Here is a 576716-nt window from a genome sequence, read left to right on the forward strand (position 1 = left end):
CAAACTGTAAACGGCAATTTGGATACATATTTATGTTCAGAAGATTCAAGCATTACGAGATTCTAATCCAAATTTATTCTTTCAGACATGCTATTTTTTTTTTTTTTTTTTCAGAACCTCACTGAGCGGCGCGGCGTAATTCAACTTTTCAAAAATACTAAATGAATGTTCGCGTTGAAAACTCTTGTCAGCGCCGGGTCGAGCTGTCTTTGTTCTAATCTATTCCGTGCAAGCCGCTCTTGATTCCACGATCCTGACGACGACTTTCACCACCACGCGAAAGTTTCACGAAAGCATGAAAACTGAGCTTCGAGTCATGAGCGGCCGATTTTCGTCACACTGTTGCAAGTGTTGCATGCTTGCTAGACGTGACTCCTTGCCTAGCATGTAAAAGCATGTTATCGCTCATTGAATCCAAGCCGCTTTTACTTTAGAAACTTTCATTCCATTTCGTTTTTTTCTTTTTTTTCATCATCATGGATCTTTTATCAAATATTCAAATTGAAGTTTTCGTCAAATAAAAAAGAGACGCAGATTCTTTTTTTTTTTTTTTTTTTTTTTTTTGAGCCTGGACTTAAAAAATTATACATGTGGAATAAAGATTTTTTAGTTGGTATTTTGAAGTTGAAATTTAAGTTTTCGCGATCAATTTTATGGTAGAGGTAGCACACACTTTCCAAATCACCAAAAAGCAAGCTAGCAAAATCACCAATATCTCAATATTTTTTCAAATTAAATACGTCAAAAATCTGACGACGTTTATATTTTTTTTCCTATTTCCAACCTAAATTTTAGATTTCTTGTCACAAGCATCATTTTTACAACAAATTTTTAAAAGAGAATGCCCGGGATGATGTAGTGATTCAGATTCTAGTATCTCTCCTTCAAAAGGGAAACATTTGCTCATGTTTAATCCAATCAGCGGAAGAGAACTGCGACCGACTGAACCTTCCACCAATCCACAACGTCTATTGTTCACCCGCAAAAACGCCTTCATTTTTTAAGATATGCAACACGGATCTCCTGAGAGTTAAAATAGTGGTATCGAGGCTTTCTCACCTATACGGTACGCCTTATACAGCAAAAAGCAGTAAATGCAAGACGGACAGTTCGGTCACACAGCAGTATGGTAACATTTGGGTCACACGACAGACATTTTAAAGTTGTGAAACAGCTGAAAATATTGCCATTTTACTTAAGACATCACGAGTGCAATTTTTTCGCAGATTTATGATGATTAAATGGCAGATCACAGGGCCATTTTATGATGTGAAGTGGGGGTCCAAAAACAAACTTTCAGAGGATAATGAGGATGGGTTTCGGTGGGCCTCCCCCAGATATTCTCCCAAAATCAACCCCTCCAATATCAAAAAGTATTTTTACCTCGTTTGGATTTGTAAAATAACTGAACGTTTAAAATTGACGAATTTTCTTCTCTTTCAGAGTGAGTTTCCCTAATCAATACACTATTGGCCTCGGGGGTAAGAAATATTATGAGGGTTAAAAATGACAAATTATAAGAAAGCAGCTGCACGGTTAGGTCTTAAAACTGCTGTAGTAAATTTTTCGGTATGCTACTTTTACGATCTTTTTTTTTTCTCTTTTACTCTCTTTATACCGTTTCTACATACCCTTTCGTCCCTCTGCTTCAAACCCGTGGGAGTCGGCCAGCGTGCCCCCTCCCCTTGGATCCATCACGATGTGGAGTTACTGCTGGTTTGTTCCAAATGACGTCAGTTTTTGTGCGCCTACTGCTACCTCATAATCCTCACTCTTCTTTCTTTTTTTAAAAAGAAGACAAATATTGCTGTTTCCGCTGAATTAGACAATTCGTTGAAATTAGACTAAGCACATTGTGAGAAAAATTCGATTTCAAACATTTTGGGCGTTACTTTTCTCATCGGTAACACAGCCACAGCAGACTAGGAGGGATATAGGTCATGAGAAAAACGTGGTGAGGCGTCTTCTTCCCATCACAGACGAACGTATTTATGCTAAAAGGAACTATGTCTCACGCAAACCCGTATGCACTTAGTTCCTTTTAGCATAAACACGTCCAGATGGCGTCAATCTTAAAAGAGTCCTTCTCAACCTGACGAGAGGATTGATGTGAGCATGCGTGCGGGCGGGCCCAACATTAATTCTGCTGTCCCATTTAAAACACATTTGGACGAATGATTTAAAATCTCAGAGAAAAAGAAATATAAATTAATAAAATTTTGGTAGCTCGGTGGTCTGTTAGAAGCGATTCGTGGAGAGGTTTGTAGAGAAAAAAAAACCTCTTCTAATTTCGTCTCACTTCGTTACAAAGTTGGCCACACCCATTTTTCAAGCCTCGCTGGACCCGATTCTCCTATCCGCGCCCAGCAGTTATAGTTGCCAGATTGCGTGAATAAATCACCAGTTTTAGTCACTTAACTACCCCCCTTTCCCTCCGAAGAAACGAAAAAAATTACCAAAATGGTACAATTATATTTGAAGATTCATAGGTCTTGGATGATTTTTTCAGAAATATAGCGGATCAGTTCCATTTATGATTTTGCTTAAATATACCGTTCTTGATTGTAAATTCTGATTTTTGTTTGTTTAAAAAAATTGTTTCCCTTTGATTAACATAGATACTCAGCGCAACTCAACTCAATTTGATACATAGTTGGGATTGTTCAAAAGATTTATTGTGATCCTCGTCCATTTTTGTTTAAAGAAAAAAAAAATTAATTTTTTTTATTACCTATGAAATTTTGTTAACAATATTGTTCCTCTTTCTCAAATAAAAAAAAAAATCACGAACTTATTTTAATATTGAATCGATTAAAGTGATAAAGAAGCTTAGTTTTTCAGGGGTAAACGCACACTAATGTAAGTTGTGTAGAGCGTGGCAATTTCTTAAACGAAAACAAAATTATTTTTATTTCCTTGAAGTTTAGAATTTTTGTATATAAATGACTTTTTTTTTTAGAGAAATAGGTTCCTAATTCAAATTATTTTTTTTTTTTTTTTTTTAATTCAAGGGAGTGTAGCTTTGTCATCGAAGACAAATTTAAGTTCGTTTGAAGAAAATTCAAAGGTTTTCTCTAATTAATGGAAAAATTTCTTAGTCCGAAAAATTTGTTCTATAAATCGAAGAAAATTTTATTTCTCATTTTTAAAAGAAGATTTTTGAACTCTCTTTTTCTGTGCATCCAAAACTATTCAAAGCGTGAAAAAGTCTTAATTTCTCGCCTGCATCCGACAAACACGCGAGCCATCAGGGATACCGGTGAAAACGTGGCGACCTCTCCAAATAAAGACAGATGAGAGCTGAAATATGTGGAGAACAAGATGAATTGCCGGAGTTCCGATTCATCGGCCATTGTTTTCGTCATTCAAATATTTAGAGAGGCTGCGCCGGAGCTCAACTAGGTGGGCGAGCGCGCCTGCACGCCTCAGGTTAGGCCAATGACAGACGAAGACCATGACTCGATTGATGAGCTCGAATCGTAGCCACGGACGATTTTAAACTTTGAACATTAGTCGCTCCTCGTACAAAAATATCTTTGCCAGATGGTCGAAGGTTTAAAGATATCACTACCAACTTTACTTCTGTGATTTTTCATGTTATAATAATTTCTAAAATTTTTAAGTTGAGGCCATTTTTTGGCGAAGAAACAATTCCTAAAAAGAAAATCATTGCGATGAGCAGTTTTAAACTTCAGACATGTGTCACACCTCGTATAAAAACGCATTTGTCAAAACTGCCATGATAGCGAAGAGAGCCGTAAGTCACAAATTTTCAGAATCGAGTTACCTTCGAAATTCGTCTAATCGACGGTGTAGGTCGACAATCACATAACTCGGTTTGCGACGTCGCAGACTTCCTGTCACACTTTATTTTTTAAACGAAAAACTACTCAAAGGCAGAACTCTAAAACTGCCGTGATTTTTCTTCTTTGGCCAATGAAAACAGAGCCTCCAAGTAAAATGCCGCCTTCTTTTGCTAAATTCTAACCTGAAAATGTGTTTGTTGTGTGCTCAAAACACAACCATGAAAATATGCAGACGATAGTACTTACTAATGTCTTGCCCAACATGGAAATCAATAAGTAACATTCTTTTTATATAACCGGAAAAAAATTGGTCGATTTATGATCATCTAAACGATTTCGAAGAGTCTCTTAGATTATTGGTGGCAATTTGACAAAAAACGGAAGCTTCATTCAATACAATTTTCCGCTCCGAAGCTTTACTCAGCCCATTTTCTCAAAACTTTATTTTTGCACTTACGGCTCTCTTCGCTATCACGGCAGAGATGTTGGATGCCTGCAATATAACCGTGCTTGTCTCCTTTCAATTTGAGTATACCGAGTTTAATTTCGTTGGGGACGATTATGGTGGCTTTATCTCCTTACAATGTCTTGTCATCGTGTCCATCGCAATGAAATTTAGCAACAGTGAGGTAAGACTGCCCTTAGCTCTAATGACAAAGTAAATGCGAGAAAGCAAGTAGCCATTGCCACTGCTGGGAGCAGATGGAAACTACTTCGGAAATAGATGACTTTCCAACACAGTGAAGTTACAAACTACGTTCAGCGTCGTTGTTCCTGCTTGTCACTGTTGGTATATTGGGTCGTACATCTTATTTACTCGTTTCAAAGCAGACGGAGAGCATAATGAGTTTTCTAACATCTTTGGTGGTTGCGCAGGTGCCACCAAGAAGTGAGAATCAAATTTTGCGGTTACAGCAAAGGAGGAAGGTGAAATAATGCTAAATCGTTCACTGGTCAGCCGCCCTGACTTCTGTAAGCGTTATTTGCTAAGTTCATTACTTTTAAAATATTTTCTCCCTCTTTTATCTTCGATTTTTTAACCTTTGTTGTTTCAGTTTGTGTGATTTTTTTCGCAGTCTTTCAGCTCGTGTCAATCATACTAATAATTGTACCCTCCAACGTTGAAGATAATTTAAAAATTAAGATTGTTAAGCGATGGGCCATTTTTTAAATTTAAAGTAAGTATAGAGTTCATATTCTAAGTTTATTGTAGACATTCAATCTTTGATCATTTTAATCAAAGTTCTGAAAATAATAACGGATTGATTGGTGGAAGTTCGTTTTGCATTTTGGTAACAAATTACTATTTTCGATTTATTCGGCGCTATTATTGGCCCTATTACACTTAACTTCAAAGGCAATGATTCCTTAGCCGGTTAGTCGCAAGAAGCAAACTACTAAAAAATAATAGCTTCATTTTTTGTGAGTACTTATGAGGCTTGATCGAAATTTAGATTTTAGACATCCAATCCATTATAGTATTCTTGACCAAATAACTCTCGAAAGGTTGGAAAAACTACTAAAAACGCCCCAAGAATCCTCGTTGCAAAACTCTTAATCTTGAATGCAAATTACCCATAGGAAATACATTAGACGACTTGAAATACTTCTGAGTAGAGCAACATTTTTGGCAGAAGAGAAGATTCATAAAGCAACACTGGAAAAAAAACATTGGATCTAGAGTCCAGACTCTTGAAAACATTGACCAGAAAAAGGACTCTTGATTCAAACAGATTTAAGCTTAAATCAAAAGGAAATCCGCTCAAATTAAGAGGCTTGGTTCTTGATGTAAGCTTAAATCTGATTGAATCAAGAGTATTTTTTCTTGTCGATGTTTTTAAGAGTCTGGACTCTAGATCCAATGTGTTATTTTCCAGTGAATCGAAGTTTCGGGATCGGGAGCACAGGGCTACGTTCCTTCATTTTTCGGGGATAAAAACAGGTCAATTAAGAATATGGCGATTTTAAATTGTAATTCCATGTTGCCTGTGCTGCAAATTGAGAAAGTCATAAAAACTTTGCTTGTATGCTTATTTCTCTCCCGCTTCTATTGTGAAAATTATCTGCAATAATCAAAATTGCAAATTGAAACCTTGCTGATTTAGAATTTTGATTTTAAAGGGAAGCATTAGACCAATATCTTGAAATTGAATTGCAAGTCCTATCTTGAAAAATGCAACTTTGTGTTCAACAAGTTTGAAATATCAAAATGTTGGTGAAAATCTTCATATTTCAAAACTCAAGGAATGGGCAGTTGTAATAAAATTGTCAGTACTCGCCCTCTCTCTCTTTTCTCTTTTCTCTCTCCCCCTCCATACCGAATCACATTGTTAAGTATAGCACTTATCTACGTTATCACGTAAACATCGGTATGGAAACAATTACACAGCACTGCCAACCACCCGAGAGGAGAGAGGCAGAAAAAGTACTGCATCAGGAATAATGATATAATTAAAGGCAGAAAATAATTGAAATCGCAGTCTGCACTATCTCAATTGGCATCTTGTCATTCCGCATCCAGCGGTTGCTTTAATGAGGCCGATACTGTATTAACATATTTATTGTTCGTATCCTAATATACTTTGAGCGGCCTCTGTAACTGATTGCAATTATTGTGAAAACAGGCGGTTTCCAGGCTCAATTTGTGTTGAGTAGCTCTCTTCGGAACCTCGCATTGGTTTCTTTTATAATTGAGTGATTACTTCACGCTCAATATGGCAGCAGCTCATGGGTGATGGGGGATTTTCAGTTTCATTAATGTCTTTATTTGATTTATTAGCATTCTACTGCTCGGTAAGAAATGGTGTAAGAAGGACGATTTCAGGTTTGTAGTTTTTGACTCATAACATACATCAATCTAAAAGTGGAATTTTTCTATCGGTAATAAACGGAGAAAAATTGTCCCGTCAAAAATTTCCTCGTTGGATCTCTATTTGAGACATCAAGAATTCTCGATGTGGCATTTGGGATGTTACTGGGAAATCAGGAATTCCGGTTGTCTCAAATAGACGGCATTTTGCAAAATGGAACTACAATTTTTTGGAAAGCAACACCTTGAAGAATGGTGAACTCTCAATTGAGGAGGAAAAGTAAGGTTTTTTTTAAAAAAAAAATTGAGATATTAATGATTTCAACTAAAACTAGTCTTGAGATATATTCTATGAAAAATTCACTACTAAAATCCAATGTTAAAGCATCAAAAAGTGAGTTTGAACTTCCTTCCCATCACAAGGCTCCGTGTAATTTTGAAAATATAAACACGTATTTCTTGCGATAGCAAAAACTGCACTTATCCAACTTGCTCTCTTAGCCCCTCAGTTGAGGTTTCGAGTGCAGGAAGAACATTATTTGGTTGCAGCGTTTCAAATTGTCACTGCTAATTCACATTTTAGAGAGAAACGTATTCAGTAAATTCTCTGAAATTATTTGTTTTCAGCATCGTAAAATCATGAAGAAAATTTGGTTCAAGTTTCAACAAATTTCATACAATTTGTTTCAATTGTAATGGATGAAACGTTAGCGAAGGTTTTAAGACAGTAAAGGCAAAGACAGTATTCTAGGATTCAGTGCTGGTCTATCTAGTCTTTTATTGAATAAAAATCTTTGGAGACTTAAACGTGGAGATAGGAAAGTAAACCAACGCACCTGGACCGAAAGTAGGGGGGTCAATTGAACTGCACGCGATGCAATTTAATCTAATTATACGAAATTCATCAATCGGTCTTATACTGACTAAGAATCTTTGGAGACTTAAATGCAGATATAGAAAAGTAAACCAATGTACCTGCACCAAAAAAGAGGGGTCACTGGTCAGTTGAACTATACGCAATGAAATCTAACCTAACTATAATTCATCAATCGGTTTTAATACTGATTAAAAATCTTTGGAGACTTAAACGCAGAGATAGAAAAGTAAACAAATGCATCTAGACTCAAAAAAGGTGAGTTAGTTTAACTACACGCACTGCAACTTCGGGCTCAATGTTAAACTCGTGAGTTTAGTGACTGTTTTCAGATTCAAAATATTTTTCTCGACCTTGAATTTTCGACAGGAAATAAAATACGTATGACACGCATGACATACGCAAATACATACGCATTTTGACATCGCAACCAAGAAATGCCCTTTCTACCTTCAGCGCTTCAACTATGAATCAAATTTTAAAATTTGTATTGCATCCATCGGGTTTTACATAAAATTCTGTCTCTGCTGACGCAACGCACAATGTGGTGTCTAGTTATGCGCTCTGCCTAGAGGTCCATTGATTTAATAGAATCCGTGAAAACCGAGAGAAATCGCCGAGAACATTATAATGAGCGTTGCATTATTTTTTCTCTCGGCGCGTGAGCAGTCAATATTGAAATCATGCCCCCCTTCAACCGGTAATCTCGGGATAGAAAAGCAACCATACCGCATAACCATACTGCAAGTTCAACGAGAGGAGGGGACCCGAGATTGGATTGATACGCCGGCGATCGCGCATTAGATGGACACTTGGCCGAGGCACTAGTGACAGAAGGCCTGCGCATGCGCCAGGCCGCAGGTTCCAAAACAACATGCACGCGATAGGTTGCGAGTCGGAGTTAGGTGTTTCTCGATGAGGAGGGCAGGAGTGGACTCCATATACCCCTCTAAATGTAGATAACCTGTTATGAAATAGATTACTACCGCTTTAATAATTCCCGCGCCGCTGTGTAATTCCAGCGCGGAGAAGTTCAACTTTTATCGAAGATTGCCCTCCTTCCGAGGATAATTATACTGTAACGTAAGACCCACAATCATCCGGAGACCCTCTTTTCCGCGCCCTTAACTCCGCCGGGGACGCCGGACTGTTTGGAAAATATTTCGAGAAATCCTCGTTGCACCCGCAAAAAAATCCGTCACCATCCCTTTCAACAGGCCTCACAATATTAAAACCTCCAGGCATTCTAAAAGCTTAGTGGACTCAATATTTATATTTGATTATTTCATGATAAAAATAAATTTGTAAAGTTTACTTAGCCAGTCTGTAAGTGACTATGTAAATTTATTCAAGTGTAAGTTTACAATAAAAAGAACCATCATTGAATATGTAAGCTCTCTGAGCCTCCAATGTTTCATTTTTTGGGTCATATTTCGTTCTGTACCGTTCTACTGCATGAATTTGCATTATTTTTGCGGCTATCAAGAGATGATGACCCTCTTAATACCTCTGGTACCTTTCCTTCAATTATCTGAAATTGAGTGAGTGATTTTCTGAGAGTTAAAACTACGAAAAAGCCTTAAAAACATGTTTCGGGTAAAAAAAAAATCCCATCTAGAAAATTGACGCGTCACATCTTGACCAAAAGCATTTTTCCCTGAAACTGAATGAGTGTTCGTGTGAGAGCCACGAATGCATCGCATGTAATCGTGATGCAACATTTAAATCAAATTTTGTATTGACCAAAAAATACCACTTTTATTGGTAATCAATTCCCAGTAACTTCGCTATTTTATCTCGTTAATTCTACCACAGTCAATAAAAAATATTGGCGTTTTTATCAAGGTCCAGTAAAATTACCGAGAAAGTTCAATAATTTTACCGAGATTTCTCGGTAAAATTACCAATTCCATAAATGGTAATTTTATCAAGAAAAAACTGGGATCGAATAGAACCCTGAATTCTTGGTAATTTTACCCTTTTCTTAGTAAATACACCGAGATTTTTTTTCAGTGAACCATATTGCAGATGTGCAAGAGGTCGCGTCTTTCGTTGTACTGCAACTCCAGAAACCTGCATTTTCATTTTCCTTAGAACAATCTGGCAACAACTTCAGGTTGATATTTAATTCATATGTTCTCTTCCCAAGCTGGTATGATTTTTGTGAGCACGTTTACATACATAGAAGGAAGAGAACAATAACGCCCTCACCGCCTTCGGAAGGAATAAACGAACGCTTACAAGCTACATATTGTGCAGGCAAGGTGTCTCGTTCTATAATGATACACCGCTCTCCACTTTTTCAAGAACGAACCCCGACGTTTTTGCCTAAAAACTCGAGTGTCGATGGTAATGAGCAATTAAGTTTATTTCTTAATCTAATCCGAGCACAGTTTAAGCGTGAAAAGCCCCAATTATAGAGTGCACTTTCTTCTTGTGAGACTTCGTCATCACAGTTTTATTCTAGTTCAGAGGTTGAATGACTTTATAATTTAATGCGAACCAAGGGGAAGGCGAGATATAATTTAATTAATTATGTGTCAATAAAGAATTAGGTGGACGCTGGAGGCTTCATTAAATTAATGTAAGCACCTTCCAAGATAAAAGGGGGGAAAGCTTTAAAAATGACGTTAAAAATGCAAAGAAACAGCTGAGAGAGACCCTAAGGGAAAAACGCATGATTGTGTAAAATTCGTGGCTCCTCTGACGTAAAAGCATACCTCTGTGTCTACATGAGCCCTAGAAAGCATTGAGTTGTACAGAAAACAGGGCTTAAGAGGAAATCAGAGAGACACTTCCATAGGTCAGAGGAGAGACAAATTGCCTGTGTAATTTACAATGTATGGCTTTAACTGATGCATACAGTCAGTTTTTAGTCGGAAATAAATACCTCCAGAGTCGGTATGACTTAAAGGAAGACGATAGTGATGATGAGTAGGCTAGGGTGCTTTTTGGTTAAAAATGTCGAGGAAACGAAATGGACACAACGAAATTTGGAAATGACGGTTAATGCACCTTAGTTTCTCCCCTTCAATCCCAGAGGTAGGCCAGAAAATATCGTTAAGCTGCAATAATTATTTATTCTAGAATTCGCTATTTGGTTTCTATAAGTGAAACCTCGATGCTAACTTTGAAAACAACGAAAATTTGAAAATTTTCGTTGGAGAGTGAGGTGAGACCATTCACGCGGAGTTCTCCTTCGACTTATCGGGTAGGCAAGCCGGCATTCTCCGTGCTCGAATAGTGGTATCACGCTGGACGTGTTCACTAAACAGGTAGCGTTGTGTTCGCTGGTTGACTTGAATGAGAACGATGCGATGAGTGGAATCATTCACGCCCAGTTTGCCTTCAATTTACCGGGTAGGCAAAATAGCATCCTCCGCGCTCGAATAGTGGTATCAACGCCTGATGCGTTCACCATCCAGGTCGCGCTGTCGAGCAAAACTTGATGTAAGGGAGCGTTCATAAATCACGTGCCGCGCGTTTTCGGCACTTTTGACCCTCCTCTCCTTTGTAACGCTTCGTAATGCAACCCCAGACAATCCGTAAATAATTACGGACTTATGAAGTGTCATCACAAGATGACGAAAGGGCACTATTTATTTCTGTAACTTCCTCATATTCTCTCAAAGTGTTAATGAAAGGAGTGGCTCATGAAGCGCGCAATAGAGGTGAATAATGCCGCGACTAGTCATAAGGGACGCACAAAGGCAGTTCTTCGATGCTACTTTTCTTCTGCGAAGGCCTCCAATGAAAACCTAGGTTTAAAGTTTTTCGGCGTTTCACCAAAATTATTAGCATTCGTCGACGAGTACAAACCGCGTCTCTGGCGTCCACGGCAATCCACGAGCGGCTCTATTCTTCATTATTTACCTTCCTATTTTGGCATAGACGTATCGAGGAGGGTTGTTGGGTTTTAATCAACTTATTTATGCTATTTTAAGTTTTTATCTACTTACAGACATGTACAATTTTATTCATTGATCATAAGATATTAATTTAGTTTAATTTTTGTATGTTCACCACTCTGCGGTGCTATTTGACTTATTTCTATGTAGACCCCCCTCGCCCCCCGTCTCCTGACGGCTCCTTGGCCAGGGCCACCCCTCGAAGCATCATCCCCACTCCAGCGCCCCAGATGCGCGCGCATCCTCCGCCGAGTGGAGGACCCCGTCTTCCCAGCGGCCGCTCTTGCCGCTGCAATTCAGTCCCGTTTTCAGAGCCCCCTGCGCTTCACTTGAATTCGAGGCTCCTGGCCTGTCCAGTAGACAAATCCTATTTATTTGCCGCAGAGTGGGTACACCTTGTACGTCACTTCGACAAATAAATCTAAAGTGTGAAACATTACCCCGTGTTACATCACTTACCCTGACTCCTGACTCCACTGAGTCAATTGAGCAGCTACCGGCACGAACTTGGCACATCTTTTATTAGGTGCGCTGAAAAGTTCGCGCTGACTCTCAACTTGGCTCACGGCACGGACTGGGCACGTCGCTGACGCGCTTAACAGTTCGCGCTGATTGACACTTTTTCTCTCTATTTTTTATTATTTTATTTATTTAGTTGAGGGACGTCGAAACCCCCCCCAAGGGAAAGCCATACTTTATTTTTTATTATTTATTTATTTGTTTTGTGGTTTTGGTTTTGACGGTTCCCGTTCATGGTCCCTCGGGCCGGATTTCAGAAATTGAGCCGGCAATTGAAACTTAACTTTCCGTTCAAGCATCGACAGGATCACGGAATTGTTCTCGACAAAGTTTCTTTGATTGATTGATTGATTTTTTGACATTCACTCCTACAATGAGTGAAGAAGAAATGACAAGAAAACTCAAAACATTGCGCCGCCAAAGAGGCAATGTTCAGGGTGCTATCACCCAATTCTTTAAGAAACTAGACGGTTGGAAGGAGAACCCCGAATGCCGGGATTCTGATTTTTTGGAGCAGAGCCTGGAATCTCTCCAAAAAACATTTCTCAAATTTGATGGAATTCAGGATGATATCGAAGAGCTCGACGAAACAGAGATCGAGCAACGAGAAGTTTTCACTGACCTTTTTGACAAAGCCGTCGCGCGCGCACGTAGGTACTTGCGCGATGCTGCCAAATCTCCGGATAACGGAACAAAATCCGATAGTTCCACATCCACGGAAAATGAATCAACTTCCTCGATTTCAGTTAAACTGCCAACCATAGCACTACCTAGCTATGATGGGTCCCTGGAAGGATGGGCTTCATTCTTCGACCTATTCACCAGTTTAATTGATCAGAACCCGAAACTTACAGCCGTAAAAAAGCTGTACTATTTGAAGACTGCGATGACTGGTAAAGCTGCTGATTTGCTTACCAATTTTAAAACAACTGATGACAACTACCGATTGGCCCTGGATCTTTTAAAGGACAAATTTAATCGTCCACGACGCACCTTGCGTCAACACTATGCTAATTTACGTGATTATCCAAAACTTCAAAAGGATACACCAACGGCATTGGGAAACTTAGTTGATTTTTTCAAAGTCAACTTAAGAGCAATGAAAAACTTAGACGCTCCGATTGATCAATGGAGTGTTCCCTTGATCGACTTGATTTTGACTAAAATTGACGAGAAAACAGCTTATGAGTGGGAACTAAAATTGACTGATGATAAAATGCCAAGCTACGAACATTTGCTTGCTTATTTGGAGAAAAGAGCAAATTCTATTCACTTGTCCGGTAAGCCAGAAACGAGTGAAAGTAACAAGTCCAAATCAAGTAATTTTCGGAAGGACACCAGCTCCAATTATCCGAAAAGAGGCGCTCTTGTCGTTACTAATGAGAAGCGGCACCACTGTAAATGCTGCAACGACGGAATGCATCCCCTCTATAGCTGCCCTCGCTTTAAAACTATAAGCGTCCATGAGCGCAGAGACCTAGCGAAAAGGATTGGTGCCTGTTTTAATTGTCTCAAATACAGACTTGGGGAAGAAGAAGGCCATCTGGTAACTAACTGCACGAAGAAAGATAAAAAGTGTCGAAAATGCGGTTCTCTGCATCATACGTTTTTATGTTCATCTGCAAGCAACTCGCCCACTATGAAAACTACTCATAGCCCCTCGGATTCAACAGGGGAACAACGACGGGAGGAATCGTCTCACGCATCCTCCTCCACCCCCCACGTTTCATTGCTGACAACCGATAGTGAACACTCACCAGGAAATAATTTGGATTCTGTTGTTTTATTAGGGACTGCCCTAATCAACGTTTTGGGGAGGGATGGTGTTTATTACACTCTTAACGCGGTGGTTGACAGTGCCGCCTCGTCATCCTTCATATCGCTCGCAGCAGCTCAAAAAATTGGTCTAAAGTACTTCCGCACCTCTGAGGCAGTCTCAGGAATCGGAGGGGGCCAAGCAGGGGTAAAGGGTCAAACAACCTGTTACGTTCGCCCTAGACACCAAGACTCACCAGTGTTGCCAACTGACACAGTTGTAATAAAGAAAATCGTTAATTTGCCTAAGTCATTCATTCCGAAAAATGTTAGAGCTCACTTTTCAGATTTACCATTGGCTGACCCTCACTTCGGCACTGCTCGCGAAGTTGAGTTTCTGATTGGAGCTGACATTTTTCCACTGATATTCACGGGAGAAAAGAAATTTGGCCCATCCGGTACGCTGACAGCTTTGAACAGTGTATTTGGATACATAATAATGGGTAAAATTGACAACCATGGTAACCAATTTCCGGGGCATGTAGCACTCATTGCTGCACCCTCAAATGGTTCCTCTACAGATGCTTTATTAAGAAAATTCTGGGAGATTGAAGAAATACCCAAACCAGTGCCATCACATCCAGATGATGTCATTGCCGAAAGAATTTTTAAGAACAACCACTATAGACTAGGAACTGGTCGTTATGTAGTTCCTCTTTTGATACGTAACGATGCGTCACCACTGGGTGACTCGAAAAGCCTTGCTCTTCAGCGTTTAAACGGAACTGAGCGCCGTTTCAACAAACAACCTGAATTGAAGGAAAAGTACTCGGAATTTTTGAAAGAATACGAGTCTCTAGGTCACATGGGCTTAGTGAACTCGGAAAATTTTGGACTCGCTAGATATTATATTCCTCATCACGCTGTTTTCCGTGAAGATAGCGCAACTACAAAGGTTCGCGTGGTTTTCGATGGATCACAAAGGTCAAGTTCTGGCATTGCCTTAAATGAAATTTTGTACTCCGGTCCTAAACTTCAAAAGGACGTTTTTGATGTCATTGCGAGATTTCGAATTCATCAAAAAGTGTTTACATGTGACATATCCAAGATGTACCGGCAGATTTTACTGAGACCTGATGAGCGGAAATATCAACATATATTTTGGCGTCATGATGGGGAATTGAAGGAATTTGAACTTAATACAGTGACTTATGGTCTTTCTTCATCGCCTTTTCTCGCACTGCGTGTCATAAAACAACTTACGGAAGATGAAGGACATAAATATCCTGCAGCAGCCACTGCGCTCTGCCGGGACATGTTTGTTGACGACTTGGCAACTGGGGCTCCAGATACGCAACGTTTGTTGGAGCTGCAGCATCAAACAATTGGACTTCTGAAGGAAGGATGTTTTGAAACTCAAAAATGGGCTAGTAATTGCCCGGAAATTTTGCTCGAGGTACCACCTGAGCACCGCACCACTTCATTAGATTTGACTGATGAATGCGCGGCAAATTCAAAAATTTTAGGAATACACTGGAACGCCCAATCGGACTACTTTTATTACGTGGCTAAAACAGGACCTCATGAAATGACGAAACGGAATATTTTGTCTCAGGTAGCTCGAATTTTTGACTCGAATGGTTTAATATCGCCCATAGTTTTTAAGGCAAAAACTATAATCCAAAAATTGTGGATTGAAGGACTTGATTGGGATGACCAGCTACCTGACGAATTGGAATTGGAATGGACTAAATTTTACGAAAAATTGCCTTCGATTAGCCTCTTGAAAATAGACCGATGCGCTACGGCGCCGAACGCAACGTCTCATAGCCTAGTCGGCTTTTCAGACGCTTCACAACTTGGATACGCTGCAGCCGTGTATGTACGGTCTGAAGCCGAAAATGCAGTAAAAGTTTCTTTACTGGCATCTAAATCACGAATTGCACCTTGCAAAACAATTTCTATACCTAGACTTGAATTATGTGGAGCACAATTATTGTCTACTCTCCTAATCCACTTGAAGGAGCAACTAAGTGACGTCATGGAAATTCATAATATTGTTGCTTTCACTGATTCTCAGGTAGTTCTAGACTGGATCAAAACTTTGCCTTGCAAATTGAAGACTTTCGAAGCTAACAGAGTTACCTACATACTCGAGAGGCTCGAACCATCCACATGGAACATTTTTAGCAGGGTCCAGAAAATCACTCAGCAATTTTGGAAAATTTGGAGTAGAGATTATCTTCACACCTTGATTCAACGGACAAAATGGCAACAACGCCAAGAAGATTTGAAAATTGGGGCAGTGGTCCTCATGGCAGACAACGATACCGCCCCAACTCACTGGAAAAAAGGAATCATCGATGCCGTTCACCCCGGAAAGGATGGTGTGGTGAGAGTGGTGACAGTCCGCACGGCTCGAGGAACATACAAGCGTCCGGCCGTAAAAATTTACCCTCTTCCCAGTCATTAAAGCTGCACCCTCCGCTCCGACCACTTGACACCCTCACCTTGACGGGCCCACATGTGCCCTCAGGTTCTCATCATTCAACGGCACTCATAATTTGAAAGGCTCATTTGCAGCTCAAGAAACCGCAATATGAAACACGACTCTGAACAGTTCAATTTTATGTTTTTCTCCTCTTTTTGATTTTATTACTTGCTTTCTTCCCTAAAATTTTGAGGAGCTCTTCTGAAGCCTCAGTTCTCGCTCATCGTTTGTGAAAGTAAGTCTCACTTCATGTGTCCATCGAAATGGACGATTCAGACTGGTATCAAAATTACACATTGCGCAACATGCGTGGTGATTTTGACATAGATTGGGATTCATTCAGTGAAACGCCCCAACCGAAACGCAGAATTTCTCTCAACGAGTACCGCGAGAGACGGATCGCGTATGACAAAACTGTTATTTTTGAAGAAAATGTGCTCGAAATGCTCACGCCTTTTTCAGACATTGAAGAGTCGAGCGCACCCGCGACAATTGTTCCGAACAACCCGTCTAACTGTGACCTCGTGACTGATAGTGCGCGCTCCAGCAAGCCCACATGGGCATTGTACCCGCTTGAACCGAATCACTTGGCCACTCATCACTGGAAACTGATTCAGGAGTGCCGTCTCAGGAGTACATCCTGCAACCAATTTTCTGTGCCTCCCGCACAGCCGACGACATCAGCTACCAGCGGTCAGCGTGACGACAACCCTCAACGGAGCCGCCCAGTAGATCAGCCACGCCGCAAAAGCAAGCCAACGGGGAAAAATTGCAGAAAGCGTCAAAAGGCAAAGCGCCTAGCTTTGTTCCGTCACAAAAAAATGATGGAAAGAAAGGAAAAGGACGACCAATTGTACTTGTAAATACGTAAGTTTAACTATAGGATTCGATAATCAGTGTTCTTTCTTTAATTGCGAACCCTCGAGTAGTTCGCGGTCGGGGGTATGTTGGGTTTTAATCAACTTATTTATGCTATTTTAAGTTTTTATCTACTTACAGACATGTACAATTTTATTCATTGATCATAAGATATTAATTTAGTTTAATTTTTGTATGTTCACCACTCTGCGGTGCTATTTGACTTATTTCTATGTAGACCCCCCTCGCCCCCCGTCTCCTGACGGCTCCTTGGCCAGGGCCACCCCTCGAAGCATCATCCCCACTCCAGCGCCCCAGATGCGCGCGCATCCTCCGCCGAGTGGAGGACCCCGTCTTCCCAGCGGCCGCTCTTGCCGCTGCAATTCAGTCCCGTTTTCAGAGCCCCCTGCGCTTCACTTGAATTCGAGGCTCCTGGCCTGTCCAGTAGACAAATCCTATTTATTTGCCGCAGAGTGGGTACACCTTGTACGTCACTTCGACAAATAAATCTAAAGTGTGAAACATTACCCCGTGTTACATCACTTACCCTGACTCCTGACTCCACTGAGTCAATTGAGCAGCTACCGGCACGAACTTGGCACATCTTTTAGGTGCGCTGAAAAGTTCGCGCTGACTCTCAACTTGGCTCACGGCACGGACTGGGCACGTCGCTGACGCGCTTAACAGTTCGCGCTGATTGACACTTTTCTCTATCTATTTTTTATTATTTTATTTATTTAGTTGAGGGACGTCGAAACCCCCCCCAAGGGAAAGCCATACTTTATTTTTTATTATTTATTTATTTGTTTTGTGGTTTTGGTTTTGACGGTTCCCGTTCAAGGGTGTAGGGGGTGTAGCCCCCCCCCCCTCCTGTTTGCCCGGAAGAAGGAGGAAGAAAAGGAAACAAAGAAAAAAAGGAAGGAACAGAGGAAAGAAGAAGAAAGGTCTTTTAGATTTGGCAATCATTCATGACGAAATTGACTCCAACTACATGATGGATGCTTTAAAACTTTGAAAATTTTCTGGGGGGAGCATCGTAGACCCCTCTTGGGCTCTCCGTTTCCCCGTTTGAAGTATCTGGATCCGCCAATGTCATTCTATAACAGCCATCCGTTTCAACCGATAGGATTGCTCAATTTTCTTTGTGTCTTTTGTCCATAGATTTCAGTAATCAGCTCTCGGATCAAAATTTAATTTTCTTCAAAAACAAAAACAAAATTAAAATTATCTTGTTTGCAGCATAGTGGTTATTTGGATTACATTTTGCAATAAGGAGACACTATCTCCGTATCTTCTGTGAAATCACTTTTCTGCATACGGTAACCAATGACATATCTGGATTGCATTTTGCAGAAAGGGACCAAGAGCAATCCAATGTTGCTGAGATTGTGCAACTTCCATTCTTAGCAATTAAATCACTCAAATCATGAAAAAAATTAAATTTACAAAGGTAGTTTTCGTCTTGAAATTATAGTTTATTGGGAGGAGTAAAAGCTAACCTTATTTAGATGTTCAGTTTATATTTGCGAGGTAAAAAAAGTTGCACAATCTTAACGACATCGAAATGCTCTTGGTTCTTTTTTGCGAAATGCAGCCCATCTGTTGTTTCTAAAATGAGCCACAAATAGTGATTCCTTATTGCAGAATGTAATCCATTTATAAGTTGATTATTTCTATTTTAATATATAAGTAGATCCGTTTATCCGACAAAATTTAGGCGATGGAACAAACGGCGCAAATATTTTCCGAGGTTGATCAAACCAAGTCTCCCATCCGCTGGCCTGGCCATCACGAGCCGAAGCAGTCACCGCGGAGGAAAACAATGAGTCGCTTACGTTTGGCACTAATTCAAACGATTCACGTGCAAAGAACACAATGATGACGGCGACGCGACGGCACGTGAGCTCGCAGAGGCATCATCTCCGAGATGCTAAGTGTCGGAACACACGTGGCCTCTTATGCCGTTCTAGGGAAAAATGCCGTATGAGCCTTCAGACGTTGCCAAATCTAATTTGATAATCACGAACCTTCGGGTAAATTTGTAAATATGTTTCTCCTGATTTTTCACACAATTTCGTTCTTAATTTGATCCAAATGTCTGAAAATTTCGAGGAAAATCTTCAAAACTCTCCCAAAGAACAAATATTCCATTACGATTACTTTTCACTCATCTTCATTTATCTTCAGACGCAGTCAGATCTCCTTCGATAAATCACGAACTTTTGAGAAAATTTGTAAATATTTTTTTACCGATTTTTCACACAATTTTGTTCGTAATTTGATCCGAAATGTCTGAAAATTTCGAGGGAACATCCTCATAACTAACTCTCCTTAAGAATAAATACTTCATGCGCACTTACTCTTCTTTTCCGCCCGATGTTAATTTCTTTTAATTGTCACCCTAGAACACTTTGTGTTCTAAGTTGACAAGCAAAACAAAAACAAAAACAAAGAAAAAAAAAAAAAACATCGGGCGAAAAAGAAAAGTAAGTGTCAAAGTATTATTCTCAAGGAGAGTTTTAAAGATTTTCCCTCGAAATTTTCAGACATTTTGGATCAAATTTCGAACAAAATTGTGCGAAAAATTAGAAGTAATTTTTTTACAAATTATTCCCAAAAGTTCGTGATTTATCGAAGGAAATGTGACAAAGTGTTCTAAGGTGACAACAGAAAAAAAATTACATCGGGCGTAGAAGAAAAGTAAGTGTCATGAGGTATTTATTCTTGAGGAGAGTTTTGAAGATTTTTCTTCGAAATTTTCAGACAGTTTGGATCACACTACTTACAAAATTGTGTGAAAAATCGGAAGAAACATATTTACAAATTTTCCCGAAAGTTCGCCAAATGCAACTCGATCAAGAAAATAGAAACATAACAATATAAATACTTTCCGACACAAAATTTGGCAACATTCGAATGTTCATACGTCGTTGTTACTTGACACGGCAGTCTTGCATACCCACACAATTGTCCAGCCCTGCTCGGAATGGAACGGAATGGACCACCAGGGTGGTCCGGTCCCAAACGGCATACCTCTCGGACGAAGGGAAATATTATTACTGGACTTTTGTTCAAAATCTGTATCATATTATTACTTTTTACACTTATCAACGGTCTTTCTTTTTCGATAGACGTGCCTTGGAAATGGGACTACCGTGTAGGTATCATCGTGATTGTGATGCTTCATGAGATGATATTCACAATGCCGTGTAATGTTAATGTAACTAGTTTTCCGCCACGATGCGTGGATCTCTCTTTGCTTGAGTTCTGTCTCGCATTACGTCGCTTTTTTAACATGACAATTACCACGTGAGCCCCATTTTACATTTGAATTCATGTATTCTAAGGCTCACGTGGAAATCGAGATATACCCTTACGTTAGGGGAGCGACGATTAGTGTCTTTTAAAGTGTATGCCGTCGTGCTATGAGGACGAGCGCCGTATGCACTTTCATACGATGCCAAATTTTCTTTGATAAAAAACGAATTTTTGGGGAAATTAAGGAATACTTTCTGTCCAATTTTTCTGATAAGTTTCTTCGCAAAATGATCTGAAGGATCTAAAAATCTCGAGTACAGATTTCCCTGATTTCTCTCAAAAATTAATATCGTAAGAGGAGAAAATTGGCAACGTTTAGAGGTTCTTACGGCGTTTTTCCTGTGCACGGCAGTATGGTGGTGTGTTTTTCTCTGATTGTTCGTTGTTTTGCTGACAGAAAAACGTCACTAAATTTCAGCATTGTCAAATTTTCACCCTTTGATTGTGTTCTTCCTAGGAGACCATTGGCTATTTCCAACTGAAAATTTCGCCGATTTTCGTTTCTGATTACACGTTCAAATTTGCAAAATTTGGAAGGTGAATGCGCATTCATATTCTCGTAGAAATTTGAATCGCTTGAGTCAACTTTGCAACCTCGCAATATAAGTTACGTTCTTTTGTCCAAGAGATGACGAGTTTTTCTGAGCGCACGTTCGGAAAACGTTTCTTCTTGTGCGGTAAATAAATTCCGGTGAGTATTCAGTGGGAAGAGATGTTTAAATGTGTGCCGTGTGGAAGAGGTTAGTGCGTATATTCACCGTGAAAACATGTAAAAAGACATTATACTAGGATTCAGAGCTGGTTTATCTAGTCCTTTATTGAATAAAAATCTTTGGAGACTTAAACGCGGAAATAGGAAAGTAAACCAACGCACCTGGACCGAAAGTAGGGGGGTCAATTGAACTGCACGCGATGCAATCTACTCTAATTATATGAAATTCATCAATCGGTGTTATACTGACTAAGAATCTTTGGAGACTTAAACGCAGATATAGAAAAGTAAACCAATGTACCTAGGGACCGAGAAGAGGGGGGTCATTCGAACTACACGCAATGAAATCTAACCTGAATATAATTCATCAATCGGTTTTAATACTGATTAAAAATCTTTGGGGACTTAAACGCAGAAATCGAAAAGTAAACAAATGCATCTGGACTCAAAAAAGGTGAGTTAGTTTAACCACACGCACTGCAACTTTGGGCTCAATGTTAATCTCGTAAGTTTAGTGACTGTTTTCAGATTGAAAATATTTTTTCTCAAATTTGAATTTTTGATAGGAAATAATATACGGCTGCTTGAATTCCAGACTACTCCAAACTCATTTATTTTCTCCGAAAAGTGACTCTGTGCGTTCCTGTTAAATTTGGTCCGACCGATGCTTCTGCTCGGATGTTATAACGTTTCACGAATCATTCAAATATTAGTGGATACAGTGCTTCTACTTTATGTCAAATTCTTCTTATACGGGGGTGGCCTATATTATAAGAATAGTCAAATTTTTTCATGCTTATTAAGGTCAAAATAGTAACAAACCAAGAATATAAATTTTAAAAAAAAGAAAAACCTAAAATCAGCTGATGACAAGGCTACAAAGCGCACAAGGACAAAGGCGCATCTGTACAGGTTTTTTTTTTTTAAAAAAAATGAGATATTAATGATTTCAAGTAAAACTAGTCTTAATGCATATTCTGTGCAAAATTCGCTCCCAAATTCCGATTTTTAAGCATCAAAAAGTCAGTTTGAACTTACTTTCCATAGGGATTCCTTTCATGGATCCTTACATGCATAGTATTTACATGTTATTTCTAAACTTCATATACGTATTTCTTGAAATAGCAATAACTGCAGTTATGCGCCTTGTCCTCCAAGCCCCTCAATTGTAAGTTGTAGTATAACTAAATCAAGTAACCAAAGTTAAGAACACTGACTGAGGTGGGAACAGCCATGCTCATTGAATCTAGCGCACCCGCTGTGGGAGGATGGAAGCCTCAGGGGGCGTTTTCGGCGAACCCGGAATGGGGCCTTCGGGCAGGCGGGAGGGGGGGGGGGGGCTGACCGGGAGGAAAACGCGACGGGAGCAGGACCCGAGTGCTCGGGAGCCAGGGAACAGGGGGAAACGGCGGGTTTTGTTTCTTTGGATAATGACGTGGTTAGCTGTCGACAGTAATCAGTGATCGGGTCCGGCCCGCTGCCGAGTGCCGCTGAGAAGTGCAGAGCATCGCGGCCGGGGCGGGCGCTGTGTGGGAACCCATCTAGTTGTCACGCGCCATCAGCACTCGTCGTCACAGGTCGACCCACCACCCGCTTCATACCTTGTTGCCGCCCGGGGACGTTTTTACGCAGGGTATCCCAACTTTACGACAGGGAAGAGGCAGGGAAAAATCTCCAGAAACACGGTAAAACGAGCCCTTAGACAAGTCATCGATTAAAGCACTAAAGGGTCGTTCATAAACTGAGGACGCTGTAGGGCATAGACGGATCCAGGAGGGTGTGGGTGGGTGGCGTCCTATTCGCCCGAAAAAAAGAGGATGACAAAGAGAAGGAGGAAAGAATAAGGGAGAAACGGAAAAAAGAAGGAAAGTTGCTTACATTTGAAAATAATAAATGACGCAATTAACTCAACCTCCGCAGTAAATTTCCTAAATTCTCATAAATTTCCTTGGAGAAGTCCTCTAAACCCCCCTCCATCCCTCCACCCCTTCCGTTCAAAGTGTCTGCATCCGCCTATACCATAGGGGGAAGGAGGGTCGAGGAGAGCCATTTTCAGAACATTAGATACTATGGGTTATAATTAACATTATTCAAGGGGCAAAAAACAAATGACGTCATTTGTATGACCTAACTTTTATTTGATTTGTGTTTAAAGTTTCGCTCAGGAGTTTTTTCTCCGACATTTTCCGAAGACAAAGCCAGGGACGTTTCGGGGTGGTTTCAACCCCCACTTAGACCAGGAAACAAAAAATAAATTATATAAAATTATAAAATTAAGACCTTTAGAATCCCATTCGTGATAGCAAAAAGAAAATGAGAAATTTATTTTTTCATTCATTATTTTTCCGTTTAATCTAATTTTCCGATATTTTTCAATTAGCGGCTAAAAACGGAAACGTGGCATCGTTGGCTCCCCGGTAGTTGAAGCTGGATCGCTCCCACGAGTCTTGATCACGTTCCGTGTTCCTGTCACCCCCCCCCCCCCCCCCCGTTTCAAGTCTCATCCGATTCTTCAACCTAAAAAGATAAACCAATTGTTTATGCTTTGTTGAGGCGTCTGTGTTTGTAAGTGTGTGTGTGCAGCTTCAATCGTGCGGCCGATTTTCAATTACGCAGCTTCGAGATATCCTCTGTGCAATAGTCCGAATCGAGTCATCGATTTCCAAAACTTCCCAGTAGATATACAGGGTATTCAAAGTTTGCCACGAAAAAAAGTGAGAGGCGTGTGTTTTAGGAAAAGGTAATAAAAATATTTATTAAGGGTCCTAGACTTAGATCCTCCTGGGAGAAGATGCACAGTGTACAAAATTTTTTCAGCGTCTTCTTTGTCTATTGCTTTGTCCATCAATTTCAACAATCAGCCCAAAAAAGTACTTAACGCCTTTAAAATGTCTGCTTTACCTTAAAGCATAAAAACGCATTAAAAAATTTCACGTTTCAGGGTTGCCCATACTTTCCTGTTAAAAACATAAAACATCAGAGAAAATTAGGGAACGTCTGATGCAGTGGCGTGGCGTACTTTGCGATGTATCGATTAATCTGTCATTTGAACCAATGGAAAAGGATCGATATGCAGGGTGTCAGCAAAGAACACTTTAATAATCGATCTTTTGCTATTGCTTCAAATGGAAAAATATCGATAGTGAAAAATTTGCACACAAAAATTGTATTGCTTCATCTGAGAGTGCCTAATGCACTGAATTCGCAGTATTTTTCATAATTTTTTTTAACATGGGAAATTGGAGAAAATAGATTTAAAAGTGAGAAAATGTGCTTTCATATGACGTCATCTGGCGGCATTTTCCATTTAAGCACATGTATTTAAGCAGATTATATTATTTTGTCATATTTCCTCCAATAATTGTTCAATTTAGAAACCGACGATATCCTCATGCTCAGTTTTCCTAGTAGTATCATTTGAAAGGTGAAATTTGCAAAATTTAAAACACCTTCAAATTCTCTAACAGAGAATTCACGCCTCACCACTCTGATTAAGTTAGGCTGTTTTAGGTTAAACTCGACGAATTCATAGTTGTATAGAGTCACTTGATGTGTAATTTCTTCGCATTCGCGTTTCAGCGTGAGTCAAAAGTCAGAAATTTGGATTTTTATCTAAAAACACACCCTGAAATATTCTTCATGCTGAGCTTTGAACAAATGGAACACCCTGTACATGCGAGCCCCAATATCGATGAATCGATCGTGCCGTCCAAGTGTGGCATCGGCTATTCAAGCTCCGTTGCTTCTGTGAAATATTTGGCTGCTCTACTGCTCCTTGTCAGAGTTGCGGAGGAAACCGCGTGAGAGCGCGATGGGAGAAGCTGACAAGAAAAATTACGGAAGTGAGGATAAATTATTGAGTTCTTGCGGAGTTGGAAATCTAGGGTTCGGGATATACCGTCCTCAAACCATTCAAATTGGGTATATTTTAATGGATCAGTAGACGCGGTAATAATCGCCACATTATCTGTTTCTATACCAAAATTTCACATGAAACACAAGAGACATGAACAAATTTAAAAGTATATTTCCTGAGCTACCATTGTTTATATTTTATATATTTTATTTATTTCATTATTTACTTTCTTTGCAGATAAGTAACTAATCAGTCGTTGCTTGTAAAAAATCTATTCGTACATTTGGAAAATATAAATTTAGAAAATTATAAGAGATAAAATCATTTTCAAAATATGGTGAAAACCCCACCAAACATAAATTCTAAAATATGAAAGTACATTGTAATTATGTATAAAAAATTCCATAAATTATGTAAACTTTTTGAAAATGTTTTTAAAGTGATTAAAAATCACTTTAAGCGTTTGAAAAACGCATGAATGAGACCATAACTTTATACCCTCTCACGTTTCAAAGTCGTTTAGCAGATGTTTAAGGTTTTCCCTCGTTTTGAAGAAACTTATCTAAAACATTTTCTCGTGTTCAGAGATATTTTCAGAGCAATCATTGTGCAATTCTCCGTTTCGTAGACGAAGGAACTAATTACTCTACTCCAAAGTTGCAAAATTGACTCAATAGTTCACTATGTTGTAGCATAATGCACAATTTTTCTAAGACTTTATCGGCACTATGAACACTTTTTTTGATACAAATTTAAATTTTTCTCAAAAACCGATTTTAGCAGTCACCTGAAGATGGAGCGGCCCGCCCGAAATGGCCATTGTGGAGCAAAAAAGTAAAGTAAGCCATTGAAATCGGTTTTTGAAAAAAAAATCAATTTGTACAAAAAAAAGTCAAATAGTTTTCACAGGAATGACAGTGCAGTGACTGTGCAGTTTTTGTACAATTTTTTTTTATTTTTCCATGGGATCCGAAAAAAAATTAGTGGAAATTTCAGTTAGAAAGGCCCAAGATTCTCCTCGTAAAAGTACAAACTTCGAGGGAAATTCAGCATCACTGAATTGCAGTTACGTTCTTTCGTGAGAGATACGGCGAATTAGGAGAGGGGCCTGCAATGCCTGCGTCCAACGCGTGGAATTCTTCGCGTTCTGGATGAAAAACTGCCCCCCCCCCCCCCCCCATGAACCACAGCGGACAATCAGTAGCTTCTGAATGCAAATCCGCGTCGCTGGCGGTGGTTCGGAGTGTTGACACTGCAAACTGCGTCGCGAGGTCATCTATATCAGGCTCAAGACGTCATCGTTAAGGGCTGGGCACATGCACATGCACCTGGGTAATTATGATGAGTGCGATCGGCGTGCCTTTGTGCGCCCACGCGTCCAGCACACTCTGGTGGCGGGTCGCGGAAGTTGTGGAAATCCTCTTGCATTTGTTTATTTTCTATGGAAAAGGGGAGGGGGGAGTACTGACGTGCTAAGGAATAACGCCGTATGAACCTTCAGGCGTTGCCAAATTTCCTTTGATACAACACGAATTTCCTGGTAAACTTATGAATATTTTCTTTCCAATTTTTCAGATACTTTGGCTCGCGAGTTCACCTAAAAGCTCCTGAAAATGTCGAGGAAAAAGATTCATAACTTTCCTCAAAAATGATCATTTTATCGAAGTAAATTTGGCGACTCTCGAATGTTCATACGGCGTTCTTCCTTAGCACGGCAAAGTAGGAGAGCACATGTTGTCAGCTGGTTATGAATTAAGATGGAGACTTTAGAGAGGTCAATTTTTGAAACCGATTTTCCGGGATATTTTGTCGTTTCCCGGACGAAGAAACGGGACTCTATTCCAAGGTTGCAAAATCGAATCGAACAATTCAATGTTTTACAAGATTATAAATGTGTCGTTTTTGTCGAAAATTTTTCTGATTTTTGGATAAGATCGGAGGAATAATCGGTGAAATTTTTTGTTAGAAATGCCCAAAATTTCTTCGGTAAAAATGCAATTTGCTGGGGGAAATTTGGAGATATTGAAATGTAGTTACACTGGAAAAAAACACATTGGATCTAGAGTCCAGACCCTTAAAAACATCGACAAGAAAAAATACTCTTGATTCAATCAGATTTAAGCATAAATCAAGAAGCAAGCCTCTTACTTTGAGCGGATTTCCTTTTGATTTAAGCTTAAATCTGATTGAATCAAGAGTATATTTTCTTGTCAATGTTTTCAAGAGTCTGGACTCTAGATCCAATGTGTTTTTTTTTCCAGCATACGTTCTTTCGTGACGGGAACGACGATTTGCGTGGAGGAGATTGACGGTTAGTGCGTGCTCGAAAATTGGTAATAATAAATGCGAGACTTTAGTAAAGTGATTGAAATTACGACTCTATAGTTGTGGCGATTCAGAAAGTCAACACTCGAGGGGTTTTATGCGTAAAATGACAAAGAAATTGTGGTAAAATTATTATACTGGAAAAGAACGGGAAGAAGCTTAGTGTTTCCTCTGTTGTTTGATTTTTTTCCTTCTTGTTTATTTTTTCTCTTTTTTACGCTGGAAGAGGAGCTATCGCGTCTAAATGGACTTGAATGATTCTTAAGGATTCGGAGAATGGGGTCTTGCAAAGGAAAGGGAAAAAAAACAGTAGTTTTGGCCAAGTACTGTTTATTTAATTTTTTTATTTCTTGTTTCGTTATATCTTTAGACAAATTAAAATTTTATGTTTGTATTGAACAAATCATACAATTCCTGCTTGCATAAAATGCTTTAAAGGTATGATTGGCACCTTCACCTGGACGTTGACGAGGTACTTTGTTAAACGAACATTTCACACGACAATATTTTAATCGTGCCAAGTAAATAGTCACAGAAAGCGGAGCTTCATCGTCACAAGGGAATACCTGAAACCAACGTTTTAAATTACAAAAAAAGAAGAAAAAAAATAATGAAAACTTCAGGGATACGGAGTTTTACTTTCAAATGCGTTTCCTCTAAACGAAATCCTCGAAATTTTTGTCAACTTCTATCGACACGTTTCTGCTTTTTCATCGAAAAATGTTTCTATCATAATTACGACCAATATTCTGGTAAGTTGTTTGTTTGGAATGAAGAAGATTAGGTCCCACGAATTTTGAATGAACTCGCTTTTGATCAGAAGACAGGAAATAAATAAATGAAAAAACTCAAGAGAATTGGCACAGACGGGAGCAACTTGTAGGGCGTAAGATCCATTTGATATATTTAGAGTTGGAGCGTTGGCTACTGGTTCTATTGTTCAGCAGTTGGACGCACTACGCGCGTTACGCACACACAGTGAGCATTGAACTAATTTATGCAGTTGTATTCTGACGCATTGCCCACGCCTTGCAGTTTGGATCCAAAGCTTCTTTATCGTCGATCTGACTAAAGACTTCAAGGTTCGGCAAATCTTCAAAGGTTCGATACGATTTTGTCTCATCAATCAGCAATACATCAGTCATCAGGCAGTTGACATCAGGTGCGGATGTACCTGTAACAGACCTGTTCATGTAACAGAACTTTTTTACAACCATCCCGCGATATGGGCTCAAAAATATCCCATCAGCAGGTAGTGAAAATGTTATGAGCCAACGTCGCGTCGCGCGTCGCCGCGCTAGAATTGGAGGCTTAGCATTGAAAAAAAAATGCATAAAACTAGTACGTTCGAACTATAAGATACCTTATAGATCCACATCAAATGGTTCTTATCCACGCAAAAACTGAAGGCTTTAAAGATGCTCATCGATGTAATTTTCCATTGTTTCATTTCAGGTAACTGATGTAATTGGAACGCATCATCGATTAGATCTTGAAATGTTCAAATAATTTTCTTCGGACCCAGCGGAGAAATAAAAGAGTTAAACTTTGAAGAATGTTTTATTAGAGAACATTTGGCACTGTTTTACATGTGTTCTTCCTTTCCATGCATAGCACGGCAGTATAGTAATCGATTCACCATTTGGACGCACGTATTAAACAAAAAGGAACTATCTCTTTCCTATATCCATTGGGTCGTGGATCCTAAGACCCATGAGATCACATGACTGACAGGGTCCAGGCCACATGCAAGGGTATAATATAGTCCCTATCAATGGCAAGACGTGCGAATAATCGATTTTCGATATTTACCCATTTAAATTATGGTGAAGAATCGATTACTAAGATTTTCCTCGCGAACATCCTGTTCATCGATTCTTTTCCATACACTGGAAAAAAAACACATTGGATCTAGAGTCCAGACTCTTGAAAACATTGACAAGAAAAAGGACTCTTGATTCAATCAGATTGAAGCTTAAATCAAAAAGAAATCCGCTCAAATTAAGAGGCTTGGCTCTTGATTTAAGCTTGAATCTGATTGAATCAAGAGTATTTTTTCTTGTCGATGTTTTTAAGAGTCTAGACTCTAGAATGTGTTTATTTTCCAGAGTAGGTTTAAATGACAGATCAATCGATATATCGAAAAAGCACCACGCCACTTGTTCCTTTTGATTTGAATACGTCCATTTAAACTATGTTGAGAACGAATTTTAGTTATAATATAGCTATCGACGGAAACTCGTCATTATTCTACGACACCTGTCGTTCCTCATTCTCTGGTAAATATTTCGAGCTGTTGACGAGTCTTTTTCGCAGTGTGACATTGGCCGCTTGTCGTTTCCCGGCGGGTGTTCGCCTGGATTAAGGAAAAGCAGGAATAATAACGGTGGACAAATTATCCCGTTTCCGGTTCCTTCTGTCCATGGACCGCGTGGGACTCCCGAGGAACAGCAGGAATCAGGGTCGACTGTTAAATTGTTATCGAATGACCTTGATCGATAAAACCCCATCTTGGCAATGTTTTTTATCAATCAAGATCATTCGATAAAGATTCAACAATTGACCCCAAGAGCTTCGAACGTGCATTATTCCTAATAAATCGTAAATGTTGTCCATGTAAACCTGAATATAGACGCGTTTAGTGTGACGTCACATCTCGATTTAATTTCAATATCTCGAAAGTCGAAATGTGCCCCAACAAACGAACTCAACGTTCGTCCGAAGACTAAGTACTATGTCACGAGCTTATTATATTATCAATTCGTGTGTATGTGGTCTCAAACGTTTTGGAAAATAACTAGCTTTCATAATTTTACGGTCTCATGGATTAATGTTTCAGTTTTGGGCTAGTTTTAGCATTCTTTCATCAATTGTTCATTTTGGAGGTTATGTTTGTTTGTTGGGGCACACTTCGACTTTCGAGATATCGAACCAACAATATAGCTCCGTGACGTCACCACTAAATGCGCCTATTTAATAAATACAGTATTGTGTTGATTAATGACAACAATGGACGTATTTCTAGCAAACGGAATTATGTGCATTCAGACGTGAGCCCTGAGACTCTTAAGAATATATGCATAACAGGGCTCACGTCATAATGCTCATAGCTCCGTCTGGCAGAAATGTGTCCAAAAATGGATCCCATATAGCAGAGTGCATTGAAAATATTAACATAAAGTTGCGATTTAACACTATAAAAATGCCATTTTTTACCATGAACTTGCAATATTTTTAAATTATTTAGTCAATGAGAGCACTATTTTAAAGGATCAATAAAATGAATTCCCTACATAATACATACAGTTGAAAATTTTCTTGCATACGGTCACTTTTGGTTACTTTGAGTTACTTTTCTCCGGTTAGATGATATAGATCACCCGAAAGGACTTGGTTGATCTTGCAATTTGTCTAACTTTTCTAACCTTGCGTTTGAGTCTCCAGAGACGTGGTAACACTTTGCAGTCTTTTCCTTCTGTTGTGAATCATATTTATAGCTGTTAAAGCAATCGTTCAGGCTAAATACGTGGAGATGATAGACTCATATGCATGATACAATTTTTTCAACCCCCAAGCGGCTCTAACTGTATCGTCATCAGATTACCTAAAGCCCGCTAATATCAGCGCGTGCGATTGCGTATTACATTCGAATCACGGGCTAATTGCACACTGGAAAAAAATAATCTTAAATTTGCCGCCAAGAAGTATTTCTTCTTAAATCAAGAATTTTGCTGATTAATTAATATAAGCTACTTTTTTGCTTAACCCAAGCATTATTTTTCTTGAATCAAGAAAAAGTCAGCTTAAAGCAAGATAAAGAAAATTCTTTGCGGCAAATTCAAGAATTATGCTTGATCCAAGCTACTTTTTTTTCAGTGCAGTGGCGAGGCGTGAATGATCGATTTTCGATATTTTCCCATTTGAAGCTGTGGTGAAAAATCGATTAGGAAAATGTTCGTTGCGGACACCCTGTTTATCGATCCTTTTCCATAGGCTTAAATGGCAGATCATTCGATACATCGCAAAGCACGCCACGCCACTGGCTAATTGCTAGTTATATAGTATAAACCTCAGAAATGTTGGTAGACGGACTTCGTGCGAAGTTAGGTTTCCATGACAGAAAAATTCAGGTTATTATCGTCATCCCAGTCTGAATCCTCTCCAGCAGTGGCGAGACAAGAATGATCTATAATCAGGCCCGCCACATCCCATCTCGGGCCCTAGTACCAGTTTTAAGGTCCGGGCCCCAAGCACGGAGGGGGGGGGGGGGGCTCCGAGGGGCATCCCCCGAGAAATTATAGAATTTATACGACTAATCGGACGCATTTTGAAGCTTCCAAAAGAATTTTTCCATCTATTTCTGTGGAATAATTTTGTTTTTTTTTATACTTTCAGCACAAAATACTTGCGAATTGTTGCATTCAAAACATCTGGAAAATTTTTATTTTTTTTGGGGGGGGGGGGGCATATGATACTATTTTCAGTTCTATGAGGGCCAGGCCCCCCTGGACTCCCCCTTCGTTTGTCTATGGCAAGGGAGTTGAGTCATGAGCCATTGAAGTCCAGGATGCCCAGACTGGAGACCCTCAGCATCTGACGACGGAAGAGAATGAAACGCAGTTACTAAAAATATCCCTCTGTACTGAAAATCTTAGATAGAAATCTAGATAGAAATTTTCCAAGAAGTATACTTCTTTGAAAATTTAAGAAGAACTCTACAGTGTCTCAGCGTGTTTCTGAAAATCTATTCACCTTTTGCGAAATTTTTAGGGTAAATTTTTCACTTTTTCTTACGAAACAAGGGTTGCCTGTGAATTCGTAGTGGTTTTTCACGGGTAACACGGGCCCCCTCCGGGGCCCGGGCCCCGGTACCAGGGACCCAGTATCCCCCCCCTTGTGGCGGGCCTGTCTATAATCGATATTTCCCCCATTTGAAGTTGTGGTAAAGAGTCGATTATCAAGATGTTCGCTGCGAGCACCCTGTCATCGATCCTTATCCATAGGTTTAGAAGGCAGATCAATCGATAAATTGCAAAGCACGCCACACCACTCCTCTAGAAAAAAGTACATAACCTTCTGAACGTAACTCCTACTTTCAAAAAATAAATTGGCGTTTTGTCTATAATCCTACCCTTCGACAAAATTTCTCGAACGGGCCTTCGAACATCGCACCGACGTCAGGTCACGTCTCGTTGTCGCCGGGGGCCGTGACCTCCCAGTTTATGACATAATTTGGATTACATTTTGCAGTGAGGAAAAATAATCTCTGACCCATTTTAGAAACAACGTACATGGCATTGATATCCCCATGCAGATATGTGCTTTTATGGGAGAGTCAGAGAGTGGCTCCTGATTGCAAAATGTAATCAATTTCATCGACGGCTCTTAAAAGACGATTCCGAGAGAATACCAGAGGCGGATCTAGCAATTTGGCAACACCGCATTTCCTCCATTTAAACCTATGCTAAATAATCGATTCTCGCCGAAGCACCTGGCCCCTCCGAGAATCGATACATTTCCATAGGTTTAAATGAAGGAAATCCGGTGTTGCCAAATCGCTAGATCCACCAATTGAGAATAAGGAGACCCCCCCCCCAAAAAAAAAAAATGTGGTTTCCAAAAGGTAAGAAGGGGCAACGCCGCCGTGGTAATTGAATTTCGAGCAATGGGGAATCTCAGCCGCGAGTTTGGCGAAGGTGGCACAATCGTTCTGGTTCAAATTTCCGATTTACCACTCGGAGGGAAACGCGTCCAAGCGTTTACCATTCAATTTCCTTGGAATAACACTCATTAAAATATAGTCATTCATGGATGCGACTTCAACATGGTTGCCAGATCCGCGCCTTTCTTATTTTGCCTCGAAAGTATTTCTTCCTTATCAACTTCCTTCAGATCTCGGATCCAACGCCAAAATCTGAGTGTTAATATCGTCACCTTCCGGCCAAAATATCACAAGCGCCATGCGACGTTTCAAAATGTCCGCCGCCTTTTATTTTTCTAAAGAGAAATTGCTGGTTGCATCTGTTTGAAACTTTCACTGAATTTTATCGGCAGCATAACGAGAATTCAGTGAAATTTTCGGACAACTTCGTTGAACACTTTCTCTCTAAAAAAATAGAACTATGGCGGAAAGGTTGAAACGTTGCATGGCGCTTGTGATTCTTGGCCAGAAGGTAACGTTATCTTGTCCCCTCAATTTAATACCGGGAGTTGTGCTTTTCTCTCTCTCTCCCCCCCCCCCCCCCATGCAAAGATTATTCTTCAATGTCAGTTTTTTGGGGGACTATGAGAGGTTGAGAGAAAGCAATAAGATTTTTTTAATTAAATTAAAAAAGGGTCGTTTCACCAAATTTCACTGTCGTATGAAGTGAACAACATTGAATGATTGGTAAAAGAATCGATTTTAATCACCATCCTTCTTTTCCACGGTTCTTACTTTTCTGGTCCTACCTTACGCCTCCTCCGTCAACATTCAAGTGCTGAACACCTCTTACGTTGATGCGACTTGGTGAAAGAACCCCTAGTATTCTAGGTTCTGAGCATGTGCATATCGATGACCAAAGCACAAAGCCTCTTATCTCCATTGCAGTGTCTAAAAATGTTTGCTCCTATTTTATCTCATCATAGGAATGCATGCCAACGTCATAGTTTGAAATTTATATACTGAGTATTCTGCTAACAGAGAAGAAAAATCAAGGCAGTTTCCAAGAAATTATGCTGGCAAGTTTTCCAAAGAAAAAATAAGGTATGACACGAATCCTACGACGTGACGTCGCAATCAAAGATACGTGGTATTGCACTTTAGCCATCGACATGCGCAGGTAAATATTTAAATTAGGCATTATATCAAATGCCTCGGCAGATAGTCAAATTTTCAGAGTTTACAAGATTTGTTTTGTTTCCACCAAAACCTCCCGAATTTGGAATGTTTTAAGAATAAAAATCCATCAAAGTACAAAATGTCATTGTAATTTTTGTTAAACTGTGTTCCTTATATTTTCTCAACCGTCGAAGTTGTGAAAATTCTTTATTTTACAAAATGTTGCATATTTTGAGATAGATGTGCATTTAAAGACTAGAGAAAATTAATTTACATCGTATGAAGAGAGAAAGTATGTAAGTATGTTTCTCTGTATGTTTACAGAGAATTCTTTCTCACGCGATGAGAGAATTATTTTGTGTAAAGTTAGCAAAATAATCAGAACCTCGGTCTAATTGTAAGTAAAGAATATTTGACTATTTGCCTGATATACTTATTCCAACTGATGTACTTATTCCAACTTGGCATCAACGGCAAGTGTCGTCGTGTCGCCCGAAACGTCTCATTTCTCGTCGACACTTTTCCCGATGGATGGTGAGCAACGAGGAGCACCAAGCGCCGAACGTCGCGTCACCGTCCATTAATGACCTGAAACCGATGCTAATGCCTCGTCAATCGCTGCAATTACCACGAATCAAGGAGGGGGACCCATGCCCCCCCCCCCCCTCCCGCTCCGGGGGGGTTCCAGCCTGATCCGATTTGGATCAGTTGTTTCTGGAGAGGGGCCGCAGGGCAGTGGTTCTACATACCGTTGTGTGTTGCTCTTGCAGATTCGATCTGCCGACCTCAGTTTCAATGATTTAAGGTGAATCAACCTCGGGAGTAAACGAATATCGAGATATCAAGCCAATTCCAGAATTACTAGGTCCTCTTTTAATCTTTGACAAAAACGGACCCGTTACTCCTGTAGGCACATTTCCGCCCCCCCCCCCCTCCAAAAAATATATATTTTGAAAATTCTAAGGTAAAGCTGTGCGTACACTGGAAAAAAAAAAAAAAAAAAAAAAAAAAAAAAAACACATTGAATCTAGAGTCCAGATTCTTAAAAACATCGACAAGAAAAAATACTCTTGATTCGATCGGATTTTTGCTTAAATCAAGAACCAAGCCTCTTAATTTGAGCGGATTTCCTTTTGATTTAAGCAAAAGTCTGATTGAATCAAGAGTACTTTTCTCTTTTCAATGTTTTCAAGAGTCTGTACTCTAGATTCAACGTGTTTTTTTTTTTTTTTTTTTTTTTTTTTTTTTTTTTTTTTTTTTTTTTCCAGTGTATCCGATCGCGAAAGAGCGGCTGAACTTTATTTCAGTACCTCAATAGGGTTAATTTTTAAGAAAAATTTACGTTAAACCATGAGAGAAGCTACCGTAGATGTTTAGGAGAGTGTTTCAACACTTTTTAGACATTCAAAAATTTTAGTTGATCTAATGAGAATTTTCTTAAAAGATTTTACTGGCCGTAAATTTTACTATAAATACCAAAATGAGGGTGCCGCATACTTAAATCAGAGCAGTTTTTTTTTTAGTGGCGAGGCGTGAATGATCGATTATCGATATTTCTCCATTTGAAGCTATGGTAAATAATCGATTACTGAGGTGTTCACCCTGTCTATCGATCCTTTCTCATAGGTTTAAATGGCAAATCTATCGATATATCGCAAAGCACGCCACGCCACTGGTTTTTTTAAAATAATTGTATTTATAAAAAGTTAGAGGTTCTTGAAAAGTTTTTCATGCATCAGCAGTTTTTTCTACTACGGCCATTCTGAAAAATGCATTGTTGAATACCTAATATTTATATCTCTGCTAGGAGGAGAATTTTACGGGCTTTTTCACAAACAACTCCTAAAAATATTAAGCTGATCTAGAGTGATGACGGATTGAAATTTGCAGTTTAAAAAACGAAGTCTCGAGAAAAAGCTTTTAGAAGTTATGATTTGCTGTATGTATCCAGGGCTAAAATGTGTTGGATTAAAAGACAACTGTGTAAGTCTAGCCAAGAGAATGAGTTGAGGCGTAAGTCAAATAAGTAAAATAGCTTTAGACATCAATGTGTAAATATCAGATCAAAAAGCGTTAAGCCTACTCTAAACTCACCATGAGATTTGCAAAAATGTATTTTATTGACACTGGTCAAAGCAATATAGACTCGGATTATTCAAATATTGGCATTGGCTCTTCGGAAACTATAATCCGCGCATAAAGGCATCACCGTTACAAACGTAATTTATAACCTAAGAGTCATAACAGCCAGCACACTCCGGACTAATTTTTGTGGGTTTAGTTCGAACAGGTTTTTCGTTTAATTTCACACCTCGGAGAAATCCTGCGCAATGGAATTAACTTAACTAATCTACGAAACCATTTTTACATAAATACTCCAACGCTTTCAAATTAAACCTAGCACGCGAGCTCCGTGGTTGATCTTCAAACCCTCTCTGTCTATCCTCAAATAAGTTTTTGAAGCAATGACATAAAAGGATCAAACCCAGCTGTTTTTTCAGGATTGCCACTTTGCGCGCTTATCGTCTTGTATGACGATATCGGTCGAAATTGTAGGACATTTAATCTTATTTGTTTAATAATGAACATGGTACCAGCATGGTCAAATTTCTCGATAGTGACTGACATGGCATCAATGTGCTACCAACATCAATGTTGAGACAAAATTAACACCATGTTCATTCAATGTGTGATTTTTTACACGCAAATAAAGTCGTCGCAAGTACCATATTGACATAATGAAGTACCGTGTCAATACTCATTCAAAACCCCTTCAATTCATCGCATAGGCAATTTGATCTCCGGAGAGATAAAATAGTTGCTCGAAGTTGAAGCTCATCATAGATGAAGGCGCAACGGCGCTTCGCAATACCTTCAATGAGAACTCTATGTTGTAGGTTGCACCAGACTCTTTCAAAGCCCCTTCAATTCATCGCATAGGCAATTTGATCTCCGGAGAGTTAAAATAGTTGTTCGAAGTTGAAACTCATCTTAGATGAAGGCGCAACGACGCGTCGCAATACCCTTCAATGAGAATTCTATGTTGTAGGTTGCACCGGACTCTTTCGAAACCCCTTCAATTCTTCGCATAGGCAATTTGATCTCCGGAGAGTTAAAATAGTTGCTCGAAGTTGAAGCTCATCTTGGATGAAGGCGAAACTCCGCGGCTAATTGATTGAGAACTCTAAGTAAGATGAAAAGTGCACCGGACAAATCTGATCCTTTTCAGACAGGAATAGCAGATTCGACTCGCGTTAATTTTAGTTTTTCAAGAGCACTAAGATTGAATGAACGAATTCAAATCAAAGTTAAATAGATTAATTTCTTATTTTGACGTATTTGCACTATGAGGAAGATTGCGCGTAAACCTTATGCATATAATTCCTTTTGCATGAATATGTCTATGTACCAGTCGGTTGTGGACTCTTCAAGCATAAATAATATGTTCTGCGAGTTTAGATAAGGCAACATATTGTTTTTCAAAATCTGCAGTCTTTATATTCTCATGAAAGAAAGCTAATCATGAGAAAACCCACGCAACTTCAACTAGGTGAACAAAAATAAAACTTAAGCGGAGATTTGCAACATTCACAATTGAAGGTACGCGTGTTTTTACTTTTCCCATCATAATCTAGTTTTACTTTCATTCTTGCAAAACATACTTTTGTTCACACCAAAGCAGACAGAATGAACCAAACCTTATATCAATCATACACAATGAGAAGAACAAGAAAATACGTACACGGAGTCAAACTTAAAATATTAATAAATAGTCTGTTTCTTTTTAAAAAATTAATACATATATAAAATTTCGAGACACTGAGATATGGGGTTTTGCGCTTTAGCCATCGCTATGCTCGGTATACAGGGTGATCCAAAAGTCCCTTCCATCCCCTCTAACTTTTTACCTAATTGAGATAAAGATTTGAAACTTGGGAGATATTCCTAGGTCAAAAGGAGCTACTTTTTGGTCCCCCTAAAATTTTAGGGGGGCCCCCTTGGGGGGGGGGGGGGGCAACGGCCCCCAACTTTTAACTTTCAAATGGAAAGACCCCTTTTGTGATAGCTCGTTCGAAAGAGCATAAAAAAAGATAACTTTTCGCGCAAACCCGAAGTCAATAACTCAAACCGTTTTAAAATGGCGGCCGGTTGAAGTTAAAAATGGCCGAAAATTCACACCGGTTATTTGTCGATGGATTTGCGCGAAAATCGGTATGTAGGGGTATTTTGACACGAGAAAAACGAATTTGACGTTAGATTTTCAAAAAAACCGAAATTTCCAAAATGGCCGCCAGTTAAAGTTCAAAATGACCAAAAATTGATTTTTTATAAATCTAAGTTCAAATTTGTTTATCTTATGCCAAAATACTCTCAAATTCCAAGTTTTAGGTAAATCCATCAGGAAAAAACCGAGGTGAAAATTTTCGGCCATTTTAAACTTTATCCGGCGGCCATTTTGGAAATTTTGGTTTTTTTGAAAATCTAACGTCAAATTCGTTTTTCCTCGTGTCAAAATACCCCTACACACCGATTTTCGCGCAAATCCATCGACAAATAACCGGTGTGAATTTTCGGCCATTTTGAACTTTAACCGGCCGCCATTTTGAAACGGTTTGAGTTATTGTCTTCGGGTTGGCGCGAAAAGTTTTCTTTTTTTATGCTCTTTCGAACGAGCTATTACAAAGGGGGTCTTCCATTTGAAAATTAAAAGTTAAGAGGCCGTTGCCCCCCCATGGGGGGCCCCCTGAGAATTTTAGGGGGTCCAAAAAGTAGCTCCCTTTGACCTAGGAATATCCCTCAAGTTTCAAATCTTTACCTCAATTATGTAAAAAGTTAGAGGGGGTGGAAGGGACTTTTGGATCACCCTGTATGGATTGCATTTCGCAAAAAGAAACCAGAGGCATTACAATATTGCTAAGATTGTGCAGCTCCTTTTGTCTTGGAAGGAATACCTGATTATTTACACACCTGATTGTATGAACAATTCCTATGTAACTCACTAAAAACTGTAAATGTAGGACAAAAATTGTCATGTACATTTCAAATCGTTTCAGGATATGGATCGTTATATTGCAACGGGCGAAGTTGCAAAATCTTAGCAACATTGCAATGCTCCTGGTTCCTTTCTGCAATTCTGTTCGAAATCAGCGCGAAATTCTCGCAACGGCCACCGAAAGAACGCAACGTTTGTTGGCGGAGGTGAGATACGAGGTTGTGGACGGTGATGCTTCCACGGCGAACACCTGGCTCGTTTTAATTCGGATAATTTAGTGAGCACTAAAACTGTTACATTACGCCGTGAGTTACGACCCGTCGTCGGCGTCCCTTGCGCCCGGGGTTTTTATTATTTTGATCCTCTTTTTCGCCCGCCTTCATCCCGCTCTTAAGTTGGCGAATTACTGCCACGGCGGATTAGGGCCCGCGATGCGATGGTGATGGTGATGGTTGCCGAGCAATGAAAGCCAAATACCCGGCGAAACCCAACAATGGCACCGATTGTTGTGGTCGGGCGTTTTTCAATTCGGAAAATATAACCTGCTCAACGTGTGAAGTGTCTGGACCGCAGGTTCAATCCCCGATCCAGCGTTGCCAGACTTAGCTTCAATTCTTGCAATTTTTAAAGTGTGAACAAAGAGGGATCCAAATGGATTGCATTTTGCAAAAAGGAACCACTAGCATTGCAATGTTGCTAAGATTGTGCAACTTCTTTTGTCTTGGAGGAAAAACCTGATTATCCATTAATAGTTTCTATTTTACTCGCTAAAAACTGTAAATTTAAGACAAAAATTACCACCTAAATTTCATAGTTTTCCACGATTTCCGCAATTTTATTGCAAAAGATGAAGTTGCACAATCTTAGCATCATTGCAATGCTAGTGGTTCCTTTTTGCAAAATGCAATTCAAATGGCCGGACTGCAGGAGCCGAAACACCCCGAAACCCCTTCTTTAAATTGAGATTTTGAGTTTTTTTAAGATCATTAATGAATTCAGGGCATACAAGTACAGGGGAATGCAAATTTTCATGAGATTTGGTTAACAACTGTTGCCAAAATTCAGGAAAAATGATTTACTTTCCGAAATTTTGGGAGGCCGTAGTTCCGACCGGGGGCACTTTTGGAAAAAACTTTTTACAACAAAAAAGTCTTATTTTGACCCATAGAACACGCTTCTGCAGTCTAGCCGCATTTAACGCTGGATCGCCCTGTATAATTTGACCGCGTTTAGCAGGAAGGAACCAAGCCACATCGGCCATTGCAAAATTTAACTGAGCAACTCAATGTTTTACAAGAGAACGGTTGTGCGAATTCCTTTGAATTTTCGAGGAATTTTGTTTCTAATTATGCGGAAAATTTATTGACTCTTGAAAAAAAAAATCCGCACAACCGTTTTCATGTAAATAATTAAATTGCCCAATGAAATTTGGCAATAGCTGATGTGGCTTGGTTCCTTCCTGCTTAACGCGGTCCTAATTAGCTCTATGTGGAGTACTCGATGTACGGACACATCACGCTCTCTGAAGGAATAATGTTCCTTACGGCTGTTTTGCCTGAAACTACGTCATTTTTTGCGCACTTACGACTTTCTCATATCGTCGTTCCCTTCACGAAAGAACGTATCTAAATTTCAATGTTGTCAAATTTCCCCTCGTACATTAGATTTCTTCCGAGAGAATCTTTGGCATTCATTCTTAACTGGAAATTTCACTGATTTTTCTTCTGATGTCATCAAAAATCAGGAAAATTTTGTACAAAAATTGCATAGATACATTCTTGTAAAAAATTGAATTCTTTGAGTCTTTTTTGCAACCTTGGAATGGAGTTACGTCTCTTCGTCCGGGAACCGACAATGTGTTTCGTTTTCATACAAATAATACGAATTAAGCTCTTTTAGCTATTTCAGTGATTTCATCTAAAAGAGACCTGACGAATTTTGAAGAAAACACGATTTCGAAAATTTGTAACTTACGGCTCTCTTCACTATCACGGCAGAATATGAGTACTTAATTGTTCCATCTGGCACCATTGTAATTTTAGCCGCGCCACGCAGTCTCTAATCCCCTATTGGACCAGTCGTGACGTCATTTTCGGCTCGTGCGCCGAACCGTACTGGACAATAAAATCTCGAAGCATCGTCCGGTTTGATGGCCCGATTGACAGGGAAATTCGAAAAGGGTTAATAAGTATGCTGCCGTGCTAATGAAGAACGCCGTATGAACTTTCAGGCGTTGCCAAATTTTCTTTGATAAAACCCGAATTCCTTAGTAAATTTGTGTACATTTTTCTTCCAATTTTTTCGATAATTTTGTTCGCAATTTTACCTAAAGTACCTAAAAATGTCAGGGAAAAATATTCATAACTCTCCTCAGAAATAAACATTTTATCGAAGGAAATTTGGCAACTCTCGAATGTTCATACGGCGTTTCTCCTTAGCACGGCAGTACGCGAGACCCGCACTTTGCAGCCGGGTCGAAATTATGACACTCTTGCTTTTAAAGAAGTATTATTCAAATCGTCGCTCCTCTGACAAAAGAGCGTATCTCGATTCCCATATGAGCCCCTGAAAGCGTTGGTTTAAATGTAAAACAAGGTTCACGGTGAAATCAAGATACGACCTTACGTTAGAGGAGCACGAAATGAATTGTTTACCCGCAGCCTGTCGTTACAGCCCTTCCACGAACCAAGGGCAACAAAAGAGACAAAGAATTGAACGTATTTATGCTGAAAGGAACTATGTCTCACGCAAATCCTATGCACATAGTTCCTTTTAGCATCACTGAGTCAAAATTGGACGTATTTATGCGAAAGGAACTATGTCTCACGCAAATCCCATATGCATATAGTTCATTTTAGCGTAAATACTCCAATTGTGAACGTGGATTCACTTCTCGGGGGGACTGCGTGCGTTATTATTATTTTATTATTTTGTTTTCCTTTATTTTCTTTAAATGTATTCCCTGTTTCCAGAAAAAATGATTCGTCATCAGGAATGGCGCTTTTATTACTCCGAAGGTGAAGGTTGCAGCAGACTACAAAGTATTTCGGCAATAACAAATGCAGTAATGCAAAGAATTGTGGACTGGATGGAGACTTTTGCATACAACAGGTATATTTTTTTATTGATTTCCTTAAACGTTTAGAGGATTTACGATCAGTGATAATTTAATTTTATATTTAGCTTGTAGAAGTGTTAAGAATGCATTTTTTTTATTATTACCAGACCCGAAATCTGAATTGGATTTTGATGATATTTATAGAGAGTGGAGTTATTTTTTCTTCAAACGAATCGAAGGTTAACATGTCAGTGCACGTGCATTGATTCAATCCGGATCTAGCAAGCTACGAAGCATTTCAAATCATGCCAACAGTTTCTACAAATTTTTTTCATACTAAACGCGGAACGACACTTCATCAATGTTCGATAGGCGATTAAAAGATCTTACGAGTTTGTATCAAGACGCACAATGATTTTTGATACCAATATTTTAACTCCGGTGTGAGCGGTGAAGTATCACGCGAAAGTGTGGGCGTTTTTGACTGGTGGAAACGATTTATCTTAGCTCACAACAACGACTTAAAAAGGCGCATTTTTTTATAAACGGACCACTTTTAGCAGAGAGATTTCGAGCCACATCAACTATTGCCAAAAATCAGGCGATTTAATTTTTTACGTGAAAACAGTTGTGCTGATTATTTTTTTGCAAATTTGCATGAATTTTTTGCATACTTAGAAACAAATTTCTTAAAAATTTCAAAGGAATTCGAACGGTTGTTCTCAAACAATTAAATTTAATTAAATTCTTAATTGAATTCTCAATTAAATTATGCGATAGCTGATGTGGCTTGGTTCCTTTCTGCTAAACGCTGTCCAAATGAGGATCTGAACTGTGGAGGAAATGTGGAGCTTGACCCGCGATTAGCCTAGAAGATAACAGGAAAATACATGAATACCAAAATGAATAATGAACGGTCAAATATAAAAAGCAAAATGAACACCAAATTAAGAATAAATTGACAGAGAAGTAAAATTTGAAAGAAAAATAAGTAACAGGTGTAAGGAGCAATATCTACTCTTAAATAGAAGAGGTTTAACCCTCTATACTTTCTTTTAAAAAAGGAAAGGTCTCTTTTATCTGGTGATTACTCGGGACAAACTTGACTCAAACTGCATATAATATGCTTTTACAAAGTGTAACTTGAAATCGGCTGGGCAGACTTTAAGATGGAAGCAAGATAAAAAATTAATATTTTGAGAGGCAAAGAGCGTAAAATATTCAGAGATAGCCAGTCCACGCATCTCAACCTTATCGTGCCAAAATTTTTGATTTGCAAAATTTCTACTTGTTACTTAATTATAACCTTTTCAAATTCCTCAGCCTCTATTTTCAGTTTGATGTCCATGACCGAGCGCTGCTGCGGCGCCGCTTCATCTACAGTTAGGAAAATGATAGAAGGAACGCACAATGAAGCGCCTTCAAAATAGAAGAACGCCAAAAGTTAATCAACAGAGCATCCCATCGATAATTTTTCTTCTGTGTCAAACGAATCGCGATTGATTCTTTGGATATAATCCACGTCCTGTTTCTCACATACATCGCACAGCATAAACTTTCCGTAAAATAATTTTACTAAAAATAATATTTTGATTATAAATAAAAAAAAGTAATGCTACGAGTAAATAAAGAATGACATCGAATTGCGTCCTACCGGTTTTGAGCGAATACAGCAAGAGATTTATTGAATGAAAAAAAACACTTAAAACAATTTCCGGCGTTTCCAAGAAGAATGTCCATTGAAAATTCTTACATTAAAAGCACATTCTATGCACGAATACTCATAACTGCGACTTATTGAATGAGCTGTCTTCGACAAAATACAAAAAATAAAATAAAACAAAACACAAGCACTGGAAACAAGGATAAAATCAGTACCATAAATAGGGGAAAAAAACAGAAAACATATATTTCTTATATATGTCGTCTGATTTACACAAGCATGTTCAATCAAATGATAAAACAACAAAACATTTAGAATGATTAAAATAAAATACCTCTATGAATGTTTACCGTCCGTTTCCTCCACAGGCGGATCCAGACACCTCGAACTGGGGGGCGTAAGGGGGGCGGTTCCTCCTCCAGGAAATTTTCGAATTTTTGAAGCGTCTAATTTGAGTTCGAGTCAATTTTGTCATGAGTGTTTACTTAATTTAAGCGTCTTTCCTTCCTCTCTCCTCCGTTCCCTCCTTCTTTCTTCCTTTCTTTCCTATTTCCACTCCTTTTTCCGGCCCAATGAGGGGGGGGGGGCGTGCGCCGCGCGCCCCCTTCGCCCCTCTCCCCTCCTTGGATTATTGCCTATGGTTTTCTCTAAGTTTTCGCAAATCACAGACTTCCTAGAGAAAAATAAAATAATAATTGAGAAAGAAGTGAGAAAGAACTGACGGACGTTTTGACTCACGACAAATATCCTACTTTCACAGCACGATTAGGTCAAATTCATGGCAAATTTAAATGAGATTTAGGTCGAGATCTTGATCGTTGCGAAACAGCTACGTGTGCGAATTTCGATGCAAACCGCGTGACGCTCTAGCGTAATTGGTCAACGGGATCTTTCATTAACTTCCCTGGATAAACGAAAAAAAGCAATCCTAGAGGATATTTAGTCAGACGTAAGACCGCAGATAATTTAGTCCCATGGAGTTCAATTGGTCGTATTTAGAATATTGTCATGTCATTTCGTGAAGGCCTTAAAGCCAAAAAGGGCAGCCAACCTTCCCACTCGAAATCCCCGAAACCGACGTTGTCAACCTACATAATAAAAAAGAAGCAGACTGGCTCGTAGGGCAGCAACACGGAAAAACAACTTAGCGCTGAGCCCCAACACCTCAGGTAAAATAGAGCCAAATACACACTGGAAAAAAACACATTGGATCTGGAGTCCAGACTCTTAAAAACATTGAGAAGAAAAAATACTCTTGATTCAATCGGATTTTTGCTTGAATCAAAACGAAATCCGATTAAATTAAGAGGCTTGGTTCTTGATTTAAGGTAGATTCTGATTGAATCAAGAGTACTTTTTCTTGTCGATGTTTTTAAGAGTCTGGACTTTAGATCCAATGTGTTTTTTTTTTCCAGTGCAGGCAGTAGGGCTGAGCCTTAAAGCTATAGGGTGCAGCACTATACTGCCTTTTTAGCTGGCTCCATTTGATCTAAACAGTTAAGGCTCAGCATTTAAGTTGTTTTTTCCAGTGCATGATGGTATTCCAATGCATTTGCTGAGCTGAACACTCTCCCCACTCAGTCTTGTACTGATACTTATTAGCGTTCATTTATTTTTTGGATTTTTTGGTCTTTATTTCCCCGCTGAATAATGCGGACTTAGCACTATTCTACACAGTGGTCTTGAAGCAAAAAAAAAAATGAGATAAAAATGTACCCAAATGAGGTTTGCAGTGCGGGTGAATCTAGGGTACGTATAGACTTAAAATCGCGAAAAATTCAAATATTGGCTGATCCAATTTCCAAGACATTGCAATTTGAAATTTGCAAATTAAATGCAAGTTTTCTCCTGATTTTGATCCGGGTTTTTAATTATTTTTTGTCCATTAAATTGGTGTCAATCGGTTAACGTCAATAGATTTTATTTTTACGTTTTTATTTTTCGTTCGACTCGAGTCCATCGAATACAATCCCTCTCGTTGCATGGAGACTTCCTGTCGTATTCTTTTCTTTAACTGAACAATTCGCCTTCTGCTGCGCCTGCAGCAATTGTGTTAACAATATGTTGTGCGTGCTGATTTCAGCTAATTACATACTTGACTCTCTAAAGGCGTTTTATGTGCGAGAGTAGAGCACCCTGTTGGAGAACAACAGAAGTGAGATTGTAGGAATCGCTCAAGCCCTACTTAGCTTCGTTCGTTCTCCAGCAGAGTGCGCTACTTGCGCACATAAAACGCCTTCAGAGAGTTGAGTATGTAATGAGCACGCACAACATATTCGTAACAACAATTGCAGCAGACGCAGTTGAAGGCAAACTGCTTTGGCGCATAAAACGCCTTCAGAAAGTCAAGTATGTAATGAGCTGAAATCAGCACGCACAACATATTCGTAACAACAATTTCTACAGACGCTGCTGAAGGCGAATTGTTCAGTTGAAAATAAGAATATGATAGGAAGTCTGCATGCAAAGAGAGGTGTAAGCACTGCGAACGAAGAATAAACATGTGAATCAACCGCCGTGAACCGATCTACACCGATTCAATGGACAAATAATAGAAAATCGGATCAAAATCAGCAGAAAACTTGCATTTACCATGGAAATTTCTAATTGCGATATTTTGGAAATTGGATCAGCTAGGTTTTTCATTTTTCGTGATTTTAAGTCTACACATACCCTGGATTCGCCAACTGCAAACCAATTTTGAGTAAATTTTTGTCGCATTTTTTCCTTCTTCAAGACTACTGTGTCTACTTACTCTCTTTTATTGATTGCCCTTCTACTTTTTATAGAATTTTGTATAGATTTATAGAAAATTCGACTTGATGACCAAACAACTTGTTTTGTATAGTCATGTCAACAGGCTGACAGAGGAAATGCTGCCGAAGAAGATGTTTGATTCGGTTCCTCCAGGAGACGAAAGGGACGCTCAATGAAAAGCTGGCGATAGGGGGTTATAGAGGAGTTGGAGGAGGGCCAACTCCCTTAAGGGCTTTGGGAAGATAGGAGACATTAGCAGCTATGTGTCACAGAGGGACTTTTATGTATCTACGTGAAAAAAATGAAAAATGATAGAAAAAGAAGCGTGCCGGCAACGTGGAAAAACGGATCGTGGAAGATTAGACACTTGAAATAGAGAAGAGCGCCAAAGACGGATAAAACAATAAGACGGCCGCGGAGGCGAGAGATTACTCCGGCGGTTCATAAACCTTCAAATCGCTCTCGATCCGTTTGTCCAATATTAATTTAAAAGCGAGGAAGAAGGGCTCCATCACCGGCCGGGACGCGGACGTGACCCCTCAACAAAGCTGTTGGCGGCGTTGGCCACGCTGCCGGGCTAAGGAAGAACGCCTTATGAACATTCGAGAGTTGCCAAATTTCCTGAAATTAATCGTGTATTATTGACGACATATAATGGCGATTAGGCGTCGTAAAGCACCAAAGAGCGCTGATATATATATATATATATATATATATATATATATATATATAAATAATATCGACGACATTCATGCTTATTTTTCTTTGACATTTTCAGATATTTTAGCTTGAATTGCGTACAAAATTGTCTGAAAATTTTGGAAAACAACACTGAAAAAAAATTCTCGGCGTTTTTGCCAAGGTCCGGTGGTGCCTCTACCATATCACTCTTTTTACCAATTATTGGTAATTTTACCAAGACAGACTGGTAAGCTTACCTAAAAACCGGTATTTTTACTGTTTTTTCCAGGTAAGAATACCACTTTTATTGGTAATCAATTCCCGGTAACTTTGCCATTTTATCTGGGTAATTCTACCACAGTCGATAAAAAATATCGGCGTTTTTACCAAGGTCCAGTAAGATTACCGAGAAAGTTCAATAATTTTACCGAGATTTCTCGGTAAAATTATCAATTCCATAAATGGTAATTTTACCAAGAAAAACTGGGATCAAATAGAACCCTGAATTCTTGGTAATTTTACCATTTTCTTAGTAAAAACACCGAGATTTTTTTTTTCAGTGTATGCTCATTTTTCTTTGAAATTTTTAGATATTTTAGCTCGAATTGCGTACAAAATTGTCTGAAGGTTTTGGAAAATAATATTCACGATTTTCCCGGTAAATTCGGTTTTTATCGAAGGTAATTTGGCAACGCCTGATGTCTCATACGGCGTTCTTACTTAGCATGGCAGGGTAAGCCACCATTTGTATCACCCGTTCCACCGTTCCACGTTCCCGTTTTGATCGATCTTCACCGGGCACCGACGAAACAATTTTGAAAAATTAGCTCTGCCACCGCGCCACGCCGGTTAGGGATCCGATTGTTTCTCTCTCTCTTTTTTCTCTCTATACATTTGAAGATTGGTAAATGCAATGCGATTAGGAGTTTTACTCCTTTACTAAATCTTCCCTGGTTCAAATTTACCGATAGAAAAAAAGTAATTTAACGCCATTGACGGAATAAGGAACTTCTTTGGATGGGAGGGGAGGGAGTAGGAGAACTCCTTGTTAAGGGGGGATCTCGAGGGCGGAAGACCAATACCGCCTAACTGATAATTTTGGCAAAAATGAGTTAGTTTGATGCATTTTACAGTATATAATACTCAAGCTACTGTTTTTCAATACTGCTCAACAGTTCATGTTTTTCCGGAAAATTTTGGCGGAAAACATTAGTTTTTTGGCTTTCCTGTGCCGCAACTGCAGTTTCGACCGTTCAGGCCGTAGTTTAAGGGCGCTAAAGCCAGGGTTGTATTCCGCAAACAGATAATTTTTGCAGAATAATTAAAAATTAAGAAGCAGGAGTAATTTAACTAAATAATAAACGGAACTAAAATCTACAATGTAATGCAAAACAAGTTTCAAAATCTCCTCATGAAAATACAGAAGATTCGAAAACGCCTTCAATTGAAGCGTGATACCTCACGCGTTCCGGAGTGTTCAAATAGTTGTATCCCTGCGCCTTAGCAAGGCGATGGAAGCTTAAAATTGAAGTAGCGTCCCCGCTTGGTTTTTCGGCTTTCCTGTGCCGCGGGGAGGCGATCGCCCCCCAACAATTTGCCGCTGAGGTTCTGAAGGGGCCCCCGCGGCGAATTTTTTTCGAGTCGTCGTTTTTTTCCCGTAATGTTGTAATTTTCTTATCCTTTTCAATCACTAATAAGGCCCCGAATTCCTTGAAAATTTGTCTCTAAGAGACATGGAAGGTCGCCAAAAGCATATGTAATGAAGGGACCCCCGATGAATCCAGAGAATGGGTTATTTTGAAGTTCAAGTACTGTTGTAATTTTCTTATCCTTTTCAATCAATAAAAGGTTTCTTATCCTTTTCAATCAATAAAAGGCCCCGAATTCCTTGAAAATTTGTCTCTAAGAGACATGGAAGGTCGCCAAAAGCATGTGTGATGAAGGGACCCCCGATGAATCCAGAGAATGGGTTATTTTGAAGTTCAAGTACTGTAGAATCCAACTCCAATTATGCCTACGTGTTTAATAAGTGTGAAATTTTCAAAATTTACGGGGGAGGGTCCCCGGACCTTCTTAGAGGGGCCCCCAAACGACAGGAGAGGCTCTTACATTTAGGTCTCCTCCTAACTTTTCGACTACCAGTCCGCCCCTGAACAGTTCTCACTGCTTTGCTCGAATTCTATTTCCTGGTGCTTAGGTCTTTTCAAGAAAAAATCGATTCAAATGCGCTTGAACTCAATTTGGAACTTAACTTTGGCATAAAAGACATCAAAAAAGGAGTTGACCCGTTCTAACAAAAGTTACCTACAACACTTTTACCGACAGAGACCGTCTGACCATTATATGGACGTATTTCTGTCAAACGGAACTATGTGCAATAAGACGTGAGCCCTGTTAGACATGTATTCTTATGGGTCTCATGGCTCATGTCTTAATACACAGGCACACAGTTCCGTTTGATAGAGATCCGTCCATATGTATGAGGGAAGATATACTATTTTTCGACCACGTGGGAGCTTAAGTTACCTACATTAAAACTTGAATGCGACCTGACGGCGCTAAATGACCTCTTCCGGAAACAGCTATTTTTTTAGTGTGTCCCGAAGGAGCCTGCCATCTCACGACGATACCTCTATTCGACCACGTGGGAGCCCGTCTTGCCTATACTAAAAATTGAAGGCGAACTGACATGATGCTGAAGTAACCTTATCCGGTTCGGTAAAAAGCTTGTAGTGCAAATGACGAGTTGACGTGCAATTTCGCCATGGTGCCACTATTCCACTTCTATCTTATTCAGGGCCGGATTTACCTACTTGCCGCCCATGGGCCGCCTGTATTTTGCCGCCCCCTTCTCATTCGTTTTGAAACATCAATAAAAACCATCATAGTGAACGTGCCGGGGGTGGAGGGGTGCGTAAGACACGTTTACCTACTCGTGCGAAAGCCCTGTCAACACTCCTAGCAAAATTTCACGGAACTTTGCGCGAAAGTTAAGTTCCGTAAACTTATATCTATGTGGACAAGGTCCTCCATTTATAAAAAATAAACCAAAAACCTCTGAAAGAACAAACATAAATGTGGTTTAATAATTTATTCTTCCGCCGCTGCTCCGCGCTGGTCGCACTGCGTTTGGCGCAATGCGTGAAGTATTCTTGCAGTCTTGTAGGCGCTATACGTTTCACGCCAACCGCTCCTGACCGCACAGTGCTTGGCGCAATGTGTGTGTTTGGAAGTATTCATGCAGTCTTGTAGGTGCTAATACGTGTTACATGCCGATCGCCGCGCCGAGGGCTTTACTTACTTGTCCTTTTCTTCTCAAGTCCTCGTCATCATTCCTCTCTGCGTCGAGCTCCAGGCCAAATTGCGTGTTTAGTTCCCCTCTTCACTCTACTAATGAAAGATGCTATTTTTTGTATCACCGAAAAACGACAAAATTAGAAATTACTATACTCTCAGGAAAGAAAGATTTCGTCCCCTTTTCTCATGGATTATTTTTTTTCTGAATCCGATTTTTTTATACCTACCTAAATTTAAAAAAATGGTAAAATTTGCCGCCATGGGCCGCGGCCCATGTGGCCACCCCCTTAATCCGGCTCCGATCTTATTATTACTTCATTCCCTTTTCTTCCTCCTCTTTCTCTTGTCCTGCTTTCACGCAATCGACACTAGTGTGCGGCAGTGTGGCATTGAACAACTTCGTGATAACACATCGCATCAAAACATAACCTCTTCATATTCAAATCAAAGCTTCTTATCATTTATCTGCATTTAGCAAAGTACACAAATTCATCCGATTTTTTCCGTAATTTTAATCGTGTAATCCTATTTAATTACTGAAGAGTCACGTGCGATTTCCTCCTGAATCTATTAATACTGTCTGTCGTTTGTGTAAACATGTAAAGTTTTGACCAGTGTTTACTTAATTAAATAAGTGACTATTACTACTTGTTAATCTGATTATGAGGTTGTCTACCTTTGCCACTCATTCATCCCATAGCCAGAATCGTGATTCAGTTTTAATGATTCCTTTTTTAAACTTTTCCAGTTCTGATCCAAACTCTGTAACTAAATTCCTTATCAACAATCACCACTTAAAAGTCAGTGAAGATGATCCAGTTCTACTCAGCCAAGATCCTGTACACACTAATGTCAGTGGCATTTTTCATCATCTTACGACTGAACTTCTGGTTTTCACTATTTCCATCATACTTCATACCACCTGAATATTATGTCAGTTCAGAGTATGATTTTATCATTGGTAATTCCTTTTGTATTTTCATAATCGGCTCAAACACTTCTTCTAAATCGAGGAAGTTCTCTCATTTTAAGTCTTTCAGTCTGCTTCTTTCAGTTTCCATCAAGACCTTACCAATCCTGCTCTCAATCAAACATGACCCACCCACATGATCGAAACGTCTCTGCACTCCTGCGTGTAACAATAATTTCTCTATTCCCATATTTAATGATGTGTGGTAGTTAGTTTTCCATTTCAAAATCAAATTATGCCAAAGTTTGAAATGTGACAGACAGACCCGTTCCCATCAAATTGCTGAATACCTGAGAATAATCAAAAGGAAATGTACTTACCTATTTAAATTTTTAACCATCATAATTTTTTTTAATGTTTCAAGAGCTACAGTTGTTGATTTGATTTCCTCCAACTAAACAATGACTAAGACATGGAGAAACTACACCAGATGAGAAATATTTAGTTATGATGCACTCAATTACATACTTCGATGGTGTAAGTCGGCAATCACATAACTCGGTTTGCGAGGTCGCAGACTTCCCGCCATGCCTTATTTTTCAAACGGAAAACCACTCAACAGCAATTCCTTAAAACTGCCGTGATTTTTCCTCTCTGTGCGAAGAAAATCCTGCAAAAACTTCAAGGAATGATGTCAATTTGTTCTCCTCTAAAAAAATAACCTAGAGGCGAAGATTTTCAGACACCGCAAACGAGTTATGTGAATGCCGACTTACTCTGTCGACTTGCTCCTTAAATCACTTCATTATTTTCAATCACACTATGTTCACATACATCACCTTTGTTTTTTTGTTCATTTCTGTTATTCATTGGCTGAAAATGTTTATCATGTTCTTAGTTGGAGCTGGAACTGCAGGGTCTATTCTGGCTGCTCGACTATCAGAAGTAACTAAGTACAAAATTTTAGTCCTGGAAGCAGGTCCTCGATCTTCATTCATTCACAATATTCCTGTGATCACCCCATTATTGCAGGAATCAGACTGCGCCTGGCAGCACCGGACAACTCCGCAAGAGCATGCATGCAAAAGTCTTACAGACCATGTGGGTGGAAAAGCTTTCTATTTCTTAATTTTTATTTACGTTCTTTTTCGTTTTTAATGATAACTTCTTCACAATTTTGTGTTCAAAGGAAAACCTCATATAAAGCTTTATGCATTCTCAATGCAAGATATATGAGTAATTTTAGTGAAAAGCATCCCTTTTTTTTGCCAAACAAGTATTTACTGTATGTAAATGTCATGTTTGTTCTAACTGGAAGGATCAAGGATTAAAAATATCTTTCATAGAAAAAATTTCATATGGTCTTCCCAAAAATTCTTGTCACTTTCAAGAAATTTCCATACCTTGTGAAGAGGATGCCTTAACACCTTTGCTTAAAATTTTATAAATTTTTTACCTCGCCTTTTTACATTTCTGGAAATGAAGAAAATACTCAACCTGAAAGAAATGGTGCTCATGATTAAAAAGCACCAAATTCAAGCAAAAGATAAGTAAATTCTATAATGAGAAAAAATTTCCACCAGCTTTACCTTTTCAAAAAAATTAAAGGATCAAGGATTTATCTTTGTTTTTTGACTAGGTAGCCCTATCTAGCAGTCAAAAACAAGTTTTTTTTATGCGATCGCATTTTTTACAGGTATGCAAATGGCCATCAGGAAAGGTAATTGGTGGTTCAAGCCGGCTCAATTTTAATGTTTACTTACGGGGACATAGGAAAGACTTTGATTCATGGTCTCCACGGAACAGCTCAGAATGGAGTTACGATGATCTTCTACCTTACTTCAAGAAATCAGAAAATCAGAAAGGTCGATTCAGGAATAGTGGTGCGTATTGTTTTCACTAATTTTGGTCTGCTTATCAGTGTCAGTGAAAATGTTGACCTTTTTCACTGCAGATTATTATACATCCTTGCAAGCGTAATCAGGATATTACTGTAAATATATTTTTGTGTTTTATTTCATCAAGCTTATGACACCCTTCGTCGTCTCTTGCACGGAGGAATGTATCTTGTCTACGCTGTTTCAGTATTTCTATAAACATTTCATTCTCTCATAGGAGAACTGTCACATGAATTGGTCTGAGTTTTTCGGAGTTTTTTCTCTTGAGAATGAAGAAAAATCCCCTGAAATCTCAGGAAACTTCTTGCAATAGTTTTCCCACAAACAAATGAAATGTTGGTAAGGATCACTGAAATAGTGCAGTTGGGATACACTTCCTCGTGCAAGAGACAACGATTTACATATGTATGTTTTAGAAACCAATTTTCTTTGTTTTTCACAGGTTTTTCCAACTGTCATGATAAAAATTTTTCTCATTCTTCTCTAAAAATAGAGGGCTCTGCACGCTCAAAGGCGAATACTGGTATACAATTGAAATGGTAAAATATATCACCTGGAAGAGAGACATCTCGATGATGTAAGTCGGCTATCACATAACTCGTTTGCGGTGTCTGGAAATCTCTGCATCCATGTTACTTTTTTAAAGGAGAACAAATTGACATCATTCCTTGAAGTTTATGCAGAATTTTCTTTGCAAAGAGAAGAAAATTCACGGCAATTTCAAAGAATTGCCGTTGAGTAGTTTTTCCCTTTAAAAAAATAAAGTATGACAGGAAGTCTGCGTTGTCGCAAACTGAGTTATGTGATTGCCGACTCACACCGTCGATCTGCCTCTTTAACACTTCAAGAATCGCCCTAAAGTTTAGCATATTCTGAAGCTTAATGTTCATCTTACTGATCGGAGAGCAGTTCTGGGTCGACTGGGTTGGGATGGTGGTTAAGGAAAGGACATTGCCATTGTCCGTTACCCCAGACCATTTTCATCATTGCCAGAACTCCAAAGCAGAGTTTTTCAAACAGAATTATTGAAATACCACGATCAAAATATGGACATTATTTTCCCATTCTTCTCCGCAATGATGTTTTTATCCGTAAGCGTAGTCTCCTTAATGTTCATGTGCTTTTTTCTATATCAAATAGAAGTTATTGTAATTATGTAATTCATTTTCAGATGCGCATGGGCGAACAGGACCAATAATTGTAGAAGATATACAATATGTAACTGGTTTCTCAAAATCACTTTTGAAAGCAGCGCAACAACTTGGGTATGATGTTGTAGATGTGAATGAGAGAGGCGCTGGCTTTATGGAGACGCAGGTAACGCTGAACAAAGGAGCTCGATGGAGCAGTGAGGAAGCACTAAATGCAAAGTTGAAAGCTTCAGGCAACCTCCGAGTGTTACCAAATGCTGTTGTGGAAAAGGTGTGTGCAAAATACAATATCTAAAAAGAGCTAATGGTTTCAATGAACATAAATTGTATTTAATGAGGCTAATGAAAATGGGAAAACAAGGAGAATTCTAAAAAGAACGCGGTAATAGAATGAAATGAATGAGAATACTTTTCAAGGAGAAAAGTATTCTCATTCATTTCATTTCAACTCTAAGGAGAGTATAGGTAGAAAATCTACAAGATGAAAACTGACAGGAACATTTTTGCACAAAACTTCGGATTTCTTAATTGATTCTTGCACAGGTTTCACAATTTTTTCATGAATGATGATGAACTTTAAGCAAAATCTAATATGTCAGTTCTCGTGTACTTTCCAATCTATCTTCCTACTTTTGCAAACGATTCAAGGTAATAAGTTATTTTTATTTTTGTCTGCTAGATTCTATTTCGAAGTAATTTTGAAGCCTACGGAGTTCTGTTCAAACTAAACGGAGTGTACGTGAAAACTCGTGCCAAAAAGTCCATCATTCTCTCTGCAGGGGCTGTTGGTTCTCCTAAGATCCTGTTACTTTCTGGAATTGGCCCTCGGAATCACCTACAAAATCTTAAGGTTAGTAACTATCAAAATTAATCATTACCATTTAATCCAACTATATCTAAGCACATTTCTCCAAAATACTAATAAAAGCAGGAAAAAAGAGAGAGAAAAAGTTAGAATAGAATAGACTAATATACAGGGTGATCCAAAAGTCCCTTCCACCCCCTCTAACTTTTAACCTAATTGAGGTAAAGATTTGAAACTTGGGGGATATTCCTAGGTCAAAGGGAGCTACTTTTTGGCCCCCCTAAAATTTTCAGGGGGCCCCCTTGGGGGGGCAACGGCCCCCAACTTTTAATTTTCAAATGGGAAGACCCCCTTTGTGATAGCTCGTTCGAAAGAGCATAAAAAAAGAAAACTTTTCGCGCAAACCCGAAGTCAATATCTCAAACCGTTTCAAAATGGCGGCCGGTTAAAGTTCAAAATGGCCGAAAATTCACACCGGTTATTTGTCGATGGGTTTGCGCGAAAATCGGTATGTAGGGGTATTTTGACACGAGAAAAACGAATTTGACGTTAGATTTTCAAAAAAACCGAAATTTCCAAAATGGCCGCCGGTTAAAGTTCAAAATGACAAAAAATTGATTTTTTAGAAATCTAAGTTCAAATTTGTTTATCTTATGCCAAAATACTCTCAAATTCCAAGTTTTAGGCAAATCCATCAGCAAAAAACCGAGGTGACAATTTTCGGCCATTTTAAACTTTAACCGGCGGCCATTTTGGAAATTTCGGTTTTTTTTGAAAATCTAACGTCAAATTCGTTTTTCTCGTGTCAAAATACCCCTACATACCGATTTTCGCGCAATAAATAACCGGTGTGAATTTTCGGCCATTTTGAACTTTAACCGGCCGCCATTTTGAAACGGTTTGAGATATTGACTTCGGGTTTGCGCGAAAAGTTTTCTTTTTTTATGCTCTTTCGAACGAGCTATCACAAAGGGGGTCTTCCCATTTGAAAATTAAAAGTTGGGGGCCGTTGCCCCCCCCCAAGGGGGGCCTAGGGTGCGTCAAAAAAAATGAAAGTCTGAAATGTTCCGCTCCCCAGGCGGCAATCGATGACGTTTGGTAAAAAAACATGTTTGCCAAAATTTGGGCCAATTTCAACCATTTTAAATGGTGCCAAAGGTCAATTTTGTGATGAAATTATGATATTTTGGTTTAGACCTCGATTTCGTACAAAAAACTCGATTTTACGCTGAAATCGTGCGTTTACGAGAAAAATGCCAAAGAACTCGACTTGTAGAGGATGAAATTTTACACTAGGGGGACGTCTTTGTAACCGATAAAAATCAAATTGAACTAGAAAAACTCAACTCGGTATTTATTTTTTTGGTCCTCAGAATTTCCGAGGTCTTACAAATTAGAGGTTTAAAAGACTAATTTTTCACGAAAATTAGTCGAAAGAGGGTATAAATGAACTGTAGGCAAGTGTTGAGGATGCAAATGTCATCAGAACTTCCTCAGTTTCAAAAAAAGTTCCAACAATTTTGCACAATCCTCCAAAAAGTGTACGGCTCGAGAAGCAGGATCGTGCTATAATAGTAAGGGGAAAGTGCGGTTTGACCGGGAAAAATTGCGTAACAAACTTTCCCTATGTAATCGTCATCAGTAGGTCCCCCTGAACAACTTCCCAAAAGTTAAAAATGGCCCGACCCCGGAACACCCCTCAAAAAAGTTAAAATTGAAAATGGCGGCCGTAATAAGAGGGTCCGGGAAATCGGTATTTTAAAATGCTCATTCTGTCTCATCATGTTAGGTATCATTTCCTATGTAATTTTGGTCGTAGATTTCATAAATGAATTCCGCAAGGCCCCTTCTGAGCTTACGTTTCTCTCGGTAGTCGTATGTTTCCTTTAATTTCCTTTATTAAATACGTTTATAACATCAAATTTAAGTTTCTTGGCCATAAATACATGAAAATAATGACACTTCACATTCCTTGTTCCTTCGATGAATATTTAAAAAAATGCAACCTCCTGCCTTTCACATTTGGCCGCCATCTTTGATTTGGAGCGCCTTCTTTGGCCGGAGGACCTTGTGGAATTCATTTATGAAATCTACGACCAAAATTACATAGGAAATGATACCTAACATGATGAGACAGAATGAGCATTTTAAAATACCGATTTCCCGGACCCTCTTATTACGGCCGCCATTTTCAATTTTAACTTTTTTGAGGGGTGTTCCGGGGTCGGGCCATTTTTAACTTTTGGGAAGTTGTTCAGGGGGACCTACTGATGACGATTACATAGGGAAAGTTTGTTACGCAATTTTTCCCGGTCAAACCGCACTTTCCCCTTACTATTATAGCACGATCCTGCTTCTCGAGCCGTACACTTTTTGGAGGATTGTGCAAAATTGTTGGAACTTTTTTTGAAACTGAGGAAGTTCTGATGACATTTGCATCCTCAACACTTGCCTACAGTTCATTTATACCCTCTTTCGACTAATTTTCGTGAAAAATTAGTCTTTTAAACCTCTAATTTGTAAGACCTCGGAAATTCTGAGGACCAAAAAAATAAATACCGAGTTGAGTTTTTCTAGTTCAATTTGATTTTTATCGGTCACAAAGACGTCCCCCTAGTGTAAAATTTCATCCTCTACAAGTCGAGTTCTTTGGCATTTTTCTCGTAAACGCACGATTTCAGCGTAAAATCGAGTTTTTTGTACGAAATCGAGGTCTAAACCAAAATATCATAATTTCATCACAAAATTGACCTTTGGCACCATTTAAAATGGTTGAAATTGGCCCAAATTTTGGCAAACATGTTTTTTTACCAAACGTCATCGATTGCCGCCTGGGGAGCGGAACATTTCAGACTTTCATTTTTTTTGACGCACCCTAGGGGGGCCCCCTGAAAATTTTAGGGGGGCCAAAAAGTAGCTCCCTTTGACCTAGGAATATCCCCCAAGTTTCAAATCTTTACCTCAATTAGGTAAAAAGTTAGAGGAGGTGGAAGGGACTTTTGGATCACCCTGTATTAATACCATCATCAAGCCTTTATTATAAATAAAAAATAAAAATAATGATGGTACATTGAAATGGTTTTTAATTTCTTTAAAAAGCCTTCCTTATTTTTCAGAATACATACAACAATTGAGTAGAATAGCTCAGGTGATCCCGCACCAAAACAAAATAAATGAGTAAAATACTCCAAGTTTTCTGACTCTGTCTCAAAGCCGAATAAATGTAAGTTCTATCAAAATGCTTAGAACCCTAGCCTAGGTTTAGTCGTAGATTTAAGGAATTATCTCTAATCTTTCATTTCTAATGTGGCAGAACTGTGACTTTACACCGCTGTCTTTTGCCCTGTAGATTCCAGTTATTGTTGATTTGCCGGTAGGAAGGAACCTCCAAGACCATGTCACGACAGGATTAGACATGGTTGTATTAGACAAACCGATAGGCATGGATCTGAAGTCCTTCCTGAACCCTCTGAATGTCTTTTACTACTTCTTTCAAGGAAAAGGTAAGAACAAGATGTACCAATTCATTCGTAGGTTTTGTAAAATGGCCATTCATAGTTTTTCAAATTGTTCAGGAGAGGAAAAAAAAACTATTTTTTAAGCAAAAGGTGGGTGGGACTCAAAACTTCTTGTAAGGTATGATAATAACTCAATAAGAGAAACTGGAGCAGAACCAAAATTTTTTTTGACTCCAACAAAGAGAGAAAATCCAGAAGGGGGCCACATTGGCAGTTTCCATAAACCATTACTGCAAAAATTAGTTTTGACCAATTTCTAGATTTTACCGTTGGTTTTATCAATAACTAATTTTAAGTGAAGTGATATTTACTGCATTAATGGAGTAATCATTTTGCAAAGCAAAGCAAGGCTGTTACGGTTGTGTTGTGGCACCGCATGTGGAATTGTTTAAGGACCAGTTTTGACTGGTGGGCTCTAGCATGGATGGATGTTGAGTTTCAACCGTAACATACAAATACTAATATTAGCGGTGAAACTGCCAAACAATGTATCTTGTTTGTGATGTTTGAAAATCTCTGCTCCAAGGCAGTTTTCAAGAATTGCCATTCAGTAATTTTTCATTTAAAAAATGATGTATGATAGGAAGTCTGCAACATTGCAAACCGAGATACATGGTTTGGGGATCTATATGTTCCTATTTCAAATTTCAAATGTTTCAAATATGTTACATTATTATTATTTTAATCCGTGCTGCAGCGTCTGCCACAGTGCGGCAGTCTTGGATAAGACCTACCGTTGGCTATCAGACGAGTGTGGAGCCTTGCGGGAATATAGAGGTTACACTAAGTGTCAATAGCACGAAGTTAAGGAGCACGGTTCAACTTCGGGGTGCACAACGGCAGTTGCCAGTCGCCTTGGTCCCTTGAGGGCGCCTCGCCGGTCAGCCCAGCCTTAATTACTTACTTATTATTATTTTTATTTATTTATTATTTTTTCAAGAATCGAAAAAAATGATAAACATGATGAAAAGTAATCAGGTACCTTCTAGCTTCAATATAGTTCAATTTCCTGTGGCATTCACACATTTGTGATTCCTCACCCACCTGTTTAATTTTCAGGATTATGGAGCGCTCCGGGCTGTGAGACATTGGGTGTACTCTACACAAATGCAGCAAAGGATCCAAATCGGGAGCCTCCCGATTTGCAGTTGATGTCTCTACCAGCCGGAGTTTCAAGTGATGCTGGGGCAGTGGTCCGAAGATTGATGAGCTTTTCTGATCAGGTCAGGAAAAATTAGGTCATGATTTTTTTTTTTTTTTTTTTTTTTTAAAAAAAAATTATAATCGATACAGAAATTCAGTGCAAGAGTAGGTTTTAAAGCAACTTAACGCATTTTTTTCTTGTTAAATGTATGATTTCTTTCAATTTAAAGCTTTTGTTTTTGTTGCACAAAAGAAACAAGGAAGAAAGAAACGCTTGAAAATGATTGGGATCTTACCTTTCAAGAAAAATTTTGCTGGATTGTTTGTTTATTTATTTTGGTTAGATTTTCTTATGTCGCCTTCTGGCCAAACCTGGTTGCCAAGAAAAACTGCCTGCAGATGCAGGAACTTCGAAAAAGTGTGTCACGAACTGTGCACTATTGAGTAGATTTCACTTTTTTTGATGTGCTCATCGTGATTTTTTTGTAATTTTCTGCATTGAAAGTCTTCTCACTTGGCTGTATCTCTTGCTTGCAACAGACCCATTTAAATGACCAAAGTGCGAAACGACGTATCTAAATTGCGGTTTTACAAAATTTTTGCTCCTATTTTATTTCTTTGAAGAGAAACAAGCTAATTCATGGCTTGGAATTTACAAAGAATATTCTGCCAGAAGATACAGGAAATCAAGGTCCTCAAGTAGGTTGACTAGTATTCCAAAGAAAAAATACAGTATGACAACAGTAAGTCTGTGAAGTCCCGAAAGGAAATACTATACGTGGTTTTGCCTTTTGGCTATCGATGTATTTTTATAGTGTTTTTCTTTTCTTTATGTTTCCTACCTCTGCATTCACCTTAATTTGATCATTAGCCCATCAGAGCGCAGCAGTGCAATTTCTTTTCTCCAAAGTTATCACTTCCTTATTGGTTTTTTTCAGTTTTGGGATAGCTATTTGAAGCAGATGTTTCCTCATAACGTTGTTAGCGTTTGTCCTGTCCTTCTCCACCCAAAAAGCCGCGGGTTCATTGAATTGAGAAGCAGGAACCCATCAGATCCACCTGTTATTGATCCTAAATATCTTAGTCATAAGGACGATGTACAAGTATTAGTGGAAGGTAATCATCTTTAGTCTATTTTTTCCGTGTGTGTCACATGGGAACTTATGAAATAAAGAGTTTTAGTAACCATGTTCCTTGTGGCCCTCATGCGCTGGGTCACATATGTATACTGATCTTGCAAGTTAACGCTGCATTATAATGAGAAATGAAAAATAGATTTTTCAGGTGAGAGAGCAATGGGAAATGTTCAAAAGGACTAATACAAATAGAAAATTCAGAGAGAGGGCTCACCCTTTATTCAGAACGTTTTACAGGAAAATAGATCTTATGAGAGGCCGACTTGCAAGGCGCCAAAGAGAAAAGATGGGCAAGGTTAGAGCAATGGTCTTGAAGTCAAGCGCAAAAAGTTTTAATACTGTTTCATTGCTTTTGGTAATCAAGATTAGCTAGGCAGTGCATCAGCCTTTCTCTTAAATATGAGACAGACAAAAGTATAAAAATAGATGATGCCTCCGATCGCAGAATAGTGAAACTTTTTGACACTCAGAAATAACAAAAAGACAGCCGAAATTTCTCAGAGGGAAAGAGATGGACGCAAAACCAGTCTCTACTCAGTAAACTGAAGAAAACCAACACTTGTAGTCTTTACAATTGTACCTCTATACATCTGTTGTTACTCGTAATCTACAACAGTGTGCAATTTTTTAAAAAGGGGAAGTGATTTTTGAGGTGTAGTTCAAGAAAATTTCAGCCAGTTTTACCCACTTGAGCGTCTGTTTATTTCAACTCTGAAAAAATTTACTTACCTCTCTTTCATTATTTTGGAACCGTTTGATTTCTCACTGATCTGTAACCTGATAGAGCATTTCTTGAGGGGAAAAATGTAAATTCGGAACTTTTTTGGTTCTATTACTTAGTCTCATTCAGTAGTTGAGATGAAAAGAATATCTGTTTGTATTTGGATGTAAAATGATCCATGAATTTCTGACCCTACCATAGGTATGAAACTAGTTGAGCAGCTCACAGAAACAGAATCACTTAAAACTGACTTTGGGACAAAACTGAATAGGAACAAAGTACCTGGCTGTGCATCTTTGACGTTCGGTTCTGATGAATATTGGGAGTGCTATGTGCGCCATGTCAGCCTTACAACATATCATCCTGTGGGAACATGCCGAATGGGCTCTCATGATTCAGTTGTGGATCATACTTTAAAGTAAGTCATAAGATTTTTTACCTCTCATCTGACTTTAGTCCAAAATTGTCTGTTTTCCCTCAGTTCGTAATTCTGTTCAATCTGAAGTATCTATAAGTCCGTAAAAATATTCAAATTTTGGTACAATATGTAGGGCTGCCCACCAATAACATTGAGAGGCTCTAGAAAAAAAATTAGATGACCGCTCTCTGGAATGGAATGTAGGTTTAGAGAGAAACATCTTCCAAGTAAAAAAGGTCCAAGTGTCTTTCCTTAGGAATTTTTCAAACTCAATAGACAGAGAGTAATGCCACTGAGAATTGGATAATGTTTGCACCTTTCAAATTAAATCAAGTCGTTCAGGTTTATTCTTTGTACTTGGAGTTGCTTACTTTGACATTTGTGAGCCTGAGGGTAAAAATTGCTGTCTTCCGTTCATTTTTCTGAGCAGTGATAAGAGCAAGTTAAGTACTGTCTCTAACTTAGTCATTTCAAAATATCTCAAAAGTCTTTTGAAAAGCTTTTTTAAAGCTGTCTCTATTTCGTCCATGAGAATTTTCAGGTATAACAGACAGTGGACAATCTGGAACCTCCGCTACTATTCATTGAGGTAGCATCCTAACAGCTTGATCTGCTAGAGAGCGTGCTAGTTTTGTCCTGGGTCTACTGTCTGTGAGCTCTAGAGCAAGGTGAAGAAGATATTCTTGCTCTCATTTGGGGGCTGTTGTTTCTCAATGTCCGCGGACATCGTCGAGCGTCTGTTTACAAGTGAATTTTGGTGTACTCATCCCCAAAATTAGACTTCGCCCATAACAGGAGTGAAATTATACGATTTTGAACGATCGAGGAAAACAGGCGCTTGCTGTCAACAAAATAAAAGATGGCTCGTTTCGAAAAGAAAAGTTATTCACATAAAGTAAATAATCAGCCTATTTCTTAAAAGAAAATTAGAAGAAAACTTATAAATATTGCCAGTGATGCAGAAAAGGTGGAAAAAGTTTTACCTTTATGCCTTCATTTCCTTTTTCCCACCTTTTCTGCATCACTGGCAGTATATAATTTTTCTTCTAATTAGCTAATAAGTGACGTGAAATGCAATCTCTCCATCAACTTAAAAGAAAACTCTAATGACTGAGCAACGGCAATCAAAGAGACCCACAAATATAATCAATCTTCATTGCTTTTGTTTTTTTTTTTAGAAAATTATTTGCTTACATACTTACTTGAACTTCAAGCTATGCATTTCTGTGTCAGTTTTCTTCCATAGATTTTTTACTTACTTTTCAGACTCTGCTTTTTTCAATCAGTTTTCTTTGAAAGATTCTTGGTTTCTCTCTTGCAGAGTGAAAGGTGTGGAATCCCTGTACGTAGTAGATGCCTCTATCATGCCAACCTTACCCAGTGCCAACACAAATGCCGCAACAATGGCCATCGCCGAAAAAGCTGCTGACATCATCAAGTGGTACTGGTATTTGCATTTCCAGCTGTGCAAAACATTAGATATATTTCTACCCCCTGCTAAATTCACAGAGATTGATAAGCTGTGAAATTCAACTCTGTGAGATTATCTAGTCAATGCATTTAAGTCTTTTTTAAGTCTTGCTCTTGAGTCTCTAAATCTGGGAAATTAAATAGAAGAGCAAAATCATGGAGCAAATATTTTTAGGCTCAAAGATTGAGCACTTGGAGGTGGATGAAACTTGTACAATGAAATAGTTTAATTTTTTATGTCTTCTAATTCTAATTCATTCCCAATTTTAAATCGCCAACTCAGGTTCTGAGATGGAATCTAGAATGGCAACTCTTTTTCCTAATTTTTTCAGCAAAGTTCAAGGAGGATTCAAGTTTGGTCACTACATTTCACACCAAATAAATTTACGCACTTTAAGACTGCCATAGAGGACCGTCTGATGACAGTTTAGCATTGAAAATAAATGCAAGAATCAATATAGTGAATCCTCTGTTTGCAGTCTAAAAGTGTGTAAATTTAGGTAGCATTGATTCTAATGAAATGATCTTTGAGATATGGCTTGGCGCGTTCGTAGGAAAAAGCCATGTGAGTGATTGTTTCCATGAGACAAAATGATGTATCTTAGATCATGAACTAATCTAGTCCCTTTCCTAAAGTTGTTTGAAAATTGACCATCTTGGGATTGTAAATTGAACCTTCCAAAACAGGCTGTTATAAGTTATTATTATTTTTATGGGCGGAGTTTTCTATTTTCTTCTCTTTATTTTTTCTTCCGTGAATCATTCTCTTTTAAGTCAGATTTTTCCTTTCTAAAAAATCGCAAACCTGTGATATTTTTTGTTCTTATCATTTTTACAAAATTTTGTTCAAGGTAGCTCTGCAGACTTGAGTTCAGAGTTTTGCCATCCCTTCAATATATTGATTATTTTTGAATTTTAGTGATTTTTTTCTTTTCAGGAAAGAAAACCCTTTAAAAACAAGAAATGCAGTAATGCATCAGGCATTTTCCATGACATTCCATTTTTATCCTGAAATAATTATCGTTGTAAGATTATCATTGTAAGACTATCATCATAATGTATCATTGTTGTATCATTGGATTATTTTTGTCTTTACCTTTTGTTGTAACTTTTGCGCTGCGGTGAGTTTTTCTACAAGGACCACTCCAAAAAATGGACCACTAGACAGAGTAAAAGATTAAGCATTTCAGAACATATTGTATCATTAAAATCTCACGTAGAGCGTGTTCTACATGAATAAACGAATCAAAAAATTTCATATTTAACTTCTAATTGAGAAATACGAAATAATGAAAGCGTGGTTTACATTAAGCGTGCATCGCATTTTTCGTAAAATTGCAATCAGGTGTGTAAAATATATTGTGGTCCCTAATTTTGCACCCTGTCTAGTGGTACATTGTATGAATGTTTTGATAGGGTAATACTTATTCCTTCGGTGCCTGAAAGTTATTACGTTTAGTGACTTGTTGAGACTCAGGGAATCTATGGTCGAAGCAGACAGTAATTTACTTAACATTCTGAAGTTAAGGCTTTGTAGCAAGTAGTTTCTGATGATTTGATTGTACTAACTCATCATTCTCTTTGTATTAAGCATTTTTCAGTAAATAAGATTCTGGGATCTGAAATGAAAAAAATGTGATCAATTGTGTCTAACAAAAGATAGACACCTTGGTACCATGATAATTATTTTTTTACGGTTAGTTTTAATCGATATTCTGAAGGAAACAAAGAGATCTCTCTTTTGTAGGGTCTCAATTGCTGAGAACTTCTTCAAGTTCATTGTTAAAAAAGAATTTATTCTAAAATAAAGTGGGTCAAGGATTGATGCCTCCACTGAATGGAGGTCAAGGAACATTTTTCAATTTCAAGAAAAACTGAAAATGTGCAAATCAATTTTTGTCTGTCGTTTTCTGATCTGAGGAACTTGGTTCCAACCTCTAGTATACTTAATGTTGTAGTATAAGCACATATTGTGATGGAAATGTTTGGAGTACATTTGTACTTTTTAAAATTTTATTCATATTAGGCATGTAAGCCTGCATAGCTTAAAGAGGCAGTTGTGAGGTGAAGCAAAGTAACCGGCTCCATTACTTTTTTGAGGAAGAAAATGAAAGCATGTTACTCATTATGTACAAACAACTTTGGCTATCTGCAAGTTAAAAAAAACCTAAGAGTGAATCAATCCTTCCACATTGGACGGAACAGGTCATTTTATTCCTCCTCTCAACTGCTCATATTTTTAGTGAGGGCTGTAGTTTAATCTTTGAAAATTCATTTTTTTAAGAAGACATTACTGCTTTTAAACTTTCACATTCAATTCTTACGTACTTATTACTCAAGACAATACATTCATTGTAATTATTTTGACCAACAATTCATGGCTCTCCTGACATAAGGAAGTGACTACATATCGAGTGACCCCTGTTGTTCATGTAACTTGATGTCATCTTGAGCTCATCTCTTAGTGTAGTAGGTAGTTACGCTCTTTTATCAGCCAAGCAATGAATTATTTGCTGTCTTTGGTTTAACAATACTTATTTAAATGAGGTATCAAATTTAACCATGAGTATGCTACATAATTGTGCTGTTTTATTCCAATTGCTAAACTTAAAAACCACAAATCTCGGTTGGCATTGTTGCAGACTTCTCAGTGTACTTCATTTTTTTAAATAAAAAATCAAGCAAAACGATTTCTTGAAAATTCCTGTGATTTTTTCTCTGTGCAAATATTCTGTGAAAATCTCAATAAAAGAGGTCTCTTCCTTTTCGGAGGCACTCAAAAAGATTGACAATTTTGAAGTCTTGAGTTTAGCGTTCGATTTGCTCATGATTGACTATGAATACAGCTCTAAGGTGTAAATAAATTAATTTTAGCGAGTGGAGATTTAATCTTGAATGAATTTCCATTTGGTTCTTGAGTCAAACTCATGAAAATAAAACTAAATAAATAAATACCTACACCAAATATTTTGGGAGTTTTAAGTTTTGATTCTTGCATTTGTTACACAGCTATTATTGAGATTTCAGGTGCCGTTATTGATGTCATATTTTTTCAAAGCTGGAGTTCCTATATTTGAGTTTCCTGTCAGAAAATTATGTATCTATATATAGTTGTATATTTTTGACGAAAATTATTATTATTTTATGATATGTTATATTCTATGTTATACCATTAAGAGTTTAAATGTTGTTATTTGTTTTTCCATGAAATGATCTCTGTTTTGGTGTAATTTTATTTATTAGCCACACTTTGGAATATAGTCGTTCATTAAAGAATACCTAAAACTTATCAAAATATTCAATTTATTCTTTTTATTCCAGATGTGAAATTGAATGACATGCCAACATTTCCTTTTGCTAGATTGCGAACTTCCCAAAAGTATTTTTCAATTTTTAATTTGAAGTTCTGCATCAAGTGTCATCTGTTAGATGTCGTTACTTTTTTTACCTTAATAGAAATCCTCCTATAGACATCCAGAATGTAAGAAAATCGATCCTTCTAAAACGCCAAGTAAAATATCTGCGGCTTATAACAATAAGTAAATGTACAATTATTGAGAGTTATTTGCTCAGTAAATTATTTGGTGAGTCTTTCTACATGGGCAGCATGAATTTTGAATGTAATCAGAATTACGATCTTGTTTCCAAGTCCCAGATCTCACTATGGAAGCTTATTCTATCATTCCCTATTCTCTAAGAGATACATGTTGTGATACTGCCTATCTGCGACGATTTTGCAGGATGAAGAAAAAACGAGGCAATTTTTTGTAATTTTTATGTTGGATTTGTAATTTTTTTACACATTACAGCAATAGTAGGGTGCTGCCATGTTGGATTGGAATTAACTAAAAATATCAGCTTGCGGATTTTATACTGTAGAATTTGGCAAAGTCGCTAACTCATTTTTGCCAAAATTAGCGGCTAGGCGGTATTGTTTCTTAGCCTTTGATGTATATTTGATTTAAAGATATAAATCACTCAAAAAATGCAAACAAAAAAAAACAAGTTATTTGACTTATGCGTTTAGAAATCTTATATTTTTATAAAAAGTATAAGTTATAAAACTCAACGCTATTTTTGATTATGAACAAACATTGATAACAAAAACGGAAGAACAGAAAAAAGAAAGATAATGAACATACAATAAGAGTAGTTTTATAAACAGCATACGACTGATTCTGCAACTGATGATGCTGCTTTATCACATTGATCGAGCAGTATTGTCTATCAGTTGAAAATGTGCGGACTTTTTTTATTCAATATTTTCTGTCTTAAACTTTTACAGGCGAAAATTGAACTTAAGTAGAAAAAGAAAGTTTTAAAAAAGTGAAAATTCTAAAACAAAAATGCTATTTTCCACCGATTTAATTTGTATGTTCCCCAAGGAAGTGAGAGAGAACTCAAATTCAATATATCTAGCAGTTGTATGTGCGCACGTAAAAGGAAAAAATGCATTTCAACATAAATTCATCTGTTTTTCATTAACTTCAGGGAGAAAGGACTAGAATGTAAGATATTTCTTTCAAGGGCATTTTCCTTTGATAAAATTATTTAACCACGAGTAAAAGAGGAAAAAACAAAAAAAATTAAAAAATTAAAAACAAGTAGAAAAACTATATTAGAGGCTAAGTTCGAAACCACTTATCTTGGTATGTTGCGCTGCTGAATTTTCATGATATCTTATGTTTTTGTAGGGAAACTGATCAGCAGTAATTTTTTTTAAAATTCCTTTGACCTTTCAAAGTATATTCTGTGAAAATATCAAGCAATAAAATTTTCTTATTTCCTGTCAAAAACAATTTATAAGAAGGGAAGTGTTCAAAAATCAGAATTTAGATAGGTGGTTCCCGACTTGAGCCACCGGCATAAATCCGTATGGTTCTTTGCTGATAGCTTCACTCCACTCGAAAGAGATCATTAAAGATTTTCCTCTAGACTCTATCGTACTTGACAGTGATTACTTCAAATTCATTGTAGCCCGAAAAATTCAATTTTAAAAAGATACACAAGACAGAGAAAATTAGAGAAACAGTTTGTGCGGTTTGATGTAAATGAAGCACAAGGTTTCTGAACACAATTTACAGTCTCAGACATAATAAAAATGCATAAAAAATGATAAATTAAAGTAGTAAAATTCACCGAAAAACTCTTCATGCAGAGCTCAAGAGGATACAAATATTTCTTCATGATCTTTGCATGTCGTTATGATTCAACGAAGAGGTAAGAATCATAGGTTATGGCTGTAGGTTCCACGTATGGAATATAAGCCAGTAAACCAACAGAAGAAGAAGAAGAATCATAAGTTAGTTGAAAGGTCATTCGGTCAATATTTTTGACATACAAATACGATTGAACTATGCTTATTTTCGAATATAATAATGATTCAAGCAAAATAATGTATTTCATTGATGGCATTGCTGACTATGACTGGGCATGTGCTGATGTAAAGATTTACATGAAAAAATGCAAGTTACATCTCAGCCAGTCAGAGAACTTCTCAAATCCTTATCAAAGACAAAAAAAAAAGAAAAAAAGAGAATCAATAGTGAATAAATAGTAGGTACAGTCGTCTCTTGATTAATAAAAATTTAACGGAAAAAAGAACTGATTAGAGAGATTTCGAAGTGACGAAAGTTCGAATTATAGAGATCATAAGACGATTTTTGAACTGAGGAGAGAAATGAGTGAGTGAAAATCTTGATTTACAACTTCTTTCTCATTTTATAATTTCTTCTTCCATCAATTTTGATAGTATGCTTTTCTTCTTGTTGATTGTACTAGTGATTATTTAATAGCAATACAGCGCTTTACTGCTGGTAATTTCAGATAATTAATTAAAGTATCTGAGATGCAGAGTGGGGAGAAATACCCATTTGAATGACTTACGCCTTATCTTCACTAGACGTTTTCCCACGATCTATCATAGCAATAAGTCGCACTCACGAAGTAGCGACAAATAATGACTGACTCAATATTAAACGCAGTTTAAGTGGGGCGCTAGTAGAGCTTCAAGACTAACTGAGAAAATAAATCTCTTTCATCGGCTTCCGCGCTGTGACGAATCTCCCGAAAACTTCCCATGGAGACAAGATCTCATAGACATCAGCTTCATACCCTCTTTTAGTTATACTATCATTCAATAAAAGAAAAAAAAAATGACTCAGATAACAGATATGTGATCGTTTAAGTTCTTGAAATACCTACCAATTTAGAGTGATAGGGAGATGAACTGATTAAAGAACAGTTTTGTTGGTTACCTTTTCCTCTTAAGACATCAATCTTTGAAATGCGTATTTGCCACTGAATAGTTTCTAGAATTAATATAATCTCTTCACTAGTAAATCATAGGAACCTTAACCTGAAATTTACAACCTTAAAACCAAGTCCCACTGCTTGCTGGGTTTTGCACAAGAGGAAATTGTGATTGTCTGTAATTTTTTCAAAAATTGACAAGAATTTGTCTTAAAATTCAGAAATTATCAATTGATCGATCAACTATCAAATTTTTCTCCAAAACTGCTGGAGAACCACCTAAATGATTCGCTAGCTTTGCAAAAATAAAAAACAGCACCAGTACCATACTTGAGGAGTTTTGTAAGGATTAACCAATATCTGAATGAATGTTCTTCGAAATTTGCGATTCATTTCCCTATTTTGTGCTTTTCATCTGTCTCCAAGATGATATAAATAAATACTACTAAAAGACGTAAAACAAATCTTAGACGCTGCTACAGGATATTGAAGACAATTTGAGTGCAAGACTCTTGTAAAAGGAGGTACAACTTTGATAATCCCTCTATGAAGCTATCCAAGTAGAAAAAGCGTTAAAACGAGTGGTTTGGCAGCATAGAAATTGGATAGATTTTCTGTAACTGTATCATTACAGTGATTTTTTAAAAAAAAATTTGATTTTCATTTTTCAGACTGAGTATTGACTGGTTCAGACAGCTAATAGAAAAAGTGAATCATGACTAAACGCTACTAAAACAGCGGTCGGAGAGGAAAATATACCACTGGTCAGTCTTATAAAGCGACAGCTCTTGCTTCACTTCGGCTTTCGGGCAGTGGACAGCACTCTTCCCAAGTATTTGTTGATGGACAGTACCTTTCGACGTGCGATACTGTTAAGTGTGCGCGGTAGAAATTCACGACATGCGGCTGATCTCCTCCAATTACATACAGGTTCCCGTCAGCTGCAACTACTGCAGGACTTGCTCGCCCGTGCGCCATTGGTGGGACCAAGGACCACTTGTTCTGGAACACAATTATTTACTTTAGAATACTTTTAGATTCAGGCACGAAAATTCCAAAACTAGGGCAGTTTTTATTGAGACCAAAAGTGTGGATATGACTCAATTCAGTGAACTTGGCTGGTTAATCATTAAGAACTACGTTCGGTTGACAAACATGGATGCAGCTCATTTTCGTTTGAGCTGGAATGATATGGCGTAAATATAAATACACCAGTACGGAGTTGGTTTTTTTTTGGAAAACCAGATTTCAGAATATTTCAAATGAGTAAACAAATTTCTTTCAAAACCCGCATAATTTTTTTCGTGTTACTAATTTTTATGTTACTAATTTTGGATCACATAAAATTTTTAGGATGAATATGTGCGTTATCAAAAAGTTATAGGTCTTAGAAAATACTCTGGTGCTTAGATGTCAGGGTAACTTTAAATGACAGTAGATCATGTTCAAAATGCATTTTTCTTGTTTTAAGAAAAGAACAGTGAGAACCTATGGTACCTACGAAGAAACTGCCTGACTGAATTCAAATTCAAAGTCATTTTTGACACTGCCGACAAAACAGTATTTTCCAAGCTGTGCAACAAACCTTGAAAAAGAAACTTTCATACGAAACAAATCAATAGTGGTAGGCAGGAAGCGACAAAGAAGGTACTATTGATGTTTTGTGGGAATTACGTATCTTTTTTAAACTGGCATTTAAATCACAATGACAATAAGGAAGGAGAGAAAAGAAAAGAAACCTCTTGTCATTGACAATCACTGAAAAAAACAAGATCTGATTAACATGGATCAAAAATTTGCTTAAAGGTCTTCCAAACCAGAAAACTCACTCCTGCAATAGGGCATCTACTAAAATTTTGTTTTGGATTTTCTTAATATTTCAGAGGTCATTTCCTGAGTTTTTGCGCAAATAAATTGACAGCGAGACAATTAATTGATATCAATTTTTTTTTTATTGATTTTACAAACCAACATATTTATTAAGCAGAATCAAATCTTTTACTTTTGCAAGTGCTAAATTACATGTGCTTCAAAAATGCTTGTCGCACCCCAAATTCTCTGATCCATGACCGAATTTTCCTACTTTTCCCTGATGATGTTAAACCTGATATTACCCAGTTTTACTGATGGTAGACATCCTGTGCAACCTCCCTCAAGAATTCAGAGATGCAATCAGGTGCATGGAAAGATAAAAGTGTAAACTATGTTGTTCTAAAGCTTCCTTACTTCTTTGAATGAGTAGCGCTCCACCGACTCCAGCACATCCTGATTGATGCTCATACCTCCGACAACATACAAGAAATCATCAAGGATGGCAACTCCCATCTGACTTCGAGGGACACTCATTTCTGCGAGCGGAGTCCACTTGGACGTTTCAGGATCGTAGCTGCTCAGGTCTTGAAGCCGCCGCGTGTTTGTGGAGCAGCCACCAACACAGTAAATTAAACCTGGAAACAAAAAAAATATACTGCTGCAAAGTTTGGAACAAGAGATTTCAAAACGGACTTTCTGTGTTTCTGAATTCCTAATTGAATCAGGAAAATCAAACATACCAACTTGGTTTCTTTCGATTTTCAATTTTTTTCAGTCAAGTATTGCTTGCGGGTACCCAATAAATTAGATAATAAAAATCCAATAAATCTCAATCCAATAAAGTGAACTGATATTTTATTGACAGGTCCAATCACCAAAATCTAAATTTTGAGAAAAACGAGGAAAATTGAACCATCAGTGTGCTCAATCTTTTGGGCCCAAAAAATGTATAAGTCTGAGGAATACATATTAAAACTGAGCTCAAAAGGTTGAACACATCCCCAAATGGTACATTTACTTCCATTATCATGAGACTTGGATTTTGGGCCCTTGACAAAAATATCAATTCAATTGTAAAGTCAGCTTTTTTGTTGGAATATCCTTTGATCTGAAGTTCGATTCTTTTAATTTTTCTTTCATAAACCGTCTTACAATACAAGGTAAACTTCAAGAATTAGGTACGGAATACTATGGGACTGTGAATTTTTCAGATCACTTCTCAGAAAGCTCTGATTTCGACTCAGTCACTGATAGGTTTAGAAAGCCAACAGTGAATTTTACGAGTACTCCCTTGACAGCCAGACTACCACATTTCATCTCCTCTGAGTGTATCGATGCTATGAGATAATTTACAAATGATACCTTTGTAGGACACAACGCCCATGCTGAATCGTGGAAACGGCAAATTTCCATGCACTTTCCATTCCCTGGAGACAGGATCATACCTGCGCAAATAAAAAGAGATTTTTTGAGATTAGGATTTTTTTAGCTGAGATCATACATTCGGATGAAAATAAGTTGGAACAAAAATGGGTACAGTTATTTTACTTACGGCTAAAGAGAGATGTCCCACTGAACTGCTTATAAAATAAAAACCAAGGCAAGAATTAAAAATCTACAATTTCGATGACTACTATTAAATTCATATAAACAATCAGTGTTAAAACCCATTGAACTAATACGAAATGATCACATATAGAGAATGGTAAATGACAGTTCTAGAAACAAGTTCTAAATGACAAGTTCGAAATGATCACATATAGAGAATGGTAAATGACAGTTCTGGAAACAAGTTCTATTTTGGATTCTTCCAGACACTGCCCAATCAGCAGGTGTGAGGATGGTATCCTATATACAATGTTGAAGTGCAAGATTCTTAAAGGGTTATGATTCAATAGAGAACAGCGTAGTTGTAGAGCCCCAAAGAGCGCTGTAAAGCAACTAACACACGTGTTTGAAAAATCATTTGGGTTAACACTTTACTTCTCATCAATATTTGTGAACAAACACCTCCTCACTCTCTATGTTTATCCTTTAAAATTGAACAGAAACCAATTGTTTTAATATTATTTAAAATATAGGTAGTCTGATTTTTGGATACTTTGATCATTGCAAAGAATGTACAATTTTACACTTTAAAAAATACCTTTTACAGCCTCACATATTACGTAAAGTGTTCACAACTAAAGCAAAAATAAAAAAAAGGTTTCTCACTGTTTCCAATTGTATGCTCAGCAACTAACCTTTCAATTTTGTCCCCGATGTCATCGCCTTCCCAACCTCCGAGTGCGTATAAATATCCGTTCATGGCACTAAGTCCAAACTCGCACCTGGGTGCCAGCATCCGAGACACTGGACTCCAAGCATTTGCGTGAGGATCATAACACTCCCCATCTGAGAGGACTTGGCAATTGTTGGAGCCTTGTTCACCACCAATGACATAAATTAGGCCATTCAAAATAGCTACTCCTGGCAGAACTCTGTTCACTTTCATTGGCACACTTAGACTCCATGTTCTATGGAAAAAAAATCACAAATTTAGGGTAAATTATTAAAATTTTAAAGTTTGATTCCATATTTTAGAAAACTAAGCAAGTCTACTTTTTTTTTTTTTTTTTCACTACTTCAAATACCACACAAGTGGTAATCCTTGCGCTTCCAGTTAGAGCCCCTCCCCCCTCCGTCCCTAACATGTACCAGCCCAAGGCAACCGTTGTTTGAGACCATCAAACTCGGGTCGCCTAGCCGGGAATCGAACCCGGGACCTCCTGATTGTAGAGCCAGCGCTACAACCACTACACCACAGGAGGCCGACACTAGGCACATAGGCACACTAGGCACATTGTTTTCAAATTGGCTGCAAAAGCAGGCCGCACTGGTAAAGTTTAGCAACTTACAGGTGAACAATTCTACAAGTAACTTGATGAAGAAATTTCATACGCAAAATATTCGTTTGTGAGAATGTAATTTAGGTCTCTGCAATTCATTTTCTTCTCTAAATTATAACAACCAATTGGACTACATTCAACAATAAGGAACTAGTATTCCTGGCTGTGTAGAACGAAACAACATATTAATGACCAAACTGCAGGAATGTATGTATCGGTTCGCGGCGTAGCAGACTTCCTGACATGCTTTACTTTTTACATGGAAAACCACTTAACGTCATCACTTGAAAACTTTGGTGATTTTTCTTCTCTATGTGAGGAATATTTTGTGAAAATTTCAAAACATGATGTTGTTCGGTCTATTTATAAAAAATAAAATAGGAGCACAGATTTTGAAATACCGCAACCAGGATACGCATTTTCGCAGTTTCACCACCACTTTGTGCCATTAGTTTCTATTCACAGATATGTACTTCCATGGATGAGTCAAAAATAATAATTTTTAAGAGAAAAATGTAGACGAATTATACAAAGTGATCCGAAAGTCCCGCAGCACCCCTTCCCCTATAAACTTCAAGGATTTTACCCTCTTACAGAGAGGCCCACCTAAAATTTTGGGGGATCCTAAAGGTCATTTCCTTTGACCTAGCAGCACTCACAAAATTCCAAGTCTATATCTCAATTTGTCCAAAAGTTACAGGGGTGGAGCCTAGCTCTAGTAATGCAGGACTTTTGGATCACCCTGTAAGTTTGATAGTACATGGGCTGCTTTTGTTTTGGTTGATTTTTGGAAAAGTAGATTTTTATAAGATCATTCAGACTGGCAAAAAGGAAAAGAGAAAATACAAATGTTATTTTGGAACTGGACTGAGAGACACATTTTTTTCAAATGATCAATTGTATGAACTTTGCTTTTAAATTCAGTCTTCACTTTAATATGAACAAAGCGACTTTTCAGAATTTCCATCATCCATGATAAACACTGAAAAAAAAAAAAACATAGAGAACTTTAAGGAAACTCACTTGGTGAACGTATCATACTTTGCAACCGAGTGATATGGACACTCCGTGCAACGGTTCCAAGATGAGAACACTTCTCGTTTAACACCTCCTATGACATATATATCTTTCTTTGCACTCAATCGAGGCTGCGCAGTCAACGATACAAGGTTTCCTTTCCCCGAAACAAGATCTCTTTTGATAGCGTTTAAAGCTACGACCAGACTCATGTCCTTGCATTTGTCGATGGTTTGTTGGATTAAATGGGATGGTATGAGTGACAGTCGCACTAGTGATAGAATATCAAAAACGAACTCCCGTCGTAGAGACAGATTGTGATTGATCCAACTTAGAGCAGCACTGAAAACCTAAAAGTGAACAATTTATGAAGACATACAAAAAAGGAAACAAACTAAACGAATTTTTTAAGTCATCAAAGAATCATTCTTTTCGTTATCTTAAAAGTCTGTGCTAAGTTGTCTTGACTTGATTTTGGAGCAGCAAGCCTTCAGACTCAAAGTTTTTAAAGCCTTCCTTGAGGCAAATTTAAGAAAAAAAAAGCTTTCAAGTCTAATTTGAAGTCAGACTTACTTACCTGGGCCGGCTTCTAATGGACTGAACTTTTATTATTTCTTCATGCACTCATAATACTTTCAAACCTTTTATTTTCAAGTGCGCATTTTTAATTAAACTTGCGTTAAAATTTTTGGACGTAATTTTCATTTCAAACTATTGTGGTGGTTTCCAGGATCTTTCAGCGAAAGATTCTGAAAACCCCATCAAACACCCTCCAACCAACTTTGGTGGAAAGCTCCAGTGCGGCACGGGTGTAATGCCTGCGCAACCCACTTTCAGCCTGCCTCTGGCTTGCCGTGCGTCACCCGAGCATACCATCCATGACGCACTGGAGCTTTCCACCAAAGTTGGTTGAAGGGTGTTTGATGGGGTTTCCAGAATCTTTCGCTGAAAGATCCTGGAAACCACCACACTATCTCCCATTTCAGCAGTTCCCCATAAGGAGTCGTATATTTTGGTTTCCACAGCAATTTCCTTACCATATGACACATGCATCAAAATAAACTTTTAAACTAAAAATTAGTCTCCTGTTTACAAACCTGATATTCCGAGTCAACTTTCAAGGATTCACTTGATAAAAACTTGAGTAACAAATTTTTGGGAAGCTCATGAAATTCATCCTCTACGCACACTTCTGGGAAGTTTTCATTAATAAAATTCTGTGATGTATTCATAAGATCTACCCAATTGTGAGTTTCTGCAAACCTGTCAAAATTGCACAGAGATAATTTTAGGAAGGAAAACAATTTTGCGGCTCTAGCTAGAGCATTGGATTTTTTGCAGAGTTGCCAAAGAATTTAGAAAATGAAATTTCCTGACATTTCCAAAACATTTTTTGGCAAAATTCCCCAACGACTGATATGACAGATGGTCAGAAATACATACATAATTTAAAATAGTTCTTAGACAAAGTCTTTCGAAATGTCAAACCTATTCTAGAAAAAAAATAGGGGTGATTTGACGATTTTTCTAATACACTTTCATCATTTTCCTTGACATTTCCAAGTTTTCCTGGACTATTTAAAATTCCCTGACATTTTCCGGCAGATCCTGACCATGGCAACCCTTTTTTGGAAAAAAAACCCTCCGTTTAGTATGTAATGAGCAACACACTTTAGACCCTTGAAAATTTTGCCTCAGTACACATTTTTAAAATCTTCCCACGTTTCCTAGCTCCTGCTTGGGAACTTGATTGGGGATTCTCAGCACCTGTGGATTGGACAAGTAACAATGCAGCTAGCAGAGGATAATCTCTAACATAGTTTGAGGTTTTTTTTTCAAGTAGAACACACATAGACGTGGGACAACGATTTTTCCTAAGACACAAATTTCTGCAAAGTTCAATGTAGAAGCAAGATAAACCCTTGAACAAACAGTTATTAGTTGCACAAAAAGAGACCCAATAATAGAAATTACCTGTAGATGCCAATGGCATTAGATACGTGAAGTTGATCTTTTAAAAACTGAGCACAACCTTCAACAATTTCGCTGACTTCGAGCATGTCAGCTGCAACCATCAGTTCTTGAATGTTTGTCTCTGTGATGGTGATTGTACCTTTAAGACAATAAATAAAAAATAAAAATCAAAGAGATGTAATTTTATCTTCGGTATTCAGGATAGAAGTATTTTTCCGGAAGAAACTTCTTTATGTCTTAATGTTTGGATGCTACTATTTCTTGACCCAGCTGAAAAATTCAACTTTTAAACCATTAAAGTGGGTATAATAAGCTTTGCTATTACGCTTAAGAAAAATTAGGTTAAAAGAAGAAGAGGAATTCAAACCAACGAACCTGAATACATGAATTCGATGATCAAAGATAAAATTGATTCAGAGAGAGAATGCATCTCTATCTTGTTTTTAAATTCTTCTGCTAGCCCATTGGAAAACATGGCAAGAAAGTAAGGACTGCTTGCGGACAGCACAGCTCGATGAGCCTAAAATATAAAAAAAAAAAAAAAAACCAAACATTAACATGGAATAATAACTGTAGGAAATTTAGTCTTCCTACTATACAAGTTTCAACAGGGTTCACTGTAGCTTTTAAAATCATTTCTATAACAGAGGGTTGACCTAGCTATTTAGAATACAATGAACCTTTTCAATTTACATTTGACCACATTCAATAGATGAAAGCCTTAACTTGAAAATTTGCCATTGGCATACTGTGGGTGGATTTATGCTTTGCCAGCTACGGTTAGAAGATTGGCAAATTATCTCTACCATGGTAAAGAAAAAGATCATATGAACATTCAACAGTTGCCAAAAATCAAGCAATAAAATGATTATTTTTGAGAAGTGTCACAAAAATTTCCCTCTAAATAATGACCCATATGGGTTTGCAACCGTCCGCGTTTTATCCTTTGAATGACTGCAAGTGAAATCTGAATTAATTATGCCAGGATTAGTAAAAATAGTCAGGTTGGTGCAGGTGGGTGGCCAAGGGGAACTTCCAAAGCTGCCGCCTCCAATCAGGCTGGAAAAATTCATACTAACTCTTTGGATGAATCTATCAGGACCGTGCTTTTTGCTTTTTCAAATGCTCCCAGGAAACCCCCAAAAAATTCCGATAAGTCCGGTTTTGAGCGCGCGTACACATTGTGCGCCGGGGTGGCTGGGCGAGGTGAAGTAGCCGCTCCTTTGCCTCGCTCACCCCTCCCGGCGCACACTGGGTGTCCAGTGTGAACTGTCTACAAGAGCTGAAAACGGACTTTCCGGGGTGTTTTCAGGACGAAGAGGAAAAAACAAAAAACATGGTCCTAATGGATTCATTCAAAGAGTTCGCACAAATTTCTTCAGCCCGATTGGAGGCGGCAGCTTGGCAAGTTCCCCTTGTTAGTGAAACCTGAACCCATAAAGAAAATAAAGAGAACTCAAATTCAAAATTCTACTATAGTTTGGTCTGATTCTTACCTTGATAATCAAACTTCCGACAACTATTTCCACATCACAAAATTTTCCTTCTTGCCTGAATGTGTTTAGACTGCGCAGAAGACAGGCATTGTGTGATGAGCTGGTAAATAATTTCACCTCCCCTTTTGTTCTGATGAGAGGGTCATCCATCCTTAGTGCTGCTTTCACTTTAACGGTGGGTGATGCATGGAAACCAATATCCATCTTGTAGAAGTCAGGGCACAAGCCAAGAGCACAATCTAGGGCCATCATGAAGAGACAGCAGGTCAAAACTGATGCCCTGATGAAGTCAGTTGAGTGTTGAATTTACGCACCTTCCTGAGTCCTTACATGCATTTCAGGATGCGACTTCGGTGATGAGGAGGCCACTGAAGAAAAACATAGCTGCGGTTTGGCCGAATGTTGGCTGGCTAGCAGAGCCAGATACATGCCAGATGATGGACAACGTTTTCATTTGTGAATGTTCATAACTGCCTTTACGTTCTTTGATGCATATCAATGAGTTCGGAATAGATTTTACTAACTAAAAGATGAAAAATGTATAGGGCATACGATAGTAGGACATGAGCACACACGAACTAAGTATTCGAGATATGACTGAAATGATTACTGACATAAACAATTATTAATGTTATATGATAGTACACGATACAATGTGGGACACAGCCATGATAAGAAATATTTGAACGAAGGATTAGGATTTAGGGAGCTAATAAATGATAAGAGATAAGACATTTTATAACATTTTTGCGATTTTTGCTTGTTATTGTTGTTGTTGAGTGTTGATGATCGATGTTGATCGGTTGGTGCCAACGTTGATCAACGTTCATCAAATAGCCTAAAAATTTCTTTCTATCGGCCACATTGTCAACAATAAGCCCAGCACATGGTAAAATCGTGGGCTTTTTTCCGTATTTAGTGTGTTAATTAACGTTACGAACATGCCGCCGAAGAAGCAAGAAGGCTCTGGTAAGTTAGAAAACTCTCATCTTCAATTAAAGCCCCTCACAGATCCTCAATTTCACTTTCCAATCAAACCGACGCGCATGGCGTGAGGCGGCCTGTGCTTGACAAGTCCGCCACTTTTCAAGCTCCAAGCCATTTTCCCATCGTTTCAGCTGATTCCTCATCCGTTTCAGTCAAGTATTGCACCCTTTTAGTGTATCTGCAGCACACTCGAGCCTCTATGTTTACCTGAAAGTGGTTTCAAAGTTAAACCGTCAAACTGGTCACCAGCAGCCACAACCTGTGTGAAATACGAAATGGCACTAGGGATTTTTTTCCTCTCCTTCACATTCCACATCCACTGTTTCAGAGTCTAAAACGATGCCATTATTTGCAATTTTCAATGTGAAGCGCCTCTTAAGAATTCACATTTTGCCATTTCTGTAAGACTCTAATTCTACGTTCTGAGCATAATTTTACGCCCGTTCCATGGTGAAGAGATTGTCTTTGCCCCGCTGAGTCCAACTTATATTAATGTACAAGTTTTTACATCAGTGTAACTTTGGTTTAAAATAAGCACTGATAATTTGAGTCAAGTAGTCTCCATAATTTACGTTGATTTGGAATTTGCCAAACTTGGAAGGTTTTTGAGAACTTTCTGAGTGAATTTACTCTTGAATTTTTTAATCTTTTCATTCCATCTCAAAGATGCTTAGCAGAAGCCTCTAAATAGTGAGGTAAATTATGGAACACCCCTAAAATCAGCAGAAGTAACAATTGTTTGTAGCAACCCATATTGCGCATGCTCAATCAGCGTTTCAGTTTGACCTCTTTTACTCTTGATCCAGCATTTAAGGGAATACGTAATGGTATCAAATCCTACTTGTTTTATTTTTCTTTGGCGAAGACTATATCTAAGAGATTTGTTTTTGTTTTTCAGGGTCTAAGAAACCCGCTGCAGGATCCTCTGAAAAGAAGCCTGCAGCAAAGGCTGAGAAGAAACCAGCCGCAGGCACTTCCAAAACTGAAAAGAAACCAGCAGAAAAGAAGCCTGCTGAGAAAAAACCTGCTGAGAAGAAGCCAGCAGAGAAGAAACCAGCAGAGAAAAAACCAGCTGCTAAAGGTGAAAAGAAACCTGCAGACAAGAAAGCCGCAGCTAAACCAGCAGCGAAAGTAGAGAAGAAGCCTGCGGCAGCCAAGCCTGCAAAGAAAGTTGCTGACTCGAAGGCTGCAGCAAAGAAACCAGCAACAACCAAGGGTGTCAAGGCATTGACCAAGGAAGCGTCAAAGAAAGACAAGACCGAAAAGGCAAAGAAGGAAAAGAAACCTCTGAAAGATGGCGAAAAGAAAGAAAAGAAGGAGGGAGAAAAGAAAAAGAAGAAGTTTGACAAGAAGAAAGCTCCCAAGAAGCATGACAAATACAAGCGAGGACACAAGTACAGGAAAGCTGGTACAACCGTTGCTGCAGTAGAGCAAGCCAAGAAAGCAGGACAGAAGGTTGGTGCTTTAATCACTGTGCAAAAATAAATCTTTGTTCTGTGATGAATTTTTACCTTTAGGAGCCGTCCATAAATAAAGTAACGCTCAAGAGGGGAAGTCGAGGAGAGCGTCATGCCATTTTGTTTTTACGTGTTAAAGGATAGGTTCCTACATCAGAAAAGTGTTACAAGGGGGAGAGGGGTCAAAAATTCTGTAAGAGTGCGTTACACACTTTATGAACGGCCCCTCACTTATTATAATCCTTACCAGCAGGGTGCCTACAGGTCCACTCAACCTGGAAAACTGGTAATTTCTAGGGAATAAACATTAAACAAGGCTATAAAGTAGGAAAGTATCAATTTAATGGAAATGAGCACTAAGCACCAAAAATTTGAAACAAAATTCCAACTTTCCTTACTGAAATATTTGACTAAATGTTGTTTCGGAGGGTTCGCTGCTCTTCTTCAGCATCAGCGGTGCTAGCTCGACTGTCCAGCAGCAGTGAACTTAAAGCAGTTGCACCTTCACCACCTAGGGGGAAGACAATAGATCCTCCGAAACGATGTTCCGTCAAGTGATTAAGTAAGGAAAGGTAGAGTTTTTTAAACTGTAAGGGAATTTTATCAGGTCAAGGGAATCAGGAAATCTTCTGGAAAAGACAGGCAATTTGACAAATTCTGAAATCTGAGAAAAAAGGAAAAACATTTGGAAAAGTCAGGGAATTTTTTCCTGATGAGTCTTCAGACACCCTGTATCAGCAAGGCAATTGCCTTGTATCTCTATGAATCAACATGCTTAAACTCCTGTCAGTTACATTTTTAATTCTTTTTTTTTTCTCTCTCATCCTTCTCTTATCAATACAAAATTGCATTGAAATAATCTGAAAATTCTAATCATATTAAATATTCTCTCATCAGCATAAAAGCTAAAGAGAATCCATGAAAATATAAACCTATGGAACCTTGGAAACAATCATGAATCTTTTGATTTTGCCTTTCACGGTCATCTGGATAGTGTTTCTTTTTAAGTTTCCAAATTTTTGGACAGTCAACAACTTTCAATCGTCAATGAATCCTTTCTTCCCGCAGATCATCAGGCAAATGACACCTTCTGATTTCTTTTTCCATTTCTTGCCGCCAACTGCTTTTTTTCTAATTTACCTTAGCCCAGCTCCCTTCTTTTCTGGAAACACAGGATCCTTTAAAATAATCAGTGGTATCTTTTCACTTTATAACAAGCCATTTAATTCCTGTATAATTGGTCATTTATTGTCATAATTACATGTCAGGCAGAAAGATGAATGGTTTAAGTACATTGAAAAGAAAAAAATGATCCCTAGTTTTACTCTAACAAATAGGAAGACATTTTCAGATTAAATCTTCTCGTTTTTTCGTTTTCTTCATTTTTTCTCAATGGTACTCCCATATATATATATATATGAGTCGCTTTTATAGCGCTCTTTGGCGCTGTGCGACGCCTAATCGCCACAAAGCTCGGTCTTCCCACAGGTCATCAGGGAGTTGACAATCTCTTATCTCATTTAACACCCCCCATACATTTAACAACTCCCATATTCCGTGTATTATTTATTTTTTCATTTTTACAGGTTGCAAAGGGTGTGCATGGAACTCGCACACGAAAAATCAGGACATCAGTCAGTTTCCACCGTCCCAAGACCTTCAAGCCACCTAGGAACCCAAAATACCCGAGGAGATCCGTTCCCCGCCGTAACAGGTCTGTTTATCCTTTCTAACTTGGAAAATCATAGGTTTTTGCTGATTCGAATTTACCGATGTTTCTGTACAACTTGCGTGCATCGAAATAAAAATCGTGTATTTTCCGTGATATTCAGGTGAAAGTCGAGTGTCTATTTATCTTGATCACCTGTTGGGAAATTCCTGGTCTCAAAGTGAATATTCGTAACTTTTAATGGTTTTACAAAACCGTTGAAAAAATCGCGCATTTGCCGCAATATTGAGTTGATTGTCTAATTTTTTTTATGAAATCCCTTGAAAAATCGCGCATTTCCTCCAATGTAGAGATGAATAGTGAGTAATGCCTTTTGATTTAACGAATCCGTTGGAAATATCGCCCACTTCGCGCGATTTTCAGATGAAACTCGAGTCACTTCATACTTTTTTGCAGGTGGAAATCAAGTGAGCAACTATTCGAACTCTAGAGTAGGTATGTGGTATCACACGAAATTGAAGGAGAAATAGGATCTTTCTCTAAAATGCTTTAACTTATCATTTTGCATAATGAAATCCAATTTGCTATTAATGAGTCTAGACTATTCAGTAATAAATGATAACTGTGATTCAATCAGTCATTCAAGTAATCCCCGTTCAGTTTTCAATTGATCTCATGAAAGTTGCTTTTCACCCTAGATCCAAAAGGATGGTGGATTTTTCTGATTTGCCTGAGATCTGATTTTATCTTTGTTTGCTTTTAGGATGGACCACTTCAACACGATTAGGTATCCACTGACCACTGAAGCGGCAATGAAAAAAATTGAAGACAACAACACCTTAGTTTTCATCGTCCACTTAAAGGCCAATAAACACCATATCAAAACGGCTGTGAAGAAATTGTATGACATCAAAATCTCCAAAGTCAATACTATGATCAGGTGAGCATAAGAACCTCCCTCTTGACCATTAAAAAACAAAAGAGATAATAGAGGAATATTCCTAGCAAGACAATTAAAACGTGTGTCGTTATCATGATGTTTTACTATTGCCGCCTCGATTTTATTTTTTAGGGACTTTTGTGCGCAGTTTTCAAAGACTAATCTTAACGTGGCAATTGAATAAGAAAATCTCACAAGATTTTACACAGCAACGATATTTCAAAAGAAAATCCCATGTGACGCAAAATCAGCAGCGCAACAAACCTAAATGAACAGATTCATCGTTTCATCACTCTAGTGCGGACAACTCAAAATTTTCTGTGAACCTAGAATTGTGTCAGATTTTTAAGCATCTTCCAATTGTTTTTCATTTTTTCTGCCAATGAAAGCAATTACAACTTCTAAACGAGATTCTTGCCATGTTCTCTTCATACATGGTGATCCTAAAGCCCCGCACTACCAGAATCAAGCATCAACCCTGTTACCTTTGCACAAATCGTCACCTTCCAGGCAAAGTATCACAAGCGCCATGCGACGTTTAAAAATTTCCGCCGCCATTTTATTTTTTTACAGAGAAATTGTTCAACGAAGCTGTCCGAAAATTTCACTGAATTTTCTTTGTGCTGCCGATAAAATTTAGTGAAATTTCCAAACAGATTTAACCAACAATTTCTCAGTAAAAAAATAAAATGGCGGCGGAAATTTTTAAACGTCGCATGGCGCTTGTGATACTTTGCCTGTAAGGTGACGAAATTGAGATAGAGACTTGAAATTTTGTGAGTGATTCAAGGTAAAAGGAAAAACAACTTTTCAGACCCCCAATTGTGAAGGGACCACTCTGAAAAGAGGCAAGAACTCTATTTGTTGGAGGACTTTCTGATCACCCTGCAGGACAAGAAAAATCCGACAACTCCTCATGAATTACCTATAATAATTTTTTTCAACCCTGGAAGAAAAATGTTTCGAAGAAATTGTGATCTTACTGACACAAAATATATGCTTTACTAATCATATAATCAAAATTTCATAAATACTTGACATTTGTAATTAATGCATTTATAAATTTTATTTTTTGCAGACCTGACGGCAAGAAGAAGGCCTATGTCCGTCTCGCTCCAGACTACGATGCACTTGACGTAGCAAATAAGATCGGTATCATCTAAACAGTTTATGTTTATTGTTTTAATACATGATTCCTTTGTATATTTTAATAAATTGAACTGTTATTTTGTACGATAATTTGGATTATTTTGTGTTTGACAGAAACCTTTTTCCATCAGAGAATTTTATAACCAAAACAAAATGATAGCCCTTAGCAGAGTTGCCACAGAATTTAGATATTGAAATTTCCCTGTCACATTTTTGTAAAATTCCTTGTCAATTTAAGGTATGCCAGATGGTTAGAAAGACATGATTTGTAAGAGATTTCATGCAGAATCCGTCGTTTGAAGATTCAAATCCATTGTAAGAGGCAAATAAAAGTAATCTAACAATGGGCCTGTTGCAAAATTTTGCTAGAGCAAAAATAAGAGTTGTTTCCTGTAGATAATGCCTCAAAAACCACGATGAGCGCATTGGCAAAGTCTGAAATGCACTCATAACTTCACAATCTGCGTAAGAAATTTGCGGTTTTTTGAGCTTCCCGCTTCAAAAACGATACTACGGCACAGGTGAACATTTTGATGGAGGAGTCGCTCCATCGTCGGCAATATTCATCATGGCCGACGCTTGCGCAGTTCCGCGCGTAATTCGAGGAGAGTTCAAGATCAATCAAGGCGGGCGAGGAAAATATGAACGTAAACACGCCGATTGTTATCTGGTCTAGTCCTGTTTAGGTGTTATCTCGTCCCATCTCACGTGTTTTGGTGGATTGGCGTCGGCCATGATGAGTATTGCCGACGATGGAACGACTCCTCCATCAAAATGTTCACCTGTGCCGTAGTATCGTTTTTGAAGCGGGAAGCTCAAAAAACCGCAAATTTCTTACGCAGACTGTGAAGTTATGAGTGCATTTCAGACTTTGCCAATGCGCTCATCGTGGTTTTTGAGGCATTATCTACAGGAAACAACTCTTATTTTTGCTCTAGCAAAAGTTTGCAACAGGCCCATTGGACGTAGGTATTTCTATCAAACGGAACTATGTGCAATATGACGTGAGCCCTGTTATGCACTTATTCTTATGGGTCTCAGGGCTCATGTCTTATTGCACATAGTTCCGTTTGATAGAAATACATCCAATTTTCCCCAGACATTTCCAGGTTCTCCCCGACCATAAAACTCCTTGACACGTATCAGTATTTTCTGACTATGGCAACCCTGCAGAGAGACGAAGAAATATAGAAAGAAAAAATTGCAGAAATTAAAATGTTCCAACAGTGTTTATTTGACACATGATTGAATAAATAATTTACAAGTAACAAAATAATACAATAACTGTAATAATTAGACGACATGAACTAACAATAATAGTGGTCTATTTACAGGTGGAAGCTAAATTGAGTGGTTACGTTTGGGAGCTTAGTTAAATCAAATTCGTTAGGAATAAAAGTACCTACATTTCCAAATCTGGGTGCAAATTTGGGATACTGATTTCTTTTGGAAAAACTCTTCAAACTTGGCTGGACAACAGAAAATTCAAAATGAGATAAAATATTTTCTCATGTTGGAAATATCTTGTTGCTAAACATTTCCTGATCATGAGAGAACTGTCCACATCAACATATTATTCTGATAAAATTGAAGGACATTCTTAAATTTGCTGAAAACTAGCCTAGAATAGAAAAAAAGACCATCAAAAATTGTATTTTGTTAGGCTGCCATAACATAAGAACAGATTTGAGAGAGGTGCGAAAAAAATGGGGTAGATGCGCCATTCTCTTTCAAACAATGGGGGAAAAATGAAAATTCAATTTCCTAAGCTACTATAGGAGCTAGTTGATTCTTAAGGTAAAATTTTCTTCTAGAGATAAACAACGAGTTCGAGAAAAATTATGAGTTATTTACCAACGACCAGTCTTAAATGATTGCTCGATAGTAAGATTAATATCAGTGACTATACAATCTAGTTAGAGAGGTTAGGTAAATTAATGAAACCTAGAAAAAAGTATCAAAAATCAATTCTTGGTCTTCATTGGAGAGAGACACGAAGAGTCCTCAGAATTTACTTCCTACAATAAGCATAAGTAGGAAACATAGATTAAAATCTGTATTCCGGTACATCAATCCCAAAAACAACTAACCATTGAGATGTTGAGCAAATTTTGCAATAATAGTATGATTTGATGGACAGTGAGGAACAATTGATTGAAGCTAAAGGCATACTTTAGCTGTAGATGTTCAAAATTTCAACATTGGAATAGTTATCATTCAAAAGCGCCATTTCCTGTTTGACTAAAATATTGGAACACAGTATTTTGCGCTTAGATAAATTGACTTAAATTTAACATTTTTCGGGGATAGATAGCTTAAATGTACTCATAGACTTAATCAAATCATTTAAGGCTAAACATTGAAAATGATGACAAAATTATAGCAAAATTTGTTTAGTATCAACATGTTAGTTTACTTCTGATGTAAATCCACCTCATAAGCTAATTTGCAAGAAAAATCAAGTTTTTTCTCAATAAAATAAAAATACAAAGCAGCACTGGAGTCACCTAAATTTACTTTAGTTTTCAAAGTATAAAAATCACCTGCTAAAATTAAACTAATTAGTTAATGGATGGTAAGTGAGTAAATAAATGAGTCATACAGTTATCACCAGTTCATTTTTCTGTCATTACTGCCTCCAGCTTGGCGACATGTTCAAAAGGTAGGCTTAGTGGTCCAAAAGACTGCCTGCCAGTTTATCCATTGAAGTCAAGGCAGAGGTGATTGTCACAAGTTGATATTTGTTTTTCTCCTACTTAAACCCATCTAAAAAGCTTGATTCTGCATGAGGTAGCCTGCTTAGAAAAGTATCGATTCTATTTCATACATTCATACGAAATATAATGTGGCCAACTTGCAAAAATCACTCCTGAATTGAAGTGCCTGGTGGTCTGTGCGAGAAGACCTCAACACAGATTTTAAGAGGCATTGATCTCTTGGACCAAAAACTTCTTTTCAGTGCTACTAGATTATAAAAAGGTGACAAGATTTAACCTGTTGACTGCCATCCGATACGGATTGGCATGTACAATCGGCCTTGTTTCGAAGATCTCAATTCCTGCAAAGCACCATCAGCAGGCTAATGGTCGATCTAAAATTTATTACATATTATTATTCTAGAAAGCATGCTATTGTGTCCCTGCAGTAAGGACATTCTCCTGTGCATTGTTTTTAAGCACTAAGTCACCATGATTTCTGCTTGAATCCGAGGCAGTCAACAAGTTAAGTAAGGAAGATAGAAGACAATAAGTTCCAAGTTTTCAAAGGTTAAAAATAACACTTGCACCAACGAGGAAATTATTCTCTTCCGTGTAATTATCTTGGCTCTTATATACAGCTCAATGTTCATTGTATCGATTCTGATTCACTAAATTTACTGATGCTGAAGCAATTACATGAGAATTAAATGATTACTGTAAATAGAAAATGGCATACTTGTGGCAAAAAATGAGATTTGATCACTGACTGATACTTCTTTCCTACATTTGGATGAGAAATGATTTCCAATGAAAAAAAAATCAACTTCAAAATTAGCAGTACTGGATTTACTGATTTTTAGAGTCAATGCTCTCTATCCTTTTCTTCTGATCTCTTCAGTAAATCGTAAGCAGTAACAAAAAACAAATTACAGGGTAATTCAAGGTTAACCCACCAGACTGCAGACTGGGATGCGTATCCCATGGGTTCAAATGCGACTTTTTTCTCCTGTGAAATGTCTTCCTAAAGTACTTTTTTAATGCGCAGAATCTCATAAAAATTGTTATGCAACCATAATTTGATGCACTGAATTCGAAGCTCTTTCAGAAAAGATTTCATGGAAGAAAAAAAATCTTATTTTGACCATGGATCACACTCTTGCAGTATTTTAACCTTGAATAACTCTACATCACAGAAGACAAAAATGAGGACAACAAACAATGGTTAAAATATTAAAGTCGATTTTCTCTCCAAATTCTTGACACATGAACTTTAACGACTGCATAATGCTTTCAACTTTAGTAACAGGGTGGTTTAAATTAAAGTAGCAAGCATCAACATTGAACTTCTGGCAACAGGGTACATTCTGCATACACAGTTTACAATGCATAAAATATTAGGAGAATTTTCCCTGCACATTCGTTAATTCAGTTTGGTATTATGCAAATAGCAAGGTACCTAATTGAATACATGAAAAATTCTAACTGAACCGACATCCTTTTCCAGGAAACAGAGATTAAAGTTAACACATGGTGAGCATAAACAAGAGTGAGACTAGACTAACAGGAAAATTTAAATTTGATTAACAACAACTTAAATCTTAATTAAAGATAATGTAATAAACAATTACAAATAGGACATGGGTACATGGTTATGATTCAAAAAATGTGTGATCACTTCTGTGAGTGGGTGATAATCCCTGGTTCTAACAGATTGAAAAATTAATAAATGCTGACCTGCAGCCAACTACTCATCTGATTAAAAAAATGTTAGGTATTGGGAACTTTAGTGGTGCAAAATATCAAGATTATTTGGTCCATAACTTAATTAAAGCTTTCAATATGCTACATTTGCTTATCACCAAGCCTAACGATGGGTCCTCAAGCAAACAGAAAATTCAGTGTAGTGAATTCGTTGGGTTTGGACTAATAATAGTGCAACTTCCGCATGAAACAGGAACATTATGAATTAGTAACACTCACACATAGTAGCGATCACATCATGTAGTAAACTGAGGATCAACACTGCATTCAATGCTGCTGTTGAAGGACAAACTAAAACCGAGTTCAAACACCTCTGGTTAAACCGTTTGTTAGTTAGGTCAGACAAAAACGTTATATTCTACAACAACTTGTTTCTTCAAACTTCTGATTAAGCTTTGTTTTACAAGAGGAAATATTGGAAAGTATCTGACACATGCTCTGCAAATGCATTAACTAGAGGTTTAATTAAAATCCTCGTCTCAGATTGCGCAACATTGGAGGGCACATTACTTGTTTTCCTCATGTTCCTCTCAAGAATTGTTAGTGACATATCGCAACATCTTGCGAAGCTAATTTGCAACTAACTCTTGCATGGAGTAAAAGGCAGTTCGAAAGGACATGCGCCCCTATGTACGGCAATTCGATTTTGGTTTTCAAAAAAAATAGTACAAATTTAGAAGGAAGATAAATGTGCCTGACAAATGGTGATGAGAGGGATTATTCTTTGTAAGGAGGACAATCCCAGGATTTTCAAAGTTCCTTCGTTCTTTGAATCCCTAATTTTTTAACTTTTCCTCAACTCCAAAACTTTTGAATCCCCTGAATCTTTGTGACCTTTGAATAACACTTCCACTTGGATTTTTTCCTTTAATTATGCTGACCTTTCACAAAATTCCCTGACTTTCCAGACTTCCGGAACTTCTGATGACCCCTCCTCAATTACTAAGCAGATTTAACCAGAGGTGGTAGAAGCAGCTATAACTTAAAAAACAAAAAAAGTAAAAAAAAAACCATGCGGCAAAGGATTGATAACACTTACAACACATGATTTGATAAACCAGTAAATCTTAAATTAGCAGTCAAGTTATGAAAGTTATGCGGAAAATATTAATTTCTTCTAAGAATACCTATTTCTTGGAAAAAAAAGAAAAAGAAAAAAAAACCGGATGAGTGAATTAAAACAAAAAACTTCAAAAATATGAATAACATGTTATCCTACCCGCCAGATACCTGTTGCAAGATCTAATGTAATATTTTGCTCCTAAGAAAGTGAAAAATCAACTTAGTTAAAAAAAAAATCACCGATAGTATTAATACATTTACAATTAATTCAGTAGTTAAGACTCTTAATCCAACTCACCAGTTCATACAGATTTTTTTTCTAAGCTAAACAAGTATCAGCAGGAAGAAAGAGTTTATCGAACAATCAGCAAAACGGAAGGCTGGAATTCGATGATGTTGAAATCTATCATGATGTACACATAAGATTAAGAAAGCACTGGTAAATTTTGGAATTCGAAAACCACAAAACGAACTCCGATTTTTTATTCTACAACTTGAGCCTTCATAAAGTTCAAGTCAAGTGCTGAATAAAATGTACAATATTCCAGTGCCAGGAGAAAAAAAAAGGGGGGGGGGGGGAAGAAGAAGAAAATGAGCCATTAAAAACAAAAAATGTATGGTCATTGATGGATTTCTTAGCAAGACACAAGAACAGGTAATGAAACTTCTTGAAAAGGTCCTCATTAATAAAAAATTAGAAACAGCAATTATACATTCAAGTAATTGACCAGTATAAAATTAACCATAAAGGATATGAATCTTCAGTACAGAAGGTGTTAGTTTGGGACGAGAATAACTGCCACATCATAGATAGATACCTACAGAATGTGTACATAATAAAGCATGGTAGTAGAAGACAGGTATGAACATAGCAGCTGCAACAGAGCATCATGAGAAAAAATGTCCTCGAGCTATGATGTCGCAGTTGGACCTTCTCTAACTAACGAACTGCCAGAACCATCAGCCTCATCACTCTCTTGAGCTGGAGCGATGATTTGCTGTTTGTTTTTTTCGGAGAGGATAGAAGTCACAATGGAAGACATTGTAAAAACACATTGTGATTTTGATTATGGTAATGGCAACAAATAATACAAGACTCCATTGATGAGATAAGTACAGATTAAAAAATGTTGATTATGTATTTTAAGACATCGATTTCCTCACTAACCTTAGATTAAAATGGTTTTTTCGGATGCTCATCATCCTGTGATATCTATTGATAAAGGATGTTTTGCTTTGACACAGTCATTTTCAATGCATCCTTTTGGACACTAAAAAACCCATTGCGCACTTATATTTTTCATAGAAATATACGTACAAGCATTTAAAAGGACGCTTCAATTGTCAAGAAAAAAAGCATCACTATCGGCAACATAATCGATGATGCGACAACACAGACGGCATTAGTCTACTTCGCTGCCCTTTCTATTCCGAAACTTATTTCCAAAACAGCATGAGAATTGAAATTAGGGTTATATTTTTTAACTTCTAATAAAATGCGAGGTGTTCCAACAAAGCAACAACAAGCACTTCTTGAAACCAACGAGACAGTTTGCATTCCCAAAAATGCATACTTTAGCTACTGTAGAGGTTTATAAAAACCTCGATTGTCAAAAAACTACTTGAAAAGTAACAACAAATTACCCAAAAATAAAATTGAAATTGTTGATTTTATACTTTTTTCCTCAACATCAATATTTTCGAGTTACCACCATTTTCAGAAAAACCCTAATTCTTCCATTGCTGACGATTGATGAGATATGCATTTTTTAACCCACAATAGTTTAAAAAATATTTCAGGAGAGTTTCTTTGTTTGCTTCACTATATAAATGAATCTTTAGGTTTGACACTGCTTAGTTTCAACATGTATGTTTGAGCACAAATAAAAGCCAGCTATTTTTAAAAATGAAGCTCTTTCAAAAGGAAAAACTCTACCTTAAAAAAAAATCAGAACAACGAAGACCACAGTAGATTGTGAGTTTTGGAAATATTAGGGGGAAAAAAAAACTTTACTGCTGAAAATTTTTTGAAGAGACAAAATCCTGAGTTGTCAAAGCTTTTGAGTACGATTTGAATTTTTAATCATCATCTATTGGTACACGATCATTATAACGTAAAAGACATTCTATTATTGGAATGAGCTTGGTTTTTGGAAACTTCTTAACGTCTTTAAATACAACGCCAATAGTTTTAACATCCCATTCAAAATTTCATTTTAGGAGGCCAAAAGGCCAACTTCAGTAATCTATCCTCCAGTTTCAACTACACAGTACAGTTTTCAGGGCTGGCAGGTTTCAATCGGAGGAAAACATAAAATTTAAAATTCAACTTGCCAGACACTAAAATTATATAAAAGAATAAATGGACTACATTTTACAATTGGGAACTATAAATTCTGGCTTTTCTGGTAAAACACTAATGTGCATAGGGAAACTAATGGCACATACGTTGTTTCAAAACTGGGCCAGAATTCATAGTTCCAAATTCCAAAATGTAGTCCAAATGTAAAGTGATCCAAATCATGAGCATTAAGCCTAAAAAATTAATACATTATCACACCCAGGGAAATCTGGGCGCTCGTGGAGAACATTAATTTTTTTTCTTCTTTCTTTCTTTTTTTTTTTCAAAATTGTTTAAGTTTCTAAGACTGATACTAAGAGTACGTAAAACGCTAAAAGAACAACAAAGTAACCGATAATAAGACATCATTCTAGTAAGATTTCATTGAAAACCACATTTAGACATATAAATATATATAAAAACGCTATAGTGAAATTGGTACCACCGATTCAAGGCACAAAATAATTTGAATAGTATCGACCGACACATGAACAAAGAATGAACTCGTTTCTATTCCCGTAATGTCTCTATGTTCAACTTGGTGTGAACACTTCAGCTAAAGAAATGTTAATGGGCAAGAACGAAAAAACAACGAGCTGCAATGTGACTAGGGAGTCACAAGACGTAGAGGTGCAGAAACTTCCTGACCAGGCGACCATAGGGTTGCAGAAATTGGAGGGGGGGGGACCTTGTGAGTATAGAGAGGCAGCTATTAGAATTTTTTCTATTTGCTGCGGTTTTTTAGCAATGTTTTGGCGATGATTCTAAGGAGGAAAAGTCCTATTTTAAGAGGAAAAAAGCTTTGTTCTCATCATGATCGCCACGACAAAAGGCATGGAACTTTCTGCACCCCTGGCTAACTGTTCGATGGAATCAGGGTAAATCCAAAAGTGAACAGAAATTCTATAGTTTGCCATAGTAGATAGCAATGTGCTCACATATTTTGGCATCATCTTGAGAGAACTACAATTTTCTTGACCATTTAAGATTTTTAGAGACCTTAAAATCAACGACAGACAACATACACTTTGAACTGATATTTACTTTTAACTGTGAAAATTTCTGTCTTATTTTCCCAGTTTAAAAGTATTTTAAAATAAGGGTATGCCCAGAAAATTCTTAATACATCGTTATCTGCCCTAACAGAATTGAAATAATGTGCAAGTTGTAAGATTTGCCTGAAGGATTAGGGCAAACTAGTTCCTTTCCGGACAGACCTGAGAAATTAAGCTCACTAAAGGATTACATCAAAATTCTTGGAAAACTCAAACAACACTCGGTTACATTGCAACATGCTTGGATTTCCATTTTTGCCCATCACGGAAAAAGGAGAATAAATTTTCTTAGATCAATTCACAAAACTTCTTTGATTACGAGACGGTATGCTGGCTTATAAACATTAAAGGATTAAAAACATGCAATTTCCACAAGAACACAGTGACTCTCCACCTCTAGAAATAAAACCATCATAAAATATAAAATCATCCATTTACAATCCAGAGTGACCCTATTAATAGCAATACCATTCAATTTACAGTAGGGTGGCCACAGAATTTAATGAATAAAATATCTTGCCATTTGCCAGATTCCCTGGACAAGTTTTGGTGAAATTGGTGACATTTGCGGGTATTCAGGATCGTTTAGAAAAAACATACCTAATTCAAAATAGTCTCCATACAAAATTTGTTATCTGAAACGTCCAACCCACTCTAGGAGGCAAATAGGGGGTATTCAACAATATTTTCTTGGGACTTTCGTCATTTTTTTTTGACATTCCCCTGTACTTCCAGACTGTGGCAACCCTGCTATAATTATACTTATTCAAGCTGCAAAGTTTCCATAGGAAAATTAAGCGATTTCAGGTCCTTGGGCTGTTCAGCGATTTGTTTCTTAAACAGCCATCAATTAAAGTGGGAGAGTTCAAAGCAAGTCTACCAACCTGAACACACCCAAATTATCCAGAACATACCGCTGTCCGGAGTTTCACTTTCTTACGATTAAGGCACCATTAATTCTAGGAGCAACCGAAAATTCAAAATTGTGTTGGAGAACCTACATGTCAGGAACGCTATAAGACCGTTTGGATTTCTTCCCTACCATCCTTGTGTGTCCAGCTTTAGATCGTGTCTTCATGAAGGAGGAGGGATCCATTTCATCGTACGGTTGCTTCTTGTGAAGTGAGGTGATGCATTTGGTGGTGTTCTGGAAGAAAACAAACGATTATCAGAAACAAAAAGAATAAAATTGACATTAGAGAATGAGGATTTGGCCACATACTAACTTAATACAAAAAATAAAATAGAAAGGATGGTTATACAAAAATTAAAGAATACAAAAAAAGTTTCTTTGTTAAATTTTATTCAGCCCCGAAAATAGGAATGCTACAACATATGTTGTAAGTACAATAACTACAAAAAATAAGCACGGCCATTAAAATTCTACTGTTGGATTAGATGCATAAAATGGGCTTTCTTTGTAGCTCCCATGGCGGCAAATGAACAATTAAGACGATGAAGTTTAGAAAATCGAACAGAGGATACAGATAAGGTGTCTCCTGGTATCTCATCATTTAAATTCCTAGCTTTTCATTACCATTTTCTTGTTTTTTTTTTCTTACCTTCTACAAACTTTGACATACTTCCACCCAATGCGACCCCAACATAACAATTCGACAAACCACAGTTAGCTTCAGCTCTCGGCAGCAAAAAGACATTCTAAAAAATTTGTATGGTGTGATCAGGATCAGTGGCTAAATATAATTGGAGTAATTAATGGCATTGCTTTTCATTGTCTTCTTGGTGGATCACACAACTGCAGGGCAGAGTGTGTATGGCTTAAAAAGACAGAGGCGTACTTAAATACTGCCACTGATGTATGAATAACATTGGTTTTTAGGCTTTCGTCTATTTTTTTTAGTGACAAAACAATGTTACGCACAAACAAATGAGCCAGCAAGATTGCAGGATAATGCAATTACTAAGGGTGCGATAACTCAGCAGCCTAAGGGTGGACTCCCTAATTTTTAAAATTTTGTTTGACCTTGAGCAATTAATTATATTTTGGAGTGAGAATGATCATCATTACCTTCATTCGTTGCGCGTAGAATTCAGACTTCATTTTCCATGATGTCAGTTCACTTCTCAGGTCAGCTGCATTCGGGAACAATTTAAGGAGACTAGTGGTATCGGGTCGTTTTTCTGGATCTGAATCTGTCATACTCTGAAAAAGTATACATTAGCGATCATTAAAACATTGCCAAAAAAACAAGAGTGAAACTGAATGAGGAGTAATCTACATTGAAATTACTGATGAATACACTATTCATCTGTTTCTACTCCACACTTTTTAATTAACATGCTGGACAATAATGCAAAAGTATTGCAAAGCCTGCTGACAATGATTACAAATGATTACTGCGCTACCAATGTGCCCTCTTGACCGTACTTATTTTGTGCTCAATGCTGTAGATCTGCAGGTAGTATTGCATGGTGTGACTATTTTACCAATGAGTGCTGCTGGGAGGTTGTTATACTGACGATTTTCTCAATATGGCTTGGCAGTGAACATGTATTTTGAAAGATAAGTATGAAAAATATATATTTTTGCTGGGCTTTTCTGACCCTTTACTTAGAGCCAGGCCTAATCACTTAATTCCTACAAAAAGCTTTAAAAGACGTTCTTAAAAGTGGAGTAAATACCTTCAATAATTTGTTGAAATCTAGACTATATGAAGGTAAAGGCGGTAACTTGTTATCACGTAGATTGTGCCATTGCGGCCCGTTCTTTGGGAGTGGTCCACCGCCACCAGCTTCGTACAGTGTCAAACCTAAGAACAGAAAAAGATGAAGATGTACTATCTGACAATAAGTATCTCCAGGAAAAGGACCCTCAAAGAGAGAGTTTCAGGAGGAATAAGATGGGTATGATATTCAGGATCGGAAAAGGGAGAGACAATAAGGAAAAGAGGGGCAAATATCATTCACGATAGGAAATAGAAGAATTCACATCAGATCTTGTTTTCAATTTGTAGCAAAATTATTTAACTAGATTTAGTGAAGGGCTTCTCCTATAAAATTGCTACAATCTTCGATGTTCAGTGCAAGTCAGTTAGTCTGATCAATAAAAGCTTTTTCCCCAGCCCTCTTCTGTTGTATTTATTTTCATGATTTGTAATTACAAAATTTTCTAAGAATTTTGCTCATGCTCAGTTTTATAAAAAAGTTTATGGAATTTTAGTCAACCCTACATCAGCTGTCCCAAATTTAGGCTGAATTATTTCAATCACACTGATTGTTACATTTCATTTGTTCAGCCCAAATGGGGAGAGTTTGCGTCTTGCCAATAAAGGCTTACACTTCCGAACTTTCGGCATTCCTGCCTGAAAATTTAATTTTAATATTCAACAAGAAGGAAATAAAAACAAGAGTATTGATGAGACCTTACCTAGGGCAAAGATATCCGCTTTAGCTAAATTATTATACTTATTGTGTAAAATTTCTCTCGGAAGGTAACGACAATCACCATCTTCTACATCAATGGGATCCTCCAGTTCAGAGACATGTCCAAGATCGCCTGGAAAAAAGAGGCGAAAACATTAGAATGATAAAATGGGTCAGCGCCACTCATTCTTTTAATTCATTTACTGAAAGTACGCAGTATATAAAGCTTTTAAGAATTTGTTCAGATTTTGTTGGAAAAAACTTCGTCTTGAAAATGTTGGAAATGAGACCCCTTTGAAACGGTATTTTTGGTGGACCCTGATGATGTAGCCAGGCAGATGAAACATGTTTGCTCATTGGCTGATCTCATATTCAGGCATCACCTAGATACATCAAAACTTGGCTGTCACCTTGTGATTAGTCAGATTTTGATTGATTATTTCTCCCCTCAGAAAATATTTTTAGAACTTTTAAATCAACTTTTCAGTTAATTTATGAAATTTTTCTTTCACAGAAACTTTACAGCAACCCTGCAAAAATTCCTTGCCACTGGCCCATTGCCTTGAAAATAAATGTTACTTGGGTTAATTTTATTTGACTCCAGGAGATCCTTGAAATAACGATTTATGCACATTCCCTGAAAAATGTAAAATGGGGGTTTCCATGTACTTTACCTCTCCTGTAGATGGATCCATTTCTATACTTTTACACCGTTCGGCTGGACAGACACATGATACAAAAGTTGGAGGAAAAATATTTTATCCACCTGAAATTTCCATCCTCATTATTTATCACACAGTTTAGAATTTGCTATGAGGCGCAGAGTGCAGAATCACCCTGAACCCGATCTCCCTACATCTAACTATAAGTAAAATTCATTCTTAACATGGAGCGGTCTTTTCTTCTGTTAAAGAAAATGCTCAAGATGGGGAGTGCCATACTGCGCAATGATATTAGAATTACCAACAACAAGGAGGAAAATAATAACTTACCAATTTTGTAAACCACAGACAAATTATCCACTTCATCATCATCGATATCTTCAAAGGAATCGGATGAAACATTAGCATTGGAGTTTCGACAAATTAGAATGTTAGCAGGCTTGATGTCAAGATGCGCCAACTTTTTGGAATGTATGTGTCTGAAACAAGATGCAAACAATCATAAGCATGTTTGTGCAAAACCCAAAAAATCGAGCTTCATTTTGTGCGAGAATGAATGAGAACCAATTTACCAGAACTTTCACCCTAGTCAGGAGATACATATTCAGTTTCAATGGTTGATGTAAGCACTGGATAAAATTAGTTCTAGTGTCGGCATTGATTCACTGATCCTCACTTACTTTTACTTAAGTCAATCATTTTGTCTTAGATCAATATCACGTTGCTGAGTGGTAAAGATCATTTGGTCTTTCATCCCTGTCCCTTTGAGTTTTGAAAAAGTCACCTCAACGATTTCTTGCCCTGATAAACTTACCATTTTTAAAATAAGTTCTCCAGAAGGTATGAAAGAGTAGTGTTTTGCACAAGGGAGCCGAATGTTTCAGGAAACAAAATCGTATGTAATACGTTGGTTGGCAGAAATCTCCGAGAGAAATCATCCGGAAATCAACTGGAACTTTGTTCCTCACCACGAATTTAAGTCCTACATATCACTGACCCTCACAAAAGAATCAACAAACAGACCACTTGGTTCTCTTTGATTGATTTCATTCAACTTTTTTTCTAATTAACAGAAAGGAACAGAATAAATACTGATTATTAATCCAAATTCAGTTTCCTTGACACCTAATACAAGATGAAATCATCTGTGTGCTTATGTGTTCGCTATGAGAGTACAAATGAAATTCTGACAAATTTGGAAGAACCAGACCACTTCTCTTCCAGGAAAGCTGGCTCCCTTTTGCTAAACACTGTCCAAGTTGCTGTTCACCAGTGGAGATTACTTTCCAAGAGGAACCAAACAATGACAGAATGGGTTGACAAATGTCTCAAACTTTCAATGACCGAACAGTTAGAAAAGGGGTGGATGTAATACTATTTTGAAAAACAGGGGAAAGAACATAACGTCAAATAAGAAAAACTTACTTTAATCCTTTGGAAACATGCAATAAAATCCTGTTGAGGCCGTTCTCTGTAAACTTGTGTGTGGTATCTGCAATGAGTTGCTCTAGATTACCGCCGTTGCAGTACTCCGTTTGCAAATACACATGCCCCAGCTCACACCAGGAGGAGAAATACGCAACGATGTAGGGATTCCTGCCGATGGCAGCATGGGCAAATACCTCTCTTCTTGCGAGTCTCCTGTGATTGATAAAAAAGTAATAAAAGTTGAATTAAATACATCAAATTTACAATATTGAAGTTGAAGAGGATCAAATCATCAGTACCTTCAGATCCTGTGCTAGAAATAATAATAATAATTATATATTTATTTATCATATCTTCTTTTTGTGAAGAAGGTAAATGTACGTTGTAATCCAAAAGGCTGGATCCTCCCAGCCCCCGATTAGCTTTTGAACAGTTGCGCTTGGAGATTTTAAGTTTTGGGTACATTATTCAATTCATAAGAGCTCTATTTTACTGCTTTTCTGTTTGGAGAATACACCCAAACTTTTGAATGAAAAAGTGCAGTTGTTCAAAAGTTAACAAAGGGTCCAGACCTTTATATTGCCCTGTATATAATTAAAAGTGCATAAAAAAGTTGATGTGAAACTATATATAATTATGAAACACATTAATCTTTATCTTTCTAATCGACATACAAACTACTGTACCTAATTGGAACCAGTCGGATTACAGTAAAGTAAAAATTTTGAGTTTTTATCTTTGTTTAGAAAGTTTCCAAGGATAGCAAATCTTTTATGCTTTTCAACCACAACATAGTTTATTTTGAAGGGAAATCATTGTTTAAATTGTAAAACTGTACATATAATCAAAATTTTTAGAGAATAGATGTTGCACATCTTGGAAACACTGTTATTGCGCTGGTTCCTTTCTGCTACATACCATCCCATAAGCCTTTCAGAATTAATAGTGAGTGGTTAAAAATTGTACTTTTTTAAGTTCTGGGCAAGTACTGTCATTAGTTGGTGAGCTAGAAGATGAGGCCTTTGAGTCATTATCTTCACACAATACACAATCATTAAAAACACCCAAAGGAGTTAAGAATTAATTAGCTGGAAGTAAAAAAAAAAAAAAACAGTTCCACTTACTCCTGCGTTGTTCCTGAGACAGGTTTATTTGTCCTTTTCACAGCATATTCCATTCCATCAATTAAATTGATACATTTGAAGACTTCGCCAAAATCACCTGATCCAATCAGGCACTCTTCAGAAAATTCCTGAATGAATAAGAAAAAGAAACGAAAAATGTTAAGTTTTCAGTGGCTCAACAAAGAGTAACTCAATAACTTTTTATAAGGATACATTCATTAAACAGCGTGACTTGATGTGAGGCACAAACAAAACCAAATTAGTCACAAGATAAGAGCTTTCTTTTTCAATCTGAACTGCAGAGGATTGCATTGGACTGTGTTACTTTTTAATTGTTGTCCACGGCTGCATTCCAGCGGAATGCTTAAATTGCTCTTCCGAGATGATCGTCGACCAATTACATGTACTCATAACCTTAAGCAAATCGCTTTGAACTGGAGAAAAGTAACCCAATTCACAGCGTTCCATGAAAAAAAAGCCCTACAAAAGGTGACTTGATAAAAATTTCAGCTAAGTAGCATATCTTTAGTTTGAAACGAGTGAAAATTTAAGTAATTGAATTTGACCTTAATACATTCTAGGCCATTAAAAATCCGTCAATCATTTTCTCTTTTCTTCTCTGAAATTAAAGATATATTTTCAAGGTCGAATCATGTAATTTATTAGGTAGTGAATCATATTCTATGTTTATAAACTTATAGTGACATTATTATTAAATACATAAATTGCAGATTCTTTTTAATACCTTATTTTACTAGTGCCTGAAAAGGAAAAGAGAAAGAAAAGCGGTGATGAGTTCCACAGTAATGTGACTCATTGAGTTGAAAAACTGAACTGTCTTACCTCATGATATCTACTTGTTTCAAGTTGAATCAGAGAATTAGATAATTTATCACAAATTGGAGATGCAAGAGGTTCCTCGTCCATCTTCACAGATGTATCAGAGGTAAGACCAACATTCGACACATTGAATGATTTCCTAGAACAAAAAGAAGGGAAAGAATTATAAGCCATTGTTGAAAGCCAGATTATAGTTACAGCTTTGATAAAATCTCAAAAATCGACAAATGGAGAGATTATTTAAATCAGAATCTTACATTGTATCTGCTACATAAGCCTTGCATCAAATGAATAAGTTACTTTTAAAACCGATTCATCAATCAATCATTCATAGTATTTCAGAGGGTTTGTTGAAAGTTTTAGCTTGAGCAAAAAGTTTTCTTTTTTCCCTCAATTGGAAAACGGCTCAAAAATTGCGCTAAGCCAACAAGAATTTGGAATTCACTCCTTGGTTATTTATCAGCATAAAAAGTGTGCAAATTTTTTAATTTCTTCTTTTAAGAGGTGAAGTACAGCAAAATCAAACTTGGATAAAAATGAGTCACACCAGTTTGAAGATTCCTTAGAAGCCTTCAAATGGTGGTCAATCATGTAATTTAATTCCTTAATTAAAGATAGACAACATAACAAATGCCACCGTTGCAACATCCACATTTACCTGCTCAGCGAATTGCCGTAAGTATGAATAAGTAGATACTTTTAATGTTTGGCTTTAATCAAAGGGAACGGTACCATGTGACAGCAGTCATTTTAAGTTTTATCCAAAATCATGCAACCAGGTCGACACCTCTATATCAAAATACATCTCATCCATACTGTACTTTTCGAAATGGGAAGCTAAAGAATGTTCAAAAGGGCAATTCTTTACCCAGATTATGGGATTAGGATTGAATTTGGTATTTTGCCAATGCATTTATTAACCAGTTGATTTTTGAGCTGAATTCCAAGAGAGGCAATTTTTGCTTTTTATGCGGCTAACGTTTGCAACAGACCCACTGATTTGAATTGATAACATGAAGGGTAAAACTGAGGAACAGGGGAGGAGGCAGAGGTCCCACAAATAATAATAAGTACATTGCATCATGAATTAGAATTCATGTAGCCACAACAAAAAAATACTCAAGAATTTTAAAGGCATTCAGTATGATGAGTCAATGAACACATAGAATGCTCTGAACTCAAAGAATGAGCGATGTATGCCAAAATCTAGGAGATTAATAACTTTTATTTTCGGTAATTAATTTACAGATTCTGAAATATCTCATGAGTATTTGTATAACTTATGCCAAGCATGGGCTTAGAGGGTTACAACCTTCCATATTCTCACAATCCCACTCCATAGCTTTTTTGCTTAGTGTCAAACACATTTTCCCCCTTCCTAGGAAATCGTGTTTCAATTTAAGTTAATTTGAGAGTGCTCTGATTGTCCACAATGAAAATCTTATCTTTTGAATCTTTGGCAAAATAAGAGCTCTTCACCTGGAGATATATTTCCTCCTTTTCATACCTTTACTTGCCTGAGTTCTCACATGATTGAATATTTTCTGCACCCCTAATTCAAACTACCATCAACAGTTTGAAAATTGCAATGGAATCCAAATTTAATCAGAGACTTTTTGATGCCACACGAATTCTAATTACAATAATGATGAGCAACTTTTTGAACTGGCTTTGACAGTCTTTTATGCCTACACTAAATGCATCGAAATTTGTATCATCTAACGTTCATTCTGAAATAATTCCAAATCGCTTCCATGATAAATCAATATCACTTTTTTCTCGGTAAATATAAATTCCAAAGGCTAACTTAAACAGCATTAAATTGGACAAATATAAAGCTTTCCAATGAGCTGGGTCTTAAAAGTTTAGCCCCCATATCATCAAGAGAACATGGGCTCTCGGTGCTCGCTTTAGACAGACCCTACCAGATGAAATGTAACAAGTAGAAGGTGGGCACGCTTACATTACCAAGCTAAGAAAGAATGTCGTATGAACATTCGAGAGTTGCCAAATTATCTCAGATAAAACATGTATTTTTCAGAAAATTATATGTGTTTTTCCTCGAAATTCTCAGATATTTTAGATTAAATTGCAAAGAAAATTGTCTGACAAATTTGTAGGAAAATATTCACAATTTTCCCGGTAAATTCTTTTTTTATCGAAGGAAATATGGCGAAGTCTGAAGGCTCATACGACGTTTTTCTTTAGCACTGTAGTAGAGATGAGTTGGGTGTGGAAAATCTACTTATTTTCAGCAGAGCTGAAAGATAATCTCCAATTCTTATCCCCTGATTTAGATCATTAAAAGGGAGAAACAAAATGAGGAAACCCTTAAAATCATTTATCAAAAACTCATAAATAAACTGTTTAAATTCTTGTATTAAGAAATCTTTTTAGGCTATTTTTTCAAAGTAAATTTTAGGAGAAGTAAAATTCAATTAAATTTTACGAAAAAAGCGTTTAAAAAACTCTTAAAATATCCCTATAGGTTTATAGGTAACATTTTTTCAAACATTTTTTGGGGTTGAAGAACTACAATTGATATTTTTTTCAAGAGTTTTTTGTTAAAAACTATTTTTACTTAAATTTAACTGCTCGTAAATTTGACTTAAAAAATAGCCCAAAAAGGGTTTTCTCATACTAACAGCTTGACAGTTTTTTAAAGAGTTGTAGTTTTAAAATTAAGAGCTTCTTAAGAAGTTTTCCTAACAGTTGCTGCTACTAGGGAAAACAAACTGAGGAGGAGAACATAGTAGGAAGGGAAAAGTGTTGGGAAAAAAATAAGCATTATATAAAATCCCACAGCTTAGGAGCAAAGTCCCAACTGCCAGTAAGAGGATGCCAGGTTCGAGGAATGCAGGAGGATAAACAAATCCTCAGGGCAGCTGCTGCATTGTTATCCCTCTCACCGGGTAGCCAACAGTTTCAAATTGTCATCTAAATTTGGCCAAAGCAGCCTCTCAAAACAAAAGAGGCCACAGGCAAGAGACAAGAATAGAAATGAATCATCAACAGGATGCAGGATGGAGACCATGTTTTGTCTTCTCCACACCTGCCTTTCCTAATTGAGAGACTCCCCCTCTCTCCCCGCCTCACCCCCAGCCATCACCTTCTCCCAGTTCAAGGTTAAGGATGAGTCATGTTTCTAAAAAACAATCATACGAATGAAAATTGTGGATAAGCTTTTTAACATCAGCAGAAAATAATGAAAAATGAATGTGGGAAAAAGTCAAACATAGGCTTATGGAAACAATGAATGAAGAAAAAGGACCTGAAAATAGAAATATGGAAGAGGTGTACATTTAATTACATAATAAGAGATAGCCTTGAACTTAAACTTTCCTTTTGGATTCAAGGCAGCAGAATCAGTGACAGTTGGGAAGCAGGAGTTGTGGGTTAGAAAATTCAAGAGAAGCAGGCTTGTTTTTAAAATATGCGTACTTAATGAAGTACTAATAATGCAAGTGTCAAAATAGAAGGATCCAATTCACCCACAATTAATTCCAAAGAAAATACATGCTTAAAAAAATGCAAAATAAAAGAGAAATTTAATTCAAACAAGAGTGTCGACAGAATTATTCTCCAAATTATTAAAATATAATAACTGTCTCAGAAAACAAACACAATCAAATTCAGGCATTTAAAAACTTGTTTTGGTGGTTGTAACAGTGCAACTGATAAAAAGACTCATTCTGGATCAAATTTGAATTTTATATAAAAAACTTGGGTCTGGTTAAAGAGAGGAAATGGCTGAGTGATTAATGCATGAGCAAGATAAAATAGGAGATGTAAACTGGAGGAAATTACACCTTACTGTAAATAGAGAAGCCAGAATAACCTAATGATAACAGCTATCAGATGTAAATACAGGAAGAAAAGTATTAGATCACTACAGAATAGCATTGGAAAAAGACGAAAAGAATAACAGACTTACATTCTTTCTCGCCTTAAAGATGACTGAACCATTCCTTCCGGAGTGAAAGGATTGACCGTTACTGGAGTTGCTTCACCAATTGGTTTCGATCTGGAAGTGTGAAGCGGGGTAACATTGGTGAAGGAACCATTGAGCGATTTCACACCAGACACTTGTAGACGGCTACAAATTCTATCGACAGGTCTCAAATAGGATGGATGGTACTTTGATGGTGTTGAATTCATGTTGGGTGTGGACGAGTCGAAAAGTTTGAGGTGCTTGACGCGCTTGTACGGGGGTGAAAACAAATCCAGACTGGCTTTGTGAGTAGGCGGTGTAATCCTACCTGCGGTGTCATCTTCCTCGTTTCCATCGCAATCAATTATAACACTGGGACAGTGACTATGGTCCATGGATTTATCACTGAACAAATTAACTTTCACACCGGAGGAATCGAGATGATTGCCCTGACTAATTTCAACGTTCTCTTCTTCATCTTGGAAAAGTTTGTGGGGTCTAATCCTCCAGCCATCCATTGGGCTATCGGTAATTCTTGGACTCATCGGAGACAAGATGTTACTATTTCGGTGTTGAAGCTTGGATATTGAAGGTGGAGTTAACAACACATCATCCTCCATCATGGCAACAAACCATTGAAATCGACGGTTAGAAACAGTTCACACAACACTTGGAAATGAGGAAAGGTAATCAACCTGAAGTAAAATCAAGAGCGCAAGAGATGGAAAACGTGAAAAACTAAGTTACAATAGTTTATAACGGGTAAAATCGGTTAAACAGTTGAAAATTCTGGGAGAAAACACAAACGAAACGCTCACGATCACATCACAATCAACTTTACGAAAATAGGCTGTGTGATGCCGAAACCCGCGCAAAAGACGATAATTGCCAACCAAAAATTTTAGAGGAAAAAAATATCTTTTATTTTTTTCCTTTTTTCCCTTAAATTGATTTTGTTGATAATTAATATAAAGAGATGTAATTTTGCCGAAGACAATTCAAATTTTAAATAAATAAAATCAAATGATATGTAGAATTTTTGAGATACTGGTGATGAATTAAAAAAGAGGACCCAACGAAATCTCCCCGAGCATTTTTCGTTGCAAGCTTGGGGAAACCTGTATAAACAAAACAACGTAAGCAAATTTCTAACCTCTTAAATTTTCGGCACGTATGTCGTATGCGCACCGCACTTACATTTATCTCCCCCCTCAAATAAATTAAAATTTTTTACTGTGATAAGAGTTGTCGATGTGTCATTTTCTCAGTTTTCTTCTGAAAATTCCCCTCTCTAATTTTTAATCTCATTAAACATGCAATGGCAGTCGAATGGCGTTCTCTCTTACTTCAACAAGCTGAAAAAGTTTGATGCCTTCTCCAAACCACTCGAGGACTTCCAAGAAAAGACTATCTATGGAGGTGCCGGTAAGCCACTTGATTTACGTGCTTATGCGACAATTTTTGCGTCCATTAAAATATTTCAAAAACTGTATTTTCTGAAGCACAGCTGACGAAACTCCAGTTGATGACATCAGGAACTTGGATTAGCGTTGCAGACATGTAAACATTAGCCGCCTTCACTATCTATGAATCTCTTTTACTGATAACCATACCAACACCTCCAGTTATCGTTTGTATCCCCTCCGCAGTTTTCACTGTAAGTGCTTGGAGATGAACTCAAGTCTGAAGCAGGGGCGGACTGGGAATATAAAATTAACGGGGAACATTGGTCTCTAAGTGCTTGGACCGGGCTATTTTACTTAGCTGTTTTTTTGCTAAGTAAAGAAACACTATGGTTCAAAATTATCCTCAATATCAACCACCCCGCTGGGATTTTTCCTTTTTCTCCCGCCTACCTAACCGCCTCTGATCTGAAGATATGTGAAGTGTTAATCAACTTCAACCAAAACAATATCGTAGTCTGCATTCTTCTCTACTCAGTTAGTCCTCAGTTTCTTATATCTTTACTGTAAGTACTGCTGTCTCTCTAGTTGTTAAACCACCTCTTCAGTGTTCTATTAGGCTTCTTTAGTAAGCCTCTAACGCTGAGGCCAAGTGCCTTTGGCTTCTCAGTCTTGGAGTAGGTCTACTTTGTAAATACAAGTTTGAAAATTTGACGTTTTGGACTTAGGGAGGACAACATTGGTTAAAGGGTATTATGGTGGTGCAAGTCGGCAATCACACAACTCGGTTTGCGATGTCGCAGACTTCCTGTCATACTTTATTTTTCAAATGGAAAACTACTCAAAGGCAATTTTTTTAAACTGCCGTAATTTTTCTTCTCTGTGCAAAAAAAAATTCTGCCAAAACTTCAAGGAATGATGTCAATTTGCTCTAGTTTAAAAAATAAAATCGAGGCAGAGATTTTCAGACACCGCAATCGAGACATGTGATTGCGGACTTACGTAGGTATTGCAATATTCTTATTTCATTATTTCTTTTCCCACAGTCACCATTGCTTGTTGGGTGATAATATTCTGGCTAGTCTTGTTGGAATGCATCGAATATAGCAGAAATTCAACAGTTGAGGAAATTTTTGTGGACACATCAAGAGACTCAAAATTACAAATCAATCTCGACATAGTTGTTCCTTCCATATCCTGTGATTGTAAGTATCATTTTATGTACGCGCTAATTGACTGAGGTGTTCTGTGAAAGTGAGCCACAAGAGCAGAAGCTCTGGTGAGTAAAGGAAACTTTTAGAATAAATTTGATTATCAGTCATTTACACTAATTTTCAGGATTGAGAAGCTGATCTATCAAAGATTAAATAATTGGTCAGTGAATCAGGAAATCTGTCATTTTCTTGTGTGCATACTCTTTCTTGTGGAAATGAAGAAAAAAGTATGATGCCACTTTCAATTGGGACTGAAATTTCCATGCAATGCCAAAAAAAATTTTCTATGAACATGTCGGTGTGTTTTGTTGGACATTTTGACATTTAAAAACACACCTGCGTGTTTACTGCAGATGCTTCAGTGTTCTGTATCAGCATGTGTAACAACAACTCAGGGATCCTAAACACAATGTTGTGTTGTCTGCAACACAATTTGTATCGTAGGACAAGAAGCCCCCCATTGGTATCGTAGGACCAAAGGTCCAAATGAACACACTTGTGTGTTTTTCAACAGTGTATAGCTCCTTGATACCTTTCAAGTAAATTCGAGCCTACATTAACCCCCTGTTTCTATACTCAGCAAAATATTCCAACCGGTTTCATAATACTTTGATGAACTTTTCAATCCTCTTTGGTTCTACAAATTGACCTAAAGTATTTTACCAAAGACTTTGAATTTCTTGATTCATATGGGTTAAGATAATCAAAGTAAATAGTTTAAACTAAAGGGCATGCCAATGTGACACCAAAGAGTGTTCAAATTGAAAATCTTTATGAAGTAAAGAGAAAAACTGATTTTATTTTTGGAATAAAAATATGAAACAAAAAATTAACTGACATTTGAATAGCTGCAATGCTAATAATTAATGTAAAATTCAGTTTAGATCTTGACATTTGTATAATTTTTTATTTTATTGCAGATCTTGCTTTGGATGCCGTGGATTCATCAGGAGAGCAACATCTCCAAATTGATCATAACATTTCAAAGAGGAGACTTGATCTCTCAGGAAAACCCATTGCTGAGCCGCAGAAAGAAAGTGAGTTGTTGCTTCTATTTCAGTAAATATGTATATGCATAGAAACTATTGAATGGAACAATTTGATAATAAGTATGAGAACTTTCAGTCGTCAGAAGGAAAATAAATTTGATTCAAAAGATTAATTGATGTAATTTGTTACAATGATGAGAATCATTGTCTTGAAAACTACCCTTCTTTCCTTAAGATTCCTTCCGAAATGTGCGTTTAAACTTGCTTCTTCTGAGCTAATTCTTTTAATTCTAACAGCCAGAACTTGAAATCACTTATAAAAGTCAATAGAAAATTATCTGATGATCAGCAACTTTTGTCTCCATAAACTTTATGATTAAAAGCCCTTATGCCTTTCTTCTATGGTTTCTAATCCTTTGTTTTTTGTCCGTATGGCTGATAATTTTACTTTCATTGCTATCTTTACAAATACAAACTCACTTTTTTGTTTTACTTCTTAGATGTTGGCGGAAAGTCCATACAAAAACTGTATTCTAAAGTGGTAAGTTAAATATTTTCTTTGATCTCTTTTTCTTTTTCACATTCCTTGTAGCTTATAGTGTTAGTAGTTTTTACTGGATAATCAGTGAAGGTAAGAGGGGGAGGGGAAAGAAAAATTACTTTTTTAAAAAAATATCGATTACGGTATCATTGTTGTTAATCCCTGCATATCTTCTTATTGAAATTTTTACCATTTTTGCTGCAATTATTCTGAAAATTGCAATTTTGGAAGATAAAGCCTTCAGATTGAAAATTATCTGAATTTTTCATTTTTTTTTTTTTCAGAATGTCTCAAAAACTGAAGATAGCTCGAATGAAACAGCCGTTGATACCAAAGACAAATGTGGTTCGTGTTATGGAGCAGGCTTTGCTGGACAGTAAGTGAACATATAGATTTCATCTTTTTTCACTGAGAAAACTGAATCAAATGATTCTCAACCATAGGTTTTTTCTTGAAAATTTAGCAAGGGTAATTAAAGGTTAGAGGTCATACGTACTTTTTGTATTTATAATTCTTTATTTTATTTTGATTTTAATTGGACCCATCATTTGTGAAACAATTTTTACCCATCTTTGGTGACAGTTTTGATGGTGAAAATTGAAATTTGGAAGTTGGAACTCTCCTATCAAAACGTTATAATAGTGTTTCTTCATGACATTTGAAAATATCAAACAAGCTGTGGTGATCAATAATCTGTTTGATTTTAATCAGCTTCGCCGTGACGCTATCAGTTCATCATTTCCCATAAGTCTAAACTATTTCTTTATCTAACTCAAGTCACAAATAGTTTATTATCTCAGATAAGTCTTCTTTCAAAATTGTTTTGTAAATTTTTTTCTTCTCTTTCTTTTTGTTATCTTCATATGCTCTTTCTTTAGTGTAAAACGTTCATACTCTTTCAAAAGACCACAAGTGATTTACTCTCAGTAAAGACTTGTATTTTAATGTATTCATTTTTGCTTTTGATGTCATTAACTCCCATGAAAGGCACCCAGGTGAAATTAAATTCCTCTACTTACAAGGTCTCGAATGGGGTACTGAAATTGTCGGATTCAATGCAGTGTAATATTTTATTTTTAGATGCTGCAACACGTGTGAAGAAGTGAAAGAGGCGTACAGGAAAAGATCATGGGCCATTTCAGATCTCTCAACCATTGAGCAATGCAAACATGATAAAAAGTCGAATAAATCAAAAAATGCGTTCAATGAAGGATGTCAAATTTTTGGATTCATGGAAGTCAACCGTGTAAGTATCTCAATTTTTACAATATGTACCTCAGTAGTTTTACATTAATATTTGTAAGATCACATTGACCACCTGATCACTGTGTATCAAGTAACCTATTTGCGTACTAGCATTTTTTTTGCCGGCCACTCCCTGGAATACAAATTTATTTGGCGAAAATCAGCAACTTTTGATATCTCTAATTAGCCCCAAAATGTATCTAACTATGCTGAAAATTGAGGTACCTTGCATTCACAATACACTCTAAAACTTTGCTTGACTTTAAATTGACTTTGAAAAGAATCTGGTGACAGCTTATCTGTGGATTAACATCTTATGCAGAAGTCATTCCCTATGCTAAAACCAAGTTTTTTCTTTTTCTGCAAACAATGGTAAGAATTGCCTGTATATCAATGGAACTTATTTTTTTTCAGGTAAGCGGTGGATTCCACATAGCACCTGGAGAGAGTTTTTCAATCAATCATGTTCATGGTAAGGAAATAAGCATTGTCCTGTTGCATTGGTGTATTTGTCACTGGTTAATGGTAATATTGGAATATCAACCCTCGTTTTCCAAAAACAAAAATCCCCTTAACTGGGAATTTAGGTAATTAAATTGATACCAAGAATATCTAACCACCAATTACCTGACCAATGATTATCTGATGCACTCAAAATTGAGTTTTTAGTCTCTAGTAAGTCAGTTGACATGGCGAAATCCGGTTTTTGAGCAAAAATTGATTGTACAAGTGCGGTTTTTAGTCTTTTTCAATTAATGGCTTACAAATTCAATAGGAAATTGGCCAGGTTGTCTACTTTTTTACAAACAGAGCATAGAAAGGATTTTTTTCAGTATTTTTTTGGTGGTTCCGATTGACTTTTTGGATATCAGCCGCAGCCTCTGCTAGAAATTGCTGGGTAATCGGAACATTACTGTTATCTAATTTCATTTCTTCTCTTTATGATATGCTTGTTTCTGTCCACAGTTCATGATGTACAGCCTTTCTCATCATCTTCATTCAATACGACACATCGTATAAGGCATCTCTCATTTGGGCAGAAAGTTGATGGAGTGCCTGGAAGCACAACGAACCCATTAGATGGAACAGAAAATATTGCAGAGAAAGGTAAGGTATTCATCTTTTTTCAAGGTTTAGCATTGTTGCAGTGAGATGTTTAAGGAGGAATAACGCTACAATAGTAATATTTACCCTAACTTGTTAGGTTTATCTGATTAGCACCAAGAAGCACCATGAGCAATTTTTTGATAAAACACACTTTTGTACCTTTTTTTTTATATTTTTGCTTGTAATAATGTGAAAAAAATACCCAAGGAAGCTTTTTATTTTACTGTGTGAACTGATTCTAAAAATAAAACATTGCGTCTAAAGTACAATTCAATGTACTTTATTTAAAAATTGTCCTAAAGAAGAAGAAAAAGAACATATAATTTACTGAGAGTAAAAAAAATTAAAGTAAAGATGTGTAAATCTAATTGATTATAATTTTTTTATTTGTGAGAGTTGGTGATTTCGCCAATGTCTGTCAAAATCCAACATATAGACGAAAGTCTCATCATAATGGAAAAAAGCTCACTCATGTAACGCTTTCCCTCAAAGATACATTCTGTTCAGTGCATAATTGCACTCAAGAAAGGCCATGCGTCAAACCGTGACTGTTTTGTATTTTTTCATTCTGGGAGGGAACCAAAACGTTAGTTCTCATCCATTTGTTTTACCTGCAGTCTCTTTATACGGTCAAAACAATTTATTCTTAAATGTTATCTGGTTTCTTTCCAGGTTCTACAATGTTCCAGAATTATATTAAAATAGTTCCTACATTATATCAAAGAAGTGATGGCAGTTTATTTTACACCAATCAATTCTCGGTGACCAAACATGTTAAGGTAATGATGATTTCAGTGCAGAACTAAAATCTTTAAATTTTACTTTTTCTACGCGTAAATTACCCGCTTCTTATCACTATAACCCAAGCAATGTAAACCAGTCTTTTGTACCTTTAGGAACTTTTATCTCTCAAACACAGTTTTATTTCTAAAAATGCGGAGGAAAAAGATTTGTAGCCACTGCAAAATTTTTCATCATATTCTCAAATTTTGGATTTTAACCTCGTCCCTACAACTCAACAAAAAGCTCTCCAACCCTTCAATCCTTTGTCTTTAAGATTCTTTATGAACCAAGAAAATTTTCATATTGGTACATCTCAGATCTCGTTCTCTATTATTATGCGAGAGATGTTCCAGCTGCTCTGATTGGATGCACATGGGGAATATACTCATTACCTCTTCTGCAATACAAGAAGGATCGAATCACAAATACTGCCTTTCCGTTTATGTAAATTTTCATTTTTTAAAATTATTCATATCTTTTGCTGCCTTCTCTGCAAGCACCTCTGATAAACCACACCAGTTTTCCGATTTTATTCAGTCAAAAAAAGCAGCGTAGATATTCGTCAGAATTTTTTCTCTATCTATAACTTGGACGAGTTTTTTCTGCAATGAAAAAATATCAGAGATCGAAAGTCTCCCTGTATGTATATGGGATATGCACAATATACATCTCCCTACGAATACTTGGAAAAAATGTCTCCCAAGGAGGATTATCTACTTGTGTTTATGGTAACAAAAGAATTTGTCAGTGAAGGAACAATTTTTGTTACAGGTCATCTCCCAGTACTCCGGCGAATCAGGAATGCCGGGGATATTTTTCTCCTATGAACTGTCACCTCTCATGGTTAAAATAAGTGATGAACCAAAGTGAGTATTCATCCTCATTGCATTTTTTAATGTTTATCTCTCAGATTTGCTTTCATTAAACTGCTGTATCAGGAGTAAAAAACAAAGAAATCATATTAAGTCTACCTGAGAAATTTTTGATGTTTCAAAAACCTCTAAGATTTTGGAGCTCTATTTAAAAATTAGAATGATTTATTTGATGGCCTCCTGCTGTCATCATCAGCTCTTAATTCACAGAGGCACTTGAGTTTGAGTGTTTTTAATTTCCGGTTTTCTCTATTTCATTGATTAGCTCACAGTGTGTTGCCTCGGTTTCTCATTTGTTTTGTTTCGTTTTTTGTTAATTTAGGTTTTGCACTTATACACCTATTTTGACATTTTTGCTGTCATCTTACTTACTTTCGATCATTTTGTTTCAGATCCCTGGGACATCTGTGCACAGAAATTTGCTGCATAATAAGTGGTGTGTACTTCACGTTCATGCTGATGGATACCCTTCTGTACAGATCTAGCAAAGTCTTTGTTAAAATGGAAATTGGCAAAGCCCATTAATGTGATATTTATTAATAAGTGTGTTTTTAAATGTTTATAATTTTTATGTAATGTTTTTGACCTCAGTTTCAATTTTGCTAAGAGGAGGCTTCACAATTTTGACCTGATATAGCTGCCCATTTTCTAAATCTGGCACTTTTTTTTCTGTTTAATGGAGCCAAATAAGAAATTTTGTGTTTTTGACAAGCGATCTTTTAGCAGATCATAGGTAGTCATGTGAGCTATGTTAGTCTTTCTTTCTCAACTTCATAAATTCAAAGTTATCCAAAAATGAAGTAATAAAGAAAAAAAAGTGTGATTTACAAGTTCTGATTACTGTTTTACTTGTGAAGCAATATGAAAATGTTGGGATATCAGTGTTGAAACTGCAGGAACGCGTATTTCATTTGGAGTGTTTCAAAATCTCTGCGACCATTTTTTTTTTATAAAAGGAGAACAAACCAGCTATTGCTTGAAATTTTCACAGAATATCCATCACACAGATTAGAATAATCAGTAAAATTTTCAAGGAATAACATTGAGTATTTTTCACTCTTAAAAAGAAGGTACGACAGAAAATCTGCAACATCTCAAACCAAGATACACGTCTCTGCAGTTTCACCATTTGTATGTAGCTCTGTTACCTACAAAAATGCCAGCAATTTGTTTTTATTTTTCGAAGGAGTATAACTAAAGCAGCTTTAAGTGTCAGCTTTTAGCTTTTCAGGAGTGCAAAATGTTCCCTAAGAAAAAATAAAATAATGGAAAAAATAATTAGACGGTTTGCTTTTGTCAAGCTAATTTACCCTACGTCCTCATGATATAGGATAAATAATTAAGCTACCCAAAAAAATTCAAATTTTTAGTTTTCTGAGCCCATGGTTTCCTCTAAAAATTAATTTTCATGTACTTGAAGACATCCAGCGTCTGCTAAAATTTGCAGAAATGGAGATTTTCTGCACTCCTGAGGCATTTATGAACCATTCCAATTTTTTTTTAAAATTTTTAAGCTATGATCATTTTCATTTTTTTCTTCGGTCTTGTATTATATATTGCTTTGGAAGTAGCAGATACAATTACTTCCTTTCTGTCAAAATGCATGAAGACTACAAAGGAAGCTTACCTCATTTACAAGTGATAAAATATCGTCACATCTATTTAGTAATCTTGCCTGCGTGTTTCTGAAATATGAGGTAAAAAAAGTACCACCAATTTTTTTTTCTTTACTTTTTTGTTGCTGTTGAAGCAAGTTTTATTGTTAGTCATCACCATCAGAAAGTTCAACTTCCTAGATAGCCCTGTCATTTTGTTTCTCTTCAAGGTTTAGAAGTTTTAAACGAACATAGCAAAATAATCCAGTATTAAATAGATTGTTTAAAGGAAGAATGAAGGTAGAGCTCACCACAATTGTTTTATTATGAAACTCGGTGTTTTATCGATGGCGCGAGTGCGAAACCATGTAAATTAATTGCGGTGTTTCAAAATTTCCACTCCTATTTTAGTCTTTCCGAGAAAAACAACGCTGACTTTTTAGCTTGAACTCTGCAACGCCGCAAGAAATACGTGGTTCGGCACTTCGGCCATCGATACACTCCTTATTATCATGCTCAAGTTCACTGGTGAGGTGCCTCTCTGCAACGCTTGTATGAGAATCTCTCACTTGAAAATTTGTCAACGACGATTTTTAATCAAAATCCCAATAGGTTTAATTTAAAATTGCAGCCTCTTGATTCTAAATGCTTCCATATTTTCCCTATGTGTACGTGTGTTGAATATTATGAAGAGCTTTTTGTGAATTGCTAATTTCTTGTTTCTTACATCGTTTTACATATTCATAAGCAATTTCGTCCTTTAGGTGTTGCTGCTAATGCTAAGCAATCAATATGCTTAACTAAATCATGTTATTTTCTTATGCAGACAATGATGTGAAAAAATAGTATGTGTGTGGCAAGATAAACGGAGAAACTACGAGACCACGTGTTTCGTTTGCAATGTTTAAAAATCTCTGTTCCACCTTTATTTTTCGCAAAGAGAACAAATCAATATTATTCCTTGGAATTTTCTCAACTTTTTCTTCGCACGGAAAAGAAAAATCATGAAAGTTTATGAGAATTGACGTTCAGTTGCTTTCCATTTGAAAAATGGATTTTGACAGGAAGTCTGTAATATCGTAAACGGAGATACAACGAGATACATGGTCTGGTGGTCTCACCGTCAATACATCCAAATAAGATAGTTTAAAAGCAGATCGATGGTGAACTGCAGAGATGTGTACCTTGGTTTGGAGCGTTGCAGACTTTCTACGTAAAGGTCATTTTTTTAAAACTTTTGTGATTTTTCTTCTATCTTTATGTAGAGAATACTACATTAAGTGAACATTTCAAGCCATAATGTTAAAACGGTCTTCATTTAGAATATAGAACAGGAGAGGAGATTTAGGGGCACAGCAACCGACATACGTATTCCTGCAGTTTCATCATCGATATATTACTTGTTGCCTGATGGGAAGTCAACATGCCTTTTTTAAAATATCCAAGGACTCACTTAATAGCATAAACACGGAGTCTGTTTGGCATGTGAGGTTATTTTGTGAAATCATTCATTCCCAGATGTATCTTTATAAAGTGATGCAATATTGTTATGAACACCAACCAAAGATACAATGTAAAGGATGCCGCAGCAGTGGATAGGAATCTCCCGAATCTCAAAAGCTGTGAAGGAGCGTTAATTTTATAGATTTTTACGTTTAATGATAATTCTTAGATGCCCCATTTTAACATTTTCTGTCGCTTTACTGTTGGAAAGTGTTCCAGTGTCTGTTAAGTCGCAAGTAACCAGAATTTTCTTTATATTTTCATCAAGGCCAATCGGGAGACTACTCTCCCTGCCTAAAAATTGTATTTTATTCTAAGTATTTTGTTTGTGTGAATTTTTTTGTTAATTATTCTAATCATATTTTCAGGGCTTTGTTGTGATTGATTCACCAACCCGACTGCATGTTCTAGTCGATCATGTATATTTCTCCAACCAAATAGACAGAATATATGTAAATTGCGTGGAGGTATTTCACACTTCATGAATCGTTTTTATATTTTGGCACTATTTTTCTGTTGTGGCCGTGTTAGCACACGTACAAATTTTGTATCAAATCTCGAAGAACCTTCGATCATCTCAATTCTGTGCTCTTTTTCTTTGCTTCCTCGTAAGGAGCATTGTGATTTTAGAAAGAGATGACTTGAATAAATTGCAAATCAATAGGCAGTGCAATATTCTTTTTTTACAGGATTTCTCTCTGTTTTGGATATGAAATAAATTATTTACACATTCACTCTCATTTTAGAAATTCCACTTTTTTCCCTGCCAGATTTCATTTTTGCGACCTGAGATAGTGAACTATTTTTCTTATATTCATGAATTATAACTCTGAAGTTTCAAGCAGCGTTGCTACAATCATCCCAGGAAATGTCAGGAAATTTTGAATTGTTAGGAAATAATTGAATCACTGAGAACGAAAACGCACCTACTCAAAAAAAAGAAAATAATCAAAACACACACAAAACTGCGCAGTAGTTGAAGAGTTAGCACAAGAAAAAGATTTTTTGTGCCGTAAGACAAGTACTTGAGGACACTTTAAAGGTCCAAGTTGGAACACATGCGTTAACTTCAATGACCTTAATGAAAACTGACTCTCTTTAATGAAAATTGAGCATTTTTGAGTTACCGAGTTGGTGTGTTTTCGTTCTCACTGATTCAATTGTCAAGTTACCTTCAGTTTGATTTTAGGTCAAAATGTCACTGCCGAAATTAGTTCAGCAGCAACACTTTGAAAATGTTATTCTTGGCAGTTGCCACGAGAGAACCCTATTCATTTAACATGGAAATGAAAAGATCATTTGTGATTATTGGTATCACATTTACTTAAACAAAATGACATTAAAACAACTGAAATTAACAGAGAAGGAATCAAATGCAGAATGTAGGAATTAAATCCTGCAGTTCAGTCTAAAATTACTTCTTAGCTTGATTATTTGCTAAACTAAACAAAGATCATGAAACAGCAGAGAGGGTAAGGTACCTATTTGAGACAACTGTAGCTAAAAATAGGCTCAGCTACAGATGTTGATTTGGTTTCAAGAATAGTCTGCTTCTAGGAGACTAACACCGAATACCAGTACCAATTGCCATGAACGTGCCGAAACTACCTCCTCCTTGTACCATAACTTTACCGACATTATTCACAAGCTCTCGCCCTCTTAGCCCGTACCTTTAAACAAAACAACAAAAATGCATTACACAATGTGAAAAAAGGGAAAAATTAATCAGATAAAAATAAACACAAGAAATACATTCACTGCACCCATTACTCTTATAACAAGTCAAATTAAACTTTATTACTTGAACTTTGGAAAGTCCCTAATAGTATCCTGTTCATTCAGAAATACAAAATCTCTTCTTCGTACCTTCACAAATTTATCTCTTTTTTTTCTTGCTTGCTTGAAAATATTGATTTTTACCCTTGTACAGCAAACTTGTGAGAGAAAATAGAAAAAAGTAATCCAGGGAAGCCTCTAATTTAATTTAATCGATCTTCTTGAGGGTAAATTCCTTTTCAATTTCAAATCCTTCAGGTCGACGTTTTGATGTATGCTTTAAGCTTGAGCCACTGAGCCTCATTTAGAAGTCAACCCCAGTGCATCCTTCATTTCCTTTTTCCTAGCACTTAGATCTCAAAAGAAACATTGCAAAAAGAAAAATAAAACAAATAGGAAATAAGGCTAAAAATCATTACCTACTTTAAAACCCTAGAAAAAAAGAAAGTAATTAGTATTTTTTTTTTAAAGTTTGAAGCCTTATTTCCCTTGTATTTTTTTCTTCTTACACTGTTCCATTCTCATGGGCTGCTTTGTAAAATTTTATCAAATTTTACAAAATTCAACTTCTTTTCCTGGTTGTACACTTGAAAATATTGGTTTTCCCCACCTACAGTGTACTTAAGTGCGTTAGAGTTTCTATGATTACTTACTTACTAAAACAATGAGATCCTTAGTTGATGAGTACAACTGATTAAGAATTTCATGAAAAAAGTTGTTTTTCAGCAACACTTTGCAAATGATACTTCTTAAAATTTTCTGAAATTTGAAGAAATGAGAAATCAGGCTTTAAAATTGATTACCTAAATGCATTAAAGCCCCCGAAAAGGCCTCCTGTTGCCATGCCGACGCAGAAGCCGATCATGAATCCCATTTTCATTCTGTCGAAACAGGATGGTCCAGACTGTGACACTCCACCCACTCCTAATGGAACTGGCATTTTGCTTTAATGTACTTTTCTCGCCTTTAGAAATCTGTGGACAAATAATAAAATATTATAATAAATATTGTAAATAACAAAATGATAAAAGTCACAGAGCTATGCCATTAATTTAAGTAAATGAGAAAACCAAACTAAAATTCTAGTTTCTATCAATGAAGTAAGTACATGGAAGGTTGACAAAGTTCAAGCAGAAAATTTGTTTCTGGAAAAATGCGCAATTTTTTTTTTTTTTCAGCAATCCAAAATTCTTATCCTATCGGATATCTCCCAGAAGTTACCGTGAAAATATTCCTGGAAAGCTACGGCTAGTTTCCTCATTGGAAAGAACGTCCAGGGAAAATGACCACTGCATGCTGACTGACATCTTAAGCAATAAAGACAAGACTAGGTTTTTAAGGAGTCTTCCTACCCATTAATGAAATTAAGGGTTGATATTTTAAATGATTTATTAATTACGCTTCAACACTAAAATACCATGACTTTAAAGATTAGGCTACTTGATTGAAGGGATGCATAAAGTTTTCCCCAAAATTTTCAAAGCTGAGACCTTCACTGATGTTTATTATTTACAAATTGTCCCAAATTAGCAGAATTAAGTACTCTGCAATTGATACAAAAAACATCCTGATACAGCGACTTCCGAAGAAACTTGCGACTTGCACGCTGTGGCACTCTGGCATTCCCAAATTTCGGAGTCTCCTATTTCTCTTTTGATCATGATTACTTGATTAGGAAGCATCTTCACCCCTGCTCGATTCTCAGCTTCTAATACTACCTATCTACAGAGTCTGTCTCATGTTGTCAGGTCCAGGTTTCGGCTCCTGATTTATTGATTGCAACTTAGACTTTAAACAATGTTACAATATGGGAATACATACTACATACAATAAAATACTTGGATATTTCTATTATCGATCAGCAATCTCTGTATTTACGTTGATGCATACTTAGGTGCGAACTGGACAAACGCTTACCAGTACCTGTGTTAACTCTCCATTGCTCTAGGTTGAAATTACTGAGTTTAATTCCAATTAGAAGCAGCGTGAACTAATGAAGTTCTTGAATTTATGAAACGATAATAGTATTTCTGAAGGTTATTGCTTGCATCATATCGGTAAAACTATGAACCCAGGTAGGTATTGCTCAACACTTGCGGGCAAAGGTGCTGATTGAAGAACCCATAAAGCGATGATATAAACACTACGAACCAATGAGGATTGAGATTACTAGTAGATTGATTTTCTGCGCAAATCAACTGCTGTGCTTGAAGACTTGAACTTTAAAAACGCACATTTCAGCACAATTTCGGAAACTTGCAGTTACTGTATTTATAACCTCAAAAATGTAAACATGGTGCAACGAAGGTCAACAACCACCGGCAATGACTCATCCTTGGCGGCAATTTTAAATGTACGACCTTGCCTCCCCGCAGTATTTGATTGAAGAAAAAGTTCTAAGGACCTCCGATTAGGCGATTCATTACAAGTTTTTTTTTTTTTTTTTTTTTTTTTTTTTTTTTTTTTTTTTTTTGAGTTTTTTTTTTGGCTTCTATTCCTTTATATTGATAAGTTAGGAATCTACAGCCATCTATAGACAGAGGAGGTTATTAATGGTACAAGGGGTTTAAAGAATAAGAGTGTATAGTAAGATTCTTTTAAGGTTTTTAGAGAGTTGGGTGGGTATATAGTAAGTTAAGAGTCCCCTACACCAGCTTCACGCTAAGAGACTCAACATAGCATTACAAGTTAAAATATTGAGTTGCCAGAAATGATTTTTAAACTTGCCAATGACAGAATTAAACGATTTTTGCTACATTATGGGCAGGGCCAGATTAAGGGGGTGGCCATGGGCCACATGGGCCGAGGCCCATGGCGGCAAATTTAGGGAGCGACAAATTTTGCATTTTTTTTTAAATTGTAGGGATAAAAAAAATCGGATTCAGAAAAAAAATTACAAACGAGAAAATCGTCTTTCGGTTACATAAGAGACAGCATCTTTAATTAGTCGACTTCAGAGAGAAACCAAACAAGCAATTTGGCATGGAGCGGCGCGGCGCAGAGAGTAATGATGAAAAGGAGGAGCCCTCGGCGCGGCGCACGGTGAATCGAGTCAATGAGAGAGGTCGGACAAAATTTTGAAACTTTAAATGCTTATAACTCCGCTTATACAAGAATCTGATGTTCTGCAAATGGTTCCATTGGTTTTCTCGTAAAATTTTCTTCTAACATCACTCCTTGAACTTTAAAATGTGACGGAATAAACATCAACATTTGCAGTTTTTGTCAAAAATTTCATGTCCGACCTCTCTAATTGACTCAATCCACTGTGCGGCGGTCGGCATGTAACACATATTAGCACCTACAAGACTGCATGAATACTTCACGCAGTGCGTCAAACACAGTGCGTTCAGCGGCTGTCGGCGTGAAACGCATAGCGCCTACAAGACCGTAGGAATACTTCACGCATTGCACCAAACACAGTGAGGTCAGCGCGACGTGGCGGCGGACGTTAAAATTATTAAACCACATTTATGTTTGTTCTTGCATAATTTTTACGTTCATTTCTTACAAATGGAAGGCCTTGTTCACACAGAGATAGATTTACGGAACTTAACTTACGCGCAAAGTTCCGTGAACTTTTGCTAGCAGTGCTGACGGGGCTTTCGCAAAAAATGTGCCCAACACGAGTAAACTCGTCTTATGCACCCCTCACCCTCCGACACGTTCACATGATGGTTTTTACTGATGTTTCGAAACGAATGAGAAAGGGGCGGCAAAATACAGGCGGTCCATGGGCGGCAAGTAGGTATAAATCCGGCCCTGATTATGGGTGCTCCAATCAACTATACCCATCCTTTTCAAGATGATGTCAAGATAAGATGTTAGGTCTTGTTTTTAGTGTTTCCCAATCCTAAATTATCTTGGTTTGACAAATATTCAACCTAGAGCAATTATTCAAGATGTTTTGACGTAATATAAAATCAATCGCCTCTGAACTCCAAATTCGTAGTTTTTTCTGAGATTCATAAGAAGGCCCAACAGTTCGATGAAGTCTAGTCCTGTTGATGTGTCTCACTTAAGAAATTTACTCATATTGCACATAGAGATATTCTAAAAAAAATACAGTTCAGTAGTGTCAAAGAATAAGGAGAATAAAGATATGGTCTTTTACTTGTATTTCAGATTAGTGAGTAATGCGGTTGCTGTTGCTGGAAATAATTCTTTGATGAAGAGTAACGACGCATAAGAAACGCCTTCATTGAGAAAAGATACTTCCTAGCGTGACTTCAGAGGTCGAATAGTTGCATCATATAAGAAAACCCAATCAACAGCGACGCCGCGTGAGTAAATGCGATTGCCTCAGATGACTACTTGATGAGGAGCGACGGCGCATTTAAAACGCCTTCATTGAGAAAAGATACCTCCTAGCGTGACTTCAGAGGTCGAATAGTTGCATCATATAAGAAAACCCAATCAACAGTGAAGCCGCGTAAATAAATGCGATTGCCTCAGATGACTATTTGATGAGGAGCGACGGCGCATTTAAAACGCCTTCATTGAGAAAAGATACCTCCTAGCGTGACTTCAGAGGTCGAATAGTTGCATCATATAAGAAAACCCAATCAACAGTGAAGCCGCGTAAATAAATGCGATTGCCTCAGATGACTATTTGATGAGGAGCGACGGCGCATTCGAAACGCCTTCACTAAGAAAAGATACTTCTCATCGAGGCCTCAGAGGCCGAATAGTTGCATCAGTTGAAAACCGGAACAGCAGAGTAGCAGCGTGTGCTTTCCGCAAATTAAAAATACGTTCATGATATATACGTATAGTTTAAAAGACTGCAACTTTCCTCCGTAATCATTGATTGGTAAAATAGGAAAAAATAAAACTTGAGTTTTAGCAGTGGTTTACCCTGTCTTTCCTCACACTTTTCAATTGCATCGGAACTATTAGGGGACATGGCAATGCCATTTTATGAGATCCTATGCTCATGTAGGATAATTGGATGTTTTTACGTCCACATATTATCTTGGCGGAATTTTTCAAAACTCGCACTTCAGAGCTTTTAAAAATTGAGAGAGTTGCAATCACGGCAACCCACGAGAGATCCTATAGTTAGTCGATCATTTTCTCCCTTAGTCTATAGGAATCAACCATTTCAACCAATAGAATCGTTCCATACTCCCTACGTCCTCTTTGTCCATCGTTTTGTCTGGCAATTTCAACAATCAACCCGCATTGGAGATCTAAGTACTGGACCAATTCTCACGAATTTTTTTCTCGAAGGTAGATCGGATTATCAGAACCCAAGTTATGTAGCAAAATGAAAATATTCTATGAAAAAAATTTAGAAAATGAAGAAAAAGTGGCTAGCATTGTGGAAAGTAGACAAGAAATTTAAAGTGAGTGTCACTTTAAATTGAGAAATAGTGTAGTATTTACCAAAGAGAATAGGTCTATTTCCTGTCTACAAAATGAATCTGTTTTCCATCTGAAAAATTGACAGGGCAATTTCCGTAAGAAAAAATATCCAAAAACCTGATGGAGAATAGAGAAAAATTGGATGTTTTCTTTATCTATTTCTCAGAAATTTAAAATTCAGAACACAGGTATAAAAAACACAGAATGTAGACAAGAAAATTGTCTGTTTCCCTCGTATTTAGTGTCCGGAACATAGACAGAAAATAAAAGTTTTTCAATAATTGTCTTACTTCTATTTTATACGTCTATTTTATTTCCATTTTCTTTCTATTTTATTTTTCTGTCTAGAAAATTGAAAATTTCTAAATTAGTGGTAGACAGAAAATAGAACCCCATGCTACTTGAGTAAGCAAAATCTGTACAAATGAATTTCACCATTTTTCTTGTTGAACCGTGGGAATCGTCTTCCAGCTCCCCGGCAGCATTCCGCGGAGCACCAGCGACGTTCCGTTCGGTTCCAGCGCAACTCTTCCCCCTCGCCCCTCGCCGGCTAATCACGCCGGAGGGGGGTGGGGGGTGGGCTGAAACGGGGAGCGCTGAAACGGACGGACGTCAGTGGTTTCAGTCTAGCCGTGTCTCGCCGCGTCGCTCGACTACCCCGTGCGCTCCGACGCTCCCGCCACACATGGCCACCACGTGACGAGATCGCGACGGGACTCCCCGCGGATTTGTCGCTGGTTCTCGCGGATCCAATCGAGAGATTGGACTCGATTTCAAGCTGAATTTTCGGGTAAAACACGTAGATTGAAACCTATTGCACCTTAAAAACGGCAGAAAAAAAATTGTATTTTTTCGATTTTTTTTTGTATTTATTTATCCTTTTTATCCTTATCGGCAACGACTGGAGAAAAAAAAAACTTTTACCAGAAAAAGGCAATTAAAATTACAGTAAGAGGTGAAATTTAATTTTCAAAAAGAAAGTTAGGTGACTCTTAAAAGATCCACAAAAAAACCCACTTTTACTAGAAAAAGGAAATCATAATTACAGTAAGAGGTGAAATTTAATTTTTTTTAAAAAAAAAAAAAAAAAAAAAAAAAAAAAAAAAATGTTAAGTGACTCTTAAAAGATCCGCTGGAAAAAATGCACCTATGCTGAAATAAGCCAATTATAATTACCATAAGGGGTGAAATTAAATAAATAAAAAAGAATGTTAAGCGAATCTTAAAACACCTACTGTAATTGTTACCAGTGAAATTATTGTTTGAAACCCGTGCTAAAAAAAGCTTTAGCAAAACTGGTTTTGGGGTTAGGGACTCCACATTGGACGTTAATCCAAGTAAAAAAACACGAGAGATAAAATTTAAGTGGAGAAGGTGTTAACATCGCTCTTGAAAAAACTCATCGTAATTTTTAACACTGAAATTTTTTTAAAAAAATGTTAGTTTTTTCGAGACTTACACGCATAAATTTTACTCAAGCTATAAAAGACAATTTTACGTGTGGGACCCACAAAAACTGTTAAAATTTGTATTAGGAGATCTCTTGTTGGGTGTTAATTCAATAGAGATGATTACTATGTATACATATATTTGATCTGAAGGTTGAAAATACAATCCGATAAAAAAACAAATATTTTATCAACAAAATCTTAAAAAATAAACATTATCTTCTCTTCAATAAGTTTCTAAGTAGGTAAGTAAGAGAATCATTTTACCCTTAACTTGAGTTGCCTTTCTCGGGTAAAACTTGAATACATGTTCTGCAAGTAAAGAGGGTCACGGCTAAAAAGTGCGCAAGTTTTAGGAATTCGACAAAATTCTAGTGCATTCCCTCTTCCTTGCTCACAAATCGACACAATTGTTGAATTGTCTTTATAATTTCTGTTTGTATTTTATTTTTCCCTCATTTTTAAAAAGTTTTTCCATTTTCAGAAACATTGGCGTCTAAACATAAAACGAACCGTCAGCGTTTCCGAATTATAGACAATTCTCTTTCTCTAAATATGAGCTTCGTCATGTTTCGCCGTAACTTTGGATTGTTAGAAGAAACTCAACCTCTTCACTCACCAAACGTCGCATTTATCAGCTTGGATGGAAATTCAGGTATGTGAATAAATAAATTACTTTTCATAGTCTCCATTTAGTAAATCGGAAATACCCAATTAGTTCATGCAATTTTGGTAGCACCTGTGGAGAGAATGAGACCTCCATTGCCTCACAAATTTGCGCCCTTAAATAATCCGGAAGGGAATTATTTGTTTTTTTTTATTAATTATTTAATCATATAAGTTTTTGGTGTGTGTATGTGTCCCACTAAATGATCTTAAAAGCTCAAAGGGAACTCCTAACTCTGTAGAAACGATTTGCTAAACAACATAGTTATGTTGGCACAAAAAAAAAAAACACAAAAAAACACAAAAAAACACAAAAAAATTTGGAAGAGATTCGTGTCGTCTGAAAATATTTCATGCATTACTCGCAATTATACAATTTCATGTTGTGGTTCGCAGACAAGTTTAATTTTTTTCTGTATTTCCTGAGAGCATTTTACTTTATTTTAAAGACGAGAAACTCTGGAAAAAATGGATTGCTGATTTAACAATTAACTTGTTAAAAAAATATGTCCGACTTGTTTCAACAGTGCATCTTACAATAATGGAAAGCTAGTAGCTTTTTTTATAATAAAATCTACAGTGAAACATGTCGGACACTTTTTAACTACGAGATTGTTGAATCAGCAATATCATTTTCTCCATGAAAATAGGATAGTCGTAGACAATTTATGCGCCCATTTAAAGCCCAACATGTACTTTTTGTTAGCGAAAAAAATCCTCGGTTAAACAATCAAAATAGTTTAAAGAGGGTTCCGCGGTCGAGCAAACCGACCGCTTTAGCTGTTAGAACTGCATTTCAGTTAAGTGAACCGGAATTTTCTGTTCTTCGAATCAAATATGTGGTTTTACGCTTTTACGAACCGAAAAACTCGTTCAGATGGAACATGTTCCTTATCGACCGAATTTTCTCGGTTGGGTGAACTTAGATTTCGGCTCACTAAACTGAAAGGATCGGTTCGCTCTGCTGAGGGTTTAATTTTCTGACCCGAAAAAAGCATCTTGAACTTTTCGGTTCGTATATAAAAAACTTTTACCTCCGTATACCGTCTTTGCAAGCGTGCGCTGATCATTACAGTTCAAGTGTGAGATCGTAATCGTCAAGATTAGGCGGACATGTTCTTCAACAGGACTTTAGGGTGTACTCTCTTTGCGGCTACATATTCTTGACATTTCCTCTCGACGAAACGAAACATTGAACACTGTTTTTAAGGATTTAGGATATTTATTTCACGGGCTGAGTGACGTTTTCTTTTCCGATGAGACATTTTGGAATGGAGAATTTGCATGCAAAATTTTTATTGATTCATCTGAAAGTGCTTTAAGGAGCAGATTTCACAGTATTTTTTACAATTTTTTTCTGATATGGGAAATAGTATAAAAATAGATTTGAATGTGAGAAAATGCACCGCCCAGTGACGTCATCTGCCGGAATTGCCCATTTAAACACATATAAATTTTAGCAGATTAAATCAATTTGTCATATCTTCTCCAATAATTGTTCAATTCATGAATCAAGGGTATCCTCGTGTTCAGTTCACCTAGTGGTTTCCACCTAAGTAGGTACGAAATTCATCAAATTTCAGGTACCTGCAAATTCTCTATTTTAATTTTAGCAAGTAGATTTAAGTCTACCGGAGATGATAGAACAGAGGGCTGATTCATGATTTTGATATACAGAGCGATTATGAAAAAGAAGAAAAGGGGGAAATGAAGGAATCCTGTAGGTGGAGCTGGCGGTTGCAATAGACGAAGCAGGTAAGTAATAGACTAACTAACGGCGACCGCGACCCACGAGAGACCCTATAGTTAGTGCAGCATGTGCATTGTGCAAGCTCCAGCTCAGTCTATAAGAACCACCCGTTTCAACCTATTGGATTGCCTCATTTTCCTTTCGTCTTTTTTGTCTATAGCTTTGTAGATCGATTTCAATAAGCAGCCCGCTTGGCTTCAGTCTGATACCATTTCAAGAGGGAATACAAGTGCTCGGCATGTGCCTCGCAAAGATGAGAGAGGTCGGGCGGGGTAAAATATGAAAAAAAGTTTCTGCCTTAATCGAATAATTATTTCAATAAGGGGACAACTTGGAAAAATAAAAAGTCCGTTTGGGAAATTGTTTCCAGGGCTTCGTGCATTTTTTATTGTTTCCCCAAATAATTTTTTTTTTTTTTTTTTTTCATTTAGATTGAAAAGATAGGCATCGATTCCGTTCATTTCAACAAGGGTTCATACCATGCGGAATTTATTACTTATAGATATATTTTTTTCAACGAACAAAAAAATAAACAGTGATAAATATACCCCTTTTTTTTAAAAAAAAATGTATAGCGTCAAGGTTTCCTTTTTATTCTTAATATGACAAATATACTGGAAAAAAACACATTGGATCTAGAGTCCAGACTCTTAAAAACGTCGACAAGAAAAAGTACTCTTGGCTCAATCCGAAAGCAAAAATCCGATTGAATCAAGAGCAGTTTTTCTTGTCAATGTTTTCAAGAGTCTGGATTCTAGATCCAATGTGTTTTTTTTCCAGTGCATAGCGATAAATTCAGACCCCCCTCCTCTCCCCCAATCCTGATGGGGTGTCTTTTTGTGCCCTCAGAACCTCCTCGATGAGGTCCCATTCTACTTCCCACCCCACAAAAAATTCTCGGATCCGCCCACGTTCGGGGCCCTAATTACAAATTTCGATCCGGAAAGCGGCAGGAAGTAAAAGTGCTCAAAGCCTAACGAAGGCTTTCACGTGTATCGGCAGAGGTGCACACAAGGGGGGGGGGTGTAAGAACAAGGGTGTAATCCTCCCCGTGTAGTGAGGGGAGAAATTTATGATCGGGGCAGGTGAGGGATCGAAGGTGGAGGGGGGGGGGGGTGCCCGGCACAAGTCGGCAGAGCAGAACCGAGATGCCCTCGCGCCCTCGCGGGGGTGAAGTTGATTCTGCGGATTTGAACGTTTCAATTGCGGAAGAATAATTGAATTTCCTCCCGAACCGGAACGGAGCCGAGCGGCGCACAATAGGATGAACCGATCGGAAAAATCGGACATATTTTTGGAACTTTAAAAGTTACATCTTCGTTAGTACGAACCCAAATAGCATTTTTCAACGGGAAAATCGTGATATTTTGAAATCAAGTTTCGACTTTTTTAAAATTTTTGGCGATAAAATTGCTAGGACGATCAACACCGCCTTGCCAGGGCCAGTTTTTTGCCAGTTTCCCTCGATGAAAACCGAATATATTGGACATTTTTGGATGTTTCGCTTCAACTTTTTCAGACGTTTTTGATACCTGAAAATTTCAAGGAAAAAAATGAGTAACTTTCCTAAAGAATACATGATATGGGGAAATTTCACGGAAAAATCGCAATATTTTGAAATTGAAAGGCGACTCTTTTACGATTTTTGCCGATAAAATTGCCGAGATCATCAACACTGCAGTGCCAAGGCAAAGCCACCAGATTCCCCTCTATAAAAACCGAATTTACTGGACATTTTTCAAATGTGCTTCAACTTTCCAGACGATTTTGTTCCCAATTTGATGTAAAATACCTGAATATCTCAAGGAAAATATCAGAAACTCTCCTAAAAAATACACGAATAATCCGGGGAAATTTGGCAACTATCGAATGTTCATACGGCGTTTTTCCTAAGCATCTGATCGATTATCATCGATCTTGTCGCAAGTTTATCTCTATAGAATCGCGTTCGATAAAATTTAAATTCTATCTCAATTTATCACGATTTTTTGTCCGATAATATTTCGATAAATCGCGGTTGATAAAATCGCGGTTTTATTGTAAATTTATGCTTTGAAATTGCAATTTATTGCAATTTTTCATCCGATAAGATTGCAATAAATCGACGTCGATAAAATCTCGATATTGTCCGATCAAATCGTAACTTATCGCGATCACTTCTACTCGGAAACTTAAAAAGTGGTTTTAAGAGGACTTTTTTTTTCTCTCTCTGTGTAAAATTTCCTTTCGAAAGCACCCCTTCAAATTTACAATGTGCCCAAATAAACATCAAAATTTGCAGTTTTATGAAAAAAAAAAAAAAAAACAACAAGACCGACCTCATCGAGCGACTCCTTCCACCGTGCGGCGCGGCGCCGGGAGCGATAGATTACCTGCCGAACCTCGCCGAAGCCGGACTGCGCGGAGCTCACGCGGTGATAGCGCTGGGGGTGTGAATTGGGGGAAGCTACCCCCTCCTCCACGCCTGGGAGAGTTTACCTTTTTTCGTGATTTAGATCACGTCTTCTAGATCACTCGAAGCGGCTTTATTTTAGGTTTTTTAATTACCGATGGCTGAAGTCGAAACATGCATTATTGTAGTGTTTCAAAAACTTTGATTTTAATTATATTTTTTATTTTTTTCACTGAAAAAAAAACACATTGGATCTAGAGTCCAGACTCTTGAAAACATTGACAAGAAAAAATACTCTTGATTCGATCCGATTTTTGCTTGAATCAAAACGAAATCGCATAAATTTTTATTAATTCGTCTTTGAAACGTAAGTACTTTGTGTTTCAAATTTCCTGAATAACATTGGAGCAAAAACTGCGCAAAAAGTTTTGGATATTATTCAGTGACTATGCTTTAGCATAACAGTCATAGGTAAAATATCTAATACAAGCCCCACAAAGTTAACAAAGGATTATGCAAATCAATGGTGTGGCTTGCACAAAAATAAAAGTAAAGCTATACTCTGGGTCGGGGTTTTTCGGAGCTTCTGCTGGCGTATATTTTATTGTCTTGCCCTCTCCAAAAGCCCCTCCCCCTACCCTGCTGACGGCACAATTCATAAATTAAGGGTATTAAGAACGAAGGATCTATGTGATTTGAGAAAAATGCTGTTCCAGCTGAACAGTGAACAATTATAAGTAGAATTAACCTCATGTCACCAATGAACCTCACATTGTGAGAGGAAAAAGTGAGCACCGCAGCTTATTTTTTTCACGTGGTACTAGCCGCAGCCGCAGCCCATAGTTTAGGAGGGAAAAAGCAGAACTTAATGCGGGGAAATAAGCTGCTTAAGGAACGACTATACTGCCATGTTAAGAAAAAACGCCAGATAAACATTTGGACGGAGTTAAACAGAAAGGAACCAAGCCACATCAGGATCGAACCGAGAAAAAGAGGTTTAAAGTTTGGCTCCTGCATAAGACTCAATGTAAAAGATAGACTTCAAGTTCAATTTCTGCAAAATTCGCTCCAACAAAAACTTTGAATTTTTGGCGATAGATAGCTAGTAGAGCAGTGGCTGAGTTCAAAACCACTCATAACTCAATTTTTTCCAAAATGTGGGTTGGTTCCTTTCTGCTTAACTCAGTCCATTTGAGAGTAGCCAAATTTCCTCCAATTAAATGCATATTTTTGAGGAACGTCATGAATATTTCCTCTTAAAATTTTCGGATAATTTAAGTCTATAGAAAGAAAATTCTTCGAGAAATTGCACGGAAAATATCCACGAGTTTTCCTGGAAATTTCGTATTCAATCGAAGTAAATGGCGACTGACGAAGGTTCTTTCGTATCTCCTTAGCACGGCAGTATGAGCGGCCATTTATTTGGGAGAGCACCCTTGAAGTTTCCCACACATTTCACATTCGCGAACCTTGGATCAAGCGAGCGTGGAATACAGAAAATTGTCGACGCAGTCTGGCTTCGCAGTATGTCGTGCAAACATCCCTCACCGTCCACTCTCGTTCAACACCTGGTTCCAAGCCCCCCCCCCCCCTTCCCTCCCAACTCCTCTCAATCCAAGAACTTTCGATAACCCCGAAAGTTTGTCCAGCCTCCTCCACGCAGGAGAAAAAATGAGGTAAAAAAGTTGCTCCCGCTAACCGAACCTCCCACGGCGAACTTTGATGCGGAACTTTTCGGGAAGGAAACGCCGCGCCGCGCCGGTGGCGTGGCGCGAATTGCGATATATCGATTGTTATGCCGTTTAAACCTATGGAAAAGGATCGATAAATAGGGTGTTCGCAGCGAACACCTTAATAATCGATTCTTTACCGTAGGTTTAAATGGCATAACAATCGATGCGTCGCAATTCACGCCACGCCACTGGGAAACGCCACCTCTGCAATACCAGTCTCACTGGGAGCCGGAGCTGGTTCAGTGGCGTGGCGTGAATTGCGATAAATCGATTGTTATGTCATTTAAGCCTATGGTAAAGAATCGATTATTAAGTTGTTTGCTGCGAACACCCTGTCTATCGATCCTTTACCATAGGTTTAAATGACAGATCAATCGATACCTCGCAAAGCGCGCCACGCCACTGAGCTGGTTTGTATTGTTAGGGTTGGCTCGTCAGGCGATACAATTTTGTGAGGACATTCTACACAATTTGAAGGAACGGGAAGGGGGGGTGTCGATTAGGGGCACATCAACCGGGGAACAAGGTGGTAAAACAGTGCTGGGTCCACACTGTTATGCGGAAAAAGCTTTGGCCTTGCTTTTTCCGCTTTTTGAAGTTTTTGGTGAAGGAACTTTTTGAAGATTTTGGTGAAGGAACTTTTTGAAGTTCTTGGTGAAGGAACTTTTTGGAGTTTCTTGTCAAACAGTATGGACCTAGCACTATTTTACCATCTCATTACGTATATTTCGGGCCACAGTTTGTAGTGTATTTTTATTGGTTGTACCAGGGGTGAAGCGCGAATGATCGATATTTCTCCATTTGAAGTTAAGGTAAAGAATCGAATATTAAGATATACATCGCGAACACCCTGTTCATAGTTCCTTTTCTATAAATTGGCAGATCAATAGATATATCGCAAATTACGCCAAGCCACTGGTTTGAACTGAGGAACTAATCTGTAAGTGCGGCTATAGTGATGTGAAACCTAATCCATCGATTCAGCTAACGTATTGGTCCGTGATTAGTTTCGCCTGTGCCAAACTTTCTTGTCACCACTGGGTGAAGAAGAGCTTGTAAGATAGCGAGAAAATAATCAAGGAGTGTCTTCATATGCAGGGCCGGATTTACTTACTTGCCGCCCATGGGCCGCCTGTATTTTGCCGCCCCCTTCTCATTCGTTTTAAAGCATCAGTAAAAACCATCAAGTGAACGTGCCGGATGGGGAGGGGTGTATAAGACGCGTTTACTCGTGTTGGACACATTTTTCGCGAAAGCCCTGTCAACACTACTAGCAAAAGTTCACGGAACTTGGAGTTCCGTAAACCTATCTCTGTGTGGACAAGGCCTTCTATTTATATGAAACGAACGAAAAACTTATGTAAGAATACGTGTACATAATAATGTACATAAACGTGGTTTAATAATTTTAACTTCCGCCGCCGCGCCACGCTAACCGCACTGTGTTTTGCGCAATGCTTGAAGTATTCCTGAAGTCTTGTATGCGCTATGCGTTTCATGCCGACCGCTGCTCTACGCGCACAGTATTAGGCGCAATGCGTGAAGTATTCTTGCACTCTTGTAGGCGCTACGCGAACCGGCGCAGCGACTGCGCTGTGCGTTAGGTGCAATGCGTGAAGTATATGCATGCAGTCTTGTAGGCGCTATGCGCTTCACGCCCCCTGCTGCTGACCGCACTGTCTTTGACGCAATGCGTGAAGTATTCATGCAGTCTTGTAGGCGCTATTATGTGTTACATGCCGACCGCCGCGCCGCGCTGAGGGTTTCTCCTTTTTATTTCAAGTTCTCGTCATCATTGCTCTTTGCGCCGCGCGCGCCGTTCCAGGCCACATTCCGCGCGTGTTCGTGTCCCTCTCTTAGTCTTAACTCGACTAATTAAAGGTGCTGTCTATTTTATCACAGAAAGACGACAAAATTAGAGATATACTCTAAGGAAATGAGAGATTTGGTCACCTTTTCTCGTTTGTAATTTTTTTTCTGAATCCGATTTTTCTTTACAGCTACATTTAAAAAAATTACAAAATTTGCTGGCCCCCCTAAATTTGCCGCCATGGGCCGCGGCCCATGTGGCCACCCCCTAAATCCGGCTCTGTTTATATAAGGCCTCGATCTTTAGCTTGAGAAGAGGAGAGAGCTCATGCAATCATTGAGAATTTGGAGAAATAAGTAGATACATTATCTTCTAAAGCATGTATCGATCGTGAACTTCCAACCAATTTTTGGGAGGACTTAATTTTTTTGTCCGTTTTTTGTATTGCCTCTCGGCGGGTAGAGCAAGCACATAAATATGACTTAAGAAGCTCCTGAGTACAAAAATGGAAGGATCGTATCAGTACAACTAGAGGATAACAATAATACATACATAAATAGCCCGAATAATTCAACTAAATAACATAAGAAAACGGATAATGAAGGCTGGAAAACAATAAACACAAGTCTGGGACGTTTTAGGGTGGTTTCAACCCCCTCCTCAATCAGAGAACAAAAATATAATACAAAGCTTAAAAACCAAAATCTCTAGACCCCTATTCGTGATTTAAAAAAGTGAGGCTAAAAGTGGTAAATTTGTAATACATTTTAAAATTGTTTCTTAGTTGAGGAAGGGGTTGAAACTACCCCGAAACATCTATGTCTTTAGGTTTATTGTCTTTTAGCCTTGATTACGCGTTTTCTTGTGTTTTTAGTACTACAACAAAAAGTGCTACCAGTACCACTACAATACTAAGACAGCATTGGCCTGAAGACTTTTGATACATTATGGCTTTGCCTGATTTTCATTGACGTGATATGTCGCTAAGCGACGGATCAGGAATGTATTGATAAAAGCAAGAAACGATACCATTCGATAAAATATTGATGAGCTTAAGTCTGATGTGCAGCTGAGACCCGGCACCACATAGAAGAGGATAACTTAGGAACTTACGACAAGGTCAAAAAGTAAGACAACTGCTTATCGTTGAATATTCTCATTTTCAGCAAACAACTAGTCATGCGTGCACTTAAATACGCTCACTCAACCCACGACTAAATTTTCAAGAACTTGATATTTGCCTCGGCTCTTCGTGATTCATCTGAAATTGGAAAGCTGAATGATTTGCCCGGTCATCCGATTTTGCAACAGAGCCTTTTTTCCCCTCTTATTTTCCTTTTGTTTAACTACAAGGGACAACAAATTCAACACTGAAACGCGCGTTTTGGGAGAATATTTTTGGCGCTGTTGCCACTTGTCATGCTCGCTAAATCTCGACCAGAGGCTTGCGCGATTGATTTTTCTTAAAGGCACCGAGGAAGTTATGAGATGCGGAGAGTAGATTTTTGTTCTTACTTAAAATCAATTCAAGAATCTTTGAATTTACACGTCTTTCTACAGCATTTCATGTCATGAAATTGAAGCATAGATTGGAGGTTTCAGTCCAGAAATACATTTCAAACCTCGTAAAGTCCATATTTTTTCCTTAGTTGAATGTTTTTCAGAGAAAAGATACATAAAACTACAAAGGGAAGTTTGAAAAATCCGCTTCTCTACCAGGTATCATTATACAAATAGGTACTTGAAAAAGAATATCGCGGGCCGAAGTGTAAGATCACGGATCTTTATTACAGTGTTTCACAATTTCTGCTGCTATTTAAGTTTTACGAAGAGAAACAGGCAAATTTTACAGCTTGAAATTTAGACAGAATTTTCTACTGACAGAGAAGGAAAATCAAAGCAGTTTTCAAGAATGTTCAAAACAACAACAACAACGAAGTATGACAGAAAGTCTTCATAATGTTGCAAAGAGTGATGCGCAATTTCACACTTTGGATATCGATATTCGAATCAATTGAAGAAGGATCATGGAAACTATTCAAAAAAGAGCAACTGAAATAACCGATCAAGGAAAATTATACTTCCTCGGCAAAGAAAATTCAAATTAATTAAAAAAACAGTGTCAGAACTTAAATTACTCTACTGAAAATTTAGTTTCTTGAATTTCTGCATAATTGCATGTATTAAATATGACTATATAAACCATTTCTTTTAAGCCTAGATGCATGAAATTACAACAATTTCGGAATTTCGCGCATCTGGGCAAAAGAAAAAAAAAAAAAAAAATGGATGGTCACAAAAATGTAGCCTCTGTGAACCGCACGAAGTCCCTTTTCCTGTCCACGCTCAAATACTTATTTCCTTTCGGTGCGATAAAAATCGGGGATAATCGGCTACGCTGCATCACTGTCACGAGACGCGAGAAAAGGGACGGCCCTGCGGCGAAATCCCCCCGCGACCCCAATCGATCTCCCTCCGCCCCCTCCCCTCGCCGCGGGAGGACCACAAATATTGAATCGTCGGCGGGATGATATTGCCTGCAATTCGACATTTTAGGCCTGTCGGACTCCCAGCACTTCGGCGGCGGTGTGGTGACGTCAAAGTCGATGATTTCCGGAAACTGCCATCCTTAGAGGAACGTAAACAATGTTGTCGAGCGGACAAATAAATGAGGTATTTTTAACCTGACTCGAGGATGAGAATGCGTAGCGCCATTACGATACTGAAAAAATGCTGCGGCTGTGGAAGTCGTCATTACGGGCTATACAAATATACCGTCTGTTCCGGGCTCAGAGGTCGAAAGTTCCGGGTGCAGCACCCGGAGCATCAATCGAGGCTACGGCTCCAGCACCCGGAACTTTCGGCCTCTGAGCCCGGAACAGACGGCATGTGTATAGAGCCCGTAACTTTTTTTCAGTGCATTAAAACACTGAAAAAAGCTGCGGCTATGGAAGTCGTCACTACGGGCTACACAGGTATTCCGCTCGTTCCGGGCTCAGACGTTGAAAGTTCCGGATGTAGGAGTCGTAGCATTGACTGCTCCGGGTTTAGCAGCCACAGCAACGGCTGCTGCACCGGAAATTTCGGCCTTTTGGAACGGATGGTTTGTCTACACAGCCCGCAAGTATGATTTTTACAGCTGGAGTTTTTTTTTGGGAGGGGTGAAAATTTAAATATTTCTGATTATATTCGATATTTTAAAATAAAATTAGTCAAAGAATTTCCTTTAAATCTTCTGTAAATATAATTAAAAAGAAAATTCATAAAAAAATCAAAGAACAATTGAGGCGTAAGGTGCAGAAGGGGCATTTTTTGATTGCGGTGTTTCAGAATCTCCAATGATAATTTATATTGTAGAGAGGAAACTAGTGGATACATTTTCTGAAATTTTTCGCTTCTAGCATCGTAAAATAATAACGACGATTCAGTAAAATTTCAACGAATTTCATACATTTGCTTTAATGATGAAACGTTAGCAAAGATTCCGAGACACCATAACCAAGAAATGCCCAAGATGTTCAAACGTCGTTTTTCTTTAGCACGGCAGAATAGGATATTAGATCGGAATTTAAATGCACAGCTATCAAACGAGTGGGAGGGCCGGACGGGGGAATGGAAAACTTTCTGCGGGAGGGCCATAACTCCGTCAGTCACGCCGCAATCTCCAACTCAGATATCATGGAAAGAATTTCACACAAAATTAGAGAGGAAAAATAAACAATGCTTTCCCTGTGGACACCGCCAACGAGCTAGTTATAGACTGCGAAGGAGTCAACGCACGGCGCAAGCTGCCAAACCTCCGTCGTTTGTTATTCGCAAAAAAATTTAACAATCCTAGTATGACCCTCGAGTGGTCAATTTTGCATATCTTGTCAGTTGAAGGCGAATGTAGCGAAGGAGACATAAAGTAACAAACGTTTTGGAATTTTACATCACATGTTTTGAGAAATTACTTCGAGATCGGCACCTTAGACTGGGTTAGAGTTTGAGCACCGCGATTAGAGAAGCATCATATCAGAAAACATTTCAAACAAAGTTAACAAAGATCACGCTAAGCGCATCGAATATTTTCAGAATTAACCTATTAGCGAGAAATTAACATTTACTGGATGTTTACTCTTCTGAATGTTTACTAATCAATCCATTACAACTTTATGTTTACCAAAAAAGGCTGCTAGAGTCATAATTTGTGCTGAACTCATTTTAAAGTAATTCATGAAATTCGGATTCTTTAATTTTTTCTCTTCGCAAATTGACGAGAAATGAACGTATTTCTATCATACGGAACTATGTGCATTAAGATATGAGCCCTGAGACCCATAAGAATACACGCATAATAGGGCTCACGTCATAATGCACATGCAAGAAAAAGCTTTAAATAACCTGGTTTAGATGTTTTGATGTTGATTTTGGTGTCTTCCGCGAAGGATAATAATGAATTGATTGCAGTTGTAATGTCAACGAAAAACGCATTCATTCCTCTCTTACGAATTAATTTTAAATATATCAATATCGGCGGCCAAAGATCATTAATGATTATCCGCAATTAGAATTTACCGATATCAGTTCATGTTTTTTATGGTTTAATTTTTACTAAAAGACTTAACCTTCTATGGCATAGCGTTACGTATTTGTGACAACGTACGGGGTTTTTAAAAATTGAATCTTTCCCCTATGCCATGATTTTGCAAAATTTCATTAGTTTTTTATTTTTTTGAAAAATTGATTCACTTAACTTTGAAATTTTGAGAAAAAATTTGGTACGCAATACTTTGTATGCAAGCTACAAAATAGATTTGTGTCCCCTAGAATCTGAGATCCAAAATTAATTCGTGCCATAGAGGGTTTAAGTAACTATTCTCAAAATGTCCCGTGAATATTCTTCATTTTAAACAAGGATTTTGCTTAATTATTAGTGAAAAAAAAATAAAATACAATTGGACACGTTGTAACTTTGTATTAGAGATACCTTTTGTGGACTTCAGCTATTCATACGCTTCCTGTGTTTTGAGTAAAATTTTAATGAGGAAACCATTGCTTTAATTCTTTTCCTGTCCGGTGGCTCATTTTTTTTTATAGATTCGAGGAGAGAAATATACGCCGATGCACTCACCGCATGTCCACACAGTTGACTAGCCTAGTTTTGAGGCGTGAAGTTAAGTAGTTGACAAGTTTATGGAGGTGAGGTAGCGGCTACTGCGGCCGCGAATTGAGTCGCCAACTTATCGCATACAAGCTGTTTCTCGTATGATAACGCGAATACAACTATTTTAACTCCTTGGCACCCGCCTTTGCCTACCTTGTTGGTTGAAGGCGAATCTAGTTGCCTTACGGCACAATACACGCAGCAACCGCTAAACCTTTCGCATTTTCTCCCAATCGTGCAGAGTGACAGTTGAACTGCACTTTGCAATATTTGGAGCTATAGATTCTGTCCCTTCCAAAAAAACACGTATGTGCATAGGAAAACTTATGGCACATACGTTGTTCTTAAACTGAGCCGGAATTTATAGTTCCTAATTGCAAAATGTAGTCCAGTCATGGTAGGATTCAGGGCCTCAGGACCACCGCACAGTGGATCGAGTCAATCAGAGAGGTCTTTCAAAAAATGTATGACTAAAGCTTGTAGGTTTATATCGTCACATTTTAAATTTCAAGGGGTGCTTAAAGAAGAAAATTTTACAAAGAAACCAATGAAACCACTTTTAGAATCTCATACGTTTGTGTAAACGGAGCTATAAGCGTTTAAAGTTTCCAAATTCTGTCCGACCTCTCCCATGACTCGATCCACTGGGTGCCGTAGGGGCATAATGAGCTACAATGTTGCAAACTTATACTCAAAAATTTGGATTTTTTGGTAATATTGTAATTCATTCATTGATGAGCTCTCAAATCATTCAATGGGTTGATTGTTGAGTTTGATAGACCAATCTATAGACAAATCTACAGACAAGACAGAGGGAATATAGAGCGATCCCATTGGTCGAAATGGATGGTAGAGCAAGGGGAAAAATGTAAGACTATAACAATAGGATCTCTCGTGCGGGTTGATGTTAGGTATACTATTACTTGGGGCCTTTTATCAATCGCAACCATCCCCATCCACCAATAGGATCATGCTTCATTTTCCCTATGTTATTCTTTGCCTTTCTCTTTTTCAATCAATATAAAATAATCAATCCACTGTTTGCATTATGAATTGAAAATTTGTTTGATTTTCCTCCCGATTACACGCAAAAATCAACAAAATTTTAGACGTGAACTGCAAAGTTTGTATCTCGCAAAATGTAATTATCTCAGTCATTTTTGGCAACCTTGGAATCAAGTTACGCTACTGCGTCGAAGAGTCTACGAAATGGACTGTCGGTAAATAAGCAAAGGATGTCAGTTAATGAGTACCCACGCCCATGCTATCATTTACGCCACTGCACCATTCACACCATGTGCACAAATTCGTTATCACTAAAGTTCGTCGCGTTACTATTAACTTTTTTAATTCTCTGCATCGCAATGAGCCATTCAAATCCAAGTTCTTTTCGACCGACTCACAGTGGATCGAGTCAATAAGGGAAGTTAGACAAAATCTGGAAACTTTAAAAGCTTATAACTCCGTTTACACAAAACTTTGAGGTCTCAAAAAGGGCTCCATTGGTTTTTTCGTGAAATTTTCTTCTAAAAGCACAACTTGAAATTTAAAATGTGACAAATTGAACATCAAAATGGGCCACTAGACAAGGTACAAATTAAAGGATTCTGATACACGTCTCTTAACCAAAATTTCACGCAGAACACGATTCGCGCAACGAAAACGACTGAAACCAACTTCTAGCGAAGATATTATAACGTTTTTATCTCACATTGGTTATCGCTGACAAGAAACTCAAAGCTCTACGTGAGTCAAATCGCGCACTACAACGGTTTCAGCAATCTTCTCAATCGAGCAATGTTCATTTCCCACTATGTGTCGTTCAAACTATAAGCAATTTACTCTAGCTGAGCCAAAGCGTCAAGATTGAGGTTGTCAGATTTTTATATAGCAGAGACTGTCATGATAAACGTTTAGCGCGCGATGTGAATCACGAAGAGCATTGAGTTTTCATGAGCGGGGGGTTTGAATTCACGCATCAAGAATTATTGAATATCTTCGTAAGGAGTTGATTTCGGTAATTTTTGTTGTGCGTATCGTGTTTTACATGGAATTTTTATTCAGAAGCATGTATCAGAATGCTGAAATTCGTACCTTGTCTAGTGGTCCATTTGCAGTTTTAGTCCAAAATTTCATGTTCGATCTCCCTAATCGACTCGATCCACTGTGCGACTCTTCAATCACGACTTCGCATTTTCCACATGAATGCACCCTCGCCTCGTCGCTGAAGCCGAAATCTCCGGCACCTCAAACGGAACTCCCATTTTTCGCGAGCAGCGAAAACAATCGTCAGGGTCTCCGGATGAAAGGAAAATATCCCATGCAAAGTCAGTGTAATATTTATCTTGCGCGCTGCGGCATTGCCAAATTGAGCTGTCGAGTGGATTTTCGTAGAATCGAATCCCCAATCACGCACGGATAAGAATCGTTGCCCTTTTAATGCTCATGGCTAGCTCTAGATCTTTAGTTTCGATGTTAATTCTCTGGAAACAATGAATTCGGTCTCAACAACTATTATGAATTGAATCAGAGAGTTCGAAAACACACCAACTCGGGTTTTTTTTCGATTTTCACCTTTCTACGGTTTCTACGGTCAAAGGGAAATTTCGAAATTGCAATCGGAAGTGCTCGAAACAGCGACGGGAAAAGGGAAAAATCGAAGTATTTCATTGGAAATACCAACTTTTGGCCATTTCAAGGGAAACGGGTGACCATTCAATTTTGCGGTTTTCTTTTTTCGGTTCAGCATACCTTGTACCAACAAGTTATATAAATATTCAAGCGTTATTCAGGTCGAAAAATATAAATTTTTCAGGGCAGACATGAAAAATCAGTATCTGAAAGTCGGTGAGAACGAAAACACACCAACTCGGAAATTTTTAAGCACTGAATTCTCGGTTATCAAACATGGTGTATCGATTTCAACTTGGTGCTTTACAAAGTCTCTAAGTACTTGTCCTTTGGCACCAAAAAGGTTTTTCTTAAACTAACTTCTTCGCCCGCTGCGCAGTTTTAGGTGTTTCCTGAACAATTTTTTTTTCCGAGTTGGTGTATTTTCGAACTCACTGATTCAATTATGATGATAGACCAAAATGTCCAAAAACAAATGTCCACAGTAAAAAAAATGTCCAATATAAGAAAAGTCCCTAAGTTAAAAATGTCCAAGTATCTGGAATGTCCAGTAGCACTACCATCGCCAAAATTAAAAATGTCCGATGTCCAGTTACTGTGAATAATAATTAATATTACCATTTACCTGTTGGTAGAAATGCTCCATACTGCCTCATCACTTTCGTCTTGCGGCTACTTGCTAACTCGATCATAAAAGACTATATTCCCCTAAGATATCGTGAAAAATCGTCTTCATCTTTAAATTCTTGATACCGCGAGGAGCGCTAGAGGATTCTGTCCTGATTCGATTATGCTCTGATTTTTTCAGAGCCTATATTACCTTTACCAGGCAAAGTCTTTCTCGTAGTTTATGTAAATGGCCCTTAAGACGAATTCCATCAATCTTCCAGCGAACTGAATTTTTCTCGAAAGAGCTTTTTTTTATTTTAATTTTTTCTTGTTTCTTGAAAAAATCCGCTATTCCAGGATCGTTCACTGGAAAAAAAAACACATTTGATCTAAAGTCCAGACTCTTAAAAACATCGACAAGAAAAAATACTCTTGATTCAATCAGATTTAAGCTTAAATCAAGAACCAAGCATCTTAATTTGAGCGGATTTCCTTTTGATTTGAGCAAAAATCTGATTGAATCAAAAGTATTTTCTCTTGTCAATGTTTTCAAGAGTCTGGACTCTAGATCCAATGTGTTTTTTTTTCCAGTGTTGGGTATAAGAGATAAAAAAAAATTACAGCTAAATCCGAGAGTAACCTTTTTATTTCTTTCATACCAACCAATTTTGGGAAATCGCGATTTTTTAGAGAAAAAAATTATGTAAAAGGTCCTTAGGTCGGATTCCATCAATCTTCTGGCAAACAGAATTTTTCTATGCAAAATCTAATACAATGTAATATGATTTTCTGAATGATAAAATTAATGAAAGATAGAGGTTAGAACTGGAGAAAGCCGCGGGATGAAATGAACGATGGCTGTTTATGACTGAGCAGCTCAAGGTAAACTTCCCACCTACATTTTTTTTTTTTTTTTTTTTTTTTTTTTTTTTTTTTTTTTTTTTTTTTTTTTTTTAGAAGTTTATTTATAGTAACCTTCCTATGAGGAAATATATACAATTATCTAAATGTATGTATATGTATGTAAGGGTATATAAAAGTAATAACTGGATAATTACTTATTTCTATAATGATATCCAACTACATGAGTCACATAAATGTGACATTTTTTCCAAGTTAGGCAACTCATAGATGCTGCGAGTCGACGCTAGCGCCTACAGCTTTGAATTTGTAGCTTGGGAGCTCTCCCTACTGGAGTTGTCGGCGCTGAGCGGTCTCGGAGATAAAATTGCCGGCATGATAATTTTCTTCATCCGCGGAAATCCAAATATTAAACGTTCGTTGCATCCATTCAGATGTTGTCTAGCAAAGTTTTATATTTTTAAACTGCACCGACCGACGCGACTGGTCTTCGCCCCCCCCCCCCCCCCCGTCTCTCCTCCACGTGGCCCCACGTCACCCGGGCCGCTGGCAGTGTTGCCAACTGATAAATCGATTGTGAAAATCGAAAACGCACGTACCTTGATTGCGACTTCCTAATTTTTTCAAAGATAAATTGAGGGGCTCAGAGACCAAGGCGCATGGGTGCAGTTTTTGCTACTTCGAGAAATAAGTTATTGAAGTTTCGAAATTACATAGATCCTTATGGCGGAAAAAAAATTTCAAATTGACTTTTTGGATGCTTAAAAATTTGAATTTGGAAGCGAATTTTCCTCAGAATATGCATTCAGACTAGTTTTACTTGAAAACATTAATGCCTCCATTTTTCAGAGACTGCACTTATGCGCCTTGTCCTTCAAGCCACTCAATTGGATTACATTTTGCAATAAGGAACCACTATTTCTGGCCCATTTTAGAAACAACCAACATGTCATTGGTTTCCCAATGCAGATATGTGCTTTAATGGAAGAGCCAGAGATAGTGGTTCCTTATTGCAAAATGTAATCCAAACACGCGCACACACCGATAGGAGACCTTTATCTTCCATTTTTATCTTCTTTTTCTTTCGCTTTGCTTATCAATTTCTGTTTCTTTTGGTAACGTTGCAAAAGTCTACACTTACCCGCGTTGAGCCGTTATCGAATGATCTTAATCGATGGATAGCACTACTAAGATGTGGATTTATTGAAAAAGATCTTTCAATCTCGCTTCAACAATCGAATCGCACTGGAAAAAAAACCACATTGGATCTAGAGTCCATACTCTTAAAACATCGACAAGAAAAAATACTCTTGATTCAATCAGATTTAAGCTTAAATCAAGAACCAAGCCTCTTAATTTGAGCGGATTTCCTTTTGATTTAAGCTTAAATCTGCTTGAATCAAGAGTCCTTTTTCTTGTCAATGTTTTCAAGAGTCTGGGCTCTAGATCCAATGTGTTTTTTTCCAGTGCGCTGGCTTTGGTGGTCCGTCTTCCAATCGAAGGCAGTGATTTGAGGAGGAGGTTAGCTTGGCCACCTATCTATTTTGATTAAGAGTTCTGGGAAAATTACGGCCACGGCTGAGAAGTGAAAATCGTTCCACGTTCTGGGGTTTCAGGCCGTGTTTGGGCACAGCAATGTCCTATTGCGCTGATTGATGAGTTCCGAAAACTCCAATTAGCCATCGCAAGATTCTAAGCTTCCACGGCCGTAACAATTCTTACCAGCCTGTGCACCGCGCCGCACAGTGGATCGAGTCAATGTGAGAGGCCGGACAAAATTTGGAAACTTTAAAAGCTTATAACTTCTAGAGTCCCTTCATACTGAGAGTCAAGACAATGTGAATCCATTTCTGATTGGTTCCCGTATTTTAGGCCTTCACAGTGTCACAAACGGGTGTAAAGATTACATTTTCACTGATTGCAAAGATTATAATTCGGAATGGACCAGGGAATTACGGGTTCGGCAAGGAACAAACGGAATGAGAGAAGGAACGGAGAAAGGAATTTGAGAATGGGCCGATCAAAGATTACAAAAAACGTTCAATTTCTGTAACCTTTATTCCCGTTTGTGACTCCATGAGAGGGTGTTGTCTTGACTCTCAGTATAAAGGGACTCTAATAACTCCAGTTACACAAAAGTTTGAGAAAGTTTAAAAGTGGTTCCATCGGTTTCCTCGCGAAATTCTCTTTTAGAAGTGCCTCTTAAAATTTAAAATGTAACGAATTGAACATAAAAATTTGCATTTTTAGTCAGAAACTTCATGCCCGACCTTCCTGATAGACTCGATCCACCGCGCGCTGTTACCACTGCAGGCGAATCTCCCCTTTTGAATTAAACCCAAACACCGCCACACGCTAATTTATCAGAAAGAGAGGTTGTTGAGAAAAATTTCGCAATTTCGGTCAGTAATAACATCTCGAGTTTTAGCTTGTGTTCTGACAAAACTGGAATCAAATTTAAGGGATTCAAGGAAAAGGCTATTCGAGGCGCCAACGCAAAAAAAAAAAAAACGCGCCGGCATTTGGGGGGCTTCGCCCCCCCATCCGCTTAGCGGATTGGTGCGGGGACCGCACGGGACTTTCTCGCTCGAGCCGGCGCTTCGCGCCGGCATAGACACTTTTACTGGAATATTTAGAAAAATACTGCCAATTTTACAAAATCATAAAGTTTGATTGGAATTTTGATCACAGGATAATAGTTATGAAATTTTTATTCAAACCATTGAACTTCATTGTAAATGTCTTCGCGATATGTGGTGAATTCATATATTCGGACTCGACTTGTTGATTTTATGAGGCATCTTCAATTAAATATGTAATTGATTAACTAAGTCTCCTGTCAAAGATGGCGATCCGTAAAAATCTTAGCTTTTCTACGATTCATTAGGATCCATTAGATTCATTGACATCATACTTCAGATACGATTTTATATTATAATCTCTCCTTAAGCACGGTCAAAAGCCATCAAATATCTACTTGAATGGGTAGAATGACTATTCGATGTTCAAATAGTCTTAAAACTAAACGGTTTTCGCTTAGCATCTCCCAAATTTTAAATTTGGCGGGCGAATCTACCTGCTGGAAGGTTCACGACACGCCCGCCAGGAGCGCCATCTCCTTACCGCGTATCCCCGTAACTCAAAGCGAAAACAATAGAGAGCGCCATCGACAAACGTCAACGAGAGACAAGTCAACAAACGTCACGTTATAACAATTATAACCTCCTTCATTAACAAGCATTAAATCAGTCATATTTGTGCCGAATTATTACATTATATTTGTGCTTAGTACCTCGTAAAAAGGAACCGCAAAAGATGGAATCTGCCGGGATTCTAAATTCATTAACAACAAACATATTAGTTTTTAATAAAGATCTAAGTGTCAGTTCTTGGCGTTAGCTTGATGATTCATAGTACCTTTGTAATGTGAGTATGTATCTAATTAGTTGTCTAATTTTGCTTTGTGATTACCTACGGAGTAATTTTGGAAATAGTATATGATGCATTATATAATGCATTTGAATTCCTAGGTTTCACCTGACTCAAAGCGTTTGCTGCTATTATCTAGAAGCGCTCCGACTCATTTATCAGAGAATTGAGCGTTTCCTATCGGCCCCTCTGCAATTATGAGATTAGTCCATGAATCCTTTAGGAACTTAAATTAATGACTCAGATGGTGCTTTTGAGCCAACTTTCAAAGAATTAAAGGCATTTTTTCAAAATCTACAGTCCATGAGCTCTCCGTGTGACCGAAGTGCTCTCCTCGCTATATGACGCGTAACCCTTCAATTTTTAGTTTAGTCCAAAGACCTCGTAGGAACTTAAATTAATGAACCAGGTGGTGCTCTGATGCCAACTTTCGAAGAATTGAAGGCATTTTATTTTATTTTTTTTCAAATTTACAGTCCTTGAAAATGAGCTGTTTCGCGGAGCAAAGTGCCCTACTTTTGGGCCTCGTATCTCTTGAATTTTGAGTTTAGTCCAAAGATCTTTTTGGAACTTAAATTAATGACCCAGGTGATGTGCTTGATGCCCATTGTTAAAGAATTAAAGACATTTTTCAAAATTTACAGTCTTTCAAAATGAGCTTTCCGTGTGATTTTGCTAAAAATGGACAATTGAGCGTAGCCCCCCCAAATTTTAGCGTACCTCAAAATCGTTGAACGTGCATAAGGAGACCATAGATATGGTGTCCTGTGCCAATTTTGAATGAAATCGAACAGATAGATTCTGAGATATCGCTGTAGACAGATTTGGGGGACGCCACACGGACGGACACACATTTTTTCAAGTATGGTTATTTTTACTCCTGGGACCTTAAAACGTCTAGAAATGATGAAATTTCAACTTTTTTTTTTTTTTTTTTTTGGAGGATGACAATACTTCCTCTCTACCCTATGGGAGCGAGAAAGTAAAAAGGAAGAAGAGAAATAAATGAGATTACTGTGGACAGGAATTAGTTTGGTATCATATGCAACAAAAATCATAAAAAATTCCCAAAATCAACTCTGCGTTAATTTAAAGATTGAAAATGAGAAATTGTAAAATTGAGAAAATTCTGTCGTTCATAATTTCACCCAGGCATAGCTCTGGCTCCGTCGCCTTTGATCACGTATCTTAAACATTTTGCACTGAGCCTCACAGTGCCTTTGAGTCTATTGTTTCTAAAAAAAAGAGATGATTAGGTATTATACAAATAGCTTAGCCCTCACATAAAATCAAATAGTATTTGGTAGAGAAGCTGAAAATGGAATTAGATACAGTAAAACTGTTTGTCTAGACTGAGTTAATCCATTAGTAGAAAACCTTGCTCGTGGTCGGATGATCGGTGAGCAACAATCTTATCATTTCGTAGGTTTTCCGTCCATTAGAAAAAACACTTACCGTCTGGGAACTTTGAAAGAGATTTTCCTGTTACCATTATAAGGGAGAATGGATAGATTTTGGCGGGAGCCTTGAACTAATCGTCTGTCTGGATTTTAAATGATACGAAGTTACTTGGCCTTGAAAAGATAAATGCATTAATGGTTTTCTATACCTCTCTCCGCTCATCCATTTAAAACTGCACCAATGTAAGTGCATTGTCGAACAGATAACTCCTGTCAGTGTATTAACTTTTTATTTTTCTGTTGCCGTAACAGAAAAGAATGGATAGATTTCGGCGGGAGCCTTGAGCTAATCGTCCGTCTCGAATTTAAATGATAAGTTATTTAGCCCGAAAACAATACTACATCCTTGTCTGGTTTTTTACGCCCACCGCTCATCCATTTTAGACTGCACCTATATAAGTGCATTGTGGAGCAGATAATTCCTGTCAGTGCATTAACTTCGAGTCCAGCTCTATTTCAACAGTGCCTATAGTTCTAGTTAGTTTTCACGTTTACCATGACTAAGTTCGGTATGATGGGTATTTTAAATCTGATACTAGCTTTGGGAATCGTTCTTCTAATCGTTAATTGTCCGCAAGTCTCGTCCTATGCGGGCGTAAATGAAGCGGACGCTCCTCCTGCAGCCATCGTGGAATAGTGAAAATGATTCCAAAGTAACATTTTCCAACGGAAAGAACGCGATATTTTGAAATTAGCTTGCGATTTTCTTACAAAGTTACTAAGCCCTGAAACAATACGACATCCATTTCTGTTCTTTTACACCGCACTCACCGCTCATCAATTTTAAACTGTACCTATATGCATAAGTGCATCGTGGAACAGATAATTCCTCTCAGTGCAGTAACTTCGAGTCCAGCTCTATTTCAACAGTGCCTATAGTTCTAGTTAGTTTTTACGCTCACCATGACTAAGTTCGGTATGATGGGTATTTTAAAGCTGATACTAGCTTTGGGGATTGTTCTTCTAATCATTTGTCCGCAAGTCTCGCCCAATGAGATCGTTATAGGCCCTGCTACTCCAGGAGTCATAAAGTCAAAGTAACATTTTTCAACGGAAAAATCGCGATACTTTGAAATGACTTACATACATAAAATCCGCTTTCGTAGCGTTCTTCGGCGCTCTGCGACACCCAGCCGCCAAAGTTCCCTATCCTCCCAAAGCCCCTCAGGGAGATTGCACTCCCTCATTTTCTCCGAAACCCCCTGTCGCCACCCCCTCACTGGGTGTCACTTTTTCTCCTCCCAGGAGGGGCAACTTCAAGCAACAATCAAGCAACTTCCTCGGCAGCCGTTCTTCCGTCATCCTGTCAACAAGACCATACCAGACAAGCTTATTTTGAAGCCAGACTTATTTTGAAATTAACTTGCGAGTTTTTTACGACTTTTTGGCGATGAACTCGCTAAGATTATCAACAAGATACAATTCCCCCCCCCCCCACCTCGGCGGTACGGTGACGTCATCGATGATTTCCGAAGACTGCCAGCCTTAGAAGAGCGTAAACAACGTTGTCGAGTGGACCAATAAATGAGGCTTTTTTACCTAGCTCGAGGGTAAGAAAAAATGAGTATCGCCATTACAACACTGAAAAAAAGCTGCGGCTGTGGAAGTCGTCATTACGGGCTATACTGCCGTGCTAAGGAAAAACGTCGTATGAACCTTCAGGCGTTGCCAAATTTCATTTGATAAAACGCGAATTTCCTGGTAAACTTATGAATATTTTCCCTCCAATTTTTTAGATAATTTTGTTCGCAATTCCACCTAAAGATACTGAAAATTTCAAGGAAAAATATTCATAACTTTCCTCAAAAATAAACATTTTAACGAAGGAAATTTGGCAACTCTCGAATGTTCGTACGACGTTCTTCCTTAGCACGGAAGTATACAGACGTATCGTCCGTCCCGGGTTCAGACGTCGATGCGGAATGTTCCGTACAGGGGTTCATTCGCCAGAGCGACGGCTACTATACCCGGAAATTTCGGCCTCTGAGCCTGAAACGGACGGTATGTCTACATACCCCGTGAGTTTGGTTTTTATAGCAAAAGTTTTTTTTTTCTTTGAAGGGAGGGGGGGGGGTGAAAGTTTAAATGTCTCTAATTATATTTGCTTTTTTAAAATAAAGTCATAGGATTTCTTTTAAATCTTCTTTAAATATAATAAAATTTACAGGAAATCTCAAGTTCTTGCTGTTGGTTGGTCAAATTTGAAATTGGTTGCTAAATAACCCATTCCCTTCATTTTCACCCCTTTTCACAAATTGTAGTCCAAAAATATTTTCATCCTTAAAAATTGTGAATTTTCTAAATCTGGATTGTGGCATAACACTGCCGTGAAGACGCCGTAATCGTCATTTTACATTTCTTGTAAACAAATGTATGATAGCAGAAAAGCTTGTTTAGGTATCTTGGGACAATATTTTACAGAATTCTTTCGCAAATACTTTCGAGAAAAAAAAAAAAAATTCGAGGTGATCGGGTAAAACATTTTTAATTTTCTAAAGTGTTAAGTTCCAAAAAACGAGGGAAAATCTTGATTGATTTATGGCATTCTTACTTAGTACGGTAGAACACTACTGTAGCCTGTCTAAAACGCAGACTTTTAAACTCTCACCCATTCTAGTTATGTTACATGGTAAAACGCCTTTAAGTCTATATCTGACATTTCGGAATTTCCCTGTGTGTTGTATCATGACCTCCAAAGTTTTTATATATTCCCCAAGTGTAGCTATGATTATTTTACCCTCTTATATTTATGTTAAAATATAAACTAGTATTAAGTCGATATAATTATGCACTATCATTTCTAAATAATTAATTCATACATTAGAAAAATAGCATCACAACGTATCTACTGTATGGCATTCAGTTTCTTAAAATGATTTTTAATGAAAAGTAAACTTTAACTTGCATGCGTTGACTTTTTCAATCATAATCATAATAGATCAGTGGTACTTGAGATTGTCCACACTAATAAAGATTTATTTGTGATCTTCAATCTCTGAACGTGAGAATCGATAAATTGTGGAAATTTTAACCATCCGAGTTACGTCTCATAATGGTGAACAATCAGAAAATTTTTTTGCAAGTCTCTTAATATCGTTTTTTTCATATTATTTATTTGTTTTTGACGTTTAAACTTTAAAAATTATATTACTACGCGCAGATAGACTTAAGAATATGTTTATGTTCATGCGAATAAAGAATTTGAAACAATAGACTTGGGCTGATTTCTTTACCACAAAATTGGTAAAAACATGAAAAGGAGAGGGACCAATTACCTACATGTTACCACGATGGGTGACATTAAATACTTTTTCCGTAGAGTGAGCTAAGATATTATAACTTTGCACTCAGTTACAATTCATCATTTGCCCTGTTTTGTTATTCACGAACATCAAAATATGCGATTCTCCGACATGTTTAAGTGCCCTCTCATTTGACATCGTCAAGCAACACCCAAATTAAATTCATGGTAATTAATTTTGTATCACCTTTTGTCGCCTCATATGGAGCACCTCGCTGTTTCTTCAGTAATGGTTTCTCTCCTAAGTCCAGCAGTCGATCCCGTGACACTACAAAACGGCGATATACATACTGTCGATATCATTTCCATTATCGGCCGCAGATGTCTGCGCTCACACCGAAAGCACCGCCATCAAATTATTGGCGAGATATTTCTCAAAAAATTAAGTCAATATGTCAGAATAATGTCTTTTAGAATAATAAGTTGTATTTCTGCCAAACGGAATCATGTGCGTTATGATGTGAGCCGTGTTATGCATACATTCTTATGGTTCTCAGGGCTCATATCATAATGCACATAGTTCCGTTTGGTAGAAATAGTGTCTCGTATGAATCTCCACATTTCGCAATGAAGTTGGACTCGCCTGGATGGGCTTTTCAGGAACTAAATATTAAGAAGTATATGTAAGCGTCCTGAGCACGAAAAATGCATTTTCTTTCTTTTTGTTTTTGTTTTAAGAAAAAGGAAGAATAAAAAACTACGCGTGTGAATGGATTTTATTCGCTTGGTGACGTCAGATCCTGAAAAGAAAATATGTATCGCGGTACTTAAGTTCGAACTACGCCTAGCAGTCCATTCTCACGGCAGCGGACGCAGTTTAACGACCCCGACTCTATCCCACCGAGGCAAAACGACTTACGAGCGTTCAAACATTGCCAAATTTCCCCCGATAAAGCATCCATTTTCAAAAATAGTTAATAGTATTTTCCCTCGAAATGCTAAGATGCACCGAATCAAATCTCGAGTTAAATTTCCCTCGGTGTCCAGGAGAATTAACAAACGAGCTTATCCCAGAAAATGCGTTTTTCATCGGGATCAATCTGGCAACGTGCTAAAGTTCATACGGCGTTTCCCCTTACCATCGCTCGGCACCCGGGTCTCACTTACAAAACAAAATTTTTAATCTGCGTTGGCACAATGTCAGCCATGATGTCAACCTCCCCCTCCCCCCCCGCGCCGAAGACATCTAAAATGCATAGCTGTTGAATGAGCATCATTATTAATGTACGGGGCCCGCGTAGGCCTCGGCAGATGGGGACACGTTGGGGAAGGGGAAGGGGGGCAGAGGGGGGAGTCGTATAAAAGATGCTGGAACAGGCGCGGAGCCCAGCCATGCGAAGGTAGAACAGCGTAACTCCGATGCAAACTCCGAGGAGGTGCGCGGTTTTTGCCCGGAACGGAAGAGCTCCGGAACGGCAAAAGGAGAGACAAAAAAGGAGGGGAAAATGAACTGAAAATACGAGGGAAAACGAAGGTGGTTCCGCGACGCACAGTGAAAGAAAAATAAACGAGCCGGCCACCCACGCTGCCGTGCTAAGGAAAAACGCCGTAAGAACCCTCAGGCGTTGCCAAATTTCCTCGGATAAAATACGAATTTTCTGGTAAATTTATGAGTATTCTTCCTCAATTTTTCAGATAATTTTGCTCTCAATTCCACCGGAAAATCCTAGAAATTTCACGGGAAAATATTCATAACTTCCCTCAAAAATGAACATTTTATCGAGGGAAATTTGGCAACTCTCGAATGTTCATACGGCGTTCTTCCTTAGCACTGCAGCACGGAACATCGCGGCGGGCGAGTCTGAAACCGCGTACCTCGATTTGCGACGTTGAAGACTGCCGTGCTAAGGAAAAACGACGTATGAACGTCCGCGCATTGCCAAATTTCCCTCTTAAAATATTAATTTTTGAGACAAATATTGAATATTTCCACTTGAAATCCTCTGATACTTTAGATCACATTGTGAAGAAAATTCTCTGGAAAATAGGACGGAAAATTTTCACAAGTTTTCTTGAAAATTCGTATTTTACCAAAAGAAATTTGGCAACGCACGAAAGTTCCTACGGCGTTCTTCCTTAGGACAGCAGTATTGAGTTTTCTTTCTGTGAGAATTTTGTAAAATTCACAAAAATTTCCTAGACAACTAGCGTGGCGTGCTTTGCAATAGGTACATCGATTAATTTGCCATTTAAAGCTTTGGAAAAACTATAAACGGGTGAACGAACCTTAGTAATCGATTCTTTACCATCGCTTCCAAGTTTTCATGAAAATTCGTATTTTACCAAGAGAAATTTGGCAACGCACGAAGGTTCACACGGCGTTCTTCCTTAGCACGGCAGAAGACTATTTGTCACGTTTTCAGTAAATTAGAAGAAACGCACTTGTCACAATTATTATTAGGAATTTCCACTGATTTTTCCTCATTCTGTTAGGATTATTCCGATCTACCGCTTGTCAGGATCTACCGGGCTGATTTTCATGATTTTTATGCCTATCGATAGGAAATGGGCTCTAAATAAGCTCGTTCTTTGTAGATATATCACGGGGGCCCACCAAGCGGGCCTCATAGGACGCGAAGCACCCTCTGGTGGTGGGGCCGCAAAGCGGCCACGGAGTTCACCCCTTGTCATATATTCAGTGATTTTCAAAGCAAAGCAAAAGCTGCACGACCGTGAATACACTATAATCGCGTCGAATCCCGTCTACTGAATGTGATCCATTATTTTAAACGGTTTAACAGTGCTGAAATTTCACTCGGCCCTTACACTGGAAAATACGTGGTAAAATATTAAAGGCGTATTTTCGGAAGAATTCTCCGTCTCCGTTTATTGAAAAATTAATTATCACGACACAAATGCACACAATACAAACTTCGCATTGTTCAAAATCCGTTATCCCCGGTTTGGGGGCTCGAGCCATTGTGCGACTTTTGCTTTGTAAGCCCACAAGCCCACCTGAGACTCAAGGACGTTTTGTGTTCGTAATAAGAAGTGATTCCATCTGCCACCGTTCCTGTTTGTCAGCCTCTTTATAATTGAGGGTCAGGGGAAAACTGCCGTGCTAAGGTAGAACGTCGTATAAGCCTTTAGACATTGCCATATTTCTTTTCTTAAAAAAAGGATTTACTAGGAAAATTGTGAATATTTTTCACCAAATTCGTCAGATAAATTTTGGTCGCAATTTTGTCAAGAATATCTGCCAATCTAAAGGACACTATATGCGTTTCTGACCACAAAAATACATGTTTTATCCGGGGAAATTTGGCAACTCTTGAATGCTCGTCCAATGTTCTTCCTCAGCACGGCAGAAAAAAGAGGGCATTTCAAAAACCTAGGAAAGAAATTAAGGACTAAAAATCTTGCCTATTTATTTTTATTTCTATCTTCTTCTCTCTTAAATTAAGCTCTTAAGAAATCCACGACAGTCCACAATGCGCGTTGTAGACGATAGGGAAGCGGCGTACAATGGAACGCGAGCCAGTAGAAGAGGTCGAACATAATTTTGAAACTTTAAAAGCTTATAGGGGCTGTTTGCAAGTTACATAACGTGTACTTGAGGTGAGAATAGTAAAAAAAATGTATTGAAAAATGCAAGTGAAAAAATGGATACCGAGAACAATAAATGGTAGTGGAAATGCCATATATATGTAAGTTTATTTAATATTTACCGTTACGTAACGTACTTTTTTCAGTTTCTCAGTCCGTCCCTCCCTCCTTCCCACCCCTTAACGCATCCGGAATGCAGCTGCATTCCGGATGCATTTAAAAAATAAAAAAAGATCTTCTTTAAAATTAGTTTGAAAACAAATGTAAAACCTAAAAAATAATTTTGTATGAAGATTAAAACAAAATTTTAGATTAAAGTTTACTAAATAAAATTACAATTTTTGAAAACATTTGTTATATTTATTCTCTCAAAGAAATAATTAGACCCGATTCAAAGACAAAACAGAAAATTAAATGAAAATAAATAAAAAAAAAAAAATGTGAAAGTGAAAAGTGTACAGGAAAAATAAGGGGCTGCGAAGCAGCCCCATAAGCCCCTAGTGTAATACATTTTGGATATGGAACAATTATAAATATAATACATTTTGGATAAGAGAGAGAAAAAAGTTGAAACTCAATTTTAAACACTGTTACATAGCGTTGAGCTTGACACTCCACCCCCTCCATCCACTCCTTATCACACTTGGTTACAAAATTATGAAGTCTCACCCAACCCTTAGAGCTTTACGTAGTTGATGGAGGGCCCCTTTATCTTCTTTGACGAAAAGGTTTGAAAATGATTTCATTTGTTTAATTGCGAAATTTTCCGCAAGGAGAACTCCTACAATGTTAAATTGTGATGAAATAAGCATCAAAATTCGCAGTTTTTACTAAAAAATTCATGTCCAACCTCTCTCGATAGCTTCGCCCTACTGTGCGGCGCGGATCTAATACTTTTTGCACGAATGAACTGATCCAAATTGACGAGATACTGTTTTATTTGCTTATAAACTGGGTATTAGTGAATTCCCCGAAGCCCTTTCCCATGATACTTTAATGAGAAAAAGTGAGGAGATTGAGGATGTCATTAAGGAAACTGATGCAAAATTATTTTTCCACGGAAATTTCTGTCGTTGAAGTATTAATTTCGCATTTGAAGCGCATGACAGTCTGAACTTCCACCTCTTTTGCATCAAAGAAAAACTTCGTTTACTTCATAATATTGAGTTCCGAGTATGTTATAGGGATTGAAAAAGACTCACCAAAGTATTTTACAACAGATTTAAAATATTTTTATTATGCCGCTCTCGGTAAAAATTTCGGTTCCTAGTCCACGAAAAATCAAAATCAAGCCAATGCCGCACATGTTGCCTATCAGTACATTGAAGGGGAACCGGTCTGTCTCAGCTCTGTATAAGGTTGAACCGATTGAACGAGGTAAAACAGTAGCAAGCAACTATTACTGCTTCCAAGCAGCTGACGTTGCATATAAGGATATTGAAGGCGAACCAGTCTATCACTGGTTTGCACAAGATTGAATTGAATGAACATGGTCAAACAGTCTCAAGTAACTATTACTGCTTTTAAGCCGCTCACGTTGCGTATCAGGTTATTGAAGGCGAATTGCGCATGAAAGAAGGTTTACAATATTTTACGGACAAGATCAACCAAAAACTGTCAAAGCAGGTTACACTTAAGTCGGTTTAAAGTTAGTTGTTCAGGTCCAACAAACATCTGATCAAGAATAAATTGCTTAACATTCTAATACGTCGTGTTCAGAGCACAAAATTGCTCCATCTCAATTTATCTTAAGGCTATCTTTTGGCGCGAAAATGAACTATATTTCTCGCAACTAATTTTTAAAGGCACTAAAGAGAGTATTGCGTAAACATCTCAAAATCAAATACTTCAAAACCGTTTCACAAAAAATTGATCAACTAAAATTTTGTTTCCGTGGATTATGCCTCTATCATCAATGATCGCATTTTTAATCAGTCAAAATTTGATTCAATCAAGAAAAAATACATTCCATGTTAACATTTTTCAATGGAACAGCCACGTCATGAAAAAAACTTGCCTCGGGATTTTTTATTTCAGTGCTCCTTTTTAAGCGCGCGGTGTGTTAATGATGATTCAAGGCTCAAATAATTAATTATATGCGCACTTGCCTTTCTGTGTTTCTGCAATCTTGAAAAATCACAACCACGTTTCAAGGCTAGATTTGCCGTTTTATCAAGTACGAACAGCCACACAATTCATAAGTAAATGTAAATTATAAAATGTAATGTGCCTGTGATTCTAATTTTAACTTGGGTAGTTTCTAGGGTCCGCGCGCAACCTGTAAATAACTTGATAATTTTTTTTAAAATTTTGAGTTTAAAAGTCGAGAATTTTGTGGAAAATAATTTTGATGGATTGTGTAAAACAGTTGAAAGAAGTGATACGATAATTATGAGAGGGATGCGTGAGATTTTCATGAAAATCTTCATGTCGCTCTCCTCATCTGGCAAACTTGCTCCAGGCACTCTTTTCTGTGCCCTTTTCCTCGAGCTTAGCTTTGTTAATTACGATTTACGGTTCAGGTAATTGTATGCACACTTGCCTATTCCGTACATGCTCTGTCGTGGAAGTTGCCGAATTTACGATACGGTGAAGGTCAAAGACCATCTCACAATTAGATCAGACATAATATGAAGTTGTTATGTAAAATGATGAAGAAAACGAGGCTAAAAAAACAAGGAACGTACACTTGAATTAAGAGTAAAATCGCTAAAATGTAAAAACCTCAAAACTTTCATACATAATTTTTTTCCTTACTAAATTTCCGGACGTACGTTTCGGGGGGAGGGGGGAGAGGGGGGAGGGGAGAGGGGGAGAGGAGGGGGAGGGGAGAGGGGCGAGGAGAGAGGGGGAGGGGGGGAGGGGGAGAGGGGGGGGGGTCCGCTGCCGCTCCCTCCTCAGCGATGCATGGAAAGCCGGCCAGGAATTTTCCTTTTTTATTTCTTGCTTTCGGATTGTACAGTGTGTTGAATACCATTCGCACCAGGCTTTTTCTCGGTGCTTTTAGGTCACACTTATTTAAAAACGGCACAGTTTTACAGAAAAACAACCCAAGTTGTCCGAATTTTATATAAATCTGACGCAATCGAATGACAATTCGTTCAAGAATCCCGACTTTTGGGATACTCCCCCCCTCCTCCCCACCTAAGGGTGCTCGGGGGTTTCAGGATTATGAAATTTGGATTCCTTGGGGGTCCTGGGGTCAATTCCCTATCAACCTCTCGGTTCCTGACTTCGAGCAACCGAAAACAACCGAGAAAAAAGTCTGGTCCGGGTGGATTTGCAATGTGCGCTCAACCGGAGGAGTCCCCGCTAATTTGAAAAGTCGCGCGTCAATTCGTATATTTTGCCGCGCGCGCCACTGGAATTGGCGGGAACCAATGGGAGTGGAGATCTGGACTTGTTTACATTTGCGTTGTTTTGATAAGCTAGTTGTAAACAAACGCGGTACTTCATCTCCTCGTGAGTGTTATAAGCAAGTCTTTTAAATGTTTACAGTTGCTCGAGGTTCTTGATTTTGTGTGTAAGTGCAAGTGCGAAGCTGTTTTTATTTGCCGCCCTCAAAAGAATATTCGATTCGGTGTTCCCTCGTTCGATAATCAATATCCAAAATCAACGCCTCAAGGTGGGCTCTCAAAGTACCTGTAAGTTTTCACCAATAGTATATTTCTCCCTCCTCGCAATTTGACTAGCACTGTACTGTCAAAAATTATTCAAGCTTCCTAAGTCCAGGAAGCTCCAAACCCTTCACTTTGGTTATTATCACCAGGGATTCACTTGTCATGTTGTGCGGTCTAACTACCTACTCCAGATGTCTTCTAATGTCCGCATCTCACCAGTTCATTTGTACTGTGAGTCATCTTAAATAGGGTTTGCACAACTGAGAGGCAAAATACTTCTTGCCTAGAAATCAGATTATGGCAGGTCACAGTCAAAATCAAAGTCTAATCTATTGAGTAGGTAATGTCTACTAGGGGCCGGCCAAAGTTTGATTTCCCTTTGATGATCATGCCTCAGGTGTTGTAGATTCATACATATCCTTCAAGGATTGATAACAAGGTGGAAAAATTTTCCTTGAAGACGTGCAGCCTTGGCATTAATTGTAAGAAGAGGAAAACAGAAGAATCAACCTGACAACAGACAGACAGGAAAGACTTTGTGCGTTAAGGCTGTCGTGAACATTGACTTTAAGAGTCAAAATTGATGAGTCTAGGACCTTCTGTGAGTCAAATCCATTTTCCCCTTCTGCTCACTGCACTGTAGCAGAAAGTTAATCTTTACTGGTGAAACCACCAGAACATACAGGGTGTTTCAGACCGCTGGTACTAGGCTTTTTCCTCGGTTAGGTCGGATGAAGTCGGAAACTGCGGGTTCAAATGAGGAATTGACCCAAGGAATTCAAATGTTGTTCCCGCAAGGGCCCCCTGGCTGGCTATATCTCAGGGGGTAAATGAAGGGTGGGGGGGGGGGGGGGGTGATGACTTCAAAAATTGGAGCACCGGTCAAAATTTTGAAATTTAAATTCGCTGAAGACATTCCACTCTGACATATGGTTACAACAAGATGCAAGCCTTCAATACAGCACCGTATGAGGTTCCTTGGTTTCTGTTATTTTAGATCTTACTTAATCTTATGTGTGTTTTGAGGTAGCCAGTGCTATGGATGTAAGTAGATAATGGATATAAACTTAAATTAAATGTTTTTATTCATTGAAGATTAAAAAAAATTAATGTAAGTTTATCTTCATTATTTACATCCATGGTCCTGGCTACCTCATAGTCATTACATAATTTTATAAAATGCCACCACTAAAAGTGCTGTAGGTATATCAACAGTTCAACACCTTCAAAAATGAATCATATGTGTATATTCGTATGTACTATGTAAAAAGTATCCAAGAATTTTTTTTCTTTCTTCTGGCGTCATTAGAAATCTCCAACTCTAAGGGGGAAGGTGAACAGCTACTTTGACTTTTAAAAGTGAGTAAAGTTTTCCGGGCATGCGACCGAGCAGAAATTTTTGCAAAAGAAATTTGAAAGCAAATTAAAGTTTTTATAGTTTTACTTTTTATCAATTGAAGAGATTTCAATAGAAAAACAGAGCTTGCATCAAAATCGCATGGTTATAGTTCAGACACAATTTACTACGAGGCAAAATTTGTAGACAGCATGAGCATAACAATTTACTATTTCTGCACCGCGGATGTTTTCTGGCCTACCTCGAAAATTGAAGGCGAAACAGAAATTTTCGTGAACCTCATAGCTTTTTCGTGTAGATTGGAATGTTTATAAATGTTCAGTCAAAAAAATTCCGCAGGCGGGTCACTAACGTAACCTTATACGTAATGACAACGCTGCCTTCCTCTGCTCCTTCGAAGCCCTCCCGATGTTATTTTTTTCACGTTAATTATGCCGGAAAATTCCATTAAAAGTTTTCACTCGAACCGCGCATCTTATTAGTTCCGTTCCTTGAGCTAAGTTTTTAACGTGGATTAATGGCGTTGATTTCAAAACTTACATTTGTTTATTTTAAGCAAACCATCGTGCGGTTTGCAGATCGATTAAGGAACAGCTTCGGCTTTAGCGCATCGTCTCTGCACATCGATGCACGGAACAAATTAAATTGCTGATTTAACAATTGAATTGCTAAAAAAAAGTGACTGCAATGTTTCAATGTACGAGTATAACCATCCCCGTGGTTAAATTAGCTTACAATAGTGGTTAAAGTAGCATTTTTTTGTTGTGAAATCTCCGTTGAAATATTGCAGTCACTTTTTTTTAGCAATTCATTTGTTAAATCAGCAATTTAATTTTTTTCGTGTGGCCAAAGTGCGAAACCACGTACCTCCATTGTGGTGTTTCAAAATTTCCGCTTCTATTTTATTTTTCGAGGAGAATGAACCAACTTTACAGCTTGGGATGTTTACAGAATAAACACCTAACCGAGAAGGAAAATCAAGGAAGTTTTCAAGAAATTACGTTCCCGAGTTTTCCAGGGAAAAAAATTAAGTATAACAGGGAGTCTGCAACTTCGCAAATGGGGATACGTGGGTTCGCGCTTCGGCCATCGACATGTTTTAATTTTTAAAAAGGAAAACTAAGCAACCGTTTCTACATGTATTAGTATTTTCTGCGAATTTTATTCTTTCAATCTGCAGAAAAATCACACAAAAAAGCAATGGAATATTATGATCAATTTGACGTGTAAGAGATGAAACATAACCGGAGATTTTAAAACAATACCCTCGAGAAACGTACACTGGAAAAAAAAAAACACATCGGATTTAGAGTCCAGACTCTTAAAAACATCGACAAGGAAAAGTACTCTTGATTCAATCAGAATCTAGCTTAAATCAAGAACCAAGCCTCTTAATTTAAGCGGATCTCGTTTTGATTCAAGCAAAAATCCGATTGAATCCAGAGTATTTTTTCTTGTCATTGTTTTCAAGAGTCTGGACTCTAGATCCATTGTGTTTTTTTTTTCCAGTGCATACTACAAGGCGAATTCCTCTTTTTCAACGTAATCCACACAAACATTCTTTCGTTAAAAAATCAAGTTCCCTAGATGATTTTGGCAGCAGCTAATGTGACTTGGTTCTTTTCTGCTAAACGCAGTCCATTTAATCGCGATTTACTCGTACATGCACAGAAACAACATTGAAACGGACCGGAACTCACTGATTCTCGTGACAATACGATGACTTCCGTTTGACAGAGGCAACAAAAAACCCCAGGGGAAAAATCCACCATGAGCGTGCTCTGTCGGGGCCGAATTCCCACGGCACGGCAGGACCATCGCCCGTCGTGAAAAACAGCGGATCTACATGCCGTCTTAATTGACCTTACGCGGTTCTTGAGCGGGGTGATGTTTTATACGGGTCCGCGAGATGAAACAAAGCGTCGCGAGGAAGGTGTTGCATTGTGTCTTTATCGGCACCGAAAACGGCCCCGATGGGCAAATACCGCGTAACTTCTTCGGTTTTTCAACGGAGATCTGCGTTTTTTCCCGGGCGCGACGGAAAAGTGGGCGCTGGGACGCGGAACTCGTCGGAGAAAAAGCGTAAAAACAAATTCGAGCAATCTCCTCCCCTAGGAGGCCCCAGCACTGTTGCCAAGGTTCCATAAAAGTAAGATCAGGCGGTTGAACTGAATGTTCGGTGATCAATACTGCCGTGCTAAGGAAGAACGCCGCATGAACATTCGAGAGTTGCCAAATATCCTTCGATAAAATGTTTATTTTTGAGGAAAGTTATGGACATTTTTCCGTGAAATTTTCAGAAACTTCAGATGGAATTGCAAACAGAATTGTCTAAAAAATTGGCAGGAATATATTCATTCATAAGTGTACCAGGGAATTTGTGTTTTATCAAAGGAAACTTGGCAACGCTTAAATGTTCATACGGTGTTCTTCCTTGGCACGGCAGAATACTGCCGTGCTAGGGAAAAACGTCGTATGAGCCTTCAGGTGTTGCCAAATTCCCTTTGATAAAGCACAAATTTCCCAGTAAACTTATGAATATTTTCCTTCCAATTTTTTGGACAAGTCCGTTTGCAATTTCATCTGAAGTTTCTGAAAATTTCAAGGAAAAATATCCATAACTTTCCTCAAAAGTGAAGATTTTATCGAAGGAAATTTGGCAACTCCCGAATGTTCGTACGGCGTTCTTCCTTAGCACGACAGTTTAGCAGATTTGGTTTTTCTGTCAAATCTTTTCCAATGATAAATTGTTCAATTTCGAAACCAAGTATGTTCTCGTGCTCAATTCTCTAGCAGTTCCATCCGAAACATAAAATTCACCAAATTTCAGACACCTGTAAATGCTTCATCATCCAGTTTATTAAATTGAAATTCAGGTTTGTAAAATTGAACAGCCATTTAAGTATGACCAATCCTCTGTTTTTCAGATTTAACGAAAAAGTTTAGTTATGTCCACGAACCCCAAACCCCGTTTCTTAGACTAATAGTTCGTGAGATATATTGATTGCGGGAATTTCCCTTTATGTAATAGGAACCAGTTTTTGAACTACATCTGAGTGAAGGAAGGAGTTTGGTCACATCGACTGGATGTTAGGTCTTGCCGTACCAATTTATTGACACTGGACAACACACCTTTTGGAGTTGAATTCCAACTTACGATATTTGAGCATCACCCATAGGGTAAAGCACAACTCCGAAGATTTTATTCCCATCATCGACAATTTCGGAGGGGGATGATGCTATTTTCAATTCTGTGGGGGGTCAGGGGTCAGCCCCTCCATCGCACGCCCATGCTTGGACTCCCGGTGTTAAGTATATACTTGGCAACGCTTAAGAGAAAACAAAGCGACTTTATCTGGCGCTAACGATGCACCGTTAACTGTGTAAGTGAATCACTTTGTCGCCGACAAAACATTCATCAGGAGGGTGTCGCAATCCGCCGCTCTGTTGCCTGGGAGTCCCGGTAAACTTTCAAATTCAACTGGAACGACCGTGGCAAACGATTCGATTTTCAGTAATGCGGGTGTATATCAAACTGTGACAACTTAGAGAGAAAATTGAGGAAGTTGCGGTAACTCTGCCCTAAGAAAAAACTATGGCCATAATTACAATATAAGTGGTGTCCAATATGCACTCTTAATTAGTAGTGGCCATAACCAATAATGGTGATATTTTTACCGGAGCAATCGTAATTTTACAAGTGTGTGGTAGTAAAATTACCATTTAATGGAACAAATATCTCTATTATTGGTTATGGCAACTACTTATTAAGAGTTCATGTTGAAGACCACTAATAAGGTAATTATAACCGTAATTTTTTCTCAGTATGAGTTCAGTGACAGAAGGGACCCGAAGTTTAGGTCATATGAATCTCTGAAGTTTTCAGATCGAGTATCCGAACACTTAACACTTAAGCAGGCCCGCCACATCCCATCTCGGGCCCAGGTAGAATTGTATTTAGCAAATGGGTGGTTTTTACAGGAGGATTATAATTAAACAAGTGGGTAGAAATGGAAACAAAATAATATGAACTATTCAAAACGATTATTCCGATAACGGAACTTGGCTGTTTTGAAAACGCCTTCAAATGCGGCGTGGTACCTCACGCATTCCGGAGAGTTCAAATAGTTTTATCATTGCGCCGTAAGAATGTGACGGAAGATTTAAATGGAAATAGCCTCCATAAACGCTGGGCGTGTCGATTTCCTTTGACATTTTTGCAGTGGTGAATGCATAGCTGAAGTGCGCTCCAGCTAGAATTGTATTTACAAATGGGTGGTTTTTCTACGAGGATTAAAAATAAACGAGTGGTACGGAATATAACAAAAGAATATGAACTATGCGAAACGATAATCCGGGTATCGGAACTAAGCTGTTTTAAAAACGCCTTCAAATGCGGCGTGATACCTCACGCATTCCGGAGAGTTCAAATAGTTGTATCTTGCGCCGTAAGAATGTGACGGAAGATTTAAATGGAAATAGCCTTCATGCAGGCTCGCCACATCCCATCTCGGGATCTGGTACCAGTTTTAAGGTCTGGGCCCCAACCACTGAGGGAGGGGGGGGGGGGTCCGAGGGGCATCCCCCGAGAAATTTTAGAATTTATACGATGAATTGGACGCATTTTGAAGCTTCCACAAAGAATTTTTCCATCAATTTCTGCGGAATAAATATGGTTTTTTTTTTTTTTTTTTTTTCTATACTTTCAGCACAAAATACTTGCGAATTGTTGAATTTAAAACATCTGGACAATTTTTATTTATTTTTTTTTGGGGGGGGGGGAGGCATATGATACTATTTTCAGTTCCATGAGGACCAGGCCCCCCTTGACTCCCCCTTTGTCTATGGCAAGGGAGTTGAGCCATGAGCCATTGAAGTCGAGGATGCCCAGACTGGAGACCCTTAGCATCTGACGACGGAAGAAAATGAAACGCAATTACTGAAAATATCCCTCTGTACTAAAAATCTTGAAAATAGATAGAAACTTTCCAAGAAGTATACTTCTTTGAAAATTTAAGAAGAATTCTACAGTGCCCCAGCGTGTTTCTGAAAATCTATTCACCTTTTGCGAAATTTTTAGGGTAAATGTTTCACTTTTTCTTACGAAACAAGGGTTGCATGAGAATTCGTAGTGGTTTTTCACGGGTAACACGGGCCCCCTCCGGGGCCCGGGCCCCGGTACCAGGGATCCAGTATCCCACCCCCCTTTGTGGCGGGCCTGCGCTTAAGGTCCAGCTGCTGAGGTTTGGATCACACATCTAAAACTTCAGTTCTTACGTCTGAAGCACTTTGGTCTTCACATCCGAAGAACTTCGGTTCTCACATCCGAAGAACTTCGGTTCTCACATCTGAAGTACTTCAGATGTAAGAGCTGAAGTTTCAGATGAGTGATCCGAACCTCGACAGCTAGACCTTAAGCGTTCAGATGCTTAATCTGAAAACTTCAGAGATCCATATGACCTAGACTTCGGGTCTCACGCGCGAGGTTTTTTCTCCGTGTATGGCACGAACCGTGAATTTGTATCAAATACATCCTTTGTTCAAAGCGGCAACTTACCGGGGGCGGGGCGGGGGGGGGGGGGGTGCGATTCTGACTTGGATTCGGCAAAGAAAATAGAAACAAAATTGCATGAAAGCAGGGCGTAAAAATTCAACCGACACCGGCGTAAAGCAAACGCGAGCAATTAGACTCGTTAGCCTGCAGAGCGCTTTATGTGCCGCGACAAATCGTCGGTCCTCCGACGTAAAGGCGTGTCTCTATTTTCACAAGAGCCCCAGAAAGCATACAGTTATACGGAGCATAGGGCTCAAGAGGAAATCGAGGTACGCCCTTACGTCAGAGGAGCGACGAAATGAACAATAATAAAACGATGACGGGCGATTGAGCGAAACGGAGGAAGCGCCTGCAAACCCGTAGCTCTCAACCCGCTCAACACACGAGCTGTTCTAGGCGTGGCGCCTGCCTGATTCGCCAGCTTAAGAAAAAACGCCGCATGAGCCTTCAGACGTTGTCTGATTTTCTCTCATAAATTCCGAATGGAGATGTTGCATGTGTGAGGAATTTGCAATTTGACTGTTGATTTTTGTGTAAAAGTTCGCGAGAAACACGATGGTGCTACTGGTTTTCTCTAAAATCAACTCCCAAGCTCAAAAAAAGCTCTCAAGTTGAGGCCAAAATGGAGGGGATATCCAACGCTATCCTGAGAGTCCACCTCTACATCAAAACAAACTCTCCATGCAAAGATAGGGAGCAAATACATTAGCAGTAATGCCGTGTTTTCAGTTTTGGAGTCCTCAAATAAAGTGGCAGCCCTGTCAATGTATTTGCTCCCTATCTTTGTTTCATAATTGGTTCCTATGCTGAATTCAACGCAAACTATACCGTAATGAACGCAAAATTTGGGTTAGTTTGTGTTTCATTTCCTACATTCAGCGAAAGCAACACATGAACATAAATGTTTTTCTCGGTGTAGCGGCTTTCGTCGTTTTATGACTAAAAATAATGAAATTGGACCATGGAGATGTTGCATGTGTGAGGGATTTGCGATTTGACCATTGATTCTCATGTAAAAGTTCGCGAGAAACACGATGGTGCTACTGGGTTTTTCTGAAATCATCTCTTAAGCTCAAAAAAAGCCCTCAAAGTGAGGCCAAAATGGAGGGGATATCCCAACCCCGCCTTGAGAGTCCACCTCTACATCAAAACAAACTCTCCATGCAAAGATAGGGCGCAAGTACATTAGCAGGGTTGCCGTGTTTTCAGTTTTGGAGTCCCCAAATAAAGTGGCAGCCCTGTCAATGTATTTGCTCCCTATCTTGTGGAGTTTCATTGTTGTGTGGACTCTCATGCGTGGATATCCACGCAAATTTGGGCTCAGTTTGAGTTTCATTTCTGACATTAGCGAAGATTCAGAGCAAAACCAGTGCACCAATGTGTTTCTCGCGACTGTTACGTAAGATATCGTCGTCTAATGACTAATCCTCAGACATGCAAATTGAACATTTTGTTGCTTAATCGATGAAAGTTACTATCGGAACGACAGTTCGACCAAGCTTAGAGCCAGTGGCGTAGCGTGCTTTGCGATATATCGATTGATCTGCCATTCAAACCTATGGAAGAGGATCGATAAACAGGGTGTTCGCAACGATTATCGATAATCGATATTTTACTACAGCTTCAAATGGAGGAAAAATCGAGTATCGATCATTCACGCCTCGCCACTGCTTAGAACTCGGAACGGATCACCTTAACATTGACGGCGCGGCGATGCGACAGAATTCGGTTCCTCGCGGCAGAATTTGTCGCTCCTCTGACATAAGGGCGTATGTCTATTTCCACATAAGCCTTGAAAAGCATTGAGTTATATGGAGAACAGGGCTCACGCGGCAATCGAGATATGCTCTTATATCCGGGGGACGACGAATTTAACGAAGCTCGAGGACCCTGAAATAAAAAGAGTTTTTCCGCCTTTGAGTGCGTGCTTTTGAGTGCGGAGAGGATTCAAAAGCACATACGCGAACTTACCTCCGTATTATTTATGGGCGGAACTCGTAACTACTAAATGGTTTCGCGCGAAAAAAAGGTCGGTACGTAGAACGACTAAATTATGCAAAAAAATATGAGCGTTTAAACGTGTATTTGAATATATAATCACTTGGGCGGAACTCTGCTTTGCGCTATAAAAAGAGCAAGCGGGTTGATACTGGAACTTTTCCTCTCGCTTTGTTGCCATTGTGGATTTAATTGGCGCGTTTCTTAGCCATCTGGCGGAAAATATAGTGCCTATAATAATTCGTGGTTTCCTCCCCGAAGGAATATAACTCCAGTCCAAAGTTGCCAAATTTACTCAATTATTTCAATTTTCCACGAGGATACACTGAAAAACAAATCTAGGTGTATTTACTAAGAAAAGGGTAAAATTACCAAGAATTCAGGGTTCTATTTGATCCCAGTTTTTTCTTGGTAAAATTACTATTTATGGAATTGGTAATTTTACCGAGAAATTTCGGTAAAATTATTGACTTTCTCGGTAATTTTACTGGACCCCGGTAAAAACACCAATATTTTTTATCGACTGTGGTAGAATTACTGAGATAAAATGGCGAAGTTACAGGGAATTGATTGCCAATAAAAGTGGTATTCTTACCTGAGAAAAACATTAAAAATACCGGTGTTTAGGTAAGCTTACCAGTCTGTCTTGGTAAAATTACCAATAATTGGTAAAAAAAGTGAGATGGTGAAGGTACCAACGGACCTCGGTAAAAACGCCGAGAATTTTTTTTCAGTGTAACCTGTTTAATTTTCGTTTAAAATTTGTCTAGCGTTTGCATGAGATCAGAAGAAACGTTAGCGAAATTTTCGGTTAGAAATTTTCGAAATCCTCCCGGTAAAAATGCCATTAGTGCGGAAAAATCTGGCAACATTGAAATGTAGTTACGTTCTTTCGTGCGAGAAACGACGAATCGAGGCGTTTGGTGCAGAAAGGGCATCAGTGGCGTGGCGTGAATTGCGATATATCGACTGTTATTCCATTTAAACCTATGGAAAAGGATCGATAAACAGGGTGTTCGCAGCGAACACCTTAATAATCGATTCTTTACCATAGGTTTAAACGGCATAACAATCAATTTATGGCAATCCACGCCACGCCACCGAGGGGCATTTCTCGATTGCGGTGTTTCAGAATCTCCAGTGCTAATTTAATTTTTATTGTAGAACGGATAAACTATCGGGTGAATTTTCTTGAATTTTAAATGTTCAGCACTGTACAATCATGAAGAATATCCAGTAAAAGTTACAACAAATTACAATTTTTTTTTTATTGTGTCGCAATAGGTGGTTTTAAAACTACCATGTTTAAATGTTGCGAATCCGGTGTTGCCGAATTGCTGGATCCGCCTCTGACAAAAATCCTGCTGTGAAGAGAATTTTAAGCGTTGATTCGAAGCTCGAGCGGAATTTAAAAAAATCCTGATTTTTCGCTGAAAGCTAAGTAAGCATTCTAGTTAATCGCGCATTATTTTTGAAAATATTATGTAAGTACCAATGAGATCCTAAAAACAGCTTTTCTGATGTAGATCTTAAAAAAATTCTAGGGAAGTTGACCGATTATCTCCCCGGAAATGGTGGCTGATTTTCTTCTGTTTTACGGGGACTTTGGCTGCGTGTCTATCATTTCTGAAGAGACATTTTTCCAACAGACGGCTAAGAAATTAGGATTTCCTTCTATGCTATCAGAGTGGCGACTTATAGCCGTATTGCTATCAAATAATAAAATATTTCATGTGTCGCCTGACGTAATTTCTTTCGATATAATTGAACCGCAGTGGAACTGAATGATGCGTTATCATTATATCGAACACCAATGAAAAGTTTCCAACACGTTCTATTGCATAACATCCCTCTTTAATAAGAACGGAATTGAATTCGACGCCCTTCATTTTCTCCCGAGTCTTTCAGTAAGGATAAGTGTTTTGGGGGCGGACTCAGGTCATTTTTCCTGGATTCAGCCCTCCAAATCATTTGAGTAAGCGCTACCATTATCCTCTCGTAGTGTGAAAAAATTCAGTAATGAGTCAATACGCGGATATAATATGGTGGTTAGATTCTGTAAGCAATAATTTATTACTAAGATCTTAAGTAACGTGAGGATTCTACGTACAGCATTTACGGAGGCGCAAAAAACACGATACATTCGTCACCAACTTTCTGTGGTAGGTACTGTAAATCGTAGTTAATATCCTTAATTTGAAAGATAATACATCTATTAAAAGAGCGTTTGTTGCACTGCCTGTACGAGTATCCGAGACATATAGATATAAAAAATGTTATTTTTTTAACTAAATCTATACCTAGGTATCATTCACTGGAAAAAAAGTCTCCTGGATCCTAAGTCCAGACTCTAAAAAAATTCGACAAGAAAAAATACTCTTAACTCGATGGGATTCTCTATTGAATCGAGAGCCCAGCCTGTTGATTTAAGCGGATTTTCTTTTTGTTCAAGCAAATATACGATTGAATCAAGAGTACTTTTTATCGTCAATTTTTTTAAGAGTCTGGACACCGGATCCAAGGGGCTTTTTTTCCAGTGTTTCAATAAAAGTTAATTAATATCTGTAATCTCAAAATTTAATATTTAATAACTCGAGTTGCTGAATTTATTCTAAAATTACTCTCGAATAATCTCATTTTGTTATACGACTTGTCCCATTTTTTTTTATATGAATGAACGACTCTTGGCCATTAGTTCTTCATCGATGCGCTTGATTTTACTCAGCGTTTTTTAACATTTTTTTTGAAGCCCTTCTCGCAATGGGCATTCGTTTTGGTTTTTTCTGCATAAATATCACATCAACATCGACAGTAAAATCTAAACTAAGGCTTTACAGACTTTGAAATGACCGGTCAGAAACGTCATATTAATACGTATAAAAAATTTTAAGATTAGTGCAATGAAAGGGTTAGGTCTCATAGGATTGTTGTAGGACATCACAGTGAGAACGCTCTTAAAAAAAGGTAATGATGAGAACTCTTTACTTGGGATGTTTTCAGGTGGTCAGCCTGAAAGAGACACAAGTTGACAGCACATTGCACCTAGGAATTCGGGCGAGCTACGAACGGATGAGATAACATAATCATTAATGAAATCAGTGTGGCGTAGGGCGTAACTAAAATTGTATGCGCGAACTTATACATCTTCTTCAGCGAATAATTCCACACATCTTCTTCAGCGAATAATTCCATACATCTTCTTCAGCGAATAATTCCTGGTTCAGTAATACGCGAGTTAAAAAGTTTGCTCGAAAGCTTTACGCCACGTACACTGCCTGAAACACCGCAAAGACCTCATTTGAGCTCACCCTTTGAATTGACGAGAGGCAAAATTTTAATAAAAACATATTTAAAAAACCCTTTAAGATAACGTGATTTTTTATGCAAAAATTTATTTTTGCTAAAAAATTTTTTAAAGCATTTACTTAAAAAAGTGTTAAGAAATCAGTGTATTAATTTCAAGAGTTTTTCAGAGTTTTTTTTTTTTTTTTTTTTTTTTTTTTTTTTTTTTTTAAATTAACATAGAATTTAAATCATATACTGTCACAACTACCGCATTTATCCAGCGGTATCTATTGACTAAGTTTAAATAAAATTATTTACAGGATTTTTCTAAATGGAACTTATGATGAGACTGTACGATTACCATACTTATCATTTAAGTGCGTGGAATATAAACCCTCCGCCTACTGATTTTATATTACCAGAGTCTTCCAAGAGTTTTTTTTTCAACAACTATTGGATTATTTGTATTTAAATTCGAACTCTCGTATGCAATTGTATGTACAAAAAAGTCCCAGGAAAGGTTTCCTTTTTCGTAAAGTTTAACAGTTTTATCAAGAGTTTTTCAATTAAAATTTACGTGTTTTTAGGAGATTTCTTACAGTCCCTGCCACCAGCGATACTTATTCAAGAAAATGGCATCATCTAGAAGCGGCAAGTCGACTCGGAAGGGAATGCTGCCATGCTAAGGAAAAACGCCGTATGAACCTTCAGGTGTTGCCAAGTTTCTTTCGATAAAACACGAATTTTCGCGAGAACTTATGATTATTTTCCTTCCAATTTTTCAGATAACTTTGTCCGCAATTTCACTTAAAGTTCAAGTTCCTGAAAATTTCAAGGAAAAATATTCATAAATCTCCTTAAAAATCGAAATTTAATCGGACAAAATTTGGCAACACTCGAATGTCTATACGGCGTTTTTCCTTAGCACGGCAGAATGGTGCTGGAGTGGACAGGGATCGGGGCATATCCGCGGATACTTTCGAGTCGTGCGGGTTGCATAAATAATTTCGGGTGACCTCCTTGATGCCTCTCATAGGATACCTGTGCATCGAAAAAAATTAAACTCGATTTTCTTATTCTTCGTGGTAAAAATTGCAGCTTATTTTCAAAAGATGACGCGAATTTCAATAAGAGTTGCCCGCACCTCGAGGAGTCATTTGGACTGAATTTGCAATTTGGAGCTATAAATTCTGGCTCATCTGAAAAAACACTTATGTGCATAGGGAAACTAATGGAACATGCGTTGTTTTTATACCGGGCCGTAATTTATTGTTCCTAATTGCAAAATGTAGTCCATTTTATGTACTTTACAAGCACATGCAAGGTTAAGAGGGTACGGTGTGTTTTTGGTCTGATGAGAAACTAGAGCCCGTGTCAGATTACTTTTCCACTTTGTACAATAATTCCTTATCCCGCGCATACAGCAAGAGAGGAAAAGTAATCTGAATCGGGCTTTAGTATTCTGTTTGTGAACTCCCAACAGAACGATGACAGAATCACTTCACTCTGAATCAGTGAAAAATGTTTATGAACATTTATAACTTTCTTTTCCTTAAAAGTACGTTCTCTTTAAGGGTCTACGGTACTGACAGAAAGTCTGAGAATTGTGAAAAGTTATGTAATTGAGGTATCGCAAAAGTTATTTGAGCCAACTCAGTAATCTAGCTGCACACTAGCGGATATAGCATGTCCATAAACCAGACACACTACAAGCAGAGCTGTTTGGAACCGAACAGAAGTGTAAAGAATTCAGTGAGTTAACAGAATTGTTACATCGACTGAGAGTTCGGTTTTTAGGACAGCTTGAAGACTATCTGAGACAGTAATGGAAACTACTATGCATTCATATTTTCCTTCTCTAATAAAGAGGAAAGAAAACGAAAGAGGAAAACGAAACATGGTTTTAGGAGGTTTTTCGTAAGAGGATGGGAACTTGCCCGGAATCTCTTTACCCAAGTTGTTGAGGTTTTTGGAGTTTATAGACTTAATCTGTTGAAAGGCTGAGGGAAAAATAGAAGTCGATAAAAAAAAGATATTTTAGTCGGAATGGACAATTTTTGCGCAAATGCTTTAAAGACTCACGTAGTTTCGCAAAATTATGATCACTAATTATTATTTCTAATTTCTTGGATCCCAAAATTAATAGTTTTTTTTTGTTTCATCCGCGGATAAACACGAAATAAAAATCATAGTGTGGTGCAGCAGCAAATGCTATTCACTGGGTTCAAGTAAGTGTAGGGTGTATACGGTGCCCCTGATGAGATTCTCCTGGCATTTTTTCTTTGATTCATTAAATTTTCAGCTATTGAGATATTATTCAACCTGTGCTCGCACTAGGTCTATTTTCCCTTCTATCACTTGACTTCGTTCTTTTAGCTGTATTTTCCCTTTTATCACTTGTCTTCTTTCTTTAGCTGTTTTGCAAAAGCCATTTTCATTTTTATTACAAAAATAGACTTAATCATTAGGTCAAGTCCTATAAGTTATTAATTTTAAAACATTTGTAATTTACTCCCCCGTAAGGGGTGGTTGTACATTCATACGAAGCTAAAAAAAAAAAAAAAAAAAAAAAAAAAAAAAAAAAAAAAAATAATCAATGTCCGTTCCTGTAACATTTTTAATCACCCCAGGTGAGAGATAGGAACGCCTTGAATGGTTGTTTTTTCATACAGCCATGCATCCAAGCATTCTTTTTCTGTCCATTGATACGCCACTTCTTCAAAAAAATTAGCATATGATAGTTCTAGCTGTGTTGGGTTGTTGCAATAAGTGCAGTACATTGGTATGGATTTCACAGTTAATAGCATGTGTGGGATGGTTGCGCCTCACAAAACTGGAGGTTGGATCTCTCCTGAGGGCTTGAGTCATGTGATGATGGGCGCAGCAACTCCAAAGTTCATAAAAATAGGTTGAATTCAACAGGATGTTTGCGGTCAAATGCTGTCAGTGCCAAGCAGGTCGGCACGATTAACTGTAAGTGGAATATCCTGGTAGTTTTTAGAGGTTTTAAAAATTAGAGTTTTTCTGTTTTTAGCGGCGAACACGAAGGTAATGAAAATTATGGTGTGGTGCGATATCGTTTTCTTTGATATTATTGCTGTCGTCGTCGTCGCTATTGTTCTATAATCTTCCCATACATCCATGCTGATAGGCATTCTTTCTCTGTTCATTGGTGCATCACTTCTTTAAAATTATCATATGTTATTCCTAGCTGTGTTAAGATGTTGTTATATGAGCTAGTAAACTTTGTGGATTTCACAGTAGATGGCATGAGTTGATCTATCTCCTTTTTCTCCTCTTCCTTTCTAATTGAAGCTTGGATCCCTTCCAAGGGCTTGAGTCATGTGATGATGGGCGCATTGGCCCATAGGGTCACAAGAAAATAGGTTGAATTCAGCGGAATGTGTGCAGTTCATTGCTGTCAGGGCCAGGCGGGTTGGCACGATTAACAAGAACTGGAATATCTTGGAAGTTTTTAGAATTTTAAAAAATGTAGTGTATCATTTTCTAATTCTTGGGTTTTCCCCTGTTTTTCAAGTAGGTTTATTTTTCTTATTTAGTCATATCCGGTAGCCTCGATCTTTGAGTTTCCTTCTTCTGTAGAGTGGTTTTTATTTTATTTCAATCGGTCTCTGTTCAAAAGTTGAGTCACATGCTTCTTCTTATACACTATCTATCTATAAATAAACTATCTATCTATATAAATAAACTATCTATCTATAAATAAACTATCTATCTATAAATAAACTATCTATCTAACACCGGAGGGCGACGCAAATGGCGCATCGTCCTTAGTTCATGCTTTAGGGCATGCTTGCAGTGCTTGTGCACATTTTTACAGCAAGTAGTGAAATAGCACACAGAAATTCCAAAGAACAATAAAAAAATGCAAAGATTTTGCACTAAATCTTGAGAAAAGGTAAATATGGTGTAAGTTTTATTTGAATCCTTAAGGGACGTGGTTATGTCGTTGCTAGCGACGCCCATACTTATGAGTGAAGAAAAGGAAACTGTTCTCAAGACAAAAGAATCAGAAAAACACTCTTGCAACGTAAAAAATTTGGCGGTAATTAGAACTTTTTTTTTACTTTGTTCACATATCAACTTCTTGTACGTAGAAATAAGATATTTTGTTTTAACTTACAAATAAATATTTGTTATCAACTAAAAATATTTACAATTATTTAGTCTTACTTCTAACTTGCGGATGCATGCACTGGAAAAAAAGTCGCTTGGATCTAGATTCCAAACTCTTGAAAACACTGACAAGAAAAAATACTCTTGATTCAATCGGATTTTTGCTTGAATTAAAAGGAAATATGCTTAAATTAAGAGGCGTGGCTCTCGAATTAAGTAAAAATCCGATTGAATCAGGAGTATTTTTTCTTGTCGATATTTTCAAGAGTCTGGACTCTAGATCCGATCGACTTTTTTTCCAGTGCAGGAACGAACATCGCGGAGCCCATCAGGAACGGCAAAGTTCTAGTTTGAACTAACCAGAGGAATCCGCTCTGTAATTGGACGTATTTCTGTTAAACGGAACTAAGCGCTAAATTGAGTTCCTTCTGAGGATTTTAGAATCCCGGATAGCGCGCTCTGTCAAACGGAACTAAGCGCCATGGAAAAGCATTGCGAGTATAGGACGGAACGAGCATCGCGTTCCGCATAACACCCGCCAATCCAAACCCCCAGCTCCCTTTCTCCCCCTATTGCGCTTAGTTCCGTTTGATAGAAATACGTGTAATGGGCCACTAGACAAGGTACAAATTTTAGCATTCTAATACATGTTTCGTAACTAAAATTTCACGTAGAACGCACAACAAAAATTACCAAAATCAACTCCTTACGAAGATGATTAATGATTCCTGATGCGTGAATTCAAACCACCCGCTCATGAAAATTCAATGCTCTGCGTGATTCACATCGCGCGCTAAACGTTATCAGGACAGTCTCTGCGATGTATAAATCTGGCAACCTCAATCTTGACGCTTTGGCTCAGCTATAGCAAATTGCTAATAGTTTGAACAACACGTGGTGGGAAATGAACATTGCTCGATTGAGAAGCTTGCTGAAATCGTTGCTGTGCGCGATTTGACTCACGTAGAGCTTTGAGTTTCTTGTGAGCGGGCAGTTCAAATTCCTTGTAATCAATGTGAGATAAAAACGTCAATATCTTCGTTAGGTGTTGGTTTCAGTAATTTTCGTTTTGCTAACCGCGTTCTACGTGAAATTCTCGTAAAGAAACATGTATCAGAATGCTTCAATTCGTACCGTGTCTACTGCTCCATTGAGTTTTTCACAAGTGCGTATGCGCGGGCGCAGAAAAAATGTCCCGTGGCTGGGTAGAATTTGCAAGTAGCACTGAACCACCTCACAAAAGTTCACTTTATGAGGGGCCTAGGACACTGTTCAAAAGTATCACAAAATTGTTCTTTGTCAACGGTTCACTTTTTGACATAAGTTCCAACGAAAAAACAGATAATAAACACTGTTTTTCAGATTAGAAAGCGGTGGGTGCCACGACGCGGTTCTTATAGTTTCATGTCTAACGTCGGATTAAACATTGAGATAACGCTGTCAATGCATCACTAATGACGAAAAAAATGTGAGCACGTTTATTACTTTAAAAACGGAAAATTTCCTCGGAAGTTTCAAACGTTGCGATTAATGTGCCCATTCAATACGATAAACCAACAATGACTTTTCATTGAACGCAAATTCTACCAATAACACCATTGATTCTATTTATTGCATTCTCCATCAAAATTTACTAGACCATACAATTTAAAACAAAATCGAAGATTTTAACTATCTACATAATATTTTCCAAAACATTGATTCAGTCGCCTGTAAGTTCAGTGAGTGCTCTCATAAAATTACGAAATAAATAAACTTCTGAGCTATCGACATGCAACTTTATCCGTCGGAGAAATCTCCAAGAATATAAATTCAGCACTTTCCGACAACACAGCTCAGGACAGAAATTTCACTTTCGCAATTTCCAGAAGTGCAGGCGATAAATATTGAATTCATGAGCCAACCGGGAGTGAATTGTGAAATTAGTCGGGCGTCCTGAACGAAAATACTGATATCTAAGCTTCGGTCTGAGCCCTGAAATCAATCGAACACTTATGCCAGTGAGAGCTCATCGCTAAATATAAGTAACATTCTTTCATTTAGCGTATTCAGTTCCGCGTCCGATCGGCTGAACTGCATCGAACATGGAACCGAGTAAAAAGAACATATCTGCCCTTTTGAACGAGCTCTCTTGTACATGCATTGTAACGAGGGGTAGGGATCGAGCGGAAATAGAGGTGAGTCTTTATTGTTGAGTGATTCGATCAAATGGATGGCACAGTCCAATCCAATTCGAGATAAACTAGGAAAGTTTCTGTCGCGCGACGTATGTTCCACGGCGTCCGGCCAGGGCGGGGGAGGTTAAATATTATTTTTCGATCGCCCTGCAGCCTGAAGTTCGGGTCGGGGTGTAAAATAAATAACGGGAAGTTGTCGTTGCAATCGCTCGCTCTTACAAGAGCTTGTAAAAAAAGTAGTGAGCAACAGTTTGTTCGGTAATCCGGAGAGTAGGGATGTGAGTTGATTTTCGAACAACGATCTGAGAGCGTGCTCTTCTGGGTTGCCGGCGATCTGGAAAATCAGGGAAAGGCAGGGAATTTTTGGCGACCGGGGAAAGTCAGGGAATTTTGACGACCGGGGAAAGTCAGGGAATTTTTGACGACCGGGGAAAGTCAGGGAATTTTTGACGACCGGGGAAAGTCAGGGAATTTTTGACGACCGGGGAAAGTCAGGGAATTTTTGACGACCGGGGAAATTCAGGGAATTTTTGACGACCGGGAAATGTCAGGGAATTTTTGACGACCGGGGAAATTCAGGGAATTTTTGACGACCGGGGAAAGTCAGGGAATTTTTGACGACAGGGGAAAGTCAGGGAATTTTTGACGACCGGGGAAAGTCAGGGAATTTTTGACGACCGGGGAAATTCAGGGAATTTTTGACGACCGGGAAATGTCAGGGAATTTTTGACGACCAGGGAAAGTCAGGGAATTTTTGACGACCGGGGAATGTCAGGGTATTCGTGGAAAAAGTCAGGGAATTTCTAACTTAAGAGCGTGTTCTTGTGGGTTGCCGGCGATCTGCAATACCGGGAAAATCAAGAAAAGTCAGGGAATTCGTGGGAAAAGTCAGGGAATTTCTAACTTATCTACTTATCACTGAAGCTTATCACTGATATTTCAACTGTTTTCCCCTTATGGTCATTTTTAAGGCTTGTAATCTTTTATAGCCACCTACTGAATGCCTTTTTCCATAATTTGATCACTTTTAAATGAGGAAATGTTGTCTAACGTTTAGAGCAGGGTCGGATTTAGGGGGTGGCCACATGGGCCGCGGCCCATGGTGGCAAATGTTTTTTTTTTTTTCAAATAAAGGTATCAAGAAAAAAATCTGATTCAGAAACAAAAATTACAAACGAGAAAAGGCGAAAAAATCTCTCATTTTCTGAGAGTTAAAGTACCTACAGGAATTTCTAATTTGTTCGTCTTTCGATGATACAAGAGACAGCGCCTTTCATTAGTCTAGTTGAGAGAGAAAACCAAACATGCAATTTGGCCTGGAACGGCGCGGCGCAGAGAGCAATGATGACGAGCACTTGAGATGGAAAGGAAAAGCCCTCGGCGCGCCGGTCAGCATGTAACACATATTAGCGCCTACAAGACTCAACGTATACTTCACGCATTGCGTCAAACGTAGTGTGGTTAGTAGTGGTTGGCGTGAAACGCATAGCGCCTACAAGACTGTAAGAATACTTCACGCATTGCGTCAAACACATAAGACTGTAGGGATACTTCACGCATTGCGCCAAACACAGTGCGATTGGCGCGGTGACGGAAATTAAAATCATAAAACCGCATTCATGTTGTTCTTCCATAATTTTTTCGTTCTTTTCTTGTAGATGAAAGGCCTCGTTCACACAGAGATAGGTTCACGGAACTTCATTTCCGCGCGAAGTTCCGTGAACTTTTGCTAGTGTTGATAGGGCTTTCAAAAATTATGTGCCCAACACGATTAAACGCGTCTTATGCATCCCTCCTCCTCCGGCACGTTCACTTGATGGTTTGGATTCATGTTTCAAAACGAATGAGAAGGGGCGGCAAGAAGGTGAATCCGGCCCTGGTTTAGAGAAAGTCAGCTTATGTATTTACATAAATTTAAAAAAGTGAACATTTTGTTTGAAGGGCAGGGAAAGTCAGAGAATCAGAAAATTTTGGAGTCAGGGAAAATCAGGGGAAATGACGCGTGAAAGTTAAGTTACTGTCACCTTCCTGTTCTTCTACAGAAAGAAGGACAAGGAGGAGAAGAAGAAGAAGAAGGAGGAGATGAAGAAGAAGAAGAAATAAACGAACCCTACCTCTCAGTTCGATTACAGAGGCTGCGGTCAGAGGCCGCGAAAGGGGAGCAAATTGGGGGATGCGAAGCACGTGTTCGGGGAAAGGAGAGGGTGGTGCCGAAAAGGAAACAAACACATCAAGCATCAGTCGCAATCTCAACCACCGCAGAAAGATCGGAGGGCATAAATAATACGAGGAGCTCGTAAGCACAAGTGCCGGAACGGATGGATGGATTATCTGTAAAGCCGCCGTGTTGCCGCTTTTATCGGCGAATTTCGAATTACAGAAGGGATGCGTCGCAGAATTTTTGTAAATTTCTATTAAACAATACTGAATGTTGATTTTTACCCTGTGCACACCAGCGAACGATGAAAGAAATAGTTTTTTTTCTTTTTTTTTTTCTAAAGTCAAATAAAATACTCTCGGATCGAAAAGAATTTATTTTTTATTGAGAGAAATTTTTTAATGGGTGAAACAAATTTATTTCAGTCCAAGTGAGTTCTTTCTAATTCAAGCAAATGTAACTTCTTCCTTCTTCATCGATGATCAGTTTAATTTTCGCCAGAGTCAAGCATTTTCCTCTTCAGCCCTTTGATTCAACCCCCGTGACTCCATACCGTGGATTGCAGTGATTTAATATTAATAGTTGAAGTTGCATCTCAAATTGTACTGCTTTAAATTTCCACTCACGTTGAATTTTTTTAAAAGGGAACCAACCGACCGTTTTTCTTGAATTTTTTGTGCACTGGTAAGAAATTGTGGAGATTTTTAATCAGTGTAATTAGTTTTCCCATGCATATTTCGGCTTCAGCCATCCGTATTTTAAAGCTTTGTTTAAAGTTTTGAAGAAAAAAAAAATTTCACATTTTTTTATTTTTTTGCATTGTAAGCGGCAATCCACTCAATTTGGAGTTGGCTCGATTGTCTGAGGAAAGTTTCAAGAATATTGCCGTACCTTTACAAGCAATGGGGTGGTGTGCTTTGCGATATATCGCTTGATTTGCCATTTAAACCTATGGAAAAGAATCGATAGACAGGATGTTTGTAACGAACACCTTAATGATCGATTTTTGACTACAGCTTCAAATGGGGAAATATCGATAATCGATTGTTCACGCCACGCCACTGTTTACAATAAACAGATCCAGAGTAGTGCACCTAATCAAATAGGAAATCTTGCTAGATTAATGAAATAAATATTAATAAATGCTTATATTTATCAAGATTAATGAAATAAATTTAGTAACATTCGAATGTTGATGTACTAGTATAGGACTTAAATGTAAATGAATATAAAGATAAGAAGAAATATACAATGGTGTACATTGATAAACTGAAAAAAAACAAAAGAAAACTGTTAAACGAGGCTAAGAAACAACAAGACATAAGGCTTTGGACATTTCGGGGTAGTTTTAACCCCCTCCTCGGCCAGAACTCAGAAATATATGTAAAATTATAAAAGTCAAAATTTATTAAATTATATGTATTGTTGATATTATTTAAATATTTTTATTTTTAAATTTCCTATATATATTTCTGTTTCCGGGTCAAAGAGGGGGTCGAAACCACCCCGAAACGTGCCAGGCTTTATGTTTTGTTGTTTTTCAGCCTTATCCATTTTCTCCTGTTTTTTAAGTTAAATTATTCGGACTATTTTCGTGTATTTTTGTCACATTAGTAAATCTAGAGCCAAGGGGAATTAATTCAATTATAATTAAATTGATTTCGTTCAAGTTAGCATCAAGGCGCGGACCGAAGGAGTAGGTTATTGGCAACGTTGCCAAATTTAACCGAAAATCCACCTCTCAGTTCTTAGTCCCAACTAAAACCTTTCTTTTCGAGTGCGGAGCGACAAGACGGCGCGTTTTCTCGCGGAGGTGAATCCGCGCTAAAACTTCGTCGGTAGGTTGGAGACATTAACCTACATCGGAATCGCGACGCTTCGGCAAGAAGACGCGGAAAAGGGGCGGAGGGGGAGGGGGAGTCCTCCACCCCGCGTCCCGCAAATTAGCTCCTGAAGGAACTCTTCCGATCTGCTTCGGCGTTGCCTTGCGGAAGAGCTCGAGTGATGAGCAGACAAATTAGCTATCGAGAACCGGCTCGGCGCACAGCGGGCCGATTATTCAAATTGATAGACAAAGCTATGGACAAAGGAAACAAGAGAGATATGGAGAGATCCTATTGGTGGAAACGGGTTGTTGCAACGTACAAAAGGAGGTAGGTAATAGACTAACTAACGGCAACCCACGAGAAACCCGACAGTTAGTCTATCATCTTCTCCCTTTGTCAATAGGAACCACCGATTTCAACCAATAAGATCGCTCCATACTCCCTATGTCTTCTTTGTCTGTAGCTTTGTCGATCAATTTGAATAATCGGCCCGCTGGGGAGCGAGCGTACGCGAGGGAACGGATACGACGTGGAAACGATTCGATGGATTTAATCGACATGAATCGATCGAAAAATGAAATCGTGAATCGATCGACACCGATTCCATGGACAAATTATCAATAAATCGCTATCAATTCGGTCGACATGAATAGAGATGTTGCATGTGTGAGGAATTTGCGATTTGACAATCGATTCTTACGTAAATGTTCGCAAGAAACACGATGGTGCCACTGGTTTTCCCTGAAATCAACTCGCAAGCTTATAAAAAGCTCTCAAAGTTAAGGCAAAATGGAGGGGATATCCCACGCCACCCTGAGAGTCCACCTCTACATCAAGACGAACCCTCCATGCAAAGATAGAGAGCAAATACATTGACAGGGCTGCCACTTTATTTGGGGACTTTAAAACTGAGAACGCGGCAACCCTGCTAATGTATTTGCTCCCTATCTTTGCATGGAGAGTTTGTCTTGATGTAGAGGTGGACTCTCAGGATAGCGTGGGATATCCCCTCCATTTTGGCCTCAACTTGAGAGCTGTTTTTGAGCTTGGGAGTTGATTTCAGAGAAAACCAGTGGCACCATCGTGTTTCTCGCGAACTTTCACATACGAATCAATTGTTAAATCGCAAATCTCTCGCACATGCAACATCTCCATCGCAGTTTTACTCTGAAATTTTATGTCTGACTTCTCTCATAGTTTCGTTCCATCGTGCGGCGCTGTTTCTCGTAGAAGTTATCAGTCCTCGCAGTGGATAATCTCTCCTAATTGACTTTTTGATTTAGGAAAGCGGCACGTAAGAGGTAATGGAGCGTCCCGAAGGTGTCGCACCACGCTGCCTCTACGTGCGATCTCTTGTGCGTTCAAAACATCTATTTTGCTCTCGTCTCCATAACTGTATTCATAGTAATCATAGTAGTTCCTCAAACAGTTCATTTTTCCAAGAAGCCATGCATGGTCTACATTGTGATTAAGTTAAGCTTAAGGAGATTCTGAACTGGACGTATTTCTATCGAGCGGAACTGTATGAGCATTGAGACATGAGCCCTGCGACCAATAAGAATGTATGCATAAAAGGGCTTACGTCATAAATTCATAATACACACACTGGAAAAAAAAAACACATTGGATGTAGCTTCCAGACTCTTAAAAACATCGACAAGAAAAAATTCTCTTGTTTCAATCGGATTTTTGCTTAAATCAAGAACCAAGCCTCTTAATTTGAGCGGATTTCCTCTCGATTTAAGCTTAAATCTAATTGAATCAAGAGTATTTTTTCCTTTCAATGTTATCAAGAGTCTGGACTCTAGATCCAATGTGTTTTTTTTTTCCAGTGCATAGTTCCGTTTGATAGAAATGCATCCAACTTAATACAATGAGGACAGTTTCAACAGATCTCGAGTAATGCGCGAGGCGTGAATCTCCGTTCTACGCTGCCCATTGAATAGATGCCGCTCAGATTCGGGAGAAATTTTTTAAAAAAAAACGAGGTCCGATTACGTCTCTCCTATCTTTGGCAGTGTTGTTCACGTAGCCTCTGAAGAACCACTACAAATAAGACCAACGAGACCAACACGACATGGAAATAGAGCAATCGAAAGAGCGCGCGATGACGACGGCGCATAGATACAACTATTCGTGCTTGATGGATGTCCGTGTTGCGTCTACAAAATTGAAGGCGCGATGGCGCGAGGCGTGCACTCACAATGCTCTGCTTCATGCCGCAAACAAGGCAAGGTGTCGCTCGGATTCGGGAGATAGGTTATAAAACGAGGCCCAAATACCTCTCTCCTATCTTTGGGTGTGTTGACACTTGTTTTTTTCTTCTTTTCTTTCAATATAACGTCGGACTTATTTTTTTTTTACAATGTAGGTATTTGTAGACCTATATCCAAAGCTCGTATTTGCCGGCCCCACACAACCCGCGGGCAACGTATACTTAGCAAGCTGCGGGTTGATCCGATCCGGTTTTGGCATCCAAAGGTTAGGACAAAGCCTTTTGGGAAATGTTTGAGCCGTTACAGACATGAATTTTTTTTTACTTTCGTCCTATTCCTTGCGATGCAATAAAGCTCCGGCAACTAAAGGGGATTGGCAACATTTTTTATGATTATTAATGAATAATGTTACATGTTCAAGTCAAGAACTACGAATGTAGATTGAGTTTTACGGCTCAAGAAAGGTTCAAAACGCAAGTATTTATTTGTGTAGGCTGGTTTTTGTGTTTTTTTTTCAGTTTTAATTTTTTTAAGAAGTATATTTTGAAACAAGTTTTGGTCAAAATCATTTCAATAAAATTTTTTAAAAAAATTTTGTATTTCTTACATTCAATCGATGCTTCGAATAATCAGCGAGGCTGAACATATAAGTGATACTTACAACAGGACAAATTCCTTAAATTAGCTTCTCATTAGGCTTTGCCCATAAGATTTTACTGATACTGTGTGGAGTAATTAAATGTTTTACTTCATTACAAGTAAAATCGAGAATAACTCGTGAATATACGTGACACTGGAAAAAAAACACATCGGATCTAGAGTCCAGACTCTTGATAACATTGACAAGAAAAAATACTCTTGATTCAATCAGATTTTTGCTTAAATCAAGGGGAAATCCGCTCAAATTAAGAAGCTTGGTTCTTGATTTAAGCAAAAATCCGATTGAATCAAGAGTATTTTAATTTAGAAAAATTGAGAAAATCTTTTAAAATAGAAGAGGCGTGAGAATTCAAATAAGAAGGTGTTAAAGCGGAAAATATCAGAGACTTTCCAGAGAATGGGTAAATTCATAAATTAACCGACATAATCAACATTGTAACTTGCATTCATTAGTTACCTCAATTCTTTAAGATCTTAATGGAGCCAACATGAAGCATCGGTGGTTCAATGGTAGAATGCTCGCCTGCCACGCGGGCGATCCGGGTTCGATTCCCGGCCGATGCAGTTTAATATTTTTTAACGCATGAATCGAGTAAAAAAAACACACATGTATGTAATAGCTCAAACCATTCCCTAAAGTTATGGTTTCCATGTAAATAGTCGTTGTGTATAAAATGTTACGGTGATCTATTCCTCGTCAATGAGTGAAAATCCCATATAAAACTCGCTTGCGATGGCCAAACGCTTGATACAACTATATCAACTCTCCGGTAGCTAAAATTGCATACACTCTCAAGTGAAGGTGAATCATTGGAGCGCTCGACGCGCTCGTATTTTCGCCGAAAGACTGCTTTTGACGCGACGCAACTTCGTTATTTAAATTCCTAATTGAAACAAGTGTCGATTTTATTTTAATCAAATTGAATCGGTCTCTGTTAGACACGCGTAAGTCCACAAACTCATGAGCCTTAGTGACCTGCGTGATCGACGAAATCCAGGGCTCATACGTTTTGAGACGTACGCTCGTCAAACAGAAACCGATTCAATGGACCACTAGACAAGGTACGAATTTAAGCGATCTGATCCATCTTTCTTAACCAGAATTTCACGGAGAAAAAGATTCACACAACGAAAATGACTGAAAGCAACTCCTAACGATAATATTAACGTTTTTATTTCACATTGGTTACGAGGAATTTGAACTGCCCGCTCACAAGAAACTCAGAGCTCTACGCGAGTCAAATCGCCCACTACAACGGTTTCAGCAAGCTCCTCAATCGAGCGATGTTCATTTCCCACCATGTGTTGTTCAAACTATTAGCAATTTGCTATAACTGAGCCAAAGCGTCAAGATTGAGGTTGCTAGATTTTTATATCGCAGAGACTGTCATGATAACGTTTAGCGCGCGATGTGAATCACGTAGAGCATTGAGTTTTCATGAGCGGGTGGTTTGAATTCACGCATCAAGAATCAATAAATATCTTCGTAAGGAGTTGATTTCGGTAATTTTCGTTGTGTGCAACGTATTCTACGTAAAATTTTGGATGAGAAACATGTATCAGAATGCTGAATTTCATACCCTGTCTAGTGGTCCATTATCAATCGGAGCGTTCATATCGACATTCCAGAGTTGTTGCTCAGATTTTTAACATTCTGCGATGTCAAATTATCAAATTTTTTGTGCATTTTTTTTTTTGTTATCTTTTTTTTTGTGTTGTACTCGATGGTTACGGCGAAACCGCCGAATAAAATTGAGCCAAATCTAATCGCGAGAATCTCTACTTATTCCTCGTATTCGGCAACAATACCGTCACGGTATCATTGCATTTATATACACGATTAAAAGCTCACCGCATTCCGCCCACGCGGTTCCGCGACAGTGTTGCCAAACCGCGCACCCAGCATCGTTAACACCTCTTAATTATGATGATTAATTGGCACGATTTTTCAACGGCGGTCGGAGTGCCACCGTCTCGCCTCTCGCGTCGTCTTTGCCCGGAGCGAATCTCGTCGTCTTCTGATCAAAAGCGCCTGGAGACAAAACACTTTCCCACCGGCGCACAGTGGTACAGTAAAGCGAATAACCGGAAGAGATCGGATAAGCTCTGGCAAATCTGGAAGCTTCATCGGCGGATCCAAAAAGTTGGCAACATTGTTTTCTCTCCATTTCAACCTATGGAAATGTATCGATTTTCAGACGGGTTAAGTGCTCTCTCAAGAATCGATTGTTTAGCGTAGGTCTAAATGGAGGAAAGCCAGTGTTGCCAATTTGCTGGATCCGCCCCTGTTCAAAATTCATGATGTGACGAAATAAACATCAAAATGGACCACTAGACCAGGTGAGGATTTAAGCATTACGATAAAAAGTTTTTCATCAGAATATTCCAAAAGTTTCACAGAGGAAGAAGAAGGAAAAAAAAAATACTGGAAATAACCCATTACAAAGATATTACCTTTATTACTTATGCACGGAGAAAAAAAAACTCGTGCGTGGGACCCGAAGTTTAGGTCATATGGATCTCTGAAGTTTTCAGATTGAGCATCTGAACACTTTAGGTCTAGCTGCCGAGGTTCGGATCACACATCTGAAACTTCAGTTCTTACATCTGAAGTACTTCGGTTCTCACATCCGAAGTACTTCGGTTCTCACATCTGGAGTACTTCAGATGTAAGAACTGAAGTTTCAGATGTATTATCCGAACATCGGCAGCTGGACCTAAAGTGTTCAGATGCTCAATCTGAAAACTTCAGAGATCCATATGACCTAAACTTCGGGTCCCACGCACGAGTTTTTTTTCTCCTTGTGTGTGAATTCAAACTTCCCGCTCATGAAAAGACCATAATACAGCACTTTGACACGGAAAACTTTACTTACTTACTTTTTTTTATCGATGTATTGTAATTCTTTGGGTTATTGCATCTATTAGATGTCCTGACAAGATTAGCCTAGATGCATTAAGCTAATCTTGTCGAGTCATAATTAATCGCGGTACTATTACATTTAATTAAAAATGTTCAAGTGTGAACTGAACACCTACCTCTTTTTTTCCGTCGAGTGAATCGCAAACTAAACGTTATCGTAACATCTTTGCAGTATGAAAATATTGCAACTTTAAATCCAATCTCGACACTTTGGTTCAGCTGTCGGGAGTTGTTTATCTTTTGAAAGAAAGAAGATGGGAAAGGAAAATTGGTTGATTATGAAGCCTGCCAAAATCGTTGTCGTGTGCGATTTGAATTTTCCGTGACGTGGCACTAATCTGCCGTGCTAAGGAGGAACGCCGTATGAACATTCGAGAGTTGCAAAATTTCCTTCAATAAAATGTTAATTTTTAAAGAAAGATATGAATATTTTTCCTTGAAATTTTCAGAGACTTCAGATGAAATTGTGAACAAAATTATCTGAAAATTTGGAAGGAAGATATTCATAAGTTTACCAGGAAATTCATGTTTTATCAAAGGAAATTTGGCAACGCCTAAAGGTTCATACGGCGTTTTTCCTTAGCCTAACAGTAATAGCGTCTATTGTGCGGCCGGGCGGGCCCACGATCCGGAATTCCTGCCGCTTTTCCGTCTTATCTTTCTCACGACACCTTTCACTGTGGAATTTCAGAGCCCCCTCCCCCCCTCTCAGCCCTCCCCATCACCACTGTCGAGTTTTGTTGCGGGATTACGTGGAATTTGGATAAGATGTGGACTCTAGCACACCGTCGGGTTTGCATAGCTCTGGCGTGATATCGAAGCAGTGATACTTCTCGAAAGTTGGCAACACTGTTTTCCCTCCATTTAAATGTATGTTAAACAATCGGTTCTCGGTGAGGTCGCGTCCTTCACCCAAAATCGATATTTTTAATGGATTTAAGTGGAGAAAAAACATTGCCGCCAACTTTTCAAAATCGCCACTGGAAGAGAGCATTGAGTGCAAAAATGTGACTGGATTTTTTAAAGAAAGAGACCTTGTCGTTATATGGCAGGAAGGGGTTTCTTATCGCTCTTTCAAAATTAATGGATGAGAAAATTCTGGAAATATTGGTCAAGATTCATCCTAAAAATTCAAAACTTGACGGAGATATTATTATTGAAAAGCCAAGTCAAAAATTCTTACTGTCCTCAAAAAAACGTGGTTGAAGAGCTCACAAAAAGTTGAGAAAAATTTTCTCATGGAAGATGAGGTCCCTCTCCCCACTGATTTACAAATTATGTCAAATTATGAACATAGTAGTAGCGCCCGAGCGGAAAATTTTATCGGACGAATTCTACGATCCATTTAAAAGTATCAATAATTGTCAAAAAAAAATAAAATCTTGAACATTGAACAGAAGACTACTAACTGACAATTTCACCTTTTACCATGTAATTAGGGCCTCATTGATATCATGTGAAGAAGACTTAACAAAGTGTACTTTCTTCTACTTCGTGCTTGCGTGGCTACGTATTGAACCACAAAAAAATTTTAAACCTAGAAATTGGCAAAAAAGGGTACCATTTAATTCAAAACCACACTTTTGCGCAATAATATGGACCTATCGCTGTTTTTTGCGAAATGACGCAAATTCTAGCCCACTGATCGCTCTTTAATAGCTCTCGTTTTTTTTCTATAAAAAAAGCAAATTTTGCTGCCGCATAGCTGAATCAGTCAGTTCCTAACCTAACCGAAGTTACTGCTCTTTTCGCAATACTGCAGTCACATCAAAACAGCCTCCCGGCGGAAATACGAGCGCTCATATCCAACTCCTTCACTTAAGAGTGTATGCAATTTGAGCTACCGGAGAGTTGATATAGTTGTATCAAGCGTCTTGCCATCGACAAGCGAGTTTTATACGTGACTTACACTCATGAGCGAGGAATGAATCGACGTAACCGTCTGCATATATATATATATAGTATAATATAAGTTATATATATATATATAAGTACTAGAGGGCTCCGCCCCCTGGCCGCTCCGCGGCCCAACCCCCTCGTAGATTCTGTCAATTCATGATGAAAATATCACATAATTTTTTTTTAATTCACATTATTCTTGTAATTTTTATTTATACTCCTGAAGTTCTGTTAGATGCTTATTCATTCAAAACATCATCATCAATTTAGCTAAAAACTTACTTCAATTAAGGTTGGAATTTTAAGAAAAGGTGAATAATCAGTGTGAAACGGTTTGTATGGGATAAAACATGATGGATGGAAAGCAAATAGGATAAAATATAATATAATATAAACGAAATATAATAGGATTTTCCTTGATAAAACGTGATTTATTTATAATAACCTGGATAAAAGGCCACAAGTCGGTTTGATATTTAAATTAAAGAGTGACGGTGATGCGTAACAATTTTTGGATTTGCTGCTCTAATTGGGTGATTGAATTTTACCATGAAGAATATTGTTAGATAAAAAATTGTACCATCACGTCTCGTATCTTAATGATTTCTTAAAAGAAGTCGATCAAGATTAAAGTATTACATATACTCTGACTAATTGATCTTTTCAGTGGAAATCAGTTAAACCAGTTTATTGCATACTTTGCTATCTACCTATGTTTCCTCATTTGAATCTGTGGAAATAATCGACTAATAACGTATTTGTTGCGATAAATCAATCGATATATCGCCAATCACGCCAAGATTTTATGACAAAATCATTAGTGTCTTGAGAATCTCCAGAATTTATACATAATACATGAAATGTACAATTATTTAGAAAAATGGCTTGGGGAGCGAATCAAAATTACCGCCGGGCCAGTGGTTTCATCCCCTGCCGTTACCTCTGGGCGTGCTTCGTGCGTCCGTCACGTTTAGTGAAACTATAATTTTAAGTTATAAACATAATAAAAAATGTTTTGTTCATAGGGACAAAATTAATTGTTTTGAAGATAATACTTAAATACATATTGCATTGTTCAATTTTAACAGTAGAAAGTAAACAAAGTTATTGCAGAATTTCTTGATGACAATGTTCATTGCTGTGTTTTTATTTTTGTTGTCATCAAAATTAATGATTTTTATTTTTAAACCTTCTTTAGTCCTACATCTAGACAATGCTACATACAGTTGCCCGTGAGCGAACATTGGTCTTTCTTTATCTATAAAAATTCCCACTCTGTCAAATGATTGCCCTTGGCTTTTACTAATAGTCATATCAAAAGCTAATCTAACGGGGAACTGTTTCCTATTCAAAACAAAAGGTTGGGTTTTTTCTTCTTTTGTGTTAAGTGTAATTTTTGGTAGTGCAACTATTTTTCCTTTATTTTCTCCTGTTAAAATTGAGCAATGCAAAATGTATTTGTTTATTTTTAAGACAATTAATCTTGTCCCATTGCACAATCCATCCACGATACAAATGTTGCGTAGCAACAAAACGACAGCTCCTTCTTTTAACTTCAAATTTTGACTTGGCATTCCTGAAGGGTTCAATGAAGCTAAGTATTCTGGTTGATATCTTAGAGTTAACTCTTCTTGGTCTGTCAGGTCTCCGCCCACTGCAGTTGCCCAACTGAATCCTTCACTCACAATTGTTTCTCCTTCCAATTTGAAAGTACTTCTTCGTTCAATCTGTCAACTTCACAATTTCTGGATGCAAGAAGTATTGATGTTTTTAATGTTTCTTCGTTATATTCTTTAAAAATGCTATCAACAATGTTTTCATTACATACCATTTCTGATGGAAATTCAACGATTTCTTTCTTCCCATTTCCGATTTCTAGCAGCCATTCACTGAATTCTTCGTTGTTTGCTCTCATATTTTTTTTCAAGTGAAAGATTTTGAAATGTTTCCATAAAGGAGAGCTTATTAAAGCATGATTTGACTATTTTATTTCTGCTTCCTTTCTTTACTACTGGCAATAATTGTCTGAAATCTCCGCCCAGGCAAACGGTTCTTCCTCCGAATGTATCATATTTCTCATTAAATCTTGCAAGGTTACGTTCACTATTTGAAAAGCTGTTGACAATATCATTGAAGCTTCATCCCATATTATAAAATCAACTTCTGTTAATATTTGCTTTAATTCTGTTGTAAGTTTTACCGGTTTAATGTCGTTTTCGGATGTCATCTGAAGGGGCAATTTAAAAACTCTGTGAGCTGTTTTTCCACCAGGAAGTAAAATTGCAGCTATTCCAGTCCATGCTATACACAATACTTTTTGATTATTGTGTTTTAAATGGTGATAGAGTGCTCTGTACAAGAATGTTTTCCAAGAATCCTTTAGGCTTTTCTCTTCACCGTTTAACTTTTGTTCTACTTCTGAAATTACATTACTTTTATTACTATCGTCGTATAGATATTTCTCGAATTTTTCCCAAAGTCTTTTTCCATTAATGTCTTCTGAAGTTAAAAGAAGGTAAACAAAGAATGATCTCAATAAGTTTTCGATACATCGCCGTATTGCGATTATCGATACATGCGGTTCTCGATACATGCGATTATCAGTTTGATGTGTTTGATTTGTTTGATTGTGTTTCATGATGTGTTTTTTGTGTTTGATGTGTTTGATTGTGTTTCAGGATGTGTTTGTTGTGTTTGATGTGTTTTATGTGTTTCATTACGCGTTTGCTGTTTTTCATGGTGTGTTTGTTGTGTTTGATTGTGTTTCATGATGTGTTTCTTGTGTTTGATATGTTTGATGTGTTTTATGTGTTTCATGATGCGTTTGATGTGTTTGCTGTGTTTTTTGTGTTTGTTGTGTTTGTTGTGAAAACAGGAAGGATATCGATCTTCGATATATCATTTGATTGAAAGCAGTATTGACTGGGATAAAACGGGATTTCTTCATAAAGACCGGGATAAAAGAGAGGAATTTTACCTATACAGGATAGTCATGGATAAAACGGGATGTACCTTTATTAGGAAACCGGGATGACAGGAAGGATATCGATCTTTGTGTATCGTTCTTCGATATATCGTTTAATTGAAAGCAGTATTGACTGGGATAAAACGGGATTTCTTCATAAAGACCGGGATAAAAGGGAGGAATTTTACCTATACAGGATAGTCATGGATAAAACGGGATGTACCTTTATTAGGAAACCGGGATAACAGGAAGGATATCGATCTTTGAATATCGATCTTCGATAAATCGTTTATTTTACCTATACAGGATAGTCATGGATAAAATGGGATGTACCTGTATTAGGAAACCGGGATGACAGGAAGGATATCGAACCTTTATTAGGAAACCGGGATAACAGGAAGGATATCGATCTTTGAATATCGATCTTCGATATATCGTTTGATTGAAAGCAGTATTGACTGGGATAAAACGGGATTTCTTCATAAAGACCGGGATAAAAGGGAGGAATTTTACCTATACAGGATAGTCATGATTAAACCGGGATGTACCTTTATTAGGAAACCGGGATAATAGGAAGGATATCGAACCTTTATTAGGAAACCGCGAAAACAGGAAGGATATCGATCTTCGATATATCGTTTCATTGAAAGCAGTATTGACCTCGAGTTGTTAAGTAACGATGTTAAGAAACCGGGATAACAGGTTGGGCTACTTCGATTTTATCCCGGTCGTGATTTAGGGATTTTATCGTCAAAAAATGGGAAAATTGGGGAGAGGAACGGGCCCGCGGTTGCGAAGCAACCGCTTCCGCAGCATTGCCGTATTGCGATTATCGATACATGTGATTATCAGTTTGATGTGTTTGATTGTGTTTCGTGATGTGTTTGTTGTGTTTGATGTGTTTAATGTGTTTTTGTGTTCTTGTGTTGATTGTTTTTAATGATGTGTTTGTGTTGTTTGATGTGTTTGATGTGTTTTTTGTGTTTGTTGTGTGTTGTGTGTCACAACAAACACATCAAATGCATCATGAAACACAGCAAACACATCAAACAACACAAACACATCATTAAAAACAATCAACACAAGAACACAAAAACACATTAAACACATCAAACACAACAAACACATCACGAAACACAATCAAACACATCAAACTGATAATCACATGTATCGATAATCGCAATACGGCAATGCTGCGGAAGCGGTTGCTTCGCAACCGCGGGCCCGTTCCTCTCCCCAATTTTCCCATTTTTTGACGATAAAATCCCTAAATCACGACCGGGATAAAATCGAAGTAGCCCAACCTGTTATCCCGGTTTCTTAACATCGTTACTTAACAACTCGAGGTCAATACTGCTTTCAATGAAACGATATATCGAAGATCGATATCCTTCCTGTTTTCGCGGTTTCCTAATAAAGGTTCGATATCCTTCCTATTATCCCGGTTTCCTAATAAAGGTACATCCCGGTTTAATCATGACTATCCTGTATAGGTAAAATTCCTCCCTTTTATCCCGGTCTTTATGAAGAAATCCCGTTTTATCCCAGTCAATACTGCTTTCAATCAAACGATATATCGAAGATCGATATTCAAAGATCGATATCCTTCCTGTTATCCCGGTTTCCTAATAAAGGTTCGATATCCTTCCTGTCATCCCGGTTTCCTAATACAGGTACATCCCATTTTATCCATGACTATCCTGTATAGGTAAAATAAACGATTTATCGAAGATCGATATTCAAAGATCGATATCCTTCCTGTTATCCCGGTTTCCTAATAAAGGTACATCCCGTTTTATCCATGACTATCCTGTATAGGTAAAATTCCTCCCTTTTATCCCGGTCTTTATGAAGAAATCCCGTTTTATCCCAGTCAATACTGCTTTCAATTAAACGATATATCGAAGAACGATACACAAAGATCGATATCCTTCCTGTCATCCCGGTTTCCTAATAAAGGTACATCCCGTTTTATCCATGACTATCCTGTATAGGTAAAATTCCTCTCTTTTATCCCGGTCTTTATGAAGAAATCCCGTTTTATCCCAGTCAATACTGCTTTCAATCAAATGATATATCGAAGATCGATATCCTTCCTGTTTTCGCGGTTTCCTAATAAAGGTACATCCCGTCATGTCCATGACTATCCTGTATAGATAGAATTACTCCTTTTTATCCCGGTTAATATTAATAAATCCCGTTTGATACGTAGGTATTATGTTTAATATCGAATGATTTAAGGGAGCATACATTCAAATTTCCCGGGGATTTTCAATGACGTTTTCTGATTGGTTAATGAACGACCAATGAGAATGCGAAATGACACGGACGTACACACAAAAAAGGCCTTATTTTTTTTTACTATAGTAAGATATCTATAAGAATTATAAATTTTTGTAAATGATTGAGCTGTCACAGGCGTGCACGGTTTCACCCTTTTAACCCTCCGCGACAAAATAAAGCAGTCAGTATTTTTAAATGAAATACAGCCAAATAGGTTTCTGGACAAGGTCTAAAAAGCAGCTTCTTTCGTTTTCTCTTCAAAATGTCACGTAAAAAACGATTCACGCAACAGGGTTATTCGGGAATCAACTTTTGAACGAGATATGAGGGTCTTAGAGGTCAAGCCGCATAAGTGCAGTTTTCGCTATTTCGAGAAATGCCAGTTTGAAGTTTTGAGATTTCGTGGATAACTGGAAAAACTTTCGTGGATCCCTATGGCAGAGAGAAAGTTCATGCTGACTTTTTGATGCTTAGAAATTTGAATTTGGTAGCGAATTTTTCATAGAATATGCATTAAGACTAGTTTTTCTAGTAATCATGAAAATCTCAATTTTTTTTCAAAGACTGCCCTTATGCGCCTCGTTCTCCGAGCCCCTCATATTAACAAGTGCTTTTAGCACGGATCAAATGGAATTTATATTATTCAAAGGACGTCGTTCGCATTTATGCCATGTAATCAATGTAAATTGTAAACACTTATGTTGTGTCTATAAAGTAGTGGCGAGGCGTGAATGATCGATTATCGATTTTTTCCCATTTGAAGTTCGATAAAGAATCGATTATTAAGATATTCGTTACTAACACTCTGTTTATCGATCCTTTTCCATAGGTTTAAATGGCGGATCAATCGATATATTGTAAAGCACGCCACGCCACTGATTGCCAGACTTTCCGCAGTGCGATTCGTTTTCCTTGTTCAATTTTAAAGAGGAAACATGATGCGCAGTGCTTTAATTCTGACTTATCTAAACTCTAAAAGCCCATTATTGTGAAAGAGAATTGATTACAGGACTTGTTCGATAAAACACTCCGCTAGACGACTTTCTTGTCCTTTTTTTCAAAATGTTATTTCCGGAGTTACTGCCCTCTTCGCAACACAGCAGAGCCATCTGTTTTCCTGTGCGCCGTGTCGTTTGAGATATCGCCGCGAAAAATCGGAGCGAATAAAATGTCAAACGTTAGTTTCCTCAGGGACTCCTTGCGTCCTAATGGCCCCGTTTGTCGAGCACTGATAGTTCCTCGAGGAACAGACACGCATTTCGGCGTGCTTAGGAGGAGCGCCGTATGATCATTCGAGAGTTGCCAAATTTTTTTAATAAAATGTTTACTATTGAGGGAGGTTTTGAATATTTTTCCTTGTAATTTTCAGGAACTTTAGATCAAAACACTAACATAATTCTCTGGAAAATCGGAAGAAAAATATTCGTAAATTTACCAGGGAATTTGTGTTTTATCAAATAAAATTTGGCAACGCCTGAAGGTTCATACAGCGTTTTTCCTTGGCACGGCAGCATTCCGGCGTGCTTAGGAGGAACCCCGTATGAGCATTCGATTGTTGCTGAATTGCCTCCAGTAAAATCTGACTTTTTGAGGCAAAATATTCTTATTTTACCTTGAAATTTTCAGATATTTTAGATTGATTTGCGAACAAAATTTTCTGAAAAATTTGAAGGGAAGTATGGGTCAGTTGCGCTGATCACAGAATTGTGTTTTGATGCTTGATTTTTGCAGATCAGCTAAAAATAATAAGATCTGTCCAAACAGCAACTTTTTACGTTCAATATTAACCGAGATATCGCCCTTTGAAAAGTCGGGTTTTTAACGTCATCCACCGCGGTAGTGACAACCGTGGTTTCTTCCAACTCGCTTTCATCAGTCAGTGACGCACTGGTTACTCAACCTGAAACTTGGATGAAAACAAGGTGGAAGAAACCTCGGGTGTCACTACCGTTATGGATGACGTCAAAAACCCGACTTTTCAATGGGCGATATCTCGGTTAATATTGAACGTAAAAAGTTGCGGTTTGGACGGACCTTATTACTTGTAGCTAACTACAAGAATTGAGCATCAAAACACGATTCTGTGACCAGCGCAACTAACCCATTTACGAGTTTCCCTAGTTAATTAGTTTTTTTTATTGAACGAAGTATTGCAACGTCTGAAAAGTCATACGGCGTTTCTTCCTGAACATGGTAGCAATTGCAGGACAATTCGACTCCGCTGGGGCCACGCGAGCTGAACCGCACATTACGCTCTCTCTCGGCGGAATAAAGCGTCACCTCTTGTCTCGATGCCCGATGGTTTTTTCGGTTATCACGCTCAGTGGCGTGGCGTGTTTTGCGATATATCGATTGTTATACCATTTAAACCTATGAAAAAGGATCGATAGATAGGGTGTTTGCAGCGAACACCTTAATAATCGATTCTTTACCATAGGTTTTAATGGCAGAACAATCGATATATCGCAAAGCATGCCACGCCACTGGTTATCACGCTGCCGACAACTGCTCGTCCCGTCGTTCATTAGGGACTTGTTGTCGGATGCAGTGCAAGTTTTTGCCCGAGTAATAATATATAGAATGTTGGACACAGCTGGCTGATTATTTACTTTGGTTAGTCAAAGCTATAGACGAGGATGAACAATGGAAAATTGAGGGATCGTACGGGGCACCAGGCAAGGTCCGAAATAGAAAAAAACGTCGATTTCCCTTCAAATCTCACTCAGGAAACGATTTACATGACGGCAAGTTCAGAATTCAACTTTCAAACAAGATATGAACAAGTATTGTTAAAACAGGTCCAATGGTATTTACATTGATTTAAATGGCATTATTTTTACTTTTGCCGCTTGACCAGTGTTAACTGTAAACTCTTAAACTACGTCCAATGACTATGATTATGAACCTTCAGACGTTGCCAAAATCCCCCTGACATCTTTGGAAAAATTTGTAAATATTTTCTTCCGATTTTTCAGAGAATTTTGTCCGTAATTTTGATCGGAAATTTGTAAAAAATTTAAGGAGAAATATTCAAAATTTCTTAAAACATAAATATTTTTGGAAAGGAAATTTGGCAAGGCCTGAAGGTCCATACAGTGATTTTCCTGAGCAAGGCAGTATTAAGATCAATTTAGGATGGCTAATTGGTAAGAATTGTATTACAAGACTGAATCTGGAAGCTTCTGGCGAATCAATACCAGGAATATTTAAGATAGCTCAAAATTTTGTACGCTTTTTAAATGGTTTATTTTCTCTTTGAACTGGGAGACTTTTGATTGCATTTGCAGCAAATTCTCTATCTAGTTTCTGTTTTCCGCCATAATGACAAAATTATGCACCGACGTTATTTCTCCCTCTTAGAGAATGCTTACCAAGTCCAATTTTTAAAGGTCATCTCCATCCACTGAGAAAGAACATTACACCACAGACAAAGTTTCAAAAGAATCATACATACATAATGTGCATTATTGTTTGAGGAACGTTTTTTCTTTACACAAAGTTAAGTTTTGTCATCTTCAGAAGAAGAGTTTACATTGTCCATCCCCCTTTTGACGAGGAAACGAAACGGATAAACTTAGTTTTCCTTGACTACGTCAACATTCTTAATGCTGAAAGGGTCTTTAAATAGAATTAAGATTAAACCACAAAAAGCTGGATTAGCGGAAAAAGTTTCGAAACTTTTCCCATCAATTTAAAAAAGGCGACAAAGCTAAAATAATTCGTCGCTCTTTGATCTCACTAAGACGATCCAAATAATTAACTAGATAACGAACTTCCAGGCAGAGTTAATTTGATCTTACACGTCTTAATAATTAATTTATCCTTCTTCGAAAGCGCTTATAACAAGCTGTTATCCTCCCTCGGAGAAGTAGAAATTGAACCGTTTACCCTCCATTTGAAATTTTATATCTCCGTCTTAGATAAGTCCCAGAATGTCCTTCCGGGAAAGTTATCTAAGCCGTAAAGTCTCAAGCATCATTCCACTCTGCCGATGTCTTTTATCTGCGAGAAAAAAGTTAATAAAATAAAATGGGCCGATAATGGTTAAATCCCGCATGGTAAGAAGCTTTAACAGTTCGAAGGAAGTACACCAGACAACGCTCAAAAAGCGACGCACTTCCCAAGTACTTACGGCGAAATGTAAACCGCGAAATCGTAGAGCTTGGTTTTGATAACGTGCTTACGACTTGCGAGCGCCCAGAAAAAAATGATCGAAATCGCTTGAGTCATTTCCTACCGAGGCTCGGAATTTATTTATGAAAAGCAGACGCTCCAGCAACTTAGCGAGTCAAGAGATGACGAACGATACTTTGGAAATTTCGGGAGGGCTGCTTCCCCCCCCCCCCCCCCACCGCTTCCGTGGACTTATCTCTCCTTTGAAAAAACGGGACAAAGATGCGAGCCCTGCAACAGCCCTTGGATCGGGGTTGCCAATTTATCAAGCTTTGGAAAGTTGTTTATCCGCATATTGCACCTATTTATTATGATTAATAATAAATTGGTAAGCCAAATATGCATTTTTTTCCTTTTTCTTTTTTAAATTTTTAAGAGCTTAAAAAAAAAAAAAAAAGTTCCAGGATTTCCGGAATTATTTCCGACTCTCCAAGGTTCCGAAAAAAATTCCAACTTTTTCAAAAGTTCCGGTGAAAAATTCCGCAATACGAGATATTAACAAGTATTTTCAACAGAAAACTTTTAAAAAATTTAAGAAAATACTTCCGTGCGCGTCAATTGGACGTATTTATGCTAAGAAAAACTATGTCCCACACAAATCTTATGCACATTGTTCTTTTTAGCTTAATACTTCCGATTATTAGAACTCCCTGCTGCGTTTTGCCCGTGCAGGCCGGGCATCATCAGCGACATTTTCAACATAGATATGACAGAAGTTAAATTATGCAAAGATGACGTCATTTGCGTTTTCGTCATTCATCCAATATAAATTATGAACACTGACGACTTGATCAGGAATTAACTTCCGGACTTTCGGTTTTGGCGCTTGATTTTTCTCGTGAAATTTTGAAGGGAAAATTCGTAGGGCAGTGCTTTGATTCATACTTTGTCTAGAGGCCTTTCATAGCATGAAAAAAACTGTCGAAGTTCCGACGATTTTTAGAAAAATGTTTTTCTTTTCAGGGTGGTGCTTGTAAGCTTCCACAATGTAATGAGTCTTTAACTTGACAAATTAAAGGAGTTTTCGCTTTGCAACCACACAAGATTCAGTGACTTTAACGGCCGTGATGAAGAGATTAGCGTTTTTTCCCCAATAGGTTTGGCAGGAGAGGTGGCAACATTCTCCGGCAGTTTTTGTTTTTTTCTGGTGCGGCACATTTTTTAGAAGGGGTGGAAAGGATTTTTTGCTTCTTTCCGAGGGGGAAGGGCGGGTGAGGGGGGATGTGGGGAGCGGTAGACGACGGCGGCAACTTTTTCGGCCCGTTTTTCTTCATTCGCGAATTGAACGCGGCTTTCCGTAAAAATAAATAACTAATGAGCGACCTCGGCGTAAAAATGCTAATACCTTTAAGTTTTTACTTTGCTCCTCTTACTTTTTAAGGTTGCCAACTTTTTCATACTTTCTCCAATTTAGCTTCACTTTCTCTGCTAATATACATTTCCTTCAGACGAACCTACACTGGAAAAAAAAAAACACATTGGATCTAGAGTCCAGACTCTTAAAAACATCGACAAGAAAAAGTACTCTTGATTCAATCAGAATCTAGCTTAAATCAAGAACCAAGCCTCTTAATTAAAGCGTATTTCCTTTTGATTCAAGTAAAAATCCGATTTAATCAAGAGTATTTTTTCTTGTCAATGTTTTCAAGAGTCTGGACTCTAGATCTAATGTGGTTTTTTTTCCAGTGTAAGTTGCTTCGCCAGCCAAAAGGTTAACAACTTGGAGACAACTAAATCTAAGGAGAGGGAAATCCTTCATTTGTACTTCACATTCTACCAATCAGAAATTCATTTAGTATTAGGAAGTAAGTATGCGTATTACTACGATAGACTAGACAGGAATACTTAAAAATAGCCCGGAAAATTCAACGTAAATTTATTAACGTAAGCTTCATGATTAACTGAACCGAGGGGGACCCAAGGAGTGTAAGAATATTGTTTCTCGGCAAGAAAACAACCTTCTATTCAGTTTTTTTATGGAATCAATCTATGGTAATAAAAAAAGAAGGGGGAAAAACCCCCAATTCGACGTGTCTGCAACAATTTTCTTGACAACAAAGCTTCGTCAGTTGATTTTTACGATGGATGTTGTGTCGTTCAATCTTATATTTCACAAATTTATAAAGGGGGGAAAAGAAACTTTGCGCTCATAGTCAAGTTCATTTTGGCATCACTGTCGGCTCTCGGGGCTAGTAATTATATGCAAGCCTCATTTTTCGTGAACTCTTTGCTGGCGGCTTCCCATCCCGTAATTATGTAGCAGCGGTTCATCAACAACAACTTTTGAGTCTGTCGGGAGTCTTCTGAGTAGGGTGCCCAAAATTTTAAGTTTTCACGACCCACCACTCCACCAGGAGTGAACTTTCTTTCACCGGTAGGGAGGAAAAAAATCTCGGGATAAAGTTATTTGCAGAAAAATGTTCGAAGAGGAGTAACATTGGATGTAGAAAACCCTGAACATTTCTTGAACCAGATGATGAGTGTTAGAGCTATGAAAATTTAATGGGGTACAATGAGTTTAAACATTTTTAAAAAATATTTTTAAAAGCTTTTAAATATCATTAAAAAGTATCTGTCAGGAAACCCTTATTTTTGGATATATTTAAAGTAAATGTTAAAATTTACGAAACATTTTTTTGAAATAATGAAATACTACTTTTCAAGAATGTTTTTACATTGCTCTCAAGTTTCAAGTGTTAAATCAAGTGTTAAAACAATCGATTCCAAGTGCGAGCAGTAGTGAAGTCAGGCTTAGGAATGTATTTCAGACTTCCCCAATGCGCTCACCGTGATTTGTTAGCCATTTAAGTAACATTTCTTCTTTTTTCTCTAGCTGAAGTTTGCAACAGGCCCAATTCTGCCTGAAGATATTTGAAAAGCGTTTGTAATGTTCATTCATGTGAGCGAGTGATCTTTATAACCGGCCACGAGTTCGGAGAAAATCCGAAACTGCGAGTCGATCATCAAAACGCCTTCATTTTCTCGGATACTTCACGCACATCCATAGAGTTAAAATAGTTGCATGATGCACCTGACTCACATCAGCGGAGGTAGCCCATTAAGATAGTTCGTTTATACTACCGTGCTAAGGAAGAACGCCTTATGAACATTCGAGAGTTGCTGAATTCGTTTGCTTCGTTTTCGTACAATTAAGATGAATTTTGCTGTTTTAGCTAATTCAGTGATTCCATCTAAAAGAGATCAGAAAAATTTTAAAGGAAGAGACACTCGGCGCTCTCTCTACTATGAAGACAGATCTGCTCGCCATATTGGAGTCATCAAGTCTCCATGAAATTCAAAGACGGAGGAACCAATCAACCGCGGCCCCCGCATGGCAATATTCTCCCCATAAGGGTAATCTAATGGATGGTCTCTCATCTCTCGTGTCCCTGTCCCTGATCAAAGAGGGCTCGCTGCGACCACCACATCACAAGCCAGAAACTCTTATCCAGGAGACAGACACATACTGCCGCGCTGAGGAAGAACGCCGTATGAACCTTCGAGATTTGCCAAATTTCCCCGAATAAAACATATATTTTTGAAGTGAGTTTTGCATAGTTCTCCTTGAAACTTTCAGATATTTTAGATTCAATTATGAACAATATTATCTGAAAAATCGGAGGCTGAATATTCAAAATGTTCCCGGTAAATTCGTTCTTTATCGAAGGAGATATGGCAACGTCTGTATGCTCATACGGCGTTTTTCCGTATCACGGCGGCGTAGTTTCAATGATCGGGCCGGAATTCTGCTCCGGTCGGAGGAGCCGGGCTCCGTAAAGAGCGGAAGGGACTCAAAGCCTCATTAAGAGTAAACAGTTGTTCTCAATTGCAGTTTAATAATTCATAGAGGGGTCCCGGAGCGGGCACCGTAATTCAATTACTCCCCGAGCCGGCTCGAAAAATGGATTAATCATTCACACTGCGATTCCATCCCGCCCCCCCCCCCCCGCCCCCGCGCCGATTGCATATTTTAAACGGATAACGTCAGCGCCCATCGGAACTGCATTATCGAGTTGAGGTGCTCCGCGCTCCGACTCTGCCGTGCTAAGGAAGAACGCCGTATGAACATTCGAGAGTTGCCAAATTTCCTTCGATAAAATGTTTATTTTTGAGAAAAGTTACGAATATTTTTCCTTGAAATTTTCAGGAACTTTAGGTGAAATAACGAGCAAAATTATCTGAAAAATTGGAAATAAAATATTCATAAGTTCACCAGGAAATTCGTGTTTTATCAAAGGAAATTTGGCAACGCTTAAAGGTTCATCCGGCGTTTCTCCTTAGCACGGCAGAACTCCCGAGCCGCGCGCAGTGGCGATTCTGGAAAGTTGGCAACGCTGTTTTTACTCCATGTCAATGTATGCAAAACAATTAGTTCTTGGAGAGATCGCTCGCTTCACTTAAAATCGATATTTTCAACGGAATTGAATGGACGAAAAATTCTTCGATTTTTGGCGAGGCAGCTCTGCCGTGACGGTGAAAAAAGCCGTAAGTGTCAAATGTTCGAAATCGAGTTTTCTTCGAAATTCGTGTCATCTCTTTTAATTGAAATCACTGAAATAGCTGAAACAGCAAACTTTATCTTAATTACATGAAAATGAGACTCATGTGAAATTCGTAAGTGCGTAAAAAATGACGTAGTTTCAGGCAAGACAGTAGTAAGAGACAATATTCCTCCGGAAAGCCAATGAAATCGGTGCTTTTAAGTAAATTTTCGCAGCGTTTCCTTCGCACGGAGAAAAAAATCACGGAAGTTTTCAAGAATTGACTTTAAGCCATTTTCGATTTGAAAAATAAAATATGAGAGGAAGTCTGCAACGCTGCAAACCAAGGTCCGTGGTATTGCAGTTTCACCATCGGAATGCGGTCCCGATAGCATAACAACGCAAGTAGTTCCTTATTGCGAATGCATTACATTTCTGTATTGATTTACCCATTCCTAAAAGTGAAAAATCGAGAGATAGCCAGAGAACTTTTTCTTACGAATGCGTAAAAAACTGAGGGGTATTAATTAATATGCAGATAAGTTCTGTTTTATACTTAAGGAATCAACTTGTTTGAGCTTAAGTTCACAGCAACCGGGTGCTGGGGACTGACCCGAGGTTGGAATTGTCGGTTGAGTTTCCATGCACGCTGAGCTACTACCATGGGACGGGTCAACCGCAGTTTTAAAGTGCTTAAAAGTCGGAATTTAATTACCGAACACTGACCGGCCCTGCGGCCCAACCGGTGTCGTTTGCGGTTAAAAATGCACTTGGTGACCGCTGCCGCGCTTAGGAAAAACGTCGTGCGAACATCGAATGTTGCCAAATTTATTTTAATTAATTCATTCTTTCATCAGTCTATTTTGGAGAAAATATTTCTCCGCTTCAATTAATCAATTTTTTTAAAGTTGCGTGTATAATTGGATGGATTTAGCCGGAGTCAACCTAGCCACGATAGACGATGTCTAGTTTCCTCTCATGTTTTGTTTTTTGACAGAAAAGTCAGCAACACATCGACTCAAATTTTGGTGACGAAAATATTTGCAGTCAAGTGGAAATTTACAAAAAGTTTCGAGGTGGTGCTTGGTTCGGTTTTCCGCACAAAAAATAAAACTTCAGAGGAAATTACTCAATGCAGAGAGCGGTTGGGCTGATTCCGGCTTGTTCGACCAATAATATTTAAGAAAGCCAGTAATTTGAAGTACTAGAAATCGAAATAGATATGATTCAATATGTACTTGATGCAATCGTAGAAAAGCTGCTACTTTCTAAATATCTCGTTATATAATGAATTTAAACTTGCCACCAATAAAGTGTATTATCATTCTGATTGTAAAAATCAATTTATTCAGTCCTGTGTATTTCAATCTACTTTTAAATAGAATGATTAGGTTGATTCATGCTTCAGGCAAACGCTTAAAATAATGAAAATAAAACGAAAAATCGAAAAACTTTTTCGCCTTGGAGGCCGCACAAGAAAACGATCAAAATTTGTTAAAAAAAGACTCACTTGCACGTCAAAATAATTTATTTATATATTATTAAATTTTATTTTGACGTGCAAGTGAGTTTTTTGAAAATGTTTCGCTTAAATAATGCTAAAATATTTCTTTTTCGAGAGGCCCAAGACTAGTTTTACTAAAAAATTTCAGATATTTCGTATTTAGTTATTTAAAAAATTAGGAAGAAAATATTATTTCATCAAAAGAAATCCTGCAATGTCCGGAGGCTCATACGCCGTTTTATTTGAAAACGGTAGACCGGTCATCCCGTACGCCGGGATGAGCCGTAGTGAATTATTCATGAAGAGTAACGGCTTCGTCGACATAGGTTGCACTTAGAACACACCCTTGCCATGGCGCGTACTCTCTCATAAGATGCAATGTCATGTAGGCGAAGTTTTTCATTAAGTTCGGCAAAACCGTTGGAACGGTGAGCAACATCGTTGTCAGGTCCGATGGATCGCTCGTAAGCCGCCGTGCAAAACAGGCGAGCTCTTTTAGAAATTAGGCAGCGAGGGGGGATATAACCGATGGAAATTAATTAGTGTAAAGGGCCGCGACCTATGGAGGTGCAGTAACGCGCAGCCCGAGTGACTTGCTCGGCCAAAAATTAGACTCGAAGGTTGAGAGGTACAGCAAATGTGTCGTAAATATCCTGTAAAACGGCTACCTTTTTGGTTTGACACTGATGAAAATTATCGACGGTGAAACTACCAAACCACGTATCTCGTTTGCGGTGTTTAAAAATCTACGCTCACATCTTATTTTTTTGAAGTAGACCAAATCAATATCATTCCTTGAAATTTTCTCCACACAAAGAGGAAAAATCATAGAAATTTTCAAGACTGGATGTTAAGTAGTTTTTCATTTAAAAAATAAAGATAATAATGACAGGAAGTCTCCGACGTCGCAAACCGAGATACGTGGTTTGGTAGTTTCACCGTCGTTATGCAACCTAAAACGCAATTTAGCTGATTCTAGTGAAATTTCTCGAATCAGTATCGGTGATGGTTAAAATCAATGGTTAAAATCGAAAAATGCGCTGTTCTAATAGTTATGTAAAGTCAAAAAACCCCTGGTTATGCTTAATTTTTTGGTATAGTTGTACTTTGCATATTGTATTTATTTATCTGTATCTTCGTTTCCCACTCTCCTCATGTTTCCCAGTTTGCTGTGAATTTGTTTGAATAAGTAAAGACAATTCAAAGCCAATTCCGATCCAAAACCCTTTGTTGGTTTCCTCCCCCCCCCATGAGTAAATGAAACCTGAGAGGAAGTTTGCAACGTTGCACAGCCGGTAAGATACATTTTTCGACTTCACCCATTGGAATTCTAATTATCGTCTCCCTCTGACCAAAGTATCACAAGCGCCACACTATGGTCCAAAACTCAAGCATAGGAAAAAATAATTCGTATAATGACTGAAAGATCATGAGAGTTTTGTTACAGATGTTTTTTGAGTCGCTAATTTCAAATTTGACGTCAAATTGCCCACGAATTTTATGGCACGCTGCAGCGCGACGCGACGTGCTGCCAGCTCGAAACGCCCACTGACGCCTACAAACCTAAGGGATACTTCACGCATTGCGCAATGCTTGAAGTATCCCCTTAGGTTTGTAGGCGTCAGTGCGCGCTGGCGCGGCGGCGCGCCATGCGACGCTTAAAAAGTTCCGCCGCCATTTTATTTTTTTAAAGAGAAATTTCTCAACTTAGCTGTCCAAAAATTTTACTGAATCATCCTTTGTGCTGCCGATAAAATTCAGTGGTTTTTTCCAGCAGATTCAACCAACAATTTCTCTGTAAAAAAATAAAATGGCGGAAATTTTGAAACGTCGCATGGCGCTTGTGATAATTTGGCCGGAAGGTGACGTTCTGATGAAGATTAATCCAAGTTTCAATCTTGAAAAAGTCCCAGCAGGAAAGAGAGGAAAAATAATTCAGAGAATCGCGTACACAAGTGAATAGGATCAGTGATTTAAAGTTCCGCAATATTCACTCGAGATTGGACTTCACAGCTGCCAAAAAGCGCATCCGCACCACCCGCATGCATTCAACTCCGGAGCAGTGGCTCTTGCGATATATCGATTGATCAGCTATTTAAACCTATGAAAAAGTATCGATAATCAGGGTGTTCGCAGTACAATCGATTATTTGCCACAGCTTCAAATGGGGAAATATCGATAGATCGCAGAGCACGCCACGCCTCTACTCCGGAGTGAGTGCGAAACGGCAATAAATATAGCTTTATCTCCGGATAGTCTCGAAATAATAAAGGAACCACAACTTGGGAGACCGTGATAACGGGGCGAGAAAGTTCTAACTTTAAATGCCACACCATTTCAACGTTGGAATAAGCCCTGGCGGGATGAAAAGGACGGCGAGCAGGAATGAAATCAGGGGAAAAGGTGAGTACTGAGAGGAGAACAAGTTTTAATAAGATTGAACTTGGAGACAAAAGCGAAACGCTTTGAAAACAAATCGGGAATTGAATTTTTCCCCGCAGCTTTGGCGCGGAGAACTTTTTCCGGATTCCTCGAAATCATTATAAAATTTATCCATTCCGCCGCCATTCAATCGTGCTCAGTGGCGTGGCTAGGCGTGCTTTGCGATATATCGATTGATCTGCCGTTGAAGCCTCTATTGATAGACAGGGTGTTTGCAACGAACACCTTCATAATCGATATTTTACTTCAACTTGAAATAGAGAAATATCGATAGTCGGTAATTCACGCCTTGCCACTGACTGTGTTCTGTCGTTGAATAGAGAAAGGTCATGCACTCTGATTCCTTTTTCGGCCGATCATATCTCCAAGAGCGATCAGAAACAAAATGATGTGTGTATGAGAATTGAAAACAGACAAACCGGGGGAACAGAGCAAAACGGGAAAGTGTCAAAAAATGTAAAAAGTGAAGAAATAAAACGGTGCGGTTATTTTTTTACCAGTTTTATGGCTTGTATTACATTTTTGTAATCTGAGGCCAACATGGACGCTGCTATATAATTGTCCGCAGAAATTAAGAGGTTTGACTCCTCGATGCCTTAATATGTCATACTGAGGAAAAACACCGTATGAACCCTCAGACGTCGCCAAATATTCCACGATAAAATATGAATTTTTGAGGAAAGGTTATTTTCCTTCGAAACTCTTACATATTTTAGATTAAATTAGATAAATAAGAGTAGGTTTTACTTAACCAAACTCCTTGCCGCTCGGGACTAACATTTCACGAAGCGTCAACAGCCAGTGAGCTGCTGTATTTAAGAAGACAAATGGTAACAAACACAATATCGAATAATGCAAGGGAAAGGAAGCGCTTTGATGACGGCGCAGAAATACAACTATTCGTACTTGATTGATGTCCGTGTTGCGTGTGCGAAATTGAAGGCGCGCTAGCGCGAGGCGTGCACTTTCACCGCTCTTAGTTGCCAATGATCGATTATCGATCATTTTCTTCGAACTCTCAGATATTTTAGATTGAATTGCGAAGAAAATTGTTTAAAAAATTAGAAAAAACAAATGTTTAAAATTTTCCTAGTTTTTATCTAAAAAAATATAGCAACGCCTGAAGGCTCATACAGCGTTTGTCCTCATCACGACAGAGTAGATATTCAAATTTTCCAAGACTGTGGCCACTTTATTTTGTTTTGTTCATGAGCTCTGTGAAAATCTGTCGCCGCTACTAGGATACGAACCCAAGACGGCGGTAAATTTATATCGACGTCAACCGGACTAAACTATACCGTCCATTTAATAAATCACAGGCGGATCCGACGATTCCGCAACATTAGATTTCCTCCATTTAAACCTATGCTAAATAATCGATCCTTGTCGGAGCACCTGACCTTTCCAAGAATCGATACATTTCCATAGGTTTAAAATGCGAAAAAGCCATTTTGCCATTTTGTTGGATCTGCCAATGGTTCAAATCCAGAGATCATAAAAAACTATACCATCGCACTAGAAGTGGTCGGACATGAATTTGTTTGCTAAAACTTCAAATTTTGATGTTTATACTGTCACTAAGTCGATTTCAAGGGGTGTTTTAGAAAGAAAATTGCATGGAAAAACGAATGAAACCACTTTTAAACTTTTTTGTTTCATATTTTCGAAAATTTAAGCTTTTAAAGTTTCCAGGTTTTGCCCGACCTATATTGGCTCGGTCCTGTGTGCATCGTCTCGCAAGGAAAATCAATGTAAAATAACTTAATGCGATGTATCCGGAGATTTTGCAACCATGCCTCTGTTATCCGCGGCAGCCCTTATTAGGAGCCCAAAAGGAGAAAATTCGAAAGTACGGAGGTACCGGCGGAAAAGTTAATTAAAACCGAAAGGCTTATTGGAAAGAAAGCGGTGTTCGAACTGATAAAATTTTTATGCAATTCATTGTTTTGGTTGCACCCATCCCGCCCCCTTGTGAATCGTCCCGTTGGAGGGGGCAAAAGGGGGGGCGGGGGGTGGCATTCATCGTTTTCGGAAAGAGCGAGGGCACGCGGCTTGCAATTTGTTTGAGTCTCGGTTCTTTTCGTGGATGAAAGGGCGAAAATATTACGGAGGTTTTTTTACTCCGTACAATAGACCTCACGTCTGTGCTCCGCTTTCATTGTCGCCAGATTGTGCTCGAAATTCAGCACATTTCCGTCGTGCTTAGGAATAACGCCACATGGAGCCTTCAGGCGTTGTCAAATTTCCTTTAATAAAACACAACTTTCCTGGTTAAATTATGAAAATTGTTCGTCCAATTCATCAGATCATTTTATTCGCAATGTTACTTATTGCTCCTGAAAATTTCAAAAAAAATATTTTCATAACTTTCCGGAAAAATAAACAGTTTACTGTGGGAATTTTGGCAACTCTGGATTGTTCATACGACGTTCTTCCTCAACGCGGCAGATTTCCTCCAATAATCCAACGCGAACTGGGCAGGATTTTGCACGCAATCTGGCAACCCTGTCCGTTTTTCACCCCGGCGGAGTCTCGGTAAAGAGTGCTTTACGGCCTTTATTTTTCTTCGCGAACTTTTCACGTTCGCCTACCCTCGGGGCTTTAATTTTTCAGCTCTGTGACGGGAGAGCTTCTCTCCCTCAATCTCCATGTTATCAGGTGTCGACGGCACAGGAAAAATCCCCTTATCTTGACACTGCCTGACATGAAATGGAGATTAATATTTGGATTGCATTTTGCGATTAGGAACTATAATTTCTAGCTCATCCGTTAAAATACTTATATGCGGAGGGAAACTAATAGTGCACACGTTGTTTCTGAAGTGAGCTAGAAATTTTAGTCACTAATTGCAAAAAAATAAAAAAGAAAACTCTCAAAGTGTGCACTGGAAAAAAGAACACATTGGGTCTAGAGTCCAGACTCTTAAAAACACCGACAAGAAAAAGTACTCTTGATTCAATCAGAATCTAGCTTAAATCAAGAACCAAGCCTCCTAATTTAAGCGGATTTTGTTTTGATTCAAGCCAAAATCCGATTGAATCAAGAGTATTTTTTCTTTTCAATGTTTTCAAGAGTCTGGACTCTAGATCCAATGTGTTTTTTCTAGTGAAATAAAAAACTCTAAAAGTGTGGCTCAAACTGTATGAAATAAGATGGTAAAGTAGTGATGGGTCCACACTATTTTGCGAGGAACTTTTTGGTCTTGCTTTCCTAGCAAAAATGTTGTGTGGATCCTGCGATATTGTATCGTCTTACTCCCCAGAATCCAACATGCATGCAAACATGCATCAGAATCAGTCTAACTACAGGACACCAGGGTGCACGGCTAAGATACGAAACATTAGCAAGAATTTCCCAAATGAATTGTCAAGGCTTCTCTTCGAAATGTGTTTAGAATTGAAGCTGTGCACCTTAACCGCGGGCCGTAATTCCGGTTGAGTTCGACTTATTCAGGGGCGATTTTGTCCTAATGTACCTATTCCTACGTCATGTTCAAATGTTCTGTGATTTGGCATCAATAATTCAACCTCGAGTGTTTAGTGAGGAAGGTTCTCTTTCCCTTAGACTGTCACAGAGAATTTTTGAAAGTTTCCATCGAAAGATTCAATTTCGCTTATCGATTTTTTTTTTTTTAGAATCTTGACTTTTTGAATAAAAAGCGAAAGAATGTTATAAACGATGGGGGTTGAGAACAGACACTCATGGTTGATTTGCTACGTCTTTGTAACTTTCATCAAAGAGTATCCCAGCAAATTTTCCTGTCGTTCCTTTTAAACGACTTTTCATCAAATTTAATCGATTTTTTTCTTGTTTGTTACAGGTGAGAGTTTTGAGGAAACATTAGGTATGCATTTTTGGAATTCCTCTAGATATATCTTGTAAGTAATTTTTAGTGTATTTTTCGAAGAAAGTAAACTATTTTTGAACATTCGTTCGAGATAGTGTAGAGAGAAAGAAGGAAAACAAAAAAAAACGGGAAGTTCCTGCTACACGGAGAAAAAAACTTCGTGCGTGGGACCCGAAGTTTAGGTATTATGGATCTCTGAAGTTTTCGGATTGAGCATCTGGACACTTTAGGTCCAGCTGCTGAGGTTTGGATTACACATCTGAAACTTCAGAACTTACATCTGAAGTACTTCGGTTTCCACATCCGAAAAACTTCGGTTCTCACATCTGGAGTACTATAGATGTGAGAACTGAAGTTTCAGATGTGTGATCCGAACCTCGACAGCTAGACCTAAAGTGTTCAGATGCTCAATCTGAAAACTTCAGAGGTCCATATGATTTAAACTTCGGGTCCCACGCACGAGGTTTTTTTCTCCGTGTATAAAGGTTGGAATAAAGGGTTGGAAATGAGTCTTTTTCATCGTATAAATCTTTGTTGCCCGGAACGTAACTCTATTCCAAGGTTGCAAATTCCACTCAAACAATTCAATTTTTTACAAAAATATACCTGCGCAATTGTTTTTTCAAAATTTGTCTGATATTCGCAGAAGGTTCGAAGAAAAATCAGTGAAATTTTCAATTAAAAATTCCGAAAATTCTCCTGGTTTGCAGTGCAATGGAAATGTTGCATGTGTGAGGAATTTGCGATTTGACTGTTGATTCTTATGTAAAAGTTCGCGAGAAACACAATGCTGCCACTGGTTTTCTCTAAAATCATCTTCCAAGCTCAAAAAAAGCTCTCAAGTTGAGGCCAAAATGGAGGGGATATCCCACGCTATCCGGAGAGTCCACCTCTACATCAAGACAAACTCTCCATGCAAAGATAGGGAGCAAATACATTGACAGGGCTGCCTCTTTATTTGGAGACTCCAAAACCGAAAACACGGCATCACTGCTAATGTATTTGCTCCCTATCTTTGCATGGAGAGTTTGTCTTGATGTAGAGGTGGACTCTCAGGATAGCATGGGATATCTTCTCCATTTTGGCCTCTACTTGAGAGCTTTTTTTGAGCTTGGGAGTTGATTTCAGAGAAAACCAGTGGCGCCATCGTGTTTCTTGCGAACTTTTACACCAGAATCTACAGTCAAATCCCAAAATCCTTACACACGCAACATCTCCATTTGCGCGAGGCAATCAGGCAACATTGAAACGGAGTTGCGTTCTTCCTTGGGGAAAATGACGAAACGTGGCGGCAAGGACCGGAACCGGAGCGTAAGTGGGAAAATTGGCCGCTTCAGGAGTATCGGGACTCGAGGTGGGAAGGGTGGGTGTTTGCCGGGGCTGAAGAGGTGATGTTGTCGCGATACACGTATCGCGTTGTGCACGCATTAATGCGTTATCTGGTCGACGCGTGGCGCTCTAGTGCTCTCGCGTTTGACCGGGTCAAGCTGTTTCCGGAAAATAGACCTCCACCCACCGCATTCAACTTTCACCTCCCACGCGACCGCTGTTTAATTGAGTGCCTGCGATGGCCAGTTTTAGATTGTCCCAACCCTCACTTTAGCGCCCAAATCCTTGCGCTCCCAGGCTGAGGAAAAACGCCGTATAAACCCTCAGACGTTGCCAGATTTCCTTTGATGAAACATTAATATATTGTACAATTTGTGGGAATTCCCACCCCCCCCCATTTTTCGAAAAATTTCGTACGCAATTAAATCTGAAATTTCAAGGAAAACGCTGCTCAACTTTCCTCAAAAATGTATTTTTTAACCGCCGTGTTTGGCAACTCTCGAATGTTCGTGCGACGTTTTTCCTTATCATAACAGTGTAGCCAGACCAGTTTCCACACCTCTGAACAAAAATAAAAAAGATACCAACCCCCTTTTTTCTTTATCATTGATGACGGTTTCTCATAAAAGTGTCCACTTTTAAAATTTTAAAATCTTGCCATTGTAGTAGTAGACAGTAGAAGTAGCTCTCCTAAGCCCTCTTAGCCCCTAATTTTTCATTTTCTATCACCGTTCGTTCAATCGCATAGGAAAAAAAGAAGGTGGTCGCATGTTTGAGGATTGCCTATAAAGGTACTCTACTTAGCATGGCAGAATTGAGCCCGTTCTTTTTAGATTGACTCGCATAGTCCGCGAGGTGGGTTCTTCAGAGCGCGAAGCGCCTCTGGGGATTGAGCTGCCTGGCGGTTAGGGGGCGTAGCCTCCTAGTTATCCTCTCTTTCAAAATCAGAAATGAAAAATAATTCGCGGCGAGATTTGCAATCACATTATTTGTGAAAAATCGGCAAGCGCGTGGAAATCCAAGTTGGGCTCAGGCGAGACAGATATTGATGATCGCCCGGGAAATTTATGGTAACGCAATTAAGCTGCTTCCAAGTTTCCGCCCGATCCCGAAGAAAAGAGAAGAAAATGAAGGAAAAAAGTGTACGAATGTTTTCACTCGAAGGATTAATGCTAGCTTAAAAAATGATGTATCGGTGCAAGCAACACAGAGACACTCTGTTCCCGAGGAGGGGAGGGGTGTTTTTTTATCGCAATTCAATCGTTCAGAAATTTGTTAAATTAAATATCATTACCGAAATCAATTTAGACATACCCGAGAGGTTTTTTTTCATCCGGATGATTTGATTGAGTGTCTTTCAGAGATTTGAGGCAAGGGGTATGGATGATTTTTATTCCGGTCAGCGAAAAATTGAATCAGTGAGTTCGAAAACACACCAACTCGGGTTTTTTTCGATTTTCACTTTTTTACGGTTTAGTAGCACTTATGGATAGAAGCATCTACACGCAAACGGAAATTTCGAAATTGCAATCGGAAGTGCTCAAAATAGCGACGAGAAAAGGGACAAATCGAAGTATTTCATCGGAAATACCAATTTTTGGCCATTTCAAGGGAAACGGATGACCATCCGATTTTGCGGTTTTATTTTTTCGGTTCAGTATACATTGTACCAACAAGTTACATAAATATTCAAGCGTTATTCGCACTGGTAAAAAAAACCTCTTGGACCAATGCCGCGGTGAATTGACTTAAGAGTAAGAGTGCAGTTTCTTGTCGCCGGATTTAAGAGTCTTGAACTCTTGTTTCAAGCGGATTTTGCTTTAATTCAAGCGGATTTTGCATTGAAACAAGAGTCCAGACTCTTAAATCCGGAGACAGGAAACTTGGCCCATTGGCTTAGCTATCTTAACCTAATTTGCAAAAATTCAATCGGCAAATAGCTCACCCCAAAATTCATCAATCATCCGTTGCCGAATTTTATTTAATTTTTCTATCAACAAGTTACTCACCAACCATCGTTGAGCGAAAAATAGCATTGACTTCCGACTAAAATTCTCGTCTCAATCAATTACATCCCTCAAACTGTTACTGCGGGGTCTCTAAAATATATGGACGTATTTCTGCCAAACAGAACTATGTGCATTAAAACATGAACCCTGAGACCCATAAGAATATATGCATATCAGGGCTCACGTCATGATGCAGTTAGTTCCGCTCGGCAGAAATACGTCCGTAGTGTCCAAAATAGATTCGTCAATCACCGCAGGAATGACGTAGCCACCGAATCAGTCTATAATTTTCCAATTAACGTGGTTCAGCGAAAATAGCCGCGTTCATTCCGCCGATTATTAATAACGCAGGAGCACCCATAACGCGTAAATTGCAAGCGTAACACGGTTAATCAGTCAAATCATAGGAGGACCCGTTAATTCGAGGGGCGGAAGAGTTAACGAATCGAAGGGATGCAATTACGGACAGGACAACCAACTCCACTCGGGGTAGTTTCTAGTGAAGGGATTCGGCTTATTTGAAGGGGAGCCGTCGGCCCCCCACCCCCCGCGCCGCTGAGAGCCGAACTTTTGAAGTCCCCCCACGCTGAGACCTGAGTTAATGGTTTGCGTTGAGTGTGGTCGCGGTAAATAGTTGAGACTATTTGAATGCCGCGGCCGTAGCGCTCCGGAACCATTATCGCTGCCGCGAAGTCGTAATTTAACACCCAATATAAATAAACGCAGATTGGGCTGGCTCCTACGTCGCACAATAGAATCAGTCAATGATAGAAGTTGGACAAACTATAGAACTATCATTAATATAAACTTCGAAGGATTCTGCCTTTTTCTATTTCACTCGAGGGGAAGTGTCCCCTCCCGGACTCTCTTCCCCACCCGGTGATTGACGCTGCGCTGTGCTGAACGGTTCAGCCTGAACCTTTCCCCTACGTCTGACCGTTCCCCACTCCTCTGTCAATCGAACCATATGCCACCGCTTACGTATTGTCGCTCGCCCACCCAGGTACATACCTAGCGGCCAGCGGTCAGTTGATGATAAATCTCGCTCATGCTCCTATGCAGCTACTCATTGATTACGCCAGCTAATTACTTTCTAATAATTAGAATTTCTTCGATAATAGTTTTCTTTATTTATTCGACTGTATTTTTTTCTCTGTTCTACTGTGATTTCCTTGGTTCTCTACTGTGTTTTTCCTAAATCTCTGAGTCAGAAATCTGAAGCACTTCGGTATGCACCGAGTACTTCAGATGTGTGACCTGAAATCTTCGGTATATACCGAACTACTTCAATTGTCTGACCCGAACTTCGGCAGATGGACCTTAACTTTTCGGATGCGTGATCCGAAAACTTCAGAGATCCATATGATCTCAGCTTCGGGTTCCATGCACAAATTTTTCTCTCCGTGTTTCCTTTTAGGGGACGCAACTAAAATTTCAGTAAATTTTTTTCAGAAAAGTAAAGAAAAAAAAAAAAAAAAAAAGTGGCTAACGATGGTTCCTCACCTTCACGTGGTGTTGGCTGTTTTTACTAAGTGGGAACCGTCCATTTTAAGATATAGTCTATTTCTTGCCCTGCCATTATTATTCTACAAGTTAATTGTGGAGTGAGAATTTCATAATGTTTTCTATGAAATCTTCAAAATATAGTGATGAAATTTGCAACTACTACAAAATCGGCTCGCGAAGCGAGCCGAATGTCACTCGCGTAGCGAGTGACCGGGGGTCCAGGGGGCGTAGCCCCCGGCTAGGCGTGACGGGCGCGCGAAGCGCGCCCAGAACGGCTAGTAAAAACTATAAAACTATAAATGTAAAGAAAATATTTCACAATCATTAGTAAGAGAGAAGAAGAGATAGAAGAATACATATTGTAATCATTAGTAAGAGAGAAGAGGAGGTAGAGGTTAGTCGACGTGAAACTCATAGCGCCTACAAGCCTGTCGGAATACTTCACGCATTGCGCCAAACACCGTGCGGTCTGCGCGGCGCGGCGGCGGTAGTTAAAATCATTAATCCACATTTACGTCTGTTGTTTCATAATATTTTCGTTCATTTCTTATGAATGGAAGGCCTTGTCCACACAGAGATAGGTTTACGAAACTTAACTTTCGCGCAAAGTTCCGTGAACTTTTGCCAGTTGTGTTGACAGGGATTTCCCAAAAAATGTGTTAAACACGAGTAAATGCGACTTGTGCATCCCTCCCCCGCTAGCCTGTTCATTTGATAGTTTCTATTGATGTTTCAAAGCGAATGAGAAGGGGGCGGCATAATACAGGCGGCCCATGGGCGGCAAGTAGGTAAATCCGGCCCTGCAAAAAGAATCCATATCGTGAATCTAAGTTATGTACACGGGAAGAAAAAGTAACACAAATCTCGGATAAATATGGGGCGTATTCCACTAAAAACGACTAAGTAGGTGAGTGAAATATGGTCAATTTCTTTTTCTTTCATTTTGAATATCCCTGAGTTGATAATCTCACGCTTGCAGTCCCGAAGGTCTCGACGTTCGCAGTCCTTAATCAAGGCAGCCCCAGGTGCCCAGGTACCCGTTGTTTGAGACCATTAAACCCCCATCACTTGGTCGGGAATTGAACCCCGGACCTCCCTATCATCGAGCAAGCGCTACAACCACTATACCATAGGAGGCCGATTCATGGTCAAATTGGTCAAATCGCCACTACCTTCATTGAATTTGGAACTACATCACAATGTTAAAAAATTTTTCCTCAAAAAGTGCAGTTTTATGAGGAGTATCTTGGGCACGTATAACTGAAAAGATTATAAATTTTTTCTCTAATCTCACGCAAAAATTGAGAAAAAAGTTGCACGAGTACATTCTTGTGAAAAATTGGATTGTTTGAGTCAATTTTGAGACCTTTGAATGGAGTCCGGGAGACAATGAAATGGCCCAATCACTGGAAAAAATGTTGAGATCGAGTTGGTCCCGTGTTTCCTCCGACGCATGTTGATTATATGGCCACTGCATTTTGCTATTTGGAACTGTAAATTCTAGTTCTTCTGGAAAAACACTTATGTGCATAAACTAGTGGAAACTAATGGCACATATGTTTTTTTTTAAAACAGGGCTAGAATTTACAGTTCCAAATTGCAAAATGCAGTTCATATTTGGGGTGAACTAACTCCCTAAATTTCATCAAAATCCCAGATCACCCTGTATTTCGCCGTTGAGGACGTCCTCTCTACCCTCGACAAGCCTCGAGAACCCACATGAATTCCCAGTAAAATCTGTCAGCCATGTGAATATTGCGCTAGATTGGTGACTGTTATCAGCATAATCGATATCGACGAGGGTTTTTCGCGACCGAAACAAAAGGGTCAACCCAAGGGACGAGGCGGTCAGCATAGATGGAAACTCGCGGAGAGGGGTGAGGGGGTGGTTAGATGCCAGCCTAGACCCATAGTCGCGTCCGTCATTAGAAATTCCATTAACCATCAGCCTCTGCTCTTGTCGACGATTCCGGTTTGCGTTAGCTTCCGCCGGGTATCACCGTGTCATCACTCATCCGCCCGAGTTGCAACCAGCATCGATTACGGTGTTCGATGAATTCCGTCGCAGCCTGTGTCGTGCTGTCGAATTACACGTGATAGAAATTTATGAGATTCCCCCGGCTCGATGCGATCAGTGCGAGGCGGGGCGTGAGTGATTGATTATTGATGTTTTCCCATTTGAAGTTATGGTAAAGAATCGATCATTAAGGTGTTCGTTGCGGACATCTTGTTTATCGATCCTTTCCCGTAGGTTTAAATGGCAGATCTATCGATATATCGCAAAGCACGCCCTTCAAGTGGATTAGTAGCCTCCTCATCTCAGGATTCAATCAACTAGGAGAAAAAAGCCTCGGTTATCCAATCGAATAGCACAAACGGAGAAAAAAACTTCGTGTATGGGACCCGAAGTTCAAGTCATATGAATCTCTGACGTTTTAGAATAATGCATCTAAAAACTTGAGGCTCGACGAGTCTGTTCCTAAACTGGTTATTCTGGAAGGACCAATAAGTGGATTATTAGGTGATTTATTGAATAGTGATGGATGTGATCTATTGCGGCAGTCAAATTGACTTCTCCTCTCATTTTCCACTGATGTTTATTAAAATAAAACGTATTTCCATGTAGAATTTTTTTTTTTTTTTTTTTTGTAAATTACAGATAATACCTGTATGCATGAGATTTGACTCTTTGATTCTGAAGATATATTTTTCAGTTTCCTTTTGTTTTCAAGTATGAAGAGTAGATAAACGTATGACCAAAGTCGTGGTAACCGGTAATCTAGGATTGCGCGAAAGGTCTAAGAAAATATATGAGGATTGCGCTGATAGAAACCTCAACGTTTGCTACAGGAATGCCCGAATTTAAAATGAAGTTAATTTAAGGTAGAAGTTTAGCAAAACAGGAAACAGTTGTAAAATAAACGCATTTTTATGTTAACGCTAGTCTAGATTTATTTGTTGACAAGTCATCGATGCCTTACTTTCTGATGACAAATTAAGCAGGAAGATTGAATAATGGTCGTGGGTATAAAGGACTTTCTGAACTTTTCTCGGAAAAATATTTGATCGGGAGAAACGAGGCAACGTTGGAACGTCCATACGGCGACGAAACACATCATGGGCCTTTTAAGCTATATTTTTCAAGCACAGTAACAAGCCAAACTCAGTGCGGCAAGCGTTAAACGCATATTAGCGCCTGCAAGACTTCCGGAATACTTCTCGCATTGCACCAAACGCAGTGCAGTAGGTTAGTTGGCGTAAAACGCATATTGGCGCCTACAAAAATGTAGGAATGTTGTAGGACTGCGAGTCATCATTCTTGACTTTCTGCTTCAGTTTTTACCATTATTAAAGGGAAAATATGTATCCTCATTGTAACGATTCAGAGACTCGGAGTATATTTAATTTTTTTTTTTTTTTGTCGCTAAATTATACTGTGCGTAGCTTTTTAAAAACATTTACTGAAAATAAATCATAAGAGTCATGCATAACGTTGCAATCGGAGATAAATGGACGCTTTCTTTCGGGTGCATCCGTCGAGTTTTGAATCCATCCATCTCTTAAAAAACTTGAATATGGTTGTTTTACGATTATTTAATTTTACGTGTAGTTTTTTCAGTGATTGCGGCGGTTTGAAAGTTTTGGATGATTTTTCCCAAAATGTATGTCGCGCTCTTCTATGCTCTATCATTTAGTTTTGACTTTTGTCATATAGATTTGACTTGTAGATTGAGGTTCTCTCTCTTGTGAACGCGCGTCCACATTTTATGAGCCGCAACAATCTATGAACGACCCTGCGTCCTAAGAAGCTGACTCACTGCGCTGAAATAGGGAAGAGATTGGAACGTTGAACATCTTGTTGCGTGTCTCTCATCGCCGCCCCTCTGACGTAAGGGCGTATCTCGATTTTCACGTGAACCCTGTTGTCCATATAACACCATGTTTTCCAGGGCTCATGTCAGAATCGAGATACGCCCTTACGTCAGAGGTGCGACGTCATTCAGTAGCGAGGCGTTAACGATCGATCATCGATATCTCCCCCGTTTAAAGCTGCGGTAAAGAATCGATTAGCAAGATGTTCGTTGCGAACACCCTGTTAATCGATTCTTTTCTATAGGTTTAAATGACAGATCAATCGATTAATCGCAAATCTCGCCACCGACGAAAACTCGATAACAAGTCTCTCGTCGCCTCTGCAAGAGATGTTATGTCATGTCCATCGGAGAGGGCACACACTAATGGTTATCATCAGCGACGTAGCGTGAATCGCGATGTGTCGATTGTTATGCCATTTAAATCTATGGAAAAGGATCGATGAACAGGGTGTTTGCAGCGAACACCTTACTAATCGATTCTTTACCATAGGTTTAAATGGCATAACAATCGATACATCGCAATTCGCGCCACGCCACTGGTTATCGTCTTTTTGAGTTTTTTTTATCAGCCACGTTTCACGTATAGTGATTAGTTTTCAGTTTCTTTCAAGTGTTTTTGTTACGTAACTTCTCTGTTATGAAAGAGAATGTCAGCCCACAACTTCCTTCTTAAACCGCGCGACTGTGATGATTGTTGTTACGGAGTGCTCGGGCCATTCGTGTTGAATCCTTCAAACATTCATGTATATTACAATCGTGCTTAACACTAGGAAAAAAAGTTCGGAGCTTTCGTAAATAGGAACAATTAATTTTAAGTACCTCGTGTGCATCATACTTCTATGTTTTAAAATTTTCCTTAGGAATTTATCGTCTAATAACTAAAAGTGATCATAGGAACGTGGACGATTCAAAACATGTGTTACTTGTCTTGGCAAGTGCCGGTGTAAGAATTTCATCGTGCGAAGACTTAACTTTCTCAACTTCATTCTTCTGAAAATCGAACAATATTCACGGTCACCATTTTAGTGTATTTTCCGAAGAAAAATTACACCATTTTTTATTTATCTCTCACCATTTGACTCACGTGTCTTTCACTTAATTTAAAATCACTCGCAACTGCTACGCGAATGCTGTTTAAGAAATCCAATTTCCCACGAAATGCATGCATTTCGTGGAAATGGTGAATTTACATTGATTTACTTACCTTAAAATAAACTGTTTCACTTCTTTTCACATCTGAAGAACAATAAAATTTGATTTTTAAACTCATGTATAGAATGAGATTTTAAGTGAACTAAAAATGTGCATTACTTCCCACTTGCATACGTAATTTATGTATTTGAATGAAACAAGAAGTTACGGAGGAAAATGTATGTCCATTATTGTATGGACACATTTAATTGCATTTACTACATTTCATCGGAACTGTTCGTGCAATGGTGTGGACTGGGAGAGATTTAGATTGATAATAACATAAGCAGTGGATTTTCAATTTTTGGATTATGCGGTTTTAGGAATGCTTGTGATCGCAAAAAGCAGGCAAAATAAATATTAAAAACGTTAGGAGGTAAGATCAGCGCACCAGTTACAGCCAGAGGAAAAATTCTAGCAACGTTACCTTTCAAATCAAAAAACAGCCAAGGAGGTTAAGAAAAGCACAACTTCTGCAGGGCGATGCGAAACGCAGGTCCAGCCGTCTCCGCGCGTAGTTGCCAACCCATCACGTTTACCTTGAAAATATAAGAATTTGACCATAGGTTAGGGGATTTTTTTTTTCAAATTTTTGAAATGTGTTATTTGTATGATTTTGTATTAATTTATATGAAAGATTCATTTTGAAAGGGATTTGGAAAGATAAGTAATAGCTTCCGTTACAGGATATCCGCGTTTATGCGCCACCGTTATCAGAGTTTCTTTCAGTCGGCCAGCTAGCTCCATATTGGGCCATTCTAAAAAAAAGAGAGAAAAAAGGAGTAGAAAATGGTATCCGAGCACAAAAATCTTAGAAAATTTTACTTCATAAAAAAGCTAACAAGATCTCTCAACTGGAACTTCAATCGGAAATGAAAGTGTCGCGAGTTTTTTCCCATTTTCTCGTTAAAAAGGAGTTGTATGGAATTTTTAGGTGGATATATATATATTTGTAACGTTGACAGTCTATTTGTAAGGATCAGTGGAGGCCCAGTGTTGGGCCAGGAGGTCGCGAGTTTTTTCCAATTTTTCGTTAAAAAAGAGTTGTATGGAATTAATATTAGGAGGAGTAATATATATTTGTAACCTGGACAGTCTATTTGTAAGGATCAGTGGAGGGCCAGCAGTGTTGGGCCAGGAGGTCGCGAGTTTTTTCCAATTTTTCGTTAAAAAAGAGTTGTATGGAATTATGTTAGGAGGTGATATTTTCACTTGTAACGTTGACAGTCTATTTGTAAAGATCAGTGGAGGCCCAGCAGTGTTGGGCCAGGAGGTCGCGAGTTTTTTCCAATTTTTCGTTAAAAAAGAGTTGTATGGAATTATGTTTGGAGGTGTTATGTATATTTGTAACGTTGATAGTCTATTTGTAAGTGTGGCGGCCAATCACCGCCTCTCCAGTGCGGCGCATCCCGCGCTCGCCCGTGATTGGCCGACACGACCACACCCCGAGGGTATTCTAAGAGCAGCGCCCCCAGATCATTGCGGCACTCGTGCTCAGTCCCTCAAGTCAGTCAAGTCCAGTCGCACCAGCCACGCTGCTCCAGTCTTCGCTCGCTCCAGACGCCATCCATCCTGTCTCACAGCACCATCTAAAACGGCCCTTTTCAGGGCCACCACATCACTCGAGCACCCGCATAAGGATCAGTGGAGGCCTAGTGTTGGGCCAGGAGGTCGCGAGTTTTTTCCAATTTTTTGTTAAAAAAGAGTTGTATGGAATTAATATTTGGAGGTGTGATGTATATTTGTAACGTTGATAGTCTATTTGTAAGGATCAGTGGAGGCCCAACCCTGCAGCTTGTATATTATTACCCTTCGATGCCTCTTCATGTATGACGTATTCTATCCAGTAGATTTCTGTATACAGAGGTAGTGCATCACCGCAATAGAGGTAGTGCATCTTTGGAACATCTGGTGCATCAACTGGAAAGGTCTTTTTAACGGCGCGGGGAGATAACGAAGACGGAGCGACGCGACGCGGAGACTATGTTCACGCGTCGCCGGCTCCAACCGGACTCCACTCAATAGGAAATGTATCTTGGAATCCAGGGGTTTTCAAAATTCTCATAATATTACTCATCGTGCCTCTCCACGCTCTTAGGACGTGATCGTAGGTTCTTGGCCTTTGACCGAGTCCGGTCGCCAAAATTCAACAGTTAAGACAAAAAGACATTTTTAATTTGAATTAATTGTGCCTTTAATATCTTCTCAATACGTTAGAGATAGAATGTACTTTATAAATTGCTGTATTAGTAGTTAAGTATTAAACTTAACAGTTAAACTAAGCTTTAAAAGACAAAAATTTTGTCTAAAAGTGTTAAATTGTACTGTATTGTGACGAGATGAGGCACCCAAAGGGGTGTGGCGACTCAAGCTCACCGAGCTTTCCTGCCACTCTCTCGGCCAATCAGCGCCTCGCACTGCCGCGCTCACCGACCTGGCCTCCCATTGGCTCCCGCTCCCAGCGCACGGCGCTATATAGCGGCCGACCTACAGCACCTTGCTTCACCGTACGTTGACACTGTCCCGCGGCCACACGTTCCGGCACTGCCTCCAGCACTCCCGTTCGTTCTAGCACCGCTCAGACCTGCTCCAGCTCTTCACACTCTAAAACGGCCCTTCTTAGGGCCACCAAGTTTCGAGCACCCTCAGTGGTGACCTCCGACTCCGAATACGCCTATCCTTCTGATCATTCACGGACACTGTCTCATCAGCAGCTTAACTTACTCACATCATCATTCCGCTGCCACTGAAAGTTACCGCTTCCTCAACTAACTGGAAACTCCTCAGCATGGCTTCAGGAGGAGATAATTTTGACGACATCGATCCAGCTCTGAAGGCAGCAAACGATAAGAATCTGGCCCTCCTCGACCAGATGAAAATAATGCGAGAGGAAATGAACTTCTATCAGGCAGAGCTCGCTAAAAGGCAACCCCCCATTGCCACCGCCAACTCCGGCGAAAAGAAAAACATAAAGCTACCACCGTTCAATCTAGAGAAACCGCAGCTATGGTTTTCACAGGTTGAATCCATTTTCACCGTTTGGAACATTTCAAACGAGATGATGCGATATTCTCTCGTATCATCTCAACTGGAAACTCGTGTCGCTAACGAAGTAGAGGACATTCTCGTATCACCTCCCACTGACACGCCATACTCCAAGCTAAAAGCCGAGCTGATTCTTCGCCTGTCCAAATCGGAAACGCACCGCGTTCGACAACTACTCACTGAAGCAGACCTAGGCGATAGCACACCTTCGCAATTTTTGCGTAGGCTAAAAGCGTTAACTGGCACTACGAAAGTAGATGAGCAGCTCATGAAGACTCTCTGGCTGCAACGTTTACCTCGCCAAGCACAAGCCATCTTACAGACGCACTCCCAAGAAACGTCAATCGATGAACTGGCCAAAATCGCCGACCGAATTTTGGAAGTTGTCCCGGCTCCATCTGTCTGCGCCGCTACCGCGCCACCTGAGCCTCACACATCCAAACTGGAGAAAATGCTCTTAGCTTTGACAGAACGACTCGACCAGCTTGAAATGAGTCAGAAAAAGTTGCACCGCGACCTGTCTCGCTCACGGTCACGCTCTCGTTCCCGCTCAGAAAACGACCGTCGTAATGGTGTCTGCTTTTACCATCACAAGTTTGGCGATGAAGCACGTGCATGCCGTCAACCTTGCAGTTACAAACCCAAGTCCACGCCGACAAACTCCACCGGCAACCAGTAGTGGCGGCCGCTGGTTGCTCCACAGAATCCAACCGCCTCTTTGTCACTGACGCCCGCAGCAAGAAGCGATTTCTGGTCGACACTGGCTCAGACATCTCCTGCTACCCCCGGCGGTTCGTCCAGCAAAATTTGCAAGATACTGGCTATGAACTCACCGCAGCAAATGACTCTACAATCCGGACTTATGGTCACATTCCACTCAATCTACACCTCGGTTTACGCCGTGATTTTGACTGGAAGTTTGTCATCGCCGACGTGGCGACCCCGATCATTGGTTCCGATTTCCTTGCTCAGTTCCAGTTGCTTCCTGACTGTCACAACAAGACTCTGGTGGACAATATCACAGGACTCAAAACGCACTGCCAACCGGCAAAAGTTTTTCAAGAAAGCGTCAAGGCCGTCACCGCCTCCGAAGACTGCGCAATCCTGGCCGAGTTCCCTGAGCTCACCCGTCCATCCGGCGTTCCCAGGCAGCCCAAGCATTCCACTTGCCATCACATTCGGACGACCCCTGGCCCTCCAGAATCCTGTCGTCCACGAAGACTCCTGGCTGATCGACTTCGCATCGCCAAAGCCGAATTTGAAGCGATGGTCAAGGACGGTACTGCAAGACGCTCCGAGAGCCCTTGGGCCTCTCCCTTGCACATGGTACCCAAGAAACCCGACGGCTGGCGTCCATGCGGAGATTACCGCGCGCTGAACGCACGCACAATCCCCGACAAATACCCAGTCCGGCACATCCATGACTTCAGTCAAAACCTGGGAGGATGCAAAGTGTTCTCCAAGATCGACCTAGTGAAGGCCTACACCCAGATACCAGTCAACCCTGACGACATCCCGAAAACGGCCATCACAACACCGTTTGGTCTTTTCGAGTTCCCATACATGAGCTTCGGCTTACGGAACGCAGGCCAAACGTTCCAAAGATTTATCGATGAAGTACTGCAAGGTCTCGACTTTTGCTTTGCGTACCTCGACGATATCCTAATCTACAGCCGCACCCAAGCTGAACATGACGTACACTTGAGGATCCTATTCCAACGACTCTCCGAGTATGGCATACTCATCAACGCCAAGAAAAGTGTATTCAGCGTGCCCTCTCTCTCTTTCCTCGGCTACGAAGTTTCCGCCGAAGGCATCCGCCCACTTCCTGACAGAATCACTGCCCTGATGGAATTTCCGCCTCCGAAAGACGCCAAGGGACTCAGAAGGTTTCTAGGCATGGTCAACTTCTACCGACGTTTCCTGCCCAAAGCCGCCGCTTACCAAGCCTCCCTACACGCCTCTCTTTCTGGCCTCAAAGGAAACCAGCCGATCAACTGGACACCGTCCTTGTTAGCAGATTTTGAAGCCTGCAAAAAGAGCCTCGGAGACGCCACTCTCCTAGCTCACCCTGTATCGGATGCTCCACTCAGCATAGGTCTCTTCACTGACGCCTCAAAACAGAGCGTAGGTGGCTGCCTGCAGCAAAAAGTTAATGATGTCTGGCAACCCCTAGGTTTCTTCTCCAAGAAACTCACGCCAAAACAGCAAGAATGGCCCACGCCTCACAGAGAGCTACTTGGGGTCTATGAAGCTATTCAGCATTTCCGTCCAGCACTTGAAGCACAGCATTTCACCGTGTTCACAGATCACAAACCGCTAACCCATGCTTTCACGCAGAAGAAGGAGAAGCTCCCACCTGTTCAGATGAACCAACTTTCGTTCATCTCACAATTTACTACGGACATCCAGTACATTCCTGGATCAGCCAACGTTGTCGCTGATGCCTTTTCAAGAGTTGAAGCCGTCTCTCTTCCTAACACAGTGGACTTCCACACCCTCGCTCAAGACCAAAGAGATGACACGGAACTCGCAGAACTTCTGAAGCCTTCCAAGGACCAGCAGTCACTCAAGTTGGAACTGGTTCCCATCCCTGGCTCAGATGTACCACTGTACTGCGATACAAGCACGCCCAAGCCACGTCCCTACGTGCCCGCTGGACTCCGGCGCCAAGTCTTTGACTCAATTCACGGACTCAGTCATCCTGGCATCAAGGCTTCAGCACAACTTGTGTCTTCCCGGTTTATCTGGCCTAACGCGCGGAAAGATTGCCGCACCTGGGCCCGATCCTGCGCAGCCTGCCAACGTGCCAAAATTTCACGCCATGTTCAAGCCCCTTTTGGAACTTTCCCAGCTGTCTCAAACCGCTTCCAACATGTGCATATAGATCTAATCGGCCCTCTGCCTTACTCCAAAGGTTACCGCTACTGCCTCACCGCAGTAGACCGTTTCACCCGCTGGCCTGAAGTTTGGCCCCTTCAAGGCATCACCGCTGACGAAGTTGCAGATGGACTCCTCAACTGCTGGATCTCCCGCTTTGGTTCACCCGTCCGCATCACTACCGACCAAGGTCGCCAATTTGAGTCTCAACTCTATCGCTCACTTGGCAAAACCTTGGGCACAGAACGGCCGAGAACTACAGCATATCATCCAATCGCCAACGGCATGATCGAACGCTTACACCGGCACCTGAAAGCAGCTCTTATGTGTCACCCTGATACAACTTGGGTTGAAGCTCTACCCATAGTGCTCCTTGGAATCCGTTCCAGTTTCAAAGAAGACATCAAAGCCTCACCAGCCGAGTTACTCTACGGAGAACCTCTCCGACTACCCGGCGAACTTCTAGCTCCTAGCACCGCTAGTGACCAAGAAGAACCTTCTGAATTTGTCAACCGACTTCGCAAACAAATGGCCACCCTCCGACCTATTCCTGCGTCACGCCATTGCCAGCCCAACACCTTCATCTTCAAAGACCTCGCAACTTGCGATCATGTCTTTCTTAGAGATGACACGGCTCGGCGCTCTCTCCAACCTCCTTTCTCAGGACCACACCCTGTCATCCGCCGTGACGACAAAACAGTCACCCTGATGATTAAGGGCAAGGAATCACGTGTCTCCATTGACAGGGTCAAACCAGCCTACCTCATGGCCAACGAAATCCCTGCCGTCAAGACTCAGGTTCCGCACGAACTTCCAGGCCCGGCTGCACCGCAAGTCCAACCCGCCCCGCCCAGCAAAGCAGAAGTTAAGATACCGAAACCTGTAGTTGAGACACCAAAACCAGTGAACGAAGAATTCTACAAGACACGCTCTGGACGACGCGTCCAATTTCGCTTTCCACCCTCCACACTCGTGGGGAAGTGATTTTACTAACAAGCCAATGTTTCTCTCACTTTGTTTCAGCCCATTTTCTGGTCCCAGCTCTTTGACCAGAGACGTGACTCCATCACTTCCCAGGGGGCTGCTGTGGCGACTCAAGCTCACCGAGCTTTCCTGCCACTCTCTCGGCCAATCAGCGCCTCGCACTGCCGCGCTCACCGACCTGGCCTCCCATTGGCTCCCGCTCCCAGCGCACGGCGCTATATAGCGGCCGACCTACAGCACCTTGCTTCACCGTACGTTGACACTGTCCCGCGGCCACACGTTCCGGCACTGCCTCCAGCACTCCCGTTCGTTCTAGCACCGCTCAGACCTGCTCCAGCTCTTCACACTCTAAAACGGCCCTTCTTAGGGCCACCAAGTTTCGAGCACCCTCAGGGGCAAATGGGTGACACCTAAAACAGCCCTTGGATTCAGCAGGGGACCGCAGATCGCGACGTTAAACCAAGGCTCGTGCGCGGTGCAGCGGGGCCGATGGCCCCATGACGTCACGTCCGGCTGAGACAATCGCAGCGGCGGCATGATTGCCGGACCGAGCGCCGGGGCTGCCGAGGCTCGCACCTCGAGCCTTCTCCGGGGCCCGGTTCGACAATCAGGCTGCGACTATGCTGAAGCCGGGACCTAACTGCTGATCGCGGGAAATTCGGGGCGAATGAACTGAGGAAAATTGGCGAACTTTCCCCCGATTTTGCCCGTGGCCAGTTAGTGTCTTCCTAACTGGTGTATGGCCTGCATCCCCGCGACATCGCGCATAAGCCCCCAGTTCGGAAGCCCTCCGTGCGAGAAAATTGTCCGCCCCACAATCCCTGTTACTCAGTTATCGCCTTTATCGGGACTGTATTGTAAATTCTCGTTGTTTCGATGTAGTCTCTCGCTATCGTGAACTATCGTGAGACTTCCGTGTGAATATTGCTCGCCCCGTATTCCTCGTTACTCAATCATAGCCCTTTTTGGGGGCCTTATTGTAGACTCTCGCCATCTCGTTGTGGACCCCTGTTATTGTAAATTCTCGCTAGACTTTCGTGCACCACTTACTCCTCGTTACTTAGTATAGCCTTTATAGTGACATTATTGTAGACTTTAGTGTTGACATTCTTGTTGAGCCATACTCGTCATCGTGACGCGTGTATTACGTTGATTGTGCAACTACGGTGGATTGGATTATTATACTTAGACGTGCTGCCACTACTTATTGTGTTCTCATTCACTGCTCCCGCTACCCCCCGCCACCTACAACCACCAGCCGCCGAACTGCGGGTAAGCTACCATCTACCATTTGAGCCCTCGCCCCCCCCCCCCCCACTGGTGAGCTCACTTTGGGCTGATCGACCCCCCTCGTCGCAGTATAATATTATGTGCAAATATATATATATAAAAAAAAAAAGGAAATGTATCTGCAACGAGAATTTTACCATTCCGCTAAAGAAGAGTTGTGTGGAATTTGTAAAGTACATACCATTAACGAACCGTGATAGTCTATCTACACTTGAAAAGATCAGTGGGGGCCCAACCTTGCAACCCATACATTATTTACCCTTTGATGCCTATTCCTAATTTCTCACATCTGGTCTTATGAATATTCTCTATCACCGAGTCATAACAAATATTGATCAGGAAAGGGCCAAGAATGGTCCCCTGAGGAGCCCCGGACGTAACCGGAAAAGAGTGGGCTCCATAGGTGATGATACGATCGGAGAGATAGCTTTGTATTAAGTTAACTAAATAGGCTGGGGCATTTTTTCTTTCCAGGGAAGATACGATGGTGATGCCTATTCATGTATTACGTATTCTATCCAGTAGATAGCTGTATCTAGAGGCAGTGCATTAGCGAATTACTGGGTCAATACTTGGCCATCTTTGCGAGAGTGTGTAGAATCAACTAATAACTCTCATATTTTCTTCATTTACGAAACAAAGAATATTTAGGATATCGTGGTTATCTTTCGTAGTCCGGTTTTTATTCTTCCTCGTAATACTTTTGTAAATATCAGCAAGATGTGATATTAAGAGTGCTGCATGGGGGTTAAGAGAGAAGCAACTGCTTTACATAGCTAGAAATTAGCTAGGGTACTTAAAAGTAAAGGTCTGTCCCACGGGAGGACAGTTCCCATTGCTTTATTTTTAGCCTTCACATTTTTTCTTTAAAGTTGTCATTAATTATCAGACGAAAGGAGATTCGGGCATTGGAGTCAGATGATGATATAGAGTAGAATATGTCGAGCGGATCTTGACTAACGGCGTAGTGGGATCTGAGCAGGATATCTCATAACTGGAAGGAAGTAGTGTTCTAGTAAGGGCAGCCATATACATGCGGTTTAAGTTGAATTTTCCGTACGAACCGGTATATCTGCGTGGCATAGGGGTTGTTCCACAATTGCCACTGCGAACTCTTGGCATGCCTTGAGTCGCACTCCGTGTCCTGCAGGGTACAAGATCCATCCAGGTGACCCAGTAATTGCAAGACCAGCCAGTTCAGGGTGCCGCCTGGCTGTCTGGACATTGAGTAGTGGTCCATGTTTCGTTGCTCGGAGGAGTACAGTCTCCTAAGGGTTCATACTTGAACGTGCGCACCTCCTCCGGAAGGACACAGTTAAAAGCAGTAAGGGCGATATTGCACAAACGGGCAATAGAACTAACCAGTACAATTACGTAGTTATCTTTAAATTTTGCCTTCCGAAAATGTAGCTGTTACGAAAATTTTGACATTATCCGTTAGAAAAGAGTTGTGTGGAACGTGTAAAATACCTACCATTAACAATCCTAGATAGACGTCTACTTCCAAGGATCGGGCCCACCCTTGCAACCTATATATTATTTACCCTTTGGTGCCTCTTGATTTATTACGTGTTTTATCGAGTAGATTGCTGCATCTAGAGACAGTGCATCAGCGAAATGGAGGTAGTGTATATTTACCAGAGTGTATAGAATCAACTAATAACTCTAAAAAATTTTCATTTACGAAACAAAAAATTTGTAGGCTAGCGTGGTTATCTTTCATAGCTCGGTTTTATTCTTCCACGTGGTACTTTTTTAAATATCAGCAAGATGTGATATTAAGGGTACTGCATACTCAATTTTCATTTTGAACCGCAAAATTATTTTCTTATTCAGACGAACAGATTTTATGTTCATCAGTCTCCTTCGGGTTTTATTCTTCCACATGGTACTTTTTTAAATATCAGCAAGATGTGATATTAAGGGTGCTGCACACTCAATTTTCATTTTGAGCAGCAAAATTATTTTCTTATTCAGGCAAACAGATTTTATGTTCAGTCAGATGTCATGTTCATCAGTCTCCTACCTTTCATAAAAATAACCAACTGCTCCCAATTTTAAGCGTATATCAATATCACCGAAAACATTCGTACTGTTGATTGTGAGAAACCAACCTGAACAAAAAAAAAAAAATAATAAGAAACTTTTAGTTTTATTCATAAGCTTGAATCTCAGCACTAGAACTAAGCTATTCTCTAATAAAATAAGTATTTATCATTGTGTGTATGTAAAAATTTTGCCAATAAATCCAGCTGTTTATGTACACATAAATGCCTTTTAACTTGATTTTTCTATTTTATCTACAAGACGTAAAGAAATACTAGTTCCTAAATTTTGTTTTCTTTTTCCCATCGGTTAGATGGCTAACTCGAAGGGTTTAACCCTTTGAGTCTCTTTTTTATATTATTGTTGTCTAGTAGTGCAACAGCCAACGGGTTTTGGCATTTGTGAAGTCCAGCTCCATGGTTAGTCGCCATTTCCCCGATAAACTCCTTGACGGTGCCAGTTTATTAATTTCGAAATATGATGTTGGAAAAAGACCGCGGAGAAATGGCATAGATCGCGGGTCTGGTCTGGATGTTAGAAAAAGACATCGATTTTAGGTTTGCTAGCCTTTTTACAGTAGAGTTTACGTCAGATTTCTCCTTATCAATCACTCGACTCTAATTGGTCAATGGGGCCTCGGTTGTTCCTAATCTTGTCGATCAAGTAATCATACTTATAGAGTGATAACCAGTGGCGTGGCGTGAATTGCGATACATCGATTGTTCTGCCATTTAAACCTATGGAAAAGGGTCGATAAACAGGGTGTTCGCAGCGAACACCCTCATAATCGATTCTTTACCATAGATTTAAATGGCATAACAATCGATGTATCGCAATTCACGCCACGCCACCGGTGATAATGAGTGATATAAAGGGGGTGAATGAACGAGAAAGGGAATTTTAATCTGAATTGGGGTTAAACTGGCTTCTTGAAGAGAGAAAATATTCATACATAAAAAAAGTAAATCTTGAGGTTAAGAAAAATAGGGAAAGTGCCGACAATATTCAATTCCAAATAAGACTCGATTCAAAACCGATCGTCATTCTTCAACTTTTTGCATGGGAGAAAAATGAATCTCTGCAGTTGCATTTGCGAACAAAGCCATATTTTTCTCAGTGTATCTTTTGTATTGGACTAATGTGAAATATGTTGATTTATGTCGCTGGTAGAAAAGAAAAGTACCTTTAAAATTGATGATGATAGTTTATGCTGTACAACACTCGAATGAACACTTTAGATTTTTCAAACCAATTAATACTTATTTTTAATTGCTATTGAGGTCAAATAGAAAATTGATCATTTTTAATAAACTCCAATGCAGCGACTTTGAGGCTGATAAAATCATGTATTTTTTTCCTTCGAATGAATAAGTCAGTGCGTCCTCTTTAGTGGCGAGGCGTGGGTGTTTGACTATCGATACCTCCCCATTTGAAGCTGTGGTAAAGAATCGATTATTAAGGTGTTCGTCGCGACACCCTGCTCATCGATCCTTTTCCAGAGGTTTAAATGACAGATCAATCAATATATCGCAAAGCACGCCACGCCACGCCGCTGGTCCTCTTGTAATTTTGCGCGCTTTCATGCAAGTTTTTCCTTTCACTAATGAAAAATTTCACTGCACCGACGCAACCGAGCTTAACGGCTACTAAACTCGTATGTAATCTCACATAAAGCCGGTAGTAACGGTTTTTTTTTTTTTTTTTTTTTCTTTTTTTTTACAACGCGGAAGAAATGTGTCAATACTCTCCGTCGGAGATCATGAAAGAGGCATAAATTTTACGATCTTCCCTGTTTAGCTTAATTTATTGTGTAACTCCGTTCCCGGTGTTGCCAGAATAACGGCGGAAAATTTTTAAGGCGCCGTGCAAAAAGGATTTTCCGCAAAAACGGTCACGGCTCTATTTTGACAAACCGCTTCTCTCCGGTACAATTCTTAAACATGGGTGTGAGGCTCTAGTATGGCAATTCTCAACATTTGGCAGGACTGTTTTCCCTCCATTTAAATGTACGTAAAACAATCGATTCTTGAAGAGGTAGCTTGCCTCACCTACAATCGATATTTTTAATGGGTTTAAACGGAGGAAAAATAGTCTTGCCAACATGCAAACTCGCCACCAGTGGCGTGGCGTACTTAGATGAATTGATTAATCTGCAATTTAAATCTATGGAAAGGATTGATAAATGTTCGCAACGAATACCTCAACAGTGGATTCTTTACCGCAGCCTCAAATGTGGAGATGTCGATAATTGGATTACATTTTGCAAAAAGGAACCAAGAGCATTCCATTGTTGCCAGGATTGTGCATCTTACATTCGTTGCAGTAAAATTACTGAAATCATGCGATAAATTGAATTTACAACGGTAATTTTCCTTTTGAATTTGTAGTTTATCGGGAGTAAAGATAAAATTGGTTTCGATGATCAGTCTATATTTGCATGGGGAAAAAAGTTGCACGATCCTAGCAACATTGGAATGCTCTTAGTTCCTTTTAGCAAAATGCAATCCAATTGATCCTTTATGCCTCGCTATTGGTCGCCACTCTGCCGTGATAGCAGTGGCGTGGCGAGAATTGCAATGTATCGATTGCTATGCCATTCAAACCTATGGTAAAGAATCGATTATTAAGGTGTTCGCTGCGAACACCTTATTTATCGATCATTTTCCGTAGATTTAAATGGCATAACAATCGATACATCGCAATTCACGCCACGCCACTGCGTGATAGCGAAGAGAGCAGTAAGTGCATTTCTGTATGAGCCATGGTTAGCACACACTGAAAAAAAAAAACTCGGTGTATTCATACTAAGAAATGGGTATAATTACCAAGAACTCAGGGTTCTATTTGATCCCAGTTTTTTCCTGGTAAAATTACCATTTATGGAATTGGTAATTTTACCGAGAAATCTCGGTAAAATTATCGAACTCTCTCGCGGTAATTTTACCGGAATTTGGTAAAACGCCAATATTTTTTGTCGACTGTGGTAGAATTACTGAGGTAAAATGGCAAAGTTACCGGGAATTGATCACCAATAAAAGTGGTATTCTTACCTGAAAAAAAAACAGTAAAAATACCGGTTTTTAGGTAAGCTTACCAGTCTGTCTTGGTAAAATTACCAATAATTGGTAAAAAAAAAGTGAGATGGAATGGTAAAATTACCAATGATTGGTAAAAAAGTGAAATGGTAAAGGTACCAACGGACCTTGGTAAAAACGCCGAGAATTTTTTTTCAGTGCATGCTTCTCACGGTTCATCCCAGCATGCTCTTACTACTCTCTTCGTCATCACGTCGACAGAACTGGCAGCGCTCTCTTAGGCAAAGCAGCAACGTCCAGTTTTATTTGCGTGTTTTACGCCGTTTTAAGCGGAGGGATTGCACGGCTGGTGGAATAAGAATGCAGTAAATAGAAAAATAAGGGTTCCCAACCGGCGACTCCAACTGATGCATTATTCAAGGAAGGAGTTAAAGTAGAACACCGCGTCATCTTGCAGGGCGCGCAGTGAGATATAATCGGGGTTTAGTGGTCGAAATCACGTGAATATCCTTAATGGGCCACTAGACAAGGTATGAATCAACGCTCTACGCAACGTATTTTCCCTTTGAAATTTCACAGGGAAAAACGAATCACGCAACAGGAAGTCTGCACAGAAATCAACTTCTAAACGAAATATGAATGTTTGCAGTCAACATTAGCTAAATGGAAAGTATAGAAATGGCGTCATTTCTACAATCTAACTTCTATTCGATCCGTGTTAAATATAATTGTTGTTCGAAAGGTGATTTTAATGTTTATTAACCCACCAAAATGATAGTTCTTAGAATGATGTATCGTTGTTTCCTATAACGGGAAAAAGTACTTAGCTCAATTTGGATTACATTTCGAAATAAGGGACCACTATCTGTCGCTCCCATAAAATCACGTATCTGCATAGGGAAACCAGTGGCATATATGTTGCTTCTAAAATGAGCCAGAAATAGTGGTTCCTTATTCCGAAATTTAATCCATTTTTTCTCTCAGTTCGAAAAAAACCCAATTCGGGATTTTTCTCGATGTTTAATTTTTTGCGTAGAAACACTCCTTTTCTGGCCGTTACGCAGTTTTAGCGTCTCCTGAAATATTTCTTTTTTCCAAGGTATGTCGTTTTCGAACTGAAAACTTTAATTGGACTACATTTTGCGATTAGGGACTACCTTTTCTATCTCATTTTAGAAACAACATATGTGCCATTAGTATCCCATGCAGATGGGTGTTTTTGGGGTTGAGCCAAAAAATGTAGTTTCTAATCGTAAAATGAAGTTCAATTGGATCGCATTTCGCAAAAAGGAACCAGCGCGATTAGAGTGTTGTAACAATGTTGCCTCTTCATTGTTATCTAAAAAATCTCTCAGAATAGCAAATTTTTTTGGCTCCCGCGAAAAAATTGTTAAATGTAAAGGAAAAAATTGAGTAAATTTTAATGCTGTACATATTTTAAGTATTTTTAAAAGGGAAGAAGAAGTTGCATGATTTTGAAAACACTGTACAAACGGATTTTTTACTTGTGCTAAATACGATCCAATTAAGAATGATGATTCTTGAATTTGTCGCCATTCAAGCTGAATTCTTCAGGAACAATAAAAAAATGTTTGGCTTAAGCAAAAACGTGGCTTCAATTAAGCAGCAGCATCCTTGATTCCAAGAACAAACATTTCTTGGCGGCAAATTTAAGATTTCGTTGTTCCGTTAAGTCGAAATTTGGCCACCACGATCATGCTCCAGAACCAACTCTCTGTCGGTGTCAACCTCTCGGGCTTCAGGCACTAAAGTGCTTTCTCCGAGTGGAAATCGGTGCCGGTAATGCCACGAAAACCGCCCCCCAGAATTAATACATACAAAACGCGAGGGACCACGGCCCGGTGCCAGCTGATGCGATGTCGCACAGTGGAACGTGTCGATTGGAAATTTCAGACAAAATGTGAAAACTCAAAAAGCTTTTAACACCATTTTTACAAAAATCTACGGCTTTAAAAGCGGCTTCCCCGTCAAATTTTCTTCTCGAAACAACCCTCACAATTTAAAATGTGACAAAATAAACCTCAAAATTTGCAGATTTTAGTTCGAAATACATGTCCAGCCTTTCCTGTCGACTCGATTCACTGTGCGTGGTGAGGGGACGCGAACGTGCTCGACGCGAGGACTTGGCGCATTATTGCCGGATGGTGCTAAAAAATCACCATTTCCCAATTTGAACCCATGTTAAATGTGCATATTTCCTCGAGCAACCTGGCAACCTTGACCGGGCGGTTGAGTGGATTTATTCACACGTGCACCCGTTTAGATTGACCGCGGATAGTGTCGTTGTCCCGAGGAAAAACCGCCCAACTCAAGTAGAGTTCGAATGCAGATCTGCGGTTCTTGCCGAGCACGGGGAAGTGCCTACCCTACAAGCAACGTTGCCAAGTTACACGGAGTTATTCGGTTTAACGGTGCATTGTGAGAGTAATTTGCGGAGGGGTGTTGACATTTGGTGACGATGCTCGGTTTAGATTACAGTCTCCGCGGACCCGACCACAAAATCTTGCACTCTGATCTCCACTCCTAACCTACTTTGCACCCTTACGAGGCCGCTCGTAAGGAGACACGTTTACACCTCGTTCTGCTGACGACTGAGGAACAGACTCTTGTTCGATTCCTCCTCAACGTCACAAGAAAGCGAGGTGCATTCTGCCGTGCTAAGCAAAAACGCCGTAAATGCATCTAGATTTTCCCGCGTTTTTCGGAACTTAACACTTTATAAAATAAAAACTGGTTTACCTATGCACCTCAAATTTTCATGTTGTATTCTTGATAGTGTTTGAGGAAGAATTTCGTTAAAACATTTTCCCAAAGTACACAATGGAGATGTTGCATGTGTGAGGAATTTGCGATTTGACTATACTGATTCTTACGTAAAAGTTCGCGAGAAACACGATGGTGCCACTGGTTTTCTCTGAAATCAGCTCCCAAGCTCAAAAAAAGCTCTCAAGTTGAGGCCGAAATGGAGGGGACATCCCACGCTATCATGAGAGTCCACCTCTACATCAAAACAAACTCTCCATGCAAAGATAGGGAGCAAATACATTAGCAGGGCTGTCACTTTAATCGGGGACTCCGAAACTGAAAACACGGCAACCTTGCTAATGTATTTGCTCCCTACCTTTGCATGGAGAGTTTGTCTTGATGTAGAGGTAGACTCTCAGGATAGCGTGGGATATCCCCTCCATTTTGGCCTCAACTTGAGAGCTGTTTTTGAGCTTGAAAGATGATTTCAGAGAAAACTAGTAGCACCATAGTGTTACTCGCGAACTTTTACATAAGAATGAACAGTCAAATCGCAAATTCCTCACACATGCAACATCTCCATTGCGCTGTTCTTATATTAACATGAAACACAGCGCAAAGGAAAGACATCGCGAAGATGAAGGCGTAGAGATACAACTATTCGTGCTTGATGGATGTCCGTGTTGCGTCTGCAAAATTGAAGGCGCGATAGCGCAAGGCATGAACTCTCAATGCGCCGTTCTATATGCTGCCAATGAGATGTCGCTCAGATTCGGGAGAATAGTTAAATAACGAGGCCCGAATACTTATCTTCTATCCTTGGCTGTGTTGACACTCGATTTTTCTTTTCAATTGTTGTTTGGATCTTTTTTAGGATTGATTCGTAGACTTTTATCAAAGATTCTCATGTTGATATCATAGTAGACGTAATGACGCGCAGTGAATTTCAATCACGACCGCTCACCGCGGTATGTTAATGTAGCTCCGAAATTTCATTAGAAGCCCCGGCTTTTAAAGAATTTTCGAGTAGTTACGTATTTTCAAGTAGTTACGTATACAACCAAAACGGTCGGTCTCTCGGGCAATTCTTATTCTTCTCCCAAAAAAGAGCATAGTTCTATTGCAAGGTTCCAATATTGACTCAAACTTAAATCTCTACAGAGATATGACACTACGCTGTTCCCATTCAAAATCGTTTCCAAATTCATGGACAATTTGTCAGATTTTTCCGTGTATTTTGAGGAAAAGTCAATAATATTTTCAGCTAGGAATGTTCAAAAATTTCCTCGTTGAAGTACAATTTGCGAATGGGACTTTTGCAGCTTTTGCTTAACTTCTGGATGACAGATTGCCTAAGAAGGTACTAGATTGGGTTCCACCTGGTAGAAGACGTAGGGGACGTCCAGCAAAATCGTGGATAGGTGGCATTCAAGATAAAATCATAAGATGCCACTTAACAGATGACCTCTGGATCGATAGGCAAGGATGGTGATTAGGTGTCGCAGAGCGCCCGGGCGCGCTGTAAAGCGACTCGAGTGTATGTACTTTTGCAGCGTTGGAAAGCAATAACGTTCTTTCGTCTGGGAAGCGCAAATATAAGCCACCCTACCAAATATCGGCGGCCAAAGTGTGAAACCACATTTATCCTGAATTGCGATGTTTCAAAATTTCCGCTCTTATTATATATTTTTATAGAGGACTAATCCAAATCTATAGCTTACAATCGATACGGAATATTCTGATTACAGAGAAGTAAAATCAAGGAAATTTTCTATAATTTCCGTTCACTAGTTTTCGGCAGAAAAAATGAAGTATGGTAGGGTGTCTGCAACGGCACAAACGAAAATACGTTGTTTTTTACTTTGGCCATCGACACTCAATCCCGGCACAGATTGTATGTGGATTTGCATGGTGAGGACGATCATACCGCTCGAAATGCGCTCTGAAATGATGTAGGAGACAGTCTGGATCGTTCTTTTCCCGACTGGGAACTTTTCTCCGCTAGCAATGAGAGAAATAGAAAAGGATGATACGTCCCCAGCCTCACACTATAGGGGCTCCGGAAGATGCAGGGTTGCCAAGAGGCGGGAACACCTAATTTCCGAGTGGGAAACCGGGAGAGACGGGGATTTTTTCCGTTTTCAATGCGGCAGCCCTGTTCGGGTGTGAAGAATCGAGGGTCCGGCGGTCTTGCCATAAACTTATCCTTGTTGGCAGCCGCGTCTTCGTCGCTGGCGGGCATTCTGCTTTAGTTAACATGATTTTATCGCGTCGCAGATTTCCCCCTAAACATATCGTTGTTTTTATATCCCTAAAACAGGTCGTATTTCATGTTTATTGCGTCCCTGGGCTGGGACCGAACGGGGGAGGATGCCTTCGCACTGTGGCTCGATCGAACCGGATTTTGAACATACGTAAGATAGAATGGAGGCATTTATCGGTAAAAAGGCGTATCAGGTTTGCCTCAGTCAGGGAATACCGGAAAATGTCAGGGAATTTTAATAAGTCAGGGAAAACCTGGAAATGTCAGGGAAAAATGGTCAAATCGCCTTTATTTGCTTTCTCGAGTGGGTTTGACGTTTCGAACAACAAATTTTGTCTGAAAACTATTTCTAACTATGTCTTTTTAAAAATCCGGCATGTGTCCAATTGTCAGGGAATTTCACCAAAATGTGTCAGGGAAATGTCAGGGAATATAATTTTTTTAAATTCTGTGGCAACCCTGGTGTATGAGACGTTCAGTGCTGCTAAGATTGTGCAACGTAGTTCTCCAATTGAAATGTTGGATTCCATTTTGCAATAAGGAACAGCACTATCTCTGATTCTTCCATAAAAGCACCTCTCTACATAGGGAAACCAAAGGCATATATGCTGTTTCTAAAATGAGTTAGAAATAGTGGTTCTACATTTTGACCATCGATATGGAAAGCGTTGCAAAGAATTCAGTTAAATCGTCGGTCCTCGGACGAAAAAAGGTAACTCCATTCAAAGGTGGAAAGATTGACGCAAATCAATTTTTTACGAATAATTGACTGTGCAAAGTTTTTCCAATTTTTATTTTAATTGTTGTACTTAATTAGGAGGAAAATTAGTGCAAGGTAAAGTGTATGTCCAAAGTGACCTACAAACCTGCTAACCTTCCCATTGTGCGATACTTGACATATAATTTAAGGGTGAATAGGATCTGGAAACCATTTCTGTTATCGATGTATAACTTCGTAAGAATGGCAAATAAAAAACTCATCTACTGAAGTTCAAGCGAGTGCAGTCACTAAGAGAAAGGACGGAGTATCTTCGCAAACACATTTATGCAGGTTGATAAGGATTCACAAGTTGAACGCAATGTATTTAACGGATATTTACACTCCATTATAATGCTACGAAGGTTGTTCAAAAAGTATCAGGGCTGGTGCAGGGTGCTGTAACTTCTAAACTAATAAACTGCGATCTTGATTGTATTCAAAAGTTCGAGTAAATATCCAGCAATTGAGACTAAGATCATTTTATTTCAAAGAAAACTAACCAATTTATGACAGGTTTTGTAAAAAAAAAAAAAAAAAAAAAAAAAAAAAAATTGAACCTTGTACAGTTTCTAGTGATTGTTTTCTTCTTGCCAAATAAGTCTCTGAAAAGAAAATATAATGCAGTTTTCTAATGAGAACCACAAGAGAACACAGCCGTTGCCTAGACGAAGGGATGTAACTCCAGTCCAAGGCTGCAAAATTTATTAAAAAATTCAATTTTCACATTAATGGACATTAATTAATATCACGTTACATTTCATTACATAATCACATTAATTAATAACACATTTTGCGCAATCTCTGCGCTATATTTGTATGATTCTTCAGGGTGTCTACAAGTCCGGGAATAGTACCGATTTTTAAGAGCGGTCCGGAAGTACTGAAAAAGTGCGAATTTCCGCGGAAGGTCCGAAATCTTTGTCGTTTTTGTCGCAACTTGGGCGAGAAATTCAAATTTTTGAAATTTTTCGAATTTCGTCCATTGAAAGTACTGAAGAAGCACTGACATTTCTTATGGAGGAGGTACTGAATTTCTTGGGAATATACTGAAAAAACACTGTAAAAGTACTAATTTTTGGCCAGCCTGTTTTTGTAGACACCTGTTCTTGCGTGTAACCAGAGGTAATATAAGTGTTTTCTGGTTGAAATATTCAACAGTCCCTAGTAACAGTACATCATGCAGAAACGTACATTCACACTATTTTGTCTGAAAAACGACGTATTGTATCTCAGATCAAGCGTCCCGATATTACTCAGATTCGGGAGACTGAATTAGACGCAGGAGATATTCGAGGGTGAAATTAGGTTCAGGAGTGCACTGTCTCTAACAAACCAAGACGTCCGCAAATTTGCCACATCACAGAAATCTCCCCATGAGAAGATACATGAGAAAATTCCTCATGAAACTTGTCAACGTTGATCTTGCCTCGACGCAAGAACGTGACTGAAAGACGTGCCGTGACATTATGACAATCGCGCGGAGTTATCAAAGCAGCTGTGGGGCCCAACACTTTCAAAACAGCGCCGAATTCCTCTAAAATCTGAAACCACGATTGCCAGGTTGTGCAGGAAAATGCGTATAGTTTACACGGGTTAAATAGGGAAAAGTACTAATTTTTCAGCACTATCCGGCAACTGTGTCCAAAACTTGCCGTCGGAAGCCGCCGCGTGCGTACAGATTCTCCAAATCCACCGCATAATCGTCGATTAAAACATATTATTTAGCCAAATTTGGCAGCACAGCAAGGAATTGCGATGGACAGGCGGGAGAGTGCGTGCCGGACAGTATGTCAGCATATCAAATTTAATTAAGGCGCAACAGCGGCCACCCGCATGACTTTGTGGTCCGCGGCTAAGTTGCCGCGGTCGGAGAGGCGGCCCACGTTTACTTGAAGTATTTCCGTATCTAATTTAGCCGAAATTAATTGTAAGTACATAAAAGCACATAATTGTATAGGCTATTCTATGGCAGATGTGTCGTTACTGAAATATACAAGTTTTGCTTAATTTTTTCTGGTAAAATCGCGATCAAACTAACAATTTGATTGAAAGCATAGCCCGCTACTAATAGGTACCGCTCCAAAGAAGCCCTAATTTAGACTAAATTCTATTTAGACCCTATCTAAAATCCCAGTTTAGACTAAACGTCCCCAAAAGTAACCCCTATTTTCGACGTATTTTAGAAACGAAGCATGTGCTATCAGCTTTTCTAATCTGATAGGTGGTTTTGCAGATGATGACCCAGAAAAGTTATTTTTTGCCACGAGGCTGTCCTTTAAGGACGCGAAGCGCATTTTTGGATCGGATCAAGCGGCAGCCAGGAAAGACCTTCTATATTCTATCATAGTCTCATGGGATGGGTAAGAACGCGTGTCACTAGTGAAAGTTGCAAAAGACGTATCTCGGTTCGTGACTCATCAGATTTTGTGTCAAATTTTGTTTTTTTCATAGAAAAATCAACAGATGTTTTCCATATTCTGAATACTGCTTTGTACACTTTACAAAATGTACTGTGAGCATATTTCAAAAAATTGTTTTGACGTATACATTTTATTTATTCATTGGTTTATCTTCCAAAAAGGAAAAAAAAACGAAAACGGGAAAGATTTAGATAGGTTCCAATCAAGTTACGCACTTTGCAACTTTTAGCATCGGAAATGGTCGCTTGTTTAATCTTGCCGACGGCTTCCTAGACTCTCGTGTAATGAAAGCAGGAGAACTTCGAAGAAGTTCGCTATTTAGCTAATGAAGGCAAGGACTTTAAGATGGGTCAAGTATCTGATTGGTTAAAGATTGTAATCAAACAACCCCTAACTTTCCCTTTGAAAGAAATCGTATCGCAACTCGCAAGCTGACAAATAATGCCTCCCTTGTTCGCCTTCAACTGAAGAAGTAGGCAATACGCGTTCCTACGTGTTTAAATAGTTGTATCATATATTATACCATTAAATCGCACGGAATAGTGCGTATCAGCAGCGATCTCTTGTTGGCGGAACTGAATTTCATTAATTCAAATACGTACACTTAACGTAACGATTGAGGCAGGTTGCCTTACACCTGGAATCGAATGAAAATGATTTAAAATTGAAGTAAAACAATGGAACGTAGATAAAATGAGGCCTTACCACTGAAGTCACCCTGTTACTGCCACGAAATCTCTTCTTTTTTAAACAGATCGCTAGCATCGCCGTAAAACCGGGAGTAGTTTTGTGAGCGCCATTGGTCGAAAAATCCATGGGCGTTTAAAACTAGGAACCGTTCCCGTTAAAACTGCATGCCTTTTATGTTGCATATTTTGAAGTTTATTTGGAACACGTTTAGTAGAAAGGAACCGAACCCCATCAGCTATTGCCAAATTTAACTGGGCAAGTTACAAGAATTAATTTAATTTTTTACAATAGAACGTTTTTGCGGATTCTTTTGAAAATTTTAGGGAATTTGTTTCGTACTATGCAGAAAATTCACTGAAATTCGCACACAAAATTCGCTTTACCGTTTTCATGGAAACAATTAAATTTCCGAGTTAAATTTGGCAGTAGCTGACGTGGCTTGGTTCCTTTCTGATCCATTTATGAACGGCTTGTTGTTGGGAATGAAAATTCGGGAAAATCTGATATAGATAGTATTCTTGAAAATCTAAAGGAATTTGCATCGTACTATGCAGAAAATTCATTGACATTTTCACAAAACCCCGCACCACCATTTTCGTGTAAAAAATTAAATTGCCCAGCTGTATCGGCTTTTGCCCACTGGCAAAAGCCGATGTGGCTTGGCTCCTTTGTGAGCGACTTGTGCTCGGAAATGAAAATTCGGCAAAATCTGACATAGGTAGTCTCCCTCTCGAAGAATCCAATCCAAATGCAAAATAGCTAAACTTTTACGCGAATACATAAAATTACAGCCGTGTATTTTCCTATGTGTAGGAGATAACTGCTTTCTTAGTCTCCCGTGAAAGGGCCGTAGGCGTTCGTCGGCATTTCCTTAGTGGATTCAATTACGACAGAAAGCTTAGTGGTGCCGAGACGAGCTTTCAACAGAACGGTAATTGTGGCCTAATCGTCGGCTTCGGAGTTCGGATGCTGCAGTTTCCTTACCGATGCATTTGCATATTTATGGAGGGTGTGACGGGGTAACCGGCCAAAAGCGTGCGTTTCTCGGGTCTACTTTGAGATAACGGCTCTCCGAACCGCTTGCCCGTTAACGCGGGATGTGCCACCTGAGTTTTCCCGCACCTCGAGGGTAAAGACGTCTAATTCCACGGATGTGTCGTTTTTGAGAAAATAATATCCTCTTTCAGGGTGGATCTTCAGCTTCGACGCAATGCATTCTGGGCACGATCGATGTATTTAAATGTTTAAACATTGATCCGATTATTTGGGGAAAATCTAAATTTGGACGTATTTTTGCTAAACGAAACTGTAGGCGAGTGGGAGATGAAGTACTTCGGCAGTTAAATCACTATCTTCTCTCATTTTTAGCGATCGCAGCGATCGCACTGTCTTTGGCGCAATGCGTGAAGTATTCATGCAGTCTTGTAGGCGCTAATATGTGTTCATGCCGACCGCCGCGCCGAGGGCTTCTCTTTTTCATCTCAAGTTCTCGTCATCATTGCTCTCTGCGCCGCGCCGTTCCAGGCCAAATTCCGTATTCGGTTTCCCTCTTTTAGTCTTAACTCGACTATATTAAAGGTGCTGTCTATTGAATCACAGAAAGACGACAAAATTAGATATATACTCTCAGGAAATGAGAAATGTGACCTTTTCTCGTTTGTAATTTTTTTTTTCTGAATCCGATTTGTCTTTATAGCTACATTTAAAAAAATTATAAAATTTGTCGCCCCCTTTTGCCGCCATGAGCCACGGCCCATGTGGCCACCCCCTAAATCCGGCCCTGGTATAGCATACATGATATGCTTGTGCTTAGATGCTTTGATTTAACATTCTGGATGTAAAAAAGTTAGCGGAAATTTACAAATCGCTGAATCAACCACCACAGCAGTTAGTTTTACATCTTGGCATCGCTAAAGTAACTGCTGTAGTTGTTAATTCAGCGTTTTCTAAGTTCTCGCACACTTTTTTACGTCCAGAATGTTAAATCAGCATCACTTTTTTTTCGGTGCTATCGCACGCTGGCTCGACTTTGCGAAGGATGCTTCACTGTTTGATGATTTTTATCTGTCTTATTGTCTCAATGACGTCAAAAACATGAAGATTTCGCAAAAAACTTGGCGGCTCTGCACCTGAGAGTGCTCTCTGAATGCAGTGATGTTTTGCTTCCCATTTTCCCCCATAATGAGTACGATTACTAAGTCAGCTTCTGCGTGTACTCTTTTATAAGCTCATCTTATATTCACCATTCCCACCGTCATTAGCCTCAACCTCGGTTCTCGTCGGAACTTCTAGGCTTCTGCCAGTGCTCTCGCAATCTTTCCCGTTTTTTTCTCGGCTAGATTTTGTATATTTTCATTCGAAGAAGAAGGTTCAAAATGATGTTATCCCTGGTTCAAAATATGGTAAATGCAACTTCATTGATATCCTTCATGCAAAATAATTAGGTTTTCGGCTACTCATAATTGAAAAAAGAAAGGATCGAGCTTAAAACCGATTTAACGGAGGTGAAAAAAATGTGAATTCAGGACATGCTCGACGGTAAAACAGTTCGTGCAAGAGAATGACATGTTTATTTAAAAATGATCCTCACAAGGCTTACTTGAATTCTATTTGTTTCATTATTGTTCTGTTAATTATTCAAATAATCTTTTTTGATTTCGGGCATTTTTATAATTTTTTGTACAAATCCTTTGCTAATGAAATCCTCTCATAAATCGGAAGAGAAATATTTTCAAATTTCCCTGAAAATTCGTGATTTGTCGAAGGAAAAGCCAGCCTGATAATAAATACATTCAATAAATACCGCTGGATAAAAAAAAAGTTAAATAAGTGATATTTCGAAGTTTTGAGTCAAGAAGACATAAAAATACATCTGCGAATACTTACATCTCCATGCTACACACCATTCCTTAGGCACGGCTTTGCTTCACTCATTTGCTATTTGCCTGAAACTTTCATCTCTCTATTTGCCTAAAAATTGTAGGCATTTGACAAAATGCCTAGGCAAACGGGCTTCGAGAGCTTCGATGAAATGATTCTATTTGCCGAGGCATTGTACAACATGCCTGATATTGCTATTTGCCGGCGACACATATATTTCTTTGAAATTTTCAGGTATTTTAGATTAAATTGTGAACGAAATTGCCGGAAAAATTGGAGAAAAAACAGTCAGAATTTTTCCTATAAATTCGTTTTTTATTGAAGGATACATGGCAACGTCTGAAGGCATATACGGCGTTCTTTCTTAGCTCGGCAGAAGAGATGCTCCAGTTTATCAGGTGTACTATCTTTCAAGTGGACGTATTTATGCTAAAAGGAAGTATGTGCATAGGATTTGCATGCAACATAGTTCCTTTTATCATAAATACGTCCGAATAACGGTTCACATTAAAACATGCAAAACAAATTCCCAGCAGATCGGGGAAATCGTACCCTGTATCGCAATTTCCACATCCCCGTAGAATCAATCGAGACTGGGTTCGTATGATTTCGCGACAAAATCCGACGTCTACGCTATAATCATTATCACCCCGTTGTGGTGTTTGCTCGGCGTCACTTTTGAAGTCATTACAGTCAAATGATAACAGGACGAAAAGTCGAGCTTTGCTCCTATGCAACAACGGCGGAAGGGGCTGAGTAACGAGCTGGGGGGAGGGGGGGTGCTTTCCGAGTGCTCCCACACGTAAAACGGACTGCGGGCGGCGATGCCAACATGTGCAACTATTATGCAATGGACCACTAGACAAGGTACGAATTTAAGCAATCTGATACATGTTTCTTGACCAGAATTTTACTTAGAACACGATTCGCACAACGAAAATTACTGAAACTAACTCCTAACGAAGATATTAACGTTTTTATTTCACATTGGTTACAAGGAATTTGAACTGCCCGCTCACAAGAAACTCAAAGCTCCACGTGAGTCAAATCGCGCACTACAACGGTTTCAGCAAGCTTCTCAACCAAGCAATGTTCATTTCCCACCATGTGTCGTTCAAAATATAAGCAACTTGCTATAGCTGAGCCAAAGCGTCAAGATTGAAGTTGCCAGATTTTTATATCGCAGAGACTGTCATGATAACGTTCAGCGCGCGATGTGAGTCACGCAGAGCATTGAGTTTTCATGAGCGGGTGGTTTGAATTCACGCATCACAAATCATTAAATATCTTCGTAAGGAGTCGATTTCGGTAATTTTCGTTGTACGTATCGTGTTTTACGTGAAATTTTGGTTAAGAGACATGTATCAGAATGCTGAAATTCGTGCCTTGTCTAGTGGCCCATTATCAATCAACACATTAAGCTATACGTATGAAACTTACTACGTAGAGAGGCTTGATGCGGGCACAAGTCAAGTTGAACGATTTCGTTACTTTATCACGTTAATGAGTACCTTATAATATTTAGACTTACTATTTAATTTTTGGTCCTGATATTTGTTGAATTGCAGACGAGACGAGGAGCGCAGATATTATTATTATTATTATTATTTTTTTTTCATATTCACTGCTGTCACCAGCTTTGCTGGGTTGCTTTAAGCCCTCACACAGGGGCAAACAATGCTCCTAGGTATGAGGGCTGTTTGTGGTTTGGGTGGCCGGGTGGTGGTTTTTTCATTCCCCCTTGGGGGGTGGCTCGTCACGGACTAGGATACCTGTTTTAGGAACCGAGGCAGGGTAGGTGTCTGGAGGACGCCTGCCTAAAGGTTTCTTTCCTGAGGTGGTAGGCGGTAGGGGTGTTTTTGGTGTGTGGGAACGTTCTAGGTGTATTCGCGCTGCTCCACCTAGCTTAAGACCTTCCGGAGGATTCTGGCAGTGCCTAACACAGCAGACTTCTGGGCCAATACTAGCGAATGTTTCCCAGGGATTTCGTTCTTCAGTTTAGTCCAGTCTTTAGAGACTGCTCCGGTAGCTCCTATCACAAAGGGTATGACTCGGGTTTTGGTCTTCCACATCCTGCTGATTTCGATCTCTTACGTCTTTTTATTTTTAATCTTTTAACACTCGACAAGTTTTGCGTTTGGCGATCGCTATCATGGACTTGAAGATGGACCAAAGTAAGTCCGAAATTATCACCCTCTAGTCTAATCTAGCAATTCAACAAATCAGGACCGAAGTATAAAAATCAAGTCGAAGCATTGATACTTTGAGTTACTTTTCGGTCAGGTCAACCAAAACTACTTGGTAGATCGCAACAAATGTTCGTTAGATCGATCGAAACCTCAGGTTATTCTGAGACATCTGTGTATGAAAAAAGTGTCCTGCGCATCTTATGTACTCTGGAAAAAAATTATGGTAATCTCTGCTATAAGTCTACTTGATTTCTTACACAGTGATACTTATCCTAATTTGGTAAATGCTATCATAGAGTCTGGTTTTTATTGCCATACTTGGATCGCTGTGTCAGAGTATAGTAAAATCTACCATATTTTTTTTCAGTGTATTCTCGTTTCTGCGCTCCAAGTTCAATCCTGGAGGCTCTGGTCTGATATTTAACGGATTGAAAATTTCAAAATCAAAGACTTGATCAGTGTAACCCAAATGCAAACCAACCAAAAAATATCAATCGAATGTCAAGTTTACTCTGTGTTCTATTTCCCATGCTAACACACAATTCCGGTTACTTTTTCTTACTGTGTAGCTGAAACGCTGAAATTGAGATTGAGATGAGAACTTGCCGATTGAGAGTAATCACATAACGTGATTAGAAATTTAGTGTTTTAGGTCGATAGGTCAATTTATCCGTTTCAAACTGTCAGGGTGAAAAGTTCATCCTTTAAATCGATTGTTTTGTGACCAGCATTTTCTTTTTTCTGTTTCAGGTGAGAATGAATGTCAAATAATAAGTTAGAAGTGATTTCTCTTGTTTCTTGACGGTAAAAGTATGATCCTCCTCCCCTTATGATGCTGTGCAACACCTCTGTTGCGAAGTAGTTGCTTGAAGCGCCGCGGCCCGCCGGGCGCGGGCGACCAGCGCTTCGGCGCCTACAAACCTAACAGGGATACTTCACGCACTGCGCAATGCGTGAAGTATCCCTATTAGGTTAGTAGGCGCCAGTGCGCGTGTCGCGCTGGCAGCACGTCGCTCCGCTCTGTGTTTGGCTCTAATATTTAAACTCGCGGAGTCAGCGTTTTTCAACTCAGGATTTTGAAATGTTTGCACACTCCGCATGGATTATTCTCATTAATATGGATGAAAAAAAATATATTTTAAAGGAAAATATACTGCGTGTTTAGTAAATTTTGAGGTGGCTCCGTGTCAAATTTTATGATTGGGTACTATCAGTAACAATATTAATTAAAGACCTAAAATGTTTTTATCAAAATGTATTATACGGTTGTTTTAAATTCGTCTTTAGCTGCGTCCGCAGCAATTGTTGTTAAGAGTATGTTGTGCGTGCTGATCTTAGCTCATTACGTACTTGACTCGCTGAAGGCGTTTAATGTGCAAAAGTAGAACACCCTGTTGGAGAACAGTAGAGGTAAGATTGAATGGATCGCTCAATCCGTACTTCGTTTCTTCTCCAACGGATTGCGCTACTTGCGCGCATAAAACGCCCTTAGAGAGTCGAGTATATAATGAGCTAAAATCAGCACGCACAACACATTCGTAGCAACAATTGCTGCAGACGCAGCAGAAGGCAAATTGTTCAGTTAAAAAATAGCGTATTATAGGAAGTCAGCATGTAACAAGAGGGAGAGGGTATGTATTCGATCGCCATGAATCGAACGAAATATTAAAACGTGAACCGATCAACACCGATTCAATGGACAAATAATGCGGATCAAAATCAGTAGAAAACTTGAATTCACTATGAAAATTTCAAAATGCAATATCTCTAAAATAGTATCAGCCAAGCTTTTGATTTTCCGCGATTTTAAGTCCACATGTACCATAGAATCACCGCGTGCAACCCGTTTTTGAGTACACTTTTATCGCATTTTTTTTTTTTTTTTTTTTTTTTTTGGGGGGGGGGGCTTCAAGACCACTGTGTATCAGATAAATTGTTATCGCATCAATATGGTTTCTATACTGTAATTGGAACGACTTAAATGGTATGTTTTTTGCGGGACTTCTCAATTAAAAAAATTGTAAAACTATTACTCTCATTGGTAGCATTGAGATATCTATCTATCTATCTATCTATCTACCTATCTATCTCTCTCTCTATCTATCTATCTATTTATCTATCTATCTATCTATCTATCTATCTATCTATCTATCTATCTATCTATCTATCTATCTATCTACCTACCTACCTATCTATCTATAAATTATCCGATTACTTGATGCTGAATGCGATCCAATTGAAACTCTACTGTATCTAAAAGATGTTATTTAAGGGTTGTGGTGCTGTCAGGTCTTCCGCGAAATTTGGCAGAGGTGTAAAGTACAAGGGGCGCACTTCCTCAACACATCAGAGCTCGGGAGCAGAGCATGATGGAGCGCATTTGAATAACGTTGTCGACGGAGCGGAGGGCGTAGGAAGGAGGGGGCGGCGCAAAGTTGGCACATCAGTGATAAAAGTCGCCGCCTTGGCGCGGGGTAGTAAAGAAACCGCCGGGGAGTTGCGCCGTGCTAAGGAAAAACCCCGTTCAAGCCTTCAGGCGTTGCCATATTTCCTCTGATAAAACACAAATTTCCCAGAAAACTAATAAATATTTTCCCTCCAATTTTTCAGACAATTTTGTTTGCAATTTCATCTGAAGTTTCTGAAAATTTCGAGGGAAAATATCTATAACCCTCCTCAAAAATAAACATTTTATCGGAGGAAACTTGGCAACGTCTGAAGGTTCATACGGCGTTCTGTCTTAGCAGAGTTGCGCTCGGCTCGGTGCCGCCACCCGACACCCGACAATCGGGGCAAACCGCGGAAAATTGTTCATTAGGGTCTCGTCAAAATAAGTCGAGTGCGGGTGCGGAACCAGGGGGGGGGGGGGGGGATTTTGACGGGTCCCGCGCTCTCGGTCTTGGTTTTGCTCCTGCAGCGGCATTGATAGCATTCGTACGCCTCGATTAGAGATGTGAGAACAGGCACCGAGGAACTCGCGCTGTTGCGAGCTGTGTAACGACACGGTGAGGTTTGGAAGAGAGCTCTCTTTGAAAGTTCAAATTCTGTATGAGAATTCTCAGGGTGTCTAGCATCCGGATTTTCCCGATTCTATCAGGATTTGAGGTCAATCAGGATTTATTTGCGATTTCATCAGGATTTTTGGATAAATCGGTCGTAAAATCAGGATTTGAGAAAAGTCGGCCGTCCGATCGGATTTTTTTATCGAGCTATTTTGTGAAGTTTCAATTTTTCTCCGCAAAAAATCAGGATTTGGAAAATCATGAAACCAGAATTTAGCGGTCAAAAATCAGGATTTCACTAGGATTTCCCAGAATGAAAAAAAACTAGACACCCTGATTCAGATTTGGACAGCGCTAAGCAGAAAGGAACTGAGCCACGTTAGCTAATTTCAACTTTAATCGGGCAATTTTGTTTTTTACATGAAAATAGTTGTGCGGATTTTTTTTTTTTTTTTTGTAAATTTAACTGAATTTTCTGCGTAGTACGAAGCAAATTCCTTGAAAATTAAAAAAAAATAAAATCTGCTCAAACGCTCTCTTGTCAAAAATTAAGTTGCTCTGTTAAATTTGGCAATAGCTGAAAAGGCCTGGTTTCTTTCTGCTAAACGCGGTCCATTTGATAAAGTTGCGTGTGTATATCGCTTATAATAATCGCTTCTAGAAGCAAAGATTATCAAAAATCTGAAAGAAAACCTTTAAAGACCCTTCAAAACAAACAATACAAAAAAACCTTATTCTAATAGGCATGCATATAATTGGCGCGGAATTCTTGAAACGAGAGCCCGCGACGCAAAAAATGTTCGTAAAGGATAGTTAAAGGAGCATTACATGGTAATGATAAGAAAAATTGAAAATCTTGAAAACTGTTAAATTGGCATAAGACGAAACTTTTTTGGTAGTTTTCAAGTCAAGTGTAATTAACACTTTTTAAAACTTTGAAAAAAAAAACTTTCAAAGATGCAATTTTTTAAAACTCAGAAACCTTTTAAAAAACTTTTAAATCATTTTTATAAAGGAAAAAACCTGAGGTACATCCTCAAACCTTCTTTTACGTTTAAAAAAATCTGAAAAAGTAATTTTCTGCTTTTAAGTTTTAACACTATCCAACAGATTTTCAAGATCCGTTGAAAACTGCTTTTCAAAAATTACCGCAAGTGAACCTGAGAGCAGCGATCGGAGAGGTTGAATTAGAATTTATTTTTCAAAAACAAAAAGGAAAAATCAATGTAAAACTGACTCGGAATTCAGTTTGAGCCCTGTTAGTCGAGAGACGGAACTTCCACTGACCCTCTCCGTTTTTTATGTGTGAGAAAACATATAATTTCGTTCAAATCGGACTCATTCTTCCCCAAGATGACATCAAGATGCGTGAGGGTTGTCATTGTTGTCAAACCGGATAGTTTCCCACAGACTCCATGGATACTTCCAAGTTGGATACAGAATAAATCTTTAGATCCAATTTGGTACCGATGTTCAGCGCTTATTTACGAGGATCGAAAGGGTGTTTCATGAGACTGCACACCTGCGTCTAAAGCCCATAAAAGGGCGGGAAAATTCCAAGGGTTTCGCACCCACGCCCCACTCCTCACACCCAATCCGCGTTTAATAAGTCCATTATATTTACCGAATATCCCGGTTCTGGTGTCATTACTCAATGAATGAGCGTATTTAGGTGGCAATACCACCATTCTTTGGCGTGGGACGCTATTTTGTCCCCCCTATAAAATAAAAGCGATTTTGTTCGACTCAATTTATCAACTGATCTTCCGATAACCTCTCGGACTTTCTTATTCCCTTGCAAAGAAGAATTTTCCACTGTGATCAATAAAAATTTCAGTGAATATTTTCTAATATCTAAAACTATAGAAAGAGAGTGAAGCATGTGTAGCCAAAGCTACAACACTAAAATAATGAAAAGGCATAAAGTTTCGATCCGCCAACGGTTTTTTTTCAGCTGCAAAAAACTAAAAAATAAATAGAAAATTGAGTGAGCTGACCCTAGTTTTTATCAAGTAGCAGTTTTAGTATTTTAGTGGTTTAGCCTTGTGTACCCATGTTTCACCATCTTTCTATTTTATTCGTATTTTCGGGCTGTGTTTCCATGCGTTCTTTCGTTATCCCTCTCTCAAGTAGAGGAAAAGATCACAGAGAAGTGATATAACTTATGACAACGATGGAAAGTTTCACTAATAATTCGCTTATTTACTTCATAAAGGTTGCGAAAAGTTCTTCTGTAATTTTTGTAATTTTGTTTTTTGTCGGTGAAAAATTTCTCAAAATTTCAAAAAGACATTTGATAATTATAAAAAAGGAGAAAGAGTGGAAGCGTACAATAAAGTTTTTTTTCTCCCATAAAAAACTCCCTTTTCCTCTATTTTTTCTTCAAGGACGTTCAACCCCTCGGTTGCGTGCAGTTTGCGAAATGAGCGTCCATTATCACCAGTCGAACCAGCGCCGCGGTTGAAATTGTCAAATGTGTTGAGGTTTTGCTGCTTTCTAAGACAAACCTACAGAAAATAATGTTAAAAGAAGGTTATTTTGGTAAAAGTGGCTGTGGCGAATTCCATCACGCAACTGGAGATTTCGAGTTTGATACTTGAGCCGGCCGGAAATTGAGCGGGAGGCTCGCGTCAAGAATTCTTATCAGCTCGGTCTTCATCTCTGGGAACTTGCTCTTGTATTCGCACGAAAGAAATATTGCGCCATTTCCAGAAAATTCCACCCCTACAATTTTGCCAATTAATCTCGGAATGGAGCCCCAACTCCTTCAGTTCAATGCAATGAGAAAAACAGAAGCAAAATGGAAGAAAAATAATTGTAGCACACGAGTAAGTAGCGAATAAATCGGATGCGTTACTCCTAAATGAATACAGCTATGTATATCGATAAACTCTGGCCCCTGTTAAGGGGGGGGGGGGGGTTGTCACGATTCTCCTGTCTCCAAAAATTTTTCTCCTGCGGGCTATTTGTTAAAATTGATAGACAAAGCTATAGATAAAGAATACCTAAGGAGTGTGGAGGGATCTTTTTGGTTGAAATGGGTGCTCTCATAGAGTAAGGAAGAAAATTATGGCTGACTATAGGGTCTTTCGCGGGTTGCTGTTAGTTAGACTATTGTCTACCGCCTTTGTTCAACGCAATCGACCCCTTCCACCAATAGTATCACTCCATATAATTTTTTTCCTCTTTGTTTATCGCTTTGTCTATCAATTTCAACAACCAACCCGCTGCTCCTCTAATACGGCCAAAGCGCATGTCAGCACCTGCAACAGTTGTCGAAGTTTTAACTCGTATCCATAATTTTTGCAATTTATGCAATTCAGGCATTCTAATACATGTTTATCAACGAAAATTTTCGGTATAACACGATTCTTACATCGAAAATTATCAACATCAACTCCTAACTAGGATATTAAAGTTTCTATTTTTCATTGGTTTATTGCCCGGTCACAGGATATCCTTTACTCTACTTGAGTCAAATTGATCCTTACAACACTTTAGGCAGGGTTTTCAATCAACGTTATTCCTTTCCCACCCTTTCTGGTTCAAAGTGTAAGCAATTTACTACAGTTGAGCCAAAGCGTCGAGAATGAGGTCGCCATGCAGTGACTCTTAGACTATTGCGTTTTCATGAGCAGGAGATTCGAATTCACGCGTAAAGAAACATTGCATATTTTGTTTAAGAGTTAATTTCAGTTATTTTCGTCATGCAAATCGTGTTTTACGTAAAATTTTGGTTAAGAAACATATCAAAATGATCAAATTCGTACCTTGTTTAGTGGTCCATTGCCTACAGACGATGAATTCTAAAGGTCGGCAACACCGCTGCTCTCTGGTGATTGTCGTCAGAGTTTGTAAAACTCTCCTAATTAGGAAGGCGCTGAAGAAGGCGCCTGAAGCCCCCTCGCATGCAACCTTCCGGCCGTTTCTTTCATGTTCTTATCTTATCGTCCCGGGATGCGCTAATAAGTGCCCTTGAATGAGAGGGGTAGGGGGAGGGTTCGCTGCGCGACCCGATTTGTCTCCGTCTGACATTCATAATGTTTACCGGCTACATATTTTAGCCCCTCTCGAAAAGGAAAGCTCAAGGTCTCGAGCAATTTGAAGTAACTCGACACACTTTTGTCTGTTTACTTAAAGTGCAGTGGACGAGATTTTTTCTTCCGTCATAGCTCTTAGCTTGGATGTAACCACTGACAATGAGTATATAATCGTTTAACACTGACAAAAAGTGTTAGGGGCTGACCCCATTAAATTGTGGTACTACCATAACTTTATGGGTGTTATGAACTTTTCCAATTACTTGTAGCAGTACTGCAACTCAAATTAGGGCAGCACCGCAAAATTTTTGTTAGTAACCTAATGTTTTGAGACACTACCACAATTCGTCGGGGCACTGCCACAATTTATTGGGGTACTACTGCAATTGATTGGAAATGTACCTATCATCCAACAGTTGGAGCTTATCCTCTACTTTTTTCCGTGAGAATTAAAAACACGCGGGACGCTCTAATTTGTATAGGAATTAGAGAAGCAATCAAGAGAGTTGTATGGCAAAAATGGTACAGTGGTACACGGAGAAAAAAACCTCGTGCATGGGACCCGAAGTTGAGATCATATGGATCTCTGAAGTTTTCGGATCACGCATCCAAAAACTTGAGGTTAACTGCCGAAGTTCGGTTCAGACATCCGAATTACTTCAGTAAGTACCGGAGTACTCAGATGTGTGACCTGTGATCCGAACCCTTCGGTTTGCACCTAGGTACTTCAGATGTCTGACCCGAACTTCGCCAGCTAGACCTCAAGTTTTCGGATGCGAGATCCGAAAACTTCAGAGATCCATATGACCTCAACTTCGGGTCCCATGCACGAAGTTTCTTTCTCGGTGTAACATGACAATGTTTACCAACTGACTGAGTTGGTGTACCTAACAAGTCGCATTTCGAGAAAAATGAGTTGAGGGGCGGTTTGAAATGAAATTAGTCACAAACTTTCTCCTTCCAAAAATTTAAAGCCGAGGAAAATACCTCGAAGCCTCGATTCAAACTTGATGGGACTTGGCAAGTCTCGGAAAAATTCGGCCTAAAGAACTTTAAAGAGGAGCAGGAAAACTGTTAGGAATATCCTCGTATCACATAAAAGCAAAAAGAGACATATTTTTGTGGTTCCATTGGCTTCATAGTTTCTTTTTTTTTTTTTTTTTTTTTTTTTTTTTTAAAAAAAAAAATGTTGTCGCACGACTTAAAACGAAAGGATCCTTGACCAAGGATTTTTATTCGTTTCTCTTTCTCCTCGACCACATGTGAAGAGTGACCATTTTAGAGCAGCCGCGGAAAAAGTCGGCTTTATGTTTCAATTTTTTTCGAACCAACCATTAGCAAAGTTTCCGGTGTATTATGATGCAGATATAAATCACAAGTTTCCACTGCGAGTCTTGTTAACACGCATTTATTCCGGACTCAACCCGAGCAATTTAACTTTGCGGGCGACTCTTTACTAGCTCCGCAATTTTATAAGTGAAAAATCAACGCTTAGCGAAAAAAGTTTTCCCTTTGTGAGATAACCGTGACCTCCTCTCAACTTCTCTCCTTACCCGTTTTTTTATGAGCGTCTCGGCTATTTGAAATCATTAACCTTAGCTTTCGTTTTTTTTTTTCTTCATGGAAAATTGCCAAACTGTTTCTCTACGTAAGAAGTATCTAGGGGGAAAGAGGATATCAGGTTGCCGGCGCACAGTATGAAGCGAGTCAATAGGAGAGTTCGGACAAAATTTGGAAACTTTAAACGCTTATAACTTCGTCCATACAAAACTTCGAGGTTCCAAAAGTGGTTTCATTGGTTTCCTCGTAAAATTGTCTTTTAAAAGCACCCCTTTGAAATTTAAAATGTGACAAAAATAAATATAAACATTTGCATTTTAGTCAAAAATTCCATGTTCACACATCTCTAATTGACTCAATTCGCTGTCCGGCGGTCTGGGAAACCGGGAAAATCAGGGAAAGTCAGGGAATTTGCGACGATCAGAAAAAGTCAGGAAATTTCTGACACGTACCCACCAATCACTAAAACAAATCACTGATTTTCCAAGTCTTTACCCTCTTGTTCAATGTAAGGCTTGTCATTTTTTAACCAGCCACTGCATGCCTTTTTCCATAATTTGATCTGGACGTATTTTTGCTGAGAGAAACTAGAGGCGTGTTCTTTTGAGCTTGAGAAACAATAATGTAAGAGTGGGCGTGATTCCTTTTGGCAAAATGGAAAAGTGGGAATTAACTATATGTGCCAAAATGAAAATGTGCTACCTCATGAGCCGTGCGCATATGACAAGAGCGTTGTAGGCAGGACTCATGAGTTGAAGAGTCCCACTACCGATCTATGTGTCGTGCACGGGTCCTGTCGTCGCCGCTGACGTCACTGGCGCTTACTAATTCCCATTTATTATCACGGCGCTCAACTGAAGAGCACACTCCTGCTTTCTTATGCGTCTCTGGTTCCTTTCATTATAAATACGTCCAGTTTTTCCTCATTAAAATAATACAAATTAAAATATAGGTGAAAATCTGCAACGTCATATGTGGAGATACGCCGTTTCGCACTTTGGTCATCGATGTAGAAAGCTGCCGTGCTAAGGAAGAACAACGTATAAACATTTCAAGGGTTGCTAATTTTCCTCCATAAAATGGTTATTTTTCGGGAGATTTATGAATATTTTCCCTGAAATTTTCAGACACTCTAGATCAAATTAAAAAAAAAAAAAAAAAAATTATCTGAAAAATTGGAAGAAAAATATTCCCAAATTTTTCTGAAAATTAGTGATTTGGCAAAGCCTGAGAGCTCATAGGTCGTTTTTCTTAGCCCGGCAGGATGGTATCATGCCGAGGAAGAACGCCGTGTAAATATTCGTGCGTTTTTTGGTAAAATACGAATGTTCAGGAAAAGTTGTTTCCCGTTCAATATACCAGAAAATTTTCTCCGCAATAGGATCTGAAGTATCGGAGAACTTCAAATTGAAATATTCATTATTGGTCTCAAAAATTAATATTTTAAGAGGGGAAATTTCTCAACTCTCGGCTGTCCATACGGCGTTTTTCAATAGCACGGCAGAATGCTGCCGTGCTTAGGAAGAACGCCGTATGAGCCTTCAGGCGTTGCCAAGTTTCCTTTGACAAAACGTGAATTTTCTGGTAAACTTATGAATATTTTCCTGCCAAACTTTAAGATAATTTTGTTCGCAATTACACCTAAGGATTCTCAAAATTTAAAGGAAAAATATCCATAACTTTCCTCAAAAATAAACATTTTATCGAAGTAAATTTGGCAACGCCTGAAGGCTCATACGGCGTTTTACTTTAGCACGGCAGAACGGGGCTACGTCGTTTTTGCCTCGCGGGTGGGAGCGTGCAGGGTCTCAAAAATATCCATATATTGTCTCCGGGTAGCAGCAGGGGAAATTGGTAGCCTCGCCGGGATTCCGTCGCTAAGATGGACGATAACTCTTCGACAAAGCCGGGTCGCTGAGTCCCCGCTCGGAGCGCGAGACACGACGTCGCCCTGCTTCCGAAGGGACGGCTCTCGACCTCCAACCCCCCCCCCCCCCGGGGGGGGGTAACCCCTCACCCACACCACGGCACCGGACCCCGAGACGGCGACAGTGACACTCCACACACTCCAGACTGCAATGCACTCGAGTAAACTCACTTTTCCGTTCCTGCTCCTCGCATACTCCACCACCACAACCCCCCCCCCCTTCTGCGAGTTTTCATGCTTTCTCGGTCGTATGCGCGGGTCCGGCTGTTGCAAGCTCTCTTCGGAACTTTCGAACGTGTGAAAAACAATTGGACGTATTTCTGCCAAACGGAACCAGAGGCAGGTGGGAAATACTGCCGTGTTAAGGAAAAACGCCGTATGAGCCTTCAGGCGTTGCCTTATTTCCTTTGATTATACCCGAATTACCTGGGGAAATTGTCAATGTTTTTTTTCCTCAATTTTTCCGACCATTTTGTGCGCAATTTAATCTAAAATAGTTGAAAATTTTGAAGTAAAATATGCACAACTTTCCTCAAAAATTCATATTTTATCCGAGGAAAGGCAGCTCTTGAATGTTCATACGGCGTTCTTCCCTAGCACGGCAGTATAAAGGGTGTGCCTGTGCTCGTTAGTCGAGGATCATAAGAATGAATGGGGATTATAATGCGCCAATGACGTCAGCGGCAACGAAGCCTGGTCGGCTTAAAATCATGAGCCCTGTCCATAACGCTACTTGGCGAGAGAGTCTCGCATTCTCGCAACCATGATCAGAGACCAGGAACATCGTTTTTAACTTTTTTTTGGATTAATTAACTGATTTTTCGACGGTTGATAATGACCGGGAGATCGGTCGAGGCGTCCCGTGTTTTGTAAACTATTGTGTTTTTCAGCCTCGTCTCCGCCTTTTCTCGTCCTATTTTATATCTGCGTTCTCGGGCTGCCATAGTGCACATTTATCTTTATAAAAGAATGTATGGATTCGATCGAAGAACAAAAACGTGAAGCGATCGACACCGACTCGATCGACAGTCAATTAAAATAATCCGTTGTCGATTTGATCGACATGGACCGATTGGTGAAATTTTATCGACAACGATTCGATCGATAACCGTGATCTATTGACAAACTTGTGATTCAATCGACAAATCCGGAAATCGATCGGTATACCCGTCATGTCAGTCGATTGACAAACCCATGAAACCACTGACAACACCGTGAATTGATAGCAACGATGTTGATCGGTTCACGTTTTAGTGTATTTTTCGAAGGAAATACACTATTTGTTTTTCGATCGATTCATGTCGATCGAACGGACACGCATTTTTTTAATTAAATGTCGATTGGTCATTAGATACTCTTGAAAGCATCTCTTCCAACTCCCGATCATACAACTACAAACTGACACCAATGCTTACTATTGAGTTTCTCGCTTCTTTCTACTCCTATACCGACCTCTTTAGCTCTGCTAATTAACTGGCTGCCTTGCCGTTGCCAAATCTAGTCGATATAATTTATCAGGACCTCAGGAATTTGCTAGACCTAGTGCACGTGCACAACTTTTAGATCGCGAAAAAGAGCCTTGAAACATTTTCATTTTAATTATGTATAAACGTACGAGTAAAACCATCTTATTCCATGTGAGATAGAATCCAAGCTGAAGATTTGTTTCTAAAATAATTTACAAAATTGGACGTATTTCTATCAAACGGAACTATGTGCATTATGACGTGAGCCCTGTTATGCACATATTCTTATGGGTCTCAGGGCTCATGTCTTAATGCACATAGTTCCGTTTGATAGAAATACGTCCAATTTATCAAGATCCGAGCAAGAACGTCCAAGTCCTGAGGAGTGAGTAATCTTTGGTTTTTCTGTAATACATAATTTTTTAGCAGAAAAATTGAAAAAAAAAAACCTGAAGTGACGGCTTTTTTTCTGTGGACGGCAGAATGATATGAAGCGCTTCTCCGGAACACAAGAAACGGAGTTCAGACTCTTAAAAACATCTACAAGAAAAAATACTCTTGATTCAATCAGATTTTAGCTTAAATCAAGAACCAAGCCTCTTAATTTGAGCGGGTTTCCTTTTAATTTAAGCTTAAATCTGATTGAATCAAGAGTCCTTCTTTTTGTCAACGTTTTCAAGAGTCTGGACTCTAGATCCAATGTGTTTTTGTTTCCATTGTAATTTCGGGATTGCTCCTGACTTCATGACGTGACCTGTACACTATAAGAAGAATGACAGAGCAGGGTCTTTAAATAATATTGTCTCTGATTCCGCTTCTCTGGACGACATCCCGATGTAATGAAACGCAACTTGACATCCCCGATTTCATTGGCGGTTTTGCGCTTTCCCCGAGGGACGACGGAGGGAAGGGGGGATGTGCCGAAGAATTAAGTTTCAATAGATGTGTCCGCAGTAATATCCGGTTTGAGGAGATTTGGTCCTTTCAGAACTTGGGCCATTCATCAATTCACCAGTCGCGGCTCCGTCTCAGCCGCGCGCTCCCAAGCTCGCTTCGCGCGCCAGTTTGGGTTCTCGCGAAATTTTTGCTCAGCTCGGTTCGGCTCCTTTGCAACCGTGTTCAATGTCCACGCCTCGCTTTTCGCTCAAGATGCATCTCGAAGCACGTTTTCAGTGTGATTTGGGCACCACAATTTGTATTCTGTAAATGGATACTATTTCTGGCTCATTCTAGGAAAAAAACGTAGAATAATCTAACAGTTTCCTTTTGCAGATACAGTAGAGTCTCGATTATCCGCGATAATTGGGACCGGAGTTACCGCGGATAATCCAAATCTACGCAAGACGGCCGGAAGAAGTCATCGGGAAGACTGTGTTTTAAAGGAATGTAAAGACACCATGCATTAGAGAAGAACATAATGGACCACTAGACAAGACACGAATTTCAGCATTCTGATACATGTTTCTTAACCAAAATTTCACGTAAAACACGATGCGCACAGCAAAAATTACCGAAATCGACTCCTTACGAAGATATTTAATGATTCTTGATGCGTGAATTCAAACCACCCGCTCATGAAAACTCAATGCTCTACGTGATTCACATCGCGCGCTAAACGTTATCATGACAGTCTCTGCGATATAAAAATCTGACAACCTCAATCTTGACGCTTTGGCTCAGCTATAGCAAGTTGCTTATAGTTTGAATAACACATGGTGGGAAATGAACATTGCTCGATTGAGAAGCTTGCTGAAACCGTTGTAGTGCAAGATTTGACTCACGTAGAGCTTTGAGTTTCTTGTGAGCGGGCAGCTCAAATTCCTCGTACCCTATTGGGAAATAAAAACGTTATTATCTTCGTTAGAAGTTAGATTCAGTAATTTTCGTCGCGCGAATCGTGTTCTACGTGAAATTCTGGTTAAGAAACATGTATCGAATGCTTAAATTCGTACCTTGTCTAGTGGTTCATTATTAACTAAAAATCAATAAACGTTACCTGTTAAACAAATTAAAATTTATTTCTTGAAGAACTTCTTGATGGAAGAGTGAATCATGGATTAGAACCTTTTTTCGGCTGCCGTTGTATCCATGCGTTTTAGAAGCAGTAACTCGGCTGGTGTGGTTTCCCCTGCTGCTCCCAGTATTTTAAGGCCTCTATGGGTTGCCTTTAAGCCTTTGAATCGTCGGGGGAGGATTCATCTTTCAAAAGAAATAGAAAAAGTAAAAAAAAAGTCCGCTCCACATACCGCGGATAATCCGAATCGCGGATAACCAAGGCGCGGATAATCGAGACTCTACTGTAAGTGCTATTATGAATGAGCCAGAAATGGACCACAAGACAAGGGACGAGTTTCAGCATTCTCATATATGTTGCCTAACCACAATCTCGCGTTAAACATGATTCTTGCATCAAAAATTACTGAAATTAACTCCTAAATAAGGTATTAACGTTTTTATTTTACATTGGCTACGCGAAATTTGAATTGCCCGGCCATAAGAAAGGCAATAATCTAGGTGAATCAAATTGCGCATGAACAATTATTTTGGTAGGCTTCTCCACCTAATTTGACCAAAAATTCAAGTTTCCTGTCGAGGAATATCCCCTGATTTTTAGTTTTACAAAATTCCATCGAACAGGAGCCGAAATAGCATTTTAGGCCGCGTCCGCCATCTTGGATTAAGGAATATTGAAAATGTGGCTCAAAATTGGAGTTTCCCATTGAAAAAAACCTACCGGCACATAACGCGCTTAAATACTGTAAAAGTTTCATGAACAGGTTTTATTTCAAGTGGTCGTCTTTCGTTGGCCACATTTAAAATGATAATTCTTCTTTTTAAATTAATTGAAGCTTAAATTTTTGTCACGGACAATAATGGGCTTTAAATATGCGAGGTAACTTGAAATACAGGAGTTAATAGTAGGACATGCTGTATTTGGTAGAACATTCCACTTGAGTTAGGTTCAAACCTAAGAATACAACTATATCAACTTCGGTGTGTTGCACAGTATCACACGCATTTGAAGGCGTTTTATAATTGTCCGACCGCGACGCGACGCGACGCGATGCACGGAGAGTTGAATCTCGAATTCTTGATGTGTTTGCATATGAGTGCTGTTTGCGCTGCATACGTCGAATATAAAGTGATGAGTAATTTTCATGTCTTAGGTTACGAAGATCTGAAAATGACATTTCTGCTTAAAATAAAGTATCTGTAAAAAAAGGAGGGAAACTATTTTTCTGTTTTCTCTTCAAAAAATGAAACACGAGAAAAAAATCGGTTGTGCTAGATGTGTAGCTAGGCTTATTCTGGTTGACAATCATGCCTGCAAATACTGCCGTACCAACAACGTCTTATGAACCGTCAAATGTTGCCAAATTTCCTCTCAGAAAAGAATTATCTATTAAAGAAAGTTATGAACATTTTTTCTTGAAACTTTCAGACACCTGCCATGAAATTACGAAAAAAATTATCTAAAAAATTAAAAGTAAATATTTCTAGATTTCCGAAAATTCGTGATCTACGCAAGGAAATTCGAGTCCCATACGGCGTTCTTCCTTATCACGGTAGAATATAAGGAAGGATATCTGAACGGATTAAACAGGATCGGTTTCGTTTCATGTTTTATTTTTAAATAGGTAACTACGCAAACGCAACTATACGGAAACGCAATTGCTCCAACTTGAAATTTTTTGAGCTTCTTCTTGATAGTGTAGGAAAAATACACGGAAAGTTTCAAAGCGTTGTATTATTTAGTTTCCTATTAACATGACAAATGCAAAGAATTCAGGAAACGTGAAATACAGTTAACCGGTTTTGGTTTTTGTCCAATTGAATTAACCAAATGACAAACAAGTTTTCGTCCCAAGTTGCGTTTTACAAAGTTAGAGTCGCAATAAATTGCCAACACACTGTCATAAAGTTGCAATCTCGGACAACAGATGGACAATTTGCCACGATTTTTGGTGATTTAATAGCAAACTTAGAGGGTTTCTTGAAGTAAGAAGGTAGGCAATCTACATCACAGTAAAAAATTGCTAATTATTGACCCATATATCAATTTATTGCGGTATTATTGTAATAAATCTCAATAATTTCGCCCTTCCAAGGAAAAGGAAAAGCAGCTCATACATCGTGTCACAAAATTGCAACAATTTGAGGTATTAAAAAAACTTATGACAATATCTGCTATACTTGGGGTGACGACGTATTTTTTCAAGTGAACCATCATTGGCAACCACCCCAACCGTATGAAATTCGCCCTTTCTAGACGTTGCTTTGTCGATTTAGGGTCCTGCGAACCTCTCTGTAGGCGTCCAAACGAAAGGCGCATTTCAATCCCAATGCTACCGCGAAAGGTATCAAGTGTTTTACGAAGCGTATGCGTGAAATTTTGCTTTACTCCGTGGCAAATATTGAGTCGTTAGGGTTCAAGGAGTCGTGAACTTCCATCGCGTTGTTTTAACCGCACGTCGCACGGGCTAATACAAGAGGTCGGACTTGACATTTTTGGTTAAAATTCTAATAATTTATGTTTATTTCGTCGCAAATTAAATTTCCAAGGGTGCATCAGTGGCGAGGCGCTAATTATCCGATTATCGATATTTCCCCATCTGGAGCTATGGTAAAGAATCGATTATGAAGGTGCTCGCCGCAAAAACCCTGTCTATCGATCCTTTTCCGTAGGTTTAAATGGCAAATCATTAGATATATTACGAAGAACGCCGCGCCATTGACCTGCTCACGTTTTCAGCGATTTCCAGTGTTGGTGCGGCGCACAGAGGAACGAGCTAACAGAAGAGGTCGGACTTGAATCTTTTGGCTGAAATTTCAATAATTTATGTTTATTTCGTTGCAAATTCAATTTCCAAGGGTGATTTTGAAAGGATTTTTGATGAAAAAATCCAACGGAGCTGCTCTTAAACTTTTTTGTTTCATATTTTCGAAAAAATAAGCTTTCAAGGTTTCCAGATTTCGTCCAACTTCTTCTCTTGACTCACGCCAGTGTGCATCGTTCAGACATTGGCATGGATCGCGTTGCTGTCACATATTTTATGGGAACACAATGCCGCGCGTGGTATACAGCCATATTGAACAGAGACAATGTATTTTAGAGACGCTGTACTGACAATAAAAAATGTGTTTATTTTTAGGTAACGTCATTATAAAACTTTTCCGTGGAATTGCTGAATCCGTGTAATATATAACTCTGAATTGAATGGAATGTAGAATTTGCAGTTGTCTGAACTGTAGTAAATTTCATGTTTGAGAAGAAACGAATAAGTGAAATGAGCCTTATAGTATCTTTGGTTCTTAAGATGGACAATTATCAGAAGGAAAATGATTCAATCGCCTAATCTGGTAAAATACATGTGTTTATTAAATGGGAAATGCCGCCTGATAAACGCCATGAGGTGACAAATTGTATCACCTCTAAAGCTAGTCAAAAAGTAGTAAAATGTCTCAAATTGGAAAAAAAAAAATTATGAAAAATATTTCGAACGCAGCCCATAGATGCAGCAATGAATGATTTTCGTGAATTTTTCTCTATTCTGCATAGTGTTATACCTATTCATAACAACGAATTTTTTAGTTTTTTAAAAATCAAATTATTTATCTGTGGCATGCTGATGAAAATTCATCTAATAACTAAAAACACAAGGAAAGCGGGTAGCCAAGGCTAAAAAAAGAACAAAACCTAGGAACCTCACCTTTTGTTCTTACTGAGTGAGGGTCCAGGTATTTTGATTTTTCTGATTTTTTATATATTTTTGTTCCTTCGTCAAAAAGAGGGTTAAAACCACCCCAAAACGTCCCAGGCTTTAAAGTTGTTTCTTAGCCTCGAACTCTCATTCTTCTTGTGTTTTTCAGGTTAATTATTCGAGCCATATTCGTGTATTTTCATTTATCTAATGATAAAATCTCTCTGGACCACCCGAAAAAAGTCCATCGGAGACAGAGACCGGCTTCCCAAGATATACGGTCCCGAAAAAGTCGCAGTCGAAACCTCAGCAACATTTTCGCGCACGTCCCGGAGAAACCCGGACAATAACTTTCACGTCCAAGACGCCTCCTTCCGCTCGGTTCCCACACTGCAAAGCTGCCGTGCTAAGGAAAAACGCCGTATGAGCGTTCGAATGTTGCCTAATTTCCTCTCAGAAAATACTTATTTTCGAGGAAACTTATAAGTATTTTTCCTCGAAAATTGTAGATGTTTTAGTTTAAAGTGCTAACAAAATTCTCTGAAAAATCGAAGGGAAAACACTCGCGAATTTGCCCGAAAAACTGTGTTTCGTCGAAAGAAATTTGGCAACGGCTGAAGGCTCATACGGCGTTTTTCCTTGTCACGACAGAAAGCGACATTACACCGAGCGGGAGTGATTTTTCACGATATTCAAAGCTGATCGATCCCCCGTTTTGAGCGAAAACAACGAATCTATATTAAGTTTGCTTTGCAGTTGCGCGGTTGTTGCTCGGCAGGGCGGAGCGCGCATCGAGGCGGATGCCAGGGACAATGCACGCCGAGACTGACCATATACAAGTTTGACATTGATACATTTTGTACTCCGGAGTCCCCGCGGCATCGTTGCCGGATGGTGCTGAAAAATCAACATATTTTACATTGAGTCCCACGGGAATACTATCGTGCGAAAGAAAAACGCCGTATGAACCTTCAGGCGTTGCCAAATTTTCTTTGATAAAACGCGGATTTCTTGGTAAACTATGGAATTGCTTCTAACATTTTCACAGCGAATCGTCCAATAAATTATCGTATAACCAGACTAGAGGAGGATCCATTAAGTTTTTACATTTTTTAGCTTCTGTTCCAGTTGAGAATAGGCATGTAATTGGCCCGAAATACGTCCTGGTGTCGAATTATCTGGATTGATGCAGACATTGATAAACACAGTGTGTTGATTGAAATAACTGTAATAAGCCGTGTTGTTTGAAAATCAGATGCAAGGATGAGCCCATAGTTGTCATCATCTATCATGGATATTTGGCCTTCAGAACTTTTCAGAAGGGGTGCGACCAGTCACATTACGTAACGCTCTAGGGGGGGGGGGGTTTGAGCGTGTACCAGGACGACGAAGCTACCAAATCGTTACAAGGGGGAGAGAAGGGGTCAGAAATGCCGAAAAAGAGCGTTACGCAGTTTATGGACGACCCCTATCTTGTTCGAAATTTAACACCAAGTTCCTGAAAATTTAAAGGAAAAATATTCGTAACTTTCCTCAAAAATAAACATTTTATCGAAGGAAATATTCCAACTCTCGAATAACATACGGTGTTCTTCCTTCGCACGGCAGAATGATGCTAATTTTCAGAAAAATCTGGCAACTATGCCTCGCGGACGTTGAGAAAGGCTCCTTTGTCGGCGGGGCGGGGCGGTGGGGTGTGGTGGGGGGTTGTGGGCGCTGGGGGTTGACAATGAGCGACGCAGCCGGAACGGCGCGGGAGGCGGTTGCCGGAAGTGTCGCCGATTTAAAAGTTTTGTCTTTGTCGATACTTCTAGGGAGTTAGAGAAACGCTGGTGAAGAAGATAACTGAGTTGAAAAATTAACTGGAAGACTTTTTTATCCTTCTTCTTTGTTGAATTGAATTTTTTTGGTTCGGTCGATGATGAGCTTTGAAGGAGTGAGGGCCTGAGGGGTTTACTGCCGGGCTAAGGAAAAGCGCCGTATAAGCTTTAGGACGTTGCCATATTTCTTCCATTAAAAACATGTTTACTGGGAAAATTTTGAATATTTTTCTTCAAACTTTTCAAACAATATTGTTCGCACTTTAAAGTAAATTATCTGAAAATTTCAAGGAAAAACATGTATAGCTTTGTTACTGAGACTCCCATTGGCGGAGTCAGCAAATTGGCAACATTATTATCTCCATTTAAATCTATGGAAATGATCGATTTTTGGATAGGCCAGGAGCTCCGACAAGAATCGATTATTATTTAACATAGGTATAAATTTCGGGAATCCGGTGTTGCCAAATTGCTGGATCTGCCTCCCATTTAGGGGCTGTTTATAAAATACGTAGGTAACGCTAACTTTCGGATTTTTTCACCCCTTCCCCCCCATAACTTTTTTTGACGTAGGTGCTCTTATTTCTTTAAATGATACAAATTCACCTACGATGTTGGCTGAATGATATATGGGGGAATTTCCTATACGTAGAAAAAATCATGTGGTTGTTGCAATAGGTATTATTGATAATAATTCTTCATTCTGTAACTTTATATTTTCACATGTAAAGACAAGATGGCGGAACGCTCTCCTCGTAAGTTCTGTACGTACGCACGGCACATTTTAGCAAACAAGTGAAAACTGTGGAATATACCGCAATAGAGACATTATTTGGATCGCATTTAGCGAAAAAAACCCGGTGCGATTGTAGTGTTTTCAAAATCGTGCAACTTCTTCTTTTCTTTTAAAAATACTTAATTTATTTACGGTATTAAAATTTACACTTTTATTTTGCTTTAAAATTAACAATATTTCGGTGAGAAGCGAAAACTATTCACTATTCTGGGGGATTGTTCAGATAATTATAAAGAAGCGACATTTTTACAAACACTCGAATAGCGCTGATTCCTTTTTGCTAAATTCGATCCATTCACTAGAAAACAAAAACACATTGGATCTAGAGTCCAGACTCTTGAAAACATTGACAAGAAAAAGGACTCTTGATTCAAGCAGATTTAAGCTTAAATCAAAAGGAAATCCGCTCAAATTAAGAGACTTGGTTCTTGATTTAAGCTTAAATCTGATTGAATCAAGAGTATTTTTTCTTGTCGATGTTTTTAAGAGTCTGGACTGTAGATTCAATGTGTTTTTTTCCAGTGTTTTTCACTTTCTTAATTGGTACTCAAAAATCATGTGGTTGTTGCAATAGGTATTATTGATAATAATTCTTCATTCTGTAACTTTATATTTTCACATGTAAAGACAAGATGGCGGAACGCTCTCCTCGTAAGTTCTGTACGTACGCACGGCACATTTTAGCAAACAAGTGAAAACTGTGGAATATACCGCAATAGAGACATTATTTGGATCGCATTTAGCGAAAAAAACCCGGTGCGATTGTAGTGTTTTCAAAATCGTGCAACTTCTTCTTTTCTTTTAAAAATACTTAATTTATTTACGGTATTAAAATTTACACTTTTATTTTGCTTTAAAATTAACAATATTTCGGTGAGAAGCGAAAACTATTCACTATTCTGGGGGATTGTTCAGATAATTATAAAGAAGCGACATTTTTACAACACTCGAATAGCGCTGATTCCTTTTTGCTAAATTCGATCCATTCACTAGAAAACAAAAACACATTGGATCTAGAGTCCAGACTCTTGAAAACATTGACAAGAAAAAGGACTCTTGATTCAAGCAGATTTAAGCTTAAATCAAAAGGAAATCCGCTCAAATTAAGAGACTTGGTTCTTGATTTAAGCTTAAATCTGATTGAATCAAGAGTATTTTTTCTTGTCGATGTTTTTAAGAGTCTGGACTGTAGATTCAATGTGTTTTTTTCCAGTGTTTTTCACTTTCTTAATTGGTACTCAAAAATCATGTGGTTGTTGCAATAGGTATTATTGATAATAATTCTTCATTCTGTAACTTTATATTTTCACATGTAAAGACAAGATGGCGGAACGCTCTCCTCGTAAGTTCTGTACGTACGCACGGCACATTTAGCAAACAAGTGAAAACTGTGGAATATACCGCAATAGAGACATTATTTGGATCGCATTTAGCGAAAAAAACCCGGTGCGATTGTAGTGTTTTCAAAATCGTGCAACTTCTTCTTTTCTTTTAAAAATACTTAATTTATTTACGGTATTAAAATTTACACTTTTATTTTGCTTTAAAATTAACAATATTTCGGTGAGAAGCGAAAAACTATTCACTATTCTGGGGGATTGTTCAGATAATTATAAAGAAGCGACATTTTTACAACACTCGAATAGCGCTGATTCCTTTTTGCTAAATTCGATCCATTCACTAGAAAACAAAAACACATTGGATCTAGAGTCCAGACTCTTGAAAACATTGACAAGAAAAAGGACTCTTGATTCAAGCAGATTTAAGCTTAAATCAAAAAGGAAATCCGCTCAAATTAAGAGACTTGGTTCTTGATTTAAGCTTAAATCTGATTGAATCAAGAGTATTTTTTCTTGTCGATGTTTTTAAGAGTCTGGACTGTAGATTCAATGTGTTTTTTTCCAGTGTTTTTCACTTTCTTAATTGGTACTCAAAAATCATGTGGTTGTTGCAATAGGTATTATTGATAATAATTCTTCATTCTGTAACTTTATATTTTCACATGTAAAGACAAGATGGCGGAACGCTCTCCTCGTAAGTTCTGTACGTACGCACGGCACATTTTAGCAAACAAGTGAAAACTGTGGAATATACCGCAATAGAGACATTATTTGGATCGCATTTAGCGAAAAAAACCCGGTGCGATTGTAGTGTTTTCAAAATCGTGCAACTTCTTCTTTTCTTTTAAAAATAACTTAATTTATTTACGGTATTAAAATTTACACTTTTATTTTGCTTTAAAATTAACAATATTTCGGTGAGGAAGCGAAAACTATTCACTATTCTGGGGGATTGTTCAGATAATTATAAAGAAGCGACATTTTTACAACACTCGAATAGCGCTGATTCCTTTTTGCTAAATTCGATCCATTCACTAGAAAACAAAAACACATTGGATCTAGAGTCCAGACTCTGAAAACATTGACAAGAAAAAGGACTCTTGATTCAAGCAGATTTAAGCTTAAATCAAAAGGAAATCCGCTCAAATTAAGAGACTTGGTTCTTGAATTTAAGCTTAAATCTGATTGAATCAAGAGTATTTTTTTCCTTGTCGATGTTTTTAAGAGTCTGGACTGTAGATTCAATGTGTTTTTTTTCCAGTGTTTTTCACTTTCTTAATTGGTACTCAGAAGAATTTGACCAACGTTCACTCCAAAGGTTTCATCAATAACGACAGGCAACTTCGCGTCAAAGCCGTGGCGCGAAATAGGTCGGAAACTTTGACCAACAGAAGGCTTAAAAATCGCGGATCATCGCAAGCGCAAGAGATAAAAAAGAGGATGAAACTTTTAAAATTCGGAGCCGTGAAACTTTCCCATCAGGAAGGATGAAAAATTGGCTTCATGCTTTCGGCTGCAAACTCGACAAGCCGAAAATCTGACCGTGAAACTGTCACGCACTACCAAGTAGGCGGTGGCGCGGCGCCTCCAACTTCGGACATTACTTCGAACTTGAGGGTCGTTTGCCTCTCTGCTTTCCATAGCTGTCATATTCGCGAGGAAAACAACCGATTTAAGTTAAAAGATGCCGTTAGAAGCAGTGAACAGTGGCGTGGCGTGACTGATCGAACTGTCGACATTTCCCCGTTTGAAGCTGTGGTAACCCAAGTAGCAAAATAGAATTTTTTTCTAGAAAAAAAAAATTAAGAAAACTTCTAGAAAAAACAAAGAAAATGAGAGTTATCCAGAAAATATAAAGAAAAAACATTGCGAGTCAAAAGTCTGACCAAAGAAAATGGATGTATTTCATAGGTCTACTTTCTGTCAATATCCCATTTGGAAAAAAGATAGAAAATTCATTGAAGTAGAATTATTTTCTAGCCAATTTCTTAATGTTTTCTTTTAAGAAAATGCAAGGAAACAAATGTATTTTCTTTCTATTTTCTTGTGTCTATTTTCTAGATCTACTTTACCTATTTTCTTTCAAGAAAATTGTTCTATCTAGAAAGTAGACATTTTCTTGATGAGCGCCACCTAGAAAGTAAATGACAATGCTACTTGGGAAAGCAAGCAGTGCCCCGTTTGTAACTGCGGTAAAGCTGAGTAGAGTCCAACCGCCGATGTTAAAACGTTACTAGGCAATTTACACGCGTTAGAACGCCTTCATTTTTATCTGATACTGTGCAATACTTCTGGGTCGCAATACTTGGTCAGAACGCCTTAAACAGCTTCGCATCGACTTGATGATAGAAGGCCAGATGATCACGGCGTACAGCTGTAATTACACTCTTGCTCGGGTGTACTTACATATTTTCTCATCATTGACGATTGGGGTAAAAAGTATGCACACTTTAATTTGCGATTTTGCAATTTTTTCTTCTTATTTTGTGTAGTGGAACCAATATGAACGCTGCAAACTCTGTCTAGATTTTTTCAAGATACGATGAAATATATTCTTTTCATATTTCATCTAAGTCAATTTGTATGCTCTCGTTGAAGAAAAAGAAGAAATATAGTAGATATTTTGGTGGTATTTATGCTATCAGCGTTACAGCTGACGAAAAGTACATTACGGAATCAGTATATTATTGTTTCAAATGATAAAAATCTTCCTATAATATCAATTGAAGACGAACTTAGGGAGTTTCCTACAGTTAAAAAAAATCAATTAAGTATTGCAGCAGATGCTAATGATAACATTCCTTTATGAGGAATATGTTTTCTTTTATTTAGAGTTTCTATACATTAAATTAGCTACAGTGAAAATATAGCATAGCTCCGAAGAGCATTTTCCAAGACTGTTTTTCGAGAATAAACGCCTGAAATTCCTGGACAAATCTCTCGCAAAATTTACTTTAACTAGGTATACGAAGCTCTCGGACGTTTTTAACTGAAAATTTTGCTGATTCTCCCTCTCATGGCACGCAAAAATCAGGAAAATTTTGAAGAAGTATCGCACAATCTTATAGTTATGAAAAAATAGGGCCACTTGGATCAATTTTGCAAACAATGAATGGAATTGCATTCCTCCCTCTGGGAATCGATAGCATAAGCAAAATCCTAAAGGTTGCAATACAGGAAAGTAACGTAAAATAGATGGACGCACTTATTTATTAAAATTTAATCGTCATATGCGTGATGTTTTCATTCGGTTTTCAAGGATTGATTCCCGAGCTTCGATGTTATTATTCCTTGACATTTCAAAGAGGAAGCGAAACATATAATCGCGCCTCGAATCGACCTTGTTTGCTGGCTTATTTGATAACACTGATGTGGGACAAAGTGGCTTTGCTTGTTTGAAACCACTCACTGTTTCTGAAACAGTCTGTGCCAATTGAGTCAGAAAAATTATAATCCAAGTAATAGGCGAACCCACTCGGGAATTCATGTAGCGTGCTTAATCCAGAGCTGGTAGAACTTAGATTAGTTTACCGTTGTTCCAGTTTCAACCTCGGTTGGTAATATTTATGGGACGGTATTATTCAGAGCCCGCAAGAGCCCAATCATAGCTGGTTGAATTATTATGATTTCTTTCCTTTCTAATTCTGACTTTCAGCTCCATAAGTTGTTTCGTATATTGCATTTACATTTGTCCGTGGTCAAACTGGGACTTCACGTGTTGACATTCTTTTGCACTGTCGTGAGTGTTTAAAAGAGGGAAAAAGCGGATCTTACTCCAGAGACGATATATTTTAGACAGTCTGCACAGCTATCTCTCCCACACTGGCGGCGAGAAGTGAGCGATGGATTATGGATATATCCTCATTTGAAGTTGTGATACATAATCGATCATTAAGGTTTCGTTGCAAACACCCTGTTTAATAGATCCCTTTACATAGGTTTAAATGGTAGATCAATCGATAAATCGAAGATTGTCAATAAGTGTTGTAATCAGAGACACGATTTGTCGTGCATGACTGCTTTCAAAAATTCATACGGTGGACTTAATTTCAGTTTTGTACAAACAAATTTCGAAAATCGTCTGTACAAATCTGTTTGAAAATAATTAGAACAGCTGGTAGCAAGGCTTTTTTCAGCACTATTGATCAAGACATGTTGGCTGAAAACACCTGTGGCAGAACTTTAATCATCTCGTTCGGAAGGTTACAACACAGTACTAAGTTATAATTTTTCCAACTGTTTTTTAATTTCTTATCCAACTGAGGAAGGCTGCTGTGTTTCCACCCAAAACCAATTAAACCGGTGTATTTATAGCAGTACGCGTGATCATCTAACCTCTATAATCAAGTCGATGCGAAGCTGTTTAAGGCGCTCTGAGTAGTTATTGCGACCTAGAAGTATTGCACAGTATCAGATAAAAATGAAGGCGTTCTAACGTGTGTAAATTGCCGAGTGTCGTTTAACACCGCGTAGATCCCACTCAGAATCCAACCCTACTTCTTCAAACGTCTTTCTGCGCAGATCAAAGCTCAATGTCAGGATTTCTCACGTGAAACTTAAAGCGCCCGAGACTCTGTCGCTAACAAAACAACTTGATGACCGTGATACTTTTAATTTTAAATTTTCTTTTTTAAAATACAAAAAATTTGATGAAGACGAGCAATGTCGAAATAAATACACCAAACGACATATTAAAGGCCAAAGTTGAAAAATACGTCCATTGCAACGTTTATGATACTCCGAGTTTTCTGTTGCATTTTCAATATCAATTCAGAGAAAAATCATTATTATCTTTCGCAAGGGTTTACTCGCAAAGTTATACCCTGTCGTGCTAAGGAAAAACGCCGTATGAACCTTCAGCTATTGCCAAATTTTCTTTAACGAAACACAATGTTTTGAAAAAATTCGCAATTATTTTTCCCTTGATTTTTCAGAGAATTTCGTTCGCACATTAATGTAAAACACTTGAAAATTTCCAGGAAAAATGTTCATAACTTCCTTCAAAAATGAATATTTGTTGAGAGAAAATTTGGCAACATTCGAATACTCATACAGCGTTTTTACTTAGCACAGCAGTACTGTTGTACTTCATCCGAGTTACGATGAATATTGTCCTTTTTATGAAGCAATGTAAAGATGTTATTTTTTATCGCTTCTAATTTATAATGCAAATCATATTGGGCCTCATAAAGTAAAGAGCTATTTAAGGATCGACTATAAATACGCTGAATTACGAGCAAAATGGCAACGTTGCTCATTATCACTTTTTCTGATCGCATCGGCTGCCATGGACTCAATTCCACAGTAATGTATTTGCATATTTTAACATTCATGAGAGAGTGTTGTTGTATTCAATTGGGATGTATTTTTTCACCGTGGTCTCGTATTCGTTATTATTTTTTCGGATGTTTTTCAACCCCAAGCTATTATGAGAATATTAGTAACAGTAATGAGGGAGTGTTTTATGATTATGGATGAATCATTGCGAGCAAACGAGGAAACTCTATTCTGGAGAACACAGAGCTCAAACTCAGTCGTCAGTTATCAGCTATGAATCAATTTTAAAAATCTAGAACTGTTGCACTCGTGAAGGAACAACGGGATCTGAACTATTATCCGTCCAAATTTCCTCTGACAGAATATGAATTTTTGGGGAAATTTATACGCGTTTTCCCGTGAAACTTTCAAGTATTTCGGATCAAATTGTAAAAAAAAAAATTTCTGAAAATTTTAAAGTAAAGTATTCAAAAATGTTCCCAGTAAATTCGGTTTTTATTGGCGGGAATATGGCAACATCTGAAGGCTCTTACGGCGTTCCTCCTTAGCACGGTTATTGCAAAATGAAATCCAACTAATCATATGCAAGTTTTGTCTGAAATGAGCCAGAATTAATAATAGTTCCCTTTTGTAAAATGTTATCCAATCGTTAAAATACGCAATGATCGGTAAAACATTTGAGATGACCTGTATCTGCTCCATTTGGGTATTTACAACATAGTCATACTATCAATTGTACTGATACTAGGTCTAAATAGTTCCTTTTTGGAAAATGTAATCCAATCATTAAAATACGCAATGACGCAACGGATTTCCAGGTTCACGGTAAAAACTTTGAGATGACCAATATCTGCTCCATTTGTGTACTTACTACATAGTCCAGGGCCGGATTTACCTACTTGCCGCCCATGGGCCGCTAGTATTTCGCCGCCCCCATCTCATTCGTTTTGAAACAAAACCATCAAATGAACGTGCCAGCGGGGGAGAGGTGCATAAGACGCGTTTACTGGTGTTGAACACATTTTTTGAGAAAGCCCTGTCATCACCACTAGCAAAAGTTCACGGAACTTTGCGCGGAAGTTAAGTCTCGTAAACCTATCTCTGTGTTGACAAGGCCTTCCATCCATAAGAAATGAACGAAACAATTATGAAAGAACAAACAAAAATGTGGATTAATGATTTTAACTTCCGCCGCCGCGCCTCGCAGACCGCACTGTGTTTGACGCAATGCGTGAAGTATTCACGCAGTCTTGTAGGCGCTAATATGTGTTACATGCCGATTGCCGCGCCGAGGGCTTCTCCTTTTCATCTCAAGTCCTCGTCATCATTTCTCTCTTGGTAAGTCCAGGTCTAGGTAGGTTCCAGGCCAAATTGCGTGTTTGATTTCTCTCTTAACTCGACTAATTAAAGGTGTTGCCTCTTGTATCACTGGAAGACGACAAAAGTAGAAGTTATTATACTCTCGGAAAATTAGAGATTTTGTCGCCTTTTCTCGTTTGTAATTTTTTATCTTATTCCGAATTTTATTTATACCTACATTTAAAAAAATTACAAAATTTGCCGCCCCCTATAGATTTCCCGCCATGGGCGCGGCCCATGTGGCCACCCCCTTAATCCGGCCCTGACATAGTCATACTATAATTATACTGATACTAGATCTGAATAGTTCCCTTTTGTAAAATGGAATCCAATCATTAAAACACACTATGACACAACGGATTTCCAGGTTCTCGGTGAAAAATCCGATGGCCTATATATCCGCTCCATTTTTTGCACACCTCGAGTGGGAGAACGCGGAACTACGTGCATCTTCCATCCATTTTCCGCGGTGAGAAAAAGGACTGTTAAGAATGTTTTTGAAGCATTATCAAACTTATTCCTCGAAAAGAGGATCACCTCCGGCCGGTCTGCATTATCCTTTGTGTCGATGATGAACGGTTCCTTTTTGCTCAACTTCGCGGCGGGGGAACCGTCTAAGCAACTGCGTCTTAGCACATTGATGCCAAATCACATCATCCCTCTCCACGGCGTAGATTCGCCGTGCGAAATCGGAGATAAATCAGAGATCTGGCAAACCTTTTCAAGACGTCAAAGTGTGTAAGAGCCGCTCGCTAAGCCTCTTAAGGTTATCGAAAGGCACAATGCGGCCAGGCTGGAAACCCCGTAACGCGTGGCCATTGGAGCACCGGACACTAATCTCGAATGTAATAGGGACTTCTCCGGGAGGCTGCCACTTCAGCCACCTCGCTGCTGAATTTTCAGACACCAATGAAGGGAGCTTTACGGCATTTTGGCCGACTTTTTGACCTCTCCCTCGGAAGGCACCCGAAAGACAACTTCTTACTCTGCCTTGAATACACTGGTAAAAAAAACCTCTTGGACTAATGCCGCGGTGCGTTGACTTAAGAGTGCAGTTTCTTGTCGCCGGATTTAAGAGTCTTGAACTCTTGTTTCAAGCGGATTTTGCATTGATTCAATTCAACTCTTTGATTCAACAATTCAACTCTTTGAATTCCAATTCAACAATTCAACTCTTGTTTCAAGCGGATTTTGCATTGATTCAATTCAAAATCCGCTTGGAACAAGAGTCCAGAGACTCTTAAATCCGGCGACAAGAAACTGCACTCTTGAACCAAGAGGTTTTTTTTTTTTACCAGTGTAGGTCATGGAATATGTTCTTTTCGTGTTTCATTTAAGTCAATTTGTGCTCTTTTTTTCGAACAGAAAAAATAATAATATTTGGTATATATTTTGCAAGATTTTTTCTTCACATTTCAGAATTCGTCACATTCCAGCCAAAGTATCACAAACGCCGTGCGACGCACGGTGGATTCAGAGGATTAGAGAGGTCGGACATGAAATTTTTGACTAAAATTTCAAATTTTGAAGTTAGTTTTGTCATATTTTAAAGTTTCAGGAGTGCTTCGAGAAGAAAATTTCACGAGGAAACCAACAGAACCACTTTCAGAACCTCAAAGTTTTGTGTAGATGGAGTCATGAGCGTTTCAGGTTTTCAACTTTTATCCGACCTGTCCTATACATCCCATCCACCGTGCGACGTTTCAAAATTTACGCCGTCATTTTATTTTTTTAAAGAGAAATTTTTCAACGAAGCTGTCTGAAAATTTCAGCCAATTTTTTTTTTCTGTGCTGCCGATGAAATTTAGTGAAATTTTCAAAGAGATTCAACCAAAAATTTCTCTAAAGGTTAGAAATTGAAGTTGGAAGGAGTAAAGTCGGAGTCTATATCCGAACTTCTCGTTTCGTAAATATAGCCTCACTCGTAAAATTTCAACGTAGAGACATAGAACGTGGTGTCCCAATTCATACAATGTCTAGTGGCCTATTGAATCCTCGGAGATCACTCGGTCCAGCCCCGCTATCGACCCATCCAACGAAACAAAAAACTCTTTCTTTGAATCAGTTTCCGCAGACTAAGGCCCCTCCTTTCAAAGGTATCTCTATTAGAGGGAGCTCGTTGTTCTAAAGATAAAACTTTTCATTCGTTACAACTCGTTTTTTTGTCTCCGATTCGTTAGCTCCACGAGCGTGAGATAAAAGAGCTCGTTCGAAAAAGTTCCTTTTGCCCGCTCCCTTTTCTGTCTTAACTTGGCAGACGGTCCTGAGGTGCAGGTGCTGAGATTGACTTATTCAAGCCTGAATATTGCACCGTTGCATCAGAAACGTCCAGTGGCGCGGCGTAAATGATCAATTATCGATATCTCGACATTTGAAGCCGTGGTAAAGAATCGATCACTGAGGTGTTCGCTGCGAACACCCTGATAATCGATCTTTTTTCATAGGTTTGAGTGGCGTATCAATCGATCTATCGCAAAGCACGCCACGTCATTCGGAACGTCGTAAGTCTTTTGTTAGAGTCGTGTCTCCATCGCGAGCGGTGTCTTATCTCCGTAATCTTCTACATAATGATACTCTGGTGAATAGCCTTCTTACCGAGATCGTAATTTGTACTCCACCAGGACTTCCTTTTTGACCTGTTGGCGAGCTTGCCTTCAGTATTTTTTTGTCTGCTTTTAAGTTTGAAGACTAATTATGAACTTTAAAGAGACTACTGGTATTAGCTCATTGTTATTGAATAATACCCAAAAATAGCTCGAATAATTTAACGAAGCAAAATAGAAGAAAATGAGGAATCAATGCTAAAAACTAACAAACGATACCTGGGACGTTTTGGGTTGGTTCCAACCCCTTCCTCGATCAGAAAACAAAAAATATACAAATATACAAATCATAAATAACCCAAGACCCCCATTTGTGATGCAAAAAAAGGTTTTTCACAACAGAAAAAATTAACAAAAAAAAGAGTTTTTTTTTTTTTTAATTTTAAGTGGAGGTCTGGGGTGTTTTCTGATTTGCATGTTTCTATGTGCTTTTTAGGTTGTAGAGGGGGTGGATACCACACCAAAACGTTCCAAGTATTCTGTTTGTTTTTTAGCTTGGTTGCCAATTTTCTTGTATTTTGAAAAAAAATTGAAAATATTTGTGTTTAATGTCCTTATTAATGAGTTTTATGAAATAATAAAACTTAAAACCACCTTTCACGGTTAATGCTGCGAGGTGGTGCGTTTCTGTTGAAATTGGTCCAACTAAAAACGAAATTTACACTGTGTACCGCGGGGAGTCGAAACAGGCCAAAACGCCTTCATTTTCACATGATACCAGATCGCAACACTCAAGTTCGAATAGTCGTATCCCTTGAATCATCCTCGGACTCAGTCTTGTTGTCATGGGAACGGAGTTCCCCATGATATTACAATCGTTCCGATGCTATCGCTATGTGATTCCCTATGCCTCTGCGACCTTGAGCGTTTCGCCCAGTCCTCGATTTTTGGTTGATTTTCCGATGTATCAAAAACCGTTGTATTTTTTAGCCAATCATGTCTCTACGTCAAGTTGTGTTGATTTCTAAAATTCGCTTTCAGCGAGTTTTTTTCCACCTTGAGATGTCGTGTCTGACTGGTAAATCTGCGCAGAACCACGAAGTTCCGATTTTAGGCAAATTCTTTTTTTTGGGAGGTTCTCGATTGGTTATTTTTCGCCATCAGTTTTCTGTTCGTTGGTGCAAAAGATCGCCTACCTCGTTGCTCTTGAGAAGCCGCCATTATCCCACCTCAAATTTTACAAATAGAAATAAAGAAATTATAACTATTGCGCAAGGTGGAAAACTGCTCTGGAGGACCCGTTACGGATATATGAGCCAAAATTGGAACTCGATTGATTGATTTATTCCATGAATACAGAAATATTGCCTCAGCTTACTGCCGCGATAGCAAATGCATGCCGAGATGAACCTTGAGACACATGATAGCATAGGCAAACAATGTCTCACAGAGAAAGGCGCTTAGCTCATTTCTGTCATATCTCAGAGGCTACGAAGACGCGAATCGCTCAAGGACAACTCTTGTGATAAGTCCCGCCCATCGTCCGAGTCTTTTAAATGCTATTTTTTCGTAGGGTGTCGTGGATCCGTGATAGCCTAGTAGACTGAGGCGTCCCATTTTTTTGATAAGGTGCGGGCAATAGGTGATCGGGAGTTCGATACCCGGCGATGGGAGTTAATTTTTAATGGTTGTATTGAATGTTTTAGACCAATCATCAAAAAATAATTAATACTAGATGATAAATGTACGAACATTTTCTCGTGAGTTAATATGTTAAACAAAAATACTGGAATATACCTCCTTCATATAATCAGCCACATGTTTCCCCAAATTAATGACGTTATTTTCTTTTTTTCAATAAAGTTTATTTGCATTCAACGTTCGTAAGTTAAGCAAGATGTACCTATTGATACAAATAGAAAGACATGAAAATAGTATGTCTAACATTTCAGTTGTTTTTTTTTTTTTTTTTTTTTTTTTTATTTTTTGTTTTTTTGTCTTTTCAATAAAACAAATTGCCTTGGACTAGAATCAGTGTATCTCTGAAGACAAAAGCTAAGTTTTTTGATACAGAAATACTAATATATTCATCCGTTATATAATCAGGGAGATGTTGACCCAAATATTGATGTATATTTTCTCTGTTCGCCCAAATTAATGATGGTATTTTCTTTTTTCAAAAATAAATAAAGCAATGACATGAAAGTAGTATAGTGCACATCGAACATTTCAGTTACATCTATTTGAATGAAAAAATGGCAACTTAGGAGGCACATAGGTCACTTATGATGCGTATTCGGGCATATGTGTAGAGTAAAAATATCATACTTTACGCCGAAAAAGCGAAACTGAAAGTTAAATGCGTTAACTTCCGAAAACCATGTATAATCCAACGAAAATAAATAATTGGTAAATAACAGCTTTCTTGTATGCAAAGAAAAAAAAATTAAAAATGTTAAAAAAGAGATGTTGACACAAAATTACATAGCCCCTTCAATTCTGAAGATACTGCAAACGAACTGTACCTTAAAATTTTCATATCCCAGAAGCTAAAGTTCCCATGACGAATATTGCTATCGCTAGCGATTGCAAAAACCAACTTGTTCTTTTTTCTTTCTGAAAGTCCTATTTGCACTGTTTGAAGTAAGTACATTACTATTATATAAGACTGTCAGTCTCGGTTCATTTCTACCCGTCATCCTGATATGACGCATGGTTGGAAGCTAAAAAATCAGTACCTTTCCCAAAGTAACCAAAGATCAGACGAACTGAGGTGTGTTTTTTCATTCAACTATTTTGACGCATGGTTCGCAAAGAAGTTAAAAAATCATTACCCTTCCGATTTAACTCATCATCAATGTGAAAGAGCCAAATTTCACTGAACGATCTAGAATTTTTTTTACATTCAACCATCCTGACGCATGGTTAGCAAAAAAGTTAAAAAATCATCACTCTTCCGATTTAACTGAATGTGAAATAGCCGAATTTTACTAAACTATTGGTGAACATGTTTATCATTTAACCATCTTGACGCTTGATTGCCAAAAAGCTACAAAATGATCAACCTCTCCATTTAACTCCATGTAAAATACCCAAATTTTATCAAATGATCTGGGAACCTCTTTTATCATTCAATCATCTTGACGCGTGGTTGGTAAATATGTTAAAACATCATAACCCTCCCCATATAACTCAAATGTACAAATAAAATACCCAATTTTGTCAGACAATCTGGGAACCTTTTTTATCATTCAACCATCTTGACTCGTGGTTGAAAAATAGGCTGAAAAATCAGTACTTTCTCCTTTAAACTCAATGTAAAGCAGCCGAATTTTACAAGAGGATCTGGGAATCTGGTTGCGACGCGATTCGAATTCGGAGACGCTCCAGATGCGTTTGGAGTGGCGTTGCCCTGCTGTTGTTGGGGAAGTTCGAGCAGCGTGACTTCGACTCGCGTGTATGCGGGCGCGGCGCGGGCGGAACAAGTTCCATAAGGCGAATTAATCAAAAACTTAATGTCTTCGCCAGAGCCAACTTTGATAGATTGGCTTCGATTCGGTTTCGGATGCGACGCGACGTGAGGCATCCGCCTCGTTGCCGTCCGAGACGTATCTTCCATCCAAGGCAAAAACCTCGTAACTTCCTTCGACAAAATGATCTGATAAAGCCTCGATAAACGAGCAAATTCGAAACCAATTCCAATAAAAAAGGGCTTCAACCTGAAAGCGCAAAGCCCGAAAGCAGGGTGTCTAGCATCAGGAAAAACCGGAAAAACTGGAAAATATCAGGAATTTTGGCCGATCAGGTAGAAATCATGAAAATATCAGGAAAATCGGACGTTTTATTAGGAATTTTTCTTACGCGAATCTCCTCAGCGGAAAAAGTCGTACTGCTTTTTGCCTACCGTGCCAGGAGTCGAGAAAAATCAGGAATTTTCAAAATGAAAAAAATCAGGAAAAATCAGGAGAATATCAGGATTTTTCAAAATTAAAAAAAATACTAGACACCCTGCAAAGTGCAAAATAAAAACTTATCTACCCAAGTAACATTTTTTGACAGAAAAATCGCGGTAATTTGAAATGAAGTTGCAACTTCTCACGATTATTTTTCGGCGATAAAATTGCTGAGATCGTCAACATCTGACCGATTATCTTGTCGCAATTTAATCTTTGTGAAATCGCGTTTGATAAAATCGAAATTTTGTCTCAATTTATCACTATTTTTTGGTAGATGATATTGCGATGATTCACCCTTCGAGAAAATCGCGATTTCATTGCCCGTCAATTCGATGAAATTGAAATTCATCGAAATTTTTCATCTTGTTCTCTGTCTTTATGGTTATTGATTAGCAAAAGAAAAAATAAGATACGTCCGAACGCCTAGTGTCTACGTACAGTATTCAAGGAGGTATCGTCTATCGAAATCCTTGGAGTATGACGTCATCCCTTACAATAATGCATACATTTACCATGATTCCGTTTGCAAACGTTTGCAACGGAACTTCACTGGAAAAAAAATACATTGGATCTAGGGTCCAGACTCTTGAAAACATTGACAAGAAGAAATACTCTTGATTCAATCGGATTTTTGCCTGAATCAAAACGAAATCCACTTAAATTAAGAGGCTTGGTTCTTGATTTAAGCTATAGATTCTGATTGAATCAAGAGTACTTTTTCTTGTCGATGTTTTTAAGAGTCTGAACTCTAGATCCAATGTGTTTTTTTTCCAGTGCACTTGTATTAAGCTACGATAAAAAACACCTAGAGTGATTTTGGTTGAAGCCGTCTATTTGATGTCTCTATAAAATAAGCTTCGAACATCAGTCCCTTATTGTGCAATCGAATTTGGCAACTGCGGGAATCTCGTGTTGTCAGTTACTTCCAAACGATGCGTGAATAGGATGCCATGTTATCCTCTCCCTGAGCATGTCACTCGCAGCCTCCGCTCCGATTGTTTCTCGCCGTGATTCCTTCGCTAGGTATACAGAAAGCGATAAATGCTAGTCAATAAACGCTTTCTCGTTGAATCGTCATCGATTGCTCCACAAAAAAAAGTCTATCGTTCAAGCAACAAGGATGACAAAATAATATTTTCGAGCGTTAAACTGAAGAAGTGAGAAGTAGTAGGTACTAGACTGTCTAAATGTATTGCATGATATTACGCTCCCGGTGGGGTCTAGTCAACTTTACGATACGTCCCACTTATGCGATATATCGATCGTTAACTCTACTGAGCGATAATTCTCCAAATTGATAGCCCAAAAGTGCAAATCGCCCCGTTTGCGCTTGTAGGCTGCACCGGTTTTCCGCGTCATTCACCTTCGGAAAAATGTATTCGAAAGTCAAAACTCGTTCATGGTTTATTTGACCCATCGTTACATTTTCACTACGGAACGAACCTAGGGAGCCATCCATAAATTACTTCCCCCGTTTTTTCAATTTTTCGACCACTCCCTCCCTCCCCGTAATCAACCGTCATCCACTGCTAGACCCCCCGAAAAATTACGTCATCCTTTGCGCACCCCCCCCCCCCCTTTGGAGGAAAACGCAGAAAATCGATAAAAATCAGGAGATACAGTTTGCAGTGTTAAGAATATGATTAATTAATTGTATTGAGTATTTAGTGTAATTATGTTGTATTCTCCCCCCCCCCCCCTTTTGGAGGGAAAAAGCAGAAAATCGATTAAAATCAAGCAAGATTCAGGAATGCTTCCGTCACCTTTGGCTTGACCCTCCGTCCCTCCCCGTCACCCACCGTTATCCACCGATAGACCCCCCCCCCTCCTCTTACTCGGGTGACGTATTTATGGACGGCCCTTAAGAATAAATGATATGCTTTCAAATGAGAGTGAGGTTGATGAGTTAATAGTATTCCTAAAAGCTGAAACCATTTTGATTCTTTATCCAATTTTTGGAGGCACTAACAGATCCAGGAATAAACGAGTGTACTTTAGTGGTCGTGAAAAATAATTACGAGCCTCGTGGTCCGTGCATGTCGCCCGTTTTGAAGGAGCCGCAAAATAACTTCTTTTAATTACAAACTCCTTTTATCTTTTTAATTATCTGTTCCACGTCAGAGGCCCACCCTTCTTAATTTTCCTCGAAATGGCCTAGTAGCTCGCTATGCGACCGACCGCGTATAATAACGCTATTTGGACGTATTTCTGCCGAACGGAACTATGTGTATTAGGACATGAGCCCCGAAACCCATAAGATTACATGCATAACAGGGCTCACGTCATAACGCACGTAGTTCCGTTCGGCAGAAATGCGTCCATTTAAAGCGAGGTTCCGCGAGAGAATACACATAAATAAACAACCAAGTTAAAAATTGAAAACTGGGAAAACCGCTCAGCGACGGCAAAGATAATCTCGGTGTGATAGCATTCTTTACCAACGCACCGAGATGAAGCCAATTAACGTTTTGATGTAGGAGGTCTCCCTTTAGATGCCCATAAGCTTTTATGGAATTACTTTCCACAAACGCAACCGAGAACAGAGAATTTTTTGTGATCCTTAACGATGCTTTTCAAAATCGTTTTCTAGAAGAGAAGAATTCCAATAACTGTAAGAATTTTCGAAGGATATAACTATTAACGACACATGGTTTATCAGCTTCCTCATACAGAGAGTAATTTTTATGGATCAGCCAGAAAGTGTAGCTCCTCATCACAAAATGTAGTCCAGTTGATCTATCGATCGAGATCATCAAATAGACTATATTTTGCAATAGGCAACTATAATTTCTGGCTAGATCTTAAAAACACTTATGTGCTAAGGGAAACTAACTGGTGGTACATACGTTGTTCTTAAACTGAGCCCGAAATTGTAGCTCCTAATGGATCACTAGACAAGGCAACTCCGAACCAAGATATTCCTTACTTCTTGACGCGTGAATTCAAACCTTCCATAATGGTCTATTTGATTCTTTCGCACTAAATGTCACCATGACAGTCTCTGCGATACAAAAATCTGGCAACCTCAATCTTGATGCTTTGGTGCAGCTTTAGCAAGTTGGTTAGCTTGAACGACACAGGGTGGGAAATGAATAGTTCTCGATTGCGAGGTCTGAATAAAACCGTTGTGGTGCGCGATTGGATTCGCGTATAGAGTTTGCGTTTTTCACGGCCGGGCAATTCATATTTCCCGGGACCAGTGAAAAATTAAAACACTAATATCATAGTAAGGAGGTAATTTCAGTTATTTGCATACGGGAATCGTGTTCTGCGTGAAAACTGGATAAGGAACATGTGTCAGAATGCTTAAATTTATATCTTGTCCAGTGGTCCATTGTTAGGTACTCACACATGTTCCTTCGACAATAAATTTGAATGAAAGTTCGAATAATTATAACTCCAAGTCAAAAATCGAGTAAACATTTCGATGAGAAAAATTCTAGAAAGAAGAACCCTCTGTCCTCTGTGGTGCATTACGCGCCTCGTGCCGCACCTTAAGGAACGCCTTCAATCACTTGGATATGCTACAAAACATCCTAAGAGTTAAAATAGTTGCTCACTCCAAAAATGTATGTCTCTTTCCTTAAATTTCGGTTCTGGAACTTGTCTAGTGGTCCATTGTTACTCACACATGTTCTTCCGACGATAGCTTTGGATGAAAGTTCGAATAATTATATCTCTAAGTCAAAAACCGAGCAAATATTTCGATGAGAAAAATGTTAAAAAGAAGAAACCTCTGCCCGCTATGGTGCATTACGCGCCTCGTGTCGCATCTTAAGAAACGCCCTCAATTAGTTGGACATGCTACAAAACATCCTGAGAGTTAAAATAGTTGCTCACTCCAAAAATGTATGTTTCTTTCTTTAAATTTCGGTTTAGTAACTTGCACCAGAATGCTTAAATTCAGATATTGTCCAGTGGTCCATTGTTACTCACACATGTTCCTCCGACAATAAATTTGGATAAAAGATTGAATAATTATATCTCTACGTCAAAAATCGGTTAAACATTTCGATGAGAAAAGTTCTAAAAAGAAGAAACCTCTGTCCTCTATGGTGCGTTATGCGACTCGTGCCGCGCCTTGAGAAACGCCTTCAATTAGTTGGATATGCTACAAAACATCCTAGGAGTTAAAATAGTTGCTCACTCCAAAAGTGTATGTTTCTTTCTTTAAATTTCGGTGTAGTAACTTGCACCAGAATGCTTAAATGGAGAATTTACATGCAATTTTTTTATTGCTTCACCTGAAAATGCTTTAAGAGCTGATTTCACAGTATTTTTCATAATTTATTTCTGATATGGGAAAAACTATAAAAATAGATTTAAAAGTGAGAAAATGCACTGTCTAGTGACGTCATCTGGAGGCATTTCCCATTTACACATACGTATTTGAGCAGATTAGATCATTATGTCATATATTCTCCAATAATTGTTCAATTCATGAACCAAGGGTATCCTCGTGTTCAGTTCACTCAGTAGTTGCCATTTAGCACGAAATTCATCAAATTTCAGACACCTGCAAATCCTCTATTCAGACCTTGTCTAATGGTCCATTGCAAAATGCAGTCCAAATCGTTCTCCGAAGTGCTGAAGTTCCACTTAAACCTCCCAAAGGCACAATGTGAACCATCGACCCTCGAAAGGAACATTACCTGTCTGCAGGAAAATCTACGAGTGCGGCCTTTCGAAAACAATCATCGTTTTCCTCACGGGTCCCCGGGCTCGGGCGAAAATCCCTCGGCCGGGACCGCGCAGGAGCCAGAGGGCGGCCCTAATTGGACGTATTTCTATCAAACGGAACCATGTGCAGTATGACTTGAGCCCTGTTACGCACATGTTATCTTATGGGTCTCAGGGCTCATGTCTTAATGCACATAGTTCCGTTTGGCAGAAATACGTCCAATTAATCCCGGGCGTTAATTAACTATTCGCCGATCTCGCGAGATATTTGCGGAACGGCCCATTGTGCAAAGAAAGCGGGCGCCGCGCCCTCCCGAGGGGCGCAGGGAGGGGGCAGGGGGCAGGGGGGGGCGTAAGAGCGAGCTCATCGTGACAAATTGAATTTTCTGCAGCGGAGCGCCGAACCCAAAATTGACGCCCGCGCAGAATTAGCCAATTCATTTCCTCAAGTCAAATTGTTAATTCGGCCCGATTTTTCATCTCGCCCGCCCGCTCCTCCGCCGGGTTAAGTAAGAACGCCGTATGAGCCCTCTGACGTTGCCAAATTTCCTTCGACAAATCACGAATTTTAGGAAAAATTTGTGAATATTTTTCTTCCGATTTTTCGGAGAATTTCGTTCGTAATTTGATCTAAAACTTGTAAAAATTTTAAGGAGAAATGTTCATAATTTTCTCAAAAAATAGATAATTTCTGAGAGGAGATTTGGCAACGCCTGAAGATTCATACGGGGTTCTTCCTTAGGACGACTGCGCTCCTCCCCCGGTTTTTATTTCCTTCGCGCGCTCCGCTGGCTCCTCGCGTTTCGCGAATTTATCTCCGCGGTGCATTGCGCCCGGGCTGTCAGCCAGCCAGGACGTTGCCAGATTTCGCGATTCTATTTGAGCTTTATATTGGGGATTGTGAATTGAGTTGGCGGTTTGGCAACGCCGCCGAGCGTTGGGCGTAAATGGGCAGGCGGAACTAATTGGTAAACCGGACTGCTGGGGTTGCCGCTCGGGAACGGAAATTCGGAGACTTTACAACTTCCGGGAACCGATTAAGAATATCGGAGCTTATTGAATTCTCCGGAGCCTTTGAAATCGACGGAACTCTGACTTTTTTCCGGACTTTCTCCGGAACCTTGAACTTTCTCGGATTTTTTCGCAAAGCTTTGAAACTAATGATAAAGGTCGCGATTGCTAGAGTTGCCATTGGAGGGAAGTATTAATCGGAACTCATCGAATTCTTTGGAGCTTTTGAAATCGACGGAACTTTGACTTTTTCCGGCTTTTCTCCGGAATCGTGAACTTTCTCGGATTTTTTCACAAAGCCTTTGGAATTCGCTTCGAAACGAATGATGGAGATCGCGATTGCTAGTGTTGCCTTGAATTCGAGAAAAATATTTATCGGGACTTATTGAATTCTCTGGAGCTTTTGCCGGATTTTCTCCGGAACCTTGAACTTTCTCGGATTTTCTCACAAAGCTTTTGGAATTTGCTTTGAAACTAACGATGAAAGCCGCGAATGCTGGAGTTTCCTTTGGAAAAAAGTATTATTATGTTCCCACGGAACTAATTACGAATGTGTCGAAAGTCACGAAATTCTCCTGAGCTCTTAAAATTCCCAATATCCTGACTTGTTCCCTAGACTTTCTCTATCTATGTAATTATACACATTTTTTCTATGAAAAAAAGTGGACGTTAAGTTCTTATACGAAATGGACCGCATTTACCAGAGAAGAACCAAGCCACATCAGCTGTTGCCAAATTTAACCGGAAATTTTAATTTTGTACAAGAAAACGTTTGTGCGGAGGCCTTTGAAATATTTCAAGAATTCGCTTTGTACTTTGCAAAAAAGTCACTGACATTTGCACAAAATCCGCACATCCGTTTTCATGTACAAAATCAAATAGTCCAATTCAAGTTGGCAATAGCTAATGCTCGCAATCAGTATGAGTAGTAGCTAATGTGGCTTGGTTTCTTTCTGCTAACCGCGGTCCAAATGGACGTATTTCTACCAAACAGAACTATGTGCATCAAGACATGAGTCCTGAGACCAACTGGAAAAAAACACATTGGATCTAGAGTCCAAACTCTTAAAAACATCGACAAGAAAAAGCACTCTTGATTCAATCAGAATCTAGCTTAAATCAAGAACCAAGTCTCTTAATTTAAGTGGATGTCGTTTTGATTCAAGCAAACATCCGATTGAATCAAGAGTATTTTTTCTTGTCGATATTTTTAAGAGTCTGGACTCTAGATCCAAGGTGTTTTTTTTTCCCCAGTGCATAAGAATATATGCATAACAGGGCTCACGTCATAATGCACATAGTTCCGTTTCGCAGAAATACGTCCACATAGAGATACGTTCTTACGTCAGAGGAGTGATGATACATCTCCTTTGCATAGAAATCCAATTGCAGAAGAAGAATGGGGAGAAATCTAGGTTTGTACGTTGCAACGGTGGAATCGTGGAGGATTTGCCAGGCGGTGATAGTTGCGATCCTGCTCGTGAATTAGACGGATCGCTTTCAAATGGTATCTCTCCTCGACGGAGCAGAGCGTTTTGCGTGTTTGTGCAAGCGGAGCTCTCGCTGCCTCATTTCCGAAGAATCGAGCTCGGACAGCTCACACGAAAGTTCAATAATTTTTCCGCTCCCTGGAGCAAACATCAAGAAGAAGGAATAGAGATCGGGCATGCACTTACCCGTCGCGTTGTTGTCAAATTGAACTAGATCGCTGTCCTCGTAGTATGGGATCTTGTAAAAAGTGAAAGTACTCGTAAATGTCAAAGAAAAAAACTCTTTGATATACTATTATAATGTCCAAGTTACACCGGAAAAAGGCTTTTGGATCCAGAGTCTAGATTCTTGAACATTTTGACAAGAAAAAATACTATTGACTCGATCGGATTTTTGCTTGAATCGGAAGGAAATCCGCTTAAATTAAGAGGTTTGGCTCTCGGTTTAAGCCAAAATCCGATCGAATCAAGAGTATTTTTCCTTGTCGAATGTTTAAGATTCTGGACCCTCGATCCAAGAGAGCTTTTTATCACTCATTTGCTGTACTAAATTTCAAGCAAAATATCTTTGTAATCTTCGACACAAGTTCAAGTTGTGAATAGCATTACTGTGCATATTATTCATAATTTAACACAATTTTGATTCCAGATTTGTTTAACGTTAATTTTACGTAATTTTTTTTTTCGAACAGAAAGAAACCGGGTCTTGCCTAACTCTGAGAAGCAAAGCTAGAAATTGGACGGAGTTAAACAGAAAGGAACCAAGCCACATCGGGATCGAACCGAGAAAAAGAGGTTTAAAGTTTGGCTCCTGCATAAGACTCAATGTAAAAGATAAATTTCAAGTTCAATTTCTGCAAAAGTTGCTCCAACAAAAACTTTGAATTTTTGGCGATAGATAGTAGAGCAATGGTTGAGTTCAAAACCACTCATAACTCAATTTTTTCCAAAATGTGGGTTGGTTCCTTTCTGCTTAACTCAGTCCAATTAAAACATTTACTGAGTTCAGACGAGAATTATCAGAGAATGGAATATGCATTATCACACACACCAACACGGACGGTTTATTTTTTTTTATGTGACTCAGTTCGTAGAAAGATGTTCGTATCCAAAAATATGAAACTTTTCAATCCTTTAGTGGTAATGCACGAACGTTTCAAACCCCTCAGAGTCGGGCACTTCTCCAAACAAACGGAACTCGTGCCTGTTTTTTCAATGTGAAATGAACAAATTAGGAAAATGGGAGAAAATAATTAAATCCGCGTGATGCAAAGAACCACATTCCTGCACTGAAACGGTGTTTTTATTCGTTCTAAGTTGGGTTTTAGAGACAAAATAATTTCAAGAGCCGATGTGCGGGCATGTCCTCTGTATAATCCGCAAGAGGATAACGGTGCCTCCACTTTCGTTGCGGATTGTCCCATCCCATCTTAGCGAATTGGAAGAAACTTTTTCTTTAAAACGTCTCTCTTCTGACGTAAGGGCGTATCTCGATTCCCGCATGAACCCCAGAAAGCATGGATTTATAGGTAATACAAGGCTCACGTGGAATTTGAGATACGTCCTTACGTTAGAAGGACGACGGAAAGCGCAGGTTGGACTGAGGAAAGTTTCTGGATTTGGTCGAAGATAGCCAGCTTCAGGCTTTAGCGTAATATAGCGTATGGCGTAATGGAGATGTTGCATGTGTGAGGAATTTGCGATTTGACTATTGATTCTAATGTGAAAATTCGCGAGAAACACGATGGCGCCACTAGTTTTCTCTGAAATCAACTCCCAAGCTCAAAAAAAGCTCTCAAGTTGAGGCCAAAATGGAGGGGATATCCCACACTATCCTGAGAGTCCACCTCCACATCAAGACAAGCTCTCCATGCAAAGATAGGGAGCGAATACATTAGCAAGGTTGCCGTGTTTTCAGTTTCGGAGTCCCCAAATAAAGTGGCAGCCCTGTCAATGTATTTGCCCCCTATCTTTGCATGGAGAGTTTGTCTTGATGTAGCGGTGGACTCTCAGGATAGCGCGGGATATCCCCTCCATTTTGAACCGATTTCTGCGAAAATTGATCGTAGATGGAGCCTTTACTTCTTTCGTTTATTTATTTTATTTCTGTAGAATGGTGTGGATAAATATTAAAACTCACGTAGGCATGTGCTTCGCAAAATCAGAAAAAATCGCACAGCAGAGGAAATTGGAATACATTTTCTAAGTCTATCGTATAATTAACCATCTGATCATGGACCAGTGTAATATTAGCAAAATAAAGGTTACGTCGCTAGCCAAAGTGCTAAACCACGTTTCTCCGTTTACGACGTTGCAGACTTCCTGACATACTTAATTTTTTTAATTCGAAAACTTTTCTTCTCAATCTGGCAGAATATTCCTTAGAAATTTAATGCTATACAGTTGACTTGTTTCTCTCCGTAAAAATGAAATAGAAGCTGAGATTTTGAAACACAGCAATGGAGATTCGTTCGCACTTTAGCCAGCAGTATTTGTAACTGTGCACTGAAGCGTAACCAAACTGGCAGAGTCCATAAAAAAGTGTTTCAACGAAGATCTGACAACCGAAAGCTATAGCCTCATTGATTCGCTGTTTAGCTGTTTCAGGCAACTTGCACGACCATCCAATCCGTAGAACTAGATTTCACGAATCAATCGCTTGGTTTTGACAACTTCAAGATTGCCCGTCTCCGTTCAATCCCCGCCTCTCTCCATCTCCCTACATCCGAGCAATTTTTTGCCTTATTTTTTTTATTCACAATGAACTCGATGTACAATGAAACTGTATTCTTCACTCGTTGGTTCAAGCAAAGAGACGTTCCATTTGTGTTACACAATATCATCCTAGTCCATGATAGATAAAATTGATTAGAAAGAGGAGACTAACCCACGAGGTATACCCGTCTGGTCACTATGTGGCCAAACCCGTAAGAATAGTTCACGTTTTTCATAACTTAAATTTATGAGACCAACTTTATTTCAGTTGGAACATTTGAACTGATGGGACTTGTTTTCATGTTTTTATTTATTCATTTGCATACCGAATAAACTGATGCACACATGTTTTGATGAAAAGTTGGCCATTTGCCTCAATTCAAGCTTTCCTGTGGGACCCATCCTGTGCCCCATGATTGTATCGGTTAATTTCCCCCTCCATAGCAAACATCCCCGTACAAAAACGAAATACCAAAATGTTGAAACTAACGAGGTATTGGAATTTATTGTCAGTCCTGGCTATGCATATTGTTCTCTATTCAAACCGCGACGCGACGGTGACCTGGCGAAGCTATTCAACGCGGATAAAAAATGTCGTATGAACATTCAAATATTGTCAAATTTTACCAAATGAAATATTTATTTCACAGAAAAGCTATGAATATTTTTCCTTGAAACTTGCAGATAATGTATCTTTAATGGGTCTGTTCCAAAAACTTATTTGGCGTGGACTCAACAAGTCTTCTTTTGCTCTGGCAAAAGGTAGCAACGTACCCAGTGCGAAAAATGAAATTTTCTGGAAAACGGAAGAAAAAATACAAATTTTGCAGTAAATTCATATTTCATCAGAAGAGATTTGACAACAACCGAAGGCTCATAAGTCGTTTTCCCCAAGCGAGCATAGCGATTGGATGCGCCCCCAACGAAACGATCTTAAACAATAATGCAGCCGACTACGACTTTGAAAAAAATTCCTTCTATCATTGATGTCGTCAAAACCTGTTTTCGTGAATAGTAAGTCTACTTTTCGCCGTAGCAAGAATTTGCAGCATATCTAGAGCGAATAAAATCTCTTAGAAAAGCCAAGGGACAATAGGACGTATTTATGCTGAAAGGAACTAGAAACGGGTGGAAAATACGGGGTGTGCTTGTAAAAGCTGCTTAAGAAATTATGTGAAAGTGGGTGTGATTTCTTAAACCAAAATGGAAAAGTGGGAATTGAGATGAAATCAAGAGGAACGAAGCAAGCAACTCATGAGTCATGGGCATGCGACAAGAGCGTCTTGGACAGGGCTCATGAGTCAAAGATCCCCGAACGTCGTCAGTGGCGTTGCGTGAATTGCGATGTATCGATTTTTATGCCATTTAAATCTATGGTAAAGAATCGATTATTAAGGTGTTCGCAGCGACCACCCTGTTTATCGATCCTTTTCCATAGGTTTAAATGGCATAACAATCGATACATCGCAAGGCACGCCACGCCACTGACCGTCGTCTCCGGTCCTGTTCGTCTACGCTGACGTCGCTGACGTCACTGGTGCTTTATAATTTCCATTCATTCCATTAATCCGTGCAGAGCTTGCAAACATTTCAAAATCATGAGTTGGAAAACGCTGACTCCGCGAGTTTAAATATTAGAGCCTAACACAGAGCGAACTGCGCACTGGCGCCTACAAACCTAACAGGATACTTCACGCGTTGCGCAATGCGTGAAGTATCCCTGTTAGGTTTGTAGGCGCCTATGCGCGTGTCACGCTGGTCGCCCGCCGCGCCGCAGAGTGCTACGGCGTTTCAAGCAACTATTTCGCGACATAGGTGTTGCACAGTATCATACGAGATTGAAGGCGCTCCAACGTATCAAGAATGACAAGCTTCCGTTAAGGGTACATAGCTTTCTTTTCAAAATAAATCAAGATACTACAACTTGAGAGATTTTGTAGAGCCTGAGAGTGGATTCCAGAGGAAACCAGTGGCACCATCGTGTTTCTCGCGAACTTTTACATAGGAATCATTAGTCAAATCGCAAATTCCTCACTCATGCAACATCTCCATTGACGCCAAAATTCTCAATTATATATTTGTTTCCGTTTGGCCAACTAAACAAACAAAAAACGAGCAAACCCTCATTCTTCCAAGACATTACACATTTCATCCAAAAACGTCGTGAGCAAATGTTGTTTGTACTTACACGTTGACCAATTAACTTTGGGTCTCAATAATTGGTAAGTGGACCAAAACTCCCCTGCCGAAAAAACGCGTGGACTTAAACTACTGGATGAAACAAGTTCTCGGAAAAAATCCTTGACGAAATGTCCTATAACCGTTGTCAGGGAATTTCACCAAAATGTGTCAGAAAAATCAGGGAAATGTCAGGGAATTCCGTTTTCTAAATCCTGTGGCAACCTTGATATATACGTCCAATAGATGAAAAATTTGCAAAAAAAATCCATATTTTATGAAAAAAAAAAAAATATTTGACAACATTCAAATGTTCATACGTCGTTTTTCCCCAGCGAAGCGTTGTCAGGGAATTTCACCAAAATGTGCCAGAAAAATCAGAGAAATGTCAGGGAATTCCATTTTCTCAATCCCGTGGCAACCTTGATAAATACGTCCAATGTATGACAAATTTGCAAAAAAATCCATATATTATATGAACAAAAAAAATATTTGACAACATTCAAATGTTCATACGTCGTTTTTTCCCAGCGAAACAGAGCGGATCCCCGCAACGAAACGAAGCGTAAAAAAACGCAGCCGGCTGTGAAAAAAGCTCCTTGTATCATTGATGTCGTCACAACCAACGTGAAAAGGGCGCGCGACGGTGGCTATTTAAGCGAAGAATTTACGACTCATCGGACAAAGGGCTACTTTGTGTTGCCTTTATCCGCTCAAAACAATGACGTAAATCGTCCGGATTCCGCGCTGAAATCTGCCGGATCTCCAACCGGAACTTTTCTCCATCCGGGTGAAATTATAGTTATTAGGGTCGATGTGACAACACCGGGGACCATTGTGGGAGAGATGATGTTTGATTTACTGTTGCTCGACTGTAAAAATGTATCGATTTTACATTAGCTCGTAATTCGACCGTTTACGAAACGACGGGATGTTATGTAAGCTCCCTGGTTTATGAGGCAGGGTCGACACAATGCCCCTAAGGAGGGTCACACGGCCGCGCCAAGGAAAACCTCGTATGAACGATCGGAAGTTGTCAAATTTTTTTACTAATAAATCAGTGGAAACTTGTCTGTCTGAGCACTGGAAAAAAAAGTACATTGGATCTAGAGTCCAGACTCTTGAAAACATTGACAAGAAAATATATTCTTGATTCAATCGGATTTTTGTTTGAATCAAAACGAAATCCGCTTAAATTAAGAGGCTTGGTTCTTGATTTAAGCTAGATTCTGATTAAATCTGGAGTACTTTTTCTTGTCGATGTTTACAAGAGTCTGGACTCTAGATCCAATGTGGTTTTCTTTCCAGTGCAATGGACCATTAGACAAGTCTTAGGGCTGAATAAAAGCATTCTGGTGAAAGTCACTAAACCGAAATTTAAAGAAAAATTAATGAAAGATTAAAGAAATTAGATCCAATGTGTTTTCTTTTTCCAGTGAGAGTTCAGTTAAGTTGAGGGTAAATTTTCAGATTTGCGGTTCATTGTTAGATTGCCTTTCATCGAAAACTGTCAAAATCGGAGAAAATTATGTTTCATTTTAGAATAGAGTTTTTTTTTTTTTTTTGGAGTCATGAGTGCGCATGTTTTATTTCTCAATCATTTTTTTTTTCCAAAATTTAATTTCATCATTTTATATCGCAATTTGTGTTTGGTTCGAAAAGTGCCCAACTCCAAAGTTTGAAAAGTTCATATCGTACGATTAAAGGGCTAGACAGTCTTATAGTTTTGGTTGCAGGGCTCTTTTTGGGGACGGAATAAGTCATCACACCCCTAAAAATTCACTGAGAATCTTTGGCTGAATTAGGTTCTTTTCAGTTCATTTCAGTTTTTTTTTCTTCTTTTTTTGTGGTCAAGTACCTCAGTCGAAACTTGTGGGTAAGCGCAAATCCTGTCTTTCTCCAAATTTTTTGTGTCAATCGCAGAAACGATTAGCACTTGAAATCCGCTTAGCTCGACATTTTCTTCGGTTCTTTGACATTCCGTCTCAACAAAGATTTTTTTTTTATTTCAAAATTTCAACTTTTTTCTGATTATTTCGTCCGCAATTTTGTCTAATGTATAAGGAAATTTTGAGAAAACCATTCAAAAAAATTCGTCAACTTAAAGATTATTCCAAGAAAAATGTGGCAACATTTATGTGCCCAAACGGCGTTCTTCTCAATCACGGTAGCGCAGTCACAGGGAACGGGCAAACAGTAGCGAAGCGTGCATCATCAGCTATCGATATTTACCCATTTGAAGTAATGGTAAAGAATCGATTTTCGAGGTATACCCCGATAATCGATTCTTTTCCGTAGGTTCAAATGGCAAATCGATCGATTCATCGCAAAGCTCGACACCCTAGCGGGACGGGGACCGGGCAAACCAATCAAACCTGTCTTTTATGAGCTTTCAGGTTGTCAAGCTGATAAGGTTCATTTCTTACGGGCTCTGTGGGACGAAAAATGAGGTGGACTTTCTTGGAGCTACCGAGATAAGAGGGAATATTTTTGTCGTGGAATGTTCGTGATTGTTGCTTTCCTCGGAGGAATTGAATTTGCCCTCGCCCGAGTCAAAATTCGGACGGTTGTTGGTGACAGTTACACGAGCGTGACTTTCTTTAAGTGTTCAGAATTGGCGGTACAACTAGAGAAATACGTACCTCAGTTCGCAACGTCGAAGACTTCCGGTAAAATTGGACTTGCGAGCGAAAATACCAATTTTCAATCATACCTAGTATAACTCGTCGTCTCCCGAAGAAGAAACGTAACTTCATTCCAAGGTTGCTAAATTTACTCAAACAATTCAATTTTTCACGAGAATAAATGAGCAATATTTTCGTTGAAAATTTGTTTGATTTTTGCATGAGATCAAGACACAAAATTGGTGAAATTTTCAGTTTAAAATTCTCCAAATTTTCCTTGTAAAAACGCAAATTGCGTGGAAAAAGCTGGCAACGTTGAAATGTAGTCACGTTCATTCGTGAAAGAAAAGACGAACTGACTCGGGCCTCCTAGATCCGAGTTTTGTCTTTCGAATCGAAAAACGAAGGAAGGGAAGAAGAAGAGAAAGCACAGAAGGAATAAGAAAAAAATAATACTAATAAAGAGAAGAGAGGGAGGAAAAAAGAGGAGGAGAAAGACGAAGTTAAAGAGTTATTCTTCTAACTCTTTTTCTCTCCCCTCTTCTATTTCCTTTGTTTTCCGTTTACCCCCTCCCTTCTTCCTTTTCTTCTTGTGCTCTTTCTCTCGATTATTTACCATCACTGAAACAAAAAGAATCTTAAATCTACCTCCAAGAAATATTTTTTCTTAAATCAAGAATTTTGCTGCTTGATATAAACTACTTTTTTGCTTAACCCAAGCATTACTTTGCTTGTATATATGAGGACTTGTATGTAACAATGGCGGATGTGAAAAATTACCTTTTCGAAACAAGTTCAAAAAACTGTTTTGGCATCGAGAAAATTTTGAGAAAATACCTGAGATGTGATCTTCGAGATCTGTACATTATGTCAGAGCCGAACATATTAGATTTTTGCGTGACTAAAACAGTTTCTTAGGCGTGTTTTGGAAAGGTAATTTTTTACATCCGCCATTGTCACATATAAGGCCTCATATATAGAAAAAAGCTTAAATCAAGATGAAAAAAATTCTTCGCGGCAAATTCAAGAATCACCATGCTTGAGCAAAGCACATTTTTTTTTTTTCAGTGGATAGCTCCAAATGAGGAAATATCGATAATCGATCATTCACGCCTCGCGTTCGCCACGGATTCGGTCGGAAAGGCCTGAAACTTGGCAGACTCGAGGTTACAGACGCAGTGAATCAAGGCCTGGAGCGGCTCAATTCGTGTCAATGAAGTATTCAGCGATTGGAATTTTAAATATTTAATAACATTAACCGGAGAGGCCGAACCGGGGGTCGGAGCGGAATCGGGGTGAGTTCCGGATATTGAGCCTCTCTGAGCCGGTTACACTCCGGGGGGGGGGGGGGGGGGGGGGGGGGGGGTTAATCGGTCCGAAGTCAAGACTCGAGGGTCGCACTATGGTCCCAATTCACTTTTCAGTGATCAAAAATCATAGCGGCTCTCCGTTTGAGTATAAATACATTTAAGATATGTTTTCCTCATGATTTTGATGCGCTGAATCCGAATTTGACCTCCGCTTTTCCCTAAAAAATCATTTGCAAAAGTTACCGTCATTTTTTCACATAAATCACAAACTGCCATACGATTGGCTTGTTATACTTGCTTAGATTGGATGAAAACTATGCGTTCATTGCACATACATGTACAGTTCATGCAAAATTAAGGATGTTTTAATTTTTTGACACCCCCCCCATTTTTTTTTTTTTTTTTTTTTTTTTTTTTTTTTTTAAAGGATAACTAAACTGAAAAAAATGAAATAGATCTAAAATTCATTTGTATTTTAAAAATGTCGAAATAATGCTTCAGAGAAGACTTTTCTTTATGTTGATTTGCCGGGAAACGCAAATCGGGTACATAACAATGTTGAAGAGCGGGGGGGGGTGCAATATTGTCACGTTAAGGAAAATTCAATCAACAATGAATAAATATTCGGGGAGTAAGGAATTTTACATCAATAGGTACTTTCTAGGATGGAAAAGAGCATTTTTAAAGATAAAACTGCGGAACGGAAAACTTTTCAAAAAATCTCAAAAAGTAGGGGGAACCAAATTTTTTTCGAAACGGTCAACCTCAAAAAGATTCATAGAAGCTACATAATGGCGTCTCTGTAGATGCAAAATTGCTTAGCACGTCTTAAGGCTGCAATTACAGGTGTTTTTCAGGGCAAAAAATTAAGTTTTACTGGGGCAAACACGTAGTCACGTAAAAATTTCAAATTTGGTCGAAAAAGCAGGCGGAAGCAATTATTTTTGGTTCGGTTGCCTTCCTAAGGATCTGTAGAAACGACTTAAAAGTGTCTCTGGAGGTGCCAAATGTCTCAGAATATTTTTCGAGGGGCTTTCCAGGGTTGTAATACAGTATTTTGAAGGAAACACGCAGGTACGAAAAAGATTCAAAATTCGTTCAAAAAGCAAGAAGAACCAACAATTTTTGGTTTAAAATCCTTCTTAAGGATTCATAGAGACTACTTAAGCACGTTTTTGGAGGTGTCGCATGTCTCAAAAAAGTTTAAGACGACTGCAGATTGATCGATGGCTAAACTTGCATAAATACCGTTATTTTATCCACCGACTTAGAGACCTAATAAATTCGATTTCTCGAGAAAAAGCAAACCAAAGCACGAAATATTTCTACTGTAGCTTCCCAAGGATGTGTAGAAGCTCCCTAAAGGTGTCTCATTAGGTGACCTTTGGTGACTTTTTTTTAAAATGAAAGTACGTGGGAAAAATCGGCATTTTTTCATGAAAAATAGGTACCCAACTTCTACCTTGTGTAGAATGTATCAGAATGCCTCGGAGAAAAATTATAATTAGTGCGTTACAATCCTCTTAGAGTCCTCTACAAAATGGTATAAGCAAGAATTCTGAGAGACCATTTCATGATTCAGGAGAGGCTCCGAACGCTTTGTTAGAAATAGCCACTTCACGGGTCAGAAAATACATATCCGACTATTCGCACAGTTTGTGACACTTTCAAAGTGACTAGAAATTTTTTTGAGGTATACTACGTGTAGTTTATGACCCGTAGATACTATATTTATCAATTTTGACTCGAAAAAAAAATGTCGTCCAATTTCATAAATATCGATTTTTGAGCGCTCCCGAGCGGATTGGGACCATAGTGGGTCGGTCGGAGTTAGGAGGCTGGCTTGATCCAGACCGCAAGGACAACTTCACGACGAGGAAATAAGTTGTTAATGGAAGGGCGTTGCGAAGTTTGGCATTGATGAATAAATTAGCTTCCTCTCCGGTGGAGCTCTGCCAAAAGCTGGCTTTTAATTAAAAATGAAGGGTACGAAAAAGTAGACTATTTGATTAATATTGAACCTTGTCGATGAAAGAATGAATACATTTTTTAATGGCTTAAAATGAATTTCTGTTACAATAATTGACGATAATGTGGGCGTTTTCATTACATTAAAAAGTAATCGGGAACTATAAGGATTTTAAGGATAGATTTAGCAAGGGCCCCATCGATAGAGGTTGCATTCGTTCCTAAATCATTAATTTTGACCTCAACATTAAGATTTAAAAGCTTAGAAGCCAGTGTTTCCCTAAACTCAAAAGTGTAAATGTTGATCTTTCTGAAAAGGGTACTAGGAACATGATTTTCAAGCTAATAATTATGCAAGAACGGAATTAAAATTTACGGTTGATTTGAAGCTTGGAATGAGTAATTTATACATGATAACGTATTTTTCCCAGATGATCAAATTTACGAGGGTCGCTTTCTATCGATCATGAGCATCATCACATCTAATTATACTTACTATTTAGTTAGAAAATGAGATTTTTGTCAAATTTAATCCGTCTGACCGGAAAGGTTTGTGAATTCCCACCCCTGCGCCACAAAGGAAGGATATAATATTTACCCAACATCTATCAAGCTCTTTGCTGACGGCATAAAACTGAGTCGCCTTAAATTTTCAAGGTAGGCAAAATGATCCAACCAAGAGCGCGAATAGTGGTATCATTAGCTTCTCGTTGATATCCATACGATAAATGGAACTGCCTTTTATAGGGTAATCTACATCAAAAGTGAGCACTCATTTGTTTTCTATAAATGAAAAAAAACTCACTAATCAAGTACGGCATAATGAATTCATGCATAGTTTAGCTTCTCCTCGAGCTTAAATAAGATCTGCCCAAAAACTAAGCATTATCGCATACAAGTATTAGCGGAGATTTATCGTTCGAGGAATTTTACGTAATATGCCTTACGTGCATCTCAAATTACAATTGCTCGTTTTTCGAAGTAAGCCTTTGAAATATAATTGTCTCATAATCAAGGAAAAAAGTTTGAAAACTTTCATCTACACTCCTGACAGATGCTGTATTGCATAAAAAATAGGTTTGGTTATCCATACCTATTTCCCTGTGATGAGTCCAGCAATGTTATCACTGTGTGCACTTGATTGTTAAAATTAATATTATTCCATTCCCATATCCAAGATCGATGGAGCCAATTGAATCATAGGTCGAGTCAAATTAGACTTCAGCTTCGAGGCAATTAAAATAAATCAGAGTCAATGAGAACCAATTAGTTTCATTTGGAGTCAATCAGAGTTACATGAACTGAAATATAGTTAACTTTAACCTGAAAGTAGAGTAAAAGTTGGCTAGATCATACAGGGTGTCCCAAAAGTCCCTTCCACCCCCTCTAAAATTTTATCCAATTGATATTTTGAAACGAAACTTTGGGGATGTTCATCGATCAATGTTGGCTAATTTTGGGGCCCCCCAAAATTTTCGGGCCCCCCCGTGGGGAGGGGCTGCGGACCCCAACTTTTTTTTATCAAATAGCAACCCCTATCTTGTGATACCTCATTCGAAAGAGCATAAAAAACTAAGAATTTTGGCGCAAACCGCAGATCAATATCTTAATTTTTGACCGAGTTATGATAGGTCAAAGGTCAAATTTGACCTATTTTCAAAAAATCATAACTCCGGTTCAAATTATCGTAATGAAAAAAAATAAAACGGGAAAATTTACCAAATTGTAAGCACGTTTAAGTAAAAATCACAGAAGTTACTTCAAACTAATTTTAAGGGGGGTTTCGGACCCCCAAATACGTCAATTCAAAGGTCATTAAATTTTCCCGCGAAATAAGCCAATTTCCCCCAGATTTGCCTCCACATTAGTTCAGGAAGGTCAAAATCAGTTCAACATTACGTTGGCAAGTCCCCAAATTTCAGGAAAAGTTGAAAAAAAAATTTAAACGGTCAAAGTTAATCACCTTAAATTTCGTTTTTTTAAACTTTTCCTGAAATTTGGGGACTTGCCAACGTAATGTTGAACTGATTTTGACCTTCCTGAACTAATGTGGAGGCAAATCTGGGGGAAATTGGCTTATTTCGCGGGAAAATTTAATGACCTTTGAATTGACGTATTTGGGGGTCCGAAACCCCCCTTAAAATTAGTTTGAAGTAACTTCTGTGATTTTTACTTAAACGTGCTTACAATTTGGTAAATTTTCCCGTTTTATTTTTTTTCATTACGATAATTTGAACCGGAGTTATGATTTTTTGAAAATAGGTCAAATTTGACCTTTGACCTATCATAACTCGGTCAAAAATTAAGATATTGATCTGCGGTTTGCGCCAAAATTCTTAGTTTTTTATGCTCTTTCGAATGAGGTATCACAAGATAGGGGTTGCTATTTGATAAAAAAAAGTTGGGGTCCGCAGCCCCTCCCCACGGGGGGGCCCGAAAATTTTGGGGGGCCCCAAAATTAGCCAACATTGATCGATGAACATCCCCAAAGTTTCGTTTCAAAATATCAATTGGATAAAATTTTAGAGGGGGTGGAAGGGACTTTTGGGACACCCTGTATGTTTAATATATAAACGGGATATGAATAATTGGATTGCATTTTGCGAAAAGGAACAAAGAGTATTCCAATGTTGCTAAGATTGTGCAACTTTTTTACCTAGCAAATATAAACTTAACATCTAAACCAGTTTTATCGATTTTCTCAATAAACTATAAATTCAAGACAAAAATTACCTTCGTAAATTTAATGTTTTGCATGATTCCAGTAATTTCATTGCTAAGAATGTAAGTTGCACAATCCTAGCACCACCGGAAAATGCTCTTGGTTCCTTTCTGCAAAATGCAACCCAATTGTGACTGTATTCTTCAAGCTTTTCAATCATGATTTTAATGAGTTTTTTTTGTATTCGTGTTCCAGGTGGTGCAGCCATCCCCGGCAAACGAAAATAAATGCCGCTACCATCTCCGCTCATCAGTGCCGAATTTTTCAACGATCCCAAGTTCGTCGAACATTCATCACGCTACGCGACAGAGTCGCACAAGTACGCGTACTTCATTTTCAAGTTTAAACTTCGGTTGTTTGACTTTTATTCCGTGCTAATGACCCGCCGACAATGTAGTGCAAACTCGATCCTGAACTTCGCCGTTCCAACATCGGAAAGTGTTCGCTCCTGCATATCAAACTTCGCCTAAGTCCCTTGCACGGTAGATAACTCCTCCAAGTTTTCGCACACTCCTCGCGTAATTGTATCCTGTTCTAATTACAACGCGTCGTTTACGGGTTTGATACTACCCTCGCTTGAGCGAGAAAAAAAAATTACCATAATTTTCCGGTTGTAGTGATTGGTGCTAAAATAAATAAACAAAAATTATCATTTTTGAGTCTGTTTTTAATTCCTGTGTAGTTTTTGTTAGGGAAATTGAGCTTTAAAAGTAAGTTAACTGTGACAAGTTGCGAGAGAAGCTACATAAATTTTTTGTGATAATTTTTGTTGGTGCGATAAATTTCGATGGGAAATTCGAGCTTTAAAACGACATTTTATTGTGAAAGAAGTGAGTTTTGATTAATTATATTATTTGGAGGAAAATGATATAATTTTTTTGTGATAACCACCGATAAAAATAAACTTTTTGTCGAACTTTAATACTTTTAACGGGTCCGAATTTGTTATCAAAAAATGTGACGTGTTGTGCGGTTATTTTGTGTTCTCTAAATTATAATCGGTAAAAATTATTCGAATTTGATCCTGAAAAAGTATGAGATTCCTACGAGATCGTACATTCTATATTGCGAGAATGGGATGGAGTCCTCGCGGAGAAGAGCACTCAGCTTGAAGTGCCGTGAAATATTTCTCTGACGGATCAAAGGCGGAAGGTTCCCGAAGCGCACGGGATCCCAGGCCCGGGTCACACCGACGCGTTCTCTTGCGACGCAGAACCGCGCGGGATGCCGCCCCGCGCTCCGAGTCGGAGTCCCGGATGAACGTGTGAGCGGACCCTGAGAAAATGTGATGGAAACGCACAGTCACGCTGAAGGAGAGACCAACGTCCATGCCGTAAGTTTTGTCGATTTTTTTTATTTATCGATCCTAAATGCACCCTAAAGAAAATCGATTAGAGTCATTACCTTCATTTCTCCACATTTTCCGACATTCTTTACACATACCATGTCCGTATCACACCAATGAGCGTGCACTGGAAAAAATTCTCGGCGTTTTTACCAAGGTCCGTTGGTACCTTTACAATCTCACTTTTTTAACCAATTATTGGTAATTTTACAAAAACAGACTGGTAAGCTTACCTGAAACCCGGTATTTTTACTGTTTTTTTCAGGTAAGAATACCACTTTTATTGGTAATCAATTCCCGGTAACTTTGCCATTTTATCTCGGTAATTCTACCACAGTCGATAAAAAATATTGGCGTTTTTACCGGGGTCCAGTAAAAGTACCGAGAAAGTTCAATAATTTTACCGAGATTTCCCGGTAAAATTACCAATTCCATAAATGGTAATTTTACCAAGAAAAAACTGGGATCAAATAGAACCCTGAATTCTTGGTAATTTTACCCTTTTCTAAGTAAGCACCGGGATTTTTCTTTCAGTGCAAGGAGCGTGTTCAGTAATTTTTAATTCTTGCATCTTTGAAAGGGACTAGTGCATTTAGTTCGCATGAATTTCCGTAGATTTTTTAAAAACACTCAGATAGTCCCCTCTTGGTGTGCCGGAAGATCGGCGCCAAAAAATCTACATACATTGGTGTGTTCAACATATCCTGGGTTCGTTTTATCAAAAACCTCACGTTTTACTACCATAGAGCACGGTGCTTTCCACTATAATGTGACATAAATTCAGCGTTTGTTTTCCTTCGAAAAGGCCCGCGGATATAAGTAACCGATGGAGAACTGCACAAAATTTTTTTGTTGATTCGTCTACAATTGCTTGAAAAGCTGATTTTGCATTATTTTTTTTTAAATTTTTTTAATTTTTTTTTTAATTTTTCACCGATATTGAAAACAGTAAAGGAATAGATTTAAAAAGGAGAAAATGCATTGCCTAGTGACGTCATCTGGCGACTTTCCAATTAAACATGTAATTTTGCAGATTACACCATTTATCATGTTTCCTCCAATAACTGTTCAATTGGTGAACCAAGCGTGTACTCGTGTTTAGTCAACTCAGTAGTTTCTACTTAAACACGAAAATATCAAATTTCAGACATCCGCAACTTCTTCATTTAGGCGAAAGTCTGCATAAACTGAACAAACCGCCCCTTTCTCCTTCTTGTATAAATGAAAAAAAAGATAAATCTCCAAAAAGTATTAAGCGGCATGGCAACATGGCCTGGAAGGAGCCTTCTTCGACATAACCGAATAGAAGCATTTATGCTGAGGATCTCTGAGTTTCTTTTTCTTCATCATAAACCCACCCCTTCCTCCCTGGGGCCTTTAATTCTTGTTTTTCTTGGTCAGAGCGCACATAAACTAGCCGTGCACTGCTGTAAAAAGTCGGTCTTTTGTCTGAATGACTAATATTTAACGACGCCTGCACAATATTAGCCGCGGGCCCCGGGAGCTCAAGTATTTTTATCGCACATCAACCGTTAGCGTAATCTATTTCTCGAGCATCTTTAGAGCGTTTCCGGGCCGGGGTGAACATTTATTAAGCAGTTGAAGTTGTAACTGAAATAAGGATCGAGTCAAGGTTGCCAATCATCCTGCCCAAGTTCACGTTACCAAAATTCCTCCCGATCTGAGAGCAAATGATGCATTATGTCGTTTCCTCCACAAAAAAACGTATTTAAAATTCAATGTTGCCAAATTTTCCCTCACCAGTGGCAGTTGTAACCGCGGAATCTCGGGCATATCCAACTGAAAATTTCATTCACTTTTCTTCTGATATCTTGCAAAAACCAGATAATTTTTTTTACTAAATCTGCACAGACACGTGCAGTCTTGTAAAAAATTAACTTTTTTGAGTCAATTTCGAAACTTTGGTATGGAGTTACGTTTCTTTGTATGGGAAATGACGATATGAGACATTAATGCAGGCGCATAGAAGCAACTATTCGTGTCCAGAAATTGCCCGTATTGCATATCCACGACGTTGAAGGCGTTTTCTTTTACCTCAACTTTCAAAAGATGCGTTTAGCGTGCACAATTATATACAGATTGTTTTACACTTCATATTTTTAAGGAGTATCAATATCTTTTTTCATAAATGTTTCAAATCAGTAAGTTTTATTATAAAAACATCTACTTGCTGTTCTTTATATTTTTCTTTCATTGAAGTGTCACTTTTAATCGCAATGTGGAGGATAAATTTTGCAGGGTTCAGGTTCAGGCCAATTAGGTCTGTAATGTAATTTCTCGATATCGGATGCCGTTAAGCATCTTTTTCTGTATGAAAACTCTCAATTGATTTTGCATTTTTATGTAGTAATGGGATGTTTTCACTAGCAGTTCTTTTTTAGCACCGTGGTTTTTTTTCTTTTTTCTAATTCATGCCGATCCCTGTTGAACTTGAGTTACGTGGTAACGAATGTAAGACTGGTAAGTCTTAAACCATTGCACAAAACTGATGCGATTTATTTTGGTTTATTTCGTTTCTTTTCTTTTCTTCTCCTCTCTTTTTTACTTCATTTCTTTTTATGATCTTATAAATGGTTACAGTAGGAGCGAGGGGTACATTAGTGGCAAAAGTTACTGATGAGAATCAATAATTATTAATATTTGCACAAAGTTCTCCAGTGAGAGATATATCAAGCGGCTGCTTTTGCGGGTCCCATCGATAGATGCGGAGCAGCGCTCATCCAGGCGCTTGGAAGCAACTACTCGTGTTCAGCGATTGTCCGTATTGCATATTCTAAAATTTGAAGGCACTTTGGTTTTCCTCACACACTAAACACACTAAACTGTATTATTTAAAATTATTCATGCGCAGCTGTGACTTCTCGACAATGAAAGAGGGTGTTGCTCCGGCTTTGTTGGCTTCGATCCAGTTTCAGGGCGAATTCGCCGAGACAAACAAACCGTTGGCAGCACTGTTCTTTTTCATTACATGTTGATTTTACGAGATACCTACGTTTAATAAGTAGTCATTAGACGATAAAATGAAATTCCTGGACCATAAAACGGCAGCTATTGTTTGATGAGCGATAGCTCCTCACTCGCAGAGGGCAAGCTTAGTGGATAGTGCTCGTTACCTCTGACCTATGAGGCTCATTTTTTCTTCAGAAGTTCTTGAAAGCTCCGCCCTTTAAGATACGTTCATTCTATCTCCAGCTCTATGAATAGAGCTTTACAGGGTTTGTTAAATTTAGATATTCCGAATTGATGCCTTGAAAGCATGACATCATCCCACTCCCATTTTCAGTGTTCTATTGTGTTTGATGAAGTCAAAGGAGAAACTTGGGCCAAAATTTTACGAAGCGTATTGAAACTTTCTTGATTTGAAATCTCTTTGAAATTGCCTTCAGAGGCGATTTTCGTAAGTTGGCAACGCACTGTATTTCCTTCATTTAACTCGCCTAGTACAACAAATTAATTTAATAGGATGTATAGGTATCGATTATGTAACAAGATGGTAAAATAGTGCAGTGTCACACTATTTCGAGGGGCAAACAAGGCCGAACAGCTCACAAACTTCAATTATAGCAAAATAATGTTGTTGAGCTCTTACGAGCCCTCAGTCTTGTACTGGTACTAATTAGAGCTAAAATTTTTTTGACTACAATTGAAATTGTTGAACTTTTTGCCCTTGCTTTCCTCACAAAATAGTGTGGATCCAGCACTATTTTACCACCTTGTTACATACATTTGAGGCTACGCCACATTTCTTAGTGTTATTTTTGTCCTCGTTTGTTCGCAAAGTTCGAATGATCTCCTTTTTATTTCACAATTCCGAATAATTATTTGACCGTTTCCTAAAATAACCTCCCAAAATTTCAGCGCAGAAATTCTCAATTTATTATGATGTCTCAAAAATGAAACAGAAGCAGATATTTTGTGACTCCGCAACCGAGCTACATATTTTCCGAATTTCACCATCACGGAAGTCTGAATTTTTTGGACGAGAATTTCCTTCAAGCATGAACCACTGCAAATTCGCCAAGGATGATCATCCTATGAGCATTCGAATGTTGCCACATTTATTTAAAAAGAAGCATTTATCATTGAATAAATTAGTGAATATGTTCCCTTGGCATTTCCAAAAACATTAGATGAACTCGAGGATAAAATCCTTGGAAGTGTTCCCGGAGGAAAATTCACAATTTTTCGAGAAAATGTCTATTTTAAAAAAAATAAAGTTGGCTTTATCCCAATGTTCATACGGCGTTTTTCCTTAGCACCGCACCATACCGCAGACTCCCTGTCGGGCAAACACAGCAATTTGGACCGCATTAAGCAGAAAGGAGCTAAACCACACCAAATATTGCCAAATTTGATTGGGCAATTTAATCTTTAAATGAAACCGTTTGTGCAGATTTTTATGCAAACAGTGAATTTTCTGCACAGTCAGAAGGCAAATTCCTTACAATTTTCAAACGAATCCGCACCCACATTCTCCCGTAAATAATCAAACTGCCTAGTTAAATTCGGCAGTAGCTGGTGTTGCTTGGTTCCTTTCTGCGAAACGCGGTCAATTTTTCCATAGCATTCTTTAAAACATTTGATCAACTCGAGGATAAAATCCTTGGAAATGTTCCTAGAGGAAAATTCGTAAGTTTTTTAGAAAATTCCTATTTTCAAACAAATACACTGGGAAAACATATTGGATCTAGAGTCCAGACTCTTGAAAACATCAACAAGAAAACATTCTCTTGATTCAATCAGATTTAAGCTTAAATCAAGAACCAAACCTCTTAATTTGAGCGGATTTCCTTTTGATTTAAGCTTAGATCTGATTGAATCAAGAGTCCTTTTTCTTGTCAATGTTTTCAAGAGTCTGGACTCTAGATCCAATGTGTTTTTTTTCCAGTGTAAATTTGGCTTCATCCTAATGTTCATAGGGCGTTTTTCCTCAGCACCACACCGCAGACTCCCTCTCGCGCAAACGGAGCAATTTTTGCGTTACCCGATAACTATTTCTTCGCCTTGAACCGAAAGAGCGAATTGCAAAGCGAATATTTATCCACAAACCGAGCGAGCGGGGGCTCTCGCAGAATGCGCAGAGAGCGGGCGGGGAATGCACGTGGTATACACACCTGTTACTAGGAGAGTCACGTTCGGTATTTGATCATTGTTCCCGAATACTTTGAGAAGGAGCCGAAATGTTATTTCGCCGTTTTTGCAGCCCGGGAACGTCATTTCGGCGGGAAATATTAGCTTGTTAAAGCGCGCACGTGATACCCGGACTCAGACGTCCCGACTCGGAAATAAATTGAGTGGATTGTTTCCTAAAACAATGCGATCGTATGGCCGTTTGCCAGTTGCCGATTTTCACTGCATCTTACAGTACCGCTCTCTCAAGTCCCATTTATTGTACACAATAATGGAGATGTTGCATGTGTGAGGAATTTGCGATTTGACTGTTGATTCTTATGTAAAAGTTCGCGAGAAACACGATGGTGCCACTGGTTTTCTCTGAGATCATCTCCCAAGCTCAAAAAAGTTGAGGCCAAAATGGAGGGGATATCCCACGCTATCCTAAGAGTCCACCTCTACATCAAGACAAATTCTTCATGCAAAGATAGGGAACAAATACATTGACAGGGCTGCCACTTTATTTGGGGACTCCAAAACTGAAAACACGGCATCACTGCTAATGTATTTGCTCCCTATCTTTGCATGGAGAGTTTGTCTTGATGAAGATGTGGACTCTCAGGATAGCGTGGGATAACCCCTCCATTTTGGCCTCAACTTGAGAGCTTTTTTTGAGCTTGGAAGTTGATTTCGTAGAAAACCAATGGCACCATCGTGTTTCTCGCGAACTTTTACATAAGAATCAACAGTCAAATCGCAAATTCCTCACACATGCAACATCTCCATTCGTCACCTTTCGGCCACAGTATCACAAGCGCCGCATGCGACGTCTAACAATTTCCGCTGCCATCTTATTTTTTTACAAAGAAATTGTTTAACACAGCTGTACGAAAATTGCACTGATTTTTTTTTGTGTTGCCGGAAAAATTCAGTGAAATTTTGAAACGGATTCAACCAACAATTTCTCTGAAAAAAATAAAACGGCGGCGGAAATTTTGAAACGTCGCATGGCGTTTGTGATACGTTGGCCGGGAGGTGACGATTGAACTATATTTTTCGATGGACTGCTAGACAAGGCACGGATTCAAGCATTCTGATTGGATCGCGTTAAGCAGAAAGGAACCAAGCCTTAACAGCTATACTGCCAAATTTAACCGTACTATACAATTCTTTACATGAGAACAGTTGTGCGGATTTTTGTGAAAAATTTTCTGCATTTTACGAAACAAATTCCATAGAACTTTCAAAGAAATCCGCTTAAACATTCTCTTTTAAAAAAGTAAATTGCCCAGTTATATTTGACAATAGCGGATGTGGCTTGGTTCCTTCCTGCTAAACGCGGTGCACGATTGCACATGTTTCTGAACCAGAGTTTTTCGTTAAACATGATTCTTGCAATAAAAGTTACTGAAATCAACTCCTAACTAAGATTTTAACGGTTTTTATTTTACATTGGTTTTGAAAAATTTGAATTGCCCGGTCACAAGAAACGCAACTACCCTAAAGACATGAGTCAAATCGCGCTTTCCAATGGTTTTGGCAGGTTTTTCAATCGAACATTGTTCTTCTTGTTCTTTTCCCACCCTTCATTGTTCGAATTGTAAACTTGTGTTAACAAAAAAGTGCCGAACTAGATGCGGCACGACAGTCCTAATATCAAAACCTGGTAGATTTAAAAACGCCTTCAATTGTGGCGTGATACCACCCACATCCCGGAGAGCACGAACAGTTGTATCATTGCGCCTTACCAACGCGGCGGAAGATTAACATTGAAGAAGCCTCCACGCTGGGCTTTGCCGGTTTTTTCTTCGTCGTTTTTGCAGTGGCAACCGCATAGTTCAAGTTTGTCCAAGTCAGGGATTGTACTTAGCAGATTTGTAATTTTCACAGGAGAATTAAAAATGAGCAAGTGGCAAGAAGTAAACCGAAATAATGAGAACTCCAATCAACAATGTAATACAAAAAATTACAGTGAAAAATGTGTATAAAAAGCTTTAAATAGAACGAAAACACACCTAGGATGTTTTCATTGTTTCTGCAGATTATACGCTCATTTTCAAACGAAAACAAAAGCTATTAATAAACATTTGAGACATGGATATATGTGTGCAGGAATGTTGCATTAACTCTTAAGATCCGTCAAGGTGGATCTAAACTAACATTGAGTAAGATACGGAATTTTGTTAAATAACTGAAATACTGATTAATATTTGAATTTCTGTCCAAAATAGGCCAATAAGACTAAAGACACGTACCAGAAAAATTTCCCAGAAAAATGTTTTTTTTATCCACCAAATACGTTTATCACAGTAAAATTTTTGTTCGTTCTTTTAATTAATTTAACAGCAGACAAATGGGCCACTTACGCTGGTCACAGAAATCGTGATTTGACGTTTGATTTTCGTGGATCAGCTATAAATAATAAGACTTGTCCAAACAGGAACTTTCTATACGTTCAGTATAAACCGAGATATCGTGGTTTGAAAAATTCGGCTCATGGCGTCATCCACCTGCCACCACGGTAGTGACACCCATGGTTTCTTTCACCTTGCTTTCATTCAAGTTTCACGTTTAGTGACCAGTGATAATGTGAGTATCCCTGACAAACCAGTTATTGCTCCTCGAAAAACTTGGTTTATTACGTCACCGTATTAGTGACACCCTCGGTTTCTTCCACTTTGCTTTCACCAATCTGTTGAGATACACATTTGCACGGGTTACTCAACTTGAAACTCGGATGAAAGCAATTTGGAAGAAACCAAGGGTGTCCTTCCCGGGGTGGATGTCGTCATAAACCGAATTTTTGAACGCGTGATATCTCTGTCAATATTGATCGTAGAATGTTGCTGTTTGGACGGATCTCAATATTTTTAGCTAATCTACTGGAATAAAGTATTGAAACACGATTCTAAGACCAGCCCAACTGACTAATTGTTACTCTTACATAATACACGTGATAACATAAGTTCAAAAAATAAAAAAATTTTAAAAAAAACTGTTCCTCTGCGGTATAAAGAGGACTATAAATGACACCATAGCGCCAAAATATCACACCGAATCAACGCTCAATAGAAGCAACACTGGCTCTTGACGCGCGCTGAAATTTCCGATGGTTAAAAAAACGTGGGCTTCCTACCACCTCTGGCCCCAATTATGCACCCTTCCGGAAAATGCCCGATAATTACAGGCTTAGGGGGAACTGAATTCCACCACGTATCATTATTACCTCTCCCCGCCTCCTCTCCTCTGACCACTGCCAGATTTCTAACGCAACCTTCCAAATATTTCTCGTCCTCGAGAGAGTCTTCCGAATGGGCCTGTCGCACAATTTATTGCTTGTATCGAAAGAACTAAGGATCCTGATATCATAGGAATTTTTCCTGAGTTTTTGACAACCGGACACCCCCGAAAGATCAGTTTGGAAACGCCCCAAAATTCGGATTTTCAAAAGGGTCACTTTTACACACGAACGGAGTCGGTACTTTCGTGACGTCACAGGACTTGACAAACCTGGTCTCTTCATCGTTTACAATGTATTTCTCCATAAGAAATTGGCAGGCAGCCGCTAGATGAAGATACCAGGTTGGTCAATTGGTCATAGAGTCCCTTTATACTGAGAGCTAAGACAATGTGAATCCATTTCTGATTGGTTCCCGTATTTTAGGCCTCCACAGTGTCACAAACAGGAATAAAGATTACATTCTCCCCAATTGCAAAGATTATAATCTGGAATGGACCGGGGAATTACGGGTTCGGCAAGGAACAAATGGAATGAGAGAAGGAACGAAAAAAGGAATTCGAGAATGGGCCGATCAAAGATTACGAGAAACTTTCAATTTGTGTAATCTTTATTCCCGTTTGTGACTCCACGAGGGGGGTTGTCTTAACTCTCAGTATAAAGGGACTCTAAGTATAAAGGGACACCGGTTCCACTGTGAGGTGAGGCTCAAATTAGGTTAATTTACGGCTCCGACCCGGCTAACGCGCCGGTCGCGCCGCGCGAGTAATTTAAAACATCTGAATCGAGAATCGGGGTAATTGAATATGATGTTTAATTTTAAAACGCCACTTCCATGCACCTGTCAAATATCTCCCGGGCACCGCCTTCAATATTGATTGACGTATGCTGCCCCCCTTCCCCCCTCACGTGGCTTTTTCCTACCGCGTCCGACAGGGGTGATAAATTAATTACCAACTTCAAAAATCGGGCCGTCCAGTTAGGCAGCGCCGCACGGTGGTACGAGCTAGAAGAAGTCGGACAAAATTTTTTTGGCCATTTCAAATTTGGACGTTTGTTCCGTTACAAATTCAATTTCAAGGGGCGTTTCTGAGAGGAATTTTTACGATAAAACCAATGGAACCACTCTTGAACTTGTTTGTTTCATATTTTTGAAAATGAAAGCTTTCAAAGTTTCCAGATTTCGTCTGACTTCTCCTATTGATTCGGTCCAGTGTGCGTCGTGACCAGCGTTGCCTCATGCGGAGAATCCGCCGTAAATGTATTTTGATAAAAAGGAAGGAGCCAAATATATCACGAAAAGTTTTCGTAACGGGATATATTCATGAATTTGTCCTGTAAATTTTTCAAGTTGCATTTTTGAAAAGTAGAGCGTGCACTTAGTTCATAAAAACTTCCTTCTTTAAAAAAAAAAAAACGGAAGAAAAAAGAAGGTAATATCAATCTACGAAAAATGAGTCGGAAGTTGTGTATTTATATCTCCCATCCAAACATGCATCGCTGAGAATGTTAAGGTCTATTTATTTTTTATTTATTTTTTTGTATTATAATTTTGATAGATTCAGCTTCATGAATATTTTTATCAATAGAATATTTAGATTCTAGGCTTGCATGAGTTGGTTTAGAAACAGTTAGTATATTTTCTAAAAGAGCCCGAATTCCGTTTTCATCCTGATTAACAGAAGCCATAGCAGCACCTACCCCAGTCTCAGCCCTTGTCCATTCTTCAACTCTGGTTGCAGCAGGGGTTTATCTGATGATTCGATTTAAGTCAACCGCGATAAATTCAGGAATAAACCATATTGTTTTAACAGTGGCCATATTTTTTAGCAGAATAAATTGGACGTATTTCTGTCAAACGGAACTAAGCGCCATTGGGGGAGGAAGGTAGAGGGGGGCTTGGATTGGTGGCGGAGCCGGGAGCCGGGCTCATTCCGTCCTATACTCGCAATGCTTTTTCATGGCGCTTAGTTCCGTTTGACAGAACGAGCTAGCCGGCATTCTAAATTCCTCAAAAGGAACTCAAATTGGCGCTTAGTTCCGTTTGACAGAAACACGTCCAATTACTCCGAATTTTTCTCAGATTCTAATGAAAATACTTTTAATATCTTAAATCAGACCTCTGCTTGACTCACTGAAAAAAACATGAGGTTCAATTAGGTAGGTAGCGTGATGTAGTCAGGCTCCTTTTGCTTGAATCAGACTTCTATTTCAATTTATTTATGCTAATAAAGGAACTATGTCACGCCCAATCCCTATGCACATAGTTCCCTTTAGCATACACGGAAAAAAATTAAATTGCTGATTCAACAATTTAATTGCTAAAAACAGTGAGTGCAATGTTTCAATGTAGATTTTACAACAAAAAATGCTACTTTAACCACCCCCGTGGTTAAATTAGTTTACAATGTGGTTAGAGTAGCATTTTTTTGTTGTAAAATTTACGTTGAAACATTGCACTCACTGTTTTTAGCAATTGAATTGTTGAATCAGCAATTTATTTTTTTTCCTTGTAAATTCGTCCAACACCTACCTTCAACAGACTTTAATCTGTTTTCTCCGATTCCATTCTTGCCTTCTCAAAAGTAAATTTCTATGTTCTCTCCAAGTTCCATTCATTTTCGTGAGAAAATCTTGGCAACTTGGTTTTATGCACGGTATGTAATCAATTTCGTAGCATTTAAAATTCATCATCTTTTGACGTTCCCTCGTGGATCCAAAGTCACGTGTATAGTCTAGCGGAATAACTCCGGTCGTGAAACCCCTAAAATGTCTGAGCATTCTCTCAATAATTAAACCCACCTCGAGTATACAGCATGAGGTATACCTCATGCACTCTCGTTCTTTTTATCTGATTTGGCGTGCTGGGCGTCGCACACCTTGTCCATAGTGTTAATTAATGGCTAATCAAAAAAATTGATATCGAAACCTATCTTCATTTTCTGAGGAGTCGAAAGTTCCATAAGAATGACCGTATCTCAGAGCTCATGAGACAGTGGACCTTTTCTTTTTTAACTTCGAACATTTAATTGACCGCGGTCTCCTTTCAAGGACCTCTGTCATATAGTTGCATCGATTGGGCAATGATTAGGCTCTCGTAATGCACGTGCCTACTTAGCTTGCCTGGCTAGCCTCCAGTGAACTAAGCAATGGTGAAACAAGGAGGAATAGTTTTGGTAACAAATCAAGAACTGGTTAACCCAAACAATTTGATGGATTGTCTTCTTTCTAGGTATGGGACATTTTTTTAAAGGGGATGGATTTTCTTCTTTCTAAGTAAGTTTTTCTTAAAGCGCGAGCGTTCCATAGGCATTACGCCTACGTGGTAGATGCGAAAATAATGAGGACATAGTAGAAATAATATGCTTGCATCCATATTGCAATAAATGAAGGATGTTAATTTCCACACTATCATCTACCACCCAAGATTACTTTCGGAGAAAAAACAAACGCTTGGGTAAAATAAACAGAAAATTCAAAGACGGAAAGCCACAGTTGGACTAAGATCACATAGAAACCAAAACAAGCCGTGAACTCCAACACAATGTGTTGATAAGGCGCGTCATTAACTCGCACATATCAACCCCTTTAGTTTTCATCTACAGAGATTCAAAATAGGCAAGTAGCACAACAAGAGAATTCATACGATCCAACACTGAGAGGTCAACGACGCACTTTGACGAGACCGTGTATTGTGAATGTAAAAAGCCATTCGAACGAGTTTAAGTTTTTTGATCTGCCCCAAGCAAAACCTCATCAGATTCTTAAAGAAAAGTGCTACGTAATAATTTAAGCGAAGAAAGGAAAAATTTTCCTGAAAGATAAAGTCGATTTAAAGGTATTTTGCAGGGGCTAAAATACCCAAATCACCGGCATCATAAATCTCGTTATATTATTGAAAATAAATTGACTCGATACAAATGCAATTGCATTAGATATGTCTTGATTTTGTTATTTTAAACGTATTTCCATGCAAAGAAGTTCAACCATGTCCATGCTTTATTCATTCATGAATTGAAAGTAAGCAATCTACATCCCGAAAATCTACCGATTTTCCGTAAAAAATTGCAGAAACTTGATATACCAAGTCGATGCACCCACTCGTTGATCGATATCTTGGCCTTCACCTGGATTCCAGGCTCAAGTGGGGGTCACATATAAAGAAAAAAGTTGCACAGTTGAAACTTAAATTTAATGATATGCAATGGCTATTAGGCCGTAAATCTAAGTTATCCTTGCAAATCAAATTGCTCCTCTACAAGTCAATGTTGAGGCCCGTTTGGAGTTACGGCTGCCAATTGTGGGGTTGCGCAGCCAAATCAAACTTAGAAAAGATAGAAATCATGCAAATGAAGATTCTTAGAAGCATTGCTAAAGCTCATTGGTACGAGAGGAACGCAGATATTCGCGCTGACCTCAATATTGATTCTGTAGAGGAGTACATAACCAAATTGTATAACTCTTATGAGACTCGTCTGCATAGGCATCCCAATCCAGAAGCGCTTGCGCTGTTGGAAAGGGACCAACGTATTCGAAGACTCAAACGACGTAAACCCCATGAGCTTGGAATTCAGGGTTTCACAAAATTCTCTTTCGTTTAAAATGTTTGCCTCCCTGTGCTCTTAGGACACAATCAGGAGGACTAGGACTTTGACTGGTAACGGTTGTCCGCAGTTTCAGGTTAAAGAAAAAAGACATTTTGATTGTAGAAATAATCATGTTTTTATTATTCTCCTCATTTGTTAGAGGTAGTTTATTGTGTACAGTTAAAACGTGTCTAATTTTAAGTTAATATTCAGTTAACAATGAAGTCTCGCTTTTAAAGATATTTAATATATCTAAAGTGTTTTCCTGTACTATTATTTGAAGTACTAATAAAAAAAAAAAAAACCCACTCGTTGAATTTACCAACCAATTTCGCGAGTGCAAATATGTAAAAATCAATATGTTATAGTCATTTTGGGTGCATTTACTTTTCATGAAACAATAATAATTTCAATCCCGAAAAACCATCAATTTTCCGTATAAAATCGAAAAAATCGAAGTGTGTCGACTCCCTGACGTGAACATTGGATTCTACGTGTAAAAATACTTACGTATCGATGTGCTGAACAGAAACCATGTGTGGACACAGTCCGCGGCAACATTCATTCAACAGAATAATGGCAAAAAATTATATCGGATTTTAGCCGCTTTGCCCGCCTCTCCTCGTTATTTACAAACCGTTCCTATAATCATCTCAAAATTTTTCTCAGAGCTTTGTGTTATTATCAGCTTCCATTTAAATCCCGGTTCGATGACCGAATCGGCTGCCCAAAAAGCAAGCCACATTTAAAAGGTTCTATGAGAAATTCGTGATATTGTCGGCTCTCAGGTAATCACCCCCATGGCTAAAATTGGTGGTATACATTTTTGAGTGCTTAAAATAATCGTATTTAAGAAACTAAGGCATTAAACTATGGAGTCAGTTTCTTTTTAATAATATAACGGGATTTACTCCCGGTGATTTAGCTAATACAGCCCCAGAATACTTTTAAAGCGCCTTTACTTGCCAGAATCTTGACGGAATTTTTTTTTTTAGCTTAAACGACTTAAGAGACACTGTAGTTAAAAAATATAAAGAATTTTCGATTTTGACAAAAAAAAATGTTCATTTAGGCACACCGTGTATTGTATGGAGTACTGCTGCTATTCAAACCTTGTCTTCAGGTCAAAATTCTTACAAGAAAGCCCCTTGCAAGAGGCGAATTTTTTGTAATTTCTCCCAATTTTTTCTCCGTTATATAATTGAATTACTTGTCAAATTCTGAGGTTAATTATATTTAATTGTAATTTATACATTTCTTTTTTTCCCTTCATTTTAGTTTTTGTCTGGAGAAGTTTCGTTGATTTCTTCGGATTTCGAATACTGTAACTTCTCTTCTATTCGGCCGATTTTTATGAATGAGACCTCTTTTAATTCGTGTTTTAACGGAGAGTAAGGAAAAAATTGCTAAGTACACGCGAAACAATTTTTTTGAAAATTGGACGAATCCTAGCGTGACGGTGAAATGGTTAATCAAGCGTAAAATCAAGGGTGAGGGTCCGGGTCGGGTCGCTCGGGAGGACAAAAGAAACTGCCACGGTGTCGGGACAGAGGTCCAGTGTGCGGGGAGGAGAAGGGTTAGTGGATTTCTGTAAAAGCAAACTGATTTCTGTACGTGTTATGGTTAGCACATGGTCTAATGAGTTTTGAGGCTCATCACAGATTGCACTTACGGCTATCCTGGCTGGCCCACGTTATCAGAGCAGTGGTCCCAAATTTTGAAAAGCATAAACAGGGGTGTAGATATCTGTCTATGCAACGTTTTAAACGAAACGAAGGAGTGAAATTCTCATTCGAAGAGTGCTGATCTGGTCAGCAATCCTCGAATCAGTTCGTCTGCTTCTGCTTATTTATGCATATTTTAAATTAGCGCTGAGCATTCTAAGGTTTTTTTTTAAAAAAAACCAAGGAACGTAGACTCTTGGTATTCATTGCACATAAACTAGAAAGCCCCAGAATGAGAAAAGACTTTGAATCATAATTATTGACGGATTAATAAACTTTTTACACGCTTTGGAAAATCTCAGAAGTTCGCGGCAGTCACTTTTCGGTAAGGAACTAAGGGACTCGGTTATTGTATCGAGTGGGGGGTCGAAACGATCGCAAAGGCGGTATACTACGTATACGCGCCAAAAAGTCTTGAAATCCACAAATTATCAATTGATAGATGGAGTATAGAATCATCCTTAAAAGGTCGGGAAGAAACGCACAGTTGCTGAATATTGTGACAGGTAGTTCGCCTTGATGGAGTTAAAGGAATATTCATGCACGGGCGTCCCACATTACGCCGTAAATTTTATCGTTTGCGAATTTTGGAACTTGTGGAGTGGAACATTTCTGGCTTCCAACAAGTGCCGGGAGTGCGCATTTTTTATCCGGATAAAAGCTCAAATAATGCCCACCGCAGCCTTTGTTTCCGAAGTCAATAGAGCTAACGCCGTTTACGTACACAATTGGTTGGCAAAAGTAATTCACATAGCCCGACACTCTTTCAGGAGTGCCACCGTAGTTTGGATCCGGGTAAACCTTGATTTCCCAATCCGAATTATTAGCATTGACCAGAGCCAGATAACAGACGGACATACATACATGTATTGTGATGATACCCCGCATCTTTTGAACTCCGTGCGTCACCTGCAAGTGAATTACAATTACTTAAGATATAGTTGGAGTTACTACATAAAGAGAGTACGGACGTGTAGAAATAGACGTATTTCTGTTACACGGAACTAAGCGCCAAATTGAGTTCCTTTTGAGGATTTTAGAATCCCGGATAGCGCGTTCTGTCAAACGGAACTAAGCGCCATGGAAAAGCATTGCGAGTATAGGATGGAACGCGCATCGCGTTTCGCAACACCCGCCAATCCAAGCCCTTCTCTCCCTCCCTCCTACTATGGCGCTTAGTTCCGTTTGATAGAAATACGTCCAATATAGAGCAATAAGGGTCCAAAACGACAGGTGACCTTTGAAAACGGAAAATCTCACTGCCACTCTTCTGACTCCTATATCGAACCAAAATGGCCAAAAATGTTCATAAATGAGCGTGCCTCCGCGAAAATGATTAAAATGCAAAAATTAAGTCAAATACGTGCTTTACCAACGATAGGTAGGTCGTAACGATTGTATAAATCACTCTGAATAATATGAATGGGTTACTAAACCGTGAAAGAATTTTGACTCGCGAATACATGTTTCTGCGGGTAACTGACGCGTAGAAATCAATGCGCACATTGAAAACGCAACTGAGTAACTCGGAAACCTCACAATACACAGTTCTCAAAGCGCAACTTTTCCGCACATTTAAAACGCCCTGGTTTCGCGCCGAGCCGAATGATATCATTTGGCACCTATCAGATGCGAGCGTGGGTTTTTATGGCTTCCGTCAATATATTGTCTTTCTACTCCTCGTACAGGATAACAATAGGAAAATCAAAACCGTATCTTTATAATCATAGAATCGGATCTTTTTCATGTTATTTGTATTAAACGAGCAACACTCAGACATCAGTTGGAAATTGAGAGGAGACTGCCGTAGTACATCTCTTTCATTATTTTCCCGCCATTCCAGGGCGTTTGAAATTCCTTCTAGTCTTTGGACTTTTTAAAAGCCGGTTTGTCCGGGATTTTGCCTCAAAAAATACGCAGTAAATCACCTTGTACTCTGCTTACCTGGTACTTTCAGAATATTTACTAATAAACACACAGTGACCCATTTATAGATTGGCTGCTGTTCTAGGCCCTAAGAGCTCAATTCCCTTTCCTTAAAATTACCGACCTCCATTCTCCGTGCTCTCCTTATATAGGTACTCCAGATATAGTGCCCTCCAATGGATCACCAGCAATTTGTAACGGTGAGAAATTTTTCCTGAACACAATTTTAACGGCAAACCGGGATGAATTAGAGCTCCTATATGGAGAGGGTAAGGACATAGGTCGGTAATTTTGAAGGTTAGGTCATGGAGGTTTTGGGGCCCAAAAGAGTAGCGAACCGATTAACTCAAACTATCCAGAATGATTTACTACCCGGAAAAAAGAGGACAGTCGCCACAACTAGAGTACCTATATTGAGAGAGTATGGCCACTGGTGTTACCACCTCTGATTGGCTCAGCCATCTTAGGCTGAATGGAGCCCCTAGGACCCAAAAATGGCGGACGCCATAAATTAATGTAATGCAAAATGACTTAAAATGTAGTTTTCTTTGCTTATCGTAACGAGAAATTTACCCAAATGCACTATTGCGACTTCTTTACATATTTTTAAGGCTAATCGTGTGCAATTTTTGAGAAAAATTATCTTAGATGTAGTAAGGTTGGCAGCAAGTGCGGTTGGTGATAAACGTCAAAAGTTGGCAATGACCCCCCTCCCATCCACAAAAACCAAAACAAAGCACCGCCATTTTTGGGTCCTAAGCCTCTCCATGGGGCCCAGTGGCCATACTCTCTCAATATAGGTACTCTAGCCACAACCAGCGGCTGGTTGTGACGATCATCTTATTATTTTCTGTGTAGTGTACCTATTACTACGGTTACGATCCGTCGTTTAAGAAGCGCGTATTTTACTTTGCTTGTGCTTAAATTTACTCAGTTTTGCGGAGGGACGCTAATTCTTATCATTTTTGGCTAACTCGGTATGATATGAAAATCTGAAGGTTGGCAGCGATGTTTTTCGTGTAAGAAGGTTGGCTGCTCTTTTTGGCCCCAAGAGCTCCATATTTCAACATGTTCGTACTTTCCCCATCCCTGTACTCAAGCATTATTAAAAAAGAAGTTAAGAATCATGCAGACCCGGATCCTTGGAAAAATATTTCCATTTTACGTTGCAATGGGCCTGTTGCAAACTTTTTCTAGAGTAAAAATAAGAGTTACTTATATAAAGTGTCTCAAAAATCACGATGAGCGCATCGGCAAAGTCTGGGAATGCACTCCTTACTTCACAACTTGCATGAGAAATTTGCAATCCCTGCTCACAAGGATACTACTTCGACCACGCAATATTCAACAATAGTCGACGCCAATCCGCCAAAATACATGTGACGGGTGCGCGCGGAAGCGTCCGCCATGTCGAGCAGGGATTGAAAGGAACGACTCCTCTAACGAAATGCTCATCTGTGCTGTAGTATCCTTTTAGAAGCGGGAAGCCTAAAAAACGCAAATTTCTTACGCAGGTTGTGACGTTAGGGAGTGCATTTCAGAGTTTGCCAATGCGCTTATCGTGATTTTTGAGACATTATCTATAATGATCAACTCTTATCTTTGCTCTGGCAAAAGTTAGCAACACGCCCATACGTGCAGCTAGGATGTGCCTGGCATATCTTAATCTGGCCAATCTGTTTGAAATAATTTAATCTTGCAGTAAATGAATTAGCTGGTCATACTGTAACAAACACGAGATCAGTGGCGTATTTGCGATAAATCGATTGATCTGCCATTGAAACCTATGGAAAAGGATCGATTAACAGTGTGTTCGCAACGAGCACCTTCATAATCGATTCTTCACCATAGTTTCAAATGGGGAAATATCTGTAATCGACCATTCACACCTCGCGACTGCACGAGATATCGCTAGGCTGAGCCCTTGAAACGCACGTAACGTAAAATAAATGTGAGCAAGTGAGTAATTTTTAAAAACTTTTTACGCACCTAAATATCTCCTAAATAGCACTCTAAATCCTTTCGCACATCCTCTCGCACATAAAAAGAGCCTGAGCTACTAAGCGTGGATGCCCAAAGATGTAGCTCTCAAGCGATCATAAATTTTGAACACTAAATATGGATTGAAGTGAACTCTTTACATAATTAAAGAGCGGCAGAAGATTAGAAAGATTAGATTCCTCCAATTGACCTCTCTTAGACGTATTTTGTAGCTATCTTAACACAGACTTCGCCCTATACAAGCTTAAGCTTTAAGCTGAGCTGCGAAGAACATCTACAAATTTTTCCTTTTCCTTTTGAAATTGCAGGAACGCGTATCTGGATCAGGCACGTATCCATAGGGGGATGGCTTGGAGGCTCAAGGCCTCTGTCCTCCCCCCCCCCTCCCCCCTGGATAACAAAAAAGCAGGAACAGAATGAAGAAAAGAAGAGACAGAAAATAAGAAAAATCGAGAAAATAGGAAGTTTGACCTTTCAAAATGTGTCCAAATAGAGTTAAGAGGTCCCTACAACAAAACGGCCAAATCGGCCTAAGCACGGCGGAATCCCACGATTTTCTCAGGAATGAAAGAGGGTATTTCCAGACACTCAAAACTGGTCATATTTTTTGCCTAACCCCCAGGGAAAAGAGAGGAGAGAGGGTCAAAGTCAAAAACTTTAAAGTAGCATAACTTCTCAACGGTTTGTCGTAGAAAGATGATCTTGGTGTCCAAATTTCCAAAAAAAAAAAAAAAATGAGAGCTATCAGAATATATGTATGAAATTGATAAAATTTTAAATTTTGACCCACTTTTGGGGGAATTATACAAGGTCCACCTTTCGTAAATTTTCGTTTTTCGAGATTTTCGGTAGTTCGGTTCGAGCGGAGCAAAACAAAAATCATTTTTAATGAAAGAAGAGGGTTTAAGATTTAAAACATGCCCAAGTTCATCTTGGGGAAGCCGTTAGAAGCAGAGTTATAAGTCTTCAAAGTTGACACGGCCCGGGGGAACCTTGTATTGCCCGCAGGTCGCAAGTTTTTGTGTTTTGGTGCTTCTGTAGGTCGTTTTTCATGTAAATAATTCAATGAAGATGGAATAATCGGAATTTTTGAATTTTACGAGAGGAGCGAGAGAGAACTCAGAGTACCAACCATTATTATGTCCGTCATACCTCATTAAAAATTTGCTGATGATAAAGATTTTGCTCTCAAAATTTAGGAGAAACCATGGACCCTCAGTTAAAATATATATATGATCCATACAGAACTGAACCATTCAGATATTACAACCCATTCATGCCAAATTTTGGGGATACTCCTAATTTTAAAATGTTATAATTGAGCTAAGCTACAGCGCTTGACGGATCTCACTTTGTAAAGCCACATAGTTTCTCGTAGAAGCAGACAAGCTTTGAGCTTCAAAAACAAGCCACAGTTATTTTTGAGAGAGCAATTTGATACACAGTTCAAGTTTTTCAACGTTTATGTGGCGTACCTCACCGGAGACCCATTGTGTAAAATTCAAAAATTCCGATTATTCTATCTTCATTGAATTATTCACACGAAAAACGACCTGCAGAAGCATAAAAACACAAAAACTTGCGACCTGCGGGCAACCCGGGGGGCGCAGGTGATCTTGAGACTCGGAACATACAAGGTTTTGACATTTGACAATTTGAAAAAACAAAGTGAGAGCAGAGATTTTGGAACACCGCAAACTAGATAGATGAAGGAACATGGTTGTCTCCAGGAGGAGACATCCTTGTTGTCCGTAGATGTAGAGAAAGGAGGTAAGAAAACTTAATATTAAAACGTTACCTTGATAATACTCAAATTAATGATTTTTTTCGTTGCCCCTGAAGCGCTACCAGATCTAGTTTGATTTTGTTGCGTGGGCGACTGAATGTTTGAGAGTGATCCGTGAGCAGACAAAATATGAGTTCATCCGATTATATTTATGCACTCATATTCGTTATCTGTATCAATGCCACGGGAGTATATGATCAGGTGTTGGTTTGCGACTACATTAAACAAAAGACCATCTGTCACTGCCGCTGTGTCAGAGTTATTTTAATATCTAAGTTTTTTGACGAGCAACCGTTAATATGATCAAAAACCGCGTATTTGGTTCGTCGTTTCTCTCACAAAAGAACCTAACTCCATTTCAACGTTGCCAAATTCCCCCTTGTAAATTACATTGTAAACCTGTCCAGTGGCGAGGCGTAAATGATTTCATCGATATTTCCTGATTTTAAGCTTGGTAAAGAATCTATCATGAAGGTTTTCGTTGCGAAGACCCATTTTATCGATCCTTTTCGATAGGTTTAAATGACAGATCAATCGATATATCGCAAAGCGCGGCACGCTACTGGGCGTTTATAACTGAAAATTCACTGATTTTTCCTCAGATTTCATACAAGGATCAGAAAGGTTTCGGATTAAAAATTGCTCGGGCTCATTTTTATGAAATAAAAAAAAATAAATTAATCGTTTGAGTCAGTCAAGCAAACTTGGAATGGAGTAACATCCCTTCGTCTTGTGGGCTGATTGTTGAAATTGATAGACAAAGCCATAGATAAAGGAGACAAAAAGTATATGGAGGGATCCTATTAGTGGAGGCGGGTGGTTGCAGTGGACAAAGAAGGTAGATAATAGACTAACTAACGGCAACCCACGAGAGACCCTTTAGTTTGTCCATCATTTTCTCCCTTAGTCTGGTAGAACCAACTATTTCAACCAATAGGATCCCTCCTTAACTCTTATGTCATCTTTATCCATAGCTTTGTCTGTCGATTTCAACAATCAGCCCGCAGGAAAAGACGAATTCTTTGGTCGAAGTTTCGACTCCTCAAATCAGAGTCGGGTCAGGAACTACAAGCAACCGTGTTTACTTTTCAGGTCGCGTCTTAGAGATGTGTTTCGGGAGAGGAGGAAAAATCTGTCCACGCTATCTGTCAGAGTGGACAGTGACAAAGACCGCTTCTTTCTGGTCCGTAAATATTGGTCCCTATAAGTCATAAGGCTTAGTTTCGCCGTGAGGCTGACCGCAAGCCGTAGAGATTAAGTTATGACGTGAGTTATGTACGCGGTTTCTTCGGCTGGACCTGTTCTATGCCACGTTATTGCCATTTAGAACAGTGTTATTGTAGGTTTAGACGGAGTTTAATAATGAAGGGGAGCTAGGTAAGGAATATAGCACTCCTTTGTATATGTATATCCCCCCCTCAAAAAAAAAAAAATCCACGGAAAAGTGATTCTTGCGACGGAAAATTTAAAAACCAAAACCTGGGAAAGATATTAGTATATTTAATTAACATTTATTAGCATTAACTTAGTCATTGACTGTTCTTGGACTTAATGTTAAAGTGTACACGTGAAGAAACCTTTTTTTTTTAAAAAAAAATACAATGTATGTGAAATATCATCTGTAAAATGTATTAAAACATCAGTACTCTGATCTAGAGAGTATAATACCAATTTTGTTGGAGAAAATTTGGCAGCTTTTGAATGTCTGTACGGCAGTCCCTCACAGCGCGACAGCGTAGTAAGTTTATATTTTTTTTCCACGTGGACTATTTTTTAAATGTTTTTTTCCCCCGCCGGCACTGTTACATCAGCTGGAATTTTTTAACCGAGAAATCGATTGAATCGCATCGATTTTTTTGGGTTTGATAAATCGTGTAAATCGATTTTTCCCTCAAAATTGAAAACTCCGATATTAAATCTGCACCTATTTCATATCTGACCAAAATTTTAGCAAATTTGTCGGTAATTTTCATTCGATTTTTTTTCTTTGAACGATTTAAATTTTGAGGCTTCATAATTTCCGATTTTTCTGATTCGATTTTTTAGTCACAATTTAAATCGATAAAATTGGATTGTTCGCGAAGTAAATATAATAGATTGGATTACTCGATTTTATAAAAAAAAATCCAACACTAGATGGAATGTGCGCCACGGTAATTGATCAGAGTGATGGCAGAGAGGGAGAGGAGAGGGGAGGGGGGGAGGGGGAGAGGGGGAGGGGAGAGGGGGGGAGGGGAGATGAAATCCGCTCCGCAGGATAATCTGAATGAAACAAAAACATGCTCGATTGAGCAGCGATAAAGAACAAAGCACGACCAGACTCCGAAGTTGCGCGAAACTGGTGGCCAATTTCAGCGCGAAATTATTTAATCAAACTTCACCCCGACTTCTTAATTTTCCCCCGACCGTGTTGTCTGATCAGCGGGCTGATTGTTAAAATCGATAGACAAAACTAGAGTGCCTGTACAGGGAAAGTACGAGCATGTCGAAATATGGAAACCTTAGGGACTAAAGGGACAGAAAAAGTTTTCATACAAAAAATGTCATTGCCAATCTTCAGATTCCAATATCAGACCAAGATGGTAAAGAATGTTCATTAATGAGCGTCCTTTCGCAAAAATGAGAAAATTCATGCAAAAGCTTAGTCAAATACGTGTTTTACAACCGTCGGTTCCAACGGTTCCGTCGGTTTGTAAAAATGAAGCACACTGGATAACTTGAATTCATAGATTGGTTGCCCTTTTGGGCCCCGAAAGCTCAATGACCGAACCTCAAAATTATCTTTCCCGGACTTTCTTTATATAGGTACTCAATACAAAACCATATACTCAAAAAAATTAGACAAGGAGATAATGGAGGGATCCTACATTGGTGAAACGCGTGGTTGTTAAGGGGAAAACTGATTGTCGATAAAGTCCATTATACAGGGAGTCGGGTCCAATGTGATCTGTTTTTGCCTAATCGGTGAAATGAAGGCGAAACATGCTCTCGCAGACTGATAACTGAAATTAAGGCAGTGTGAAAAATGAAAGCGAAGGGATGGTGGAGTGATCCTATCGGTTAAAACGGATGTTTGTCATAGACTGAGGGGAAAACTGATGGACTAACTGCGGGGTTTTTTGTGGATTGGCGTTAGTTAGTCTATTACCTACATTCCTCATCCATCGCAACCACTAGCTTCAGAAATAAGATCTCCCAGTTTTCTCTTTGCTCTCTTTGTCTATAGCTTTGTCTATTATTGCAGCAATCAGCCCGCAGAATCAGCACTCAGATCTCGAGAGATATTTATTGACCGGGTATGGATGTAGTCAATTTCTATGAACTCGATCATCCATGAGGGCGTAACATCCTCAATGAAACAATCCGATTACCACTTAAATAAGTGGCAACTACGCTGGACGATGGAGTTTACCTCTTGTGCATTTGTGATCGAGCAGTTCGTGGCTTAAAGTCAGTATTTGCTGATTAAAAGTTCCCCTGTATGTAGCGCCGAGGATCTATAAAGTGCACTTTAATTGTGTTCATTATGAGCGAGAATTACATTACTCTCTCAATTTATCTGTGTCTGAATTAATGAGGTTTCAATTTAAAACTGGGCAGCAAAACAAGTTCCCCGGAAGCACCTGAATGATTTGTTCCGATGATAATTAGGACAGGTTCAACGGAGAGGGACGAACTTGCACTTCTAAAAAACAATTAAATCGTGAAGTTTTAACATTTTTAATTTTTTCATTCCAATAGCACACGGTGAAAATTCGAAAAAACACTATTTTCATATTCAGTTAAATGCAAGGCTTCGAATTTGGAATTTCGGAAACCACATTTTTTGAGCAAAGGGTCATGTTTCTACGCATGTTGGTTCCCAAAGAGTTTGGTCAGGTACATATTATTACAAGGTGGATATTGCGCAGTGCTGCTTTAGGAAACTAGATATTACAAATCAGGATCACGAAAAATAGCAGTGATCATTAACAGTAACCGCGAATGTAGCAGGGAAATTCGATCGTTTTTCTAAAAATGTCACAAGAGTGCTCTTCGCTTCATATTCCTCGTATTTCATCCCGGTATGTCTATTTATGAAAGACAAATTTGATCTCGTAAAAAATGTATCCAGTGGAAGCGTGTCTATCACTATAGAGCAAATCCGTGATGGGGTGGATATGATCTCCTCAGCTCGCCAATAACACGAAACTGGAGACCGTCGCGTCGTAAGTGAAAGCAGAGCACGTGAGATTAAACTTAACTCGGCCCAATACAATTTATTGTTTTCTATGATAAAAAATAACTCGCGTTCCATCGTCAAATATTACAACGATATTGCATATCATTGTTGGTTTCTTCTCTACTTCCAACGTCAGGTTTTCGCAATTTCAGTTTGTTTTTCACCACGAAAACACAAATTTCACCGATTTTTCTCCTGATATAATGCAAAGATCAGAAAAATTTTGGACAAAAATTCACAGGTACGTATTGGAAAAATAATTGAGCCGTTTGCGTCAATTTTACAACCTTAGAATGGACGTTACTTCGTACGGGGAACGAAAAATTCACCTGCCAGGAGTGTGAATGGCCCATTACTTTGCCCCACTTCCTGGATTTAATTCCTGAATCATCAACCTAAACCCCTTTCTAATTTTGAAGCTAAACATTTGAACGATGAACCATCGTGAAATTTCCACGCCCGACCTCGCAGAGTCAATCGGTCGAGGGGACAAACCTGCTGTGCTGAGGAAGAACACCGTATAAACCATTAGACGTTGCCAAATTTCCTCTCTAAAATTACGAATTTCCATGGAAATCTGTGAATATTTTTCCTCCAATTTTTCAGAGCACTTTATTTGCGATTAGATCTAAATCATCCGAAAATTTCAAGAGAAAATATTCATAACCCTTCTAAAAAATAAACATTTAACTGGATCAAATTTGTTAACTTTCGAATGCACACACGGTGTTTTTACTTAACCCGGCAGAGAAGAAGTAAACACACCTACATATGATCATAAGCCTCGATATTGTGCTCATAAACATGACTGGAAGCTCATACCGAATACAGATGAATCCCTCGGCTTACGTCTCACAGTGGATCGAGTCAAAAGGAAAGGTCGGACAAAATTTGGAAACTTTAAACGCTTATAACTCCGTTTATACAAACTTTGAGGTCCTAAAATTGGTTTTATTGATTTCCTCGTAAAATTTTCCTCTAGAAACACCCATTGAAATTTAAAATGTGACGAAATTAACATCAAAATTTGCAGTTTTAGTCAAAAACTGCATGTCCAACCTCTCTAATTGACTCGATCCCCTGTGCGTCTGTCCAATTCGAGCCCAACCGGCAGCCATCAAGAATTTATTATTCTACCGTTCGCGTTGTCGGCGCCGGCAAGTGCACTTCAAGAGTGCTCAGCCTCACCCGTCAAGATGCCAGAGAGCACCTAAATATCAGAAATTTACTGCACCTCTCCACCGACACGATTTTCGCTTCATTGTAACACCCCAAGAACGACTGCGATTCATTGTTACCTCATGTTGCGTTCTCTCTGCCATGTGTCGATCTGCGATGTTCGCTGCGCGAGGTTGCCGGCCTGCTAAAACGCCTGCATTCAGCCGAGTATGCAATTTACGATGGTGGAGCACGAATAGTTGCCTATCTTGCCCCTTTAAAAAAGAAGCACTCAGCTGTCTGATAACTCATGCTGCGTTCACTCTCTCTGCCACATGTCGATGTGCAATGTTAGCCGAGTATGCAATTTACGATGGTGGAGCACGATTAGTTGCCTAGATCATGCCCCTCTACACAAGAAGTATACTCAACTTTCTGATACTTCATGTTGCGTTCTCTCTATTACATGTCGATCTACGGTATTTGTTACGCAAGGTTACCAGCCTTGTAAAACGCCTTCGTTTAGCCGAGTATGCAATTTCCGATGGTGGAGCACGAATAGTTGCCTATCCTGCCCCTAGCACTTTACCGTGATGGTGACCCCATATTATGTTTAACGCAATGAATCAGTCATATCACTCAGTCTGTCAAATACCTACGCAAATAGTCGAATCACTAGGAAGCTGCGCCCCCTGACTGCTGCGCGGTCCAACCCCCAGAGGGTGCTTCGCGCTCTCAAAGTTCTGCTTAGTGTTAGTTTCCAAAGTTAGTGTAAGTTAAGTTTCCAAAATCTGAATTGGTTCTTCTGCTTACTTTTGATAAAAAAAAATTACTTTTCTTTACAGATTAATTTTTTTTTTTCTTCTTAAATGTGCATCATAATGTTGCTGTACTAATTTCTAGCCCAAATTAACATTATTTCACCTTTCAAGATACAGCATTCTTGAAAATTTATAGTTGGCTCTCAAAATGTTGTCTCATACACGAATTTCCAAGCAAGAATATTTCGTATTTTGCATTTGTGGTTTGTAATATTGGAGTTTCTGTGCTGATTATCTAAAATTAGGAGAGAAAAAATTGGAGCTAAGTGAACCGAAATTGAATCCTCGCCAATTCTACACTTCTGGCAGCTGAAGTTTTAGGGGATACGGAACAAAGTTTTCGTCCGTGCATCGTAAGAGATCAGTGGCTGTAAATTGAGATCGTTACTTCAGAATTGAATATGTTCCCAGCAGCGAAAATTTAACTTTGGTCCTTGTTCTCGAGGCCTTAGATGACTTGAGAGCCAGCTTTGGTTGCATAAACTGAAACTCTAGTAGGTCAGCCCGACTAAAGTTGGGTTCCTTCAGCCGATGTTTTTCCTGCCGTGTGAAATTTGAACGCATCGGAGAGCTCGTTGTAGCCTCTTAAACAAACATCCGAACTCTGAGAAAACCCAGCTGCGTGTAACGCCATGAAGAGTAGGACTGGAAAGCTACTTCCCTCTTCTCCAGCATTTTTCATTTTTTTGCGTACGGATAAAATGTGAGAGTAAGAAGGAGAAGAGGAATAAGAGGAGGAGGCTAAGACGGAAAACAGAAAGATATAGATGAAAACATAAGAGGCAAATACGGAGAAGAAGCAGCAGCAGAAGAAGAAGAGAAGAATGTAGTATAGTAGTAGTAAAATAATTTTATTTTAAGAAGTGCAAGAAGATGCGAAAGAAAGGAAGAAGGAGAAAGCGAAGGAAAAACCGAAGTCAAACGGGTCAAAGGAGGTTTGAGGAAGATTAAAGAAGGGAGGAATAAAAGGAGGGGAGAGAAAGTAAAGAACAGGCGAGGATAAAAACATGTGGAGAATAAATGAAAGACACATAAGGAACATACTTAACGAGATGAAGTAAAAAGAAGACAAAGTGAAGGAGGAGAAGAAAGAAAGAGGACAGCAATGGAAAATTTTACTTAGTTTAAGTATCATATTGGATATTATATTTGTTACAGATAAGGTTAGAGACCTGATAACGATTTGCTCATTGTGATATTAGTGTTCATTGTATGTATATCTAGTGTTGGAGAAACAATAAAAAAAAAAAAAAAAAAAAAAAAAAAAAAAAAAAAAAAAAAAAAAAAAAAAAATTTGGAAAATTTTGAGATGAGTAAGGAGAAATAAAAAGAAATAGGCAAAGAAGAAGGAGAAAGAGAAGAAAAATAAGTAAAAAAGAAAAGGGAAGTTGAAAAGAAGGAGGAAGGAAATGAGAGGACGAAAAGGTAGAAAGCGAAAACTAAAGGATGAGGATGAATGAATGAAGGAATGAATTAAAAGAGTAGGAAAGGAGATAACGGAAATCAACATCAGGTTCTCAAAAACTCGCCTCATTACTCTCAGATTCCAGACTGGTTTTGTCCTTTGAAAAGCAGTCGATAAGAAGGAATGAATGAATGAAAAAAATAGGGAAGGAATTAACGGAAAACGACATCAGGTTTTCAATAACTCACCCCTTTACTCTCAGATTCCAGACTGGTCTCGTCCTTTTGAAAAGGAGTCGATAAGAAGGCATATCCCGGCAACGCCATCACCGCTATGGAACCGCGCGCCCTTTCGCATCGCCGATGGCACGCCTCGCGCCCGCATCTTACTTTCACTTGATTGACACCGCCGAAAAGCACGGAGCCGAGAGCCTACTCCCCGCGCGGAAGTCCTCGGGGCCCGCCCCCGCCCCCGCCCCGTCCCCAATCCTTCCCCCCTCCCCAGGCTCCAGCCGTTGCACCACGCATCCCCACAAATAGCAACAGCAATCTTCATTAAAGTCGACGCGAATCTTGATATGCAATCCTTCAACCAAGCCCCCCCCCCCCCCCCCAAGCCTCTGTGACTTCTCGACGTACCCTTGAAATATACCGTCGAAAGCCGGCGTAAATAAGTTAACCCCTGCCTCGGCGTTCCCCACGGATGGGGATGGAGGATGGGGGACGGGGGTGGGGGATGGGGGATGGGGGATGGATAAGGTGGTGGCTTTTCGCGGGTTCCGGCTCCTCTGGTGCTCCGACCAGGCTGTTGCCAGATTTCAGCTGCCGTACTGAGGAAGAACGCCGTATGAACTTTCGGGAGTTGCCAAAGTTCCCTTGATAAAACCTGCATTTTGGACAAAATTTATGCATATTTTTCCGTGATATTTTCAGATGTTTTATATTAAATTGTGTACTAAATTGTCTGAAAATGCGAGAAAATAATATTCACAATTTTCCCAGTAATTCCTGTTTTTATTGAAGGAAACTTGGCAACGTGTGAAGGCTCATACGGCGTTCTTCTTTACCACGGCAGTCAGGTGGTGGATGTTGTTTGGAGCTTGAGAAGACACTCCTGGACTGCCGTGCTAAGGAGGAACGCCGTATGAGCCTTCAGGCGTTGCCAAACTTCCTGTGACAAATCACTAATTTTCAGGAAAGTTGGTGAATATTTTCCTCCAATTTCTCAGATAATTTTGTTCAGAACATGTTTTGAGTTTTCTGAAAATTTCAAGGAAAAATATTCATAACTTTCCTTAAAAATAAACGTTTCTTCAGCGGAAATGTGGCAACCCTCGAATGTTCTTACGGCGTTCTTCCTTAGCACGGCAGTAGAGGAGGCAAGTATGGGTCAGAAATTCAGAATCGTAATGCTACCTGGCAAGAGACTGAGTTCGCCTCCAAATCGATGAGTATGCAATTTAGGCTACTTGAGAGTTGAAAAAGTTGTATCATACGATTTGCTCTCCTAAGCACGTCATATCGTTTCTTGGAAATTCCACCACCGCGGTGGATGACGTATGCTGCCGTGCTAAGGAAGAACGCCGTATGAACATTTGAGTGTTGCCACATTTCCTCTGAAGAAATGTTTATTTTTTAGGAGAGTAATGAATATTTTTCCTTGAAATTCTCAGAAAATGTAGGCCATATTCTGAACAAAATTAACTGAGAAATTGGAAGGAAAATATTTACCAACTTTCCTGAAAATTAGTGATTTGTCATAGGAAGTTTGGCAACGCCTGAAGGTTCACACAGCAAGTGAACGTGCCGGAGGGGAAGGGTTGCATAAGACGCGTTTACTCGTGTTGGACACATTTTTTGCGAAAACCCTGTCTACACTACGAGGGAAAGTTCACGGAACTCGGTGCGAAAGTTAAATTCCGTAAACCTATCTCTGTGTGAACAAGGCCTTCCATTTTTATGAAATGAACGAAAAAATTATGAAAGAACAAACATAAATGTGGTGTAATATGTTCCGCCGCCGCGCCGCGCTGACCGCACGGTGTTTGGTACAATGCGTGAAGTATTCCCACAGTCTTATATGCGGCGTGCGTTTCACGCCGACCGCTGCTGCACGCACTGTGTTTGACACAATGCGTGTAGTATTCATGCAGTCTTGTAGGCGCCATGCGTTTCACGCTGCGCTGCCCCCTGCTGACCGCAACGACCGCACTGTCTTTGGCGCAATGCGTGAAGTATTCGTGCAGTCTCGAAGGCGCTAATATGTGCTACATGCCGACCGCCGCGCCGCACGGTTCGTTCTTCCTTAGCATGGCAGTATGAACCGGTCAGCGGACTTAGTATTGGAATTAGACAAAGAAAAAATGAAGCGATCCTATTGGTCGGAACGGGTGGTTGTTTGGCCTAAGGGGAAAAAATGAACTAATCGTAGGATGTATTCAAATCAAAAGGAACAGTCCACGCTAACATGAACTTTGAGATCCGTAAGAATTCATGCATGCACTGGAAAAAAAAAAAAAAAGAAAAAACACATTGGATCTAGAGTCCAGACTCTTAAAAGCACCGACAAGAAAAAATACGCTTGATTCAATCAGATCTAAGCTTAAATCAAGAACCAAGCCTCTTAATTTGAGCGGATTTCCTTTTGATTTAAGCTTAAATCTGATTGAATCCAGAGTCCTTTTTCTTGTCAATGTTTTCAAGAGTCTAGACTCTAGATCCAATGTGTTTTTTTTCCAGTGTGCCAAGGCTCAAGTAAAATTGGGTATAGTTCCTTTTGATTTCGATGCGTCCTATTGAGCCTGGCAAGATTCCCCGTTTCTCAGTCCATGACCACTCTCATTTATCCATTTCAACCACCTGTTTCTTCCAAGCGGCTCGCTACATTTTCTTTTTTTCTATCGCCTAGTCTACCAGCTTCGATGATCTGGTTCAAAATTTTTGGGCGTTTCCGTCTCAAAACGTTTGGACGTCTATGTTTAAAGTCTATATATTCTGATTCAACAATTCAATTTTTAGTGTTTATGGAGCCACGCCGTGTCTTTCCCTGTGAACGACGCGGTATAAAAGCGCCAACAAATTACGGGCAAAATGTAATTAGCTTCGAAAATCCAATACTGCAACCAAACGGGAATCCAACCACAACGACCCTTTTTTGTCCATATTTTATCCTCTTGACAGAGAGGTAATCGGCATACCTGCACCAGTGGCGAGGCGTCATAATCGATTATTAATTTTTCCCCATTCGAAGCTGTGGTAAAGAATCGATTATTAAGGTGTCCGTTGCGAACACCCTGTTTATCGATCCTTCTCCATATGTTTAAATGGCAAATCAATCGATACATCGCAAATCACGCCACGCCATTGACGTGCGTGCGTTTTCAGCGATTTCCAGTGTTTGAGCGGCGCACAGAGGAACGAGCTAACAAAAGAAGTTGCACATGAAATTTTTGTCTAAAACTTCAAATGTTGATGTTAATTTTGTCACAAATTCAATCTCAAAGAGTGTTTCTAAAGTAAAATTTTACAAAAAAATCAACGAAACCACTTTTGGACTTTTTTGTTTAATATGTTCAAATATATAAGCTCTCAAAGTCTCCAGACTTTGTCTCATTTTTCCGACCTACTCGCCCCGGCGAGCGGCGATCGAAATTAATACGAATTCTAAAACGGCAAGGATAATATATACCCCTCGTAAAAGTGCAATGTATCGAGGAATGCGTGACGTATGACGTTGCAAAATGTGAACCGTGCGTTTTTTTTAATCTCGCCGTAAATTCGCGACTGCTGGAGTGAGCTCTTGATCTCGAGCTGAAAAATGCGTCATCCATCGTCGCTCCCCTGACATAAGGGCGCGTCTCAACCTCCTCCTGGCCCCTGCTCCTCGTATAACTCCACGCTTTGCGGGGCTCAACTGGAAGCAGAGATACGCCCTGACGTCACGCCATGTCAGGGACACTGTTCCGTAAGAGCATCAACTCGTTGAAATATAGGGCGCGCAACGCCGATGGAGTTTCGATCGTGATTTATTTCGTCGCTCTTTCGACGCGAGAACCTAACTCGATTTCCATATGAGCCCTACCAAGCATGGAGCTATACGTACGACAGGGGTTGTGTCGAAATTCAGTTACGCTTTTTCGTCGAAGGAGCAACGGTTTGGCTATTGAAACTAGCTGCGTTTTTTTACGATCCTGGGGCCGGCATTAACGGAGTCATCCATCACATGACGGGGGGGGGGGGGGGGGGGGGGGTCCCCGCTCGAAAATAGGCAACCTCTGCTGATTGCCGTCGTCTCGCGAAGAGGGATGACTTTCGCCTTCGGGAATATTCGGCGCTGAACTGCATGCGCCGTCGACGGAGGGTGCACTGCCAAATTCCCGATAATTCGTCTTCGGAACGCTGGAGTGGAACGGGGACACGGGGTAAGATCGAGAGCCCTAAGGGATGTGTTTACTCGGCAAACGGTGAACGACTCGAGTGTGTTGATTTTTTATGAAATCCGCTCATGAAGAGTGGGAATTGGACTATTTCTGCTAAACGAAGCTATGTGCATTGAGAAATGAGCCCTAAGACCCATAAGAATGTATGCATGACAGGGCTCACGTCATAATGCATATAGTTCCGTGTATGCATGACAGGGCTCACGTCATAATGCATATAGTTCCGTGTATGCATGACAGGGCTCACGTCATAATGCATATAGTTCCGTGTATGCATGACAGGGCTCACGTCATAATGCATATAGTTCCGTGTATGCATGACAGGGCTCACGTCATAATGCATATAGTTCCGTTTGGGTTTGGCAAAACTACGTCCGATTCAAAACCTGGCAAACACCATTTGGTGTTGTTGAAGTTCTGAAAGACGTTCCTCTCTGAAAAACGACAAAATGCCCTCGCTTCATGGACTTTATATTGAAACATTTTCACCAAAATTGTATCTCAATTTTAGTAAGAAGATGTGTTATGTCTGAGCAACTGGATTTGTAGTTAAGATATTAGGAGCTGCAGGCTGATAGCTGAAATCGATAAACGAAGAAGAAAAATGAGAAATTGAGCGGTTCTATCGGTGAAAGCAGGTGGTTGCGCTGGAAGAATTGAGGTAAGTAACATACGAGCTAACGGCAACCCACGAGAGACCCTATCGTTAGTTCATAATTTTCTATCTTAGGCTATAACAACCCAACCACCCGTCTCAATCAAAAGGATCGCTCCGTTATCTCTTCGTCTTCTGCTTTGATTTTACGTATGAACTGCTGGAAAAAGGTTAAATTAACTAATTTTTCTTATTAGTAACTACTATTTCTGGCTCACTGTCGAAACAACTATGTGCCAATAGTTTTTCGTCGCAGAAAAGTGCTTTCATTTATTAGCTGCAATTATCAGTTCCGTTTTGCAAAATATGGCTTTTTTTATCCCAAAAACATGATGAAAGTTACCATAATCTCTGATTGTGTCGTTCATTAGCCAAAATATGGTAAATGCTACTTAATTTTTCTTTCCGCGACCCTTTACTTGAGCATTTACAACCTCTGCAGACTAAACACGCCTTTCCTCAGCGAAGCACATCCCGGTGCGATGTGCTCAACCGGAATACACGAGTATCGCAGACAGTTCAAATACCATGCAAAAAAAATGTTTGTCGCTTTCACGATAATTTTGATGAAAGTTACCATAATCTCTGGTTGCGCCGTTTATCAGCCGAAATATGGTAAATGCTACTTAATTTTTCTTTCCGCGACCCTCTACTTGAGCATTTAAAACCTCTGCAGACTAAACACGCCTTTCCTCAGCGAAGCACATCCCGGTGCGATGTGCTCAACCGGAATACACGAGTATCGCAGACAGTTCAAATGCCATGCAACATGTACGCGCTCGGTTCGAGCTATGCAAATCGGGCCGTTGTTTATGCATCATTCACCGACACTCCTCGCCGGCGAGAGCAGCGAGCGACCCCCATTCAGAGCCGCATCGCCCCGCAGTAAAAACAGCAGACGAGAGCGCGGTTGAATGTACTCCTCGCCTCTTCGGTGTCGCGTGAGATGATTTGCAGCTCGCCAATTAAGGCGCCTTTTCCCCCTTTCCCTCTAATTATAGCCTGCGATGTCGCCAGACCAGAAATTGAAAATACTAGGGGACTATTCCCCCTGCGGGCTGATTATTTAAATTGATAGACAAAGAAGACGAAAAAGAGTATGGAAATTTCATCACTGAAAGCTCATTAGACCTCTTAAATGTTTATGATTGCCCCCACTTCGTCCTATCATTCTACCGAGCCAATTTTCATGATTTTTCCTCTTTATTCAGATTTTGGAAATATGACCCCGGAGGCCGATTATTGGAATTGATAGACAAAGCCATAGACAAAGAAGGCAAATGGGATTTGTAGGGATCCTAACAGTGGAAGCGGGTGCTTGCAATGGGCAAAGGAGATAGGTTTAAGGCTAACTAACTGCAATCGAAACGAGAATCTTTAGATATTCTATCATTTTCTCCCTTAGTCTGTGAGAATCAATAGTTTCAACAAATAGGATCGCTCCATACCCCCTATGTCTTCTTTGTCAATCGCTTTGTCTATCAATTTCAATAATCAGTCCGCTGGAAGGCTCCGTGAGTTAATCTAAATAGAGACTATCTCCTTTTGATAGTTGCAAAAATCATGGAAATCAGCTCGGTAGATCTTTAGAATTGTGATAAAAAATTTACATTTATATCGTTTAAATGGGAAATTTCACATTTTTTGAGCACGTAATTTAAAAAGAAATCTGGGTAATATTTCCAAAATTTGAATAAAGAGGACTCATGCAGAGATTATCACCTGTCAATCGCCGCAAAAATAATTTAAATTGGCTCAGTAGAACGATAAGACGAACTGTGATAAAGCATGAACTTTCAGGAGATCAAAAGAGCTATTAGTAATGAAAATTCCCTACTCATTGTTTATTGCCCAAAATTACCAGTTTACGCTATCGCGAGAATATTATTGAGGGTCTATGTTTGTCTCTTTCCCTGCCCTGCCCTGTTAGATCATTTCAAAATACTGGTTGTCTAAAAGTTTTCCCCATTCGGAATCTCGTAAGACGTTCCCTCACCGTGAGCCGTAAAGTTGGAGATGATTCTAATAAACTTCACCTCTAACTTTAGTTTTACGAATAAGTTTTACAGAGAAAAAATACAGCCACGAATACTGTGATGTAGCCTTGTAATATTGCTGTTTTTGCCGCGATAGAGCCATAACATAACGTAATTCAATTTGCCAACATCGATCGTTAAACCATGTTCGCCCATTTTGTGCCGTGCTAAAGAAAAACGCCGCATGAACATTCGAGAGTTGCCAAATTTCCCTCGATAAAATGTTTATTTTTGAGGGAAGCTGTGAATATTCTTCCTTAAAATGTTCAAGAACTTAATATGAAATTGCGAACAAAAATATTTGAAAAAGTAGCAGAAAAATATGCGCAGATTTTTCCGGAAACTCGTGATTTACCAAAGGAAATTTGGCAACGCCCGTGGGTTCAGGCGGCGTTTTTCCTTGGCATGGCAGTATTCCCTTCAGTTTATCCACAGCAAGCGAAGGCTCATACTCGGAGGTTCTCGAATTGAACAGTAAAAAAAAAAAAAAAAAAAAAAAAAAAAAAAAAAAAAAAAAAAAAAATATGCGTACGCTCAATAGCATTGAGCTGTGTCATTTTGCCATCCATGTATCTTGCTACAAATTCATATCCGTCCAAATGAAAAATATACACGATAGGGGCGACGCTCTGATTAAATCTCTAAAAGCTACGGTTCCTGAACCCTTTGATTCAATTCATTCAGATGTTGAAAAGGGAGGGGATGGGAAGTGTCAAAAGTCTCATGAGGACGAGGGCGTGTTGCTATACAGGATACATACGTTGCAATACGTCAAAACGTTGCCATAGGGGCGTATCTTCATTTCCGTGCGAAAACCCCCGGAAAGTATGCAATCCTTTGAACAGCAGGGCTTTTCTAGAATACGGTTACGCCTTTACGCTAGAGGATATGTCAATCCGTTCTCGAGAATTCATGTCAATGAGTTGTATAAAACTTGCGTTTCTGTATCTTCAATTACGGATATATACTCATTTGAAAAAATATTCAATGGTTTGTTGACGTCCATCCTGGGTTATCCAAAATGGACGTATTTCTGCCAAACGGAACTATGTGAATTAAGACATGAGCAATATATGCATAGCAGGGCTTACATTATTGTACACATAGTTCCGTTTGGCAGAAACCGCAACTGTACCCACTTTCCGTTCATGGTTATGATTCTAAAACCTAGTATGGCCGACTCGCATCTTTTAGACTTTAGCCTGATAAAATTGCTGTAATAGTATGGAATAATTAATTAAGCAACACAATGGTGATTTTGCATGCATCAGAAATTTGCAATTTAAATTCTGATTCCAATGTAAAATTTTGCGAGAAACACGATGATGCTACTGGTTTTTTTCTGAAACAAACCACAAAACTCAAAAAAAAAGAGTGCAAAGTTGAGGCTGTAATCGCGGGATTATCCCACGCCATCCTGAGAGTCCACCTCAATATCAAGTCAAACTCTCAACGCAGAGACAATGAGCAAATCATTATCAGGGTTCCCGTGTTTTCATTTTTGGAGTCCCCCAAAAAAGTGGCAACCTTGCTAATCTTTGCATACATGGAGAGTTTAAGTCGACATAGAGGCGAACTCCCAAGATAGCGTGGGATATCGGGATATCGCCCCTCCATTACGGTCTCAACTTTGAGAGCTTTTTCTGAGTATTATGGGTTTTTTTTTTTTTTCAGAGTTAACCAGTGATACCACCATGTTTCTCGCGGATTTTTACCTAGGAATCAGCATCTAAATCTCAAATTCTTGACTTACGCAAGAACAGTGTATCTACAAGTCCGGAAATAGTCCTGATTTTTCAAGCGCGGTCCGGAAGCACTGAAAAAATGCGGAAATTCCGTAAGAAGGTCCGGAATTTTTTTCAATTTATTTTGTCCTTCTTGTCGTAATTTGAGCGAGAAATTCAAATTCTTGACATTTTTCGAATTTCATCAATTGGAGGTACTGGAAAAGTACTGCATTTTTCTGTTGAGGAGGTACTGAATTTCTTAGGAATATACTGGAAAAGGGCAGTAAAAGCACTGATTTTTGGCCATCCTGTTTTGGTAGACACCCTGAAGAGCTCCATTATACCTACATTGGGAATTCTGAAAAAAAGCCAATGTCGGATCCAGTAAATTGGCAACATCGTCTTTTCTCCATTCAAACCAATGGAAATGTATCAATACTTGGAGGAGCCACACGGAAAAAATGAAATTGCTGATTTAACAATTCAATTTCTAAAAAAAGTGACTGCAATGTTTCAATGTAGGTTTTACAACACAAAAATCCTACTTTAACTACCCCCGTGGTTAAATTAGCTTACAATAGTGGTTAAAGTAGCATTTTTGTGTCGTAAAATCCACATTGAAACATTGCAGTCCCTTTTTAAAGCAATTTCATTTTTTCCGTGCAGGTGCTCCGAATCGATTATTTAGCATAGGTTTAAATGGAGGGAATCCGGCGTTGCCAAATTGCTGGATCCGCCTCTGAAAAAAGCTTGCATTCTTGTGCGTCCGTCCGCCTGTGGACTCACACCCACACATCCACGTGCACGAGCCACACAGTACACGGTACGTTGACAGGCGGAACCTTTTGACGAGGATGAGGAGATCACACAGCTTCAATAATAAATCGGCCAATTCATCACGCTCTACCGGGGATTAGCACCTGGAGCTATATGTATACGTGACGTAAAATCGTTTCCAATACCTCGTGAGGAAATCCTGTGATCCGTTGAAATTATCGAGAGAGCGCGGCGCGATCTGACAACGCGATAATCGAACCGTGCCTTTCTTTTCCTCGTCAATATCGACGGGTGTTAGCTTTTGAAAGCACACGCTGCTTATTAAAAACAATCAAGAATGCCTTATAAATGCAGGGTTGCCGGTTTTGTTGGCGTTTTATGGGAGGGCTGTTTTTTACGGGTTTAAATGGTTTATACGGCGTAAAGGAATACCTAAATGCTGCCATTATGTGGAAAAATGACGCATGAACCTTTAGTCGTCGCCAAATTTCCTTTAATAAAACGCGAATTTCGTGGTGAACTTATATCTTCTTTCCAATTTTTAAGAAAATTTGCTTCTTAATGGAGAATTTGCACGCAAATGTTTTATTGCTTCATCTGAAAGCGCTTAAAGAGCAGATTTTGCAGTATTTTTTATAATTTTTTCCGGCCATGGGAAATAGTATATAAATAGATTTAAAAGTGAGAAAATGCGCCGATTAGTGACGTCTGCTAGCGGCATTTCCCATTTAAACGCGCATGTATTTTAGCAGATTAGATCATTTTGTCACATCTTCTCCAATAATTATTCAATTTATGAACCAAGGGTATATCCTTGTGTTCAGGTCACTTGGTAGCGTCCATTCAAACACGAAATTCATCAAATTTCAAACACCTGTAAATTCTCCATTTTACTTTCCATAAGTTTAGTAGCTTTATACTGCCGTGATAAGGAAGAACGGCGTATGAACCGTATTTTGAGTTTAAATGCGGAAGAGATCCCTTAAGTCAAATAACATATCTGTGCTATTCGTGGTATCCTCTGGAGAATGCTTCAATTCCACAGTAATTCACCTCTTCTTCCTAATAAAATTATCCTCAAAAAATAACTGACCTTTAACCTCTCCCTGGTGGTTTCAATGATCTCCGTAAGATTGATCTTCGTCGTATTAAAAAATGTCTTCATCTCGATTTTCTGATGTCAACCATTCTCCCGGGGGATATAAAAATGAAGATTCATTTATAAATAAAAATCAGGAATGCGTCGGTTGCGCTGGTCACAGAATGGAGATGTTGCATGTGTGAGGAATTTGCGATTTGACTAATGGTTCTTACGTAAAAGTTCGTGAGAAACATGATGGTGCCACTGGTTTTCTCTGAAATCAACTCCCAAGCTCAAAAAAGCTCTCAAGTTGAAGCCAAAATGGAGGAGATATCCCATGCTATCCTGAAAGTCCACCTCTACATCAAGACAAACTCTCCATGCAAAGATAGGGAGCAAATACATTGACAGGGCTGCCGTGTTTTCATTTTTAGAGTCCCCAAATAAAGTGGCAGACCTGTCAGTGTATTTGCTCTCTATCTTTGCATGGAGAGTTTCTCTTTATGTAGAGGTGGACTCTCTGGATATAGCGGGGGATATCTCTTCCATTTTGGCTTTGGCCTCAACTTGAGAGCTTTTTTTGAGCTTGGGAGATGATTTTAGAGAAAACCAGTGGCACCATTGTTTTTCTCGCGAACTTTTACATAAGAATCGATAGTCAAATCGCAAATTCCTCACACACGTAACATCTCCATCGAGATACGCCCTCCCCACGGCGCACAGTGCGGCCCTCTGTGGACAAAAATAAAAAATTCACAACTCGACATCTGAATATTTTTTTCGGAATTTGTCATTTTAAAGATATTTCTGACTCACTGTGATGGTTCATTTTCAAATTTTCCGCCCAAAACTACCTCAAATGTGGGTAAAAAGTGGGCAGAAAATAGGTCGGGAATCACTGGTCCGTGAGAAATACACGGGAAAAAGACGTCAACTTCAAATGGAGATTTCTCGCTTGAAACGCAAAATGCTCTGGGTGGTTGACATTTTCTTAATCCTCAGATATCCAACTTCAATTCTACGAAAAAGATCTTGCGACTTTTTGCAACTATCAGAGATATTTGAAGTTAAAGTTTGGATGTTTCACGTTGCTTTTACATTGTTAACACAGAGCTAATTCGAGGTTGCCAACTTCGAATGAACTTTTCTTGAAAAATAGGCAAAAAAACCTGAGGTATAACATTTTCTTATTCCTCGAGTGTTTTACTTTGATAGTGCCAAAGGGTTTTCCTATGTCGGTGCTATTATCTTCATTATTCAAAGTTAAGTGTCTTTTGCTGATTTTTGTCCGCATCGTCCATAAGGGTGCCGCACTGTGCGGTGGGCGAACAGCGCAACACGCGCACTGGCGCGGCGCCTACAAACCTAACAGGATACTTCAAGCATTGCGCAATGCGTGAAGTATTCCTGTTAGGTTTGTAGGCGCCAGTGCGCGACTGCAGGTCTTGCGCTGGCTATACGCCGCATCGCATCGCGGCTCGCGGGTGACCCTTTGTCGTAACCAATGAGAACCGGACTAAGAAGCACTCGCGAGAGTCCACCTCTACATGAAGACAAACTCTCCATGCAAAGATAGGGAGCAAATACATCGACAGGGCTGCCGTGTTTTCAGTTTTAGAGTCCCCAAATAGGGAAAGTGGCAGCCCTGTCAATGTATTTGCTCCCTATCTTTGCATGGAGAGTTTGTCTTCATGTAGAGGTGGACTCTCAGGATATAGCGTGGGGTATCCGCTCCATTTTGGCCTCAACTTGAGAGCTTTTTTTGAGCTTGGGAGATGATTTTAGAGAAAACCAGTGGCACCATCGTGTTTCTCGCGAACTTTTACGTGAGAATTAACAGTCAAATCGCAAATTCCTCACACATGCAACATCTCTATTATGTTTTGGTGCTTGATTCTTGTAGATCAGCTGAATTTAATAAGATCTGTCCAAACCGCATCCTTCATACGTTCATTATTAACCGGGATATCGCGCTTTGAAAAATTCAGTTTATGACGTCATCCATGGCGGTAGTGACACGCTTGGTTTCTTCCAACTTGCTTTCATCAGTCAGTGTGACACAAGTTTGTACCGGTTACTCAACGTGGAAGTTGATAATGTTTTGCTAGAAACTTTGAGCACTCTCGGAGAACGTCCACAAAACGGTAGAAACAAGAAAAAACCATCTTGACCAATTAAAGACATCCAACAATGTGTGTCTGCCAACGAAGAAGTAATACACACTGAAAAAAGTAGTCTGTTTAGATACATACTGTCCGTTTCGGGTTTTTGGGTGCTGGAGCAATAGTTTCGATTGCTCTGGGTGCTACACCCGGAACTTTAGGCTTCTGAGCCTGGAACGCGAACGGTATATCTACAACAGCCCGTAAGTACGGCTTCAACAGCCGGAGTTGTTTTTCTCTTTCTTTCTCAGTGCATGAAAACAAAAAAGTCTTCAAAAAACAACCGAAAAAACCTCGTTTACACCTGTTTCATTCCTCGTGGGCAATGTTGGTTACAGTTATGAAATGTAAACACAAGCTAGGGTGGATTTTAATGAGACCTCACGTGTTGCGACCAACTGCTCACCTCAAATGACTTTAAATTGCTGCCACTAACTTGCGGTTTCCGGGAACTTGTTGCATGTCGAGGCTTTTAATCCTGCCCCGGCGGGGAGCCAAGAAATAAACGAGGATACGGCCCCCGCCCTACCCGCGACTCAGATGCAACTTTCAAAAACGGAAGTTTGTGAACTCTTAAGGAGGCATTTAAATACGCTTTGAAGTGCTCCGTGCAGTTGAAGAGTCGCAAAAGGCCTCGGTAAAACGGTAAAGTCACGCTTGGGGAAACCGGGTACGTTCTGACTTCAGTCGATGCTCCCCAAAATATTCTCAATTTCATGCATCCTCGCTCTCGAACTTTGAAGGGCTCGTAAAGAGTCGAATTTTACAATCTAAAAGTGGAAATTCAACACCTGGTAAGCGCCATCAGATGCTCCTAAAATCGGGCAAGTATTTTTATTCGTCAACGGAGCCCAGTGGCCTGAGGAGACTATAATCGGACTGCGTTTATAGCAGAAAGGAACCAAGCCACATCAGCTATCGCCAAATTTAACGGGGCAATTTAATTTTTTACAGAAGAACGTTTTTGCGGATTCCTTTGAAAATTTCCAAGAATTTGCTTCGTACTCTGCAAAAAATTCGCTGAATTTTGCGCTAAAATCCGCACAGTCCGTTTTCAAGTAAAAAATTAAATTGCCCGATTTAATTTGGCAACAGCTGATGCGGCTTGTTTCTTTTCTGCTAAACGCAGTCCAATTCTCGAAAATGTAAAATGTAAGACAAAAATCTAATAAAATATTCGAGTGAAAGTTCCATTAGGTAAAGGCATACGGTTCTTTTTTTGTGAGGAACACGAAGATCAATCTTAGCAACTCTCGATAGCTCTCACCGGGTTTTGAATTTCCACTTTGCAATTTGTATAAATGTTCTTTGTGATAAATAATCTAAAATCAATCTTCCGGGTGATGTTATGCAACCCAGTTCGACTCGGAGACTCCAATTCCTTCGTCATTTGCTCCCGTGGTTTAACAGAGCCACCAGCCATCCGTTTCAACCAATGGGATCGCTTCACTTTCCTCTTGTCTTGTCGGTTCTATCAAGTTCAAAAGCCCGCAGGTGAACATCGTCAAATGTTGGTAACGACCCGCTCCGACCCACAGTTGCTGTCTTTTTTCTCATCCAATGGTCTCCATGGGACCCAGTAATCCAGTATGTCTATACTCTCTCTGCAAAGGCACTTTACTCCCTGACTCCATCAAACTCACAGACGTTGCCTACCAAAAAAAAATTGCGCATATCCAGAACGTGGCATCGTTTAGAGCGATCCGCGCAGCACCGTCGCCAGATTGTGCTGAAAACTCCGCACATTTACCCTTCATACATACATGCATACATTCGTGTCGCTTCACAGCGCGTCCGGGCGCTCTGCGACACCTAATCGCCATCCTTGCCTATCGATCCAGAGGTCATCTGGTAAATGGCATCTTGTGATTTCATCTTAAATGCCACCTATCCATGATTTTGCTGGACGTCCCCTGACTCCCCTACGTCTTCTCCCAGGAGGAACCCAATCTAGTACCTTCTTAGGCAACCTATCATCTGCCATTCGTTGAACATGACCATACCAGACAAGCTGTTTGGTCATAATTTCATGCACGATGTTCTGCTCGGCGTTCATGATCTCACGGACTCTTTCGTTCCTTACGTGATCTCACCTCGAGATTCCAGCTGATCTTCGCCAGAAATCCATCTCAGTTGCCTTAAGAATCTTTTTGGTACGATCTTTCAGGGGCCACACTTCACTGCCGTAGGTCAGAATGCTTTTGATTATGGTGTTACAAATCATTCTCTTTTTTTCTTTAGAGATACTTTGATCCCAAAGAATCCTATTTAACACAGCAATAGCTTTCTTTCCCTGCAGGTTTCGATCTTTTATGGCTTGGTCCATCTTTCCACCCTGGGATACTCGAACTCCTAGATATTTTTGTAATGTTCGCAGCTTTTAATACATTGTCCATCCTCTAGATCTATGTCTTGCTATTTCCCCCTTCAACTCAACGTAAAATATCCATATTTCTCCGCACAATCTGACATCCTCGCCGTGCAGTCTCACATGACTGAACATCGTCCAGGGACGTATCTTTCCGTTCGGTGGGCTCATGTAAATCGAACTGTGTCGGGGGCTCTAATAAAATTGGTGCGGATCACCCTCCTCTGAGGTCATCCTCGTGCCGTCATTTTAAATGAGCTGCAACTTGATATGTGCTCCCCCCCCCCCCAACCTTCCCCCAGGTCGATTCGATGATAAAAAAAAAAAGTCTCCCTTCTATGCATGGCTCACAGCGTTCGAGCAGAGACGCGAATTTTTCCAGCGCACAGGCACCCTCAGAGCAATTATCCAGTAGCTCTGCGATAAATCGATTGATCTGCATATTAAACCCATGGAAAAGGGTCGATAGACACGGTGTTCGTAGCGAACGCTTCAATAATCGATTCTTTACTACGGCTGCATATGGGCTGCAAATATCGATAAGCGATCGTTTACGACTCGACGCTGCAATTATTCGGATCCGAGGGACTTTTTTTAGGGTCGAATTTCAAATTCCTTTAACTAGCCGAGCGGTTTTTTTCTGACTTTCCTCGATTAGGTGCATCCGGTTTCACCTGAAAATTATCGCTCGACATTTTTGAATAATCGAGCCGGAAATTTTCTGTTCCTCGAGCTTTCAATGACGGAATTCATGATAAAATGAGGGGTTACGATTCCTGACCGCCTCGCTCGCGGTCCGGTCTCTTTTAGTGTGATTCGCGCCTCAGGTGTTTTATTTTGTGTAGGAATTTATGCAAATCATAAGGTGTTATCAGGGTGTCTACAAGTCCGGAATTTCTGGAAAGTCCGGAAAAAGTACTGATTTTTTTAGGACAATCCGGAAGTATTGAAAAAGTGCGGAAATTTCGCAAGAAGGTCCGGAATTTCTTCATTTTTGTGGCAAATTCGAACGATAAATTCAAAATTTTGAAATTTACCGAATTTCGTTGAATGGAGGTACTGAATTTCTTAGGAATGTACTGAAAAAGAAGGGTAAAAATACTGATTTTTGGACAGCCTGTTCTAGTAGACACCCTGTGTTATGCTTTACATAACTTCGTACATAAAATGTGTTAGTGTGATCGTGATTGAACGATGTTCAAGTATCACGCGTTATACATTACTCTCATGATTTTATATTATTTATGTGAAAATAATAATACACCGAAAAGACCGTTACGCTTGCAGTATGTTCAGCGTTTTAAGCACGAATTATTGTAGGAGAAACATGTCTTGCAGTTGTTTAACTGGGCAGTTTCATCCCGAAAATACAATGAACTGAGTCAACTAAGTCCATAAAATTGCACAAAAATCGTGTATACCTCAAGAATATCTGAAATACCCTCTAAAACGCACTCTTTGCGTTATGTGTAGGAAGCACTATCAAATTTTCCGCGTTACAGTCCTTTTTTTTTAGGTTTCCAGCCATCAGGTTTGCCTGTAGAAAGGTGTGAGGAAACCTAACTTAAATATACGAATGATCTCTCGAGCTTTCGTATATTTATCTTACATATGATCAAAATCAAATCAAGGAATTCTATTCTGTCCTTTATTGGAATGAGAAGCAAGCAGATGCTTTAAAATTGATACTTTTTATATTGTTGAACTTTTGTTAATGCGTGATACAATTATATAAACTTCAAAGTAGCTTAAATTGCATACGCACCTAGATGAAGGCGCTCTCAGTTTCCAACAGTAATCCACTCAATACTCAATCGATCGCGAGAAGGATTTTGCGATTCTGCATGCGTTTTCTTCGTGCTTTCTTTAAGCGACACTCGTGCACTTAGGCGGATCTGGGAGGGGTACAGGGAGCACTCGCCCCCCCCCCCTTCGGCGGAGAAAAGGAGAATGAAAAAGACAAGGAAGACAGAAGGAAGAACATAAGAAAGAAGAAGGAAGGGACATAGGAAAGAAGAAGGCAAGATGTTTACATTTGGTAATTCCTCATGACAAAATTGACTCAAACTGCAAATTAGATGCTTCAAAAATTCAAAAACTTTCTGGGGGAGGCCCCTGCCCTCTGGCCCTTTTTACGCCCCCTCCCCCCGTTCGAGGTGTTTGGGTCCGCCTACGCTAGTACAACGAGAAACTTTTCGATAACGAAAAATAATATGATTCCCTGATGATTCATTATAAAAATGAAAGGAAGTGCTGAAAAAATGTGTAGGGTTTTAAAGAAAACCTAATGTTGAAAATATCGTCGTTACTAATCTTTTCGATGGCCTGGCAGCATTTTTTACACCAAGTTTGCGTGCTGTGCTTTGTCTTATCCTTCACAAAAGAACAATTGAAAAAGACAAATCAAATCAAAAGACAAGAAGACCCTTTAGAACTTTACAAATTAACCTAACCCTACTTGGCTAACTTGTTAAATCGGGGAGATTTTTAAATAAATAAATCTTTAGATATAATAAAATGATCTAACTGATTTGCCCCACTTTAGTGATGCCAAATTTCTCCGCGGAAATTGCACTTTTACTAGGAGAATTTTGAAAATTTCTAATCAAAAAATTCTCCGATTTTTCTTCTGATCTCATGCACAAATCGGATAAATTTTGAACAAAAGTCGTGCAGATATACACCTGTAAAAAATCAAATTGTTTGATTCGCTTTCGCAACCTTGGACTGGGGATCCGAACGACGCACAGTAGATCGAGTCATTTAGAGAGGTTGGCCTTGAAATTTTTGGCTAAAACAGCAAATTTTTACGTTTACATCACCACATTTTAAACTGTAAGGGGTGTTTCTTGAAGAAAATGTCACGAGGAAATCATTGGAACCACTTTTAGAACTTCAAAGTTCTGTATAAATGGAGTTATAAGCGTTCAAAGTTTCCAAATTTTGTCCGACCTCTCCTATTGACTCGATCCACTGTGCGACGCATTGAGAGCGAAGGCCGCGCGGCAATACTGGACAAGTAGCGTGTGCGTGACCGTGTCGGACACCATCACGATAAAAAAGCCGTGGTTTATGAGTGAAACATTACAGGTCGTAGGATTTATGTGCGTTTTTTTCAGGGGCCGGTAATTAAAACCCGGGATTTCCGCGCAAACAGAGGCGAGCGGAAATAAAAGTCAAGGAGGCCGAGCGTGACCCGGCCGGCTGCGAAGGAGCCGAGTGTGTCAGTAGGCTACCGTATAAAAGTTTTATTATTAGATAATTGATTTCGCAAAGCGCAAAGGTCCCGGGAACGAGCGGCGCTTCGAAGATAAAATCTGGGCGTAATATTCAGAGCGAAATGGGAAAAGCTGGTAGTGTATCGTTCAGTGCTGCCGTTTTATTTTACCGAAGAATCCTGGTTTCCGGAATTGATTCCGATTTCCTCAAGTTCCGGGGAAAAAATCCGAAATACGCCCGGATTTAGTTCCGAGGACCGTCAAATTTAAGGGGGGATAATCGTAAAATTTCATTAAATAGTCGGTCAAATAAGCGAAAACCCCGAAATTCCAAGGAAGTGCCGAAATATCTTGGAAATAGCTGAAAAATTCCGGAAAAAGTTCCAATTCCAAAAAAGAGGTGCCTTTAGCTTCTCGTTGATTACACCGTCTATCGGCAAGACAAGGCGCACAAATCAGAGCACCGACCAATTACACAACTCCATTCTCCTTAATCTTATCTGATCCGGTTGACGAACACAAAATTTCAACATGTAGCCTGCTGTATTACTATAGGAGACAGCAGTGTAGGGTGTCTATATTTTGCCATTCTCGAGTCACTATATATTTACCAAGAATCGACGTTTATTTTTTGGCACACTGAAAAAAATGAGTTAGTGTCCGATGACTAAAAATGGTCTCTGAACGTTAACTCAAATTTTGTGATTTAGACACACATCATTTCTCGTTTCTGTACACTTACCACTATTAGTGCAGGAAACTAATTCCCAGAATTCGCGTTAAACAACAATAAACAAGGATACAGAACTAATTCACGTTAGTGTTCAAAACTAATTTATTGGAGTGGTGCCCTAATTTACGAGAGTAGTGCACTAATAAATCAGAGTAGAGCGCGTATATGAATTCGGTAGGGTTAGGTTATCCTAAAAAACTGAGAGAGGAGATAAGTTCATAGCGATTGATAACTGGACAATACTTTCAGGAGAAGAAGATTTCTTAAAAGAATGAGAGGTTGCAAAAAAATGTATTATTGTTTTTTTGTACGGTGCTGATCAACGCAATTTGACTCATTCTGAATAACGCGATCTCTACACTGAAAAAAATGAGTTAGCGTCAGATGACTAAAAATGGTTTCTATACACTAACTCAAATTGTGTGATTTGGACACACATGATTTTTGGTTTCTGTACACTAACCACTATTAGTGCTGGAAACTAATTCCGCTACTCTAATTCGCATTCGGTAGGGTTGGGTCAACCTAACCTCAAAACTGAGAGAGGAGAAAACGGCTTAGCGAATGATAACTGGACAATACTTTCAGGAAAAGAAGATTTCTTAAAAGATGAGAGGTAAAAATCAACTGACCGGTTCCAAATGAACGACAGAGGAAAGGAATATCCCATAGGTATGTGCAAGTAGACAGAATTATCCTTTAGAGAGACACACACTCACACATGAAACGGTAGCGAATGTTCACACTGAATAAACATATCTCGTCCGAACACTTGAGATATTCTTTTGAAATTACGGGAGAACACGAACTATAGAAGTAAGCAGTAAGTTCACAGATTTTCGTAAAATATAAACTGAACGCGGAACGCTTTAATCGCAATTTAATACAGAAGATTGACGACTCCAACGAATATCATGCTTGTTTACGTTTTGAATCGAACAGACGATTTCTAACCGTAACAGGTTTATTTATGTTGCTTTCGAACGTTTTCAAGAAAGAGAGGACACTATAAATCATACCGGGAGTATTTACATTGTCAAACGAGCCCGAAATTTCACATTTTAATTGATTTTCACGAGCTGACGCGATTGAGGCTGTTGTACCGACGCCACTTTTTCGAAACTAAATAAATGTAACGGACAATATGGCAGTTAGTGTTGAGGGCGAATTAGTTTGACCCGAAGGTGAATTTGTCTTACCACAGCGCTAATTTTACAGCTAGTGCTGTTTTCCAATTCTGGTTCGCGCTCTAGTAAAGTCAAGTCAGCGTATGAAGCGAATTGATTGGTGCTTCAGTACAATAAATTAGTTCTGAAGCCTAATTTTGATTCTACTTGGCGAGAACTTACCAAATTAGTTCTCAACGCTAACTACTTTTTTTTCAGTGTATCTTAAATCCGTGACAAAGTTTGACTTTCAAACTAGCCGCCAACTCCTTTCTTTTCTCCACATCAAGGATGAGTATCTTCGAAGCCGGGGCCGCTAATTCAGCGATCGAATAGTTCATCTACAATGGAACTTTTCGTCCGGAAAGTTTGTGCCGACTTCCACCGCGATTATATTATTCAGTGGACGCAACGGACCGTGACCCGCCGTTGCAGGGATGTGCAATTAAGAAGTCAGGGCACGGGAGGTTTTTCAGGTTCCACGGAAAACTCCACCTCGATATCGAGGGTGGCCGTTTTTCATCCAGGGGAGGTTTTCGCTTGATTTGCATTTCTGGGTCCGGGAGTGAAACCTGACGCTCATAATTATGATTTCCCCATGGGCAGAACTTTCTTTTCCGTCGAATTTTCACTTTTGGTTAGTGTTGAGTTTTTAAAATCCGTCAAAGTGATGCAAGTTTTATGATTTGATCTTGGACGGAAATAGGCGTGCCTTCTCCGCCTTGTCTACTAGAAATCTAATTTATTCCATCCAAATGTGGTAGATTTCGCTAAATAAATGCGAATGGAAGTGGGATAGCCAAATCGGAAAATTTCTGACACATCTACCAATCACTTAATTATCACTGATCTTCTAACTGTTTACCCTTCATTTTTAAGGCTTGTCATCTTTTAACCCGCCACTGAATGCCCTTATCAATCATTTGATCTCAAAACAAGGAAATTTTGCTCAAAATTTGGCGAAAATTAGCGAATTTTAAGTAAAGAAAGGAGATGGAAAATTTTGTTCGAAGGTCAGGAAAGTCAAGGAATTAAAAAATTTGGGGTCGGAGAAAAATTGGGGTAAGTCAAGGAGTTTGGGGATAAAAAAATCTCGGCAACCCTATTATTTAGTTTTCTCATAGAAAAAAATTACGACCGGCAAAATTTTTAATTTTAAAACTTCGCAACATAGTTACGAGCCTTTCGATTAAACATCACGATTTTATAGCTCGTCACTCCGGCCAAAGTACCTTAAACGCCATGCGACGTTTCAAATTTTCCGCTACCATATTATTCTTTTACAGAGAAATTGTTCAACAAAGTTGCCCAAAAATATCACCGAATTTTCTTTGTGCTCCCGATAAAATTCAGTCAAATTCCTTAATAGATTCAATCAACTAATTCTCCGTAAAAAAATTAAGTGGCAGCGGAAATTTTGAAACCCCGCATGGCGCTTGTGATACTTTGACCGGGAGGTGACGAACTTTTAACAATTTTGCGCACAGTTTTATTCTCGAAACTGTGAATGCAGATATGTTCCTACTTCATAAAATCCATCGAATTCTAGACAAAATTCGCAGGCGTTGACACCACGTGTCGTCATTGTTCCCGTTGAAAGGAGACACAGCAGGTGCTCACTCAGCGAGATTCGATTCTCCCGCTCTGCTCATTCGAAAAATGTAACCAGAGTGTCAACGGCGCACAGTGGAACGAGCAAATCAAATGGTGGGACACGAAATTTTTGGCTAAAACGTCAAATTTGCTTGTTTATTTCGTCACAAATTCAATTTTAACGGGTCTCTCTTCGAAGAAATTTCACGAAAAAACGAACGGAACCGGCATGATTGCATTGGCGGATCCAGAAAATTGGCAACATTGTCTTTTCTCCGTTTAAACCTATGGAAATGTATCGATTTTTGGAGGGGCCATGTGCTCCGACGAGAATCGATTATTTAGCTTAGGTTTAAATGGAGGAACTCCGGTGTTGACTAATTGCTGGATCCGCCTCTGCATGATTGAGTGTCAACGGCACACAGTGAAACGAGCAAATAAAAGAGTGGGACATGAAATTTTTAGCTAAAATTTCAAATTATTTGTTTCTTTCGTCACAAATTCAATTTCAAGGGGCCTCTCTGCGAGAAAATTGCACAAAAAAACCAATGGAACCGCTCTTAAACATTTTTGTATCATATTTTCAAAAACTTGAGCCCTCAAAGTTTCCAGATTTTGTCCGAATTCTCCCATTGACTCCATTGTGTCTACAAGTCCGGAATTTCCAGAAAGTCCGGAAATATTACTGACTTTTTAAGGGCGGTCCGGAAGTACCGAAAAAGTGCGGAAGAAAAGGTCCAGTTACACGATCAAATTGAGCCATCAAACTGAAGCTCTGATTGGTGGAAAAAGACCTGAAGTGAGGATGCGACCAATAAAAAGCTCAATTTGATGGCTCAATTTGATCGTGTAACTGGACCTAAAGAAATCCGGAATTTTTGTCATTAAATCCGTGACAAAGTTTGAATCTCAAACCAGCCGCCAACTCCTTTCTTTTCTTTACATCAAGGATCAGTATCTTCGAAGCCGGGGCCGCTAATTCAGCGATCGAATAGTTCATCCACAATGGAACTTTTCGTCCGGAAAGTTTGTGCCGACTCCCTTCGCGATTATATTATTCAGTGGACGCAACGGACCGTGACCCGCCGTTGCAGGGATGTGCAATTAAGAAGTCAGGGCACGGGAGGTTTTTCAGGGTCCACAGAAAACTCCGCCTCGATATCGGGGGTGGCCGTTTTTCATCCAGGGGAGGTTTTCGCTTGATTTGCATTTCTGGGTCTGGGAGTGAAACCTGACGCTCATAATTATGATTTCCCCATGGGCAGAACTTTCTTTTCCGTCGAATTTTCACTTTTGGTTAGTGTTGAGTTTTTAACATCCGTCAAAGTGATGCAAGTTTTATGATGATTTGATCTTGGACGGAACTAGGCGTGCCTTCTCCGCCTTATCTACTAGAAATCTAACTTATTCCATCCAAATGTGGTAGATTTCGCTAAATAAATGCGAATGGAAGTGGGATGGCCGAATCGGAAAATTTCTGACACATCTACCAATCACTTAATTATCACTGATATTCTAACTATTTACCCTTCATTTTTAAGGTTTGTCATATTTTAACCCGCCACTGAATGTCCTTATCAATCATTTGATCGCGAAACAAGGAAATTTCGTTTCAAAATTTGGCGAAAAATAGCGAATTTTAAGTAAAGAAAGGAGATGGAAAATTTTGTTCGAAGGTCAGGAAAGTCAAGGAATTAAAAATTTTGGGGTCTGAGAAAAATTAGAGTAATAAGTCAAGGAGTTTGGAGATAAAAAAATCTTGGCAACCCTATTATTTAGTTTTCTTATAGAAAAAATTACAACCAGCGAAATTTTTAATTTTGAAACATCGCAATATAGTTACGAGCTTTTCCATTAAACATCACGATTTTATAGCTCGTCACTCCGGCCAAAGTACCTTAAACGCCATGCGACGTTTCAAATTTTCCGCTACCATATTATTCTTTTACAGAGAAATTGTTCAACAAAGTTGCCCAAAAATATCACCGAATTTTCTTTGTGCTCCCGATAAAATTCAGTCAAATTCCTTAATAGATTCAATCAACTAATTCTCCGTAAAAAAATTAAGTGGCAGCGGAAATTTTGAAACCCCGCATGGCGCTTGTGATACTTTGACCGGGAGGTGACGAACTTTTAACAATTTTGCGCACAGTTTTATTCTCGAAACTGTGAATGCAGATATGTTCCTACTTCATAAAATCCATCGAATTCTAGACAAAATTCGCAGGCGTTGACACCACGTGTCGTCATTGTTCCCGTTGAAAGGAGACACAGCAGGTGCTCACTCAGCGAGATTCGATTCTCCCGCTCTGCTCATTCGAAAAATGTAACCAGAGTGTCAACGGCGCACAGTGGAACGAGCAAATCAAATGGTGGGACACGAAATTTTTGGCTAAAACGTCAAATTTGCTTGTTTATTTCGTCACAAATTCAATTTTAACGGGTCTCTCTTCGAAGAAATTTCACGAAAAAACGAACGGAACCGGCATGATTGCATTGGCGGATCCAGAAAATTGGCAACATTGTCTTTTCTCCGTTTAAACCTATGGAAATGTATCGATTTTTGGAGGGGCCATGTGCTCCGACGAGAATCGATTATTTAGCTTAGGTTTAAATGGAGGAACTCCGGTGTTGACTAATTGCTGGATCCGCCTCTGCATGATTGAGTGTCAACGGCACACAGTGAAACGAGCAAATAAAAGAGTGGGACATGAAATTTTTAGCTAAAATTTCAAATTATTTGTTTCTTTCGTCACAAATTCAATTTCAAGGGGCCTCTCTGCGAGAAAATTGCACAAAAAAACCAATGGAACCGCTCTTAAACATTTTTGTATCATATTTTCAAAAACTTGAGCCCTCAAAGTTTCCAGATTTTGTCCGAATTCTCCCATTGACTCCATTGTGTCTACAAGTCCGGAATTTCCAGAAAGTCCGGAAATATTACTGACTTTTTAAGGGCGGTCCGGAAGTACCGAAAAAGTGCGGAAGAAAAGGTCCAGTTACACGATCAAATTGAGCCATCAAACTGAAGCTCTGATTGGTGGAAAAAGACCTGAAGTGAGGATGCGACCAATAAAAAGCTCAATTTGATGGCTCAATTTGATCGTGTAACTGGACCTAAAGAAATCCGGAATTTTTGTCATTTTTGTCGCAATTTGAGCGAGAAATTAATATTTTTGATATTGTTCGAATTTCGTCCAATGAAGGTACTGAAAAAGTACTAAATTCTTCTGTTAAGGAGCCTATGGATTTCTCGGGAATGTACTGAAAAAGTACCGTAAAAGTACTGATTTTTGGCCAGCCTGTTTTAGTAGACACCCTGGACTCGTTCCAATGTGCGGCGGAGCCTATAAATTTAAGGATTTTCTCCACACGACATTCCGTGAAAAATTCTCCCCCTTCGGCATTCAAGGCGCATGTGTACTCTCGAGCGGGAGGTAGTACATTTCGTAGTTACCGCGGCACCTGCAGGCAATTGAAGTCGGGAGCCATAGAGACACTAATGGGGGATAATGATACCTCAACCGTTTCTTAATTCCTCTGCAGCATCACATGCAGTGGTGGCTCCCCCCGAGCCCGAGTAATAAATCGAGTCGCCTTAAACCGTGAGCAATAAAGCACTCTACAGACTCGAAGTTTCAGCGAAGTATTATGGATGTTGCGATGTTGCCGCACAGAGAGACATTTCAACAAAATGTTGTTAAATACGTGCTTCACAAACGACGGGTCGTAACAAGGTTGAATTAGCACGCATATTTTTTATTGCTTCATCTGACAGTGCTTAAAGAACTTGCATTGCGGGTTATTTTATAAAAAAAATAGAGATGTTGCATGTGTGAGGAATTTGCGATTTGACTTGTGATTCTTGTGTAAAAGTTCGCGAGAAACACGATGCGGCCACTGGTTTTCTCTGAAATCAACTCCCAAGCTCAAAAAAAGCTCTCAAGTTGAGGCCAAAATGGAGGGGATATCCCACGCAATCCTGAGAGTCCACCTCTACATCAAGACAAACTCTCCATGCAAAGATAGGGAGCAAATACATTAGAAAGGATGCCGTGTTTTCAGTTTTAGAGTCCCCACATAAAGTGGCAGCCCTGTCAATGTATTTGCTCCCTATCTTTGCATGGAGAGTTTGTCTCGATGTAGAGGTGGACTCTCAGGATAGCGTGGGATATCCTCTCCATTTTGGCCTCAACTTGAGAGCTTTTTTGAGCTTGGGAGTTGATTTCAGAGAAAACCAGTGGCACCATCGTGTTTCTCGCGAACTTTTACATCATAATCAACAGTCAAGTCGCAAATTCCTCACACATGCAACATCTCCATTCCGAGGTAGGAAATAGTATAAATGTAGATTTAGATGTGAGTGAATATACTGCCTCGTGACGTCATCCGTCGGCACTCTCCATTCAAATAGATGTATTGTAGCAGATTAGATTATTCCGTCATATCTCATCCACACACAGAGATATTTCAACACCTAAGTTTATTGGTATGGAGTGTAGCCAAGTGCTAGAAATAATGTAACATTTTCTTTAAAAAAACACTTACATTTTATTAATAAACTTTGACCGAAGCTTTTCGAAGCAATAAGCGCTTCATCGTTAGGGTCACAAAGTATAGACCACAAGAGCCATAATTTAGGTAATTTCAGACAAGGTAACAGATTTCAGTGATAAGGAGTGTGTTTTGATCTATTAATTTGTTATCAATGGTTACCATTGAAATCTGTTACCTTGTCTGAAATTACCTAAATTATAACCTTTGTGATCTATACTTTGTGACCCTGACTATGAAGCGCTTGCTTCGAAAGCTTCGGTCAAAGTTTATTAATAAAATGTAAGTGTTTTTTAAAGAAAATTATCTCTAGCACTTGGCTACACTCCATACCAATTTATTCAGTGCTACTACCTTTTAGACATTGTGTAATTCAATGCGTTCGCTGAACTTGACCAAAGTTTGGTTAATACGGGAAGTAAAACACAAAATAACCGTAGCTTCCGTTTGAGATGATTTCAAGAGAAAATGCCAGCTGGTTTTCTTGAAGAAATCCAATAAAAAACGAGTGGTGAGTACTAACGCCGCAAATTTAGGAATGCATTTATCCTGTCTCTCCATTGTTTTCTTCGCTAAATTCACACCAAACTGTACCGAGGTCGACAGAAAAGTTGTGTTGGTTTGTGTTTCACTTCCTATATTAACCAAAAGTAACACAAGAACACACATATTTTCATCAATATATGGCCACACTGGCACGCTTCAACGCGAAATCGATTTTAGCTCCTTGATGCAATTATTCGTGCTTGATGGATGTCCATATTGCGTATCCAAAAATTGAAGGCGTTTTGGTTTCGGTTGCCTCGTTAATGAACTACACATCTGGCATGCGTTTCTAAACGCGCTAATAGTGCTAGGTCTTGGAAAGTGACACACATCGATTAACTCTCATCAGTGGCATTAAGACAAGGTAACGTAGTGGCGGATTTAGAGAAGTACCACAAGAACACAAATATTTTCATCAGTGTATGGCCAATCAGGCGCGCTTCAACGCGAAAACAATTTTAGCGCCTTAATGCAACTATTCGTGCTTGATGGATGTCCACATTGCCTATCTAAAAATTGAAGGCGTTTTGGTTGCGGTTGCCTCGTCAGTGAACTACAAATCTAGTATGCGTTTCTAAAGGAACTAAGAGTGTTAGGTCTTGGAAAGTGATACACATCGATTTACTCGGTAGCACTAAGACAAGGTAATTTGCGGATTAGAAGAAGTAACACAAGAATACAAATAATTTTATCCGTGCGCGTTAAATGAATCGCTATCATTTTGAGTATGACGTCTTGTAAATTTGCTATCTTTTCTATCCCGTTGCGTGTATGTAGAGCGCACAAGTTTTCGATACGTGTGACGAAAATCCTAGACAGAGTGGACAGAATTTTTTATTATATGCTCTGACAAGACGAGAAACTCATGACTCTTTATTTGTTAGCGTTAATACAAGGAAATGAAAATGAATTCTCATTTTTTTTCTACGGCAACGTCGTCGATATCCATCGTGAATTATGTTTACTCCATTTTTATAAGGTCAAACATTTATTTAATTTCACTCATAACTGCACACAGTATTCCAGGTCAGTGGGTCGAGAAAAACCAGCATATACTTTTCTTTTGTCCGCTCTGCACACGCCAAGTCCTACGCGCCTTGGAGTTTTCCGAGTGAAGTCCAATTGGAGGCTGTGCCCGTTTTGAGCTAACCCGCTGTATGAACTTAACCTTCGTCCTTGTACATATTGCAGAAATTGCCAATTCAGTAGGCTAATTTTGCAGTGCATTTGTCGAGACAATAATTGAGTGATTTTTATTCAAACATATTATGTAACAGAATTTTGCTTGAATAACAATGTATTACGTTGATTGTCCATATATATAGGGGGACTGACTCATTGTCAATCAGAGACGTATTTTGTTTGGCGTAACAATCGAAACTGTTCCGCATCAGTGTGTAACATTCGTATTTTGTTTGAGTGTTACCGGAAATGAGGGGGCGTGGCTTATTTAATTGGATTTTTTTTGCACAACATGGCAACGCTGTCGTAACATTTTGATGCGAAACACTTGGAACGTGCTCCGGAGCAGGTTGCAGAATTGTTACGAGGTTTCTAACCTCACTTCTAGCTGCTTTGCTCTCATCGGTTGTGAAAAAGTGACGCAAATAACACAAAATCGGTAGCAGGAAACAATTGTTGCGGCAAACAAAATACGTCTCTTGTGTTGACATACCAAAACTGCTATTTGGCATTACTTCCGTGGTAATTGTACGTGGCTTATTTAATTATTTTTTCTTTCTTTTTAGTATCCCTCTGATTGTATTTTCTACTTTCTTCCAGTTCTCTTTGCATTTTAAAATTATATTTACTATATTTTCTTTGGTTATTCTTTGTTTCAGGTAAGTTTCCAGCTCTCATTTCTCCTTATCACATTTCTTACGTCCAACAAATTCATGTTCCGGTGAGTCAACAGATACACAGAACGGTGAGTCAACAGATCCACAGAACGGTGTGTCAACAGGTCCACTAAATGGTGAGTCTTCAGATTTACAGAACGGACGGTTTGGATATTCCTTCAGGTTAAATCTTCATTAGTTATAAGTTATATTCATATAAATTCATCCTGATCTCGGTTGGATAAGGCTTTCAAAGTTCCTTGTAACACGGTTCCATGGCTGAAAAACCGCTAATTTTCAAGAAAGTTGGTGAATATTTTTCTCCCATTTTCTCAGATTATTTTGTTCATATGACCTAAATTTTCTGAAAATACCAAGGAATAATATTCATAACTTTCCTAAAAAAATAAAAATTTCTTCAGTGGAAATTTGGCAACTTTCGATCATGTGGTGTCCAACTTTAAAAGTTACTTTTCAATCAAAAATCAAAGTAATCCTGCTCATTTATTATTCGTCGGCATCTCTCCACAAAGAATCTCTTAGAATTAGGGGTTTCTAAGTGTATTGAACGGCTAATACGGCCTAAATTCAATTTTTTTTTTTTTTTTTTTTTTTTTTTTTTTTTTTTTTTTTTTTTTTTTTTTTGGCATGGGAGTTGATCATAGACAAGACTAGGACACCATCATTTTAGCGACAACCTAAGGTGCAATTCGTGAAAAATTTCCTTCTAATGTAGTACATCACGTATTTCGACACTTTTCCACTTGATCCTTCTCAAAGACCCCCGGCTAATAAAAAATATTGCATACTGAGTTCATGACGAGAGTCTTATTCTACAAGCTGACGCTAAAAAGGTACTTATGTGGGTTTGTTAATTTAACATCGAGGACGCGTTTCATCGAAAAAGATTAAAACTTAAACTTAAGATGTTTTACGCATTAAATTAAAACCCTCGTTAGTAAGGGGCAGGGGGGGGGGGGCGGTACTTATGCGAATTAGACCGAGAACGAAGACCGGTGAAATTGAGCGAATACTCACTTGCTTGCGTAAGCGAGGCCTTTATTTCGCCTTTTCCCGTACGAAAGAACGTAAGTCCATTCTTAGGTTGCAAATTTGACTCAGACAATTCAATTTTTTTGAAGAATATGACCGTGCAATTTCTGTTGCAAAATTTTGCCAATATTTGCAAGTAATCAAGAAAAAATCAGTGACTTTTTCAGTTGGAAATACATGAGAGTTTTCTAGTAAGAATACAATTGTGGAGAGAGAGAGTTTTGCAACGTTTAAATGTAGCTTCGTTCTTTCGACTGGTAAACAACGATTTGAGAGGTTTTTGGCCCGGCGCTTATTTGAATTTAGATTAGCTACTCCGCCTGTGATCAACATTTCCCCCTCATTACTTCCGACATTTGGCTACGCCTCTCTGCGCTTAGTTGTTTTTTCGGATCCTCAGTTGTTTCAAAGCGCCACTTAAATGTTACCCGGACAACTTTCGTCGCCCGGAATTACCGACGGAGCCTTATTTTCCCGACCGTGAGGGTGAAGGTATACAGAATAAAAATAAAACAACGCAAGGCACAATTCTATTACAGATACACTTTTTTTCTCTAGTGGCTCTTTTTTTTTTTTTTTTTTTTTTTTTTTTTTTTTTTTTTTTTTGAAAAAATGATTTTTCGAGACTCTAAGTTGCATTCTAGGATAACCGCACAATTTTTTGCCTCCTCTGAATAACTTGATCTAGTGGATATCTGTGCCCTTTTTTGGATCCGCCATTCATTTGCTATATATAATTCTAGCTGAAGCGCACTTAAGCTGTGCATTCACCACCGCAAAAATGTTAACGGAAATCGAAAAGGCCAGCGTGCATGAAGGCTATTTTAATTATAATCTTCCGTCGCATTTCTAAGGCGCAATGATACAACTATTTGAACTCTCCGGAATGCGTGAGGTATCACACCGCATTTGAAGGCGTTTTCAAAACAGTCAAGTTCCGATACCCGGATTATCGTTTTGCAAAATTCCTATCATTATGCTCTATCTCCTACCACTTGTATGTATATAAATAGGGGGCAATTACGTACTTTTACCAAATTTTACTGCCTTTGCTGCAGTTTTTAATCTAAATTTCCAACAAGGGATTGTATGTTTGATATTTTGTTTGAGTCAATTTTGAAACGCCTCGAGAGCGCGAACCCCGTTTTCGGCGGAATTTTGCCCCCATAGAAGCGGATCGCGCCGCTCCAAGAAATCAAGCCCAATTCATGGCGCTAATTTTCGACGAAATGATGGCTTGATAGGAACTCACATGTCCGGGAGAAATACTGTTTCTTATGATTGTACAGTGTACACTGTTCAACAAAAAAAAAAAAATGTCTCTTGTAAAAAATAAAATGATCTTTTCGTACGTTGAGTCGCTGAATCCGAATATGAGCTCCGTTTTTTCCACCATCCTCCATTTTTCCGGAAAAATCTAAAATTCTTAAAGAAATGGTCATTTTTCCAAGTAAAATCGGCTTACTTGTAAATAACCTAATAAAATATTGATTTCTTTCAAAAAAAAAAAGTAAAATCGGCTTTTCCGGAAAAATGTTGGGTGATGGAAAAAAGCGGAATGCCATATTCGGATTCTGAGCCTCAACATACATGAAGATCATCTTATTGGAGACATCTTTTCGTTTTTTTCTTCTTTTTTCTTCTTTTTTTTGTTGAATAGTGTCACACGCAAAAAACAACGAAATTCTGGACAAAACTTGCATCGTCACATTATTTACAAAACTAAATTTTTTTAGTCAATTTTGCAACCTCGAAATGGACTTACGTTCCTCGTCCCGAGAACGCGGCGCCTTTTCGGCGGAATTTTGCCCCCATAGAAGCGAATCGCGCCTCTCCCCGAAATCAAGCCTAATTCATGGCGCTAATTTTTGACGAAATGACGGCTTGATAGGATGTCGGAGGGGATGGAAGTAATTGGGGGGGGGGGTTAGGGGGTGCGTTTCAATAAACCCCCGCTGTTGCCCCGGATACAATGCGGTGATGTGCAAGCGCAGAACTTGATGAATGATGCTCTCGAGTGGCGGTGGATTAAGCTCCGGGCGGAGGGGGGGGGGGCGCTAAAAAAAGGCTTTGTTCCCGTCTTATTTTTAACGAAATTAATTGGCGTAAACTCGGGCGCGCTTAAATAAATTGGGTTTACTTTTCGACCCGCGCCCGATGACTTTAATTGCTTTTTAAGACGGCTTCATTACATCCAGACTCGATAAGCGCTTCTGATTCCTCGCTGCCAGCTTAGCCCCCCGAATCCGAGGATTAGATAAGGCACGTGTTTCTGAAAACGACTTAAATACATATATTTTTTATTCTTAATGGACTACTTGATATTTTTTGGGAGCTTTTGGTTTACCAGATGCGCCGTTCCCAGCCCTTCGACTCTTCGTTGTAATATGTAAACATGGGACAATACGTGTTGTCTTATGGGAAATGATGCCATTTTGGTACAGGCGGTAAAATGTCGATCTTGCTTGTAATCTATTTTTTAAAAGAAAAAAAAAAATGAATAGAATGTTGGATTTTGTGCGAAAGAAATTTCGCACGGATTTAGTATCGGGTTACATTATTTTAAGGTCCTAGTCATGCTTCAATATTTATATCTGATCTGTACTTTCCGACTGAATTTGAAAAATTTAGCTACGGTCACGTGATTTCTTCATTTAGTGACGTACTGCTGTGCTTTTCTGTGATTGATTTATTTTACAAGTGATAGAGAAAGTTAAGTTACAGAGAATTTGTTCAACGAAGCTGTCCGAAAATTTCGCTGAATTTTTTTTTGTGCTGCCGATAAAATTCAGCAAAAGTTTCCAACAGATTCAACCAACAATGGGTCTGACGCAAAATTTTGCTAGAGCAAAAATAAGAGTTGTTACTGATAGAAAGTGTCTCAAAAATCACGAAGAGCGCATCGGCAAGGTCCGACTTTACAATTTGCATAAGAAATTTGCGTTTTTCGAACTTCAAACTTCAAAAACGATACGACGGCGCAGGTGAACATTTTGTTAGAGGATTCATTCCATCCAACCCCTGCTCACAAGGATACTACTCATATTCAACATAGCCGAAGCCAATCCGCCAAAACACATGTGACGGGACGATGATTCCAGCCACCTGATAACGATCTGCGTGTTTACATTCACATTTTTCTCGCGTTGATAGATATCCACCTTGATTTACCTCGTGCTCTCCTCAACTTGCGCACGGAAACGTCGGCCATGTTGCGCAGGGATTGAATGGAACGACTCCTCTAATGAAATGTTCACCTGTGCAGTGGTATCCTTTTTGAAGCGGGAATCTTAAAAAAAACGTAAATTTCATACGCAGATTATGAAGTTGGGATCGCATTTCAGAGTTTGCCGATGGGCTCATCATGATTTTTGAGACATTATCTGTAAGGAACAACTGTTATTTTTGCTGTAGCAAAAGTTTGCAACAAGCCCATTTCTCTGTAAAGAAATAAAGTGGCGGCGGACATTTTGAAACGTCACATGGCCCTTGTGACCCTTCTGCCGGAAGGTGACAATATGTACTCCTGCCGTTATGATCCGACGTACCTCACCTGATACAATGTTAAAACAAAGATTGAACTCGGAATCCGGCAAGAGCGCGTGCCCTCCTCGTCGGATTCCGTCGGCGCACTCATGAATCAGGGGCCTTTGATTTAGAGGCGGAGGAACGTGCTCAGCGATTAATAAGAAGCGACTCGATCCCCGATTTTTCTCCCGTCGCACGGCGCACCGTCCTCGAGTCCATGTAAATTGCTTGATTCGCACTAAACCCGGAGCCCGACTCCAGGAGTGCACGTTTCCGCTTTGTTTTAATTACATCCCTCCAGCCCCAATCCAATCCTAAGCTGGATGTTTACGTGGCGGTGATCAGCTCACCATCACACCGTGATTACCACTCGGAAACGCCCGCCTTGCGGAAGAACACCTTAAGAGGAGTCGAAGGATGCCGAGTTTCTCCCGATAAAAGATTTGTTATAGCGTTGCCTACGAGAATGGAGAGGCCGAAATTACGATTCTGTGACGTCACGCTAGTAGATGAAACTCGGGCGCGATTTAACATGTGTTCTCATGGGAGAACGCATGACACATGTTCCTTTTGTGCTGATATCTTTTCAGGGGTTGATATGATGCAAAAATGGAGATGTTGCATGTGTGAGGAATTTGCGATTTGACCATTGATTCTTATGTAAAAGTTTGCGAGAAACACGATGGTGCCACTGGTTTTCTCTGAAATCAACTCCCAAGCTCAAAAAAAGCTCTCAAGTTGAGGCCAAAATGGAGGGGATATCCCACCCTACCCTGAGAGTCCACCTCTACATCAAGACAAACTCTCCATGCAAAGATAGGGAGCAAATACATTAGCAGGGTTGCCGTGTTTTCAGTTGTGGAGTCCCCAATTAAAGTGGCAGCCTGGCAATGTATTTGCTCCCTATCTTTGCATGGAGTATTTGTTTTGATGTAGAGGTGGACTCTCAGGGTAGCGTGGGATATCCCCTCCATTTTGGCCGCAACTTGAGAGCTTTTTTGGAGCTTGGGAGTTGATTTCAGAGAAAACCAGTGGCACATCGTGTTCCTCGCGAACTTTTACATAAGAATAAACAGTCAAATCGCAAATTTCTCACACATGCAACATTTCCATTGAGGGAATAAAAGCTAAACACTACTAAATACCGAAAATGGTTGCCCCCCTAAGATTCAAATGCATCGCTCATGCAACCTCGGCCGATCGATGGCGGCTCTGATTGGTTAACAAGGCGATTACTCTACTATTTTGACGTCACGAAACCGAGTAGTTACGGCCTCTCCGTTCTCGTAGGCAAAGGTTATAGTCCACGCCAAATAGACTGATTTAGTGACAACGTCATTCGATATAATATCGAACCCTTGGTTCAAATCAAAGCAAACTAACATTAACTCGTGCACAAATTCTTCGTGAGTTAATTGTGTCAATTTATTAAAATTTAGCCGTTGACCGGTCATAAATCAAATGAGGACTCATTAAACACCAGCAATTCCGGTTGTAATTAACACTTGGACGCATTCTACCACCAAAAGCGCAAGGACGCGAATCAGAGATAAGGTTATGCGTTTTTTACATTTGAACCATGATGTAGCCACTGAATCAGTCTATTATTAGCGAACGCACTCTTAGGCTTCGACAGAAGATCCGCCATCTTGCTTCTTGCATTTACTTTACATGTTAAAGTGACGTCAGACGCCGTTTTGTCGCAGTCTAGAAGTGCGTTAACTTCTAACTTTAACGTATTTGGCGTGAGCTCTACGCGATTAGGCAAATTAGAGTCCATTTAATATAGGGAGAGTGGTGACATGTGCACTGGAAAAAAATCTCTCGCTAGAACAGAATTTTCAACGGAAAGATCGCGATATTTTTAAATTAAGATGCGATTTTTGTACGATTTTTTGTGATAAAATCACTAGGATCCTCAACATCAGAACAATTATCTTGCCAGACACTTATCAATCCCGCAATACAATTTCTGAAAAATTCAAAGAGAAAAAATCACAATCTTCAAAAAAATCCGTATAATTTCAGAGGAATTTGGCAACGTCCAATTGTTCAAACGACGTTTTTCGTTAGGACAAGGCAGTAAAGCAGTAGAGTGGCGTAACCTCCTCGCGGTGAATACAAAGTAAAGAGGGTTGATTCCTTGATTGGATCCTTACTAAATTAGTGGCATATGACGTCACAATGAGTGGAGTGGGATGGGGTGGTTTTAAATTGGGATTCGTTCGATGTTTACGAACCGGTGATTAGTGGACGAAGCTGAAATAATAACAGCTTTAACAGCTCTTCAAAGCGCAACCTTTCCCTCGGGGAATGTGAAGTGTGAATCTTGACTCTTGATTAGGTTTTTACCATCACCTCAAGTGGATTGAATTGGTGGATTGCATTGATTAAATCGGCCGCCGTCAACGTAACGTTGATGAGGTAACTTAGATCGTGTGTTAATTGATTAAGCTTTAGACTGGTTAGGTGTATCGGTGTGTTCCTATAAATATGTATCTTTGATTTCCGTGTAGAAAACATCAGCGCGTATTTTGCTCTTCAAAAAGAAAATGACACAGAAGTTTTTCTCCAAGCTCTCACTTCTTCTTTTTTTTCTTTCTTTGTTTTAAATAAGATGTAACTGGAGTTTATTAAACGATATAATGCAGGTACGCATTTTTTACCCGATCCATCCACACTTTTTGTGCCAACGAACAGTGATGGACCACTAGGCAAGGTACAAATTTAAGCAAACTGAAACTTTTTTCTGGACAAAAATTTTACGTAAAACACGATTCTAGCATCTAAAATTAATGAAATCAACACCTGACTAAGATATTAAAGTATTTATCTTACATTGTTTGTACTGGAAATTCGAATTTTCCGTTCACGAGAAACGCAGTACACACTCTACGTGAGTCCAATCGCGTGCTGTACAACGGTTTCAGCGAGACTCTTAGTCGAGCACTGTTCATTTTCCACCCTGTTCAAATTGTAAACAACTTTCTATGGCTGAGCCAAAGCGTTAAGACTCAGTTTGCCAGATTTTTGTATCGCAACGATTGCTACGGTCACGTTTAGTGTGTGATTTGACTTGCGTAGACCATTGCGTTTTCATGAGCGGGAGGTTTGAATTCAAGCGTCAAGAAATATTAATTATCCTGGTTAGGAGTGAATGTCAGTAATTCTGCCGTGCTAAAGGAAAACGCCGTATGAAAATTCAGGAGTTGCCAAATGTCCTCCAATTGAATGTTCATGTATTTTTAAGGAGAGTCATTAATATTTTCTTTTGAAATTTTCAGATGAAAATTTGAACGGAAAATATTCACAATTAGTTTTGCTGAGAATTCGTACTTGATCGACGGAAATTTGGCAACTGACGAAGGATAATACAGCGGTTTTCCTAACACGGCAGAATTTTCGCTGCGCTAATCGTGTTCCACGTGAAATTCTGATTAAAAAACATGCATCAAATTACTTAACTTCGTGCCTTGTGTGTTGGTCCATCGCAACGACTTACGCGCACTTTGAATCTTGATTTGTGTCGTCATGTCCGATGACCGTTTTAATTCGCGGTTTAACCTTTGCCACGAGCTTTTTGATCCTCAAGTAATAATCAGAAATGAGGGACTTGTAAAGCGATCGCTGTAACGCAGGACGAATCCGGCCTTGATCCACCCACTGACTCGAAACAGCGTCAATACGGGCAGGCGCATAGATGCAACTATTCGTGTCCTGCGGTTATCCGCCTTGCATACTCAAAAATATGAAGGCGCTTTGAATTTTCTCATTCCTGCAACTAGCCGCTCGACGTTCCATCTGCGAGTGTTACAGACTTGAAGTCACTTTTGGAACTGAGGAACTAAGGCCTAAGGAACAATACGCGCCTATCTACAAACTGACGATTTTGCAGGACGAAGAGAAAACTTTGTCATTTTTGTAATTTTGAGGTCAGATTTTTAATTTTTTCATACAGCATAGCGTCATTGCAACGCTCCCCTGCAGAATCGGGAAATAAACTAAAATCATCAGCTTCTGTATTTATACTGTAGAATGCGGCAAAGCTGCTAACTAATTTTTGCCAAATTTGTTAGTTATAGGTGGTATTGTCCTGTAGCCCTCGTTTTGTAGTTATCGTTAGTATGAACCACCTGTGGGAAACGACAACATTGACGTTTTCAGTTTCCGTGTAATTTTGTTACTCTCCTCATTCATTACACCCCTTCTCTGAGTAGAAAAATCAACGAATTACCATGGTGGGGACTGTCCCATGAAGTATCAACTGCATCGCGGCTTTACGATCGAGAACATTTTTGGAGCTTAGGAACGAATTTTAACTAAACCAAGGATACTATTGTTGCTCTTGTATAAATTTAACTTGAGATAAGGTTCTTGGATCTTAAATCCTAAGACTATGCAGGTGCTCAGTGAAGTTTCTGCGAGAGCGGATTAATTTACTATCCCTTCGTAAACTTTTCCAGGAGCACGATTGTGCCTCCGATTTCGTCTGAAATTAACTTCAAAGCTCACAAGAAGCTTCCAAACCTGAGGCCGGAACGGTGTAAATTATTGAATTATGAGAGCACCTACCTTCAGAGTTTGTCAAATTCTCTTTGTAGAGATATAAGGCTGAATAGCTACGCTGTTGTCACTCTGCATGAAAATACTTGTATGAAGTCATAAGGGGTCGTTCATAAAATATGTAATGCTCAGAGGACGAGTAAGGAGGTTGAGGAGGAAATTGCGCCCTTTTTATTACATGTTAAATGGTTGGTACCTCCGTCACAAAAGCGTTACGATGGGATAAAGAGATCGAAAACTCCCAAATGTATAGGGTTGCACATTAGTTTTATGAATGACCCCTCACATGGTGATTAAGGACTTCTTCGTTAATAAGTTTAGGAGCGTAGCGTGCTTTACCATTTATCGATTAATCTCCCATTTCAACCTGTGGAACAAGATTGATAAATAGGATCTTCGCAACGAACTCCTTAATAATTGATTCTTTATCACAACTTCAAATGGAGAAATATCGATTATCGATCATTCAGGTCTCGGCACTATGAAGGCATTAATATGCTTTCGTTCGTTTAAGAAAGAACGCATTTTCTGAATACTTGTACTATAGCTCAAGCAATTAGTGAAATGGAAATTATGAGGTAATAATACTGATTTTGCAGCGTTCATAAGAGGGAGCGTATCACCGCCTCGTGTCGCGTATTGGACTTTTCCACACTGGTCCAACGCGTCCTAGAGTGGACGAGGCTGCCTCTCCATGCAGTGGCGATACTTGAAAGTTGGCAACAGTGTAATTCCTCCATTTTTATCCACTAAAAATATTGATTCTAGGCGAGGCATCATCGTTTTAAATAATTTTAAATCGAGGAAAAACGGTGTTGTCAACTCCAAAAATCGCCATAAGGACTGGGAAACTTGAATAAGCAAGTCACGAACTACGCAGATTGCGCGCTGTGGAATGGATCTCGGACTTTTTTGACCCAACGTGATTTTTATGCGGTTTTACCCTTAAAGAGTGGATTAAATTTTTGCAATGAGAAACCATTATCTCTGGCTCTTTCACAAAAGCACTTTCCTGCATAGGGAAACCAATGGCATATAAGTTGCTCCTGAAATGAGCCAGAAACAGAGTGTTTCCTTATTGCAAAATGTAATCCATTCATTTGACTGTAACTCTTGCGTGCAATAGACCCATTCTTACGTTCGCCCAACAAGATTTTTGTGCGATTTCAGCAGTAGGAAGGATTCTCAGTTGCCTGTATCTCTTGTGTGTAAGAGACCAATGACCACTAGACAAGGTACGAATTTTAGCATTCTGATACATGTTTCTTAACCAAAATTTTACTTAAAACACGATGCGCACAACGAAAATTACTGAAATCAACTCCTCACGAAGATATTTAATGATTCTTGATGAGTGAATTCAAACCACCCGCTCATGAAAACTCAATGCTCTGCGAGATTCACATCGCGCGCTAAACGTTATCATGACAGTCTCTGCGATATGAAAATCTGGCAACCTCAATCTTGACGCTTTGGCTCAGCTGTAGCAAATTGCTTTTAGTTTGAACAACACGTGGTGGGAAATGAACATTACTCGATTGAGAAGCTTGTTGAAACCGTTGTAGTGCGCGATTTGACTCGCGTAGATCTTCGAGTTTCTTGTCAGCGGGCAGTTCAAATTCCTCGTAACTAATGTGAAATAAAAACGTTAATATCCTCGTTTGGAGTTTGCTTCATTAGTTTTCGTTTTGCGAATCGTGTTTTACGTGAAGTTCTGGTTAAGAAACATGTACCAGAATGCTTGAATTCGTGACATTTCTAGTGGTCCATTTCGAATTCCTCCGCACAAGGCGGCAACCCTGCGCGGCGAGCATCAAAGGGCGAGGGCGATGGAGTTCTACCATGATAGCGAAGAGAGCAGTAAGTGCATTTCTGTATGAGCCATGGTTAGCACATGCTTTTACGTGTCTTGAGGTTCATCCCAGCATGCAATTACTATTCTTTCCACCATCACGACAGAGTTGCACTCTAGTTTTTTGCTGTTTCTGTCACTGGGATATTTGCCCCGGCTCAAAGGAGGACGCCTCGTCCTCCCTTCGTAGGCCCGAAGTTTCCGACGGATTTGGCTTTTTGCCCCCCTCCCCCCGGCCCGCGCCGCGCCCTGGGGGATATTGGCTTATCCGGGCTCAGCAAACAAATAACTCCCAGGCCCAAGGAAATTTCCTCCGGGTTTACACAGAGCATAGCAGTGGCGTGGCGTGAATTGCGATATATCGATTGATACGCCACTCAAACCTATGAAAAAAAGTCGATTATCAGGGTGTTCGCAGCGAACACCTTACTAATCGATTCTTTACCGTAAGTTTAAATGGCATAACAATCGATATATCGCAGTTCACGCCACGCCACTGGAGCATAGTCCGAGGCGAGGACCTCTCAAGGCGGGTCCGACTTAAGACTGCAACAGTTTACATTCGGGTCCGCTGTCGCTGAACTTTCGGGGGTCCAGGAGAGGAGGGGGAGGGGGGCGGTTGTAAAGCCCTCGTTCCCATTTGCCTGGGACCGACAGAGATTTACTCGGCATTATGTTGGTAATAAGCGGTCGGGACCGGGGTTTTTCATCACGGGGGGATATTGAATATGAGCAGTGGCTTGGCGTGATTCGATATAAATCGATACTTCCCCTTTGAGGCTATGGCAAAGAATCGATTATTAAGGTGTTCGCTGCGAACGCCCTGTTTATCGATCCTTTCCCATAGGTTGAAATGACAGATCAATCGATATATCGCAAAGCACGCCACGCCACCGGTGGGTCTGCCTCGAGGGTCCAGTTTTCCGCGCAGGAGGGTTCGCCGTTGTCTCTAGATTTTGATGAATTTTCCCTGAGAAATAGTGGCGATTCTCAAAAGTTGGCACCAGTGTTTTCACTACTTTCACATCCGTCGCAAACATTTATTTCACGTAGAACAGGCCTAGCAGGGGCCAGAGTGGCAAAATTTCATGGGGAAAAAAATCTTGAAATATTTCATGAAATTTCAGAAATTTATGAAAGACTTTGAAAAATACTGGTTCCATTTTCATGTTTCGCAAAATGTAAAAATTGCGACTTTCTTTTATTTTTGTGTGTTTAAGGGTGGGTTGTATGCTCTAGCCGCTGAAAGGTATGAGATATTTCGCAGCCTCGTGAAATTTCATGAAACATTTCGCCGAAATTTCCAATATTTCAGTTCTTTCTTACGTTTCATGCCGCCCTGTTAGGGGCTGTTCTTAAATTACGTAACGCTCTATTGGGGAGGAGAGCATTATGTTTTTTTTTTTTTTTTTTTTTTTTTTTTTTTTTTTTTACGTGTTAAACGATAGCGACCCTCGTTACAGAAACGTTACAAGCAGGGGTAGGGGTTAAAAATTCCGGAAAAGTGCGTTATGTAATGTAGGGAGGGCCCCTGGCATCACAGAATCTCTAAAATGTGGAAAATTAGTTAAACTGCAGTGATATGGCGTGTTTGCGACATATCGATTGATCTGCCCTTTAAACGCATGGAAAAGGATCGATAAACAGGGTGTTCGAAACGAACACTGTAATAATTGATTCTCGGCCGTAGTTTCAAATGGGGGAATGCCGATAATCGATTATTCACGCCTCACCACTGGTTGAACTTCATCAATTTCTACGAACAATCAAAATGGGCTATAAGATATTCCAGTGGACTTCCATGGAAGGAGCTTATAAGGGACCTCAGGTATGTCAAAACTTGCCTCAAAGGGCCCGAGTGTCCCCTCGATAAGCCCATCTTAGGATGGGGTTCGGCCAGGGAATATGAAATTCTGGTGAGGGATCGTTATCATCATCCATCATGGTATAATAAAGTTGCGATCACGGCCGCTCTTACCTCAAGGTATTTGCGAAAACCATGGTAAGGAGCCTATGATCGCGTATCACTTGGACTTAGGTCAACCCGACAGTATAGTATAGTACTTGGGTAATGAAGGACGAAACAGATCCATCAAGCCTTGGCGCAAGCGTCTTATGTATGTTACGTTTTTGCAATACAAATCGAGAGTATGGTTTTGAGATCAAAAAACACGAAGGGGATGCCAAGTAATCAGCGCCAAATTCGAGTTACTGGAAAGTTAAATAGCCACCCCAATTGATGACGTTATCATATGAACAGAGATTATGGTCATAAGTTGCCAAGGAGATGCTCGACACATTAGCGCTTGTAAACGGCAAAGCAGAGCGCTCTGTTGATGAAAGGCGGAACTAAAAGAACTGATTGTGAACATGTCCGGCCTGACTTTTCAAATGAGCGAATCTGAGTGGCTTCGCGTCAGGACATCTTTTAATCAGGCGGAGCGAAGGACGCTTTCAAAATGAAGTCAGCTGGTGGTGTCCCATTGTTCCGCAGCAGTCCTTTCTTGCTGGCGACCTATTCTGCGAGTCCTGTGACGTGTAAGGTATCCATTCTGTTGTGCTAAGGAAAAACGCCGTATGAACAATCGAGAGTAACCAAATTTCCTCTAATAAAACGTCTATTTTGGGAGGATGTTACGCATATTTTTCCTCAATATTGTCAGATATTTTAGCTTAAAAAGCGAACAACATTGTCCAAAAAGTTTGAAGAAAAATATTTCCAACTTTTCCGCAGTAAATTAAAATTGTATAAAAAGAAATTTGGCAACATCTGAAGGCTCATTAATGAGGAGCCATTAATTGCAGTTCCAAAATACAGTCTAAATATGAAAATACCCCCAACCAAGGAAGTATACTGCCGTGCTAAGGAAGAACACTGTATGAGCCTTCAGACGGTGACATATTTCCTTCAAGAAAAACCGAATTTCCTGAGAAAATTGTGAATATTTTTCTCAGTTTTTTTCAGTCAATTTTGTTCACGATTTAATCCAAAATATCTGAAAATTTCAAGGGAAAATATGTATAACTTTCCTAACAAATGCATGATTTATTGGGGGAATTTGGCAACTTTCGAATGTTCCTACGGCGTTTTTCCTTAGTACGGCAGTAGGTACAGTCCGTTGGTTAAAATTAGCCTCCTTGGTTGCGTGATGACGTCACGCCAGGTTAAGCGCGGTAAAAGAGCACCGTATGATCCAGGCACTCGACATCGGGAAAACTATGCCACAAGACCCCCGGAGCCGGGCCTTCAGGAATGGGAACCACGCACCGGGACGCGGCGCGGGGGATCGAAAGTTGATTAAAGCCGAAGGAGGAATTTATTAAGAAACTCAAACTCGTAAATGTTGTCGAGCAAAGCGGTTTAGGAGTCGGAGAGCCACTCGGCACACTTGGGAATGTTTGCTCAGTGCCGGAACCCTCACGCACTCGCGCTTTCGCACGCACCCACACCACGGCAAGAACCTCGTATCTCCGGATTAGTTACCGCTGGACATGCGCGGTTTTTGCCGCGCGGGGCGGCACGCGCTCTACTTCAACTTCCCGTTTGCTCACCTGCGAGAAGGGAGGCCGAAGTCCTAGGTTCCTAGCGCACGGCTGCGAAGGAGGGCTAAGACGTAAGAGGCATGGGGAGATAATATGCGAGATCCACCGCAGGGTCAGCTGCAAAGACAATATGTTTTAGAGACAGTAGAAAAACAAGGGGGGACGGGAAACAAGGCTAAAATACACAATTTAAAAAAATCGAGACTCGGGTTTTTCATGTTTTTTGTTTTTTTTTTTTTTTTAATTTTTATTGTAACATTTCCGACTGAAAATGAACAACTTTGGGTCGAAACGTCTCAGTTTTTTTTTTAATTGTGTATTTTAGCCTTGTTTCCCGTTTTTTCTCCCTTGTTTTTCTACCGTTATCATTGTCTCGGGCTGCTCTATAAAAATGTGTATCTATGTTGTAGAGACTGGGCACTGTGCAACATTTTTAAGTGAGGCATTTTTTAAAAAAGAAATTCCGATCTTTATTCTCAAAATGTTTATGTTCCACCTCCCTTCAGGTGCCTTATACTGCTGTGCCATGGAAAAACGCCGTATGAGCTTCTAGATTTTTTCAAATTTCCCTGAAGAAAAGCCGAATTTACCAGGAAAATGTTGACTTTTTTTCAAAAATTTCAGACAATGTTGTTTGCAATTTGATCCAAAGCATCTGAAAGTTTCAAGAAAAAGTATGAATAAATTTCCTCAAAGACACACGTTTTATCCGGGAAATTCGGGAATTTTAGAATGTTCAAACGGCATTTTTCCTTAGCACGGCAGTATAGCGAATAGTTGCTTTGGAACCGAATAAATTGTATAAACTACTACTAATATTTATCTATTTATTTACTCATTTATTTATTGTGAACTCACGATTGAAAAAATTTACTTATACATTTACAACCTGCTTTATTCTTTGCAAATTCGTCGTTTCGGTCTGTCAAAAGTCTAAAACTGCAGGCTATACAACGTCGTTAAAAGACCAGAAAATATCAAGCAAAAATCCGATGGAATCAAGAGTATGTTTTCTTGTCAAATTTTTTAGTCCGGACGACTATGTATGCAGCTTTCAATTAAAGCTGTTCAAATTTTGCCTCTCCTTCTTCGGTCATTCCACTATGCAGCATTCTAATGAGTTCCGGACTTTCCGTTTTGGCCTGATGAACCTGTTTTGTTGCCTGAAGTTTGGGTCCTGCTCATAAAGTCACCTTGTCCACGCCGCTTCGCGCTGGTCGGTAAAAGTTGAGGAAAAGCTGCAAACTTTATGGACGCTCATGACGGCAGGACGGCTGTCCGCAACACGGACGTAAGCAACTTCCAAGCGCTCACACGGAGTGGACGACGACTGCTTTATAGTCCAGTGACGTGGCGTACTTTGCGATACATCGATTAATCTGCCATTCAAGTCTATGCAAAAGGATCGATAGATAGAGTGTTCGCAATGAGCTCCGTAATAATCGATTCTTCACCATACCTTCAAATGGGGAGAATCGATAGTCGATCATTCAAGCTCCATAATCTCACCTGCGGGCTGATTATTGAAATTGATAGACAAAGCAATAGACAAAGAAGATAAAAAGGACATGGAGGGTTCCTCTTGGTGGAAGTGGGTGGTTGCCATGGACAAAGGACGTAGGTAATAGACTAACTAACGGCAACTCACGAGAGACCCGATAGTTAGTCCATCATTTACCCCCTAGTCTATGAGAACCAACCATTTCAACCAATAGGATCGCTCTATACTCTTTATGTCTTCTTTGTCTATAGCTTTGTCTATACATTTCAATAATCGGCCCGCTGAACAACTCGATGGCATGTCGCGCTTTGCAATATATCGATTGATATGCCAATTAAACCTATAGAAAAGGATCGATAAGCAGAATGTTCGCAAAGAACACCTTAATAATCGATTCTTTTCCATAGCCTCAAATTAGGAAATATCGATAATTAATCGATCATTCACGCCTCGCCACTGCTTTAGTAGCTTAGTTTGATTGGACGTATTTCTATCAAACGGAACTATGTGCATTTAGACATGAGCCTTGAGACCCATAAGAATACATGCACCACAGGGCTCACGTCATAATGCACATAGTTCCGTTTGACAGAAATATGTCCAATTCGGGGTCGGGGCCACTTGTTATTTTGATAAAAGATGAGCTCTGGATCTCTTCCTGAGTACTTGATTTTCAACCCTAGTCTGACAGACATCGAATCTTCCCTTTTCTGAATCGAAAAACGAAAACGAAGCGAAGAGAAAAGTGAAGGAGGAAGACAAAGAAGGAGGGAGAAAAAGGAGGAAGAAAAAGAAGGAAAAGGCGGAGCAAATTACGAAGGAGAAGTATTTCTCTTTGTCTTTATATTCTTTCTCCTCTTCTTCTCCTTACTCTTCCTCTACCTCTGCTAATTTTTCTCACCCCAACATCAGAAACCCACCACCCAGTTTCCCATGAGAGCTCAGGTGACTCGTTTCATCGCGTATATGAAGGGAGTAGAAACGATTGCAAAGGCGGTATCCTACTCATACGCGCCAACAAAGCAAATCAGGAGAAGGAGCGCGTTCATGACGGCGCAGAGATACAACTATTCGTGCTTGATGGATGTCCGTGTTGCATCTGCAAAATGGACCTGTTGCAAACTTTTGCTAGAGCAAAACTAAGAGTTGTTTCTTATAGATAATGCCTCAAAAATCACGATGAGCGCATCGGCAAAGTCTGAAATGCACTCATAACTTCACAATCTGCGTAAGAAATTTGCGTTTTTTTAAGCTTCCCGCTTCAAAAACGATACTACGGCACAGGTGAACATTTTGTTAGAGGAGTCGCTCCATCGTCGGCGATATTCATCATGGCCGACGCTTGCGCGCAGTTCCGCGCGTAATTCGAGGAGAGTTCAAGGTCAATCAATTCGGGCGTGGAAAATATGAACGTTAACACACCGATTGTTATCTGGTCTAATCCAGTTCAGGTGTTATCTCGTCCCATCAAACGTGTTTTGGCGGATTGGCGTCGGCCATGATGATTATTGCCGACGATGGAACGACTCCTCTTACAAAATGTTCACCTGTGCCGTAGTATCGTTTTTGAAGCGGGAAGCTCAAAAAACCGCAAATTTCTTACGCAGACTGTGAAGTTATGAGTGCATTTCAGACTTTGCTGATGCGCTCATCGTGTTTTTCGAGGCATTATCTATAAGAAACAACTCTTATTTTTGCTCTAGCAAAAGTTTGCAACAGGCCCATTGAAGGCGCGACGGCGCGAGGCGTGAACTCTCAATGCTCCACTATGTGATGTCAGTGAGCTGTTGCTCAGATCTGGAAGAATTGTTAAAAAAGGAGGCCCGATCACGTTTCTCCTATCTTCGGCTTTATTGACACTCGATTTTCTCTTCTTTTTCAATTTGACGTCTGATTCCTCTTTTAGAATGTATGTTTCTAGACCTATACATATATAATGCTCGTATGCGTCGGTCACATTCAACCCGCGGAACAAGTGTTTTTTTGAGCAAGTATTTAGTGTGTTACAATTTGAACCGTCTTGGACATCTAAGGGTTATAGAAAACAGCTGCTCAATGTACCAGTGGCGATGCGAGCTTTGCAAATATCTACTGATCTGCCATTTGAACTTATGGAAAAACATTGATAAACAGGGTGTTCGCAGCGAACATCTTAATAATCGATTCTTTACCATAACTTCAAATGAGGGGCTTGAAGGACAAGGCGCACAAGTGCAGTTTTTGAAAAATTGAATTATTAATTATTTAAAGTAAAACTATTTTTAATGCATATTCTATGAAAAAATCGCTCCCAAATCCAATTTTTTAGCATCAATAAGTCAATTCGAACTTTCGTTCCGCTATAAGGATCCATATAATTTCGTAAATTTAAGCACGTATTTCTCGAAATAGCAAAAGCTGCACCCATGAGCCTTCTCCCTCACGCCCCTTAAATGAGGAAATATCGAGAATCGATCATTCATGCCTCGTTACTAGAATATACAGTCTATAGTCACGGCAAGTCGCACAGGGAACGCAAGAAACTATACTTAAAATCATATTCTTAGTCGTTCCTTAAACTTTAAGACCTACATACAACTTACTTAAGTCATGATAAATTCATTGTTTGTGGTGGCCTTAACCTGTAAGTAGCGACCGTGAATACGGAGGGTATGGATTCGATCGACATGAATCGATCGAAAAATGAAAACGTGAATCGATCGACGTGAATCGATCGACACCGATTCGATCGACAAATTGTTAAAAAACCGGTGTCGATTCGATCGACATGAATCGATCGAAAAATGAAAACGTGAATCGATCGACGTGAATCGATCGACACCGATTCGATCGACGAATTATTAAAAAACCGGTGTCGATTCGATCGACATGAATAGATCGACACCGATTCGATCGACAGTTAATTCAAAAACACCCGGATCGATTCGATCGACATGAATGGATCGAAAAATCAAAACGTGAATCGATCGACGTGAATCGATCGACACCGATTCGATCGACAACCGTGAATGGATCGACAAACCCCGTGAATGGATCGACAAACCCCGTGAATCGATCGACAAGCCCGTGAATGGATCGACAAACCCGTGAATGGATCGACAAACCCGTGAATGGATCGACAAACCCGTGAATGGATCGACAAATCCGTGAGTCGATCGAATTTTGTCGATCGAATCGGTGTCGATCGATTCACGTCGATCGATTCACGTTTTGATTTTTCGATCGATTCATGTCGATCGATTCACGTTTTCATTTTTCGATCGATTCATGTCGATCGAATCAACACCGGTTTTTTAACAATTTGTCGATCGAATCGGTGTCGATCGATTCATGTCGATCGATTCACGTTTTCATTTTTCGATCGATTCATGTCGATCGAATCCATACCCTCCGTGAATACGACTTCCAGCGTTAATCAGGAAGCGACAAGCCGCGTGGCGAAACTGCTTTAAAATCGGTGCTCGCAAGTAGCCATTTTCCTAAGGCTAGACGCGATCAAGTCAACAAGCCTCCTTCTCATTCCAGTAAGCGCACGAGTTTCCCTCGAAAAAGTTCTTATATCCCAAGGATAAACACGCCATTGAAAGGGTTTACCAGAGGCTGGAGGGTACTGCCCGGCGTTAAACCTCCAAAATTACGGGAGAAAGTTTCCCGGCGAGCAGAGAAAAAATTGATTTAACTTTGCTCTCCAGGGAATACGTGGCGCGGCATGGCCTTCGAAGCCAGAGATTATTCACGGTGGGCTTGTTGGCAAAGTTTCAGCGGGCGATTTGTAAACCTCCGTAAATTTTTAACAATGATAGAGGGTCGTAAGGGTTACGAGAGCGAAAAAAAGGCTTGCTTTGCCGATATCCAATACGGTGATTCAAATAAGGTGGAAGATTGTGTGTTTTCACATACATCATCATTTGAATGTCCCAACATGGGAATTTGGCGAAAACTTGCCTTGTTGCCTGTTTTTTAAGTTGTTTTCGTAAAGATCATTAGAAATGTATGTAATCTTGCTGAACGAAACCGGAGACGTGTGGGAAGCATGGGGTGTGCTCTAGGAAGTTGCATAGGAGAAATGTAAACGTGAACTTGATTCCTTTTGTGGAAATTGAAAATTGGGGGGGGGGGGGGGGTTAAATTAGATCCAACTGAACCAAGCGCCAAAATATGCGACCCTCATGAGCCATGGGCATATGACAAGAGCGATGTGAACAGGGCTCATGAGTTCGGAGAATGCGGCGTACTAACAGTCTACTCAAACTGATTGCTGTAGACGCACAGTAAATTGGAATTTTTTAGCCAACGTGCATTAAAAATCCAGAAAACTGGAAATCTTGATACAGAGGGAAGAAGCTCATTTGAGCACAATTTGGTACAGAACAATTGGTTTGGTAGCAGAAAATTCAGGAGGCTGCGTTGTTTTGAGGATGGGTCCAGCTAGACCCGAAATGCGTCAGTAGTTCCTTTCCTGAAAGGTCGTAACTAGTGTTGCACCAAACAGCGTATCTCGTTGAAGGAAAATTGTGCTCATTTGAGCTTTTTCCCTCTATATTAAGATTTCCAGTTTTCTGGATTCTTAACGCACGTTGATTGAAACATTCCAGCTTACTGTCTTAGCAGTCTACTGGTCATTTTTATTGAGTTCTAGTTCTACCAGTGTTTTTCTTGCGGGATGCATTGATACTTACACTGGAAAAAACACATTGGATCCAGAGTCCAGACTCTTGGAAACATTGACAAGAAAAACTACTCTTGATTCAATTAGATTTTTGCTAAATCAAAAGGAAACCCGCTCAAATTAAGAGGCATGGTTCTTGATTTACGCAAAAATCCGATTGAATCAAGAGTATTTTTTCTTGTCGATGTTTTTAAGAGTCTGGACTCTAGATCCAATGTGTGTTTTTTTCCAGTGTACTACTTCAAATCACAAATCCTTTCTATCGCAACAAACCCATCGTTGGTCTAATCCGACAGCTGCGCATTTTGATTCCCATTATCCCACGTGAAGTTTGCGTTTTTAGGTATGAGGGAACTCTCGCAGTGGCGATAATCGACCATCGATATCATCACATTTGACGCTACGGTATAGAATCGATTATTAAGGTGTTCACTGCGAACACCCCGTCTATCGATCCTTTTCCATAGGTTTTAATGGAAAATCAATCTACATCCCGCAAAGCACGCCACGGCACTACCCTCGCGGTATCCCCTCCGAAAGTTAGCGGTGTGAAAATCGAGGGCCGGCGACTTTCGAAAACCGGTAAGCCGGGCTAAGTATAACAAACGCCTTCATAAAAACGAGGGGGAGGGGGGGGGGGTCGCGTCGGCTCTCCGGGAAAGTTGGACGGAATGCTCGCGGGGAAACTTGGAAGTTTGCCTTAATCTTCTCCACGGACGAATTGAAAAAAGCCCTTGATCCGTCTCGTCATGTGCAAGTTTTGACCGGATCATCCTCGGCTACGCTGCCGTTGCCGAGGAAAAACGCCGTATGAGCATTCGGATGTTGCCAAATTCCCTCTCGAAAAATGTCCATTTTTGATGAAAGTTATGAATATTCACCCTTGAAATTTTCACACTGAAAAAAAAATCTCGGTGTATTTACCAAGGAAAGGGTAAAATTACCAAGAATTCAGGGTTCTATTTGGACTGCATTTTGCGATTTGGAACTATAAATTCTGGCTCGGTTTAAAAACAACGTATGTGCCGTCAGTTTCCCTATGTACATAAGTGTTTTTTCAGATGAGCCAGAATTTATAGTTCCAAATTGCAAAATGCAGTCCATTTGATCCCAGTTTTTTCTTGGTAAAATTACCATTTATGGAATTGTTAATTTTACCGAGAAATCTCGGTAAAATTATAGACTTTCTCGGTAATTTTACTGGCCCCCGGTAAAAACGCCAATATTTTTTTTCGACTGTGGTAGAATTATTGAGATAAAATGGCAAAGTTACCGGGAATTGATTACCAATAAAATAGGTATTCTTACCTGAAAAAAACGGTAAAAATACCGGGTTTTAGGTAAGCTTACCAGTCTGTCTTGGTAAAATTACCAATAATTGCTAAAAAAAAAAGTGAGATGGTAAAGGTACCAACGGACCTTGGTAAAAACGCCGAGAATTTTTTTTCAGTGCAGACTTTTTAGATCGAATTCCGGAGCAAATCCTCTGAAAAATCGGAGGTGGAATATTCACAAATTTTCCTGAAAATTCGTTGTTTTTCATAGGAAATTTGGCAATGCCTGATGGCTCATACGGCGTTTTTCCGTAGCACGGCAGTACGGATTTTACGTTCCGCCACGGAAATATCTTATCGGCGATCGTGTCTCGCACATTATCGAATTTAAAAGTTTTCCGCGGAAGACAAATATTGAGCCATAATAAAGTATGCAAATTCCCCGGGCGTCCCGTGCTCGGAGGAAATAAGATATTCATATTGGTCTCCTGCGGAGCGGCATATTGCATACGTGCTGCATATAAAAAATTGCATCTCCGCGCCGGGTTGAGGTCATCCTGCATCCTGCATTATGTCCGGGAAATGCATTATCGCAAATGATTCGGACGAAGAGAAATTGGACTTTTTTTTGCGGTAACTTTTTCTCGGGCTCATCCAGAAATGTGACTATCTGCCGGTGGCGAGGCGTGAATGATCGATTATCGATATTTTCCCATTTGAAGCTATGGTAGAGAATCGATTACTAAGGTGTTCGTTGCGCACAGCCTGTTTATCGATCCTTTTCCATGGGTTTAAAAGACAGATCAATCGATTTACCGCAAAGCACGCCAAGCCACTGATGAATTCTACCAATTTCATCTGTTTTCGAATATGACAGTGTTGGGATCTGCGTGTATATAAGAAAAAGAAAAATTTTCCAAAACCTGAAATCATGCTTTCACGAGGTTTTGGTCCTCTTGAAGTGAGAAGATTAAAATCAGCAGTGGCGTGGCGTGAATTGCGATGTATTGATTTATATGCCATTTAAACCTATAGAAAAAGATCGATAGATAGGGTGTTCGCAGCGAACACGTTAATAATCGATTCTTTACCATAGGTTTAAATGGCATAACAATCGATACATCGCAATTCACGCCACGCCTCTGAAAATCAGATTGTCCTTCGTTTTAATTTTTTAGAATTCAGTGGCGAATTCATATGAAATCACGCATTGTTTTATTATTTTTGGTAGAGCCATGCAATTAGTGAAGCGGCAAATAATTACTTGACGACATAATGAAGAATGTTTCTGCCTAAACCGAGTCACGTTTTTCTCAAATGACATTAAAAAATTATGGTAAAATTTATTAAATACGGATGCTGACTTAGTGAGTTTTTTGACTACCGTTCTCATTTTGTGCCGTAGTAACTTGATTTATTTTGCAAGGAAAGTTCCGTACTCTTAAAGGATGCCCTTCATTCTTGATATGTAGGAGCGCCTTCAATTTCGTATGATACTGTGCATGATTTCGTACGACCTCTGTCGTGAAATACATAGTTGCTTGAGGCGCCGAGGCACGCTGCGAAGCGGCGCGGCGCGGCGGCCAGCCGACCAGCGCGCAACGCGCCTACAAACCCAAGGGGATACTTCACGCATTGCGCAATGCGTGAAGTATCCCTGATAGGTTTGTAGGCGCCATTGCGCGTTTTGCGCTGACGGTACGCCGCTCTGCTGTGTTAGGCTCTTATGTTTAAACTCGTGGAGTCAGCGTTTAATTGCAAAGCGAATCAAGCCACTGAGTTGCTCAGGTGACATTATGGGCTTGAACGATCGACTAACGATTTTCCCCATTTGAAGCTATCGTGAAGAATCGATTATTAAGATGTTCGTTGCTAACACTCTGTCTATCGATTCTTTTTCATAGGTTTAAATTGCAGATCAATCGATTTACCGCAAAGCGCGCCACGCCACCGTGAGTCGTACAGGTGAGATTATGGAAAGGAATGATCTACTTTTGATATTTCCCCCATTTGAAGGTATGTTAAAATGTCGATTATTAACGTGTTCGACATCCTTTTTATCGATTCTTTTCTACAGATTAAAATGACAGATCAATTGATATATCGCAATGCATAACAATTTGTTATTTAAACATTCGTCGTTTCCCTCTCAAAAGAACGTAACTATATTTAAAAATTGTCAAACTCCTAGCTAATTGAATTTTTTCAAGAGAATCTGTGGCATTTTTAACTAAAAATTTTGCTGATCTGTCTTCTGATCTCGTGCAAAAATCAGGAAAATTATGGACCAAAATTAGTTAGATACATTCATGTAAACAATTGAATGTTTCCAACCTTAGAATGGAGTTTCGCGCCTTCGTTCGGGAAACAACGCATCAAGGGACAAATAAGCCCGAAATTTTCAAACCAACCGAGAGTTATGGTGGCTTGAAGTTTGAACTTATTAAAAAGCTCAGTTCCAGAACTTCAAGCTGACACGTTCAGAGCGCGAGTTTCAAGGCTTCGGCGGAATTTTGCACCCTCTGTTAGCTTTATAATGACCTGAGCCTGTAACAACTCGTTTCTTTGCGTTGAAAGAAAGCATTTTCCGTCAATAATTTTATATGTTTATCCAAATTTGTCAAAAATGCTTCTGAAAATTATGACCTTGTATAATACCACATGACTAATAAAAGTAAGAGCCTTTTTGTTTATAACGATTCCATTCGAACTCCTTTCAAAAGAGTGCGAAGGGAGAGTTTGATTTTAAGCCACTTCTGAAATTTTATGCAATTATGGAAAAAAAAAACGAACAAAAAAACCATAATACGAAACTAAAATGGAGACAACAATTTTATCGCCAGAAATATTCAGAGTGTTGCTATTTTCACTACGATCTATTTGATTCACGAAAAAGTCATAATAAAAAAAAACTGGCAGCGTGATTATTTGCGAGATATGTTCGAGCTGGGGTTTCGCGGTGCCTGAATCCAGTATGCGACGTGCAAATACTAATAGGTTTTTGCATGTGGCTATTGTTTATATTCTCGTTATTGTATGAAAAAAACATTTTATGTATACCTTTCCAAACAATTTCACTCATATCTGCTCTTTTTTTAAAGTACTCGTTGTGTAGCTCGTGATGAAACAGTATGACTTTAATTTATTTTCCACCTTCAGCTTTTTCCATGACACGGTAAAAACCGGAAATAGGGGTTTCTGTTTCCTCGTGTAAATATTGTATGGAGTATTTTTCACACTGAAAATGATCAAACTCGACTCAAAACATAATAATCGAAATCCTTGGTACTCGTGTATTCAAATCCCTCAATTCCACCAAAACTTAATTTGTGGCAAGAGGGACAGGCAAAAAGCACATATCTCTGTTGCGATTTTTCAAAATCTCTATGAATGGTTTATTTTTCCAAAGAAGAACAAACTAATTCCGTTGTTCAGATTCTCTTAAAATATTCTGCGCAGGTTAAAGAAAAATCATAAGAAAATTCAAAGATTTAAGATGTGACGATATCAGTTTCCCGAAAGGAAATTGAATTTGACAAAGAATGTGCAACGATGCAAATCGAGGTAAGTGTTGTGCGTGGCAGGTGGTAAATTTTTAACCGTACGCTGTGTACAGTCCGCACAGTTGACTGAGCAAAAAGGGAATTAGCCCAGATAGATAATTATTCTTATAAAATTCCAGGAGAAATTGTTCACGCCCGGAATCACCTAAGGAGCCTTCAGATTCGCGAGTGGGCAACCATACATTGCTTCAGAGTTAAAATAGTTGTATCATCCGAAATTGGTATAGATGAAGATTCCTCTTTCATCGATTTGCACTGTGTTCCTCTACTTTTCATTTTCCTCTCGCCTCATCCTCCTCTATTCCTATTTCTTATTTTCTTCTTCTTTTTCCGGTTTCGTCCGCATGCACAATATTAGGAGTCCTACGATGCGATGAAAATCTGTCTGGCTGGGGTTAATACCCAGTTTAGGCTGTCCCTAACTTACGTAACGTTAAATTATTAACAAAAAATGGCAATTAATCATTGATTATTAATTAACTGCTCAATGAAATGCCTCCAAATTTTGCCTGTATGCGAGGAAACTATGCCAGATGGAGCGCAAAGGTTTTTGAGTTTCGTTTTGTCTTCGCGGAGATATCTCAAAGTAACGCAAAAGGTTGACGGGTTCGAGGGTTTAAGATGCAGCAGCGGCTCCCCATTTTCGGTTGGAGATGTCTATAGGCTTGACGGGGTCGCAACCACATATCTCGGTTTACGACATCGCAGACTTCCTGTCATACTTCATTTTTCAAAAGGAAAACTACTCAACGGCAATTCTCTAAAATTGCCGTGATTTTTCCTCTCTGTACAAAGAATATTCTGCGAAAACTTCAAGAAACTACGTCGATTTGCTCTTATTTTGAAAAAATCAAATAGGAGCGGAGATTTTCAAACACAGCAAACGAGATTCGTGGTTGCGGACTTACACCGTCGATATACTTTTTTTCTTCTTACAATTTTACTGCCTGCAGTTTAAACGTTCTCTAAAACGGTTTTTTTTGTTTGTTTGTTGACAGTTAATCACGGAGATCAACGGTCAAGTGGCTCTGTTCCGGGATTTGCTCATTCACATCGGCACCGCCCGCGACTGCCCGGAAATGCGTGAAAAAGTCAGGAAGCTGCGTAGGACCTGCGTCGATGCGTGTCGTCATACCAGCCAGCTCCTTCTCCCTCAGATACGCAGGTCAGTTCATTCAATAGTTCATTTGATAGACTCGAATTTTCAACCTATAATGAGTCATTAAACAATATCTGAACTAAACAGAAACGTACTAAATCTGCCGTGATAGCGGAAGAGAGCAGTGGCGTGGCGTGCACTGAAGAAAAAATCTCGGTGTATTTACTAAGAAAAGGGTAAAATTACCAAGAATTCAGGGTTCTATTTGATCCCAGTTTTTTCTTAGTAAAATTACCATTTATGGAATTGGTAATTTTACCGAGAAATCTCGGTAAAATTATCGAACTTTCTCGGTAATTTTACTGGACCTTGGTAAAAAGGCCAATATTTTTTATCGACTGTGGTAGAATTACCAAGATAAAATGGCAAAGTTACCGGGAATTGATTCCCGATAAAAGTTGTATTCTTACCTGAAAAAAAAAAAACAGTAAAAAACCGGTTTTTAGGTAAGTTTACCAGTCTGTCTAGGTAAAATTACCAATAATTGGTAAAAAAAAAGTGAGATGGTAAAGGTACCAATGGACCTTGGTAAAAACGCCGAGAATTTTTTTTCAGTGTGCTTTGCAATATTACGATTCGCAGAGAATTTTAAGTAGTCAGGAAAAACCTGGAAACGTCCGAGAAAATGGTGAGATCATCAGGGAAAAATTGTTAATTCACCTTTATTTCGACGCGACGGTGTAAGACGACAATCGCATAACTCAGTTTGCGACGTCGCAGACTTCCTGTCATACTTTATTTTTTGAACGGAAAACTTCTCAACGGCAATTCTTTAAAACTGCCGTGATTTTTCTTCTCTGTGCGAAGAAAATTCTGCATACATTTCAAAGAATGATGTAAATTTGTTCTCTTTCAAAAAAATAATATGAAGGCGGAGATTTTCAGAAACCGCAAACGAGTTGTGTGATTGCCGACGTACACCGTCGATTTGCTTCTTAGAATTGGTTTGAGGTTATAAACAACAAATTTTTGCCTGAAAATTATTTCAAATTATGTCTTTATAACCGTGGCATATCTTCAATTGTCAGGGAATTTCACTCAAATGTGTCAGGGAAATGTCAGGGAATTTCATTTTTAAATTCTGTTGCTGTACTGGACCCTCTGGCAACCTTGCCTTTGAAGGGAGATATGGTAAAAATATACATAATCTAAAATAGGGTGTGAAAGTGACTCAACTTAAGACAAATCCCACGATATGAGTTTCTGATTAAATATGAGTCGGAGAGTCTGAGTCTAATCTAGAAATTGGCTCCGCAACTCGTGTTAATAAAAAGTGCTGCTCCAAACAATTTCTTCTCCAGGAGCCGAGGTCGTTTTTTCCACAGACGGTTTTCGTACGTGCCAAAACAAAAATTCTCCTCCCTGTTTTCTCGGCGGCATCAAGCCAGTGGCGTGACGTGCTTTGCGATTCATCGATTGATCTGCCATTTGCACCTATGAGAAAGGATCGATAGACAGGGTGTTCGCGACAAACACCTTAACAATCGAGCTTTTACCATAGCTTCAAATGGGGGAACATCGATCATCGATCATCACGCCTCTCAACTGCAACGAGGGTGTGAAACTTTCCGCGTCCGTCGCACGGTGAAACGAGTCAATAAGATAGGTCGGACAAAATTTGGAAACTTTAAACGCTTATAACTTCGTTTAAACGAAATTTTGAGGTTCCATAGTGGTTCCATTCGTTTTCTCGTGAAATTTGCTTCCAGAAGCACCCCTTATAATTTAAAATGTGACGAAATGAACAACAAAATTTGCGGTTTTAGTAAAAAATTTCATGTCCGACCTCTCTAATCGACTCGATCCCCTGTGCGTCGTATCGACAATGGCGACGACACGTCGGGAGATAACGGAGCAGCATTAAAAGTTGGGTTCCCCAAGTCGAAAGTTCAAAAGAGCGGAGCATGCAAAGTGGCATTCGGCGATCCTTCGACGTAAGGGCGTATCTCGATTTTCACGTGAGCCGTATTCTCCGTTTAACTCTATGCTTTGCAGGGCTCATTTGGAGATAGATCTACGCCCCAGGTCGGAGGCGACGATTTATCCTCGCTGAATTTATGGCTCGTCAAACGGGATGCAACTACAAAACAAATTTCGCCGATCGATATTTTTATAGTCCTCGCCAAACTTCGAAGCGTTTTGCACTTGCATTACATGTTAAGTAGGGATCCCACTCGACCAGTGATATAATTTGGTGACGCCGGTGTCTGGGAATCTGTATCGTAATGATTTTGTTACCTGATAATGACGGCTCGAAACCACGAGCGTGTACGATACACAACCACGATCTTTCTTTGACTGAAGTATTGAGCCGCGCCGTTGCGCCTTCATCGAAGGTGTGCTTCAACTTCGAGCAACTATTTTAACTCTCCGGAGATCAAATTGCCTATGCGCTGAATTGAAGGATTTTGAACGAGTCCGCCGTGACCTGCAACATAGAGATCCGTATGAGGCATTGTGCTGCGACGCGACGTTGCGCCTTCATCGAAGGTGCGCTTCGACTTTGAGCAACTATTTTAACTCTCCGGAGATCAAATTGCCTATGCGCTGAATTGAAGGGATTTTGAACGAGTCCGCCGCGACCGGCAACAAAGAATTCAATATGAGGCATTGCGCCGTTGCGCCTTCATCAAAGGTGTGCTTCAACTTCGAGCAACTATTTTAACTCTCCGGAGACCAAGTTGCCTATGCGTTGAATTGAGGGATTTTGAACGAGTCCACCGTGACCTGCAAGTTGTAACATAGAATGGGTCTATATCACGCAAGAGATACAGCATAAATGTACTCTCTACGGGTAAAATGGCACGAAAATCACCCTTAGCACGTCAAAAAAGTCGGGAATCCACGCAAAACCAAGAATCCATAGCGCGCAATTTGCGTAGTTTGTAATACGATTTTTAAATATACCGCGTATGCGGGCAGTTTTACTGGGTGACCGGCGCGGCGGTCAGGTTTGCCTGGAGAGAAACCTAACCTAAATAAACAACCTATCCCGCGAACTGTTAAAAACTTTTTCTACGTAAGATTTCAGTTGAGTCAAAGGTTCTGTTTTTGCAAAATAAAGAGAGAGAATACAAACGCTTGAAAGCGAGTGAAATTACACAATAGAAAAAGTCAGTGCAAGTGTTTGTTTACTCAGACTATTTTTTCTGACTCCTGTATGTGCAAACCGGTGACTGAGAAAAAACTGTCCACAGACGCGGGAACTTTGAATAGGCGTATTTTCAACTACACAGATTGCACACCAAGGAATCTATTTCAGACTTTTTTGACGCGAGGGTACATAAATTTGGCTGTACCCCTTGCCAGAGACGAACCCATTCTGTATGAGACATTGCGCCTTCATCTAAGATGTTCTCCGACTTCGAGCAACTATTGTAACTCTCCGGAGATCAAATTGCCTATGCAATGAAAAGCAGGGATTGGCTACATACCTAAACCAGTGTTGGTAAGCTTCTCAATTGAGCAGTGTTCCCTCCCAACCATGTGTTATTTAAAGTGTTCACAATGTCCGACACTGTCACGGTGTGTCAGTGTGAGATTTTATGAAAATCTTCAAAATCCTTGGAAAAATGTGTCTACTATGCTTTTTGTTGAATTATGTATCTATTTATTTCTGACCTTATACACAAATATGATTGGTTCAGGGATTTTGAACGTTTTATCAATACAAGAGCCTTTGCGTTGAGATATTTGATTTGAAATAGACAAGATCTACGATAAATCTCTAGAGCCAGAAGAAACTTAGTACTAACCAAGATTTCATTTAACACAGCAAGAATGATTTTGTGTGCAATTCCATTTTTAACGAGATTTTATTCAAAAGAGATTATTATGGAAATGATTTAATTGAGCCATTAAATATAATTATAGGTTCGATATTTATTAGCCTAATGACAGTTACTGCCATTATATTATTATTATTAGGTCTCTCCGCCGCAATTGCAAAATAATTCAATATAAATCATAACTTAAATTGAAATTGGCCCCTAGCAGTTTAAGGAAATTAGCTACATGTATCAAAGCTTTTTTACCAGAATTGCAGGCAATAAAAAATTATGCATTGATCATTTCTTGTACAAGATTTGTGACCTGGATAAAATCCAAAGTTCTGCATTAAGAAGCTTTCCGACACATTACGACTGGACCATAGCCAGCTTTGAAGTTAGCAGTAGGGGTAGATAAAGAAGATAAGGAAGCAGGGCAAAATTGGAAACAGGATGAAAATAAAAAAAATAATAATTTACAAAAAACTTCAAAACTTTTTTCGGGACGAGAACTGAAATGATGTAGTAAGTAGAGAGGAAACAAAGGGGAGTCCAGTAAAATGCAACCAAGTTGTAAATGAATGCATAAGCAGAACTTCCGTTATGAAAACAATCAGTGGAAGAGACTTCTCAATTAAACCGTGGATATCTGAACCGCGTTTATCAGAAAGAAACCAAGGAACATCAGCTATTGCCAAATTTAATTTGACAGTATAATTTTTTACACGAGAGCGTTTGTCCATTTCTTTAAAAATTTTAAAGAATTTACTTTGTAGTTGCAGAAAATTCACTGAGATTTCCGCAAAGATCGGTCCAACCGTTTTTATGTAAAAAAATTAAACTGCCCAATATGCTTAATTTTGCAATTGCTGATGTGGCTTGGTTCCACATTTGGGGTCGGACGACGTCTTTAACCGCGGAGTTGAATAGGGATTCGATCCCAAAGAATCTGAATTTCACTATTCTGAAGCCCTCTCCCCCTGGACTCCCTTAGAATCTGGAGAGAGGGTTCTGTCTTTGAAAATCAGAGTTCCCGTCGTAATTTTGAAATTATGATCAAAATCAGTAAGCACGAAACAATTTTAACCTAAATCGATACAGAAAAGTCCAAAATCCCTCCGCGTCAGAGGAACGACAAAAAGCCGTTCAGGGACTATATTTACAATTAAAAATCTCGCTGAAGCAAGATTGACGTGTTTCGGAAAAACATCTTATGTGCATTGGGACGTTGTAAAATTTCCCTTAATTAATGTTTATTATCGGGAAAGTTATAAATATTTTTATTCAAATGTTTCAAATACAATTCATTTAATTGCCAACGATTATCTCTGAAGAATCGGAAGAAAATATTCACAAGTTTACCTGAAAGTTTGTTATAGTCCCTAAAGTCCCTTCTTCCCTCCGTCTTTAATCACGCCAGCCCTAGATAACCGTTGTTTGAGACTATAAAACTCGGGTCACCTGTCCGGGAATCGAACCCGGGACCTCGCAATCATAGATCAGGCGCTGCAATCACTCCACCACAGGAAGCCGACAATTTTTCAGGAGAGTCGTTTTAAGTCCTACTGAGACACTGCTGAACAGCAAATAATTTTAAAACCACCCGAGTTTATTTTAAAAAAGTAATTACACCACGTCTCCGCAAACTTTTGAAGTCGTATCCGAGTGCGCATCACTTATTGCTCGGGCTATTCGCATGCAGCTTTATGAGACAATTTAAAATGCTGTCGTGCTGAGAAAGAACGCCGTATGAGATTTCAAATATTGCCAAATTTCCTCTCAGAAAATATCCATTTTTGAAGAAAGCTATGAATATTTTCTCTTGAAATTTCCAGACTTTTAAGATAAAATCTCGAACAAAATCCTCCGAAAAATCGGAGAAGAAATATTCCCAAATTTTCCTGGAAATTCGTGAGTTTTCAGAGGAAATTTGGCAACGCCGGACGGCTCATACGACGTTCTTCCTTAGCACGCCAGAATGGTAATATAACTCGCATCGGAATCGCAAGTTCGCCTCCAGCGCCAGCTTTTTCTCCCGATCGTCGAAACACCACCCCCCTCCCTCTCACTCCATTCCTACTCCCTCCTTTCCACCACCACTCCCCGCACCCCTTCCGCGACGCCTCAACCTTATTATTTCGCTTAGCCGACTCCCACGCCCTGAAATTTCGCCCCAGTAACTTATCTGCCCGAAAAACTTGTCCCCGAGCCACATAGCCAGACCCACGTTACAGGGTTGTCAAAATACTCCCCGATTCCGCGGATTCCAGGATGCTTTCCGCAGGACTCGGGAATTACTTTCAAAATTTGGCAACGTGGCAGGATAACGCGACCGTTTCCATTCCAATGGAGGCGGAAAGATGCAACAGCTCTAGTTGTACATTTAAAGGAATGCTGTGTTATCAAGGATGCGCCTTTCCGGTCCTGTGGCTGCAGCTACTCCGGCGTGCTAAGGAAGAATGCCGTATGAGCATTCTGCTGTTGCCAGAGTTCTCCCCATAAAATATTTATTTTTGAGGGAAGCCATGCATATTTTTCTTTGAAATTTTCCGATGTTTCACATTAAACTGTAGACGAAATTGCCTGAAAAAAATGCAAGAAAAATATTCACGATTTTCCCAGTAAATTTGCTTTTAATCGACGGAAATATGGCAACTTTTGAAGGCTTATACGGCGTTTTTCCTCAGCACGGCAGTACTTCCGTTCCCATTTTCAAAACTGGGAAATACATAAAGGTTGCTATCGGGCTTTCGCAACTTGAGGGAATGTTTTATAAGATCTCTGTAACCTTTAATTCGTTTGCACAAGTTACGATTCTCGTAGCCGCAAATAATTGGAGCAAATCAAAATTAGAATCAAGATGCTAAGTGAAGCAAAGGACCTGTCGGAAACTTCTGCCATAGCGAAAAGTAGAGTTTTTCTTACAGTAAATGGCTCAAAAATCGCGATCAGCGCATCAGCAAAGTTTGAAATACACCTCAAAATTCACAATTTGAGTAAGAAACATGCGATTTTCAAGCTTTTCGCTTCAAAAACGATACTAAGACACAGATGAACATCTCGTGAGAGGAGACGCTCTATCCAACCCTATAGCATCCTAGTGCGCAAGGATTGGATAGAACGACTCTTCTCACGAAAATTTTTACCATGTATTAAAGGTTGCCATAGTCATAGTATCGTTTTTAAAGGGGGAAGCTTAAAAAAATGCATTTTTCTTACGCAGACCGTGAAGTAAGGAGTGTATTTCAAACTTTCTCGATACGCTCATCGTGATTTTTGGGACATCTTTTGTGAGAAACAACCTTATTTTCGCTCTAGCTGAAGTTTGCAACAGGCCCATACTGCCATGCGAAGCAATAACGCCGAATAACGCCTTCAATTTTTCAGACGCAACACGGACATCCATCAAGCGCGAATAGTTGTATCCTTACGCCGTCATCATCGCGCTATTTTCCTCTGCACTATTCTCTATTTTGCCGTCCTAAGGAAGAACGCCGTATGAGCCTTCAGACGTTGCCGAGTTTCCTTCGATAAAAAACGAAATTACTTGGGAATTTGTGAATATATTTTTCCAAAATTTTCAGACGGTTTTGTACGCAATTTAATCTAAAATATCTGAAAATTTCAAGGATAAAAACGCATAATCTTTCTCAAAAATACATGCTTTATCCGTGGCGATTTGGCAACTCTCATACGTTCATAAGACATTCTTCCTTAGCACGGCAGCATACTGCGTGCACATTTCGAAGTGAATTGTAAGAATTTTTTTTGAACCAAACGTGTTTTTCGTGCATTCCACCCGTAAATAGAGACACTTCCTAAATGGCATAGACCTTTTCATCGAGAGTAATTAAGTTAACACGCATAAAACGTTTATTCCCGTGAAGTTCTAACAATGTAGCGATCCAGTTCCTTGTTCTTGAATTCTGGTCCCGTCATGCAATGCAGACGGCGCACAGTGGATTGAGTTGATAGAGGTCCACTGGAAAAAAAAAAAAAAAAAAAAAAACACATTGGATCTAGAGTCCAGAATCTTGAAAACATTGACAAGAGAAAATACTCTTGATTCAATCATATTTAAGCTTAAATCAAAAGGAAATTCGCTCAAATTAAGAGGCTTGGTTCTTGATTTAAGCAAAAATCCGATTAAATCAAGAGTATTTTTTCTTGTCGATGTTTTCAAGAGCCTGGACTCTAGATCCAATGTGTTTTTTTTCCAGTGTTGGACACACAATTTTTAACTGCAAATTTTGATGTTTAATCCGTCAATTTTAAATTTTAAGGAAAGCCCCTGAAAGAAAAAACTGCGAGGAAACCGATGAAACCACTTTTAAGACTTCAAAGTTTTGTATGAACGGAGTTGTGAGCTATAAAAGTTTCCAAATGTTGTCCGACTTTTCCAATTGTGCAGCGCACAATGGATCGAGTCAATAGGAGAAGTTGGACATTATTTGGAAACTTTAAACTTTTATAACTCCGTCTTTACAAAATTTTGAGGTTCTAAAAGTGGTTCCATCGGTTTCCTCGGGAAATTTTCCTCTAGAGGCACCCCATAAAAGTTAAAATTTGACGAAATAAACATCAAAATTTGCAGTTTTATTCAAAAATTTCTTGACCGACCTCTCTAATTTACTCGACCCACTGTGCGCCTCGTAGCAAGCGGCCTATGCTGTAAGCAACGAATTCAAAGATACAACTATTCGAGCTCCACTGCGGTGATTTCGCCTACCCTATCAGTTGCAGGAAAACTGAAGCACGCAGTGACTGGCACAGTGAGTTCGTTGGTTTCCTCGTGAAATTTTCTACTTTTAACACCTCTTAAAATTTAATATGTGATGAAATAAACATCAAAATTAGCAGTTTCAGTCAAAAATGTCATGTTCGACTTCTCTGATTGGCTCGATCCACTGTGCGACGACGTGGCGTCATCCTCTCGTGAGAGTGTGAGTAAGGTATGAGTGAAAGGGAAGGACTGTGTGACGAAAAGCTTGTTGGTGCTGTCGGCTCTAAGCTCGCAAAGTTTATCGTGCATACGTGCTTAACGATTAAAACCTTTGTTCCAACGCATCACGTCGCGTTGTCTGCTCTGATTTTGTTTACCGAGGAAAAGGAAACAGGATAATTTCGCTGCAGACTTCTCTTCAAATTTTTCCGGAGATAAAGCACGCGACGGAACTGCACTTTCACGCTGCTGAAAGTCGCGAGTAAGTTGGATGCTCATCTACCATACATGATTTTATTTCGATACAGATTTTTTCAATTGCCAAGGTAAATAGTCTAATATTCTCTCATGGGTTGAAATTCTAAATCTTCTACTATTTTCAAGTAAAATAGAGATGTTTTCTCTCCTGAGCAACTAGTTAGTGCTTGGGAACGGATACATTCCTCTCCTAAGCACAAACTATATGTATTTGCTCGGGAGAGAAAACTTTTTCTCGATAACAAGTATACTCAATGCAGAGGAGAGAAATGTTTTCTCTCCCGAGCAACCAGTTAGTGCTTAGGAGAGGAACGTATCCTTTCCTAAGCACAAACTAGTTACCCGGGAGAGAAAACATTTCTCTCCTCTGCATTAAGTAGTTGTTTTTAAGAGAAAAAAGTTTTCTCTCCCGAGCAACTAGTTTGTGCTTTGGAGCTTAGGAGAATGAGAGGAAACTTTCGTTCTCCGGAGATAAAATTTTCCCAATAAAATACAGGTATTATTTACTTTTACGTTTAGCATGAAAGAACAAAGCTACACCATGCATTGCCAAATTTAACTGTGCACTTTAATTTTTTACGGAAGAACGTATATGCGGATTCCTTTTAACTTTTTAAGGGACTTGCTTCGAACTATGCTGTAAATTCACTGAAATTTGCACAAAATCCCGCACAACCGTTTTCATGTAAAAAACTTAATTGGACGTATTTCTATCAAACGGAACTATGTGCATTTAGACATGAGCCCTGAGACCCATATGAATACGTGCTTAACAGAGCTCAATGCACATAGTGCCGTTTGATAGAAATACGTCCAATTGTCCGATTACATTTTGCAAAAGCTGATGCGGGTTGGTTCCTCTCTACTCGACGCGGTCCAATTTTAAGAGATAAACCTTAAACACTTTTTTTCCCATATCATTACCGTGAGCGGTCACGAATGGACCGCGTTAAGCAGAAAGGAACCAAGCCACATCAGCTATCGTCAAATTCAACCGTGCAATTTAATTTTTTTACAAGAGAACGTACGGGTGGTTTCCTTTGAAAATTTTAGGGAATTTTTTTTGCACTATGCAGAAAATGCACTGAAATTTGCACAAAAATCCGCACAACCGTCTTCATGTAAAACATGAAATTGCCAAATTAAATTTGGCAATAACTGATGTGGCTTGGCTCCTTCCTGCTTAAATTGGCCCAATATTACTGCCGTGCTTAGGAAGAACGCCGTATGATTATTCGATAGTTGCCAAATTTCCTTTGATAAAACATTTATTTCTGAGGAAAATATTTTTCGTTGACATTTTCAGGAACTTTAGGTGAAATTGCGAACAAAATTATCTGAAAAATTGGAAGAAAAATATTCATAAGTTTACTGAGGGATTCGGGTTTTATCAAAGGAAATTTGGCAACGCTTGAAGGTTCATACGGCGTTCTTCCTTAGCACGGCAGATTAGGGGATTACCCCTAATACTTTTTTTCTGTCTCATTCCCGTGAACGGTCCCAAATATCAATAAAAAGCTGGATCAAATCAGACAAGATCTCAGTAGCTGTAAGTATTTTTTCGAGGATAAAAGAAGGATACTTACTTTCGGAATTACTATCGTCTGAGAAGAGGCTCCGGAAGTCCCTCCGGGCTAGTCGCAGCGACGGTGCAATAGCAAAATTAACCGTTCGAGATGTCTTCCTAGACGGGATTTCTGTCGTGCTGAGGAAAAACGCCGTATGAGCATTCGAATGTTGCCAAACTTCCTCTCAGAAAATATCCATTCTCGATGAAAATTATGAATGTTTATCCTTGAAATTTTCAGAATTCTTACATCAAATTCCGAAGAAAATTCTCCGAAAAATCGGAGGAGCGATGTTCGCATATTCTCCTGAAAATTCGTTTTTTTTTCGAAGGAAATTTGGCAACGCCTAGTGGTTCATATGGCGTTTTTCCTCAACACGGCAGATTTGCTCTCAGAATAGGAGGAAAACGGTCTGAATAGGTGCTGTAAGTAGGTCAGCGAGCACAATTGCACCGGGTGAAGTATCCGCAAGATCGCCGGTAGGCGGCGGACATCATTAGCGTGGCGCATCTCCCAAGTGCACTCTCACACTCGAGCAAAAGGACCCGGCTACTTGCATATTAACAAGTATTTTAAATGCAAACTCTTTCGCAGTGTCAAGGTCGGATTCCTATCCTTAAGCCGGGGAGAATCTCGGTGTCTTAGGTCGATTGACACTGAGTCCGTTTCACAGCTTTGTAAAATATCCGTCCGTGCTTTAAATGTGTGTTGCGCTTTGTGTGCACTTTAGAAAAGTAAGTGTCATTGGATTTTTTTTTTTTTTTTTTTTTCTTTTTTTTAAAGTTAATACTAGAGAAAAAGTGGCGAATCTTTAATCTTCGTGAAGATATGACAGTTTACCCACCATATTCCCAAACCCGACTTACAGTAGACTCTGGATTTTCCGGCTTCGTATTATCCGGACTCTGGATTATTAAGATCGATTTTGCAACCATGTAACTAGGTACGCATACCGATAAGTGAGCGGATCCGCGGAGAAGCGGTCGCAAAATATATTGGCGCCTGCAAGGCTGAAGGAATACTTCACGCATTGCGCCAAACAGTGAGTTCGGCGTGGAACGCATTAGCGCCTACCAGATTGCATAAATACTTCCTGCATCACGCCAAACGCAGTGCAGTCGGTTAGTTAGCCTAAAACGCACATTAGCGGCTACAAGACTGTATGAATACTTCACGCACCGCGCGCTTTAATCGTTGTATTGTAATTTATCGTTGTCGGCTACCATTCACAATCACCATTGAGTCGTTCAATTTGGCGTTAACCTTTCAAATTCGTGTTGGTATGTACATAATGTATACATAATAAGAATACTGTGGTGTTGGTTAGTGTTGTTTGTGTTTACTATTATTATCCGGATTTTTTTTTTATCCGGATCAGGCCTGGCACCAATTAATCCGGATAATCCAGAGTCTACTGTAATACCAAGTCCGGGGGTTTCAACTACCACTCGTTTTGTACTACCACCCTAACATGGGGTGGGTTTTGGCCGATTGGTCGTTTAGGTAGTTAAGCTATCATATGCCGGCTTGGCTCCGGTTTAAAAAGACTAAACTCTGATCAGGAGTTGGCAAAGGATGAACGGGGACCGAGGTCGAGCCGATCGAGTAAACCAAACTCACGTCTGCATCTCTGCTCGAACAACGCCGGAACCATCCCTAGGGGATGTGTCATTGGATATGTGTCCTAAAGGCTCAATGGACCACTAGATAAGGCGAATTGAAGCATTCATGACACGTGTTTCTTAACCAAAATTTCACGTGAAACACGATTCGCGCAACAGCAGTTACTGGCGTTAACTCTTGACCAAGCAGATATTTAATGTTTCGTGATGCGTGAATTCAGACCTCCCGCTCATGAAAACGCAATGGTCTACGTGAGTCAAATCGAACACTAAATGTTACAGTGGCAGTCTCTGCAATAATAAATCTGGCATCCTCAAGCTTGACACTTTGGCTCAGCTTTAGAAAGTTTTTTGTAGTCTGAACAACATAGGGTGGCATGAAACAGTGCTGGGTTGAGAAGCCTGCCGAAACTGTCGCAGTACGAGATTTGACCCGTGTAGAGTATTTGCGTTTTTTGTGACCGGGCAATTCAAATTTCTCGTGACCAACGTGAAACAAAAACGTTAATATCTTAGTTCAGAATTGATTTCTGTAATTTTCAATGCGTGGTTCGTGTTCTACGTGAATTTCTGGTTAAGAAACACGTATCAGAATGCTTATATTCGTACTTTGTCCAGTGGTCTATTGCGCGTGAAATGTATCTTGTTCAAAAGGTTTCAGATTCTAGATGTGCATAAACAATTAAGTCTGTCGAACTCTACGCTTAATTCCGCCATCAACAGCAAAACCACCATTTAACCTGTGTATGTATGAGCCTGAATGCAACTATTCGTGTTTGGCGGTTAGATGTGTTGCCTATGCAAAAAACTGAAGGCGCACTACGCGTTTGACATTGTTGGCAACGCCTAGATGCGACATTTCGTGCTCGGCGCTTGGCGGTGTTGCATAGTCAAAATTTGAAAGGCGTCTAGCTTTTTTGAAACTCATTATCATTCACAGAAATAAATCAGTGCGCAGTCTCAGCCACAGTAGACTGAAATGCCCCACAAAATTCACGAAAAACCATATCGGTGAATTATGCCTGGGTGGAATTTGCTTGACGTATTATTACTTTCCCGTGTGATGAAAAACTGCGAGAAACTATGAATATCAGTACTCCTGCGGGAAAGAATACCTTCGAGTTTAAATTCGGAGAGCTATAAAAGTTCAGAGGAAAAAAAACCTGTAAAAATATCAGCGTGGTCGGGATGATGGAAGTGTAAATTTTTAACGCAGTCGTCACAAAACAACGACAGCCGTAAAATAATGAAAGTATGAATAAATAAAGTGAACAGAATGAGGCCTCTGAAGTGGGATTCGTGTGGGGACAACAGGCAATACTTTTAGCGGTTCTATGGATTTAATGCAAAAACAGTGTGCAAAGTGCAGGAAAGTAGCTCCTCAGGTTGTTGCATAAATTATACTTATTACTTTATTTATCATGTGCTCACTGTAAAGGCCTCATACAACGATTGTTGGAAAAAACTGACTGACAATTACGTAGACTAAGGCATAGTATAGGTTTAAAATTTTAACCCATCGCCAGTTTCGGAATCCATTTCCTTAAGGTTGATGAATTTAAATTAAAATAAATGAAAAAAAATCAATCCAAATATTACGTCTAACATTTCTACGGATTCATTCAGAATCAGATATCTGTATGTCACGTCCCGTAATTTTTGATCATGTTTTATTTTTTGACGGACATCAAAACAACACTGTGTCTTGGATTTTTCAATGCATTTACCTTTTACAGAATAATCACACCAAATTGCAAGTTTTTTCCTCGCGTTTGCTTCGTGATCTTATACATAAAGAATCGAGCATGCGAGGAAATTAGACAACATTTCATTTAGTATAACATTGGTTGATTCCGACCATAGAGGTCTTGTTGAACAATCCTAAGAAAAATTCGTAGACTAAAATACATCGAAGGATACAAGCTTAAAAGTTGTATGTTAAAGAAACAACTCGTAAAAAAGTTGTAAATAATCGGAGTTCAAAAACTCGAGAAGTAAACAATTCGTGAATGAAGAGGTAAAAAAAAGTTCGAGTGAGTCAACGGGATCTTGCACTTTTATTGTGCGTGGGTGTGAAAAATACTGCACGGTGTATCCTCTTCCGTGTTTTAAAGGCTAATTTTTTTCTGAGTAGACATTTCGAAACCCCTGTTTGAATAGAGTAGTCAGATTATATGCGCGAAATTGCGCGACGTCACGAAATATGCTCAAATTTACCGCCGAGAAGATTTCCTCATAAATCAATAAAGAAAATAATGCCTGTTTAGAGAAAAAAGGATGCTAAAATAAAAAGAAAAGTCACTTAGATCAAGCAGAAACCCGCTTTCATTCAGCTCAATAATGTTTCTGCCTAAATCGAGCCACATTTTTCTCAAATGAAATTCAAAAATTATGCTAAAAGTTAGTAAATACGGATGCTAGGACTAAGTGAGTTTTTTAGATAACCGCTTTCTTTTTGTAACGTAGTATCTTGATTTATTTTGCAAGGAAAGCTCTGTACCCTTAAAGGAAGCTTGTCATTCTTGATACTTTGGAGCGCCTTCAATCTCGTATGGTACTGTGCAGCACCTATGTCGCGAAATAGTTGCTTGAAACGCCGCGCCGTAGCTTTCTGCGGCGCTGCGGGCGACTAGCGTGACACGCGCATAGGCGCCTACAAACCTGACAGGGATACCTCACGCATTGCGCAACGCGTGAAGTATCCCGTTAGGTTTGTAGGCGCCAGTGCGCATTTTGCTCTGTGGTAGGGTATAATATTTAAACTCGCGGAGTCAGCGTTTTTCAACTCGTGATTTTGAAATGTTTGCACGCTCTGCACGGATTATTCTAATTTAAAATGATGAAAAAAAAAAAAAAATGTATTCAAGGAAAATATAACGTGTGTTATGAAAATATTAATGTGGTTCCGTGTCTAATTTAATGATCTTCAAAGCTTTTTAATTTTTCCTTTATATTTTGTGCTTTTACTGCTGTGCTACAGCGTGGTTTATTTGCAACCAAACGCTCAAAATTGGACGTGTTTGATTGTAAGAGATCTATTTAAAAGTGGGTTAAAACCAAAGATTGCGTCCGCCTCGGTTTTTTCTCTCTTTTTCATTTTTATATAGTTCCTTTCAACACAAGTACGGCTCATTGAGATCAATATCGATGCCATCGCTTGGAAAAGGTTTCACAAATATTTGCCACGTTTTAAAAATATAATGTTTTTAAAATGAAGTAATATTATCATTTAAAAAAAGGTTTATATATACGGTATATTTTAAATCGACAATTTTATAAATAGAAGTAAAACCAAATATTCACCAATGAAAATTTGAAAGATGAATAAAAAGAACAAATTAACATTTCATTCATCAAATGAGTTATCATAGCAACACCTTCTTCTCTCTCAATTTTCTAATTTGATATTGGCAATATAATTTTACATGCAGATTTGAATATAACCTTTGGACCAGGTCACTGTTTCTTATTTTAAGCGTGGACGTAAATTACTAAACTAAACAGGTGCCCGGATAAAAAATTGTTGACGGAATGTCCTGAACCGCGGGAAAGGATACCCGTCGGATTTCCCCATTTGAGGCTATGTTAAAGAATCGATTTTTATAGTGTTCGTTGCAAAAACCCTTTTTATCAATCCTTTTCCGTGAGTTTAAATGGCAGGTCGATCGATTTATCGCAGAGCGCGCCAGGCCAGTGACTCGTTCAGGTGAGATTATGGAGCGTGAAAGTTGTCGCGGAAAAGGCTGCCCGTCGGATTACACTTTTCGGAGCGGTAACTCGAAACTGAAATGTTGTTTTAATTGAGAGACTCGCCTCATTTGACAAAGGGTTCCAGATGGTTTGGCGGGGCCTCGCAAAAAGTGAAACGCGAAAAGCTCCCGACGCGCCGCGCCGTGCCGTGGCGGCGGATTTAATTAAGTTCGAGCATCGAAGCTCGTTAAAGCTTTTGCGGCGTTGTCGGAGTGTGCTTGAAATTTCTTTGTATTATTTCCGTCGGATTGGCAGCAGTTGGAAAAGTTAGAACATGTACTATTTAACGGTCCTTTGCAGTGTTCGAAACTCACAGGCGCCAACGCGTCAAATGCTCCTAGAAACTCGGTCATGGCACCTAAAAAATGACGGCTCTGCGCCATCGTGGCCCCTAAAAATTGCCCCCCCCCAAAAAAAAAAAAAAAATCATAGTTTTTCTGTTTGGTGATTTTTTTAAATATCCCTCGAGTAACAGCTACACTGGAAAAAAACACATTGGATCTAGCGTCTAGACTCTTGAAAACATTGACAAGTGAAAATACTCTTGATTCAATCAGATTTAAGCCTAAATCAAAAAGAAATCCGCTCAAATTAAGAGGCTTGGTTCTTGATTTAAGCTGAAATCTGATTGAATCAAGACTATTTTTTCCCGTCGATGTTTTTAAGAGTCTGGACTCTAGATCCAATGTGTTTTTTTCCAGTGCACTGGTTCGGTAACTAAAACATCTTGCGTCTAACTTGTCACTAAATGCGCCGAGATAAGTCAAAAACTCAATTTGACCCCAAAAAAATCTCCAATGTCCCTTAAAAATCGAGCTTGATGCGCCACATGGCTCCTGATACTCCAATGTGAGTTTGGAACACTGGTCCTCTGTATATTCATCAGGGCTGTCACAGTGAAGGTATACCCGGGAAATGTCAGGAAATTTTTAAAAGTCAGGGAAAATCTGAAAATGTCAGGGAAAAATCCTCGAGTCACCTTTATGTGCTCCCTAGAAATGGCCTGGCGTTTCGAACAACAAATTTGTCTGAAAACTATTTCCAGTTTTCTTTCACCGTCTGTCATATCTTCATAGGGAATTTCACCAAAATATGTCAGGGAAATCAGGGAAACGTTAGGGAATTTCATCTTCTAAATTTTGTGACAACCCTGAATCATATCAGGAACATCTTTCTCAGACTTACCAACAACTTTACAGATCTAAAGAAAATACGAAAAAAGAACACATATCAGCGCACTATTTCCATTTCTATCTGCGGCAATAAAGTTACGCTTCTTTTTCATCAATGAATTAATTCAATTTTTAGTAATGAATCCATCTGATTTCAAGTATACAACGACTGTTAGCATGTTTATAACTTTTAGATTTTTAATTTTTAAAACTTTTAAGGTTTTAAATACTGAAGATGATATAGATATATTTTACATACAAAATAAAATCTCAGTAACTGTATAAATATTCTATTATATATACCTTATAATCTTATATAATAAAAATAGACAGAAAAAGACAGGAACAAGGCTGAAAAAACACACAAATATCTTGGCATCACAAACGGCTTGTGTGTTTTTTCAGCCTCGGCCCCGCCTTTCCCTGTCTATTTTTATTGTTTGTTCTCGGGCTGCCATAGTGTACTTTTATCTATACCTTTTATCATACAAAGCTAATATTAGATGCTTTAAAATTTCGAAAAGTTTCTTCGGGATGTCCCCAAGATTCCTCTTCCGCCACCACCAATCCCTGTTCGAAGTTTCTGGATTCACCTATAGCTCATGTCACACGATCAATCGATGTCACATGATGTAACAAAACGGGACGTAAGTTTACGTAACAAAAGGGGACAAAATATTACATAACGAATTAGAACGGAACTTAATGTAACGGAACTCAATGTAACTTAACACATTGTAATGTATCAGAACCGAGTCCAGTGAAACCAAAAGGCGTGTAACGTGATCGGAACGGAACTTCATGTAACGTAATGAAACAGAAAAGCACGGAAAATGACTAAATAATTTATTTAAAAACTCCTAGGACTTTTTTTTTTTTACGTCCTGCAATTTTACAACACAGCTTGATCCTCCGCATTCGATCTGAGCCGCCTGATTCATCCCGAAGTATCGTCGGCGAAATGGTGAGCTTAAAGAGGCTAATTAATTCTGATTTATTTCAATCATTAAGTGATTATTCCGAGATATTTGAGGGCTACAGGCCTGGGCTAAGGGAAGGAGGAATTTGGAGGTACACTGAGAAGGATTAGGGCCCGAATCTTCACGGATGGGAAAGAATTCGCGCGCGTTATTTCCGCATGAAGGCCTCCTCTGAAAGGATTTACTTTGACGCGGAGCTAATATTTGCACAGGCAGTTCTCTATGTGCCAAGAGCCAGTCAAGGAGTATGAAATCGCCAAGTTGCCGATACAGCCATTATATCCCTCATTTCAACCATTTTTTCCCTTATTAATATGATTTTTTTTGTAATAAAGACACTCAGAACTTCAAAACAGGCGTTAGACTCCCCCTCAAAAATCTTCAAGGGGTCGTCCATAAATTACGTCAAACACTGCCATGATAATTTTCCACTCCTTTTGTAAATCCTATCTCCCAAAAAATCACATCAACCTGCGTACACCCTTTGAATCCCCCTACACTCTTCATTTTAATTTCCTACCACCCTCCTCATTTTATTGTCATGCAATTTAAGCTAATTATAAAACGTATTTATAATCGTTTTTGCTCGTTTTTCCGTATTCACGGATGGGTGGAATAAGGCAGGAAATGAGGAAATACGATTTGTTGGAGGAGCTCTGGCAGGATCTCTATCAGTGGCGGCTGGGTGTCGCAGAGTGCACGGCAGCTCTATAAGAGCGGGATAGTAGTATAAAATAATGCTCAATTTTAATTATTCCCTTCAAAAAAAGGATCTTAAGTCGGAAGGTTGATATTCTTGACCAATTATGAATCCGTCTTTATTGAGTCACATTTACCTATTTCTTGCGATTCGATCAAAATTTTGTCAAACTTTCATGATTATACTTGAGAAATTGCATTTTAAATCTCTCAACTAATATAAGTATCAAGGATAACGATGGAAAAATTACCAAACTACGGATCTCGATTCCGGCGTTGGGAAATTTCCGCTCTCATTTCAGTTTTATAAAAAAATTCTACTTAATCTTTTTAATGAAATTTTTAGAGTGCTGTTGAGAGAACATAAAACAATCACATGAAATTTTGTACAAAAACGGTGATCAGATCCTTCCCAGAAAAGTAAAGTATGACAGAGAGTTTTCAACGTTGCTACGCTGAAAAAAAATTGTGGTATCATCTAATGTAAGCCTACTTAATTTTTTACCCACACTCAAAAAAAGGTATGACTCTGAGACCCATAAAAAATGGCTCGGAGATCCATAATTTCTAACCGAAGTGACTTACCGTCTACAGTATGGCTTATTGAGCCATACTTTATTGGTCGTGAACCTATAAGCATGGCTCCACGAACTATATTTTATGGCTCCATGATCCAAAACAAGGCCGGTAAGTCACTCTTCCCAAACTAGTTTTTTGAGTGCAGTGATACTATTCTGTGGCAATAACCAGAGGTATAGGAGTATTATTCGCCAGAACTCTGATGATACTTACCATAGTATGGTAAATACTGCCATAGTGTCTGGTTTTTATTACCGTATTCAGATCAGTGTCATCAGAGTATAGTAAAATCAAACATTTTTTATCAGCCACGGATTCTGATCCGGCCAGAGCCACGATTATAACCGTGGTTCTTTTTTTATCTGTAAATTAGTGTGTTTTTTGTTCATTTTTACCACACATTCAGTGCAAGCAAAAATACTACCTCCATCCCCCGATTTCCAGGCTAAAAATTAGTCAATTAATTTGATCTGTGTAGCGTAGCACAATGCATAGAAACCAACAAGAATTCATATTTCTCCGCTTTCTCGTGAATATTCTCAGAAACGTCATGGTTTCCTGTTCTCCTAACGTTTCCGCGTATGAAATGCTAAGCATGACCTTCACAAACTTAGTATGCGCAAGAGAAGTTGAAGTTGGCATCGATACGGTTTAATTCCTCTTCTTCTTCCTCCCGTCACGCTTCGATAAAAATCTGAAGTTTTTATCATAAAATGTGAGAACTCATTTACATCATTAAAGATTCGTCATGGTTGCCTTCTACTTACAGCATCACTTTGGAAGCAACTTTCCCGTGCGGAACTTCCGGACGATGTTGCGAAATTTCCACGGTTACGCGATATTTTGTGAATGATTTTCGCCGTCAGATGGCAGCGTTGATCGAACCATTTATTCTGAAAGTGACGGGAAACTACTCCAAGGGCGTTCAACCTTTACGCAACGAACAATTTTCGTTTGTTGACCCTCGCTTTGTTCTTTAGAACACATCTGAAACGCTGACGCAAACATGAGTTTTCATCGAAAAAAATTTCGATCATGTGATTTGTACACTGAAAAAAAAAAATGTAAGGATTTACCATACCTTCACACTGTATTTTACACAGCGTGAATTCAAAGTCGATTTTGCCAGAGGAATGGTTGCCTGTACCAGTATATAGTAACGTTTACCTTTTTTCTGGCAGAATTGACTCTGAATTGACGCTGTGTTTCACAGCGTGAAGGAATGGTATATTCTATCAATCTTTTTTTCACACGGAGAAAAAAACCTCGTGCGTGGGACCCGAAGTTTAGGTCATATGGATCTCTGAAGTTTTCGGAATGAGCATCTGAACACTTTAGGTCTAGCTGTCGAGGTTCGGATCACACATCTGAAACTTCAGTTCTTACATCTGAAGTGCTTCAGATGTGAGAACCGAAGTTTTTCGAATGTGAGAACCGAAGTTTTTCGGATGTGAGAACCGAGGTTTTTCGCATGTGAAAACCGAAGTACTTCAGATGTAAGAACTGAAGTTTAAGATGTGTGATCCGAATCCCAGCAGCTGGACCTAAAGTGTTCAGATGCTCAATCCGAAAACTTCAGAGATCCATAAGACCTAAACTTCGGGTCCCACGCACGAAGTTTTTTCCTCCGTTCAGTGTACCTTTGATATTCGACATCGATCTTAATTTTTGATGTCAAGCAGAACTTCCGGTTCTTCCAACCAAATAATGTTCAGTTAATACCGAATCTCATTTTTGTTTGTTTGATTTGACCATTCGCAGGTAAAATTTGACACAGCGGATAGCTCGATCGATTTATTTGCACACCGATCATTTGCTTCTCGCGGCTAACCCTTAATGCGTGTAACTCCATTCTCAAAATATATTTCATCGGTTTTTTTTTTTTAAAATGCTGCCCAATAGTATTTTCCTCGGAGCCAAACTTCCGACCATCTGTGACACTCAAATTCTTCGATCACACGAAACGAGCAATTTGATTTTATGAGAGCAACTATCTCTTTCAGTTCGTATCAGTGAGATACTTGTATTTTATTTGGATCAAATTTTACGATACAGAAATACTATTTTTGGCAAATTTTAGAAATATTGTGTTTACCATTAGTTTTGATCACACAACTGAAGTTCGAATGGCTCCATAGAAGTTGTAACAGAAGTATCAACCGAGTTTCAGATGCATGGACTAAACTTCAGCAGCTGAATTTCAAGTTCTCAGATGATTCAGCGGAAAAACTTCAGAGGTCCATTCAACCCTTTTGGGTCTCACAGACGAAATTTTACCACAACGCGAAGTTATCGATCATGTAAAGAACTACTGACTTTACCGAATTTATTTCTCTCCCTCCTTTTTTCTGCATGATGCTGAAATCAATTACCTCATAATCCCACTTAAAAATCTTCAGTTGACAACCCCGCCTGTGGCACTGTGCAGAAGTAATTCGATTTAAGCACGCTAATGAGTCCGTTCATTTCTCGTTAAGCTTCCAACTCTGTAATCGTTAGTTTCAAGAGGATACCTTTACAAAGTTTCAGGGATTTTACAATCCCAGAAACGGGACTAGGCTCGGCACCCCGATGGGAGCTCTGTTCATCGGCTCGAGGAATAAATTATACCCACCCTGTAACTTGCAAGGTAAGATTTTTCCGAGTTTCAGTGAAATATCATTGAACCAACCCGACCGAGTTCAATAGAGAACCACCTAAGTCGCATCAATTTTGCACCGGGGAAAAGCTTGTAAACCTAACTAATAAAATATTGAGCACAGACAAAAATTTAGTACTGGTTACGAGAATTCCTGGAGATTGTATAGAATCAGGATATCGTCGCTTTCCGGCCAAAGTATCACAAGCGCCATGCGACGTTTCAAAATTTCCGTCACCGTTGTATATTTTTTACAGAAAAATTGTTGGTTGAACATTTTTGAAAATTTCACTGAACTTTGTCGGCAGCACAAAGAAAATTCAGTGAATTTTTCGGACGGATTCGTTGAACAATTTTGTCGTAAAAATAAAATGGAGGAGGAAATTTTAAACGTTGCATGGCGTTTGTAATACTTTAGCCGAAAAGTGACAATACGGTTAATTTGTTAACCTTTTCCATTCTTCCTCATCCATATACTTCTGTTGGTAAACACTAGTGGCGAAGCGTCGATTTTTGATTTTTCCCCATTTGAAATTATGATGCAGAATCGATAATTAAGATGTTCGTTGCGAACACCCTGTTTATCGATCCTCTTCATAGTTTTAAATGGCAGATCAACCGATATCTCGCAAAACACGGCGCGCCAGTGGTAAAAACCCAAAATTGTAATTGCGTTTTCGACGGACAGAATTTCATTTTGATGTAAACATAGGCTACCGTCTCATTAATCGTGTTAATCACGGAAATTTCCACGTAGGCTCCACTCAAACAATGACGTCACAATTAAAGCTTCGTAAACGTCCATAATGACTTTCAGCGTGAGCGACTGCTCTGCAATTACTGCAAAATTCCAAGAAGAACCTCGGAAACTATGATTGCTTGCTTCGCGGAATGACCAAAGCTCTTTTCGATGGAATGAGGACACGTGAGTCAACTTTTTGCGCACTGAAATGATATTCTTCATTTTGAGAATACTCTAGAGGCTTTACAAAATTTCTCCGAAGAGTATTAATTTTTCTAGATCCCCGCACGGTGCTCTTTTTTGTTCCAGGGAAGGTGTAGGCCGGGTAATTAAGATTTCCTGTGATAGATTGTGCCACGTGTAGCAATTCTACTGCCCTAAGGAAGAACACCGTATGAACATTCGAAGGTTACCAGATTTCTAGGGATAAAATATTTATTTTTCATGAAATTTATAAGTATATTTTCTTGAAATTTTCAGATACTGTAGAATAAATTACGAATGAAATTTTTTGAAAAATTAGAAGAGAAATATTTACAAATTCTCCTACAAATTCTTATTTTATTGAGGGAAATTTGGCAACGCTGGATGGCGCATCCGGCGTTTTTTCCTAGCACGGCAGAATTGCTCAGTGCTACACAATCCAATAACTATCCTAATGTTAATAAGTGCGTAAATGGAACCTGAGTTTTTGGAAAAAGGTAAGCCGGAAGCGTTAAAATTTCTGAGAATAATTAATGAAGAGTAAATGAATAGTGGATGAATCCCTCTAATTTATTGTGATGAAGAACGACATTTGAAAGCGCTTTAACCATAATTGTGCCTATTTTTTAATGATTTTCCAAGAATCAGTAATCAACTCGATCTCTGGAAATAGCATAGGAAGAGCGTTTTGGAATTCGACTATTAAGAATTAGAGATATGATGCCATTTTTAACCAGATGGTGATTTTAACCGGATATTTCGGCGAGTTGGTAACATCGAATTTCGACCATTAAAGAAGAGTACTGCCTCTTTCAGTGTCAATTTTGGGGCTTTCGGCCTGATTGAAATTTTTCCAGACGCTTATTGAACTTTACTCTGTTCATAAGTCTCAAATGAACTAGATCTCAAAAAAACAGACATGACCCAAAATTGTAGCTTAGTTATATGGATCAATGCTGTCGCACTGAAGAAAAACGCCGCATGAACCTTCAGACGTTGCTACATTTCTTCTGATAAAACGAATTTTTTGGGGAAGTTATAAATATTTTTCTTCCAACTTTCCAGACAATTTTGTTCGCAATTTCATCGAAATTACTTAAAATTTCGATGCATTAAAATATGCATTTCTCCATAAATAATTTCTTTTACGGAGGGGGGGTTGACATCATTTGAATGTTCATACGGCATTTTTCCTCAGCACGCCAAAATAACTATAATTGAACCACGTCGAACAGTGCAATAGATCTTAATGGGAGTTAAATCGTGTTAACATCTTATCCAAAATCCCTTTGAAAAAAACAAAACCATTTTTGGAAGCTTTATAAAAACTCTTCACAATCAATGAAGTATTTAGAAATAATTTCAAGAAAGTGATTCGCCTCGTGTTCCCTTAAAAACACGAATTGAGCGGAAACTTCATGACACCATAATCGATAGACGCGTATTTTTAATTCTTTCGTAACGACATTGAGATTGAGGCGAACCGAACCGAACGCCGCGCCGGCCAAAGTCATTGCGAGCTCCAGTTTTCCTTCAACTGAAAGGGTAGGCAAAATCACCGCAGCGGAGATCGAATAGTTGTATCTTTTAATTCGTTGCCTACAGCATAAGCCGCTTGCTGCGCGGCGTGGTGAAAACGACAACGACGGAGCAGCGTGTCTTAAATGTTGGCATCACTGTTTTGCCTCCATGTAAAAGTATGTTAAACAATCGATTCTTGGTGAAGCAGCGTGCCTTACCTAAAAACGATATTTTTAATGGATTTAATCGGAATATTAATTGGACCACCTTTTGCAATGAGGAACCACTTTTTCTGGCTCATATTAGAAACAGCATATGTGCCATTGGTTCGCCTATGCAGAAAATTACTTTTATGGAGGAGCCAGAGATAGTGCTTCCTTATTGCAAAATGTAATACAATTGCGTTGTCACGTTTCAAAATAGCCACTTCAGCAGCGGTTCTGATACAAAAAACTTACTTTTTTGAATCATTGAATGTAGCAAATGTTTGGTACTGTCTTTTTACCGAGATGATATATTTAGCGAATCATAATGTTTTATATTTTATAATTTTGTTACTTACAGAAAGAGTTCTTGGATTATCTATTTTAATCAGCATAATTTGAATTACTTGTAATGAATTTATGGAGTCATCAATGATATTGAAATTATAAAATGTTACTTTAATTTTTTTAATTTTTTTTTTTTTTTTTTTTTTTGGTCACACTATTATCTCACAGACTCTAAAAAAATTAAAGATTTGATTTTTAAAACATAGGAGCTGGTCTCCTAAACGCGATGGCTTTTATGATCAGTGGCGTGGCGTGAAAAGCGATGTATCGATTGTTATGCCATTTAAACCTATGGTAACGAATTGATTATTAAGGTGTTCGCTGCGAACACCCTGTTAATCGATGCTTTTCCATAGGTTTAAATGGAATAAAAATCGATATATCGCAACTCACGTCACGCCACTGTTTAAGATGTCAAATACTTTATTCAAGCCATTCGCCTGTTTACTCTCTAATTATATATCAGCTGAAAACGATGTGTCACCTGCAAATTTTAATTTGGTTTTCTCTCTCTTGTTTCAGTGCCGTAGCTGAGGGAATCCCGGCTGACCACCCTCATTTAGTATTATTGTTCTTCATGTGCCAACTATTTATAAGGGAACTAGCCAAATGTAGTAGACTCGTTCAACTAATGCCAATGGACATGACGGGATATTTTGGTAAGCGTTTTTTTTTTTCTTTCTTGTCAGAATCTTTCATTTATTAATTGATTGCGAATGGAGGATTCCACTAGGTTTCATGCATTAGTTTTTTGGGGTTTTTTTTTCACCTTTTATTTATATATTTTTCCTACTATAACAGTATGAAGAAATGTTACGTCCGAGTCATTTTTGGCGTGGTGAAATCGTAGGTAATACGACCGTTCATAAGAAAAGGAGTCTCCATGCACCGACAAACGTAAAATTGAACTGTGAACGATATCACTGCTTACAGGAGTGTGTTACAAACTTTTTGGTACACAAATGCGCACAAATTACACTGAAACCATGATGGTATGAGGTTTTTAGTCCTAATACATTGTTTTCAAGAAAATCGATTGACATAGTTTTCTTTTTTGTGTAACTACTTTCTGGCATACTCGTGTGACAGTGAGAAATGTGATTTACACCTCTTCCTTTGACTGAAAAACAATTTAAGTTTTCCGCAGCTTATTCTTTGGAGTTTGCAGTATCTCTCCCGTCGAAAACTCAAATTTCTCAGATCTAACTAGAATAAATCACAATCTTGAAAATTGCCACAATGGTGAATTTGCAGGTGTCTGAAATTTTGTGAAAATCATGTTTAAGAAAAACTGTTGAGTGAACTGAGCACGAGAATGTACTTTGTTCCTAAAATCAGAAATAATTGAAGGAGATATACCAGATTACCCAATCCGCTAAAATACACGTGTTCAATGGTAAATGCCGCCTGATGACGCCACAAAGCAGATTCTCTCACTTTTAAATCTGTTTTTCTGCAATTTCCCTCACTGAAAAAAAATCTCGGTGTATTTACCAAGAAAAGGGTAAAATTACCAAGAATTCAGGGTTCTATTTGATCCCAGTTTTTTCTTGGTAAAATCACCATTTATGGAATTGGTAATTTTACCGAGGAATCTCGGTAAAAGTATTGAACTTTCTCGGTAATTTTACTGGACCTTGCTAAAAACGCCAATATTTTTTATCGACTGTGGTAGAATTACCGAGATAAAATGGCAAAGTTACCGGGAATTGATTACCAATAAAAGTGGTATTCTTACCTGAAAAAAAAACAGTAAAAATACCGGTTTTTAGGTAAGCTTACCAGTCTGTCTTGGTAAAATTACCAATAATTGGTCAAAAAGTGAGATGGTAAAGGTACCAACGGATCGTGGTAAAAACGCCGAGAATTTTTTTTCAGTGCATAGCAGAAAAACCTATGAAAAATACTACAAACGCGGCGCATTAAGACCTTTCAGATGCAGCAATAAAATGCTTTTGTGCAACTTCTCGATTGCCTGCATCTGAAATGCTCTTCGCAATAACTCTGACAACGCGTAAGTTTAAAAGAACATCAGTTGGAGACCTGGGGGAGCAGAACATTAGCAAATCAAAACCGATCGGTGGGACGGAAAAAAATACAGCTGCGGGGTATTTACATTAATTCTATTTTCATCGCCGTACTTTTTATTTTCCCTTTTTTCTGTATTCATCGATTGGTCGCGGGTGCATTCGTCAACTCGATTGAAGTCGCTTCGATATAAATTATTGCACTTAATGGGAAAGCATGGCGCCGTGAGTAATTTTTCCGGTTCGATGCAACTTCGTCTTCTCCCACGAGAAAGAAATCGAAATGCTCGTAATTGAACGTATCGGCGCCGCAAGGAACTATGCACAAATTAATTGAATTAAAATGAACCATGAAGCATGCAAACCCTCTGTACATCGTTTCTTTTTCTGTAATGTATCTGTACGTGTTTTTTTATCAGCATTAATACGTTTAAATGAGTTGAAGTGCCATAGTCCCTATCGTCAGTAGCTGGAGGCACGCTTGCATCATTTTTTTTTTCAATATAGTTATGCTGTATACGATGTAAAAATAAAATTAAAATTCAATGAAAATGCACTGCAGTTACACTGGTTGTCTCCGATTATTTTCTTTGTTTTGGAATAGAGACATTTTTATCAGAATTCTTTTCTACCTACATATAGGTCACTTTATACCCCTTTTCGCGCTCTACGACCCCTAACCTCCACTGCTCCCTGTCGAACCACAACCCTCGGGGCATTGAGCACCTTAACATTTCTGCTTCAATACTCTCCCTCCAACCTCTCATTGGGCGCACTCTGCCTCTTCTCCTAATTATTTTTTTGCTTCGAAATAGAGACATTTTCATCAGAAATGGCTGGTTGTCCCCAGTTATTTTCTCTCTTTCGAAATATAGACATTTTCATCAGAAATGACTCGTATAAGATCCAATCGTGCAACGTCGTACACAATTCATACCCGACCGAACGAACACACATCGGCGGTGAAACCAACAGATTACGTATCTCGTTTGCGGTGTTTAAAAATCTCCGCTCCCATTTTCTTCTAGGGAAGGAGAACAAACAGTGGCGTGGCGTGCTTTGCGATATATCGATTGATACGCCACTCAAACCTATAGAAAAAGATCGATTATCAGGGTGTTCGCCTTAGTAATCGATTCTTTACCGTAGCTTCAAATGGCGAGATATGGATAATCGATCACTCACGCCACGCCACTGAGAACAAACCAATGCCTTTTCTTGAAGTTTTTACAGATTTTTCTTCACAAAGAGGAAAAGTTATGGAAGTTTTCAAGAATTTTCGTTGCATAGTTTTACATCTAAAGATTAAAGTATGACAGGAAGTCTGCAACGTCGCAAACCGAGATACGTGATCTGGTATAGTTTCTCTGTCGATAGATCGATGGCAAAGGTAGGGGGGGGGGAATCTACGGTGCAACTTCCAAACATTTTCCCGTATGTTTTATTTTTTTTAATGAAAACTTCCTAAAATATTTCCACAAGAAATTTTTTGTGAGATTTTTGAATAAGTGATGAAAATGTATAGGAAAGTTAAAAAATCAGTCGCTCGGTTCAAGAGAATCCCTCTAATTTATTGTGATGAAGAACAACATTTGAAAACGCTTTAATCATAATTATGCCTATTTTTTAATCATTTTTCAAGAATTAGTCTTCAACTTTATCTCTGGAAATAGCATCGATAAAGCATTTTGGAATTCGTTTATTAAGAATTAGAGATATAATGCGCCGTTTTTAACCAAATGGCAATTTTAACTCTACAAAAGAATAAAATATCAGCGGATTCTAGGAATATTGCAATTGGAGATACGTGCCTTTTTATTTTAGCCATCGACATGCTCATATTTTTATAATAAAATGAGTAAAAATAAGGTAGAGTTTTGGGGTTAAAAATTCCAGGAGGATCTTCTTTCATCGGTGTGTGAAATAACATAAAGTTGCAAACTTCATAGAGAAAATATCTCGACTTTCCTTTGTAATATTTCTAATTTTTCAACAAAAAAAACGTTGCGGTGTGCGTGCATTTAGTCGAGATTTTTTGACCCGCGAAAAGTACACATTCCACGCTTTCAGTGGTGTAGGGTGTACTCTCTCATTTTACATCGTGTCTCAGTGATGTCCGCAAACTCTTGACACATAATCGCTCTAACATTAAATTGTATGTTCCGTAATTTCCCCTTTACGAATAAGTTATGAAACTATTAGATTGCATGAATAAAATAGTCTTTACCAGAGGGACTGACTTGCATTGCAACGCTGCAAAGTTTCACCTGAGAATCGATTATTTCATAACATGAAACTGCTCGCTTCTGATTGGTGCTGGATGATATCATTCGGTTCGGCGCGTAACTGGGGAGTTCAAATTTACGTTCAATTTTTAATGAGTTTAGTTTAAGCGTAGTTTTTGTTGAAGTGTTAAATTTACGTTAAAATTACGTTTAATAACGAATAAGTTATGAAACTATAAGATTTCATGAATGAAATAGTCACTGTTATAGGGAATGAATTGAATTGCAACGCTACAAACCTTCACCCGACCGTCGATTTTTTCATAACATGAAACTGCTCGCTTCTGATTGGTGCTGGATGATATCATTCGGTTCAGCGCGTAACCGGGGAGTTTTAAATTTACGTCTAATGTTTTAATAAATTTAGTTTAACTATAGTTTTAGTTGAAGTTTTAAATTTACGTTAAAATTACGTTTAATGACGAATAAGTTATGAAACTATAAGATTTCACGAATAAAATTGTCACTGCAAGAGGGACTGACTTGCATTGCAACGCTGCAAAGTTTCACCTGAGAATCGATTTTTTTCATTACATGAAACTGCTCGCTTCTGATTGGTGCCGGATATCATTCGGCTCAAACTGGGGCTTTTGCGGTAAAGATGCGCTTTTTGAATTGCGTATTTCTTGGTTTCTGAGTTACTTTTTCGCTTTTTTAATGTGTGCGTCGTGTTTCACGCGCCTTTTACCCTCGAAGAAGTTTACTCCCAAGTCAAAATTCGTTCATGGTCCTAGATGCTAGCGCAGGGCGTTATTTTATTTAATGCTCGGACGCAGAAAATTTGGAATTAATTAGTGCTGTAGGTTTTGAAGAATAACTTCCCGTAATTTGTGTGCGATTCTACCAGTAAGAAATCCACGCAGTCGTTTGTATTTTTTGTGCTTCCAGGACTTTATGTTCACCTACCTTTCGTCCATTAAATAAATGTCCACCGCTATTCATGTCCACTAAACGTTAAGTCCAGTCTTTATTAAGTCCACATGATTTAATGTCCAACCATGAATATGTCCAAAATTGTCCAAATTGTGGACATAACATGTCCACAATTTGGACAATTTTGGACATTTTTTTCTTCTCATTTAAATGACAGGAACCACCTCAAAAATAAATGCATACTACTACTACCTTCATTCTTAAAAACATTTTATTCATGAATCAAGTCATGAAAGAGAACAGACTCTAAGAGCAGATAAAAACATATGTTCATGTGTACACTGTACGGATATGATAAGATGAAAACCAAAGCAGGAGCCTAGGAAACGCTCCAATGCCAAATTAAACATTTTTCAGTAACAGATGCAGTCAAAATTGAAAGTCCTCTTTAACTAATTATTTCGTGCGCCTTCAATCTTGTAGGATACTGTGCAACGCCTCTGACGCGAAATAGTTGCTTAAAGCGTTGCGGAGCGGCGTGTTAGCAGCGCAGAACGCGCACTGGCGCCTACAAACCTAACGGGATACTTCACGCGTTGCGCAATGCGTGAAGTATCCCGTTAGGTTTGTAGGCGCCAGTGCGCGTTCTGCGCTGCTAACACGCCGTTCCGCTCTGTGTTAGGCTCTAATATTTAAACTCGCGAAGTCAGCGTTTTTCAACTGATGATTTTGAAATGTTTGCACTCTCTGCATTGATTATTTCCTTTATGTACTACTGGAAAATATAATAGGTTTTTTGTAAATATAATAGTGGTTCTGTGTCAAATTCAATGATTTCGAAAGCATTCAAATTTATTATTTTATGTTTTGGGCTTTTACTGTGCTGCAGCGTGGTGTAAACGCAACCAAACGCTCAAAATTGGACGTATTTGATTCAAGGAGGTCGATATACAAATAAGTTAAAAAAAAAAAATTGCGTGCTTCTTAGTTTTTTTCCTCTTTCATTAATTTTTGTATAGTTTCTTTCATCACAACTACGGCTCATTGAGATTAAAATCGATGCCATTGCTTGGAAAAGGTTTTACACATATTTACCACGTTTTAAAAATGTAAATGTTTTTAAAATGAAGTAATCAATTTCATTAAAAAAAAAAGAATGTACATTTAAGGCATATTTTATATCGGGAATTTCAAGGATAGAAATGAAACCAAGTATTTACCAAAGACAATTTGAAAAGATGAATCAAAAGAAGAAATTAACATTTTATTTAAAATATGAGTCACGATAACAACACCTCATTCTCTCTTAATTTTCTCATTTCGATATTCGATAATTTTACTCACGGACTAAAATATGACGCTTGAATTTGATTTTAGTGGACTTTACATTTGTGGACTTAACTTAGTGGACGTTTAAGTAATGGACTTAACAATAGTGTGGGCTTTAGAACTGTAGACGTAAAAATTGTGGACGAAAAGTCTGTGGACGTAAAAAAAGTGGACATAAAGTCCATGTACCTTTTTTGTATGCACCGCATTATATCGTCACCTTCTGGCCAAAGCATCACAAGCGCCATGCGATGTTTCAAAATTTCCACCGCCATTTTATTTTTTTCAGAGAAATTGTCTTTTGAATATCATTGAAAATTTCAGTGCATTTTATCGGTAGCTTGAAGGAAATTTAGTGACATTTTCGGACAGCCTCGTCACCCTCCGGCCAAAGTATCACATAAGTGCCATGCGATGTTTCAAAATTTCCGCCGCAATTTTATTTATTACAGAGAAAGTGTCTGTTGAATCTGTTTGAAAATTTCACTGAATTTTGTCGGCAACACAAAGAAAATTCTGTGAAATTTTCGGGCAGCTTCGTCGAACAGTTTCTCTGTAAAAAAATAAAATGGCGGCGGAAATTTTAAAATGTCGCATGGTGCTTGTGATACTTTGGCCTGCAGCACTGGGAAAAAAAACACATCGGATCTACGAATCCGCTCAAATTAAGAGGCTTGGTTCTTCATTTAAGCAAAAATCCGATTGAATCAAGAGTATTTTTTCTTGTCGATGTTTTTAAGAGTCTGGACTCTAGATCCAATGTGTTTTTTTCCCCAATGAGGTGACGATATACCCATTCCTACAAGAAGGGGTAGGGAGGGTAGGAAGGGTCCATTCATTCAGGTGTGGGTGAAGGGAAGGTTTGAATCGAAAGATAAAACTATCATGAAATCAGTGGCGTGGCGTGCTTTGCGATATATCGAATGATCTGCCATTCACACCTATGGAAAAAGATCGACAAACAGGGTGTTCGCAGCGAACACCTTATAATCGATTACTTACCATAGCTTCAAATAGGGAAATATCGATATATATATCGAATCACTCCACGCCACTGCATGAAATGAAGACCACCCGAGAAAGTTATGCTTGGCGCCAGGATCCAAACTCGACAAAAAAATAAAAATAGTGATGCACAAAAGTGCGGGAGGGCATCTGATAGGAGAAAGGCAGAAAAAGTTCAATTCCCGTGAGTATTCTCCGGTAGTTTTTTGCCCTACCATACTCGCGTTTTGGCGTTGGAGCAGATCCAAAAACAGTCACCACCGCAACGTTGCTGTTTTTTCACGTTAACTTTGACTACTCCGCCGTGCTAAGGAAAAACGCCGTATGAGCCTTCAGACGTTGCCAAGTTTCTTTCGATAAAAACTGAATTTACTGGGAAAATTGAGAAGATTTTTCCCCAATATTTTCAGACAATTTTGTACGCAATTCCATCTAAAACATCTGAAAACTTCAAAGAAAAATGGGCATGAATGTCGTCAAAAATACATATGTTATCAAGGAAAATTTGGCAACTCCCGAATGTACATACGGCGTTCTTCCTTAGCACGGCAGTACTTTACGAGACGTCCAATCGGGAAAACTAGGAATTTTCCGGAGGGGTGGCAACACCGACCAGTATGCACTCGCGAGCCCCGTTGTGTTCCGAGCGACTTGATTCATTGCAGGAAATTAGTGTTGCCAAATCGCCAAAAAATACATCTTTTGAAACGTGATTCCTTCGGAGTCTACTGTAAATTTGACAACGATGCCTGGAAGAAAAGTCTTGAAAGAGTTGCGCCCTAAGTACGTTCCCATACGCGGCGGTTGAAATATGGGACTTTTGAAGGAGAAGTTTGTGTGGCGTCACGCTATTGTATCGATGCTCCTGAATAGAAATCCTTCCGCGGTTACATTAGAGGCTTTTCCGAAAAAATCCGATAAAGTTTTTTGGCTGTGTGTAATGGGGGACCTTATGAGAATGCGCTCAAGTTAGTCTTACCTCCTTCTGGAGATGTTTTGGAGTGGATCTCAAACTTTCGGTTCCATGTGTAGCTTCGATAAATTAAAGCTGTCAGTGAATGCACGTATCAAAGTTTAAAAAAGCGAAAAATCAATCTCTGAATTCACGTTGAGGCATGCTTATACGAAAACGTTACCCTCAATTCTCTGAAATAAATTCTAAAATACTGTATTTTAATTTTCGACCGTTTTCCACGTGTCTATACATATCGCTGTTCAAGTGCGAAATCATGTACCTCCGTTTGCGACGTTGCAGACTTCCTGTCATATTTCATTTTTTCTTAGTAAAACTGATCAACGTATTTGCTTGAAAACTTCTTTGATTTTTCATTTCAGTTAGCAGAATGATCTGTTAAAAGAGCCTCCCGAAATTTCGCCCTTTTTTCGGTATTCGATTCGACCATCGAATCAACGTTTAAGTGGAAGCGTATAATAACAGAAAAATCAGGAAAAAATGTCCAACAAACAGTGACAGACGAACTCATCGATTTAGAATTCTGTACACTGAAGGGGCTTGATTTCAAAATTTGAATTCTTAAAAAACCCGTTCAGGTGTCGAAGATTTCACTCGCCTCTTTATTCCCCTCTGTAACGACGGTAGTGATTCGTGAAAATTGACAACAATGTTATTCCTTCGTTGAAATCCACTAAAAATATCGATTTAGGTAGGCAAGCTGCCTTACTATGAATCGATTGTTTCACATGCCCTTGAATGGAGGGAAAACAGTGTTGGTAGGTTTCCAAGTTTGTAAAACGATCGATTTTCGGTGAGGCATGGCGCAAAATCGATATTTTCAGTGGATTCAAATGAAAGGGAAACAGTTTTCCCAACTTACAAAAATCGCCTCTGCAGAACGACGGGTGAAAAATCGATCCCACGAGATCACGCGGCCGAGTGGAGGCAGCAGAAAACGATAACTTCCCGAGGGGGCCGAGAATAACAGAAATATTTGTCAGTAAATGAACAGGAATGAGATAAAACTATTGTTGGAGAATAAAAACGGAGCGCATCGAGTAGAACGCATACACAAAGAGGTTAAACAATTGGATCCAACTCGCGGAAAATTCGTGGCTTACCTGACATAAGGGCGTAACTGCACTCTGCAATGAAACCTGTCTTCCATACAATTCAATGCTTTTCCGGGCTCATCTCAATGCGTAGTTGCGCCCTAATGTCAGCCGAGCGACGAATTGATGCTATTATCAAAAATATGGCGCACCCATCCGCGGTTAAACCCAAGATTTAGTGACGGATGCCAACCTTGGCATAACCAGTGGCGAGTCTTAAAAGTTGGCAACACTGTTATTTCCGCAATTTTCCGAAACGATTTTCGATTTGTCATTTTTGAAAGCTTCGTAACAAATCCTCTCAATAAATAAAGTGTTCGAAAAAATTTCAAGCAAGTGATTCGACTCTTTTTCCCTTAAAAATCCGAATTTGGCGGGAAATTTGGCAATATTCGAATGTTCGTACGGCGTTTTTCCTCAGTACAGCAGAACAGCTAATTGAACCGCGTCTAAAAGTACAATATATTGAAATGGAGGAAATGTCGTATTGACATCTTATCGAAAATCCTTGTGAAAAAACAAATTTATTTTTGGAAGCTTTATAAGGATATTTTTGGAAGCTTTATAAGCGGAAAATCCGCACAGTTAATAAAGTGTTTGAAACAATTTCAAGCAAGTGATACGATTCGTTTTCCCTTATAAATACGAATTTTGCGGAAGTTTCATGACACCATAATCGAGAGACGTGTATTTTTAATTCGTTCATAATTATATTTAGACGCGAACCGGCCGCAGTCATTGTGAACTCCAGTTTTCCTTCAACTGATAGGGTAGGCAAAATCACCGCAGCGGAGCTCAAATAGTTGTATCTTGTAATTCGTTGCCTACAACATACGAGTAAGCCGTTTGTTGCGCGCGGCGTGGTAAAAACGGCGGTGACGAGGTGACGAGTCTTAAAAGTTGGCAACTTTACTGTTTTTCCTCCATTTAAATGTATTTTAAGCGGTCGATTCTGGAGGAGGCAGCTTGTTCCATCTAAAATCGATATTTTCAATACAGTTAAAAGACGGAAAAACTGTGTTTTCAACTCGTAAAATCAACACTAGACTGCATCTCGGAAAGAAACCTAAACCTAAATCCACAAAATCGAAAATTAAGTTGTTAACACCCGAATACAGACAAGTGTTACACGAATATTTGAAATCTGGAGACCTTTGAAAGTTCATACAGCTGTCTCCCGTGGCATGGCAATTTATACCTGTAACAAAATTTTTACCTTCAAACAAGACTCGTGCGAACGTAACCGTCATTGAACCGAAATTACAGTCCCCATTCTGAGACTATGTAAAAACGCCTTAAGAACATTCAAACGTTGCAAAATTTTCTATGAAATATTTACTTTTTAGTAAATTTATCTTAATGGGCCTGTTGCACCAATTTTTTTTATTGCTTTAATCGAAAGACCTAAGGCTCCTGATGTCACAGGAATTTTCCCGGAGTTTTTGATCACCGGAAACCCCCAAAAAATCAACTTAAAAACGCCTCAGAATTTGGATTTTCAAAACGGTCGTTTCGGGTCCGCCATACTTGTGACGTGAAATGATATGACAGACCTGGTTTCTTCATCACTTACAATGTATTTTCCCGTAAGGAAATGGCAGCCGCTTTTCAAATGCAAATATCAAGTCAATCGCTAATTTTTTGATCAAAATTGAAAGCAGAAATGGATTCCTCGTACGTTTAAATGGTTAAAACCTTCATTTGATAAATAAGAACCGACGGGATAAACCCTATTTTTAAGGAAGACTGCGTAGTCAATGGGCGATTGTTTACATCTGCTTAGTGATAACAGACATGGACATTAGCTCAATATTTGGTCATTTTCATGAGTTTTTACTTGTTTGTCACTATTTGAAGGTAAGTTTATTTTGTAAATCAATTGTCTAGTGTCTTAGGATCATGTTAAAAGCTGTAAAGGTATACTTTGTTACTTATTTATTCAGAACACACTCCGGCAGTCCAACGCTCAAACCTGGATGTAGCGAGTCAGTTGTCATATCTTACTATTTCACCCTTTAATGCTTCACTGAAGACACCAAAATGATAGTATCAATCATTGATGATAAAAAAAACTTACCTTTGACAATACTGATGAGATGAGGAGACCGGTATGTTTTAGCTGGAGGCAAGGAAAGTAGACGTAGGATCCTTCTTCGATTACCAGACTTTATCGATAAATTTTTCTGTATAGTGTTACATTTAAAACACACAGGATTTTAAAATAACATAAGCTTATAAAACGTGGGAACGTTCTGAATGATATTGAGATGTTGGTTGAAGAGTTAAGAATGATTTACGCGCATTGGGAGAACATCCAGGGTTTGAGCGTTGGACTGCCGGAGTGTGTTCTGAATAAATAAGTAACAAAGTATACCTTTACAGCTTTTAACATGATCCTAAGACACTAGACAATTGATTTACAAAATAAACTTACCTTCAAATAGTGACAAACAAGTAAAAACTCATGAAAATGACCAAATATTGAGCTAATGTCCATGTCTGTTATCACTAAGCAGATGTAAACAATCGCCCATTGACTACAGTCTTCCTTAAAAATAGGGTTTATCCCGTCGGTTCTTATTTATCTAATGAAGGTTTTAACCATTTAAACGTACGAGGAATCCATTTCTGCTTTCAATTTTGATCAAAAAATTAGCGATTGACTCGATATTTGCATTTGAAAAGCGGCTGTCATTTCCTTACGGGAAAATACATTGTAAGTGATGAAGAAACCAGGTCTGTCATATCATTTCACGTCACAAGTAGTCACAAGCATAGAATCCACCAATCACAAGTATGGCGGTTGAAAAGCGACCGTTTTGAATGGGTCGGTTCCAAAAACAGCTTTCTTTTGAGTTTGAGAGGTCATTTCAAGGTTTTTTAATAGCGCCATCGTTCTTTTCGTGAAATTTGCCATAAGAATCAGGCATCAATTTGCAAATCCCCGCACCTTGCAACAGGCCCATTGTTCCTTAAAATTTACAGATACCTCAGGTTAAAATACAAATAAAATTATCTCCTGGTTTGTGGGAAAATGTTCACAAGTATATGTTTTTTTTTTGTTTATTTATTTATTTATTATTTTTTTTTTTTTGAAAATTAGTATTCCAACAGAAATTTTGTAAACGTCTAAAGTCTAAAAAAGGCGCTTTTCTCCACTTCGGCAGTATAAAACAATGATTTCTAGGCTCAAAATTGGCAACCTCAAATTCAGTCCTGAGATGTATTTCGAGCATCATGCATTTCTCCAGGGACTCGATCGAATCCTTGGAGCTATAATAATCCGCATTTATACGTTTTTAATTCTATATTTAGTTGACAACCTTCGCCCCGCCCCACCCCTCCCGGAACCTGGAGGCTCCTGTGATCCGTTTCTTTAATTCAATTAATTTATTGCACTTTCTCGGATTTCATGCTTCTGTGCCAAGGGACATGGATGCCAGACCAAAGAATATTTTACTTTTCCTCTTTTTTTGTGGGGAAACGTAGAACTTTCTCACACTTCAACTTCGTCACAAGAGCTGCAAGTCAAAAGAATGTAACTGAATTTCAATTTCGTTCACACTGGTTGCCTGCGTTTCAAAATTTTGCTTTGAAAATCGTATCGTTATCCGAAAACTTGGTCCAGATCTTATACGGACGTTGTAAGTCCCGGGATATTTCTAGCGGGACAACTACTCGCTCATTGAAAACTGTTTTGTGATGTCGATTTTTTCGAAAGGATTTTGAACTCAGCTTAATATCTTCAGCCCGGCATTTCCGAAGTGATAAGTGAAAAGCTATAATCAATAACCTCATTTCCTCGCCCAACCCAAAAGCGATCTGCGGGTAATCCATTTATTTACTCAATGATGCAAAACACAATTAGAAAGAACAAAAATCTAAACTAGGTAGGAATTTTTTTTTTTATTCCTATCGCAATATTCGCAGATGACACAACGATAGGACGCAAAGCGCATCGTTTACTTAAAGCGCTTTGATACAACTATTCGTACTTAGTGGACGTGCGTGTTTCGTCTCAAAAATTGAAGGCGTTTTAGCTGTGTACGTGCTCCTGTAGCCACATGCTACTTTCTTCTACTGAGGTGGTGCAGTTAGTTTTTAACTGAAAATGTAAACCTACTTTCAGTACGAAATAAGAACACTTATCTACATAGGGAACCTAATAGGTAGCCCAAATATTGTATTTAAAATGGGACAGAAATTGTAGCCTTTAATTGCAAAATGCGGTCCATTTGATTTGTGTTAGAAGCAGGTTCTTGTTTAAATTTCGTTCAAAAGTTGATTTCTAAGTGTGCCGATGAATGATTCGTTTTCTATCAATGATTCTATAGAGAAAAATGTGTCTATTTTCTAGTTTAGGCCTTAACTAAAGGGCCCATTCTGATGAGAAAAGAAATTAATAAAGACTTAAACCAAAATTCCTCCTTTTTTTGTCATCACGAATGGGGGTTGGAAGTTTTTTTTTATTTTTATATTTTTTGTTTCGTGGTAGAGGAAGGAGTTGATTCTACCCGGAAATGTCCGTGGCATTTTGTTTATTTGTTTTTAGCCTTGGGATCCCATTTTCTTGTGTTTTGTGTCGTTAAATTCTTCAAACTGTTTTGTGTATCTTTCTCAAACTCTATATGGATATATTCTTACCCTGCTTAGTAGTCCATCCTACCCTTGCATTAAAGAAATTAATTGATTTTCGTAAGTTCAAAAGTTAAAGATTTAGTTTAATGAGTAATACATTTACATACTGTACACATCATACTTCTTTTCTAATACATTTTAGAGCTAAATTTGACTGGCTAAGCTACATAGACATAATTATCGATAGAAAAATATCGAGCTACAAGCCAAAGTATTTCAAACTACCTGTAGTTGTAGTTACACTTTTCGGAAGTTGTATTTTTCTGATGTACATGTAGTTTGAAATACTATATTGTATAATTTATTTTGGCTTGTAGCTCGATGCTTTTAAATCAATAATTATGTCTCATATGTCGTTGTAGTTACACTTTTTGTAACTCGTGTTTTTCTCATGTACATTCAGTTTGAAATACTATATTGTATAATTTATTTTGGCTTGTAGCTCGATGTTTTTAAATCGATAAATATGTCTTCTTATCTAAAATGAACACACTACAGTCCCTTTATACTGAGAGTCAAGACAACACCCCTCATGGAGTCACAAACGGGAATAAAGATTACAGAAATTGAACGTTCTTTGTAATCTTTGATCGGACCATTCTAAACTTCCTTTCTCCGTTCCTTCTCTCATTCCGTTTGTTCCTTGCCGAACCCGTAATTCCCTGGTCCATTCCAGATTATAATCTTTGCAATCGGTGAAAATGTAATCTTTATTCCCGTTTGTGACATTGTGAAGGCCTAAAATACGGGAACCAATCAGAAATGGATTCACATTGTATTGACTCTCAGTATAAAGGGACTCTAGAACACACCAGTGATATGAGCTGCTCCCGGAAGTTCCGCGAAAGCTGTCAACCCTGCAAGGAAGTGTCCTCTTCGCCCTCTTTAATCTTATTCAAGTTCCGCTCCGATTTGCCCCGCTCGGTCCTCTCACCTGCCCCCGGGAGCATGCACGCGTGTATGTTTTTATTCCTCGTTTTACTCCGTCGATTTATTTGAGGTGCCGCCATTTACGGCACTTTCCAAACGCGCTCATTTATTTTTGTTCCGCTTTTATATTTATTTGTTTCTTCTCCGGCTCCGTGTTTTATCCTTTGTGGATTGGAGCCCCCCGGGGGACCCCGGGACCGGGGGGGGGGGGGGCGGAGAGAATGGCTGACAGCACTCCCGGTGAGGAGACAATAAACTTGGAGAAATGAGGATCATCCCGGATTCAGGTTTCTCGCTCTTCAAGCCCGGTTCTCTTCTTGACTCCAAGCTCTCGTCAAAATCGGGGGGTGCGCTGATATTTTTTCGGGGGTCTCTTTGTCCTCGTATTTTTTCACTTATAGTGTATTTGAACCGCGTATTTTGAAAAGTTCCCAACGCCTAAAAAGAAATCCAGAAAACCAAGAAATCTTAATGCCACCGGGGATTTTGGAAGGGTGCACTGAAAAAACAATCTCGGTGTATTTACTAAGAAAAGGGTAAACTTACCAAGAATTCAGGGTTATATTTGATCCCAGTTATTTCTTGGTAAAATTACCATTTATGGAATTGGTAATTTTACTGGACCCCGGTAAAAACGTCAATATTTTTTATCGACTGTGGTAGAATTACCGAGATAAAATGGCAAAGTTACCGGGAATTGATTACCAATAGAAGTGGTATTTTTACCTGAAAAAAAAAAACAGTAAAAATACCGGATTTTAGGTAAGCTTACCAGTCTGTCTTGGTAAAGTTACCTACCAATAATTGGTAAAAAAAGTGAGATGGTAAAGGTACCAACGGACCTTGGTAGAAACGCCGAGAATTTTTTTTCAGTGTGGAGACTCGATCGACATGAATCGATCGAAAAATAAAATCGTGAATCGATCGACGTAAACCGATCGACACCGATTCGATCGACAAACTATTGAAAACCCGGTGTCGATTCGATCGAGAAATAAAATGCGAACCCATCGACAAACCAGTGAATTGGCCATCAACTCCGTTATTCGATCCACAGACCCTTAAATCAATCGAAAAATTCGCGAATAGATCAATAGAACCTTGGATGGATCGATAGACCCCTGAATGGATCGACAGTCCCTTGGATTGATCGATAGACCCGTGGTTAGATCGACAAATCCGTGAATCGATCGAATTGAAGTCGACCGGTTCACGGAGATCAGCTTACGTTTATTGGCGTATTCCCGTCATCATTCGACGTAATCACTTTTTGTTTGGACGCAGATCTTATAATTTTTTGCCAACCTATGATCGTAGACCATCAAAAAACGAATCTGTGATTAGCTTAACTGTAGAATAGAGAATTTGCAGGTATCTGAAATTTGATGAATTTCGTGTTTAAGTGGAAATTACTGAGTGAACTGAACTTGAGGATACCCTTGGTTCATGAATTGAACAATTATTGGAGAAGATATGACAAAATAATCTAATATGCTAAAATACATGTGTTTAAATGGGAAATGCCGCCAGATGACGTCACTAGACGGTGCATTTTCTCACTTTTAAATCTATTTTTATACTATTCCCTATATCAGAAAAAAATTATAAAAAATACTATGAAATCAGCTCTTTGAGCACTTTCAGATGAAACAATAAAAAAATTGCTTGCAAATTCTTCATTACTTTGACTCCATATTGCAATTAAAAGCTGCAGTATCTGGCTCAATTAAGAAACAACGCATGCACCATCATTTTCCCTATGCACATACATGTTTTTACGAATAAATTGGAAATTGTAGTTCCCACTTGCAAAATTCAGTCCACCTCATTCTCTAGCTGTTGATCCATCCTCGCGCCGTAGTCGGTCCGGCGAGGCGGCCTGAATGCTGCCGGCACGCCTGAATTTAAACCAGTGGCGAGGCGTCGATAATCGAGATAAATCGATCGATATTTCCCCATTTGGAGCTATGGTAAAGAATCGATTATTAAGGTGTTTGTTGCGAACACCCTGTTTATCGATCCTTTTCCATAGGTTTAAATGGCAGATCAATCGATATATCGCAAAGCGCGCCACGCCACTGGTGGGCGGACCGGAAGCACGGCGAGGTTGAGCACTAAATATCGGCTGAAAACGGGCGGACAGCTCTGTCATCACAAAGAATACACGTCCAAGCTGCGGAACCGAACACGGATCGAAATTCGACAGATCCTATATCCCCTCGCTCGAATTTACCGGCGCAATGGAATTGTATACGCATGCTATTAATGACCTCGCCTAGCACCGTTATTCGATTTGAAGGCTCGGTCGAATGGAAAATAGGGCGAATTAAACTTTTAAAAACATGGACGAAATAATAATGATGCGATTTTATGCAGAGACAGAGAGGTGCTGGCGTTCCTAGGCAGAGGCGGATCCAGCAATTTGGCAACATCGAATTTCGTCAATTTAAACCTATGTTGAAAAATCGATTTTTGTCGGAGCACCCGGCCCCTCCAAGAATCGATACATTTCCATAGGTTTAAATGGGGAAAAAGAATATTGCCAATTTGCTAGATCCGCCAATGAGTTTAGGCTAAACTTTCCGCCAAGAATGAAAATTTGTAGTGCATATTTTATTTTGCATCTAATCTTAGTCGATGTTCTAATTAATGTTAAATTTTTTTCGAGAATCCCCTACGAAAAGACTTAAAATACAACTCGCTATTGGTAACAATATTAATCAAAGAGCTAAAATGTTTTTCAACGTGTTTTACACGGTTGTTCTCAATTTGCCTTCAGTTGCGTCCGCAGCAATTGTTGTTACGAGTATGTTGTGCGCACTGATTTCAGCTCATTACATACTCGACTCTCTGTAGGCGTTTTATGTGCGAGAGTAGAGCACCCTGTTGGAGATCAACAGAAGTGAAATTGAAAGAATCTCTCAATCCCGACTTCGTCCGTTCTCCGAAAGATTGCGCTACTTGCGCACATAAAACCCCTTCAGAAAGTCAAGTATGTAATGAAGTGAAATCAGCACGCACAACATATTCGTAAGAACAATTGCTGCAGGCGGAGTTGAAGGCGAATTGCTTCCGCACATAAAACGCCTTCAGAGAGTCAAATATGTAATGAGGTGAAATCAGTACGCACAACTTATTCGTAACAACAATTGCTTCAGACGCAGCAGAAGGCGATTTGTTCAGTTAAAAAAAAGTATGATAGGTAGTCTACATGTAACAAGAGGGTATGTATTCGATCGACATGTATTGAACGAAAAATAAAAACGTGAACCGATCAACACCGATTCAATGGACAAATAAGTAAAAAAGCGGATCAAAATCAGTAGTAAATTTGCATGTGCTATGAAAATTTCAAATTGCGATATCTTGAAATTAGGATCAGCTAAGATTTTGATTTTTTGTGATTTTTTAAGTCCACACGGAATCCCCCGGATTGCACTCACTCCCCTGCAAACCGTTTTTGGGGTACATTTTTGTCGTATTTTTTTAGCTTCAAGAGCACAAAATAGGAGATGAATGATGAGCTTTAAGGTGGCGTCATAAGCGTCACCTTACATTTACTATACGTATTGGCGTTTCTATTCACTGAGGAAAACTGATAAAGTTTTGCAGAGACTATTTTTGAAACTCTCCAATGCGTGTAAAGACGACCCACGAAAATTCTACAGAAACTCGAAAAAAAAGAATCACTTAAACTCGTTACGTAACGCTTCGCTTTATACCCTACCACCCCCTACAACGCCGCTTAACGCTAGGAAAGCCCCCCCCCCTCCTGGAGCGTATCCTACGTAGTTTAGGGACGGCCCCTTATGTATTTTGTACACGGCACTTTAGAGAGGAGTTACGTTTCTTACGTTTTAGGAAAGGACACTGGAAAAAAAATCTCGGTGTATTTACTAAGAAAAGGGTAAAATTACCAAGAATTCAGGGTTCTATTTGATCCCAGTTTTTTCTTGGTAAAATTACCATTTATGGAATTGGTAATTTTGTCGAGAAATCTCGGTAAAATCATTGAACTTTCTCGGTAATTTTACTGAACCTTGATAAAATCGTCAATATTTTTTATCGACTGTGGTAGAATTACCGAGATAAAATGGCAAAGTTACCGGGAATCGATTACCAATAAAAGTGGTATTCTTACCTGAAAAAAACAGTAAAAATACCGGTTTTTAGGTAAGCTTACCAGTCTGTCTTGGTAAAATTACCAATAATGAACCAATAGACAAGGTACGAATTTCAGCATTCTGATACATGTTTCTCAACCAAAATTTCACGTAGAACACGATACGCACAACGAAAATTACCAAAATCAACTCCTTACGAAGATATTTAATGATTCTTGATGCGTGAATTCAAACCACCCGCTCATGAAAACTCAATGCTCTACGTGATTCACATCGCGCGCTAAACGTTATCATGACAGTATCTGCGATTTAAAAATCTGGCAACCTCAATCTTGACGCTTTGGCTCAGCTGCAGCAAATTGCTCATAGTTTGAACAACACATGGTGGGAAATGAACATTGCTCGATTGAGAAGCTTGCTGAAACCGTTGTAGTGCGCGATTTGACTCACGTAGAGCTTTGAGTTTCTTGTGAGCGGGCAGTTCAAATTCCTCGTAACCAATGTGAAATAAAAACGTTGATATCTTCGTTAGGAGTTAGTTTCAGTAATATTCGTTGCGCTAATCGTGTTCTACGTGAAATTCTGGTTAAGAAACATGTATCAGATTGCTTAAATTCGTACCTTGTCTAGTGGTCCATTGGCAAAAAAAAGTGAGATGGTAAAGGTACCAACGGACCTTGGTAAAAACGCCGAGAAATTTTTTTCAGTGTGGAGCGTAACCTACGTAACTTAGGGACGGCCCCTTATGTATTTTGTACACGGCACTTTAGAGAGGAGTTACGTTTGTTACGTTCTGGGAAAGGACGATTATTACCTCAGTATTAAGTATTTATCTCATCACTCAGAGCAACCAACACCGAATTACCTCCGGCAATAAAAAAAATAAATCCGAGAGAAACGTCACGGGAGCAAGTTATTCGCCACGAAAAAATCTCCTCATCCCGTCACGTGCGCGGCGCGCGCGCGCGATTTCATCGCAGCGAATCTGGCTCGAATGGAAGGCGTTCGTGCTTTCACATAAAAATTCCCGCTTTCCTCTATTTTAGCCCCCCCCCCCCCACCCTCCCGCCCCCCTCGTTGAAGCCCGTTTCTTTGAGCCCCCCTCCTCCGCCCCGGCGACTTGAAGAGCGCGCAGGGGAAGCTCGAGGTTACCACAATAGACCCGTCTCACATGTTGGAGTTTAGTTTAATTTATTTTGATCCGCCCGACACACGGTGGATCCAGTCAATGGGAGAGGTCGGACAAAATTTGGAAACTTTAATCGCTTATAACACCGTTTATACAAAACTGTGCCACTGAACAAAAATTCTCGGCGTTTTTACCAAGGTCCGTTGGTACCTTTACAATTTCCAATTATTGGTAATTTTACCAAAACAGACTGGTAAACTTACCTAAAAACCGGTATTTTTACTGTTTTTTTCAGGTAAGAATACCAATTTTATTGGTAATCGATGCCCGGTAACTTTGCCATTTTATCTCGGTAATTCTACCATAGTCGATAAAAAATATTTGCGTTTTTACCAAGGTTCAGTAAAATTACCGAGAAAGTTCAATAATTTTACCGAGATTTCTCGGTAAAATTACCAATTCTATAAATCGTAATTTTACCAAGAAAAAACTGGGATCAAATAGAACTCTGAATTCTTAGTAATTTTACCCTTTTCTTGGTAAGTACACCGAGATTTTTTTTTTCAGTGCGTTTATACAAAACTGTGGGCTCCGAAAGTGGCTCCATCGGTTTTCTCGTGAAATTTTCTTCTTAAAACACCCCTTGTAATTGGAAATGTGACGAAATAAACACCGAAATTCTCGGTTCTAGTAAAAAAATTAAATGTCCGACCTCTCGAATTGACTCGATCCACTGTGCGACAATGAAAATAATGCGTGCATGAGAGCATAATCGGGAGCGGGGAGACCGGCGAAATTGGGGCTCATTTTCCCGCCATTCTAATTCTTCTCGCCCCCCCCCCCCCTCTCGTTCGCCCTGCCGAGAGACACGGTGGGAGAAAAGGGGATTTAATTTTAACTACTTCCTTCACTTTTTCCTTTTTATTTTTTTAAAGGGCTCGGCTGATAACGAGTGGGTTTTGGCTCTCGACGCGTCGCACAACGGATCGAGTCAATTAGAGAAGTCGGACAAACATTTTTTGACTAAAACTGTAAATTTTGATGTTTATTTCGTTATATTTTGAATTTAAGGGGTGCCTGTAGAAGAAAATTTCTCAGGGAAACCAATGGAACCACTCTTATAGCCTCAAAGTTTCGTATAAATGGAATTATAAGCGTTTAAAGTTTCCAAATTTTGTCCGACCTCTCCTATTGACTCGATTCAATGTGCGTCGTTTCCCGCAGGAAGGAACGTACCTCCATTCCAAGGTTGTGAAATTGACTCAAACAAATACATTTTTGAGGAGAATAAAGTTGCATAATTTTTGTCGAAAATTTGTCTGACTTTTGCATGAGGTCAAAAGAAAAATTGGTGAAATTTTCAGTCAGAAATCCTCCAAATTCTCCTGGTAAAAATGCAATTTTCACGGAAATATCTGGCAACATTGAAATGGAGTTACGTTTTTTTTGTGAGAAACGACGAACTCAAACAATTCAATTTTTTACGAGAGTTAAGTTGCATAATTTTCGTCGAAAATTTATCTGATTTTTGCATGTGATCAGAAGAAAAATCGCTGAAATTTTCAGTCAGAAATCCTTAAAATTCTTGTGCTAAAAATGCAATTTTCACAGAAATATCTAGCAACATTGAAATGTAGTTAAATTCTTTCGATAGAGAAACGAAGCACGCGTCATTTTTATACTCAAAATTCTCCTGGTGAAAATGCTGTCTTTACGGGAATATCGGGCAACATTGAAATGTAGTCACGTTCTTTCGAGAGAAACGACAAACTTGTCATTTTTATAGTAAAAATTCTCAAAAATATCCTCGTAAAAATATAATTTCCACGGAAATATCTGGCAACATTGAAATGAAGTCGTGTTCTTTCATGAGAATCGACGAACTTGCCATTTTAAGCGCTCAGCCGATAGGCAGCGCTTTTTGATTTCGACTTGCCTCTAGAATACTAGTATACTAGTGCTAATTCGTTTAAATGGCGCACCAGCTCATCGATGTGTAGGCTTTTGGGGGGGGGGGGGTCCAGTTTTAAAATAAATAAAGCTGTGATAACCGTATTTTATGCTTTTAACGTAATGCGCGGGTAGTTACGATCGTTTGTCTATAAGAAATTTCCTTAGCGGTAGAGTAATTCTTATCGAAGTTGATCGTTGAAAATAAAAGAAGCCTAAAAAAAAACGCGCCTGATGAGCTCAACGGTGGCTATCATTTTCGGGAAACGAAAAAAACGCGTTTACGGTTTCCTTGGTAACCTTGGTTTGCTATCAGCTGATGTTTTATTTCCATTTCCCAGCCAAGTCGACGGAGTTTATACTTCCTTTCTTCACTAAATACATTTACTAACACCTGAGCGCTTTTCTAATACGACAGTATTAGAACTTTCCCGCTTGTTCATACTTGAAACGAATTAAAAAGAATCGTTGCTCTTACAGTATTCATTGTGAATCTCAGAGCTTGCCTAATTTTCTTTTAAGCTTTTTTCTTTCATTTTTCTCTACAAAACCATTCTATTTGGCATCTAGGACATATAAATCTGTACGTATAAACCACGCTGTAAGAGCGGGACCTAAATATCATTCAAATCGGCGCTGACGGAATTTTAATTCGGAGCTTATAAGTTATTCCAAGCTCGATTTTTGCGGAACATATCAATCGTCTGAAAAGCGGAGCTGCAAAATGTCCTCATATAATATTCCATGGCCAAAATCTGTCACCTATCACTATTATCCCTCTGAATTAATCTTGGATCTTGGATTCTACGGAACACAAATATATTTTGTAGCTTGCCTAAAACACATGGTGCACCACATTGTTTTTTGCAAATTTTATATTTTTGGGGATCAGTTATTCAAAAAAAGAGAAAACTAATGAAAAATAGCGAAATCACGAATTTACGGGAAAATTTTCGAATAATTCTCCTCCAGTTTTACAGAGGATTTCTTTCCTAATTTGATCCAGAAAGTCTGAAAATTGCAAGGACAAATATTTATACGTTTCCTTAAATATAAATATTTTCTGAGAGGAAATCTGACAACATTCGAATGGTCTCACGTCGTTTTACCTTATACCCTAGCAGCATTTGTCAATAGCTTTGTCTATCGATTCAAATAGTACGCCCACGGGTCTGATTCTTTTGAGAATTGCAAGGACAAATGTTCATAACTCTCTTCAGAAATATACATTTTATGATGAAAATTTGACAACAGTTGAATGTTCTCACATCGTCCTCTCTTAGCACGGCAGCTTTTGTCTATAGCTATGTCTATTGATTCCAATAACCAGCGCACAGGTCTGATTCTTTCGAGAATTGCGAGGACAAATATTAATAACTCTCTTCAAATCTAAATATTTTCTGGGAGGAAATTTAGGAAAATTCGAATGTTCTTACAACTTTTTTCCTTAGCACGGCATTATTTGTCTATAGCTTTGTCTATCAATTCCAATAACCAGCGCACAGGTCTGATTCTTTCTAGAATTGCGAAGACAAATAGACATAATAACCCTCTTTAAAAATTAATATTTTCTAAGAGGAAATTTAGGAAAAGTCGAATGTTCTTACAACTTTTTTCCTTAGCACGGCACTATTTGTCTATAGCTTTGTCTATCAATTCCAACAAACAGCGCACAGCGGGCCGATTATCGAAACTTATAGACAAAGCTATAGACAAAGACGACAAAAGGGATTTGGAGGGATCCTATTGGTGGAAGCAGGTGGTGGCAATGGACATAGGAGGTAGGTAATGGACTAACTAACGGCAACCCACCAAAGACCCGACAGTTATAGTCCATCATTTTCTTCCTTAGTACCAACCATGTCATCCAATAGGATCACTCCATACTCCCTATGTCCTCTTTGTCTATAGCTTTGTCTATCAATTTCAATAATCAGTCGGCAGGTATGATTCTTTCGAGACAACTTTGACAACGCGCCGGGCCGGGGTCGCGCGACGCGGGTGTACATTCCGGGGCACGAGATCGGGGAGCAAATCGTTTAATCTGCAGGCGCTGTTTTCAATAAGACGGAAAAATATACCATTCAATGAGCCCCGGCCGCGTCGACTTTTATTATTCACGCCGCGAGGCACGATTGCCATTCCAGGCTCGTGCTGCGATCAAGCGAAAGCCCTGTCGTTGGCAAAATTGAACATCGCACGGACGAGAACGTCCATTCTGCCGTGCTAAGGAAAAACGCCGTATAAACATTCGTGAGTCACCGAATTTCCTCTCGGAACATATTAACTTTTGAAGAGAGTTATGCCACTGAAAAAAAATCTCTGTGTATCTATCAAGAAAAGGGTAGAATTACCAAGAATTCAGGGCTCTATTTTATCCCAGTTTTTTCTTGGTAAAATTACCATTTATGGAATTGGTAATTTTACCGAGAAATCTCGGTAAAATTATTGAACTTTCTCGGTAATTTTACTGGACCTTGGTAAAAACGCCAATATTTTCTATCGATTGTGGTAGAATTACCGAGATAAAATGGCAAAGTTACCGGGAATTGATTACCAATAAAAGTGGTATTCTTACCTGAAAAAAACAGTAAAAATACCGGTTTTTAGGTGAGCTTACCAGTCTGTCTTGGTAAAATTACCAATAATTGGTAAAAAAAATGAGATGGTAAAGGTACTAACGGACCTTGGTAAAAACGCCGAGAATTTGTTTTCAGTGCATGAATATTAAAATAAAGGGGTTAAAAATTAAAAACTCAACCTTACCTTAATAACTTAAAAGTATAGTACTACGTAAGCAAGTACAAGTACGTAGTAGTGCGTATAGTAACAATGTGGAGGAATGGTGCTGGGTCCACACTATATTGCGAGGAAAACAAAGCCAAGAAATTCCAAAAATTAGTCCATCAGAGTGAAAAAAAAATTTGCTCTATTTTTTGGATTTTTTTAATAAATTTTTGACTCTAGTTGACTACTTTTTGGAATTTCTTGGTTTTGTTTTCCTCGCAATATGGTGTGGATCCAGCAACATTTTTTCGCCTTGTTAGATATAGTTCGAGCCACTCATTAGTGATTTTTTTTTTCTCACTCGTAAGTATAGTAGGTGTTGTAATTTAAAGTGTAGCACTTATAGTTGAGTTTCTAATGTTTGACCCCTTTATTTTAAATCTGACCTCAATGTTTATTAGTCCCGGTTTTTACAGTTTTAGGTCATTAATGTCTTTTGATGAAATTTTCAGACACTTTTGATCAAATCGTCACCTCCCGGCCACAGCATCACAAGCGCCATGCGACGTTTAAAAATTTCCGCCGCCCTTTTTATTTTTTTGCAGAGAAATTTTTCAACGAAGGTGTCCGAAAATTTCGCTGAATTTTCTTCGCGCTGTCGATACAAATTCAGCGAAATTTTTGAACAGATTCAACCGACAATTTCTCTGTAAAAAAATAAAATTGCTGCAGGAATTTTGAAACGTCGCATGGCGCTTGTGAAACGTTGGCCGGAAGGTTACGAAATTACGGACAAGATTTTTGAAAAATCGGGAGGAAAATATTCATAAATTTTCGTGGAAATTTTGGGCGCTTCTGGGTACCAGATGCGCCCTTTCCAACCGTTCGACTCCCCCGATGTAACATGTACTATACTACATGCCCTTTTGCCTTATGGGTAATGACGCCATTCTGGTACACCCGGGAAAATTTGATTTTTTTCTGCATCTGGTATTCGTAAAAGTTTTCGTGAAATGTTTTGCTTTTAAGCATAACAATCTCGCACGGACGTATTACCTGGTTAAAGTATTTTAGGGCCTCCTTATGCTTTAAATACTTATATCCGAGGCAGTACTTTCAGATCGATTTGAAAATATTACGAACAGTCACGTGATCTCTTCATTTTAGTGACGTATTACTGTGCTACTTTGTGATTGGTTCATTTTCTTGGCGCAGCATCGACACGTCAGCTGTTTGCGGCATTGAGCGGAAGGTTTAAGGTTATGTCATGGACCAAGAGAATGAATAAGGACCCCCAACTCCAGTTAGCGGAGACATTAGCGCTGCCTATATTTTCATCCATGGCCGATGTCACCGCCGGCCGGCCGGTCCCTCTCTTCCCCGCGACCCGCGCTTCCCCGCCCCGCTGCTGAACTCCTCTTCACGCGGCCGGGCCCCGCTCCCCCGCGACCTGCGCGCCCTACCTCGCGGCGTCGCGACGCCGCTGTCCGCTAGATCGCGTTGACGCACCAGCTTCAGAGGTTCCGCCGCTCTTTCCCGTCGTCTGATTTACAGTGCATCCTTTATGTTTCCATTCACCACCAGTTTAAGTTCATCACAAAGTTCTCGAGGAAAGTTTCAGATCTTCGCCATCGATCTGAAGTTTTGAAGGGTTTTGCGGTGAAAGAATCCCACTTTAGACTCCATCTTCGTCAGTCTTTTCGGATACATAAGTTGGTAGTAATATGCTTCGTCAAAGAAGCGCCCTCCAACGCTTGGGCGTTGGAACTGCTTGTTTGATTTCGCTACGTTTGAAAGCTCCTACGGCGTTCTTCTTTAGCACGACAGCATTTGAGAGAAAGAAAAAAGAGAACAAGAGTGAAAAGTAAATCCAAGGGCAGTTTTCATGTGGGAGATATTTGGACGTCTCTGCTCTCGAATGTTTAAATGAGAAGTAATAAAATTGCGGAGAGGAAACTTCCTGAAAAGAGTATTTTCTGGTCCCTTTTCTGAGAGCCTTGGAATTGCATCGATACACTGCTAAAAATGGGCGAACCCTGCTAGAAATTGGCGATAGGAGCTGCGTTTCAAAATACCATAGGAGTTCTAATAGCCGACTGAAGAAGGCGATAGAAAATTATATAGCTGGCTGTAGAAAGTGGAAAAAATCATACGGCCGGGCTACACGAAGCGATAAAAAATTAAACAGCCGGGCTATAGTTCCTGTCGCCGGGCTTTACACTTTATCGCCTGGCTGTTGCTTTTTCGCCATTGGCTATAAAAGGCTACGAGGTGTGATCAAAAAGTTCCCGGACTGGTGCCGCCCTGGGCTGAAAAATGGTCCAAACGAGCTAAACTTAGGCTCGTTTGAAAGCTTATACTCTCACGAGTACACTCCTTTTTAGTTTTTGAAAAAATATTTATTAGTTTTCGCACAGCGTCAATTTTACGGAGACGTGTTTGCGCCGTGCGGCGATTTTGTCTGCGAACGAGAAATGACCAACATCCTTTTCCAACTTTGAGGTGGCTGATAAGACAGGTGCATCCAGCGATCACGCTGATATGAGTCTATCCTACCTCTGGTGTACTTGCACAAGATAAACCACTATTTTTTACCTGAAATGTGTCACTTGGAACGCATCAAGATGCAATTTTTCGAGTATTATCGTTAATTATTCGAAAAATTGCATCTTGATGCGTTCCAAGTGACACATTTCAGGTAAAAAATAGTGGTTTATCTTGTGCAAGTACACCAGAGGTAGGATAGACTCATATCAGCGTGATCGCTGGATGCACCTGTCTTATCAGCCACCTCAAAGTTGGAAAAGGATGTTGGTCATTTCTCGTTCGCAGACAAAATCGCCGCACGGCGCAAACACGTCTCCGTAAAATTGACGCTGTGCGAAAACTAATAAATATTTTTTCAAAAACTAAAAAGGAGTGTACTCGTGAGAGTATAAGCTTTCAAACGAGCCTAAGTTTAGCTCGTTTGGACCATTTTTCAGCCCTTTTCAAAATTTATTTTTTTGAATTAAAAAAATCGCCATGCGACGCAAACACGTCTCCGTAAAATTGACACTGTGCAAAAACCAATTGATATTTTTTCAAAAACTAAAAAGGAGTGTACTCGTGAGAGTATAAGCTTTCAAACGAGCCTAAGTTTAGCTCGTTTGGACCATTTTTCAGCCCAGGGCGGCACCAGTCCGGGAACTTTTTCACACCCCCAACACCAACACCCCTTTTCAAACACCTCGCATAAGAAATTGTGTAGGAATTCGTGTGCTTCGTAAATTCGCAAGTTTGTACGGAATCACCGTAATATTTACAAAACGCGCATTATATTTTCCTTTACTACATATTTGTTTTCATCAATTAAAATGAGAATAATCCATACAGAGTGTGCAAACATTTCAAAGTCATGAGTTGAACAACGCTGACTCCACGAGATTAAATATTAGAGCCTAACACAAAGCGGAGCGGCGGCGCACTGGTGCCTACAAACCTAACAGGGATACTTCACGCATTGCGCAATGCGTGAAGTATCCCTGTTAGGTTTGTAGGCGCCAATGCGCCGCAACGTGCCACGGCGCCTCAAGCAACTATTTCACAACAGAGGTGTTGCACAGTATCGTACGAAATTGAAGGCGCTCCAACATATTATCGTAGGAATGGCAGGCATCCTTCAAAAGTACGGAGCTTCCCTCGCAAAATAAATCAAGATACTACGGCCCAAAAAGAGAGCAGTAGTCCAAAAACTCACTAAGTCCTAGCATCCGTAATGAGTAACGGATAGCATACACTTTATCGTCAGGCTGTTGCTTAATCGCTATCGGCTATAAAAGGCTATAAGAAATTGTGTTGCCGGCTATAGAAGCTATTGGAAATCTTACAGTCGGCTGTAGGTCTATGGTATTTTGAAACACAGATTCTACTGCCAATTTTTACCGGGAATTTCTGCTAAGTGGAACTAGAGACGGGTAGAAAATATGGGATGTGCTCTAGAAAGCTGAATAAGAAACAATGTAAAAGTGGACGTGATTCCATCCGTGGAAATGGAAAAGTGACATTTTACATGAAACCAATGAAACAATGAAATTTAATACCAAATCTGCAACGTCGCAAATCGAAATACAAGTTTCTTAGCTTCCATCTGCGAAATGATTAATTGCCCACAGAGGTTACCCGACTTTTTTAATACTACATATTCCGCGATGTGAGCTTAGAATTCGGTACACAAGCTGTGTTCCGCATTCTAAGCACACGAGGATCAAGTCCAGTATCCCCGCGGTTTAAAACGCCTTCAAACAGTCGGTTATGCAAAATGACTCGAAAATTTTCGTGCTGTGAATCTTCATGCTGTTCAATACAACCGTTTTCATTTTACATCACTTATACAGGCAATGAATAGTTCGTAAAATGAAAATGTATTGTTGTGTACCATTTGTACATGACAATCCACATATTGATGCCTTCATCTGAACTTACAGTTAACATTTGTAAACATTTGCTCTCATTCTGACAGTTTTTATGTTTTCTCTGTTACAGAAAACCGTGCTGGTCCGTCCAATCTAGGCAATGTGATTAGTCAGATTTTACTCTGCAAAACCATAGCACCTGATTTCAATCAAGAAGAAATTCATAGTATAGCAAAAGATACCCAAGAACTGAGCAGGATAGTGTCCGAGATGCAGGAATTTATCCCGCAACAAGACAGCTCGATCGGTTAGTACCTGTCCTCCACCTAAAATCAGCCGAGAAGTTCAGCCTTCGTTACTGAAGTATATCACATCGATATATTTAAACTTTCTAACATTCGGTGGACTCTTTTGGGCAAATGCAAATTCCAGTCTCTAGATATATCAATCATTAATATTAAGTTTGATTGATGGATTGCATTTTGCAAAAAGGAACCATAAGCATTCCAATGTCGCTAAGATTGTGCAACTTTGTTTACCTTGAAAATATAAATTGATTATCTAAACAAGTTGTATCTTTACTCCCAATACACCGTAAATTCAATCCGAAAATTAACATGGTAAATTTATTTATTGCAAGGTTACAGTAATTTTATTACGAGGGATATAAGTTGCACAATCCTAGCTACATTGAAATGGTCTTTGAACCTTTTTGCAAAATGCAATCCATAAGAGGCTGAAATTTTCATTTTTCCAAAATAGTCCACCAAATTTCAAAAAGTTTAAATACATCGATTTTGCCCAGCGCTAAAAGACTCTTGCACTAAAGCTGAGTACACATTAATTTCCCACTCCATCCAAGTGTCCATTCGCTTGACCTAGTCTGTCAGACTCAGATCGTAGGAATCCGAACATGTGTCAGGCGTATGTGTGAAGACGCAATCGGGAGAGGAAACGAAAGAAGAGGAAAAAAGACGACGACAAAGGAAGAGAAGAGGGAGAAGAAGAAGAGGAAGAAAATGGTGAAGAGAAATAGGAGGAAGGAAAATAACAAAAGAAAGAATAACAGAAAAAAGGAGGGATAAGTAACGTCTTCTTCTTAATTCGTTTTACCTTTGTATTCTTTTTCTTTCTCTCCTTCTCCTCCTCTTCCTCCTTCTTCTTTTTATTTCTCTCCCTTTTCTTCTTCTTTTTCTTCTTATTATTGTTCCTCTTTTTCTTCTTTTCTTCTTTTCCTTCTTATTCTCCCTCTTCCTCTTATTCTTTTTTTCTTTTTTCTTCTTCTTCTTCTTCTTCTTCTTCTTCTTCTTCTTCTTTTTCTTCTTTTTTTCTTCTTATTCTCCCTCTTCCTCTTATTCTTTTTCTTGTTATTCTTCTTCCTCTTCTTCTTCACCATCTCCCTCTCACCTTCCATGATCGTTGTAGTCGCCGTTTTAAAAATAATATTTAATGCAGCCCTCATCTGACTCATGCCAGGATTCCTAAGCTACGGGTTTCTTGTCATTTCATGATGATACCACTATTCGATCACGTGAGAGCTCGTGTTGCCTACACTAAATATTGAAGGCAAAATGATATAGCGTTGAAGTTACGTTTTCCACTTTGGTTGGAAGCTTATTTTCTCAAAACTCTCTATATGCTCACGACCTCATTGTTATTCAATCTCATTCAGTTATGGCAAGCCTTGGGCTAAAGTTGCAATCCTGGATCCGCTGGCAGGATGGGAGGAACCTTCGGTTGGCCCCTCGACAAACGCAGTGGGGATTTTTGAAAGTTGGCAGCACTGTTTTTACTCCATTTAAATGAATGTAAAACACTCGATTCATGATGAGCCAGCATGCCTCACCTAAAATCGATATTTTTAATGAATTTAAATAGAGGAAAAACAGTATTGCCAACTTTCAAGAATCACGACTGATCGGTGCGACCCGACGGTGAAAATGGAAAAGCACGTATTTCAATTTGTTAATATGCAGATTTTTTCATGATCATTACATAGAATGTTCCGAAGTTAAACGTGAATATTTCCATATTTTGTAAGTTGGCAACAGTGTTTTTCCTCCATTTACATGAATGTAAAACAATCGATTCTTGGTGAGCCAGCTTGCCTTACCTAAAATCGATATTTTTAATGGATTTCAACGGAGGAAAAACAGTGTTGCCAACTTGGAAAATCGCCGCTGGGCGAGCGCCGGCCGTGGCCGTGGCAGTGACAGATTAAATTTTCCGTGCGTCATCGTGGACAACCTGAGGGAATGCACTCGTCGACGATTGTTATTTCGGCTGGAGACAAATGAAAAAATAATGACGTCGCGTGGACGGGGTGCTTGAGCCCATGCTCAACTTGTCGCTGTAAAATTTCCCTTCGCCGCACAGTGGTACGATTTGATGGGAGAGGTCGAACTAGAGTACTGCCGTGCTGAGGAATCACGCCGTATGAACATTCAAGAGTTGCCAAATTTCTTTCTATGAAGTATATTTTTAGAGGGAAATCAGGACTAGTTTTACTTGATATTTTCAGGAACTTCAGAAGAGATTGCGAGCAAAATCATCCGAAAAATTTGAAGAAAAATATTCATGAGTTCACCAGGAAATTCGTTTTTTATCAAAGAAATTTTGGCAACGCCTGAAGGTTCATCCGGCGTTCTTCCTTAGCAAAGCAAAGTACGTGTATGAGAAGAGTATGGACCAGGGGCGTGGCATGCTTTGCGACATATCGATTAATCGGTCATTTAAAACTATGGAAGAGAATCGATAGACTGGGTGCACGCAACAAACACCTTATAATAATCGACTCTTCACCATAGCTTCAAATGGGGAGGTATCGATTATCGATCATTCATGCCTCGCCACTGGTGGGAACATTAATAGATTTTACCTCTATTAATACGAAACGTAGAAGTGTGTCACTTACGTGTGTCAAGTGTGTTCTCATACAAAATGTCCATTAAAAATTACCCCTTGAAATTTATAATGTGATAGGATCAACAACAAAATTTGCGGTTTTAGGGAAAAAATGTCATGTTCAATCTCATTCAATCGCTCGTCCCAGTGGCGATTTCTGAAAGTTGGCAACACTTTTTTTCCTCCATTTAAACGTATGTAAAACAATCGATTCATAGTCAGCCAGTTTGCCTTACCGAAAATCGATATTTTTAATGGATTTAAATTGAGGAAAACAGTGTTGCTAACTTGCTACATCGTCCCACCGTGCGACAGTCCGTCACCGCGAGCGACACTCGCCCCAGTCGAAATGCAGGTCAAGAGATGCACAAATTACTTTGCCGCCTCCTCTCCTGCGCCTCTACAGAAAAATTGTCTAGGGGCTCCAAAAGCTCACCGCCAGGCTAGTGTTTTTGAGAAGCTGTTGCTCTCCGCGTCGGTGTATCGGTGCCAGTACCTAGCGATTTTCCAAGTTGGCAACACTATTTTTCTTCCATTTAAATCCATTAAAACTATCGATTTTCCATTTAAATCCATTCAAATCCATTGAAACTATTGGTCTTCCATTTAAATCCATTAAAAGTATCGATTTCAGGTGAAGTGAGCCGCCTCACCAAGAATCGATTCTTTGACACACGTCTAAATGGACCACGGAGAAAAAAACTTCGTGCGTGGGACCCGAAGTTTAGGTCATATGGATCTCTGAAGTTTTCGGATTGAGCATCTGAACACCTTAGGTCCAGCTGCTGAGGTTTGGATCACACATCTGAAACTTCAGTTCTTACATCTGAAGTACTTCGGTTTTCACATCCGAAAAACTTCGGTTCTCACATCCGAAAAACTTCGGTTCTCACATCTGAAGTACTTCAGATGTAAGAACTGAAGTTTCAGATGTGTGATCCGAACCTTGACAGCTAGACCTAAAGTGTTCAGATGCTCAATCGGAAAACTTCAGAGATCCATATGACCTAAACTTCGGGTCCCACGCACAAGGTTTTTTTCTCCGTGAGGAAAAGCAGTGTCGCCAATTTTCAAGAACCGTTACTGATCTATGCGATGCGGTGGGGAAAATCGAAAAATAAGTATCTCCATCTGTATGAATCGAATTGGGCGAACGTGAAGGGAGCTACATCTTCGACGTAATTCATTTTGAGTGCGATCGATTTATCTGAAATTTTCAGCATTCGGTGGTGAATTTTGAAACAGCCGACATATTGATCTCCGGAGCAATTATTAGAGAATGATCATACTACCGTTTATATTCAAATCACTAAATACAAAAAGGGCACATGTCCAGAAAACCAAATTGTTCAGGAGACACAAAAAACTGTTTATTTCGTGGTAGATATTTTTTGAAAAGTCGTTATGTTTAAAAAATATCTACCACGAAATAAACAGCTTTTTGTGTCTCCTGAACAATTTGGTTTTCTGGACATGTGCCCTTTTTGTATTTAGTGATTCATTTTGAAAGCTGAAATAAAGGCTGCAAAAGCACTGTTCCTGGTTGTTCGATTAATCGAAATCGGGAGAGACTCTCTCGAATCGAAATGCAGGTCAAGAGTTACGCAAATTACTTTGCCGTCCCTCCCCTCCCTCCACCCACGAAGGAAAATTGTCTCAAGGCTTGAAAAGCTCGCTGTCATGCTGGTATTTCAGCGAAGTCATTCCGTTCATGTCAGACACAGTATATATTTTAGAGAAAAAGTCCCTGCTTCTCCAATCCGAGTAGTGTGATAGACTGATTTTGATAGCGAAACAGTGCAGTTATACATATACTGTTCTGCCTAGAAATTGCACAACACATAGAGGAAAAATAGGTTTTTATCTACGTCGCATACAGTGTAGCGACCTTGAGCCGAAGTCAGGCATAAAATTGATAACTGAAATCGGAATTTTTTTTTTTTTTTTTAATTTCGTCTTATTTTACATTTTAAGGATTGTTTTAATACGGAAATTGTTGAGGAAAATCAATGGAATCGCTTTTTGACCGCTCTGTTTTGTATAAACGAAGAAAGAGGCTTTTGATCAAATGTACTAATGCATTTGACGTTTAGAACAACAAGTCTACCTGAAAACTATTTCAAATTATGTCATTTTGGCCTTATGGCTTATCTTCAATTGTCAGGGAATTTCACTCAAATGTGTCAGGGAAATCAGGGAAATTTCAGGGAATTTCATTTCCCAAATGTTGTGGTAACCCTGCTTCTGGCAAATTGGTTTCCTGCGTAAATTATTCAAGGGATCAATACTCAGGATTTGAGAACCTTCTTCCCACCCGTATTTTCAGCGGTATAAGTGTAGCTCCTGAATTATTCCGAGTCGAATTCGGGAAGCTTTACAAAACGCCCGGAGATTTCACGAGGCCCGAAACTGGAACAAAGTGCAGTTGATGAGGTGAGAGAGGAGGCAAGAAAAACACCGAGAAAACGTGTAGATAAATTATTCACCCTTGGTTCCCCCAAGACGGTCTTCGGGTCACTAAATGCCTTTCCGTTCAATCACCCTCCTTCAATCTTGTTTACGCTCCTCCGGAGAGACCTGCAGTTGACAAAATTGCCTTTTCATTGATTCTAAAATGTTCCGCGCGGCACTTCTGCTCGGGGAGGCTGAGATGATGAACACTGGACCAAAAAACCAGCATCTCGAAGCGGAATGGTATAGGCATCATGGTTACAATACCTTGTTCAGCAATACACATGGGCGGATCCAGCAATTTGGCAACACCGGATTTCCTCCATTTCAACCCATGTTAAATAATCGATTCTTGGGAGCATCTGGTCCCTCTTAGAATCGATACGTTTCCATAGGTTTAAATGGAGAAAAACAACGTTGCCAATTTGCTGGATCCGCCAATGGCAATACATCAACGATGAGTCTGTTGCGCTGGTCACAAAATCGAGTTTTGATACTTGATTCTTGCAGATTACCTGAAAACAACAAGAATTGTTCAAACTTTGTTCAATATTAACCGAACTATCGCGCTTTGAAATATTCGGTTTGTGACGTCGTTCACCATAGCAGTGACGCCTCTGGTTTCTTCCATCTTGCTTTCATTTGAGTTTCACATTGAGCAACCGGTGCAAACGAGTATCTGACGAATCCAAGATGGTAGAGCTCATGGTCTGCATAATCGCGGTAGATGACGTCATAAACCGAATTTTTCAAAGCGCGATATCCCGGTTACTATTCAAAGGAAAAAATTGCTGTTTGGACAGATCGTATTATTTTTAGCTGATCTGCTGAATTGTATATTGATTGATGTTGAAAGCTTTACTTAAGTAGCAATTTTCAACGGAAAAATTGCGATATTTTGAGATTAAGTTCCGATTTCCTACAAATTTGTAGTGATAAAATCGCTAAGATCATCCGCATCTGAGCGATTATCCTCAATCTTGTCGCACTTTTATCCCTATAAAATCGTGTTCGATAAAATCTAAATTTTATCTCAATGTCACAATTCTTTGTTAGATACTGTTGCATTGAATCGCCGTCGATAAAATTGCGATTTTATTGCAAATTTTAGCGATGAAATCGCAATTTTGTATTCGGTCATTTCGCAATTTTTCATTCGATCATATCGCAATTTTTTATTCGATCATATCGCAATTTTTATTCGATCAAATCGCAATTTTTCATTCGATCATATCGCAATTCTTTATTCGATCATATCGCAATTTTTATTCGATCAAATCGCAATTTTTCATTCGATCATATCCCAACAATCTCTCTTATATAAAGTTATACGATTTACCCCGCGACCCTCTGAACATCGGTCCCCGCCACGCCGTCCCAGCGCGTCCCGCGCCCTTGATGTTCGTTCGGCGGACCCCTCGCGGCCGGGTCTCCGTTCTCCCCGCGGGTTTTCCCGTTCCCACCCCCAGGGGGGTTGCTACGGGCCCCGGGGGTGGTTCCGTTTTTCGCCCGTCCCTCGGCCTGGCGCGCGTCTTTCCGGTCGCGCTTCGACGTGCGGTCGCGTCCCGGCTATCGGCTCCTTGTCCCTCCGGCCGTTTCGTTTTTTTGCGCTTCCGGGGGGCGCGGTGCCCCTCGGACCGTTCCGTCGGCCGATTCCTTGTAACGGTCACTTCGTACCTCCCCGTTCGTCCCCCGGGCTCGGGGTTCCGTCTGCGGACGGGTCCTACTGTGCCGACGTCCGATAAGGTCGGATTTCGGATCCGGCGACCCGGGAGGGGCGCTGGGGCCCCGCGACCGTTTTCGGAAAAACCGCCACCGCTCCCGTCACGTTCGGCCCGCGGCCTGGGGTTTCGGTCAGCGGGGGCCCCCGGCCGGCCGGCGTCCCGTCCCCGCTGAATTTTCGACCCCGAACTCCCGGGGTGGGCGCGGTGCCCCTCGGACCGTTTCGTCGGTCGATTCCTTGTAACGGTCACTTCGTACCTCCCCGTTCGTCCCCCGGGCTCGTGGTTCCGTCGGCGGACGGGTCCTACGGTGCCGACGTCCGATAAGGGCGGGTATCGTGATCCGGCGATCCGGGGAGGCGCTGGTGCCCTTCGAACGTTTCTGGGAAATTCGTTTCTGCGCCCTCCTCGTCGGTCGATCGGGGCCGCGTTTTTGCCGTGCGGTCCCTTCATTCGTTGCGCGTTCGGCGGAGCTGGCCTTCGGCCGGCTTTGGCGGGGGGGGGGGGGGGGGGGGGGCGCCGCGAGTCCCTCCGCGTAGGCGTCGCGGCTACTCTGATGGTCTACTCTGAAACGACGACCGGAGCTCGGTCGCCCTTTTGTTGTATACGGAACGAGCGTTTCTACGGCTACCGTCCCGATTGTTCGAGTGTTGCGGTGTTGCCGGATCTTTCTCAGCGGTCGGAGAGTTCTGTTCGTGTACATCGTGTGGAAACGGGAAATTCCGCAACTGCTCACATATGTTTTTTTTGTCATTTTATTTTTACGTTATTCATATGAAATTTCCATCCTGCGAATTTCCATCGCCAACTGTTTGGTGCTCAGTCGGGAACATCGAGGTTTCCTTTCTGCAGACTCGCCGCACTCCCCACGCGCCGAAGGATTTTCTGTCAACCCTAGCCTTTCGTGCCAAGCAGGAATCTTTTTAACTCAAACCAACTTTAACGCCCTTATTTTAAAAAAGAAAATCAATAATATTGTCACACCCCGCCAAGAAAATCATTGTTGAACAATTTCTGGCAAATTCTCATGGAATATTCACGTTAATGTTTAGGGCCAATGCGGGCGGGACCCCTAAAAATTCGATTTTAAAGTTGACATTTTGCATAGGGCTTTTCAATGGTCTATAAAGTGATTTCAGACCGGAGGGCACCAATTTTCTAAATTCGTTTTTTGATATTTGTTTTGTATGAAGCTGATTCGTCTGAAATTTGAAGATTTCCGAATAGTATCTCAAGATGATGTCGAAGCCATTCACATATTCGGTAGGGATGGATTTGTATGTGAATGTTTCTATGTGATCATTCTTTTTTTATATATATGTTTTTTTCCTTTTGGAATTGCTCGGATTGCGGACGGAAATTTTTCCTTGCAGTATGGCAATGAAAACGTCCTTACGTCATTGCCGTACTTCTCTGCTTTAACATGATTTTTTGGAGTAACTATTTCTACGAATCACCTTAACTAAATAAAGTGCCAACATTTTCAACTATCAAACTATCAACTATCAAAGGACCCCGCACGGTTCTTATGGAAAATGGCCCTCTGTCAAATGCGTTGAAACTTCAGTATGTTGTGCAGCATGTCATCGTGAACAAAAGTTCCTATAGGCCAAACAAGATCCCATGTGCGGTTTTCGAGATATTCGCCGTTTTATGTGCGTAACCGGAGGTTTCGCGCGCTCCCGCCGGAGCCATACCATTGTGCGGCGCCGCTCGTGCCCTTCCCTCCCAGTCACTCTCCGCTGCCCCGCCGCCCATACCTCGGCTCCTCTATCGCTCCAACTACGACGCTCACGAGGCTGCGCCCATCATTACCGGACCGCGCCCGCACGCCGTCTTCTTACGCGGCCTCTTCTTCGGCCATGTCGCCTCTTTTTCTCATCGATCCTTTCTCTAAGTCTTCAGAAACGTTTAAGAAGTCCATTTTTACTAAACATGATGATGCTAGTATCACAAATAATACAAAAAGAGAGGAAAAACAAATGATAATCCATGCGAAAGTACGTAGGAGGGTTGGAATGCCTAAGAGACGTTAAATAAAACGAACTTTTTTTTTATTTTCTTCCCTCTTCCTTTCTTTCTTTTTTTTCTTCATTTTTCTCATGTGGAAGCAGTGAAAGTAACTTCTGTCGGAAGATGATGTTGATGTTTTTTCTTTTTTTTTTTTTCTTTCAATAATGACGTGGCGGAGGTTGAGGGTAATTAGTCGGCTGACGATGCCCAAGTAGGAATTAAGTTTGCTTTAGTCTTGACTTAGCTGACAAAAGGCCCCGTACGCGCATGAATGTTACGGTCGACCAGCAACTCTTTTTCATCATCTCTATGGAGTTCGTCTTGGATGTACGATCTGATTAGAGGATACGATCAGCAGATAATAAGATGGCTGATAAGGTGGTGCTGCAAGTTGGAGCGACTTAAGATGTGACCATTTACGCCTAAATGGACATCTCTCTTCCTTGAGTTCAGTTATTAATGATCCCTCTCTCCTCCTCCATTGGTGCGGTTCAGCTAAGTCAAGACTAAAGCAAACTTAATTCCTACTTGGGCATCGTCAGCCGACTATTTACCCTGAACCTCCGCCACGTCATTATTGAAAGAAAAAAAAAAAAGAAAAAACATCAACATCATCTTCCGACAGAAGTTACTTTCACTGCTTCCACATGAGAAAAATGAAGAACAAAAAGAAAGAAAGGAAGAGGGAAGAAAATAAAAAAAAAGTTCGTTTTATTTAACGTCTCTTAGGCATTCCAACCCTCCTACGTACTTTCGCATGGATAATCATTTGTTTTTCCTCTCTTTTTGTATTATTTGTGATACTAGCATCATCATGTTTAGTAAAAATGGACTTCTTAAACGTTTCTGAAGACTTAGAGAAAGGATCGATGAGAAAAAGAGGCGACATGGCCGAAGAAGAGGCCGCGTAAGAAGACGGCGTGCGGGCGCGGTCCGGTAATGATGGGCGCAGCCTCGTGAGCGTCGTAGTTGGAGCGATAGAGGAGCCGAGGTATGGGCGGCGGGGCAGCGGAGAGTGACTGGGAGGGAAGGGCACGAGCGGCGCCGCACAATGGTATGGCTCCGGCGGGAGCGCGCGAAACCTCCGGTTACGCACATAAAACGGCGAATATCTCGAAAACCGCACATGGGATCTTGTTTGGCCTATAGGAACTTTTGTTCACGATGACATGCTGCACAACATACTGAAGTTTCAACGCATTTGACAGAGGGCCATTTTCCATAAGAACCGTGCGGGGTCCTTTCAAACAATCAAATTTCAAACTATCAAAATTTCCGACAATGACAAAAATGATTATAATATACCTATAATGTAATAAAATTTACACGCTCTAATCATTTAATTTGTATTACCTTTATGTTATGTACCTACATGTTATACTATTTTTGAAATAAATTTTGCCAACATGCTTTTCAATTCATTCTGCAACATTTCATTCCCACGTGGTGATAATGATTTATAATGCCCATAATTCAATGTAATGCATTATAATAGTAATGCCGCATTATAATGTCGTATAATACATCGCAACGATTCATGTCGCCTACTGATTATTGATTATTGTGTGATGAATTCTGTTTTCTCTGATTGTATGTTTCATACGTGCGAAGCACGTACGGGTCGCTAGTAGTCGATAAAATTGCGATACATCCTCCGATCAAAGCACAACGTATCGTGATCACGGATGCAATTGGGAAAAAGAGAGTAATATTTTCTCTCTTTTATTTTATTTTTACTAAAAAAAGAATTTCCGAACTGTTTCAGAGCGAGCAGAAGCTTTAATAGCGGAGAACGGGCAACAAAAAGACCGAAAGAAGAAGAGGAGAAACTCTCTGTACCGGAACGTAGGATCTTTTTGCTGCATTTGCCGGCCGAACTTCTTGTGATCACCTTTGCTCCTAATTACACCCACGTACTACTACAAAGAACTAATTAGATTAGCTCCCGCTCCTCACGAGAGAAACTCGATTATGTGTACATTTCCACCACCCGTTTTCTCCGCTCACGAGAGGAAGTCTACAGAATCAACGCTCTGTGGTATACGAAAGAAGTCGATAGGAATGGTCGCGAAACTAGTTGCAATTCACGAAAGTTGGCAACGCTTTTTTCCTCCATTTAAATCCATTGAAAATATCGATTTTAGGGGAGCAAGCTGCCTCTCTATGAATCGATTGTTTTACATACATTTAAAGGGAGGAAAACGAGTGTTGCCAACTTTCAAAAATTGCCACTATGCAAAACATGTATCTTGATCAAAAGGCTTCATTTGGGGAGAGCACAAAGGCGAGGCGTGTATGATCGATAATTATCGATTTTTTTCTCATTTGAAGCTACGGTAAAGACTCGATTATCAAAATGCTCGTTGCAAACACCCGGTTTATCGATCCTTTCCCATCGCTTTAAATGGCATAACAATCGATTTATCGCAAAGCGATTGCTTCCCTACCCCGGTATTTTAAATTTGATCTCTCGAGGGGAAATTTTGATCATTTTAGAGCGTTTTTGGGATTTTCTGAATCCCGATTTTGCCCCCATTCAATCAAATTGCCCTCACTGAAAAACTTTTACCCCTCCGAAAACGTTTTAGCGTTCCAGCGGTACTGATAAGGAATTTTTGTGCTCTTCCCAGATTTTTTTCTCAATTCATGAAGCCAATAGGTAAAAGTCCGAAAAAGCTGATCTCAGTTTGAACATAATCATATTGTTTATTATACGCATACTTTCTATATGCAACTAAAACTTGTCAAAAAGCACTGCAAAACGGTTGGAAGTTCAGTGGTTGTGTTTGTACAATAAATCATAGTTTTTGTAAAGTATCCTCTGCGAAATTTTCTTAACTTGATCTTAGCATGAGTATGATAAAACAAATCCGGCAAAAGATATGAGCCTTCCTTGGAGCGTGTGCACATTTTTCAAACTTTCTTTTAGTAATTCCATCCAAGCGAATATGCCTTGTAAGGCATTGTACACTGAGTGTTTACATTCATTCGCAGTAACATATGAATATTTTGCAAATCATATACGTGATGCATTTTTTCCATTTGAAAAAAATACCCTACGTCAATTCTGTAAAATGTATTTGTATTATAAATATTTTTTATGCCGCTATTGTATTTTAAAACCGGATATTGCGCGTTTTCTTATGAATGGAATACAAATAGATCAGAAGCAAAAATATGAATATGTTTGATACTGAAGAGTCTTATAATTTACTGAGCATTAAAAAGTATCTCTCAGATTGTTTAATGAACCGATTTGATCATTTCGTATTACAGATTTAGTCACTTTACATGTAGGTAAATCAATATGTATGTATCACTACAGATTATGAACTTTTGTAGGTACTGCAAGTCAACACGTTGAGTTCGAAACAGTAACCATACAAAATGTTTAGTTCCACCTCTTAATAAAATATATCAATTTTCTTTTTGACTGGTCCAGCTCTTGAGAGTACCGCGATGTCACTATCTTACAAAGTTTCAAAATCTTTCAGTTCTAATTGTAGAAAGACTGCAAGAATTTTTTCGAGGTGAAATTCATAAAATATTTTCTGCATGAGTGATAATGGACATTTATTAGATCTGCTTGGATGTGCAGCGATTTTATAAATACCATACAAATGAAAAATTGAGACCAGCCTCAAAGAGAGAAGAATGGTAGTGTTTTCATTTGGTATCGTAGATTTCCGATTTTCTTGGAATGGTGAATCAGTTTTTTTTTTTTGTAAATTTCCTAGATTTCGGAAACTTTTTCTCCTGTGATATCCTGATTGAGTGATAAAAACGCCAATTACGAGGCACGGCTACCAATTGAAAATTCTTCACAGAGATCCTATTTTTTTCTCTCTTTTTCTGTTCAAAAGAAACTAGATAGTAGACTTATGAAGTCAGGGTGTCTACAGGTCCGGAATTTCCGGAAAGTCCAGAAATTGCACTGGTTTTTTAAGGGGCCGTCCGGAAGTACTGATAAAGTGCGAAAATTCCGCGAGAAGGTCCGGAATTTTTGTTATTTTTTTCGCAATTCGAGCGACAAATTCAAATTTTTGAAATTTATCGAAAATCGTCAAATGGTGGTCCGGAAAAAGTACCGAATTTTTCTGTTAAGGAGGTACTGAATTTCTTCGGAATGTACTGCAAAGTACTGTAAAAGTACTGATTTTCGGCCTGCCTGTTTTAGTAGACACCCTGAGGAAGGAATTAGAAGAAAGTGCAATTGCAGTGAGTAAAAGTTTGGAATAATACCATTTCCCAGATTCTCTTATCCCAGTACTTCCTTTTACTAGGTCCTCTTCAAATATAGTTCACAAATGTACCTTTAATTAGAATTACTTAACTTTAATTATGACTCCAAAATGTACATGCTATAGGTATTGATGATTCAATTTGAAAATCACTTTTAGGCATTTCATGTATATTCGATAGTTGTTATTTTTAACAGTGTTATTTTTCTTGTCTTTGTTATACCTAATTTTAGTCAGTTATTATCAATTATCACGACTACTTGCGTTGTTCACCACTATTGAAATTTGAAATTCAAATATTAAAACTGAGGACCAATTGTTTGGCTCTTTTTTCCCCCCCTACATTGATTACATTCTTTCTCCTCGAAAAATAATCAGGGTGTCTAGCATCAGGATTTTCCCGACTATCCCGATATTATCAGGATTTGAGGTCCATCAGGATTTTAGAAAAAATCGATCGTAAAATCAGGATTTGAGAAAAGTCGGCCGTCCGATCGGACTGCTTTCGCATAGGCTCATGGAGAAATTTTAATTTTTCTCTACTAAAAATCAGGATTGGATCATTGGAAAAATTCTGAAACAGGATTTAGCAGTCAAAAAATCAGGATTTCCCAAAATGAAAAAAAACTAGACACCCTGATAATGCTGCACGGAAATTATGCAGATTGTTCGTTGAAATTGCGGGAAACAGATGTGTGAAATAGAAGATCATACAATTTGCAGTGTCCATACACGGCATATATGGACTACATTTTGCAATAAGGAACCACTATATCTGGCTCCTCCATAAAAACACCTTTCTGCATAGGGGAACCAATGGCACATATGTTGTTTCTAAAATGAGCCAGAAAAAGTGGTTCCTTATTGCAAAATGTGGTCCATATGTTCATATATGCATACAAGTTCAACAAGATGAGCTCGCGGTAAACAAGACCACAGCAAGAACACAAGAATTTGAACCGTTTAGCCGATTACGCAGTCGTTAATGGGTGATTTGGCCGATAACTGGAATAGTTTTGTCGCCGTGACAGACAACACATTTTTCGGTCATATTTTTAGTAGAAATGATAATCACTCGAATTTTTTCGCTTTAGTCTTCAAAAGGTTACGTGTGATAACGCTTTCTAATTATTTATTGCTCTGCCTCCCAATTAATATTATGTAAATTCCGAAAATGTGCTGTCTGTTACGCGGTAAAAAGTCAGCGTAATACACAGCACATTTTCGGTCATTTATATATAAGAACTGAGAAATAGAACGATAAATATTTGAAAATTGTTATAACACGTAACCCTATGTAGATTAATGCAAAAAACTTCGAGTGATTATCATTCCTACTAAAAATATGACCAAAAAATGTGTTGTCTGTTACGGCGACAAAACTATTCCAGCTATCGTAAAACCACCCTAATAATCGAGAATGCAATAAATTGTAAAAGAATGATATAAAATTATTCACCTGCAAGGCCAGTGAAAAGAATTTATGATAAGAAAATATGTAAACCAAGTAACCTAGAGGAAAACGAAAGGTTTCAGGACATTCCGTCAACGATTTGTTGTCCGCACAACTGTTTTGTCCAGTAGTTGACGTCCAGCCACGCGTAAAATAAGCAACAGTGACTTGGTCCAAGCGTTATATTTGAGTCCGCACGAAAAGTTATATTGGCAATATTGAAATGAGAAAATTAAGAGAGAAGGAGGTGTTGTTATGGAACTCACCTTTTTAATGAAATGTTACTTTCTTCTTCTGATTCATCCTTTCAAATCGTCATTGGTGAATATTTGGTTTTATTTCTATCCTTAAAATTTTCAATATAAAGTATACTTTTTTTCTTTTTTTCTTTCTTTCTTTCTTTCTCTGAAAATACTACTTTACTTTAAAAAAACATTTACATTTTTAAAACGTGGCAAATATTTGTAAAACCTGTTCCGAGCGATGGCATTGATGTTTATCTCAATCAATCGTAGTTGTGTTGAAAGAAACTATACAAAAATGAATAAGAGAGAAAGCAAAACCAAAAAGTACGCAATCTTTAGTTTTAACCCAAGCGTTTAGTTGTGCGTGTACCACGCTGCAGCATATAGTAAAAGCACAAAACGTGAAAGAAAAAATTAAAGTGCTTTGGAAATCATTAAAGACGACACGGAACCACCTTATATTTACAAAACACACATTATATTTTCCTTTAATACATTTTTTTTTTTATCAATTTAAATGAGGTTAACCCATGCAGATTGTGCAAACATTTCAAAATCATGCGTTGGAAAACGCTGACTCCGCGAGTTCCAATATTGGGGCCTTACAGAGCGGAGCGGCGTGCTTCCAGCGCGAGACGCGCACTGGCTCCTACAAACCTAACAGGAATACTTCACGCATTGCGCAATGCGTGAAGTATTCCTGTTAGGTTTGTAGGCGCCAACGCGCCGCAGCCACGGCCACGGCGCCTCACGCAGCGTTCCACGGCGCCTCAAGCAACTATTTCACAACAGAGGTGTTGCACAGTATCATACGAAGTTGAAGGCGCTCCAACATATTATTAATGACAGGCATCTTTTAAGAGTACGGGCCTTTCCTCAAGAAATAAATCAATATACTACGGCACAAAAAGGGAGCGGTAGTCCAAAAACTCTCCAAGTCTTAGCATCCGTATTTCATAACGTTCAGCATAATTTTTGAATTTCATTAGAGAAAAAAGTGACTCGATTTAGTCGGAAAAATTCTTGAATATGCCGTCAAGAAGGTTTGATTTTGAATCAAGAATAAAATAGCTGAATGAAAGCGGGTTTCTGTTTGATGTAAGTGACTTTTTCTTTTTATAGAATCATATTTTCCTCTTTAAACGTGCATTATTTTTTTTATTGATTCACGAGGAAATTTTCTTGACTGTGAAATATTTCTGTTTGAATCAAGACAATTTTCCCTCAAAAGAAGTTCAAAAATCATGCTATACGTTATTGAATACAGAGACTAAGACTTCGTAAGTTTTCCGACAACCACTCTCTTTTTTTGTCGTTGTCACTCCATTTAATTTGCGAGGGAACTTTATGCTTTTGTAAGATGCCATCAATCATGATACATTTGGGTGCTTTCTATCTCGTATGATATTGTGCAACATCTCCGTGGCGAAATAGTTGGTCGAAGTGCCTTTGGCGCGCCGGCGCGGCGCCGTTGTGGAGTTAGCGTACACAGGAAAAATGTAAGAGCCTTTAGCTGAAGCAAATCCTAATGTTTATCCGGTTCATGTATAACAAGATGGGATTTCGTTGAAAGATAATCAAGTCCTGTTGCACCAAAGAGGTGTTGAGAGTTTTATTGAATTTTCCCTCGTGGCTTTGCCGCTCCCCGCATGTTTACTAAAAGTCTCAATCATATATTTTTCCCCGTCAGACCAAAACAAAAACAAGAACAAAAAAAACAACAAGCAACCCCTTATTTTTCCAAGACAGTATACATTTTCACCCAAAAACGTTGTGAGCAATTTTCGTTTGTAATTACATGTGGACCAATTAACTTTGGGTCTCAATTGGGAGGTGGACCAAAACTCCCGTACCGAAAAAACGCATGGAGGTAAACGACTAGAAAAGACAGGCGCGCGGACAAAAAATCGGTGACGAAATGTCCTGTAACCAAACGAAAGGTTAATGCTACAACTGTTGCATACACAGTAAATTGCAGGCGTCTCTATTGAGAGACCGAGGTACGAAGATAAAAGCTTAAAAAAATATTAACGTAAAAACGATCTGGCCGCTAGTAAATTTGAATCGTTTCTGGATTTATACTTTCTAAAAATAAAGTTGTCTGCAAAGTAATAAATACTTATACCTTTTCTGTTGAAGTAATAACAGTATACATTAAATTTATAAGACTTCCAGAAGTTTTTAGATAATGACCAAACAAAAATTCCCTTGAAAACTGCTGTACTACTGTTGGTGCCAAACTCCTTTTCGACCAGAGAAGATACCGCACAGGTCAATATAATTCCCTCTCGGATTTTTGAAGTAAAGATTTAAAGCCACTTAAAGTAGATAATAACGCACCTTCTTCAGTGATCTATCTCCTCCTCCACAGAGATACTTGTACTTCTTAGTTGAGTGAGAACGATGAGATAGGTGGCAATTGCTCCAACGATCTTTGAAATATAAAACAATCATGAGTGTTAAATGTGCTCAGTCCATTTAAACCATTGATTGAATCGTTTGCCTTAATGATTCCCTACAATGGGGAGTGAAATATAGACTCAAATCTGGAAAAAAAAACACATTGGATCTAGAGTTCAGACTCTTGAAAACATTGACAAGAAAAAATACTCTTGATTCAATCAGACTTTTGCTTAAATCAAAAGGAAATCCGCTCAAATTGAGAGGCTTGGTTCTTGATTTAAGCAAAAATCCGATTGAATCAAGGGTATTTTTTCTTGTCGATGTTTTTAAGAGTCTGGACTCTAGATCCAATGTGGGTTTTTTTTTTCCAGTGCTGGTCACGCTTGTAAAGAAATCAAGTTTACTAGGATACCAACGAACCCGAAATGCTACAACGGTTGTTCAACTATGTTTTTGTTTTTGATCAGAGGAAAAAAAACTGGGAGCATGCAAGAACATGCTATGTGAGAATTATTATGATTACCCTTACTTCCGGTGTGGAAGTATATACATTGGTTCAAAACTATGGTCTAATAATTGTCATAGCAGAGGCAAATGCAAAATCCAGTGGAAAGGCATGCTTTGCGATATATAGATTGATTTGCCATTTAATCCAATGGAAAAGGATCGATAAACAGGGTGTTCGCGACGAACACCTCAGTAATCGATTCTTTACCATAGCTTCAAAAAGCAGGAATATCGATAGTCGGTCATTCACGCCACGCCACTGGCAAAATCTGATTAGTGTTGCGGTGTGTTCAACTCCTCCCTGCTAAACTTTGCCAAGGAGATATTTCTCAATTTTGTGTTTGTCTATCTTGGAAACTATATCGATGACTAACCTGCGAAACCAGGTATCTCCGTTGCAGTGTTTAATGATTTCGGCTCCTCTTTTACTTTTTCGAAGAGAAACATGTCAACCGTATAGCTTGAAATTTCTACAGAATATTTCGCTGATGGAGAAGAAAAATTAAGGACGTTTTCAAGAAATTGAGTGACAAGTTTTCCAAAGAAAAAATGAAGAATCATCGGAAGTATGCAACGTCGCAAACGGCGATACATGGTTTCGCATATAAACCATTGATACGTAATCTTTAATGATAGAGGACCAAAAGCGATATTTTTCACTCATTCGAGCGACTCATCTATTTTAAATTCATATTTATACATGTACAAAAACAATGCTCCAAGGAGGAAATGACCAACATTTTCAACTCTTGATGTTTCTCAGTAACCTATCTGGAAAATTTAAGTCGATTAGAAAATTTTCAAATGAATACATGAATCAACGGGTGTAATCCATGCGATGGCTCATATTAGCTATATAAACAATTGGAGAATATTTCGTTGACTTGTCATCCTGGAATAAGTGGATAAAAACATTCTGGGTTCGATTTGAATCCACGCTCACATAAAAAGCGCCAATGCATGTTTAATTTGAAAATTTTCAAAAATACTATAATTTCATGTTCTACATGTAATGAAAATTTGGTTTAAAATCCTTTGTATCCGTGTATTTTTCCTTAAGAGGAGGGTATAGATATTTTTAACCTACCGACGATATTAATTTCCGATCTAATGATATGATATTAAAAGCGCAGAAGTCGACGTCATGAACACTTAATTTCGTCAATGCACTCAGCATCTGCAAGTAAAATCATAGTATGAGGTAAGTCAATTATCACTAAAAAATATCGCATTTCGATGTCTCATCGGGCTGTTTTAAACTTTAGATAGTCTGCCCGCAGGAGGCGCATATCGTAGGATTCTACACAATGGAAAACGACATCAGTCAATTTGCATACGTAAGTGCGCCTTCATTTCCATCTGATACTGTGCAATACTTCCGTGGTTGAATAGTTGCTCAGAGCGCCTTCTACAGTGTAGCTTCGACTTGATGGCAGACGGTCACAATGTATTACCGCTGAGATCACATTCTGGCGCGTGCGTAATGACACATTTTCTCATCGCCGCACAGTGCGACAATGGAGATGTTGCATGTGTGAGGAATTTGCGATTTGACTGTTGATTCTTGCGACGATGCGGACAAAAATCGGTAAAAGACACTTAAATTTGAAACGTAAAGAAAGAAGCACCGATATAGGAAAATATTTTGGCACTATCAAAGTATATCACTCAAGGAATAAGAGAATGTTATATCTCAGGATATTTTATGTATTTTTCGAGGAAAGTTCATTTCAAGTTGGCAACCTCGAAAGTAAAAGCAACGTGAAAAACCCAAACTTTAACTTCATATATCTCTGATAGTCGCAAAAAGTCGCAGATCTTTTTGGTAGAATTGAAGTTGGATATCTGAGGATTAAGAAAATGTCAACCACCCAGAGCATTTTGCGTTTCAAGCGGCAAATCTTCTTTTGAAGTTGACGTCTTTTTCCCGTGTATTTCTTATGGACCAGTGAATCTCGACCCATTTCCCGCCCACTTTCTACCCAAATTTGAAGTAGTTTTGAGCGAGAAATTTGAAAATGAACCATCATTGTGAGTCAGTAATATCTTTAAGATGACAAACTCCAAAAAAAATATGCAGACGTCGAGTTGTGAATTTTTTTATTTTTGTCCGCACAGAGGGCCGCACTGTGCGCCGACGCGACTGCGAGGTAAAAAAAAACATTGATACCTCAATTTGCGACGTCGTATGTTTTTCAAGGCCTATTTTATTCGGGTGAACCAAAATGAACACGCTAAAATCTGCCGATAATTTTCCGAGATATGCTTTTTATGATTACATCAATAGAGTTGGCACAACGCACCATACGTCGCTGATACCATGCCAGATTTTAACAGCACGACATGGTGATGTTTTCCAGAGCAAACGCCTAAAATTCTTCTTAATTTTCATGCGTCCCCCAGCTCGAAACATGTGATGTTTTGATTGCCGTTTGTTTTTTTTTTCTGCTTGCTAAACTCGATTAAAATTATACGGATGAGAGGGAATCAATCGTGCTAGGAGTACACCATAACCAAGGATATAAATAGTGAAATTATTAAAATTTCGAATCGGAGAAATTATCCTTGTACAAAATAAGATGAGAATAGATCGTGATTCTGGTGAATAACGAAGGTGAGTTCACACAAATAAGGAATAGCGACAAGGTACCAGTTCCAGCTCCGCACTTACTTGGTCTTGTACGACGTGTGTGCTTGTACCAAGGCCCTGACATATCGTTTTTATCAACGTTTCTCCCTGAAACAGAAAATTCAGCCGCCATCGTTTTTTAATTTTTTACCAAAGTCAATTTTGTGCCAAAAAAAACCAAAAACGAACCTAAATAACCACTTCCTGACGTTTCAAAATCCTTGAAAAGTCGATAGAATTCCAATTAGAATAATAATTTCAAAATTATTGAAAAAATAATCGAGCTACAAGCCACAGCTTTGGCTTGTAGCTCGATTATTTTTCAATCACTTTACCATGTTCTATGAAAGCCAGCCAAATTGACATTAAAATGTAACACTTTCAAAATTGTATCATTAAATTTATTTTGGGTGCTTTGTTCCAACACTGTTTCTTAAATAATATCCGCGGCGAAGCCATCCATCTCGATTTGCAACGTTGCAGACTTCCTGTCATATTTCATTTATTAAAGGAGTGCTGCTCGACGTCAATTCTTAAAAATTTCGGTGATTTTTCCTCTCAGTGCGAAGCAAATTTCGAGCAAATTGCAAGAAATAATTTGATTTGTTCTCCTTCAAAGGAATAAACTAAAAGCGGAGATTTTTAAACATCGCCAACGAGAAAAGTAGTTTGGGGGTCTTACCGTCAATTTCTTTAAATGTTAGAAACTTTTTTTAATTTAAAACTTATTTTTTAACAGTTGTTTTAATATAGTGCCACTAAAATACTTTATCTCTGACCACACTGCCGTGCTAAGGGAGAACGCATGCAGTATGAAAATTCGAGAGTTGCCAAATTTCCCTCGGTAAAATGTTTATTTTCGTGGAAAGTTAAGAATATTTTTCCTTGACATTTTTTGGAACTTTAGGTGAAATTACGAACCATATTATCTGAGAAATTGGACGATAAATATTCATAAGTTCGCCAGGAAATTCGTGTTTTATCAATCGAAATTTTCCAACGCCTGAAGGTTCATACGGCGTTTTTCCTTAGCACGACAGTGACGACAGTACTAGAGTCCCTTTATAGAGAGAGGTGAGACAACGCGGCGTAAGGATGTCACAGACGAGAATAAAGATTACACAAATCGAACGTTTTTTTTGTAATCTTTGATCAACCCATTCCCGAATTTCTATCTCCGTCCCCTCTCCCATTCCATTTGTTCCTTGCCGTACCCCCACTTCCCCGGTCCATTCCAGTTTATAATCTTTGCAGTTGGCGAAAATGTAATCTTTATTCCCGTTTGTGACACTGTGAAGGCCTAAAATACGGGAACCAGAAATGGATTCGCATTGCCTTGACTCTCAGCATAAAGGGACTCTAGGCAGTACAATAAAGGATTTTCCGACTTGATCTTACGTTTTTAGCACTGTCCGCAGCGGGCAGCACTAGCAAGGCGAGCTGGCAGGCATGGTACATGAACCACCAAACTTTCATCGAAAGTCCATCCTCCGTCGTGGTGATGAGAATCGTCATGACGTGAGGAATGATGAGCAAACGATAGAACAAGTAGAATAGGAGCATACCCAGCTTGAATCCGTAAACCTTGTTGATCGAGGACACGCCTTGGCTTAGGTACCAATGTAGGTCGACTAACCGATCGAATCGACTGGTTGCAGTCTCTAAACAAAGATGATAGAGGGCGTATGAAATTAAGAATAATACTCGGTGATCCAGGGTTAAACGGCTAGACTGCAGGAAGTGCAGGAGCGTGTTCTATGGGTCAAAATAAGACTTTTTTGTTGTATGAAGGTCTTTCCAAAAGTGCTCCCAGACAGAGTTACGCCCCCCACCCCAAATTTCGGAAAGTAAAACGTTTTTCCTGAATTTTGGCATCGGTTTTGAACCAAATGTCATGAAAATGTGTACCTCCTCGTACTTTTATGCCCTGAATTCATAAATGATCTAAAAAAATCGAAATCTCGATTCATAGAGGGGGTTGGGGGGTGTTTCGGCTCCTGTAGTCTGGCCGTTTAACCCTGGATTACTCTGTGTAGCAATTCGTTGTTTCTGTCGCGTAACTACATTTCAATTTTGCCAGATTTTACTGCGCAAGTTTCATTTTAATCGGGAGACTTCTGAAAATTTCACTAATTTTTCTTCTGATCTCATGCAAAAATCAGACACATTTTTGACGAAAATTAGGCAGGTTTACTCTCGTAAAAATTTAATTTTTCGAGTCAATTTTGCAACATTAGAATAAAAGTAAGTTCCTCCGTCCGGGAACACTCCGTCCTTACACAATAATCAACAGTCAAATCGCAAATTCCTCACACATGCAACTTCTCCATTCCCTTCATTTTGATGGATATGCAATTTGATCTCTGGGGAGTTAAAATAGTTGCTTGAGATCACTGCTTGTTCCCAACAACTGAGCCGGTGTGGCGTTTTCAAAGACACTCCAAACGTTCACGGAAGAGTGGATCCACTCAAATCCCCTGCATTTCGGTGGATATGCAATTTGATCTTCATTGATTTTCAACAACGACGTGGAGCATTCAGATAAACAGCAAGAAACCATGTATCAGCGGATTTCCTAAAAATTCCCATTGTTGCAGAGGATCTTAAGCTGTTTTATTCTTGACCGTTAGTTGTCACAATTTATTTCTACAATAAATTTTTATCTCTTTTTATTTGTTTTCATCAGGGAAGCAGCCTGATAAACCGGAGACACTAGAATGGATTGCGTGATTTCGACGAAATAATCTTCTGACTATAACGTGGCTATAGCTGAAATAGTTAGAGAAATGCTTCTTAGATGCGTAGGCAATATGACTGAGGGTTATTCCTCTTTTCTTCTTCTATTTTTTGCCGAAATCGGCTTGTAATATGTGAATTCCTCACTGAAATGAAGAATACCTTGAGCTGCATTGCTAAAAACGGTCGGAATTTTATTCCATTTCGGAAATATCAGAAGAGACACAGTTTTATTGATTGCTTTGAATCTCTTTTGGAAACTCCATGCAATCCCAAAGAACTCTATTTCAAGAACCAGGAAGTAGACGTCCGACAGGAAAATGAGTCCGTTCTCCACGATGTAGGCGGTGATGCCTTCCAGATCACCCGAGGTGTTCAATGCAAATTCCGAAAATATGAGAAGACTTAGGTAAACGTAGAAAAAAGCAATGACTTTGTCAATTTTATGAAGACTTGGAGTGAAGTCTGAAATCAAAATAACGGAGAAAAATGTAATCGAGGACGAAGAAATTAGGGCAAAGACACACAAAAAGACGTATTTCTGCTAAACGGAACTAAGCACCATACTGCCGTGCTAAGGAAAAATGTAGTATGACCCTTCAGGTGTAGCCAAATTTCCTTCAATGTAGTACAAAACTCCTGGGAAACTCTTGAATATATTTCTTTCGATTTTTTACAGGATTTCATTCACTATTTGATCTACAACATCTGAAAATTTCAAGGGAAAATATGCATAGTTCTCCTTGAAAATTAACATTTAATCGGAAGAAAGTTGGCAACTCTGGAATGCTCGTACGGCGTTTGCACGTAGCACTGCAGCATACGAGGAAGAAAGGTAATACTGCCATGCTGCATGAGGAAGAACGCCGTATAAACATTCGAGAGTTGCCTAATTTCACCAGGTGAAACTTGTATTTTTTAAGGAAACCCTGGTAAAAATTGGCAGTAGAATCTGTGTTAGAAAATACCATAGACCTACAGCCGGCTGTAAGATTTCCAATAGCTTCTATAGCCGGCTACACAATTTCTTATAGCCTTTTATAGCCGATGGCGATTAAGCAAAAGCCAGGCAATAAAGTGCTAAACGTGCCAGGCTAAACGTTACTAATTACGGATGCTAGGACTTAGTAAGTTTTTGGACTACTGCTCTCTTTTTGGGCCGTAGTATCTTGATTTATTTTTCGAGGAAAGCTCCGTACTTTTGATGGATGCCTGCCAGTCCTAATATATTAGAGCGCCTTCAGTTTCGTATGATACTGTGCAATACCTCTGGTGTGAAATAGTTGCTTTAAGCGCCGTGGCTGGCACGCTGCGGCGCGGCAGGCAGGCAGCCAGCGCGAAACGCGCATTGGCGCCTACAAACCTAACAGGGATACTGCACGCGTTGCGCAATGCGTGAAGTATCCCTGTTGGGTTTGTAGGCGCCAGTGCGTCGCCGCTCCGCTTTGTGTTACGTTCTAATATTTAATCTGGCGGAGTCAGCGTTATTCAACTCATGATTTTGAAATGTTTGCACATCCTGTATGGATTATTCTCATTTTAATTTATGAAAATAAATAAGTATTAAAGGAAAATATAATGTGTGTTTTGTAAATATTAAGGTGGTTCCGTATCAAACTTAATGATTTCCAAAGCACACGAATTTCTACACAATTTCTTATAGCCTTTTATAATCGATGGCGAAAAAGCAACAGTCAGGCGATAAAGTGTAAAGCCCGGCGATAGGAACTGTAGTCCGGCTGAATAATTTTTTATCGCTTCGTATAGCCCGGCCGTATGATTTTCTCCGCATTCTACAGCCAGCTATATGATTTTCTGTAGCCTTCTATAGCCGGCTATAAAAATTCCTATGGTATTTTGAAACGCGCAGCTCTTATCGCCAATTTTTACCAGGGAAGTTTTGTTTATTTTTCTTTGAAGTTTGCAGATCTTTTAGAATAAACATTGAGCAAAATTTTCGGAAAAATTTGAGGAGAAATATCCACAATTTTTCCCAATAAATTCATTTCTCATCGAAGGAGATATGGCACCGTCTGAGGGTTCATACGGCGCTCTTCCTTAGCACGGCAGAAAACGGGTTGGATTGGCGGGTGCCGCGAACCGCGTAGCTCGATCTTATGCTCAGAATACCTTTCCATGGCGCTTAGTTCCGTTCAACAGAACGCGCGATTGTGAAGCCTCAAAATCCACTGAAATTGGCGCTTAGTTCCGTTTAGCAGACATAAGTCCAAATATAATGGCAGGCTCACTCCGATAAAATTATTTAAATACTACTCCTGCGAACTAGACTCTCGCCCACTAGTTCACAAACTTCAAAAAGCTCTTAAATGGCCAGCTCGTGAAATTTTTTGAGGTTATCTATTTATTTATGTATCTATTTTTTTATTTTATTTTTGCAGTTTTTTTTTTGCACTCTATTCCAGTTTAGGAATCTACAGCCGTCCATAAACAAGAGTTCAACGTGGAGATTATTTCTTCATTGTCATTGTCAGTAGACATCAGGAGGATTTGGGCACATCCATGCTCCGGCTTTCAAATTTTCAGGCATTAAGGCCGAGTAGAATCTGTTTCTGCAGATTTTTTTTAGGTTTATTTTGCCTGAACATCACTATTTTACACTTACGGCAAACTTCTCTTCGCCATCACGGCAGCATTGCGATCAGTTTGACACAAGAAGAACAGCTACCAGCGGGCCGATTATTGAAATTGATAGACAAAGCTATTAACAAAGAAGACATAGGGAGTATAGAGCGATCCTATTGGTTGACATGATTGGATCTTATAGACTAAGGAAGAAAATTATGGACTAACTGTCAGGTTTCTCGTGGGTTGCCGTTAGTTAGTCCATTACCTACCTCCCATGTCCATTGCCACCACTCACTTCCACCAATAGGATCCCTCCAAATCCCTTTTGTCGTCTTTGTCTATAGCTTTCAATAATCGGCCCGCTGTTTGTCACAAATACTCACTGAGCCCGGCATCCACTCTATGAATGAACTTGAGGGCGGTCTCTCGCTCCGAGCGGAGGAAGAAGTTGACCGCTGGACAGAGGACGACGGCGACGGTGAAGATGAGGAAGTCGATGAGGAGAGACCAGAAGAAGGTGCAGTTGCCAGCGGCGGACTCGCAGTAGACGATGCGGACTGGCTCGACGACATTGACAGCGTAGAAAGAGGCCACGACGCCGAGGGTTAAGGCCACGACCGTGCCCCACGCTAGGTTTAGGCCGCCGCTATCGACCGGACACAGGCCTAGCGCTAGGCTCAGTTTCTCGTTGAGCCCGCTTAGGGGAGCCACCGGGCTTCTGAAGTTCGGGCCCCATTTCCGAGATGGCCGCGATGATTGCAGGCGTTTCAGGATCATGGTCTATAAAGTCTGTCGCATATCAATGAGTTCGAAACCACGTATCTCCATTTTAAAAAAATTAAAACAGTGCTGCCGTGCGAAGGAAAAACGCCGTATGAGCCTTTAGACGTCCCTGAAAAAAATTTGAATTTTTTTTTTTCAAATTTTTAAGATAATTTCGTCTGCAATTTGATCTAAAATATCTGATAATTTCACGGAAAAATATGCATAACTTTTCCTAAGAAATACATGTTTTATCCGGAGAAATTTTGCAACTTTCGAATGTTCATACGGCGTTCTTCCTTAGCACGGCAGTGTGGTAAAGAATCGATTATTAAGGTCGCTGCGAAGACCCTGTTTATCGATCCTTTTTCGTAGGTTTAAATGACAGATCGATCGATACATCGCAAAGCACGCCGCGCCACTGATAAATTGTTACCGTTCCCCAATACCATCTCACACTGAAAATAAAATCTCGGTGTATTTACTAAGAAAAGGGTAAAATTACCAAGAATTCAGGGTTCTATTTGATCCCAGTTTTTTCTTGGTAAAATTACCATTTATGGAATTGTTAATTTTACCGAGAAATCTCGGTAAAATCATTGAACTTTCTCGGTAATTTTACTGGACCTCGGTAAAAACGCCAATATTTTTTATCGACTGTGGTAGAATTACCGAGATAAAATGGCAAAGTTACCGGGAATTGATTACAATAAAAGTGGTATTCTTACCTGAAAAAAACAGTAAAAATACCGGTTTTTAGGTAAGCTTACCAGTCTGTCTTGGTAAAATTACCAATAATTGGTAAAAAAAGTGAGATGGTAAAAGTACCAACGGACCGTGGTAAAAACGCCGAGAATTTTTTTTCAGTGCACTACTTGTTTTCTTGAGTCTTTCCTAAAAACACAGAATGAGAACTAGTGAAAGAATAAGACAAGTCGGGCGACCTGGGACTGAGCCGTTTAGAAACTACATAAGATGTAGGCCGAGATTGTTCCAACGCTCAAAACAAGGACGCAAATTGATTTTACATCCTTTTCACGCCCGCCTCTACTTTCCCTGAAATCGTCGCCCTCTCCGACGAAAGGGCGTATCTCTATTTTCGCACGGTCCCCAGAAAGTATGGAGTGATACGGAGCAGGAGACTCACGTGAAAATTGAGGTACGCCTATTCGTCAGCGGAGCGATGAGTTGGGACCGATGATGGATTACTTTCTTGACAGTAATATTATAGGTCTCCTGAGAATTGTGTGATTAGCATTTTGGAGGAATGTCTGTCAAAACGATCGATTCTATCCGGTGGCGATTTTCGCAGTTTGGCAACGTTACTTTTCTCCATTAAAATCCATTAAAACAATCGATTCTAGTTGAAGACATTTGAAACCCCCCTCCTCGAGTCCGATGTTTAAAAATGTCTCGAGTCCGATATTTAAAAATGTCCGAGAGAATAAATAAATTAGTCGAATAAAGTAATTTTTTCGAGAGAATAAAAGCCGACTTTCACCTTTTCATTTTTACCGATAAATCTTCAAATGAAAAAGATGAACCGCACAAATTTTCAGGTAATCCAGTTACTTAGTTTCCCGATTAAAAATTAAAATATATCATCTGCAAAATCTGAAACCAAGGAATGTTGTTCCCGAGCTCAACCATCAATTTTCTAATTAATTGAAGACATCATCGAAAGGATTATCACAGAGAATACGTAATCTGAGGGAGTAGAGGATTTCAGGCAACGTAACTTCTCATTATACCTAGTGCTCTGCTGTGAAGGAGCGCCCTGAGATTAGAATCTTTCCAACCACTCTCCCGATGAAAAATTACATTTTTAAGAAATGTCGTGAACATTTTCCTTTTGAACAGAGTTCTAAGACATTAAATTGCGGATATGGTTCTGGAATATGTGAAGGTTTGGTAATTTTCATTACACGGATCGTATTCTAAGTGAACTTTTGAATAAGATACCTACATGTCGATGAAGAAACTGCAGATATACGTGTCTTGGTTTGCGGAGTTGCTTACTTCCTGTCACTTTATTTTCAACATAGAAAACTACTGAACGTCATTGTTTTTAAATTTCTGTGATATTTCTTCTCTTTATAAAGAATATTCTGTGAAAACTTAAAGCCACGATGTTGGTCTGGTCTACTTTTAAAAAATAAAGTAGGAGCGGAGAATTCGAAACACCGCGCGCAACGGACATGCGCACTTGTATAGTTTCACCATCGATGTATCAGAATGCTTAAAATCATACCTTGTTCAATGGTCCATTCAATCTAAAAATGCGAACACAGAGAACTTTCCTAACTTTTTTCGGAAAAAATATTTATCGGGAGAAACGAGGCAACGTTGGAATGCTCATACGGCGTCAAAACAACATGCCCCATCTTTCGATGCCGCGAGAGTTCGAACAATCGCGCCAAATACAGTGCGGCCGGCGTCAAACGCATATTAGTGCCTGCAAGACTGTACGAATACTTCTCGCATTGCGCCAGACAGTGCGGTCGGCGCGAGGCGCATACTAGCGCCTACAAGACTGCGTGAATACTTCTCGCATTGCGCCAAACGCAGTGCAGTCAGTCGGTTGGCGTGAAACGCATATTAGCACCGATAAGACTGTAGGAGTGCTTCACGCACGGTGCGCGCTTTAAGGACAGTCGGTTCTGGTTTTTTTTTTTTTTTTTTTTTTTTTTTTTTTTTTTTTTCTTAAAATCGATTTCCAATTTTTATCCCAATAAATTATACACATTCTCAGGACCATTTTAAGCTTTAGTTTTTTTTAAATTCCAGTGATTATTGAAGGAGTTGCAGCTGTTTTTGTCACGCAAGGTCAGGTCAAAAAAAATACATTTCTTCTTCTTCTTTTTGCAACGCACTAAAAAGTCTAGATTTTGAACACTTTTGCCCCTTTTTCTCAGGATCGACAGATCTACTGATTGGATTTTCAAAAACTTTTTTTTTTGCTATATAGCTCTAAATTTACTCTTTAAATTGACATATGATTGTTCTGATATGTTGTTAAATAGAGTTTTTAGAAGACTTGGAAGTGAAAAAATCATTAAAAATAAAATGAAAATTTCAAAAATGTCTCAAAATTTTATTTTTAGGAAAATCGAGGTAATTACACGTCAATTGAAAGAACACATTTAAACCTCTCTGACAAAAATTGTTTTTAAGAATCCATTTGGTAGAATTTGAGAATACGGGGCAGATAGTGACATAGATTTCAATGTGTAGGGATAGACAGAACCGACTGGCCTTAATATCGTTGTAACTTTTCGGTGTCAGACCCATCACCAGCGGTGCGGTGGACACAATATCCAACCAGTGTATGTACAACGCGAGTATACAATCCTCCATGGATCGTGGAGATTTTCCTGATTTCTGTTAACTTTCCCATCATTAAATGGACGTATTTCTGCCAAACGGAACTATGTGCATTATGACGTGAGCCCTGTTATGCATATATTCTTATGGACCTCAGGGCTCATGTCTTGATGGACATAGTTCTGTTTGCCAGAAATACATCCAAATATCTCTCAAGAATCAAACATCAAAATTTGCCAGTTTTAGTTGCAAATTTCACGTCCGACTTCGCCCATTTCTTGATGTTGTCTCGCAATTTGTTTCGCCCATTTTCTAGCAAGGCAGTATAGATAAACACAAAATCACACGAAATTGGTCGAGGAATGGCGAGATGGGCGGGGGGGGGGGGTGGTCAAAAATGAAAAATAATGCGTTTTGCAATACTGCCGTGCCAAGGAAGAACGCCGTATGAACATTCGAGAGTTGCCAAATTTCCTTCCATAAAATGTTTAATTTTGAGGGAAATTATGAATCTTTTTCCTTGAAATTTTCAGAAGTTTTAGATCAAATTATAGACAAAATTACCTGAAAAATTGGTCGCCAAATATTCAAAAATTGCCTAAAAATTAGTGATTTTTAGGGGAATTTTGGCAACGCCTGAAGGCTCATACGGCGTTTTTCCTTAGCACGGCAGAATACATGAAAGAAGAGTCAAAGATCATAAAGAATCCCCGTTTCTTATACAATTTTATTAAGACAGCATAGCTTCCCCGACGAAATAGGAGCAAAATAGAGTCACCATAAAATATTGGAGACCTAAAACAAAAATAGCACATTGCCCACCCTCTCTCGTTACTAAACCAGCTAGTGGCTCGAAAAGAAGCGTGCAAGGATCGAAGAATATTTAAACTTAAAAAATGGTGGCAGTTTTGAATAAAAGATGAGAACACAGAAACGCAGTGTATTTGACAGCATCGGTTATTGTTCAAGCGTTCGATATTGACGTGGTGCCAATAGCTGTGAGTCCACAATTGGATTAAATTTTGCAATAAGGAATCCTGGCCCATCGTTAGCGACAACATACACGCCATTGGCTTCCCTCTGCAGATATGTATTTTTATGGGAGTGTTCCTTATTGCAAAATATAACCCAATGCAACGATTCAGACGAAAAAATTAGAAAGATGCATCGGAGAAATTGGAGAGTGAACTTCCAGAACTTTACTAAAAGTACCTATCATTCTCAGGGACGCTTAACTTTTTGAGCTCCACATCTCGGCGTTCCCCCACGAAGAAACGTAACTCCATTCCAAGGTTGCCAAATCGACTCAAACAATCCGATTTTTTACGAGAATATACCTGTGAAATTTTTGTCCAAAATTTTCCCAATTTTTTCATGAGATCAGAAAAACGACCGGCGAAATTTTCAGTCATAAACGCTCAAGATTCTCCCAGCACAAATGCAATGGACCACTAGACAAGGTACGAATTTAAACAATCTGATACATGTTTCTTAACAAGAATTTCACGTAGAACATGATTCGTGCAACGAAAATTACTGAAACCAACTCCTAAAGAAGATATCAACGTTTTTATTCCACATTGGTTACGAGAAATTTGAACTGCCCGCTCACAAGAAACTCAAAGCTCCACGTGAGTCAAATCGCGCACTACAACGGTTTCAGCAAGCTTCTCAATCGAGCAATGTTCATACCCCATCGTGTCGTTCAAACTATAAGCAATTTGCTATAGCTGAGCCAAAGCGTCAAGACTGAGGTTGCCAGATTTCTATATCGCAGGGACTGTCATGATAATGTTTAGCGCGCCATGTGAATCACGTAGAGCATTGAGTTTTCATGAGCGGGAATTTTGAATTCACGCACCAGGAATCATTAAATATCTTCGTAAGGAGTTAATTTCGGTAATTTTTGTTGTGCGCATCGTGTTTTACGTGAAATTTTAATTACGAAACATGTGTCCGAATGCTGAAATTCGTACCTTGTCTAGTGGTCTATTGCAAAGATTATAATCTAGAATGGACTGAGGAATGGAGATGTTGCATGTGTGAGGGATTTGCGATTTAACTAAAGATACTTATATTATGTAAAAGTTCGCGAGAAACTCGGTGGTGCCACTGGTTTTCTCTGAAATCAACTCCCAAGCTCAAAAAAAGCTCTCAAGTTGAGGCCGAAATGGAGGGGATATCCCACCCTACCTTGAGAGTCCACCTCTACATCAAAACAAACTCTCCATGCAAAGATAGGGAGCAAATACATTAGCAGGGTTGCCGTGTTTTCAGTTTGGAGTCCCCAAATAAAGTGGCAGCCCTGTCAATGTATTTGCTCCCTATCTTTGCATGTGGAGAATTTGTCTTGATGTAGATGTGGACTCTCATGGTAGGGTGGGATATCCCCTCCATTTTGGCCTCAACTTGAGAGCTTTTTTTGAGCTTGGGAGTTGATTTCAGAAAAAACCAGTGGCACCATCGAGTTTCTTGCGAACTTTTACATTATAATCAACAGTAAAATCGCAAATTCCTCACACATGCAACATCTCTATTCAGCAAACGGAACTGTGAGCCAACTAAGTGCGGCACCCATGAGTCGTGGGCATGTATCTAGAGCCTTGTGGACAGGGTTCATGAGTTAAAGTCCGCCTTCCCGATCGTTGTTTCTCTCTTCGTTGCCGCTGACGTCACTGGCGCTTTATATTTCCCATTCATTCTCATGGCCCGAGCGCGAACGAGCACACGCCATCTTTTCATGCGCACATAGTTCTGTTTGATAGAAATACGTCCCATTGCCGTTGAGCAATTTTCCGTTTAAAAAATAAAGTATGACAGGAAGTCTGCGATGTCGCAAACCAGGTTATGCGATTGCCGACTTACACCGTCGATTAGTGAGTGGAGATTGGGCAGCATTGAAATGGACTGCATTTTGCAATTTGGACCTATAAATTCCGGCCCGGTTTAAAAACAACGTATGTGCCATTAGTTTCCCTATGCACATAAGTGTTTCTTCAGATGAGTCAGAATTTATAGTTCCCAATTGCAAAATGCAGTCCAATTTTGACGTAAAGTTTCCTCCATGCTGAATACCTTGTTTCGGGAAGAACGTCCTAACGGCTTGCTGTAAAGGTGTGAAGCCCCTATCGGTTGGAGCGTTGACATCTGCACCGTAGTCGAGCAGCAGAGACACGGCGGTCCCGAATCGCCTCACGATCGCCATATGCAAAGGCCGTCCTCCGCTCAATTTGTTATAACCAATGACATCGTTTTCCGTTGGAACTTCTTTATTTTCAAATGGATATCTGTAGGAGGGCGGCTCAGACAACCTTAAAAAGTATGAAAAAAAAAATAAATAAAAATAAGTAAAAATGTGACCGCCCACGCTGCTGTGATAGCGAAGAGAGCAGTAAGTGTCAAATTATCCCTCTAAATCTGTCTAATCTCGTTTAGATAAAATTCCTGAAATAGCTGAAGGAGCTAAATTCGTCGTATTTGTATGAAAACGAGGCATATGAAAAAGCCGTAAGTGCGGGAAAAATGACACCAGGCATAAGACAACCGTTAGGAGTATCATTCCTCCAAAGAGCCAATGAAAACGGTGCTTTCAAGTACAATGCCGCCTTCCTCTGCCAATACCTAACTTGAAAAAGTGCTTGTTGTGTGTCCGAAACGTGATCACAAAAACATGCAAAAGATAGCACTTACGGCTGTCTTGCATAACACTAGCCTGACATGAAAATGAATAGTACCCTTTTTTTAAACAAATTAGTCGGTTTTTAATCATTTAGACGCTTTCTTGGAGTCTTCCGGATGATTGGTGGGAATGTGACAAAGAACGGAGGCTTCTTTCGATCAAATTCATCGCTCAGACGCGACGCGCTAGTGAGGCCATTTTCTCAAAACTTCATTTTTGCACTTACGGCTCTCTTTGCCATTACGACAGATTTAGTCAAAAGAAACTCAAGATTAATATTTATATTTAAGTGCAGTAGAAAATTTCCCGTTTAATTTGCAACAAAAAAAAAACATCGGAATAACACATAATATTCGTGTTTCTGCAAAGTCATGACGTCATCGTAGCTCTGATTGTATGATTACCATACAACATGTGTGTTTTACTCTAGTTACTAGGATCCTGAATGTTCGATGTTTTTTGTTGCAAAATGTTTGTAAAATTCTCTTCTGTGCTCCAAAATAAATTTATAAATTTGAGTTTCTGATCATATGATTATCAACTTAAGTTTTTTGACTAGTGCGTCTCGCCGATTTTGATCTGTGATAACTAGAGTACTAATGGACTCAATGAACTCGGAGTTCTTAAAACTCGACGTTTTCCTTCCGAAGAAAAGTTCAATGTTGCCAAGTTTCCCATTGTAATGTGCTTATTGACCAGGAAAATCTTGAGAGATTCTAAGTGAAAATGCCACTGATTTTTCCTAAGATTTCATGAAAAAAAACCCAGAAAAATCCGGATAAAAATTGCACAGGTACATTTTTGTAGAATAAATTAATTGTTGAGGTCGATTTGGCAACCTTGGCGTAGAGTTACGTTCCTCGTCTGGGAGACGACGATTTGGACGTATTTCTATATCAAACGGAACTATGTGCATACATGAGCACTGTGGTCCGATTATTGAAACTGATAGACAAAGCTATAGACAAAGACGACAAAAGGGATTTGGAGGGATCCTATTGGTGGAAGCAGGTGGTGGCAATGAAAATAGGAGGTAGGTAATGGACTAACTAACGGCGACCCACTAAAGACCCGACAGTTAGTCCATCATTTTCTCACTCAGTCTATGAGAACCAACCACGTCAACCAATAAGATCGCTCCATACTCCCTATGTCTTCTTTGTCTATCACTTTGTCCATCAGTTTCAATAATCGCCCCGCTGATACCCATAAGAATATATGCAACCCTGGTAAAATAGAATCTGTGTCCCAAAATACCCTAGACCTACAGGCCGGCTGTAAGATTTCCAATAGCTTCTATAGCCGGCAACACAATCTATACTATAAGCTCCAAGACCTCCTAATTTTGCGAAACTGGTGACGCTTAGTTCCAGCGTTCTACCGGGCCGATTTTCATGATTTTTGCGGCAATCGACGGGCAATTGTCTCTAGATAAGCCAACTCTTTTCGGATTTTCAAAATATGGCCCAGGTTTTTTTATATTACGTGGTAAAGTTGCGAATTCTCCCATTTAAACAATGTAAATTTATACTTTTTGTCATAGTTCGTTTGAGCGTTCTACCGGGCCGATTTCCATGATTTTTGCGTAAATCGACAGGTAATAGGCCCTAGATGAGCCCGCTGTAATCAGATTTTGGAAAAAGGACCCAGGTTTTTTTAAAATCACGTTATAAAAGTGAGTGAGTTTACAGAATGCTCCGGTACTGCTACCGCTATGCGCGGGAGGATGCGCAGTGGTCGAGGAGGTTGCGCAGTAGCTGTGTAGCCTGCGCATCAGCTCTACACTTATCTACACAAGATTCGCGCCAGTGTCCACACGTCGAGCGGTGGTCGAGTCGTCTAAGACGTCGAATGCGTCCATTTTGAACTCGGTGTGGGTTCGATCCCCGACCCACGAAGTCTTAATGATTACCTGTGTGACTATCACTGTGCATTGTTTTACTGCAATATTTCATCAAGCAGTCATTCCAAAACGCGTCCTTTTAATTTTAAAGTAATTTTAAGTAATGTTTAAAATTAAAGTATACCTCATATCGTAATTTTTTAGGGGAAAAATAAAACTAACACCGATAGGAGGGTAAAAATAGGGCCGCGAAGCGGCCCATTGATGGCGCGGAGCGCCTTCAGGGGGTTGGGCCGCGTAGCGGCCAGGGGGCGTAGCCCCCTAGTTTCTTATAGCCTTTTATAGCCGATGGCGAAAAAGTGTATGCTAAATAGAGAGTTTTTGGACTACCGCCTTCTTTTTGGGCCGTAATATCTTGATTTATTTTGCGAGGAAAGCTCCGTACTTCTGAAGGATGCCTGTCATTCCTAATATGTAGGAACGCCTTCAATTTTGTATGATACTGTGCAATACCTCTGGTGTGAAATAGTTGCTTCAAGCGCCGTGGTACGCTGCGGCGCGGCGCGGCGGGCGGGCAGCCAGCGCGAAACCCGCATTGGCGCCTACAAACCTAACATGGATACTTCACCCATTCCGCAATGCGTGAAGTATCCTTGTTAGGTTTGTAGGCGCCAGTGCGCCGCCGCTCCGCTTTGTGTTAGGCTACACTCTTAATGGATTATTCTCATTTTAATTGATGAAAAAAAATATGCAGTAAAGGAAAATATAATGTGCGTTTTGTAAATATTAAGGTGATTCCGTACAAACCTAAGGATTTACAAATCACACAAATTTCTACACAATTTCTTATAGCCGTTTATAGCCGATGGCGAAAAAGCAACAGCCAGGCGATGAAGTGTAAAGCCCGGCGATAGGAACTATAGCCCGGCTGTATAATTTTTTATCGCTTCGTGTAGCCCGGCCGTATGATAATTTCCACTCTCTACAGCCATCTATATGATTTTTTATCGCCTCTTTCAGTCGGCTATAAGAACTCATATGGTATGTTGAAACGAAGCTCCTATTGCCAATTTTTACCAGGGAAAACAGGGCTCACGTCATAATACACATAGTTTCGTTTGGCAGAAATGCGTCTATTTGAGACCCTGATAAGCTCAAAACCTGGATAGCTTGAATTTTTTTCATTTCCCTTTGACTTGGAGTTTTCGGGATTCAGCTGTAGAGAATTACTAGCCGTTTTGGACGCGCTTTGCGCGTCCAAAACGGCTAGCCAAGGGGCTGCGCCCCCTGGAACCCTGGTCACTCGCTACGCGAGTGACATTCAAAGCGAGCCATTTTTCTGAGTAGTTGGACGTTTGATCCCTATGATGTATACCTACATTTTGGAATCTCTTGAGACAAAAATGATTTTGTCAAGAACCTAGTTACCGGAGTGTGCCATCACTTGCACATAAATAAATATTATATGGAGATGAAGCAATGATGAGGATCGATCATTTCTTGAAAAACGCATTTGACTGGGACGTCTGTCCCATCGGGTGGAGGTTAGCGACAACCGTGGATCTCCTTCCGTGATTTGACTTGTTGAAGTAGCAAAAGTTCATATTTACTTCCTAAGAAGATTATCGGTGGCGTAGGGGTCTAAAAAAGTAATTATATCCTCATTTCATTTCCTTTCCCTTTCATTTTTTTCCTTTTTTGTATAGCATACATGGATTACATTTTACAAAAAGGAACCACTAGCATTGCAATGATGCTAAGATTGTGCAACTTCATCGTTTGCAATAAAATTGCGGAAATTGTGAAAAACTATGAAATTTAGATGGTAATTTTTGTCTTAAATTTACTGTTTTTAGCGAGGTAAAATAGAAACTATTAAGGGATAATCGGGGTTTTCCTCCAAGACAAAAGAAGTTGCACAATCTTAGCAAAATTGCATTGCTAGTGGTTCCTTTTTGCAAAATGCAATCCATATGTTCATCTACAATTATTATTATAAAATAGCTTTCCCTAGACTGCATTTGATGCTTTAAACGCAACCAATATGTTTTAATGACATTTCTGGCTAAATCATGGTTTTTTCCAGGGAGGCAGCCTCTCGTCCCTCGCAGACTCTATTGTTACCAGATAAGTTGCTTTGTCGACACTCTTCCCAGTTCAAACCCATGTAAAATATTCACATTTATCGCACAATCTGGCAACCCAACGAGTGAAATAGAAAAAGGTGGAATCGACTGAATGTCTGAATCCTTCGAAGTTTATATTAATGATGATGATTTGCAGTTTCACCTCGGGTGCCAGTATGGAACGTGGATTGGGGTATACGGGCTGCGACCTTGCGAGGGTATCTGCCCATTGACGTCCCAGCCATGCTGAAGAAGAGTCTCAACAGTTTCCACTTCTCCGTTGTAGAGGGCGGTTATTAGGCAAGAGACATGGTTCGGGCCAGTGCCCTTATGCTGAAGAAGCATCCTGCAACAGATAAATATCCTTTTCGGTGTTTCCCACACGAAGGCACGTAACTCTACTCCGAGGTTGTAAAATTGATTCAAACAATTTAATTTTTTACGAGAATGTCCCAGCGCAATTTTCGTAGACAATTTGGATGGTTTCTATGATAATAATATTTATTGAAAAACAATTTACATTTCCTGTCAACTTAAAAAACTACTTAAAAACTATTTTTACTCATTACAAAGTATATACGTATCGCTTATTTCAAATGAAACAATGATTACACTAAAAAAATTTAAGGTTACATTTTAAATTTTTGCTCGAAAAATGCCTCTATTTTATAATAGACTTTTGCCTTGAAAAACTGCCTAGCTCTGTTTCTAAAGATTTTTTGATCTTTTATTGCTTTTAGTTTTTCAGGCAAATGATTGAAGGCTCTGATGCATTTTGCCTATGGTCCTTTTTCAAACGCATGGAGATCTCCCGTTATTGGCGTTTTGATGTTATTTTTGTTCCTATTTCTATAGTTTACTATATCCCTACTGAACGTGAAGAGCTTCCTGTTATTGTTCTTTTTATGCTTCACATGAGATCAGAAGAAAAATCACTAAAATTTTCAGTCAGAAACGCCCAAGATTCTCCTAATAAAAATGCAATTCGCGCGAGGAAATTTGGCAAGTTGAATTGTAGTTACGTTCTATTCAGTGCGTGGCGTGAATTGCGATATATCGATTGATATGTAATTTAAACCTATGGTAAAGAATCGATTATTAAGTTGTTCGCTGCGAACACCCTGATTATCGATCCTTTTCCATAGGTTTAAATGGCAGATCATTCGATATATCGCAAAGCATGCCACGCCACTGGACTTCTATCGTGAGGGAAACTACGATTTTACTGCAGATTCCCAGATCAACCCGAAAATATATCCTCGGAATAAAAGTTAAAAAACACTAGACGCACCAACCGCACTAACCTCAAAATATTCAAGTTTGACTCCTTAACTGCTTTATAAACAGGACTCCCTTCTGAACAATCAATACTCATGTTAGCGCCTTTTTCCAGCAAATACTGCACAACCTCTGGCCGGTCAAGTTCCACGGCTATGCATAATAGACATTTTCCGTCTATGATGCTGTCAAGTGGTACCCCAATGACTAAAATCATCTGCAAAGCTTGTAAATCGTTATTAAGTATGACATCAAGAACACGCTTTCCCATTCTCTTACTGATCATTTTCTCCAAGCCAAGTTAGGCTTTTGAACTGTTATAATACAAATTCGATAAACTGAGTTTTAACGTTACGAAAAGCATAGGTTCGGTTCGGCTTACGTGAGCAAGAATTTATTGGGCCTCGATGCATCATCTTAATAAAAAATAACTGAGAAAAAACTCGACTTCAACAATGTAAGTGGAAACTATAGATTGACTGATTCCATGCTTCGTCAAAAGTAGGCTAATTCGCACCATACTGCCGTGCTAAGGAAGAACGCCGTATGAGCTTTCTGCTGTTGCCAAATTTCTCCCGACAAAATATTTATTTTTGAGGAAAGTCATGCATATTTTCCCTTGAAATTTACAGATGTTTTAGATTAGGTCGTAGAGAAAATTGCCTGACAGGATGGAGAAAAAATATTCTCAATTTTTCCCGTAAAGTTGTTTTTTAATGAAGGAAATCTGGCGATGTCTAGGGGCTCATGCGGCGTTTTCCCTTAGCATGGCAGCATACCCGGGACGTAAAATTTAGGTTAGGACAAAGATGGGTAGCAAGTGGACGGTATCTATGGTTTCATGGTTTCTCATGGAACTCCACTCTTTTCAGACTGATATCGGATGTAGAAGGCGCGGACTGAGTAGTCTCATAATTGACATCTCAGACCTGGTCGGCCTAGGCATAAGGAATGAAGGACAGAGATTCTTCCTGCAAGCTGATTGTTGAAATTTATGTCGGCACGACAAGAATCGAAAATCGATATATTACACGTCGCAGATAGGGCTATGTCTTGTCTTATCTTGCCGAAATAGCCAGTAAGCATCTCTTTTTTTTTCTCGAGGTCTTCTTTTGGAATCCTTTTCAGGATTTTTTTAGAGAAGATTTATCAGCCGCAACATGAGAGGGCACCCCATTAAGCCCGCGTTTTTCGATACTCAATGAGTGCTTTAAAAAAAGAAGAAAAAAAAGGCATGTCACCCCCCTTCCCCCCCATGACATACTACAAATTACCCCCCGAGACTTTGGCCTGCTGTTTCACCGATTCCAATCAAAGTGGAAGTAAAATACCAGATCCGAAGACGAATAAGAAATCGTATCTTCCGCACTTTTGTAGGGGTTTCCTGCCGTGCTAAAGGAAAAACGCCGTATAAACCTTCAGGCATTCCCAAATTTCTTTAGATAACATACGAATTTTTAAGAGAGTATGTGAATATCTTTCCTCCGAATTTTCGGAGAATTTTGTACGCAATTTAATCTAAATTATTATCTGAGAATTTCAAGGGAAAATATGCATAACATTCCTCAAAAGTACATATTTTATCCGGTGAAATTTGGCAACTCTCGAATGTTCATACGGCGTTTTTCCCTCGCACGGCAGTTTTATAGTATGCGTATTTTATCCGAGTGTTTTCTGACGTATCACGTAAGATAGCAGGTGTTAAATATTAGGCACGCGTGGCGTAGCCGTCCTTCTTATTCTATTGTTTTTTAATAACTAGAGGGCTCCGCGCGGCCAAACTCCCTCGTAGATTCTGTCAAATTATGATGAAAACATCACTTAATTTTTTTTTTTTTTTAATACATTATTGTTGTAATTTTCATTAATACTACTAAAGTTCCTTTAGATGCTTATCCATTCAAATCCTTCATTAACAATTCAGCTAAAAACTCACCTTCAGTAATGGCATAATTTCCCAAATTTAGTACTGTAGGTATGTTCTCGCTTGATTATATTCTAGAAAGTATGTGCATATTTGTTATGTTAATGACACATACTTCCAAAAATTTAATTTATTCGAAGTTCAATCAATTTAAAATCAAATGCATTGTTACTGCAAGGATGAATCTAACTGAATTAGGATGAACTTAGATTAAACGGGATGAATGCAGTTGCATCTATCAAACTACGGTATAGGTTGTTTATCGATCTTCGATATGTCGTTCCATATTAAACTGGGTGCGTATTTCTGTGTGTATTCCTATTGGACGTATTTCTGTCAAACGGAACTAAGCGCCAATTTGAGTTCCTTTTGAGGAATTTAGAATGCCGGATAGCGCGTTCTGTCAAACGGAACTAAGCGCCATGGAAAAGCATTGCGAGTATAGGACGGAACGAGCCCGACGCCCGTTTCCGCCGCCAATCCAAGCCCCCCTCTACCTTCCTCCTCCGATGGCGCTTAGTTCCGTTTGGCAGAAATACGTCCATATAATGGTAAGTGTCTCATGGGCTGTGAGTATGCGGGGTTGTTTATTGCGCATCCTCATTGAAGACGATTAAATGGACGTATTTCTGCCAAACGGAACTGTGTACATTAAGACATGAGCCCTGAGACCCATAAGAATGTGTGCATAACAGGGCTCACGTCATAATGCACATAGTTCCGTTTGATAGAAATACGTCCAAATGTTGGTACCATGTTGAGATAACGCGCGTTGTTACCTCCACCCTCCACGGTGCTTTCCCGGCCGTTCGTCATTTGTTTGTTAATTTATTTTCGCGATACTCATTGTTGTTGGTAACGCGAAACTGTTGTCACCGGTCTAAAACGCCTTCAATTTCGTGTGATACTTCATCGCCCACACCGGAGTTGAAATATCTGTGTAAAAAATGATCGTGCATTTTGATATTAACTCGTAGGATCTCTCGATCTTTCATCGAACAGCCATAAAAAGTCAGCTCACACTAAGCCGGGAAACCCCTAGCCGTCTGCATTTGCTACATCCTCTTGCAAATGTTTCGTGCCTTAGCGGATCCTTACTGAGGTCTTCAAAGAAATGACGGGAGAACGCGGTTTGTGTGATACACTTTCCTGCGAGTCGAGAGAAACTGTGGTCACCAGTCGAAAACGCCTTCAATTTTGTGTGATACTTCATTGCCCGCACCGGAATCAAAATATTTCTATAAAACATTCCCCGTGTGTGTCTTGATACTAACTTGCGGGATCTTTTAAATCGCTTATCGAACATTCATGAAGTGTCGTCGTTACCAACATAGTACGTTCCAGACCGTTTGTCATTAATTGAAATAATTTATCATTCTTAACCCTAGTCTGCCTGAGCCTCTGAACCAACGAGAAAGCCTGAGCGGGGTCAATTTGACCCCAGCTGAAAATCAATTAGTTAGCTATGTTTTTTTCATGTTTTTAGTTAATATCAGTGCACTAACCTTACAGGCCTTAACCATAAAGCATATCTAAGTTTTAAAAAACACGGCGCAGGGTATGCAACCATTTTATCATACACATGTTGCCATGTTGTTCTCAGCATGAGAAAAAAAAATCATAGGGCTACTAAATACTGAAAACGAAAAAAATCTGAAAAATTTTGCTTGTTTTATAAGTTTCTGAAAAAAATTAAAAAGAGAAAAATGAATACACCTTCAAAGTAAGCTTTTGTGATGCTAAATGGTAAAATATATGTTATAAGGATATCTGACCCCGCTCAGGCTTTCTAGGGGTACTCGTGAATTTTTTGATCTCTCATGCACATTTTTTTTTTTTTTTCCCCCTTCAAAATCGTGTTCCTAGATGTTTTTGTAGAGCTATTTGTGAAGGACAAAAAATTTCGTGCATACCACGAGAAATGGCAAAGAGTTGAAACTCCCGTGGGGTCAATCTGACCCCACTCAGGCAGACTAGGGTTAAATGACGGAAAAAAGTGAACCCTTGCCTACTTTAGTTTTACAATCATTTGGGAGAGGTGACTTATTCGATGCCTCATTATAGTTTTACAAGGAGGCTATGCCCCCTGGCCGCTACGGGGCCAAACCCCCGGGGGGCGTTTTACGCTCTCTTAGGCCCACGTCGACAGAAGAACGACCAAAAATAATGAAAATTTTGATACCCCACCCTCATTATTTGTCCACTCTCTCTTGGCCAGGAGCGATTGGGCCAATTAGAATTGAATGAAAAAATCGGCATTTCAAACTTCACGCCAAAACTGAAACGGGACGGAACGAAGCGTTTCGTCGCTTTTTGATAGTCTGTAGCAGGGAGCATACCTTCGATTCCCTTACCCTACTAACAGACTAAGATTCAATAGTTCCCGCACAGTTCGATCAATTTTGCCTCATTCCTAAGCAGGGGCGGACTGGTAGTCGAAAAGTTAGGAGGAGACCTAAATGTAAGGGCCCCTCCTGTCGTTCGGGGGCCCCTCTAAGAAGGTCCGGGGGCCCTCCCCCGGTAAATTTTGAAAATTTCACACTTTTTAAACACGGAGGCATTATCGGAGTTGGATTCTACAGTGCTTGAACTTCAAAATAACCCATTCTCAGGATTCATCGGGGATTCCTTCATCACAAATAATTTTGGGGACCTTCCATGTCTCTTAGAGACTTTTCAAGGAATTCGGGGCCTTTTAGTGATTAAAAAGGATAAGAAATTTACAACATTACGGGAAAAAAACGATGACTCGAAAAACATTCGCTGCGGGGGCCCCTTAGAGTACCTCCGCGGCAATTATTAGGGGGCGATCGCATCCCCGCCCCCACGGCCCTGGCGGCACAGGAAATCCGAAAAACCAAACGGGGACGCTGCTTCAATATTAAACTTCTATCGCCTTGCTAAGGCGCAGGGATACAACTATTTGAACTCTCCGAAACGCGTGACTTATCCCGCTTCAATTGAAGGCGTTTTCGATTTTTCTGTATTTACATGACGAGACTTTCCATGATTCTTTGCATTACATTGTAAATTCGAGTTCCTTTTATTATTTAGGTAAATTACTCCTGCTCCTTAATTTTTAATTATTCTGCAAACACTATCCATTTGCGAAATACAACCCTGGCTTTAGCGCCCTTAAACTACGTTAGTTTTTTGCCTTTTATTGTAGATTTGAGTTCCTTTTGTTATTTAGTTAAAGTATTTCTGCTTGTTAATTTTTAATTATTCTGATAAAATTTTCTTTTTACGAAATACAATCCTGGCTTTCGCGCCCTCCAACTACAGCCTGAACGGTCGAAACCGTAGTATCGGCACAGGAAAGCCGAAAAACCACACGGGGACGCTGCTTCAATATTAAACTTTCTATCGCCTTGCTAGGGCGCAGGGATACAACTATTTGAACTCTCCGGAACGCGTGAGGTATCACGCTCAATTGAAGGCGTTTTCGAATCTCCTGTAATTACATGACGAGATTCTCCAAATTTTTTTGCATTATATTGTAGATTTGATTTCCTTTTATTATTTAGGTAAATTACTCCTGCTCCTTAATTTTTAATTATTCTGCAAACACTATCCATTTGCGAAATACAACCCTGGCTTTAGCGCCCTTAAACTACGGCCTCAACGGTCGAAACTGCAGTAGCGGCACCTAAGCTCTATGGTCTTTTCTTATATAATAATAATAAAAAAAACTGGGTCCTATTTTCTAATTCTGATTACAGCGAGCTCATCTAGAGACAATCGCCTATCGATAACCGCAAAAATAATGGAAATCGGTACAGCAGAACGCTCAAAACGAATTGTGACAAAAAATAAAAATTTTCATTTTTTAAATGGGAGAATTTGCAACTTTGCCACGTAATATAAGAAATCCTGTGTCATATTTTCAAAATCTGAATATAGCGAGCTCATTTAAAGACAATTGCCTGTCGATAGCTGGAAAAATCATGAAAATGGGATCGGTAGAAAGCTGGAACTAAGCGTTACCAGATACGCAAATTTAGGTGATATCGGATCTTATAGTGTAGCCAAAAAAACAAAATTTAAAATAAATTTGCTACCTTACAAATCGACGGCAAAATTGCATGAATGCGTGTCTCAATCCTGGTGTTTCAAAATCTCCACTGATATTTAATTTTTTAATAAATACAGTACTGAACCAGCATCACGACTTGAAATTTTCGCAGAATATTCTTTACATCAGAAGAAAAATCACCGAAATTTTCATGAAATGACGTTTAAGTAGTACATATAGTTTTCTCCGTAGAAAAAAAACAATACAAAATCCAAATTTTGAATTTTTTTAAAATACGCAAATCGGTTTAAGTATCGTCAACTGTCGATTGCATCTCAGTCATCCAGCAAAACAGAGGATACCCACGATCTACTCTCAGCCTATACTCTTTTTATGTCAAGGTACGTAAACTAAGTCTATTTTCCCCAAGAATTGGCTCTTTTTTGTCGTTTTTACCCAATTTCAGCGGGAAAAATAGGAAATTTTTCTTCGTCTTAACAGGCTTTGGTTACGGGTCAAAATTTTGAAATTTCGTCTTATCCGTATCTTTTTTACATTGACTCTTATGGAAGTGTCAAGGGACCGAAAAAAATTTCGTCTTAACCGTATTTCGTCTCGACGAGCTTTTACTGTATGGTTTTCTCCGTAGAAAAAAAAAAAAAAAAACAAGAGGAGCGAGAAAGTAAAAATGTGACAGGAAGTTGCAACTCCGCAAACCGAGATACGCGTTTCTGCGTTGCCAAATTTCCTTTGATAAAGCGCAAATTTCCTAGTAAAAGAGGAGTAACGTTTTGGGCCTTTTCCGGCCCCACCTGGATTTTGCTAAATGTTTCATATTTTCAAAGTACTAGTCTTAGGTAGACTCTGTGCCAAATATTAGACCGAACGGAGCCCATGCAAGGGCGCAGCAGCGCCTCAAACCCAAAATCCTGGAATCGAAAAACAATTATTTTCGTCGACTTTTTCGATTGTTATCACTCTTCCAGCACATGATTCTTAAGTATTTTTTTGCGTACTTTTCGTTTCTGGCCTTTTTAAAGGCCTCCGATAAATTTTAAGGGGCCTTATGGCCCATTGTTGCCATTTTTGGCCCATTTTTAGGGGTTTTTTCCATTTAACACATTCAAAAACTCAATTTAATCCAAAAACTGTGTACATTTTTGAAAAGTACGTAAAAAAATGAATAAAAAATGTTCAGTAAAATTTTTTCCTATGTTGCCAAATTTCCGAGAAAATTGGTCCCAAAGTGTCAAAAACGGCAAAAAATCGATAAATCGCCGCGTCTAAGGTTCAAGAAAGTGGAGTACATTTTTCATACTGTACCAGATAACAGCTCTTATCCATCCATACAACATACTAAAATATCATAGTTGTACCTGGATTCCCACGATGTGAAAATTGACCGAGATGTCGATTTTAGCGGCCTTTTTATACTTGAAGGCAGCTCTTTTGAATGTTTTTCGACCTTAGTCACCCTCTATGGGTGTGGACTATATGTATTTTTCTACGAACTTTTCATATCTGGCCATAAAAATGGCTTCCTGTGAATTTTAAAAGGCCTAACGGTCCATTGTTGACAATTTTCACCAATTTTTAGGGGTTTTTTCAAGTTTACGTGTGTGAAACTTAATTTTATCTAGAAAGCGTGTACAATTTCGGAAAGAACGTAAAAAAATACATAGAAATGTGATTTGTACCTTTTCCTTACGTTGCCAAATTTTCGAGAAAAAATCGTCCTGAAGCGTCAAAAATGCCAAAAATTGGATTAATCATCACGTCGGAGGTTCCAGGAAGTGAATTATGACATTCAACAATGGACCGTTAGGCCTTTTAAAATTCACAGGAAGCCATTTTTATGGCCAGATATGAAAAGTTCGTAGAAAAATACATATAGTCCACACCCATAGAGGGTGACTAAGGTCGAAAAACATTCAAAAGAGCTGCCTTCAAGTATAAAAAGGCCGCTAAAATCGACATCTCGGTCAATTTTCACATCGTGGGAATCCAGGTACAACTATGATATTTTAGTATGTTGTATGGATGGATAAGAGCTGTTATCTGGTACAGTATGAAAAATGTACTCCTCTTTCTTGAACCTTAGACGCGGCGATTTATCGATTTTTTGCCGTTTTTGACACTTTGGGACCAATTTTCTCGGAAATTTGGCAACATAGGAAAAAATTTTACTGAACATTTTTATTCATTTTTTTACGTACTTTTCAAAAATGTACACAGTTTTTGGATTAAATTGAGTTTTGAATGTGTTAAATGGAAAAAAACCCTAAAAATGGGCCGAAAATGGCAACAATGGGCCATAAGACCTCTTAAAATATATCGGAGGCCTTTAAAAAGGCCAGAAACGAAAAGTACGCAAAAAAATACTTAAGAATCCTGTGCTGAAAGAGTGATAACAATCGAAAAAGTCGACGAAAATAATTGTTTTTCGATTCCAGGATTTTGGGTTTGAGGCGCTGCTGCGCCCTTGCATGGGCTCCGTTCGGTCTAATATTTGGCACAGAGTCTACCTAATGGTACGGCAATTAAGACGCGGAATGCCGCCGCGGAATCGTACGCGGCGGACGCAAGGGAAATCTGTTTCACGCGTTTCAATGGGAGCGGCAACTAAGGAGCGGAGCGACGCCGAGGATTCCGCGGCGTCACGGCGCGGCGATCTGTCGAGAACAGATCGGAGCGGAATCCCTCGGAGATTCCGCCCAGTCCGTCGAGGTTTTCGATGATTTTTCATGTCTACGTGCCGAAACGCGGATCGCGGTGGAGAAACCAATGACCAATGGAAAATTGCGGGCCATCGTGACTTATTGGATTCATGAAAGATATTTTTTTTTTTTAGCACGATATCAACGGATGGCAATCCTACCTCGTGCCAAGTGCAAATAATACCACACAAATAGGTAAAAGAAACATGACACCTTTTTCCAGGAAATAAATCTATAAAAACAAAACGAAATAACTATTTTATAGCTTTTCGGCGTCTGAACGATTTATTTATACGTTGCTATATATCTACAGAGAGACCTGATCGACCAATCATTTTTGGAACATCATGGCTGAAAGTAAAAAAAATGGGTGTCTTTGCTTGCAATGTTGCAAATCTCTGCTCAAGCTTTTTCGTTAATTTGAAACCGTTGATAGGGAGCTTATCTTGAACTTTTTGTGAACATTTTTTTGCTATATGTTGGAGTTTTTTGCCAACGTGCATTAACAATTTTTCTGCTCATTCAAAAATACTTTTATAAATTTTACAAAGGGATATTTTGACTGATATTCTCGTAAAAAATATTGGAAATTTTGAAATGTGGTGAATGTTTATTGTAGTAAGGCACAACACCTACACTTGCGAGTTATCATCGGATACTGATGACGAGACTGCCGACGGACGCGGCGGAATTTTGGAGGCGATTCCGCTGCTTAGTTGCCGGGCACGGCGGAGCGGAAACTTACTCGACGCCTCGCTCGCTCGGGTCGTCCGCCGCGTACGATTCCGCGGCGGCATTCCGCGTCTTAATTGCCGTACCTTAAGACTAGTACTTTGAAAATATGAAACATTTAGCAAAATCCAGGTGGGGCCGGAAAAGGCCCAAAACGTTACTCCTCCTTTATGAATATTTCCCTCCCAATTTTTCAGATAATTTAGTTCGCAATTTTACCTGAAAATCCTGAAAATTAAAGGAAAAATATTGATAACTTCCCTCGAAAATAAACATCTTATCGAAGGAAATTTGGCAACTCATGAATGTTCATACGGCGTTTTTCCTAGGCACGGCAGAGTTTTACCATCGAAATTGAAATAGTGTGCTTTTAAAGTACAGCGAACGAAAAATTACAACCTCCCGGACTCGTTTCTTCATGTAAGAACCTAACGAATTTATCAGCATATTCTTTTTTAAATCGGTGAGTGTGCGGTAGGTACCGTACGCGGAAGGTGCGTCAAGAAATAAAATTACTTTCCAGTGGCGTGGCGTACTTTGCGATCTATCGATATTTCCCCATTTGAAGTTGTGGTGAATAATCGATGATTAAGGTGTTCGCTGCAAACACCCTGTTTATCGATACTTTTCCAAAGGTTTAAACGGCCGATCAATCGATATATCGCAAAGCACGCCGCGCACTGTTACTTTCGACCCGAAATCTGTGTCCGATCGGGAAATAATTTGCTTAATCTCTGGGAAGCGAACTTTCGGAGTGGATCTGATCACCTGGGTTCTCCTTGTCTTCGTATTCCCTCTCCCGCCGTCAGTTGAATTTCAATGTAAATTCAAAATTCGGCATTTAAATTTGGCAATAAGCATAATCGTCCAGAGATCATTCAACCTCAATTTGAATAAATGACTGCACGATTTCGAATTCCTCCGATCATTTTAATCCATCGTCGCTGGACAAATCGCTATATTTTTTTGACGAGCCTTCAAAGCAAGTTATAGTCTTAGATTGGAGGGTGGAGAGGGATGTGATGACGGGAAGGGAAGGGAAGAGAAGGTAGGGGAGGGGAGGAGACGGGAAGGGATGAGGGAGAGGGATAACGGTTTTCTACCCAACCCTTGGCATCGTTGTAAAAAGGCGGGAAAATAACCACTCGCAGGGACGGCTGCGTTGCATTAGGCCCAAGATCATACGCAATGATGCCAACTTGCAACCCAAATCTGCGGAATATTATTTTTTTAAGGGAGAGGTGGGGGATAATCAATGAAAAGGAGAAGTCTCTTTCGTGAAGGATCAAAAATTTTGTTGACGAGTCCTTACATTTGGCGCGCACCTCTGTTCTCTAAATTTCTTTATCCAATACTTATTCCATGAGATTTGGAATATGCGCACATGCGAGGTAAATGGCATCCTTTCGAAATGAAGGCGAATTATGATGAGGACACAATGCCGCTCTAAGGCGTTGTATTTTTTTGCACACCAGACAACAGTTAATAAGGTTTCCAAACTTTCCCTTGTGAGAGATTTCGGTGCTAATATTTATAATACTCTAGAGGAAAATCCTCATTGAAATTCGATCGCGTTTTTAAATGATTTTTTTCTTTTTTTTTCTTCTTCTTCTAATATTGCAAAGTTCTTATTCTACTTGCACTGTGGGAGGAAATGAGAATCCTAAAAAGGTCTTTTGTGCGATAATTCTCAACTCCATAGTATTTTTAAGAGGACTTCTGATGGAGGATAATAAATGGTGACTTTATCATCACTTCCTCAAGTCGCCGTTACACAAATTTTGAAAAATAAAAAAATGGAAAACGATTTTTTTCACCGAGCAGTATAAACCGAGGTAGGTACTTGTACACATTAGTATTCTGCCTCCCCTTTAAAATTTAAGGAGCCCTTTTAGCCGAAAACCCCAATTTTTATGAACCATTTACGATTTTTCAATAGCCATCTTCAATTTTTATAAATTTTTGCATAATGCAGCATGTATATGCGAGTTTGAAAAATTCAGCGGGACCCGTCAAATTTTTTAGGCTCCTCGGTAGCCCCGCTTCCCAAATTTTTAGGCGCATTCCGTGCACTGCGCCCAGAATAGGCAGAGCACCGGCACTTTTACTGCTTTGCACTTGTTCTCTGCTTCCTACATAATAATTTTATTAAAATTAAAGCATGATACTTTTCGTCCGGCGTGTTATAGTTACCTATCACAGTCGATAGGTACCTAAAATCCCTCAGGTTTTTTTTTTCTTTTTAGAGAGAGGGGGGCAAGCAAAGGGGGGGAGGGGGGTGTTGGAAAAATTATTCTGCCCTTAAGTACCGCATAAAAAAGGGACAACCGGCTAAGGTCTCCGGAGCATTTCGACGGTGCAAGTCGGCAATCACATAAGTCGGTTTGCGACGTCGCAGACTTCCTGTCATACCCACTTTTTTTTTTTTTTTTTAACTCAAAAACTGCCGTGATTTTTCCTCTCTGTGCGGAGAAAATTCTGCAAAAACTTCAAGGAATGATGTCACTTTGTTCTCCTTTGAAAAAATAGCATCGAGGCGGAGATTTTCAGACACCGCAAACGAGATATGTGATTGCCGACTTACACCGTCGATTTAGAGAACATTAATTTTATCCCTTATTTTTATTTTAATTGCTGGAAATTTCTGGAACCCCAGCTTCCCAGGAAGCCACCCCTAACGCGCATCCTCGGAGAATAGGTACCCAGTTGCCTCTATGCCTGTACAAAAATGGCATTATACAGAGTTAAAAATATCAAACAGGAAAAAAAAGCGCACTGCTAGAAAGGAAATCCCACGGATATCATCTCATGGAAAGACTATCCTCTTTCCGAGTGGAAACTGAGACTCATCGTAATTTATTAGCTAAAGTACCACACCCAAATGCGCCTCCTTCTCTCAGAGGGAGCTGATTGAAGGACGATGACTAGTTACGTAGTTTGTTCGCATTTGCTCTCGAGTTGGCAACGCTGCATGAAAATGTAAATTTGAATTGAGTAGGTTATGTTTTATGTTTATGAATGACTTCGTCGCAGAAGTAAATTCAGACCGAAGATTAACTCAGGAAAATTGAAGTGAGCGTGCTGATCGTCTAGTTACACAAGTGAAAGTATTAATGACGTGTTAAAACCGTCGAGTGTCTCAATGTTTGTTTAATTTTTCGGATTTTATGACGAAAGTCTGTGTACGTACGTGTTTACATCAGAGGTCGAGTTCGCGATTGGTGTGATATCATTTCTTTTACATCCACTTCTCGTCTCTCCAAGATTATCCAATATTTACTGTCTTAACCTTCACAAGCCTAACTTGAATTTTTTTGTGCTCGCTCGTTTGAAATGTGTGTACAATGGCCAAGCCTTGAGTTTTTGCAACTACATGTTGCTGTTGTCATTTAAAGAAAGTGACAGTGAATTGATATGCAATCAGAATTTCCTTATTTTTACCTAGGGAACTGATCAGCTCCTCAGAAATGCATGTATTTTGTGCTCTTTCCAGCTACTTCTGCAGTTAGTATGTTCTAATCCTTTCCGAGTGTTGTTGATGACAGACCTCAATGGCTACCACAACAATTGAATATAGCAACGTTGACGAGTGCGTCAAAGATTGGGAGGATCTCAACACAGAATACAAATCTTTTGAGGTATGTTGGCATGTATAGTTCTCACAATGCTTGAATAAAAATTCTTGAATAAGTCTTTGAACTGTTACACTCTGTTTTGAGTACGAGTTGAGACTACCCTGGACCTCTTGCTTACATTTTCTCGGCTGTATAAGTCTGCAGTTTCTAGACAATACAAGGAAAAACTTCTTTTCCATTCTACTTCAAAGAACTCTGCGTAAAATATCCCTAAATTGTCAATTTGATTTTAGTAGAGTTAAGCCTGCAAGCTGCTGATGGCGATCATCAAATGGAACTTGCGTCATCAGCACCCTAGAACCACATTATCGACTGAATCTATACTGAATTTATTTCCAATTTTCCTGATATAAGAGTTTTTCAACATTGTTTGGACTAGCACAAATAATGTTGCAGATTGTCTCGTCATCACTGAGATAATTCTCAGTGATTGGTGTTCAGTCAATGGTGATCAGAGCATGCACATTGTGTGTTGAGACAAATGTCAAAGTATTGTTTATGTCACCAGTCATCAATGGTACCATCTGACTGCATGTATTAACTCGCTGAGTGGTGCAAGTTCAGAGCTAATCAGAGATTGACATTTGTCTCAACATACGATGCGCGAGCTCTAGTGCTGTTCCTCTATTCAAGAACCCACTGATTGAATTACATAGATAGGGAAAGTACGTATGGACAACTTTATAATCATGAAAATTCATTGAGTCATTGACGAATCCATGCATGAAGTCCTGGCCCAGGAAAGCAGCTAATCCATGATTGTAAATTACTTATTGCTGCGGCTTATCTTGGAATTTATCGTTTTAATCAAAATCAAAATGAAGTCGCAGAATCTACTTTTGATAGAATTTACACCACCACCTAGGTATTTTTAGTGATATTAAAGAAGGATGTCCTCCATCCTCAACTTAAAATGTAAACATGCTGGTCATCTTCTAAGTTTTTGATAATCCTGAATGAGGAGGTTGACAACCAGATTACAAATATTTCATACCAGTTTCAGTTGTCCCTTGATCAAAAAGTTTATTGTCTGTCATTATGATAAATGAGCAACGGAGATGGATTTCTGGAGAAGGTCGGCAGGAATTTCTAGGAGAGATCGGGTCCGTAATGATAGAGTGCATCAGATAATGGAAGTCGAAAATGACATCGTATTCGACATCATGACCAAGCAACTTGTCTGGTACGGTCATGTCAATAGGATGACGGAAGAGAGGCTGCCAAAAAAGATGCTTGATTGGGTTCCTCCTGAGAGGAGACGTAGGGGACGCCCAGTGAGAGGTTGGTGACAGGGGGTGTTAAATGAGATGAGGGAGTGTCATCTCCCTGATGACCTGTGGGAAGACCAAGTTTTGTGGCGATTAGGTGTCGCAAAGCGCCAAAGAGCGCTTTAAAAGCGACTCTTATATATATATAATATGATTAGTTAGTAATCTATCATCAAATTAACTGAAGAAAAACTTTTTCAGCCTTTAAAATATTCTCCATCAGAATTGACCTATTATATTAAGTACGTTTATCCTCAAATCTAGGTGAAGTACATTCTATGGGGCATTTTCGGTTATCTCTGTAAGCAGGTACATTATGTACTTCTCCACAAAATACTCTCTTATATTTAGATAAATTCAATCTTTTCGTCCTGTAATTACATTTATAAAAGATTCCTAATACTACCATGAGTCTGTGCATTCTGGTAAGTGCCAAATGATTTCATACGCTGCTCTCTCTATATTAATGACCTCGGAGGGGTTTTAGCACCTCTCAAGGTCATTTTTATTGACCCGGATTATGATCCTAAATTGATTTATTCTTCCATGAGTCATGTCTGTGTCTAGCCTGTGCATGATTACTGCTAGGAACATCTTCACAAGTTGAATTTGCCTCTAATTCATATCTTGGTTACGATGAGCTATTACCTCTCCATCAACTGGCATCATCACATACTTGCGCAGCATCCTCTGTCTTCAGCTGATTCCTGATTTTTCCTCTGAATTCACTCTTCTTGAAATTGGTTGTTCATTTAACACTTCCCCAATTATCAATGTAACTTTTTTGATGCAACAACAATATTAACTGAGAATTTGCTACTCAAGTCCTCCCCTCCTCCCCTCCTCCCATCTTTATCCATCCCTTCTATTGAGGTAAATAATTCAATGAAAATGTTGGTCAGTTTGTCAGAGCTCAGTCTTCTTGGGAATTGCAAATAACCACAGACTTTCTATCTTTTTTTCTTTAATTTTTTTGACAAGAGTGGGAGGCCCAAGTAAGTACCACAGTGCAACGAAAGCATTGACATTAAATTGCAATTTGATTTCATTAAAATTGTAATTTTTTTACCATTGAATTGCAATATTTTTACATCATTTAGTCGATTTATGCAGATTTTAAACAATCAACAGAATGAGCTCCATGTGTCAGAAAGATAGGCAATATGCAATGCAATGAAAAATTGCAAATTATTTAAATTTTATTGCAATAAGTTTCAGTAAATGGGGTCCCTTCAAATAGGATTTAGGCAACATACGCGACACTTAGTGGAATCGCAATATTTTTACAATGTAATTGCTACTTATTATCTGTGCTACTTGGGGGGGGGGGGGCGTGGAGGGTGACACCAAATTTTACAACATCATTCAAACATTTGTGTTTGCTTGATTTTCGATCCCCGTCCCGTCGTGCAAAACTTTCTTTTTCCGTCTCAACAGCGGGCCGATTATTGAAATTTAAAGCAGCCCGATAAGACATCGAATTGCGATATATTGCATGGTTGAGATAGGGCTGTGTCTTGTCGTGTCGGGTTGACATAATTTCAATAATCGAACCGCAGGTACTGTTTGTTTAACAGATATCAGTTATTTTGTTTTTAAACAGGAATTATAAAAAAATTACAATTCTAGCAATCAGTGAAATTTTAAAATATTCAAAAGAATTGAAAATTCAGTTTTTCGGCAGCCTAATATTAAAATAATTCACTTATCTTCGATTCCCAAAAATTCAGTGCATTCTTAAGTATATGTTATTATACTTACAATACAATCTGGTTTTTGAAACAAAAGAAGTGCCTGATGGAATGTTTTGTAAAATAATAATTTGTCTGGCGAAGATTGTTAGCTGCACCGAATCCTTCCCGATAAAGTAGAATATTTTTCAGATTCTCTGCAAAACCCTTTGATTAAAGCACTTAGTGATATCTTTTCATTTACTCTTCTATGTTAAACTACATGAGCATTTATTTTATTTCTTCTGCCTCTTTTACAGACTCTCAACAAGGACTATGTAGCTAAATTAGAGGAAGTCGGAGAGTTGCAAGAAAAATGTGTGAAGCAATTACAGCATCATCAGTACCGCCTAAATACAATAGTGCGTTCATTAAAAAAGTGAGTATGAAACTTTAGGGGTTTTGCAGGATCCAATTCTTTAATTCAGTTAGTTTTTAGAGTCATAAAATTTGTTTATAATTTTCAAAATTTGTGGCTGGTTGTGGGTCATGAAATGAAAAACAGCATCTCATACTGATCAATGCCCAACCGTAGTGGCAATTTTGCCCTAGTAGAACTGCTCAATTTCGACTTAAAAAGGATGCAAAAAGGTATTTAAAAACTTACGGGAAAAAACAAGCTAGAATCAAAGTTTTGTTCAGTTCTAATAATTTTATTGTTTTTATTGAAGCAAATCTCCAAGTTAAATGTTATTTGTTGATTGCGAAAGTTTAAGTTTGCAAATTTCAGAATCCTCGATTGTGTTCCATTTTTTTTAAAGAATACAAATCTATAAGTTTATCCTTTAACTTTCCTTTGAATACCTACTTTTCAACGAGTGAGAAGATTTCAAGAAAATCTATTGGAAATAAATAAAACATCTTTGCAGGTTTGTGATGTTGCAATACTCCTATTACTCCTCATACTCCTCATTTTATGAACTTAAGGTATCCATATCTAACATACAAAACTAGAAATTTACTTAAATGTAAGTTAAATTTACTGAAATAAAGTGGTAGAAACTGTGGAAGTGGATTGTGACATTTTTACTAGAAAAATAAACCTAATAGGGTTTTAATCACCAGTTCTTCCTGATTCGCCAGATGAGTTGTGTTTCACAATTTTAAAAAACTCAATACACTAATTGTCCCTTATCGACCATGAAATTCCCAAACCTTGTATTTTGTTCGTGGCGTTTTGAAGTCTCCACTCCAATTTTATTTTTTTTTTTTTAAAGGAGAAAAAGTGGAGAAATTTTTACAGAATTTTCTTCGCTCAGAGAGAAAAAAAAATCACAGCAGTTTTTAGGGATTGCTGTTAAGTAGTTTTCTATTCTAAAAATAAAGTATTACAGAAAGTCTGCAATATTGCAAACCGATACATGTGGTTTGGGAGTCGATATTCCTCTTAACTCTCATTTCCTCTCAAGTTACACAAATTATGCACCCTAGGCATTGGGTATCAAGATTTACTAAAAAAATGTTCCTTTGTTTGCAGATTAGAGAAGACTGCTGAAAATAAAGAAGCCATAGATAAATTATGGAAGAACATATCTAGGCAGAAGAAACAGTTAGCAGAAGCAGAGCATAGTTTACCAAAGAAGAATGGATTCTACTTGAAAATAATACTAGGAAATGTGAATGTTTCTATTCTTAATAAGAATGATAAGTAAGTGTTAAAAAAGAATCTTCACTCGTTTAAAAAGAAGACTGCAAACTTCTTGTAGAGAGAGAGAGAGAGAGTTCTTTTGGTAGACTTTGATGAAGCTTCTTTATGCTCCTCTCCTCATTATCCAAGAGAAAAGTATTGTTTGGCACCTATTGATTTGAATTTCTGTATGGAAGACGTTTGCCTTTTATAGTTAGCAAAAATCAGGCCATGCACTGTTCTGACTCAGCGCGGTCACTGCAAGCAGTTTATGGTCTGCGCTTTTAGAGCATATGTGCTGAATAAAAGGAAGAAGTGACATTAACAGAAATCTTTTTTTTTTAATTTTTGTAATTACACATATTGAATTACAACTTATATTACTAGACCTTACGAGTCTTTACAAATTTTCCTTTAAGCCTAATATAATAAAATAGAAACAAACACCGCTCTGACCGCTTTATGGATTAAATTAATGAGAATGATAATGAAGGATGAACAAATGAGATAGAAGTAAAATCCAGTAAAAAGCGGGAGAAAAACTAACTAATATTAACTATAATTATTCCTAGAACTAAATTCTAGAGAATTTTCCTACTAACTATGCTTTCGCCCTGTCAGTCGACTAAGACTGGTAGGGGCCAGAGGCACGAGCCTAACACCGACGGAAATGAGCCGTGCTCAACTCATGTGGTTTGCGTCTTTTTAACCTCCGGGTCTCGGAGCCCCAATCCAAAAGCGCTATTGCTTCGGGATTGGGGTGACCGCCCAGTCTTTCTTCATAGCTATTGTACATACGTGAGATGTACATGTCCATTTCTTCGATCCCGAGCTCATCTCTAATATCGATGTTACGCTCGTACCACCTGGCCCCTGCCATTTGTCTGAGTATTTTATTTTGAATTGTCTCAATAATTTTGAGATTAGAACTGGCGGCACACGCCCAAATCTGGCAGCCGTATACCCAGATTGGCCTTAACATGAGACATGGCCCGAGACAATAACTTTCTGACTCTAAAATTTTCCATGGGGCCTACAAAAAAAGAAGCTCCTATAATATTTAAAACCAAACACGAATTTTTTCTCTTGTTCTTTTTACGGTGGTATTGTACGTTTACTATTTGTCAAAAGATTTTATGTTACATTTTGTTTTCAAAACTATTTTTAAAAACTATTTCTTTTAAAATGAGCACTGAGTTACAGGAGAAAGGATGCTGATTGCTGAGTACTTTGGCACCATGTTTTAGAGATTGAGATTTTGACGCATCTTGGGGGGGGGGGGGAAATCTCTGATCTTCTCTATTCTAAGTATAAAATAAAACCAGTTCTCTTCGCCTAAGCCCAAAAAGAACAATAGTAAATAATTTAGGAAAACAGAATTTTGCCTACAGAGGCTAATTTTTCAAAAGTGGGTTTTTTCTTGAGATGGGTTAAAAAATTGAACTTAAAGTTTATGACAGTAAACACTGTTTAGCATGCCAAAGAACAAGTTGCTAGTGGCCTATTTAATGTGTGTGCCAATAGAGGATGCAAAGTTGAATGCCTATTGGACAATTTTACACTCTGAGCTGTGACCACGCACAATAAAAACTTGGGGCAGTTTGTACCTCAATGTTTTCTACCAGGGGGGACTCTATCCAGAACATTCTCAGATTGAAAAAATTATTATTTAGGTTGTAACAAATTAACTGGTACTAAATGAATGCAGAAAAATATTATCCTTACCATCCCAACTTCAGCTGTCTGAGGTATGAATCCATTTGTGATAATCATTGAACTGTGATGGCATGAATTGAATTGAGTCCTGCTAAAACGGCTAATGTCTATTTTACCGGCTTTCAGTTTTTTTATGTTAATAATTCTTTTCAAGGGTTGTTACAATGATGAATGTGGTGCAAAGACTCGTTTTGGGAGTTATGATAACCGTAAAATGAGCATTAACCCCACTTTCTTGTTGCATCAAAAAAACTCAAGACTGGAAAAATGAACTTTAGCAGTTTCCGCAGGACCTCTCAAAACACCTCTCAATCTCTCCTGAAATACCATGTTATTACAGTTTCCTTATGAATGCATACCTGCAACCTAAAGGACCACCTAGGCACCTCTTAAAATGTATTTTCTTATTACTGAGGTTAGACACTGCTACAAAGACTACAAAATGATACATGTAAAATGAGGGAGCTTTTCGGCACAAGCTGTAACGTGATATTTTTTTTTTTTTTTTTTCTTAATAAAAAAATTTAATTACGAAAGTATACACCTAAAATACTCTCATTGGGATGCCAAAAATCAAATGCTAAGAATTTTTTTTTAATATTTATATATTTTTTTTGCCCTATGTGAGTTAAATGCCTTTTGACTATAAGGTTCTGAAATAATTTTTGAAGTTAATCTGTTGTGTACTTATTTCAAGCCTCAATAAACTGTAATAATTTTGTAAACTTTAATAATTAACTGTGTTTTTCGAAGGAAATACACTATTTTTTTTAAATCTGGTGTGTTGTTCCAACTGTCATTATCCATTTTTTTTTTTTTTTTTTTTTTGCAGGTTCCGGTATAAAGACGAGTATGAAAAATTCAAGCTCATTCTCAGTGTTATTGGATTCATTCTATCAGTTGTGAATATTTGCATAAATTTTAGGTAAGAGCTCTCGGCTATTTTCATGTTAGAATATTCAATCTCTATCTGTTGAGTACCCCAAGTCACTGGCATTCTTTCTGCTAAATCTTAGGGGAGTATAAATGAATTGGAGGAGGCAAAATTTTCTGTAGAAAACCACAGCTATAAAATACCCTCGCCCAAAATTGGCTCAGAATTGGCCAAACTCAACCTAAATTAAATTGAGTACGAAGGTTCTCCTAGACAACACCCCTGTTTTCATGATGATAGGATATTCATCCTTCTTTTCTTCTGAGAAAGGCAACTATTTTGCTCTTGGAAAGCTGTCTTGTTAAACTAATATTCATCAGATTGTTCTTTTAAAGAAATGCTGGTGTAAAAAAAGGTGTAAAAGGAAATTTTATATTGAGGTCTGAAACCAGTTTTTTCACCCAAACCTCATAGTTACTGTCAATACCTCCTCATATTTTCCCCATACATTTTAGATTTTTCATTTTAACTCTTTAGTCTCACTCAATCCAGTCTATTTTTCAACTTTCAGTTTTATCCTTCAACAATCTTCAGTAATGTCCCATAAATTTAATGACTAGACTTGCAGCTGATACCTACATAGATTATAGCCAACCAATCACGCGTAGCCTTGTTGTCTCACCACCCGTGATGTCAGCAAGACTATATAAGCGTGGGTTGCCTAAAAATCGAGGTCTTTTTCCAACTTGTAGACCCTAGACCTGTACTCCTTTACGGTCTTTTTCTCCCGAGGTCTTGTCCCTTATTCAGATCTCTGATACATCGTGCATTCTCCATACACTGTGCAACTTATAAACTTGTGTGACAACTAATTTCGATCTTTTGTAAAATCTGTGGTATCTAAGTTCATTTCAAATACAAACAGACATTCCGCGTCAAAATTGTGTTTCTCTTAATTTCATTCACTGTATCGTAGTCAGTTGGATCTACAGATCTAAAAATCCAACTGGTGCCGAACATTTTTATTAAGAACAATTAATTACCGAAACTCACATCATATTCGTCACATGGTGCCTCAACCATATTCGTTACAGTTACACATGGTTATTTGAGATCCAAACCCCTGATTTGATGACGTTGAAACTCAATGTTGCAAATCCCTGATGGACTTTTCAAGATCCATCTCACAAGGTGACTCTAAAAAAATTTGATGTTGCTAATGATAATCAAATTGCATTAATCTGACGTCTGAATCTAGGTTTATGGTTAATGAGACAGAACTGGACAAAACCTCGGAAAGATCTATATAATCCTACTCAATTTGCTCTTTCTTTGTGCCCACCCAGATTGTGATTAAATCAGTTAACAGAGGCTAGTTTTTCTTTTTGATGGGTGACTGTAACTCATAACTAATAGAGTTCTGGACCTCAAAGTAAAATCTGCCTATTGTTAACGACTAACTTGGTACGTCTGTTTCTTTTGGCTGAGGAGATGAGTTGATGGCACTAGTCTTTTCAAGCAATTAGGTAGCTCAAAATTTTTAGCTCGAACGGGAGAAGATAATTTCTCCAATGGGGGAGCCGGTTTTTTTCCTATCCTGAAGTAATTGGAAACTTGAAAGCAAGTGGATACATAAAAAATGTACCAGAACAACAGTTGAAGGGAATTTCATTTTCTTGTGTACAATACATATGTTGGCATCATCAATAACATCAAATAGTAGAAATTTTTTTCCTCATTATTTTGCCAGCAGCAGCAAAGCGGCAGGAGCCAAAAAAAATCTTAAAGATGTTTGAGGGAAATTTTGACGCTTTTAAGTTTGACTGTCACAAATAATTGACATCAGCTGAAAGTTGTGCAAAAAACAATTCCTGGCAATTTGTTGATCAGATGATTTTCTCTGTGAATGTTCAAAAAGTTCTTGCAAGTGTCTCTTCCTCATAGTTTAACGTGGAAATGGTATTATGATCTATAATATCTGAATAGGAAAGTAAAATAGCTTACTAATCACCAAATTTTCTATGTAATCTTACATTTTTGCTGTGTCCTCTCCAATAATTGTACAGTTTGAAACTTTTTTTTTGAAAATAGCATTTTAAAAAAATTCACCGAGGAACAGAAAAATTAACTAAACAGCAAATACAGTGTAAAAAAAATGTATTGATAAACGGAACCATTTCATTAAATTTAACATTTCCTTAATACCTACAAAAATAAAAAATCATGATTTCACATCTCTGTAAAAAAAAGTTTGTACTCCACAATTCGTACAAATTTGTCCAAGATATTATACTATTGTGTTCCTCCATCTAATTGAACAAAAGTTTTACATTTATGGCTTGATTTGCTGCAAAGTTGAGAAATCAGCATTAGATAATTACATTGGAAAATTAACTTTATGCTTTTCATTTTTTGAAATTTTGTCTCAAGAAACATAGAATGAGTCAAAATTAATGTAAAGAAGCCAAATATCTAGAAAAAAGAAACAAAATTTGATTGTTTGAAAGAACTTAAAGCTAACTTATAAAATACTAGTTGTAAAATACACTTCACTCTCCTGTGTTTAATAGTTAGCGTTAAAACTGGAACAAATAAACTTCGGTGCATTTTCTACAAAACTTTTCATATTTGAACAATATGATTTTCTATGTCTGGGATCATTTGAAGAGAAAAATAGTACGTATGTTGGTAGATAATAATGCTCTATTAAATTCCAAGAATCAAAAAAGAAGAATTTTTGTACTCATTCTAACTAATTTCAAGTTTTAAATTTTGACTTTACATCCTCCTTAGTTACATTCTTTTCTCACAGTTTAGACTTTTTCTTTCTCGACCAGCCCCTTCTGCTTTTAACTTGCTAGTCTAGTAGTCAAACAAATCCAACCTCTCTAAACTTAAACTAGAAAAAGAAATCTCATCAAACTTTGATTTCAAAGGTTTACAAGCATAAATCAAAATTCTTAGATCAGTATTATTTAAGTACTCCAACACTTTTTCAATAGTATCAAAGGGTATGTCTGCATATTGATAGAACACTATTGAACACCACTTTAAACCTTGCTGCATCAAGTCTCTCCGATGAACTGCTTTTTTAATTCTGGCATCGACCATATCCCCGTAAATGGGGTATTTTCTTTTGAGTATAGGAGTTTGAAGATATTTAACGGCCTCTATATTTTTTGTGAATGAAACTAATTCGTTTGAATTTTTTGTCAGAATTTGATAATATGTTATATTGGTATTACGGATGTAGTTGGTTCCCATTTCGACCACTTCAGCTTTGCACTGGTTCAGAAAATCATCGACAAGTCTCATTTTCTGGGCTGCTGAAGTTGCTAATATCTCTTCTACCTCATGTAGATTTGCTGCCTTCAGTTTGATGGCATGCCAAATGATACTTTTAACTGCATAGACTAATGACGCGCTACATATAACGACGTTCAAGTTCTAACTCACCAGACACAGACTGAATTGATGCACCAAAGTCCAAAAGCACTTTAATTTCATTCCCTTTTCTCTCGGCAATAATCCATAGCTGTAGTGAGTGGCGTTTCCCCCGATTTATCTGCAGCATTGACGTCAGCTCCTGCTTCAAGCAAAGTTTGCATGTTGTCAAGCCTTTTAGCAAGAACAGCATTGAACAGAGGAGTTCTCCCTCTTTCATCCCTTGCATCAACATTTGCTCCTGATTCCAACAATAATTTGATTATTTCACCATTCTGCCCCGTCATAACTGCATTATGAAGTGCTGTTTCTCCAGATTCATCTTGCATAGTGTCAAGTCTTTGATCAAGAACAGCTTTGAACAGAGGAGTTGTCCCTTTTACGTCCCTTGCATCAACATTTGCTCCTGATTCCAACAATAATTTGATTATTTCACCATTCTGACTCTTCATAACTGCATAATGAAGTGCTGTTTTTCCAGCTTCATCTTGCAATTCTATGGCTGCATTGTGCTTCAGGAGAATGTCAAAAATTAGAACAGATTCCAGCTGAGCGCTAATCATTAGAGGAGTCATGCCTTCTGAATTTTGAGCATTGACATTTGACGCCATGCTGGAGCAAGAGTATCACTATTTCACTTTGATTGTTCCTCACTGCATGATGAATGGCGGCACTCTCCTCCGTGCTGATATTCACAACTGTCTTAAGAAGCTCCTTAACAACGTTTAAATGGTCTTTACTAACTGCAATCGACAGAGGTGTGTCTCCTCTGTGTTCTTGGTATCTGTCTTAGCACCATGCTTAAGAAGGAGTCTCACTACTTTAATATGCCCGTTAGAGGAAGCTTTAAAAAGAGGTGAATTTCCTTTTGTATCAATAATATCAATAGCAGCGCCAAATTTGAGTAGAATCTTCACAGTTTTTAGGTGGCCGTTTTTTGCAGCAATAGACAAGGGCGTTTCGCCGCATTCAGTCCTTACATTGATTGCTGCTCCGGTTTCCAGCAATTTTTTAACGATTCGAACGTACCCTTGTTCTGAAGCTCTGTAAAGAGGTGTTCTTCCTCTTGAATCAGCAATATCCACTGTTGCATTGAATTTTATCAGAACCTGAAGCACTGATAAGTATCCTTTCTGCGCACAAATGGAAAGTGGTGTCTCATCAACGAACTTGCTATCAGGAGTAGCGCCATGCTGCAATAATAACTGAGCAACTTTAAAGCGGCCTTTTTTACATGCTTCAAAAATAGGAGAGCTCTCATTGGCAGATAGTGCGTTGATGTTTGCCCCGAATTCAATTAAAGTTTTAACTATCTCCAATAAGCCTTTTCTTGCTGCAATTGAAAGGGGTGAGGGTGTTCTTGAGAGATAGTAGGTTTTATGGTTTTCGGAACCTGATGGAGAATTTACTGCAGCACCATTTTTCAGTAAGAAGTGAATAATATCCTTTCGGTTGTGCTCTGCGGCTCTATGCAAGGCAGTATATCCCTGAAAATTGCAATAATTTATATCTGCCCCCGATCGCATTAGCATTTCAGTGATACTTAAATTTCCGTTTGCTGCACTAATAAGAAGGGCTTGATTGTATTTTGTTTTAAATCCATGCCGTCTCAAAATGGTTTTCAAAATTGAGCCAACCATTCTTTCAGAATTCATTTCTACAGCACGATCTAGTAACAGTACCAGATCTTCCTCAGGAATGTTTTCATGTGAATTTAAAATAGGTTCAAACATGTGTAGCTTATGTTTATTGATATACTTTAAAACTTCCGACCCAAATCCATAAGTGTGGGTGTATTTGAATCCTTTTTCAAGTAAAAGTTTTATCACATCATCAGGAGCATCGGATTTCATCGCATCAGCAAAGATAGTTTCATGTTTTCCACCTTTCTGAGCATCTGCACCAGATTTCAACAAAATTTCAACTGTGTTCCAATGACTTTTATATACTGACAAAGACAGAGGCGTACTCCCCACTGATACTATATCTACATCAGCTCCATATTCTAGCAAAAGCTCTACTATTTTGCTGTGACCTGCAAAAGCTGCCTCATGAAGAGCTGTCACTCCGTTTCTGTCAGCAGCATTAACTTCTGCTCCTATTTTGAGTAAAAATTTCACTGTCTCAAGACGACCCACTCGAGACGAGATCGAAAGTGGCGTTACTTCCAAGCCATGAGAGATATCATCGGGGAATGAAATGATATTACTAAAGGAATAATTCATCATTTGAGGCTCAGAAAGATAATTGTAAAGATGAGCATATCGTGAATATGAAATAACAAGATAAAAGTAATAATCACATTCACTTTGAAAATCAATTGAAGGAATTACATCATGAAAAGAAGGCAATAAAGTTTTCATTTGTGCATCGGAAGCTCTCTGTTCAATGCCAACTCCTTCCTCTACTAGTAATCTAACAAACCAAACATCTAAGTTTGCAGCTGCAAAAATTATCATCAGATCATCACGGAGATTTTCAGCCCCTGACGCCACGAGTATTTTGGCAATTGTCAATTCTGAGAAAACAATTGCATAAAATAATGGAGTTCTTCCATCCTGATTCTTGACATCTGGGTCTGCTCCAAAGTCCAGAAGTAGTTGAACCATATCCTTGTTTCTTCTTTCTACTGCAATGTGCAAGAGGCTCGGAAATATGTTGAAGTAAGTTTCATCCTCGTGATATGTTACATTGATGTGAGCACCATGCTGCAACAGTGATTTGGTTACATTGTATAAATCATGACAAACAGTTTTGTACAAAAGATCAGTATCATTCTTCAGTTTTTCAGTATCTAGAACAAAACCGCTTTGCTCTAGTGCTGCGATGACATTTGTAGTACCTTTCGCCCTTAAAAGCTTGATGGCAGAAAGATATGCTGTTTTATTATTTTCACAGTTTACATTTGGATGATTTTCCAAAATACTCATGATAACGTCAGGACACTTTGACAAAACTGCATGTTGTAGAGCAGTGTAACCCTCAATATCTAGAGTGTCAACTTCAATACCATTTTTCAAAAACATTTTTATCATCTTTAGATGATGATTTCGAACAGCAATTTTAAACGGTGTGCCTGAATCTCCTGTCTTTACTTCAACTCGCATTTTTCCTCCTTGGGAACTGCATTCACATTCATCATCATAGAATCCTTCCATACAATGAAGAGCCGTTGATTTCAAGAGGACCTACTGCATGCATATCAGCTCCCTCTTGAATTAAATGTTCAGCGATTTCCAGAAAGCCTCGCATAGTGGCAAGATGAAGTGCTGTTGATCCATCACTTGTTGTTGCATCAATATCAGCACCATATTTCAAAAGCAGTTTTACAATCTCCATATTTTCATGATCTACAGCTTTATGCAAAATTGTTCCACCGTCTGAATATCTAGAATTAGCATCAGCCCCATAAGTCAAGAGATGTTTGATAATCCGCACTTGTTCTCGCTCTACTGCAATGTGAATGCTTGTTAGAGGACCATTTACTTCCTCGTCAACTTTTATGCCCTCATCCAGAAGCAACTTAACAACTTCATCAGCGCCTTGATCCAATGCTCGTTCCATAAATTGCAACAACGTGACGTTATTTTCTTCCTCTGCACAAATTTCATCAATTATCAATTTTGCTGCTCCTCTCTGCTTGTGCAAAACTGCATGATGAACACTGTCGAAACCTAGTTCCAGAGTCATATAGTTGATCAGCGCCTTCAGATCTTTTAGTCTTTCGTCCTCTATTGCTGCAAATATTAATTGTTTGGGTGGCGTTGTCAAGTCGTGCTGAAGCTGCTCACAAGTGCCCATGTAATAGCCGTCTTCACTGTCACTTTCGCCATAAGAATCGTTGTAATCATTATAATCATCATCGTCATAATATAATTCACCATGTAGATGCTGATCGTCGTAAAACATGTTTTAGCAAACCCAGAATTTCGTCTATGTATCATAAAATTTTCACTCCTCAATATTCGAGAATAATTACTCAAAATAAAAAGATGAATTCAATTGGTAATCAGCAAGTGCAACAAAATTGCATTTCGAAGCACCCACACGTAGGGGACAGTTCAAAAAATGTCATGATATTTGACTCAAGTCTCTAGATATAACACAATGAGTATTAAATGATTCCTTGCTTTATCACTGCGACTGTCACATGACGACCTTTCCAGTTCCACTATCAGACTGAATCAGTGAATCAGACTGGAGGAGGGGATGGTTAGGTTGGTGCATTCCATTGTGCTTCGCCGGCGCTAAGTAAGCACGTGACGTACTCAGCTGGCTTTCTACTCCTCCTGCTTATCTCAGCACAGTTTTAGATTTCACTTCTCTAATATCAGTCATGAGTCAAATCACTTATAAGCAGGGCTGGATCAACGATTTTGTCGCTGTGGACACGCGAAAATTTGCCGTCCCGGGGGGTTGGCCGGGGGGGGGGGGTGGCAGCGCCCCCCCCCCCCCGAAAAATTTGGAAAATCTGACCGCTGTAAGATGCAATTTTAGCCCATTTTTTACTTAAAAATGTCCAAAAATGAGGCTGTAATTTTTTAGCTTTTAATCCAAGTTTTACCATGGGTTTATTGTTTAATCAAGAACTTAATTTCAGATGATTTTAAATAATAAACTCATTTGTGTCAAATTACGTCTCCTATTTGTCCGATTTCTTGATCCCCCCCCCCCCCTCCACCCTAGGCGAGTGACGTAATGTTATGGACGGCCTCTTCTCTCTAATTAAGTTATTTTTTCCGGTCAAATTTTCAGGGGCGGCATTTTTTTTTTTTTTTGGTTTCTCGATTTCTGCCGCCCTCGAAAATTTGCCGCTGTGGGCACAGGTCCACTTTGCCCCTACGGTTAATCCAGCCCTGCCTGTAAGTATGTACGCGACAGATGAAATTGTGAAACGCTAGGCTGATTGTGAGTACTATTGGCCCGTGCGAGTTTTTTTGTGGTTTTCTGCCTGCCCTCCCCCCCTCCCATTTCTCCATGTATGCATTTACATTGCAAACCCAAAGCCCCTTGGGTGGGTCGAAAAAATACTTTCTTTCGTTTTGACCGTATGATAGCAACAAACCGGCGTCGAGTATGGTAAAACTCACGAGTAGTCTCATCCTTTGGCATCACCCTTAACATCGACTCCCGGGCATTTTCAGGGATGAAAATCAAAGCATCCATGTCATGACAAATTCAAATATCAATCCGCATGGAACTTGACAAGTTTTGGTTCTTCGGGCGAGAAAAATTTTCGGTTTCGAAAATTTCAACTGTTTTAACTTGCGGAGAAAAAATTAAATTCCCTACGACGACTTTCGGCCCTGAAAACAGCCTTTTTGTCGTCCAAGGGGAAGAATTTTGAATAAATACAAATTTCGAAAATGTTGCACCTTATGCCTCATGCCAAAGGCAAATTACGGTGCCAAGCCTAATAATGTCATCGTTTTTGCCGTACATATCCTAAGGCTTATAACGCCACATGACGGATAAAAATCGCGCGAAACCTCCGCGATGTTGCCGTTACGGGCGCATTACCGCGCCACTTGGGAAACGGGGACAGGACAACCGGACCTAAATGGCAACACTGCGGTATTTTCGCGAGATTTTAACACGCTATTTTTGACTACTCGCTTTTTGATACCTATGTACCTACGCCAATGCCGATGAAATTTTCAGTCTTGGTATAATCTTGTCACTTTTATGAGAGCTAGAGTGTCAAATTTTCGAGATTCGTACATATTCAAAATTTCTTTCCCGGGGTGGCCAAAGGGGTTGTTCTAAACTCATTCCTTTCTTTGCACGTCAAAACGGTCGAAATTGTCGTCTGTAGGGCATTAACCTGTTAGGCTCTTTGCAGATTGGTGTTGACATTTTAAAAAAAAATTTCAAGTCATCATAAAAACTCGTCAAGTTGCAATACTTCGTAGCAACGTAGTAAATGTTTAAGTGGTAAAGAACTTTAAAAGCATGAACTGGACCTGGAGCGCCTTTTAATTCTGGTGATACACTACACTTTACCAGTCCCTTAGTTAAGTTGCCTATTTGAACCAAATTCAACTAACAGACAGTAAGTTGGAAATGTAGCCAACGTGTGTTCCATTTCAGAAACCTGTAAACCTCAATTCAGAAGGAAAATGCTCATCCAAGCACAATTTTCCCTCAAAGAGATACGCTGTTTGGTGCAACACTAGTTACGACCATTCAGGAAAGCAATTGCGGATGCTTCAGATGCTGAATGGTTGCAACTAGTGTTGCACCAAACAGCGTATCTCTCCGAGGGAAAATCATGCTTGGATGAGCTTTTTCCGTCGGTAGATTTTCAGTTTTCTGAAATATAGTGTACTTTGGCTACATTTCCAACTCACTGTCCATACGACTCGTGTGTCTTTTGCAATATCTATCAATAATTTATATTCTATCGTTTTAGATTGATTTTCTTGTCATGTTTTCATATTTATTTTACAGGCCATTAGAATTGGCATTTATGTTTCTTTTGGTGTGGTATTACTGCACGCTAACCATTCGAGAAAGCATTTTGAAAGTCAATGGCTCACGGATCAAAGGCTGGTGGAGAGCCCACCATTTCATATCGACAGCTGTCTCTGCAATTTTGCTGATATGGCCTAATTCCAAAGCGTGGTATGCATTCCGACCGCAATTCATGATGTTCAATGTGTACATCAGTAAGTATTCTTCCCCTTTTTCTGATATCCTAAGAGTTCTTGTAACTCCAACTCTAAATAATTTCTAGTTTAAAAAAAGGTTTGAAAAACCCTTCATTGTAACAGCAAAAGTGCATGTGCAGAATGTTGGCTTTTTAATGTTGCAGTTTTTGTTAAACCTTGTTTTGTGTGTTATGCGAAACTAAAAATGCTTCAAGGGAGAAATAGCACTTCATTTTTCTCAATGTAATAGTTAATTTTTGGGTAAAAAACAAAGACTCTGTGGATTCTTTTTCACTGAATATTCTCCTCCTCAGGTTTTATTCATTTGAAGTCTTGTGTAAAATAAGATCAGTGTTCACATGGTGTAGGGTTTTGACTCGAAAAGCTTACTTTTAATAAAAATCCATCATAAAAAATTCATTTTGGTCATTAATTTGTCAAACTTTAATTTCAATCAGTCTTTCGTCTAAGTTCACAAAAACTTGGTTTTCATATGCAGGTACCGTTTTAAGAAAGGTCAAACGAGGGGCTTGGAGAATAAGGTGCATAAGTGCAGTTTTTGAAGTATCAAGAAATACCTGTTTAACGTTTCAAAATCGAAATTGTACGGAGCTTAATGGCAGAAAGAAAATTCAGACTCACTTTTTGTCATGTAAAAATTGGATTTTAGCAGTGAATTTTTCTCAGAATATATTCATTTAGTCGAAATCATTAGTTGCTCAATTTTTTTTTCAAAAATTGCACCTATGATTTGTGTCCTCCCAGCCTCTCAAATGAGCTTTCTAAGGTTCAGGGCTCTCATGAAAGCAGGAGGTAAAAAATATGTTGACGGTTTTGATGAAAACCATTCAATTGGTTTAAATCGCATCAAAAGTTAAAAATTGTACCAAATGACTCATGGGAAATTCAAGATCATGCTTCTTACCTGGAAATTAAGTTTTTGAGGTCGATTTTTCCCCTCATTATTTTTTCAGCTTGTAAGACATCAAAAATCTGTCATTATTAAATTTTTTACTTGCCTTTTATTGGTGCTGAACATTCATTTTTTGTCTGTAGGCTTCGTCCAGTACCTGCAATTTGTCTATCAACAAGGTCAGTTGTACCGGCTGAAAGCACTCGGAGAGAGACATAACATGGACATAACGATCGAGGGCTTCCACTCATGGATGTGGCGCGGACTGTCGTTCTTGTTACCATTCCTTTACGCAGGATATGCTTTTATGTTCTATAATGCATATACCCTGTACACGCTCTCATTTCATCCTGATGCAACTTGGCAGGTAAGATTCGTAAAAAAACCCTGTAACGTCAGAGGGGGGGGGGGGGTGGTTAGTGGCCTATGATATATTTTTATAAAATTTTAGACCCAAAAGCCAAAAAACCTCCGCAAATAGGATGTAAAAGTGCTCCTAGTGCAGTTGCTAGAGCTGAGATGTTAATGTTTGAACTTGCGATATTTTCTGTGCAGCAGAGGTACAACAATTACTCCACTTTCCGCTGCCTTGCCTCTTTGTAGTACACTTGAGCTAGCTAAGATTTCCTTGTGTCTACAACCATTTATTGCTTTTTTCAACCAGGTAAACAGAGGTGAGGAGGGAGAAGGCTGCGTCAGAAAACACGGCAGAGAAGAATTGACTTAAACAAGTTTTGGTGCTGTTCCAAATCTGAAATTAAAAATGATTTGGTAACAAACCAAGGCGTTTTAACTAAAAACTAATATTTATTTGATATTTCAAACTTAATTAATTATTTGTTACAACGCTCTGTTTTCTCACCCAATCATTTTTAAATAATGGCGTCTTTCAATCACAATCATCTAAATCTGAAATTGCATCTAGTTGCCAGAATACAATTGACCACGAAGACAGGGAATGGTTTCGTGTGTGAAACAATCCAAGCCATAAGGACCTGATAAAAATCTGCACACATATCAAACTGTCCAAAGGAAGAACTTGTAATTTTTTGCCAAGCTGTGGCATGTTAGTATGTAGTGAGCATGTTTAATTGAAATGTAAATAAGATTGCTCTTTTATTATCTTATTTGATGTAGTCTTTTGCATTCATGTCTTTAGTCTCCTTTTGTTGAATAAGCCTTCAAGTTTTCTCTTTTCATTTTTTCCAGGTGCCTGTTTTATCGTTTTGTTTTTTCATTCTATTCCTGGGTAACACTGTCACTACATCTATGGTTATTCCTCAAAAATTCAGTGAACGCTTTGCTGATGTAAGTATTTCCTCAATAGTATCTCCAATATGTTTTGGCTACCAATTCTACCCACTTCTCTCACACTGTCCACTTGCCAAACTGTCAAATCCGATCTAAATGAGAGGAGACTATTCAAATTTTATCAAAAAATATAGTATGAAGGAGTGTGAATATTAAAAAGCAAGATTCAGAAGGAAGTATTAGTTTTAACCATGGCAAACAGAAAGATGCAGAAAGATAGTGAACATCTGTATCCAATTTGTTCAACCAGATCTAACATTTGATGCGAAACATACAGACAATTCACATATCAATGTAGGTTGCAAGCATGAAAAATGGGGTTGAAAACATGAGGTTGAGCCTGTAAGTTCAGTGGTCTCGGCCTATTTTGAATACATTTCTATATAAATGCTTATTTTTTGAAAATGGAGTATATTATCCTCTCTTTTTGAGAAATATTCTGTAAAAGTTTCAAGGAACTGTAAAGAACGAAACGTCAGGTTCTCCAGTTTCCAGATGAAATAAAAATATGCAACTAAAATAAGATAACTGTGATGAAATTGTCAACTTTCTGTGTCTGATTGTTTATCATTTATTGTTCTGTGTAGCTTACTAAACTTACAAAACAGGAACAGGAGCGTCTTAAAAGATGGGTAGGCCATCATGATTTCTTCTTTGCACTTCAAATTGCTGCACTGATAAATCACAAACCTACATGTTTGCATTTATGACAACTAAATTTCTAAGAAAATATGATAAAATTAAGAAATACCTAATTCTGAATTGCTCTAATGCGAAATCTCGTTTTTCGTGAAACGTTCTTTCTCTAAGGTGGTTTGAATTGACATTAATCGCCTTACTCATAATCAGTGTTTTAATTTCACCCCAAAATTCTAGAAACTCGTCATCCAGTAAGCCCAGTTTTCGAGAGCCATGAAGATTTTTCAAAATGGAGTGTGAACTTTTGTTTAGAGCGAGATTGTAATAGAAGCATGGCTTTGTCAACACGAGCGCGGTTTGCGGAACAGTGGGTGAACTTTTTCCTTGAACTTATTATGATTCATCTATAACTTACTCTTCCCAACCCTAGATTGTTGACATGATCTGCCCAAAAGTTCCGTGAACTGTGCTTGTTTGGATTAGGCCTTATGCATATATAAACTTTTGGGATCCCAAACCTGATTTTCATGCGCATTTTATACCCAATATCCTATGAAGTTAAAACACTGCTTTGAAGTTCCATCTTTAGGCTATCTATCCTAATGATCTTAACATGTATGAATGAAAGACCAATGCATTCTATGCCTGCTCACCTACATTACTTTCCTCTTTCATGGTTCCCGGAAGAAAATCTCTCAAAAATATTTCTCAGTTCGTATTTTCCAAAATTAGAAGTGACCCTGAATGTGTAAATGAGAATCAAAATACACTGACCAAGTCTACCAACAATCATTAACTGAGATTACATATTGCTGGCTAAAGTGCGAAATAATGTATCTCCATTTGCGACATCGCAGATTTCCTGTTGTACTTCATTTTTTCTTTAAAAAACTAGTTAACGCAATTTCTTGATTTCTCAATGTAAACAGAATCTATTCATTACTTTAAACTTCAAACTATAAAGTTAACTTGTTCCTCATTGAAGAAATAGAAGAGGAGCAGAAATTTTGAAGCGTTGCATTGGAGGTATATGGTTTTGTACTGTGGCCATTGATATTTTAAAGACTTTGTTTCAACCGAACAAAGATGACTCTACCACAAAAGTGTAATCTTTTAACTTTTTCCATTTCTGTAACCGAATGGCTCTCAAATTAAAATACCTTCAATAACACGCCATGTCTAAAGTATGCTTGATAGGCAACATGTCTGCTTTTTTCAGCGAAACCGATTTTTTTATTTCTTTCATTCCTCTTGGAATTAAGGTAGAAATATTATGTCACTTCAGTTATTGTGGATTCGGAGAAATAACGTTTTCTGTCATTGGAGTAACTCCATGAAATGCCCCTACGAGAGTCTAAACTTTCTGAATGTATACAAACATACTCTGAATTTTTAGGCGCCAACAAATTTGTTTGCATGGCTCTGCATGGAAGAAGTTCCGGGAAAAAAATTCCAAGGCAAAATCGCTTTTTCATGCTTTGATTGACTGAATGATGAATAAGATTCCTTATTCAATTTATGTATCAACAACAAGAAAATTTTAAAGTAGACAGGAGCGGACTGACACTAAAAAATGATTTTGACTACTGTCCCATGAGTGCTCAGATTATTTCATTTTGAATTTTTTTAACCTATTCAAAATAAAGTATGACATATCAGGACTTTTCCCGGTGTCCCTGCCTGCCTGTCCACCTCAAAAAATAGATATTGTTTTTTGAGGGGTTAGTTTGAAGTGTCGCTTAAAAGGCTAAAGTGGCTGCAGATAAAATAACAATAGTGTACTTGGTCCAGACAGCGTATCCTTGCCTTAAATTAACATATAAAACCTCTTGGAAAGCACAGGAGATAACATCATCTTCTGCTTTTGTAAGCATTATTGTCTTCTCCGTATTATCTTTCATACATCATTAATGCAAATGTGTAATGAGTATTTTATCCTTTTTCAAAAATCATGAAGCCATCAAAAAAATTTGAAACCTTGACCCTTTTTGTCCTCTCCTTTTCTAATCTTAAACTTGGACCATGTTGTTCGAGCTCTCCCATAACTTTACACGCACCACCAAATGTGTGATCGTCTAGGGTGAGGGAACTTCAATGCATGAAAGCAACTTTTTTCACAAGAAAAATTTTTGTGAATTCGACAAAAAATTTGAATTTTCGAATCGCATGGTTTATACCACACATTCGTTCCAATTGAGGGCGTAAAATTTTACTTTATTCAGCAATTTTGAGCCCTGAAAATGAGAGTGGTAGACCAATTTTACGGAGAATGTTCCTCAAAACTTGGTATGAATTAAAGCTTTGTGCAGCTTGTTTTTTCTCCAAAATTTCACGAGTAAAACAAATCGCGTAACGAGAATTTAGAAATCAACTCTTAAACAAGACAAAGTGTTCACAATTAACATTGATCAAATGGCAAAAATACAAATAATGTTAATTATGTCATCAGTATAACATAACTTCGTTGACCTTTCGTCAAAAATACTTGTTAATATCTCGTTCAGGAGTTGCTTTCCAACTTTTCTTTGTGTGAATTATTTTCTATGTAGGATTTCAAAGAAAAAACATGCTACATTTTTTTCAAGTTAAGACCTTGTTTAGTGGTCCATTCTTCTCCAAAATACGTTTTTTTTTTAAACTGCTGATTCCAAGTTATGGAAACCCTTGTCTGGTTTGACATTTTTTTACCCTTTTTTCTTCATGGACACCAATTTACATAAGTTTATCATTTTCACTTGCTAGCGTAATTATCATAACTGATATTTGCGCAAGAATATGAATAAACCTATCTGAAGTACGGTTTAATAAATTGTCCTCAAAATACTGTTTTGCGCGGGGATATCAATGAATAGAGAATAGAATGTTTAGAGTTTTCTGCTTCTAAGACGCCCTCTCCTGGAGGCAGTCATTTGTAGTAAATAAGGTTTGAATTGGTCCAAAAAGTTCTAAAAAATTATAAGCAGGAAACAAGAAATTTTTTTACTTGCTTTTCCATCCATTTTTAATTATACTTTGATTGATTTTTCAGGTCGATGATGAAAACGCTAACCAAGCAAGAGGCGAACCGAAAAAAACCGAATGAATCTCTGCTAAAAAAATGTTGTAGTTTTTGTTTTTTCTATTTTCTGGGTGAGTCTAGTTTCTACATGGTAAAGTTAGTTTTAATGGAGCTATAAAATTCATTTTGTATTTTAATTTAATTTTTTTTTTTAATTTTGAAAATTGTTCGTCTGTTGGTTCGACCAATTATTCATTGCCTGTACTTAAATTCTTTCCCTACATTAAAAAATCGGTGAACTGTTTTTCTCACTAAAAAGAGAAAAGAATGCGGTGAATTTTAGTTAATTTAAAGCTTAGTCATTTTGAGTCAAACGTAAGGGTGTACCGAGGGAGATTAATCAAAAGAACAATGGTGTTCAATGAGGACCTGGAAATTTTGTGCTTTCACCGTGTGGCTTAGCGGCAAAAAATAATTCCACAACTACATATCAATTACCTGAATCGTAAATGAAAATTTCATTTTTTCTTTTTTTCTTTTTTTTTCTTATTTTTTTTTTTTTTGGTTGATGATTTGATCTAATTGATACAGTGTTCCTATACAGAAAAAATTAGAACCAGTTGCTTCCGTACTAATAAGCGAGTAGATATATATGTCAGGTATCTGTTATTATAGAAGAGACTTGAATAGAAAAGAAATTTGCCTGAATTTTTATTTTTAGTATTTCAGGTTAGTTAAAACCAGAATTAAAGCCTTCAACTTTTCAGAACTGTCGCACTCTGTTTCAGCACTAATTTTGTCGAATGCCAAAAATCTTAGTTTGCTATGGAATAGCACCTCTAGTTTTCTAGTCCAGTTTACTGCTCCGTGTAACACCCCAAAACATTGCAGTTTTAGTTTATAACTATTACTGAAATTGGGTAGTCCCCAATTTATTGGTGCGCAAAATTTAAAAAATGACAAAATAATAACGGAACACCAAATTTTCAGGTCCAATTTACAATTTGTTAGTGTTTGTTAGAATAGTCTTCTGGTTATCATCTCAACATTTCAGGAAATTTAGAAGTTTCCTATTCAGTCTGGTAGCTACCAGCACACATTTCAAATGCACATTACTCAGTTTTAGAGGCTGGAAATTTCTAAATGTCTCAAATTTAACGGCATATATAGTGTTAGTAATTTTCAGAGTTTTATTGATGTTAACCCAAATATTAATTTGAATCCTTTAAGTTGTAAGAAATGCATTTGCTAGCAGTAGTTAATACTGAATTTCTTGAAGTTAGGTGTAATTGTTAACTAAAAACATTCAACAGCTGGTGCTACAGTAAAATAGTAAGAATTAATTGTATAGTTTCCATGAAAAGGCAGTTTACAAGTGCGCTTGCCGCATCAAAGATCCAACCATGCTGGATCACCAAATGTATTTTAATCTTCACAAGCTGCTGAAAATAATTTTGATCCTGAATCCTTGGAAAACTTAGGCATTTTGTCGGTGGAACTGCGAGAATGCATATCTCAGTTGCAGTGTTTCAAAATCTCCCTTCCTATTTTATTTTTTAAAAGGAGACTAAACCTTCATTGTGGCTTGAAATTTTCCCTGAATATTCTTCATTCAATGAAGAAAAATCGCCTAAATTCTCAAGAAATGACGCTTAGTAGTTTTCAATGTAAAAAATGAAGTATAGCAGGAAGTCTGCAAAACAGTAAACCGAGGTATGCATTTCTACAGTTTCACTGTCGACTTCAACAGGCTTTTCAATAAGCTCCTGTAAAAAAAAACTCCACGAAGTATTAGAGCTTTGAAAAGTTGAATTTTCCCTCAGTTTGAAAAAGTCATTTTTACAATAGAAATGGTATTACCAGTACCTAGGAACTCCAGTTAAGTATTTATTTTTCGAATGTTTTACAAGTTAAGTACCTATCATTGCACTGAAATTAAGTGCTCTGCATTTCAATCGCGCTTGAAGCTCATTTGAAGAAGAGTGACACGGTTACATTTTCAGGACGAGCTCCGTGGTCTGTTCTAAGTGAAAAAACTTCTGTTGGAACTACTCATTCATTTCTCCTCATATTTTTAGTATCTGGACTTGTTGAATCCATCTATTCAGGAAATATTGGCCAAATTTTCCCGGTGGAGACAAAATGTTGATAAGCTTAAAATACTCTAAATTTCCTGTTGTAGAACTCTTGTAAAAAGTCCCTAGTGTGTTTTGGGCTTCCGATATAAAAAAATTGAAACCAGGTAAAACAGGTGTATTAACTTTTTTAGATGAATGCAAACAAACTTCTCATGATTACTTGTAACTCTCAAGATAATTTCCATTGCATGTATCCATAAAAATTTGACTGTTTTATGTATTTTGAAGTTGCTTTTAATTTATAGGTCCCATTTATTTCAATTTTCTAAGCTGCAATATTTTTTATTCCTATACCGGTGTTACCAATTCCTCAATGATTTCAATCGTAATGCATTTAATGTATTTCATATGTCTGTATCTGTTTCTAAGAGACATTACAATAACTTCCTATTTATTTTGAGGTCTTCTAACCATACATGCCAGTAATTTTTTACAATAAAAAACGTCATCTACGTTTGCAACATATTGCATCTTTTATCTTTCAGAAGCACGTCTAATCAAAAGCTGTAAGAACCGATTGTAAAAAGTATAATAAAAGTAACACAGAACAAGATTAACTGTTAACTGTGATGAAATTCATGAACATATTATTGTTTCCCTCTCTATCTTAGAGCTCTCTCTAAAGAAAAAAAAATTTACTTGATCTGAAAAATCTGTGTAAATAATAGATTTATCATAACTGTTCTTACGGCTAAAATAAAATTTTAAAATTCATCTGCTAGTCTTTAATGTTTATCTCTCTTCCTATTCCTGCATTATAAATTTGAAGAACTTGCATAAAATAAATATTGCAGGGTATACATACAACACTATACAGCACTTTTACGTGTATTACACAGCAGAGTTGTTTCAGCGTAAGTATGGTAATTGAGCCGAGCTATCATGTTTGTTTTTATCTATGTATTGGGTGATGAAACTATGAAAACAGCGCAAAGATTCTTTGAGGGTTGGCCAGATTTTCGTGCAGGATGATTAAGGGAGTTACATGTTCAAAACTCATTACATATAATCGTGAATGCATGCCTTAATCAACTAATATTGATCATTGCTCAATATTTTTGAAACTATTTTCTTAAAGAGTGCATATGAGCGCTCAAAATGCATTCTTCCATTTTCGGAAAGTATCATCTTTAGAGCAGAAGGAAAAAAATTAATCAGGTTGATTTGAGGAACAATTTATTATAAAGAATCAATAGTATCAGTCAAGTATCATAAAACGAAAACAATATAAAAGGTAATTCGGAGCTTAAAATAAGCTTAAGGCAAAAAGGGTAGGAATCTTAACTCTAAAGTAACAAGATTTGCATCTTCTCTTGAAGAAATATGGTTCAGGAATAGAAGTTGTACTCAATGCACTTCACGAATTAAAAAAGAAAAGAGGACACATGATTTTAATCATTGAAAAAAGGGAGCGAAATAGACTTTTCTACTTCTTGCAATTTCCGTCGCTCTGCATGAACATGCCGTGGTATAATCTTGTTAGGTTCACTGCTGAGCCTTGGTACTTGAAAATATTTTGGAGGAATTTGGATCGGATTCACAGCATTAATCTTCATTAATTTTGATACAAATTCTGGAATTGCCTCATCCTTTTCACTGACCTGCAAAATGAATCCATTGCATAATTAATGAGCAATTTATTGATATCATACCATCAGTGTGATGACGAGTAGAAAAAATGCACTGTTTTCCGTTAGGCTCTTCCATGGTGTCTAGGACCGGGAAAAATTGGGGTTCATCAGAAAATGCAAAAATGAAAAATTTTCGATGAAAAAGCAGAGTATCTACTCCAGAAACTAGGACTCTCTTCATCAACCATTTCGAGACCAACACCAACCCGTTTTCAAGTTCTAAGGAAATTTTAGGTGCCTTTTGTTTCAGCATTCGTGCAGTCAGGGAATTTTAAAAAGTCAGAGAAAACCTGAAATATTAGCGGAAATGACGAAAGTGTCAGGGAAACATTGTTAAGTCACCTTCATTTGCTGTTTGAAGTTTTGAACAACAGATTTTGTCTGAAAACTATTTCAACTTATGGGTTTTTAACCATCTGCTATATCTTCAATTGCTAGGGAATTTCACAGAAATGTGGCAAGGAAATTTCAGGGACTTTCATTATCTAAACTCTATGGCAATCTCCTGTTGATATTGAGGTTTATGTTACTGCACCTGAGCTGCCATTATTGACCTCTTGGACGACACACTTGAATCTTCAAATCATACTTCTAATGGACAAGTTTTCATTGACCAGATGACATGAACATCAGGAGGAAACGCTTTTGGAATTAAAAATTTAAATGTGCGCCAACGAATTGGCCAAGAGATGAAAAAAAAATAGTTATCATTAACAGGAACTTCGGAGAATTATAAAGTTTTTCCAAGAAAATCTCAGAAAGTGGGAGAAAACGTCACTTTCTCATCAGAGAATGAGCTCCTGAAAATCAGAAGAGGCAGGGAATGAGCGAGGTCAAGAATTTTAGAAGCCATGTTGTAGAGAGAGTTCACCATCTCAATTTCTTAGCTGAGTTTACTCTTAGTCTTGCCATGCGTTAGTATTTTTGCTCAGGAGGCCCACCATGTTGATAGAATTTGAGGTGTAATCTATGATATTCATGCCAGATAACAGGCTTTTATAAAATTTCTTCCAAAAGAGAGATACATACAATGAAATCTCACTGAGTTAAATTGTCAAGGGTCGGAGAGAATTTTCAACTTAAGCGACCTTAAGTCTTACTTACTTTACCGCTTGGTATAAAATAAGTTAATCGAGCTCAGCAATTTCGAGTAAATCATGAGTGATTTTTTAAGTAACTTCTCCAAATTTTTCAATAATAGATTATAAATTTTAAATTTTTTAAGTGTATTATTAAAATCTCTTTACTTTCAACAAATCATCGGAGGACATCAAAAGTCACAGATTTTGAAGCTATTATTTCTGTAATTCCTTCAAAAATACAGATGTCATAATAAACTTAATGAAAAACGTTTCTTCCTTTTAAAATCGCTCCTTTCTCTTGAATTTTTACAATCAAAATCAAATTTTCATTGGATTTCCTGAAAATTTTTCTTCGACTTAAGCAGTTTCTTCCTCGGTGACTTCCACAAACTTGTCTCAATCATACTTTTTTCATCGCGCTTTACGGCGATGTCTAGGGATTGAAGAAATGTTTGACTTAGGCAAGATTTCTTAACTGTAGTGTAACTCAACGAGATTTCACTGTACCCTGAAAATTGAAAGACATGAAGATCCTCACCGAAGGATGTTTCCTTTTTCCTGGGTACGTCTTGAACTTGGTTGGTTTTTCAATCACCGATGTATCTGATGGTTCAGCTGAAGTTTTTTCCACTATTGAATTTGTCACAGCGTTTAAATAGCCGGACTCATTGGTCAGGGCAGCATCCTTATAAAATTTACTGGAGTCATAGAAGGCTTTGAAAAGGAAATTGGCAGTGGCTTTTGGGAGCATTTTGATGGGATTTCCTTTCGTGATTGTGTACAGGAACTCGTACACTTCTCTGGAAAAGTACAAAACCAATAATAAGCGTCCATTCGTCATCAGGAGAGTGGGGAAGAGAAGAGAAAATGAAAAGGTGGTGCCAAGTAGGATTGAAATGCTAATACCTGTAGAGAAAAGGATTTTGACGAACTGTGTATTGGCTGATGGTTCAGACTAGAATTGGAGGGAGAAAAGAAGAGACATATCGGCGGTGAAACTGCAGGAATGCGTATCTCGGTTTGCATGTTGGAGACTTCCGGACATACTTTATTTTGTACATGGAAAACTAAAGAACGTCATTTCTTGAAAATTTTAGTGATTTTTCTTCTCTTTCTAAAGAATATTCTGTAAAAACTTCAAACTTAGGTATTGGTTCGGTCTCCTTTTTAGAAAATAAAATAGGAGCGGGGATTTCGAAACACCGCAACAGAGATATGCATTTTTGCAGTTTCACTGTTGATATGCCAAAGCATCATTCAACATCAATTGAGGGGCTTGGAGGACAAGCGCATAAGTGGGGTTGTTGAAACAATTAAGATATTCATGAGCTCAACTACAACTAGTTTGAAAGTATATTCTGTGCAAAATTCACAACTAAAATCCAACTTTAAAGCATCAAAAAGTGAGTATAAACTTCCTTCCTGCTATACGGCTCCATGTAATTTTGAAACTTTAAACATGTATTTCTTACAATAGCAAAAACTGCACTTATGTGCTTTGTCCTCCAAGCCCTTCAATTTATATGGTAACTTATGGGCCAACTGATAATTGATGCATTCAGGTCGACAAGACATACATCTCTTCTTTCCTTTCCCCAGTTCTAATCTGTTATCACTATTAAAAACTTGAAAAGGATCGATTCGATGAGTGTAATAACTTCAATAGATAAATCGATTTTTTTTAGCATTAATGATCCATAAGAAATTCTATTAAGGACTTCATTTGCTGGATGACCTTTCACATAGGAGATGATCAGACTTTTGACATAGAATACTACCTTCAGCCTTCAGCATGCAACACAACTGTATTAGATCTATGGTGTTAAAAAGTAAAATTTGATAAAGTGAAGTTTTTTAGGAGCTCTTTTCATTTTAAGGCCTAAGACAGCTTTTATTCAATTTGACATTTTTTTTTCTATTTTGTATTATTAAGTAGACACGATGGGCAACTAGACAAGGTGTGAGTAAAAGCTTAGCAAAACATGTTTACTCTTCAAAATTTCACAAGGAAAATAAATCACACGACAGAGAGTCTGGAAATAAAGTCCTAAACAAGATTAAGATGTCAATAATTAGGATTGGTTAGAGGCAAAAATACAAATGACGTTATTTGTATGATCTAACTTTCTTCTGATCTGTGTTGACATTTTTTGTTCATGTCACGGTCAGGAGATGGTTTCCAAGCTTCCCGTGACATGAATCGTTATCTACATATATGATTTTGAAAAGAAAACATGAGACGTTTTCCTCTAGTTCTGCAGGCTGATTGTTGAAATTGATAGACAAAACGATAGATAAAGAAGACATAGAGATTATGGAGCAATTCGATTGGTTGAAATGGGTGGTGGCTTAAGAAGATATATGATGAACTAACTATGGGGTCTATTGTAGGTTACCGGTAGTTTGTCTATTACCTACCTCCTATGTCCATTGCAACCACCCGCTTCCACCAATAGGATACCTCCATATCCCTTTTTATTAATTCTTTGTCTATAGCTTTGTCTATCAATTTCAACAATCAGCCCGCAGCAGCAGACCTTGTCTGGTTACCCATTTCAGGTTGTCTACTAAAACAGGCTGGCCAAAAATCAGTACTTTTACAGTACATTCCTAAGAAATTCAGTACCTCTTCAATAGAAAAATTCAGTACTTTTTCAGGACCTCTAATTGACGAATTTCGAAAAATTTTAAAAATTTGAATTTCTCGCTTAAATTGAGTCAAAAGTGACAAAAAATTCCGGACCTTCTTGCGGAATTTCTTCACTTTTTCAGTACTTCCGGACCGCCCTTAAAAAATCAGTACTTTTTCTTGACTTTCCGGAAATTCCAGACTTGTAGACACCCTGCATTTGTTCAAGAAATTTAACCTAACTTTCGACAAACAAAAGCCTTTGGCCTAAGATAATTACAATACATGGTAAAATAATTGAAACAAAAATCGAGCTATAAGCCAAAAATAAATTAAACAAGTAATATTTTAAACTACATAGAGATGAGAAATAATAAAAAACTTACAAGAAATTATTATTTCTGAGAAACTTATTACTACTCATCTCTATGCAATTTGAAATATTACTTGTTTAATTTATTTTTGGCTTGTGGCTCGATTTTTTTTTCAATCATTTTACCATGTTCTGTGTAGCTTAGCCAGCCAAATTTGGCATTAAAATGTAGATAAATACGATGAATATTTACCTATAATTGATTCCTTTGCAGTCTTTAGGATCAGGATGTGCCTCGAAGAGTGATAAAATGAGAAAAGTAGTGGGCAGGAGCTGCATCATTAACGCAGGACTAACCCCTGATGGGGCTTCACTATCGGCTCGTTTCGCAAAAAAATATTTGACCCACTCCTCGAGGGGAGTCACTAGATTTTGGTCTACACCCCATGTCTCTAGCCTCATTTTTCGTTTGGTTGACTGATTGATACGAATCTGCTTTTTCACACGAGCCAGACGCTGTCGAGTCCTGAGAAAACCCTTGATCTGTGGATAATGAGGAAACTACCATTAAAAAGTGAAAACAGAAGAGACACACTCACTGACAATGAAATCTAAAGCTGTCATGAAGAAAATAATCTACAAGGGGGCACACACACACAAAAAAAAGGAAATTTGCTGTAACTTGACAACGGTGCAAATGTCTGGATTCTATTGCTAATGAAGTATTACTAGGAGGTATGAAGAGTCACTGAGCCAAACTTGCAATGTCATAGTACATTTTGTTTCGTTTTGGTGAGTCTTCGCAGGAGCGGTGTTCAGCGAGCTCATCGTTTTTTAAGATAGGTGATTTTCTGAGGCAACATGCAGCTAAGTCTGTAAATCTTTTGAGTAAATCTTGCAGAGAAAATGCTTCACCAATAAATTAAGTGATATAAAAAATACAAAACACAAAATTTTCAGTTTTTAATTCATAAATTAAATGAGTGAGAACCAGCGGGTTTGATGAATTGTTATAGAATGACCTTGATCGCTATGTAGCATTGCCAAGATAGGGATTTATCGATCAAGTTCATTCGATAACGATTCAAAAATTGACCCGCAAAGTGGCTTCATTGCGTCACAATATAGCAAAGTTTCATTTGACACTATGTTATTTAACTCAAGAATGGTTAAAATTTTATTTAAATTTTTTTGTGAAGTGACGAGAGAGTCTTAGAATATTTTAAGTGAGATAAACACCTAGATATTTATGAATAAAAAAAGAAAAGTTGCCATGTGAAACTTAGGATTTTGCAATGCAATTTAGCTCCTTAGACTCTCACCTCTTCAATTGTGATTCAAGAGTGAACCACTTTCTGTTTCAATATGACAACGCAATTTGGATTCTAAGAAACTTGAGACATAGAAAAGCAACTCAATGAGTAGACACGGCCTCTGTCTCTCTCAAAAATCAACCATCTGATGAGAGTTCAATTCTAAACCGCAATTTTAAATACCAAAAATTATCAGAACTACTAAGAGTACCTGTTCTTCTGTCTTCTGTGGGAGGCAGTTGTAAGTGCGTCTTGACTCAACTCCATATTTGTACAGACTGTCTATCAGATTGAGCTTTTCAACATCTGTCCAAAGGAGTGTTGTTGCGGAACTTTCTAGTTTAATTTGCTGGTTTGCCGAGGAAGCTTCTTTTGGTTTGGCTGAACGACTTCGTAACTGAAATAAAGAAGTCACATTGGCTTAGGCTAAAAACTAATTTCTAAATAAATACAGTAAAATAGTAATAGAAAGATATGAAGCTATGACTGTATGAACAGTAGTAACAACGGTCATTATTAGGGATGTTGCTTTTTTACAATTTGCAAACCTCCAAGAATGTTAATACCAAGTTTCAGACTTTTAGCATTATTTTCCATTGAGATATGAATAAAAAACCGCATTTTAAGTATGTAATACAACAATGGAAGTCAAAATAATTGTTCTGTCAATAGCTGTTCTTCCAAATAATTACCTGAAGCTCATTTAACCCTATAAGGATCGTCTATAATGGGCACATTACACTAGTAATGAAAACGAATAAGACTTGCTAGATATTCTTAAAATTTACCATTGAGAGACGACATCTTCAATTTTCTTTCGCATCTGAGATGACTGATAATATAAATTGTTCCTTTTTTTATACTTAAAAATAGCCTAATATTTATTTTTTCCCAAAAGTCTTTGAAAACTGACATTGATCATGCGCTGATTTGTTGTAATTGCTTTACCTCTTTTACATTAGTTCAGTACTTGGTTTATTTTATTCCTTTAAAAAGAGTTATCCGTAAAAACAGCAGAGGTAGTCTTTTTTAAAAATCACCTTACTTCAATTGACAATTGCTTCAAATTTTAAGTTCTAGAACTAATTTTTTAGAGAAGAATTCCATCAATAATGAATTCTTCAACCGAACCCTATTTGCTTTACAGGCATAAAAATGTACAGTTTTGAAAACTTAAAGCGCAATTTTCTCCTAAGTTAAAAACTCCTCATCTGCTGGCTGTACAATATGGCTTCAGTTGTGACTAAGCAATCAAGGTAGATCGCCTTCCTTTAATTTTTATCATGTGTGGCCATTGATAGGAATAAGGAACTGAGCCTTCGGAAGCAAAATTTCAAATGGAGCAATTATTGTCGACTTGGGTTGAAAAGTAAGAACGCTAAATGAAAAGAGGAAAAGAAGAAATATTTTGATCCAGCCACACACAATCGACAGATACTTCTTCCAAACAAAAACACATTTCTGATTTTGGAGAATAATAAATTATTATATTAATATAAAATTAAGTACCATGGGGGGTTGTCAGCGGGATTTTATGTGACTAAGGGTTTAAAACAGGGATGTTGTTTGTCGCCAACATTATTTAAAATTTACCTCGAGTGTGTGCTAAAGGAATGGAAAAGGAAGTGTTCTGGTATGGGTGTCCCCTTGGGTGATTTTGAAACTCTTTTCACTCTGTGCTTTGCTGATGACCAGGTTGTGGTTGCTCAAGATCAAGATGACGCGGAATACATGATGCGCAAGTTAGTAGAAGAATATCGGAAGTGGGGTTTGGAAGTCAGCATATCCAAATCTGAGAAGATGACTTTTGGCGGTGATCAGCAAAGCATTGAGTTGGAGGATGGGCAGCAGATCAAAGGCTGTGAGCACTTTAAGTACTTGGGAGTGCGGTTGACCCAGGATGGAAGGGATGAAGCTATCAGGGAAAGGAACACCTTAGCAAGGAAGGCTATAGCGATGTTAAATGGAATCCTCTGGGATCAGCGGATTTCCAAAGATAACAAGAGGAGGATATACAACGCTGTAGTCAAAAGTATATTAACATACGGATGTGAAGTTTGGCAGCTGAAGAAACGGACACAGGATATGTTAAGAGCAACGGAGATGGATTTCTGGAGAAGGTCGGCAGGAATTTCTAGGAGAGATCGGGTCCGTAATGATAGAGTGCGTCAGATAATGGAAGTCGAAAATGACATCGTGTTCGACATCATGAGCAAACAACTTGTTTGGTATGGTCATGTCAATAGGATGACTGAAGAGAGGCTGCCAAAAAAGATGCTTGATTGGGTTCCTCCTGGGAGGAGACGTAGGGGACGCCCAGTGAGAGGTTGGCGACAGGGGGTGTTGAGTGAGATGAGGGAGTGTCAACTCCCTGATGACCTGTGGGAAGACCAAGCTTTGTGGCGATTAGGCGTCGTAAAGCGCCAAAGAGCGCTATAAAAGCGACTCATATGTATGTATAAATTATTCATCTCAGTATCTTGAGCTTTCAAAATAAAGTTATGAAGCAAAATCTCTTAACTGTAAACGATGTCACCTACAGAGGTATAAGATTAAAAAATTAAGTTCTTACATTGAAGGTCTTCCTCTTTATCCCTTCTTGAATTTCATCTCCGGTGGAAGTCGAAGGTTTTATACTGCTAGATGTAGATGCCACAGGTGCACTGGAGGTAGATGCTACCGGTTCATCCTTGGCACTAGTCTTCATCTTTCAAGGGTACTTCAGTTATTCACTGACCTACATGAATTACTGTAAAAGAAGAAATTAGTGATATACAATTATAGTTAAGTTATGGTAATATTGAGAAATGGGTGTCTTGGGTGAGCAGTAGCAAATCTACAATAAAATTAAACATATTGACAGTTAAAGTATCAGACCATGTAGGTATCTCGTTTGCAGTGTGTAAAAATGTCCGCTCCTATTTTATTTTTTTTAGGAGGACAATGCAATGCCATTTCAAGAGGGTAATTCCAATTTTCATGGAGTCTTCTCTCCACAGAGAAGAAAATCACAGGAGTTAACAAGAATTGACATTTAGTAGTTTGCCAATTAAAAACATACAGTATGGCAGGAAGTCTGCATTGTCACAAACCGAGATATGCGGTGTGGTGGTTTCACTATCAACATGCATTCAAAAAGCAGGATGTCAAAATTTCCGCTCCTTTTCAACTTCTTCAAGAGAATAACGCTAACAATACGCCCCTTGCAAACCGAAACGGCAGAGTTGATTAGAACTCTTTGGTTCAGGTTGTCGATACGACCAGGTCCAGAGACGATAATGATGACATGGAAATCTGGATGACAAATATTGTTCCGGTAGACTCGACAGATGGATTAATATAATTCACAATGTTTGGAAGTTTGTATTCTCTCTTTTTTTTGTAGCAAGGTTGAACTGTACAGTGGATGATAACAGAGGATGAACACTTACTCATACCTGCAAATGAGGAGTCAAAAAGTATTCACGTAGATTTGAGTTACGTGCAGCAGAGCAACTAGGTATTTAAGAACAGTAAAAATGAGAGAATCAATGACATCAACGCGAGACTGCAGAAAAAAATGTACAAAAGTTAAATCCTAAGTAAAGTAAGGAGACATGCACGCATTTCGCTCGCATACAGAAAACATAACCTAACTTCATAATAACAACAAAGTATGACGTTGAACTTCGACAAGCTGCGTTGTCTAATTTCGATCCCTTCTTGATCCCTTCTAAAAGTTGTACGAGTTAGCTCCAAGTTGCAAAATGTCATGAAACTTTAAAATAAAGCACGGTAAAATTTTTGAAAATTCGACACTGGAAAATATAAGTCAAGTCTTAATATGGAAATAAAAAAAAGATGAAAAAAAAAATATTTGGGGTCAAATTTTGAAGTTTCTTATCCAATAAGTATCGGAAACTTGTGGCAAGCTGCATACGAGTCCCTAAAAAATTGATGAACGGGAAAAATACAAAATTCAACTTTTCAAGAAAATGAAATTAATTTTTCCCGCCTTTGGGTCAACGAGAGATCCACCAATCGCGTACTTTCCCGCGCTCAACACTGATTGGTAGTTGCACCTGAGGAGCAGCATGTGGCGGGAAATCTGCACGGAATTAATGAGGCATTTTTCTATGCCTTTGAATTCGAACCGTGCAACTATCTCTGGAAATGAATTGTTCATAATGTTCTAACTTTATGTAAAATTTCATGAAATTTCATTACACCATCTCTGGGCCAACTAAAATTGGACCGAGTTTAACAGAAAGGAACCAAGCCACATCAGCTATTGCCAAATTTAATTGGGCAATTCAATTTTTTACATGAAAACGGTTGTGCGGATTTTTGTACACATTTCAGCGAATTTTCTCCATGGTGCGAAGCCAGTTCCTTAAAATTTTCAAAGGAGTCCACGGAAACGTTCTCTCGTAAAAAATTGAATTGCCCAGTTAAATTTGGCAATAGCTGATGTGGGTTGGTTCCTTTCTGTTAAATTCGATCCAATTATTACTGAACTGCCCAAACTCACAGTCTGAGACAGAAAATTTCATTAAAATTTGCATGGAATTTCACGCGTAAAATTTCATGAAAAATGAAAATTTTTGGGACACATGCGTTTTGTGGCTTTCGCTATGTCGCGGCAGTGATAACACGTTGATAATCCTCCTTGCTGCGCGCTGAGACAGATCCAGCAAGTTGGCAACATTGGATATTTACCATTTAAACCTGTGTTATGTATAAGGTAAGTAATCGATTCTTGTCGCAGCACCTTGCTCCGGTGGCGTGGCGTGAATTGCGATGTATCGATTGTTATGCCATTTAAACCTATGGTAAAGAATCGATTATTAAGGTGTTCGCTGCGAACACCCTGTTTATCGATCCTTTTCCATAGGTTTGAATGGCATAACAATCGATATATCGCGATTCACGCCACGCCACTGCCTTGCTCCCCCGAGTATCGATTCATTTCCATATCGACGGTGTAAGTCGGCAATCATGTAACTCGTTTCCGCTGTCTGAAAATGTCCGCCTCTATGTTATTTGTTTAAAGGAGAACAAATAGACATTATTCCTTGAAGTTTATGTAGAATTTGCTTCAGGGCCGGATTAAGGGGTGGCCACATTGGTCGCGGCCCATGGCGGCAAATCTATAGGGGGCGGCAAATTTTGGAATTTTTTTAAGTGTAGGTATAAAAAAAATTCGGACTTAGAAAAAAAATTACAAACGAGAAAAGGCGACAAAATCTCTAATTTTCTGAGAGTATAGTGATTTCTAATTTTGTCGTCTTTCAGAAATACAAGAGACAGCACCTTTAATTAGTCGAGTTAAGAGAGAAACCAAACACGCAATTTGGCCTGGGACGGCGCGACTTACCTAGAGAGAAATGATGACGAGGACTTGAGATGAAAAGGAGAAGCCCTCGGCGCGGCGATCGGCGTGTAACACATATCAGCGCCTACAAGACTGCACGAATACTTCACACATTGCGGCAAACACAGTGCGGTCTGCGAGGCGGAAGTTAAAATCATTGATCCACATTTATGTTTGTTCTTTCATAATTTTTTCGTTCATTTCTTATGAATGGAAGGCCTTGTCCACACAGAGATAGGTTTACGAAACTTAACTTTCGCGCAAAGTTCCGTGAACTTTTGCTAGTAGTGTTGACAGGGCTTTCCCAAAAAATGTGTTCAACACCAGTAAACGCGTCTTATGCACCCCTCCCCCGCTGGCACGTTCATTTGATGGTCTTCATTGATGTTTCAAAACGAATGAGAAGGGGGCGGCAAAATACAGGCGGCCCATGGGCGGCAAGTAGGTAAATCCGGCCCTGATTTTCTTCGCACAGAGAAGAAAAACCACGGCGGTCTTGGAGAATTGCCGTTGAGTAGTTTTCCGTTTACAAAGTAAAATATGACAGGAAGTATGCGACATCGCAAACCGAGTTCTGCGATTACCGACTTTACACCGTCGATATGTTTAAATAGAGAGAAAACTATGTTTCCAACTTGCTGGACTTGTTACTGGCAGACTGGCTGCGTGTCCCTTACTCTGGCGAGTTCCCCTCCAATGAGCGTGATGGCAATTTTTGAGCAACTTAAGGGCACGAATAGTTGCGCGTAGTAGTTTTGTCACTTTTACTCTATCCCAGCAATGAACACACGATGCTTAGTATCCTTGCTGCCAGGGGCGGACTGACCATGGGGGCGGGGAGGCGATCGCCCCCTAACAATTTGCCGCGGAGGTCCCGAAGGGGCCCCTCGCGGCGTATTTTTTTCGAGTCATCGTTTTTTCCCGTAATGTTGTACTTTTCTTATTCTTTTTAATCACTAAAAGGCCCCGAATTCCTTGAAAATGTGTCTCTAATAGACATGGAAGGTCGCCATAAGCATTTGTGATGAAGAGACCCCCGATGAATCCTGAGAATGGGTTATTTTAAAGTTCAAGTACTTTAGAATCCAACTCAAATAATGCCTACGTGTTTAAAAAGAGTGAGATTTTCAAATTTTACCGAGGGGAGGGCCCCCGGACCTTTTTAGAGGGGCCCTTACATTTAGGTCTCCTCCTAACTTTTCAACTACCAGTCCGCCCCTGTGTGCCGCTACTGCAGTTTTGACCGTTAGGGCTGTAGTTTAAGGGCGCTAAAGCCAGGATTGTATTTCGCAAACAGATAATTTTTTCAGAATAATTGAAAATTAAGAAGCAGGAGTAATTTAACTAAATAATAAACGGATCTCAAATCTACAGTATAATGCAAGAAAATTTGGGAAATCTCGTCATGTAAATACATAAGATTCGTAAACGCCTTCAATTGAAGCGTGATACCTCACGCATTCCAGAGAGTTAAAATAGTTGTATCCCTGCGCCTTAGCAAGGCGATGGAAGTTTACTATTGAAGTGGCGTCCCCGCGTTGTTTTCCGGTTTTCCTGTGTTGCTACTGCAGTTTTGACCGTTAGGACCGTAGTTTAAGGGCGCTAAAGCCAGGATTGTATTTCGCAAAAAGATAATTGTAGCAGAATAATTAAAAATTAAGAAGCACGAATAATATTACTTTATAATAAAAGAAACTCAAATCTACAATACAGGGTGGCCCAGACCTACGGTACCAGGCCTTTTTTTCGGTTAATTTGGGTCGCACGAAGTCCAGGATCGCGAGAATGAATAGGGAATCGACCCCAAGGAATCCGAATTTCATGGTCCCAGAGCCCCCCTGGCGTCCCTTTGGGATAAAAGGGGGGTCTGTACTTCAAAAGTCAGGGTTTATGTCAAAATTTTGAAATTATTTCATCGGAATCAGAACGTACGAAAATTTTTAACTGAAATCGACACCAAGAAATCCAAAATCGGTCCACCCGTGTCCAAAATACCGACCCCTAAAGACGGGGGACAGAGCCCCCTTTCAAAAAAATTCAAGTTCGTCAAATTGACGCGGAGACTCGGAAAAAATGTGTATTCATGGGTAATCGACCCCAAGGAAGTGAATTTGAGGGCCCCGTTGTCCTCAGAGACTTTTCTGATGGGAAACAGGGGGACTCTGAACTTTTAAATTTAACCGGTTTGGAGGTTACCCCTTTGCCCCATCAGAAAAGTCTCTCAGGACGACGGGACCCTCAAATTCGGATTCCTTGGGGTCGTTTACCCATGAATACACATTTTTTCCGAGTCTCCACGTCAATTTGACGAACTTGAATTTTTTTGAAAGGGGGCTCTGTCCCCCGCCCTTAAGGGGTCGGTATTTTGGACACGGGTGGACCGATTTTGGATTTCTTGGTGTCGATTTAAGTTAAAAATGTTTGTACGTTCTGATTCCGATGAAATAATTTCAAAATTTTGACATAAACCCTGACTTTTAAAGTATGGACCCCCCTTTTACCCCCCAAGGGGCGCCGGGGAGTCTCTGGGTCCATGAAATTCGGATTCCTTGGGGTAGATTCCCTATTCATTCCCGCGATCCTGGACTTCGTGCGAACCAAATTAACCGAAAAAAAGGCCTGGTACGGTAGGTCTGGGCTACCCTGTATAATGCAAAAAAATTTGCATAATTTAAGGGCGCTAAAGCCAGGATTGTATTTCGCAAACTGACAATTTTTTCAGAATAATTAAAAATTAAGAAGCAGGAGTAATTTAACTAAATAATAAAAGGAACTCAAATCTACAATATAATGTAAAACAATTTGGAAAATCTCGTCATGTAAATACGGAAGATTCGAAAACGCCTTCAATTGAAGCGTGATACCTCACGCGTTCCGGAGAGTTCAAATAGTTGTATCCCTGCGCCTTAGCAAGGCGATGGAAGTTTAATATTGAAGTAGCGTCCCCGCGTTGTTTTTCGGTTTCCTGTGCCGCTACTGTAGTTTCGACCGTTCAGGCCGTAGTTTAAGGGCGCTAAAGCCAGGATTGTACTTCGCAAAAGATAATTTTTGTAAAATAATTAAAGATTAAGAAGCAGGAGTAGTTTAACTAACTAATCAACGGAACTCAAATCTACAGTATAATGCAAAGCAATTTGGAACCTCTCGTCGTGTGAATACAGAAGATTCGAAAACAACTTCAATTGAAGCGTGATACCTCACGCGTTCCGGAGAGTTCAAATAGTTGTATCCCTGCGCCTTAACAAGGCGATGGAAGTTTAATATTGAAGCAGCGTCCCCGCGTTGTTTTTCGGCTTTCCTGTGCCGCTACTACAGTTTCAACCATTAAGGCCGGAGTTAAAGGGTGCTAAAGCCGGGATTGTACTTTGGGAAAAGATAATTTTTGCAGAATAATTAAAAATTAAGGGGCAGGAGTAATTTAACTAAATAATAAAAGGAACTCAAATCTACAATATAATGTAAAACAATTTGGAAAATCTCGTCATGTAAATACAGAAGATTCGAAAACAACTTCAATTGAAGCGTGATACCTCACGCGTTCCGGAGAGTTCAAATAGTTGTATCCCTGCGCCTTAGCAAGGCGATGGAAGTTTCTATTGAAGTAGCGTCCCGCGTTCTTTTTCTTTTTCCTGTGCCGCTACTGCAGTTTCGACCGTTAAGGCCGTAGTTTAAGGGTGCTAAAGCAAGGATTGTGCTTCGCAAATAGATAATTTTTGAAGAATCATTAAAGATTAAGAAGCAGGAGTAATTTAACTAAATAATCAACGGAACTCAAATCTACAGTATGATGCAAAACAATTTGGAAAATCTCGTTTTGTAATACAGAAGATTCGAAAATGCCTTCAAATGAGGCGTCATACCTCACGCGTTCCGGACAGTTCAAATAGTTGTATCCCTGCGCCTTAGCAAGGCGATGGTAGTTTAATATTAAAGTAGCGTCCTCGCTTGGTTTTTCGGCTTTCCTGTGCCGACAGGTGCGGACTGGCCAGGGGGCGGGGAGACGATCGCCCCCTAACAGCATTTGTGATGAAGGGACCCCCAATGAATCCTGTAGTATCCAACTCCAATAATGCCTACGTGTTTAAAAAGTGTGAAATTTTCAAAATTTACCGGGGGAGGGCCCTCGGACCTTCTAAGAGGGGCCCCCGAATGACAGGAGGGGCCCTTACATTTAGGTCTCCTCCTAACTTTTCGACTACCAGTCCGCCCCTACTTGCTGCGTGTCTTTTATTCTGTCGAGTTCGTCTTTAATAAGGATAAACCACCCCTCCGAAAAATCGGAGGAGGAATATTCACGATGGAGATGTTGCATGTGTGAGGAATTTGCGATTTGACTATTGATTCTTGAGTAAAAGTTTGAGAGAAACACGATGGTGCCACTGGTTTTCTCTGAAATCAACTCCCAAGCTCAAAAAAGCTCTCAAGTTGAGGCCAAAATGGAAGGGATATCCCACGCTATCCTGAGAGTCCACCTCTGCATCAAGACAAACTCTCCATGCAAGATAGGGAGCAAATAAATTAGCAGTGATGCCGTGTTCTCAGTTTTAGAGTCCCCAAATAAAGAGGCAGCCCTGTCAATGTATTTTCTCCCTATCTTTGCATGGAGAGTTTGTCTTGATGTAGAGGTGGACTCTCAGGATAGCGTTGGGTATCCCCTCCATTTTGGCCTCAACAAATACATTGACAGGGCTGCCTCTTTATTTGGGGACTCTAAAACTGAGAACACGGCATCACTGCTAATTTATTTGCTCCCTATCTTGCATGGAGAGTTTGTCTTGATGTAGAGGGGGACTCTCAGGATAGCTTTATATCCCCTCCATTTTGGCTTCAACTTGAGAGCTTTTTTTGAGCTTGGAAATTGATTTCAGAGAAAACCGATGGCACCATCGTGTTTCTCGCAAACTTTTACTCAAGAATCAATAGTCAAATCGCAAATTTCTCACACTTGCAACATCTCCATTTTCCTGCAAATTCGTTGTTTTTCGAAGGAAATTTGGCAACGCCTGACGGCTCATAGGGCGTTTTTCCTCAGCACGAAGGTGTTCCTCCTTCGCACGTTCCGAGTGGCTAATGGGAATCAGAGGAGCTGACTAACAAGAGTTTGAGAGGGTGCTCGTAAAAGAGGTTTGACTCCTCAACGGGACGTCGCGAGAGCTTCCAGGTGAGTAACTTCGGCTCGGATGGGATCGTAAAGAGAAGTTTCTTGCCCTCCCGACATGAGGAAGTCAGGAGATTACACGAAGAGCGAATTTGCACGAGGCAAATAAAAATGAAGGAGAGACAGGAGTTACAAAGGTACGTGTACGTGCACAAAGTGGCGAGAAAGTTTCACCCATACCGCATCGCGAGCCATGCCTGCTAGCGTGGCACAGTGCAACGAAATTAAGTATTATGAGGTCGCGATCTAATACAATCGAATTGCAATATTAAATTGACTGCATTTTGCAATTTGGAACTATAAATTCTGGCTCCTCTGGAAAAGAACGTACATGCATAGGGAAAGTAATGGCACATACGTGCCAATACTGCAGTTTTGACCTTTAAGGCCGTAGTTGAAGGGCGCTAAAGCCAGGATTGTATTTCGCAAATAGATAATTTTTGCAGAATAATTGAAGATTAAGAAGCAGGAGTAATTTAACTAAATAATAAACGGAACTCAAATCTACAGTATGATGCAAAACATTTGGTTTTTCGGCTTTCCTGTGCCGCTACTGCAGTTCCGACGCTCGGAGTTTAAGGGCGCTAAAGCCAGGATTGTATTTCGCAAAAAGATAATTTTTGCAGAATGATTAAAGGTGTTGTCTCTTTTATCACCGTAATGCGACAAAATTAGAAATTACTATGGAACATTACCAAGAAATGAGAGATTTTGTCGAATTTTCTCGTTTGTAATTTATTTTCTGAATCTGATTTTTCTCTCTCTTTTTTTGATACCTACATTCAAAAATATTACAAAATTTTAGAAATCTGGGAGAATGGGTCTTTTTTGATGGATTTAGTATTCTTTTGAGTATATAATGGCAATGAAAAGTGAAATTGTAGGGAATTTTCCGATTTTTAGTTTTCCCAACTTGCTACTGCAGTTTCGACCGTTCAGGCTGTAGTTTAAGGGCGCTAAAACGTGGGTTGTAGTTTTGCAAGTGGATATTCTTTGCAGAATAATTAAAAAGTAAGCAGTAGGAGCAATGTAACTAAAAAATAAAAGGAACTCAAATCCACAATAAAATGCAAAAAAATTTGGAAAATCTCGTCATGTAAATACATAAGATTCGTAAACGCCTTCAATTGAAGCGTGATACCTCACGCGTTCCGGAGAGTTCAAATAGTTGCATCCCTGCGCCTTAGCAAGGCGATGGAAGTTTAATATTGAAGTAGCGTCCCCGTTAGGTTTTTCGGCTTTCCTGTGCCGCTACTGCAGTTTCGACCGTTAAGGCCGGAGTTTAAGGGCGCTAAAGCCAGGATTGTATTTCGCAAAAAGATAATTTTTGCAGAATGATTGAAGGTATTGTCTCTTGTATCACCGAAATACGACAAAATTAGAAATTACTATGGAACATTACCAAGAAATGAGAGATTTTGTTTCCTTTTCTCGTTTGCAATTCATTTTCTGAATCCGATTTTTCTCTCTCTATTATTGATACCTCCATTCAAAAAGATTGCAAAATTTCAGAAATCTGGGAGAACGGGTCTTTTTTGATGGATTTCTTATTCCTTTGAGTATATAGTGGCGATGAACAGTAAATTTGTAGGTAATTTTCTGATTTTTAGTTTTCCGAACTTGCAAACTGAAATTTTTCCAAAAAGTGACGGACACTCAGTATATTACAGCAGATATCTCTCTAAGGATTGAGGTGTCGCGCAGATTTTGGAAACCAGCTTCGTTGACGCAAACCAAAAATAAAGAAAAAAAGAAAGAAAGAAAAAAAACTTTCCAATTTACCAACAACAAAATCCTACAATTTTTGTTTGAGTTTAAGTTTTATTATATTGCATGAAGCTATATATCGAACCACTTTTGAATACGACCCATGGTCAAAGTAAACTCGATCTTCCCCTATACTACCTTGCCATGGGAAAAACGCCGTATGAACATTTGAGAGTTGCCAAATTTCCCCCAATAGTACATGTATTTTTGAGTAAAGTTATGCATATTTTCCGTTGAAATTCTCAATATTTTAGATCAAATCGTGAACAATATTGACTGAAAAAAATTCAGGAAAAATATTCAAAATTTTCTCAGTAAATTCGGTTTTTTCTTGAAGGAAATATGGCAACGCCTGAAGGCTCATACGGAGTCCTTCCTTAGCACGGCAGTATAGGTGTAACGAACGTACTGAAAAAAAATTCTCGGCGTTTTTACCACGGTCCGTTGGTACCTTTATCATCTCACATTTTTTTTTACCAATTATTGGTAATTTTACCAAGACAGACTGGTGAGCTTACCTAAAAACCGGTATTTTTACTGTTTTTTTTTTTCAGGTAAGAATACCACTTTTATTGGTAATCACTTCCCAGTAACGCCATTTTTTCTCGGTAACTCTACCGCAGTCGATAAAAAATATTGGGGTTTTTACCAAGGTCCAGTAAAATTACCGAGAAAGTTCAATAATTTTGCCGAGATTTCTCGATAAAATTACCAGTTCCATAAATGTTAATTTTACCAAGAAAAAACTGGGATCAAATAGAACCCTGAATTCTTGGTAATTTTACCCTTTTCTTAGTAAATACTGTTGAACCCTGGAATTAATCATAATCTTGACAACGTCGCTTTATGGCGACTCATACTGCGAGTCTTATTTCAATGTTGATAAGCACCTGCGTATAGCAGCCCCTTCCCCTTGTTAGCTAGTTCGCCAACACATCTCCTCGTCGGACCACGTTCTCTGTTTTCTTTCAATAAAATATGTAATACGTACAACTCTATAAAGACTACTCTAAAATATACCCAAAACACCTATCCTCATTAAATACACCGAATTTTTTTTTTCAGTGGCGGAGGAATATTTTTTCCAACGGCGTGGTCTGAAAGGCCACGCAGAGGGAAAGGCAGCCGGAGTTTGATTTCCGGCAATCAGGCAAAGGCACGGACTCAGCATTTCATCGCGCTCGGGCACTGCACGAAAGGCAAACCGAAGCCTTCCACGCCTCCCGTAGCGCAAGGATCATTTGCAGCATTTATGTGCTCCGCGACCGTAAAAACGCTCATTAAACCCGGCGCAGAGCCCAGTCAGGAAAGGGCGAAAAAAGCGAAAAATTAAAACGACACCAGGCTGCCAGATCGCCCCCACCAACACCCAACCTCGAAGTTTCACAAAAACCGCGTACGTGCTAACGAGCCGCAACGTGCACATACGCGGTTTCTCCCCCGAAATCATCACTCACGTCGGTGGCGAGGCGTGAGTGATCGATTATCGATATTTCCCCATTTAAACCTATGGTAAAGAATCGAATATTAAGGCGTTCGCTACGAACACTCTGTTTATCGATTATTTTCCATAGGTTTAAATGGTAGATAAATCGATATATCGCAAAGCACGCCACGCCACTGACTCACGTCCGGACGGGCAGCGTCGGCTCATAAACCGAGCACTTACCATGCCGCGGAGCATAAAGTTGCATCGCGAGAGCTTTGGGAGGCTGCGGTGGGGAGGGGGAGGGGGGCGTTGTGCGGGATGCAGTTGGCGCTGGGCGCGGCGCGGTCGTGCGCAGGTTACAGGGGGCGTGGCCCGGCCGGCGCTCGGCCAATGGGATGCGGTCGTGTCGTCGTGTGGGCGCCTCGACAGGTGAGACCCTCCCCCCCCCCGCCCTCTCCGTGCGCGACTCACACCCCCGCGGGCGTGGAGAGGACGACCCATGGCGCGATATAACGAGGCGGTGGATGTATGAGGAATAGGACCTCTCTCGCCGTTGGGAAATTATGGGTTAAGGATAAGGAGCTCGGTGTGCGGTTGCGATTTTGATGGCTGTTCTGCGTGTCATCCGCTGGATCGGTGGCAGAGGAGCTGGTTGAGTATTAGGTATGACTGGCAATAGGAGCGTATGAGCACTCAAGCGTTGCAAAATTCTTCGACGAATCATTAATTATCCAGAAAATTTGTGAATACTTTTCTTCCAATTTCTCAGGTAATTTTGCTCGCAATTTGATCTATAAAAAGTCCTACAATTTTAAGGAAAAATATCGACAGTTTTCCTCCAAGATAAACATTTTATCAAAGGAAATTTGGCGACTCTCGAATGTTCATACGGCGTTTTTCCTTAGCACGGCAGTAGTAGGTAAGGCAATATGGCTCATGGCTCATATCCACGGCTGACTTTGCCATTTTATCTCGGTAATTCTACCACAGTCGATAAAAAATATTGGCGTTTTTACCAAGGTCCAGTAAAATTACCGAGAAAGTTCAATAATGTTACCGAGATTTTTCGGTAAAATTACCAATTCCATAAATGGTAATTTTATCAAGAAAAAACTGGGATCAAATAGAACCCTGAATTCTTGGTAATTTTACCCTTTTGTTAGTAAATACACAGAGGTTTTTTTTTTCAGTGTATCCAGGGCCGGATTTGCCATTCAGGTTGCCTAAGCCCCGGTCTAGGAGCGCAAAATTCTAGAGAACTCTAAAGTTTTTACATTGTTACCTACAAATTTTGGCGTGCGATTCGGTTCTGGAGTCTATAGGTATGATATGAATATGGGGTAAAATCTACTCCTTTTACGGGGTGGCTAACACTGTTACGGAGCGGAATCGACTCTTTTTAGGAAGTGCCGGACGTTCACATATTATGACCTGATTTTCATCATTTCACATTAATATCGCTCGGGTACTTTGGGCACTGCATGAACTCCAGAGTGAGTCATGCACCGAATTTCACTCCTCAATTTTTTACAGAGAACAATTTTTCGAGTCATTTATCACTTCCTTTTAGTTCCTGATGAGTTTTTTTTTTTTTTTTTTTTTTTTTTTTTTTTTTTTTTTTTACAAAAACCGATTGCAATGAACGCACAGGTCGTAAGACGGGATGTTGGAGTTTTTAAGCCAAGCTTTAAGCTGAACTTTTTACGCACGTTGGCTAAAAAACTCCAACATCCCTTTTTTTTCCTTTCCGCTTCAAGTCGTTCGCAACCAGCACCTCAAAATCGTTTGAAATCGTATTTATTTAATAGTAAATTCGAATTATTTTTCCATTACCTTCGTCGAAAGGGAGTGGGGGTCGTGTTCCATATAACTCCCTTCTCTGTCCCGATAGCATCTATACTTTCAGGGGTGCCGAACAAATTTCAGCCTGGGGGTGCTAGACATGTAAATCCGGTCCTGCTCATATCCGTTGCATATAAAAAGTTAACAAAATTTACCAGATAAAGATCTCGGATGGATGCATGCGTTTCGATATATTCTGCATCACTTACCTCTCTGTCTCTCGTCGAACTTGATTTTAAAGATCATCTGATAGTTTGCACTTTTGCAGTTTGGTCCACTGAAGGAGATTAATTTTATGTTTCGAAACGGAATGCCATTCCCGGGTTGATATGCTGTACGGAGAAGCCATACTTAGTAACAAAATTATTCACGACTGGAAATAAGAATAGGTATACTTGAAGGGAAACATCTTGTTTTCAATCCTCCAGCTCTGACTGCTGAAATTTCATTGGATTTCAACAGAATTTTTTGATTCCTGGATTAACTACCTCAGACTATAAAGAACATTTTTGCTTTCTCCTTGCAAGCTTAGATTCACCAATTATCGTTTATGAATTAGTGTAGATATATACTTCTAACTGTCAACCTAAGTTATCAAAAAAGGACGCCAGACCTTAGACTGCATGTGCGGCCAGCGTTTTGATAGCACCCTTTCGACTCATAAGAGCTCATATTGCCTATCCACAAAATGAAGGCGCTTTTTGACGCTAACATTTCTGAGCGAATGCAATTTTTGCAAACGAGGATCTGTTGTTGTCTGCACTCGAACGTGACTGGTGAGACGTTTCCTCGACTCATCACGCAAGAGGGTCTATTATTTGGACGTATTTCTATCAAACGGACCTAAGCGCCATAGGGTGAGGAAGGTAGAGGGGGGGGCTTGGATTGGCGGCGGAATCGGGCGTCCGGCTTATTCCGTCCTATACTCGCAATGCTTTTCCATGGCGCTAGGTCCGTTTGACAGAACGCGCTATCCGGCATTCAAATTCCTCAAAAGGAACTCAAATTGGCGCCTAGTTCCGTTTGATAGAAATACGTCCATTTGGAGGACCAAGGTAATCAAATAATCTGAATTTGGACCACGTTAAGCAGCAGCCAAAATAGCTATTGACAAATTCAATTGGGCAATTTGATTTTTTATCTAAAAACGGTCGTGCAGCTTTTCGTGCCACTTCCAGTGAATTTTCTGCATAGTAAGAAGCAAATTCCTTAAAATTTTCAGAGAAATCCGTACAAACATTCTCTTGTAAAAATTACATTGTCAAGTTAAATTTGGCGGTAGCTGATGTAGCTTGGTTCCTTTGTGTTGAGCGCGGTCCATTTATCAGAATAGACAAATCAAGGCGCAGTTTGCACAATATGAGTCTATGGTACGTGCGGACTTAATAAATCGCGAAAAATCAAAATCTTGGCTGATCCTAATTTCGAGATATCGCAATTTGAAATGTTGATAGTAAATGCGAGTTTTCTACTGATTTTGATCAGCTTTTTTTTTATTTATTCGTCCATTGAATCGGTGTTGATCGGTTCACATTTTTATTTTTCGTTCGATTAATGTCGATTGACTACATACATACCCTCCCGTTATACGCAGAATACCTATCATACTCTTTTTTTTAACTGAACAATTCGCCTTCTGCTGCGTCTGCGGCAATTGTTGTTACGAATATGTTATGCGTGCTGATTTCAGCCCATTACATACTTGACTCTCTGAAGGCGTTCCAATCCCTACTTCCTTCTTTTTCCGAAAGATTGCGCTACTTGCGCACATAAAACGCCTTCGGAGAGTCAAGTATGTAATGGGCTGAAAATCAGCACGCACAACATATTCGTAACAACAATTGCTGCAGACGCAGCAGAAGGCGAATTGTTCAGTTAAAAAGTGTTTCCGTTCAATGGTGAATGAAGGTCAAAACATCTGGAACTTAATTTACTGGCAAGTCACGAAGATCTGCCTGAGAGATGAAATTGGTTATTATTTAGGAATTTACAATCACTTTTCCTGTTGCTCTGGTTGGAAATCTTCTCTAAAAATATCTCTGAATTCTATTTTAAAAAAGAATATTATGAGTGAAAAATTATTAAATTACAATTTATTCAACATTTTTTTTCTATTTTTGCCATGTAGCCGTATGGTTACAGTATTTTATTTTGACTTATGACTTAGACTATCAATTTAACCATGCTGTTCGTCCTAGTTTTAATATGATGAAAATATATTTAAATAAGTCTTGACATGCGACTTTCGTGAAAATGCGAAACGTAGCCTTAAGAACGACTACCATCTATTTCTCAACGACTTAAGGCTTCCTTTGCCAGCATCAAAATTCATTTTTTTCACGCCAAAACTGAATAACATTGTACTCATCACAAGAGAGATTGTGAGAACATTTTTGGATAATATTTAGGTAGGGGCGTGATTACAGGCACAGAGTGAAGGGAAGAGAAGAACTGATTGAGAATTCATATTCATTTCATCATAGACTGAATTAATATTTATTTAAAAAAGAAAAAAATACACAATTATACAACAAATTAACATGAAAAAGACAATCGTCGAGTAGTTACATAATTTAAGACAACCATATAAGGACAGTTTTCTTTCAGGTTTAGTGTACTTTTTTCAAGGTAAAAACTTCATTGAAATCACTGATATCGCTACTTCAGAATAAGTAAAACTTTAGCATTTGGCAGCATTTGAGATACCGATTTTTTAAACTTTGTAGACACTGAAAAAATGGTCAAAAAAGGATTGCATGGTCATTGATTTCAATAAAATAATTTTAGTTCATTTTTTTTAAATTATGAAAAGATTCCTCTGCTTTTTAATTCAAATGAAGCTCATAGTTCAAATATGTTTCCTCGTTATTGAATACAAATTCCATTTCCTTTAATGGGGAAAAACTTTTTGATTAGTATTTTTATTGTGTTTGTTTAAGAGAAGAACATAAGCTCTTAATATGCCGTTCAGGCCGAGCGGATTACGCTATAAAAACACAATCCTCGCCCAGAGCGCGTGAAATATTGATAATCAGAGATTTAAAGAAGTTTGAAGAAAACGTCTCTTGTAAAACATGGTTCTAGTTGAAATGAAGTTTAACTTAGCGATTGAATCTAATGACACTGACCAAACTGTAACAATACCTAATAATAAGATTATTCGAGTTTATCACTGTACAACGTAACACTATTCACACCCAATTACGCTTACTTTCATTCTCGGAGATGGCGGTTGCTACAAGGAATTTCACCCTGTTTCCAAAAAAAAAAAAAAATGGGAGTGAAGAAAAAACTTATCCGCACCTGCATGTTACGATTCTTGATTTTATCTCATATTCATATTATATTCAACAAACTAAACTACATCTTGCCGTGAAATTTGTTGAGTATATTCTTTGTAGTTTTCAGGAATTTTAAATAGCGATTTAAGGCTTCATATGTTGCTCTATTCTGCGTTCTTAGCCATCGATATGCAGCTGTTTTGAGTCGATGAAAAAACGAGAAAATCGGAGGAAAAGTATAAATCTCTCCGTAGTCGAATACTGACGTGCTAAGGAAGAACGCAGTGTGAGCATTCGCATGTTGCCAAATTTCCTCTTACAAAATATTTATCCTTGAAGAAAGTTATGAATATTTTCCCTTGAAATCTTCAGACGTTTTAGATCAAAGTGCGAACGTAATTCTCTGAAAAATCGGAGGAAAAATGTTCATAAATATTCCCGAATAATCGTGATGTATCAAAGGAAATTTGGCAACACCTAAAGGCTCATACGGTGTTTTTCCTTAGCACGGCAAATTAACAAGACCACGAAAACCAGGGCAAATCCAGTGTAGCAGTCCGCGGGTACATCACAGCACAAACGCGACACTCTCTCGACATCTTTTTACATAAAACGACAAAAATTATCACAATCAAAGGTGATCGAGAAGAGACAGAAATACTTAAGCCTAAATTACAATTATTAAAACATTCTAAATAAAATTCAGTATCACAAAAGTCGATTTAAATTTGGTATTAAACATTAAAATGGTGGATTGGCACATGAGTAATTATTGAGTTGTCTCGGAAACGCGATTGTTTTTGAGTAGAATATGAATGGGTCGGCGGCGAGTTGGGTCTTGACACGCTCTCGCTTCCATTCTCGTTTGGTTGCTCTCCCGGAATCTCCTTTTTCCGGAAAAAATCCTCCGGAATTTTCGGAATTTCCACGTAAGTTCACCGGAATTTTCACCGTGCTTCCACGTTGCGCTACGAAGATTATTAGCGTGTTTCATTTGTCAATTTCGAGGCTAGAATTTTTTCATTAGGAAACTTAAGCTATGATGGCCGATAAGTTCAGAAGTGCTTTGTGATTCAAAAGGCTGAAACCTTTTAGTAGCGGTGAACCAAATGGTTCAATACTACAAAACCAAGAAGTCTAGTTCATGTGGAAAATGGTCGGTATCGACTGTAGTTTTTCAGTGTAGGGTGATACCTCCCAGGAATAAGTAAACAAACAACAATATATCGAAGAAATTTTGCTAAAATACGAGTTTTGCTGTTAACTTTTTTCAAAAAAGGGCTGAAACAGTGTAGATGCGTACTTTGCCAGTCGATTAGTATGAAAAATCTCTTTCCAAAGCCCTAAATTAAAGCCAAATGAGACGAAACGCAAAATATCTCATTCGATTAGTCAAAACGAACTACGGAATTTTCGCGTTAAGTCTCGTTTGGTTCTACACGGAAAAAAAAATTGCTGATTCAACAATTCAGTTGCTAAAAACAGTGAGTGCAATGTTTCAACGCAGATTTTACAACAAAAAAATGCTACTTTAACCACCCCCGTGGTTAAATTAGTTTAAAATGTGGTTAAAGTAGCATTTTTTTGTTGTAAAATCTGCGTTGAAACATTGCACTCACTGCTTTTAGCAATTGAATTGTTGAATCAGCAATTTTTTTTTCCCGTGTAATTTAGGGTTTTTGGAGGAAATTTTTCACCAAAATACTACTGCAGTACTACACTGTTTCAGCTCTCTTTTTTACCAAGAGTGAAAAGGAAAACTCGTATTTTAGCAATATTTGTTCGATATATCGATGTTTGTTTACTTTCTGGGGGGGGGGGGGGGATTACCTCAAGTTGATTGATTAGGGTTGCAAAAATTATAAAACATCAGAATTGACTGATACAATTTTTCTGAGAAAATTCTAGTGGAAAAGTACTTCATTCGCGGATAATCAAAACAGGAGATATCACCCAACACTAATCGATATCTCAGCTAGTGGATAAGCTCACTCCCAATATAGGTCATTTCCCATACAGGATAGTCAATTATCAGAGGAAGAGATATGATTGACAGATGAAACACGCATTATTGATAAGAGACACATTGGAAAACTTTGTTCAAGCCAATTGATCCTCGACATATGAGTGCAAAAATCAGGCATTCCTTAAGAAAGAGAGGGTATTATAAAATCGCCATCTGTGTATAAAATGAGCGATACTTGCGGTGAAAAGAGACTCACGTGCGTCACGCAGAAAAAATGATCCGTTTAGTTGTTTGAACTAAATTTTAATGAAATTTTCAAAAAGAAAAAAGAAAAAAGGATGGAACTTTTCAGTCACCCTTAGAGAAATTCAAATAGTTACAGCCTCCGAACAGTTAAGTAGCCAAAATCGAGATGAACTGAGTTCGGATTCCCGTTGCGGCAACCAAAACCTATCAATTGTGATATCACGGTGGAGGAGTGATATCACGTGATACGATGAGGAGTGTAAGCGGAGAAATATTGTTCTGGAGCTCAGTAAATTCAACCAATTTATTTTTTCTCCGTGACGCGACGAGTGAAATTTCGCTCTTTCAGAACACTAAGATATTCGGATTTGAATCTTTTTCGGCCACGAACTAAAATATTCGAACATCTATTATACAAATTTGGTTACTTGAATTTTAACTTACAAAACTTTTGACAAGAGCCGAAAAATTATGGTTTTCTGAATTGAAACATTTAGTGTCTTGATGGCATGAGTTAGAGAATTCGTTTTCTCCCTCTCTCTGAACGAGACGACTTAGATATAATCATCATCACGTAAAAAAAACACACACAGATTTTTGACAATTAGATTCTCTTTCATTTAGTCTCTGCTTTTTGTGGTCCAAATTTGATGTGCGCAACGTGAAGTTCCACGTCCCGAGTTCCTCATCCAACAGTCCGTTCCTTTGCTCCACGGTCTGCGAGTCTCAGCTTCAACTCAGCCTCCTAGGTAACATGGCCATGAGTAACGGTTGCTTCAAGTGCATGCCATGGTGCATGCTTATCTGTGAACAAACGGACGAAAATCATGCAATCTCTTTCGATTCAGAAATTTGACGTTCAGTAACAAACTTAGGCACTTATAAATCTAAATTGATACCCCGATGTTAAGGTGATTCGATGGACGCAATATTTTGTGTCAGAAAGGCATGCGATATATCGCATCCATTGGTTCCATTTTTTCAGCTACTCGTCATTTTCCTCCAATTTTGAGATCGCAATTCTGTTGTCAGGAGACTATAGCACTCACTTACCAATTTTAACAAAGAAATTCAACGTAATGAAGGCGTGGTTTTTTTAGAGAGAAAACATCGCATTCGAGTGCAGTTTCGATATCAGTATCGAATGCGATGTTTTCTCTCTAAAAAAACCACGCCTTTAGTACGTTGAATTTCTTTGTTAAAATTTGTTAGTGCGTGGTTTAGTCTCCTAACAACAGAATTGCGATCTTAAAATTGGAGAAAAATGACGAGTAGCTGAAAAAATGGAACCAATTGATGCGATGTATCGCATGCCGTTCTGACACAAAATATGGCGTCCATCGAATCACCTTAACATCCCGCAATACTGATCAGTTAAGACCTATCCGAGTCTGATCACGGAAAAAAAGAAATAGAGGTTTTAAGTCCCAACTTGGAAATTTCCAATCGACTGTCGTAGTACTCCAATAAATTAGGTTACTAACTTAAACGTTGCGGCACTACCCCGTGGTGGCATGAAACGTAAGAAAGAAATGAACGATTGAAAATTTCAATGAAATATTTTATGAAATTTTACAAGGCTGTGAAATATTTCATATTTTTCAGGGGCTAGAGTATGCAACCCGCACTCAAACACACAAAAATGGAAGAAAGTCAAAATTATCACTTTTTGCGAAACATGATAAGGAACCGGCATTTTTCAAAATGTTTCATAAATTTCATGAAATATTTCAAGTGAAATTTCAAGAAATATTTCACGTGAAATTCAAGATTTCATTTTTAATGACATTTTGCCACCCTGCACTACCCTCACTTGAGTTGCGGAATCACCAAAATAGAAATGTCCATTTCAACCAACAAATTAGGGTAGTACCAACAATTCTAGGGGATAACCCCTGACCCTTTTTTTTCCGTGATGTCGCAAACCCGCTGGAACAATTAATAAAACCCATACAATTCGATGCTATGAAGAGATAGAGCTAAACACATTGAAAAGATTGCCAACTACCATCTTAAAAGTCGCCACATGCATTTGAAATCACGCAAGAGGTCACTGTTGCTCATCGTAATATGAGACTTAAAGTCAAACTTAGATTAGCTCGGAATTGGCACCATTCAACGGCTTCTTACATGCAATCAGGTGGCATCGTTGGTGAGTGTCAATGTGCACAACATTTCACTTTCGTCTCAGTGCGAAAGAACGAACGAACGAACGAAGAAGAACGTAACTCCATTCCAAGGTTGCAATATTGACTCAAACAATTCAGTTTTTTACAAGAATGGACCTGTGCAATTTGTGTCAAAATTTTTCAGATTTTCGCAGATCAGAAGAAAAATCGGTGAAATTTTCAGGTAGAAATGCCCAAGATTCTCTTAGTAAAAATGCAATTTTAGGAGGGGAAAAGCAATATTGAAATGTAATTACGTTCTTTCTTGGGGGAGGGGGGAGTGGGAGGAGGAATAATGAGGAGCAAGTTACCTCTTCTACCACAACCTAAATTTTGAGAGCTTTTTTTAAGTTTGCGGGGTAGATTTTAGAATAAAGAGTGGTACAATCGTGTTTTTCGTGAGACTTAAACCACAGGATTTATAGTTAATAAAGAAATCTCTGCAACATGAAAGAACGCCATGACAGTGAATCTGTAGGGAAATGAGATAGAGATAGAATCTGATGTTTAAGCGCTCCTTCCATTTTAAAGATTATGCAATTCGAGCTACATCCCTTCAAAACACGGTGTTGCGATTGGCACGGCTAACCCACTGCTACAAATTCCACCGATTCATTCCTTCACGGAACAGTTCCTCGTCTTCATCCAATGCACACTAAAATTCATGCAGATTAATTATCATCCAACAGAGTTGCCAGTTTTATTAAAACGCAAGCTTCCTCAGTGGTTTTTATTACGTATACCTTGAAAAATTTCCTTCGTGCAGCATCGCTGCCACTAAAATTCGATCGTCCTGCTGTTGACAATCAAATTTCAAGATTGGGGGGGAGGGTTCTGCGACGGAAGCCCGGCGTTTAGGGTGACGAGGGGTGAGTTTTAGACGGTTTTACGAGTTGGATTTACACCCGCGGGGTCGAATGTGCATGACCGGGGTTGTCAAAATTGAAAATAAATGGACATTCCTCAAAGCGCAGCGTTTAATTCCTCAGTTTTAATACATTCGGCACTTCTCAAGGTTTTTCGCCCTTTCTCCTTTTTATCGCAACGATGAAGACAGTGGCAGGGCGTGATTTGCGATACATCGATTAATCGATGATTTAAACTTATGGATAAGGATCGATAATCAGGATTGTTCACGACGAACACTTTCATAATCGGTTCTTTCACCATAGCTTCAAATGGAGAAATGTCGAAAATCGATCATTCACACCTCGCCACTGCATGACGCAAACTTCACTTCAGGGGTTGTTTTTCACGATGAAATTCTTCATGAGATAAATAGAATTCTTGGAGTCTCGAAATACAAATATAATGTTGTATAATTGAAATCGTTTCAAACGCTATTTTAAATCCAAGAAATAATAATTGGAACGTTTTTCTCTAACGAAGACATTTTTATTATGATTGAAAATTCAACTGGATACTGTAAATTAACCAGAAATTCGGTTTATAGAATTCCTCCTGCACTCACTTTTGAGGTGTATAAAATTCCTGTGATCTGACAAAAATTGCAAATTGATTGAAGAAACATAACTTTCCGAGAATATTGACGGGATTAAAAATAATCCCCATTGACGAATTCGTTGGCGGTTAAATTGACTAACGCGTATAAATTAGTTTGAAATTATTCCTATGGAGTTTTCACGTAATGGAGTTTTTTTTGCAGGAAAGAGAATTTCCTTTAGCCCGAAAAGAATTAAAAAGTTGCTAAAATGAAATCTATTACTAGAAATTTTGACTCTAATACTTTTCTATTATGACGAAATTTTTGATTGGAAAATTGGCCAAAGTTTATATACGGGCTGCAGGAAATTCGTCTATTTGTTGAGCATGAACAGTAAAACTCGACCGTACAGATGTTAAATTTTCTATCCAGCATTTCCTTTACAGTGATCATTGAGCAATCAGTGGCAAAGAGGCTACATAATAAAGGTGGATAATCACTTTACCGGAAAAAACTCATGTCTGTACCCGCAAAAAAACAAACGCACGAATAAAAACGTGAAATGGGTCATGAATCCTTAAAATACGGCAATTTTAAAGTGTTTGCGACCACGTTCGCTCCCCTCATCTAATGCAACGCGGGTTGCATAAGTTCACGGCGAGGCTGCGGTGCATATTTGCGCGTTCCTTCAATCCTCAATAGCAATCATCGTTTTATGCTCGCGTTGTAAATCCCGCGCCGAATCTACTGCCTCCTTGGTTGCCAGATTCTTCTAAAAATGCTGACTTACGCCAAATTTCAAGAAAAAAGAGGCTTGGATCGCACTGCTTTTGTAGTCAAAACGTTAACAAAATTTCAAATGCCCGTTCATTATTGCACCGGGGGCAGTGTTTTTATTGAAAACAGTGATTGAAAGTGTATCGAATTTTCCTCACAAGCTTGCAACTATGTGGACTTTGAGACGCACTTATACATTGCAAAGCTGAGAATTATGCCCTTTTATTGCTCTAAATATCTGCCATTCCACTTCGCCAGGTTTCTGAGTCTCTTTTTCCCCTTTTTTCTTTATTTTTATTTTTCCCCACCGCCACGCACGTGCACAATGGAGTGATGTGAATTCAAATGTAAATATTGTTTGAGGTTGGTTTTACGGTTTTTTGGGTCATAAATATTTTAAGTTTATTAGAGAGAGAAAAAAATCATAAACTTATTTTGAAAGAAACGTATATGCGCTCAGATTTCAGCTGATACACTGATCATTATTTGTAGGTATTCAAATCAGCTTCTCTTCTCATTTAATTCGAAAAAGTGTTGCATAGAATGATATTTGAAATGTAAATGCGAAAGAAATAACATAACGTCATAAGGCAATAAGAATAAAAAAAATGCGATAGAAAGTTAAAATTAAAACAGGAGAGACAACAGACAGCGTAAAGTAAAAGCGTAAGTTCTGCAACATGCAATCTCCCCTTCCACTTCAAAAGCTTTCAAAGTCATGGCGCAAAAGCTGTAAATTTCATTGAATGTCGCCATCGAATTTCTTGAAGCTATAATTCAAATCTTTGCTTGACTCATTAATTTTTCAACAGTGGCAAAGATAGATACAGCTTTCATTATTTTTTTTAAAGAAAATAACAGTAAGCCCTCGTTAGACGCATACGTTTTTAGTTGTAATACCAAGAGCAATGTGAAAAATGCAGAGAAAAACAGATAAAAAAAACTATAAAATAAAGTTCAGTAAATCTATAATGACGATTAGTATCAATAGTTTCTTGACAGAAAACCTGTGTGATAGAATTATACCGCCATAGATCATCCCCAAACGAAAGCGCATGCATCATAAAATACATTAAAATAAAAATCATTTTAACAGCTCAGAATTTAATTTTTTAGATCTAATAAACCTGAGATACTTATGATTCATAATTCTCTCTATGAAATTAGTGGCCTTTATAAAAGAGTGTTTTCAATGATAATTATATTATACATATTAATCTTTTGTTCTTTTTGTTTTCAATTAAAATTTTTCGGTAAACGTTTTACTCATTAAAGTTCTTTAATTTTATTAATTTTCCACAAGCTTTCTCCAATTCATAATTTGTGTTAGTATTACTTTTCAGTCAATATAGTAAGGGGACGAAACGCAGTGGCGAGACGTGAATGATCGATTTTCGATATTTCCCCATTTGAAACTATGGTAAAGAATCGATAATTGAGGTGTTCGTCGCGAGCACCCTGGTTATCGATCCTTTTCCATGCGTTTAAATGGCAGATCAATCAATATATCGCAAAACACGCCACGCCACTGACGAAACGAGACTAAAATGTCCGTTACCTGGATGGCGCCCGGTTCAATGAAGTTACGTCACCTAGCGTCGACCATTTTGGAAGGTTGGTATGGAATAGCGTCCAGAAATCGGGCCTTATTAACCTCTCTTCAGACTAAAAAATAAAAAAATAAAAAACAAATCATAATTCGTCCATGCCAAATCAGATTAAAAACCATAAATAATTAAGATAAAAGCATTCGAGTAAATCTTTTACGCTGTCAATAGTGAGTTCCGCCGCTAGTTTTGCTTGCCAATAATAACAAAAAACAACCCTCTCGAGTCGTAAACTTAACTAGGGGGTTCGCCCCCTAGCCGGTGCGCAGCCCTACCCCCACAGGGCGCTTCACGCTTTCTAAGGCCCGCCACGCAAGTCCGCGTGAGTTGATCTAAATAGAGAGGGCTCATATGGTGACTATCTCCTGACGAAAGCCGCAAAAATCAAGAAAATCAGCCCGGTAGATCTCTGAATAAGCTGTCATATTTTGCGCTTTTGCATGTTCAAAAAAAGCGAAATTGATATTCAATGGATAGATCTATACGAGAGGAATCCTTCTTTGAGAAAATCGTGGCATGTTCATGTGGATGATCGGAAAAAGCATTCCATGTTAGAAGTTCAATGATGAGTAACGCCTCGGTATAGCCAGGTGCTAGAAAAAAAAATTGCAAATTTTGTGAAAAAACTTACATTTTTTTATATTTTTTTCGAAATTGTTTGTTGTCAGAAATTGAAACAAGTGTTTAATGGTGTTTGCCTGCCATACTTCATTTTTTCTGTGCGAAACTAGTCGACGTAATTTCTGAAAACCTTCCTCGATTGTCCCTCTTTGTAAGCAGCGCATTCTGCATGAATTTCAATCTCTAAAACTGATTTGTTTTTCTTCGACAAAACATAATAAGAGCGGAAATTTTTGAAACATCACAATGAAGATTCGACTATAGACACCGGAATGTGAGTTGTTCCACAAAATTTTGCGTTTCATTTTCCTAGCACTTGAATATTCGTGATTCCTTATCGAATAAAGGGTACTTCCTGAAAAATTCTGAAAATGTTTTTTTAACTTCAAGAATAGAAAATCGAAACGCCCCGCTTTGCAAAATATCGCACGCATCTCCTTCTAGCAAACACCCTTCGAACTCACCGATATATTTACGGCTCAATTATATCATGAATGGATTGTTCAACACGTCATACACACCTAAAAAATTCTGATGGGAGGGGAGTTTTCAATGAGACGAACGCCTTATGAATGGAGAAGGGTTAGCGACAGAGGGACTTTTTACGATCGCCAACAACGACTCCATTAGAGAAGCGCATCAAAAGATATAATAATTATCGAGCGAAATTAACATAATCCCTAATAATAGGCCAATTTAATACGGCACGCCAAGAACAAACCTTGACGCGCTGTTACTTTTATTCCGTCATAATCCCGATGTAGTGTTCCTTACTTAGGCCAAGTCGTAAAACACGCTTTGTCCTTCTGTGTGATAAGACAACATCGAAGAGTGAACATTCACCGAGGTTGCCATAGTTCAATTCGTATCACTATTGTCCTCCACCATCCGTTAGAAAAATCTAACAATTTACGGAGATTCGGCAAATACAACTAGGCGTGAACTATGGGAGGAATGTATGGGGGAAGTGCTTCGCACTCAAAACGCGCCTTCAATTTTTACCGATACGACATATTATACACGGGAAATCATTAGCCACGGGCGAACTATTGAGCACTCTATCGATTGACAGTGATCATTAGTTGGAATGCATTTTGCAATTTGGAACTATAAATTCTGGCCCGGTTTAAAAAACAACGTATGCGCCATTAGTTTCCCTACGCACATAAGTGTTTTTACGGATGAGCCAGAATTTATAGTTCCAAATTGCAAAATGCAGTCCAATTTAGCCTAACTCTGCGAATTTATTTAATGGTTACGGTCAGTCGATAAACAAGCAACCTGCGCATGACGACATATTTGTAAATTTACTATCATTTAATACTGAGAGTGAATCTAGGGTTATAGGACATTTCGTCAACGATTTTTTGTCCGCGCACCTGTTTTTTCCAGTAATTTACGTCCACGCGTTTTTTCGGCAGGGCGTTTTGGTCCACGTGCCAGTTGAGACCCAAAGTTAATTGGCCCACATGTAAATACAAACGACAATTGCTCACGACGTTTTTGGATGAAAATATATAATGTCTTGGAAGAATGAGGGTTTGCTTGTTTTTTTGTTTTGTATGTTTGGTCCAACGGAGAATAATATATAGTTGAGAGTTTTGGTAAAAATGGGGGAGCGTCAATTCCATGAGACAAAATTCACTAAAACTCTCTACACCTCTTTGGTGTAACAGGACTTAATTATCTTTCAAGAAATTCCCACCTTGTTATACCTGAACCGGATTAACCTCTATATTTGCCTCAGCTAAAGGCTCTTAGATTTTTCCTGTGTACGATAAGTACCTTGATTTATTTTGCGAGGAAAGATCTGTACTTTTAGAGGACGCCTGCCATTCTTAATACGTTCAATTTCGTATAATACTGTGCAACACCTCTGTTGTGAAATAGTTGCTTCAGGCGCCGCCGCACGGCGGGTGGGCGGGCGGCCAGCGCGAAACGCGCATTGGCGCCTACAAACCTAAGTGGATACTTCAAGCATTGTGCAATGCGTGAAGTATCCACTTAGGTTTGTAGGCGCCAGTGAGCCTCTCGCGCTGGCAGCACGCCGCTCCGCTCTGTTCGGCTTTAATATTTATACTCGCATAGTCAGCGTTTTTTAACTCATGATTTTGAAATGTTAGCACACTCTGCATTGATTATACTCATTTAAATTGATGGGGAAAAAATATGTATAAATTTATCAAAGGAGAATAATAATATAATGTGTGTTTTTTTTTAAATATTGGTGGTTCCGTGTCAAATTTAATGATTTCCAAAGCACCTTAATTTTTTTTTTTTTTTTTTTACATTTTGTGCTTTTAATGTACTGCAACGAGGTGTACGCGCAACGAAACGCTCAAAATCTGACGTAAAGATCGATGTACAAATTGGTTAAAACTTTAATGCAGTGTATTTCATGGTTGCCCCTTCTGGTAAGCTGCAACGAGGTGTACGCGCAACGAAACGCTCAAAATCTGACGTAAAAGATCGATGTACAAATTGGTTAAAACTTTAATGCAGTGTATTTCATGGTTGCCCTTCTGTTTTGATCATATTTTGTATCAAGTGCTCTCGAGTAGATTGAAATGAAAATATTTGCAACTTTACCAATCGAATTCATATTATATCAAGGTAATTTGACAACGCTTAAAAGTTCATACGGCATTTTTCCTTGGCACGGCAGTGCAATGCAGTGTATTTCATGGTTGTCCCTTCTGTTTTGATCATATTTTGTCTCGAGCGCTCTCGAGACCGTCTGACAGCGGAACAGCGAACAGTAAAGAAAAGCGCGAACTCCTGTAAAGCAGGTTAAATTATTGCACTTGGGTTGCGGATGGAGCCTCTTAAATAGGGATTGTAGTTTGAAGCGGGGTTTGATTGAGACCTGTGCCTGCGTGACGGAAGGGTTGAAGGGCCGAGGGGTGGCTCGCATCGCATCCCTGCGCGCATAAACTCGGGCGAACGCAGCCTCGCACCGGCGGAAGAGATAAAATCACTTTGGCAGGGAGAGCGAGGGGGGGGGGGGGAGGTGGGAAACGCGCCGGAATTTGCATAGACAATTACGACCCAGGATGCGACACTAGCGCGGCGCTTCCCGAGAGGAGAAGGTATACCCATCGTGATTTTAATAACCGCGGGCATTAACATAAAGCATAAAAATAAAGTAAGTAAATAAATAGAATAAAATAAAATAGATTCCGTGAAATAGTTTCCGAAGGGATGGTGGTGTCGTGAAACGATGAAAATTTGATGGGAGCCCATAAAATAAGGATGCATGCGTCATAAACAACCCCGCTCTTTGAAGAGACGCGACTGCAGCGCTGCCCGGTTTACGAGCGGCGCGGAGCCGAACCATAAACCGGGTTTACGACTCGACACGGCTAGTTTTTTAAATGTTGCACATAAAATGTAGTATTTTCTTATTTATATTCATACTTTAACGTTCTCATTGTGCGCGCGTAAGTCTGCCATTTGTTATCCCGTGCTTAGCCAGCCCGCTCCCGACTTGATAGCTCCCGGCGAGTACCGATCCCCCCCAAGATATCCCCCCCACGCCTACCTAATCACCCCCCGCTCCCCGCCCGCCCTACCGTCGCTATTTCAATTTCCCTCCCGATTTAATTATAATTGCCCGCCAAATGAAACCAATATGCTGGAATTATGACCACTCTACTACTCTCTTCCGCTTCCAAACTCAGCTCCCCTTCGTTTCATTCATCTCCTCCCCCTCTATTTTCTGCGCCTCCACCCCCCTCCCCTTTCGCCAGCCCCCTTCAGACCGTGCTAATCCTCTTGTTGTTGGTGTGCGGAAAGCTTTGTAGCGCGGCGACACTTTTTTATGTTTTTATTTTCAGTTCCGCCCTCTTGTCGTTGTCTGTGGTCCGTGGTTTTTTTTTATTGTTTTTTTTTCGGTCGGGGGGTGAGGGGTAATTAGAGCAAAGTGAGGTGTATCCGGGGTCGCGTTATCACTCAATGAAGATGTCATCTGTTCTGTAAAAGAGGACAGATTTTATGACGAAATGTATTTTGATCACTTTGCGTTTACCTACGAGCAGGATTGAACACGTGACACTCAGTGGCGAGGCGTAAATGATCGATTATTGATATTTCCCCATTTGAAGCTGTGGTAAAGAGTCGATTATTAAGGTGTTCGTTGCGTACACCCTGTTTATCGATCCTTCTCCATAGGTTTATGGCAGATTAATCGATATATTGCAAAGCACGCCACGCCGATGATTCGATTCATCGATGCTCATCGGAGAATTTACGGCGCGGATTCTTAGCGCGATGATGCGTTATCGAGAATGAGAAACTAATAAAAAATCCTGGGTTGTGGATTAACATTCTCTGACACATTTCAGTTTCCCCTTAACTTGTTATTCCTCGCACAAATATGTACATACTCAAAAACAGCTACTTCATTGATTGAAATTTTCCAAAAGCTTATCGCGAAATATCATCGGCACTTATCGAAACTTTCACGCTGAAGTTTTAATCCGTGCGTTTAAATACGACAAAAAGAGCGAAAATTTTGAAATTCTTAGAGTGTGGTGTTAAAGTTTCAAAAAGTGTAAGCTTCGTCTAAAGTTTCTGTCGCATTTTTCAGTAGGAAATACGAAAAAACGCGTTCAAATACGAAAAGAGTGGAAATTTGGAAAGTCTCAAGGTGATGTAAAAATTGCCTTTGGGCCTGATCAACAAGTGAATGGGAAACTCGAATTGGACTGCATTTTGCAATTTGGAACTATAGATTCTGGCTCATCTGAAAAAACACTCATGTGTATAGGGAAACTAATAACACTTACGTTGTTTTCAAACGGGGCCAGAATTTATAGTTCCAAATTGCAAAATGCAGTCCAATTAATCATAGAATTTGAATAAATGAAAGCATTTAACGCCCTTGAAAAAGGTGTAATGGCCGATTGCTCGTTTAAAAAACTTTTTTCCCCCTTTTGGAACAAAAATAGTTACATCGAGAACCTCGTCTTGCGCTTATCTCTTTAAATCCTAAAAATAAAATAACAATGTATTCCGGTGTGTAGATAACGGACCTGCTTGAGCTTTGGAAAAGTCCCATAAGATTATAAACTGAAATCCATACGCTGACCAAGTCTCCAGGAAGCAGTCACTTGCAAGCGTCAAAATAAAATATTCGTTACTGCTTGAGAGATCTCAAGGGGTAGGCGAATACGTTTCCAGAAGGTAAACCGAGGAACAGGCAGGAAGAGCGAGCGATATCTCGCGTTCAGATCTAGCGTTTCCCACTATTCCTTACGCGGGTCATTTATCGTCATAAATTTATGTCTTTATGACGCGCTCCGCGCGGTTTTCAAGGCGACGCCGGAGGAATAGCTAATAGAAAATGGCAAAGTCTCAATAAAAAATTTAAATGATAGGTGATGCATTCACTGCCGGGGAAAAGGAGCAAAAAATTATTAAAAGACCTTTTCGAGTCGTTTTATTGTGTATTTAACGATCTTTGCGCATGGTGGCATTTATGGAGGAGCGCTGCGCGCCACGCGGGGACCTTTGAAATCAGCGCCGCGCTGCCAAACCGCACGAGAAAATCGATTATTTTCGAGATGAAAATAGGGAGGAAAGGTGGGATCTGGCAACGCTGTTGAATTAACTCATGGGGAGCCCTTGGTCCGCAACGGTAACAATGGCAGTGTGTTCAAACTTCGGGATAAGCTCGATTTTTATGGGTTTACAGAACCAGATTGCTGAGTTTGCTCCCGCGCTAATGAAAAACGCCGTATGAGCATTCGAGTGTTGCCAAATTTACTCTTGGAAAATACTTATTTTAGCGGAAAGTTATGAATATTTTTCATTGAAATTTGCGGACACTTCGGATCAAATTACTAAAAAAATTCTCTGAGAATTCACTGGAAAAAAAAACACATTGGATCTAGAGTCCAGACTCTTGAAAACATTGACAAGAAAAAGGGCTCTTGATTCAATCAGATTTAAGCTTAAATCAAAAGGAAATCCGCTCAAATTAAGAGGCTTGGTTCTTGATTTAAGCTTAAATCTTATTGAATCAAGAGTCCTTTTTCTCGTCAATGTTTTCAAGAGTCTGGACTCTAGATCCAATGTATTTTTTTCCCCCGTGTTTAGAAGATTAACGACAACAACTCATCTGGTATGGTCATGTCCAGAGAATGGCAGGAGACAGGTTGCCGAAGAAGGTCCTTGACTGGGTTCCTCCTGGGAGAAGACGCAGAGGGCGCCCAATGAAAGGTTGGAGGGAAGGGATTGAAGCGGAAATGTTAAGGTGCTCAATCCCCCAAGATTTGTGGTTTGAAAGAGAGTAGTGGAGGTTAGGAGTCGTAGAGCGCGACGGAGTGCTGTAAAGCGACTTATATGTATGTGTTTAGAAGATAGAACTTATACATTTTATGGAGATTGCGTGATTTGTCGAAGGAAGTTTGGCAACGCTTGAAGGCTCATATGGCGTTTTTCCACAGGATGTGCTGATATTGAGCGGTGCTGGGTGGCGGACCGGGGGAGGTTCATAAAAGAAATATTAAATGTGCCGGATTTGCATGTATGAGCATGTGCTTGTCATCTCGGGGACGTGATATCCGCGGTGCGGTGTTATTAAGATTGTCCTACTTTTCATGTTGTGTCAAAAAAATGAGCGCGAGACCTATAATGGAATATTCGATTAGGGCCGTCATTACCGGGCATCGCCGAAGGTTTTATGAGTCGTAATCGTGGTCACGACTCCTGCCCATACCCTCCGTGTTAAGTTGGATCCTAAGCCCAGGGGCGAGCTGAAAATTCATGACATTAAGAGGGGTTCTGCTGAGGAAATATAAGTGTTATTCGCTCGATCAATCATTTTTCGAAAATCATTTTCAGCAATTTAAAAGCAGATCTCCTAAATTGATGACGTCATGAATTTTTTCGGATTTTCTACCCCTCTCCCCCACGTCAAGTGCCCGCTCCCCCTCGCACCCTCTACAAAGGAGCACTGAAAAAATATGGTAGAATTTACCATACAATGGTAAGTATCACTATGATTCTAGTAAATACTACTATAATTCTGGTCATTTTTAATAAATAGTATCCTTACGGAAAAATAAAGAGACTTACAGTAGATGTTTACTTTTTTTTCAGTGAAGTTTCCAAGCAATCCTAGATCTCCTTACACAGGCTCATTATTAAAATTGATAGACAAAGCATTCAGTATTGGCCTGGCTTGAACATTTTCGAGATGCTTATATACGTTTTGGGGCCCTGTAGTCCTTCCTTATGTAGGTTTTTCAAGTTTTAAGGGCCGCTACAAGAGTCCTGCCGGGGCCCCCTGAGCCATCCGTTAGAATTTTTGGGGGCACCCCTGGCTGGACAACCCCTGAAAGCAATAGACAAAAAGACAGAGAGAAAATGGAGCGGTCCAATTGGTGGAAACGGGCTGTTGCAATGGACAGAGGAGGTACTTAATAAACTGGCACTAAAGGGAAACTGACGCACGTGAGAGACTTCAAACCTGGGTCATAATTGTCCCCCTTTGTTTACATACAGCAACCAGTCTTTGTGACCAATAGGATCGCTCCGTTTTCCCTTTGTCTTCTTTGTCTGATGCTTTGTCTATCAGTTTGAATGATCAGCCCACTATAGTCGACAAAATCTCAGATGACGACAAAGCCAATCTCCCCTAAGGTTTTATCTTTCAGAGGAAAACTAACAGAGACCCTCAGAGGGCGTGACGCGCCTTTGGGGGTCGGGCCGCGTAGCGGCCAAGGTGCGTTCCCAATAGTATTCGTATAAAATACCTAAATAAAGAGTGTGACAAAATTTAATATAAGGCCGAAAACGCAGAGATATGAAGTATTACTTCCCCTTGAAACACATCATCGGTTGTCACGACTCCTTGAGGAAGTTCGCCAGAACACTCTTCCCTTGGATTGCACAGAACCCGGCTTACGGATTCGGGAGTGAGGTAGGTCAGTGCGGCCTCTCATTTCGACGCCCCCCCCCCCCCCCCGCCGCCGCGTCGCTGTGGGCTCCGCCGAAAGTGGACCGTTTTCACCTTCCCGCGAAGCCGTTTATTAGCGGGGGAGAGCATTTTCCGTAGCGTAAGCTGGAAAAACGCCATCAGTTACGTCTTTACTTTTACGACGCGAGCCTCCACTCCGGCGGGCCGTTAAACTTTCTCCGGCGATAAAACGCTCCGAGACTTATTTAATAAAGCGCCCCGGTTTTATACGCTTTTTTGCGCGCTAGACAAAAGGAAAGCTTCCGTGTCGCGACTCGGGATCCGGAGAAAAGAAGTCGTTCCCGGCTCGCGTAAAAGAGCTAAATCCCAGGTTGATTGCGTTCCCGCGGGGACGCGATCGACTCGTAAAAGGTGGAGGTGCATGGAAGGAGTCGGGGCTCGAATGCAACGGCGATCCTTTTCGATAGCGGCTGAGTTATTGGTGCCCACACGGGTAATTAACTGCAACTGGATTCTTGAGCTTTTTTAATCACGCGCCAGGTTGCGGGCGAGTGCGAATCGACCCAGTTAGATAATTCGTTCGCTACCGATACCGAGTATTGTCGACGGCTTTCCGTATTGGCTTGGTGCGGTAATTAAATGTTAAAAGTTTACGCTCCTGCGCTTTAAGTCAACAAATATGTTTCATGTTACGATGGGCCTGGCGCAAACTTCAGCAAGAGCATTTCTGGTAGAAAGTAACTCGAAAATCACATTCAGCACACCAGGAATGTTTAAAAAACACTCCTAACTTCACGATCTGCGACTAGAATGAAATATGGGTTTTGTAAGCATTCCGCTTACAAAACCCAACGCACAATGGGCCGATTATCGATATTAATAGCTAAAGCTATAGAAAAAGAGGACAAAAAAGATATGGAGGGATTCGATTGGTGGAAGCGGGTGGTTGAAATGGACAAAGAAGGTAGATAATAGACTAATTAACGACAACCGCGCAACCCATGAGATACTCTACATGGTTAGTACATCATTTTCTCCTTTAGTCAATAGGAACCACCCATTTCAACCAATAAGATTGCTCCAAACTCCTTGTTCTTTGTGTATCGCTTTGTCTGTCAATTTTATTAATCAGCCTACTGGTGAACATTTCGTAAGAGGAATCGTTTCATCCAACCCTTGCGCACTAGGATGCTAGGGAATATTCTAAATGACCGTTGCCAACCAGCCAAAACACACGTAATGAGACGGGATTTTATTAGGTATTTTCATTTTCTTTGCATTGATGAAAACCATGGTGCTTCCTCATGATTTGCGCATGGAAGCATTAGCCATGCTACAAATATTGCGTAGTACCCTAGTGCGCAAGGGTTGGACCCAGAACGATTCCTTTCACGAGATGTTCACCTGTGCCATAGCTATAGTAACTGTTTCCGCGGCGGGAGGCTAAAAGAAGCGCATTACTTTTTGAGAAGATTGTATGTCTGTGAAGTTAGCACCCCGACTTTTAAAATTTCAAATTTTCTCTTTTGCTCATCATTGCTCATCATTTGCTCACCTCGAAAATCGCTTTCATTTTTTTTGCTCAGGCATGTACCCCCCAAAAATCGAACTTGAACTTTCAGAGAGGTCATTGACCCTAGCACCCCCACTTTGTCCGTTTGACCTGAAAATGGTCTCAAACGACGCAGAATCATTTGCTCACCTTTGCTCAGGCCTTAGTTTTCGTTGCTCACCCCTCCATCCCCCCCAAAATGAAAGGCGGCATTTTGGGGGACATCAAAGGCAGCACCCCCACTTTGTCCGATTGAGCTGAAATTGGTGTCAAACGACGCAGGATCATTTGCTCACCTTTGCTCAGGCCTTAGTTTTCGTTCCTGACCTCCCCCTTCCCCCTCAAAATGAAAGGCGGCATTTTGGGGGACATCAAAGGCAGCACCCCCACTTTGTCCGATTGAGCTGAAATTGGTGTCAAACGACGCAGGATCATTTGCTCACCTTTGCTCAGGCCTTAGTTTTCGTTCCTGACCTCCCCCTTCCCCCTCAAAATGAAAGGCGGCATTTTGGGGGACATCAAAGGCAGCACCCCCACTTTGTCCGATTGAGCTGAAATTGGTGTCAAACGACGCAGAATCATTTGCTCACCTTTGCTCAGGCCTTCGTTTCCGTTGCCCGAATCCTACCTCCTCCCGAAAACGAATGGCGGTTAACATAGTCGGGGCGCTGCCTTTGATGTGCGCCAAAATGCCGCCATTCGATTTGAGGGGAAGGGGGAGGTCGAGCAACGAAAACTAAGGCCTGAGCAAAGGTGAGCAAATGATCCTGCGTCGTTTGACACCAATTTCAGCTCAATCGGACAAAGTGGGGGTGCTGCCTTTGATGTCCCCCAAAATGCCGCCTTTCATTTTGAGGGGGAAGGGGGAGGTCAGGAACGAAAACTAAGGCCTGAGCAAAGGTGAGCAAATGATCCTGCGTCGTTTGACACCAATTTCAGCTCAATCGGACAAAGTGGGGGTGCTGCCTTTGATGTCCCCCAAAATGCCGCCTTTCATTTTGAGGGGGAAGGGGGAGGTCAGGAACGAAAACTAAGGCCTGAGCAAAGGTGAGCAAATGATCCTGCGTCGTTTGACACCAATTTCAGCTCAATCGGACAAAGTGGGGGTGCTGCCTTTGATGTCCCCCAAAATGCCGCCTTTCATTTTGGGGGGGATGGAGGGGTGAGCAACGAAAACTAAGGCCTGAGCAAAGGTGAGCAAATGATTCTGCGTCGTTTGAGACCATTTTCAGGTCAAACGGACAAAGTGGGGGTGCTAGGGTCAATGACCTCTCTGAAAGTTCAAGTTCGATTTTTGGGGGGTACATGCCTGAGCAAAAAAAATGAAAGCGATTTTCGAGGTGAGCAAATGATGAGCAATGATGAGCAAAAGAGAAAATTTGAAATTTTAAAAGTTGGGGTTGCTAACATTCACTAGACATAAGTATTGTGAGTGATACAGGAGGTGTACCTATCAGACTTTTCGGATACGCTCATCGTGATTTTTTAGCCATTTTCTACAGGAAACAACTCTTCTTTTCGCTTTCGTGAATTTTGCAAAAGGCCCATTACACTATAAAGTAGAGGAATGGATGCGGACTAAGCAAAGTGGACCTCTGAATTTACCATTTCGGAAAAACCCTACTTTCAATAATTTTAGGACTATTAGAGTGATGTCTGATGCCTGCTATGGCAAGTGTATCATTGATTCTGTGACTTATTAATACAGCAAATTGTAGAATGTTCTTTGCATAGATCACTCCTTTCTCATTCCTGCTTTGTAAATCCACGGGTAATTTGAAATGAACTTGCACTCAAACACACGCTCCAAAACTTCTGTTGTCCCTGAAAGTGTTTATCACGGAGTAAACTTTCAAGAAAAAAAAATGGGGCAGAATGAGCAATAATTTAGGCAAACGATGTGATTCCGAATTTCAAGCACAGTATTAAGGGCATACGCGCGGCTAATGCAAGAGATTGAGTAAACTTTTTCTCTTTATTTCGGCATTGTTTCTGCAATACGCGAAAATTAGTTTTTTATCACACTTCAATTCTGATCCAATCATTCGTTTCGTTTCTAAGTTTAGCAACAGCGTTTTAAGAGTGAGTAAGCGCTGGGTGTTGCCTGTTGCCACACTGAAAATAATAAGATCGAAAAATTTCTAAGTTTCTGGTAAGCGAACCAAAATGTCTTCGCTTCACAGACTTTCAATTCGGAAATTTTACTTAATACTTTAGTGGAATTTGCCATTTTCAATTTGCCTTCAATTTTTAGTGCAGGCAACATGACCTCCCGCGTGGTCAAACATAGTGGTATCATAATGAAGTGGCCCGCTTAGTCGCGGGACATACAAATGAGAGTTTATACACTTAACTTATGTCAGTTTGCTTTCAATTTTTAGTGTATGCAACACAGGCTCCCACGTGTATCTTTCCCTTGACGGTCAAACGGTCTCTGTCGGTGAATTTGATGTAGATAGATAACTTAGGGAGATTATAAAGAGAGAAAGAGGAAGAAAAAGAAGAAGATAAGAAAAGACAAGACAAAGGAGAAGAGAAGAGGTATAGATGAAGTGGTAGAAGAGTGGAACTCAATCCGAAAAATAGGGTACATTCCGCCCAACACTCAACTTCCTCTTTTTCGGGGGTGTCCGGAAGTCGTAAAAAATGTAAATTAACAGATTTAACAATTCAAATCGCTACAAGAAAGTGACCTGCAACGTCTCAACGTAGATTTTTTCAACAAAAAAAAATACTACTTCAACACTATTTTGTAAGCTGATTCTCTTAACCACAGGGAGTGGATAAAGTAGCTTTTTTGTGTGTACAAATATATATTGAAACATTTGCCGTCTCACACTTTTTTTAGCAATGTGTGTTAAATTCAGCGTTTAATTTTTTGCCTGGATGCACTGCGGACTGCACTTCGAGATTTTTAACAGTTGCAAAGGAGATGTCGCATCGATGTGAGGGATTTGCGATTTGACCATTGATTCTTATGTAAAAGTTCGCGAGAAACACGATGGTGCCACTGGTTTTCTCTGAAATCATCTCCCAAGCTCAAAAAAAGCTCTCAAGTGAGGCCAAAATGGAGGGGATATCCCACGCTACCCTGAGAGTCCACCTCTACATCAAAACAAACTCTCCATGCAAAGATAGGGAGCAAATACATTAGCAGGGTGCCGTGTATTTAGTGGGAGTCCCCAAATGAAACATGGCACCCTGCAATGTATTTGCTCCCTATCTTTGCATGGAGAGTTTGTTTTGATGTAGAGGTGGACTCTCAGGGTAGGGTGGGATATCCCTCCATTTTGGCCTCACTTGAGAGCTTTTTTTGAGCTTGGGAGATGATTTCTGAGAAAACCAGTGGCACCATCGTGTTTCTCGCGAACTTTTACTAAGAATCAATGGTCAAATCGCAAATCCCCACACATGCAACATCTCCATTGCACAATCTCAGCAACACCTGAGGGCGCTCACCACGTCTTGAAATCCCATTCTTCATTCACTCGGCTGCAAATTGACACACGTCTCTTCATCCTCGCAACAACGTCCAAAGCCCGAAACAAGTCGGCAGCTCTGTTTGAAGTGTACACCTACACCTACTAGCGCATCTCGCGATCTCGATTTCCGCATGAATGAAATTGGACTTGGCCCAACGCAACGCTCCCGAGATCTCGCGAAGTTGTTAATACAAATGCACTACATTTCAGCTCCTCAAATATTAGTGTTTCGAAGTTAAATATTTGCAGAGCGCGTGAAATATACCGCGGATTAAAGAAAAGTAAACACTCGCTAATCTCCCGCTTGTCTTCGAGTAGACTGCCGGTCTAAGGAAAAACGTCGTATAAACCCTCAGGCGTTGCCAAATTTCCTTCGGTAAATCACGAATTTTCCGGAAAATTTGTATATATTTTCACTTCGATTTTTCAGATAATTTTGTTCGCAATTTCACCTAAAGTTCCTGAAAATTTCAAGGAAAAATATTCATAGCTATCCTCAAAAATAACCAGGTTATCGACGGCAATTTGGCAACTCTCGACTGTTCATACGGCGTTTTCCCTTAGCACGGGAGTAGAGGGGTGGGGGCGGGCCGACCCAATAATCGGGCACGTGCTGAAAATTTAATTTTTCCCTCGCCTGAGAAATAGTTTCGGAATTTCCGTGGAGACCTTCAAGTGTCAATAAATTAGCGGTAATATGGTTCAAAATTTAGACATTGGGCACATTTTGCTGAAATCTCTTACTGTGGGCATGTTTGGATGGCAGTGTTACGGGTAATGAACCGCCGTTATTTATTTTGGATTTATCATTCAAACGAACGAGAGCGTTAAATTTTAGGAATAGAAAATTATTGGATCCCTTCGACGAAGTTTGATACTCTATGTGTCGTCAAATTAGAACGAAAATGAGCGAAGTGAAAAACACTTGTGGCACAAAAATTGGAATATATTTTGCGATTAGAAGCTATTTCTGGCTCATCCACACAAGTGCCTATCTGCATAGGAAAACTAATTACACACATGTTGCTTTCAAAATCAAGCGGAAATAGTACCTTCATATTGCAAAATGGGAATATGAGGAGAAACCGTGGTTTTCCTTCAATTGAAGAGGTATGCAATTTGAGCTACTTGGAAGTTAATATAGTTGTATTTGTCACTCTGCGGTTACATTTGCGATTCACGATCGCTTCAATTATTGAAGTGGCGTTGAACTCCGAATTTTAACTTTTGCCTCTGATGATTTCATTGCTTAGATCGTTTGTAAGAGGTCCTATGTTATCTCTGCAAGTAGCGAAGCATCTAAAACGGATGTGTGTTGAGCAAACGGTGGAAGTACGAAGGAAACCTACGAGTTTCCTTCAATTTGGAAGGTATGCAATTTAAGCTACTCAGAAGTTGAAATAGTTGTATTTCGCATTTGGAGCTCATGGCTTCGATTTTTAAAAGTATTAAATTGACCTCCGATTAACTTTCGCCTTTGCGTTACATTGGTTGAATTGAGCGTGTGGGCGGGGTCCTCTCAATATTAGTCTCTGCAAGTAGCAATACTTTAAAACGAATGTGTAATCGAGCGTGAACGATGGGAATACGAAGGAAAATTGCGGTTTTCCTACAATTCGGACGGTGTGCAATTTACGCTACTCGGAAGTTGAAATAATTGTATTTCGCAATTTGAGCTCATCGCTTGGATTATTGGAAGTATTATTAACTTCCGATTAAGTTTCGCCTTTGGATTACATTGGTTGGATTGCTCGTGGGGGATCTCTGAAATATGCAGTCTCTGCAGGTAGTATGCATCCATAACGAAAGTGTATTCGGCGTTGACAACAGGAATCCGAGGGAAAATCGCGATTTTCCTTCAATTTGGAGGGTATGCAATTTAGGCTACTTGAAAGTTGAAATAGTTGTATTCCGCATTTTGAGCTTATTGCTTCGGTTGTTGAATTGGAAGTATCATTGTTCTCCGATTACTTTTCGCCTTTGGATTACATTGCTTAGATTGCCCGTAGGGGGTCTTTAATATACAGTCTGCAAGTGGCAATGCATTTGAAACGAATGTATAATCGAGCGTAATCGGTGACGCAAATGAAGGAAAATCGCGGTTCTCCTTCAATTCGAGAGGTATGCAACTTGAGCTACTTGGAAGTTGATATAGTTGTATTTCGCATTTTGAGGTCATCGCTTCGATTGCTGAAAGTGTCGGTCCCTTTGGATTACATTGGTTAGATTGCTCATGCGAGGTCTTCAAAATGTATTGTCTTTGGTTGGACCTTTTGAAAATGAAGGATCGCAAAATTTGAAATGATGATTTGTTGTTAAATCACACAGACGAAGAAAAATCGCGGTTTTCCTTCAATTCGAGAGGTATGCAATTTGAGCTACTTGGAAGTTGATATAGTTGTATTTCGCATTTTGAGATCATCGCTTCGATTACTGAAAGTGTCGGCCCCTTTGGATTACATTGGTTAGATTGCTCGTACGGGGTCTTCAAAATATATTGTCTTTGGATGGACCTTTTGAGAGTAAAGGATCGAAAAATTTGAAAAAATGATTCGGTGTGATAATCTTACCTCTGGACAAGGAATGGGCAAGGACTGTTTGTCTGTGCTCCTGAGGAGGGCGGCGGTGGCGGGGGGGATGGGGAAGAGCGTGCAGGCGCCGATGGCCGAGGTGCAGTTGCTGAACAGGTTCGGGGGAGGCGCGTAGCGCGGCTGCTGCGACCACTCCCGCGCCCGCTCCACGCAGATCACACGCCCTGCAACAGTCAACAACCAGTCAACCCACGGTCAACAAACCTCTATCCCCGTCTCACTACACTCATCGTTCCCATACAAAGAAAAGCTGGAATCACACGTTAAATGCGGGAGCTGGATGTGGCTTAAATGTGGAAGTCATCGGCCCGATGCCTGGAGTCGCGCAAAATTCAACAACTAGGCTCAGCGACCGTTGGATAATGTTGGATGAAAATTTACTCGAATTTGGGAAATTTTAGCCGTTGAGCGATGACTGTGAACTTCCATATCCAGCTGCCAAATTCAGCGTGTGATTCCGGCATACGAGAAACGAAGGTATGCTCTTCCGATAAAGACCATCCGAAATCGACAACAAAACGCGCGTTGAATTTTTTTCAGTCTTGGCGGGAAGTTTGAAACAGGGTTCCGATTCTGCAATAATCGATTCTCATTAGTTCGATTTTCCCTGAGACGAGTTCTAGTTCCTCTTTTCCTCACGCAAGAGACAATTTCCCGCCAAGGCTGAAACGAGCGATTCTTTGATTTTGGGTGCTTGAATGGCAAAAGAGCATACCTTTTTTTCACTTGCCATGGTTTCCATCAACTTCGCCTGCAAGTTCATACAGAAACCTTAGGATGGAAACGACGACGTAGCGACGAGGGAAAAGGTCTGTTTCAAACTTATGCTAAGGTGCAAAAAGAGTATTTTTCCTTCAAAAAAAATGCCTTAAAAATTAGGATGAGATGGGTTCTACGAAATTTTTTGACGAAAATGTATACCTCGCTTGGAGGCAAATTCGCACTGTTAAATGGGTAATGTATTCAAGGTGCGATCAATGTTTTAAACCTTCAGGCGGAAAATGTGAGCGTATTTATGCTGAAAGAAACTGTGTTGCACGTAAACCCTGTGCACATAGTTCTTTTCAGCTCAGCATAAATGATAAATGTATCCATTTGGACAAAATATTAATGTCGGCCTCAAGACCGTCATTATGAAATCTTCAAACCAAAAATCACCCTCCAAATGTTAAAATAAATACTTTATCGAGGAATACACAACAAAAATGAAGCTATTTATATTTGCAACCATTGATCCATAGAGTCAATCGAGAATTTTCGACCAGCAAAACTTAAGAGTCGTAAGATTTCGATTTATTCTTTACAGCTAAAAGACGCGCTCGCTTCGCACGCCCCCTTGATTTCAGTAAAGAGAGCATCCATCTTGGGACTATATCCTTTGTCAATAATCGCAAAAATCAAGGAAATCGACCCAGTTGAACGGTAAAACGAACTGTGAAAAAATTGAAAATTTTGGGGGTCTGAGAGTTTGCAGTGAGAAGAAACACTTTTCTATATTATAGAGGCAGCTTCTCGTCTTAAATGAAAATTCGGCAACACTGATTTATCCACGCCATCGATAGGCGAATCTGATCACGAGCGAATCTGATCGATATATTCACAACAAACACGGGGGTTGGTGGATGGTGAGGGCGACCCTCCTTCAACCCCTATCAACAGGTGCGAACGAGGGTCGCGCATTCCTAGGGACAATAGGGTCCTCGAGTGTTAAACCGCCCTAATCCGCTTCGAAGCTTGAACCCTGCAGTCAACACTGCTAGAGAATCCTCAGAACTCAAAACATACGACGGATTAAGTTGGGCTGTGCTTAGCGTTCGATTAGCTCAAGTGTGACGATAGAATGTGACAAAAGGTGTGACCTAAAGAGCACAAAAGGATCGATACGGTATTGGTGGCCTCCCTCTCGGATCGAGATGAGGTTGCCAGATTGTGCGAAAAACCGTGGATATTTTACTATGAGTAAAATGGAGAAACGTGCAGAATTTTCAGCACAATCTGGCAACAATGGATCTAGACGAGAGATCCATGGCTTCTGTGGTGCAAGGGACGACGAATCATGGAGTTTATAACTTTGGTCGATTCTTATTAATTTGGCTCATCCATAAATTTCAACCGTCAAAATATTAAATACAATTTGATAACTGACATAACCGACAGTTTAATAGATGTATTCCCAGTCAAGCCGAAAAAGCCTCTTAAATAATTTAAAAATATTTTCAACATACTGTGAGAGTATGCTGCTACTCGAAATTCAGCAATATTTTTGCCAATTGGTTTTAAAATTTGTCAAAAGATTGTGGAGAATTTTGATGACAACTATTAAATATTCTTATGATATCTGAGAGTAATTTTTCTGTCATGTCCATGTATAAATCTAAACTGATTGTAGGCTGGAACAATTGATATTTGATAAAAAGTTTAAACTTGATATTGATAATGAACAGCTTTAAAAAGTATTAATTGGTTATTTGGTATTAACTCATTCATGAACCCGGCTCCGCGGAGGCTAAAAAATGTCTTTGCCGATCAGTCAATAAAACACCGTTCAAATGAATAACGATGTTTTTGGACCCGCGGCGATAATTTGAACCGAATTAAACAGAGAGGAACCAAGCCACATTAGCTATTGCCAAATTTAATTGAGTAGTTTAATTTTATTAATGGAAACGGTTGTGCGGATTTTCGTGTAAATTTCAGTGACTTTTCTCCACAGTGCGAAGCAAATTCCTTAAAAATTTCAAAGGAATTCGCACAAACGTTCTCCCGTAAAAAATTAAATTGCCCAGATAGATTTAGCAATACGCGGTCCATTTGTTCCGGAACTGGTTCAAAATAACGGGAAAGAAAAATATAGCAAGAACAGGTGCAAAAGGGTGAAAGGTATAACTGGGTTACTCGGGCAGCCCAACCGGCCGATCTCAATAATCTTAGGGCATAGTTCCCACCTGTAAAAACTCTCATTCTGTCTTGTAGCACAATACTTTCGGCAGATTAACATACCGCTAGGTGTGAGCGGACCCCGGAAACAACATCAATACGTGTGTAGACAATGGAATCAAAGGGTTTGTCGGTGAATGAAAGGGGTTGCGCGCGGCGAAAAAAGGTATCAATGAGGTTACGCAAACTAACCGTGACTGAGTAGGTCAATTAGGCCATGGGGTTGTAGGGTAGATACGCAACGGGACTTGACGCAACCATCTACCATGAGTCCGTAATCCATTGATGCCATATTGGGAAGGGATTGTTTCAGTTACTATGACCTTAACTAGGAAAATCATCCCTGACAGCGCATAGCGAAAAGATTAAGAGCAGGAAATAGAAGAATCAGGGGAAAAAATAAGCCATCAATTTAGTTTGAATGAAGTTATGTGTTCAACAGAGCGATCATTCAACAGCCAAAATTTTCTAAATAGAACAAAATACAGTTTTTGGACTTTTTCGCTTCATATTTCGCTTTCAAGACGGTATTACTGAAAATTAGAGTTTAAAGCTCCATTCGCCTAGCTGGAGCAGATTTGGTTTCCGAGAGTCGGAAGAGCAAATTGACCGGAAAACGTTATTTTCTGACCTATGAGGAGAATTTAATCGTGGTTGATTTTTGAGGATTCTAGTGCATCCATCGTATTCTATGTAAATTTATGTGACGAAACATGGGCTTGATTTAATGCCTTGTCGCGTGTCACTTTAGGGCCGTTCATAAAACAAGTGAACGCATTAAGTACGCGTTTGGTCGAAGAGTGCGATACGCCGGTATTTTTACGTGCATGTTAAAAGATAGGGACCGATGTCACAAAAATGTTACGAAGGGGGAAGGGCATCAAAAAACCCCAAGTTCAGCGTGAGCGTAATTTATGAACGGCCTCTTATTCATAAATCTTTTCTATATGAGGACAAAATTAGAATCAACATCCATAGACCGTATCCTAGGAAAACGTGACAACGGCTGGTAGCAGCACTATTAAGTGTAGAGAGCAAGAAAGGCTTACGCCTCCTGGTGACCAGTCGCACGGAGGGGGGGGATGGACCAATCCCGTTATAATGTCACACATAGACACATCAAAGCGGTCGTCGGGAGTCATTTCCGCGCGATACAATGTTATGGAAATGCACCCGGTGGGAACGCTCTTGCACTCCTTTGACCTAACGGCACAACTCCATATCCAGATGGACCATGGAAACCATGGTGTCAAAGGGAAGATAAGGCTTATCTAAAGGGTGGGAGTGGGGGTCCATCCCTTCCGGAGCGCATTCATTTTTAAACAATGTGCGGACACCTTTGACAATGATCGGCGAAAACCGCACATCTCTGCGGAGTGTCCGATGGGGTTGAAAGTGCTTTTTCCGCGGCGGGGTCGCGTTGTCGTAACTTAGGCGCAATTTACGCCGCCCCCATGCTTTTGCATCCGTTTTGCGTCGTGTCGTCCGCGGTCAGTGATTTCTATCGGTGACGTGGCTTGCTTTGTATCGATTGTTATGCCATTTTAAACCTATGGAAATGGATCGATAAACAGGGTGTTCGCAGCGAACACCTTAATAATCGAGTCTTTATCATAGGATTAAATGGCAGAACAATCGATACATCGCAATTCACGCCGCGCCACTGATTTCTATCGGTGCGGGAATGGCACTGCACTCATGTGCCCCTTTCTGCCGTAATAAGGAAAAATGCCGTATAAGCCTCTGAACATTATTACAATTTCATTGGGTAAAATACGAGAATATGAGGGTTACTATACTTACATTTGTAAAAATACAATAGCGGGTAACAAAGTTAGAAAAAAGCACATGCACCAAGACGTGTTTTTTCTAGCCGTGTTCCCCGCGGTTGTATTTATTGAAAATGTATGTCTTCTCGCGGATTTCTGGGTTTTTAACATATTTCATTTACAACTTACTCACTTAAGACTTTTTCTTCCACTTTTTCCGAACACTGTGGTCGCTATTCAATCTATGAAGTGTCTGTGCGTTTCACGGGAAAATATTCAAAATTTTTCTCGGTTGTAAATATTACATATGTTGTTGTTAATTTTTATCAGAGAAGGATAAGACTGAAGAAAAATCCCACGTGGAACATAAAAAAAACATAATTTCGTGGAAAATTTAAGATTATTCCGATTTTCTCTGTAGATCACAAAAATTGCACTCGCAAGATGTTAGTCATGAATCTTCAAGTTATAGTATATCTTGCTAAATGAGCTTCATATGTTCTCGTCTTTCGCTCGTACGTGAGCGCACCGAAAAAAATAAAGATTCCTTACAAGACGTGAAGGTATTTTGAATAAGAACATTTTAAGTTCCGTCAATTAGAATTCTGAAAATGGTGCAAGAACAATTATGTAAAACTATGTAGGCATCATTTACCTAAATATCATCATTGCATAGTTGTCGCTGGCAACTTACCCTTCCGGCTATCATGCGTCAGACAAGACGAAACTAAAGTTGTCTTGTTGGCTGGGACAGCAATTAAGGGGCTCCGAAAATGATTAACTGAAAACTGAGACAATTTTCACATAGTTCTCAGGAACTTTTGCCCCCCCCCCCCCCCCCCCCCCCCCCCCCCCCCCCCCCCCCCCCCCCCCCCCCCCCCCCCCCCCCCCCCCCCCCCCCCCCCCACCCCCCCCCCCCCCCCCCCCCCCCCCCCCCCCCCCCCCCCCCCCCCCCCCCCCCCCCCCCCCCCCCCCCCCCCCCCCCCCCCCCCCCCCCCCCCCCCCCCCCCCCCCCCCCCCCCCACCCCCCCCCCCCCCCCCCCCCCCCCCCCCCCCCCCCCCCCCCCCCCCCCCCCCCCCCCCCCCCCCCCCCCCCCCCCCCCCCCCCCCCCCCCCCCCCCCCCCCCCCCCCCCCCCCCCCCCCCCCCCCCCCCCCCCCCCCCCCCCCCCCCCCCCCCACCCCCCCCCCCCCCCCCCCCCCCCCCCCCCCCCCCCCCCCCCCCCCCCCCCCCCCCCCCCCCCCCCCCCCCCCCCCCCCCCCCCCCCCCCCCCCCCCCCCCCCCCCCCCCCCCCCCCCCCCCCCCCCCCCCCCCCCCCCCCCCCCCCCCCCCCCCCCCCCCCCCCCCCCCCCCCCCCCCCCCCCCCCCCCCCCCCCCCCCCCCCCCCCCCCCCCCCCCCCCCCCCCCCCCCCCCCCCCCCCCCCCCCCCCCCCCCCCCCCCCCCCCCCCCCCCCCCCCCCCCCCCCCCCCCCCCCCCCCCCCCCCCCCCCCCCCCCCCCCCCCCCCCCCCCCCCCCCCCCCCCCCCCCCCCCCCCCCCCCCCCCCCCCCCCCCCCCCCCCCCCCCCCCCCCCCCCCCCCACCCCCCCCCCCCCCCCCCCCCCCCCCCCCCCCCCCCCCACCCCCCCCCCCCCCCCCCCCCCCCCCCCCCCCCCCCCCCCCCCCCCCCCCCCCCCCCCCCCCCCCCCCCCCCCCCCCCCCCCCCCCCCCCCCCCCCCCCCCCCCCCCCCCCCCCCCCCCCCCCCCCCCCCCCCCCCACCCCCCCCCCCCCCCCCCCCCCCCCCCCCCCCAGACAGTGATTAAATATTGCCGTGAGAAGGTATTGTTTACACTCCCTTCTACGTATTTACCATTTCATGAAGTTTAGTTACATTCTTCAGGAAAACGACAATATTTGTGTTTCTTATGCCACTACTGGGCTCTTCTCTCTGAACGTTCTCATCCGGATTTTGCCTTAACTTGTCCCAAGAATTTGTTGAAATTTATAAAACGCGTAATGCTTGTTTCAAGCGCGTCATTGGTCAGACAAATATTAAAGAAACTAAGTTACGTAAAAATAACAAGAATCAACCATTAGTTAATGTATTCAATGTTTCCTCAAGATTCATCGACACAAGCTGTGGACCACACGTGAATCAATATAGGGTAAGTACACATGGAACTGACTCCAAAATGAGTCGATATAACTGGAAAAAGTTATAGTTCTCATGAAAGTCATTAAGTTTCTGTATAAATTAGTCAAATTTCCGATCGAGTAATAAGTCAAAA

At 39.2% G+C, this 576716-nt stretch overlaps 14 protein-coding genes, 2 long non-coding RNA genes and 1 other non-coding gene across 23 annotated transcripts in view; 8 read left to right on the plus strand and 9 right to left on the minus strand.

Moving 5' to 3' along the window:
- Positions 1–12289: 12289 nt before the first annotated feature.
- On the plus strand, positions 12290–16144 carry LOC109039407 (uncharacterized). Its single transcript, XM_072303544.1, has one exon. The coding sequence runs from the start codon at positions 12290–12292 to the stop codon at positions 16142–16144; it is 3855 nt and encodes a 1284-aa protein (XP_072159645.1).
- A 34779-nt stretch (positions 16145–50923) lies between these two features.
- Positions 50924–67533, plus strand: LOC109034483 (glucose dehydrogenase [FAD, quinone]). The gene is made up of 10 exons (XM_019047673.2): positions 50924–51461; positions 52309–52511; positions 53107–53293; positions 54480–54730; positions 55139–55309; positions 58614–58767; positions 59842–60005; positions 60864–61041; positions 61984–62200; positions 63522–67533. The coding sequence occupies exons 1-10, from the start codon at positions 51311–51313 to the stop codon at positions 63724–63726; spliced, it is 1881 nt and encodes a 626-aa protein (XP_018903218.2). The 5' UTR covers positions 50924–51310; the 3' UTR covers positions 63727–67533.
- Positions 67534–69900: 2367 nt separating this feature from the next.
- Positions 69901–79836, minus strand: LOC109034486 (actin-binding protein IPP). Its single transcript, XM_019047687.2, has 9 exons — positions 79110–79836; positions 77989–78133; positions 77614–77752; positions 76737–76902; positions 75646–75989; positions 73978–74250; positions 73097–73179; positions 72149–72369; positions 69901–70924 (listed from the first exon to the last, which is right to left on the minus strand). The coding sequence occupies exons 1-9, from the start codon at positions 79359–79361 to the stop codon at positions 70694–70696; spliced, it is 1854 nt and encodes a 617-aa protein (XP_018903232.2). The 5' UTR covers positions 79362–79836; the 3' UTR covers positions 69901–70693.
- Positions 79837–79902: 66 nt separating this feature from the next.
- LOC109034496 (uncharacterized) lies at positions 79903–85401 on the plus strand. The gene is made up of 5 exons (XM_019047699.2): positions 79903–80078; positions 80995–81551; positions 83140–83267; positions 83986–84162; positions 85241–85401. The coding sequence occupies exons 1-5, from the start codon at positions 80051–80053 to the stop codon at positions 85323–85325; spliced, it is 975 nt and encodes a 324-aa protein (XP_018903244.2). The 5' UTR covers positions 79903–80050; the 3' UTR covers positions 85326–85401.
- A 1120-nt stretch (positions 85402–86521) lies between these two features.
- Wee1 (Wee1 kinase) lies at positions 86522–106461 on the minus strand. Its single transcript, XM_019046750.2, has 9 exons — positions 105602–106461; positions 101671–101806; positions 100828–100955; positions 99701–99916; positions 98606–98754; positions 97618–97746; positions 96873–97000; positions 96259–96393; positions 86522–95376 (listed from the first exon to the last, which is right to left on the minus strand). Exons 1-9 carry the CDS (start codon positions 106219–106221, stop codon positions 95227–95229), a joined length of 1791 nt encoding a protein of 596 aa, XP_018902295.2. The 5' UTR covers positions 106222–106461; the 3' UTR covers positions 86522–95226.
- Positions 106462–106754: 293 nt separating this feature from the next.
- On the plus strand, positions 106755–117590 carry LOC109033875 (endoplasmic reticulum-Golgi intermediate compartment protein 3). The gene is made up of 11 exons (XM_019046710.2): positions 106755–107023; positions 108048–108206; positions 109136–109252; positions 109705–109745; positions 110030–110121; positions 110826–110991; positions 111405–111462; positions 111957–112097; positions 112770–112876; positions 113652–113746; positions 114145–117590. The coding sequence occupies exons 1-11, from the start codon at positions 106912–106914 to the stop codon at positions 114275–114277; spliced, it is 1221 nt and encodes a 406-aa protein (XP_018902255.2). The 5' UTR covers positions 106755–106911; the 3' UTR covers positions 114278–117590.
- Positions 117591–118148: 558 nt separating this feature from the next.
- Positions 118149–120936, minus strand: LOC109033879 (reactive oxygen species modulator 1). Of its 3 annotated transcripts, none has more exons than XM_019046723.2 (3): positions 120778–120936; positions 119430–119600; positions 118149–118520 (listed from the first exon to the last, which is right to left on the minus strand). In XM_019046723.2, the coding sequence occupies exons 2-3, from the start codon at positions 119564–119566 to the stop codon at positions 118412–118414; spliced, it is 246 nt and encodes an 81-aa protein (XP_018902268.1). In that variant the 5' UTR covers positions 119567–119600; positions 120778–120936; the 3' UTR covers positions 118149–118411. The 3 variants fall into 3 exon arrangements, with proteins under 3 accessions (XP_018902268.1, XP_018902276.1, XP_018902285.1); XM_019046731.2 differs by lacking the exon at positions 120778–120936 and adding an exon at positions 120550–120771; XM_019046740.2 differs by lacking the exon at positions 120778–120936 and adding an exon at positions 120544–120766.
- A 3667-nt stretch (positions 120937–124603) lies between these two features.
- dcma (decima) lies at positions 124604–456005 on the plus strand. Of its 3 annotated transcripts, none has more exons than XM_072303213.1 (7): positions 124604–124783; positions 125911–126096; positions 303120–304257; positions 387706–387872; positions 413382–413518; positions 442468–442644; positions 453192–456005. In XM_072303213.1, exons 3-7 carry the CDS (start codon positions 304213–304215, stop codon positions 453311–453313), a joined length of 648 nt encoding a protein of 215 aa, XP_072159314.1. In that variant the 5' UTR covers positions 124604–124783; positions 125911–126096; positions 303120–304212; the 3' UTR covers positions 453314–456005. The 3 variants fall into 3 exon arrangements, with proteins under 3 accessions (XP_072159314.1, XP_072159313.1, XP_072159315.1); XM_072303212.1 differs by having other exon boundaries at positions 125926–126096; XM_072303214.1 differs by lacking the exons at positions 124604–124783; positions 125911–126096 and adding exons at positions 158217–158419; positions 210254–210277.
- Positions 169105–170809, plus strand: LOC140225221 (uncharacterized). Its single transcript, XR_011900365.1, has 2 exons — positions 169105–169466; positions 170305–170809. It is a non-coding gene; the product is annotated as an uncharacterized lncRNA (long non-coding RNA).
- Positions 184257–184327, plus strand: TRNAG-GCC (transfer RNA glycine (anticodon GCC)). The gene has a single exon. It is a non-coding gene; the product is annotated as a tRNA-Gly (tRNA).
- On the minus strand, positions 317338–326071 carry LOC140225216 (uncharacterized). Its single transcript, XR_011900355.1, has 2 exons — positions 324676–326071; positions 317338–319859 (listed from the first exon to the last, which is right to left on the minus strand). It is a non-coding gene; the product is annotated as an uncharacterized lncRNA (long non-coding RNA).
- A 2142-nt stretch (positions 456006–458147) lies between the features above and the next one.
- On the minus strand, positions 458148–475527 carry LOC109033506 (uncharacterized). 2 transcript variants are annotated; one of them, XM_072303486.1, is made up of 7 exons: positions 475388–475527; positions 468610–469015; positions 465803–466105; positions 464303–464565; positions 462947–463012; positions 461363–461452; positions 458148–459797 (listed from the first exon to the last, which is right to left on the minus strand). In XM_072303486.1, exons 2-7 carry the CDS (start codon positions 469001–469003, stop codon positions 459711–459713), a joined length of 1203 nt encoding a protein of 400 aa, XP_072159587.1. In that variant the 5' UTR covers positions 469004–469015; positions 475388–475527; the 3' UTR covers positions 458148–459710. The 2 variants fall into 2 exon arrangements, with proteins under 2 accessions (XP_072159587.1, XP_018901711.2); XM_019046166.2 differs by lacking the exon at positions 475388–475527 and having other exon boundaries at positions 468610–469109.
- Positions 475528–493609: 18082 nt separating this feature from the next.
- Positions 493610–520283, plus strand: LOC109034404 (transmembrane protein 120 homolog). 2 transcript variants are annotated; one of them, XM_019047531.2, is made up of 9 exons: positions 493610–494264; positions 497520–497638; positions 498737–498907; positions 501435–501527; positions 511371–511588; positions 512627–512850; positions 513693–513791; positions 514382–514426; positions 517462–520283. In XM_019047531.2, the coding sequence occupies exons 1-9, from the start codon at positions 494178–494180 to the stop codon at positions 517513–517515; spliced, it is 1110 nt and encodes a 369-aa protein (XP_018903076.1). In that variant the 5' UTR covers positions 493610–494177; the 3' UTR covers positions 517516–520283. The 2 variants fall into 2 exon arrangements, with proteins under 2 accessions (XP_018903076.1, XP_018903084.1); XM_019047539.2 differs by lacking the exon at positions 514382–514426 and having other exon boundaries at positions 493612–494264.
- Positions 502680–505531, minus strand: LOC140225295 (ankyrin repeat and SOCS box protein 3-like). Its single transcript, XM_072303681.1, has one exon. The coding sequence runs from the start codon at positions 505529–505531 to the stop codon at positions 504980–504982; it is 552 nt and encodes a 183-aa protein (XP_072159782.1). The 3' UTR covers positions 502680–504979.
- On the minus strand, positions 505646–509095 carry LOC109034381 (uncharacterized). The gene is given in 2 exon segments (XM_019047500.2): positions 505646–508069; positions 508071–509095. Coding segments are annotated over 2 exon segments (3183 nt in total). The 5' UTR covers positions 508830–509095.
- A 445-nt stretch (positions 520284–520728) lies between the features above and the next one.
- On the minus strand, positions 520729–529329 carry LOC109034369 (uncharacterized). The gene is made up of 5 exons (XM_072303680.1): positions 529110–529329; positions 526749–526934; positions 525478–525767; positions 522821–523082; positions 520729–521170 (listed from the first exon to the last, which is right to left on the minus strand). Exons 1-5 carry the CDS (start codon positions 529242–529244, stop codon positions 520961–520963), a joined length of 1083 nt encoding a protein of 360 aa, XP_072159781.1. The 5' UTR covers positions 529245–529329; the 3' UTR covers positions 520729–520960.
- Positions 529330–544558: 15229 nt separating this feature from the next.
- LOC109034288 (uncharacterized) overlaps positions 544559–576716 on the minus strand; it is a gene marked incomplete in the record, with an annotated part of 167848 nt that continues 135690 nt past the window's right edge. The window contains 3 exon segments of the mRNA XM_072303725.1: positions 544559–548383; positions 553527–553633; positions 569725–569909. Of these exon segments, the coding sequence (XP_072159826.1) occupies positions 569901–569909 (9 nt within the window).

Source organism: Bemisia tabaci, chromosome 8, assembly GCF_918797505.1.
Source record: "Bemisia tabaci chromosome 8, PGI_BMITA_v3".
NCBI classification, from domain to species: Eukaryota; Metazoa; Arthropoda; class Insecta; order Hemiptera; family Aleyrodidae; genus Bemisia; species Bemisia tabaci.

Coding starts and splice junctions, on each gene's coding strand:
- LOC109039407 (XM_072303544.1), top strand. CDS start 12,290: ATGAGTGAAGAAGAAATGACAAGAAAACTCAAAACATTGCGCCGCCAA.
- LOC109034483 (XM_019047673.2), top strand. CDS start 51,311: ATGATCCAGTTCTACTCAGCCAAGATCCTGTACACACTAATGTCAGTG. Junction 51,462..52,308: donor AGAGTATGATTTTATCATTG/GTAATTCCTTTT, acceptor TCATGTTCTTAG/TTGGAGCTGGAACTGCAGGG. Junction 60,006..60,863: donor TGATGAGCTTTTCTGATCAG/GTCAGGAAAAAT, acceptor GGTTTTTTTCAG/TTTTGGGATAGCTATTTGAA.
- LOC109034486 (XM_019047687.2), bottom strand. CDS start 79,361: ATGATGGCCCTAGATTGTGCTCTTGGCTTGTGCCCTGACTTCTACAAG. Junction 78,134..79,109: donor TCGGAAGTTTGATTATCAAG/GTAAGAATCAGA, acceptor TTTATATTTTAG/GCTCATCGAGCTGTGCTGTC. Junction 72,370..73,096: donor GGGCGTTGTGTCCTACAAAG/GTATCATTTGTA, acceptor TTTTGTTTCCAG/GTTTAATTTACTGTGTTGGT.
- LOC109034496 (XM_019047699.2), top strand. CDS start 80,051: ATGCCGCCGAAGAAGCAAGAAGGCTCTG. Junction 80,079..80,994: donor GAAGAAGCAAGAAGGCTCTG/GTAAGTTAGAAA, acceptor TTTGTTTTTCAG/GGTCTAAGAAACCCGCTGCA. Junction 81,552..83,139: donor CCAAGAAAGCAGGACAGAAG/GTTGGTGCTTTA, acceptor TCATTTTTACAG/GTTGCAAAGGGTGTGCATGG.
- Wee1 (XM_019046750.2), bottom strand. CDS start 106,221: ATGATGGAGGATGATGTGTTGTTAACTCCACCTTCAATATCCAAGCTT. Junction 100,956..101,670: donor AAACAAGTAGATATCATGAG/GTAAGACAGTTC, acceptor TTATTCATTCAG/GAATTTTCTGAAGAGTGCCT. Junction 96,394..96,872: donor ATTTCAACAAATTATTGAAG/GTATTTACTCCA, acceptor ATACTTTTTCAG/AGTATGACAGATTCAGATCC.
- LOC109033875 (XM_019046710.2), top strand. CDS start 106,912: ATGCAATGGCAGTCGAATGGCGTTCTCTCTTACTTCAACAAGCTGAAA. Junction 107,024..108,047: donor GACTATCTATGGAGGTGCCG/GTAAGCCACTTG, acceptor CTTTTCCCACAG/TCACCATTGCTTGTTGGGTG. Junction 111,463..111,956: donor TTCAATCAATCATGTTCATG/GTAAGGAAATAA, acceptor TTCTGTCCACAG/TTCATGATGTACAGCCTTTC.
- LOC109033879 (XM_019046723.2), bottom strand. CDS start 119,566: ATGCCAGTTCCATTAGGAGTGGGTGGAGTGTCACAGTCTGGACCATCC. Junction 118,521..119,429: donor GGGGGCTTTAATGCATTTAG/GTAATCAATTTT, acceptor TTTTGTTTAAAG/GTACGGGCTAAGAGGGCGAG.
- dcma (XM_072303213.1), top strand. CDS start 304,213: ATGGAAACGCACAGTCACGCTGAAGGAGAGACCAACGTCCATGCC. Junction 304,258..387,705: donor GAGAGACCAACGTCCATGCC/GTAAGTTTTGTC, acceptor GTTTGTTGACAG/TTAATCACGGAGATCAACGG. Junction 413,519..442,467: donor GGACATGACGGGATATTTTG/GTAAGCGTTTTT, acceptor TCTCTGTTACAG/AAAACCGTGCTGGTCCGTCC.
- LOC109033506 (XM_072303486.1), bottom strand. CDS start 469,003: ATGATCCTGAAACGCCTGCAATCATCGCGGCCATCTCGGAAATGGGGC. Junction 464,566..465,802: donor TTTTAGCAATGCAGCTCAAG/GTATTCTTCATT, acceptor ATCTTTGTTTAG/AGACTGCAACCAGTCGATTC. Junction 463,013..464,302: donor CTGCGGACAGTGCTAAAAAC/GTAAGATCAAGT, acceptor TTTCTGTTTCAG/GGAGAAACGTTGATAAAAAC.
- LOC109034404 (XM_019047531.2), top strand. CDS start 494,178: ATGGCTACCACAACAATTGAATATAGCAACGTTGACGAGTGCGTCAAA. Junction 494,265..497,519: donor CAGAATACAAATCTTTTGAG/GTATGTTGGCAT, acceptor CCTCTTTTACAG/ACTCTCAACAAGGACTATGT. Junction 512,851..513,692: donor ATCCTGATGCAACTTGGCAG/GTAAGATTCGTA, acceptor CATTTTTTCCAG/GTGCCTGTTTTATCGTTTTG.
- LOC140225295 (XM_072303681.1), bottom strand. CDS start 505,531: ATGGCGTCAAATGTCAATGCTCAAAATTCAGAAGGCATGACTCCTCTA.
- LOC109034369 (XM_072303680.1), bottom strand. CDS start 529,244: ATGAAGACTAGTGCCAAGGATGAACCGGTAGCATCTACCTCCAGTGCA. Junction 526,935..529,109: donor TAAAGAGGAAGACCTTCAAT/GTAAGAACTTAA, acceptor TCTTTATTTCAG/TTACGAAGTCGTTCAGCCAA. Junction 521,171..522,820: donor GAAAAAGGAAACATCCTTCG/GTGAGGATCTTC, acceptor TTCATTTTGCAG/GTCAGTGAAAAGGATGAGGC.